Below are 498410 nucleotides of genomic sequence, written 5' to 3'. Positions count from 1 at the left end.
GACTGGCAGAATGGATTAAAAAACAGGATCCTTCTATATGCTGTCTACAGGAAACACATCTTAGACCCAAAGATAAATATAGGTTGAAAGTGAAAGGTTGGGAAAAGATATTTCATGCAAATAACAACCAGAAAAGAGCAGGAGTGGCTATACTAATATCCAACAAATTAGACTTCAAATGTAAAACAGTTAAAAGAGACAAAGAAGGACACTATATACTAATAAAAGGAACAATTAAACAAGAAGACATAACAATCATAAATATTTATGCACCGAACCAGAATGCCCCATAATACGTGAGGAATACACTGCAAACACTGAAAAGGGAAATAGACTCATATACCACAATAGTTGGAGACTTCAATTCACCACTTTCATCAATGGACAGAACATCTAGACAGAGGATCAATAAAGAAATAGAGAATCTGAATATTACTATAAATGAGCTTGACTTAACAGACATTTATAGGACATTACATCCCACAACAGCAGGATACACCTTTTTTTCAAGTGCTCATGGATCATTCTCAAAGATAGACCATATGCTGGGTCATAAAGCAAGTCTTAACAAATTTAAAAAGATTGAAATCATACACAACACTTTCTCAGATCATAAAGGAATGAAGTTGGAAATCAATAATAGGTGGAGGGCCAGAAAATTCACAAATACATGGAGGCACAACAACACACTCTTAAACAACAACTGGGTCAAAGAAGAAATTGAAAGAGAAATTAGTAAATACCTAGAGGTGAATGAAAATGAAGACACAACATATCAAAACTTCTGGGACGCAGCAAAGGCAGTGCTAAGAGGGAAATTTATTGCCCTAAATGCCTTTATCAGAAAAGAAGAAAAGGCAAAAATGCAGGAATTAACTGTCCACTTGGAAGAACTGGAGAAAGAACAGCAAACTAATCCCAAAGCAAGCAAAAGGAAAGAAATAACAAAGATTAGAGCAGAAATAAATGAAATTGAAAACATGAAAACAATAGAGAAAATCAATAAGACCAGAAGTTGGTTCTATGAGAAAATCAATAAGATAGATGGGCCCTTAGCAAGATTGACAAAAAGAAGAAGAGAGAGGATGCAAATAAATAAGATCAGAAATGGAAGAGGAGACATAACTACTGACCTCACAGAAATAAAGGAGGTAATAACAGGATATTATGAACAACTTTACGCTAATAAATACAACAATTTAGATGAAATGGGCAAGTTCCTAGAAAGGCATGAACAACCAACTTTGACTCAAGAAGAAATAGATGACCTCAACAAACCAATCACAAGTAAAGAGATTGAATTAGTCATTCAGAAGCTCCCTAAAAAGAAAAGTCCAGGACCAGACGGCTTCACATGTGAATTCTATCAAACATTCCAAAAAGAATTAGTACCAACTCTCCTCAAACTCTTCAACATAATCGAAGTGGAGGGAAAACTACCTAATTCATTCTATGAAGCCAACATCACCCTCATACCAAAACCAGGCAAAGATATTACAAAAAAAGAAAACTACAGACCAATCTCTCTAATGAATACAGATGCAAAAATCCTCAATAAAATTCTAGCAAATCGTATCCAACAACACATTAAAAGAATTATACATCATGACCAAGTAGGATTCATCCCAGGTATGCAAGGATGGTTCAACATAAGAAAATCAATTAATGTAATTCACCACATCAACAAATCAAAGCAGAAAAATCACATGATCATCTCAATTGATGCAGAGAAGGCATTTGACAAGATTCAACATCCTTTCCTGTTGAAAACACTTCAAAAGATAGGAATACAAGGGAACTTCCTTAAAATGATAGAGGGAATATATGAAAAACCCACAACTAATATCATCCTCAATGGGGAAAAATTGAAAACTTTCCCCCTAAGATCAGGAACAAGACAAGGATGTCCACTATCACCACTATTATTCAACATTGTGTTGGAGGTTCTAGCCAGAGCAATTAGACAAGAAAAAGAAATACAAGGCATCAAAATTGGAAAGGAAGAAGTAAAACTATCACTGTTTGCAGACGATATGATACTATATGTAGAAAACCCATAAAAATCCACAACAAAATTACTAGAGCTAATAAATGAGTACAGTAAAGTAGCAGGCTACAAGATCAACATTCAAAAATCTGTAGTGTTTCTATACACTAGTAATGAACAAGCTGAGGGGGAAATCAAGAAACGAATCCCATTTACAATCGCAACTAAAAGAATAAAATACCTAGGAATAAATTTAACCAAAGAGACAAAAAACCTATATAAAGAAAACTACAAAAAACTGCTAAAAGAAATCACAGAAGACCTAAATAGATGGAAGGGCATACCGTGTTCATGGATTGGAAGACTAAATATAATTAAGATGTCAATCCTACCTAAACTGATCTACAGATTCAATGCAATACCAATCAAAATCCCAACAACTTACTTTTCAGAATTAGAAAAACCAATAAGCAAATTTATCTGGAAGGGCAGGGTGCCCCGAATTGCTAAAAACATCTTGAGGAAAAAAAACAAAGCTGGAGGTCTAGTGATGCCGGACTTTAAGGCATATTATGAAGCCACAGTGGTCAAAACAGCATGGTATTGGCATAAAGATAGATATATCGACCAATGGAATCGAATAGAGTGCTCAGATATAGACCCTCTCATCTATGGACATTTGATCTTTGATAAGGCAGTCAAGCCAACTCACCTGGGACAGAACAGTCTCTTCAATAAATGGTGCCTAGAGAACTGGATATCCATATGCAAAAGAATGAAAGAAGACCCATCTCTCACACCCTACACAAAAGTTAACTCAAAATGGATCAAAGATCTAAACATTAGGTCTAAGACCATAAAACAGTTAGAGGAAAATGTAGGGAGATATCTTATGAATCTTACAATTGGAGGCGGTTTTATGGACCTTACACCTAAAACAAGAGCACTGAAGAAGGAAATAAATAAATGGGAACTCCTCAAAATTAAACACTTTTGTGCATCAAAGAACTTCATCAAGAAAGTAGAAAGACAGCCTACACAATGGGAATCAATATTTGGAAACGACATATCAGATAAAGGTCTAGTATCCAGAATCTATAATGAGATTGTTCAACTCAACAACAAAAAGACAGCCAACCCAATTCCAAAATGGGAAAAAGACTTGAATAGACACCTCTCAGAGGAGGAAATACAAATGTCCAAAAGACACATGAAGAGATGCTCAATGTCCCTGGCCATTAGAGAAATGTAAATCAAAACCACAATGAGATATCATCTCACACCCACCAGAATGGCCATTATCAACAAAACAGAAAATGACAAGTGCTGGAGAGGATGCGGAGAAAGAGGCACACTTATCCACTGTTGGTGGGAATGTCAAATGGTGCAACCACTGTGGAAGGCAGTTTGGTGGTTCCTCAAAAAGCTAAATATAGAATTGCCATACGACCCAGCAATACCATTGCTAGGTATCTACTCAAAGGACTTAAGGGCAAAGACACAAATGGACATTTGCACACCAATGTTTATAGCAGTGTTATTTACAATTGCAAAGAGATGGAAACAGCCAAAATGTCCATCAACAGAAGAATGGCTAAACAAACTGTGGTATATACATACGATGGAATATTATGCAGCTTTAAGACAAGATAAACTTATGAAACATGTAATAACATGGATGGACCTAGAGAACATTATGCTGAGTGAGTCCAGCCAAAAACTAAAGGACAAATACTATATGGTCCCACTGATGTGAATGGACATTCGAGAATAAACTTGAAATATGTCATTGGTAAAAGAGTCCAGCAGGAGTTAGAAACAGGGTAAGACAATGGGTAATTGAAGCTGAAGGGATACAGACTGTGCAACGGGACTAGATACAAAAACTCAAAAATGGACAGCACAATAATACCTAATTGTAAATTAATCATGTTAAAACATTGAATGAAGCTGCATCTGAGCTATAGGGTTTTTTTTGTTTTTTGTTTGTTTGTTTACTATTATTACTACTTTTATTTCTTTTCTCTATATTAACATTTTATATCTTTTTCTGTTGTGTTGCTAGTTCCTCTAAACCGATGCAAATGTACTAAGAAACGATGATCATGCATCTATGTGATGATGTTAAGAATTACTGAGTGCATATGTAGAATGGTATGATTTCTAAATGTTGTGTTAATTTCTTTTTTTTTCTTTCTGTTAATAAAAAAAATGCTAAGTGGAAGATTGTGAGAGCAATGGGGGAAAGAAATAAAACAAACTACAGTGACAGTCTCAGAATTTTAACCTCACCTATTAAATTTAAATAACCAAATCAAATGTTAGTTCCTGAATCCTCCATCCAGGCTAACTATCCTAAAAGTACCTCAATAATCTCCAAATAGAATTGGAAAAGTTAAACATTTTTTAATAAACCAAGTTTTTTTTAGGAAAAATATTTTTTCTTGTTTTGTTATTTCAGACCCCATGTATTCTAATTAATATATTAAAAGAATAAGCACTTGTGGCAATCATGAAAATGCACCTCTCAGATCTACAGGGAAGAGTTTAGCTGTTGTGCTTTGAAATCTAACCCCAGATTTGAGCCTAGGCCACACATTCCATGAGTTCTTCCAGGCAATGACTGAGCAAGACATGGTTACTAAAGAAAGCTTATTCCTGTGAGATGCAGGACTTCTCCAATGGGTGACTTGGGCTTGAAACTTCCTTTTTGGTCTTGCCAAAACTTCCTTAGTCTATGAAGTTACTTCTTTCCTTCTTTCCTTCCTTCCTTCATTCCTCCATTCCTTTTCTTCATCATAGGGGTCAAACCTCAAACATCAGTCCTCCGACTCCCTCCTCATTGTCCCTCACCACTGTTTCCTCCAGTGAGTTTTTTGTACATCTGATCCTGTTTTGGCAGCTGCTTCTCCAAGGACCCAAACTGACACAACTCTGGTGGTGTTCACTAACATAGATACTGAAACCTCTATCTGCCTTTCATTAAGCTACTTCTCTCTTCTTCCTGCAATATAAAGTACAAGTTAAGAAAAATAAAGGCATAAATATGTATTAACTAGGTGGTGCAACAGTAGGTCAGGCAATGTGGTGGCTCAGTGGCAGAATTTTGGCTTGCCACACCCGAGACCAGGGTGCCTGCCCATGCAAAAAAAGAAAAGAAAAAAAAATACATATATATATATATATATATATATATATATATATATATATATATATATATTAATTGCTTTCCTTAGACTCTCCAGATGACAAAATCCAATATGATGGAAAGCAGCCTAGAAAGAGAGGAAAGCAAGGGGTGGAAACAGTGACCTCATATTCTAAAACACTATAAACACCAACCTAGTGTTTACCGAAGTGTGAAACAAATTGTATTTTAGTGTTTTCTATGTTTCATTAGGTTTACTTAACTTGAACACTTTAAATAGAAAACCAAGGCCAAATTGCTAAGGAGGGTGGGAAGCTGAGAGGCTGCTGTGCGCAGTTTCTGCGCTGCCTATTTGGAAGAGAAGGGAGGGGTAGTGTGGCAAACTGAGAAATGTGCTCTGGGCTTTCACAAACATGTGTTAGTGCGCCCTGCTCTCACCCAACCTGTGCTTCTCCTAGGATGTGCTGTGCTGCTTCACTCATGTTTATGGCCAGTGGTGGTCAGGTGGTTCTTTTACCTATGGATGTAAGGATGAGATAAGAAAGATAGTAACTGGGATACCAGGGTCTGATCCCAAAGTCCTCATTGTTGCACATAGACCAAAACTGCCTTCCTAAATAAACACTCAAAAAAAAAAAAGCTGTCGATGGTGAACCTGCTTCCCAGCCTTTTTGCTCCTGAAAAGCTGTATGGTGTTAACCCCACCTAGATCATAACGAATCCTAATTAGGTTTTAGCAAACCAGAATTGTTTTATATACTATTCCACAGAAATGTTCCCCCAAAATGGTAAAGAAAAATGAAAAAGTTTTTGCATGTAACACCAAAATCTGAGTAACAGTCAGGAAATTTAAAACGAAGCTGGACTCTCTAGTAGAGAGAGGGAAAAAAACACAAAAACAAATTTATAATCATGAGACTTAAACTTCTAATCATAGAGGTTCTGTTTGCTGGGCCTCAGAGTTTATGTTTGTTCATAACATGGGAATAATAATAGAGTGCCTTGCTAACCATGTAAAGTGTGAGAAAAGTTATACAAGAAAAGGCCAACTGATGGTCTCAGAGCAGAATCCAGAATGCAGATTGCACATGTGTATACAGGGGGGAAGGGGGTACAGGAGGGGGCAGTCAGTGTTTGTTTAAAAGAGGGAGTGATTTTCTCGACATTCCTTATTAACTTCTTCCCACCCAGTTTGCATTTGTACATGACCTGCCCTGACTCTGAAAGCACTTGTGTCTGTGACCTCTGTTCACATGGGCAAAATGCCTCACTATGACTCTATCTCATTTCTCAGGTCTATCATCTAAAAGGTAACATTAGTTCTTCAATGAAGTAGTTTCAAGATTTCAAGCCCTGTCCAATCTTCCCAGAAGTATAGGTGGAAACTTTGCATAGATTTTCAAAAAATCGATTCTACTTCAATATTCAAATAGCCTCCTTCAGCTCAGGATTACTCAAACCATTTCCCCGATCCCCAACTACTCCATTTGATATATAATTTCTTTCAAAAAGGGAAAAACTATTATTCTTTAAACTCCTTGTATATGCCAGGCTTTGAAGTAAATCCACTATTTATATTACTAACTGTACAAATTTGAAGCTATTATGTACCCCAGAAAAGCTAAGCTTTAATCCTGACCCAATCTGTGTATGCAGCTATTTCTTTTAATCCTGATTCAGTATTGTAGAATGGAAATTTTTTTATTAGATTATCCCACAGAGACGTAACACACCCGACTATGTGGGTGTGGTCATTTGATTAGATGGAGATGGGACTCCGCCCATTCAAGGTGGATCTTGATTAGTTTACTGGAGTCCCTTAAGAGGGGAAACATTTTTGAAGAAACCTTAGAGCAGAAGCAACAGAACTGACAGAGATGCTTGGAGAACAGTTGCTTCAGAGCTGATAAAGCCAACACGAGACCCAGATGTTTGGAGATGCAGGGCCCACCAAACAACAGCATGTGTTTTCCCATGAGATGTTAAGCAAGCCAGAACCCAGAGTTATGTCCTGGAGGAGCTAAGTGAAGGCCAAGTGAGGAACCCCCACAAGAAACAGAGGCTGAAAGCAATGGAGCCCAGGAACAAGGGACCAGCAGATGCTAGCTACATGCCTTCCCAGCTGACAGAGGTGTTCTGAACTGCATCAGCCTTTCTTGAGTGAATATATCTCTTGAGTGAAGGTAATCTTTTGTTGGTACCTTAGTTTGGACATATTCTTGGCAATAGATCTGTAAACCAGTAATTATTAAATTCCCTTTTTAAAAGCCATGCCATTTCTGGTATATTGCTTTCCAGCAGCATTAGCAAACTAATATAGATTTTGGTACCAGAGAAGTGGGGTACTCCTGTGGTTTGCAAATACCAAACACGTTGAAACAGCTTTTCCAATGGATAAGGGGAGTATTCTGGAAGAGTTCTGAGGATCTTGATACAGAAGGCCTAGGGTGCTTTGAAGAGACTGTTGACAGAAATGTAGACTCTAAAGATACCTCTCATGAGACCTTAGACAGAAATGAGGAATGTGTCATTGCAAATTGGAAAGAAGATAGCCCTTGTTTTAAAGTGGTGCAGAATCTTGCAAAATTGTGTACTGCTGATGGGAGTTAGAATTTAAAGGTGACAACACACAATACTTAGCTGAGAACATTTCCAATCTAAATGTGGACAATGCAACCTGGCTGCTCTTTGAAGCTTAAAGTAAAGTGTGAGAGGAATGAGATAAGTTGAGAACTGAACTCTTGGATATAAAGAAGACAGAAATTGATGGTCTGGAAAATTCTAGGTTTCCAGAAAGTGAGAACTCAGTGAATAGGAGCCCATGTGAGGATTTAACCAAACATGGAAGCAGCCAGCCACTACAGGACAAGTGAGGATTGGAGATGGAATTATCCAGAAAGGATATGTGTAAAATCCTATTGTCTGATGGTTATGATCCCTGCATACTACATAGAAAACCAACAAGAACATTATAGGGGAGAGGGTCCAAGATGTCAGCTTAGTGAGGTGTGGAATTTAGTTCGTCCTCCAGTGCAGCTAGTAAATAGCCAGGAACATTACAGAACAACTGCTGAGGCCACATCAGTGACTGAACACAAACCATACACAAGTCTGGACAAGCTGGACCAGCTGTGATCCCACCCAGAGCCATGAGTTCCCCAAGCTGCAGAGGCCAATGCCCCTCCCCCACAGGCTGGTTCCCAGAAGGGAAAGGAAAAAGAATTTACTAACAGCAAGGGGCTGAGCTCAACCAAGCTCTAATTGTGGAATTAATTAACAAGTTCTGACTACTAAAAATAGACTCCCAGCTCAGCTGAACCTGCAGCAAAAACTGATGTTGCTGGGTTTTGTCCTGGCACAGAGGGGGCAGGGCTAAAAGAAAAAGAAAAAAGAAAAAAAGGACCAGACAGTACAAAATGCTTGAAAGGGTCTGAGTGCTGAAGGAAAGGAGGGGCTACATAGGACCTGGAGATGCATAGAGCAATGTACCAACTTGAGCTCTTGATTGGCAAACCCAAGGAACAGGGGGCCTGCCCTGAAAAGGGTATATATATTTTTTGCTGTGTTTCTATGGCTTCACTGCTCTTTGGATACAAGTCTTCTCAGGCTCCAACTGCCCCAGGCAAGGGCAAAATTAAGCTTGTCTGGCAGATAAGCACCACATATGGGGCAGGATAGGAAAAACACAGTCTAGAGGCTTCATAGGAAAGTCTGCCAACCCAGTCAGGTGAAAGGAGGTAATTACCTGGCTGTGCCTTCCTAGGAGAGGGGTGGGGCCCAGCTTAGGTGGAATCCCTCCCTCAAGGAATTCAGACCCTAGGGTCTGGAAAACTGCAGCAATTAAAGCCAGCCTACCACCTCTCCTCTCTCTCAACCACAACCCCAGCAGGGAGAGTCTGCTGAAGTTAAAAGCACTGCATCACTTTATGCTGCTGGGACACGCAGGCAGACAAGTGTCACATACTGGGCAGGATAGGAAAAACACAGAGTCTAGAGGCTTCATAGGAAACTTTGTCAACCTGCTGACAAAGTTCATCTCATCTCAGGGAAAACTGATGCAGGTGACTCCTTCCTCCTGAGAGGAGGCTAGTCTGATCTGGGAAAATCTGACCGGGGTCTATAATACCTAAGTAGATCCTCCTAAGGTAAAAAAAAAAAAAAGCACCATATAGGCAGGACAAGAAACAAGAAAATAAGAACTGAAAAATTCTGATCTGTTAAACAAAGCCTACACTAGAGGTCTAGAATAAGCTGAACTGAATATCAAAGAACAGATAGACAACAAAGTTATCCAGCAAGAAAATCCTAGGTAAAAAAAGTGAAAACAATCTCCAGAGTAAATTAATTAAGGTAATTAAATGTCTAGATGCCAGCAAAAAAAAATAATAAATCATACAAGAAAATTGAAGATATGGCCCAGTCAAAGGAACAAACCAACAATTCAAATGAGATATAGGAGTTGAAACAATTAATAGGAGGTTTGAACAGACATGAAAAATCTCATCAAAAATCAAATCAATGAATTGAGGGAGGATATAAAGAAGGCAAGGGATGAACAAAAAGAAATCAAAAGTCTGAAAAAACAAATCACAGAACTTATGGGAATGAAAGTACAGTAAAAGAGATGAAAAAAAAAACAATGGAAACTTACAATGTTAGATTTCAAGAGGCAGCGGATAGGATTAGTGAACTGGAGGACAGGACATCTGAAATCCAACAAGCAAAAGAAAATATAGGGAAAATGGAAAAATATTAGCAGGGACTTAGGGAATTGAATGACACATGAATCACATGAATGTACATGTTGTGGGTGACCCAGAAGGAGAAGAGAATGGAAAAGGAGGAGAAAGATTAATGGAGGAATATATCACTGAAAATTTCCCAACTGTTATGGAAGACTTAAAATTGCAGATCCAAGAAGTTCAGCATACCTCAAACAGAATAGATCCAAAAAGACATACACCAGGACACTTACTAATCAGAATGTCAGATGTCAAAGAGAAAGAGAGAATCTTGACAGCAGCAAGAGAAAAGCAATCCATCACATACAAGAGAAGCCCAATAAGACTATGTATAGATTTCTCAGCAGAAACCATGGAGGTGAGAAGACATTGGTATGATATATTTAAGATTCTAAAAGAGAAAAACTGCCAACCAAGAATTCTATATCCAGCAAAATTGTTCTTCAAAAATGAGGGGGAAATTAAAACATTTTCAGACAAAAAAAATCATTGAAAGAATTTGTGACCAAGAGACCAGCTCTGCAAGAAATACTAAAGGTGGCACTAGAGACAGATAGGAAAAGACAGGAGAGAGAGGTGTGTAGAAATGAAGACTATCAGTAAAGGTAAAAAGAAGAAAAATTAGATATGACATATAAAATCCAAAAGGCAAAATGGTAGAAGAAAGTACTGCCCTTACAGTAATAACACTAAATGTTAATGGAATAAATTCCCCAATCAAAAGACATAGACTGGCAGAATGGATTCAAAAACAGGACCCATCTAGATGCTGTCAACAGGATATGCATCTTAGACCCAAGGATAAACACAGGTTGAAAGTGAAAGGTTGGGAAAAGATATTTCATGCAATAACAATCAGAAAAGAGCAGGAGGAGCTATACTAATATCCAACAAATTAGACTTCAAATGTAAAACAATTAAAAGAGACAAAGAAGGACATGATGTATTAATAAAAGGAACAATTCAACAAAAAGACATAACAATCATAAATATTTATGCACTGAGCCAGAGTCTTCCAAAATACATGAGGCAAACACTGAAAAGAGAAGTGGACACATCTATCATAATAGTTGGAGACTTCAACTCCATGTTCTCATCAATGGACAGAACAGCTAGACAGAAGATCAATAAAGAAACAGAATTTGAATAATACAATAAACAAACTAGACTTAACAGGCATTTATAGAACATTACACCCCACAACAGCAGGATACAACTTTTTCTCAAGTGTTCATGGATCATTCTCATGAATAGACCATATGCTGGGTCACAAAGCAAGTCTCAATAAACTTAAAATGATTGAAATCATACAAAACACTTTGTCAGATCATAAAGGAATGAAGTTGGAAATCAATAATAGGCAGAGGGCCACAAAATTCACAAATATATGGATGCTCAAAAACACACTCTTAAACAACCAGTGTCAAGGAAGAAATTGCAAGAGAAATCAAATATCTCAAGGCAAATGAAAATGAAAACACACATATCAAAATTTATGGGATGCAGCAAAGGCAGTGCTAAGAGGGAAATTTATTGCCCTAAATGCCTATATCAAAAAAGAAGAAAGAGCAAAACTTGAGGAATTAATTGTCAATTTGGAAGAATTAGAGAAAGAAGAGCAAACTAACACTAAAGCAAGCAAAAGGAAAGAAATAATGAAGATTAGAGCAGAAACAAATGAAATTGAGAACATGAAAACAATCAAGAAAATCAACAAAACTAGAAGTTGGTTCTAGGACAAAATCAATAAGATTGATGGACCCTTAGCAAGGTTGACAAAAAGAAAAGGAGAGTGGTTGCAAATAAATAAAATCAGAAATGGAAGAGAAGACTAACCACTGACCCTGCAGAAATAAAGGAGGTAATGAGAGGATACAATGAACAACCTTATGCTAATAAACTAGACAATGTATATGAAATGGAGAACTTCCTAGAAAGGCATGAATAACTAACACTGACTTGAGAAGAAATAGACAACCTCAACAAACCAATCACAAGCAAAGAAATCAAATCAGTCATTTAGAAGCTCCCCCCGAAAAAAGCCCAGGTCCAGATGGCTTCACATGTGTATTCTACCAAACATTCAAGAAAGAATTGGTATCAATACTGCTCAAGCTCTTCAAAAAATTGAAGAGGGAAGGCTACCTAACTCATTCTGTGAAGCCAACATCACCCTCATACCAAAGCCAGACAAAGACACTACAAGAAAAGAAAAGTATAGACCAATCTGTGTAATGACTATAGATGCAAAAATCCTCAACAAAATTCTTGCAAAGTGTATCCAGCAGCACATTAAAAGAATTATACACCATGACCAAGTAGGATTCATACTACTTGAATCCTACTTGGTCATCCTTGAACCATGCAAGGATGGTTCAACATAAGAAAATCAATTAATTAATCACCATATCAATAAATCAAAGCAGAAAAACCACATGATCATCTCGATCAATGCAGAAAAGACATTTGACAAAATTCAACATCCTTTCCTGTTGAAAACACTTCAAAGGATAGGAATAGAAGGGAACTTCCTCAACATGACAAAGAGAATATATGAAAAACCCACAGCTAACATCATCCTCAATGGGGAAAAACTGAAAACTCTTCCCCTAAGATCAGGGGGACAAGGGTGTCCACTATCACCATTGGTCTTCAACATTATGTTGGAAGTCCTAGCCAGAGCAATTAGACAAGGAAAAGAAATACAGGGTATTAAAATTGGAAAGGAAGAAGTAAAACTCTCACTGTTTGCAGATGATATGATACTATATGTCAAAAATCCTGAAATATCCACAGCAAAGCTACTAGAGCTAATAAATGAGTACAACAAAGTGGCAGGTTACAAGATTGACACTCAAAAATCTGCAGTCTTTCTATATACTAGTAATGAGCAATCTGAGGGGGAAATCAAGAAAAAATTCCATTTACAATTGCAACCAAGAGACTAAAATATTTAGTAATAAGTTTAACTAAGGATACAAAAGACCTATACAAAGAAAACTACAAGAAATTTTTAAAAGAAATCCCAGAAGACCTAAATAAATGGAAGGGTCGTGTTAATGGATTGGAAGACTAAATATAGTTAAGATATCAATTCTACCTAAATTGATTTATAGATTAAATGCAATACCAATAAAAACCTGAAAAACTTAATTTGCAGAAATAGAAAAAACAATAATCAAATTTATCTGGAAGGGCAGGTGCTCTGAATAGCTAAAAATATCCTGAGAAAGAAAAATGAAGTAACAGTTTTCACACTACCTAACTTTAAGGCATATTACTAAGCTACAGTGGTCCAAACAGCATGGTACTGGCATAAAGATAGATATACTGAACAATGGAATTGAATAGAGTGTTCAGGTATAGTCATCCATGGACAATTGATCTTTGATAAGGCAGTCAAGCCAACTCACCTGGAACAGAACAGTCTCTTCAATAAATGGTGCTTGGGGAACTAGATATCCACATGCAAAAGAATGAAAGAGGATCCATATCTCACACCTTATACAAAAATTAACTCAAAATGGATCAAAGACCTAAACATTAGATCTAAGACCATAAAACTTTTAGAAGAAAATGTAGGGAAATATCTTATAAATCTTATAATAGGAGGTGGTTTCCTGGATCTTACACCCAAAGTATAGAAGAAAGAAATAGATAAATGGGAATTGCTCAAAATTAAACACTTTTGTGCATCAACAAACTTTGTCAAGAAAGTAAAAAGACAGCCTAACAATGGGAGACAATATTTGAAAATGATAAATCAGATAAGGTTCTAGTATCCAGAATATTTAAAGAGATTGTTCAATTGAACAACAAAAAGACAAACAACCCAATTACAAAACAGGTAAAAGACATGAACAGACACTTCTCAGAAGAGGAAGTACAAGTGGCTAAAAGGCACATGAGAAGATTCTCAACCTCCCTGGCTATTAGGGAAATGCAAATCATAACCACAATGAGATATCATCTCACAACCACCAAAATGGCCATTATCAATAAAACAGAAAATGACAAGTACTAGAGAGGATGTGGAGAAAGAGGCACACTTATCCACTGTTGGTGGGAATGTCAAATGTAACAACCACTGTGGAAGGCAGTTTGGAGGTTCCTCAGGAAGCTAAGTATAGACTTGCCACATGATCTGGCAATACCATTGCTAGGTATCTATTCAAAGGTCATGAGGGCAAGGACACAAAGGGACATTTTTTTTTTGCACACCAATGTATACAGCAGCATTACTTACAATTGCCAAGAGATGGAAACAGCCCAAATGTCCATCAACAGACGAGTGGCTAAACAAGCTGTGGTATATACATTCAATGGAATATTTTGCAGCTGTAAGACAGAATAAAGTCATGAAGCATGTAACAACGTGCTATCTTTGTATATTATAGGTTAATATCTCATTGTGTAACAACATGGGTGGACCTTGGGGACATTATGCCAAGTGAGATTACCCAGAAACAGAAGGACAAATACTGTGTGGTTTCACTGATATGAACTAACATTAATGAATGAACTTGGAGAATTTCATTTAAGAACAGAGCCCATCAGGAGATAGAAATAGAGTAGATATAGGGTAATTGGAACTGAAGAGATACAGATTGTACAATAGGACTGATTGTAAAAATTCAGAAATGGATAGCACAATGCTACCTAATTGTAGCACAATAAAGTTAATAAACTGAATGAAGCCGAATGTGAGAATGATAGAGTAGAGGGAGTAGGGCTGGGGCCACAAATGAAACCAGAAGCCAGAAGGAAAGACAGATGATAAAGACTGAAATGGTACACTCTAGGAAAGCCTAGAGTGACAATAATTGTGACTAAATACACAAATTAAAAAATGTTTTTGCCTGAGGAAAAACAAAGGAATGTCAATACTGCAGGGTGTTGAAAATAGATAGTAATTCATATTTTAAAACTTTATGTGAGACTAAAGCAAAAAATATTTGTTTGATTCAAAATTTATATTTTGACTAGTGTATTTCCTAATATAACTTATGTGGACGGTTTAATTGAACACCATAAGTACATAGAACCTTGAATAGGTCATGAGATTTTGTAGATTTGTCCAGAGTGATGCCCTGATAAATCCCAGACTTACTTGAACAGTGAATAAAAAAGTATTTTCAAAGTCCCCTTGGGGGAATGACAAGAAAGGCAGAAAATTCAACTTCCCCCTTTGGAGATGGCTTGATATTCTAGCAAGCAATGTGGACATCCAATTCAATAGGCTGAGCCCTCAATCTTGGGTTTTGTTCATATGAAACTCATCCCCGCAAAGAATAGGCTAAGCCTAAAATTAGGCCTAAGAGTCACCCCCAGAGAACCTGTGTTGTTGCTCAGATGTGGCCTATCTCTCAGCCAACATGACAAGCAAACTCACTGCCCTCCCTCTCTCCACGTGGGACATTACTCCCAGAGGTGTAAACCTCTCTGGCAAAGTGGGCAGAATTCCTAGAATGAGCTGGGACTCAGCACCAAGGGATTGAGAAAGCATTCTCAACTGAAAGGGGGAAGAGAGAAATGAGACAAAATAAAGTGTCAATGGCTGAGAGATTTCAAACAGATGAAAGGTTATCCTGGAGGTTATTCTTATGCATTATATAAATATCCCTTTTTAAGTTTAAGACATAACAGAGAGGCTGGGGGGAACTGCCTGAAAGTGTAGAGCTGTGTTCCAGTAGCCATGATATAGCTTTCACAGTGTGACTGTGTGATTGTGAAAACCTTGTGTCTGATGCTCCTTTTATCTATGGTATGGACAGGTGATTAAAACATATGGATTAAAAATAGATAAATAATAGGGGAAACAAATGTTAAAATAAATTGGGTAAAGGGAAATACCAGTGGTCAATGAGAGGGAGGGGTAAAGGATATGGCATGTTTGAGTTTTTTCTTTTTATTTCTTTTTCTGGAGTGATACAAATGTTCTAAGAAAGGATCATGGTGATAAATATACAACTATATGTAGATATTGTGAACCATTGATTGGACACCAAGTATGGAATGTTCATCTGTTAAGAATGTTTGTGTTTGTATGTTGCTTGATTTTATCAATAAAAATTTAAAAAAAAATAGAATTGGAAAAAAAAGAGTATCATGGGGTCTGTATAAAGGGTACCACTGCCAGTCTATACTAAATGGGACAGAGCATACAAATTGAAGAAAAAAATGGCTTCAGAGGCAGAACCATGGAAGATAAGTTCTGGCCCCGGAAAACCTATGGCCAGTAGAGTGGACCCACCCGTACATGTGGAGAGGGTGAGTTAGCCTGGAAGTAGAGGGCAGACCTTCCACTTTGTTGCTCAGGAAGAGTTGTGTCACCCCAGGCATTGGAGAGAGTGGAGTACAGAAACTGGGAATTTGGGGGAGCCTAGCTGCCACTCCATTGTTCTGGAGGGGTTAAGCATGTGCCCTAGACATGGCTGAGATCCCAGGTACTGCCCCAAAGCTTGGAGGAGGTGAAGCTGAGAAAAAGGTAGATCCCCCTCACACAAGGAGCCCCAGTGTTGCGATTGACCCCAGAATTTAAAGAGAGAGCAAGGCTGCTGTGCAGGCCTTTAGAAAGGGTGGGACTGTCACTTTCTAAAGTCCAAAAGGATAAATAACTCTTGGACTTTGAAATCCCATGGAATTTGCCCTGCAGGTTTTCGGAAGTGTTTTGGCATGGTGACCCCTGTTTATCTTTCTGTGTCTCCCTTTGGCAATGGACTGTCCCTCCTTTGTATATTGGCAGTAGATAACTTGTTCTGAGTTTCACAGGTCCAGAGCCAGAGGATAATTTTGCCTTAGGACAGACCATGCCTGTAACCGATTTTAATGAGATTTTGTATTATACTGTTTTTTACTTTGGATTGCATGTATATTGTTACTGAAATTGTTTAAGGCTTTGTGATGTTATAATGGAATCAGTGTATTTTGTATATGGAAGGAACACATCTTTTAGGGGGTCCAGGGGGTGGAATGTGACAGTTGAAGCTATTATGTACCCCAGAAAAAACATGTTTTAATCCTGATCCAATCTTGTGGGTACAGCCTTTTCTTTTCATCCTGATTCAATATTGTAGCATTAGCAAATAATACACTAACTCATCCAAAAATATCGCCTTTTTTCTTTTTCCACTCTGCAGTCCCTCCTGAAATGGTCATTGCTAGTTTAAGAAACTTTCATGGATTTAAAGTAGAGATGAAGCAAATAAAAAATTCACACAAAAATGTCAGTGCCCAAGTGTTGCCAGATTGAAGTGAAACTGGTATAATGCTGTATATCTGGTGAAAACGCAAACTGACATAAGTTAGCAAAAAGGTCAAAGCTGCATAGCACCACAACGAAAGAATTATAAACATATTTATACCTTTCTATCCAGCTATTATAATCTTGGCACTTTCAACCAAGGAAAAATTCCAAAATAAGGAAAACAATAGTATACAAAAAAATTTATTGCTGTTACCTGTAAGTTGGAATCAACTTACAAGTTGAAATCAACTTAAATGTCCAGCAATAAGGGATTTAGTTCAACTGTTACCTTTTTCTGAAGGAAGACTATTTGCTTTTGTAAAATGAGAATTATGAAGGCTCTGTGATAACAAGGAAAATGCTTATGGTATAATGCTAATTTTTTTAAAAAGGTAGAATATCTGAATCTGCCATGATTAGTACTCTGAAAATGTGTACCTATGCAGTCAAGAACCATAAGAGACATGGAAAAGTAAATAGTTTGATTTGTGATCTGCTGAGATAGAGAGGTTTTTTCCTTTTTGCTTTTATTTCTGTGATTGACACCCAGATCAGCATTAACTTTGTACAGAAAATCCAGTTGAGGTGTCCAGCCACTCTGCCTATATTTTTAACAATAATTTTATTAATAAAACAACATATAAACACAAACATTCTTTTTAAAATTTTCATTAAAAAAACCAATCAACATACAATATGAACATTCTTTTTTTATCACATAGCTGTATATTCATCATCATGATCATTTCTTAGAACATTTGCATCAATTCAGAAAAAGAAATAAAAAGAAAACAGAAAAAAATTCATACTTACCATATCCTTTACACTTCCCTTTCATTGATCACTAGCATTTCAATCTACTAAATTTATTTTAACATTTGTTCCTCCTATTATTTATTTATTTTTAATCCATACATTTTACTCATCTGTCCATAAGGTAGATAAAAGGAGCATCAGACACAAGGTTTTCACAATCACACAGTCACATTGCGAAAGCTATATTATTATACATCATCTTCAAGAAACATGGCTACTGGAACACAGCTGTACATTTTCAGGCAGTTCCCTCCAGCCTCTCTGTTATGCCTTAACTAACAAAGTGATATCTATTTAATGCTTAAGTAACCTCCAGGATAACCTCTCGACTCTGTTTGGAATCTCTCAGCCACTGACACTTAATTTTGTCTCATTTCTCTCTTTCCCCTTTTGGTTGTGAAGGTTTTCTCAATCCCTTGGTGCTGAGTCCCAGCTCATTCTAGGATTTCTGTCCCACGTTGCCAGGAAGGTCCACACTCCTGGGAGTCATGCCCCATGTGGAGAGGGGGACGGTAGTGAGTTTGCTTGTCATGTTGACTGAGAGAGAGAGGCCACATCTGAGCAACAAAAGAGGTTCTCTTGGGGGTGACTCTAAGGCCTAATTTTAAGCAGGCTTAGCCTACACTTTGCGGGGTTAAGTTTCATATGAACAAACCCCAAGATTGGGGGCTCAGCCTATTGCTTTGGTTGCCCCCACTGCTTGTGAGAATATCGGGAATTCCCCACTTGGGGAAATTGAATTTTCCCCCTTTCTCACCATTCCAAGTGGACTAACACAAACATTCTTAACATACAAATATTCCATACATGGTATACAATCAGTGGGTCACAATATCATCACATAGTTGTGTATTCATCACCATGATCATTTTTTTAAACATTTGCATCACTCCAGAAAAAGAAATAAAGAGAAAATACTCGTACATACCATATCTCTTACCCCTCCCTCTCATTGATCACTGGTATTTCCATCTACTCAATATATTTTAATCTTTGTTCCCCCATTATTTGTTTATTTTTTATTCATATTTTTTACTCATCTGTCCAATACCCTAGGTAAAGGGAGCATCAGACACAAGGTTTTCACAATCACACAGTCACATTGTAAAAGGTATAGCATTATACAATCATCCTCAAGAAAAAAGGCTACTGGAACACAGCTCTACAGTTTCAGGTACTTCCCTTTAGCCACTCAAATAAACTGAAAATGGATATCTATATAATACATAAGAATAACTCCAGGATAATCTCTCGACTCTGAAATCTCTCAGCCACTGAAACTTTATTTTGTCTCATTTCTCTCTTCCCACTTTTGATCAGGAAGGTTTTCTTAATCCCTTGATGCTGAGTTCCAGCTCATCCTGGGATTTCTGTTCCATGTTGTTAGGAAGATTTACAACCCTGGAGTCATGCCCCACATAGGGGGTCAGGACAGTGGGTTCATTTGCTGTTTCGGCTTAGAGAGTCAGGCCATATCTGGGCAACAAAAGAGGCTCTCTAGGGGTGACTCTTCATCATAATTTTAAGTAGGTTTAGCCTATCCTTTGCAGGAGTAAGTTTCATATGAAGAAACCCCAGGATTGAGGGCTCGGCCTATTGATTTGGTTGTCCCCACTGCTTGGGAGAATATCAGGCCTTCTCCAAATGGGGGAGTTGAATTTTCTGCCTTTCTCACCATTCCCTCAAGGGGACTTTGCAAATACTTTTTTATTCACTATTCAAATCACTCTGGGATTTATCAGGGCATCACACTAACCTGAACAAACCAAAAAAATCTCATGCCCTATGCAAGATTCCCTGTACTTATGGTGTTCAACTAAACTGACCACGCAAGTTAAATTAGGAAACGCACTACCCAAAATATAAATTTTGCACCAAACAAACATCTCTCCCTTTAGTCTCCCAGAAGTTGAAGTTTTAAGATATGGGCAATATCATCCTTTACCCAGTCTTCTAATATCCTTGGCCCTATCCACATATGCTTCATTCATATCTCTACTCAATGTCTGATCACTTTTTCAACTTTTCAAACAGTTCCTGTATCTGCCTACATTTTTTACCTTTATAGTAAACATTTGCACAATCAAATTAAATAGAACATATCTGACCTTACGGTACAGCACAGTGTAGGGCTTTCAAAGTTTTTTTTTTTTTTTTTTTTTTAAAGGAAAGACAGAGAGAAGGAAGGAAGGATAGAAGGAAGGAAGGAAGGAAGAAAGGGAAACATCTTTTAAACATTTTCTTGTTTTATTGTATTCTGTTTCTCCGTTTTTGTTACATGGGCTGGGGCCGGGAATCGAACCGAGGTCCTCCGGCATAGCAGGCAAGCACTTTGCCCGCTGAGCCACCGCGGCCCGCCCTTTCAAAGTTTTTTTTACTTTCAAAGTTTTTTTTACTCTGACACATAGTAAGAATTGCATTTAACATAATGACCTAGTATGTTCACACATATGTGTGTATTTGCATATGTATACAAAACTGAAACAAAACACTGCTCAGCCTTACCATATGTGATACACTTGGCTCTCTAGTCTATCCTATTCCATTCTATTTCTTTTCTTAAATACCGCTCATAGTTTGTTGAATGTATTTCACCACCACCACCCACTACCCTTCCACACTGTCATGGGCCGCCACTTGCAGTTCGAGAAATAGTAATGTGGTGTTATGGGTATTGAGGATTTGCGTATTCTAGTTCCAGTTGTCATAATTTCTGTGACATTGTTCAAGCTCATATGACTTGTCTTCAATTTTGTTATTTCTAAAATGATATTAGTTATGCCTTCTAGTTACAATATTTTATGATTCTGTAACATCCTCCTAAAAACATGGTGTCAAATACTCCAGGCATTAAAAGTACAATACTTACAAACATTTCATTCAATGAGCTATAGTAGAATTGCTATTTTTTTAATCAAAAGTAGCCTGAAGTCATCTTCATAATGCCTATTTTCCTTCTGCACTATTCTGCTTTATTTCAGGAAGAAACTTTTCCTGCCGACTTAGGAGCTCATGTTCCCAACCATCTGCCACATTTAATTTGTGAAAGGATGACAAGAAGAAGAAGGTAATAAGATGATGGGTTATGTCCCTGGCTGTAAAGCCATCTGTTTCCCACTTGCGGCTTGGCATAATTATACTATGTCCTGTGTCTTGATTTCTAGATTAGTTACAAAGAGAGAGTCCATTCTTAGTTGCATTTTTGAGAAAGTTAATACAATATAAATAGCTGAGGTGAGCTAATTTTACACCCAGCTGTAGTTTAGGCTTCACAACACTCTCAGCACAACGGATATTTATTGGATTGTATTTGAGTGATGGGTGTGGAAAAGAATTCTTCTAAAACACAATTTTTGTGACTTTTTTTTAGAGATGCCAGTATTTGTTATTGATTCATGGTATGTAATATAAAAAATCTGAAAGTTATTTAGTTAATAGAAGTTGTGGAATTGTGGATGATTTATTTATTTATTTATTTAATGTTTGAAACACTCTGAGATCTGTGCTTGGTTTCTTAAGGAATTTGCTAACATACTTGTACAATAACCCCCAAACAGTTTTCAGCACAAAATATTGTTCCTACTAGAAAAACTTTTCAGTGTTCTAATGTAGGGTTCTGTTATCAGAATATACACCTACTGTTTTAAAAACGCAGAGAAGGAAAAAAGAAAGGGGGTGGAGAAAAATGTGAAAGAAGGGAACACAAGGAAAGGATGATAGAAATATAATGAAACAAAACCTGCCCTTAAAAAGCCACACACATGCACAAAAAATGCTTAATGGAAAGGGGACAAAAAGCAAACCTATTGTTTGCCAGACATTTTTTATGTATTATTTCAGATAATTCTTACAAGGAAAACCATGAATGGGAATTACTATTACTATTTAACCCTGAGCAGACTGAAGTTCAGAAATTTAAGTAACTTGCTCAAGTTCACACAGAGAGGAAGAGACTGAGTTGGGATCCAAATCCAGATATAAGTGACTTCAAAATTGCCCTACTCTATGCCAATTAAATAATTCATGTCAAACTCAGGGCTAGTGGCAGCTATCAATGTTGAAGGCTAGATGCTTTCCTTTTGCACCAGAATCCCCCATTTGAGTTTAATTTGTGAATTTCTCCTCTGAATCATATGTGCCTGTACACATCTGCAACGTCATGGGCAGTTAGTGTCCTGGAAGAAAACCAATCTTAAGAAAAAGGTGCAGGATTGCAGGAGTTGTCCAATTACAAAGCCTTCTACCTCAGAGTGAAGAAAGAGAAGTGAGAAATTAGGGGCAAGGCTGTATATAAATGCTGGGAAGTTTGGGTACATAAGCAGCCCTGCTTTGCTAGTGCGCCTCCAACAGGCATGTGGAAGAGCCGCATTGTCCCCACATACCACCATGGAGACAGCACCACTTCCTCCATCAGAGGGTGCCTACTTGTGGGTAGCAAAGAGAATCCACTTCCTGATGGAGGACAGAGGGTGTGCCTAGAAGAGAAGTTATACCAGGGCACAGAGGTGGAAGAGAAAAAGTAGTTGGTGGAGGAAAGTCGTCAGTGCTGAGCACAAGTGGTAGATTCTCTGAGAAGGTGGCCCAGAGTAAGAGAGGGAGAAAATGACTAAAGCCAGTTTCTTTGTTAAACAAATAGGACACTCTTGGGAACTCCAATAAATGGAGCCAGGCTTTTGTTCCATTGGGAGTAAGAACAAGTAAAACTCACAGGAAATAATACACGTTATCTAATTTAATACTCATGACAGCCCAATGCGGTTTTAACATCCCCACCTCCATTTTACAGATATAAAAATATAAATGAGATTCACAAGGGATTAAAAATTTGCCAGACTCAACGATATTAAGAAATTAAATGATGGAAAAAAGCTAATAAGGTCACCAGGACATAGTTCCAGATCATCTGAATCCAAATCCCATGCTGTTTCTTTGTCTCATGAAAAGGAATAACAGGGAGATAAAAAAATAAATAAATAAAGGATGGAATTATGAGTAATGAAAGGATTGAGTCAAAACGGCTTTAAAATAAATATGCCCATCTCTTCTACCTCAAATTTCTAGAAATAATAGGAAAAAATTTTAAAGAACATTGTTATAAAAGGGATAAAATATAAGCAAGAGTTCCACCAGCAGAATGGAAAAAGTAAGGATTTACTTAAAGAAAGCAAAGATCAGATGACACCAGAGACCACGGTCCAGCACATCACAGAAGACAGCTGGGAATGTCAGAACATCTCTGGCAACCGACACAGTTGCTGACAGGGGTCCAAGGGCCTGCTTGGGAAATTGCTTCAGGGTAGCTGGGTAGCTCAGCTCTTCTCCGATTTGATCTGAGCAGCTAAAAAGTAAAAGGAAATACCAGAGCCTGCAAATTATCAGAGTGCCTCCAGGGAGCTAGGGACACTCATAGGAGCAGATTGCCACATATTCAAGGGACCATCCTCTCCTAAGATATGTACCTCTCCAGATAGGCAAACTGTGATAAACAGATACAGCATTCACGGTTAAGGAACAGCAACTTTCAAATACAGAGGTTCATAGCATGGCAGAGACAATGCTATGGGTTAATTTTCTAGCCTTTTCATAGTTAATTAGGCCCATGTGATTTATGGCAATTGGAAGGTGAGTGGAACTGAGTATGCTACTTTCAGGCCTGACTCCTAAATCCTCTCATACAATATTCTATGTGCTCTCTCTCCCCTCGCTTGTCAACTGTATGCAAAGAATCAACTGAAGGAATCCAGGGCGCTAGATGAAGACATGCATGTAATGAAAGGAGCCTGGATCTCAGAATGGTAGTGGGAGAAATGCCCCTTCCTGACCTGCATGAAATAAACTTTTACTGTGCTAAAGCCACTGTACTGGTTTTATATTGCTGTGTAACAAATTACCACAAATTTAGCAGCTTAAAACAATCCCCATTTACTATCTCAGTGTTCTATAGGTCAGAAATCTGGGCAGGATTAAATGAGACCTCTGCTTCAGGTCTCATATTAAAAGTTTGAAATCAAGTTGTCAGCCAGCCTATTTTCACTGAAACTTCTGGAGAAAAATTCATTTCCAAACTTGTTCGGGTTGTTGGCAGAATTCAGTTCCATGTGTTCATAGGACTGAGGGCTTCATTTAGTGTTGGCTGTAGAGATCACTCTTAGGTCTTTTGCATGTGGCTCCTCCATCTCCAAGCCAGGGACAGCACATTAAATCCTTCTCATGCTTAAAATCTTTGATAGCCTCTTCTACCAATCAGAGAAAACTCTGCTTTTAAAGGGATCATGTGATTACATTAGGGACACCCAGATAATCTCCCTTCCTTAAGGTCAACTGATTAGTAACTTTAATTATATCTGCAAAATTTCTTTTGCCATCTAGCATAATGTAATCATAGAACAACTGTAAAGCTAAGGTCATGGTGGCCATCTTAGAATGCTTCCCACCACAGCCACTGAGACATCAAAGTTTACCTGTTACAACAGCAGGTACTAACTACTTATTCTCATTAGTACAGTATACAACCAAGAATTATCAACATTTGAGGAAAATCCAGACCAAATTCAACCATCAGAAGTAATACAAAAGGCAACAGGGTATGCCAGTTTGAATCTGTGGGGTGGACCCCAGAAAAGCCATGTCCTTTATCCTCATTCAATATTGCTGGCTGGGAGCTGTCTGATTGTACCCAAGGAGATGTCACCCACCCAGCTGTGGGTGGTAGATTTTGATTACATGGCTTTCGTGGAGTTGTGTCCCCATGCATTTAAGGTGGGGTTACTTACTGGAGCCCTTTAAAAGGGAATCATTTTGGAAAGAACATAGGGCCCATGTAACCAGAGACCTTTGGACATAAAGAAGGAAAATGCCCCCAGGGGAGCTTCATGAAACAAGAAGCCAGGAGAGAAAGCTAGCAGATGCTGCCACATTCGCCATGTGCCTTTCCAGTTGAGAGAGAAATCCTGAATGTCATTAGCATTCTTGAACCAAGGTATCTTTCCCTGGATGCCTTAGATTGGACAATTCTATATCCTTGCTTTAGTTAAGATATTTTCACGGGCCTTAGAACTGTGGATTTGCAACTTATTAATTCCCCCTTTTAAAAGTCATTCTGCTTTTGGTATGTTGCATGCCAGCAGCTAGGGGATTGTGGGGATCCAGGACCTGGAAACCCCTCCATATTGAGAGCAGGTAATTTCACATAACTGTCTACATGATTGGGACAGACAATAAAGGTCATCAAAGCTACTCAGGGGGGAAAGAATATACAGATGTTATTGTAACCGAGAACTCCGAATTTAAGGAATGATTTTGATTACTGAATCATTATATAGATATTGCTTTTTTGTTTTCCGGTATATTGGAGTATACAGGGGGAAATAATCTCTAAATTTTAATCCAGCTGCCTTGCTCACTGATGATGACTGTATAGCCTTATCTTCTTCCCCTGTGATTGTAAAAACTTTGTGACTAAACTACACATGTACCCAGATATCCAATTTTTCAATTTTAGAGTCTTGTGATCACTAAAGACAGTCCCTAATGTTTATTAACGAAGGGTCTTGGGTCAGCCTAGAACTAACCCACCCCAAGTCCAAGGTTATCTTGATAATCAAGACTGGATCTAACCAAAGTGGGACCACCTGATATACATAGTAGCTTAGATTTTAACTTACAAATCACTTATACCTCATGCTGCCATTTTCTTACATGCGTTCCATGACTAAGCATGTGACCCATCTGAACATGCTCAATAATTAGATCATCCCTAATTACATCATCTAGGGCCCTTGTGCTCATTATCTAAAACCCTGTTACTGCAGATGTGGGAGATGGATTTTGGGCCAATAGGCCATCTGCTCTCCTACTACGTGCCTAGTAATAAACTCTTTCTCTCTCTGAAACCCTGGTACGTCAGGAATTGGTTATTGAGCCCTTCAAGTAAAAGACTCCTAAGCAAGGCACTGAAACTCCCCTCCCTTGATCATTGTTGGTAACAAACCACTGTTCAGGAAACCCTGCTGAAACTCTGTTCTTATATCCTTGTCCTAAATCCTTATAAGCCCTTGCACTCCCCCCACCCCCTTTGAGGAGCATTACCTTCCCTTTTCCACAGCTGGCCGCCACCGTGGAAGTTCTTCTACTATTCATATAGCTCTGTGAAAAAAAAAAAAAAAAAAAAAGACCACTTAAATGAAAAGTCAGTTAATGGATAGAGTGACCAATCATCCAGTTCACCAGGACTAAAGCATTTCTCAGAGCACAGGCCTTTCAGAGCTAAGGCCAGGAGCAAGTTGTTTACCCTATGATAAAGAGCAGCACCATAAAGAAAAAGACCATATGACAAAACACATCACAAACTAAATTGAAAGACCAAACAACCTGGGGAAATTATTTGCAACATAAATGAGATAGATGATTAATATCCAAACACAAGGCCACCACTCCTTCTTTAAGACATTTAACATCCATGGGTCAAAAAGTTGTCATAATATACTGATTTTTGTATGAACAATATTCTTTACTGCCATCTGCTGGAAATTTCTGATAGTAACTGTATAAATCTACTAAGTCCTATATAAACGATATCCTCTTAGATGTAGTATACAACTTGCACAGTAGTGTGTGGCAGTCCTGTCTAGACCAATGTTCCCACATCCTTTTATCATTACGGCATATATAAAGAATGTGGATGTTTGCAAGGCACACTGTGGAAATGGATTAGACTGCTCATACCCTGCAGTAACTGGCCCAATGGCTAAGGCTGCAATTAATCAAAACAGGACAACCAGGGGCCATCATAGGGCAATCATAAACTGTGTTACACAGAGTAGATGGCCTATTATTTTAGCAGAGATGTTAATGAGACCAGATATATGAAGAAAGGCCTGAAAACCAGGAAAGGGTAGAGAATTGAAATTGATGGCAACGGAGGAAGGTACAGAGACTGGGTGTATTTTGGTTTGGTTCCCCCCAAAACCATCCTCTGAGGAAAGGCTTGGTGTTGAACACAGGCAGTTTGTTTGGAAAGTATTGCCAGAAAGTACAAGTGAGGGCAGTGGGTAACATTTGAGACAGGGAAGAGAGAGAAGCCATCAAAGGGTATGTTGATGAGTGAGGGCCTGGGTGGCCAACTATGGCCTCCTAGGGACCCACTGAGGAGCTGTATAGAACACATTACAGAATTGTCCCACCAAGGCATCAGGAAGCTAGGTATTTACTTACTTCTCCTTGGTTGAGGGATGGCTCTGGGGTTATTAAATTCCCAGTCCTGGGCCTGAGGAAGCTCTTCTAGTGGTTGAGAAAGACTTGAGGCAGCCAGGCCCTCAGGGTCTTGATGTGGAATGCAGTGGCTGGTGAACCTAGGGACAAGCAGATCCCTCTGCAGTGAGATAAGAAGATTCTTTAAGGGAGGTTGAGCAATGTGGTGACATGAAAGCTTTCCTGGGTTCTAAAACTTCAGTCAATGCTGCCACATATATAGAGATCTTATGTGATGGCCTCTTTAAAAGAGGATCAGTAGAGAAGAGATGAGCAACAAGGATTGGGGTAGGAGATGGAGTGTTCAGTGGGAGCAGGAGCCACAAAGGATGGTGAAAGGTCAGGGTGCTCAAATGGAGCTTCAAAGCAGAGTATCTCAGTCTTCTTAGTATGTCATAGAAGTTAAGAGTGAAACAGTTGTCCCTGTTTTCACCTGCTACTGACTGCAGCTCATCTCCCAGGACACAGCGGTGCTGTCCAGGTTGCTAGGGCAGAAAGCAAAGGGGTGACAGACATCTGCCCTACTGTCTTCAGATCCCCTTGCTGCCAACGCTTACCCTCTTACCTTCTTTGACCCCAATCTGTAAACATCACTTCTTTCTTCTCTTAAGATAATTTCTGTTCCATGAGGCTCCTAACACAAAAAGGCCAACCCTCTGGCACACAGTGTAACCAAGAAATCAGGATTTAAGGGATGATTTGATTACTGAATCATTATATAGATATTCCTTTTTACTTCCTGGTATATTCGAGTATACAGAGGGAAATAATCTCTAAATTGTAATCCAGCTGCCTTGATCACTGATGATTGTATAGCCTTATCTTCTTCTCCTGTGATTGTAAAAACTTTGTGACTAAACTTCACTTGTACCCAGAATCCATGGCCTTTGTCCGTTAACATCATCCACCTCCCAGATCATGTCCAAGTAAGTTTGAATCCCAGGATGAGCTCAGTTTAGACCAGCAAGGATCTCTCTGCTAAGTTAGCAAAACTGCCAGAAGGGTAGATGGTATCAGCCCTCACAGTGGTTGGCTAATTGCTGCCTCCTGGCTGAAATACACCACAAATCAGCAGCTCCAGTTAGTGCTCCTAGACACAAACCCACGATAAGCCAGAAACAGCTGTTTTCCTGTCCATGGAAAATATTTCTGAAGACAAGGCCTGATTCTCTGAAGCATTAGCTAGGATGTGATATGCCATGGACAAAGTACTCACATCCCTTCACAATGGGTTCTCTGGAGGGAAAACTGAAGAGTGTTCCTATGAGGATAACAGCAGTACCTGAATAGTCTCCCCTTCATTAAGACAGGCAATATATTCCAGATCCTTCCTGCAGATGGATAAAGATTTCCTAATATTCCAACATGCTTGGTTCTCAGAGTTTCCAGGCCTGGATTGGGTCAAATTTCCAATCATTTGACTTTCCCTAATAGTGTTCTTTGAATATTTACCAAGTTGTCTATAGACTTCCTAAAGTTTGAAGTGTCTCATCCTGCAGTTGTCCAGCCCTAGTCCCAGCTCCAGCCCCTGCTCCAGCCTCTGACCCGACCCCAACCACAACTCCAGCTCCTGCCACAGTCTCAGACCTAGCCCTACCCAAACCTTCCTACTCTGATTCCATGGCCTGTAGGGCCACCTACTGCTACTGAAACCCATTTTAACTGGAAGGTATCATAGTGCTGGCAAAAGGGGGATCTATTTTTAGCTTTCATTCCTATGAAAGATACGTAAACTCTTCTCTGGAAACACAGAACAGTGGTTCTTAAATCTTAAATCTCGTATGTTATAGGAGCTCCCTCTTTTCTTCTTCCCTGTACCACAGACATGTTGGAGAAACACTTCTCCTTCAGAATGTTCCAAATCCTGCATGTGGCTGATTGTTTCCTCACAGAAACCTTTAACTTCTCCTCCATCCTCTGTATTTCCTGTAAAAAGTAAATTAGATATGTGCCAGCTTGAAATTGTTGTGTGTCCCAGAAAAGCCATGTTCATTAATCCTGATTCAGGATTGCTGGGTGGGGTTTTCTTGATTGCTTCCATGGAGGTGTGAGCCACCCAGTTGTGATGGTTCCCATGGAGATGTGTCTCCACCCATTCAAGGTGGGGTTACTTACTGGAGTACGTTAAGACGGAAGCATTTTGGAAAAAGCTTCAGCGTTCACACAGCCAGAGACCTGTGCAGATGAAGAAAGAAAACGCCCCTGGGGAAGCTGTTTGAAAGGAGAAGCTGAGGGAGAAAGTCAGCAGATGTCCCCACGTGTCTTCCCAGCTAACAGAGGTGTTCTGAACTGCATCAGCCTTTGTTAAGTGAAGGTAACCTGTTGTTGGTGTCTTAATTTGGATATTTTCATGGCCTTAGGACTGTAAACTTGTAGTGCAATAAATTCTCTTTTTAAAAACCATTCTGTTTCTGGTATATTGCATTCTGAAAGCTTTAGCAAACTGAAACAGATATAGACGCTTGACTAGATTTGGTTCTACCATTTATTTTATGTGAGAATATTCCACAGGTGGTGCTATGTGCTTTCTGCTGTATTGCATTAAAAGACACATAGTTTGTTCACCCTCAGTGATCCTAGGATTGAACAATGGGTTCAGATAGAGACAGCCTATAATTGTAACATTCCCCATCGTCCTTTAACCTAATTTTTAAAGCATCTGTTGAAGATAATCTCATAGGTCCTTTATGTTTTTAAGGTTGTAAAATGGTAATTTTCTAATTCTATCATTTTTCTTGACAATTATTAACTGGAATTATTCGGTAAAGAGGAACTTTCCTTTATTAACTTTTGGCTAATCTGTGTTGCAGTGTTTAGAGGAAATTATAAGAAAAATGCTTCTTTCCATATTTTCAGAGAAGCGAGATAAGGAAGAGCAGTGCCTTATCAATCTCCACATGGTGGCTATTGAGTTGGCCTTTTTAAGTATCATTATGAATTTATACATTATTATGTTTCGTACATGTTCCAACTATTATTTATCTTGATATCCCACACATAAAAAAAACAAATGTTCTTCTTAGGCCAGAGGGATTCCCTCAAGATAGTTTTATTCTTTTGACCTTGATCCCATAGTTTCATTGTTTCCCAAACTCAAATTGTAAATTTCTGGTCTTTTTTTTTTTTCAAGCGCTGGTAGCTTTTTGAAAAAAAAGGGGGGAGGTTATTTACCAGGGGTATTACCAGGGGCTACTGGTGCTCATTGCTATTGGGCTTTCACTGATTCTAGTCTTTCAGAGGACAGAGCCACAATATACATTTTGAAAAGAGAAAAATAAATTGCTTTTTTCTTTCTTTTCTTTCTATATATATATTTTATATTTTACAACAACAAAATGATAAAAAAAAAAAGTATAGGCAGCTATAGTAATATTTGATAAAATAAATTCCTGAAAGAAAAATTTGAAAATGTTTAGTAACATAGGTCACTGCTATTTGAAAAGAGAAAAATAAATTGCTTTTTTCTTTCTTTTCTTTGTATACATATATATGTGTGTTATATTTTACATGTATCCACATATATAAATATAAAGTTCATTCTTTTTATATCTATATTTATTTATGAGAACAAACAATATACTGAGAACCACCAAAAATGGATATCTTAGCTTAACCATAGGCACATTTAAATAAAGTATCCATATAATCATTTTAAAACCTGTGTTTGTGCGGTAAGTTTCATAAACCAATTTAAAATTAAGACAACAAGGAAAAATCTACAAATTCAGATAGCAAAGTTCTTAAATTCTAAATATTAAACACTAACATTTGATAGCAGTCAAAACTGTGAATGTTCTCAAAATATCAAGTAGAAAGTTATTACAAATATCTACTTTGCTATAGTGTCAAGCTATGTTACTAAACATTTTCCTGATTTCAGGAGAATATGAAGATACAAATATTTTTATAATTAACATATGAAAATCTTAACCACCTAAACTGGATATCTTAGTTAGCTTATCCATAGGCATATTTAAATAAAATATCTAAATAATCATTGTAAAGCCTGTTTGTACAATATGTTTCATAAACCAGTTTAAAATTAAAGCAAGGAAGGAAAAAATCTATAGATACAGATATCAGATATTAAACACTTTCTTAAATACCATTTGATTATCAAAACTGTGTGCATTCTCAAAATAGCAAGTAAAAAGTTATTACAAATATCAACTGCTATAGTAGTGACCTATGTTACTAAACATTTTTAAATTTTTTCTTTCAGGAATTTATTTTATCTAATATTACTATAGCTGCCTATACTTTTTTTTTTTTTTACCATTTTGTTGTTGTTGTTGTCAAATATAACATATACACACAAAGAAAAGAAAGAAAAAAGCAATAATTTTCAAAGCATACTTCAACAAGCAGCTACAGAACAGGTCCCAGAGTTTGTCATGGGCTACCATTCCCTCATCGCAGATTTTTCATTCTAGCTGATCCAAAACACTGGAGACCTTACCAGAGTCATAGTAATGTGTATACAGTATCTGTCTTTTTGTGTCTGACTTATTTCACTCAGCATTATGTCTACAAGGTTCATCCATGCTGTCATATGTTTCAGGATATTCTGTTGTCTAAATGCTGCATAATGTTCCATCATATGTGTATACCAAATTTTGTTTATCCACTCGTCTGTTGATGGGCACCCGGATTGTTTCCATCTCTTGGCAATTGTGAATAGTGCCGCTATGAACATCAGTGTGAAAATGTCTGTTTGTGTCACACTGCCTCAACTCTTCTGGGCATATACTAAGTATTAGTATTGCCAGGTCAATACAATATTCAACATTTAGTTTTTACTAAACATTAAAACTCAGTATTTAGTTTTCTGAGGAATTGCCAAACTGACTTCCACGGCGGCTGAACCATTATACATTCCCACCAGCAGTGAAGTTAGTGAATAAGTGTTCCAATTTTTCCATATCCTCTCCAACATTTATAGTTTCCTATTTGTTTAACAGTAGCCATTCTTATGGGTGTGAGGTGATATCTTGTTGTTGTCATAATTTGCATCTCTCTTATAGCCAATGAAGATGAGCAGTTCTTCATGAGCTTTTAAGCCATCTGTATTTGCTCTTCAGAAAAGTGCCTGTTCATTTCCTCTGCCCATTTCATAATTGGGCTGTTTGTTCTTTTGTTATTGAGATCTATAACTTCTGTATGTACACAGGATATCAAGCCTTTAACTCACATGTGGTTCCCGAGTATTTCCTCCCATTGGGTTGGCTGCCTTTTCACCTTTTTAACAAAATCCTTTGAGACACAGAAATTCTTGAACTTAAGGAGTTCCCATTTGTCTATTTTTTCTTTCACAGCTTGTGCTTTAGGTGTAAAGTTTAGGAAGCTACCTCTTATTGCTACATCTGGAAGATGTTTCCCTACACTTCCTTCTAGAAGTTTTACGGTACTGGCTCTTTCATTTAGGTCTTTAATCCATTTTGAATTATTTTTTGTATAGGGTGTAAGGTAGGGATCCTCTTTCAATCTTTTGGCTATTGAAGTACAGTTCTCCCTTGCCCATTCATTGAAAAGACTATTCTCTCCTAGTTTAGTGGATTTGGAGACCTTATCAAAGATCAAATGTCCATAAATTTGGTGGTCAATCTCTATATGCTCGATTCTATTCCACTGATCAGTCCTTCTATCTTTGTGTCTGCACCGTGATGTTTTGACCACTGTGGCTTTATAGTAAGCTTTAAAGTCAGGAAGTGATGGTCCTCCCACTTCACTCTTCTTTTTCCAGGATATCTTTAGTTATTTGGGGTTTCTTTCCCTTCCGTATAAATTTGATAACCAGTTTTTCCAAGTCTTCAAAGTAGGTTGTTGGGATTTTTATTTGTATTGCATTGAATCTGTAGATCAATTTGGGTAGAATTGACATCTTGATGATATTCCCATTTGTCTATTTTTTCCTGTCCATGAGCATGGAATGTTTTTCCATCTATTTAAGTCATTTTTTATTTCTTTTAGCAATTTTTTTATAATTTTCTGTGTATAAGTTCTTGATATCCCCAGGTAGGCTTATTCCTTGATACCTGATTCTTCTGGTTGCTATTCTGAATGGAATTTTTTCCTTAGTTCTCACCTCAGATAGGTCATTGCTTGTGTATAGAAACATTACTAATTTTTATACATTAATCTTGTATCCTGGCCACTTTGTTGAATTTGTTTATTAACTCAAGTAATTTTGCTGCAGCTTTCTCAGCGTTTTCTAAGGACCATGTCACCTGCAAATAATGAAAGTTTTATTTCTTCCTTTCCTATTTGGATGCCTTTTATTTCTTTCTCCTGTCTAATTCCTCTAGCTAGTACTTCTAATACAATGTTGAATAATGGCCATAACAATGGGCATCCTTGTCTCATTCCTGATCTTAAGGGGAATGCTTTCAATTTCTCACCATTAAGTATAATGCTGGCTATGGGTTTTTCATATATGCCCTTTATGATACTGAGAAAGTTTCCTTCGATTCCTAACTTTTGAAGTGCTTTTATCAGGAAGGGATCCTGGATTTTGTTTAATGCTTTTTTCAGCATCAACCAATATGATCATGTGATTTCTCCCTTTTGACTTGTTAATATGCTGTATTATGTTGATCGATTTTCTTATGTTGAACCACTCTTGCATTTCTGGTATGAATCCCTCTTGGTCATGATGTATAATTTTTTTAATGTGGTGTTGGATACAATTTGCTAGTATTTTGTTAAGAATTTTAGCATCTGTGTTCATTAGGGAGACTAATCTTTTTTCTTTTCTTGTATCATCTTTATCTGATTTGGGTATTAGAGTGATGTTAGCTTCATAAAATGAGTTTGGCAATGTGTCTTTTTCCTCAAATTTTTGGAAGAGTTTGAGCAGGACTGGCGTTAGTTCTTTTTTAAATGTTTGATAAAATTCTCCTGTGAAGCCGTCTGATCCTGGGCTTTTCTGTGTGTGCATGGGAAGATTTTTGATAATGGATTGGATCTCTTTACCTGTAATTGGTTTGTTGAGATCTTCTATTTCTTCTTGAGTCAATATAGGTAATTTGTGTGTTTCTAGGAATTTTTTCATTTTTTCATTTTATCTAAGTTGTCTAGTTTATAGACATAAACTATAGGCATATAGTTGTTCACAATATTCTCTTATGATTTTAAAAATTTCTTCATGATGTGTGGCAACAAACCCCCTCTCATTTCTGATTTTGTTTATTTGTGTCATCTCTCTTTTTTTCTTTGTTAGTCTAGGTAGGGGACCATCAATTTTATTGATTTTTCTCCAAGGACCAGCTTTTAGTTTTGTTGATTCTTTCTATTGTTTTATTGTTCTCCAGTTTGTTTATTTCTGCTTTAGCCTTTGTTATTTCTCCTCTTTTAATTGCTTTGGATTAGTTTGCTGTTCTTTCTCTAAATTCTCCAGGTGAACAGTTAAATCCTCAAGTTTTTCTCTATTGTTTTTTAATATAGGCATTAGGGCAATAAATTTCCCTCTAAGCACTGCCTTTGCTGCATCCCGTAAGTTTTGATATGTTATATTCTCATTATCATTTATCTACAGGTAGTTACCAATTTCTCCAACAATTTCTTCCTTGACCCACTGATAATTTAAGAGTGTGTTGTTTAATCTCCATATATTGTGAAAGCTCTGGTTCTTTGGTGATTATTAATTTCCAACTTTATTCCATTGTGATCAGAGAAAGTGCTTCAGATAATTTCAATCTCATTAAATTTATAAAGACTTTGTGTCCCAGCATATGATTGATCCTGGACAATGTTCCATGTGCACTAGTGAAGAATGTATATCCTGGTGTTTTGGGGTGTGGTGATCTATATATGTCTATTAGATCTAGTTCATTCATCCCATTGTTTAGGTTCACTATTTCCTTGTTGATCCTCTATGTGGTTATTCCATCTATAGCGGAGAGTGGTGTATTGAAGCCTCCCACTATTAGTGCTGTCATGTCTTCAGCTCCATTCATTTTTTTCCGATATATGTCTCATGTACTTTGGAGCTCCTTGGTTGGGAGCATGCACACTTATGATCATTACTTCTTCTTGATTAATTGTCCCTTTTATTAATACGCAGTGTCCTTCTTTGTCTCTTATGATGTCTTTACATTTAAAGTCTATTTTGTCCGATATTAGTATAGCTACTCCTGCTTTCTTTTGGTTATAGCTTGCATAGAAGATCTTTTTTCCATCCTTTCACTTTCAATATAACTCCCCAGCAGGTGGTGACCATGAGTCTCCTCCTCCCTCAGCCCCGCTCTCCTGGCTGAACCAACAAGGATGGCCAACTTGGCTGGGGGTTTGCTCCTGACCAGGACAGCCGGTTGCGGGTCTCTCTCAGGGGGCCTGGGGAGCTCACCATTGCCAGAGGAATCAGTTGATTTGCAGCACTGGCAAGTCTGCCAGACACCTTGCCTGCAGGATGGCTACTCCTACACAAGGCCAGGTGATCACTCCCCTCCCCCCTCCATCCCCCCCACCCTGAGGCCCGGGACCCAAGTGAATGATCGGCCTGCAGCCGGTCTCCTTGCAAGTGCAGTCCACTCTGACCACGTGGGGAGGTTTCCCCACCCGACAGCTGTGCAGGATGGAGCCAAGGACTGTCAGCTCCCTCCTATTACACCTCCCCCATGCACCGCAGCCTGCCCGGTAGGGATCCTGGTCACTCAACACACTCATTCTCCCTATCTGATCCCTCTAATGTTCTCCCCAGAACTGCCTAAAGACCCTCCTTGTTTACTCACTCCCTGGGACCTGCAGTCCCAGTCATTTTCTCCCCATCCCCATCTTGTTTTATGGAACAGAAGTGAAGTCACTCTACTCCGCTCCGCCGTCTTTTTGGAAGTTCCAATTTTCACTTCATTCTTGTATTTCCAATTCAAAGTTAAGATTACAGAGTTTTTTCCTAACTTCCTTGATTTTTATAAATTATCCCTTTGCTTTTTTACTGACTATCTTGGTTCCTAATAATACTAACACAATTTCTTATTTCACTTTATTTTTCAATAAATAAAGCTTCCTAGCTGCTAGAACAAATAGCACACAATGGAATGGCTGAATAACTGGAATGTATTGGCTCACAGTTTCAAAAGCTAGAAGGCTTGCTTCTTGCTGGGTCTGTATCTTCTGGCAATCTTTGGAGGTCCTTGGCTTTTGTGTTACATGGCAATGTACATGGCAGTGTCTTCTTTGTCTTCCAGATTCCATTGACTTCCAGCTTTTAGCTGTTCCCCACAGTTTCTCTCTCCATTTGACTTTCACCCTACTTATAAAGGACTCTCAGTATTTGGATTAAAGCCCAACCTGGTTCAATCGGGCGCGCCTTAAGTAAAGTAACATCTTGAAGACATCCTATTAACAATTGATCCAGACCTACCAGACTGCTGAGCAAAACCAAAAACAAGCCCAAAATGGGGTACAATTATATAATAGTTTCCACATATGTAATAGTTTCCAAATAACAATTCCAATATTTCTACCAAAAATAACTACTGATGGGAATTTAAAATGTCATTGCAGTTCTTTTGTCCTTGTATTATATCCCACAAGGATATAAGTCAAAATGCTATATTTTAAAGTCACTTGAAGTAAGTTTTTCTTCAGTATGAGTTTGCCACTGACTTGACATACAGGTTAGGTTCGTTCATGACTGTTGCTTTCAACTTTTAAGTATAGTACTCTTCATTTTATTCCATTTTTTTTTTTTAGTTATGTGAAACAAATGCATGGTTAAAGAAAAAATGATATATCAACCTATATTAGAGAACTCTAGCTGTCATCCTATCTCTTCTACTGTGCATCATAGTCCCTCTATAGATAACCATTTTAATGGATTTTTATATAAGTCTATGAAAGGGTGTGTGTGCACACATAACATATAAAAGTACACACACACCATTTCTAACTCAAAAGGCAGAATACTATAGCATGGTTTGATACCTTTCTTTTTTCACTTAAATATATATTAGAAATCACATTATATCAGTATATAAAGATATTCTTTCTTTTTAGCTGTAGTGGACTCCATTGTGTGGATGTATAAATGTATAATCTCTTTTTTTTTAGGTGTTTCTCTAATATATCGCATAAAATTGAGTTAGCTTTTTTTTTTTTTTTTTTTCTTCCTTGGCATGGGCAGGCTCCAGGAATCAACCCTGGTGTCTGCATGGCAGACAAGAATTCTGCCACTGAGCTGCCATTGCACCACCCTGAGTTAGCTTATCTTTTACTATTATAACAATTTATCATTTTAGACTGTGGTACCAGTTTTACAGAATATATGTATGACGTATCTATGAATGATTGCCATAGAAATATTTCCTTCCAGTTAAACTAGGTCAAGTTTGGATCAGTAGGGTGGAAGTTCTGAGAAAGCAGTAATCTGATCTTTTGCATGTCTTCTATGTCATCTAGGACACTGTGACTGCTCAGTAAGAAGTCTGTGACACCAACATTCAGTTCACCACCAAAATTTTCAGAGAAACCAGTCTCCACAGTCCGGTGAAAATAAACTTAAGGTGAGATACATACACATTTTCTGTGAGCTGTCTTTTCCCTTTTATTGCGCATTTACACTTTAACTATAAGCACTGTGATGCTAACACAGACTGGGACACTAAAACGTCTTCCTCACATGTGAATAGTAACCTCACCCAGTGTTTCCGACAAGGACGTCCATTTGAAATCTTCTGAGTCACCCATTGCTCGCATTGGCAACCACATGTTGGGGTGGAGATCCTTGTAGATATTCTCACCTTTCAAAAACTGCACCCAGGGCCACTGAGAGCTTTCCTATTTCATACTGTGATCTACTGGTTGTATCAGTAGCAAATAGGAATAGAGAATCAGGAAGTGGTAAGCCAAACTTTCAGCCCCAGACACAGCTGAACTTTTCTGAATTTACATCCTGCCTGAGCATGGACAATGACATAATTACTTCAGAACTTGGGCACAGGGTACAATTACGTGGTTTCTCTCATATTCCATAAACACAACATCCGAAGAGAATAAGTTGATGCCTGCTACTCTCTTTAGTAGAAGGCCACTTCTTTTGTGCTTCCAGACCCATGCAGTCTATTGACTTTTCTCCGTGCCTTGTCTTCTCATCCAATTTTGGATTAAAATAATGAATCTGTCAGCAAGGAGATTAAGTAAATAATAATAATAATAATAACACAGAATGCCAATTGCTGAACTATAAACATGATTGTTATTGGTTCCTGCTCCCAGAACCAGGCAAGATTTTTCTCTGGTATGGCTCCCTCTGCAATAGTCCTATAATGTTACCCGCTGTAAAGTGAGTAATCACGACATGCCAGGGACTGTATTAGGCAAGTCAATTCTGTGTTTTCTTTTCATTCTTTCCTTACAACTCTGTAAGATAGAGTTCTTAGTCGTCTAAATTTTTGTTGTCCCAAAACAAACTCACCCAGGTATTGCAAGTAATGAAACTTTATTACAATGAGACCTTCATCATGGTGTGATGTATGTGAGTTATAATTTGGTGTGGCAACAACCAAAAAACCCAAAATACTCAAAGTACAGTGATATAAATACATGAGTGATTGTGTCTCTCAAGATATTAGAAGTTTATCTCGACCAAAAGGGGGAAGAGTGAAATGAGACAAAATAAAGTGTCAATGGTTGAGAGATTCCAAACAGAGTTGAGAGGTTATCCTGAAGGTTATTCTTGTGCATTAAATAGATATCACCTTGTTAGTCAAGATGTAATGGAGAGGCTGGAGGGAACTACCTGAAAATGTAGAGCTGTGTTCCAGTAGCCATGTTTCTTGATGATGATCGTATAATGATATAACTTTCACAATGTGATTCTGTGATTGTGAAAACCTTGTGTCTGATGCTCCTTTCATCTACCTTGTCAACAGACGAGTAGAATATATGGAAGAAAAATAAATAATAGGAAGAGCAAATGTTAAAATAAATTTAGTTTGAAATGCTAGTTATCAATGAAAGGGAGGGATAGGGGTATGGTATATATGAATTTTTTTCTGTTTTCTTTTTATTTCTTTTCCTGAATAGATGCAAATGTTCCAAGAAATGATCATGATGATGAATCTGCAACTATGTGATGATATTGTGAATTACTGATTATATATGTAGAATGGAATGATCAAAAATTAAAAATGTTTGCATTTGGTGTTTTTGGTATTTAAAAAATATTTTTTTTAATTAAAAAAAGATATAAGAAGTTTAGAGGTAAAAACCTGCTAACATTACTTCAGTAGCTTAAGAGTTTAAAGTTTGAGCTCTCTAAGATTCTAGAGTTTTTGTAAATTTTTATCCCGGATTTTCTTTTCTCTTATAGTTTCAAAAGAGCTGCTGAAGTTCTAGCCAACTTGTCAACCTTCTAGGGCATACCTCCAAAGCTGAACTCACTTTCCTTGAAAGTCCCACCCAATTCTACAAAACTTTCAGTGACCATTTTCAGCCTCAATGGAAGCTGAAAATATAGTTTTTTTATCTGGGTTCATTGCTGACCCAAATAAAATTGGTTCTGTTGATAAGAAAGAAGGAGGGAATTGTAGTCTCTGCAACAAAGTGAATAAGGTGGTAATAGCACCTCATCCATTAAAAAGTTTAATCAAAAAGTACCTTGGGCAATTCATGGCAAGTAATAATAACAGCATAAACATATATTGACTGCTCATTTTTTATGTGCTTCACATATATTGTTTCACAGACACTTCACCCTACCATCACGGTGTAGGTAATATCATTATCCCCATCTGCATATAAGAAAACCAGTACTTGTGCACTTTCAGAAACTTACTAAAGGTCATTCAGCCAATCAGTGAGGGAACAGCTGTGTTAGAATCCAGGTCTTTCTAAAGCTCAAAAATTTGCAGTGTGATTTCCCCTCTGTCTCTGAAACAAGTGACTAGTCACAAAATTGAAAACTCAGAGTCACTGTTCTAGAGAAGAAAGACCTCTCCTGGAAAATATGTGGCTTCTTTCTTGGGATTATGTCCTTTATTTTCAAGTGCAATGTTACTTAATCATTCTGACTTTGCTTTTCCTCCTAACGAGTCATTTCTGCAGTGTCATTTCCATTTTCTGTTTTGGCCAAGAGAGCCGTGCTCTTTGTATTTATCACCTTTATGTGCATTGGTGTCATAATAATTTTGTGTTTTTTTCCAAAGTAGAGTACTAACATATGATATCTGTTACACCTTTTTAATAGCCAAATGTCAGGAAATGAAATAAAAAATTAAATATTTTATTATGTTTTACAGTGCCATATGTTTTTGTTCATGAGAGAGTTTGTGGACTCTTTCGGTAACTGACTCTAGAATATTTAAGAGACACTTTCATGTTTCATTTCAATATGCTTATAAGTCAACAAAAATTTCTCCCCATTTTGCTTCCTGAAGCTCATAAAATTTAACTAGAAAGTATTAAATGACTTAATAGCAGAGACACCAAGTAGCATGCTTGACATGACTTAATATTTTAAAAATCTGAGTTTCATTATATTAAATATGCCTCATTATTATAATTATGCTACTACAAATACAGTAGATAACACATCACATCATTATTTAATTTTATGGAGAAACTTTCTAAACTGTTTACTGATAGATCATATCAAATTCTATTTCTAGTTGCCTAATTTATAGCCTGTGCTAAAGTTTTATATTTCTCTATAGTAGTTCTTAAAATGTGCTTATCCTTTGGGATACAGCTTGATAGTACATTATTTCAGCATAAAATGGACCAGTAATTACTTTTAAGGCAGGTTTGACTGGACTGAAACTTCTGTGTTTTAAATGGCAATATAGTTACCACACTTTAAAATGCCTTGAAAATTATCTGTAAAAAATGATGTTTTGCAGTCATTAAACAAGTTTTTGAATACTATGTAATGACATGGGGAAATGGTATTGATGTAAGGAAAACAAGCAGGTTACAAATTGTAGGTACAGCCTAATTTCACAGAGACATTCAAAGAATATAACGATATGCCTGTGCTGGTTTGAAGCTGTTATGTACTCTTGAAAAGCCATGCTCTATTAATCCAATCTTGTGGGGGCAGGCTTATTTTGTGTGGGACCTTTTAATTAGGTCGTTTCCATAGAGATGTGACCCCCCCCCCCCATTCAAGGTGGGTCTTAATCTGCTTGCTGGAGTCCTTTAAGAAAGAGATAGTTTGGAGAGAGCTCAGAGCCCAGAGAAGCTAAGAAGGAAAGAAAATGACCCAGGAGTAGCCAGAAGGACCCACTGAGAGAACCATTCTGAAACCAACCCAGGAGAGAAGGGCCATCTCGCCACGTGCCTTCCTATGTGGCAGAGGAACCTCAGGTGCCGTCAGCCTTTCCTCTGAGTAGGCGTCCTCATGTTGGTGTCTTAATTTGGACATTTTCAAGGCCATAGAATTGGAACTTGTAGCTTAATGAATCCCCTTTGTAAAAGCCAATCCATTTCTGGTATATTGCATTTTGGAAGCTTTAGCAAACCAAAACAATGCCAAAAAATCAAAATTTTGGTTTCTCTAAATGGTAGTGTTAAGAGTGATTTCAATGTCTATTTTTATGCTTTTTGCATTTTCTGAATACACTATGATAATCATAGTACATAGGAAAAGAATATAATTTTATAAGTTACTCTGAATGGGTGGGTGGAAGTTGTGTTATGGCAGGTCATTGACTTAAGAGGAATAAAGCCAAAACAAGTGACTGCCAACTCATTACATGGGAATCTCAGTCCAAGGATACCAAGAATCCTTAAACCTGCGGTAAAAATAATAATCTGGACCCCTTTTCAGCCTCCTCCTCCTCCCAGGAACTCAACTTGGACCTCCATACTCCAGCCAAGTCATAACCAGGACCTACTTGTACTTCATTTCCATCTATTCAAATTGCCACTGTGAGGTTAGTTCCCTTACCCACTCACATGGCTTTTCTTCCTACTTCCTCTCCCTGTAGTGCTTCAGGCTGGCTGCTTAGCCTTGGGTCCTTCCTTTGCCTAATCCATCAACTGAAGCCTTCTTTTAAAAATTCAGTACAGATAGCTTCAGGACCAAGGAATAAACCCAGGGGAGCTGGACGCACCTTGCTGAACTCATGAGGCTGACGTGACTGTCCCTGTGTGCCTTGACGGGGGTACTTGTACATTGACACCTGGGGCAGAGCAGTTTTTAGCACCTCTCCTCAATATGATAGAATTATTTTCAGTAATAATCATGAAATGAAACAAAAATAAATACAGACAGTGAGAATTTACATTTACTGAATTTCATGTAATTATGCCAGGAAATAACATTAAAAATAAATAAATAGTATATATTGACTGTTTAAAAAAAGGAAAAATTGACAACCATTTTTCAGTAGTTTTTATATATAGCTAGCATCTTGGCCATAGATCCCTTGGTTACTGACATAATATTTCATGTAAATAATTCTCCCCTAATTAATAACTGAATTTTAATAAAACTAGAATGTTAAACAATTTCGACATCTACTAAGTCACGTCTTTGCCATAATGTTTTTATTTTGTTATTCAGTCTTTCATTTTACAAGTAATTTAAAAACAATGATTTTCTGTTTTAAAGGTATTATCCAAATTGAGTAAACAAATGTATATCTATGAACAAAAATTTATATTTGCCAAGCAATATTACACCTCGAAGCTCAAACTTGGCTTCACTTCTTTAAATTTTAAATACAAATGAAACCTACAGATGGGTCACATGAACTGAAGAAGTTTAAGTAACTTAAGTTTTATTTCTTTGTCTTTACCATGATTGTGCTAGCACTATGTATTTCAGATCCCTACTTATATGTAGGGATATGTCGCATTACAATGATTCTGAGCCATCATTAACTATCCCCAAAACAGCAAGTAATGGAGACCACACGTGTCACTGGGGCCCATTGCATAACTGAGTTCTTCCAGTTAACTTCTATGTAAAACACATTGTCTATTAAAGGATAGGTAACACAAATAAAACTAAGAATAAGTAAATAACAGCCATATAAAATACATTTTCTATGAAAAAGGAATTAAAAGTGCTTATATATATTTATATGTGTGTGTGTGTATATATATATATATATATATACACACACACACATATAATTAAAACTTCATAATCACAGCAATTATTTAACAATTAAACCAACAAAAGATTTTTTTGAGGGGAGGACTATTTAATCATTAACATCATTTAGAATTGCTGGTACGTGATGATAACAACAAGCAGTCTGCAACTTTCAGGGAAGGTGGCAGAATAGGAAGCTCCAGGACTTAATTCTCCCACCAAAATAACTATTAAATAAGCAGGAACCATCGGAAACAACTATTTTGAAATTCCATAGGCCAGAAGAACATTTATCAGGAAAAGGCTGATAAATAAGGATAAAGAACAGTAAATTGCTTTCTCCACACCACAGCTAAGGGTGTACATCCCCACTTTCATGGCAGGCCTCTGTGGGGTGCTATCCTTGGCTAGTGGCAGGTGACAAGAGGGACATAGGGTCCTCTTCCCGAAGAGCAGGGTGTGCATAGCTGTTCACTGATCATGGCTTTTGATTAGCAAATTCAGATAGCTGGGTCCTGGTTCTGACACCAGCTATTGCTGCAACCTGCCCCAGACAAAGGTGGGAGAAGTCATTGTTTCAACCCTCCCCTGACAGAGGCAGAGGTGGTGGGGATCTAAAGACACAGAACTTCCTCATGACTGTGGGGGAAAATTAGCAGAAGAGCTACATTTGCTGAGCAGACCAGGTAAGCTCAGCTTTATGGAGCCATTGGAGACGTTTTTGGCATGCTTCCTGACCTCCTTCACAAGGCACTTTAGAGTCAATCTTCAGCCCCTTCAAAGATACCTAGCCCTGTTTTGCCTAAGAAACACCAAATTTGGAAAGTCCTCCCTAGGATTACCCTCCTCCCAGAATTTGCTCTCCAGTCAAAAATATCATGAATAAAATGAAAGAAGTATAAAAACCTATAAAGGTGGGCATTCTGAGATAAAGGCCTGCCAGTTTCAGGTACATGAGAGATGGAGGTTTGTCCCCTGGGAAACAAGAGGAAAACCAAACTCCAGTAAATAAAAGAATGCCAGAACAACTAATAAGCAAAAGCCCAGGACAAGATTGAGACCCAGCAAGACAGGGAAAACCCGGCATACTGTGTTCACCTTTGGCAGAACTTTGTGTTTTATCACCAGCTGACTATAAAACCAAGAAACAGACATCCCAGGGAGTAAATTCCAGAGTTAACATTTTTTAAATATTGAAACGTACTGTGTGGAACAAGAGTACAAGAAAAACAAATAAACAGGAAATGAGGGCCCATCCAAAGGAAGAGGATAAAAATCCAGAAAACACCAATAGAGAAGATGAGAATGTGGACATACTGAATAAAGCCTTTTTAAAAATTGATCTAAAAGTGCTTAAGAAGATGAAGGAAAGTACAGAAAAAGAGCTGCAGGATATTGGAAAAACAATGAATGAACAATGTAAGCATCTAAGTAAAGAGATAGACATCTTAAAAAAAGGAATCAAACAGAAATACTGGAATTGAGGACAGCAATAACTGAAATGAAAAATGCCCAGGAGGGTTTCAGGAGCAGACTGGAGCTGGCAAAAGAAAGAATTGGTGAACTTGAAAACAGACTTGAAATGAGTAAAGGCAAGTTGCAGAAGGAAAAAAGAAATATCAAAAGCAAAAGTAGCCTGTTCTAGTTTACCAGGCTGCTCAAAGAAGATAGTATGTATTGCATTAACTTTTATAATGGGAATTTATTAGTTTATAAGCATACAGTTCTGAGGCCATTAAAATGTCCAAAATTAAGGCACCATTAAGAAAGATAAGAAAGATAATACTTTCTTCCTGAAGACTGGCTTCCTGTGATCCTGGGCTCCTCTGTCACATGGCAGCATCTGCTGGTCTCTCCCTCCTCTTTCAAGTTTTGTTGCCTTCAGTTTCTTGCTCCCATGGCTTTATCTCTCTTTGTCAGAGTTTCATTCTCTTATGAAGTGCTCAGTAAGAGGATTAAGATCCACCCTGAATGAAGTGGATCATGTCTTAACCTAAGATCCTACTCACCAAAAGGTCCTACTTTACAATGGATCCTCACCCACAGGAATGGATTAACTTTAAGAACATACTTTTCTGGGTACATACAGCTTCAAACTCTCACACTCCACCCTAAGAACACCAAAAAGACATGTTCTTTTCATATGCAAATACATTCATTCCATCACAATATCCCAAAAGCTCTAAATCGTTTCAGTGAAAATATAAGTACAAAGTCTAAACAAAATTGGTTATACATTGAATGTAACAAAGGCAATATGCCAAAGCAAAAAAATATATATTGGCTAAAGGTGTGGTCTGACCTGGGGCACAATTCCCCTCCCACTGTAGATCTTTGTAACTTAGAGAACAAGTTATTTGCTTCCAATATAAATGGAGGGACATCCATAGGATAAACATCCCCATAGGGAGAAATTGGAAGGAAAACAGGGGTCATGGGTCCCAAACAATTCCAAAGTCCTGCAGAGCCTACTCCATTAAATTTCCAAGTCTAAGAGTCATCTATAGAACAATGCCTTGTCCTTGGGAAGTGATGGAGTGGCAACCCCACCCTTTCCAAGTACTTGTTCAATGGCCATGCTTTCCTCAAATACTGGGGGGAAGGTTCCAACATCTTCAGGCATTGAGGTGATGGCTAGGCTCTTGGACCCACCCAAGTCAAGCATCAAGGTAACAGCAAGACTCTTCATATTCCCCCACACAATTGAGAACACTGGGGTGGTAACACTTCCTGAACAATGGGGCAGATGGTCTCCAACCTCTGGAGCAAATGCAACCTATCCATGTACATAGGTAGGTCTGCTCTTTTGGCCCAAAATGATGTCTTGAGTCCAGGCCTCAGCTTCCATGGTTCTACTGTGAAGTCACCTTTCCTTCCATCTTTCTCATATCTGTCCCTTTTAGTCCAGGCTGGCAGTTGTTCTGTTCATACAGATCTCACAAAAGTCTTGTTAGTTTTGCATGTAGTACACAGGGGTCCAAACCATCAGATAAAGAATTTTCCACCAATCTTTTCTGGATGCCACATTTCCAGTCCTGACTTGCACTGAAATGACTGACTGGATTCATGTTCAGTTAAACCATCACATAGAGTACTATTCTCTAGGGACTCACTTTCCAGAAGCTCAGAGTTTTCCAAATCAGCATTTGATTGTTTCTTTGGGACCAGGAGTTCATTCTCAGTTTATCTCTTTCCTCTTGTATTTTACTATAAACTGCAAGGAAAAGCCAGGCTGAACTTTCCAATTTTAGTTTGGAAATCTCCTCAGCTAAATATCCAAGTTCATAACTTTCAAATTATGCCTTCCATCTGACATCAGTACACAATTTTGCCATGTTCTCTGCCACTTTAAAGCAGGGGTCTCCTTTCTTCCAGGTTGCCATGAAACATTCACCATTTCTGTCTAAAGGCTTAGCAGAAGTACCTTTAGAGTCTATATTTTTACCAACAGTCTCTTCAAAGCAATTTAGGCCTTATCTATCAAGTGCTCACAAGTTTTACAGGAGCTACTCATTTCCCAAGGAAAACAGAATACATATCTTCTCAAGTGTGGATTATTCTCCAGGATAGAATATATGTGTATCACAATAACAGAGGGAGAATGAAAAATTCACAAATATGTGCAAATTTAAACAATTAAAGCAACCAATGGGTTTAAGAGGAAATGAGAAGTGAAATTATGAAATAATTCAAGGTGAAATAAAATGAAAATACAGCATACCAAAACTTATGAGATGTAGTGAAGACAGTTCTGAGAGGAAAATTCATAGCTCTAAATGCTTACATTAAAAAAAAGAAGAAGAAAAACTTCATGTCAGAGTGCTAACCTCAAAATGGGAAGAGCTAGAAAAAGAAGAGCAAACAAAATCCAAAGCAAGCAGAAGGAAGAAAATAACAGAGATTAGAGTGGAGATAAATGAGATAGAACACAAGCAAATCAAACTAGAAAGAAACAACAAAACCAAAAGTTGGTGCTTTGAAAAGAGCAATAAAAGCAGCAAACATTTCCCTAGATTGCCAAAAGAAAAAAGAGAGAGGATACAAATAACAGAAATTAGAAAAATAAAAGGTGACATTGCTACTACCTACTCTACTGAAATAAAAATGGCTGTAAGTGGATACTATCAACACCTTGATGCCAATAAATTAGATAGCCTAGAAGAAATGGATACTTCTTAGAAACACAAAAACCACCTACATTGACTCAAGAAGAGAGGATGTCAGCAAACCAATTACTAGTAAAAAGATTGAATCAGTAATAAAAATAAATTGACTAAAAGAAAAGCCCAGGACTGATTGGCTTCACAGGGGAATTCTACCAACCATTTCAAGAATTAACTCTAATTCTTCACAACTCCTCCAAAAAATTGAAGAGGATGGAATACTCCCTACCACATTCTATGAAGCCAACATCACCCTCATACCAAAAGAAAAGAAAACTACAGACCAATATGTTTTATGAATATAGATGCAAAAATCCTCAACAAAATACTAATAAACCAAATAAATTCAACAGCATATTGAAAGAACTATACAATATGATCAAGTGGGATTTATCACTGTTAGCAAGGTTGGTTTCACTTAAGAAAATCAATTAATGTAATAAACAACATTAACAGAATTATGGGATAAAAACCACATGATCATATCAATTGATGCAGAAAAGTCATTTGACAAAATACAGCACCTCTTTCTCGATAAAAACACTTAGAACTCTAAGAATAGAAGGAAGCTTCTTCAGCATAATAAAGGGCATATATGAAAAGCCCACAAGTAAAACCCCACTTAATGGTGAAATTCTGAAAACTTTCGCTCTAAGATCAGGAACAAAACAAGTATGCCTACTGTCACCACTCTTATTCAACATTGTACTGGAAGTTCTTGCCAGAGCAATTAGGCAAGAAAAAGAAATAAAAGGTATCCATATTGGAAAGTAAGAAGTAAAACTTTCCATATTTGAAGTTGATATGATGCTACACACAGAAAATCCTAAAAAATCCATATCAAAGTTCCCAGAGCTAATAAATGAATTTGGCAGAGTGGTGGAGTACAAGATGAACAACCCCAAACCAGTGGCTTTTCTATACACAAGAAATGTACAATCTGAAGAACAAATCAAGAAAAAAATTCAATTCACAATAGCAACTAAAAGAATCATATATCTAGGAAAAGATTTAACCAAGGATGTAAAGGACTTGTACATAGGAAGCTACAAAATATTGCTAAAAGAAATTAAAGAAGACCTACATAAATGGAAGGATATTCTGTGTTCATGGATTGGAAGACTAAATATCATTAAGATGCCAATACTACCCAAAGCAATTAATGTATTCAATGCAATCCTAATAAAAATTCCAACAACCATCTTTGCAGAAATGGAAAAATCAATCATCAAATTTATATGGACTGCAAGGGGCCCAGAATAGCTAAAACCATCTAGAAAAGAAGAATGAAGCTGGAAGACTCATACTTCCTGATCTTAAAAATTATTACAAAGCCACACTAATGAAAACAGCATGGTACTGACAAGAACAGATGTATAGATCAATGGAAGAGAATTGAGAGCTCAGAAGTCAACCTTCACATTTATGGCCAACTGATTTTTGACAAGGTGGTAAAGACCACTTAATTTGGAAAAAATCGTCACTTCAACAAATGATTCTGAGAAAAATGGGATCTCCATGTGCAAAAAAAAAAAAGTAGGACCCCTACCTCACACTATATACAAAAATCAACTCAAAATGGATCAAAGATTCAAATTCAAGCACTAGAACTATCAAATGCCTAGGAAAAAAAACATAGGAAAGTATCTTCAGGACCTTGTATTAGGCAATGGTTTCTTAGACTTTACAGCAAAAGTACAAGCTGCAACAACAAAAATAGATAACTGGGACCTCATCAAAATCCAAATCTTTTTGCATCCAAGTACTTTATCATGAAAGTAAAACAACAACCTACACAATTGGAGAAAATATTTGGAAACCATATATCTGATAAAGGATTAATACCCAGAATATATAAAGAAATATTTCAATTTAACAATAAAAAGATAGTCAACCCAATTTAAAAATGGGCAAAAGACTTGAATAGATATCTTTCCAAAGAAGATATACACATGGCCAGAAAGCACATGAAAAGATGCTTAACATCATTAACCGTCAGGGAAATGCAAATCACAACTACCATAAGATACCATTTCATACCCATTAAAATATCTGCTATTACAGAAATGGAAAAAATATGTTGGGGAGGATGCAGAGAAATAGGAACATTCATACATTGCTGATGGCAATGTAAAATGGTGGAAGACAGTTTGGGTGTTCTTCAGAAAGTTAAGTAGAGATTTACCATACAACCTTGCAATTCCACTACTATGTATATACCCCAAATCTTTGAAAGCAGGGGTATAAACAGATACTTGCACACTGAGGTACATGGTACATTATTCACAATTGCCAAAAAATAGAAGCAACCCAAGTGTCCATCAACCCATAAATGGGTAAATAAAATGTGGTATATATGTGTGTGTGCATGTGTGTGTGTGTATGTGCATGCACAGTGGAATTTTACTCAGCGTAAAAAGGAATAAAGTCCTGATACATGCAACAACATGGATGAACCTTGAAGACATCATGTTGAGTGGAAAAAGCCAGACACAAAAGGACAAATATTGTACATTCTCACTGATTTGAAACGATTAGAATAAGTGAATTCATAGAGTCAGGAGCTAGAATATAAATTACCAGGGGATGGGGTAGTTATAGGGAATGAGAAGTTAAGGCTTAAAATGTATAGGATTCCTCTCAGGAATGATGGAAATGTTTTGGTAATGGGTGGTGGTGAGTCACAATATTGCAAATGCAATTAACAGCACTAAAATATATATCTGAACATGATCAAAAGGGGAATGTTAGATTGTATTATGGTGTTTTAATTCACTAAGACTACTGGAATGCAATATACTGGCTTTTAAAAAGGAGATTTATTAGCCACAAATTTACTAATTTATGAAGATACATAGCAACATCTGCTGGCCCTCTCTCCTGGCTTCTGGGTTCAAACGGCTTTTGGTAGGGTGGGGTGGGGAGGCATTTTCTTTCTATTTCCTTTCTGCATTTCCAAATGTCTTGGTCTGAGCCAGCTCTGAGTGGAGATGAGATGTTCTGGGCTGCTGAGCTCTCTTCTGATCTCACCCTTTTAAGCCTCCAGCCAATTACATTAAACATAATTCACTGGGGAAGGCACTCACCTTAGTCTACCACAGATGTAATCAGCCATAGATGAATTTCACATGCTGATGTTTTAAATCCACAGCAACAGACCATCAGGATACCATCACCTGGTCAAATTGCCACCTGAAACGAACTACTGCATATGGTAACTGAATAAAATTTTTTTAAAAATCCATGGACCTACACTACAAACAGTAAACCCTAAGTTAAACCATGGACTTTAGTTAACAGTCTACCACTAGAAAAATGTGCTATCATCAATTATAACAAATGTTCCACACCAGTACAGCATATTGGTGGTGGGGTGTGTATGGAAATCCTGTATTTTATGCATGATTGTTCTGTAAATCCACAACTTCTCTAATAAAGAAAAAAATTTCATTAAAAAAGTAATCTGGCTTTCAGTTGGTTTTATGACTGTTTTAAAATTCCCTGCAAAGAGTGAACTCATATTGACTGTACCTGGGACAGGTCATCTCCCTTGGTATGCTGTGGTTCCATAGTTAAGCTGTTTAAACTTGGTTTTGTTTATTGATTCTTACATGCATTCAGCTTTTACAACGTACAGGGTTTTTTTTTATTATTATTTTTTGGAATTTATTTTTTAAATGAATGTTCTAGTTTGCTAGCTGCGGAATGCAATATACCAGAAACGGAATGGCTTTTAAAAAGGGGAATTTAATAAGTTGGTAGTTTACAGCTCTAAGGCTGAGAAAATGTCCCAATTAAAGCAAGTCTATAGAAATATCCAATCAAAGGCATCCAGGGAAAGATACCTTGGTTCAAGAAGGCCGATGAAGTTCAGGGTTTCTCTCTCAAGTGAGAAAGCACATGGCAAACACAGTTAGAGTTTCTCTCTTGGCTCAAAGGGCATATGGTAAGCAAGGCATCATCTGCTAGCTTTCTCTCCTGGCTTCCTGTTTCATGAAGCTCCCCGGGAAGCATTTTCCTTCTTCATCTCCAAAGGTTGCTGGCTGTGGACTCTCTGCTTTGTGGTGCTGCAGCATTCTCCACTCTCTCTGAATCTCTTTCTCCAAAATGTTTCCTCTTTTATAGGACTCCAGTAAACCAATCAAGACCCACCGAAATGGGTGGAGGCATGTCGTCACCTAATCCAGTTTAACAACCAATCACTCTTGACTAAATCACATCATCCCGGGAGATGATCTGATTACAGTTTCAAACATACAGTATTGAATAGGGATTATTCTACATTTATGAAATGGGATTTTGATTAAAACTTTTCTAGGGGGCATACTTCCTTTCAAACCAGCACAATGAACAAATGAAAAATTCCTTATGTAATAAAGACGATCATCCAATGACTTACCTTTCTGTGTATTAGGGTCTATTCAATTGAATAAATTCAATAAGAAAAGGATTAAAAAGAAACTCAAGGACCCAAAGAAAAGGATTAGAAAAAGACTGAAGGGCCCAGGTGAGTGGTGTCCATGAATGAAGAGGGCAGAGGAGAAAGGTGTAGAACCCGAGAGCTATGCCCTGTCAAAAGTGGGCAGGTGCTGCTGGGGACAGCCACACTCAGCCGCCTCCAACTGTGGCCTTTTGGAAAGGTGAGCCTCGTGTTACCTGGATCTTCTGATTTTTTCATAAGGAGTGAAAAATCTTGACGGATACATAAGATCTCCAGATTTCTAAACCTTGGGGACTAATTCAAACTCCAGAAAACACAATTGGTAGCACATTCATGGGCTTTATCAGACCCTTGGGCTGCCTGTTTCCTAACGAAAAATGTAAAAGTAGCTATTAAACAGCTTAATGAGGTCAAGATAAATGTGCTGCATTCTCCTATTCCTCTCCTGTCCTAAAATGTGACACTTTGGGGGAAAATCCAGATATACTTACATCATATCCACAATTATCTGCAGTTTAATGAGTGTAGTGGTATAATTAGAGTAGGTGGTTGGGAGCGGACTGAGTTACCACTGAATCTGGGCCAAGGATGGTGTCACCCAGATGCCTGTTGACTAAATGATATATAACAGCTTCATTTATTCACTGGCAAAGCACACTTCCTTTTCCAGGGCAATGAGTTAAAAGATTATTTACCTCCCTTGGTAACAAATAGAGGAAATATTTCTTCCTAAACTCAGGGTAGCTGCAGCCATTTCTCTCAGAGAAGTTCCTAAGCCACGAAGATTCAGAATTTGGAGCCCCGAAGGCTGCCCACACTCCTTGCTGTAGCTGCTCAGTCTGGCCACCTTACCAGAGGTGAGTGTTTGCTTTGCCCCCAAAAGCTGTAGTTAAGAAAGCCAAAATGTCTGTTCTCAGATATGGGAAAATTTACAAATCCTTCTGTGGGGATTCACTTTTATTGGCATTTGACAGAAATTAGAGATAATAATAAAATCTGTTCTCCCCATTTCCATAGGCAATTAGATTTTTTTGTATTTTAGTGAAAAGAAGATGATAGCTAAATCCTCAAACAGACCTTCCCACTGAGTTCCTCAAGGCTCTGTCCTTGTGGGGACAATATAGAATTATAAGCAAGAATTTGAGAAAGGCTTTAACCTCAAGCAACCTTTAAGAAAACCCTTGCTTAAGCAGTATGAAATGTTCCCTGGAGGGCCGGGTTGACATAATTCCTTGTTGTGAGCCCTAGAGCCACGGAGTTCTGAGACTGGGAGTCCACACCAATCCCTGGGAAAAGCTTTGCAAGGTTCCAGCCACACTGTTCAACTAAATACAGGTCCCAGAGTCTAATCTCTGACCCTGCCTATCCTGAAGAATTAGGCCTAACAAGGGCAGTTACAAATGAGGCTGTCATCTCCCTGTATGGCAAAAATGTAAAAGAAGTGAGGTCTTTCAGTTTTTCATAAATCAGTTTCTTTCATAAGAAATTTTCCATTTCTATAATATTATCCCTTGTCTGATGGTTATGTTTTGTCCTGAAAAGTTTTTGGCTTTGTTTTGTTTTGCAAACAGAAAAATACATTAGAAAATGATCAATAACAAAGATCAATATGACTGCATTCTCCCAAATGTCTGTTTCTGAAATTCCTATCATCAGAGAATTTAGGGGTTTGGAACAGATATGATATTTTAATATCAGATAAGATAAAGAATGATGATATTGTAATCCTATGTAAAGATGGGAGACCCAAAATTCTTCAGGGGGTGGAGATGAGATGGAGAGAGGGGATGACCCACTTAAAATTGCCCAAAACAGACAATGATAAATAAAATACAAAATACTGTGCTTGTCTGGAAGCTCATCCTCTACGACCTAATGATGTTTAATTTCCAATATCACACGGTCAGGCTGATGTGAGACTTTATAAAAGTCAAGACAGTTCTGCACAGAGAAGCTAACCACATCAAGGTTTGTTTACCTTACCTTCAGCCTCCACACTTTCCATCCCTTGAGTTCCTGAATTCTGAGTCCTGCCTCAGGTATGCATGTGCCCACATCTGCCAGGGCCACCAAATAGTGAGGGAGAAAGATCTCTACCTAGAGGTGGTCACTTGTTCCCAACTGGGAGCAACCAGGTACCAGTTATTCTAACAAGAGATTGATGATGAGATTTCAAAAATGCAACAACAAAGAAATGGGAAAGCACTTAATTTTCTCAGCTTTTACCTACTTAATTACAGCTCATAAATTTGGATTTTGGATTTTATATAGTTTCCTCATAGCCGGGAAAGCTCCCTCTCAATCTACTTGGGTAAAGAACTAAAAGAAATACTAAGCCGACGGGTGATTCCATTTCTTCACCATCAGAACACACTGAAACCCAGGATATGGCTTGAAATAGTATGCATTTTTAGTTTCATGCTTTAGCCACCAGCTGAAACAACAGGATTGAAACATATGCTTGCCTGGTTTTGAAATAAATCCAAGAAAATCAGGAACAGTAAATTCAATCCATCTCCTAATGTACCCTTTCGTTTACTGTGTGTTTGGAGAGCTTTTCTTTGACATGCTAAGGCAGTACATTTCATTCTATCACTGTTAATTTAACTTTACTTTTCATAAGTGAAACCCACTCAAAGGAGGAAGCAGTGTCCCCTCCACCACTACTTTTCAGCCTGCAGCAGGCAGCTGAGAGCCATGATTTCCATTTAAAAAAGCAGACCTGAGTGACACACGCTGAGGAAAAGAATTCATTTCTACAGTATGTTCATTGCTTATTTTTCTCCTGGAATACATGATGAATTTTTATGGAGGGCGGTGGAGGAAGGGCAGAACTGCATTCAAAACCCAACATCATTCTCCTGTTCAGTGTCATTTCAAAAGCCAGATAAAAGCCACATGAGGAGGCTGGGAAAGGAGTGGACAACACAGTTGTTCAAAAACCACCCTCCATTTCATTCTGGAGCCCAGAGGTTACACCCAGGCATCACAATAGCTTCTCTCCTCGCAGAAAATTAACTGGTAAGTGCTTTCCAGTTTGTTTTTCTCAAACCAACACATTTGCAGCTGACCTAACCAGGATTCTTGCAGATGATTTATTTACAAAACAGCATTTTGACAAAGTACCAGCTGGCAAGAAAAGAGAAAGGACTCCTGACAGTTCGCAAAAAGCTCTATCTGCAGATTCATATTTTTGGACCTATCAAAAGTGTTTAGGAAACAGACAAGGTTTGTTACAGCTGCAGATTAACTCCAAAATGCTGGAAGAGAGAAAATGAGGACGTAGGGGTGGGGATGGGAGGAGACAAAGAACTTTCAGTAATTTTTTAGTTTTTACCTACTTAATTGCAGCTCATACATTTGGATTTTAAGTAGTTGTGACCAGAAGTAGTCAAACAGCATTTGTGGAAAGCCCATGGTGGAGAATCTAGTAGGAGGAAGTGGTACTCTGTGATGAAAATTGATATTGCCCTCCTTGTATTACAAGGTAGTAAAAAGTTCTAAACTGAGTTGTGTTGTGTGGGGTTTTCTCAGCCTGTTGTTTGTTTGGAAGTGCTTTCCCATTTCTTTGTGGTGGTTGCATTTTTGAAGTCTCATAATCAATTGCCTGTTAAAATAATTGGCACCTGGTCTCTCCCAATTAGGAGCATGTGACTAACTACAGGTAGAGAAGGGTGCAGCTCTTCCATTCTTTCTTTTGTAGTCAGATCATTGGGAGAACCAATTGCCTTTTGTCTGAAAGTTTACCCTTTCATCCAAATGAAAGCAAATGCAAACCAAATACAGGTTCATAACAGAATTTTCACCTGCAATAACTCTCTTAAATTGGCCTTTTTCACTTAAGACTCAAATCCACAAATCTTTGATGAATTTAATCCTCTAGTATTTTTTTTATGTATGTTTTGTAAAGGAGGCCAAGGGACCTTTCTCTGTGTCTCAAATTACCTTGTACAAGTAATTCCTCTTCCTGAATAATGCTCAACATGTTTGCACATCTTTTAGGCACTATATGATTTTTAAGCTCTTTCATGGTTTATACTTTTGATTTTTATCTCAATTTAAGTCTGTTTATGAAAGAACATTGTACTTTTTCTATGTAGCTTTCCCATTAATTTTCATTTCCGTAAAATGGATACTTAACACTATATTCTCTTTTTCAAATATCACATTACTGAAAGCAATAATTTTGGCAAGCAATGTAGAAATGTGTATGTGAGTTTGGTAATATTTTAAATCTCTTTGTCTCAGCATCCTACAAACATAATCTTACAAGGGGGAAAGCGTTATGATCAAAGATGCTTTTTCTGAATTATTTATAATTGCGAAAATTCAGAAGCCATCTAATTAGCCTACAGTAAGGGAATAAAGAGCTAACATATCTTGATGGCTGTTTCACAATCATTAGAAAATTATGGTTTAAAGTTTATGTACCATCATGGATGGGTGCTTATGTTGTAATGTTAACCGAGATTACAATTCTGTAAAAAGTAAATGAAGTTGAAAAAAAATGGAAAAACATACGCAAAATTGAAAATAATTGTGTTAAGCTACTGGTGAGTTTAGGGCACTATTTCTCTTTTTTCCGCACAAACTTTCTCTACTAGCATATTACTTTTACAATTTAAAAACTGTATGACAGTGAAAACTCCTAACTATTGTTTCCTTCTGGTCTCAGTTTTCATACAAACCTTCAAAACTTAAACCCTTAAACCTAGTGGAGCCAAATCATTCATAATTCATGTGGGTGACACTAACTTTAGAAAATATTTCTGCCTGATAACCTTTTAATGAAAGTAATAAAAGCTAAGACCATAATAAAATCTTATAGTAGGAAAAGGAAAAAGACAAATATATCTAACTAAATGAAAATTACTAAATAGCACTCTCTTAAAACTGGACACTTTCCACATATACCTCAAATCATAACATCTTTTTCACTAGCTGTTTGGATTTTGTCCAAGTCACCCCAGACTTCTAACTTACTGAGTGGCCTCAGCATAGCAAACTCACTGGACCTCAGTTTTCTTTCCTCTGAAATAAATTTGAGGGTGAAGCTCCCTCTGGGATCGTCAATTGTTTTTTTGTTCTGTTTTTTGGTCTCTGCTCAGTAACAGGTTCCTACATACACAGGGGTTATAGTAATAAATGTTTGGAGAAAAAATCTTATATGCAGGTTTTGGGGGGTATTCTTTAATATCTTATAGTGGTCTGATTATTCCACTGATAGTCAAACAAGGTGAAAATGCCCATCATTGTTAAAGAAAATGGTAGCAGCAGAAACAAAGTGTACATGACTCAGGCACAAACTCTCTGCTAGAAATTATCCAGTTTTACTTTCAGCCAAACACATATATTGGCCAGATGACTGATAAGAGGATAGAAAGGAAGGTGTTAGGTCTGGGGCCTGACTTTGGTTCTCTCTGGGTGAAGCAGGACAGCCAACCTCCAACCTTGTGAAATAAAGGGCACGAGTGTAAATAAAGACTAGTTTGTGATAAAGGAATTCATAAAAAATAAAAAAGGAATGTTGGGGCTTTTTGAATGGTTTCATTTTTTTTATTCTTAATTTTCACCTCCATGTCAAGCAAAGGAAAATGGAAGTTGGAAATTTTGATAACTTATTTAGAAGTCTGCTATTTTCCCTTTTATTCTGTTTTCCCTTTTTGTGTTTGTTTCTCACTAACTAATACAAGCCACCTTTATGTGTCACTTTCAGCCAAGCAAATATTGACTGAACCTTCAGCTAGTGTGATGGGGGGAAATGCAAGGATTGAAAACAAAACACACAACTTTTTTTATTGTGAAATATAACATATATACAAAAAAGAAAAACAAATTTCAAAGTACATTGTAACAAGTAGTTATAGAACAGATTTCAGAGTTTGGTAACAGTTCCACAATTTCAGGTTTTTCCTTCTAGCTGCTCCAAGGCACTGGAGACAGAAAGAAATATCAATATAAGGATTCAGCAGTCATACTCATTTCTTAAATCCTGTCTTCTCTGTTATAATTCCTCCTTCTCCTTTGATCCTTCTCCCCACCTTTAGAGATATTTAGGCTATGTCCATTCTAACTTTTTCATGTTGGAAAGGGTGTCAATAATATGAATTAGTAGATGTTCTTGGAGAGACTGGCCCCTCTGGGTTTCAAGACTTATCTGGCCTAGGCAACATCTAGAGGTTGTAAATTTCTAGAAAATAATCTTAGTGTATTGGACTTTTGTAGAATCTCAGATAGAGCCCTAGGTGTTCTATAGGGTTAACAGGAATGGTTCTGGTTAGGTTTTGGCAAACTGGTAATTAACAATATCTAGCTGAAGTTAAGATAAGGGTAGCCTCCAGAACAGCCTATCAACTCTATTTGAACTCTCTTAGCCACATACCTTATTTTGTTATATTTCTTTGGTCAGAAAGCATTGTTGATTCCATGGTACCAGGGCCAGGCTGATCCATGGGAGTCATGTCCCACATTTCCAAGGAGATTTTCACCCCTGGATATCATGACCCATGTTGTGCTGGCAGGGAGGGGAAGTAGTGATTTTCCCAGCAGAATTGGGCTTAGAGAGAGATCACATCTGAGCAACAAAAGAGGTTTTCTGGAATAGTTATAGGTAGGCTTAGCTTCTCCACTACAGATTAAGCTTCATAAGAACAAGCCTAAAGATCAAGGGCTTTTGATTCTTGAAGATGATTGTATATCGCACAGTGTGACCATGTGATTGTGAAAACCTTGTGTTTGATTCTCCCTTTATCCAGGGTATAGACAGATGAGTAAAAAATGGGGGCGGGGGGATAAGGGGTAAAAACAATTGGGTAGATTGCAGTGCTAGCGGTCAATGTGAGAGGGGTAAGGGGTATGGGATGTATGGGTGTTCTCTTTTGTCTTTTCATTTCTTTTTCTGGAATGATGCTAATATTCTAAAAATGATCATGATGATGAATACACAAATATGTAATGATTTGGTGAGCCATTGATTGCATACTTTGGATGGACTGTATGGTGTGTGAAGATATCTCAAAGAAAATTAAAAAAAAAAAAAATCAAGGGCTCGGACTTATTGACTTGGGAGTCCCTAATGTTTGAAACAGTAGCAGGGGTTTCCCCGGTGGTAAAATTTAATAGTTCCATATTTTTTCTCCAGTCCCTCAAGTGACTTTGCCAATACTTTTTGATTATCTGCCCAACATACTCTGGGATGTGTCTGGATATTACATTATAAGTCCTCATTTCCATTCTGTGCTCCATGTGTTGAAGTTGTTCAAATGAGCTATTCAGACAGATTGAGTTAGATTATGTGCTGCAGAAAATCTGGGTTTTGGACCAAATAAACCTCTCTTCCTTTGATCTCATAGAGTAGGTGAAGTTCTAAAATACAGTGTCTAACTTAACTCTATATTCTGATTTACTTTAGCCCCGACCAGATCACCTTTGTTTTTATCTCTAATCGAAGTCTGATCTCTTTTTAGGTTTCTTTAAAAGTTGTTATAGGTAGCAATGCTGAGTTTCAGAGCTGTAGAACTCCATCTCTGAGTCTTAGGTGTCAGACAGGTAGCCAAAATTCCAGGGAGATACCAGCTTATACACAAGTAGCACAGCATCTCAAAATTTAGGGATAACATTTACAGCTTTGGACTAAATGTGAGATACAAGGATTTTAATGGAAGTTTCTTGCCCTCTGTGAGCTTAGAGTTGTGCTGCCTGGGAGAAAGGATTAAACTATTAAACTAAAAATTTTATGAATTGTGTTGTAGCTACAAATTTTGCAGTTCACTAAAGAGAGGGATGGATGTGGACTGAATTATGTGGGTTTAACAGTTTATGGAGGAAATGAGGCAGTGAGAGAGATGTCCCATCATGAGTCTAAGTAAAATGAAAAGATCTGAACTTGCCTGGCAAACTGATGGGCAGAACACTGGAATCCTGCACAGCCTAAGGAGTCTCTTGGAACAAATTACCGGGAAGGGAGGAGCCCAGAGAGCCTGTGACCTCTGGAATGAGAGGGCATGCAAGAGCAGCTTGTAAACAAGAAAGATTTGTTTCCACTAAAACATCAGGGCACAAGCAGTCCTATTTGAGGTGTCTTCTAACAAAAACTATCATAAAGGAAGAGAATTTTCCAGTCCAAAGGTCAGCCAGCTCTGCCAAGAAAAGTACCCCTGTAGTCTGCCAGCGAGACTTTGGCATCTAGGAGGAGCAGACTTGTATGCAAACCCATGTCATTCTTTTCCTGGAGACCCCAGAAATCCTCGTTTAGAGAACTCTTCTCAGGTGTATGATTTTATCCGGCAAGCAGTGAGTAGTACATCAGACAACAGGACACTCACAACAAATCCTGAGTTCAAACTAAATACAACCCCATTTGTGTTCACTATAACCTGGGAATATTTTCAGTTTACAATAAAAATACAGATAGCACTTCACAGTTTTCATTGTGCTGTTCTTGACAGCACTGCTGATGACCATGTTCTAGCAGACTCACCTGTGTGGGGAAGGTTCTTAAGCCCTCAAAATCTGTAGTATAAGTGTTGCTGATCTACATACAGTATTTCAGAATTTAAACAAGCCAGATAATACAAGAGTAAGTCAAAGAAAGGTTAACTCAACTAGAACCAGGAAATTTCCAAACAGACTTTGTTTAGAGTGGCAGTTTTAAAATGAAGACTGTAGAAGGGTAGGAAAAGAAATCAGTGCCACCAGTGGAGCAGGCATACATTCTTGGAACACCAAAAGCAGGAGGCCTTGTTAGTATCACTTGCAAGAAGGAATAACAGAGTTCCAAGTAACAGACAGATGAAACCAAGAAAGTAATCCCTTTCATAGAGTTTAGTACACACTGTTCAACAGGGGGAGGTTATAACATTCCAGGGTGCGCGCAGATACAGATCAGATCGTCCACGTGCTTAAAATCACCTCCAGTGTTACTTTCTGAATTTCAATTTTGAATTTCTTTTAATGAAAACAAACAAACAACAACAGCAAAAAAGTATAGAAGGACTGTCAATGATCAACCAGGAATAATAACTGCTTCGGTTGGGTATAATCCCTCCATTTCAAGTGCCTTACCTAATGAATACAGTATTCAACAAAAAGTGGTCATTATAAACACATATAATATAACCATTGCAAAAATGCCTTAGGAACGCTGGGGGGTGAGTGAGGGCGTGGGATAAAGTCAGAGATAATATTAAAAAGGGACTTCATGGAGAAGTACTTTGAAAGGCATGCAACTTGGCAGCAAAGAAAGATAGAATCAAAGCCAAGTCTAATAAATAGGTGCCAGGTTGAATTTTCATAGGATCATATTGTCCTTAATGTCCTAAAAAATAATTTGTATATAAAATCAGATTATTGAAACTAGAAGAAAGTTCATATATATAGACATGCTTATTTTTCATAAAACATTATCTTTAGCAGTTTAATAAGACAAACCTCTATTTGAGTAAAAAAATCTGGTAATGGAGCATTCTGCTGAATCAAATACTAAGAGTTGACATAGGTTTGTTTCTTTTAATTAGGATGTACCATATACAAGTGCTGTTTGACCATTTTTGACCTACAAAAATGACAATTTCTTATGCTTCCACGTAAAAAGTTGGGTCACTAATTTGATAAAAAAATAGTAGGCTATATTTATATATAAGTATGCATTCATTTTATTCTATAAATATTTGTCTTGTGTGTGTTATTTATACATCTTATTTGGTTAATTATCTTTAACATTAAAACAATTCTAAACATTATATGGTTATTTTCTGTGTGGGTTCCAGTAGCACTTTATTTATAAACAAAATAAAAAGGAGTACCAACCCCTGTTGTAGATCTTTCCATACTTTAAAATGCATTATCTATCCTTACAAACAAGATAATAGTTTTGACTGTGAAAACATTTCCTCCTTCATTTACAAAACATTTTTTGAACAACTTTTATGCCTCCCACACTCTGTTCTGTGCTTGAGATACAGGGTTGACTAAAACAGTCCTTGCCCTTGAGGTTTCAGAGTTTAGTGAGGGAGATAAACACATTAGCAGGTGATACTACAGAAAGGCCAATGTATACTGTGTATAAAGGGGGTTAAGAAAGGCCCTGAAGTCAGACAGACTCTCCTCTGCTAACAGTCAAACCTCTTTTAGCCTCATGGAAATTATAATAGTACCTCCCAGCAGTGCTATGAGAATTATATGTGAAAAACTGCTTAGCACTGTAGTGTTAACTCAATAAATACTCAGGAAATGTTAGGTAATACCATAATGTGTTAAGTGTTATTTCTGTAATTAGGTGCGGTTGGTATTTGTCACCTTTTGAATGTAGCCAACTGTTTTTAATGGTAAAAAACAAGTGATTGGACCATCATAATGGTTTATAGTGGACTTGTTTGATTTTGATAATAGTTTGGAGAAAAATCTCATTATCTTTCCCTGGAAATGGGACCCATTGTCAATTAAAAGCCCTATCTAATTAAGGGCCTGGACAGATTTAACACATTTCTCAGGAGTAAGGCTAGCTTTCCTAGCAACTCAAAATTCTTTTAACACTTTTAATAAGAAAGAGGAATGAAAAATAGGAACTAATGGAGTTGATGATAGTTAAGAACTTGAATTCCCTTCTCAAATTCACCCTCACCTTCTCAGACAAAAATAAACAGCTATTGCAGAAATGCACATGGTTTTATCAAAACCCACTGAGTAATCCCCTGGATTTACTGCATACTTTCAATCAGTTGATAAATAGTTATTGAACCTTACTATTTACCTAGCTAGGCTCTAGGGTAAAAAGGTAAGCAAAACTGCAGTCTGGTGAGGAAGGTAGACATTCATCAAAAGGGATTCAAATATGTAACTAAAAATTGCTCTAAGTGAAGGAAAAGTATGAGAGTGATTTAAACTGGGGGATATCAGGAGGTAGGCATTGGTCAGGGAAGAGTTAACTGAGAGATGTAACATCTGAAAATAGAATTTACCCTTCAGAAGAGCTGGTGATTTTCTAATTCATCCCCAAACCACCAGCGAGTTCAGGAAATAAAAGTTTAATCAAATCAATTGTTTGGTTACCTTATGGAAAATGCTGAGTTATATAAATTATTTATACTATTCCCCATTCATATTGATAGCATTAGACATGAACTTTCTGTTTGATTGTCATTTGGCTTCATAAGGATTTTATTTCACTAGTTATTCAAAATAAAGCCATTCATCACAGGAATGGTTTTATCATTATTAACAAAGAAACACGCATGCACAAAATACATCATTGATTACAGTTCATTACATGCACTACTCAAAAAATTGGGAAAAGTTTTAAAAGATAGTCACATCACCCCAGGGTAAGTTCTTTGTACTGTGTCTGTGAAGGACCTTGCTCTAGAAAGGCATTTTATGTGTATATGTGATGTTTCTCCACAGTTAGCCATTTCTTCTGTGAGAGGTTGAGAGGGAAAGGGTTTGCTGAAACTCCGAACACTTTAAACCGTTTGTCTTGTAGGGAGAGATTATAATACACAAAACACTATATAAAAGAATATTTTTTCAGATCTCCTCAAAAATCTGTTACATCTCTCAAATCACAGAGAATTTTTTTTAAAATGACTGTAGGGAACGTCCCAGGGCTCTCTCTTTTGCTTGGATATCTGTCTAGCCTTTATATTTCATATATGACTCAAATTTGGGCAAACAATGGCTAATAGCACCTAGGGATATTAGCCATTTTAACTTTTTATTGGGATATTTACAAACATACACATATTTATTTCAGCCTTAAGTAAAAAAAGAAACTTGATTTTTTTAAATATAGACTTAATTTCTTGCTCTGGCAGATAGAATCTGTTCAAATCCATTGGGTAATCTTCAGTAATTCCTTAAAAAGTGACCATTTTTTCTTTTTATATGTTTCGTAAGCAGTCAGTAAAATAATCATCAAACAAGAAAATGCCCAAATGGGATTTGCCTGAAAGAGCTGTTTTGTATCGCCTTTGCTGAAGCAGACAGTTGAGTTGTTCACTAGTCAGCTGGAATACAAAGGAGGTCAGTGAAATTACAGCAAGAAACCCAGCTATGTTGCACCAACATTTATCACAAGAAATGAATTCATCTACATTAATTATTTGGTGCAAATAAACTCCTTAAGTAGAACATTATCACAGGATCAGAATGTCCTACTTTGGAAAGGAAGGAATAAGTACAATGTAGCTTTACTGTAACAGCAGGAAACTATTATTTTCTTGGTCACGGATACTCTCAGATGTTTCCTCTTGGGATTTAGGGTTATCTAAAGTAAGCACAGTGTCATCAAAGGAGCTTTCTGTTTAGAGCCATTGATCGTTAAATTTGCTGGTAGTCCAAGAATTTGCTTTCAACAAAGTCATGTCAATATGTGTTTTTATGTGTATTGTTTCAAAATGCATCCTAATAAAAGAAGTTACAAAGTAAGATACTAACAATGATATCTTACATTTTTTTGAGTTCTTACTATGGGCCAGGCATTCTGCTAGGCACTTAGGTATACTTGTATAATTCTTGCAGCAACTCTAAATTGGTTTACCAACGAATTTTTCTCCCTAGATCATAGATGAAAAAACTGGAGTAGATTGTAATAACAAAAAAATATATGATACATGTGATCACTGCTTTTAGTTTGGTATCTGTGTTGGGCTGAAAAAAAAGTGTGAGGTAGTACCTACAGATAAGGAAATAGAAAGAAACTACAAATAGAGGGGGAAATAGAAGGAAATTCAGGATAGAGGGAGAATAAAATTAGCATAGAATGTTGTGTCATCCTGTACTGCATGCTTCACTCAATTGCTTCATTTCATCCTTGTACTGCCCAATTAAGTAGATATTATTATTATCCCTATTTTACAGATGAAGATCCTGAGTACATAAGGGTACAAATATTATATGATATCACTTATAAGAAACATCTAGAAATAGCATATTCTCAGGGACAGAAAGTAGATTAGAAGTTAACAGGGGACAGAGAGAGGGAAAAGGGGAAGTACCCGCTTGGTAGAGTAGGAAGAGAAGAGCCAGTAGCAACTTCAGCCTGTGGCCGTTTTTTATAATGGGCATCTGTCATCCCAGCAAAGTTTCAAGCACATAACACCTTTAATTTTACACAGAGTGCATATTTACCCTATAGTAAATGAAGAATGGAAAAACAAAAATAGAGACTGAGGCACAGAGCTTTGGTAAACTTTCCAAGACCACACAGATAGGTGACTAGTGACACTGCAATTATAAAACAGGGTCTGTCTAATTCCAGGGCCCTAGCCCTTAACCACCATAAAACACTGCCCAGAAATGTAGTATGTTTTTAAAATGATTTTTTACATGATTACATTGAAGTACTTGTGGAAGATGGAGCGGTGGGAAAGAGGGGAGTTTAACACCTGAAACACCAGGGTGCTAAAAGTGAAAGAAGAAAGGCATGTTTTCTGAGAAGGGAATGAAGAAATCAAATTAAACTCTATGTAAAAACTTAAAATATTTTAGTATCCCAAGGGAAAGTTGGGGCATGGGCAGTTACAGAGAGAATATAGCTGTGACTTCTTTGGGAACTGCTGTGACTTCTCTTCTTACTGCTTTGTGAGGCAGATAGTATCTCCCCAGGCGGAGGAAGACATCCAGGTCCTCAAACTGCAGTGCTGATCAGGCAAAGCACCAAATCTTACCAATTATTTTGAAGTTTGGGGATGGCGAAATATTGGCTTGGCTCCTTCCTTCTTTTGCCAAAAAAAAAAAAAAAAAAAAAAGGAGATGAAAGGAAAACCACACATATTTGAATACTGTGTTAATGCTTTGGCTATGAAGAGCGATTTTATTAATCTTGCTTATTGGTCTCAGTTAATTCAGCAGTTATGTAAATGACCTGGCTTCTAACACCCAACCTTCAAAGAGAACAGATAAGGATAAAGAAAAAAGAGTCTGGGAACTCTAAAGCAAGAATTTGTTTTGATAATACCAAACTTGTGGTGGTATCAGAATTCTCTCTTCTAAAGCCCTTTCCTGCTTTCCCACTACAACATTTAGCTCTTCAGTCCCCAAATGAGTAGTTTCCTCTTTCCTGATAGTTCAGTTTCATAATTATCCCAGCAGTGGGAGGTAAATTTAGGTTTTGCAAGTTGAGGGGACCAGAAAGAAATTTCATATACATTAAAAAAAAAAGGCGGGCCGCGGTGGCTCAGCGGGCAAAGTGCTTGCCTGCTATGCCGGAGGACCTCGGTTCGATTCCCGGCCCCAGCCCATGTAACGAAAACGGAGAAACAAAATACAATAAAACAAGAAAATGTTTAAAAAAAGATGTTTCCCTTTCTTCCTCTCTTCCTTCCTTCTATCCTTCCTTCCTTCTCTCTGTCTTTCCTTTAAAAAAAAAAAAAAAAAAAAAAAAAAACCTTTATTCACTTTTGATCAGAGAAAGGACAATCTCTATGTCAGCTTGTTATCTAGTCATAAATTTGAATTTACAGGATTAACAACTACCCTAAAGACACTGCACCTACTGACTTTGACAATACAACCTGAAATTAAACAAACCCCCTTCAGTTCCCTAAGTTTGCCATGTTTAAAGAACAGAGAATCCCTTGTGAGAGCCAACATTGGCACTTGGGTTACGTGTAAGGTCAAATAACAACAAAAGAACAAACAAGGCTAAGAGTAACTTAATAGTCCAGCAAATACAAACATCTTTGGAAAAAAAGAAATGTTGCAGACACCCAAATTTTATAACAGCAGGTTCATCAACCAAAAAAATGTATACTTGTTTGTGAAACAACTAGTTTGCTTGTGTGCATCTGAGTACACTGAATATTTTTCATAATGATCCTAGTAAGCTAATGTGCAACCATGGAAACAAATTTTTCCCTAAACCAATTAACTATACTGAACACAAAATTCCAAGTTCGGCACTGTTTACCCAAAAGTTCTCCAAGAAAAGAAATCTGCTGTAATTATATAAACTGTCACAGTAAGATTTGCACTAATATATAAAATTTAAGGTATTTCTTTTCCACTACTCCTTCCTATGTCTGGATATGGAAATGCTTAACTATTCAGGCTCATGCAACTGCATTAAAATGCTGACTTTTTCTAATTCACACCACAGGAGGAGTTAACTCCACTAAGAACTCCATTCTTAGTTAGCTCCCTAAGAATGCCCAAACAGAAAATACTTCATTAAGTTCAGTGGTGGCTATAGTGTAATACCAACGTAAAACAATTTTACTTTGCCACTACGTCAAGTATCTTATAGAGTAAGCAACCTTTGATTTGATTTTAATGGATAAATTTATACTGGTCTGCCAAAATCCTTTAAACTTGCTAACTATTTTTTTTTTTTCATGGGCAGGCACTGGGAATTGAACCCGGGTCTCCAGCATGGCAGGCGAGAAAGCTGCCTGCTGAGCCACCGTGGTCCGCCCAAAACTTGCTAACTACTTTTGACATTCTTAAATTCAGTTAGGTGTAGCTCCTACCACAATTTTACAGTGCTCTTTCCCTGTGTATGTATCTGGAGGTTTTTACATAGTATTGTCATTAGCTAAAATTTTTTTCTGGAGCGCTGACTCTGGGTCAAAGAACTAGTAAATCATAACAAATGGCTTTGCAACTAGAAACAATGCAAATCCTTTCTACTCATAAAGGGGGCTACTAATGTATTCTCATTAAAAAGCTATTGTTTTTTTAGAGAATGCAATCACAATACCATGACGTTGTCTCCAGATAGAGGAAAAAGGACATTACTCAACAGAGTGGTGGAAGCCTAGGATAACAGGGAGAGGAAGCCTAGGACATAGAACATGTCTACAAAAATAGGGAACAGGATGAAACTGACTGGCTATTCATAAAGGACCACTGTTCCTCCCTATGGCCCAAAACTCCCTACAAAATAAACTATGCCTTCATTATTGCTTATTTAAAATTATATTTTTACAGGACTATTAAACACCTAGGAAATTGTTTAGGAAAAATAATCACATAAGGAAGCATTTATTTGAGGTTTAATATGAGCTCATACAAAGAAAATTTGTATAAGCAAATCCACACCAAGGCACAACACAGATAGCAAAGGACAAAGTAAAACCAAAGAATGCTAAGTGGCAGCTTTATACAGTGGGGCAGTTGTGTCTCAGACACTAGAAAGTCTTCTACAAAATAATCGTCTTAGAGCGACAGAAGGCCAATCTTCAACATCGTCCTGCAAGATGGGATGCTTTAGCATTTCCTACTGTTTTCTCCAAGGTCCTCCTTCAGTATGGCTGGTAATTGGTTGGTGATTGCCACCCCCTTGCAATGCCTTGCCGTATGTGCTCTCTTGGCCACTGTGGTCTGCATATCCCTGTGCATATCCATAGTTCCCATAGTTATACCCAGTATCATCATATCCGCCATAGCCACTACAGTTCTGATCACCACAATAAGCACACTTGTAATTGCCATATCCTTGGTCATAATAGTTATTAAATCCTTGATTCCAGTTTTGGCCCTAACCTCATCCACGAACCCTAGTACAACCCGTCCAGTAGATGCAGCTCCGCTTCCTCCGTTCTGTTGTTGCCTTTGCTGTCTACATACCTCTTTGGGATGTGCTACTTTCATTTCACACTTCCCAGGATCAACTTGATAATATCTGCTTTCTAATAATTTCTTTACTGGCTCTTCATCTGTATACATGATAAAACAAAATCCTCTTCTTTTATTTGTTTTTGAGCCACTAGATACATATCCAATCTACGTTCAAATTCACCCTGTTGTCCTCAAAATAACTTTTACTGGTTTTTTTTCAAAAGCAGTATGTAGTCAAAGTTCACATATTACGTTTGATTTTTGTGTCTGGTCCATTTTAATTCAGAACAAACTCCTCCATTCTGTTTTTCCAAGACAAAGACCGGGTCTGACATCTTGAAAAGTCCTTCTGTTTTTCAGAGTACTTTTCAAATCTGCATGCCACAAGACTTGATGTCACAAGAACTGAGGCAGGCACCATTTGCTCTTTCTTCAATTATTTCAAGATTTTAATACAGAGAAACAATTTCAAAAGATTGGACTAACTTTCCTAGAGCATTAATTGCAGGCCTGCTTTTATAATCATTATTAATTAAAGAGAATCATAGAAAAGTAAAGAAATATAATAATTTATTTCACCAACTTTATGACATTTATAAAACTGAGTTAAACTCAAGATTATCATGTGTGTTTGTGTATATATAGTCAGATTCTTCCCAACTTCTTCTTTGACAAAGAATGAAACAAGGTAAAAAGCTCAATTTTTGTGTAATATGCTAGAGAAAAATTCATACTATAGGATCATATTACATTACAATTGTATTATATTATGTTGGTACTAAAGCTTGTTAAGTCCTTTAAATGTAGACTCTCATGAGCACTAACACTCTTAAATGATTATGGCTCATTCATTGTAATGAATTAAGAGGCACAGGAATCTTTTCAGATTACTTTCAAACCTACTTCTTTAACTAATATGCTTCAACTGAGCTGGATATGAGTTTCTGATGGGAAATAATTATATTCCTGCTAGGTATTATCAAAGTGGTTTCACAATTTGTCAATGACCATCACTTTAACAACACTCCTTCCTCCTTTCTTCCATACCATCTTTCTCCTTTCTTCTTTACTTTTATGGAAAACATTTACTGTTAAAACTATATTATAGGACTCATTTCCCTCCCAACTATAGAAATATCACATAAAAATTAAAGGAAGTAAGAAATCTTCAATATAAAAGATTATATAATTTTATATTTCATAAACATAAACTAAATATTTAATTTTATGGATGGGATAAGATGTAATAGAGTAACAGGTCCATTTTCGTCTCTTTTCAGCCAATCTATTTTTATTCAGCACTGTTCCTTGAGTACCCATTGTGTTCAGACCCCTATAGTGGACCCTTTGATGAGGTGAAAATTTTACTTATTCATTTGTTCACTCACTTTTATAGTCTCTGTAGCTAAAGTGAGTTTAGGAATGAGAAGGAAATGGTGGGAAAATGTTTATTTTCCCCAACAGTTTAACTTTAAAATGGGTTATATTCTTCTTCTTAGATATCATAAACCTATTTTTAAAAGAATACCATGCTATTTGGGCCTTATGTTTCTAGATGCACATAAATGTGCCTATTCAAACTCCCTATCCAAGTTCTCTTCTCCTTAAAAGCAATTGAGAAAACTGGCAAAAACTGTTAGAATCAAATTTTTCAGAGCTCTAGAAATTACCTGAAGGCTTGTGAGACTACAGAGAGCATTTATTCAGGAAAAGAGCTGAATCTCAGTAAGAAACAGTGAGCTTTGTCACTTTTCTAACTTGCCCTAGTCCCATACCCCACTTTCCAGCTCTGTGGGAGTCTTGAAAACTAAGTGATGGAAAAAGAAAAAAAGCCATTTTAGGTTTCAACTGTCCCAGGCATAGGCAGCATTAAGCTTGCTTGAGAGTTTGTCTCGAGGCTATGCCTTCCCCAGGAGAGGGGTGCGGCCTAGCTCAGGTGGATTCCCTCCCTCAAGGAATTCAGACCCCAGAGTCTGGAAAATTGAAGCAATTAAAGCCAGCCTACAACCTCTCCTCTTTTTCAATCATACCCCAAGGAGGGAGACTCTGCTGAAGTGATAGGTACCACATTACCTTATGCTGGTGGGACCCACAGGCAGACAAGTGCCACATACCGGGCAGGATAGAAAAAACACAGAGTTTAGAGGCTTCATAGGAAAGTCTTTCAACCTGCTGGGTCTCAGTCTCGGGGAAAATTGATGCAGGTAACTCTTTCCTCCTGAGAGGAGACCACTCAGTACAGGAAAATCTGACAGGGGGTCTATAATATCTAAGTAGACCATACTAAGGGGGAAAAAAGGCACCATACAGGCAGGACAAGAAACAAGAAAACAAGAACTGAAAAATTCTGATCTGTTAAACAAAACCTAAGCTAGAGGTCCAGAATAAGCTGAACTGAATATCAAAGAACAGACAGACAACAAAGTCACCCAGCAAGAAAATCCTAGGTAAAATAAGTGAAAATAATATCCAGAATAAACTAATCAAGGAAATTAAATGCCTAGATGCCCCCAAAAATAACAAATCATACTAGGAAAATTGAAGATATAGCCCAGTCAAAGGAACAAACCAACCATTCAAATGAGATACAGGAGTTGAAACAATTAATTCAGAGTGTTCCAGCAGGCATAGAAAACCTTGTCAAAAATCAAATCAATGAATTGAGGGAGGATATAAAGAAGGCAAGGAAAGAATAAAAAGAAGAAATTGAAAGTCTGAAAAAGCAAGTCACAGAACTTATGGGAATGAAAGACACTGTAGAAGAGATGAAAAAAACAAAGGAAACCTACAATGTTAGATTTCAAGAGGCAGAAGATAGGATTAGTGAACTGGAGGAGGGGACATCTGAAAACTGACAAGCAAAAGAAAATATAGGGAAAAGAATGCAAAAATATGAGCAGGGACTCAGGGAAATGAATGACAACATGAAGCACATGAACATACATATCGTGTGTGTCTGAAAAGGAGAAGAGAAGGGAAAAGGAGGAGAAAAACTAATGGAGGAAATTATCACTGAAAATTTCCCAACTCTTATGTAAGATGTAAAATTACAGATCCAAGAAGTGCAGCATACCCCAAACAGAATACATCCAAATAGACATACTCCAAGACACTTACTAATCAGAATGTCACATGTCAAAGAGAAAGAATCTTGAAAGCACAAAGAGAAAAACAATCCATCACATACAAGGGAAGCCCAATAAGACTATGCATAGATTTCTCAGCAGAAACCATGGAGGCGAGAAGACAGTGGGATAATATATTTAAGATACTAAAAGAGAAAAACTGCCAACCAAGAATTCTATATCCAGCAAAATTGTCCTTCAAAAATGAAGGAGAAATTAAAACATTTTCAGACAAAAAATCACTGAGAGAATTTGTGACCAAGTGACCAGCTCTGCAAGAAATACTAAAGGGAACACTAGAGACAGATACGAAGACAGAAGAGAGAGGTGTGGAGAAGAGTGTACAAAGGAAGACTATGAGTAAAGGTAAAAAGAAGGAAAATTAGATATGACATATAAAATCCAGAAGACAAAATAGTAGAAGAAAGTACTACCCATGCAGTAATAACACCGAATGTTAATGGATTAAACTCTCCAATCAAAAGACATAGTCTGGCAGAATGGATTGAAAAGCAGGACCCATCTAGATGCTGTCTACAGGAGATGCATCTTAGACCCAAGGATAAACCCAGGTTGAAAGTGAAAAGTTGGGAAAAGATATTTAATGCAAACAACAATCAGAAAAGAACAGGAGTAGCAAAACTAATATCGAACAAATTAGACTTCAAATGTAAGACAATTAAAAGAGACAAAGAAGGACACTATGTATTAATGAAATGAACAATTCAATAAGACATAACAATCATAAATATTCATGTACTGAGCCAGAGTGCACCAAAATACATGAGGCAAACACTGAAAAAAGAAATAGACACATCTACCATAATAATTGGAGACTTCAATTCCCCACTCTCATCAATGGGCAGAACATTTAGATGGAGGATCAATAAAGAAACAGAGAATTTGAATAATACAATAAATGAGCTAGACTTAACAGACATTTATAGAACATTATACCCCACAACAGCAGGATACACCTTTTTTCCAAGTGCTCATGGATTATTCTTTTTTTTTTATTAATTAAAAAAAGAATTAACAAAACAATTAGAAATCATTCCAATCTACATGTACAATCAGCAATTCTTAATAACATCACATAGTTGCATATTCATCATTTCTTAGTACTTTTGCATCGATTTAGAAAAAGAAATAAAAAGACAACAGAATAAGAATTAAAACAATAATGGAAAGAAAAAAAACAAAAACAAAAAACCTATACCTCACATGCAGCTTCATTCAGTGTTTTAACATAATTGCATTGCAATTGGATAGTCTTGTGCTGTCCATTTCTGAGTTTTTATATCCAGTCCCGTTGTACAGTCTGTATCCCTTCAGCTCCAATTACCCCTTCTCTTTTTTTTTTTAATTAACGGAAAAAAAGAAATTAACCCAACATTTAGAGATCATACCATTCTACATATGCAATCAGTAATTCTTAACATCATCACATAGATGCATGATCATCATTTCTTAGTACATTTGCATTGGTTTAGAAGAACTAGCAACATAACCGAAAAAGATATAGAATGTTAATATAGAGAAAAAAATAAAAGTAATAATAGTAAAATCAAAACAAAACAAAAACCTATAGCTCAGATGCAGCTTCATTCAGTGTTTTAACATGATTACTTTACAATTAGGTATTATTGTGCTGTCCATTTTTGAGTTTTTGTATCTAGTCCTGTTACACCGTCTGTATCCCTTCAACTCCAATTGGCCATTATCTTACCCTGTTTCTACCTCCTGCTGGACTCTGTTATCAAGGACATATTCCAAATTTATTCTCGAATGTCGGTTCACATCAGTGGGACCATACAGTATTTGTCCTTTAGTTTTTGGCTGGACTCACTCAGCATAATGTTCTCTAGGTCCATCCATGTTATTACATGCTTCATAAGTTTATCCTGTCTTAAAGCTGCATAGTATTCCATCGTATGTATATACCACAGTTTGTTTAGCCACTCTTCTGTTGATGGAGATTTCGGCTGTTTCCATCTCTTTGCAATTGTAAATAACGCTGCTATAAACATTGGTGTGCAAATGTCCGTTTGTGTCTTTGCCCTTAAGTCCTTTGAGTATATTCCCAGCAATGGTATTGCTGGGTCATATGGCAATTCTATATTCAGCTTTTTGAGGAACCGCCAAACTGCCTTCCACAGTGGTTGCACCATTTGACATTCCCACCAAAAGTGGATAAGTGTGCCTCTTTCACCGCATCCTCTCCAGCACTTGTCATTTTCTGTTTTGTTGATAATGGCCATTCTGGTGGGTGTGAGATGATATCTCATTGTGGTTTTGATTTGCATTTCTCTAATGGCCAGGGACATTGAGCATCTCTTCATGTGCCTTTTGGCCATTTGTATTTCCTCTTCTGATAGGTGTCTGTTCAAGTCTTTTTCCCATTTTGTAATTGGGTTGGCTGTCTTTTTGTTGTTGAGATGAACAATCTCTTTATAAATTCTGGATCCTAGACCTTTATCCAACATGTCGTTTCCAAATATTGTCTCCCATTGTGTAGGCTGTCTTTCTACTTTCTTGATGAAGTTCTTTGATGCACAAAAGTGTTTAATTTTGAGGAGTTCCCATTTATTTATTTCCTTCTTCAGTGTTCTTGCTTTAGGTTTAAGGTCCATAAACCACCTCCAGTTGTAAGATCCATAAGATATCTCCCAACATTTTCCTCTAACTGTTTTATGGTCTTAGACCTAATGTTTAGATCTTTGATCCATTTTGAGTTAACTTTTGTATAGGGTGTGAGAGATGGGTCTTCTTTCATTCTTTTGCATATGGATATCCAGTTCTCTAGGCACCATTTATTGAAGAGACTGCTCTGTCCCAGGTGAGTTGGCTTGACTGCCTTATCAAAGATCAAATGTCCATAGATGAGAGGGTCAATATCTGAGCACTCTATTCGATTCCATTGGTCAATATATCTATCTTTATGCCAATACCATGCTGTTTTGACCACTGTGGCTTCATAATATGCCTTAAAGTCTGGCATCGCTAGACCTCCAGCTTCGTTTTTTTTCCTCAAGATGTTTTTAGCAATTCGGGGCACCCTGCCCTTCCAGATAAATTTGCTTATCGGTTTTTCTATTTCTGAAAAATAAGTTGTTGGGATTTTGATTGGTATTGCATTGAATCTGTAAATCAATTTAGGTAGGATTGACATCTTAACTATATTTAGTCTTCCAATCCATGAACACGGTATGCCCTTCCATCTATTTAGGTCTTCTGTGATTTCTTTTAGCAGTTTTTTGTAGTTTTCTTTATATAGGTTTTTTGTCTCTTTAGTTAAATTTATTCCTAAGTATTTTATTCTTTTAGTTGCAACTGTAAATGGGATTCGTTTCTTGATTTCCCCCTCATCTTGTTCATTACTAGTGTATAGAAATGCTACAGATTTTTGAGTGTTGATCTTGTAACCTGCTACTTTGCTGTACTCATTTATTAGCTCTAGTAGTTTTGTTGTGGATTTTTCCGGGTTTTCGACGTATAGTATCATATCATCTGCAAACAGTGATAGTTTTACTTCTTCCTTTCCAATTTTGATGCCTTGTATTTCTTTTTCTTGTCTAATTGCTCTGGCTAGAACCTCCAACACAATGTTGAATAATAGTGGTGATAGTGGACATCCTTGTCTTGTTCCTGATCTTAGGGGGAAAGTTTTCAATTTTTCCCCATTGAGGATGATATTAGCTGTGGGTTTTTCATATATTCCCTCTATCATTTTAAGGAAGTTCCCTTGTATTCCTATCTTTTGAAGTGTTTTCAACAGGAAAGGATGTTGAATCTTGTCAAATGCCTTCTCTGCATCAATTGAGATGATCATGTGATTTTTCTGCTTTGATTTGTTGATATGGTGTATTACATTAATTGATTTTCTTATGTTGAACCATCCTTGCATACCTGGGATGAATCCTACTTGGTCATGATGTATAATTCTTTTAATGTGTTGTTGGATACGATTTGCTAGAATTTTATTGAGGATTTTTGCTTCTATATTCATTAGAGAGATTGGTCTGTAGTTTTCTTTTTTTGTAATATCTTTGCCTGGTTTTGGTATGAGGGTGATGTTGGCTTCATAGAATGAATTAGGCAGTTTTCCCTCCACTTCGATTTTTTTGAAGAGTTTGAGGAGAATTGGTACTAATTCTTTCTGGAATGTTTGGTAGAATTCACATGTGAAGCCATCTGGTCCTGGACTTTTCTTTTTAGGAAGCTTTTGAATGACTAATTCAATTTCTTTACTTGTGATTGGTTTGTTGAGGTCATCTATGTCTTCTTGAGTCAAAGTTGGTTGTTCATGTCTTTCCAGGAACCCGTCCATTTCATCTAAATTGTTGTATTTATTAGCATAAAGTTGTTCATAGTATCCTGTTATTACCTCCTTTATTTCTGTGAGGTCAGTAGTTATGTCTCCTCTTCCATTTCTGATCTTATTTATTTGCATCCTCTCTCTTCTTCTTTTTGTCAATCTTGCTAAGGGCCCATCAATCTTATTGATTTTCTCATAGAACCAACTTCTGGTCTTATTGATTTTCTCTACTGTTTTCATATTTTCAATTTCATTTATTTCTGCTCTGATCTTTGTTATTTCTTTCCTTTTGCTTGCTTTGGGATTAGTTTGCTGTTCTTTCTCCAGTTCTTCCAAGTGAACAGTTAATTCCTGCATTTTTGCCTTTTCTTCTTTTCTGATATAGGCATTTAGGGCAATAAATTTCCCTCTTAGCACTGCCTTTGCTGCATCCCATAAGTTTTGATATGTTGTGTTTTCATTTTCATTTGCCTCGAGGTATTTACTAATTTCTCTTGCAATTTCTTCTTTGACCCACTCGTTGTTTAAGAGTGTGTTGTTGAGCCTCCAGGTATTTGTGAATTTTCTGGCATTCCGCCTATTATTGATTTCCAACTTCATTCCTTTATGATCTGAGAAAGTGTTGTGTATGATTTCAATCTTTTTAAATTTGTTAAGACTTGCTTTGTGACCCAGCATATGGTCTATCTTTGAGAATGACCCATGAGCACTTGAGAAAAAGGTGTATCCTGCTGTTGTGGGATGTAATGTCCTATAAATGTCTGTTAAGTCTAGCTCCTTTATAGTAATATTCAGATTCTCTATTTCTTTATTGATCCTCTGTCTAGATGTTCTGTCCATTGATGAGAGTGGGGAATTGAAGTCTCCAACTATTATGGTATTTGTGTCTATTTCCCTTTTCAGTGTTTGCAGTGTATTCCTCACGTATTTTGGGGCATTCTGGTTCGGTGCGTAAATATTTATGATTGTTATATCTTCTTGTTTAATTGTTCCTTTTATTAGTATATAGTGTCCTTCTTCGTCTCTTTTAACTGTTTTACATTTGAAGTCTAACTTGTTGGATATTAGTATAGCCACTCCTGCTATTTTCTGGTTGTTATTTGCATGAAATATCTTTTCCCAACCTTTCACTTTCAACCTATGTTTATCTTTGGGTCTAAGATGTGTTTCCTGTAGACAGCATATAGAAGGATCCTGTTTTTTAATCCATTCTGCCATTCTATGTCTTTTGATTGGGGAATTCAGTCCATTAACATTTAGTGTTATTACTGTTTGGATAATATTTTCCTCTGCCATTTTGCCTTTTGTATTATATATATCATATCTGACTTTCCTTCTTTTTACACTCTTCTCCATACCTCTCTCTTCTGTCTTTTCGGTTCTGACTCTAGTGCTCCCTTTAGTATTTCTTGCAGAGCTGGTCTCTTGGTCACAAATTCTCTCAGTGACTTTTTGTCTGAGAATGTTTTAATTTCTACCTCATTTTTGAAGGACAATTTTGCTGGATATAGGAGTCTTGGTTGGCAGTTTTTCTCTTTTAGTAATTTAAATATATCATCCCACTGTCTTCTAGCCTCCATGGTTTCTGCTGAGAAATCTACACATAGTCTTATTGGGTTTCCCTTGTATGTGATGGATTGTTTTTCTCTTGCTGCTTTCAAGATCCTCTCTTTCTCTTTGACCTCTGACATTCTAACTAGTAAGTGTCTTGGAGAACGCCTATTTGGGTCTAATCTCTTTGGGGTGCGCTGCACTTCTTGGATCTGTAATTTTAGGTCTTTCATAAGAGTTGGGAAATTTTCAGTGAAAATTTCTTCCATTAGTTTTTCTCCTCTTTTTCCCTTCTCTTCTCCTTCTGGGACACCCACAACACGTATATTTGTGCGCTTCATATTGTCCTTGAGTTCCCTGATACCCTGTTCAAGTTTTTCCATTCTTTTCCTGATAGTTTCTGTTTGTTTTTGGAATTCAGATGTTCCATCCTCCAAATCACTAATTCTATCTTCTGTCTCTTTGAATCTATCATTGTAGGTATCCATTGTTTTTTCTATCTTTTCTACTTTGTCCTTCACTTCCATAAGTTCTGTGATTTGTTTTTTCAGTTTTTCTATTTCTTCTTTATGTTCAGCCCATGTCTTCTTCATGTCCTCCCTCAATTTATCGATTTCGTTTTTGAAGAGGTTTTCCATTTCTGTTCGTATATTCAGCATTAGTTGTCTCAACTCCTGTATCTCATTTGAACTATTGGTTTGTTCCTTTGACTGGGCCATATTTTCAATTATTTGAGTGTGATCCATTATCTTCTGTTGGCGTCTGTGCATTTAGACAGATTTCCCTGGGTATTGGATCCAAAAGTTTGGAAGATTTTTCTGTGAAATCTCTGGGTTCTGTTTTTCTTATCCTGCCCAGTAGGTGGCACTCGTGGCACACGTTTGTCTGCGGGTCCCACCAGTAAAAGGTGCTGTGGGATCTTTAACTTTGGAAAACTCTCGCCGTCCGGGAGGTTCGCTAGCCGAAGCGGCTTGAGCCGGCCCGGGGTCCGAATGCAGGGAGGGTTGCTGGCTGCCACAGCCCAGGAAAGAGCCCGTCCGAATTTCCTAGTCAGCCCGGGGTGACAAGCGTGGCGGGAGGGCACCAGCGGCAGCGGCCCGCCCGGGAGAGTGCACGTTCCCGGGGAGTCATGGGTTTGGAAGGGGCCTCCCCCACCCGTCACCATTCTCCGCGGCCTGGGGATTTCCGATCCAATTCTCTCAGTTGGTCCGGGGGGCCACGCGTGGTGTGGGCGCCAGCCGCCGCGGTTTCAGGGGACCGCCTCTCCAATTCTCCCAGCCGGCCCGGGAAGGGGGAAGGGAGTGACTCCGGCCGCTTGCCGCCCCGCCTGGTGAGGCCCGCGCGCCTCGGTGATCTCACCCGAGCTGCTTCTCTCAGCCAGCCAGCCGTTCCAGGATGGGGTATGCTGTCTTTTTTTATCTCTGTTGTGGCTTTGGGCGCTTTCTGTATCGTTTCTACTCCCCTAGTAGCTGTCCTGGAGAAGAAACTAAGATCTGCACGTCTTACTAAGCCGCCATCTTCTCCCTCAGATCACATGGATTATTCTTAAGGATAGTCCATATGCTGGGTCACAAAGCAAGTCTCAATAAATTTAAAAAGATTAAAATCATTCAAAACACATTCTCAGATCATAAAGGAGTGAAATTGGAAATCAATAATAGACAGAGTGCCAGAAAATTTACAAATATATGGAAGCTCAACAGAATGCTCTTAAACAACCAGTGGGTCAAGGAAGAAATTGCAAGAGAACCCAGTAAATATCTCAAGGCAAATGAAAATGAAAATACAAGATATCAAAATTTATGGGAGGCAGCAAAGGCAGTGGTAAGAGGGAAATTTATTGTCCTAAATGCCTGTATAAAAAAAGAAGAAAGAGCAAAACTTCAGGAATTAATTGTCAAGTTAGAAGAATGGGAGAAAGAACAGCAAACTAACCCTAAAGCAAGCAAAAGGAAAGAAATAATGAAGATCAGAGCAGAAATAAATGAAATTGAGAACATGAAAACGCTCGAGAAAATCAACAAAACCAGAAGTTGGTTCTATGAGAAAATCAATAAGATTGATGGACCCTTACCATGGGTGACAAAAAGAAGAAGAGAGAGGATGCAAATAAATAAAATCAGAAATGGAAGAGGAGACATAACCACTGACCCCACAGAAATACAGGAGGTTTTGAGAGGATACTATGAATAACTTTATGTTAATAAGCTCGACAATGTAGATGAAATGACAACTTTCTAGAAAGGCATGAACAACCAACACTGACTCAAGAAGAAACAGGCGACCTCAACAAACCAGTCAGAAGTAAAGAAATTGAATCAGTGATTAAGAAGCTCCCCCAAAAGAAAAGTCCAGGACCAGATGGTTTCACATGTGAATTCTATCAAACATTCAAGAAAGAATTAGTACCAATACAGCTCAAACTGTTCAAAAAAAATTGAAGAGGAGGGAAGGTTACCTAACTCATTCTACAAAGCCAACATCACTCTCATACCAAAGCCAAAGATATTACAAGAAAAGAAAATTACAGACCAATCTGTCTAATGAATATAGATACAAAATCCTCAACAAAATTCTTGCAAAGGGAATCCAGTAGCACATTAAAATAATTATACACCATGACCAAGTAGGATTTATCCCAGGTATGCAAGGATGGTTCAACATAAGAAAATCAATTAATGTAATACACCATATCAACAAATCAAAGCAGAAAAACCACATGATCATCTTGATTGGTGCAGAAAATGCATTTGACAAAATTCAACATCCTTTCTTGCTGAAAACACTCCAAAGGATAGGAATAGAAGGGAACTTCCTCAACATGATAAAGGGAATATATGAAAAACCCACAGCTAACATCATCCTCAATTGGGAAAGACTGAAAGCTTTCCCCCTAAGATCAGGAACAAGACAAGGATTCCCACTATCACCATTATTATTCAGCATTGTGTTGGAAGTTCTAACCAGAGCAATTAGACAAGAAAAAGAAATACAAGGCATCAAAATTGGAAAGGAAGAAATAAAACTCTCACTGTTTGCAGATGATATGATACTATATGTAAAAAACCCTGAAAAATCCACAGCAAAACTATTAGAGCTAATAAATGAGTACAGCTAAGTGGCAAGTTACAAGATAAACACTCAAAAATCTGTAGCATTTCTAGGGCAGGCCACAGTGGCTCAGCATGCAAGAAGGATTGCCTGCCATGCCAGAGGACCCAGGTTCGATTCCCAGTGCCTGCCCATGTTAAAAAAAAAAAATCTGTAGCATTTCTATACACTAGTAATGAACAATCAGAGGGGGAAATTAATAAAAAAATTCATTTACAATTGCAACCAAAAGAATAAAATATTTAGGAATAAATTTAACTAAGGATACAAAAGACCTATACAGAGAAAACTATGAGAAAATTTTAAATGAAATCCCAGAAGATCTAAATAAGTGGAAGGTCATACTGTGTTCATGGATTGGAAAACTAAATATAGTTAAGATGTCAATTCTACCAAAAATGATTTATAGATTCAATAACAATACCAATTAAAATCCCCAAAACTTACTTTTCTGAACTAAAAAAACCAATAACCAAATTTATCTGGAAGGGTAGGTGCCCCAAATAGTTAAAATATCCTGAGAAAGAAAAATGAAGTTGGAGGTCTCACACTACCTGACTTTAAGGTGTACTATAGGCTACAATAGTCAAAAGAGCATAGTACTGGCATAAAGATAGATATACCAACCAATGGAATTGAATAGAGTGTTCAGATATAGACTCATCTATGGACAATTGATCTTTGATAAGGCAGTCAAGCCAACTCACCTGGGACAGAACAGTCTCTTCAATAAATGGTACCCAGAGAACTGGATATCCACATGCAAAAGAATGAAAGAGGATCAATATCTCGCACCCTATACAAAAATTAACTCAAAATGGATCAAAAACCTAAACATTAGATCTAAGATCATAAAACTTTTGGAAGAAAATGTAGGGAAATATCTTATAAATCTTATAATAGAAGTCAGTTTCCTAGCTCTTACACCCAAAGTGGGAGCAGTGAAGAAGTAAATAAATAAATGGTAGCTCCTCAAAATTGAGCACTTTTATGCATCAAAGAACTTTGTCAGGAAAGTAAACAGACAGCCTACACAATGGGAGACAATATTTAGAAAGGATATATCAGATAAAGGTCTAGTATCCAGAATATATAAAGAGATTGTTCAACTCAATAACAAAAAGACAAACAACCCAATTACAAAATACATGAACAGACACTTCTCAGAAGAGGAAATACAAATGGCCAAAAGGCACATGAAAAGATGCTCAACTTCCCTGGCTATTAGGGAAATGCAAATCAAAACCACAAGGAGATATCGTCTCTCACCCACCAGAATGGCCATTATCAATAAAACAGAAAACAAGTACTGAAGAGGATGTGGATAAAGATGCATACTTATCCACTGTTGGTGGGAATGTCAAACGGTACAACCACTGTGGAGGGCAGTTTGGCAGGTCCTCAGGAAGCTACGTATAGAATTTCCATATGATCTGGCATTGCTAGGTATCTACTCAGAGGACATGAGGGCAAGGACACAAACGGACTTTTCATACCAATGTTTATAGCAGCATTATTTACAATTGCGAAGAGATGGAAACAGCCAAAATGTCCATCAACAGACGAGCGGCTAAACAAGCTGAGATATATACATGTGATGGAATATTATGCAGCCATAAGACAGAATAAAGTTATGAAGTATGTAACAACATGGATGAAACTTGAGGACATTATGCTGAGTGAGATTAGCCAGAAACAATAGGACAAATACAGTATGGTTTCACTGATATGAACTAACATTAGTGAAAGAACTTGGAGAATTTTGGTTAACAGAGACCATCAGAGATAGGAGTAGAGTAGATATTGGGTAATTGGAGCTGAAGGGATACAGATTGTGCAGCAGAACTGATTGTAAATGTTCAAGAATGGATACTACATAACCGTAATACAATAATGTTAGTACACTAAAAGAAGCTGAATGTGAGAATGATAGAGAGAGGAGGGCTGGGGCACAAATGATATCAGAAGGAAAGATAGATGATAAAAACTGAGATGGTATAATCTAGGAATGCCTAGAGTTTACAATGATAGTGACTAAATGTACAAATTAAAAAATGTTTTTGCATGAGGAAGAACAAAGTAATGTCATTACTGCAGGGTGTTGAAAATAGATGGTAATTCATATTTTAAAACTTTAATTTATGTGTGAGACTAAAGCAAAAAAATGTTTATTAGGTGCAAAGTTTATATTTTGACTAGTGCATTTCCTAATATAACTCATGTGGACAATTTAATTTACCACCATAAGTACCTGGAACCTTGAGTAGGGCATGAGATTTTGTAGGTTTGTCCAGAGTAGTGGCCTGATAAATCCCAGAGTGATTTAAGCAGTGAATAAAAAAATATTTGCAAAGTCCCCTAGGGGGAACGGCGAGAAAGGGGGTAAATTTTGCTTCCCCATGTGGAGAAGGCCTGATATTCTCACAAGCAGTGGGGACAGCCAAAGCAATAGGCCGAACCCTCAATCTTGGAGGTTCATATGAAACTTATCCCCACAAAGGACAAGCTAAGCCTACTTAAAATTAGGCCTAAGAGTCACCCCCCAGAGAACCTGTTTTGTTGCTCAGATGTGGCCTCTCTCTCTCAGCCAACATGACAAGCAAACTCACTGCCCTTCCCCTCTCTAGGTAGGACATGACTCCCAGGGGAGTAGAACTTCCTGACAACATGGGGCAGAAATCTTAGAATGAGCTGGGACTCAGCATCAAGGGATTGAGAAAACCTTCTCGACCGAAAGTGGGGAGAGAGAAATGAGACAAAATCAAGTGTCAGTGGCTGAGAGATTTCAAACAGAGTTGAGAGGTAATCCTGGAGGTTATTCTTATGCATTATATAGATAACCTTTTTTAGTTAAGGTATATTGGAGAGGCTGGAGGGAAGTACCTGAAAATGTAGAGCTGTGTTCCAGTAGCCATGTTTCTTGAAAATGGTTGTATAATGATATAGCTTTCACATTGTGACTGTGTGATTGTGAAAACCTTGTGTCTGATGTTCCTTTTATCTATGGTATGGACAGATGAGTAAAACATATGGATTAAAAATAAATAAATAATGGGGGGAACAAATGTTAAAATAAATTTAGTAGATTGAAATGCTACTGATCAATAAAAGGGAGGTGTAAGGGGTATAGAAAAAATTAGGGAAAACAAAGGCTAAAATATATTGGGTAGATGGAACTATTAGCAATTAATGAGAGGAAGGGGTAAAGGGTATGGTATGGATGAGTTTTTTTCTTTTTACTTTTTATTTCTTTTTCTGAATTGATGCAAATGTTCTAAGAAATGATCACGGTGATGATATTGTGAGTTTTTGTTCATATACCAAGAATGGAATGATCATATGGTAAGAAAGTTCGTATTTCTATGTCGATAATGTTTTTTAAACAATTTTATATTAAAATAAATTTTAAAAAAAGACTAGCAGCCTGGCAGCTACTGAAGGGAGCAAAAGGGGACTGGATCTCCTTCAAAGCCTCATTCCCAGAAGTTGTCATTATTTGACTTGTCTGGTGGTTTTCTGGAAGACCCTCCTGCCAGACTATTTGTATTTGACCTGTCTTGGAGCTCACCCAGTGTAAAAGCCTTTTTCCCCATGGGCATTGTTAAAAAAAAAAAATCAAAGGCAATTGTCCAACTCCAGCACTGTCTGCAGCCCTGGAATGCAACACACAAAAAGCTTTAAAGGAAAAGCTTGGAAATGAAATATACAGAGGCCTTTTGAAAAACTCTAACTTACTCCTGGGAATCAAGAATGCCCACATGCCCAGGGCTTTATGTATGCTTAGAAAAGACTGAGAAGGCTCTATACTCTCACCTATGGATGAGCTCAAAGTTCTGTGCAAGCAGGAAGAGAAAGCTAAAGGAAGTCGTCAACACCCTGCCTGAGAATTGGAGGTATGCCCCAACATGCACACAGAGCCCCTTGGCAAAAACGGGCATATGTATTGGCTCCAGACATTTAAAGAAATCTCTGATCAGTCATTAGCTAATCATTAAACAAACTGAGCAGAGACTCCAGAGACCACATGCAACAAAGAATATAGAATTACTTCAGAAAAGCCACTAAACAAAACAAGGACTCCTGCAACAAACAGCAGATGCAGAAGAAATGCCACCAGCCTTTTATTACATAAGGTTATGATTGTCCATCCACTGTCAGTCATGTACCTTTCACTGACTTTTTCTCATTGGAAACATTTTCTCTTCTCACTTTCATTTTTTTTCCCTAGAAGTTTATTTTCTCTGATATTGAGATAATTTTTTGTGGTTGGCCTTTGTATGGTGCACCATTTTTCATCCTTTAACTTTCTATTTATCTGTGTCCTCTTATAAGCAGCATATAGCTATATTTTGTTTTATTATCCAGTCTGGCAATTTTGCCTTTTACTTGGAGGGTTTTATCCATTTACACTGATTTGTTAGATATATAACTTCAGGGCTGTCTGTGGCACTGGATTCCAGTTGTGGAGAGCAATAGACAAAAAAAGCTTTAAAGGAAAAGGTTGGAAATATACATAGAGAGAGAGAATTTCCAATATATATGGATTTCTTCCACATATATATGGACTTCTACCTCAGTTTGTTTATTCTAACTAACTTCCTTTTGTTATGTCTTTTGTCCTTCTTTCTTCTCTACTGGTTTGAAGGTTGTACACTCTATTTTTATTACTTTTATGGTTACTCCAGAAATTATAACATATGTGCTTAACTTAGAAAAGTATGAACTTGATCAATATCTTAATTTTCTTTTCAAATAATAAAATGATTTTGTAATGCTTTAATGCCAATCACGTCCCTTTCTTTAACATACTAATTGTGTCCTATATTTAGCTCTTTCTTTTTCCTACTTTTTAACTTCACAAATGATTTATTATCGTTATTAGTATTAGTATTATTATATAAAGTCAATATTTGTTTTGATTTACCCATACATTTACCTTTATCACACCTTTCATTCTTGCATCTCAGACTTTCTTTCTAGACTTACTTTTTATTTTTCTAAAGACCATCCTTTAGAAGTTCCTTCACTAAATGTCTGTCAGTGGTAATCTCTCTCATTTTTTGTTTCCTTGAAAAACCCTATTTTGCTTTTACTCTTGAAAGATAATTCTCCTATATATATACATTTCTAGATTGACCATTATTTTCTTTCAGTACCCTGGAGAAATTATTCCATTGTCTTATGGATTCCATTGTAGTTGAGAAGTCGTCTGTCAGCCTAATTTTACCTCTTTTGTGTATAAGCTCTTTTCTTATCTGGCTGCTTTGTAGCTCTCCAATTTTCTTTGATGTTCTGCGTTTTCTTACATCTCATTAGGGATTTCTTTTTATTCATTCTAGCTTGGCATTCGTTCTGCCTGTACTTCCCTAATCTTATTATTCTTGTATTAGTATTAGTCTTTGATTAATTTTGAGATTTCTTTCATCAACTATTACCCCCTTTTGAAATTTTATTTGATATATATTAGATAACATCATAGTCTCTCTTCCTCATCTCTTGCCCTTCTTTTATATTTTCTATCACTTTTTCTCTTTATTCTGAATTTTGGATAATGTCTTCACAGTTTTCTTCAAGTTGACAAGTTCTCCCTTCAACAACATTTATGCTGCTGTTTTACTAGTCCATTGAATTAAATTTCAAATGTTGTCTTTGTAATTTTTGGAAGTTCTCTTTTATCATCTATAGAGCATGACTGGTTTTGTTTGTTTGTTTGTTTTAACATGGGCAGGCCCCAGGAATCGAACCCGTGTCCTTTGGTGTGGCAGGCAAGTGTTCTTGCCGCTTAGCCACTGTGGCCCATGACTGGTTATTTTTGATAGTCTCTTGCTTCAATTCTTATTTGTGTATTTAAACATATTAAACATTCTTATTTAATATTTTGTATTTGATAATTCCAATATCTGAAAACTTTGTGGGTCTGATTCTGTTTTTATTTCTGTCACTCTTAGTAGTAATTGCATATTTACTTATGTAATTTTGTATTGACTTTTAATCATGAGCTTGTGTTCATTTGAAAATTACCCAATGATTTAAGACTGTTTTGAAAATGTGTTCTTCCAGAAAGAATTTATTTTTGCTTCTAGAAAGGAGTCCAGGAGCAATGACAATTCAGGACTACATTAAAGTAAATTCTAGGCTTAAGTCTTTTAAAGGCCACAATTTAGCATGAGAGCAGGTTCCTGGTAATATATTTTCAGAGGAGACTTATACTTATTTTTTAACTTCTACACAGCACTAAGGTTGTAGCAGACATTTTACTTGCTGTTTCCTTTGCAGGGCATATTTCCTTTTTATTTCACTTCTTATCGAAACTCAAGGATTTCTCATAGAGCCTATCTAGCCCCGGTCCTACTTTTTACCTTCTGACATTTTCATAGTAATAACCAAAATATATGGTCACATGGGATTCCTGAGAGCCATAGAGCAGCCAAAGTTTTGGAGTCTCTGGATTTCTGCTCTCATTTCAGTTCAGGTCTGTAAGGATTTTCCTTATTTTCTTGCCAATCAGTCATATATTTTAAAAATAATCTTTGTGTTTAGTCCAGTATTTTTAACGATTTTGTTTTTCAAAAATCTAGAGTTCTATACTGCCAGAAGCAGAAACACCCCTCCTTCACCCAACTTTTGTGAATCATAACTTCCCATTATCATCTTTATCATTTCATACTTAAATATACTAAGAACCAAAGGGTTATGAAGACTGCAGTGGCTGCTTTGTTGGGGAATCCTACTTGTCTTATTTGACCATTCAACCTCAGAGCCATGTTTGAGCCACTTCCCATTTTTCTCTTTTCTTCTTTGAGGGGCCCCAGGAATTCAGACATTTCCTCTCCCTCAGTAGCTGACTGCCCATTTCTCTTGTCACAAGTCTCTCCAACTTCTATAATCTAATCCTCACAAAGATTTTCATTTTAGGGTTTTAATACAGAAAAATAGGAGATAACAGAAACTTGACCAACATGAGAAATTTACAAACAATCCATAATTTCATAAAATCTCATACAGCCATGGTTCTAATTTCTTCTTAGGTTGAATTTTTGCTTCTGATTTTATTCTCTTAATGAGTGCTTCATATGTAGGTGAGAACATCTCTCAAAGCTGATGCTTTTTCCCAAATTTAAGATGGGACCAAGCCTGTAGATGCTCTCAAGCCAGAATAAAAGTTACGCCTGTCCTCTCCAGTAGGCATTTGACAACTCTAAGGACTACCAGACTAAATGACACCCAAATCAGTCACCTTTTCTTCTGGTCAGGAATATTATGGACATTATTTTATAATCCTCTTTTATTATGTGACCAAAACACCAAAATCTAAACTAGATCCTGATTGTGGATCCACTTTTAACCACAGGTTAATACAAGGCTTTATAACTTTCTGAAGGTTTGATTCATATATGTTACACATTTGTGCTGGTTTGAATCTATGGTGGACCCAGAAAAGCCGTGTCCTTTAATCCTCATTCAATATTGCTGGGTGGGAGCATTTTGATTGTTCCCATGGAGATGTGACCCACCCAAAAGTAGCAACTTTTGATTAGGTGATTTCCAAGAAGGTGTGTCTCCACCCATTGAAGGTGGAATTGTTTACTGGAATCTTTTAAAAGAGGAAACATTTTGGAGAAAGCCCCTTTTGTAGAGCCACGAGAAAGCCAGCAGATGCCACCATGTTTGCCATGTGCCCTTCCAGCTGAGAGAGGAACATTGAACATCATCAGCCTTCTTGAGCCAAGGTATCTTTCCCTGGATGCCTTAAATTGGACATTTCTATAGACTTATTTTAATTGGGACATTTTCTCGGCCTTAGAATTTCCTTTTATAAAAACATTCAAGCTTGATAGAATTCACACCCAAACTATTCCAACTAATTAAAATATGTTTTTTAAGACACCCCTAAGAAAGAAATTTCATAGTGGCCTTTCTCTTGCCATGCTACCTGACCCTTAGCAGAGACAGCACTGTATATATGTGTTGCTTGATGGAAGGAGACCATGGCTAAGTCACAAAATCAGAACTGCATTGTGTTGGTTTGCTAAAGGTGCCAGAGTGCAATAAACCAGAAATGGGTTGGCTTTTTCAAACGGGATTTATTTGGTTACAAATTTACAGTTCCAAGGCCATAAGAATGTCCAAACTAAGACATCCAGAAAAAGACACTTTGACTCTGAAGAAAAGGCCAATGGCATTTTTGGTTTCTCCATCACATGGGAAGACACATGGTAACATCTTTTGGCCTTTTCTCCTGGCTTCTGGTTTCAAACCTGGGGCATTTCCTTTCTCCATCTCCAAAGGTCTGGGTCTATGTCAGCTCTGAGCTCTTTCTCTCTCTGTGAGCTCTCTTAAGGACTCTAGTAAACAAATTAAGACCCACCTTGAATGGGTGGAGTCACTTTTTCATGGGAACAACCTATTCAAAAGATCTCACCCAAACAACAGGTCTTTCCCCACAAGACTGGATCAGGATTAAAGAAACATGGCTTTTCTGGGGTACATAACAGTTTCAATAGAGCCAGGAGAATCATCAAACTACATCAATTGTATCATTAGAATGATTGAACCATACTCAACCATAGAATTTCAGGGTTGGCAGAATTTTAGACATCAAGTCCAGTCATGTTTAATGCCTGACATCCCACTACAAACCCCCCAGTTTATGGTTTATGGTTCCTTATACCTCATCTCTAGGTATGAGGAATGTACCATCCTCAAGTGGTAGCTTTGCGTTAGAATAAAAGTTCTATGAGAGCAAAGACTTTGTTCTGTTCACTGCAGTTTCTCCAGGACCTAGAACACATGGCATATGCTTAATAAATATTTATTTTATGCATTTAACATTAAGGATTTTTAGCAACCATATTCTTTAGGACATTTTGCCTAACATTGAGCTGATATGTGCTTCCCTCATATTCTTAGTTTTACTCTCTGACTGCACAGAATAGTTCTTTCTTCTGCATGCCAGCCTTGGAAACATTTGAAAAATGCTAACCTGCCTTTTCTTTTCCAGGATAAATAACTTCCACTGGTTAATCCAATGTTCCTCACATGATGTAGTTTCAAGCTTTTTCTCTAACCTGTTCCCTATTCTCTGGGCATACTGCAATTTATGATTGTTTTTCTTACATTCCCAGAAAAGAACACAATGCCCCCAGATGTAATCTGACCAGATTCAGTAGAATTGGAGAAACACTCCTCTCCTCCCCCAATTGTATTACCACAGCCCAAGGGCAAATTCACTTTTTTTTTTTTTTGAGGGGGCAAGTGGGTAGTCCCTTTGTTGGCTCACATTGAACTCATGATCAAAGAGCTGTGTATGGGCAGAAATTTAGCATGTCTAAATGGCAGAATGCATCACCAAAGGGCACTAATTGTAGAAACCCTAGTGAATGATGCACATCCTAGTGGAAATCCAAGTGCAAGGTGGTTGACTGGGGCCCCCTGGGGTCCACCATGTGGCCTTTTTTTTTATGATGAAAATGCACTGAACAAGCCATTAATTGATATATTTTTAATGTAAACTTACCAAATCCATCTTCAGAAAAGAATTCAGAGACTGTAATTACTGCCTAAGCACAATTTTCAACTAAGAAAACCTGTTGATAAAGATTATACTGTATATGGCATAAAGTTTGATGCAGGTGTTGCTTAACAAGTGGTTTCTGTTGTGTAAGTAGACAGGTAATTTCTAAAGAAACTTCAGGACACTGCCTTCCAGTCCCATTTTCCAGGTTAATATGGTGAAATTCTATTTTTTAGAAATAGTGGAATGGCCACTCTGAATTTCTCTTTTCAGAAGTTTTAAAACTTTATCTTGCATGCAAGGAAAATTAGAGTGTTTCCAACTCAAGATACCTATAACTACTATTTTTATGACTATTCTTGGGTGGTTTTAAGGATGAGCTTAGAATTACCAAGTTTTTTTTTGTTGTTTTTTAAGTAGTCATATGAGATATTAAACATGCTGTTAGGGAATGAGGTGTTCAGTTTGGTATGGTTTGTCTGACTTTGTTTTGCTAGAGAAAATCTGTGATAAACAGAAAAGAAATAGGAAATGTTCTAAAATATTTTTTAAAATAATCTTTATTGTATTTGAGTGGTTTGTCACTGAGTTCCTTCCAAGTTCCTAGTCAGGAAATCAACTGATTGCATTATGTTTCATTGAAAATATACTGTATTATTTTTATAGCTGCCAAGATACTTTCTGACTACTTTTTTTGAACTTGAGTACCTGGAGAAGCAGTTGGTTTTTGAGTTATACAAATCTCTGAGATCACAGGGACAGGATGCCTATGTCTATCCTTTCTCATGAATCACTGTATTTAATTACCTTTAGAGGGTCACCTTCATTGCTTATGTGTTTATGGGTCAAGGGCAATTATTACCCAGTATGAAAGTAAGATATAAAATACATTAAAATTACTTACTCTACAGTTACTGCAATCCATCTTTTGTTTCCAGAAATAATTTGCCAAATAATATAGTTAAGAGATCTTAGAAGTACCTCTCGTTCTCTCATTTCTACCACTGGTCAGAGAATAAGTAACTGGAAAGGATGCCATAGTATACAGCAAGCCAGTCATAAGGAAAAGAGCTCTTACAATATTGGTTTACCATTGAACTATGATGGGGGTTTTTTGTTTGTTTGTTTTTGTTTTTGTTTTTTTTAAGTCAAGGAAAGAAGATGAGAAAAGAAAAAGGGTTTTGGGCAATATGAAAAATATTCTGTCTCCCTGCTTTCTACCTCTTTGGCAAGTGGATTCTCTTTTTCCTGCAGTTCTCCAGCTGTTCTCGGCACTGCTGCATGTTTATGACCTTTTCTAACAGATGTTACATTTTATGAAATGTGACTCATTAGGGTGGTACTAGTATCTTTAGAAATCCCTGAGGGCTGGATTATTACACAAGTCTGCTTCACTCAAAACCTGAAATATTTGAGTAGACTATTACCCGGAAAAATAAAGGCAATAAGATTTTTCCATACTTAAATGAATCAGAAAAAACAATGATTTCAGCTTCATTCTTTTCTCTGGGAGGAATGAGGGAGGGGCAATATTCTTGTTAGGGGGAGTTTTGTTTTCATTTGCAGAATGTTTTTAGTTTGTGTAAGTTTTTTTCTTTTGGACCTTGGTTCATATTTTTGTTCCAATGTGGAAAAAATATTTACTAGAAGACATTTTTTGAATGCCGACTCGGTGCTGCTTAGAGGAATAGAGAGTAAAAGAGAGCTAGAATACATTGTCCTGCCATCTTTGAGCTTCTTAGCTATTAAGAGCAGGATAACAGGTATTTAGAAGTAGATGTCACCTGCACTTTCCAGATGAGGTACCTGGGGTCCCAAGTGAGAAGGTGGCTCATCCAAAGTCATACAGCTAGTGACATTCAGAGCCAATTAGAACCGTCTCTCCTGACTTCCACTGCTCTTTTGACTTACCACACTATCTAATACCCATGGACTTAAATGGGGCCAAGTGTCATAGCAGGACCGAGACTATGACAAGGCAATTGAGGTAAAAATTAAGAGGGTGCCCCCAAATTGCAGTAATCAAAATTAATGCAAAACAATCTATGTTGAATAAAATGTCAAAATTATGAATGAAGACCGGGTCTGACTGTCCTTGCATGACCGTTTCTCACTTGCCTTGCCCTAATCTAAGCCTTGCATCCTGCAACCTGAACTTCTTGGTGGACCAATGGGGAAAACCAATATGAAAAATATACCCTTGGCTGGGATAATTGTAAGGAGATCCCTGAATATATAGAGCTTCCCAGAGTTCAGCTCAGAAAACAAAAGAGATGGATTGCAAATCTTTATCCACAGTGGTGTATTGAGATAAAATTCATTTGTTTTACTAAGAAACTGAGTATTATTTTTCCCCATGTCTTTAAGTATCAGAAGACAGCTATCAACTTCCTTAAGGGTTCCTTTCACACTGATTCATCCAACTATTCCAACAGAGACATAATTTCAAGTCTTCTCACTATCCTCAGTTCCCTCTTTTACACTGCTTCAACTTCTTTTACACTGCCAATGGCTTTCTCAAAGTCTACTTTGCAGAAATTAACAAATTAGTCCTTGTCTAGACTGTTGCCAGTTTTTTTTTTTACATGACCACAAAAATGATTAAAGGTGTTCGTGATGAATGTCTCTAAACATCACAATAATTACTCTGATGCCCAAATTGCTTGGCTTGATAAATGCGCAAGACTTTCAACAGGTGCTTAATTTTATCTCTCACAGCTATGTTTAATTTTACATTGTATCCTATACTCTTTCCCATCTTCTCCTAAGAAAAAGAAGGGCAAACATATTTTCAAGCATAATCTTATATTGAATGAAGTTCTAGAACATTGTCCTCTCCACAACCCCTGCCGTATTTTTTTGCTGCTGTGTTGAAAGCATTACTGTTGCTAGCAAAGCGAGTTTCTTCTCTACCCCTCACCAAGCTCTCTGGAGGATAAACAGCATTGTTTTGTGAAATGGCTGCAGCCTCAATATATTCGGCAACTTCCCTTACTATTGTTCCTTTTCCTTCAGGATATAGCCTTCTTTCTCTTTCTTTAAGAGAAGAATTTTGTTGATACAAAATTTTTTAAAAAGACAATGCTGGCTGCCAACTCATTTCCAATCTAATTTAGAGGTCTTCCTGGACTTCTGTTAATGTCATTGACAATATATAGAGAAGTAAAACATCTTTATTGCCAAATAATGATAAATAAATAGCTGCAGTACATTATGGTAGCAGAACACCTTCCACTGTGTGGCCCTGACTTCTCTGCGGCATGTCTTTGCAGAGATTTCACATAATGGTTAACGAGTCTAGACTCAGACAAATGTAGTCATGATCAACTTTATTTATTATTGTTTAAGCCTTTGATGGTATCTATTTAGAAGAACTTGTATAATCAGCTACTCTGCTGTGACTCTTGCTTCCAAAATCAGTTTTTTTACAAGAAATAATATTGCCAAGAAGACAGTAAGAAATATACACCTTTTGATCTGATTATTTGTATGGGTGAACATATCTCCTACATAAACCAGACAATTCATATCTCCAGAAACTGTCTAGTCATATGCCCTATAAAAATAATTACATAAGTCCGTGCCATCACAGTTTCCAAATTCAGTGCCGACATTCTTCTTAATAAAAAAATCACTGTATGTATAAAAACCCTTTTCAAGAAAATACTGATTTGGCGACTTCTCTCTGCTATGAAAATATACTTTGAAACATATAAAATGCTTTATATGTTTCAAAGTATATTGAATGCTTTGAAACATTACACTGTTGATGATGGTCATTCTTTTCCAGACTGTAGATAAAATTTGGGGAGATGTGAGATAAAAACCTAGACTATATCCTCTAATCAAAGATGAAGAAGTAGCTTTTTTAAAGGTGAGAATTACGAGAAATGTGGTACCACACAGAATTCTATTTTCTCACTACTCCTAGTCAGAAATGGGGTAAATATGACTTTTAAGGGCTGGGCACAACAGTCTCCAACACAAATGCTTTCAGAGGCCAGGCAGATAATAATGGGTGAATTCTACACAAATTCAAATAATTTAAAAATATGAAGTCCATAAAACAAAACATGCCTCTAATTATCTACTTAAAATCTTTTACCTTTCTCTGTAAGTAACTAAAAATATCCCACTCTCTTACCCTGTACCCCTCTCTGTGGTCTACTGTTTTTAGTCCAACGCTGATAATAATCAATGGCTACAATTATTGTATCCTGCTTATGCACCAGACACTGAGCTAATGATATTTTGAGGATTTTCTCATGTGATCACAACAACCCTATGGGTTAGGTTCTATTACCATCCATATTTAACCAGTGAGGAAACTCATGTTTCAAGGTAGCAGGTAATTTGCTCAAGATCACACAGCTAGGAAGAGGTAGAATTAGAATTTGAAGGCAGGCAGTCTCATTCCAGAGTTCACTGACCATTATACTATATTGCCTGATATTTACATTATACTTTAGTGTTAATTCTCCTGAAGTCTTGCAAAGGACTTAAACCTGAAACCTTCTCCTTAATCCAGAGTTAATCATTCACTTTGTTTCCTTCAAGCAATCAGCAAAGCTGTACAGATTCTACAAGTTCAGAAACTAACTTCCGGGTGGACACTAACTTCTGGGTGGAACATCAAAGCAACTGGTAGATGTTGACTTTCTAAATATGTGCTGTGTCCTCTTTCTCAAACTGTCCAAGAGAAGCATGGGAGTTAGACATGCATACCAGCCTGCGAGTGCCTTTTATGAAATGAGATTGATCCCAGCATAGTGAAAATGGATATAATTTATCTCCACTTGATTCAGTTGTGTATTTTTTTATATAAAGGAAAAAAAATTCTTTCTCCCAACATCATTGCTTTTAAAACTGAAGAAAACATTTGCATGCCTAAAATTAGCCAACTTTCATGTCTGGGTAGATTTTGAAAGTGAAATCAATAAAAAAAATTATGGGTTATATGGTACTCAATTCAGCTAAATTTCCCAAAGGAATCTATTAATTTCCTAAGTGAATATCCCCCCAATATTTCTCCATTACCTCTAATAACTCTCACTGCCTAAGGTCACTCCATCTATAACTTTACTTGTGGCAACAGTCTCCACTTTGCTTCCAATCTCATCCCTTTCCAGTCCATCTCCCAAATTGCTACCAGATGATCTTTACAAAAACATGACTTACAAAGGCCTTCATCATCCAACCACTCCCCTTTATATTGTCTCTTATCCAGCTGAACCAAAATACTTCCATTCTTTCTAATATACCAAAGAATATCGTCATTTGTCTGATGTCTGGTATTATGCAAGCTACAAACAGGCAAGATGCTTTGCCATGTAAAGGATAGGGCTATGTCAGATTTTGGGGTGGGAAGGGCAACCTGATCATCACTATTCCTACATCACCTCCCAACCGGTGCGATCTGTTATTTTACCTTCCAACCTTCAGTTTCAATTGATACCCTCCATGCTCCCCTTCTGAGATGGGGTATGAAGTTCATGTTTGAGAGTTTGTGGGAAATACTGAGCCATGACCCTAATGAGACTAACACACACACACACACACACACACACACAATCATCCTCTCTTCTCTATGAAGATAGCCCTCGAAAATTAGTTTGCTGGCCATACATTATTGCTGGGTCATGACTCTGGTTTTCACTAGAAAGTTTCTCTCTCAAGTCTGTTGATTCTTTCTACTTATTCTTGTAATCCAATCAGAGGCAGAATACATTCATGTTCCTCCAAAAGCCCTTAAGCTTTTCCCAAAAGATACATTCAGCTATTGAATTATTTTCACAGGGAGTATGGGGGCAATTCTACATAGGCAATCTACATAGTCAAAGGTCAATAATATCAAATCCTTTCCTCTGTTCCATGTAAGTCAGAATCTAAGTTTTCTTAAGATTTTGTAAAGTACACATGTTTGCAGTGGTCCATGAAAAGCCATTTATCTCAACACTAGGGAAGTAAATTAAACCTCTTTTCATTCACCAAATGATCTGCCAGAAGGAATCTTTGTGTTTTGTCAAGATAGATAAACAAAGCATTTCCTTCTGTGGCCACATTAAATCCACATTTAAGAGTTTAATAGTACACATTTCTACCAGATGTCCTTCCCCCAAATCATCTGGATTTTATAGACTATCACTAAAGTCTTCATTGCCAGAACTCTTGTAATGAAATTTATTTATTCAGAACAGAGTTTCAGTTCTACTGTCTACTAACTTCTAAGTAGATCAGAAACCAATTTATTTAATTCAATATATATAGTTCTGTGCTCCAGAACTGGACATTTGTCATTTGAATTTCTGGGGTAAATGTAACCCAAGGATATAATAACAGGTTCTCACAGCAGCTGAATTTCCACAGTAAACATAATTCATCACATTCCTTGAGAAACGAAGTCTCTGTTTCTGACTTTTTTCAAAGACTAGCTTCACAGATGGTCCTCTGAACTGAGGTCCCCATCAAGCATTTTTCACATGATTCTAAGAGTCTTGGGTGGACCTACATGTCCACAGTGGAAGCTTGGCAGCCACTAAGGTAGCTACTCTAAGCTTTTATGGTCATGTAGATCATTATTAGTACGCATTTCAGTTGGAATTAGTTATTTGCCTTTCAGTAGCACATATGGTTTAAGTGAAATACGGTAGCTATTTCCTGTTTTCAATCGAAGCCTAGAAGCCTCATCCTGACATTGTTATTATGCTCCTCCGAGCACTTCCAACTTGAGAAAATCATGTGGACATCTCTACCTGCTTAATAAATGTCAATGTTTCCTTTAAATCTGGGCTTAAAGACCCAATGTCTACCTGCTATCAATCTTCATTTTTGGTTACTGCCCAACAAGGCTCTTTTTATCGACCACACATGTCCTTCCAGTTATGCCTCAGAGTCTTCATTCAAATCCTTCCATTACCTCTCAAATATATAGGTATAAATATAGTCACATGTTTAAATTGAGGACAAATCTGCCCACATTTTCTTTCTGTATCTCTTTTTACCCCCTCTCCTGTCCTGCCAAGAATAAACAGATAAGTATTATATCACATGATTGATGATATGGCATAATTCCAATTTTTTAAAGTTTAAAAAGACATATCTGTATTGGTCCTTAAATTTAATCTGGAAGAAATGCACATGGTAGTAAGCTCTCTTTATGAACTTCATTTTTACTCTGAGATTGCACATAATACTCTGAGCTTGTATTATCACATACCTCATTTATTTTCTCTATCATATGGTACAGTTTTAATTTGTTCAGTATTTGGGGGGGGGGGGGGCAGGATGGAGTACATGGGCCAGGAATTGAAGCTGGGTTGTCTGCATGGCATGTGAGCATTCTACTACTGAACTGCCCATACACCCCTGTTCAATAGTTCTATATCCTACTATATGCAAGGCACAGTATTAGGAAGGGTTTCAAACTCAAGTGCCAACAGCATCCTGGCAAGTGTCATAAATGAGTGAGTTAGGACTGGTTGGGATGATGGCAAAAAAAGGAGAGTATGTACTATGTCTACAGAGGAACACAAATGCTGCCATAGGAAATGCAGGTCCATTATTAACAGGTAATGTAAATTATCAAGAGAAGCTGAAATCTCCCAAAGTTTTAATATTAGCATTTACATCAAACATTTTGGAGCACTTTTCCTGCCAAATTAAACATACACGCCAACAGTTTGCAATCTCTATAAAGCACAGTTAATAACTAGCAGGAGGGATTGGGCCAGCATGAATTAGGACTCTCAGATGAGAAAACCCACTGGAAAGGGGAATATTCAGCAGCAGGAGATTAGAGAAAGGAGTTCGAACAATTATGAGTATATATATATTTATACAGATAGATTAGGATTTCTTAACTTTGGCATTATGTACAATTTGAGTCAGATAATTCTTGATGTGGGGTCTGTCCATTATAGGATGTTGAACAGCATCCCTGGCTTCTTTCCATGATGCAGTAGCACCTTCCTTCTCAAGTTATGGCAACTGTTCTAGTTTGCTAACTGCCAGAATGCAATATACCAGAAATGGAATGGCTTTTAAAAAGAGGAATTTAATAAATTACTAGTTTACAGTTCTAGGGCCAAGATAATGTCCCAATTAAAAAAAGTCTATAGAAATGTCCAACCTAAGGCATTCATGGAATGATACCTAGGTTCAAGAAGGCCAATGAGGTTCAGGGTTTCTCTCTCAAGTGGAAAGGCACACAGCAAACAGTTAGGGTTTCTCTCTTATCTGGAAAGGCACGTGGCAAACATGGTGTTCATTGTATGCTAGCTTTCTCTCGTGGCTTCCTATTTCATGAAACTCCCTAGGGGAAGGTGCTTTCCTTCTTCATCTCCAAAGGTTTCTGGCTGGTGGTCTGTACTGCTTCTTATGGCTATGCCCGTTCTCTGCTCTCTCAGAATCTCATGGCTTTCTCGCTTGTTGTTCTCTAACTTTTTCCAAAGTGTTTCTTCTTTTAAAGGATTCCGGTAAAAACAATCAAGACACACCTGGAATGGGTAGAGACACATTTCCATTTAATCCAATCTAACACCCATGCTTGAGTGAGTCACATCTCCGTGGAGGTAATCTAATTAAAATTTCCAACATATGGTACTAAATAGGAATTAGAAGAAATGACTGTCTTTATAAAATGGGATTAGGATTAAAACATGTCTTTTCTAGGGTACATACATCCTTTCAAACTGGCACAACAATCAACAATTTCTCCAGACATTGCAAAATATGCCCCTGGGGGCAAAATTTCCTCCAGTTACGAACCACTGATGAAGATTATGGTAGTAATAAGGGATGGGAATTAGCATCAAAATAATGTCTCACAGAGGGTAGATGAGTGGTCTGACCAAGGTAAGGGCACAGAAGCATGGAGCCTGGGAGAGAACAAACAAGCAGAGTCATGGAGATGTAAGAGAGGTCAAGTGTTCCCCTGTGGGCCCAGGGAATAGAGTCAGGACTAGGTTGTCCAGGGAACTGGGAAGAACCAAGAGCATGGCAATCCAAGACTGGAACCCAGGAACAAAGATAGGCAATAAAACAGTTACCTACATCAGAATAAAGAAGAAGAGGGGCAATGGGTCAGGATTACTACTAAGCTATACTTTGAACTAGGAACATGATTGAGTTCAAGTTTGGTGCAGGGCAAAGTTTGCAGGTGAGAATTTAAAGTCCCAAGCTGTGGAAATTAGAGTAATGATGAGGCAAAGATAGGAGTCTTGTTTAGTTTTTAAAATATAATATACCAGAAATGTACTGACTTTTAACAATGAGAATTTTTTCACTTACCAGTTTACAGTTCTGAGACTGTGAAAATGTCCAAATTAAGGCATCAACAGGATGGTACCTTCTTCCTGAAGAAAGCCTGCTGGTGCTCCAGGACTCCTCTGTCACATGGGAAGGCACATGGCAGCATCTACTGGTCCTTCTTTCCCAGGTTCTAGTGCTTTCAGCTTCTGGCTTCGTTGGCTTCCTCTCTGAGCATCTGTGGCTTTCTCTCTCAGCTTCTCTCTCCTTTCTCTGTCTTCTTTTTTTAGCTTCTCTGTGTGCTTCTCCAAATTTTATCTCTTAGAATGGACTCCAATAAGAGGATTAAGACCCACCTGGGGCACGCCTCAACTGAAATAAGCTAAACAAAAGGTCCCACCCACAATAGGTTTACACTCCCAGGAATGGGTTACCTTTAAGAACATGATCTTTTCTAGGGTACACCATGATAGGTCTTATCAGGGATGGCAGGATAGGATTAGGGGCATTTACCAGGGGGCTTACTCACCCAGGAGCTTTGACACAACTGCAGAGAATAGTTTGGATCCTGTATGTTGATCTTTTGTTTTGCTTTGCTTTCCATGGTCCTCAGTGGCAACTTTAATATAATCCAATAAAGGCAGGGATCAATCTATGGCTTCTTTCTGGGGATACAGATAGATCATTTCTCAACTCTGAAGCCAGTCTCCTTTGTCATTTGGAGAGAAGGTGGAATTTAGGGTCTCTGGAGAGGCTTCTGTGTAGCATTAAATTTTGTGATTGCAACCCTAGAACCAAGAAGAACATCATCCACTGTTCTATAAGGGAAAACTCAGACTTTATTTCCATTTTAATTCATAATTTCCTCCCTTACCATTGAAAAGATCAAAGATTTTAAGAGTCTGCCTGCCCCAAGGGTTTCAGTTGGCAACTGGATTGAATGTGGTTCACAGCTGTTTTGTTTTAGAACAATGTTTTTAAAGTTGGGAAAATTTCACATTAAAAATGTAGATATTCAGCCACTCTTCAAAAACGGGAAGCTCTGGTAAAACTAAAGCCACATTTCCCACAGGGAAACAATGAACTAGAGCTGAATAGCTGCCATCTGCTGAAGACAGTTCAGTGTTCTTCAGTTTACCCAAATCCCACTGTCTCACCAACTTGGCCTGTTTTACCCATTTAAGTTACCTGCCCCTGTGGGCATTCAAATTATGAAAGAAAAGACAGAGGAACTTAAACCTTTGGCCATAAACAGTTTAAGTCTAGTATCATCACAACTCAAGTTCTGTCTTAATTTCCTTAGAAAGCAGGAGTCTTACTGGTAGCACCTCCACAATTCCACCAGGGTCAATTGCAAAATCTGTCTCATACTCAGTTTCCATGGTTGGAAAGGATATTCCCTAAATGTCTTCCTGACCTTTATAGGAATAAGAGAATTCTCCCCTCAAAAGGCCACATCCTTCCCATTTCTGTGTTTCTCCCTAAGGGAAGCTCCCCTTTTCTTCTTCCAGAAAGCTTCCAGATGCCATGATCATTATGAGTAGCTCTTACCTCAAAGGCTTCTTATGATATCTTGTCACAAGAGGTGGGCATTGCCAGGCCTCCACCATGGTACTTCTGATGGGGCCTACAGAGGATTTATTAGTTAGAATATAGGTTCAGCTGCTTTAACAAAAGTCCAAAAGTACAGCGGATGAAAAACTTTCTTGCTTAATAATCCAGAAGAAAGTGAGACAGAGCAGGCAGGGAGCACTGCTTCATGAGGTCATCCAGGGACCTGAGCCTATTCTGTCATGTGAAAAAACATGTTTTCCTCACCTGTGTGATCCGAAATGCCTCAGCACTGCAATCTAGTTGGTAAGAAGAGGGAAAAATGGGGGGGTAGAAGGCCTGAACTCTGGTACAGAAGATCCTAAAGTCTGGGAATCATTTTTATTTCTCTTTCTCTCACAATAACCAGCAACATCTAGTGTGCCAGGAAACCTATTGGTTCTATCTTCAAAAGTATCTAGAATCCAACCACTTCTTATCACCTCCACTGCTACCACCTTAGTCCAAACCACCTCATCTTTGGCCAAAATTATTGCTATAATCTTATAACTGTTTTCCCTGATTCAACCCTTGCCCTCTCCCTCCAAGTCTATTCTTAATAGAGCAGACAGAAGGAAACAAATCACATGCTTTTTCCCTCTGCACAAAATCCTTCAATGGCCTCGCGTTTACCTTATATTAAAAGCCAAACTCCTTCAAAGGCCTCCAAGGACCTACATGATCTGGCTACACACATCCTTCTCCTTAGTCACTCTATGCTAAACAAGCTGGCATCCTTATTGTTTCTCAAGTATGTTAGATACACTTCTGTTGTAGGGCCTTTGCATTGACTGTGCCCTCGGCCTGGAATAATCTGCTCTGAAATATCCACATGACTAACTCCTTCATATCCCTCAAGTTTGTAGCTATCATCCCTTCAGTGAGACCTTCTCTAACCTCACTGAAAATTGAAACCAGCCCTGTGTTCTCCTTATCCTGCTCTTATTTTTTTTTCATTTTTCTATAGCACAAAATTTTAAGTGATATTCTTTACTTTTAATTTGATTTATTTTTAATACTTTATGTGAGAAGTTGAAGGTTTGCCAAAAAACCATAGAGAGAATAGAATGTTCTCATATACCCCACCCCACAAACACACACATGCGCACACCCCTTCTCCTTATTATCAACACATAAAATTAGTGTAGTACCTTTGGTTCAATTTATGAAACAATATCACTATAATTATACTATTAACTCTAGCCCATAGTTGACATTAGGGTCAGTCCTATGATTTTCTTTTAATTTATTTATAGATATAACCTATAAATAGGTTATTTATAGATATAACCTAAAGTTTGCCATTTTCAAATATGCAATGCAGCGGTGTTGATTACATTTACAATGCTGTACTGTTATCACTACTATACATTACCAAACTTTTCCATCACCCCTAACAGAAAATCTGTACCAATTAAGCATTAACTTCTCACTCCACACTGAGCCCAACCCTGGCTGCTAATAACCTGTATTCTAGGTTCTGACTCTGTGAATTTGCTTATTCTAATTATTTCATATAAGGAAGTGTGCGAGTTTGAAAGTGTTGTGTATCCCAGAAAAGCCATATTCTTTAATCTTGATTCAATATTGTAGGGTGGGGGGTGGGCCATGGTGGCTCAGCAGGCAAGAATGCTCGCCTGCCATGCCAGAGGACCCAGGTTCGATTCCTGGTGCCTGCCCATGTAAAAAAAAAATATGGTAGAGTGGAAACCTCTGATTAGATTGTTTCCAATCTCAACAGAGATTGGCCCATTCAACTGTGGGTGTGATATTTTGATTAGATTACTGCCATGGGCGTGTGACATGCCCAATTGTGGGTGTGGCCTTTTGGTTAAATGGAAAGGTGACCACCACCCCATTCAAGGGGGTCTTGATTAGTTTACTGTAGTCCTTTAAAGGGGAGACATTTTGGAGAAAACATAGTTGCTTTAGAGACAACCGACAGTTGGAGATGCTTAGAGTATGGAAAGAGAGAGCAGATACCTAGACAGACGTTTGGAGATGCAGGAACCAGCAGACATCACCATGTGCCTTCCATGAGTTGCTAAGCAAGCCAGAACTCAAACTTGTGTCTTGGAGGAGCTAAATGAAGGCCCACAGATGCTTAGAGAGGAAACCACTGGTATCAGAAGCTGGAAGCCATGGAACTGGGAATAAGGACCAGCCATATGCCAGCCATATGCCTTCCCATGTGATAGACATCAATCTTTCTTGAGTCAAGGTATCTTTCCCTTGAAGCCCTACTTTGGACATTTTTATAGCCTTAGAACTGTAAATGTGTAATTTATTAAATTCCCTTTTTAAAAAGCCATTTCATTTCTGTTATATTGCACTTCTGGCAGGATTAACAAACTAACACAGTGAGTTCATACAATATTTGTCCTTTTGTGTTGTATTTCACTCAACATCATGTCTTCAAGGTTCATCCATGTTATTGCATGTACCAGAACTTCATTCCTTTTTATGGTTGAATAATATTTTTCTGAATGTATATAACATATTTTGTTCATCCATTTACTGTTCTTTGTTGTTGTTGTTGTTGTTTTCCTTGGGCAGGCATCAGGAATCAAACCCAGGTCTCTGGCATGGCAGATGAAAACTGCCTGCTGAGCCACCATGGCCCATCTTCATCCATTTACTGTTAATGGGCATTTAGGTTGCTTCCATCTTTTGGAAATTGTAACTAATGCAGGTAGAAACATTTATGTGCAAATATCTGTTAAATCCTTGTTTTTAATTAATTTGAGTATGTACCTAGAAGTGGGATTGCCAGGTCATACGGTAATTTTATATTTAACTTTCTGAGGAACCACAAAACTGTTTTCCACATCAGCTGCCCCATTTTATATCCCCACCAACAATGAACAATTGTTCTTACTTGTCCCCATCCTCTTCAATACTTGTTTTCCTTTTTTTTTCTTTTTTTCAGTAGTAGCTATTCTAGTGGGTATGAACTGGTATATCATCATGGGTTTTGATTAGCATTTCCCTAATGGCTAGTGATGTTGAGCATTTCTTTATGTGCTTATTGGCCATTTATATATCTTCTTTTGAGATGTGTCTATTCAAGTCTTTTGCTAATTTTTAAATTTGGTTATTTGTCTTTTTGTTGTTGAGTTGTAGGATTTCTTTGTATATTCTGAATATTAAACCTTATTGGATATGTAGCTCCCAAATATGTTCTCCCATTTTGTAGGTTATCTTTCATGATGAAGTCCTTTTATGTGCAAAAGTTTATTGTTTTGATGAAGTCTTGCTTATCTATTTTTTCTTTTGAGGCTTATGCTTTTGATGTAAATTTTAAGAAACAATTCCTAAAACAAGGTCCTAAAGATGTTCCCCTACATTTTCTTCTAGGAGTTTTATAGTTTTGGGTTCTTATATTTAGGTCCTTTATCCATTTTAAGTTAAATTTTGCATATAGTGTGAGGTAGGGACACCATCATTCTTTTGCATATGGCTATCCAGTTTTCCCAAAATCATTAGTTGAAGAGATTATTCTTTCCCCATTATGTGGACTTCAGAAATTCATCAAAAACACATTGGCCATAGATATGAAAGTTTATTTCTGAACTCTCCTGTTTTAGTTTGCTAAATCTGCTAGAATGCAATATATCAAAAATGGAATGGCCTTTATAAAGTGGATTTATTAAGATACAAGTTTACAGCGCTAGCCAAAAATGTCCAACTGAAGGCATCCAGGAAAAGATACCTTGACTCAAGAAAGGCCAGTGGGTCTGGAACACTTCTGTCAGCTAGGATGGTATCTGGCTGGTGTCAGCTGGTCCTTTGGCTTTTGGTTTCAAACTGCTTCCCCAGGGGCATTTTCTTTCTACATCTCCAAATGTGTTTGTATAGGTTCTGAAGCTTTTTCCAAAATGGTTCCCTCTTAAAGGACTCCAGTAAACAACCCACCTTGAATGGGTGGAGACACATCTCCATGGAAACCATCTAATCAAAAGGTTCCACCCACAGTTGGGTGGGTCATTTCTCCTGGAAACAACTTAATCAAAAAGATCCCACCCAACAATATTGAATCAGGATTAAACAACATGGCTTTTCTGGAATACATAACAGTTTCAAACGGGCACAGATACCTTAACCCCAAAGAAAGGTCGATGTCTGCCATGTGGGAAAGCATGTGGCTGGTGTCTTCTGGTCCTTGTTCCCAATTTCATTGCTTCCAGGTTCTTGCCACGACCAGCACAGCTCAGTGTCAGGACAGAAGGGAGGTGACGGGGAATTGAGAAAGAGAGACGAGAGACAAAGCTATAGTTAAAACTGGGACCAGGTGGGACTCTGAGCCTGGATGGAGACTCAAAGACCCTGAGAGGTTCAGCACTGTTTATTTTATAGGGCTGCAAGGTAAAGATAGTAAAAACTTTAACTAAAGAACCGTGGGGGGAGGAGGAAGCAGGAGCTGAACCATCTACTTCCTTGTGACCAGATGAGTCAAAAGTTACACATTTTCCCAAGGCCTCCTTCCCAAACTCAGGCAGCTTTGCAGCACTTTAGTCTTTTCAGGACATCAGGTGCCTTTTCCCACAGAGACAGCTTTGCTATATCTTTGCAGTGAGCATATGACCTCTGTCTCATCCGCGCCTGGCATCTCCCCCTTTTTTCTTTTTTAAACACAGCTGGAAGGTATTTAACTGAAGGATTTGGATTTGGTTTTGGAGGATCTGGATTCCGACTGAAATGATAAGAAACAAGATTAGTAGCAAAAGGATTACAGCCATTAAATACCAAGCTGAGTATTTAAAAATATTTAGAGGATTAAAGCCTTGTAATTCACTTAAGCTGTCCTGTGCCACCGCAGCAGGATCAACAACTTCATCATGACTTCTTTACATGCTTAGAATTTCTTCATGTAATGGTTTTAAATTTAAACTGATATTATGGTAGCTCCAAACTCCCTGCAAAGCTTTTGAACTTTAGACCAGTTCCATAATGACTGATTATACGGAGTTGCTGTCATGCATATGTACTGATAATTAGTGTGGCATAGCAACTTTCGTCTGCATTTTAAACTTTCTACCTCATCATCAATGCCTATGACTGCAGCCTCTAAAGCATTAAGCTTGACTTCTAATTTAAGATCTATTTTTTTCTTGCTCTTGTAAAGCAACAGAAGTGTTTTGAGCTAGGTTATTAACAAAATGGGCATTTTGTACACTTTGAGAAAGACCAACTGCAGAAGTGGTTATAATGTGATAAGAGTAATGATTCCAAAAATAATTAATCCCAAGTGCTCCACAAGGGTGAGCAAGCTGGTTATGTATTTCCTGTAATATCTGAGAGGATATTACACTAAACCAAGGTTCGAAGATATTGGTGGGGATCACAATAAAGGAGGGCTGGTAAAGTACAACAATTTGGGACCAGATGCTTGAATTGTTCGATTTATACAACTGGTAAGATTGCAATTGGTACATTCAATAGAATAATGATTTTCAGTTTTGTTGATGTTAGCATTCCCAATGAGTAGCACGTAAGGGTGTTGAACACATGCTCGGAGTCCAGTACTTCCAGCCCCCACATCTCCTAAGTCTGCAGAAATATGCCTAGTTTGGTTAATGAAAGATGTGGCCATAGCTAGGTTCCAAATTTCCTTTTTTTAATGTCCTTCACTGGTTGTGAGGATGGTGTAATAAATCCTCAATAAATAGGTGATATTTTCCTCTTTATTACTGGGGTCACTGATATTATGGGACCAATCAAAAATACTTTTGTTACTCATTATCTCATATCTCATAGGTCATGGATAGGATAGATCCCTTGGACCCACCTGAGCTTATGAGGATAGCATACCAGAAAATGTGGCCTAGGTTGGCTGGAATTAAGGGGCTCAAGGCTGGTGTCATTAAATCCTTGAAATTTTAACATTTAATCTATCCAAGAAGACCCATTGGATAAAAATTGTAGTTTTAAATTGAGGTCATGATTCAAGACAATAAGCTTTATTTGTGTTTATGGAAATACAGATAGGTATTTGGAGACTAAAACCTGAATAATATAAATAGCTTATACTCAGGAGTAATATGATACCCAACAAGGCGGGTATCATTAGTAAATATTGGTACTGATTCTCCTTCCCAGGTAACTATGTGTGCTATGGGAGGGTTAGGAAAGTAAGTCCAATAAAATTGGTTTTGCTCTAAGTGGCTGCTTACCATACTTACCTGAGTACTTACCAGGGCCATCATGGCGAGAAGGAGACATCCGGGTATTTTTTCCATGCCTTGTCTACGAGTGACTTCCTGAGTATCAGATGTTCATTTCCTCAACTGACCCCAAGTAGGGTATGCTGCACCCCTCATTGTTTTAGTCATTGGGCATTGAGTCTTGACAAAGTTCTGTTCTGCTGGAATGGAGACGGTTGGTTTCAGGGGTTCCACCTCGGCAGTCATGGTTATTTCAGGAATGATCCTCAATATCTTGAATGGTGGGATGAGATGCTCCTCTGGGTTCATGTTGCCTCACAAACCTTTCAGGGACCCATGCCAGCTTAGATGAATTCTCTGGAAAAACACAAGCATGACCTCTACCCCAAATTAGAATGGGATCAGGGCCCTTCCATTGTCTGGTGGCTAAATCTTTCCACAAGGCATGTTCTTTAGGATGAAAACATGAGTTCTAAAAATGCCTTTCTATGACAGTTATACCCTCCTCATCACAGTTCAAAAATTTTAAGTAAATAAAGAATGATTCAGTAGATTATATGGTATAGGAGCATAGTCCATATTCCCCCTTTTAAGTTCTAAAATTTGTGTTTTGAGTATTGAATGTGCTCATTCAACGATCACCTGGCCTTGGGAGTTATAGGGAATACCTGTTTTAAGTTCAATGTGTAGTTGATGAGCAAATGCTTGAAATTTTGCTGCTACATAACCAGCCCATTATCAGTTTTAATTTCTTTAGGTTTTCCCATGACAGTGAAAGCGGTGAGGTAATGGTTGGTTATATGCTTGGCACTTTCTCCAGTTTGTGCTGAGGCAAAAATGAAACCCAAGAAAGTATAAATAGAAACATGGACCCAATTCAGACATCCAAAAGCCGAGATGTAACATCCATCTGCCACAGGTGATTAGCAGTTAAGCCTCTTGGATTGATGCCTGTATTAAGAACTAGGTGATGAATGCTGCACTGACCACACTGCTTAACAATTTGCTGGCTTGTTCTCTAGTAAGTTTAAATTGTTTTTTTTGGTGCCTTGGCATTTTGATGATGGAGGCTATGTTCTACAACAGCCTCTTCATAGGGAGTAGGAAATGTGACAACTGCTACCAATTGATCAGCCATTGCATTTCCAAAAGCTAAGAGACCAGGTAAGTTAGAATGGGCACATATGTGACCAATAAAGCAATGATGCTTATGGGCCCAGATTAGTGACTGAAGTTTAAAGAATAGATGAAATAATTCTTCATTATTAGTATGTCCAATGACAACAGTTTCTTTAATTTTCATCATATCAACAACATAATTGCTGTCACTGTAGATATTAAGGTTTTCATTGGCAAAGTCAGTAAGAGCTAAAATAATGGCTTGGACTTCTGCTCGCTGTGCTGACTGCAGTGATGTTTGAATTACCTTTGCCGTGGTGGAGGAGTAATATCCTGCCTTTCCTGCACCTGAACCGTCAGTACAAAAGGTATGGGCCCTGGGCAAAGGAATTTGAACTATGACTTGAGGGAAAACACATGCCATTTGTATGGCGAATTGCAAAATTTTGTTAGCTGGGTAATGGTATTGAGTTGACCAGTAAAGTTGGCTAACACTGACCGCCAAGAACTAGAAAATTGCCATAGCCAATTTTGTTGTAGAGCAGTAAAAGGAACTGTGAAATACAGAGGTTCAAGGCCTACAAGGTGTAATAACCGTGTCTTACCCTTGCTAATTATCTGAGCCACTAGGTCATGGTAAGGAGTAAGCACCTTGGAGGGAGAATGTGGCAAGTGTATCCATTCCAAGATCCCATTTTCCTGCCACAGTGCACCAGTAGGTGCATAGGCTGTGGCTAGTAAAAGGGATGGTCAGGATTAAAACAAGTAAGTTGTGCTTCCTGCATGGCGGCTTCAACCTTGTGAAGGGCTAGGCTGTCAGGGAGAGGTAGGTGAAGGATCACCTTGCAAGGTTTTAAATAAAGGGGCAAGGTCTCCTGTGGTTAATTGTAGGCTTGATCTGAGCCACCTAATGTCACCTAATGATTTTTTGAAATCATTTAAGGTTGTTAAACAGTCTGCTCTAATTTCCAATTTTGGGGGACGGATTTTTCTGTTTTCTGTCATTTGTCCTAGATATGAAAAAGGAGTGACTTTCTGGATTTTCTCGGGGGCTATTTGAAGTCTGTGAGTGGTGAGAGAAATTTCTAGTTCACTGAAAACAGCAATTAATTTGCGTTTATCAGCATGGCTGATTAAGATGTCATCCATATATATGAATGATATATGCATCAGGAAAATGTTGCCAGACAAGTTGTACAGCTTTGGCCATGAACTCTTGACAGAGTGTCGGGCTATCTGCCATGCCTTGAGGTAAAAATTTCCAGCAATGCCTTTTTACAGGAGCCTTATAATTTAGGGAGGAAATACTAAATGCAAATCTTTTACAATCACTAGGATGTAAAGGAATAGCGAAAAAACAATCCTTCACATCTAAGACAAATAAATGATGAGTTAAAGGGATAGCTGTCAGAGACAGCAAACCTGGTTGCAAAGGACCCATAAGTTCCATCATTTTATTAATGGCCCTAAGGTCTTGTTATAGACGCCATTTTCCTGATTTCTTTTTTATAGCAAAAATAGTGTATTCTGTGGACTATTAGTAGGCTCAATATATTCAGCATTTAGCTACTCTTTGAAAATTGTTCAGTTGCAAACAATTTTTCTCCAGTTAGGGGCTATTGGTTCAGACAGACAGGGTCATCTGAAAGCCAGGTAATTGGAGATGCACACAACTGGGTGGGAGTTTTGACCAACACCCCCATTAAAAATCCTGAGACTGATAACCTAGGCCTTTTCTTGATGCCTGATCGGTTGTATGGGCTCTGTCTGCCCTTGCTGATGTTTCCCTAGTCCTTTATTAGGTATAAAATTTTGTTGAAACATTTGATGAGTGACAATACTGCTAGGGATAACTAAAACCATTCCTATGTGTTCTAGAATATCTCTTTCCCACAAATTGACAGGGAGATTTGAAAGAATATAGGGAGTGAAACAGCCTATGTTTCCTTCTTTATATTCCCACCAGAGGGCCTGAGCACTTTGTAGAGGGGCTTTAGCACCCCCAACACCCTGAAGCTCTGAGCTTGCATTTTGGCGAGGCCAGGTGTTTGGCCAGTATTGAGAGGCAATGACAGATACATCAGCCCCGGTATCAATAATACCCTTAAATGATTTTCCTTTGATTTGTAAGTCTAACTCTGGTCTACCCTTTTGAACAGCTTGACTCCAGTATACCACATCGGATGACCCAAACCCTTTATTACCTTGAGGCTCTGACATGAACACTTTTCTGGCCTTGATGTTAGGGAAAATGAGAAGTTGTACTATTTTGTTCTCTGGTAAAATCTGAATAATAGTATGAGCAGTGAGGGCTATAACCTTTATTTCCCCTGTATAATATTCATCTATAACCGCAGGTCAAATTTGAAATCCTTTAAGAGACATGCTACTTCTCCCTAGTATTAAACCGACTGTCCCTCTGGGGAGAGGCCCATATACCCCTTAGGGATGGCCTATGGTCCCTTTCTGGAGTTAGAACATATCTGGAAGTGAGACTGAGGTCCAATCCTGCAGTCCCTGGGGTTGCTCGGAAGAGGTTCTGAGTGAATTGCCAGTTTGTGGTCTGTCTAGACTGAGAGCAGTAAGTAACCCCTACTATTTGGCAGAGCCAGGGCTAACCCCAAAGATAGTTTCCCTGACAGTGTCCCACAGGTTGACCATATATATCAGTTTGAGGTCAACAGTCGTTGGCCCAGTGTTTACTGTGTTGGCATCCGGGAATGTGCCTGGCACTTTAGGGTCTTGAGGTCGCTGCAACGTTTTTGATAGGTTTTTGTCTACAGCTTTACAGTGCTTTGCAAAGTGTCCTGCTTTACCACATTTGAAACACTTTCCACCCCTCTTTTGTTGGCTTTGAAACATCTCTCTGAGGGCAGCAGCCACGGCTAATCCCTGAATATGGACCGGCCCAATAATGTCCGCACAAATGCGAATCATTTCTTGAACATTGGATTTTTTTCTATAGCATCATAAAGCTTCCTTACAGGCTTTATTAGCATTTTCAAAGGCCAAGTGCTTCAACTTCCTCCACTATGCACCCAACCGCGATAAGCAATCGAGCTACAAAGTCCTGGAAAGGCTCCTCAGGACCCTGACTGACTTCAGTGATATCTAAAATCTTCTCTCCTTTATTGGGCAATTCACCCCTCTGGGCTGCTCTAGCAATCTGTTGATAAGCCTGCAAGGTGAAACAAAGCTGTTCTTGTACATGTTGAAATGGACCCATTCCTGTAAGCATTTCTGCCTTGTGGGAACTTGATGCTGCTGATTACGCCCGGCTTGCTCCACACAAAGTTCATGAAAACTAGTTTTCCACAGCAAATAATCCCCAGAATTAAGACAAGGCTTTAGCTATGGTCAACCAGTCATGGGGAGCCATGGGAGAGGTTCTGAGGGTCTTCAACAGGCCAAGCACAAAAGGGGAAGTGGCACCGTACATGGCAGTAACTGATTTCAAGTCCTTCAAAGTTTTAAAAGGGATTGGCTCGTGATAATGCAAAGAATTAGTGGGATTGTTGGGGTCTAGCCTCTCCAGGACAGGAAAAACCCAAAACCCAGTGGTATCTTCACCTGCAGCTTGAGCCCCAAGAATGCTTTTCTGCAGGGGGGAAGTGACACAGAGGAAGGGGTTTTAGACTCAGAGGTCACTTTCCTACTACTAGGAGCCCCACTAGCAGCAGTACTCAAATGAATGTCTTGCAAAGCTGAATTTAGATAGTTCTCCCCCTCTCCTCAGGGTCAGAATTATACATTTCTGTTCTTGCTCCCTCCTGTGATTTTACTCCATCCCCCTCATCTGATGGTTTATGCAGGGTCAGTTTCTCAGAACTAGGTGGGGGGGGGGGGGGCTGTAGTTTCTATGGAAGCAGAGCTCTTTGAGGATAATTTAAGACTGTCATATCCCTGCACAGTTGCCTTTAAATTCTTCTCACAACTTGACTCTGTTGTCTCAGTTTTCACAAGCCAGCCACTGTGTAGGCCAGGATCAATACATTCCTGAATTAAGGACCTCATAGAAAAGGTATAATTGGGTATTTTATCTGGACCTTCTGCTGTGTAATGGTCTCTTAGCCATTTTCCCACCTTGACCCAGGTCTCTGGATTGACTGTTCCTTCCTTGGGAAACCAAGGACAAGTTTCTTGAACAAAATCTAAAAAGGTACTAAGCTGGCTTCTCCTAACATCTCCTCCCCTAGCTGTAAGTATAGTCTTTAACATATTCACATATAATTCTGGTTCCTTTGAATCAGAATGTCCCATGATTATTTCACCTGGCTATACTTTTATGTGCTCGCCCATACCTTAGTTCCAAATCCTCTCGTTCCCTGTTCAGGCACCCCCTGCTGTGACCAGCACGGCTCAGCATCAGGACTGAAGGAAGGCGATAGGGAATTGAGAAAGAAACACAAGAGACAAAGATATAGTTAAAGCTGGGACCAGGTGGGACTCTAAGCTCAGATGGAGACTCAAAGACCCTGAGAAGTTCAGCACTGTTTATTTTACAGGACTGCAAGGCAAAGAAAGTAAAAAATGTAACTGAAGAATGGGGGAGGAGGAAGCACAAGCTGAACCATCTGCTTCCCTGTGCTGGGATGAGTCAAAACTTACACATTTCCCAAGGCCTCCTTCTGCCCCAGACTCAAGCAGCTTTGCAACACTTTAGTCTTTTCAGGACATCAAGTGCCTTTTCCCACAGAGACAGCTTTGCTGTATCTCTGCAGCAAGCATGTGACCTCTGTCTCATCCATGCCCAATAGCTTCTGGTTCCAGTAGCTTCTCTCTAGGCATCTGTAGGCCTTCACTTAGCTTCTCTGGGGCAAAACTCTGGGTTATTTCTTGGTTTGCATCTCAGGGGATAGCACATAGTGATGTCTTCTGGCTTCTGTATCTCCAAATGTCCATGTCTAGGCCTCTTCTCACTCTTGGTACTCTGGACATCTTCAGCACTCCAAGAATCTCCAAATGCCTGTGTCTATGTCCCTTCTGAAGCAACTCCAAAATGTCTCCCCTTTCAAAGGGCTCCAGTAAACTAATCAAGACCCATTTTGAATGGGTGGGGTCACATCTCCAACTAATCAAAAGGCCACACTCATAATTAGGCATGTCATATGTCCATGGGGATAATCGAATCAAAATGTCACACTCACAATTGAGTGGGATAATCCCCATAGAAACAATCTAATCTAAAATTTCCACCCTAAACAATAGGTCTTCCCCCCACAAGATTGGATTAGGAAAAGAACATGGCTTCTCTGGGTACATAACAGTTTCAAACTAGCACATTTCCGTTCCATTCCATTGGTCTACATATCTATCCTTATGCCAGTACTAGGCTGTTTTGATTAGTGTACCTTTGTACTAAGTTTTAAAATCAGGAAGTGTGAGTCCTTCAACTTCATTCTTCATTTTCAAAATGGTTTCAACTATTGTGGCCCCTTCCCCTTCCACATAAATTTAATGATTGGCTTTTCCATCTCTGTAAAGAAAGTTGTTGGAATTTTTATTGGGATTGTGTTAAATATGTAAATCACTTTGGATAGAATTGACACCTTAGCAATATTTAGTCTTCCCAATCCATGAATAAAGTACATCCTTCCATTTATTTAGGTCTTTTAAAATTTCTTTTAGCAATGTTTTGTCATTTTCCATGTATAAGTCCTTACATCCTTGGTTAAATTTGTTCCTAGATATTTTGTTCTTTTAGTTGCTGTTTTAATTTCCTAGTTGGCAAATCAATTGCCATGCAATGTATTGGATTAAACAATGGGCATTTATTGGTTCACAGTTTTGAAACTAGGAGAAGTCCAAGGTTAAGGTGATGCCCAGATAACTGTGGCATTCTGAGGCTGGCTGGCAGTGATCCTTTGTTCCTTGGCTTTTTAGAAAGGCACATGCTGGTGCCCTCTCCTGACTGTTCTTTTTTCCAGATTCTGTTTACTTCTAGATTCTGGCTACTCCCTGTGGCTTTTTCTCTCTTTTTTGGCACCTTTCCCATGAGGACTGAGTAATAGGATTAGGACCTTAATTAAGGTTAATTAAGCTTAATTAAGCTGGGCTATACCTTAACTAAAATGACCTCAACAAAAGAACCTATTTATAAGGGTTTACTCTCATAAGAATGGATTAAGTGTGAGGGATGTTTTTCTGGGGTACATAGCTCTAAACTACCATAGTTGCTATTGTGAATGGAATTTTGCCTTGATTTCCTCTTCAGATTGTTCAATATTAGTGAGTAGAAATACTGTTGATCTTGTGTGTTGATTTTGTACCCCACCATTTTGCTGAATTCAGTTTTTGCTTTAGCAGCTTTGTGTGGATTTTTCAGGATTCCTATATGTAGTATCATGTTGTCTGAAAATAGGGAAAGTTTTCATTCTTCCTTTCCTATTTGAATGCCTTTTATTTCTTTTTCTTGCCTAATTGCTCTGGCTAGAGATTCTAATACAACATTGAGTAACCATGGTGACAGTGGGCATCCATGTATAAGAAAGAAAGCGTTCAGTCTTTCACCATTGAGTTGGGAAATTTTCCTTCTATTACTAGTTTTTAAAATGTTTTAATCAAGAAGGGGTGCTGGTTTTGTCAAATGCATTTTCTGCATTAGTTAAGTGGTTGTGTGTGTGTGTTTATTGTTGTTGTTCTATTAATGAGGTGTTTTACATTAATTGGCCTTCTAATGTTGAACCACTTTTGCTTACAAGGGATAAATCCCAGCTGGTCATGGTATATAATTATTGTAATATGCTGTTGGATTCATTTTGCTAGTATTTTATTGAGGATTTTTGCATTTATATTTATAAGGAATATTGCTCTGTAATTTTCTTTTCTTGTTGTATCTTTATCTGGCTTTGGTTTAACGGTGATGCTGGCCTGAAAGGATGAGTGAAGGGGTAGTTTCTTCTCTTCAATTTTTTTTGGAAGAGTTTGAGAAAGATTGCTGTTAATTCTTCTTAAAATGTTTGGTAAAAGTCACCACTGAGGCCATATGGTCCTGAACTTTTCTTTTTTGAGAGGTTTTAGAAAAGCAACATAACCTCTTTACATGTTGTTGGTCAGTTGAGATCTTCTATTTCTTTTTTGTGCCAGTGTAGGTAGTATGTGTGTTTCTAGGAATTTTTTTTCCATTTCATCTATGTTATTTAATTTGTTGGTGTAAAGTTGTTCATAATATCCACTTACAATCCTTTTTATTTCTTGGGGTCAATAGTAATCCGCTCCCTTTCATTTCTGATTTTGGTTATTTGTGCCCTCTCTTTTTTTCTTTATCAGTCTAGCTAATGATTTGTTAATTTTATTGATCTTTTCAAAGAACCTACTTTTGGTTTTGTTGTTTCTCTCTATTTTTTCATTCTCTATTTCATTGATCTCACTCTAATCTTTGTTATTTCCTCCCTTCTGCTTGCTTTGAGTTTACTATGTTCTTTTTCTAGATCCTTCAGTAGTAAGGTTAGGTATTTGCTTTGATTTGGTATGTCCATATCTGGTATTCTTCTGTTGATGGTTTCTGTAGTTTTATCATGTTCCTCTGGATGAGATGTCATTTCCTGTTTATTTGTTTGTCTTGTAATCTTTTGTTGTACCATATACATTTTAATAATTTGAAGAGTTAACTCTGAGATTTAACCCTCTATTCCTTAAGTTTGTATCTAGCCAATGATATGGCAGTGATTTCCTGAATGCTAGGAGCAGGAAAAAAAACAACCCAATGCAAAAAACAACTTTCACCCTGTTGTAGTTTGCTAGCTGCCAGAATGCAATATGCCAGAAACAGAATGGCTTTTAAAAGGGGAATTTAATAAGTTGCAAGGTTTACAGTTTGAAGACCAAGAAACTGTCCAATTAAAACAAGTCTATAGACATTTCAATCTAAGGGATCCAGGGAAAGATACCTTGGTTCAAGAAGGCCGATGACATTTCTCTTTCAACTGGGAAGGCACATAGCAAATATGGCAACAATTGTTCTAGCTTTCTCTCATGGCTTCCTGCTTCATGAAGCTCCCTGGGAGACATTTTTATTCTTCAGCTTCAAAGGTTGCTGGGTGGTGGACTCTCTGCTTCGTGGTTCTGCACCATTCTGAAGCTTTCTCCAAAATACTTCTTCTTTTGTAGGATTCCAGTAAACTAATCAAAACTCACATAGAATGGGTGGACATGTTTCCATCTAACCAAGCTTAATACCCACACTTGATTGAATTACATCTCCATGGAGATAATCTAATTAAAGTTTCCGACATACAGTGCTGAATAGGGATTAGAAGAAATGGTTGTCTTTACAAAATGGGATTAGGATTAAAACATGGCTTTTCTAGGATACGGAAATCTTTTCAAACCAGCACATTCCACCCTCTGGACCCTAAAAAAGACATGTTTTCCCTATATACAAAATATATTCATTCCATCACAATACCAGCAAACTTTAGAGCATTTCAGTAACAATACAAATACAAAACAAGGTTAAAATCAGTACAAGGTCTCATCAAAGTCAATTACAGGCATGAACAGTCCTAAGGCAAAATATTCTCTGCTGGCTCTAGACCTGTAAAACTCAGAACAAGTTATCTCCTGTCAATATACAAAGGAGGAAGAGTTATAGGATACATATACCCATTTCCATAGGGAGGAAGAAACACAGGAGCCACTGGACCCAAGCAGTTTCAAAAACCTGCAGGACAAAGTCCATTAGATTTCAAAGTCTGAGAGTTATTTATCCTCAGGGCTTTAGAAAGCAGCAGCCACCCTTTCCAAGGGCCTATGCAGAGGACTGCCTCTCTCTGAACACAACCTTGGGGGACACTGGGGAGACCATCTTTTTCTCGGCTCCACCCTCTCCAAGGATCAGGGCTGCACCTGGGCTCTCTGGTATCTCCAGGGCACATGCTCAACCCCTCCATGTGGTGGCAGCCAATTTCTCCTAATCCCCAAGGAATTAATCCAAGGCCGGAGGCAGTATGACTCTTCCACTGCAATGAGGTGGAAGGCCCATCCTCTGCCTTCGGGGCAAACTCATTCTTGGGTGGGTCTACTTTCTGGCCTGGGGCTTCTTGACTTCAGACCCCAGCCTCCATGGTTTTGTCTCTGAAGTTATTTTTCCTCCAGCATGTCCCTTCTCTGTCCCTCTCAGTCCTGACTGGCAGTGGTTCTCTTTATACAGATCCCCCAACACTCTCATTGGCTTTCTATGCAGTGGCCTTGGATCATGCCCCTCAGACAAAAGGAGTTTTCACAAATCCTTCCTGGATAATTCCATGTCCAATCCTGGCTTTCTCTGAGATGGCTCACTGGTTCCACATTTGGTTAAATCCTCACATGTGGCACTATTCTCTGAGGTCTTCCTTCCTGGAATCCCAGAACTTTCCAGAATATCAGTTTCTGGTTTCTTTGTACCCAAGAGTTCAGTTTTCAGCTTATCTCTTTCCTGTCACATTTCACTATAAGCTGTGAGGAAAAACCAGGCTGCACTTTCCACATTTAATTTGGAAATCGCTTCTGCTAACTATCCAAGTTCATGGTGTCTAAAATCTGTCTTCCAACCAAAGTCACTAGTCAATTTTGCCAGATTATCTGCCATTTAAAAACAAGGATGGCCTTCCTTCCAGTTTACAATTATACATGCCTCATCTCTGTCCAAGGCCCTATCAGAAGTATCTTTACAGTCCGCATTTCTACTTAGAGTCTCTTCAAGGCATTCTAGGCCTTCTCTATCAAGCTTCTCAAAACTCCTCCAAAATCTTCCCCTTATCCATTTAAAAGGCTGTTCCAACATGTTTGGTATTTGCAAACCCAGGAGCAGCACTCCACTCCTCTGGTAAGAAAATCTGTTCTAGTTTGCTAGCTTCCAGAATGCAATATATCAGAAATGGAATGGCTTTTAAAAAGGGGAATTTAATAAGTTGCAAGGTTTACAGTTCTAAGGCTGAGAAAATGTCCCAATTAAAAGTCCATAGAAATGTTCAATCTAAGGCATCCAGGGAAAGATAAGTTGGTTCAAAAAAGCTGATGGTGTTCAGTGTTTCTCTTTCAACTGGGAAGACTTGTGGTGAACATGGCAGCAGTCTGCTAGCTTTCTCTCCTGGCTTCCTGCTTCATGAAGCTGCCTGGGAGGCATTTTCCTTCTTCAGCTTCAAAGGTTGTTGGCTGGTGGACTCTCTCTGCTTCATGGTTCTGGGGTGTTCTCTGTTCTCTCAGAATCTCGTGGCTTTCTCTCTTGTTGTTCTCTAGCTTTTTCCAAAGTGCTTCTTCTTTTTTAGGAATCCAGTAAAACCAATCAAGACTCACCAGGAATGGGAGACACGTCTCCACCTAATCAAGTTTAATACCCACACTTGATTGAGTCTCATCTCCATGGAGATAAGCTAAAATTTCCAACTACAGCACTAAAAATAGGGATTAGAAAAAACCATTACTCCCACAGGGTTGATTAGGAGTAAAACATGGCTTTTGTAGGGTCCATCAACCTTTTCAAACTGGCACACACCCTCTTTGCAAATTGGCTCTGAGTTAGCTTGTGTTCTCCTCAAGAGTTTAGCCCTTCTATCAGGAAGATCAGCCTAAGGGGAATGTGAAGTGCAGGGTCCTCTGTGTCTTTTCTGAGTTTTCATCTCATCTTGGGCTCATGCTTGCTCATTGCTGTAGGAATTCCACCATTTACAGAAATTCAAATGCAACCTCTACTTCCTATGAAATTGACTTTCTCCCCTTCATGGCTGCTCTAATGTAAGACTTAAAGCAAGTAAACTTTCATCCCAGGTGTCTTTGACTTAATGTTTTCCCATACTGCTTTCGCAGTCTGTAAGTTGCTTCTGCCTGAAGGGCAAGCTCTGGAAGGGTGAGCCAGAGATGAGGTTCCTGGTTCAGTCTTTCATATGCCACTTGATAGATTGGCAGGGACATAGAGACACACCAGTATGAACACAGGAGTTATTGGCTCCCTCCAGAACAGGGTCAGGGATCCATATTGGGAGCACAGGCTGGCTCCACACTCCCAGGAAGGGAGTGGAGGAATGGCCAGCAAGGATGCCACAAAGTTCTCCTACCATTTATAAAACTGTGTTTTCTTGATTTGGTACTCACCCAATTACTGCAACCCTTGACTGTTTTCTGGACTTTGAGGAAGATATCTCTGCCAGTTTTTGCTAGTTACTCAAAGATTCTGTGGGCATCTCATGCTGCCATTGTTGTCCTTCATATCAGTACTTCATGATTTACACACTATATCGTTTACTTTTAAAATTATTTTCATTGTTTGCTGTCTATCTCCTTCTGCTAGAATATAAGATCCAAGAGGGAAGAAATATTTGACTAGCCTATTTAGTGAAGAATTCCAGTCAGCTAGAATAGTGCCTTACAAATGTAAGCACTTACTAAATATTTGATGAATGAATGCATGATCAGAATCTAGAAATGGTGGTTGCTAGCTCTAGGTAAGTCCCTAGATACTTGAGTAGGTCTAAGTGAGCTTTGGAAACTTAATTAGATCTGGTAACATCTGCATAATGTAAAGCAATGGACAGACAAGGTGTAATAATTGAATAAGAATATGCCCACAAGGGCCAATTCTGTTTGCTCAAGACTTGTTATTCTATTGCCCCTTGTCTCTTTTCTCCACCCCATCCTTACCCCTCACCATCTCCACCAGACATAAAAATACCTGCTCTAAGTCATAGAGGAATTCCTCTATATTTCTCATGAAGTATTCAGCTGGGCTGCATTCAGTTCCCCTTGAAGATCCTTCTCAAAGCTGGAACTAGTCCTCACATCTAACTTATTTGTTTTCTGAAAAATCAGAAACTCCTCTGGCGTATGACTTCCTGTCAGAGGAGAGTCTGTTCAGGTAGATCTCCCATCCTCAAGAAACTCCTACCCCCTCAAGAGAATCAGGAATAAAGGGGTGGCTGGTGCCCTTCCGCAAGCCTTGTAATCATACTGGCCTAGAAGTTTTAGTAACAACTTTGGAAGGACCTGTCTTTGGTGAGGATGATAGATGTGTGCAATTAGGGGCCTTCCATGGGCTTTTCAATATTTGGACAATGAGGTTCCTTCTACTTACTTTTTAGGGTTTTGTTAGGTGATTCCGACGACCACCTGGGCCATTTGACTTCAAAACTGCTAAAAGTGGATCATAGGCACCAGAAAGGTAAGTGTATCTTAGTATACAGGTAGAAGCCAAGACAGGGAATTTGAGAATAGGCTGGACAGAATTTGACACTGGGGAGAGTCAACCACCAGGAATAGAGAAGGTGGGATAAGATCCCAGGCCCGAAAGAATAGGGCAGCAAGAAAGAAGCCAGTTCTTACTCATAGAAATAGGACATTCTAAGGAAAGGATTGGTATTGCTCATAGAAATAGGACATTCTAAGGAAAGGCAAACTCCTAGCAATAGAGATGTGAGTCAAAGTCAGAGAGATTCTGGCAGCTGCACTGACTTAGAAGTGAACCCACAAGCTCTGACCTGAGGACTTTAAAATTACTTTTGGTTCTGAACAAGTTTAGCAGCAGCACCAATCAGTTATTAAGCATATGTTAAGCACCTGTGATATGTTAATAATCATTCTAGGAACTGGGGTATACAGAGATGACAGTCATCATGAAGGAGCTCACAGTCTGGTAGGGAGAAATTTTTTTTAAAAGAATTATTGGCATTATAGTGTATTAAGTGCAATAAAAATATATAGAAGAGGGGAATATCATACAGAGAAGGGGACTATCATAGGGGTTAGAAGCTCTAGCTCTATGTCCCAGATATCTATGTTTAAATCTTGATTCTCCACTTATAAATTGTGGGATCTTGGGCAAGTCCCTAAGCTTCTCTGAGCTTTGGTATAGATAGTACTTACCTACATTATAAGATTGTTGTGTCAAATTAGATCATATATGCCTGGTATATAGTAAATTCTCAATAACTTTGGTTGTTATTTTGAATAATAATAAAAAATTATTATTATAATTGCCTGGGGGAAGGTGATGTCAGGAAATGTTTTCAAGAAAAGGTGGCATTTGGGCTGAATATTGAAGAACAATGAGAAGTTGACTAGATCTGGAGTTGGGAGGAAGCTAATAAATTGCTTTTGTTTTTTAATGTATGCCTTGTCAGATTCCTCAAATGATTTTAAGTAAGATATATTTAGTGTTAGTTGAGTTGTTCGAGATGCCTGTCAGTAACACAGGATGTTTTGATCTCTTTAATCTGACCCCACTATATACCAAATATTACATTTGTTCCATTAATGATTATTCCTCAGTAAAATGATTACAACTATTAAATTTTTTTTCCACTTGATTTTGAATACTACTGATAGAAATCAACACAAAACAAAATTGATGAAGTTAAAATTTGTTCAAGTTGAAAAACTGACATTCAAGTCTTCTTAACCCAGGAAAACTGGCCTTGTTGGGAAAAATGAAATAAAAGAAAACGTGCTTTGGTAGAAATTGTAATAGATAAAACCTGGTATGGACAAAAGTAAATAAAGGAGGCTTGGGCCATGGTGGCTCAGCAGGCAGAGTTCTCACCTGCCATGCCAGAGACCTGGGTTTGATTCCTGGTGTCTGCCCATGCAAAAAAAAAAAAAAAACAGGTAAATAAAGGAATAAATAAAACTGATTAATGATTATTGTAGAAAAGAATCAATTCAAAAGAAAGGAATTTCAATAAAATAAAAGGTTACATAAAGCTTAACTGTACTCTATAGCATAGTTTAATTTAAATGTTCGTTATGAACCTCACTTCAAAAGGTTGCTGAAAAGCCATCCATGTTGATATAATTCTTATTATTGTATTTATAAATATAGAATTAAAATATCCCAGGGTGCAAAATAGTGGGTTAAAATCTCTAGAGCTTGCCAGTGACATCTAGGTAGAGAAGTACAGGAAGCAGCTAGACGTCTGTGTCTGGAGCTCACAAAGTCAGGAGTAGAAATGCAGATTTTGAAGTCATCACTATGTAAGTATTAATCATCACTAGATAACATACTTCTTGAGCACAGGAACTGTTTTCTCTTGTGTCTTCCATAAAATAGTAATGCATAGTTGGCACATAATAAATACTTGTTGATTTTTAGATTCTTACTTGTCAACCCTGTATTAGGAACAGAGGAATTACACTAGTAAAAGTCAATCACTTTAATTTAGCAGTTACTTAACACTTTACAAAATGACTCTCACAGCTTCAAGAATGATAATCAGAGTGAAACTGAGGCCCTGAAACTGAGCAAGATTTGGACATTTATAATGTAATCATAAGTCATACCTAGGAATATACTGTGTTCCTAACAGTCACTGAACTTTCCTTCTAAAAAATTTTTTTTTCTTTTTTAAATTTGCTTCTATAGATTTCCTCATCTCCACGTAGCAAGGTCATGGAAGATCTAGAGGAAACATTATTTGAAGACTTTGAGAACTATTCCTATCCCCTGGAATATTACTCTGTGGAGTCAGATTTGGAGGAGAAAGTCCACCTGGGAGTTGTTCACTGGGTGTCCCTGGTGTTATACTGTTTAGCGTTTGTCCTGGGTGTTCCTGGAAATGCCATTGTCATTTGGTTCACAGGGTTCAAGTGGAAGAAGACAGTCACCACTCTCTGGTTCCTAAATCTGGCCATTGCGGATTTCATTTTTGTTCTCTTCCTGCCCCTCTACATCTCCTATGTGGCCATGAATTTCCACTGGCCCTTTGGCATCTGGTTGTGCAAGGTCAATTCCTTCATTGCCCAATTGAACATGTTTGCCAGTGTTTTCTTCCTGACGGTGATCAGTCTGGACCGCTATATCCATTTGATCCATCCAGTCTTGTCTCATCGACACCGAACCCTAAAGAACTCCCTGATTGTTATTACATTAGTCTGGCTTTTGGCTTCTCTGATTGGTGGTCCTGCCCTATATTTCCGGGACATTCTGGAGGTGAATAATCACAGTATTTGCTATAACAACTTCCATGAGAATGATCCTGACCTCATTTTGATGAGGCATCATGTTCTGACCTGGGTGAAATTTATTGTTGGGTACCTCTTTCCTTTGCTAACAATGAGCATTTGCTACTCTTGTCTCATCTTCAAGGTGAAGAAGCGAAGTCTCCTGACTTCCAATAAGCATTTCTGGACAGTCCTGGCTGTGGTTATGGCCTTTTTGATTTGCTGGACTCCTTATCAGCTGTTTAGCATCTGGGAGCTCATGATTCACCACAACAGTCATTTCTACCACGTACTGCAGGCTGGAATCCCTGTCTCCACTGGTTTAGCATTCCTCAATAGTTGTTTGAACCCCATCCTTTATGTCCTAATTAGTAAGAAGTTCCAAGTTCACTTCCGTGCCTCAATTGCTGAGATACTAAAGTATACACTTTGGGAAGTCAGCTGCTCTGGCACAGTGAGTGAACAACTCGGGAACTCTGAAACCAAGAACCTGAGTCTCCTGGATATAGCCCATTGAGTAATTATTTTTCCAAAAATCAGGACAAAATTTTTGAGTAGGTCTCCTTCATATGCTTTCAGATTAAATTTGGTTCCAAGATACAGCACTGACTATGTTTTTATTTGGTTTTGGTTACTTTATTGGCATTGTATTTTTGTGCGGATATAAAATTCAGGAAGACTGCAAGTTAAATTATCTGAGTCATTCTTAATTATACTACGATTATACTTAATGACACTATAGTGGATTATTTACTATTGTTGAAGCAATTTCAGTTATTTGTTTCATTTCTTGAAAGCCCTAAACCTTAATATAAATTTATGATGAACTAATTTAAAAAATGTTAAAATGCTTAAGATCATTTTAATTTTGCACAAGTAACCTATTAGAAATATTCTTAAAATACTACTTATGTACTTAATCTCTTTATTTTATGTAATCTATGTATAAACATTTATGAATTAATATAATAGCTGGTTTTATTTATTTAAAATACATATTCTAATTATGTATTAATACATAATTAACTGCCCCAAAACCCAGTGGCGTAAAACAGCAATTTACTGTTATTGTAGCTCACAATTCTGAGGGTCAGAATTCAAACAAAGTACAGAAGGGAGTTTTCTATCTCCACTTCACCATGTTTGTAACCTCAGCTGGACTGGGACGACTCAGTTGAATTTGGGGAAGGTCTGAGGCTGATGGAGCAGCATTCTTCCTTCCCTCCTTGTCTTTTCTCCTCTCCTCCCTTCCCTGCCCTCTTCTCTTTCTTCTTTTCTTTCTCTCTCTATACAGCAACTCCAGCATGATGCCTTGGGGCATCTGACTTCTTACATAGGAACCTATAGCTCCAAGAGAGTGGCAAAGTGGACATTGCTAGTCCTTTTGAGGCTAGGTAAGCCTGGCACTGGCACAGTGTCACTTTCACTATACTCTTGGTCAAAGCAGTCATAGGCAAGCTTAGATTCCAGAGGAGGGGAAAATGGACCCTACCTCTCAATGGGATGCATGTCAAAATTTTGCACTTCTTTAATCCCCCAAATATTACTTTAAATACAAATGTTTCTGGAAAATTCTGGGTGTGTGGTGAGGTTGCTATAAATCTAAAACATCAACATCCAAATAGTGAATAGGCTAGCCCACTTTCAGAGTGGTGTCAGAAAAAGAAGGCATTTTATGACATATCAAACTCATTCCACCTATATGTTTAAATATAACTCAATGTAAGAACAATAAAATATACCTTGTTTTGGTTTCCTGGCTGCAAAAACAAATTTCTTGCAATAGGTTTGCTTAAAAATAGGGATTTATTCATTCACATTTTGAGGGTAGAGGAAGGCCAAAATCAAGGCGTCATCAAGGGGATGTTTTCTCCCAGAAGACTGTGGTGTTCTGGGACTGGCTGCTGGCAATCCTTTGTTCTTGGATTTTCTGTCACATGGCAGACTCTCTCTGCTTCTGCAGGTTCCATTGACTTCAACTCTGGTTGTTCCCTGTGGCTTTCTCCCTTCCTAAATTTCATCTGCTTATAAAGGACTCCAGTAATAGGATAAAAACCCATCCTCATTCATTGGGGCCATACCTTAACTGAAGTAACTGCATCCAAAGGTCCTATTATAATAGGTTCACACTGACAGGAATTTATTAAAATTAAGAACATGTTTTTATGGGGTACAGATACAAGATATCACATACTTTAAATCAGTGACAACTTCATGATGCAAGTCTCTTGTAATTTATACTGCAATAGCGTTTTGACTTCTATTCATTTATCCCTTTAGCAAATATATGTGTACCTAAGAAGACTACAGTACCATGGTAGAGAGAAACTGTGAGGAATACCAAGGCGCATAAGATACTTAGAGTTTTAGAAAATGAGAATAAACAAAGTAGAAAGTCATACATGTCTTAAGTGAACCAAGGATAAAGTACAGAGTGTTCAGAGAGGAAAGATATTGCATCCACCTGTAGAGATAAGCAACATCTTCATGGAGGAAGTGGCCTTTATAGACGAAAAAGAAAGAAACACTTGAAATCTGACTTTGCCTTTACTGTTTGGTAAAGATCTCACTCTTGTCCTTTGTCTTTTTAAAATACAAACTCTGCTATTTGCTACAATTTCTAAAACATAGTTAATTTTCCATAACTTTTCCATTTCTTTTGAAAGCTATGAGGTGTGCTATGTAATTTCTTGAATTAGTATTCTTTATTTCATCTCTTCTTAGTTTTTGGAAATGCTAAAATCAGATCATTTATTGGCTATTTCTTAACTGTTAGTGGCATGCACCAATCAGATGTCTTTTTAATATAAAAAGATCACTTTTATTGAAAAAACAAATGTACATACTTAACATTATCACCACATTGAAAAATAATACAATGATTGTATCTCATGAAGGTAAAATAAAGTTAAAGACAGTGAGGTAGAAATGATTTGGTTTGGGATGTTATTCTAGAAAAGCATGTGACATAGCGCAGCATAACCCAGACTTCTTTGATTTGCAAACTTCATGGTTTCTGTTATATCTAGCATAGGCTAAGAAAGGTAATTGTGAGTTTTGGGTAATTGTGCAGTCTTTAACCTTGTCTGCACCTTCACCCACCCACTCAGGGTTTGAGATGTTACCCACTGTTGGACTCCCCTTGGTCCTCAAGGGACAGACCCTGGGTTCCCAGGAGCAGGAGAAAAACTAGAGGATTCAAGAGAGAAGAGAGAACTCTTCAGGTTCATCCTTAAATTGGGCAAAGGGAGACTCAAAGCAGGGGAGCAGGAGGGGGATTCAGCAACCAAGGACAGAAGGAAATCACAGAGCAGGTGGTTCTCTACAAGTAGATTTCAGGGCAGTGCTTCCTAACTCCTGTTACTTAGGAACCCATTCAGCGCCAATTTTCTCACTAGGCTATAGGGACACAATATCTAGGGTCTGTGAGCTTTCCAAGGCCCTAAAAATTGCTTGAGACTAAAAAAATAATTATTGGCTCTGAAACATAAAAAAAAAACTTGAAAAGTCAAAATTAATAAATATTAATGACATCTATAAAATACAACAGTGTCAATTAGTCAAAGTATTTAATTGTTATATAAATTATACTTAATAAGGGATTTCAATATGTTTGCTATACAGAGTGAAGCTTCCAAAAAGAAAGATGCCTTTGGGTTTGCAAAGGTCTAAGAGGAGCTCTGAATTCATTTGAGAAGCTATGGGCCCTCTTCCCAGAAAACTGCTTTTAAATAAAATTTCAGGGCGTTCTTAAGACCTCAGATTATGAACCTCACTATGAGTGGCTCTAAATAATAATTGATGGTGGGGATATAACAAGAATCTACCTGCAGAAAGTAATGACTATTACAGGCACTTTCAGGGTTAAATTTTTATTTTCTCCTTGAGGGGAGATCCAAAGAGTTGCATAGGACCCTGTTTTGGTTTCCTAAATCTGCTGGAATGCAATATACCAGAAAAGGAATGGCTTTTTTTCTCTCTCTCTTTTAGAGAATTTTTTTTACACCTACACCACACAGCATGGCATTTTAAAACACTGACATATGACTCCCTAATAAGATAAAGCAAAAACAAAATTGTTTATCTTATTAAAAGCAAGATACATATTTTATAGTCTTCAAACATTATTGCACTTCAATTTTCATAATTTGACAATATATATTCATGAAAATCTGCAACTACTGCTTAACAAAGAACACTTTTAAGTAGACATGACTATCCTAAATTGTTTATTAAGTATGAATTATACAAACATTACTTATATTAGTGGTAATGGTGGAGCTGGAGAACTATCAATAGTATGGTGGAACTTGTGGCCCTTTCCAAGGCCACGGCTCTTGTGGCTTGCAGACATTAGCCCATGCATCTCCCTGTGCTTGTGGACTGGCTTGGTGATCCACTTGGTGTCAGGATTTCTTCTGATAGTTTTATGGAATGGATCAATGAGGATAACCTCAAAGAATTTGTATATGGAATCTTCACCAACCCTGTTAAGAATTCAGGACTCTCACTCCTTAGCAATGGACTGAAGGCTTCTAGCAAACTTCAGCTGGTTTAACATCATGATGGACAGGCTTGCTATAGGTTGCACCCTTAGAAACTAGGCATTTGTGGCCACTACAGTACGCTAGAATCCTATAGATAACATAACCTTGCTTGGTCTTGAATCCTAGTATGCATGTTTTATTGGTCCAGGTGGGACACAGGGTCCTGTGGAACACAAACAGCTGGTGGTACTGGCAGCAGTGGACCCTCAGAAGAAAGCACATCATATCAGATGGCTTCTTCCTCCATAGGTCCTGTATGTACTTATAAACACCCATCTTGGCTTACCTGATGGCTGCTATCAGATGGAAAAAAGTTAGAACAGCTTTTAAAAGGGGAATTTATTAAGTTGCAGGTTTACAGTTCTAAGGTTGTGAAAATGTCCAGATTAAGGCACCAATAAGAGGTCACCTTCACTCAAGAAAAGCTAATGCCAGCTGGAATACCTCTGTCGGTTGGGAAGGCACATGGCTGGTGTCTGCAAGAGTCTTTGGCTTCTGGAACCTCTGCCAGATGGGAAAGCTAGCTTTCTTTACTGACGTCTTCAAATGGCTTCCCTGGGGGCATTTTCTTTCTGCATCTCCAAAGGTCTCTGGCTTGTGGACGGTAAAGCTTTTTCCAAAATGGCTCCCTCTTAAAGGACTCCAGTAAGTGACCTCACCTTGAATGGGTAGAGGCACATCTCCATGGAAACCATCTAATTAAAAGGTCCTACCCACCCAATTTCACATTTCCATGGAAACAACTTAATCAAAGAGACCTCACCCAACAATATTGAATGAGGATTAAAGAACATGGCTTTTCTGGGGTACACAACAGTTTCAAACCAACACAAACCCCAAGCTTGAACATGGGTTGGGGACTCCAAGCCTTCTCCCCTGGTGACTGGAATTATCTTAGTGGGATTCTTCAAAGGTCTACTGACCAAAAGTAGGATGCGTGACCAAAACAACAGAGGAGCTGGAAGAGGGGGCAGGCACTGGAGTAAGATGGGCTACAACACAAATGAGGTGGGGCAGGGAGGGAGGGATCCAGTACCTAGCTGGCAAGGGACTATGGAATATGGACCTTTAGGGACCAAGGTATAGGTCCAATGAGACAAACTTTCTGGCTTCTTCTCAACGAAAGGAAGTTCTTTGCAACAGAGGGTGAGTCACAGGGCCTAGGAGATTAAAGACAAATGAGCCTGAGCCCCTGTGGGTTCTACCTACAAAATAGATCTTAAATCCCTCTATTCTCCATCTCTACCATCACACTCTAGTGCAAGCCAGCATCAATAACAGCTAACATACAGAGCCCTTACTATCTGCCAATCACTGTTTTACTTCTTTACATATATTAATTCCATATAAAACTATTGAAATTTTAAAAATTTCTCCATGTTCCACTGAAAACATCTCTTCTGCTAATAGCATACTCACCATGCTGTATGAAATCTAGACTCAGGGCTAGGAGTCCTTGATTCTGGTCTTGACTCCACCTCCCTCAAAAACTAAGAGTTCATAATGGTTTTCCAGGCTTACTTTTTCCTCTGCTGGTGGCCTAGATAATGGCCAGTGCTCTTGGAGTGCGCATGTTCTACCATTTATGCTTTATCAATCTGAACAAAAAGTCAGTAAAAAGTGAGAAATCCTATTGTGGCGCACCTCCCTTCTTGGTACCTCTACTGGAGAAGGAAGTCAGTCACTTGCTTGCTTATGTTCACTGCACTCCCAGAAGAAAAAATATGAACTCTGACTCATATTTATACTTCAAAAGCTATCTTCCCCATCATTAAGTTTCATCTCAGCAGCTCCAACCTTATGGCTGAAAGCAGAATGGATGTAACCACAGGGACCTTTTCTCATTGCTAATAATATTGGAAGGGTTAGAACACTTTTATTTTTATATTTTATTTTCAGGTGCATGGTCTGGGAAATGAGTTTGGGTCTCCCACATGGAAGGTGAGCATTCTACCACTGAACAACCCACTTAGAACACTTTTTAACAGTATTAAGAAATCAGAAATGACTGCAATATTTAAGAATCAACTTCATGCAAAGGGATATCTATAGGAACTGAAATGCCAGTGAACTCTTTACCTATTGATGCAGAAGTTTCAGCTGAAGAATATTGAAGTATATGAACCTTCAGGTTTAATAGATGCCAACTTCTGACTTGAAATTCCTGATTTTATATTATTTTCCAAATCTTAAAATATCCCTACTGTATTTCATAAAGTAAATTAAGTCACAGCGCCAAGTATATCAAAGCTTCTTCTATCCTCTGGCAGCTAGCAGACTACTTCCAAACCATTCTAATCACAAGATGTGTCCATTTTGTTCATAAAGCTAAAATAGAGGTTCTACCATCTCTTTTAAGAAATTAACAGGAATAATATCCTAGAACTTTAGCCAATTTATCTAATCTAAATTCTTTCTACCAAAATTTAAGCCTGTTTCTTCTTGGGAGAAACAGCCAAAAATTTGGGTCTTACATCATAATGGAAAATAACAGTGCCAAATGGGAGACAGGTTCTTAAACCAGCCTTAAAGAAGGTTTGTCCTGGGGCCACATGGATGGAAACTCCCCCTAATGTCTGGAATGAAATACAGCAAAGTCTTAACAATGATTATCTACGACAAAATTAAGGTAATTTTTTACTTTTCATTATTTTTCACTCACCTACACTACACAGGAACAAAAAAAGAACCCCTCTGGAATCAACTTATACTTTATTTAGCAGGTTGTATTCAATAATCTTCTCCAACACAACCAAAACAAGATCAGTTTGTCGATTCCCTTTCCCTTTCCTATATTCACAAACTCTTATTTCAGCTCCACTGTAACTTTGGCTACTTACTTTACTCCGATTCCTCATCTGTAAAACATGGAAATACTATCCATCCCATGGGCTTGCTGCTGAAGATTATATAAGCTAGAAATATTTGCAACAGTTATGAATCTGGGGTCTGACAGTAGGATGTCTGGATTTGAATCATGGTCCCGATACAATCTAGCTCTGTCTTTTGTCAATTCAACTTTATAGACTGCAAAATGAGTATAACAATGTTAGTACCTCCCACATAGTGTTATTGTGAAAATTAAATGAGTTAATGAATGTAAAGCACTTAGAGCAGTACTTAGCCCTGTGAATACTGGATAGATACTATCTGGCATATTCAGTTGAGTACCTGGCATGTTCTTACATAGTAGTTGCTTGACAAATGTTAGATCCCTTCTCCTCCTGAAAGAACATAAAAATCTCACAGGAAGAATAAGTGAACTATACAAAAATTCAAAATCAAGAGAATTTATAAATGCTATGAAAGAAGTATTACTTGCTGAAAGACTCCAAGGGGTGAGGAAGGAGTAGGATCAAAGAAGCCTTCTTGAAAGGTTTTTGAAATGCCATCTTGAAGAATGATTACAGTTTTAATAAATGGAGGTGAGAAAAGAGGCTATTTCAGGTAAGTGGCACAGCAAGAACAAATGTTCAGAGATTGGAAAACATTAGCTATGTGCAGAAAAGAGAGAATAGCCCCATTTTATAGGGACATGATGGTGATAGAAGGCCCACAAGTTGGTGTCAGAACCAATCATGGAAAGCCTAAAGAATGTGGCCTTAATACACTAAGTAGTCCATGTTTCTTCAATAAAAGACCCTCATTTGAGAAATTTCCTGAATGCAACTATTGAGATCTATAGACAGCATGTAGTAAGAGAATGTCTGTTTATCAATCTCAATATCCGTTTAAAATTTACCTCTATGTGATATTATCTTCCCACTCTTCTTAATAGAGGGTACAAAGTCAGGCTTACACTGATGAAATAGGATAAAACTCTCTAAAAGCAGGGATGAAGAACCTTCCCCATTCTACTGACAACACATTATGTGGCCTGTAACTTGAGAGAAGCTGTGCATTGAGCTGCCCTTGGACTTATTAGGTGAATAATCTTGAGCAGGTCATCTTTCAGAGTTTAATTTCCTCATCTGCTGTTAAATGTCTGTCTTATTCATAGGTTTATGATACACAAATTAGATAATGTATTTGAGGCACAATAATTGCCATTACCAAATTGCACTCATTTGGGAAAAAAATTATCCCAATATCCTAAAATGCAAATTTAAGCTTTATGTTTTGGCCCATAAGCATGTTTTTTCATAGTGATAGTCAGTAATCCTCATGAGAAATTCCAGTGCTTTACAATATTGCTACAGCCTCCACAATTACTTTCTTAAATAATTATGCTGTTTAAAAAACTCTTTCATTGAGTAGATGCCATATTTAATTATTCATTTCCATTTATGCTAGATTATAAATCTCCTGATTTCCCTGCTGCCATTCACACCATCACCAATTAACATTCTGCCTTTTTGTCATTTTCTGGCTTGTGAGGTCCAAATTCCTGAGCCAGCCTGTATTTCAAATGACTCTACCACTCCACCCTATATAATCCCAAATAAACACTGCGAAATCCAGTCAAACTGGACTAATTGCCTCCCAAATCGTGATACTCATTCTGCTTTTTACATCTTCCTTGAAGGCTAATTTTTTTCTTTTTTTTACAAATTACTGATTAAAGTCCACATAGCTCAAGAATAAATTCCTCCAAAAAACTCCCACCTACCCTAAACCTCTCTGAACTGTTAGGAGTACTTGATCAGTGTGACTTTCATTCTTCACAATTTTATGTGTTCTTACTACCTGCCTATAGTGATTTTCTTAACTATTCTTTTGTACCATTTATAGCATCTAATGGATACTGAGTTCCCTCATTGTGTCCAGCACTGTGCTAGGGATGCTGAACAAGACAAGAAAGCATAAACAAATTCATAAAAGTAAACAAGTCCAGAGTCACTATAATCACTTATGGGGCATACTAAAAAAGGTAGGCTCTTATATTTTTATCTGTCTTTAGCTTCCTTCCACTCCAAAGACAGAAACAGAAACATAAGTATATAAATCTATGTCCTCTAACTCCCTGGTTCAAAGACAGTTCATTCAGTATACTGGCTCATTTGCAAATGGCATATGTGCCGATTTGGAAGTATTATGTATCCCTGAAAAGCCTGATCCAACACCATAGGTTGGAATCTTTTTATTAGATTATCTCCACAGAGATGTGATGCACCCAGCTGTGGGTATGACCCTTTGATTGGATGGAGATGTGACGCTACCCATTCCAGGTGGGTCTTGATTAGTCTTCTGGAATCCTTTAAGAGAGAAAACATTTTGGAGAGAGTTAGAAACGATGCAAGTCTCAGAACCAATAGAGTTCACAGCAGATACAAATGCCAACACCTAGAGAACAGAGATACGGATGTTTGGAGATGCTTGGAGCCCAACAGACATTGTCATGAGATGCTAAGCAAGCCAGAACCTGAAGAGAGCCAAGGGAAGCCATGCAATGAAAGCCAGCCCTTGAGAAGCAAAGTGAGGAACACAGGAACAGAGGCTGAAGTCATCAGAGCCCAGAAACAAGGGACCAGCAGATGCCAGCCACATGGCTACTCAGCTGACAGAGGTGTTCCTGATCCATCGGCCTTCCTTGAATTAAGGTATCATTTTTATGAGCTTAGAATTGTAAGGTTGTAACTTATTAAATTCCCCTTTTTAAAAGCCATTCTGTTATATCACGCTCTGACAGACTGCACGCTAACACAGCATATATTCAAAGTTTTTTTATTTGTAGCATTGTTCATAAGAGCAAAGGATTGAATGCATCCCAAAGGTCCAATCAACAGACTAGTTAAATAAATTATGATAATGCATTATGGAACTGGTTTCTTAATGTTTAAAGTAGCTCTGGAAAGAACTAAGAACTTGGTAACATTGGTTACTTTCAAGGTGAACTGAAGGCCTAGGGAACAGAGGACTTCACTATATAGCCTCTTGAATTTCAAACTATGTAGAAGTATTATCCATTTTTTAAAAATAAAATTAAAAGATAAAAATAATTTTAATGGTATGTTTTAATAATTAATTATCATTAGCAGTTTCTGTTACTACTTAACACTTTGGTCAAGTTATTTGGTACTCAATTTCCCTCAATATGTCAATGATTCTGAATTGGTAATTGGTTACCATTCGCTGGCTACTAAACCTCTCTCTTTCCATAGCAGTAAACCTTAAGTTTATATGTACAATATTTTGCTAGTTCCAGAATCCCCAGGCTCTCTGGTTCCTGAGAAAATGAAATGCTGCCCTCTGCTGACTCTCATGAAACTGACAACTTAAAATTTTCTCCAGTGATTTTAGGCTACGACTAAATACCGCTTAGTGGAGATTTTTTATCAATCATAGATGCTTGATTAAATACTCTTTAGATTTTACACAATTTCTCACACTAAAGGTAACCACAATATAAAACAAATTAGATTGAGGGGAAGAAATCAGCACTACCTGGTTCTGCTATAAAAATTATGACCCAAAACAAATCATTTAGTCTCTTTCACCCATTATCTACAAAATAAAGAGAGCCTTATATCAAGCAATTCCCAGGCTCCCTCTTTACAGAAACTACTACTGCTAAGAAAAATAACAAAATTTCCTATCTACCCCAACGAACATTTATGATGCAGCTGTTTCTAATACTTGACTAAACATATTGCCGTCATCACAGTACTTTATCTGCAGACTCATCTCAGTATTGAAATTCCCCCCAAAATAAGTTCTATCAGATTTTAAAATCCAAGTAGTATGTCCGATGTCCAATACCTAAGCACCTGAAGAATCAAAGCCTGAAAACCAGCTAGACAACTCTCCTACTACATGCTACTCCAAATCACATTTCCAACCTGGGCACTTACAACAGGTTCTCCTTGTTTTAACAGCCAACTTCTAATATGCAACACCTCTGTTGATGTTTGACTCTAATTCATTACAAATTCTGGACTGCCTTCTGAACTGACTGAGGCTCTGGATTAGGTGTCTTCCATCTCTTAGCACTTAACACTTAATTTTTCAAATAATGTGAATTTGAGAGATACTGGGTTACAACAAATTATTAATTCAACCACTTCAGTCATTGGTTACTCAACGAGAAATTAAATACAGTTCGAATGTCTTCATGTAGATTATGGTGGCAAAGACATGGCTATTTACTTAATTGGATTGTATTATGTGCTAATAAAACTCTTTAAAAATGAACAGAGAGAAACAAGTGCTGGAGAAAATGTGGAGAAAGAGATGACCTATTCACTTTGGTTGTGAAGCTGAGGCACAAGCCCCTCTGGAGGGCAGTGTGGTGGTTCCACAGGAGGCTAGGGATGGGGTTGCTCTAAGACTCTGCAACTGCATTACTAGGTATATACTTGGAGGAACTGAGAATGGGGACAGGACGGACATTTGCACATTGCACATTGTTTTCGGGATTTGCAATCAATGGAGGGGGCCTAAGGGGATGACTGAGGAATGGAAGGAGGAATTGTCGTGTATACATATCAGGGACTACTGAGTGGCTGCCAGAAGGAATTAAGTTGAGGCATGCAACTAGCTGAATGAACCTTAAGGTTGAATGAAATGTCAAGAACTAAAAAGCAAATATCAGGCCTCACCCATATAGACTAATTATAATATAAAAATATCCAGAGAAATGAGGTCGAGAGCATGGGTTATCAATACGGGACCCATAAGTTTTACAGCAGTCACATCTATTCAGGAGCTGTAATTGTTATTTCTAAATTCTGAGATACTGGACATTCCCTGAAACTTCAGGTATTTATATGACACCTGAGATTCAGTTAGAGCACTGAAGCTATCAAAGTCAGTACTACCCCATACATCAGCTGTTAAAAAAGTCGAAAAAGTGGCAGACTTCGACTAGAGATATGAAGCTGATCATGGCCCATATTTGAAAACTAACTACTGTGAGACCAAAGGGAGAGATGTTTAACTGGTGCAAAATTCATATTTTGGGGTAGCGCATTATCTAATTTAACATGTATGGTCAATTTATTTGAACACCATAATTACATGGAATCTTGAAGAGGGTGTGAGATTTTGTTGGTTTGTGCAAGTTAGCATGATGCCCTGATATATTCAAGTAATGTGGGCAGAGAATAAAAAAATATTTGTGAAGTCTCTTTGGGGGACTGGAAAGAAAGGAATATTAAACTTCCCCATCTGGGGATTCCTGTTATTCTCGCAAGCGGTGGGGACAACAAATTCAGTAGGCTGAGCCCTTGATCTTGGGATTCGACCCTATGAAACTTATTACCTGTAACGGAGAAACTAAGCCTATTTATTATTATGCCTAACAGTCACCCCAAAGAACCTCTTTTGTTGCTCAGATGTGGCCTCTCGAAAATGCTTGGGAGGTGAACTCACTGCCCTCCCACCCCCATGTGGGACATGACTTCCACTGATGAGCCAGGACCAGGCATCATCAGAATGAGAACCATCTTGACCAAAACGGAGAAGGGAGAAATGAGACAATATAAGGTTGCAGTGGCTGAGAGATTTCAAAGAGTTGAGAGATTATTCTTGTGCATTATATAGCTGTCCATTTTAGTTTTTGGTGTATTGGAGTGGCTGGAGGCAAATACCTGAAACTGTTGAACTGTGTTCCAGTAGCCTTGATTCTTGAAGACAATTGTTATTGATAAAGCTTTTACAATGTGACTGTGTGATTGTGAAAACCTTGTGTGTGATACTTTTATCCAGGGTATGGAGAGATGAGTTAAAAAAAAAATGGATAAAGAAATAAATAGGGGGAGATGAGGGTAAAATAATTGAATAGATTGAAATATTAGTGGTCCATGAGAGGGAGGTATGGGATACAAGAATTTCTTTGTATTTCTTTTTCTGACATAATGCAAATATTCTAAAACTGATCATGATGATGACTGCACAACTATGTGATGATATTGTAAAGCCACTCATTGTACACCATATCAGAACTGTATGTGTGCGGAGATTTCACAATAAAAATTTTTTAAACATGCAGTTCTAGCTTATTTAATCCCTTTTCTAAATGCTTCATCCAGTATCCTACAAAAACTTGATATTCATCATTACATGATTGATATTGTCCTGAAAGCTTCACATGAATTGGCTCATTTCTCATGATTCCATAGGTCTAACATTACCATTTATATGAAAACCAGCTCAGATATTAAATATCTTTGTCCCTCTTGCAAAACCCAAGATCTGAACCATAATAAAACTACAGGTGTATTTTAAAATCAAAGCTCTAGATACACAAATTCCCTTAAAGTGATGCTTTATTTCCCAGATTTAAAAAGAAGGCAAATATGAAAGCTAATGATATTTTGGTAAAACTGGTATCATGCATTCTGAAGGTATAACAAAAGAGTAACAACCTATTACACTAAAACTCCTACTAAATTTTACTTAACACCTACCTATATTCATGGTATAGATATTACATTTTTTAAGAGGTAGTTTCCATTTCTGGCCAAATATTTAAGAGTATTTAATCAAATTTGAATTATTTTATGAACTACTAGGCCATGAATTCCTTCCCTCAAAGCCGAAGGAAATCATTTCACACTCTTACTTAACAGACTCAAGAGCCAAGCCAAAGGCTGTTTGTCAAAGTTTTATTTAAGGGCAAGGATCCAGGATGGACTTTAGATCTTGTTGAAAGCAGCAACATCCATGGACTGCACATAATCCTCAAAAGCAGTTATCTGCTCCTCCAGCATATCTGTTCCAACTTTATCATCTTCAACCACACATTGAATCTGAAGTTTTTTAATTCCATATCCCACTGGAACTAGTTTCGCTAAAAAAATTAAAAATTAAAAAATGCTATAAGTCATGTTGACTGGCAAAGAGTAAAACCATATGCAAATTCCAGATACCAGTTTCATAAAAGAATATTAACTTACAAGAGCCCCAGACCAAGCCATCTGCTTGAATGCTTCTGACGCACTCCTCTAATTTGGCCATATCTGTCTCATCATCCCAAGGTTTCACATCTAGTAAGATGGAAGACTTGGCAACAAGTGCAGGTTCTAAAAAGTACAAGAAACAACATTAGTCAAATACTCAATTATACTTTTTTCAGCCTTGTCCAATCCACATAACAAATCTTTTCAATTTGTTTCAAAATGAGCTATCTCCTTAGTCAAATAAAACTATTCAATACATCCTTTGTCTGTCACACACATGCCTACTCTCTATTTTGCTAAGAAAGAGGTTTAATTGTGTAACAGTTTCTTTCCCACAGAGGAATGCCACAACTGCTACCATAAGAACAGCTGCAGACCAGTAGCTGTGGAAATTTTACAAGGAAGACTCTCTAGGGAAGGTTTTTAAATACTGATCTATTCAATGAATGTAGAGGAAATTACTTTGAGGTCAAGCTTAGAAAAAGATTTCTCAGAAATCTTTCTCAGATTTCTTAGAAAAAGAATAAAGTTAAATAAACACAAATTATAAAATGACCTACTTTTGGCTTTCTTTGACTCATACTGGGCAAGGCGCTCTTCTCTTAGCCGTTTAGCTTCTTCACTTTCCTGTAAAGAAAATTTTAACACATTTCACAAAGCCAGTTGTCCCTCAGTCTAAAGCTAGTAGGGTCCCAAAAGAAACAGACCTGTTTTATCAGAAAAAAAGCAAATCCATCACGAGCTCAGCCGAAAGATGGTGATTTGATTTTATTCATCATTTAGCCACTAAGCATGGTCAAGAAAAGGCAGGTAATAAAGAGGTGAAGCCATGATTCAGATCCACAGAATTTGGCTAGAGTCTGTGCTTAGGCATAATCATCTTTAATCACCTATCAATTTATGCTATCAAGAGATGACACACCTCTTCATCATCGGATCCAAAAAGGTCAATGTCGTCATCATCTTTACTATCTGTGGCTCCACTTCCTGTGGTGTCTTCCACATTAGCGGGTCCATACTTGCCCAAAGCTTTTTTCACTCCTGGCAGGCTTGAAAAAATTCAAATTCAACCACTGTCAGGTTGGGATGTCACTTTCCAGACAAAATACTAGAACTTGTTTTTATCACTACTCAAATAGACCCCCTTTTGTACAAAAAAATTTACCCTTTAATGCACTCCCCAGTAAATACTTTTATATGTTCAACTCCTCACCCAACAAGCATTAGTACCATGTGAGACATATTCAATACTCACTATGATTTACTCTTTCAGTATGAACATTTCGTTTTGAGATTTCATTAAGTATGCTCAGTTCCATTCTTAATGAACTGGAGTCCACTTCCCCAAACTTCCACCCTTGTTGGCAGTTTCAGAAGAATGGCCAAGGACTGAATGAATGAGCCACCCTCTCACCCCAGAGGTGGCCCCCCCAGGTCAGGGTCCAGGAACATTGGCAGGGCAGTGTGGGGGAAAGTTGAATTGCTGTTGTCCATGTTCTACCTGTTCTGTGAAAAAATGGAGGACTTCAGTCTCTTGGCCTCACAAAGAAATTTAGCTTACAATATACTCGAACAAAACTAAAGTAGCCTGGGCCCAATTTTGTAATGTGAAAATCCTGATTTAGAGAGCATTCTATTTTCAGATAAAGATAATTTTACCTGGCTTTTTCCTTTTCATAAGATTTGATGTGATTATACCAACGTAGGGCATGATACAAGTCGGCGGGAGGTGGGCTGGAGACTGCTTCAAATACTGCCACATCTGCTTGTGACGGCACATATCTGCCGATCAAAAAAAAATTACACACACTTAAAAAAACAAATTCCAGTCAATAAATGGCAAATGCCATTATCAGCCAAATTAATTATTGGGACCGCACCCATTTACTACTGGGTTACCTAAGCTGTTTCGTTTTTAAAATGAACTCCTTAAGAACAGGAACCATCTCTCTGGGTCATGACGCTACCCTCAATATCTGCCTCAAGTAGGGCCTCAAGAACTGTAACCTCTAACGCAGCTCCTTCTACAGGAATATAAAACATGGCAATCACTTTTAAATGCGCAAACACATGCAAAAATTTTATTTGAGTCATGCAAGAGAGAAGACCTTTCTCTCCCAGAACCCTCCTTCCCGGAGCTCGCAGCGCACGGCAGCCACGGGGGCGACAGAAAAGCGAGATTTTCCGCCTCACCCTAAAGAGCACTCGCGCCCGGCCTTCTTCTTGCTGCAGCGGAAACTATGCCACGTGTCCCCAATCGTACCCGGGCAGGCCCCAAACCGAGTCGTTCCCTCTCCAATCCTGAGAGCTCACCCCTCGATGTAGCTCCTGTCCGCCAAGTAATCGTTGAGCACCTGGAGGCCAGCTGTGCTTTTCAGGTCTCCGAAACCCATGGCGACGGCTGTATCCGGGAACTGGGCAGCAGCGGAGGTAAAAAGGAGCGCATGCAGTCCAACTGGAGCGCTGAAAGAAAAAAAGGACCACGGAAGGCCAGGAAATTCCTTATATAGAGTCGGAGGCGTTTCCCACCTCCACTACACGGCCGAAGGTTAAAGGTCAAAGTACGTTACTTCTCGCATTCCTCAACTTAAAAAATGGGAACTCTGAGTTAAATAGCCAATGAACTGTCCGTGAGCCTTTCCTTGGATTTAGGAATAAATTAATAAAAGGAGCATTTCTTAAATTCGTACCACCGCAGTGCTTCAAGATTACCGGAACCGCCCCTCGAGGCGCCGGAGATGACCGAAAACCCTCGGCTTCTGGGCTTCCCGATCACTTCCGGCGGAACTGCCCTTTCAAGCAGTCCTCCCTGTCCCCGCCTCCCCCTTGTCCGTTCGCCTTCTTCCCCGCCCCTTGTCAAGTTGACGGAAATTGCCGAGCTTTACCTAAGCGAGAAATTGTCGAATCTGGTGTTCTAGTCCCTCCCGGCTTCTCCAGGGCCGGCTGACGGAGTTAGCCGATGCCGCCATATTGAGTGAGTGACCCGGATTGGTGTGGTCCTTCCAGTTCAGCAGAGCAACCTTTGTGGCTCCCGGGAGAAGGTGAGTCGTGTTTAAGTGGGAAGGCTGTAGTGCCTCGGTCAGGGTTTTCTTTTTTGACGGAGATGTTTTCTTTGACCCGGGTGACTCTTTTCTCCTGTTGCCCTTGACTGGGCGGCGGGTCTTCCCCGGACGTCTCGGGAACACCGAGGGCAGGCATATAGACTCTATTAGCCATGGTCCTTGCACTGGTGGAGCAAGAAAAAGGAAGATCAGGAGGGACTCGGGAGCGCAGGCCCGAATGCAGTCTTGTAGGTGACCTTACCTCTGCAGCGCAATTGCAAGACATTCTTCTCCCGGGGAGGAGGTCGATTGGTTCCCTGAGAGTGGAAAACTGTTAGCGGCTTAGGCCTAAAGCATAAGCATTTTTTCCCCAAATTTCCACGTTCCTGGGACATTGCATCAGTGTATGGCCGCTGTTGCCTTAGCAACTGTACACGCCTCTTATTTTTTTGTTTGTTTTGGTCTGTTGTCCACGATGGGGTGAACTATTATTCCTTTCACTGATGGGTGGGGGAAAACAGAAAGGTGACGTTTAAAAAGTTAACCCAGGGTCGCCACGGAGAATCACAAAGCTACGTTGTTTAAAGTACTGGGTTCTAATACATACTGTAAGATAGTGGAGCACAACTATTCAAAAAGGAATTGACAGCATAGGAAATGTAAAGGGAGACGTTTTTGGTGACTACACATTAAGTTCATTCTTTGCGGGGTATTCTTTTAACCGCATTGCGAGTGTCATAAGCGCACCAGCACTTTTTAATTCCAGAAAGACAGTATCTGTAAATTACGGCCAGAGATTTGAGATAGAATTAATTCAGCAAATAGTTACTGATCTCCTACTATAAACCAGAAATGAGACCATGAAGGAAAAGAAAGTGGGGGAATATGACTGGAAAGTAATCAGAAAATTTTAAATAGACTGGCCAAGGAAGATCTCCCCCACGAATGGTTTTTAAGCCAAAACTTGGATGAGGAGGGGCCAGAAAGATCTGAGGGAAGGGCATTTCAGTTAGGCCAAAGCCAGCAAGAAGGGAAGGGCTGAAGAATCTGGATGGAAGCCAGAAGACCTGTTAAGAGGCTATTTTTAATAGTCCAGGTAAGGGGCTTGGAATAGAGTGGTAGCTTGAGAGAAGTGGAAGAATGTAGGATTTATCTGGAGAATGATGGAATGTATGGAAACGTATATGCATGTATGAATGATGGATATATACTATTATAATGTACATATGGAATAGAATAGCCCTCATACCATTTTTAAATTTTTGATCAGTAACGTTGTCCTATCTAAGAGAGACATTATTTCAGTTCCTATGTGGTATATATGTGCAAGGCACTTATTAAGAGTTTTGCAAGTCTGTATTTCACATGTTGGGACTATGTGTGCACTTTTGAATTGATGCTGAATGTTCAGTAGCAGCCTAGTTCAGGTTGATTTCCTAGCTAAAGTGCACACTGTTTTTATTATATTGTAGTGAAACAAAATAATGGTATCAATTTTAAAAAATTGTTGTATGAAATAAGAAAGGTTGAATTAGAATCTGTTGATAGTTTAACTTAGCAAATATTGAGGTGGTGTTGTATTCAGGTTTACCTTTATTTCTGACATCAGTACTTTTTAATAGGACAGGTGCTTTTCATTCTAGGACTTGATAAAACTGTTTGGTGGTCCTTGGATATCTAAGGACACTATGTTAGGTCATCAGAAAAGGAAATGACCAAAGTGCACCATTTGCTGTCATTAAGATGGTTACTATCTAAGAAACACTAAAATTGATTTACCTATAGTTTAGAAATGGAACATACACACAGTATGTGCTGATAGGAGAAGCAGTACAAAGAAAGAGCACTCTAAACCTGATCTTCAGTACCCAGTAATGCCTAAATGGCATTCGGTTTTAACTGATATTTTTTGAGCTCCACTAATTACACATATGTCTAGAAAGTATTGTTTTCCTCCTGCTTTATAAAGAATCAGAAACTCTGTTTACCAAAAAAATCACTCACTAATAGGTGACAAACTCAGTCTGCAAATTCAGTGGCATGCATTCTGAATTAATGACATTTTTGAATTAATGAAGTAATGAAATTAATGAAATCTGAATTAAAGAAATTTACCTTAATTCGTCATCTCTGGTAATTATGTAAAACTTTGTACTTAAAACACATTCTGTTTTCCTTGTCCAGTATTCACTGTTGAATTTTTTTATGTTGATACACTCTAGTCATCACATAAGTCGCATTTTAATACCTTTAAAAATTCCAAATGAAAAATTATAATTTTAGATTCTTACCCCACATGATCAGGTGAGTGGACCAAAACTCCTAAAACTTCAGTTAACTTTTCTTCTCTTTGCCTATGTATATTTTTAAGTGGTATTCTTTACATAATCCACTCCCATTTATTTCTGTAATTCAACAAACGTTTTAGAGTAGGATACTAAATTGAGAATATTTTCTCAACTTCAGCAGTGTTGACATTTTAGTTGGATTAGTTCTTTGTTTTAGGGGACTGTCTGTGCATTGAAGAAAGTTTGACAGCATCCTGCCTCTACCTACTAGATGCCAGTAACTTGCCCCCGACTCTAACAACCAACAGTATCTCCAGACATTTCCAAATGCCCCCTGTGGGGGGCAAAATTGTTCCTGGTTGAGAACCACTGTTTTAGAACTTTCTGTGCATTAGGCATTGAAATAGGCAGTGAAGATAAAAAGTTTCAAAGAGTTCCTGATACAGTGAGGGTAGAAACAGGCATATAAACACATAATTGCAAATCTGTAAGATAAATGTTCTACTTAACACAGAGGTTGTCACTCAAGGTACCACAAAGACTTGGGCTTATGAACTGGCACAGAATGTCTCACAAACATTGAGTAGATAATTGTGCTTATAACATAGATAGAATGCATGTTGATAGAATGAGGCAGAAAGGTAGACTTCATTTTACATAACCTTTAGCAATAAATTCACCCTTATTCTTGCAATTCATTTTACTATTTAGTATTGTTTCTTTATAGTGAAGATAGCAGCAGCAACAACAAAACTGCTTTTTAGAATTATAAGCACCAGGTTTATACGCTAGCTCTTCCTTTTTTAGGACCTTGACATTGTACAAGTCATCTATTCTCTCTAAGACTGAATAGTGCCATTTATAGTATTTGAGGCAAAAGGTCAGGACTTGTGAAAATTCAGTGACATAATGTATATGAAGTGTTTTAAAACTGTAAGATACATTAAAAACATTAAAAATTACCATAAGACTTTGGATTAGGTGTTTTTATTTCCTCTAAAACTCTTCTTTGGTTTATTTTCAGCAATATGTTAAGGATACCTGTAAGAAGGGCCTTAGCAGGCCTTGCTAAGCCTCATAAAGGATGTGGTGAGTGTTTTTTGAAATCTGCATTTATGGATAATAGACTTTCTTTGTAAATTTATAGGTCTATGAAATGTTTCTTGAAAGACCGTAAACATATCATTAGTTTTAAATGAAAGTAGAAACAAATGACCCAAGTTGAATGGAGTAATTTTCAAAATATGACTTTACCTTAGATATTTATAGAAGTTATCATGGAATAAAATGTAGTAGGAACTGCCCACAATGCCAAAGTAGAAAAACAGTCATTCTGGTTTTGAAAAGAGGTCTTCCCGCGAACATATCTTCAGTGGTAGTAAAATTTTCAGATTAAACTATTAAAAGTAGACATCTGTATTCTATATGGTATTTAATATTGCAAAAGCTTTTTCTGTAATTCAATATTTTAAAAGTTTGCATCTAGAGAACTAGAAGAGAATAGAGTAAAATGAAGAAAAACTGTGGGCTTGTATGTTAGAATTACTCCATTAGCCTCTGCTATAATAATTTCAACACTTAATTTGTTTTTCCAACTCAATATTTTTGATGGTCAGTGCGAACAACTACTACAGCAGCAAGCAACTTGATTGAGGTATTTGTTGATGGTCAGTCTGTCATGGTGGAACCAGGAACTACTGTCCTCCAGGTAGGCATATATACTATTTCTATATTTATGTGAGCATATTCTGATTTTTTTAAAATACTGATTTTTAAAAAAATAGTGTTTATTTACTTTTAAAATTGTGAAAGTTCCTTGGCATTTTAAAGTGAGCTATCATTTATCTGTTTCTGGAATTCTCAGTGAAGTTTGACAGTTACTCTGTTTTACTTCTGCCTTCCAAATGTATACCCACTAAGAAATTTGAAATTATCTAAAATAAATTATTATTTACTATAGGTTAAATTTGTAAAAAAGATAACCTTTGTTTCCTGTGGGCCAGCTTGATGTTTTTATTTCATGTAACTTTTCTATTTTTAGCAGCATTTCTATGAATGTGTCCTATAAAGGAGGTAAATGGAGGGTAATACTTTTCTTGAATTTATGCTCTAAATATTTAATTTTTCCAAATTCCTCTGGAAATAACTAATTTGGTCATGAGAAGTGGTGCTTCATTCCACCCACATGGAATGTTCTTGTTCTTTGTTCATTTCGGTAGTTGTTTTTAGACTATCTGCCAGGAATAAACATGTAAATAGTAAATGTAATACCATATAGCAAAAGTATGTTCAAGATACAGTGGAGAAAAAAAAAAGATACAGTGGAGAGTATTCTGGCAGGGATAGGAAGTGGTATAAAGAGATACCTAGGAGCATCTCAGGTTCTCCCAGAGGAGGTTTTAAAGGTACTAATATTTATATGTGTAAGGAAGAATGTACATTTCCTATGGAAACATAATTAGCTAAGGAACATAATTTGTTGTGTTTAGGAAGCTTCAAATACTTTTGGTAATAATGGAGTATAAGAACTGAGTAGATGATGTCAGAAATAAGATTTTTGACCTACAGAAGGTTCAGCCATGAAAGATGGTATATGCCATGCTGACCACTTGTAGTTAGGCCAGTAGTGAGTTTTAGTGGCTGTTATAAGCAAGGCAATAAAATGTGAGAGTGACAGTGATTGTAGAAGATAGTGGTTTGACAGTGATTGTAGAAGATAGTGGTTTGAAGAACAGCAAAACTAGAATGAATGATGAGTAAAGAGTATCTTAGTGGAGCAAGAAATGGAAAGGCCTAAATTAAGATAGTGGGAATGGAAACAGTAGGATAGGTTTTAAAACTTATGCGATTTAGATGGGACGTACAGCTTTGGATTGATGAAGAACACAGAATTGTGTGTGTGTGTGTGTGTGTGTGTGTGGTTTTCTGGCTTTGTTAGCTTATTTGGGGAAGCATAGTAGGGGGTAGAAGTAGGTTAAGGTTAAGATGCTTATGGAACACCTATGTGAACACCACCTAAGAGTTTGTAGCTTGTACAAGTGGAGAACTGTCAAGGTCTCAGATAAAGATTTGTGTGGTCATGAAATGTAAGCTAATATGAAGGCTGGAACAGCGCCTGTCTTGTTCATTAATGTACCCACTGCACCCAGCACGTAGGAAACACTTAGTACCTTTTTGTTGACTAAATAGTGAAAGCATTTGAAATTGATGAGATTGCTTTAGAGTGAGGGCTGAGGATGGAAGAACTAACTGTAGAGGAAATTTGAATGCATTTAATAGACTGAAAGGAGGAGCTTGCGGAGAAGGAGAGGGTGAAAATTGGTAGAGCAGGGCCCCAGAACTAATCCCTCTTCACCAGGCAAACAGACAGTGAGAAGACCTTCAGTTGCAATGTGATTATAGGTCTTGAGTTGGGTCTGTGGAGATATGTTATTCAAGATAGAACTAGGTTTTAGCCAGCAAAACAGTGTGAAATGAAATCCCTAATTCAAAGAAAGGTAGGTAAGCATAGAGGAAGTCCATGTATGAAACCACTAGGACAGAGTTTGAGGGGAGTACCTTTGTGAACAATAGTTCATAATGAATATGAAGAGTCAAATCTTTAGCACAGTTTGAGGATACTTTATCCAGTTTTTTCCCCATATCAATTGTGAGTATACTGAGACTTCTTAGAGAGGCAGCTTTAGAGCAGACAACATTTAGGATAAGAGCAGAGGTGGGAATTTTCTTCAGAGACTGAAGTAAGAATGGACAGAGATATAGATATTTGTAGGTAGGAGTTATAAGACAGGGGATGGCCTCATTTTTTTCCTGACAGTAATAGTGGTGAAGTCAGGAGATTCTAATGCAGAGTTTTTTTTTATTTCTAGGCCTGTGAGAAGGTTGGCATGCAGATCCCTCGATTCTGTTATCATGAAAGGTTATCTGTTGCTGGAAATTGCAGGATGTGCCTTGTTGAAATTGAGAAAGCTCCTAAGGTACTTGATACCTAAAATTCCACATCATGCTTAGAAGGTAGAAAACTTTAAATCTTGCAGCAAACTTTATTTAAACTCTAGCCCTATACTTTTACTTTTATCTTTAGATGTAGTATTTTTTGTGGGATTGAGTCTCTTCATATCAAAGCTGGAAACACATCAATAAAAGTGCTTTATAAATGCAAGTGTCATATAATTGTAACAGATTTAGAAGTTAAAGATGGCTTCTTATAGTATTTTCAGATGGTGATATAAAAAACAAGTAGTGTTCTAGTTTGTAAGCTGCCAGAACGTGGTATACCAGAAATGGAATAGCTTTTAAAAAGGGTAATGTTTACAGTTCTAAGGCTATGAAAATGTCCATATTAAGGCAAGACTATAAAAATGTTCAAATTAAGGCATCCAGTAAAAAAGATACCTTGATTCAAGAAGGCTGATGATGTTCGGGGTTTTTCTCTCAGCTGGAAAGGCACATGGCACTGTCTGCTAGTTTTCTCTCCAGGCTTCTTCAGTGGCCTCCCCAGGGGCATTTTCTTTCTTCATTTCTAATGATCTCTGACTGTGTGGACTGTGTTGGCTCTGGTGGCTCTAAAGTTTTTTCCAAAATGGTTCCCTCTTACAGTACTCCAGTAAGCAACCCCACCTTGAATGGTTGGAGACATATCTCCATGGAAACCATTTAATCAGAAGTTATCACCTGCAATTGAGTAGGTCACATCTCCATGGAAACAATAAAAAAGATCCCACCAAGCAATATTGAACAAGGATTAAAGGACATGGCTTTTCTGGGGTACGTAATAACTTCAAACCGGCACATTCCACCCTTTGGACCCCAAAAAGACATGTTCTTTCCAAATACAAAATACATTCATTCCATAACAATATCAGAAAGCCTTAAACCATTTCAGTAACAATACAGGTACAGTTCCAGGTCAGAAACAGTACAAAATCTCATCAGAGTCAGCGACAGGCATGATCTGTCCTAAGGCAGAATTCTTTGGCTCTAGAATTGCAAAACTCAGAACAAGTTATCTGCTGCCAGTATACAAAGGAGGGTCAGTCATAGGATACGTGTTTCCATTACCATTAGGAAAAATTTAAAGGAAAATGGGTTACTGGACCTACATAGTTGTGAAATCTACAGAGCAGACTCCATTGGATTTCAAAGTCTTGAGAGTCATTTATACTCAGGGCTCTAAAGTGACAGTTCCACCCTTTCCAAGGGCCTAGGCAGTGGCCCACCTCTCTCTGAATGCTGGAGTGTTGCAAAACTGGGGCTTGTTGGGGGGACCACCTTTTTCTAGGTTCCACCATCTGCATACCCCGTGATTTGAGACAGCACCCAGAATCTGCCATCTCTGGGGCACATACTTAACCCCTCCAGAATAATGGGCTAACAGCCAGGCTCCCCCAACCCCTGGTTTATGTGATCCACCCTTTCCAAGGCCTGTGGTAGCACAGTTGTTCCAGAATGAAATGGAAGCCCTCTGCTTCTGGGGCAAACTCACCCTTTCCATGTGTATGGATCAGCCCACTCTCCTGGCCTGAGGTTTCTTGGCTCCAAACATTAGCTTCCATGGTTTTGCCTCTGGAGACATTTTTTCTTCACTTTGTCCCTTTTCTGTCCCTTTTAATCCAGACTGACAGTGATTCAGTTTATACAAGATCCCATAACACTCTATTTGGTTTTCTATGCAATATACTGGCATTATACCTATCAGATAATAGGGATTTCCATAAATCCTTTTTGGATAACTTAATCTCCAAACCTGACTTTTTCTGAAATGGCTGACCATTTCTTTGCTTAAATCCTCATGTGGAGCCCTATTCACTGGGGTCTCACTTTCTGGAAGCCCAGAATTGTCTTGAACACCAATATCTGTTTTCTTTGTACCCAAGAGTTTGGTTCTCAACTAATCTTTCCTTTTGCATTTTACTATAAGCTTCAAGAAGCAGCCAGACTACATTTTCCACATTTAATTTGAAAATTTCTCCTGCTAAATATACGAATTCATCACTCTCAGATTCTGCCTTCCAAAAAAATTAAATAAAAAGAGAGAAAATTCTGCCTTCAATCTACAAAGAATGCCTTCCTTCCTTTTTCAATGACACATTCTTCATTTCTGTTTAAAGCCTTATCAGAGGCATCCTTAGAGTTCACATTTCTACCAACAGTCTCTTGAAAGTAATTCAGACCTTCTCTGTTAAAAGAATCACAGTTCTTCCAGAATCTTCCCCATATCCATTTAAAAAGCCATTCCAACATATTTGGTATTTGCAAACTGCAGCAACACCCCAGTTCTCCAGTACCAAAATCTGTGTTAGTTTGCAAACTGCTGGAATGCGATATACCAGAACTGAAACAGCTTTTTTTTTTTCACATGGGCAGGCACTGGGAATTGAACCCGGGTCTCTCAGGCATGGCAGGTGAGAACTTTGCCTGCTAAGCCACCGTGGCCCGCCCTGAAATAGCTTTTAAGAAGGAAATTTATTAAGTTATACCTTTACAGTTCTAAGCCTATAAAATTGTCCAAACTAAGGCTTCTAGGGAAAGGTACCTTAATTCAAAGAAGGCTGATAGGTCAGGAATATCTGCTGGACCCTTGTTTCTTGTTGAAAGCAAGGTTGCTTTCAACCTCTATTCTTATGGGGGGGTTCCTCACTTTGCTTTTCTGGGGTGGTCTTTTATCTCTTGGCTTCCCTTGGCTCTCCCCAGATTCTGGCTTGCTTAACATCTCATGGCAATGCCTGCTGGGCTCTAAGTATCACCAGACATCCACATCTCTGTTCTCTGCCTGTCAGCTCTGCTCCGAAGTTTCTTTCAGCTCTGTCATTTCTGATTCTTCAGAATGTTTCCTCTTTTAAAGGATTCCAGTAAACTAATCAATACCCACCTGGAATAGGTGGAATCCCTTCTCCATCTGATCATAAGTCATACCCACATTTGGGCACGCCACATCTTGTGGAGATAATCTAATCAAGATAGCAACCAATAGTACTTTATCAAGATTAAAAGAAATGCTGTCCATTGGATTGGGGTTAAGACATGGCATGGCTTTTCTTAATTACATAATAGATTCAAACCAGCATAAGTAGGAAGAGGGACCAACCTATCCAAGATTATCAATTAATCACATTCCCCCATCCTTCATATTGAGAAGGGGTGCTTCTCAACATGAATCCACAACAGGCTTTGCCCAAACAAAGATCCTTATAGATTGGGAGAAGATTGAAGGAGGAGATATAACAGAGAAAATAGGATTTAGCAAATGAGTTTGCTGAATCACTGTATTAATATTCCTTCTAGCCTCTAGTGTTTGGAAAAGGTAAAAGGAAAAATCCGACATATAACTTGTGACAAATGCTGGGATCTGTTCTGTAACTATTTGGTAAAATGTACTTTGATAATTGTTGCTTTTTTCTTTTTGCTTTATATATAGTATTTTAAAATAAAAAGAATGTTAAAAAAAAGCAGTAGGATGTGGAATTGTGAAGTTATTCCACTTTTTTTAAAATTAGAGGTCTTATAAGTTTACAGAAAATGATGCATAAAATATAATTCCCAAAAACCATTCTGTTGTTAACACATTACATTAGTTAATGCCATTCCATTTTCACTAGAGAAAAGTGTTGTAATGAAGACTTTCATATTAATTGCGTTTTGACTTATACAGTTTTAATTCAGTAGTGCCACTACTCAAAGCACAGTTCTTTAAGGTTCTGTTTCAGAAACTCTTGTAAGAGATTGCATTGACTATTAGAATCAACTTAAGTAGTTATTTATTTCTTATGAAAAGTGTGAAGTGCCAGATTGTCATAATAGGAATATTAATGAACTTTAAAACATTCAGTCTTGAAAATTAGTTTTATGCTTATTTTCATATGTATGATTTAATGTTTTTTTGTATTAATTTGCTTATAATTAAAGATAAAAAATACAAAATTTTTCCATTGAAATTCCAGGTTGTAGCTGCTTGTGCCATGCCAGTTATGAAGGGTTGGAATATCCTAACAAACTCAGAGAAATCTAAGAAAGCCAGGTACTTTATTGTTACACCATGTGTTGACCTATCTTAGAACAGAAAAGTGCACATTTCAGTATTTAGACCTTTCCAGAGATCAAGAATTCACTATCAAACCCTAAATTATTGGTGTGCTCAGCTGCTGTGGGCAGTGGACATGAGTACAGACATTAGAGGAACAAAAAGTCAGGGGGTTATGATCTTGAATGTAGAGTAGAATCAGCAGTGAAAACCCTATTCAGTGACTTGCCCAACTTGTGACAAACAGTGAGTCTGTGACTTTTGGAGCTGAGATTATTGCAGTGGTGTGCTGAGCAGGGTAGTTTCACCCTTTATTGTATGGTCATTGTTCGTGTTTGTTTCTGTTTTGTATTCACGTGTTTTTGTTTTATTTTTAGTTAACACAGGAACTGTTTAATTAGAAGTTTTTTTAAATTAGAGATGTAAGTTTACAACAGTGCCATTCAAGAATTTTTGATAATTCTATATGGTTAAAAGTCACAGTTTTCTAGGTTCAATGATGCCAGTTTATTCTAAACTTCTTTAGGTATTTTTTTGAGTTGTGTGATTTATACTAACAGAATGATGGTTACTGGCATTTTTTATGATAAATGTAAAATTAATATTAACTGTATAAGAGAGCATACTTCCGTGAAGATTATTTATATAGCCCTTATGTAAATCATTTTGAGTACCAGCAATTTGTATAATTTTAGATATTATGATTTTCCATACAGAGAAGGTGTCATGGAATTTTTATTAGCAAATCACCCACTGGACTGTCCTATTTGTGACCAGGGAGGTGAATGTGATCTGCAGGTACGTAAAATAACTTCGTAAATCATTTTGATTTTCTCAAGTTTTAATTTCGTTAGCAGAATGAGGTTAACTCTTTTGTGATCTACTTAAGGACCAGTCCATGATGTTTGGAAGTGATAGAAGCCGATTTTTAGAAGGAAAACGTGCTGTGGAGGATAAGAATATTGGGCCACTGGTAAAGACCATCATGACTAGATGTATACAGTGTACTCGCTGTATCAGGTAATGCTTTTTATTCTTTCTCTTCTGGAATCAGGTAGAGTAACAACACTGGAAAGGAAGAGAACATTTATTTGGCAATAGAAGAAACGGATGTTTTTAATTTTTTTTTGCATGAGCTAAGAAAATGTTTAGTCCAGCTTCAATTGGATTTAAAAATGAAAATCCTTGCCCATGTATTAAAAAAATTTTTTTTAAATACACTTTGAGGGTACAAGGGTAGTTCAATTGTAGAATTCTTGCCTGCTATGCGGGAGACCCAGGTTTGATTCCCGGCCCATGCACATCCAAACAACAAAGTAATGAAAGGTGGTACAAATAGGGTGATATATATACATATATATATATATATATATATACCTAATGTAAACCATGGACAGTAGTTAATACTACTTAAAAAAAAATCAAACTCAAAATCTGCAAGCATCATTTTGTAATACCTTTTTGAGCTGTATGCATATAATCTGTACAATTTTCTGTATTTGTGTTATGCCTCAGTGAAATTTTTAAAAAGCAAACTTGTTTTAAATTTTTTTATATAATTGTATTTATTTAATTATTTTAAAATTATTTTTGGTTCAGACACCATGCTTATTGAAAATATACTGATTCTTTTTATTGTTCTGAAGTCATTATCTCTTTGTGATTCTGCATAAAGGAGGTAATTTTGCTGGATTTGACTATTTGACAGAACATTTTTGTCTTACAGGTTTGCTAGTGAGATTGCAGGAGTAGATGATTTGGGAACAACAGGCAGAGGAAATGATATGCAAGTTGGCACGTATATTGAAAAGATGTTTATGTCTGAGCTATCTGGGAATATCATAGATATCTGCCCTGTAGGTGCCCTGACTTCTAAACCCTATGCTTTTACTGCCCGGCCTTGGGAAACAAGGTATTCAGCTTTCTATTTATTTTCTTTTTTCTTATTAATTTTTAAATTTTTTAAAAATGTTAACAACAAACAAACGCAAACATTCTTATATATGACCATTCCGTTCTACATATATAATCAGTAATTCACTGATTACATGTATTTTCATCATCATGGTCATTTCTTAGAACATTTGCATCAATTTAGAAAAAGAAATAAAAAAAACAGAAAAAAATTCATACATACCATACCCCTTACCCCTCTCTTTCATTGCTCAATAGCATTTCAGTCTTCTAAATTTACTTTAACATTTGTTTTCCCTATTATTTATTTCTATTCCTTATGTTTTACTCTTCTGTTAAGGTAGATAAATCTTAACAAGCATCATTTTGTAATACCTTATTGAGCTGTATGCATATAATCTGTACAATTTTCTGTATTTGTGTTATGCCTCAGTGAAATTTTTTTCAGTGAAATTTTTTTCACTGAGGGTTTTCACAGGGTTTTCACAATCACGCAGTCACATTGTGAAAGTTGTGTCATTATACAGTCATCTTCAAGAAACATGGCTACTGGAACACAGCTTTACATTTTCAGGCAATTCCCTCCAGCCTCTCCGTTAACATCTTAACTAACAAGGTGATATCTATTTAATGTGTAAAAATAACCTCCAGGATAACCTCTCGACTCTGTGTGGAGTCTCTTAGCTATTAACACAAGGTCCTGAAAATGCTTCCCTAAGCTTTCTCTAGGAATTTTATTGTTTTGGTTTTACATTTAGGTCTTTGATCCATTTTTCATAAAGTTTGACATAGGGGTCCAACTTTAGTCTTTTGCATTATGGCTATCCAATTTTCCCTCCACTCTTTGTTGAAGAGACTGTTCTTTCTTTATTGAGTGGACTTGGTACCTTTGTCAAAAATCAATTGGTTATTGATGTTTAGTTCTGAGGGTTTAGTTCTGAACTCTCAATTCCATTCCATTTGGTATATATGTCTGTCCTTGTGCCAGTACTATGCTATTTTGATTAGCATAGCTTTGTAACAATTTTTGAAATGGGAAAGTACAAATCTTTCAAATTCTTTCAGTTTTTTCAAGATAGTTTCAGCTTTTGGGGGCCCCTTGACCTTTCTTATAAATTTGGTGATTGGCTTCTGCAAAGAAGGCTGTTTGAATTTAGATTGGGATTGTGTTGAATCTCTAGATCACTTTGGTTAGAATTGATATCTTGTCAATAATTAGTCTCCCATTCCATGAGCATGGATTATCCTTTCATTTATTTAGGTCTTGTTGGTTTTTCTTAGTAATGTATTATAGTTTTCTGTATGTAAGTACTTTACATCCTGCATTAAATCTATTACTAAGTATTTGATTGTATTAATTGCTGTTGTAAATGGAATTTTTAAATTTCCTCTTCATATTGTCCATTACTAGTGTATAGAAACACTACTGATTTGTGTGTATTGATGTTGTATCCTGCCACTCTACTGAAATTGATTAGTTCTAATAGCTTTGTTGTATTTTCCAAAATTTTCTGTATATAGGTCCATGCTTTTTGCAAAGAATAGAATTTTTATGTCTTCTTTTCCAATTTGTATGTTTTTATTTCTTTTTCTTACCTATAATTTCTCTGGGTAGAACTTGCAGTATAATGTTGAATAACCATGGTGACAGTGGGTATCCTTGTCTTGTTCCTGATCTCAGGGGGGAATCTTTTAATCTTGAACCATTCAGTATGATGTTAGCAATGGGTTTTTGGGTTTTTTTTATATATACCCTTTATCTTGTTGAAGAATTTTCCTTTTATTCCTTGTTTTCTAGGAATAGCTTAGTAGTCCAGCAATAATGGAATACAAATTTTGGTCATACAACTTGAGCCAGTATGGCTTACATTTTCTGCCAGTGATCTGTGTTTGGTAGACAAGCACATTCAAAATTCAGGCTGTTTGAAAGTTTGTTCAGCTTTTACTTTCTACTGGGCCCTTTGAGTCTCAGTGTTGTTCAGGAGTGTGTGAAAGCTTTGCCCTGTGCTTGTCTTTGCTGCACATAGCTGTAGCCTCAGCTGGGAATGCCTATCCCAACTATGACTGTAATCTCAGGCTAGTAGAGCCTTAGGTCTCCCCAGCTCACCAACTGCTGAGATACTACTTCCATAGATGACTTTGCCCATTGTTGCTAATTGAGCCAGTCTTCATCTGCAGCAGAGATGCTCCCCATCTTTACAGGTAAAATCTGCATGCACAGGGGCACTGCAGGGGGATAGAAGCAGCCCCCAATCCAGAACAAAATATTTTTACTACCCTTCTAGCAGTTCAGGAGTTTTTCATGCATACACATTTCTCAGTTTATTGTATGCCTTTGATAAATTTTGAAAGTGCTGATTTTCTCAGTTTTTTCCAGCTTTGATTTTACTTTTTGGGAAAAGGATTTGCTTATGTCCTCACCCAGCCATGGGCAGAAGTTCCACCCCTGTCAGTATTTATTTTGATACTCAAATTGCCCCAGATTTGGCCAGGTGAAACCCCTTCAAACTGACTTCTTTGTAGTAGCAGTTTTCCAGGCTTCAAATCTGTATTTAGGAATTTATGTGATGTCATCAGATATGCAGGAATATTTTTTTACTTCTAATTTCTCTGACTTCTATTATTTTTAGAAATTCATAAAGTGAAGTAGTTTCACTTTTTTTCTTGATAAACCAAGTACCAGAAACTTTGTACTTAGTCTCAAAATTAATGTAATTAAGTGTAGGTTTGTTTTCCCCATTTCTCAGAAAGACAGAATCCGTTGATGTAATGGATGCAGTTGGAAGTAACATCGTTGTAAGCACAAGAACTGGAGAGGTTATGAGGATTTTGCCAAGGATGCATGAGGACATCAATGAAGAGTGGATCTCTGATAAAACTAGGTATATGTATACTGTTTTTCCTTTTTTTTTTGTATTTGTTTTTGCAATGGGCAGACACCAGGAATTGAACCTGGGTCTCTGGCATGGCAGGCAAGAACTTTGCCACTGAACCACCATGGCCCACCCTGTTTTTCCTTAACTTTTACAATTGATTTAAAGTTGTCTTTATTTTAACTTTAAAGAGCTTTTGAATTTGCAAATTTAAATGGACATAGAGTATTGAAATCTGGGCTGCTTATATAAAGAATTGGACCAAATTGGCATATCAGTAGTTGTAGGTGTGTCACATGCTTTAATATTAAGTCTGAGAAAGAATTTTTCCTCCCAAGTGGAGAAACGGACGTAGATTAAGATGTTTCTTATTCAGGGGAACAAAGGTTAAAATAAATTGAATATATTGAAATGCTGATGATCAGTAAGAGGGAGGGGTGAGGGGTATGGTATGTATGAGTTTTTTCTTTTTTATTGTTTTTGCTGGAGGGATGCAGATGTTCAGGAAAATGGTCATGGTGATGAATACCCAAATAGGTGATGATATTATGAGCCACTGATTGTATACTATGTGTAGAATGTTTGTATTTTTTTTTATTAAGGTTTACAATAAAAATATTAAAAAAAAGATATTTCTTATTCTATTTTAGTTTGTTCATTGGAGAAGAAAACATGTAATTTTGGTAAAATATCTAGAGGTACTCACGTCCTGTGAATGAAGCATGAGTTTACATTTTTGGCTATTTGAATTTTTTTGTGTAATTTTAATAAGATTGTTTAACTTTCTAAAAATGAGTGAAAGGGAAACAGGATTTTAGTTTCAGATGATGTTCGTAAGAATAAATTTATTAATCTATCTCCAAAAAAAATGGATATATTTTTTATATCTAGGTTTTTACCATTCTGTAGATACCTTAGCCAATGTGTAACATTTCTTATGGCCTTTAAACTTGAAAATTATAGTTGCGTTTTTAGAGATTATCCACAAATTATCTAATTTCTGTTTTCTAGATTTGCCTATGATGGGCTAAAACGGCAAAGACTTACTGAGCCAATGGTCAGAAATGAAAAAGGGCTTTTAACCTATACTTCTTGGGAGGATGCACTCTCTCGTGTAGCTGGAATGGTAAAAAATTGAAATATAGAATAAAATACATTTATGATTTTCAGTGGTCGTCTTGGCAGTGAGTGGAATGGGGTTATATCGTTTTTTCTTTCTTCTCTCCAAGATTATGATTAATCACCTTTTATTACACAGACATTGATTGTGATCCATATGCCAGATGTCCTGTGGTGATGTAAAGACCAGTGAGACATGGTTCTACCCACCCCCCCAAAGGTGCATAGATAGCTATCATATGCTGCTGTGGGTAGTTGTGCAGAGAATGGTATGAAGCAGATCACATAAGAGGCGTACTTAACCAGTACTAGGATATCAAAGATGTTTTCTTAGAGAAGGCGACTCCTTTAGCAAAATCTGGCAAGTGCAAATTTAACAGAGCAAAAATTGAAGGGAATGGCAGAATACACTTATAAGAAACATATACAGAGGGCTAGAAGGAATGGCAAATAGTTCAGAGGCAGTTGCATTTAAGGAAACTGTAGCTTCTTCACCAGATCTCATTGTGAGACCTATTTTCTTCCTAAATACTAAACCAACAGCTTCCTTCCAAGGCAGTGTCATTAGCTTTAACCCTGCATATGCCTCTGCTTCTCACTTTTTAGATTAATTAATAATTTTAGTCTGAAGTTTGTTACCTTTTCTGGACTTGAAAATGATTATTGTTTTATTTTCTGAACATTTTGTTCTGGTCTTTTCTGAATGTTGGTTTCTTGGTGATTCCTTTTCATCCATTTCTAGTTGCAGAGTTTTCAAGGCAAGGATGTGGCAGCAGTTGCAGGTGGCTTGGTGGATGCAGAAGCCCTAGTAGCTCTCAAAGATTTGCTTAATAGAGTGGACTCTGACACCTTATGCACTGAAGAGGTCTTCCCCACTGCCGGAGCTGGGTGAGAAATATGAAGCTATAACTAAGCTTCTTTCTTTCTGTTTGGTTACAAATTATGTAAAAATTTACCTAATCCATGGCATCAGTGATATGTGGCAACTGGGATTATCCAAACATACCCAACAGTTATATTAGCATATAGATATAAAAGTCAAAGGATAAAATGGTTGAAGTAAGTATTGCCAGTATAGTAATAACATTGAATATTAATATATTAAACTTTCCATCAGAAGATTCAGACTGGCAGAATGGATAAAATTATTTATATATTAGCCATCCAAATGCTATCTACAAGAAATGTAACCTTAGACCCAAGGATTCCAACAGGTCAAAAGTGAAAGGCTGGAACTCTCCCACATAAAACTGGGTAACTGTACTAATTAGACTAAGTGCAAAGCTGTTATAAGAGGCAAAGGATATTATATATTAACAAAAGAGGCAATCCACCAAGAAGAAATTACGGTCATACATATACATGTGCTAGTCAAGGTGCCCCAAAATGCATGAGGCAAACACTTGTAAACTTAAATGGAAAAATAGACATATCTACAATATTAGTTGGAAACTTTAATATGCACTCACTTCAATAAATAGAGCATTTAGTTTAGACAGAGAATGAATGAGGAAGCAAAACTTGAATAACTTGGTAAATGGTCTAGACCTAACAGACGTAAACAGAATAGTACACCCCAAAACAGCAGAATCTAAAGTGCTCATGGATTGTTCTCCAGGATAGACCACATCTTGGATCACAAAGCACGTCTTCATAAATTTAAAAACATTGAAAGTATACAAAGCACTTTCTCCAGTCATAATGAAAGGAAGCTGGAAACTGTAACAACAGGTGGAGAACTAGAGGTTAAATCACACATTCTTAAACAATCAGTGTGGCAGAGGAGTTGCAAGAGAAAATTAGTAAATATCTCAAAACTAATGAAAACAAGAACACAACATATCAATACATGGGATGCACAAACGCAGTACTGAGGGGGAAATTTATAGCCCTAAGTAAAGGAAGAAACAACTAAAATAAAAAATCTAACTACATACCTGGAGGAACTAAAAAAGAGCAGACTAATCCTAAACAAAGCAGAAAGAATTAACAAAGATTAGAGCAGAAATAAATGAAACAGAACAAGAAAAATCAGAGTCAATAAAACCAAAAGTTGTTTCTTTGAGAAGATCAATGAAATTGACAAGCCATTAGCTAAAGTGACAAAGAAAAAAAAAAGATGCAAATAAATAAAATCAGAAATGAGAGGGGGACATTACTACTGACCCCACAGAAATAAAAAAGGTCTTAAGAGGGTACTATGAACAATGGTAAGACCACTTAAAATTTTCTAGGAAAATGTGGACAACCTGCACTGACTCCAGAAGAAATAGAAGAGCTCAACAAACCAATCAAAGTAAAGAAATTAGAACAGTCATCAAAACCTCCCAACAAAGAAAAGTTCAGGATCACATGGCTTCACAGGTGAATTTTACCAAGTATTCCCAAAAGAATTAATACCAGTCCTACTCAGACTGTTCCAGGCAATTGAAAAGGAGATAACAGCACCTAATTCATTTTATGAAGCCAAAAGTAACCCAATACCAAAATAAGAAAATTATAGACCAATCTCTTAATATAGATGCAAAAATCTTCAGCAAAATACTTGCAAATCGAATCCAATTGCACATTAAAAGAATTATATGCCATGATCAAGTGGGATTTATTCCTGGTAAGTAAGGTTAGTTCAGCACAATATCAATTAATGTAATATACCACATTAACAAGAAAAAGAATGACATGATCATCTCGATTGATGCAGAAAAAATTTGACAAAATCCAGCATCCATTCTTGACAAAACACTTTTAAAGATAGGACTAGAAGGAAACTTTCTCAACATGATAAAGGGCATATATGAAAAACCCACAGTATTGTAATCAATGGTGAAAGAATGAAAACTTTCCTGTTGAGATCAGGAACAAGACAAGGATGCCTGCTGTCACCACTGCTATTCAACATTGTGCTGGAAGTTCTAGCTAGAACAATTAGTCAAGAAAAAGGAAAGGCATCCACATTGGATAGGAAGAAGTAAGACTTTCATTATTTGCAGATGATAAGATTCTATACCTAGAAAGCTCCAAAAAAGCAACAGTAAAGCCACTAGAGCAAATAAATGAGTCCTACAAAGTGGTGGGATATAAGATCAACATACAAAACTCAGTAGTTTTTCTATACACTAATAATGAACAATCTGAGGAGGAAATCAGCAAAAAAAATTTCATTTACAATAGCACTTAAAAGAATCAAGTATTTAGGAATAAACTTAAACCAAGGATGTAAAAGACCTGTATTGAGAAACCTACAAAACATTGCTAAAAGAAACCAAAGAAGACCTAAATAAATGGAAGGACATTCTGTGTTCATGGATTGAAAGACTAGATATTAAGATGTCAGTTTTTCTCAAATTGATTTACAGATTCAACACAATACCAATCCAAATTCCAACATCATCTTTGTAGAGTTGCAAAAGCCAATTACCACATTTTAATTAGAAAAGTATGGAATCCCAATAGCCAAAGAAAAAACACCTTGAAAAAGAAAAATGAAGTAGACAATCTCTCATTACCTAACTTGGGTGTTTATTACAAAGTTACAGTGTTCAAAAAAGCATGGTATTGGCATAAAGGTAGATAATATTGAACACTGGAATTGAATTGAGAGTTCAGAATTAGATCTTAACATCTTGGTCAATTGATTTTTAGCAAGGCTACCAAGACCAACTAATGGGCAGAGTAGTCTCTTCAAAAAATTATGCTGGGGCTGGGCTCACAGTGGCTCAGCAGGCAGAGTTCTCACTTCCCAGTGCCTGCCTTCCCCCCCCCCCAAAAAAAAAAATGCTGGGAAAACTGGATATCCATATCATAAATAATGAATAAGTGCCCTGTCTCACACCCTAACAAAAATTAACTCAAAATGGGTCAAAGACCTAAATATGAGATCCAGGACCATAAAACTCCTAGAAAAAAATGTTGAGAAGGTCTTGTGGTAGGAGGTGGTTTCTTATACCTTACATCCAAAGCACGAGCAGTGAAAAAAATGATAAATGGGATCTCCTCAAAATTGAATACTTTCTTGCTTCAAAAGACTTTGTCAAGCAGGTGAAAGGCAGTCTACTCACTGGGATGAAATACGTGAAAACCACATGTCTAAAAGGGTTTAATATCCAGGATATATAAAGAGATCTTACAGCTCAACAATTTAAGTTCATACAACCCAATGAAAAAATGGGCAAAAGACTTGAATAGATATTTTTCCAAAAATGATCCACAAGTGGCTAAAAAGTGCCTGAAAAGATGTTGAACAATTATTAGGGAAATACATATCAAAAATACAATGACTATCATTTTCCACCTACTAGAATGGCTACTATTTAAAAAAAAAAAGACACAAAACTGCAAGTGTTGGAGGAAATGTGGAGAAATAGCACTTAATCAACGTTAATGAAAATGTATGTTTTAACCTCTGTAGAAGACAGTGTGGTTCTTCAGGAAACTATGTATAGAACTACCATATCACTGTCAGTCCCACTACAAAAAGTTATACACTCAGAAGAACTGAAAGTAGGGATGTGAGCAGACATTTGCACACCAGTGTTCATAACTGCATTATTCACAGTTGTCAAAAGAGGAAACAACTCAGGTGTCCATCAGCTATTTGTATAAACAATTGTGGTATATACATACAATGAAATAATGTGCAGCTGTGAGAAGAAATGGATTCATGAAGCATGTGACTGAGTGAAATAAGTCAGACACAAAATGTCAAGTACTGTATGACTTCACTGATACAAACTAAATATAACTAGCTAGCAAAATCATGGTGTTAATATGTAGAATATATGTCACCAGAAGACAGAATGAGGGCAGAGGATGGGGAGTTCATGCTTAATTTGTGTAGAATATGTAGTAAGGTTGATTGTAAATGCTTGGAAATGGATGGGTGAGATGGTAGCGTATTGTAGTGAGTGTAATTAACAGCAATGATATATGGGTGTGATTGTATTGAAAGAAAGTTTAGGCTCGTGAATGTGACTAGAAGAAAAGTCAGGAGATGAAATGAACATAGGACTCTATAGGACTCTATACATAGTGTACCCTCTTGAGGTTAAAAATGTTCTAGAATTGATTGTGGTGATGAATACACAACTCTGAATTTACTAGAAGACATTGATTGTATACTTTAGATAGATTATATGGCATATGAATTTATTTTAATAAAATTGCTTTAAAAATATCACCAAACCTGGAGCTCCAGGAGGTAGGAGAATCCGTTTATTAGTAAGTATCTGAGATTTGGATGTAGTTTAGGAATATACATACAAATTTTTTGCCTTGAGAGTGCCATGAATTAGATGACATGACACTTTACACAGATTCTTGTTATCAGTTGGCTTTAATGTAAATGTACATATTACATGTTATATTTTTTATTATATATTGTATTTCTAGTACAGATTTACGTTCCAGTTATCTTCTAAATACTACAATTGCTGGTGTGGAAGAGGCAGACATTGTCCTTCTGGTTGGTACAAATCCACGTTTTGAGGCACCACTTTTTAATGCTAGAATTCGAAAGAGGTTAGTAATATTTATTCAGGGGTCTAAACATATTAATATAATGTATCTTTTTTTCTGTTTTATATATGAGAAATGACAGTTTAACTGATGTGTTATAAGGTTAGTAGGAGCGAGACTAAAAGATAATTGAGGGCAATTTATAATAAACCCCTGCCCATTGATCTTTATTTATTTATTTATGTTGCTAGCTTTTTATTTTGAAATAATTTAAAAATTACAGAAGAGTTGCTTGAAATGTTCTTTTTTTAATTTTCACCCAGATTAATAAATTAACTTTTTTGCCACATTTGCATTGTTATTCTCTCTCTGCATGTATATGTAACTGAATGTGATTTCCTGAGTCATTTAAGTGTAAGTTGCAGACATCATGCCCCTTTATCTCTGTGTAAAAACAAAGGCCTTCCCTTATATAATCAAGAATTTAATATTGGACAGTACTGTATTCAAAGTTCAACAATTTTCTCATAACATTTTATAGCAATTGATTTTCCTATCCAGAATCAAGTGTGGCATCACAAAATAAAATTAGTGTCATCTTTTTAATCTCCTCTTTTTTTTTGACATTTATTGAAGAGTGTAGGTCTGTTAGTTTGTAGAATGCCACTCCATCTATTTTTATTTGTATTTTAGTGACTTATGAATAGGATAACAGTGTAATTTATTGGATGCTTTAACTCAGACACTTTTGAGAATGAAAGGCAGAGTTATTAATTACTCCAGGATAACATGTACTCCAGCATTGTCCTAGACAAGGTAGTATCTATATGGTTCACCACACTTAGAACTATTTTTGGGAGAGCTAGAACTGTAGTTCCCTGCTATACAGGATAGTATGAATAATGTAGTATATTTTCATGAACTTTATTTGAATGTTGTAATGAGCAATTACAGATACCTGGGTTTGTTTCCCAGTGCCTGCCCATGTTAAAAAAAAGAGAGAGAGAGAGATACCTGACCCTGCTATGTAAATACTACAAAATAAAAACTACAGACCAATTATTGTGAAACAAATAATAATGATAAAATTATAATAAAATAATAAGTCTTTGTAGCAGGCTTATAGTTAGCATTCCTACAAATTAACTCATTGAATTGCCTTGTCATGTACTTTTGCAATACTTTATTGTAGCAGTAAATTGTATCCATGAAGGTTAAATGTCCTGTGAGTCCTTGAAACCATTAACTGTGCTAACTTATTTAACTCTACCAATTATGTTGTTTTTATTTCAGCTGGCTTCATAATGACTTAAAAGTGGCACTCATAGGCAGTTCAGTGGATTTAACTTACAGATATGACCATCTGGGAGACTCTCCCAAAATTCTTCATGACATTGCTTCTGGTAGCCACCCATTCAGCCAGGTACTCTTGAGTTATATGCATCTATTCTTGCTGGTTTTTAAGTATTTAATCTCTTCATTGTTTTTGCAGAAACAACAGATGATTATTACTTAAAGTAATAACAGTACAGAAAACACTGAAGAACTCTGACCACCCTAAAACAAATATTGGTGAAGCACCATGATCAGTTCTCTATTCATATATAGGCAATCAGTTTAGAGAAATAGGCAAGCAAAAAAGAGATCATACTGTACATATTATATTATTTTCATTTGCTAGAGTTAAATTTTACTTGAAATTAACAGAAAAGAAATTGACATAAAACTGAAAGAACTGACCTTCAAAATTCAGTGAAGTTTGTATTCCTTTTTTAATTAAATCCTTCCTTACGCTTCAAAGGTTATTCCTAAAAAAAAAAAAAAAAATTCTCCTGTCCTTTTACGTGGATTTTTCTTTGCTGAGTTCTTTATTTGCTTCATTTAGTTGTTGGCTAGAGTTTATAGTTCGTAGATTTTTAAAAAATTTTTTGTTCAAGATCTCATAGTGCTTTATTCCTCGGGTTTTTGCTTGCTTGATAATGCCTATTTTATTCTTGAAGAGACATTTGACAGTATATAAAATTCTAGTGTCATACTTTTTTTCTTCTTAACTTTGTAGTCACTGCTTCATTATCTTTGGTTAACTGTAGAGCATACTGAAGTCAACCTTGTTCCTTACCTCCTTTATCATACCCTGATTTTTGTTTTCCTATTTACCTTCTTTATACTCTATTTAATTTTTAAAATTTAATTACGCCACTTGGGAAGCTAAAAAAGGAAGAGCTATTTAATAACTAGTACAGAACGCTTTGGTTAGTACCAGATTGGCTATACCAGCTGGACATCAGCTCTGTGCTAAAATTACTTCTGAGCTGGGCTGACCATCTATCTGACAGAGGCTACAAATTCATTCCTTCAAGCTTTGGGTTTTGTTTTGTTTTGTTTTTTAATTGAGATGTAATTCATACCAGATAAAATTAACCATTTTAAAGTGAATGATTCATTGACATTTATGTGTTCACAGTGTTGTATAACCACCACTTTTTATCTAGTTCCTAAACATTTTCATCACTCCAAAAGAAAACCCCGTGCCCATTAAGCAATTATTCCCCATTTCCCTTCTCATCCAACCCTTGGTAATCACTAGTCTGTTCTCTGATTCTTTGGATTTACTTATTCTGGATATTTCATATAAATGCATGAAATAATATGTGCCATTTTGTGTCTGGCTTCTTTCACTCAGCATAGTGTTTTCAAGGTTCATACCATTGAAGAATGTGTCAGTAGTTCATTTCTTTTTATGCCTGAGTGATATTCCATTGTATGTATATAACACATTTTGTTTATCTATTCCTTTATTGATTGACTTTTGGCTAATATGAATAGGGCGTCTATGAATATTCACATAGTTGCATTTGTTTCTGTACCTGTTTTCAATTCTTTGGGTATATACTAGGAGTGGAATTGCTGGGCCATAGGGAAACTCAATGTTGAAACTTTTTTTTCTTTATTAGAGAAGTTATGAGTTTGCAGAATAATCATGCATAAAATATAGGATTCCCATACACCATCCCACCACCAACACCTTGCATTATTGTCAAACATTTGTTACAATTGATGATAGCACATTTTTATAATTGTACTATTAACTGAAGTCCATGCTTAACTTAAGGTTCACTGTGTAGTATAGTTCCATGGATTCATTTATTTATTTATTTATTTATTTTGTTATCATATATAGAATCTAAATTTCCTTTTTGAATCATTTTCAGGTATATATTTCACTGCTGTTAATTGCATTCACAGTGGTGTGCTACCATCACCATCATCCATTACCAGAACATTTCCACCATTCCAAATAGGAATCCTGTACATCTTAAGCCTTAACTTCCCATTCCCTATCCCCACTCCATCTCCTGGTAACTTATATTCTGTCTGCTGACACTCTAAATTGCTTATTCTAAATGTTTCAAATCAGTGAGGTCATATAGTATTTGCCCTTTTGTATATGGCTTATTTCACTCAACATGATGTCTTCAAGATTCATCCATGTTGTCGCATATAGTAGGACTTTATTCCTTTTTATGACTGAATAATATTCCATTGTTGTGTATATACCACATTTTATAGATTCATTGGTCAGTAGGCACTTCTGTTCCATTTTTTGGCAATTGTGATTCATAAGCTTCTGTGAACATTGGTGTGAAAATATCTGTTCAAATCCCTACTTTCGGTTCTTTGGGATATATACTTGGTAGTGGGATTGCCAGGTCATATGGTGGTTCTATACTTACTTAACTTTCTGAGGAACTGCCAAACTGTCTTTCCCAGCAGCTGCAACATTTTACTTTGAAACGAGCAATGATTGAGTGTTCCTGTTTTTCTACATCCTCTCTAACACTTATTTCTGTTTTTAAAATAATAGCCATTCTAATGGATATGAAATGGTATCTCATTGTGGTTTTGATTTGTATTTCCCTGATGACTAATGATATTGAGCATCTTTCCTTGTGCTTTCTGGCCATATGTATATCTTTTTTTGAGAGATATCTATTCAAGTCTTTTACCCATTTTAAAATTGGGTTCTTGAAACTTTCTGAAGAACTGACAAACCTTTCCACAGCAGCTAAACCATTTTCATATGTACAAGGATTCCAGTTTTTCTATATCATCACCAACATTTGTTATGTTTTTTAAATTACAGCCATCCTCCTGATGTGAAATGATATTTTATTATAGTTTTGATTTGTATAATGACTATTGATTTTGAGCATCTTTTCATGTCCTTATTGTTCATCTATATATATTATTTGAAGAAATGTCTGTTCAAATCCTGTGCCTATTTTAAAATGATTTGTAAGAGTTCTTTTTGTATTCTGGTTATAGACCTTGATCAGATGTATGACTTGCAAGTGTTTTCTCCCATTCCGTAGGTTGTCTTTTCATTTTCTTGAAAATATCCTTTGTGTACAAAAGTTTTTAATTTTGATGAGGCTTAATTTATCTTTTTCTTTCACTGCTCATGTATTTGGTGCTGTATCTAAGAATACATTGCCGAATCTATTAATTGCCATTATGATTTATCCCTGTTCTAAGAGTTTTATGGCTTTAGCTTTTATATTTAGGTTTTTGATCCATTTTAAGTTAATTTTTATGTTAGGTATGAAGTAGGGATCCAACTTCATTCTTTTGTGTGTCGATATCCAGTTGTCCCAACACTTCTTATTGAAGATACCATTCTTTCCACCTTTGAATAATCTTGGCATTCTTGTAAAAATCAGTTAGCCATAGATGTGTGGGTTTATTTCTAGACTCTCAACTCTGTTCCATTGTTTTGTATATCAGTCAGTCCTTATGCCGGTACCACATTATTTTGATTACTGTAGCTCTGTGGTAAGTTTTGAAATCAGAATCAAAAGATCAAAAATCTAAAAAGGTATTCAGTGAAGAGTCTCCCTCCCTTCTCTGTATTTTCCCTCCCTGTCCCCTAGCATGTGATCATTGTTCTTAGGGAAAGTTTTCTTCTACTGTAGATTTAAATGTATTTTATATTCCATCTGTTCTATTTTCTTCAATGAGAACTTTGGCAATGCAAATATTGGATATTCTTTAAGTGAGAAAAATGTGTTTTTGTTTTTCATTTTCTTTGAGGCTATTAAAATTATTTTTCATAACTATTCATGTTTCTTTGGAAAATACCTCTTAGGATGAATTGCCTGCTACCTTTAATGTTCCCTTCATTCTTTTCCCTTTTTTTTTTTTTTTTTTTTTTAGTGTTTAGGCATAAGGCATAAATCCTTTCTATTCCAGTTCTTTGATTGGGGATAGCTGTTTATTGAAGAAGGATATAGGAGATGAGCAAGAGAGTGGGCTTCCTAAAAGTCTGTGGCTTTGCTTCTTACTTGTTATCTTGACCGTCTCTTAATCAACTCTATAGTTCCTTTGCTCTTGGGATACATTCCCCTTCACTTTTTGTTTGTTGTTTTGTTTTATTTTGAAATACATTCAAACTTACCAGACAGTTACAAGAATAATACTAAGCCCATACAGGAATCTCCATCATACCCCTCTTCTCCCCACCCCGATACTCCAAATCCACTAACTTTAAAATTTTGCCACATTTGCTGTATCATTCTGTCTGTCTATTTATCAATCCATTTTCTGAATACTTGAGTGTAGGTTATAAAAATGTGTGTGTGTGTGTCTGTATGTATATATATATATATTTATGCTCCTTGAACACTTAATACTGCCATGTCCATTTCTTAAGAACAAGAATATTCACTTATATTACCATCAAGTGCAGTTATCAAATTCAAGAAATTTAATTTTGATATATAGCTTACATTTTATATTCCAATTTTTCACATGTCTCAGTAATGTCTCTTTGAGCCTTTTCTCCTCCTTTGCCAGATTCTATCCAGGATCATGTATTGCATCTAATTTTCATTGTCTGTTTAGTTCCCTCTCTTTTTCTGATTGTGGGGACATATACACAACATAAACTCTCCTTTATCAACCTCTCTTAAGCCTACCATTCAGTGGGATTAATCACATAAACAATATTGTGGTACCCATACCACCCTCTATTACTGAAACTTCCCAGTCTCCCCAAACAGAAACCCTATACCTATTTTGCATTAACTCCTCATTGCTCTGGCCCCACCCCCACCTCCCACCAAATGCAACCTGTACTCTAATTTTTGTTTCTATGAGCTCGAGTATTCGCTAATATTTTCTTTGTAGCTATCATGGGATTAAATTTAATGTTTTAAATTTATACCATCTTGTTTGCTTCGATACCAACCTAGATAATGTTACACAACCATGTTCCTATATTCTTCCTTTCCTGCATTTTTATATAGTTCTTGTTATAAATTATGTGTTTATATATGTGAGTCCAAAACCATTGATTTATGATAACATTTAATGCATTTGCTTTTTAGATCCTGTAGGAAATAAAAAGTAGAGTTACCTACCAAAAATATAATAGTACTGGCATTTATATTTACCCATGCCGTTACCCTCACCAGAGATCTATATTTTTTCATGTGGCTTCAGTCTGTTGTCTATGGTCCTTTCCTTTCAACCTGTAGAGCTGGCTTTAGCATCTGTTTTTTTTTTTGTTTTTTTTTTTACTTTTTTTATTGTGTAATATAACATAATATACAAAGCAAAAAAAAAAAAAAAAACTGTAGTTTTCAACAAGTAAGTTACAGGACAAATCCCAGGGTTTGTCATGGGCTACCATACCATCATCTCAGACTTTTCCTTCTAGCTGCTCCAGAACATTGGAGGCTAGAAGGAATAAGTTTATCATCACAATCGACTTTTTTTTTCTTTTTTGTGAAAAATAACATATATACAAAACAATAAATTTCAAAGCACATCACCACAATTAATTGTAGAACAGATTTCAAAGTTTGTTATGGGTTACAATGCCACAATTTTAGGTTATTACTGCTAGTTGCTCTAATATCCTGGAGACTAAAAGAAATTTCAATATAATATTCAGCGATCAACCATACTCATTGATTAAACCTTACCTTCTCTGTATAACTCCACCATCACCTTTGATCTTTTTTTCCCACTCTTTAGGGGTATTTGGGCTGTGCCTATTCTGATTTTTTTCATGTTGGAAGGGGCTGTCAGTAATATAAGGTAGAGAGATCGATCTAGCTGATGTGCTGGAGATTCTGGCCCCTCTAGGTTTCAGGACATATCTTTTCCAGGGACCCATCTGGAGACTGCAGGCCTCTGGAAAGCCACCCCAGTGCATGGAACCTTTGCAGAATCTCATATATTGCCCTAGATGTTCTCCAGGATTGGCTGGAATGGTCCTAGTTGGGATTTGGCAAGTTATGATAGGTAACAATGTCCAACTGAAGCCTGTGTAAGAGTGGCCTCCAGAGTAGCTTTTCAACTCCATCCGAATTATCCCAGCCACCTACACCCTATTTGTTAAACTTCTCCTTTTGTTCAGGACAGCACTGTCAATCCTATGGTGCCAGGGCCAGACTCATCCCCAGGGGTCATCTCCCATGCCGCCGGGAAGGCACTCACCCGTGGATGTCATATCCCATGTAAGAGGGAGGACAGTGATTTCATTTACACATTGGGCTTATAGAGAGTGAGGCTACATCTCAGCAACAGAAGAGGTCCTGCAGAGGTAACTTTAGGCAGACCTCTAGGTAGGCTAAGCTTCTCTGCTACATACATAAGCTTCATAAGAGCAAGTCTCAAGATCAAGGGCTTGGCCTATTGATTTGGGAGTCCCTAATGTTTGGCATAGTATCAGGGGTGTCCCTGGTGGTAAGGTTTAATAGTTCCATATTTTTTCTCCCCTCCCTCAAGGGACTTTGCCAATACTCTTTTATTACCTGTTTCATATGTTCTAGAATATATCCAGGCATTACATTAAGTTATGCAAGATTACAGGATCTCAGTCTTACTCTGGGCTCCCTGTGTTTCAGTTGTTTAAATGAGCTGTTCAGACAGGTTGAGTTAGATTACATGGTACAGAAAATTTAGTTTCTGAACAATATCAACCTTTTTTCCTTTGGCCTCAAAGAGTAGATGTGAGGTTTAGCATCTCTTACAGGGCTAGTCTAGTGTTGAGAAACTTCTTCAGCTTTTTATCTAGGAATGTCTTAGTCTCCCCCCACCCCCACCCTTTTTTTTGTATACTGTGTGGCAGGAGTCACATTTCTTTCTTTTTCCATGTGGGTATCCCGTTATTGCAGCGCCATTTGTCAAATTTTTTGTTTTTCTTTCTTTGCTTGCTTTTTTGTTTTGGGAAGTGCGTGGGCTGGGACTTGAGCCCGTGTTTCCCGTATGGCAGGTGAGAAATCTACCACTGAGCTGCCCTTGCACCCATTTCCTTCTTTTTTTTTTGGCATGGACAGGCACTGGGAATCGACCCGGTCTTTGGCATGGCAGGCAAGAACTCTGCCTGCTGAGCCAACATGGCTCGCCCATTTTCCCTCATTTTTAAATATAGTTTTGCCACTTATAGAATTCTTGGTTTGCAATTTTTTGCTTTCAGCACTTTAAGTATGACAGTTCCTTCATGCCTTTGTGGTTTACAGTGAGAAGTTGGAACTTAATCTTACTGAGGTTCCCTTGTATGTGACACAATGTTTCTCTCTTGCAGCTCTCAGAATTCTCTTTATCTTTGGCATTTGATAGTTTATAATATTCCACAGTATGGGTCTATTTGGATTTATCCTGTTTGGGGTTTGTTGAATATCTTTTTTTGTTTTGTTTTTAACATTTTTATTGTACACAACAAACATACAAACCTTCTTTGCATGCAAACATTCTGTACATGGTGTACAAGCAGTGACTCACAGTATCATCACATAGTTGTGTATTCATCACCATGATCATTTTTTTGTACATTTGCATCTCTTCAGCAAAAGAAAGAAAAAATTCATACGTGCCATACCCCTTACTACTCCTTCATTGACCACTAGTATTTCAGTCTACTCAATTTATTTTAACCTTTGTTCCCCTTATTATTTACTTATTTTTTATCCATATTTTTTACTCATCTGTGCATACCATAGATAAAAGAAGCATCAGACACAGGTTTTCACAATCATGCAATAGACCCTCCACTGTTGTCTCTGTGTTCATCTTTTATTTTCCTGATGTCCTTCAGTTCTTTGATTATGTTTTGCTTTAGGTCTGTGACCATATTTAGGACCATTTTTTTTAAGCTTTTCTCAGCATGTTCCAGGTCTGGTCCTCCTGACTGATGGTTTCTAATGCTTTTATTTTCTCTTTTGCTTTGGACATTGCTTTTTCTTTCTCTATATGTTTTGTAACTTTTTGTTGAAACATTGACATTTTGATTTTTGAATGTGTTATCACTGGAATTTAGACTGAGACATCTATTCCTTAAGCTTGTATCCAGCAGTGTTTGGACAGATCTTTCCTTGAATGCCAGGAATTAACAAGGAAAAAGAAACCTACACCTTTACCAGTTTTTGCAGATTAACATATGCCAGTGCATATAAGGGTTTATACACACAATGAATTTAGAGAATACCTTCAGGCCAAAGTGCATCTTGGGAGTGTGCGTGAGCTTCCAGGAATTCCCCTCTTTACATAAATACAAATGTCCACTCTTACCTAGGAGATAGTTTCCTTAAGGTCCGGGTATTACACTCTTTCTCCTACAGCCAACAATACTGTCCCTAGGCAGTCATTTGATTGCTTTCTCTTAGTATTCTTTAGTCCGAGCTCTGTAAATTGTCTTACTCACAGGAAAAGTTCTGGAACAGTAAGTCCCTCAGGCCACCCCAGACAGGTAACGGCCAAACATATATGCACCTAGTACTTGCATAAGGGTTACTCTGCTCCCTGCAGAATGAGGACTAGGGATCCACGCTGGGAGGACCCAACCGGGATGACACATGATCCTACCAGTTTTAAGGAGTCTTTTTCTTATCACAGCCTAGGTTTGTTACTGCATTCTTTAATTGTTTTTCTGGAGCTTTGAAAAAGATGTTTTTGCCAATTCTTGCTAGTGGTTCAAAGCTTCTGTGGGTGGATGGAACCCTGAAGTATCTCACTCTGTCATCTTGATTGGAGTGGGGCCTCCCCTCCAGTTTTTGGCATTCAGAAAGTTACTGTGTACTGCCTTTAAAGTTGTAGGTATTTTGCATTATGATTCCGTGATCATTGCTTCCTGTACTTTCTTCCTCCTGTTTGTGGATTGATGGGTAGCTAGAAGACAGTAGAGATGGTACTTCATTGTTTCTGCTGTTCTTCAGTACCATCTGAGTCTCTGTAAAGACATTGTTAGTTTTTCTGTGGCCTGCCTGTAGTCATTCCAACCAAATGACATTTGGAAGGTCTTAAATCCCAATGCCTTCATTTTAAGAAAAATCTGATTGATTTGATATTCATTCACCCATTTTGTAGTAGCATTGGTAAGATATTTTGATTAAAGCAACGCTAAATCAGTTTGTATATATAATCATATGTTTAGCTAGTAAATCAAAGATATGTTCATGTTAGACCTAAAACTTAGGATAACATATGTTCAGTGCAAGTGTGGTTAGATTTATATTACTTGTATTATTTTTAAATCAAAATTCTTTTCTTTAAAATAGGTTCTAAAGGAAGCTAAAAAACCAATGGTGGTCGTAGGCAGTTCTGCACTCCAAAGAAATGATGGAGCAGCAATTCTTGCAGCTGTTTCCAGCATTGCACAAAAGATTCGGATGAGTAGTGGTGTCACTGGTGATTGGAAAGTTATGAATATCCTTCATAGGTTTGTTGAGTAATAGTTTTATATTCTAAAATTCAGGTCATTTTATGTATATGTGTTCATGAAACACTATCTGTTTTAGATTTGTATGCAGCTCAACATTAGCAATATTATTCTTTTTATAGATATAAGATTCAGAAATTTTTCACTCTGTGTGAGAAGAACCTCAGATAATAAATAGTATTAAAAATATCTGGAATAGTACTAAGTGTAGAGAAGAAAGCAAATACTTGAGAATCTGAATCATATTTGTATACCTTGAATCAAAAGTTTTACTAAGTCATCTGGTTTTGAATAAGTTATTAAAAATATAAATTAATATGATAGCTCAGCTGAAGTGAAGTTTTTTTTTCCTGGCTATGTCAATAATGCAAGTTTATTTTGGAAAAGTTAGAAAGAGAAGTATGTAGAGGGAAATGGAAATGATCCACTCTCTATAGATAATAATATTTTGATGTATTTTCTCCTGGTCTTCTTTCCATATGTAGATGTTTTTAAGTTATGTAATTGAAATCAGACTGTATGTACAATTTTGTTTACTGGTTTTAATAGGTTTACCTTACCAAATAAGAAATCCTCCTCTGATTAGGAATTCTTTGTAAATATAAACTTTAATAGCTATTTAATATCATAAATCTGTTATAATTTCTAATCATTTCCTTCTCATTCACATTTTGGTTTTTGCTAGTTTTTAATTATTATAAGTAATACAGTGATATACAGATATCTTTGAAATTTAAATTATTTCCATAGGATTAATGTCTAAAGGTACAGTTATTGGGGCAAATAGGATAAATACTTTAAAGCTTTGGTGAATGTTGTTATCTTAATAGCATTAATGTCTTATAATCCATGAATATGGATGTCTTTCCATTTATTACAGTCTTTAATTATTTTCAAAGATGTTTTAAAGTTTTGTTGTATAAGTTTTATACTTTATTTTATTACTAGGTGCTTTATTCTTTTGGGAGCTCTTGTAAATGGGGTTGTTTTCTTAATTTCATTTTCAGATTTTTCATTGCTTGTGTATGGGAATACAATTGACTTTTTTATACTAATCTCATATCCTGCAACGTTTGTACTGTTAGTTTATGCTTCTAATGGTTTATGGTTTTTTTAGAGGATTCTTTAAATAGACTTTTCCATATGCAAGATCATGCTGTCTGCAAATAGAGATTCTTTTGTTTGTTTTCAATCTGGATGCCTTTTAATTCTTTTTCTTGTGTAATTATCCTAGCTAGAACTACTAAAGCAATATTGATTAGAAACAGCAAGAGTAGACATCCTTATCTTAGGGGGAAAGCTTTTAGTCTTTCACTATTCAATATGATGGTGGCTGTGTTTTTCAGATATGCCCTTTTTCAGGTTGAGGAAATCTTTTATTTCTAGTTTGTTGAAAGGGTCTTGAATTTTTTCACGTTTTTTTCCTGTATCTGTTGTGATGATCATGTGTTTTTGTCCCCTTTTTTGTTAACATGGTGAATTATGTTGATTGATTTTCATATGTTGAGCCAAATTTGCATTCCTGGGTTAGATCCCATTTGGTCATGAGTATAATTCTTGTCTTTATTATATTAAATACTTACTAAAACACAAAAATGTTCACCTGTTTTCTCTACCCTTTTACTTAGTCCTCCATCCTTCCATTTGCCTAGTCTTCCATCCCTCCTTTTTTTTTTTCCAGGCACCTTTTTTGCTTTCTTTCTTTCTTGTGAGAAAACTGACTTAACTGTCACTGAGAGAGGCTGCCTTGCAAGCACTGTCTTAATATCTTCTCTAGTTTAAGCCATTGCTCTTGGAAGGGCTTTATGTATTGGTCACGTATCAAGATATATACTTGTAGGAAAAGCAAGACAGATCTCTGTGTCAATCTGAGAAAAATCACAGCAGGGATGATGATTTGATTCAGCCCAACCATTAATTCCTTTTTACTCAAATCAGGTAACCTAGAGAGATGACAGAGTAGCAGTATCTAATCAGGGGTGTAGGAATTGCCTTAATAAATACATAAAAGACCAGCTACCTTTATGCATAATAGGTCCTCAGAATGGCTGCCATTGCTAGAAAGCTAGCGATAGGATACTATATCAATAGTCTTCCGGTTATCCAAAATATGGTTATTCCATATCTCTTATCAAAAAGATTATTTTCTACTTTTATGAGTAATATTACATATTCGTTAAAAGTCCATAAGGACATGCACCAACATACTAATTATGGTTTTCTCTGAATTATAATTTTATGAGTTGTTTTTAAATTTCTCCCTTTTGGTTTTTGAATATTTTTTCTCTAATGAATATGTTTGTCTTACCACGTGTTTTACTCCTTACTGTATTGAATGGTAACTGCTTTAACACAGTTGCCATTGGCTTAAAATTTCCAGAATTATTCTGTTAAATTTTATCTCATAAAGAGGCACAGTGTCCTAAGCATAGTGGACTACTTTTTCTGACATTCTTAAAACAGCAAAAGACTAGTATTTCTAAGTGGGTAAGAAAATTGAGCCAGGGAAGTCTTTGACAGCATTGACTGGAAACAAGACTGAGTAGCATCCCAAGAATCATTTATCTTTTTTTTTATGTTGAAAACTCTACAAGTATGCTAAAATTCCATAATTGTACAGGATTGCAAGCCAAGTAGCTGCTTTGGACCTTGGCTATAAACCTGGTGTGGAAGCAATTCGGAAAAATCCTCCAAAAGTGCTATTTCTTCTGGGAGCAGATGGAGGTTGTATTACTCGACAGGATTTGCCAAAGGATAGTTTCATTATTTATCAAGGTAAGTAGCATCTGTAACACCAGAAACAGAAGAGAACAATATATATATGTATCATGTATTTTGGAAACTGTTCTACATTGTTTTTAGTGGACTGATTATTTTCCATTCAGTAATTACCGCAAAATTTTTTTATCTGACCAATAGGTTTTATTAGTTACATAGTTGATACTACTATTAAGAATTATTATCCGATGTAATTAAATAACAAAAAATCAGTAGCAGTTAAGTACGCCTCCTCACTACAGGAATGGCCAAATTATGGTTTATTTATATAAGGGATTGTTATAGAGACATGAAGAGTCCACTTTATTTAAAATTATATTAATCAGAGGAAAGCAATTTTATATAAAAATGTCATAAAACGTTTTAATAACCACTCGAGCCCTATAAAAAATTTGAGGAGAAATGTATAGCTTCAGAAAACAAGATCCAAATTAACATTCTCTTCAGAGAAAATGACAGATAAGTGATATTAATTAACTTTGTCACCTTTTCAACAGCAGAAATTTCTCGGTAACTAAAAAACCTTAGAACACTTTAAGCTTCAGACTAAGTTAATTTTGTCATGTGCTTCTGGACATTTAATAACTCATATTTAAACATAGAATTCCTTTGGCTTTTTGCATTTGACTCCTTTTCTTAAACTCATTCATTTTAAATGTAAGCAAGTTTCCCTGGAATAAATAGAATCCAGGGTATTCTGGGTATTTTACAGGGAAAATTATTGTATAACTTCCCACTTTATTTTACATATAAATACCATAAATTTATAAGAGGCTTCCTTTTAGGGCCATGGTCCATGCAAAGTATTATACAGTAATTTGTATATTTAGTTTGGTAAAGTTAAACCAAAATGCATAAACTAAAACCCTATTCCCTAGGCGTTTCCAGAGATAATCATTGATGACAGTTTTAAAGTACATATTTCATAAAATTTAATATGCATATACAAACATATACACAGAAATAAGATCAAACTTTATATATTGTTCTGCAACTGTCTTTCCCTTGACTCAAATCTATTACTAAAGCTCTTATTTCTTTTTGTCTAGCTTTTGTCTTTTAACAGTTAAACTATGAATAGGGGATAGCTTTTAGGATAATATTTCCTTTAATATTCTATCTATACCCTTTTCTGTGTTGTTACTATCATATTCCTGTTTTACGCTTTGCATTCCTTTGCCATTTTAGTCTGCTTTACCAGATTTCACTACATCTGAACATTTCCATTTTATAAGTATCAAAAGAAACACTAGGCTGAGTCACCCATTCATCACATATACCTATACAATATTATATGCATATTTCTTTGTATTTTGTATTTGCATAAAGTAGCCTGAGAAGATATATACCAAATTATTTAGCAGTAATTATCTTTGGAAAGGGCATTCAATTAGGTGAAGTGGACTTTAATATTTAATTATTCAGAAGTATATTGTTTTAACTTTTTTATACTTTTGTAATTTAAAATGTAGGATTTAAAATGAATATATACACAAAAAGTGCAAGTAAGAAATAATAAATTGTACTTCATTAAAATATAAACTTTTGTGTATATAAGGACATTATTAAGAAAGTAAAGGACATCCAATGAATGGGAGAAAGTATTTGAAAACCATTATCTGATAAGTGTTTAAGAATATATAAAGAAACCCTACAACTCAACGACAAAATGATAACCTAGTTAAAAAATGGGCCAAGGATTTGAATGGTCATTTCTCCAGAGATGATATATAAAGTCCAATATGCACATGAAATGATGCTTAGCATCATGGACTTTAAGGGAAATGTAAGTCAAAACCACAATGAGTTACCAACTCATACCCACTAGAATTACTACTATTAAAAAAAAAAGGCTAGAAATAAGTGTTGACAAGTGTATTAGTTAGGGTTCTCTAGAGAAACAGAATCAACAGGGAACACTCACAAATATAAAATTTATAAAAGTGTCTCATGTGACTGTGGGAACATAGAATCCAGAATCCACAGGGCAGGCTGTGGGCTGTGAAGCCAATGATTCTGATGGAGGGTCTGGACGAACTCCACAGGTGAAGCTCACCAGCCAAAGCTGGAAGAGAGCCTGTATCTTCTGAATCCTCCTTAAAAAGGCTTCCAGTGATTAGATTAAGCATCACTCATTGCAGGACATTCCCCTTTGGCTGATTGCAAATGGAATCAACTGTGGAGGCAGCTGACATGATCATGATTTAGTTCTATGAAATGTCCTCATCACAACAGACAGGCCAGCAGTTGCCCAACCAGACAAACAGGTACCACCGCTTGGCCAAGTTGACACTTGAACCTGAGCATGACAACAAGCATATGGAGAAATAGGAACCATAGTACATTGTAGGTAGGACATAAAATAGTGCAGTTACTGTGGAAGAAAGTTTGGTGGTTCCTCAGGAAGTTAAGTGTAGAATTGTCAATAATCCAGCAATCTCTCCCTTCTAGATAAATACCGAAAATAATTGAAAGCAGGAATTCATATCTATACACCATTGTTTATAGCCACATTATTCCCAGTAGCCAAAAGGGGGAAGGAACCTAAATGTCTGTCAGCAGATAAATGGATAAACAAAATGTGGTATATAGAGATATATAAAATGGAATATTACTCAGCCTTTAAAAGAATGAAATTTTAATACATGCTACTACATAAATGGACCTTGAAGACATCATATTGAATAAAATACTTCAGACATAGATGTTATATGATTTGACTTATATGAAATAGCTAGAATATGAGATTCATAGAGGTAGAAATTAAAATATAGGCTATGAGAGAGGAGGGGATATGCGGATTAATGCATAATCATAGAATTTCTCTTTGGGGTGATGGGAAATTATTGGTAGTGAGTGATGCTGAGAGTAGTGTAACATTATAAATGTGATTAATTCCACTGCATTGTTTGTTTGGAACTGGATGTGATGGGAAAGTTGTGTATGTGTTTCCACAATTTAAAAAAAAAAGTAACTAAAAAGAAAATGGCAATTAAATACATGATCCTGGACTGAATCTAATGATGGAAAAAATGCACATTGGGACATGAAAAAATTGAAATACAGACTGTAACTTTTATATCAATGTTAAGTCTTTTGAAGTTGATAACTCTCCTTAAGGTAGTTACACAAGGATACAAGAACAAAGATATTGTTCTTGGGAAATATACATGAAAATATTAAGTGTACAACAAGTATGATGTATACAACTTACTCTCAAAGGTTTAGAAAACAGACAAATGGACAGATGGATGATGGATTTAAGGATAGACAGATAGATAGAATGATAATGACAAATGTATCTAAATGTTGAAAATTGGTAGATCTTGGTGTCTGGGTTGGGTCTGTGCTTGAATTCTCTGTATAGGTTTTTATATCTGTCCTGTAAGTTTGAAATCATTTCAGAATAAAAAGTTAAAAGAATAAAAAAAGATGTGAAGAGTGACATCACAATGTATATAATAGTTAATTGGCTTTTTTATCAAAATGTGGTCTGCCATTTTCCATTTTCTTAAAGGACATCATGGTGATGTAGGAGCTCCTATGGCTGATGTTATTCTCCCAGGAGCTGCTTACACAGAGAAGTCTGCTACTTATGTCAACACCGAGGGCAGAGCTCAGCAGACCAAAGTAGCAGTTACTCCTCCTGGCTTGGCAAGAGAAGACTGGAAAATTATAAGAGCTCTCTCTGAGGTATTATTTTTGAGGTATTTCTTAGTGATGCTACTTGGTATAGGACTGTTTTGACATGTTAGCTTGTTAGAATGATTTTCAATATCAGAGAACTTGCAGGTTTGAAATGCAGGGATGATTTGAATATCTTTGTAGGAAAAATGTGTTCAGAAAATGGGGCTTTGAAATTAGTGATTTTACTGTTGACTTATCTGCTTAAAAATGTCTGTTTAGCTCTTTTTGATGTAAATGTATGTATTGTGATATTTAAAATAATATTACCGTGATATCTGTTGATTTAGTATATGATTCATAACAGGCTAGCAGAAGCATTCAGTTAACGCAGCATTGTCTCTTTAATCATTTATTTCATAATGAGTCTATTTTCTAAAGATAAATCTATGGTATACTGATAGCTGTCTATGAATTAATAGAATTTTTGACAGTTATGTTTCTCACTTAACCACTTGCATGATAAATGTGTGGTGGCTTACAGACACCAGTAGGTGTTTCAGTAGTCCTGCATTGTTTCACCAGAGTTTAATTTGGAATTTTTAAATATTAAATCCTATGTCATTTTTGGGGACCTGATTTATTGTAGATTGCTGGTATAACTCTTCCATATGATACGCTTGATCAAGTGAGGAACAGATTGGAAGAAGTCTCTCCTAATCTTGTTCGATATGATAATATTGAAGGAGCTAATTACTTCCAGCAAGCAAATGAACTCTCGAAGGTAATAAAAGCTTGTCTCAATGCAGTTTTCATAACGGCATAATCAGTGGTTTAGCTGTACCAGTTTTCGCTACTTTAATGATCACTTCTTCCTCTTTTTGTAGCTAGTGAATCAGCAACTGCTTGCTGATCCACTTATTCCACCTCAGCTAACAATAAAAGACTTCTACATGACAGGTATGTAACTGTAGTCCCCATCAATTTTGGTCCCTTACCAAAGTTATTTCTGTCAACATGTCTATATATGAAAGATGGGAAGGAATCAAATCCCCGAATTAACATTCCAAGCTCTGATTGGTAGTGTTTGATATATTAATGTTTTAGGAAGTTTTTCAAATATCTGAATTAATGTAATTAATATTTTCTGATTTTACTCTAATTTTTTTATTTCTGTAACTAATCAATAATGGGAATAACAGTAAAGTTTGAAAATCCAGAAGCGTCTTATCTTAAATATGAAATATTTACTAATGTGTAAAAAAGCACTATATAGTTATAAGTGAGGGTTTTTCAAAATGGAAAAAACGAAGAGGTTTTTCTGAGAATTATAGAATGAAGATTCAAAACATTTAGATGTAAAATATTAAACAGTGGTTCTTATATAAATTATTAGGTTTGCTTTTAAGAATGTAGAAAGTGAAACAACTTTACTGCAGATCTTACTGTAGTTGTATAGAATATCTAGTTTATTAGGTAGTTGATATAATTAGATGACTTTGAATAATCCACTATCTAAAAGCAGGTAAGAGTATATTTTAAAATTTTGCTACAGTTTGTGTCTAAGATTATTTTCAGTAGTTTTTTTAGTTATGAAAGATTTATGTTCAATGTAGAATTCATACCTCAGCCCAAAAGAACAACAAAAAATCATTATGATCCCACTATCTAGAAATAACTACATTTATTTTTAACAGTTTGGTTAGTGGTCTGCCATGGATATGTACATATTCTTTTTACTTAAACAAGAAATGAGATTATTCACAGACTTTGCTGTCTTTTTAAAACAACTATGAGATATAGTTCACATACCATACAATTTTTCCACTTAAAGTGTACATTGAAGTGGTTTTTTTATACATACTGTTTTGTAACCTTCGTTTAATAATTATGTATCAATTTTTTCCTATTTCCATATTTTTCTATATTCCTATATTCATATTTTTCCTGTTTTTTCTATAATATTTGTAATGGTTACATACTGATATATTGTATAGCTCTGTTTCTAGGAGTACTTAACTAAAATCATTTAATCAAGAAGGTTAAATTTGAATTTGTTGCTTGATCTCAGAATGTTTACATGTAATTGCAAAGAGCCTCATAATCTTTTTTTTCCCCTGAGTATGTACAAGCTTAAAGTTTAACTGTGTACCTTTTAAAAAATTGTATTGTCAAAATGCATGGTTTCTTAATGTCTTTACAGATTCTATTAGCAGAGCCTCACAGACAATGGCCAAGTGTGTCAAAGCTGTAACAGAGGGTGCCCAGGCTGTTGAGGAACCATCCATATGCTGAAACTACTAGAAATCCAGTTTTGCTGCAAGTTAATGGACAATTATGGTGAAATGACCCCTTAGAGGTCTAGCTCTTTAAAAAAAATCTGAATGATACACTATTTAAGGTTATACCATGCTTGCTTGAAAATGATATTGCAATTGAAACCTAACAGTTTCAAAAACATTTATGTATTGTGTGCAAATGTTGTTATATGGTTAATAAAAATGTTCTTTGTGACAAATACAAAGAAAACCCTTAAAATCAGAATTTTTTCTTCTCTAATCATATATGTTTATAAGAAAGGTAAAATGACCTTCTATTAGGATCCACTTTTTTCTCATGGAATTCAAAAGAGTTAAGTATTCTTTCAATATAGTTACATATCAGGTATATTATCCTGAATAACCATAATTAGTAATAATCATAGTACTATCTGATGATTATTTAGCTTTTTCTATGTGCTGTGTACTCTGATTTTATATGCATTATCTTGTTTTGTCCTTGCAATAATCCTATGAGGTAGTATTATAATCTCATTTTACCTAAGAAGAAACTAAAGCATAGGGTATTAAGTAGCTTGCCTAAGGCCACAAAGCACAAAAATCAGACTCAAACCTAGCTCTGACTCCAAAGCCAGGTAGAGTTCTTGACTATTATACGTAATTGTCTCCCATTCATACACATTCTATAGGTTGTTACTTCTAAATTAATAGTAAGAATCTTAATGAAAAGCACATTTTCTGTTTCCTCTTGAAATGTTCTTATGTTCTGTCATGGTGATTTATAGCATTTTCATTTCTATAATAGATTACACATATACACACACAAACACCTCTCCCATAGTAGTGAGAGTCAGTGTTACAACTAAAAACAAAATCTCAGAATGAGGGAGATTTTGAGAGATCACTAGATCTTCATTGAGATTATGTATTCATTATATTAACACCACCCATAGTGTTAAGGCAAGAGAATTATTCCAGCAATAGAAGACAAAACTACCATCTATCACAATTACCAACTGTCAGAACTAAAAGGAAGTAATAATATTACAGTTAATCTAGGAGCTGATCCTAAAGCTAATTTAAGTTTGTTTTAGGTTTTTTTCCTTCAAAATCCTACATTCATAGTCTTTTGCTTTGTAATCCTTATTCCTTTCTGCTTTTAGGAAAGACTTAGCCCACTTAGGGCTAAGTGTGCCATTTTCCTGATATAACACAAGATAAGGTTTTAAAATAATATTTTATTTTTTAAAGGTCATATAAAATTTGTGACCTGCAATAGCTTTTTCAGATCTGTATATTTTATCCTTTCAAATGATATGCCACAGTATTGTATACTACTTTGCTTAAAATTCCCTGTTGCCTGAAATTGTAGAAATTCTTACTGAAAGTCTTTGAATTCAATCCAGACTTCCTATCCCTCCTTCCTTCTTCACCCATTAGCACTGTGCTGACCTCATGGGGGCATATGCACTCAGATTTGAATTTTATACAGTGCTTTTTGAAAAGGTTGTAAATTCCATAGGGCTGTTAGGGCATACTGCTTTGAATTGGAGAAGAAGTGATATTCAAGTTCCTGCCTCTTGCTTGGAGAAGAGGTGATACTCAAGTTCCTGCCTCTTGCTTGGAGAAGAGGTGATACTCAAGTTCCTGCCTCTTGCTTGGGGTAAGAAGTGCTTAGTAAAATTTGTTGGTTTTCGTATAAAGTAAACATGAAAATCTATGTTTGTCCTGTGCCTGTCCTACCTTTGTATTTTGAAAGCAGATAACCCCAAGAATGGCAGCAAGCCAGCACCAAAATTCTGTAGCTATGAGAAAGCATGGCCTGTCACGTGATTTTGGCTTTAGAGTTCCACATCTGTGAGACAGTATATTTCTGTTATGCCAACTCATTGTACATTTTTTGTCAAAGTAGTCCTGTCTGACTAAGTCACCTTTTATAAAAAGATATGAAGTTAGCTGGTGTTCTAGTTTACAAGCTGCTAGAATGCAATATACCAGAAACAGAATGGCTTTTAAAAAGGGGAAGTTGTTAAGTTACAAGTTTACAGTTCTAAGCCGTGAAAATGTCCACATTAAAGCACGGCTATAAAAATGTCCAATCTAAGGCATCCAGGGAAAGACCTTGGTTCCAGAAGGCCAGTGACGTTCAGGGTTTCTCTTTCAGCTGGGAGGGCACTTGGCAAGTTCTGTTAGCTTTCTCTTCAACGGCTTCCCTGGGGGTTCTGTCTGTTCTGATGGCTCTCATGGCTCTTTCCAAAATGATTCCCTCTTAAAAGGCTCCAGTAAGCGACTCCATCTTGAATGAGTAGAGATACATCTCCATGGAAACTATCCAATCAAAATTTACCACCCACAGCTGGGTGGGTCACATCTCCATGGGAATAGTCAAAAAGATCCTACCCAGCACTACTGAATCAAGGATTAAATAACTTGGCTTCTTTGGGGTACACAACAGATTCAAACCAGCACAGCTGATAATTCCCCCAAAATTTGTTTTTATAATTGTAATTTTTTAACAGTAGTTACCTTTGTTATGATTGATGAAAGATTATTAAAATAGTTATATCTATCATCCATTATTATACTAGATGTATCTTTTTCCCTTATACTACTCTATTATTACTACCTTGCATCAGTATCACATATTTGTTAAAATTCATGAATCTTGTGGTGGAGGATGACTATGATTGACAGTAGAAATATTTAAAAGTTCTCTTTGAATTAAAACAAATGTGCATTACTATTATATGGAGTTCATAGCAGAGTGGTCTATGGGAAAAAATACACCTATTGCAGGCTATGCAGACTGTAGTTAACATACACAATATTTTAATATTCTTTCATCGATATTAACAAATGAACCCTCTACCCCACCCCCACCCCCAATGCTAGGGGTCAGTAATAGGGTGGGAGAAAGGGTATGGAATGTTTTGGGTTTTTATTATTTTGGAATATTGAAAATATTCTAAAATTGAGGATGGTGATGAATACACAACTATGTGATGATACTGTGAGGCATGGATTGTATATTTTGGATGGATTGTATGGTATGTGACTATATCTCAATAAAAATGCATTAAAGAAAAAAGTTGCATTTTACTTATGGGTAACAATTTAATCTTCAGCTAGTCAACCTCCTGCATGATTTCATTGACTTTAATCATGACCCTTTTGTTTTAGCTTCCTGGACTGCTCTAAGCAAATACCATGAAATGGGTTGTCTTAAACAGAGAATTTATTTTCTTAGGTCCAAATCAAGGCATCATCAAAGTGATGCTTTTTTCCTGAAGGCTGGCAATCTTTCGCTTTCTCTACCACAAAGCAAGACACATGACAGTGTCTGTTGGTCTTTCCTTTCTCTTCCAGGTTTCATTGATTTCAACTTTTTGCTTCCATGGCACTCTCTCTCTTTCTCTGTATATATTCTGTTTAAAAAGGACTCCAATAATAGGATTAAGTCCCATCCTGAATGAGGTGGGCCACACTTTAAAATATCTTCACCAAAAGATGGTACTTACAAAGGCTTTACATCCACAGGAATGGATTAGATTTATGAACATATTTTTCTAGGGAACATACAGCTTCAAACCACCACACTCCACCCTCTTGACCCCCAAAAGAAATTCTTTCCACATAAAAGATACAAGCACATTCATTCCATCACAACATCCCCAAAGCCTTAAAAGTTATTTCAGTAACAATGCTAGGTACAAAATCGGTTATAGATGGTTCTGCCCCATGGCACAATTCCCTTGTCTGTGGATCTGTGAAACCTTGAGAACAAGTTATCTGCCTTCAATTATACAAAGGAGGGACTGGCATAGGACAAACATTTCCATTCCAGAGTGAAATATTGAAAGAAAAATGGGTCGTGAGTCCCAAACAATTCTAAAATCCTGTGTGGCATACTCCATTAGATTTCAAGGTCTGAGAGTCATCTATGAAACAATATTGTCATGTGGGCTTGACTGGATGACAGCCTTATCCCTTTGGAGAAGGCACCATACTCTTCCTGAACACTGGGAAGTTTCCACCCTCTTCAAGCGTCAGAATGGCAGCCCAGTCTCCTGGAACATCAGGGCACAGGTCCTGCTCTTGTCAAGTGTTGGAGTGGCAACCAGACCCTCTGTAATCCCTGGGGCACAGGCTCCAGCCTCTTGAGAATCGGAGGGTTTTTGAACAAGGGATAGAAAGCCCACTGTCTCCAAGTGCTGGACAGACTCACCCTCTCCACGTTCATGGGTGGGCTCACTCTCTTGGCCCGAGATGTCTTGGGTCCAGACCTCAGCCTCCATGGTTCTGCCCTTGAAGTGATTTTTCCTTCAACCTGTCCCTTTTAGCCCAGGCTGGCAGTGGTTTCATTCATACAGATCTCACATACAGATACAGTTTTGCGTAAAGTACACAGGGGTCCAATTCAACAGACAGAAGGACTTTCCACAAATCCTTCCTGGAAAACTGCACCTTTAATCCTGGCTTGGTCTGAAATGGCTGACCAGATCCATGTTCAGTTAATCTCTCACATAGAGCACTATTCTCTGGGGACTTGCTTTCCAGAAGCTCAGGATTTCCAAATAATCAATTTCTGGTTTCTTTGTGCCCAGGAGTTCAGTCCCCACTTACCCTTTCCTCGTGTAAGCTGCAAGGAGAAATAGGCTGCACTTTTCATACTTAGCTTGGAAATCTCCTCAGCTAAACATCTAAGCTCATAGCTTTCAAATTCTCCCTTCCATCCAACATCAGAATTCAATTTATCCAAGTTCTCTGCCACTTGTTAAGGATCGTCTTCCAGTTGCCAATAACACATTCATCATTTTGTCCTAAGGCCTCATCAGAAGTACCTTTAGCATCCATATTTCTACCAACAGTCTCTTCAAAGCAATCTAGGCCTTTCAGAAGCTCAAATTCCTCCAGCTTCTACCCAATTTCAAAGCCATTTTCACATTTTTGGTGTTTGCAATAGCAGCACCCCACTCTATTAGTACCAAAATCTGTTTTAGTTTCCTAGGCTGCTCCAAGCAAATACCATGAAATGAGTTGGCTAAACAAAGGGAACTTATTAACTTACAGTTTTCAGGCTGAGAAATCAAGGCATTATCAAGGTGATGATTTTTTTCCTGTAGACAGGCTGCTGGCAATACGTGGCTTCTCTCCTACATGGTGACACATGGCAATGTCTGCTGGTCTCTCCCTTCTGAATTTCATTGATTTTGGCTTCTTGCTTATGTGGCTTTCTCTCTTTCTCTCTATTCAGTCTATTTATAAAGGACTCCAGTAATAGGAATAAATCCCATCCTGAATGCGGTGGGTCACACCTTATGAAGTAATCTCATCAAAAGATCCTACTTACAATGGATTTCCACCTACAGGAATGGATTAGATTTAAGAACATAGTTTCATCTTCAAACCACATCTGTTCAGTTTATTTTTCTAAGCAGAGTGATCCTAGTGTTTCTAGGTTTTCTTTTATTCTTTTGTTCAATAAGTGGTTGTTCTTACAAAATCTTCTCTTGCTTCTTCACTTCTTTGAAACCCAGCAATCTTAATTGCCAAGACAAGCTGCATTTTGATGAGATATCCTAGCAGAGGTCACATGTCTGACCAGGCAGCAGATTTGCTACAGACATGTTTAGTTTGGTCAGCAGTTGAAAAAATAAATAAGAAATTTAATATTTCTTAGGCTGAGGAGTCTCAAATTCCTCAGACCCCACCATTCCCACAGCCTTAAGCCAGGCCAATTCAGACCCTTTTCTAATACCTAAATCACAAACTGAATAAGGACAGACTGTCTGTCTTCCCTACTTAATCACTGAAGCATGCTACAAATATCAGCCTTAGAATGTATGGGGTCACCTTTCCAACTTCTTGTCCCAGACCCACCATTAAAATATGTATTCCTACATGTATATGTAACAGAAGAAAACTGTTTCATGAAATAATACATACTCTGACCACAATTCTAATATTTTCAATTCTGTTCCATTCTATTCTTTTAATAGGGCATAACTAGCTAAACTTCTTTCTCAAATGTTTTCATTTACTCAAGAGCACTAATAACTTTAATCAGGATGGGAAATCTCATATAAATCATGTTAGCTAATGATAAATACCTAAATAGGTTCTAATTAATTTTATAAATGTCCTTCAATACTTTAGGAATTGACCACAGAACAGGGACCCCAAGGTTTTCCAGTTTTCTAATTAAGGTTCGACTTCAGTTCTAGGTACTTTCAATGAATTTGGTGAAGAGATAAGAAATAGAAATAGACAATTATAGAGTGCCTGGTACGTGTCAGATGCAATACTATGTATAGTTAAAAAAAAATCATCTTATTTAAGCTATATGAATAGTATTAACCCTGTGTTAAACGAGAACACTGACGTTTGAGAGGTTAGGGAATGTACAGCAAGTAAATAGCTCTGGGATTCAAATGTGCCTCTTTTTTTAATTAAAGAAGTTGTAGGTTTTCAGAAAAATCATTTATAAAATACATAGTTCCCATATACTACCCTATTAACACCTTGCGTTAATGTGGTACACCTGTTAAAATTTTTGAAAGAACAATTTATGAAAGAACTATTAACTATAGTCCATTTACAGTAGGGTTCTCTGTTTGGGTTGTACCATCCTACAAATATGGCTTTCTTATCTAAAACTCACACTTGGTCTACTGCCTAACCACACTGTGCATGCATTTTAAGAGAATAAACGCTTAGGTGTCCCATAAAACAGTTAGTTGGAAATATAAATCAGTGTCAACCATTTATCATGCCCTTAGTGGGATAACTCTTTTTGAAGATATTTCATAATCCTTATTTTTATTTTTTAATAACAACCATTTTATTTGTTGACAATTCTGCAAATCTGCATGATTATGGGGGTGGGGACCAGTGTACAAGGTCCAGCGTTGCCAGAGTTTCCAGTTTTTTTCGAGAGCAACAGGGCATCCCAAATTTTAAGTCAGCTCTTTTTTTCTTTTTTCTTTTTTTTTGGTAAGAGTTTTTTTGAGATTTAATTCATATACCATATGGCTCGCCCATTTTAAAGTATACGATGCAGTAGTTTTTAGTATATTTACAGAGTTGTGCCATCATCACCACAAATCAAGTTTATTTCAATTTGATAAATTTTTCCCATTAGCCTAGAAAATACAAAGTTTTTTAATATTCTTTTTGTTAAATGAAGTAGACACAAGGTCTTTCATACCCTCTTCTAAAGAGTATGTCTGCCTAATGCTGCTTTTTTTTATTTTGAAATATAACATATGTTCTAGTTTGCTAGCTGCCGGAATGCAATATACCAGGAACAGAATGGCTTTTTAAAAGCGGAATTTAGTAAGTTGCTAGTTTACAGTTCTAAGGCCGAGAAAATGTCCCAATTAAAACAAGTCTATAGAAATGTCCAATCAAAGGCATCCAGAGAAAGATACCTTGGTTCAAGAAGGCCGATGAAGTTCAGGGTTTCTCTCCCAAGTGAGAAGGCACATAGCGAACACAGTCAGGGTTTCTCTGTAGGCTGGAAGGGCATATGGTGAACATGGCATCATCTGCTAGTTTTCTCTTCTGGCTTCCTGTTTCATGAAGCTCCCCAGGAGGCATTTTCCTCCTTCATCTCCAAAGGTTGCTGGTTGGTGGACTCTCTGCTTCTCATGGCTGTGTCATTCTTTGCTCTCTCCGAATCTCTCTCATTCACCAAAATGTTTCCTCTATTATAGGATTCCAGTAAACTAATCAAGACCCACCCGAATGGGTGGAGACACATCTAATCCTAATCCAGTTTCACAACCACTCTTAATTGAGTCACATCTCCAGGGTGATGATCTAATTACAGTTTCAAACATGCAATACTGAATAGGGATTAGAAGAAATGGCTGCCTTTACGAAATGGGATTAGGATTAAAACATGGCTTTTCTAGGGTACATACATCCTTTCAAACTGGCACAACAGATACACAAAAAAGCAATAAATTTCCAAGTACATTTTAACAAGTAATTATAGAGCAGATTTTTAAGTTTGATATAGGTTACAGTTTCATGATTTTTTGTTTTTTCTTCTAACTGCTCCAAGACATTGGAGACCAACAGAAATATCAACATAATGATTCAGCGGTCATACTCATTTGTTAAATCCTATTTTCTCTGTTATACTCCTCCTTCTCTTTAAATAACATATATACATAAAAGCAACAAATTTCAAAGTACATTGCAACAATTAGTTGTAGAACAGATTTCAGAGTTTGATATGGGTCACAATTCCACAAATTTTAGATTTTTATTTCTAGCTGCTCTTAGGTGCTGGAGGCTAAAAGAAATATCAGTTTAATGATTCAGCATTCATAACTTATGGGTTAAACCCTACCTTCTCTGTATAACTCCACCATCACCTTTGATCTCTCTCCCACTCTTTAGTGGTATTTGGGCTTGCCCATTCTAACCTTTTCATGTTGGAACGGGCTGACCACAATCAATTTTAGAACATTTGCATCATACCAAAATGGAAGCAGTCACCTTCCATTCCTCCATTCCCCCAACCCCAAGTATGAATCTGCTTTCCTGTCCCTACGGATTTGCCTATTCTGGACATTTCATACAAATGGAACCATGCAATATGGGGTCTTGCCTCACTTCCTCTTTTTTTTTAATTTTTAGTTTTTATTAATAAAACCAATCAACATACAAACACGAACATTCTTAACGTATGAACATTCTATACTCGGTGCGTAATCCTTTTTATGTCTCTTTATGTGAAAACCTTTCTTCTCCAATGCTTTGTTTTTTGTTTAAATGCATTTCTCTTCATTTCATGATTAATGAAAGGGGAGTTAACTGATCATAATATTCTTCTGTTGTGTATTCTGTATGCATGCTTTCTGTACCCTATTTTATATACTAAGACCCTGATTTGAGTCTAAAGGACATCAACCATCTCAACTAAACTTAGAATTTTTTGTGGCTGATTGCCAAGTGTCTGAGTATCCAGAAATATCTGGGAAAAAAAAATGGACTCTTTCCATTTTAACATAGATATCTGGTATGCCATAATCACAGTTTTCTCCTTTCTACTTTCTCTGTGATGAATTTTAACTTGTAACTAGTGCTGCTGTTCAGCTTTGTCCTGGTAGTGTTTAAAAACAAAACAAAAACAAGATAGTACTCGCTGACCTTGAGCAGCAGTAACCGTAAGATATTTGCTGGCAAGCAGTTCAAAACAGCAGCTGACCTTTACACAGCACCAAGTATCAGAGAACCTGCCTCATACCTTATATGCATTATGCCATTTAATTCTCACAACCCTTCAGTGATGTAGGTATTATTATTGTCCCTGTTTTTACATTAGGGTTAAGGAGCTTGCCAAGGGTCACAAAGTAGGAAAACAGTGGAGACAGGTTTCTAAACCAGATGGCCTTGACTTCAGAGACTGAGCTTTTAAAAACCTCAGTCCTGCTTGCACAAGATGATCATGTGTGAAGAAAATCAGAAAACAATTCAAGGCATTAAGGTAAATATAAGCTCACTGTAGACTTAGGTCAGCCTCAGAAGGGGTTGTGAACAAGATTTTGAGCAAGGCATCAAATAGCAATAGCCATAGTTTGCTGTGTGGAGCACAAAGAACATCAGCCTTATAGAAGGCTGAGGTCAGATAATTATTAGAATTCGATCTGTTTCTATCCCTTATTTCTTTCTTTTCTTGGTTTTCTTTAAAAATAAAACAAAATGCAAATACCCAAAGTAAGATCATATTGGATGCAGATATGCATAAACAAGAAAGAGTTAAGGTAAATAGTACAGCCTTAAGTTAGAGACACTTCTCTCAGGGTCTACTACAACTCGCATTACCATTTCATATCTTTGATAATCTTCCCTACCTGAATTTAAATCAAGTTATTTGAATTATGTTAATAGTTACTCATTTTATTTGGTACAGTGGATATTTTTGTTCATTTGTTTACCTTATTTTCCCACCCTTACTATTTGAACTCTGATAGACTATAATGACTACATGGCAAAGATATTACTGTACAGGATGAAGTCCCAAACTTATTAATGGGTTATGTTTCAGAACATCTTAGAAAATAGTTATGTTTTGATACCTGGAATTAATTTTCCCATGGAAATCACGGCTAAGATCCCAGCGGGCCTACAAAAAGCTTGCTTACCCAAGAATGCAGCAGAAATGAAGACTTTGCCACCTTTATGCTGACCTCTGCCTAATATTCTTGAACTATATGGATTTCTTACTATGTTTCAGCTAATCACCATTTTGGGGACACAGGTTTTTCATTATAAATTATAGAAAAGAAATCCAATCTTTAATACTGCTAATCATTACTTAAACTGTGACTTCAGTAGGAGAATGCTTTCTTTTATGAAAGATTAGGAGTAAATATAATGATCCAAGCCTAGTGTCACCTTCTCTGCCTGCAGCATGATGAAGGCACCAGGGTGTGTCTTATCCCCACAGCTTGCCCCTGTTACTTTCTACTGACCATCCCAGTTCCTGGAGGATATATTTCATTCTGTGGGGAATGAAAAAAAAAAGACTTGGTTTTTGACATGGCATCAGTTACCAGGTTTGGGTGTCCCTGGTTAGTTGTTGGAACTTGGGATATAACCTGAACAATGCTTATGTATGTTTTGTATATAGTTAAATCTGTATTACAGAAATGTCATACCCCAATGATATAAAGCTGTTGTATAGATGCCTCTCAAAATAAAAAGCTTATCTCAGAAACCAACATTTTCTTTCAGGACACAGTAAACACAGTAAAACCAGTATCTTTGCTTTAGGGAGGAATATTATCAAAACAAGTTCCCAAAACAGAAATGCTTCAAGTGAAAAAAAATCTAGGTCTGTGGGCCACCATAAGTATAGTTTTGAAAAATTTAAGGCTATGTACTCACTCCATTTCTATCCCCTCACCTGCTTGGGAGTTTTTATGCTAGCTAGGGACTCTTGGTATGACTTCAGAATCTGCCTTCTAGAAATGTTAGAAAAGACGTGTACAGTTAGAGAAGGTTCACATTTCTCCCATCCTCCCAAAATTCTACTCGATTTGTATAACCACGTCTGCTATCAGTGTTTTTTTTAAACACTTGGATTCTGTCAGCAAATATTTGTCAATAAAGGCATGGTTTTATTGCTTAACATCTAATATATTAAACATGTATAAATCTTTCACTTTAAGTCAACACAATCTACTGAGATTTTCTTAAGGATATAGGTGGTATTTTCTTAATAATTTAACTTTAGTATTCAAATTACAGTGGTCAATTTTTACAAAACCAGAATCATTAATAGTAAAGACATTAAAAAAGCCTATTGTTTTCTATTTCAACCAAAGACCAATAAGCTACTTGTGAAATTAAAGCACAATAATAGAATAAATGAAATAATTTGCTACTTTGAGTAACACATAGATAAAACTTTGGCATTCATGGCTGTGAGAGATCACTTAGTCATCCACTGACACAATCTTTAAAAAGAGCAAAATTTTACAACCACTTCTAATTATGCTTGTTTTTTGCGACACATATTGTTCATTTTCAGGATCAGGAAGGAGGTCTCTCAATCACAGTGTACTTCAGTTGACAAATCTATTTATTTGCTTATTTTCTGCATTCCTCAAAGTAACTGATAGATTTAGTACTAGACTTCGGGAAGGTAAAACAAGCCACTAATAACTGGCTACTCAAATTTTGATTGTGGCAGAAGGCATGTGGCAGACACCAAGCATTTTAAGACACAGAGCACAGCGCTGTGGTGGAAAATCCAGAGCAGGAGGGAGGGAGAGAGAGAAAAGTAATAGTCTTTGGAGCTCCTGTGCGAATTAAAGGAAAGCACAGACAGATGTCCAGCAAGTTTACCAAGATGAAGATGCATGGTTCGCTCAATCATGTTAGCCAGATTTGACTCCTGAGAACTTTACTGAGCAAAAATAAGAATTCCGCAAATCATGTCGGTAGTTTTGTAAGCACCTCAGCTTTTCGGGATTGTATATATACAGCAGCTGAAATGAGTTCAATTATCAATTGAAATCATCAAAATTCACCAATATTGCAAATTCAGTGGGATTTCTTTCTTGGTTAAAGAAATTCCCCAAGTCTAGGTTACATAGTTCAATTGGTGAATAAACATCATGGATCATAACCATGTAAAAATCAAGTTGCTTTATAAAGAGAAAAACATTGAAACGTAGAATTACATGGCCCCAAGACATCATGAAGACAAATGTCTTTGCTTACAAAAGGATTGCATACATGGATGCAGCTAGTTTAAAGTAAACACATCTTAATTTCTTAAAACAGACAAAACATACCCATAAAATTATGTCAAATATATGGAACAAGTTATTAGAAAACACGTTTTCGAGTCCAGTAGAGGTCTAGTTGAGGGAAAAAATTGCCCTGTATGACCCATGTGTTTGAGCACCAAATGTTTAAAGAAAAAAAAAGAACCCAAGTAAACAGAACACAACTTCACAACCAAGGTTTCCAAGATGATAACAATCAGTTAATTTGGTACTTTAGGTTTTTTCCCACCAAAGAGAGGGAGGAAGAGAGAAAGAATCACAAATGAAAACCTAGAATATCCAAGTATTATATTTAAGTTTAGATGATAAAGATGGGGTCAGCAAAGATGTATCTGATACTTACATGAACTTGAACTTATTTTAAAGTTTTGAGGATTCCTAAATTTGGAAGCTCAAAAAGTAAACATTTATAAGTGGAGTCCATGATTTCTAAATGCTTTATAATAAATTTTAAATGGAAGAAATTAATTAGTATACTGATACAAAGCACCAATATTTCAAATTCATTCCTCTGGGCTAGCCAACATGTGTCAGAAAAATAACTTCTAGTACAAGATTTAATTCATCACTCTGTAGCGCATACAAAAAGATGATCTCATAGTTTTCTATTTTCTTCTCTTTCTCCAGTAAAATAGAAAAATACTCTGCAATGTATTTCCCTCCAGTAAGAGTTTTATTGGAATGGCTGCAAGTGCTTAGCACCCTTCTCTCTTCCACCTAAAATACCTCAGCATTGTGTAACCTGGAACCCATCTACCTACTAAGCTTTACACATTAAAAAATAAAATCCATCTGCAATAATATTGCAGGCTGGCCACACACAGAAAATTCTGAACATTTTAACAAAAACGGGCACATTTCTCAATTCTATGACAGAAATCAGACAATATATGTAACTATCAAGTGACAAATCTAAATCTAAAGAATCTAAACTTAAAATATTTAAGTGCATGTATATAAGACTTTAAAGCTATCTTTAAAATCTATTTCCAGTTTTACAGTAACCTTTCTTCATGGGCAGACTGTAAACAAAATTAGGATTATATCCAGAAATGTGGTCAGTTATACTTAATATAAGCCCCCAGTGATCTCTGCCTTTATTTGCACTGTGAAAAACAAGCAGCTGTATGAAGCCTTTCTGAACAGTCAATAGACTTTATTTACGTTGCTCTGAGAAAAGGAGGCAAAAGACATCCCTTTGTAACTGTCTTCCAGCACTCTCAGTTTTAAAGGCAATATAACACATATATAAATATTTATATAAAACATAAAAAAACAGACCAGTAAAGATAGAGTGACCACAAAGTCTCAAAACACAAATTTAAAACTGTCCACTAGACACAGAACTTAAGACCTGTAATGAGAAAATCATTATTAGTCTGAAAAAAAATTAAATACCACTGTCAATATGTCAAGAAAATTAAATATAAAAGAGAAAACAATAATCACCGAAAAACCTGTGTCATGTAAAGATTTCTTTTCACCAGAAGATGCAAAAACATTTTCCCCCTTTCTCATGCTCCCCCAGTTTCTTCCCTGCTTTTTTCCCCAGGCGCTGGTGTAGACGACAGATGTGGACTTTTTTCCAGAGATGAGAAGTAGAAATTCACACTTTATCGGGAGCGGGTGCACTTTTGCCCCTGGCCCCCCTTCCCTATGCCTCCAAGATGGTAGGAAAGTTGTCGTTTCGGAGGGCAGAGGAGCGGCTCTCTGGTGTTATGTCCTCGCAGTGCCTGTAGTGGTGCTGTAGGAGGCTGCTGCCTCTTCTTGTGCAGCCCCGGCAGCCCTGCCTTCTTGGCTGGAGAGTATATTCAGGGATTTCCCCTTAATAATCACCGACCCTGGGAGCACTTTTTGGTTTCCAAAATAAAAATATGATCCTCACCCCTCTTGCTTGACAGGGAAAGGCTCTCGCCGGAGCCCAGGGGGGAGCAGTAGCAGCGGCAGCCGAGCTTCCTAGTCCATTGCCAGCGCCTTTCACTCTGATCTGTCAGCCCAGCCGAGGGAAAGGGGGGAAGGAGGAAAAAAAAAAAAAAGCAGCTGAAAGGTAAGCAGAGGCGGCCCCAGGCCCGGCCCACATCCTCGGGCTCCCGTAGGGCGGCGGGCTGGGCCGCGCAGGCAGGGCGGGCGGCGAACGCGCTTACGTGAGGCCGGGGATTCACCGGCCCGTGCCAGGCCCCGGGCGGAGAATGAAAGGGTGAGAGGGGCCCGCGCTGGGACGGCGGGTGTTGGGTACCCAGGGGTCTCGGGGTCGCCCGCGGGCAGCCACGACGGACGGGGCGGGGGTCCAGCCAGAGCCCGAGCGGAGCTACCCCTGCGGCCTACAGGTCGGGTGGGGGTGTGCAACGGAAGGGGGGGCGCAGGCTAGGCCTCGGGCCGGTGGGCCCCGTGGTGGCCGCGCCTACCCTCGCACCCCGGGCCTCCTTGCGCCCTCTGGGGTCCCCCGGGGCCTCCGGGCCGGACAGCGGCGCAGCTGGGCCGAATCCGGCTCCTGGCTGGAGGCTCCCCCGCGGGGCGGCAGGCCGGGGCTGCCGGGACGGGGGCGTTAGGGCCTAAGTGTGGGGAATGGGTGCACCTTCTCGGGTCTCTCGCAAACGCCCCCCCACATTTCGGTAATAGTTAAATTTATTTATCCCCTTTCCCCGCGCTCCGGGCGGCCAGATCGGGGCGGGGCAGGCGGCCTGGCGGGCGTGGGGTGGGTGGAGGGGCGGTGAGGAGTCAGGTGCAGTCGCGGACCGGAAAGTTTCCTTTTGGGCCTGAAATAGGGGCTGCTCTCTCATCGGGGAACCCTAATCCAAGCATCCAGGACCCCCAAGAATGTGCGGGAGAGCACTCGGCTATTTTGAAACTCTTTGCCAGTTCCTGTCCATTGAAGGTACTCCCGCCCCTGCACCCCTCGCCCGAGCCCCACCCCACTCACTCCCTAGCGAGCCCTTGCAGGGCTACAGATTCGAGCCCATTCCCCAAGGGCCCCCCAGGCGGGAGGGGGGGCCTTCTCTTTCCGTTAGGAAAAGTTTTCAAGGGAATTTTCTTAGCTATATTAGTGACTGTGTTCTTTGGGGTAGGGAGGGAGAAGGTAAATCCAGGTAGTGTTTCTTCCTGGGCAGTCTTTTCTAATCGACTTTTTAGCCCTTACCCCAGAAAGTGAGGATGTTATTTTCAGAATTAGTACCCACCCTCCTTTCATCCCGGACTCCTTTGGGTCTAAAATCCTTCTTTCTAGAGGGAAAGCTCCGGCAAAGGGAAGCATGTTCGGAGTAATGGGAAGACTGTCATTGAGAGGGGGCAGGACCAGGCACGATTTCTGGAGCAAACCCCAGATGTAGGAGTTTCCCCTCTTATTTGGTCACTGTCCGGTAAAGCAGACTCATGCACAGAAGAATCCAAGGGGAGACGTGCTTGTCGGCATGCTTGAAGTAGTAAAATCAGGAGGAGAAAAAGAAGGGAGAGAAGGTGGGCAGGGCAACTCCTGAAACAAGGTCTACAGTTTAAGGAGCAGTGCTATGTTTATTCTAAAATAACTAACTATTTAGATATATTAGGTGTTCTTATTTTCGACCTTAAAATAAGAAATTTCTAAGGGAACTTGTCATTGCCACAACTCAGAAGAGTCTATGGAAAAGCCCTGGGGGAACTGAATATAGTTGACACACTGTGGTTTGTGTGTGTGTGTGTGTGTGTGTGTGTGTGTGTGTGTGTTTTCCCTGTTTAAACGGATTAGTTTTAGCTATAATTTGGTGCCATGAGTTCTGGGAGTTTTTAGAAAAATGTAGCAAACCTAAATTTCCAAGTCTAGATTTTCCAGTTTTCAGGGATGAATTGTTTCCTGTAGCTAACTCCTTGAGGTTTTTTAGTATTAAAGTTAAATGTTAATGTATCCTGCCACTCCCCCACCCCCACCCCACCCCCAGTGCAGGTATGTTTTGAGAGGTTATTTTGCCTCTTTCATTTGTTAGGTTTTCCCTCCTCTTTTGGTGGGCGGAGAGGAGTGTGTTATGCTTATATGTCTGTCCTGCCTGACTCCAGGCTGGAATTTGCTGGCAGAGTATTCGGTGTTCTGACAATTGGACCCCAGAGCACTGTTATACAATGAAAAGCTGGTACTTACAGAGCAATGAATAACCCATGCCCTGGACAGTGCCGACTTCTTTGAGGCTTCTGAGACTCCTTATGTGATTCTTACTAAGTGTATCTTTCTTTTTGTCTTCCTAAAATAAAACTGCTTTTCCACAATGATGGAGACCTAATCATTTTGCATTGTATTTAAAATCTTGATATTGGAGATTGTACGGATTTGATATGAAGATGCAAGTTACTTTTAATGGTTGTATGTTGATTAATAACTTTTTTGATTAATTTGAATTGCTTATTGACTTGGATGCCAAATCTCTTACTTCTATTATAGTTTGACCTTGTTTTTAAAGTATATGAGATGGAAAAATCATTTTGAGTCTTCTTTGAATATTTTAAAGTTTAAAAAATCTCCATCTTTATCTTATAATTTAGTATTCTGAAGGTATGCCGTTGAAAAAACTTGCATTTGTAAACTTTCAAAAACTTTACATGTACAAACCCCATAAATCATACTTTTTTCCACCCTGTCCCAAACATATATTAACTTCCCTAATCTAATCATGGCCACTTTATTCTTGAAGGAATGGCAGGTTTGATATTTTTAAAGTTACATTTTATTTGCAGCTAATCAAAGACTTTCAGGGAAAATACTGAATTTTAAATTGTTAAGAAATTAAACTTTTCGTTGTTAAATGTTTAGTTTCGAAAGCAGATGTTTGTTTTAATTTATAATTCTGAAATAAAGTTTTCTTTCCTCTAAAAGATAGTATAAGAACTTTATATACCTCACTCCAACTATTAGTCTCAATAAAGAAAAATGAAACTTTTAGTTTAAGTGGATTTAAATATTTGTAAGTCAGAGCACCCAAAATAAAACGTGTTATAAAAAAAAATACTAATCATTCATCTTTACCTGAGCTAACTCCCAGGCTTAGCAGCCCTTATGTCCAGGTTTGGAACAGTAGTTATAGATAATGAGAGGTCATTTATATCAGAATATAGTTAGAGCAATATTCTCAGACATGGAACACCACCCTCCCCCCTCCCCCCATGTTGACTAACTTGTAAATAACAGGTGGGAGTGGGTTTCAGGTAGCAAATTGTCCCCAAAGCAGATACTCCGCTATATATACAATGTAGTCCTGTCTAAATCCATTTAACTTACACTAATGCAGTTCTATGCTTGGCAGCCCAAACTGCAGTAGAATCCCATTCCTCCTCCTTAGGTACTGGTTTGTCTCAGAGGCCCTGACTGTAATGACTGAATTTTAGACAATACTCCTGGCTACCTTGAGGCACTTGCAGAGTTACTCTTGACTAAAACTTAAAATAAAACCTTGGCCTTCCTATTTTGCCTCCTCATGATTAAGATGACAGACTATTTTAACTGAAGTTCATTTTGACTCTTTCCCTTAAAGTGGTTTGTTTTTAAGAGAGGGTTTTGGCACAGTTTTATAACATGGTATCCTGCAGTCAGACACGTTTGGACTGGACTTTGGGTTCGGATCCCAGCTCTTCCACTGGGAGGACTACTTATTCTTTGGTTTGTTTATCTTTAAAGTGGAAATAAAATTATTTGATGTAATGGCCAAAATGCGGTAGCCCTGTACTTGGTCCGCAGTAGTTGCTCATTAAATGTTAATTCCCTTAGCCTGTCATACCTTTGTATTAGCCCCATGTATTCCGCTATTTGATTTTTTTTTCCTAACTGAAAGTAATACATTCTCATACTTTATCTGGAAAACAAACCTAGTCATCCTAATTTTAAGGGATGACCCATTGTTAACATTTTGTTGTGTATTCTTCTCCCTTTTTGTGCCAGCATTCATGCATGCACACAACATAAATGTAAACTTTGCGTCGTGAGTATAACAATGGTTGTATAGTTTTGTATTGATTGAAAATTTGGGCTCTGGAGTCCACCTGGCCTTGAATCCTATCTGTGTGACCTTGGACCAATGACTTCATCTAATTAAGTCTCAGTTTCTTCATTTGTGAAAGGGGATAATAGTAGTCCTGGATTGCTGTGAAGATTAGATGAGAATTGCATATTCTCATATGCAACCTTTTAGAATGGTGCCTGGTGCATAACCTTATATATATTTTCCTCTAAAGATTTTTAATGTCTTTGATTTGAATTTTCAGTGAATTCTTGACTAACAAGTACTGAAAGTATGTGAGCACAGATAGAATAGTATAGTTACTGTCATGGGGCAAATAAATATTTTCTTGCCAGTAAAAAATTAGCAGTATATTTGTAGAGAGTTTTAGCACTTAATGGTAAACCTAGCTTATGCTTTTGAATTCGGTGAGTTCACAAGTGTAAAGGAGTGGTAGGTACAAAGAAGGAGGTGGGTTTCTTTTACTCCTGACTCCTCCCTTTAAGCTCTTGATGGGGAGGAGGGCAGAAACAGTGAATGTACTTGGGAGTGACTGTGCTTTGTGCCTTGCATCACTTTGAAAATGACCAGTTGTGTGTGGCATTGGTAGATCCGTCTAGGAAGGATGATGGAGTTTACCTGGGGCAGTGTTAATGGGAACTGAAACCAACCCTAGTTCATTCATTTAACAGATAAGCTTTTTTGTGCACACTCTTAGCCTTGCCTTGCAATCTGTAGACACATTCTCTGCCCTTGAGAAGTTTGTACTCTATTGGAGAAGAAAAATAAAGGAACATTGAATGATAAAAGATAGGTTAGCCTGGAGGAAGGAGACCTATTTATTTATTCTAGAGGTAGGCCCTAGGAGGGCTTTCCAGGAGAAGTTTCTGCCATTAAGTGAATGGGAGGAGTTGGAAAGACATTCCAGGAGGTGGGACCTGTAAGTATGAATAAATACCTGGGAAAAAAGGGCATTGTGTGTTGCATATCTTAGTTTTGTAAGACCCAGAAGTCTGGAGAGTATTGGGAGAGTGAGGAAACCGGAGGTCATTCTGGCCAGGTCATAAAGACTTTATATGCTAGGTTAAAATTCTTAGCGGAGCAAAAGAACTATGAAGAGTGTAGCTACAACTTAGTTTTTCTTCTTTTAAATTTATAGCCAGTTACTGAAGGCCTTTGGCCAGATAAATTGTGTTTTAGAGGATCTGAACTGTACAGAGAGTGGAATAAAGGAGGGCAAGATTGGAATTAGATCAGTGAGGCACCTGCTGAGAAGAGATGACGAGGGCTTGAAGTAATAAGGAGGGAGGTTTAGAAGGTAGAGTTCTCTGCATGGGCTGACTGACCAGACCAGAGTAAGGCATGATGAAGACTAGAGGGAGATGATGCAGGTTTCCCAGGTTCCCGGCTTACGTGACTAATGAGATAGAGTGGACAGTAGCAAGAGTATGTTTGGGGGAGGAAGGGTGTACAAATGTATTGGGGTTGGTGTGGGATGATGAGTTCAATTTTGGCCTTTGGGAGCTGAAGATGTCCAATAGTATGTTCAGGCTCTTGGAAGAGAGATCTGGGCTTGATACACAGTTGGGGAATCCACAGAGAAGGCCGTGAAACTTGTAGTAGATGAATTTGGTTTAGTGTTTCTTAATCTTTTTGAGTTAAGGACCCCTTTAATAATCTAATGAACTTCATGAAAGCTTCCCCAAATCAAGGCATATATGCACACTTATGGTTTTAAAAATTTGGTTTGAAACCTGGGTTAATAATCGCTGGTTTTAGGATAGATGTAGAGTAGAAATTAAAATAAAAGCCTGTAAAAATATTTGGCTCACGTTTTTTGTATATATGTTACTTTATCGCTATTTCATAGTAAATGAAGGAAAAGATAAAATAACTTGCTCAGGGTCACATCCTGTATTTTTAAAAGTTTAAGTGTTACTGGCATGAAAAAATTAAGAGATTTTATGGAGAAATCTGTGTTTTTATCCTTCTGTTGAAAAATCGGAAGATCTAGAAACTCCAGACCTACTTTTTTTTTTTCTTTTAATAGTTTTCTGAAACTGGTTAGGGTCAGCTGCCTTTGGAAGAGCAAAGTTTGTCAAAGACTGCCCCTGGCCCACCGTTGTAAAATGCCCTGTAGGCATTTTCTTCTTGCAGCACTATAAAGTAAAATTAAAAACACCAGGGGAATACAAGGGTGGAAACAAGAAAAGGGAAGTCACTAACTGAGCTGCCAGAAAGAACAGATTTTCAAGAAAGAGAAAGTGGTCAGTAAGGACAAATGTTGCCAAGAGGTCAAGTAAAATAAGGATGGAACCATATATGTGGAATTGAGCAACAAAGAGGTCACTAGTTTTAGATTCTTAGCAGAACAAAAGAATTTAGAGGAGTATAGATACAACTTAGATTTTCTTCTTCTTGTCCTGCCATACAATATTTCTCTAATAATACAGAGTGTCTGTGACATGCATAGGAATTCAGAAAGTGTTTTGTTGTAAATTATTATTAACTGGACCTAATAAATATCATAACCAGATCAAACACTGCTCATTCTGCTAGTGTTTTCACAAAAATATCAGTGTATAGATGTTCTATAGAATGTAGAAAATATTTTTAATATTAGATTTTTAGTGTAGATTGTAAGAGTACAGTTCTCAGTGGATTCTGTTACCCTAATCCCAAGAAAGTGGGAGGGCCTGCATTAATGAAGTATTGGACTGTACCATTCGTAAAATAACTAGCAGCCGGAGAATACCTTTTAACCTTGCAGATTCTAAATTAAAGTGATAACACTAATTCAGCGTCTAGTTACTGCTTCTAAAAGAAGTTAACATTAAGTAATCAGTATGTGCTGGGTACCATGCTAAGCACAGCTCATGAAATTCTGCTCAAGTACTTGATGAGGGATATTGTAATAATCCTCCCTTTACAGAGGAGAAAACTTGAAACCTGAATAATTTACCCAAGGTCCTGCAACTGGTCATTAGCAGAACCAAATATCTCTTCATAACCACCAGAGCCAATGAGTACTTTTTACCACTGCCTTACCTTTCTAATAAATCAGGTAAGAAATTAGTATAATGGCCATTTAGATTATTTTATTTTAAATTCATAATATAAAGTTATGTACAGTGGTGCTTGAGTGCAGTATTGCAAATATTCAATAGGAATTATTTGATTTATTTTAAAATATTCTAGTTTGAACTTAATTATAATGAATATTGCTTATATTATGGGCTTACAAGCAGTTTTCTCACAGATTCTTGCTCTTCGAATCACATCAGTTGGTAGATTTTCATCATTCCCCAGTCTAATTTTACTGCTTTTCACACTATGTGGAATATTAGTTTTCTTTTTAATCAATATACTCGTATTTAATATCTTATATTTTGTGCTCCATGAAGTTGAATTAAAACTCAATTCCAAAATGGAGGAAAAACATTTTTAAGACCTTAAGGGATGAGACGCTAACTGTGATTTTTCTACAGTAACTACTCCTTCTGGGATAAGTAAACGGTCTTTTCATTTGTATTAAATGGTATTGGAAAATTAACATTCTGGGAATGTGGATTCATGCCAGTTTAACAAAAAATTGTAAGGTATATTTTAGGTGTAGGCTCCTTAAAGGTAGTGGAATATAAAATTACAGATGGCAATTAGGGAAAAATGCTATGACAGTGAAATCAACATACTCCTGAAACATGAGAATCAAAAAGAACAGTAGTGACATACAGAAATTGCACATGAGGTGATACAGTGTCTGTCCCAAAGAGAATAATGTTCATATTTTTGTCAAATTGTTTTATGGTTGCTATTGAAGAGTGAAAAGGCTGTCAGGCTGCTTTTGTTACAAACTTATCTTCCTTACTCTTTTTTTCTTCATGCTAATGTTTTATCCCTCTATGTTTGCACGAAGAAGGAAACTATGGAAATGAATTGTTTTATTTTTCAGTTAAGCTTAGCATAAAATGTGAGGGAGGGGTTTACAATTAAAAAATTGTTTTTAAAGATTTTACACCTAACTATATTTCCTAGTCTTGAGTTCCAGCATATGGAAATGTTTGCTGTGGATACAGTTCTTCTTGGAGACTTGAACATTGCCCGCTCTCAGTGAAAATTATTTCAGCTTTGTGGTAATAAATAATAGTATATTCTGCTGCTGCTCTAAAGTGCTTAATTACCTGCATTCTCTCCTTTAAAGTAGCAAAGATCCATTTATAGTATAAGCAGGTTGTCTCCACAGGTGAAGATCATAGCTACTAGAACTGCTAATAAATATAGTCTGGCTAGGTTTTTTTCCTTTTCAAGTAATAGTCATTATGTGTTAAAAGCTAGAAATTATAGCTTTTTTTCCTTCATGGATTGGAAAATATGACAGTATTTAAATGTTAGGGCCTAAAAGACATTTATTTAAAATTTTATGGCATTTATATTTGTATATTAAGTGTTCCCCTCTTCTGTATATCTGACCAAGAAATGTCAGAGACCAAGAACTTGCTCTGATAAGGTGAAGTAAAGAGCTCTAGTTGTGGAAGGCTAGCAGTAAGAGTTTCTTCAGTGTAGGTGTTTCCCCTGACTGCTTTGTGTTTTGTCATGGTTTCTTCTTTATTTAAAGAGAAAGGGGACTTGATATAGTGAAGAGTGGATGAATATTAGTTTCCAGTTTATAGAAAGGTGATTTGATATTAAAATAATACTAATTTAGGAGGAAGAAATATATGATTAAATTGAGATTTTAAATGATGGATTTGAAAATGGAAAACAGTGGACTATTCAAAAGTTTCAAAGAATGATATAAAGATGGCTTTTAATACTTGGAGAACATTAAAGATCAGAAGAAATGGGAAGGAAAACTAATCACAGGTGGATGTAAAAAATTGAGTTTGAAGAGAAGTTTATAAGATGTTGATTAAACATTTTTTTGAAGCGGCATGGAAGGAGTAGAGGTGATTAGTGAGGGCTTTGGCTCATGGGCAAATGCTGAAAGAAGGGCAGTTGAATAGATTAAGTTAGAAGGAAATTGAGTAGGCAGAATGTATGAATGCTTACATTTTTGGACATTTGTTGCTAAATAAATGTTGGGTAGCAAATTATATGACATCTTTTTGATGAGACATTTGATGTTACTTATCAGATGTTCCGTAATATTTAGTATTTTAAAGCTTTTCAAGTCCGCTTTCTTTTGCTATATGACTAGCTATTAGAAATAATTGTGTAGACTACCTGAAGTACAAATGTAATGATTTCTAAATTATTTATTGACCAGTGTGTGAATATCCAAACCCATGCGTAGACAATCTAGAATTGAGTGACTGTCGGTTAAAGCTGTGCATTCAGCATGTAGGCATTGAGCACCTGTTAACTTCTGTGCATTGTGCTAGGCGCTGGGATATAATGATGAACAGATAATTGTTCATCATTCTGGAGATTATCTCTAGGAGTAAAAACCATAAAATAGGCAATTACAATAGAACATGCTCAGTACCGAAATAGGGAGGAAAACAGAGTACCTCAGAGGAGCATCTCAAGCAACTCAGCGTTTGGGAGTCTGTGTGTGGCATAAACTGTATTCTGAAGGATTAGATTAGGGTTGGACAAAAGAGGAGGCACTGGATAGGAAGTAAGGGAAGAAGTCTGTTGCTCTGGACAGAGGGAGCAGGCTGTCTTAAGAAGCTGGCAAGACTAGAGAGACTGGTTATGGGTAAGGTTCTCCATTTTTCACTTTCTTTGGATTAATAGTCTCATCTCAGAGACTATAATCTTCTCAGGGCCAAATTTGTGTCTCTTACTACTGTATCTTCCACAACTCCTGCAAAAATGATACTTCATAAACAATAAATACTTTCCATTAAATTTAGAATCACAATGACAGTGCACATAAAATAATTTGGTACCTTCTTTAATCGCATGTTGAGTCTCTTAAGAAAAAAATAGAAATTTATTACTAGAGTAATATGTTTGTTGTTAAAAGAGTCAGGTATTAAATACATTATATGATTTTTATTTTATTATGGTGTATTTTAGCACATACAGACTTTTATTTTTTTATTTTTTTATTTTTTATTTTTTTATTAACGGAAAGAAAGAAAAAAATTAAAAAAATAAAAATTAAAAAAAGAAACTAACACAACATTTAGAAATCATACCGTTCTACATATGCACTCAGTAATTCTTAACATCATCACATAGATGCATGATCATCGTTTCTTAGTACATTTGCATCGGTTTAGAGGAACTAGCAACACAACAGAAAAAGATATAAAATGTTAATATAGGGAAAAGAAATAAAAGTAGTAATAATAGTAAGAAACAACAACAACAAAAAACCCTATAGCTCAGATGCAGCTTCATTCAGTGTTTTAACATGATTACTTTACAATTAGGTATTATTGTGCTGTCCATTTTTGAGTTTTTGTATCTAGTCCTGTTGCACAGTCTGTATCCCTTCCGCTCCAATTACCCATTATCTTACCCTGTTTCTAACTCTTGCTGGACTCTGTTACCAATGACATATTTCAAGTTTATTCTCGAATGTCCGTTCACATCAGTGGGACCATACAGTATTTGTCCTTTAGTTTTTGGCTAGACTCACTCAGCATAATATTCTCTAGGTCCATCCATGTTATTACATGCTTCATAAGTTTATCTTGTCTTAAAGCTGCATAATATTCCATCGTATGTATATACCACAGTTTGTTTAGCCATTCTTCTGTTGATGGACATTTTGGCTGTTTCCATCTCTTTGCAATTGTAAATAACACTGCTATAAACATTGGTGTGCAAATGTCCGTTTGTGTCTTTGCCCGTAAGTCCTTTGAGTAGATACTTAGCAATGGTATTGCTGGGTCGTATGGCAATTCTATATTCAGCTTTTTGAGGAACCGCCAAACTGCCTTCCACAGTGGTTGCACCCTTTGACATTCCCACCAACAGTGGATAAGTGTGCCTCTTTCTCCGCATCCTCTCCAGCACTTGTCATTTTCTGTTTTGTTGATAATGGCCATTCTGGTGGGTGTGAGATGATATCTCATTGTAGTTTTGATTTGCATTTCTCTAATGGCCAGGGACATTGAGCATTTCTTCATGTGCCTCTTGGCCATCCGTATTTCCTCTTCTGAGAGGTGTCTGTTCAAGTCTTTTTCCCATTTTGTAATTGGGTTGACTGTCTTTTTGTTGTTGAGTTGAACAATCTCTTTATATATTCTGGATACTAGACCTTTATCTGATATGTCATTTCCAAATATTATCTCCCATTGTGTAGGCTGTCTTTCTACTTTCTTGATGAAGTTCTTTGATGCACAAAAGTGTTTAATTTTGAGGAGCTCCCATTTATTTATTTCCTTCTTCAGTGCTCTTGCTTCAGGTTTAAGGTCCATAAAACCACCTCCAGTTGTAAGATTCATAAGATATCTCCCTACATTTTCCTCTAACTGTTTTATGGTCTTAGACCTAATGTTTAGATCTTTGATCCATTTTGAGTTAACTTTTGTATAAGGTGTGAGATGCGGGTCTTCTTTCATTCTTTTACATATGGATATCCAGTTCTCTAGGCACCATTTATTGAAGAGACTGTTCTGTCCCAGGTGAGTTGGCTTGACTGTCTTATCAAAGATCAAATGTCCATAGATGAGAGGGTCTATATCTGAGCACTCTATTCGATTCCATTGGTCGATATATCTATCTTTATGCCAATACCATGCTGTTTTGACCACTGTGGCTTCATAATATGCCTTAAAGTCCGGCATTGCGAGACCTCCAGCTTCGTTTTTTTTCCTCAAGATGTTTTTAGCAATTCGGGGCACCCTGCCCTTCCAGATAAATTTGCTTATTGGTTTTTCTAATTCTGAAAAATAAGTTGTTGGGATTTTGATTGGTATTGCATTGAATCTGTAGATGAGTTTAGGTAGGATTGACATCTTAATTATATTTAGTCTTCCAATCCATGAACACGGTATGCCCTTCCATCTATTTAGGTCTTCTGTGATTTCTTTTAACAGTTTTGTAGTTTTCTTTATATGGTTTTCTTTATATAGGTTTTTTGTCTCTTTAGTTAAATTTATTCCTAGGTATTTTATTCTTTTAGTTGCGATTGTAAATGGGATTCGTTTCTTGATTTCCCCCTCAGCTTGTTCATTACTAGTGTATAGAAAAGCTACAGATTTTTGAATGTTGATCTTGTAGCCTGCTACTTTGCTGTACTCATTTATTAGCTCTAGTAGTTTTGTTGTGGATTTTTCCGGATTTTCGACGTATAGTATCATATCGTCTGCAAACAGTGATAATTTTACTTCTTCCTTTCCAATTTTGATGCCTTGTATTTCTTTTTCTTGTCTAATTGCTTTGGCTAGAACTTCTAACACAATGTTGAATAATAGTGGTGATAGTGGACATCCTTGTCTTGTGCCTGATCTTAGGGGGAAAGTTTTCAATTTTTCCCCATTGAGGTAGCACATACAGACTTTTAAAAGATATTTCTGGTTAATGATGACAGTGTACTGACACCTGTCTTCTCTCCTCTCCAAACCAACTGAAAAGAATAAGGAGAATGAGAAACAGGAAATGCAATCTTTGAAAACTATCATAACCTTGTAATCAGAGTATGTGAATAAATGTTATTAACTGCAGTGAAAATTGAAACAGGAAAAGGGAGGATGCCAAAAGAGGATGGTTTTCTTCATATAACTCAGGCAAAATGAGGGAAACAGCTTTCTTCTAAGTATATGTCACACTCTGGGGACAAAACCAATAACCCCCAATTGTGGAATGGCAAAGTTGGGTATGTTCATTGGGTTCCCCGAGTGAAAGGGAGATAAGACTAAATGAAAAATTATGCAGTCATACCATTTTGGAGTGGAAGCATCCTTAGAGCTGCTAATCATTGTCAGCTGAAAAGAAATAAAGCCTATATTACTATTCCTCCAAATCTGTGCCATATGGGCCCCCATACATGTGCTGGTGGTAAATATTTTTAGAAATCAGAGCAGGTGAAAATTATGAACAAATAGTTCTTTGTAGTTGAAGGTGGGAGGTCATGAAACTCTAAAATATTTCTTGAGTTTTTTTGAAATACAGAAGCTTAATAAATAAGAAAAGGAGGTAAGAGTGAGCTGTGAGAAACAGCACAAAATGAAAGAGAAAATACAGTTGTCATAGAAATGAAGGTCATATTTGAAGTAATAAATATATACTCTAGCTGAGAATAATGGAGGCAAGCTTGAGAAATTTGAGAAATCCAAAATAGAAGAGCTAAAAATTAAAAAGGACTAGGGAGAGAGTGATATATATAAAATACAGTAAATCTAGCATACCAATAACTGGTGTCCTGAAGAAGAGAACAGAATAAATGAAGCAGAAAAAAAATTTTTTTTTTTTTTTTTTTTTTAGAAGAAAATGCCCTTTATTTAATAAAGGTTATCGACTAAAAGGCTCAAGATACATCATTCTGATTGGTTAAATGTTGCAAGTTTCTACTTTGCACTCACAACAAGACAAAGATGTAGATTCTCACCATCCCTATAAAAAGTATAGTACAACTGTACTGAGAAGAAGGAAGTGGTCTGAGAACAACAATTACAGGATAGTGGCTTCCTTTGGTGAGAACAAGAGTAAGTCATTAGGAAAGTCATGTCTGCTCTTGGAGGAGTTGGCAATTTTCTTTTTTTTTTTTTTTTTTTTCCATTCTACACATGCAATCATTAATTCTTAACATCATCACATAGATGCATGATCATCATTTCTTAGTACATTTGCATTGGTTTAGAAGAACTAGCAACATAACCGAAAAAGATATAGAATGTTAATATAGAGAAAAAAATAAAAGTAATAATAGTAAAATCAAAACAAAACAACACAAAACAAAACAAAAACCTATAGCTCAGATGCAGCTTCATTCAGTGTTTTAACATGATTACTTTACAATTAGGTATTATTGTGCTGTCCATTTTTGAGTTTTTGTATCTAGTCCTGTTGCACAGTCTGTATCCCTTCAGCTTCAATTACCCATTGTCTTACCCTGTTTCTAACTCCTGCTGAACTCTGTTACCAATGACATATTTCAAGTTTATTCTCGAATGTCCGTTCACATCAGTGGGACCATACAGTATTTGTCCTTTAGTTTTTGGCTGGATTCACTCAGCATAATATTCTCTAGGTCCATCCATGTTATTACACGCTTCATAAGTTTATCTTGTCTTAAAGCTGCATAATATTCCATCGTATGTATATACCACAGTTTGTTTAGCCACTCTTCTGTTGATGGAGATTTTGGCTGTTTCCATCTCTTTGCAATTGTAAATAATGCTGCTATAAACATTGGTGTGCAAATGTCCGTTTGTGTCTTTGCCCTTAAGTCCTTTGAGTAGATACCTAGCAATGGTATTGCTGGGTCGTATGGCAATTCTATATTCAGCTTTTTGAGGAACCGCCAAACTGCCTTCCACAGTGGTTGCACCCTTTGACATTCCCACCAACAGTGGATAAGTGTGCCTCTTTCTCCGCATCCTCTCCAGCACTTGTCATTTTCTGTTTTGTTGATAATGGCCATTCTGGTGGGTGTGAGATGATATCTCATTGTGGTTTTGATTTGCATTTCTCTAATGGCCAGGGACATTGAGCATCTCTTCATGTGCCTCTTGGCCATCCGTATTTCCTCTTCTGAGAGGTGTCTGTTCAAGTCTTTTTCCCATTTTGTAATTGGGTTGGCTGTCTTTTTGTTGTTGAGATGAACAATCTCTTTATAAATTCTGGATACTAGACCTTTATCTGATATGTCATTTCCAAATATTATCTCCCATTGTGAAGGCTGTCTTTCTACTTTCTTGATGAAGTTCTTTGATGCACAAAAGTGTTTAATTTTGAGGAGTTCCCATTTATTTATTTCCTTCTTCAGTGCTCTTGCTTTAGGTTTAAGGTCCATAAAACCGCCTCCAGTTGTAAGATCCATAAGATATCTCCCAACATTTTCCTCTAACTGTTTTATGGTCTTAGACCTAATGTTTAGATCTTTGATCCATTTTGAGTTAACTTTTGTATAGGGTGTGAGAGATGGGTCTTCTTTCATTCTTTTGCATATGGATATCCAGTTCTCTAGGCACCATTTATTGAAGAGACTGCTCTGTCCCAGGTGAGTTGGCTTGACTGCCTTATCAAAGATCAAATGTCCATAGATGAGAGGGTCTATATCTGAGCACTCTATTCGATTCCATTGGTCGATATATCTATCTTTATGCCAATACCATGCTGTTTTGACCACTGTGGCTTCATAATATGCCTTAAAGTCAGGCAGCGCGAGACCTCCAGCTTCGTTTTTTTTCCTCAAGATGTTTTTAGCAATTCGGGGCACCCTGCCCTTCCAGATAAATTTGCTTATTGGTTTTTCTATTTCTGAAAAATAAGTTGTTGGGATTTTGATTGGTATTGCATTGAATCTGTAAATCAATTTAGGTAGGATTGACATCTTAACTATATTTAGTCTTCCAATCCATGAACACGGTATGCCCTTCCATCTATTTAGGTCTTCTGTGATTTCTTTTAGCAGTTTTTTGTAGTTTTCTTTATATAGGTTTTTTGTCTCTTTAGTTAAATTTATTCCTAGGTATTTTATTCTTTTAGTTGCAATTGTAAATGGGATTCGTTTCTTGATTTCCCCCTCCGCTTGTTCATTGCTAGTGTATAGAAATGCTACAGATTTTTGAATGTTGATCTTGTAACCAGCTACTTTGCTGTACTCATTTATTAGCTCTAGTAGTTTTGTTGTGGATTTTTCCGGGTTTTCGACATATAGTATCATATCGTCTGCAAACAGTGATAGTTTTACTTCTTCCTCTCCAATTTTGATGCCTTGTATTTCTTTTTCTTGTCTAATTGCTCTGGCTAGAACCTCCAACACAATGTTGAATAATAGTGGTGATAGTGGACATCCTTGTCTTGTTCCTGATCTTAGGGGGAAAGTTTTCAATTTTTCCCCATTGAGGATGATATTAGCTGTGGGTTTTCATATATTCCCTCTATCATTTTAAGGAAGTTCCCTTGTATTCCTATCTTTTGAAGTGTTTTCAACAGGAAAGGATGTTGAATCTTGTCGAATGCCTTCTCTGCATCAATTGAGATGATCATGTGATTTTTCTGCTTTGATTTGTTGATATGGTGTATTACATTAATTGATTTTCTTATGTTGAACCATCCTTGCATACCTGGGATGAATCCTACTTGGTCATGATGTATAATTCTTTTAATGTGTTGTTGGATACGATTTGCTAGAATTTTATTGAGGATTTTTGCATCTGTATTCATTAGAGAGATTGGTCTGTAGTTTTCTTTTTTTGTAATATCCTTGCCTGGTTTTGGTATGAGGGTGATGTTGGCTTCATAGAATGAATTAGGTAGTTTTCCCTCCACTTCGATTTTTTTGAAGAGTTTGAAGAGAATTGGTACTAATTCTTTCTGGAACGTTTGGTAGAATTCACATGTGAAGCCATCTGGTCCTGGACTTTTCTTTTTAGGAAGCTTTTGAATGACTAATTCAATTTCTTTACTTGTGATTGGTTTGTTGAGGTCATCTATTTCTTCTTGAGTCAAAGTTGGTTGTTCATGTCTTTCCAGGAACCCGTCCATTTCATCTAAATTGTTGTATTTATTAGCGTAAAGTTGTTCATAGTATCCTGTTATTACCTCCTTTATTTCTGTGAGGTCAGTAGTTATGTCTCCTCTTCCATTTCTGATCTTATTTATTTGCATCCTCTCTCTTCTTCTTTTTGTCAATCTTGCTAAGGGCCCATCAGTCTTATTGATTTTCTCATAGAACCAACTTCTGGTCTTATTGATTTTCTCTATTGTTTCGTGTTTTCAATTTCATTTATTTCTGCTCTGATCTATATAGTGGAGATTTTGATTAATTTCTTCCCACCCTTGACAAAACAAGTGGACAAAATATGTAATGACATAGGGGACATTAATAGCATGATGTGTGGTATAAAAATAACATATATGTTATATCAAACAACATAGCCTGGTGACAGTGTATACTCTTTTTCAAGAATACCTATTTGGCTCCAAAGAAAATCCCTGTCAAATAAAAAACTAGATGTAATATATGAATTTATGCAGATGATGTTCTCTATTCTTAGCTAGAATTAGAACATAAGAAAGCATAAAACCATTATAAAAATAAGTAACTTAGGTCAAAGGAGAAATTAAATATCACATCCAAATCAACTAGAAATTACTGATAATAAAAATATCTCTGTATTTGTACCTATGGGGTATGGTTAAAGAAGTACCCAGAAGAAATTCATAGATAAAAATAAATTACTAAGCAAGAAAGGAAAAAAAATTTAAAAATTCAAAGAAGTTAGAAAAAAATAACCAAATAAACTGAAAAAAGAGTGTATTAGTAGTAGAAGTTGATAATTAGAAAACAAAAGTGAAATTAGTCATAAATCCTAGAGTTTTTTTTTAGAGGCTTTTAATAAAAAAATAGAAACACTAAACAGAACCCTACAGAACCTAATCATGAACAAAAGGAAAAAGTACAAGTATCATGTGTGTATGAACACACAGAATATGGGAAAGAATCACAGATACTTAGAAATTAATAGATATAAGAAGTCACTCTTCTAAATCTATGATAAACTTGGAAACCTGAACTACTGGGCCAGAAAGCACTTTACCTAGATAAACTTCTATGGGAAATGATAACTGCAGTTTTTTAATTGTTCAAAAAAGAAAAACATTTTCTAAATTATTATTATTATTATTATTATTTTTGCATGGGCAGGCACTAGGAATCGAACCCGGATCTCCGGCATTAATAGGCAAGAGTTCTGCCTGCTGAGCCACAGTGGCCTGCCCACTAAATTATTTTTTAAGCATTATATTGATACCAAAGCATAAAAAGAAAACTCTGGACCATTTTCAAAATACAAAAATCCAAAATATAAGCAAGTAGGATTCAACAGCACATTAAAAGAAATAATGCACCATGGCCAAGTTGTATTCATCCCAGGAATGTAAGAGTTCAATACCAGTAAATACTAAACAACCTAGTTTTACAATGCCAAAAGGCAAAATAATCACCTTCCTAGATGCTGGAAAAGAATTTGGTAAAATTAACCTTCAATTCTGAGTTAAAAGCAAGCAAACAAAAATACTTCCTTAACATAACAGGAAATGTGTCTTAAGATAAAAGTCAACATTATTCCTAGTGCTGACTCCAAGCAGTATCATTTAAAGTTAGGAAGAGGAGTATGGCCATTATTATTTAGCATTATTTTATCAGTCAATTCAACAGGGAAAAAAAGCAAGATATAGAAAACTAGAAAGGGGATTCGCCCTATGAAACATAATTCCCTCAAAGACTAAGCAAACCCTACTTAAAATTAGGCCTGAGAGTCACCCCCAGAGAACCCCTTTTGTTGCTCAGATGTGGCCTCTCTCTCTAAGTCGGCAAGTGAACTCACTGCCTTCCTGCTGTATGTGGAACATGACTCCCAGGGGTGTAAATCTCACTGACAATGTGGGACAGAAATCCTGGGATGAACTAGGACCTGGCATCAAAGGATTGAGAAAACCTTCTTGACCAAAAGGGGTAAGAGAGAAGTGAGAAAAAATAAAGTGTCAGTGGCTGAGAGATTTCAAACAGAGTTGAGAGGTTATCCTGGAGGTTATTCTTATGCATTATATAGATATCCCTTTTTAGTTTTTGGTATATTGGAGTGGCTGGAGGGAAGTACTTGAAACTGTAGAGCTGTTTCCAGAACCCTTGTTTCTTGAAGATGATTGTATAATGATACAGCTTTACAATGTGATGTGTAATTGTGAAAATCTTGTGTCTGATGCTCCTTTTATCTAGGATATGGACAGATAAGTAAAAAATATGGATAAAAAATAATAGGGGAAACAAATGTTAAAAGAAATTGGGTAGATAAAAATACTAGTGGTCAATGTAAGGGAGGGGTAAGGGGTATGGTATGTATGAGTTTTTTCTTTTTTCTTTCTTTTTTTTTCTGGAGTGATGTAAATGTTCCAAAAAATGGTCATGGTGATGAATACACAATTATGTGATGATATTGTGAGCCATTGATTATATACCATGTATGGAATGTTTGCATGTTAAGACTGTTTATTTGTTTCTATGTTGTTTTATCAATTTAAAATTTTAATAATGATAATAATAATAGAAAAAAAAAGACTACCAAAAAAAAACTGAAAAGGGGAAATGATCAGTCTTGACAGACAATATGATTGCATACCTGGAATATGTCGGTAAAGAGTGAATGTTGCCCTTCACAGCCCTCATATTTTTCCACCCTTGCCCTCAAACCTCTTTCTGATTTATAAAATATTCTCATACGCGTAGACTTATAGGCTTCTTTCTACATTTACTTTTACCCAGGGTATTTTTTCCTGAAGTTTGTGTAGATTTTCTTCAGCTAAATGGCGAAAGATATATGTGTTTGCCAGGTGGATGAACAGAGGAAAGAGAGTGTAAAAATGAAAAAACAGCATGGATTTGCTTTGAAATACTTCCTGTTCTGAACATCCAGACCTAGTCAGGGCAGCTAAATATAAGAGTTTTAGTTGAACTTTTCTTCCTTGCATCCTAGTAAAGTGAAAAGGGAAAGCTCTTATTCTTGTTTTACATTGATATATATGAGGCTTACTTTGTAATGAATGTGGTTTTTATTAACAGCTAATATTTCAGGACGGTTTTTTGCCCCCTACTAGAGTGAAATGTTTTTTTAAGGGGAATGCAAATTCTCCACCTTACTACAAGCAGGCAGAATGTAGTATCAACTTCCATTTGACTAGTGCTTACCATGTACTAATGTGTTGCATGTTTTGTATCATTTAAACCTTAGAGCAACTTGGTGGTAATATAGCTGCTATTATTACCCTGTTTTACAGATGAGGAAACTAAGATTCAGAGAGGTAAAATGATACATTCAAGGTAACACAGTAAGTGGCAGGTTTGGGACTTGAACAACCATGTCTTCTGATTCTTCAAGCATTCAGGTTTCCTTTATTCATTGGTATAAGAAACTTCATATCCAGTTTCTTAAAGGAGAGGGAATTTCTTGAGTTTTTCTGTAGCTGGTGTTGAAACTGTTCTACCAGCAGTCCCTGTGACTTTAGAAGTGTGGAGGTGGGTGTTAGACCACATCAGCTCTCAAAGATCCTGGCTTCACAGCTTATTTGGTTCTGTTTCATTGTAGAGTATATGGTGTTATGAAATATAAATGCTACAGTTGGACATTGTGTGTGTGGTGGCAGTGAATATTGTATCGTTTCTTCTTTCCATTTTCTTATTAAATTTCAAAAGACTCGTAAGCCGTGATTATCATTTTATTTTGTGTGATACCATGTGATGCATATCACTGAACCGAATGGTGTAAGTGCGATAGTCTTTGGGCTCAAGAAATTTATAGTTTGGATGGTGACTATTTGAAGGAAAAAACATTTTTTAAAGCAGGGATTTGCTCTTTTGTGTGTATGTGTGTGTTTCATACACATAGTTGTTGCAAATTGCCAAATATTTTCCCAACGTATCTAAAAAATGTAGAATGTCTGAGGGAAGCTTTAGGTCTGTCATTCATTCCATTGGCATTGTAAAGGAATTTGGGTTCTGAAAATATGTAAAACATGAAACTACCAGTAAAGACAGAAAAAGACCTGCCCCTTTGTAACATTATTTGGTGGAGGAACTCTGCTACATGCAGTATTTATAAACTTTTTCCAGAGTAAAAGTTGCTTAGTTTAATTCCTTTGGGTAAGGTCATTTAATATCTTATTATAAGTCCTTTTAATTTATTGTTTGAATTTATTGGGATATTGGACTACAATAAAGAAGCCGTCACCTTGGGAATGGTGATCCATTGTAGTGGTGTTTTACTTCCTGGGTAAGCTACCTTTGCTTATTTCTGTTTGTTAACTAGGCCTTTTGATATTTTTGTAGACAATCTGCTTCATCTTGATTCTGCAGCATTCCAAACTGTGATATCCTTGGGGTTCTCTTAACAGTGCTATGGTGCAGAAGATTTAAAATCAGGTATGACTGTGGGGCCAGAAGTCCCTCAGTGAAATTCTCAAATTAAATCTGCCTTATACTTTCTGACTTATTATTGGGTTTCTTTTTTTGTGGTGGCCTTTTAGCTGATGTTCACAAGGAATAGAGTCACGTGATGTATGAAGGGAAACATATACACTTCTCTGAGGTTGACAATAAGCCCTTGTGCTCATATAGCCCCAAACTGTGCAAGCAGCGGCGACTCAACGGCTACGCTTTCTGTATCAGACACGTTCTGGAGGACAAGACTGCCCCCTTCAAGCAATGTGAATATGTGGCCAAGTATAACAGCCAACGCTGCACCAACCCCATCCCCAAATCAGAGGATCGCAGGTAAGAGCTAATAACAGAAATCAATGCTTGATTTAATTAGTAGGCTTGGAATTTTTCTTTTAAAAACTTTTTTTGGTAGGGCGAATTTAAATGTTGCATTCTGGGGGAAACCTGAGTAAACTTTGGAATGCTTCTAAAGAAAGATGAGAATGACAGATTTCCAAAGAAAAGCAGTATAGCAAATTTGGGGAATTATTTTTAAAGTATGTTTGAATATTTTCTTTTTATTTTATTTACTTTATATAGACTTTCTAGAATTATTTTTTTTAAATTTCCCCTCAAAAATGCTACTTGAAGTCTGGGTACAAGATTTGTTTGGTTTGTGGCCTTACGAAGTAGTTCCTGACTACTTTGCTTATATTTATCATCTGTCCAAATGAAGGAAATTATGAGACATAATTAGGTGTTTTAACCAGTGGTAATAATTTGAGTTTTTTTTAAATCTGTGCTTGAAAGGTATGAGGGTATGTATTTCTTGAAAAAAAAAAATGAATACATGATTTATCATTCTGAGGATTTACTTTCTATCAAACTTCTAAGCATTGGTGTTTGACATTGTTTTATAATCTTGCCTCTCTTGGTTAAAAAATGTTTCATATGTAATGTAGTCACCCTAATTTAGAAACCATATTTTCTCATTGTGTATCACTTGAATTGTGAATTTATGCTTTCCTTAGTTAAAAAAAATGTGGAGGTGTTTTTAAAGAAGTCTTATTTTGGTTGGTTATTCACCTTTCATATCGTGAGGAAAGTTCACACTATCTTTCACATATAATGTTTTTTTCCATCTCTTTTCTTCACTTCTTTCTCAAAACTTTTGTTGATCATTGTAGAACATTGCAGCGGAATGAATGCATGTTTTCCAAAAGTTTTAGATACTTGTTAACTTTAGGTGGAAAATTTGAACCTTTTACTAATTTTGCCTTAAGAAAACGCAACCTACGTCTCTGTGCCTATATCTAAGCAAATGTCACCAGCATAAATAAATAGCTTGGAAAAAGAAATCATATATTTTATTGGTCATGATGAGCACTTTTGCCACGTAAAGTGTGAAATGAATAATTTGTTGTACCAAAATGAGCGTAGTATAATGTGATGATTTGGGTATACTGTTTTAGAATTTCTAATTAGCACTTAAACTTCAAATTACAATATGTGAAAGTTAGAAACAGCTGCTTAGTGAGGCAAGGAATAAAATTTTAATCCCAAGCAAGAAAAGGACATATGTATTAGGCTAAACATCTCTCTCCAGTTTGGTTTTAGCAGGAGACCATTTCTAACCCCACTCCCCCACCCTGTTTAACTTGAAGAATAGATTAATTTTTTTCTTCAACCTCCATTGTAAACGTAACTCTATAATTTTGTCTTAAAATCAGTTTATCACAGTTGCAGTTAACAATCTTGGTTTTTTTTTTTTTTCATTTGAACTGAAGCTAGTATTGTCTTAATAGCTAACAGCAAGAACTGAAATTGACAGTCCCTCTTAATTTCTCCAAAATGTTAATCCTCTGAAGCATGTTTTCACCTTTATCTTTGAAGTAATTTCCTCTTTATAGACTAAGGGAAAGGACTTTTTGCTATATATTGGGAGAAGCTATATTTAACACACACTGTTCCATATTTTTTCAAAATTGGTTCAATTGAATACAAGTTGCATTAATAATATTTGTGTTGTTTGTGCGGTTGTTTGAAAATGGATTAAAGTGGATCTCAGAAGGAAGTAATATACCTGAAGAAATCTAGGTTGAGTACGTATAATACTATGTCTAAAACCATGTATAAAATGTTAATTATTTTAACTATACTAAATAATATGCTTTTAAAAATACATTTTCTGTATTGTTAATGCACTTATTCTTTGGGGAAATTTCAAATGGTTTTCTGTATTGTTTTGTAAAGCAAAATGCCAAGAACTTTTAATTGATAAAATTATCTGGATGTGTGGTCAGCTTCTAGCTTACTTATCTGGTGTGAATTATAAATGTTAACTTACAGGTTTCTACTTATTTGACGTCAAATAGTGTTATGCTCATGAAAGTACTAATATAATTAAAAAGTAAAGTCTGTTTTCTAGTATGTTTGTACATTAGGAAGCTAAGGTTCATTATTGTAGCCTTGATTTCTCAGAGATAAGTGATGATATTAAATCTGTTATTTTATATGATAAATCTTTTAAATTTAAATTTGTTATAGTGTGTGTGTGTATGTATATGTAGTATTTATGTTCCAAGAAATCATTCATTATTTTTTTGGAATAGCTTTATTAAGATATAATTCACATGTCTGCAGTTTGCCCCTTTAAATTATACAATTCAGTATTTTTTATCATACTCACAGTTATGCAACCATCACCTAAATCTGATTTTAGAACATTTTCATACCCCTCTAATGGGTGCCCCCCATAACCATTAGCAGTTACTCCCCTGTACATTTATTTTAACAATTTTTAATTGTGAAATATAGCATATACAAAAAAGCAATAAATTTCTAAGTACATTCTAACAAGTAGTTATAGAACAGATTTCAGTGTTTGCCATGGGTTATGGTTCCACAAATTCAGGTGGAAATTGTGCTGCTCCTAGACACTGGATACTAAAAAAGAAATATCATTATAATGATTCAGCAGTCATACTCATTTGTTAATTCCTGACTTCTCTGTTGTAACTCCTCCTTCTCCTTTGATATTTCTCCCAATCTTTAGGGATTTGTGATTATGCCAATTCAAGCTTTTTTCATGTTGAAAAGGGGTTTTGACAATATGATAAAGGAGGTATTGGGCAAGATATTTAATTTCTGTCAATTTTGGTTTCCTCATCTGTATAAAGGGCATTTTAGTACTTACTACAGGTAGGAACTAGAAGAGATAATCCATGTATTTATATTTGGCTACTGAGAAACCTATTTCACCTGTAATCCCACTAATTGGTTTTATTATTTTAGTTTCTCCTTCAATTCTGTTTATTCTTTCTGTATGCATGTGTGTGTATAAAACATATAGTAGCCATTTGACATTTTTAAAGATTATGTCCTAAGATCTCTGTGAATCTTCAAATACTTGAATGGCATTAGAATATATATTTTTCTCCAGAAAAGATTTTTAAGTGATCCTTCAGACTCTTGATGAGTTTCTTTGTATGCTATGAATAGAGAATAACAAAGCCTTGCAAGAAGCAATAGTGTCTCAAGTAAGATGGGCAATTATCTAGGGCCACTTGCTGACTGAATGACCAGCCTCTGTACATGTACAATTCATGTATTTGCCTTGACAAAATTGCACAAACTTTGAGAATTGCTCAACACTAGTGGAATTTGTATATATCAAATCCATGAATGCAAAGTTACTATAGTCATACATTTTTTTAACATATTAGAATTTTGCATTTTATGTATACTTTTGTATTCTCCTTTTCTTATCATGAACATTTTCTGTTTGTGTGTGTTTTTAAAGGTACTGCAACAGCCACTTGCAGGTACTTGGCTTTATCCCGAAAAAAGAGAGGAAGAAAAAGAATGATCCTATAGATGAGGTAAAGGTCAGGCACCAGATGGATACCATGGCCTTTAGCCTGACGGTGCCTACGCTGGCCTTGAAGATGCCCAATGGACTGGATGGAATGTCCCTCTCTCCGCCAGGGGCAAGGGTCCCTCTCCACTACCTGGAAACTGAGTTGGAAGACCCATTTGCTTTCAACGAGGAAGATGAAGACCTGAAGAAAGGGGCAACCGTGAGAAAGAAGTTGCAGAGTAAGTTGGCCCAAAATCGGCAGCGCCAGAGAGAGACAGAGATTTTAAAAGTTCGACAAGAGCACTTTAGTCCCCCTCCTGCACCTTCACAGCAGCAGCCTCCGCAGCAGCACTCCCACCTGCCACCTTTATCCACTTCTTTAAAACCTCCAGCGCCACCGCAGGGTTTAGTCTGCAAGTCACCTCAACCTCAGAACACCAGCCTACCAATGCAGGGAGTGGCACCCACCACACACACCATAGCACAAGCAAGGCAGTTGTCTCACAAGAGGCCTCTGCCCCTCCTGCCATCCAGTAGGGCTCCTGTTGTGGACCCACCCAGGACCAACCGGGTCCTTATGAAAGCTACAACCTTCTCTCCACACTTCTCTTGTATAAGCCGACTGCAGAGACTGGTGAAACTGTGCACCCAAAAACATCAGCTGGACACTGATCTGTTTCCCCATTTAGGTAAGTTGTCTATTTTGCCTTATCATCTATGTATAATATATTAAGATATGCCCTGTTGTGTGAGGCTTTACTTTCCTAACTACCACATATGTGATCAGGATAGAAGAACACTTGTACAGAATTGTACAAGTAAAAATTCTATTGTTGAGTAGACCATCTTAAAGTAACTGTGTTCCTGGAGGGGATAAGACTTGGTGAATAGGATATAGAAATAGGAGGTGGGAATTTAGAATCCTAGTCACAGCTTCTCTTGTTGGTGTTTTTAAAATATTTTTATTGACAAATATTCACACACATACAATCCGTATGTCTCTTGTTAATAATGACAATATTAAAAGGCACTTGTGGGCAATGCGATGGTGGCTCAGCAGGCCAAATTCTCACCTGCCATGCTGGAGATCCAGGTTTGATTCCTGGTGCCTGCCCATGTAAAAAAAAAAAGACACTTGGTTTGATTGTATGCCTCTCTGAGCTCAATTTCTGTGTGTCTAATGAACTTCTCTTAATGGTTTATCTTAGGACTTTGGAATATGATAGCATTGTTAATGTCTGCTGACAATTATAAAAAAAAAGCAACTTCATTTTTTTAATTCTCAAAGCAGTATCTGTACATGATTATAAAGTGAGAAAATACAGATAAAACTTTTTAATTTTCATGTAGTCAAATGTCTGTCTTTCCCTTATCACTTCTGAGTTTTCTGTCTTTCTTGAAAAGAAGCTCCTTTATCCTAAGTTTATACGTATGTTCTATATTTCCCTTAATTGCTTGTTATTTTGTCTTGTGTTGGTTTTGATTATTTAAGTCTTTAACTCATTTGGAATTTATTCTTGAATGTGGCATGAGCTAACTTTAGGAAAAAATATTTGCATGACATATTATAGCAATAGAAAAATGGACAAGTGATATGAATAGAGGAAGAAGAAATATGCATAGGCAATAAACAAATGTAAATCTCAATCTCCATAGCAGGCAGGGAAATGCAAATTAAAATAAAAATCAATTACCATAATATTGCCAAAAATTATATCCAGTGTTGTTGAGAATATGGGATCTCATGCATTGCTGGTGAGTAATCTGGCAGTATTTATTAATTAAAAATATATGTACCTCCAGGAAACTTGCCTTTGATACTTTATCTCATGAATAAAAATATATCAGAATGTAAGGATAGGTATGCAGGATGTTTATTGCATCATTGCTTGTAATGTTAAAAATCTGCAAACATCTGACTACCTAATAAGAAACCTTGAATAAATTAGGTACATGTATGTTTTATGAAATACTATACAGTTTTTTAAAAGAATGGATGAAATCTCTGTCTAGTGACGTGGAGCTCCCTGTATTTTATTAGTAAGTAGAAAAAAATCAAGAGGTATTGTTTATCTCATTGTTGAAAAAAGAAGCAAAAACTTTCAAAAATATATATATAGATGGGTAAAAGTGTAAAGGATATACACTACCAGCCTGTTAATACTGCCTAGGGTAGAGAATTTAGAGTTGGACAGGATGTGTTTTTACAGATTTGGGAGTAGTGGTTGTTCTCATTTACTTTTGTATTTTTTCACCTGTTATTAAACATTTGTAACTTTCTTGCAGATATATAAGATTGGGTTCCTACTGTGCATATTGTTTTGTAACATGTTTTAAAATTTTTCATAATGTGTTTTCAAGTTAGTAATTTTTCATATACAACAAAATTTGCATGGTTGAATTCTAACTCCAAGTTAAGTCATTTCCAGTTTATATCAATGTAAACTGTTGTAGATGTACAGTTTTGCAGCAGAAGAACTACTGTCTTTAGTTCCATCTTTAATTTCTTTCTTCAACTAAATTCCTAAAAGTAGAATTGGCAATTTTTTAAGCTGTAGCATCTTTTTTTTTAAGTTTTCAATAATATGTGTTGCCAAATTTTTCTTCAGAATTACTGTGTCATTATGCCCTTCTTACAGCAGTGTATAAATATGGCAATATCTCTACCTCATTAGAAGCCCTGGATATTGTTATTTTTTTGCCTTTGCAAAAACTTTGCTTTAGTTTGTGTATCACTGTTTCTCACATTTTTTATCTCAAAATCCCTTTAGACTCTTAAAAATTACTGAGAATGTCATAGAGCTTTTGGGTATGTGAGTTACATCTATTGATATTTTCTAGATTAGAAATTGAAACCAAGAAAAATTTTTTTGATATTTGATTAACTTTAGTCACTTTCAAAAAACAAAAAGCTAACAAACAAGAAAGGTAATGAACATTTGTCAGTATTTTTTAAACTGTATTTTTTATTTAAGAAGACAAGCAATACACTTAGAACCACCAAAATTGGATATCTTAGCTTAACCATAGGCATATTTGAATAAAGTATCCATATAATCATTGTAAAGACTGTGTTTGCTCAGTAAGTTTCATAAACCAATTTAAAATTAAGACAAGGGAAAAATTTACAAATTCAGATAGCAAAGTTCTTAAATTCTAAATATTAAACTTTTAGATATCATTTGATCAGCTGTCAAAATTGAATTTTCTCAAAATAGCAAGTAGATAGTTCTTACAAATATCTGCATTGCTGCAGTAATGACCTATGTTACTAAATATTTTCCTGATTTCAGGAAAATATGAAGATACAAATGTTTTTACAATTAACGTATGAAAATCTTAACCACCTAAAATGGATATGTTAGTTAGCTTATCCATAGGGCATATTTAAAAAAAAATCTAAGTAATCATCATAAAACCTGTTTGTACATTGTGTTTCATAAACCAATTTAAAATTAAAGCAAAGGAGGAAAACAATCTGTAGATACAGATATCAGAGTTTCTTAAATTCTAAACATTAAACACTATCTTAAATACCATTTGATTAACTATCAAAACTGCATAAAACCAAGAAATTTTAAAAATATTAATTCACTTTAAAATAACAATAAAGTCACCACATGCTATTATGTTCTTTTTTATAAGATAACTGTGTTTCCAAAACAAAAGCATATATAGTGAGAAGAGTGGCATTGTTTTATGTTTTCTTTTGCAAATCTTATATCTGGGATTGCTAGAAAATAGCTGGATTCTGCTTCTGCATTCAGTCTGTTGTAATATGTGTTAAGTTGTGGTATGAAGTTTGGGTTGAAGTAATTAAGATATGGGTTCATACATATATAGTTGGAAAAGGGAGGAGTCTTTCATTCAAATAATTATGGACGTTCTTGGGTTGAAGTAATTAAGATATGGGTTCATACATATATAATTAGAAAAGGGAGGAGTCTTTCATTCAAATAATTATGGACATTCTTTGATTCTATACTAAAACTCAATAAATGGTTGTTCCTCAAAAATTAGTTGGAATGAAGAATCTGAAACCAAATCAATGAACATTTCATATTCTTTTACATTAAAATCAATTGGTCTACCTTGTGCTTTCAATGGATATTTTACCCATCCATGATTCTGTATCATCACATGTTGGTCATTTAAAAAGTATTGAGTCACTGAGTTATATAGATGTTCCAAATATTGACACATTTCATTAATACTCACATTTATGAATTAATATTCACAATCAACAAAAATCATACCTGTTAATATTATCCAATCTTGTCAGAGCAGCCCTACTGTTGGAGATTTCTTAGGCTTTTGCAGGTTTTCCAAAAATTGAACTTTCAAGTGGAAGTTTGAATTTTATCACTGGCAACATCAAATACTGTCAGTGGTTTTTCTTGAAGTGAAAAACCATTTTAGAGAAAATGACTGCCAAATATCTAAGTCTTAATAACCATAGTTTGTCAGTTACTCAAGTAAAATGGTGTTGAATGAAAAACAGCAGCTACTTTAACTTGTAGTTGAAAATAATTGTGCAAGTGTTTTAGGTAATTTTACATTTAGTCACAAAGAATATGAGAAAAACGTACTCAGGAGCCCAGATTTAGTAAAACAGATGATCTTTAATAAACAACTGCTTTTTCAAGGACATTCTTAAATAAAACTTCCTTCATTTTTTTCCTCAAAACTGAGAATTGTGGCAGTGAAGAATAAATGCAGTGGTTACTAGTATAGTTTGATGCCACTGCCTTGATTCATGCTGATACCAGTAGTTTTATCCACTATTGTTTTTAGACCATCAGCACAAATATCAACATGTGAAAAAGGCAATTAACATCCTAATATTATTTTGAAAAATAGTGTTGAACTTAACAGCCACCTGAAAGAGTCTCAGGGATTCCTTGGAATCTACAGAATATACTTTAAAAACCATTATTTTGTATTAATAATGTAGTTGAACATTTGTTCATATACTTTTGGGATATTTTTCTTATTTATTTTGCCTTTTCATTTACTTTATCCATTTTTGTTGAAGTTTTACTGGTAAAATCTTTTATACATATTTAACATGTTTGTTGCAAGTGCCTATCCCCTCCAATTTTTTATTTTAAATCTCTTTAATAATGATTTTGGAATTTAGGAGTTTAAAATTTTATGTATTCTCTTTCTTTATGATTTATTCCTTTTTGAATCATTTTTTCCCCTTGTATGGGACTCCTCTACCCAATTCTTCTCACCTATATTTTCTTCTAGTCCTTTAAAATTTTAATGACCTCTTAAGAATTCATTTAAGGTTTTTTTTTAGCCAAAGCTCTAACTTTATATTTTTCCCAAATGATTCTTTGCTCTTGTTCCAAAACTATGTTTTGATTAATCCCATCCTTTCCTCTACTAATTTGTTATCTATATGAGCTACTAAATTTTTATTTATACTTCTATTTATTTCTGGATGCTGATATTATTTAGCTTTTGAAACTGAATTTTTATAATGTTTGGTGGTCAGAGGATAGCTGAATGTAGCAGACAGTTCATTTTCAGTTTTAAACTGATTTTCTTCTATTATTTCTGAATAGGGAAAAGCTAACAAAAAGTATTGTCATTCTTTAAAATTAAATCATATTAGGGGCCCAGATTTTCAAAACAAAGTTTATTTTGGAGGAATCAGAAATTGTAATGCAATTATTGTAATTAAGAATAGTATGCATTTGTGTCAGAAAGAGTACCTAAAACACAATTCAGCTTGCAGTTAACTTTTACAGCCCTAAGTTGGTTTTTTGTTAGTTACATTAAAAGTACTGATAATAAAGCTGACATCAAAAGTTTGTTTTATTGGACAGTTAATTTCACCACAGGAGAAACACTTCCAATGTTTCATTACTTCAAGATCTTGATTTTTTTTTTAAAAAAGGTATAGATGTCATAGTAGAAATTATCTTACTTCTGTAGAAAGAATAGAGAACTCATGTTCAATTTTTAAAAGATACCGGAAATGTCACTTTTATGTTTGAAGGACCTTATTTTTAGCATACTGAGGTTGAGCGACTGTGATCACTTAAATTTTTTTTTTTTTTTGACAAATAGCTAATATACTTTAGTTGGGAGAAAATGACTTCCTTCTTAAGGTGACCTCATATTTTAGATTATTATTTTGAAACTAGTGTGAGGTTTCTTTATGCCATTGGCAATGTGTTATCTAATTTTAAGCATTTATAACTTGCATTTCAATAAACCTTTTCTTAATTTCCCCGTTTGGCACATATAAACTCATTTAAACTATGATAGAGCTCTGAGAGGTCCTTTTGATTTTTGAGATTCTCAACAAGTAAGTCATAAGTAAAATTCTAATTATCAAGGCAAACGATAAATTAGTTTCACCAAAGTATGGGTATTTTAAATGTATATCGTTCTCATGTACTATTATACTTTGATATTTATCAAGATCTAGTCAAGATATGAAACTTTTAAAAGGGTAAAACTTTCATTTGGGCAACAAAAAATTATTCAATCATTAAAAATTTAATATTTAATGAATAATCACTAATGCATCATTATATTCCATAATATAACTAATAACCATGAGCAAAATATCAATTAATATAAAATGTAACAAAATCAGTGATTAATTGATTAATCCTATATTGCTCTACTTTTCCCTCTAAACTTGTTTCACCAGATGGAGCATACAATGTAGCAGCTATTATTTAAAATAATTGAAAGAAATTGCAGACCCAAACTGCATTAGTAATAACACATTCACAACCCATTCTTCCCTCTTCCCATAGAGGGCAGGAGCCAGGGGATGTATTCTGCCTGGCAGTTGGACCCTTTTCCTCCACAATTGTTGGGAAAGGGGGATGGGGTATTCTGGAGTCTTGGAGCCCTCTCTGTATTGAAGTACAGAGTGACTTGATCAGAGCCTCTCAGTTTTTTTCTTCCCTGAACATAAGTTGGGCCTCTTTTCTCATCCACTTGAATTTGTCTTATGTTCCTCTGACATCATTTTAGCATGTGTTGTTTTGTTGCTTAAATATTACCCTCTTTTTGAACCTGAGTTCTCTCTGTATAAATTTTTAACCTTTTTAAAATTGTGAAATACAACATATATACAAAAAAGCAATTTCCAAGCACATTGGAAATTGTATAACAAGTAGTTATAGGACAGATTTTAATGTTTGGTATGGGTTACAGTTCCATGATTTTTTGTTTTTTCTTCTAGCTGCTCCAAGACACTGGAGACCAATAGAAATATCAATGAAATGATTCAGCAGTCATACTCATTTGTTAAATCCTGACTTCCGTGTTATACTCCTCATTCTCCTTTTTTTCTTTTTTGTGAAAAATAACATATACAAAAAAGCAACAAATTTCAAAGTACATCGCAACAATTAATTGTAGAACAGATTTCAGGGTTTGGTATGGGTTACAATTCCACAACCTTAGGTTTTTACTTATAGCAGGTCCAAGGTAGTAGAGATTAAAAGAAATATTAATATAATGATTCAGCACTCATACTCATTTGTTAACTCCTACCTTCTCTGTGTAACTCCACCATCATTTTTTCTCTCTCCCTCACTCTTTAGGGGCATTTGGGCTATGCCCATTCCAAACCCTTCATGTTGGAAGGGGTTGTCAACAATTTGAAATAGGGGGATGGATCTAGCTGATGTTCTGGAGAGAGTGCCCCCCCTGCATTTCAGGACCCATGTGGTCCAGGGGCCCATCTGGAGGTTGTAGATTTCTGAGAAGTTATGCTAGTGCATGGATCCTTTGTGGAATCGTAAATAATGTCCTAGGTATTCTTTAGGATTGGTAGGAATGGTTTTGGTTAGGGTTTGGCAAGTTGTGATAGGTAACAATATCTAACTGAAGCTTGTGTAAAAGTGGCCTCCAGAGTAGCCTCTTGACTCTGTTTGAACTCTGTCAGCCACTGATACCTTATTTGTTATGCTTCTTTTCCTCCTTTGATCAGGTTGGTATAGTTGATCCCATGGTACAAGGGCCAGGCTCATCCCTGGGAATCATCTCCTGCACTTCCAGAGAGACTTTCACCCCTGGATGTCATATCCCATGTAGGTGGGAGGGTAATGGTTTTACTTGCAGAGTTGGGCTTAGAGAGAGAGAGGCCATATCTGAGCAATGAAAGAGGTACTCTGGTGGTGACTCTTATGCACAAGGTAGGCTTATGTATGTAGCTTATGTATGTAAGCTGCTGCGTACATAAGCTTCACAAGAGCAAGCCTCAAGATCAAGGGCCTGGCCTATTGATTTGGGTATCCCTAATATTTGACACAGTATCCAGGCTTTCCCCAGTGGTGAAGTGTAATAGTTCCATATGTTTTCTCCCTTCCCTCAAGGGACTTTGCCAATACTTTTTGATTATCTGTTTAATATACTCTGGGATGTGTCCAGGTATGGCATTAAGCTATACAGGATTAAAAGCCCTCGTTCTTATTCTGGGCTTATATTTTTGCATGTTGTTTCTACCCCATTAATGAAATATCTTACAAAAGAAGTTCACCTCTGGAATATAACCTTTTTGTTATAGTGTTATCTTTTTAAAACCTGAGTGTATGCCACATATTCATTACTAAGTATCTATGTAACAACAGGAAAGAAATTCCTCTGGAAGCATTTATTTGCACTATTGTAGCCCTTGCGGTAGGTGTTAGGTTATGTGTTTCAGTAGCTTTTCATCTACACTTCCAGTATCTCCTTGTCTGTCTTAGGGTTGGACTGGTCTGAAGAGAGCGGAGAGGAATTGGAAGACTCAGAGCAGGCCTCACCATACCAGGTTGCATGGTCCATCCGAGAAACCCTCAGATATGAAAGAAACACGTAAGTCTTTCTTTCATTTTAATTTTTAAATTACCACTCTAGCAGATTGATTTTTCCCTATATGTGCAAATATTATTTATTTTCTTGGATGTAGTTTTATTGCAATGGAGATAAAATAATTTCCACTTGGGAAGAAATGTACTTTATTGTTGAAGTGAGCTACTTTTAAAAGTTTTTTTTTAAATTTCTTTGTGTTAGAGAAACTGTAGGTTTACAGAAAAATCATGCAGAAAGTACCGAGTTCCCATATATCAGCTCCCCCAGCCAAAGTTTTCACTATTAACACTACATTAATGTGTTATGTTGACTACAAGTGAAAGAATATTATAATTGAAATAGTAACTATAGTCCATAGTTTACATTAGGGTTTACTGTACTGTACAGTCATATTTTTGTGTTATTCTAGTGTCTATATACAACCTAAAATTTCTCCTTTTAACCACATTCAAATATATAATTTGGTGGTGTTAATCACTCACAATGTTGTGCTGCTATCATCACCATCCATTTTCAAAATTTTTCAATTCCCTCAACATAAACTCGATGCCAATTAAGCATTAACTCCTCATGCTGGTTCCTGGTAACCTGTATTCTAGTTTATGATTTTATGGATATTCTTATGCTAATTATCTCATATCAGTGAGATCATACACTATTTGTCCTTCTGTGTCTGGCTTATTTCACTTAACATAATGTCTTCAGAGTTTATCCATGTGGTCTCAAGTATCAGAACTTTGTTCCTTTTTACAACTGAATATTCCAATGTGTGTATATACCACATTTTATTGATCGAGGGACACGTGGGCTGCTTCCGTCTTTTGGCCATTGTTAAAAATGCCGCTGTGAATATCACTGTGTAAATATCTGTTTCAGCCCCTGCTTCCCATTCTTTTAGCTATAAACCTAGAAAAGGGATAGCAAGGTCATAAGGTAATTCCATACTTAACTTTCTGAGGAACTGCTAAACTATTCTCCATAGTAGCTACACCCTTTTACATCCCCACCAACAATAAATGAGTATTCTGTTTCTCCACATTTTTTCCAACACTGATTTTCTGCTTTTTTTTTTTATGGTAGCCATTCTAGTAGATGAGAAATGGTATCTAATTATAGTTTTAATTTGCATTTCCCTAATGGCTAATAATTTTAAGTATCTTTTCATGTGCTTATTAGCTATTTGTATATCTTCTTTGTACAAATGTCTACTCAAGTCTTTTGCCCATTTTTAAATAGGGTTGTTTGTCTTTTTGTTGTTGAGTTATAGGATTTCTTTATTTAGTCTGGATATTAAACCCTTATCAGATATGTGATTTCCAAATATTTCCCCCCATTTAGTAGGTTATTTTTTTACTTCCATGGTAAAGTTTTGTGTATTATAGAATATACAGAAGTTCTAAATGTTGATGAAACCCATTTATCTATTTTTTTCTTTGGTTGCTCATGCTTTTAGTACAGAGTCTAAGAAAGAAACCATTGCCTAATGCAAGGTCCAAACAGTGCTTCCCTATGCTTTTTTCCAAGAGTTTTCTAGTTCTGGTTCTTTTATTTTGTTCTTCAATCCATTTTGCGTTCATTTTTGTATATAATTTGAGGTAAGAGTCACACATTCTTTTGCATATGGATATCCAATTTTCCCAGCACCGTTTGTTAAAGAGATCTGTTCTTTCCCCATTGAGTGGACTTGGCACCCTAGTAAAAAATCAGTAGGTTATAGATAGGAGGGTTTATTTCTGAACCCTCAATTTGATTTCATTGGTCTTTATGTCTGTCCTTGTGCCAGCACCATGCTATTTTGGTTATTGTAGCTTTCTGATAAGTCTTAAGATTAGTAAATGTGAGCCCTCAAAACTTTGTACTTCTTTTTCAAAATGATTTTGGCCATTTAGGGTCCCTTATTCTTTTGTATAAATTTGATGGTGGGCTTCTCCATTTTTGCTAAGAAGTCTGTTGGAATTTTAATCAAGATTATATTGAATCTGTAAATTACTTTGAGTAGAACTGATATCTTAACAATATGTAGTCTTCTAAACCATGATTGTGGAATGTCCTTCCCTTATTTTAAGTTTTCTTTGATTTCTTTTAACAGTGTTTTGAAGTGTTGACTTTGTGCCCTGCTGTTTACTGAATTTGTTTATTAGGCCCAGGAGCTTTGTTGTTGATTTTTCTGAATTTTTTATAGATAGGATCATTTTATCTGCAAATAGTGAAAGTCTTACTTTTTCCTTTCCAATTTGGAAGCCTTCTGTTTCTTTTTTCTTGCTTAGTTGCCCTGGCTAGAACTTCTGGTACAAAGCTGAACTACAGTGTGACAATGGGCATTCTTTTCTTGTTCCTCGTCTTGGCAGGAGCCAAGCTTGCAGTCCTTCTCCATTGAGTGTGATGTTAGCTGTGGAATTTTTATGTATGCCCTTTATCATGTTGTGGAACCTCCTTCTATTCCATGTTTTTGAAGTGTTTTTATTAAAAAACGGATGCTGGATTTCGTTACATGCATTTTTGCATCAACTGAGATGACCATGTGTTTTTTTTACTTCATTCTGTTAATGTGGTATATTACATTAATTGATTTTCTTGTGTTGAACCACCCTTGTATATCTGTGATAAATATCATTTGGTCATGGTGTATAATTCTTTAATGTGCTGCTGGATTCAGTTTCTTAGTATTTGTTAAGGATTTTTGCATCTTTGTTTCATAAGAGATATTGTTTTATAGTTTTCTTTTCTTGTGTTATCTTTATTTCGTTTTGGTATTACTGTGATGTTGGCCTCCTGGAATAAGTTAAGAAATGTTCCCTCATGTTCTATTATTTGGAAGAGTTTGAGCAGGATTGCTGTTGTTAATTCTTCTTGGAATGTTTGGTAAAATTCACCATTGAAGCCGTCTGGTCCTGGGGTTTTCAGGACCCAGGAAGGTGTTCTAGTTTGCTAGCTGCCAGAATGCAACACACCAGAGATGGATTGGCTTTTAATAAAAGGGGATTTATTTCATTAGTTCTTCAGAGGAAAGGCAGCCAACTTTCATCTGAAGTTCTTTCTTACATGGAAAGGCACAGGACGATCTCTGCAGGACTTCTCTCCAGGTCTCTGGGTTCCAACAACTCTCCCCAGGGTGATTCCTTTCTGCATCTCCAAAGGCCTGGGTTGAGCTGTGAGTGCTGAATGAGTTATGCCGAGCTGCTTGGGCTGTGCTACGTTGTGCTCTCTCATTTAAGCACCAGCCAGTTAAGTCAAACATCATTCATTGCAGCAGGCACACCTCCTAGCTGACTGCAGATGTAATCAGCAACAGATGAGGTTCACATACCACTGGCTCATGTCCACAGCAACAGATCTACGTACCTTCACCTGGCCAAGTTGACAACTGAATCTAACTACCACAGGAGGTTTTTTGTTTTATGTTCTCATATTCTTATTGAGATATCTTCACATGCCATACAGTCCATCCAAAGTATACAATCTGTGGCTCACAGTGTTATCATATAATTGTATATTCATCACCATGATCATTTTTATGACGTTTGCATCACTCCAGAAAATAAATAAAAAGAAAAAAGGAAACCCCCATATATCCTATACCCCTTAACCCTCCCTCTCATTGACCACTAGTATTGCAGTCTACCTAATTTTTTTTACCCCTTATCTCCCTCCCCTATTACTTATTTATTTTTGTCCTTAATTTTTTACTCATCTGTCTATACCCTGGATAAATGGAGCATCAGCCACAAGGTTGTCACAATCACACAGTCACATTGTGAAAGCTATATAGTTATACAGTCATTTTCAAGAATCAGAGATACTGAAAAACTTAGCAATTTCAGGTATTTCCTTCTAGCTATTCTAATACACTAAACCAAAAAGGATATCTATATAATGCATAAAAATAACATCCAGAATAGCCTCTCAATTCTATTTGGTGTCTCTCAGCCACTGAGACTTTATTTTGTCTCATTCTCTTTTCCTCCTTTTGTTCAAGAAGACTTACTCAATCCCATGATACCAGGTCCCAGCTCATCCCCAGGAGTTATATCCCACGTTGCCAGAGAAATTTACACCCCTGGGAATCATGTCCCACATAGGAGGAAGGGCAATGATTTCACCTGCTGAGTTGGCTTAGAGAGAGACACCACATGTGAGCAACAAAAGAGTTTCTCTGGGGGTGATTCTTAGGCATAATTTTAAGTAGGCTTAGCTTCTCCTTTGCAGGAATAAGTTTGATAGGGGAATCCCAAGATTGAAGGTTTGTACTATTAAATTGGTTGTCCCCAATGCTTTCTAGAATATCAGGAATTTCCCAGGTGAGGAAGTTGAGCAATTCCTCCTTTCTCCCCAGTACCCCATGGGGACTTTGCAAATACTTTTTATTCTCTGTCCAAATTACTCTGGGATATATTGAGGCATCACACTAACCTGTGTAAACCAACAAGATTTCGTTCCCTATTCATGATTCCATGTAATTAACGGTGTTCAAATAAACTGTCCATACAAGTTAAATTAGATAATGTGCTACCAAAAATATAAATTTTGCACCAAATAAACATCTCTTGCTTTGGTCTCACACACAAGTTGAACTTTTAAACTATAACCATATCATCCTTTACCGTGTATTCTGGTTTACCTTAGTCTTATCCAGATTAGCTTCCTTCATATCTCTAATCTAAGTCTAATCCCTGTGTCTCTTAATATAAGTCTGATCCCTTTTTCAGCTTTTTTAATAGTTGCTGTATAGGGTAATTTTGACTTTAGTAGCTTCGGTGCGCTAACTCTTGAGTCTCAGGTGTCACACAAATACCCGAAGTTTCACGAAATGACCAGGCTATACCCAAATAGTTTAGCATCTCCCATAGAAGTAAGTTACAATTCCAGAATAGATGTGACTGCTGTAAGAGCTTACAGTCTAGAAACCTTTACATTAGGCCCTAACCTGATAATACATGCTCTCAACTTCAGTTCTGTGAATTTGTATATTATAGTTAGTCCATATGAGTAAGACATGGTAATCTTTGTCTTTTTGTTTCTGAGATTTCATTCAACATACTATTGTAGGGAGGTTTTTAATTACTGATTCTATCTTTTGTTACTGGTTTGTTGAGATCTTACATGTCTTCTTGAGGCAGTGTGGTAGTGTGTTTCAGGCTTTAATATTTTAATGCTCTGAATGTTTCTAATGTCCTAACATATGTGTTTGAAGATAACCTCGTTAGGGGTTATTTTTAACCATTCTAAAATTTGTTTAGATGTACTTACAGCCTTACCCAGTCTTTTCTCAAATATGCCTTTGGAAAGGAAGTGTCTTTCTGCAGTCTGTAAGATATTAATGCATAGTCCCTTGATAGCATTAAGGCTAATTCTTTTTCAAGGGATGCCTTATCATTGTAGGGATTCATTCACTTGGTGCAGTGTGACAATACAAAGATGGATCCCTGTCTAGGCCCAAAAATGATTCACAGACTCAGCTAATTATTTAAACTGTTGTGGTTTGAATAGTTGTTCATCAAGGTAGAGGGGAGACCAGCTATCTGCCTTAGGCAGACCCCTGCAAGTTCATAGTATCTTTGTATGGAGGTACATTCCAGGGTATGGTTTTTTAATTTTTAGGCTTAAAAATGATTTGTTAACATACCCAAAAGTGATTGTGCTTAGGGAATTGATTCATTAGAGACTATTGTATGTTTCCAAGTGCTTATTTATAGTGAGAAATATACTCATCAAGCAGGGCAAATGATCATTGAGCAAAAGTACATGGGGAAACCCATAAGACTATATAACACAAACACTGAACTGTAATGTAAGTCATGGATTGTAGGTAATAGTACCTTTATAAAAATATTCTTTCATCACTTGTAACAAATATACGACACTAATGCCAAGTATTAATAATAGAACAGTATATGGGAACTCTGTATTTTCTGTATGATTTTTTTTTGTAAACCTAAAACTTCTCTAATAAAAAATGTATATATATATCACATGGGAAGCCAAATTATGATCAGAAACTTTTTTGGGCATGGAATTAGAGCAAGAAGTATTAGTTAGCTCTTATTAATGGCCAGTGTCATTAAACTATGATAGGCTGATCCATCCATTTCCACTGTATGGACTTATGTCCCATATAAATGCTCTTCACTCCCCTGTCTCCTAGTAGTATTGGAGAATACTGTATTTTTTTCTACCTGTAAGATTCCATTTATAAATGTCATTCAAGACTGTTTCCTTACCATTAGCATAGATAGAATACAGCAGTTAGTTGATCTTGAGCTTTCTTAGTTACAAATAATATCAATCATGCCTCCTAAGGGTGATATTCATATCAACTTAACGTGGCATATTTTGGGTAAATTTTACCAATTGCTATAAATGAGCTAACATAAGTAAATGCTCAACAAATTACTGGTACATGGGAAATGCTTAATAAATGGTAGTTACGATTCCTAAATTAATTCTCCAGGTGACCTTAACATTAGTATTGGGAATATTTTGCTGTTGACTGGGAGTAATGTATACTCCATTTCTGCCTTCTGTTCTTGCCAAGCTATCAGAATACTTCTATTGTTGTTTCAGACTGTGACCTTCTTCATTTTTCTTCATCTTTGTAACATTTTACTTTTCTTGGCCACTTTTGCTAATTTGTTTTCTCTTTGGTTACCATCATGCTCTGCTTTCTTGTTTTGTCTCTTCCTTTTTAGAATAGTCTGTTTTTCTCCTCTTTACAAGTAATGATCCTTATTTTTTCCAACTTATAGCTTTAATATTTTGCCCCATATTCTTTTCTCTTCATATACTTCATTTACTAATTCAACAGATTCATATTGAGACCTTATTATGCTGCAGCCATGACGTACTGTTTATTCTTACCTTAGGTGAAACTGAGATTCTCCACATCTGTATTTGTTAATCAACCTTCATGCAGGACTTCTGTCCTGCGTTTAAAAATACCTCTACAACATCTTAATTCCAGTTTCTCATTGTAACTACCTGTCATTTATTAAAGCTTGTGCTTAAATTTCATAGAAGGTGGTGAGCTATAAATAATTGGACCTAACCTATCCATTATTTCCTCAAAAGAAAATTTTGCCATTTAAATGTTTGTAAAGAAGGTTTGCCATTTAAAATTCTTCAGTGAGTTCATTGAAACTCTTGGAAGAATATCTGATAGCACAGTGGTCTCACTGCCATGTTCCTCTCCAGAGAATCTTTTCATGAGCTGTTTTGTTAAGTCAGGATTATACTTAAGGAAATTTTGAGAAAAAAGTCTGGCCTTGTTTTGATAGCTGTTTCTTTATTAGTTAAAATAGTTATAGATACACACATCAAGGTAGATCTCTCAGGCTTTACTGTGTTTCTCAGTAATAGAAATAAGTTGGTATCTTGAATGTATTATTAAGTAACAGTAATTATAGCTAGTAACTGCTTGCCTTTCATATTCCCTAGTGGTGTCTTTTGATAGAAAGAATTTTTCATTTTAATGAAGTACAATATCAGTCTTTTCCTTTATGGTGGCATATTTATGTCCTGTTCAAGAAGTCATTACCTACCCCAGGGTCATGAAGTTGTTCGCCTATATTATCTTCTAGAGACATTGTTTTACCCACGGTCTGTCTGGAATTTATTTTTGTGTATTTTTGTATGCATTTTTCTGTTTCTTTCCTCACCTGATAATTTTTCATTAGAAGTAAGATTTTTTTTTTTGAAATCCATATTTAAAATGTATTCCTGCAACAGAAGCCCAAAAAGGCTCTAGGAACATAAATTTTGTAGAGCTATACAACCAAAGTGGTTTTCTTAGACACAGCATGAAAAGATTCAAAACCCAAATTCTCTTAAATGCTTAATGTACTTGATTTATTCCTTCCTTCTAACTTCCACTGATTCAAATGTTTAGTATTGCATTTTATTGCACAAAGCAGTAAACAGGAATTTTGGGGAAGGGTATTTGTTTTTAAGTACCATAACTTCCCTTAAGCAGATTATTTGATTAGAGGTAAGATATTTTTAATGTCACCTGTTTTTAAGGTTTGGGATATTTTTGTATTCCTTTGAATATAACTGAACTCTGTTCAGGAATGCAGTTGTTACCTAGAAACTGTTTGAACCTTTATAGGCTTGTTTTAAGCGTTAAATGGGCCACAGCAGTCTTTATTTTTTTTTTTTATTTTTTTTTTTTTCCCAATCAAGGAGCTCCAAAGTACATGAGACAGACACAGCAGTCTTTAGTTAGGGCTAATTTTTCCCCGCAGCCGAGGTAAGCCCTTCTGAGTACTTTATCTAGTGCCCTGTGTATTGCAGATTTTTCTACTCTGGATGGTGGAAACACAAACTAATCCTGGCCCTGTTTGAGCTGCAGGAATTATTTGTCCTACTCTTTTCCTTCCTGGCAGTTCTTTCCTGGCCTCACATAGTTTCCACACACACATGCACTGATCAGTTCTCAGGTGAAGGAGGAGCCCTCTGCAGATCTTCTGAGCTCTCCTATCTGCGAACTTGTCTCTGTGTGCCTCTCTCCTCCCCAGTACTCTGCCCTGCTTATTCTCATCCTCTGGAGTTCCCTGAAATCTCAATTCCATCTCCTCCACTCAGGGAGACCTCTGGATTCTCTATTTCCTCTCCCTACACTGTGACCTAGAAATGCTTCTCATAGTAAACCAGGCAACTATGGGACTTCTCTTGTTTAATTCCTTTATCTCATGGTCCCACATGTCTGTTGTCAATGTCTGGAAAATGTTATTTCATATATTATGTCTAGTTCTTTAGCTGTTTAAGGCAATAATGTAAATCTGGTCCTTGTTTTTCATTCATGATCAGAAGCAGATATTATAGTATATTTTGATATCATGAATTATAACGCCTATCCCAAAGTTTTTCCTTCTGAAAATCCAGTTAGATATATTATATACTGTTTCCCTCTATCATCCATCTCTCTCATATTTTTTGTCTCTTTGTACTGTATTCAGTTATTTCCTTAAATTTGCTTAAATCCTTAAATAATTTATTAAATTTACTTCCTTAAATTCTTAAGTTATTCAAGGAAAGACTGTTATATCTACACATTGAATTTTCATTTTTGTTATTTTTTTATTTATACATTGAATTTTACATTAAGAATGTTTTAGCTATACATTGAATGTTAATTTTGATTGTATTTTTTATTTCCAGAATGTCTGTTTGATTGTTCTTCAGATCAGCTTACTATTTTTTCATATTTTTAATGAATAAACATTATTCTTTATTTCTTGACTATCTTAAACATACTCATTTTGTATTCTATGTTGATAGTTCCAGTATCTGAAATTAGCAGTGTCTTGTTTTTGCTAGCCCTTACTCTTGGTGCCTTTTTTCTATCGGTGTTTTATGAATTTTTTTTTTTATTCAAGCTTTTTAATTGTTAAAGCTTTAAGGATATGTTTCTGTCACAATTTTGTTAGCTGAGAAGAAAGTGGATTCCCCCAGAGACGACTTAATGTTTGCACTTAAAAGTCTGCAACCATTTTAAACTAAATTCTCAACTTGAAAAGTTTTTGCCCTCCAGGGTAGTGTGAACCTGACTAACTTTAAGCTGACTTGAGGGTTGGTTTGTAATTACTAACCCTTAGGGGAGATTCCCCCATTTTCTATTCATCACTAAGGTTTGAGACACCATAGTTTTCTCTGTATCCTTTTTTGGTATCCAAAAAAATGGTGGGGTGGCTTTATTTCTAGTTCAGCCTTTCACTGAGATTATATTCCTTTTGGATACTAGTTTTATGGGGTGATGGGTCTCCTGTTGGATTTTTCCACTTTAATGGGCCCTGGAACTTTGTCTTCTATCTTGTGAGTCCCAAAAGGCTGTGAAAATTGAAGCTCAAGTTTGTCAGGTTTAGAAAGTGCCCAAAGAAGAAAGCAAGTTTCGTTTAGTTTTATTCATTTAATGCTTATTTCCTGAGGTTTTTTCTATGTATCAAGCATTGTTCTCTGTTTTGAGAGAATACAACATGCCAAAATTCCTACCTTCATAAAGTTTACATTATTTTGGACTTTAGTGCTTACTTACCTTGTTAGGGAACCATCTTCATTTAGTTTTTGTCCCTCATTTTCCTGGCTTTTTCATTTCTCATGAATGTATTAGTATTTGTTTGGGTTTTATTTTTTATTTTTTATTTGTCTTATTTCTCTTATTTCTTTAATCTAGCATTTTACTTGTTTTTTTTGTAGGAAGGCTAGTACAAGTACCTGGTCTGCTATACTGTCAGCGACAGAAATTCACTTAACTTTTTAAATAAAAAAAGTAATCTGAACTTGTGTATAGTATTATAAAATATTGGAGTATCATTGTTATTTTCATTTTCATTATTATTAAGTCAATAAATGGCAGCTTTTTTTCATTGATTCATAGCATACCTAAGCCTACCTTCACAGTTTTAACTATTACTAAACATGTTTATAATTCAGTATGATCTCTTTTACAAGTATATTACCATGTTGTATTCTTAAGCTCTTACTCACATCTTCACCAAGAATGTCCATTTTTACAAAACATTTGACCACAGATGTTTTTACTTTATTTTTTAATCTTAATGACTTTTGAATAATTTTTTTTATATTCAACAAATCTTTATTTTGTGCTTAATATGTGAGGAGGAGGTTGAAAATGAATATAGTGCAATCCTCATATTTGAGGAATTTAAAATGTATGAAAAATTAAGTATACCAAATGGTAAAAGGAACTAACTTTTAAGAAAAGCGTAATCCTAGTAAGAACTGCTAGAATTTATTGAGGGCCTACTATATGCCAACAATTATTATAGGAATTTGAAAGTTTACTCTTTAAGCATCACAACTATTGTGTAATGGGCATTATTGGATCCACTTTAATGAAGATATTCTTGAAAAATAAAAAGATTAAACACTTATGGAGGTCACATACCTAAAACAATAGAGACAGGACTTAAGGACACATTTGTCTACAAACTTTAACAATTCGTAGTCTTTTATATCTATGTGTTTCATGTGCCAAGAAATAGAAAAGATTACAAATGTGAAATATTTATTGAAATGCTGAATTGACAGAAAATTTTTATTATAATTCTCTCACTCATTTCATTGGTTATCTGTCTATGAAGTTAACTCCTTAAAAAAATATCATAAAAACCTTGAGCTGTCACTATTGATTTAATTCTGATATATTTTAATCTTCAAGCATGATGGTTCATTTGCTGTTTTCGGTTGCTTAAATCTTTGAATACAAGAATTTACATTTAGTAGGCAATTACGGAGATGTAATTGAAGTAGGATGTATCTACTTCAATGGACAAACTGATTTTAGGTTTTTAAAAGGGCCATAAAATGAAGATTTTGCAAAGAATTGAATAATTCATTGGGCAGGTTAGACTTCAAATCTTAGAATCAGATTACAGGAAGAGACATAAGAAGTTATCCAGTGTAATACTTCAGTTTTAAAATAGAGAAAACTCAGGCCCAGAGTGATTATTTACCTAAAATTACATGTCATTAGTGATTAAGTTGGGACTTAAACATACCTGCTGATTTGTAGTGGAGTTTTCTTTCCACTATTCCTGTTTAAAATAGATATCAGTAAAAAATAATATCATATATAATAACACTACATATGTTCATTATCAGAGTTTTCCATTCTAATTTAAAAAAAATTGTATCCTGGTAGCATATATACAACCAAAAGTTCCCCTTTTAATCTCATTCAAATCTACAGTTCAGTGGTGTTAATTGCATTCAGAATGTTTTGCTACTGTCACCACCATCTATTACCAAAATTTTTCCATTACCCTTAATAGAAACTGTTTCGATTAAGCATTAAGTCCCTACCCCCACCCCAGCCCCTTATAATCTGTAATCTAGCTTCTGACTCCATGGATTTGGATTTTTAAATTAGTTCATATAAGTGAGATTATATAATATTTGTCCTTTTGTGTCTGGCTTACTTCACTCAACATGCTGTCTTCAAATTTCATCCATATTGTCACATGTATCAGATGTATCATTCCATTGTATGTATGTACTACATTTTGTTTATCTGTTACCTGTTGATAGTCACTTGGGTTGCTTTGTGTCTTAATACCTCCCTCATTATTGAATGTCAGTCTCATCAGATATAAAATTCTTTTTGGTAATTATTTCTTTCAGCACCTTGAATATTTCATCTCACTGCCTCTTGCTTCCATGAATTCTGATAAGAAATCAGAACTTAACCTTCTTAGGGTTTCCCTGTGCATAATACATTACTTTTCTCTTGCGGCTCTCAGAACTCTCTCCTTGTCCTTGGCATTCAGTAGTTTAACTATTATGTATCTGGTCATGCTTTTCTTCAAGTTTTTCCTGTGTGAGGTTCATTTTCATTGGTCTTCTTGAATGTACATATCCATATCTTTTATTAAATTTGGGAAGTATTCTGCCATTATTTCTTTGAATATTCCTTTTGCCCTCTTTCTTCTCTTCTGGGACTCCCACAATACATTTATTGGTATACTTGATGGTGTCCCACAGGTCTCTTGGGCTCTGTTTGCTTTTTAAAATTCTTTTTTCTTTCTGTTCCTCAACCTAAATCATTGTAATTGTTTTCTCTTCAGGATCACATATCTTTATTCTCTCAGCTCTAATCTGCTGTTGAAATCCTCTAGGGAATTTTTAATTTTACTTTTTGTGGTTTTCAATTTCTGTATTTCTGTTTGCCTCCTTTTTAAAATCTCTCTTTGAGATTTTCATATTTTCCATTCACCATTTTTCTGATAGCCTTTAATTCTTTCTCTGTGTTTCCTTTCTTTTTTTGAGCATATAAAAAATAATTTGGGTTTTATTTGTTTGTTTGTTTGTTTTTGTTTTTTCATGGGTAGGCACCAGGAATTGAACCCAGGTCTCCGGAATGGCAGGCGAGAAGTCTGCCTGCTAAGTCACTGTGGCCCGCCTGAAAATAATTTGTTTTTAAGTCTTTGTCTGCTGTGTCCAAAGTCTTATATTCTTTGTTGATAGTTTCTGAAGTTTTATACTGTTCCTTTGAACGGCCTATCATTTCCTGGTTCTTTGATGAATATTTTGTTGCACATTATCTATTTTAAAATTTTAATGTGTTAACTCTGATGTTTAGTCCCTGAGCTATCTGTTCCTTAAGTTTGCATGTAAGTAGTGATTTGATAGAGATTTCCGTGAGTATTGGAGCTAACAAAAACAAACAAACCAATACAAAAAGCACCTGTCACAGACGTTGCAAATTGGTTTTGTTGGCTGGTGCTCTCCTTCGGAGTTTAGCCCTCCTATCAAGAAGACCAGCCTAAGTCAAAAGTGTGAGGTCCTCTCCAATTTTCTGAGTCTGCATCTTGTCCTGGGCTTGTATTCTGGCCTTAGAAATTCCCAATTTACATGAATCCTGATGCCCCCTCTACTCCCTGTGAAATAGTCTGTTCCCTGTCCCACATGCTCTGTTTTATTTCTTAAAGACAGTATTTCCTTGCCCCAGGTGATTTGTTTCTTATATTGCTTTAGCTGATATAAACACTAATAGATGTTTATCTTTTTTTCATTATTTAGAGAACACTTTATTAGTTTCTGTAATCAAACCGGGTAGATAAGACCTTACTTTTTTTTTTTATGGTGTATGGCAGGGTCACATTTCATTATTTTTCCATGTGAATATCCTGTTATTGCAATATCCATTTGTTGAAATTTTTGTATTGTTTCTTTGCTTGTGTATTTGTTTTTTGGGGGAAGTTCATAGACTGGGAATTGAACCCAGGTCTCCTGTATGCGGGTGAGAATTCTACCACTGAACTACCCTTGTGCCCCCAGACCTTGCATATTTAATACAGTGTGTTAGCCCTGTACAAATGGAACAAATTAAGTTTGACATACATATCCAGTATGGCTGTTAATTTCTCTACAATACCAACTCAATATAGTACAACTGGGATACTTTTTCCAAAGTTGACAGCCCAGCTAAAGTTTCCAAAAATTCAAATATGTGTGTGTGTGTTTATTTATTAATTTATATTTATATTAAAAGACCAATAGCAATATGTTATGTGTCAATAGCGGCAGCAGATTTTCCAGGTCCTTCAGTCATCTGAACAAAATTATACAGACATCCAGCACACTCCATTAAAAAAAAAAAAAAGTTAAAAAACAAGAATTCCAGAAAATAGCAAGTTGCTGCTGTTAAGTTGAGCACCTTTCCGTGTGCCTTTTAGCCATTTGTATTTTTTCTTCTGAAAAGTGTCTATTTGTGTCTTTTGCCCATTTTCTAATTGGCTTTCTTTGTCTTTCTGTTGTTGAGTTGACGAATCTCTTTATATATACTGGATGAACCTTTTTCTGATATGTGGTTTCCAAATACTGTTTCCCATTGCATAGGCTCCTTTTTACTTTGCTGACAGGGTTCTTCGATGCATGAAAGTGTTTAATTTTGAGGGTATCCCATTTATCTATTTTTTTTTCAATGCTTGTGTTTGGGTATAACACATACCCAGAAAACTGCCACCTATTACATGGTTTATAAGATATCGCTCTACATTTTCTTCTAAAAGTTTTATGATATTAGCTGTAATGTCTAGGTCCTTGATCCATTTTGAATTAATTTTTGTATAGGGTGTGAGTTATGGATCCTCTTTCATCCTTTTACTTATGGATATCTAGTTCTCCAAACACCATTTATTGAAGAGCTGTTCTGTCCCAGATGGTTGGCTTGACTGTGTTATCAAACATCAGTTGTCCGTAGAAGAGAGGGTCTGCTTCTGAAACATTTAACTCAGTTTCACTGGTCAGTATATCTATGTTTATGCCAATGCCATGCTGTTTTGACCACTGGAGCTCTGTAATATGATTTAAAGTCAGGTAGTGTGAAACCTCCCACTTCATTTTTCTTTCTCAAGATATTTTTAGCTATTTGGGGCATCCTGCCCTTCTAAATACATTTGGTTATTGGTTTCTGTATTTCTGCAAAGTAAATTGTTGGGATTTTAATTGGTGTTGCATAGAATCTATAAATCAATTAGGATAGGGTTGACATCTTAACTACATTTCATCTTCCATTCAGTGAACACGGTATGCCCTTCCATTTATTTAAGCCTTCCATAATTTCTTTTAGCAATTTCTTGTGGTTTTCTGTGTATAGGTCTTTTGTATCTTTAGTTAAATATTTGATTTTGAGTATTTGATTCTTTTGGTTGCTATTATAAATGGAATATTTTTTTCTTGATTTCCAACTCAGATTTTTCATCACTAGTGTATAGAACACTAGTGATTTTGGGGCCTTGATCTTCTACCCTGCCACCTTGCTGTACTCATTTATTAACTCTAGTAGCTTTCCTATAGATTTTTCGGGATTTTTCAATGTAAAGTATCATGTCATTTGCAAACAGTGAGAGTTTTCTTCCTTTCTAATTTTGATTCCTTATATTTCTTTTTCTTGTCTAATTGCTTTGGCTAGAATTTCCAACACAATGTTGAATAACAATGGTGACAGTAGGCATTCTTGTCTTGTTCCTGATCTTAGAAGGAAAGCTTTCAGCCTTTCCCCATTGAGTAGGGTGTTAACTATAGTTTTTTCCATCTATTCCCTTTATCATGTTGAGAAAGTTCCCTTCTATTTTTATCCTTTGAAGTGTTTTTATCAAGAAAGGATGTTGAATTTTATCAGATGCCCTTTCTACATCAATTGAGATGATCATGTGGTTTTCTGCTTTGATTTGTTGATATGGTCTGTTAGTTTGCAAGCTTCCAGAATGTAATATACCAGAACTGGAAAAGTTTTTAAAAGGGGAATTTAGTAAGTTACAAGTTTACAGTTCTAAGGAAGTGAAAGTATCCAAGTTAAGGTACCAAAAGGAGGGTACCTTCACACAAGAGAGGCTGATGGGTCTAGAACACCACTGTGAATTTGCAAGTCATGTGGCTGGCATCTGCTGATCCCTTGCCTCTGGGCTCCATCGCTTTCAACATCTGTTCCTGTGGGTCTTCCTCACTTTGCTTCTCAAGGGCAGGCTTTCATCTCTTGGCTTCCCTTCATTCTCTCCAGGTTCTGGCTTGGTTAACATCTCATGGTGACGTCTGCTGGGCTCCAAGCATCTCAAAACATGTGTGTCTCACTTCTCCAAGGGTTGGCATCTGTGTCAGCTCCCTCTCCATCAGAGTCATTTTCTGGCTCTCTCCAAACCTCTTTCAAAGGATTCCAGTAAACTAATCAAGACCCACCTAGAATGGGTGGAGTCACATATCCATCTAATCAAAGGTCGAATCCACAATTGGGTGTGCCATAACTCAGTGGAATCGAAAGATTCAAACCTACAGTGTTGAATCAGATTAAAAGAAACAACTGTTCCAACAAGATTGAATCGAGATTAAAACATGGCTTTTCTGAGGTACATAATGCTTTCAAACCAGCACATATGGTGTATCACTTTAATTGATTTTCTTATGTTGAACCAGCCTTGCATAACTAGAATAAATCCCACTTGGTCATGGTATGTAGTTCTTTTAATTTGCTGCTGGATTTGATTTACAAGTATTTTTTTTGAGGATTTTTACATCTATATTCATTAAAGAGATTGCTCTGTAGTTTTCTTTTCTTGTAGTATCTTTTGTCTGCCTTTGGTATGGTGATGTTAGCTTCATGGAATGAGTTAGGTAGCTTTCCCTCCTCCTCAGTTTTTTTTTATTATTTTTATTTTTTTATTTTAACATTTGTTCCCCCTATTATTTATTTTTATTCCATATGTTCTACTCATCTGTTGACAAGGTACATAAAAGAAGCATCAGACACAAAGTTTTCACAATCACACAGTCACATTGTGAAAGCTTTATCATTATTCACTCATCATCAAGAAACATGGCTACTGGAACACAACTCTACATTTTCAGGCAATTTCCTCCAGCCTCTCCATTACATCTTGGTTAACAAGGTGATAGCTACTTAATGCGTAAGAATAACCTCCAGGATAACCTCTCGACTCTGTTTGGAATCTCTCAGCCATTGACACTTTGTCTCATTTCACTCTTCCCCCTTTTGGTCAAGAAGGTTTTCTCAATCCCTTGATGCTGAATCCCAGCTCATTCTGGGATTTCTGTCCCACGTTGCCAGGAAGATCCACACCCCTGGGAGTCATGTCCCATGCAGACAGGGGGAGGGCGGTGAGTTTGCTTGCTGTGTTGGCTGGAGAGAGAAGCCACATCTGAGCAACAAAAGAGGTTCTCTTGGGGTGACCCTCAGGCCTAATTTTAAGTAGGCTTGACCTATCCCCTGTGGGGTTAAGTTTCATATGAACAAACCCCAAGACTGGGGGCCCAGCCTATAGCTTTGGTTGCCCACACTGCTTGTGAGAATATCAAGAATTCAACTTGGGGAAGTTGAGTCTTCCCTCGTTCTCACCATTCCTCAAAGGGGACCTTTGCAAAGGGGACTTTCACTCATTGATCAAATCAATCTGGGATTCACTGGGGCATCTAGCTGGACGAACCAACAAAATCTCATGTCCTACCCAAGGTTCCATGTACTTATATTATTCAACCAGGCTATCTACATAAGTTATATTAGGAAATGCGCTAGTCAAAATACAAATCTTGTACCAAATAAACACTCTTTGCTCCAGTCTCACACATAAGTTGAAATTTTAAAATATTAATTACCATCTATTTTCAGCACCCTGCAGTAATGACATTCCTTTGTTCTTCCTCATGCAAAAGGATCTTCAAAATTTGTATATTTAGTCACCGTCATTATACACTCTAGACAATCCTAGATTATACCATCTCAGTCTTCGTCGTCCATCCTTCCTTCCGATCTCATCTGTGCCCCCAGCCCTACTCCCCCTATCATTCTCACACTCAGCCTCACTCAGTGTTTTAACATAGTTGTATTACAGTTAGGTAATGTTGTGCTGTCCATTTCTGAGGTTTTATATTCAGTCCTGTTGTACAATCTGCATCCCTCCAGCTCCAACTACCCAACATCTTACCCTATTTCTATCTCCCGATGGTCCCTGTTACCAATGAAATATTTCAAGTTTATTCACTAATGTCAGTTCATATCAGTGAGACCATACAGTATCTGTCCTTTTGTTCCTGGCTAATCACACTCAGCATAAAGTCCTTAAGGTCCATTCATGTTGCTACATGCCTCATAACTTTATTCTGTCTTACAGCTGCACAACATTCCATCTTATGTAAATGCCAGTTTGTTTAGCCAACCGTATATTGATGGACATTTTGGCTGCTTCCATCTCTTGGTAATTGTAAATAATGCTGCTATAAAATTGGTGTGTAAATGTCCATTTGTGTCCTTGCCCTCATGTCCTTTGAGTAGAGACAGCATATAGATGGGTCCTGTTTTTTAATCCATTCTGCCAGAGTATGTCTTTTATTGCTGAGTTTAATCCATTAACATTCACTGTTATTACTGCATGTGTAGTACTTTCTTCTACTATTTTGCCTTCTGGATTTTATATGTCATATCTAATTTTCCTTCTTTTTACCTTTACTCATAGTCTTCCTTTCTACACTGTTCTCCACACCTCTCTTCTGTCTTCATATCTGTCTCTAGTGCTCCCTTTAGTATTTCTTGCAGAGCTGGTCTCTTGGTCACAAATTCTCTGAGTTTTTTTTTTTGAAAATGTTTTAATTTCTCCCTCATTTTTGAAAGACAATTTTTCTGGATATAGAATTCTTGGCAGTTTTTCTCTTTTAATAATTTAAATATATCAGCCCACTGTCTTCTTGCCTCCATGGTTTCTGCTGAGAGATCTGTGCATAGTCTTATTGGGCTTCCCTTGTATGTGATGGGCTGCTTTCAAGATCCTCTCTTTCTCTTTGACCTCTGACATTCTGATTAGGAAATGTCTTGGAGTATGTCTGTTTGGAGCTATTCTTTTTGGGGTATGCTGCACTTCTTGGATCTGTAATTTTAAGTCTTTCATAAGAGTTGGGAAATTTTCAGTGATAATTTCCTCCATTAGTTTTTCTCCTCCTTTTCCCTTCTCTTATCCCTCTGGGATACCCACAGCACGTATATTCACGCGCTTCATATTGTCTTTCAATTCCCTGAGTCCCTGCTCATATTTTTACATTTTTTTCCCTATATTTTCTTTTTCTTGTCGGATTTCAGATGTTCCATCCTCCAGTTCACTAATCCTATGTTCTGTCTCTCAAAATCTACTATTGTAGGTTTCCATTGTTTTTCTCATCTCTTCTACCTTGTCTTTCATTCCCATGAGTTCTGTGATTTGTTTTTTCAGACTTTCCATTTCTTCTTTTTGTTCATTCCTTGCCTTCTTCATATCCTCCCTCAATTCATTGATTTGGTTTTTGATGAGGTTCTCCATGTCTGTTCGTATATTCTGAATTAATTGTTTCAGCTCCTGTATATCATTTGAAGTGTTGGTTTGTTCCTTTGACTGGGCCATATCTTCAATTTTCCTAGTGTGATTTGTTATTTTTTGCTGGCATCTAGGCATTTAATTACCTTAATTAGTTTATTCTGGAGATTGCTTGCACTTCTTTTACCTAGGGTTTTCTTGCTGGATGAATTTGTTGTCTATCTGTTCTTTGACATTCAGTTCAGCTTTATCTGGACCTCTAGCTTAAGTTTTGTTTAACAGAGGAGAATTTTTCAGTTCTTGTTTTCTTGTTTCTTGCCCTGCTTGTATGGTACCTTTTCCCCCCACCCTTAGGAGGGTCTATTTAGATATTATAGACCTCAGCCGGGTTTTCCCAGTTCAAACTGGCCTCCTATCAGGTGGAAAGAGTCACCTGCATTGGTTTTCCTTAAGGGTGAGACTCAGTAGGTTGAAAGACTTTCCTGTGAAGTCTCTGGACTCTGTTTTTCTTATCCTGCCCAGTATGTGGCACTCGCCTGCCTGCAGGTCCCACCAGCGTAAGATGATGTGGTACCTTTAACTTTGGCAGACTCTCCCTGCTGGGGGCTTGGTGGAGACAGAAGAGAGGTTGTAGACTGGTTTTAATGGCTTCAAATTACCAAGCCCTGGTGTCTGAATTCCTTGAGGGAGGGATTCCACCTGAGTTGGGCTTCATCCCTCCCCTGGGGAAGGCACAGGCTCCAGACAAGCCCCCAAAAGAGCTCACTTCTGCCTATGCCTGGGGTTGTTGCAGCCTGAGAAGTCCTGCCGCTATATCCAAAGGCAGTCAAGCCTTTGTAGAAACACAGCCACAAAAACCTCTGTTTGCTTCTTTCTTCCCCCCTTTTTCCATCAGCCCTGCCCCCTTGACGCCGGGGCAAAAATGAGCAATCTCGGCTTTGACCAGGATCCCCTGAGCTGGGGGCCTATTTTTAGTAGTCAGAATTTGTTAATTAATTCCACAATTGGCATTTGATTGTGCTCAGTCCCTGCTGCTGGTAAAATCTCTTTCCTTTCCCCTCTGGGAACCAGCCTGTAGGGGGAGGGGCGCCAGATGCTGCGGCTTGGGGAACTCATGGTTCTGTGGGGGCTTGCAGCCAGTCCAGCTGGTCCAATCTGGAGTAGGCTGTGTGTCTGGTCACTGACGTGGCCCCAGGAGCTGTTCTGTACTGTTTCTGGTTATTTAGTAGTTGTTTTGGAGGACGAACTAAAATGCGCTCTTCAGTTTTTTTGAAGAGATTGAACAGGATTGGTACCAATTCTTCCTTGAATGCTTGGTAGAATTCACATGTAAAGCCATCTGGTCCTGGCTTGGGAGTTTCTTGATAATTGATTTGATCTCTTGTGATTGGTTTCTTGAGGCCATCTATTTCTTCTCAAGTTAGTGTTGGTTGTTGATGCCTTTCTAGGAAATTATCCATTTCATCTATGTTGTCTAGTTAATTAGCATATAGTTGTTAATAGTGTCCTCTCATTACTTCCTTTATTTTTGCTGGGTCAGTAGCTATATCCCCTCTTCCATTTCTGATTTTATTTATTTACACCCTCTCTCTTTTTTTATTTATTTATTTATTTATTTATTTATTGTCATCTAGCTAAGGGTCCATCTATTTTATTCATTTTCTCAAAGAACCAACTTCTGGTTTTATTGATTTTCTCAATTGTTTTCATATTCTCAACTTTATTTATTTCTGCTCTAACCATCAATATTTCTTTCCTTTTTTTAGCTTTGGGGTTAGTTTGCTGTTCTTTTTCTAGTTCTTTCAAATAAACAGCTAATTCCTTGATTTATGCTCTTTCTTCTTTTTAAATATAGGCATATTGCCTTAAGGCAATAAATTTCCCTTTCAACACTGCCTTTGCTGCATTCCGTAAGTTTTGATATGTTGTGTTATCATTTTCATTTGCCTTGAGATATTTACTGCTTTATTGTGTGATTTCTTTGATCTACTGGTTGTTTAAGAGTGTGTTATTTACCATTAATACATAGAACCTTGAATAGGGCATGAATTTTGTTGATTTATCCAGGTTAGTGTGATGCCCTGATAAATCCCAGAGTGATTTGAATAGTAAATAAAGAAGTACTTACAAAGTCCCCATGGGGGAATGGGGAGAAAGGGGGAAAAATTCAACTTCTGCATTTGAAGACTTCATGATACTCTCACAAGCAGTGGAGACAACCAAATCAATAGGCCGAGCCTTTGATCTTGGGTTCACCCCTATGAAACTTACCCTGCAAAGGATAGGCTGAGCCTACTTAAAATTAGGCCTAAGAGTCACCCCTAGAGAACCTCCTTTGTTGCTCAGATGTGGCCTCTCTCTCTCTCTAAGCCAACACGGCAAGCAAACTCACTGTCCCACCCCGTACTTGGGACATGACTCCCAGGGGTGTCAATCTCCCTGGCAATGTGGGACAGAAATCCTGGGGTGATCTGGGACTCAGTATCGAGGGATTGAGAAAACCTTCTCAACCAAAAGGCAGAAAAGCGGAATGAGACAAAATAAAGTGTCAGTGGCTGAAAGATTTCAAATAGAGTCAAGAGGTTATCCTTGAAGTTATTCTTACACATTATATAGATAGCCCCTTTTAGGTTTATGGTATATTAGAGCAGCTAGAGGGAAGTACCTGAAACTGTAGAGCTGTTTTCCAGTAGCTGTGTTTCCTGAAGATGATTTTATAATTATATAGCTTTTATAATGTGACTGTGTGATTGTGGGTGAAAAAAGTGTGTTGTTTAGGCTCCACATGTTTGTGAATTTTCTGGCCCTCTGTTATTGATTTCCAGCTTCATTCCATTATGATCTAAGAAAGTGTTTTGTATAATTTCAGTCTTTTTAAATTTATTGAGACTTGTTTCGCGACCTAGCATATGGTCTGTCCTTAAGAATGATCCATGAACACTTGAGAAAAACATGTATCCTGCTATTGTGGGGTGTAATGTTTTGTAAATATCTGTTAAGTCTGGTTCGTGTATCACGTTTCCTGGTTGATCCTCTGTCTAGATGGTCTATGCATTGAGAAGAGCAGGGAATGAAGTCTCCAACTATTATGGAAGAGGCATCTACTTCTCCCTTCAGTGTTGTCAGTGATTGCCTCATGTATTTTGGAGCACTCTGGCTCTGTGCATAAATATTTATGATTGTTATGTCTTTTTGTTGAATTGTTCCTTTTATTAATGCATACCATCCTTCTTTGTCTCTGTTAATTGTTTTACATTTGAAATCTAATTTGTTGCATATTAATATAGCTACTCCTGTTCTTTTCTGGTTGTTGTTTGCATGAAATATCTTTTTCCAACCTTTTACTTTCAACCTATTTTTGTCCTTGAGTCTAAAATGAGTCTCCTGTAGACAGCAGATAGATGGGTCCTGTTTTTAATCCAGTCTGTTAGTCTATGTCTTTGATTGGGGAGTTTAAACTATTAACATTTAATGTTATTACTGTAAAGACAGTACTGTCTTCTACCATTTTGTTTTCTGAATTTTATATGTCATAACTAATTTCTTTTTCTCTTTTTACCTTTACTGATAGTCTTCATTTCTACACTCTTCTCCAGGCCTCTCTCTCTCCTGCCTTTTCCTATCTGCCTGTCATGCTCCTTTTAATATTTCTTTTAGAGCTGGTCTCTTAGTCACAGACTCTTTCAGTGATCATTAATCTGAAAATATTTTTATCTCCCTTTCATTTTTTAAAAATTCAGAATGGAAAAGTTTTATTTATCAGATAATAAAAATGGGTTATAATACAGATAGAAATTGTAGGAGGATACAGGACTCAAACTAGAAGATCAAAATCCTTCTTTTTTTGTATTAACATGTATACACATAAAATTTCCCATTTTAATCCCTTTTAAACCCACAATACAGTGGCATTAATTGCATTCACAATGCTATGCTACCTACCATCAACACCATCCATTTCTAAAGCTTTTCCATTACCCCAGAAATTCTGCACCTGTTAAATACCAATTCCCCATTTCCCCTCCCCCTGTCCATAGTAACGTGCAATCTACTTCTCATTTCTATGAATTTACATATTCTAATTATTTCATATAAATGAGAACATGTAATATTGGATGTTTTATGTCTGGCTTATTTCATTCAACACAATATCTTCAAGATTCATCTATCTCCCTCATTTTTGGACAGTTTTGCTGGATATGGAATTCTTGGTTGGCAGTTTTTCACTTTTAAATCTTAAATATACCATACCACTGCCTTCTCGCCTCCATGATTTCTGCTGAGAAATTCACACATAGTCTTATTGAAATTCTGTTGTATGTGATAGATTGCTTTTCTCTTGCTGCTTTCAAAATTTTCTCTTTGTCTTTGAGATTTGACAGTCTGATTAGTAAGTGTTTTGGAGTATGTCTGTTTGGATCTGTTTTGTTTGGGGTATGCTATACTTCTTGGATCAGTGATTTTATGTCCTTCATAAGAGATGTTAAATTTTCAGGAATTATTTCCTGCATTAGTCTTTCTCCTCCTTTTCCCCTCTCTTCTCCTTCTGGGACATCCACAGCATGTATATTCTTGTGCTTCATGTTGTCATTCAGTTCTGTGAAACCCTGCTCCTATTTTTCCATTCTTTTCCCTATATTTTATTTTGTGTGTTGGATTTTCCACATCCAGTCCTCTAGTTTATTCATCATTTCTTCTGCCTCTTCAAATCTGTTGTTGTAGGTTTCCATAGTTTTTTTTTTTCAATCTCTTCTGTTGTGCCTTTCATTCCCATAAGTTCTGTGATTTGTTTTTTCAAACTCGCAAGTTCTTTTTGTTCACCCAGTGTCTTCTTTATATCTTCCTTCAACTTGTTGTTTTGATTCTTGATGAGATTTTGCATATTTCTTCAAACATCCTGAATTAGTTGTTTGAACTCCTGTATCTCATTTGAAGTGTTGGTTTGTTCCTTTGGGCCATATCTTCAATTTTTCTAGTATGACTTGTTATTTTTTGCTGGCGTCTAAGCATTTGATTTCTTTAATTAGTTTATTCTGTAATTTTTTTTTCACTGTTTTACCTAGGGTTTTCTTGCTGGATGGCTTTATTCTGTCTGTTCTTTGACATTCAGTTCAACTTATTCTAGACCTCTAGCATAGATTCTGTTTAACTGATTAGAATTTTTCAGTTCTTCTTTTTCTGTTTCTTGCCCTGCCTTTTTTTTTTTTTTTTTTTTTTTTTTTTGACAAAGGTCTCCTCAGATATTATAGACCCCAGTCAGATTTTCCCACACCAGACAGGCCTGCTTCTCAGGAGGAAAGAGTAACCAGCATCAGTTTTCATGAGGGTGAGACCCAGCAGGTTGTCAGACTTTCCTTTGAAGCCTCTAGACCCTGTGCTTTTCCTTTTCTGCCAGGCATGTGACACTTGTCTGTCTGCAGCTTCCCACCAGCTAAAGTTGATGTGGTGCCTTTAATTTCAGTAGACTCCCCCTGCCAGGGGCATGACTGTGACAGAGGTGAGGTAGTAAGATGGCTTTGATTCCTTCTGTTTTCCAGTCCCTGGGGCCTGAATTCCTTAAAGGAGGGATTCCACTTGAGCTGTCCCCACCCCCCTTTTTCTTGGGGGAAATACACCCTTTAGGGAATTAACCCTTTTCACTTGACTAGTAGGAACAGAAAGTTACTTTGTCTCTCAGACAAGCTTAATTCTGCATTTGTCGGAGGCAGTGCTTGTGCCTGAGAGTGCTGTCAGTTTTATCTAATGAGCTGTTTTTGTAGTAGAGAAAAACAAAAAAGCTTTTTCAGAGCCAGACCCCCACTCCTCAGGTTTGTCAGTCAAGAAGTTGAGTTGGTACAGTGCCTCTGTGTATCTCTAGGCTCTATATGTTTCCTCTTCTTGGGGTCCAGTATTTTGTAGGTGTTTGTTTGTGTTCTGTCAGCACTATCCCCTCTCTGCAGGAGGAAAAACTCCTAGTTCCTTTAATGCTTATTTCAGGTTTATCTGTGCTGGAGGCCTGTTTACGGTAGTCAAAATTTGTTAATTCTGCAATTGGAGCTTGGTTGAGTTAAGCCCTTGCTACCAGTAAAGTCTGTTTCCTTTACCATCAGGGAACCAGGCTGCCATGCCTGTGGGGAAGGGGCACTGGCCTCTGCAGTTTGGGGGACTTACAGTTCTGTGTGGAATCTCAGCTGTTCCACCTTACCCAGACTGCTGTATGCTATGTGTATGGTCACTGATATTCCCCCAGCAGTCCTGTACCATTCCTGGCTATTTACTAGCTGCTCTAGAGGACAAACTAAATTTTTTAAAACTATTTTTAGTTGGTGAAATCTGAAGTAGTTCTTAAGTGTATACCCATTAAAATGGTGAAGAAATTCCCTTCTAGTCCTATTTTGTTGTATATTTTTATCAAGAAACTATCTTAAATTTTGTCTAATACTTTTTCTGTGTGCATTAAGATGATCATGTGGTTTTGTTCTTTTTTCTATTAGTATGGTGTATTATAATGACCAATTTTCATATGTTGAATTAAGCCTGCATTCCTGGCATAAATCCCACTTAGTCATGATACATAATCCCTTTTTATTTGCTTCTGGATTCAGTTGGCTAGTATTTTGTTGAAGATTCTTATATCTAATTCAGTCTGTAGTTTTCTTTTGTTGTGATGCCTTTGTCAGATTTTGGTATCATGGTAATACTGGCCTCATGGATCAAGTTGGGAAATGTTCCTCCTCCTCTTCTTCATATTTTTCTTTGGAAGGGCTTGTGAAGAACTAGTGTTAATTCATCTTTAAAAGTTTGTTATAGGGCAGTGCACTGGTGGCTCAGTGGCAAAATTCTTGCCTCCTGTGCTAGAGACCCAGGTTCAATTCCCAGAGCCTGTCCATGAAAAATAGTTTGGTATAATCCACCTAACACCATCTAATTCTGGGCTTCTTCTTTTACTGTGTGGGAAGTTTCTTGATTACTAATTCAATCACTTTACTCATTATAGGTCTCTTCAGATTTTGTGTTCCTTCTGGAATTAGTTATGGGAGCCTGTGTCTCTATAGGAAATTAGCAACTTCATCTGTATTATTTATTTGTTGTCATACCATTTTTCATCACATTCTCTTATAAACCTTTTTATTTCTGTAATGTAGAAAATAATGTCTCTTCTTTTGGTTTTGATAATTTGAGTCTTCTCTGTTTTTTCCTGTATCAGTCTAGTTTAAAAGGTTATAACTAATTTCTGATCTTATGAATTTTCTCTATTATAGTTTTTCTGTTCTTTTTTCATTTATTTCTGCTCCTGTCTTTATTATTTCCTTTCATCTGCTTTTTTATGGGTGTTTAATTTTCTCATCTTTCTTCAGTTTAATAAGGGAGAATGTTATGTTATTGATTTGGGATCTTTCTTCTTATATAACATAGATAATTACAGACATAAATATCCTTTTAAGCATGGCTTTACCTTTGTCAATAGGTTTTGGAGTGTTTTTCATTTTCATTGGTCTTAGGGTATTTTCTAATTTCTCTTGTGATTTATGTTTTGAGCCAGTGATTATTTAGAACTGTTGTTAATTTTTTCACTTATGAATTTCCCAGATTTCCTTCTCATGTTGATTTCATTCCATTGTGGATGAAGAATTTACTTTGTATCCTCTCAATCCCTGCCTTTTATATTATGACTTAAAACATGGTCTAACCTGGAGAATATTCCATTACACTTGAGAAGAGTTATATTTTGCTATAGTTGAGTGGATTGTTTTATCAATATCTATTTGACCTAGTTGGTTTATAGTGGTCAAGTCTTTTCTTCCCTTTTTAGCTTTCCTTAATTTTTCTATCCATTACTGAAATTAGGTATTGTGTCCTATAACTATTATTGTTGAATTGTCTATCTTTTTCCCTTGAATTCTTTGGTTTTTGCTCCATGTATTTTTGGTGCTCCATTGTTAGGTGCATATAGGTTGTTGTTTTCTTTTACAATTTATTTATTTGTTTTTATTAGAGATGTTGTAGTGGTATACAGAAAAATCATGCAGAGAATACAGAGTTCTCATATAACCTCACCCCTGTTATTAACACCTTACAGTAGTGTGGTGTATTTGTTACTACTGATGAAATATTATTATTATTATTATTATACTATTAACTGTAGTCAATGTTTTACATTATATTAGGGGTTCACTATCCTATGGTTGCTTTTTTAAAAAGTTTTATTCTAGTAACATATATAATATCTAAAATTTGCCTATTAACCACATTCAAATACATAATTCAGTTCTGTTAATTATGTTCACAGTATTGTGCTACCATCACCACCATCTATTACCAAAGTTTTCCCATCACCCCTGTGGTGGTTTGAAACAGTTTATACCACAGATGAACATATTCTTAAAGCTAATTCATTCCTGTGGGTGTAAACCCATTGTAAGTAGGACCTTTTGATAAGGCTGTTCAGCTGAAGTGTGACCCACCTCAATCAGGATAGATTTTAATCCTGTTACTGGAATCCTTTATAAACACAGTGAATACAGAGAAAGCAGAAGAAAACCATGGATGCAAGATGTTGAAATGAATGAAACTCAGAAGAGAAGTGAGAAACCAGCAGACACCACAATGTGTCTTGCCATGTGACAGAGGAACCAAAGATTAGCAGCTGGTTTTTGGGAAAGAAGCATCACCTTGATGGTGCCTTGGTTTGGACATCTTCCTGGCCTCAAAACCATGAGTATATACATTTCCATTATTTAGGCCAAACCGTTGCATGGTTTTTGCTTCAAGCAGTCTAGGAAACTAAAACTACCCCAAGTAGAACACTTTACCATTTAAGCATTAACACCCCATTCCCTACCACCACTCCAGTCCCTGGTAATCTATAATCTAGTTTCTGACTGTACGAATTTGCTTATTTTAATGATCTCATGTAAGTAAGATCATATGATATTTATCCTTTCATGTCTGGCTTATTTCACTTAAACATAATGTCTTCAAGGTTTATCCATGTTGTCCCATATATCAGAACTTTCTTTTTACAACTAAGTTATATTCCATCATATGTATATACCACATTTTATTTATTCATTCATATGTTAATGGATGCTTGGATTGCACCATCTTTTGACAATTGTGAATAATGCCACTAGGAATAGCAGTGTGCAAATATCTTCTCGAGTTGCTGCTTTCAATTCTTTTGGGTAATTCTATACTTAACTTTCTGAGGGAACCCCCCCAATTCTTTTCTGCAGTGGCTGCATCATTTTATATTCATCAACAATGACTAAGTGTTCTTATTTCTCCACATCTTTTCTGACATTTGTAATTAATTGTCCTTTTTCTTTTCTTTTTCTTTTTTTTTTTTTTTTTTTGCATGAGCACGCACCAGGAATCGAACCTGGGTCTCTGGCATGACAAGTGAGAAATCCTTTTTCTTTTTTAATAGTAGACATTCTAGTGGGTATGAAAGGTACCTCATTGTGTTTTGGTTTGCTTTTAATGTTTTTTTAATTGTGAAAAATAACATATCTACAAAAAAGCAATAAATTTCCAAATACATTCCAACAAGTAGCTGTACAACAGATTACAAAGTTTGGTATGGATTACAGTTCCATGATTTTTCATTTTTTCTTCTAGTTGCTCCAAGACACTGGAGACCAAAAGAAATATCAATATTTTGATTTAGCAGTCATCTTCATTGGTTAAATTTTATCTTCTCTATTATACTTTTCCTTTTCTTTTTTTTCTTTTTTTTTTGTGAAAAATGACATATATACAAAAAACAATAAATTTCAAAGTACATTGCAATAATTGATTGTAGAACATATTTCAGAGTTTGGTATGGGTTACAATTCCACTACCTTAGTGTTCTAGTTTGTTAGCTAAACAGACCAGAAACAGACCAGAAACAGAATGGCTTTTAGCAAGGGAAATTTAATAAGTTGCAAATTTACAGTTTTAAGGCTGAGAAAATGTCCCAATTAAAACAAGTCTATAGAAATGTCCAATCTAAGGCAACCAGGGAAAGATACCTTGGTTCAAGAAGGCCGATGAAGTTCAGGGCTTCTCTCTCCACTGGAAGGGCACATAGCCGACACTCTGCTAGCTTTCTCTCTTGGCTTCCAGTTTCATGGAACTCCCCCGGAGGCATTTTCCTTCTTCATCTCCAAAGGTCGCTGGCTCCTGCACTCTCTGCTTCATGGTGCTGCAGCATTGTCCGCTCTCTCTGAATCTCTCCTTCTCCAAAATGTTTCCTCTTTTATAGGACTCCAATAAACCAATCAAGACCCACCCAAATGGGTAGAGACATGTCATCACCTAATCCAGTTTAATAGCCACTCTTGACTAAATCACATCATCCAGGGAGATGATCTGATTACAATTTCAAACATACAGTATTGAATAGGGACTACTCCACCTTTGTGAAATGGGATTTTGATTAAAACATAGATTTTCTAGGGGGCATACTTCATTTCAAACCAGCACACTTAGGTTTTTAGTTCTAGCTGCTCTAAGGTATCTGAGAGTAAAAGAAGAATCAATATAATGATTCAGCACTCATAATCATTTGTTTTGTTTTTTTTTAATTTGACTAAGCAATTTGGGAAAGAGATTCCTGTTTCCTTTGAGACCAACAGTGTATCCATAAGCATATTTTATCTAGTATGTAGTTACTATAAAGTAGAAAAATCCCTTTAAATATCTAACCTGCCATATTGCCATAAATCTTTTCGCTTTTTTGTTTATTTCAATTATTATCTCCACATGGATGACTCCCAAATATTTTTCTCATGTCTGACCTTTCTTCTGAGCTTGAAATATGTCATGGAAATTTCTCATTGTACTGTGTCAATACCCTAAATCTAGCATTTCTAAAATTAAACTCATTCCCTCAATACGTGTGCCTCTTTCTAGTGCCTCTTTCTTATTTCTTTATTTTTGTCCGAGGTATTACCTTTTTGCTGCTGCTGGTGGTTTTTTTTTTTCAAGTATTCAAATAGATTCCTTGTTAAGTTTTTAAAAAATCATTTGCCCATCCTAAGTTTAACATCATATCATCATCACATTATTAAAATAACTTAAAAAAAAAAAAAAAGAGGAGTAGGGAAACAGAGTTGATGCTTCATAGCACTCTAGGATGCTGCCTGTGATGGCCACAGATTGACAGCTTGCTGAGAGGTCACACTGCAGGGCTATATCTTGACTGGAACTTTCAGAGACCCTTACACAGGATACTTAAGATGCAGGATACTGTGTGACCCAGGGTTTGGGCAACTAAATCTAGAGTTTAGAGAAGACCCTCGCATCATGGGGCAAGAAAACAGCTCTTTGATGAGAGAAGAATGCTTGCTGTTGCTGTATACATAGGTTGACCATGTTCTGTACACTCTGAAAAGCCAGCACAGCCCCTCAGTGGCTGTGAGCCCCAAGCCTTCATCGGGCTTCCACACATCACCCAGGGCTTCTTCAAGCTTGTGTCTGTAGGCCATATAGAGCCTCTTTAGGTTCTGCAGCTGCTCATCTTCTTCCTTGTCCAAGATGTGCAAGAATTCTGTAATTCCGGAACACTGGAGGCTTTCCACTCTCCAATGTCATGTTCACAAAGAATAAAAACTGAGTGTGGCTGTCCTGGGCAGTGCTATCAAATACAGATGGAGCAAATATTCCTGGTCTGAAAGCTTGCAGGCATAGACTTGATCTTCCCTGTGGCAATGCTTATAAAATGTGCAGACTTGGCAGGGCTATTGGTCATGAGAAACTTTTTTGAGCAGGGCCTCAATCACTTCCTAGACAGTGTTTGTGCCGTTGGTATGAAATGTGTTCATACAGCTATTGCTATTGGAAGTGAATTTTCCAGGGTTCTGAGAAATCTGTGAAGGCTTGCAGAGTTCCATCTGTACTTTAATGAAGCTAGTGTAAATCTCATTTAAATCCAAGGTCGTCTTCAATTTGTCTTTGACTGCTAAATTGTATTTATGAACTTTCTCTTTAATTTCCTCTTTGGTGAGGTAATTGTGGGTTTCCTTCTCTTTTCACATTTTGCTAGCTGGCTTAGGGCGTGCCCTGGGGCACTCTCTTGAAAAAGGAGGTTCTGGCAATGAAGTCCTCCAGGCTCTGTAACCACTGCTCTCGCTGCTGGTCCCATTGTGCAGGCACGGCTGCGAAGTGCTGGTGGGCAGTCCTGCTACAGCCGTGGCTCTCCCACTGCCTATGCTTCTGTTGTTTTAATAAAATTGATAAAATGAATTTTATCTGCAGAATTTCATCTCATACTTTGAGACTGCAGAAAAGCCTGAACTCTTAGAAAGTTAACTTTGGAATTTACTGCTCTGTAGTTGAGGTCATTAGCGGCTTTTTAATAATTAATACTTGTATTATATTGTGATTTCACATATATCATTTCTTTTTCATTTTCTTAACAACCTCTAAAAGTAGATAGGATAACTATATCTTTCATTTTACAGATGAGAAAAAGTAATAATGGAAGGAAAGTAACAACACTGAGAATGCATTGGGTGCTTGGCTCTCTTACTCCTGAGAAATGACAGGAAACAGATTTCAGCTCAAGTCTTTCTTTTCTCAGTTTACCACTCTTCCTCAGCAACCAGGTTTGAAATATTAATGTAGGAAGCATCTTGGAGATTTCTAGTTTAGAACTGTATCAGACATCGCCTCATCTAATCCATCCTCCCTGCAGTACTAGAGTCTTTTCAAATAATTTCGACAAATTATTTCTGCCCGAGCTTGAACTACTTTTAAGACTTGCTGTTTCTCCTCACTTTTCTTTTTCTGTTAATGACACTTTGATTCTCCTAGTTACTTGGATTTAAAGCCATTGAGCCCTTATTGACTTTCTTATCCTTTATATCCAATCACCAATTTGAGTTAATTATTTTATGATGATGACTCTTTTATGTTTTATTCTTTCCACTATCTCTGTGGCTTTTTGCTTTTAGTCATTCTCATGTCTTTCAGTTGTTAGTTGGTTCACTCTAAATTTTGTATCTCTTCCCTATGTATACTCCAATTTATCATTTCTAATGGTTTTTCTCTACCTTTCCTTGATACTCCTCCTCTACTTTAAATTTGTTAAATCTGAGAAGGAAGTTCTTTCTTACCCAAAATCTTCTCTTGTTCTTGCTCCTTATTTTGTGGGTGATACCACATCCTTATTCTTTGCCAGTAGAATAGTGGAGTGATTACTGCCCCTGCCATCTTTCTTATCCAGTTGACAAAGTATGTCTTATTCCTCTTCATTTAGTTTTTTGGCTGCTAAAGCAAATTCCATGCAATGGATAGCTTAAGCAATGGGAATTTATTGGTTCACTGTTTTCAGGCTACGAGTAGTCCAAAATGAAGGCATCCCAAGGCGATACTTTCTCCTAGAAGATTGTCACATTTTGGAACTCACTCCTGACAATCCTTGGCCATAGACTTTTGGCACATGCCAGTGTAAATGATGACCTCTCCTGGCTTCTCCTTTCTCTTCCAGGTTCTGTTGTCTTCCAGCTTCTGGCTGCTCCCTATGGCTTTCTCCCTCTGTGGCATTCCCAATAAGGTCTTCAGTAGGCTCTATAATGACCTATTCTGATTCAGTTGGGGCACACCTTAACCAAAGTGACCTCATCAAAAAGTCTTATTGACAAGGGTTCACACCCACAGAAATGGATTAAGTTTAAGAAGGTGTTTTTCCAGGGTATGTACTCTAAGCCATTTATTGCTCATATTCTTCAGTCTTGTGGCTGCCATGTTAGTGTGAGTCCTTATTATCTCTTACCTGGAGTTTTATAATAATTTTCTTACTGCTCTCCTCTTTCATCTCTTCTTCCATTTATTCTGCAAGTGTCATTTTTCTCATGCACTGCATGAGAAAATTAATAGATAAATAAAATTTATAAATTATTTATATTATTTATATTAATTATTTATTTATAAATTAATAAATGATTTATTTATTAATAATAAATGGATTATTATACATTTTCTTAAAAACCTACAAAGATTCTTTGTTGTCTTTGAAATGAAGGCTAAACCCTTTAACCTGGCATTTGGGTTTAGGTTTAGAAAGTTTATTTTACCTACCGTCACACCCTATACTTAGCCAAACTGAGCTACTTAGTACTTGCTGTTCCCCATCCTGACCATCTCTGTATTTTTGCTTTTATTGTTTTATCCATGTGAAAGTACCCTTTTTTCTCATCTTCATATTCTATCCTGTCTTCAATGTTTAGTTCTTCTAAACCTTGCAAAGCCATCTCCTATAATCTTGGCATCTCCTCTGCAGAGCCTCTCCTATAATCTTGGCATCCAGAAATTGTTCTTATAAACTACAAAACACTTTATCTATACCTCTCTTGTGGTGCTTATTGTTCTCTACCTTGCATTAAAGATATTTATAGCATTTGCTGGTTTTATTAGAACTCCCAAATGAAGACCTGCTGTGAGACCTCAGAGAATAATTGAAAATAAATCATTAGACATTTGTATCTGAGAGAAAAGCACCCATGTGAAATCCTTGCTATTAAATGCTATCAATGGAGATTCTGGTTTAGTAGATCTGGAATCTGAAATTTTAAAAAGCTCCTAGATTTTTAAATTATCTGTGGCCAGATTATTGTATCATGGCCCACAGTTTTAGTTATTGATCCTACCCACTTTTGAATTATCTAACTTTTGAAATTTGTTAAATTATACTGCAAACTCTTCGACCTGTTTTATATCCCCTGCATAGTGCCTAGCATATTAGTACACACACAGTAAATGTTGAATCATGAATAGATGAAAAGATTGAGGTAAAATCTTTCAATTTATGTCTGTAGTAGAAACTATAGTGAAGAGAACATTTTTCTTATGAGAAATATTAAATAGAAGTTTACAGAGTAGCCTATTATAGGTTTTTCTGAGGGAAAGAAAAATAATACTGCTTGAGAGAAACCAACCTATGATTTATAGAAATTTAAAAAGATAGTGTGTAGTCCATAGTGTCAACTATGTTGTATTTATATTATGATAAAAGAGAAAGAAAATAGCACAGGTCAGATTTCAAGTCTAAAGTGCATTATTTCTAATAGTAAAAAGTGATATTACACTTATTCCATAGAAAAGTGACGTTTTTAATCTCACTGGTGGTAGATTACTATCAAATGATTACACTCTTTCTTGTTGAGCCTAGATGTGCCCTTGACATCCTTTTCAACACAACATTGCAGCAGTGGCCACCAATCATTAGACATTTGTATCTGAGAGAAAAGCACCCATGTGAAATCCTTGCTATTAAATGCTATCTAGGATACCTCCTGTGGTTTAAAAAAAAAACACCTCACAGTAGAATGATTGTGATCCCCACAGTCAAAATTCTTAAGTACTTAGCAATGCAAAAGTAGTTAAAAACTAGCACATCTAAATGAGGAACTCTTTGATAATGTACTGTTAAGAATTCACAGCACTATTTCTGGTAGACCTATGAAGCTATAACCAACCACCCTTCCTCATCCTCCTTTTCCTTAACGAGCTGAAAGTGTAATAAGGCTTTCATTTCTCCCTGCTCTCTCCAGGTCTGATGATGATGATATGGAGAGTAGGAGCTCCAGGGTGACCCAACTTTGCACTTACTTTCAGCAGAAATATAAGCACCTCTGCCGCCTGGAGCGGGCAGAATCTCGTCAAAAGAAATGCCGGCATACATTTAGGAAAGCCTTGCTGCAGGCGGCCAGTAGAGAACCGGAATGCACTGGTCAGTTAATACAAGAACTGCGGAGAGCTGCGTGCAGTCGAGCAAGGTGAGGGCCATGCAGAGTCACCTGTTTCTAAGGAACTTGTCTCAATCTGTTTTCTGTATTTTTTGGAGAGAAAATTGAGACCCAATGGTAGATGAGCATTTAAACTTGAAAATTTTAGTGTTATATTTTGGTTTTGCTGCTCAGATAAAGTTCTACACAGGTGGCAAAATAATACTGCCATAATCTGACAGTAAGTTAAAGCATGAGTGTAATTTTGCTGTTATAATTTATCAAATAAGAGATTTGAAAATAATTTCCTGTCTTAAAAAACACAAATGCAACAATGCTTTGAAATTTCATAATGTATTTAAAAGTAATATTTATAGCTTTTTTCCTTAGAAAGTAATTTTTAAATTTAAAAGGTTTGGTTTTTTTTATTGAGTTTATTTCACATTTTTACTTGTTATTTTTTCAGAGGATGATCCTGACTATTAATAGAAAAAAATATTAGGAGTCTTGTGTACCAAAATATTAGTAGTGGTTATCTAAATGGTAGCATTGTTGATAAAGTTAAGAAAAATTTCTTAGTCTGTATATTCCAATTTTACTATACTAATCATGAGTCACTTGAGGAAAAAAGGTATTAAAATAAATTAAAAATAGAAATATAACTTTACTTTGTAGCTGTTGATTATATTTCATACATGCCTATAATTTTTTTTTGAAATTTTTGGTTTTGTATATTTAATTTTTCATTATCTTTGCTACAAGGATCCTAACTTTCAGTTATGAATTTCACAAAGATACTATGCCTTAAGAGTTTCCTACCTCTTGGCATGTTTAGAGTTGTTTAAAATTATGCTTGCACACCTAATGTACTGTACAGAATAGCTACAGCCACCAGTGTTTTCCCTTGTTCCTAGTTCTTACAGTCCATGGAGTAGGCAGTGTCTCTTCTAGAAATCCTTTAGATTTCAGCTTAATATTTTGTTCACAGAGAAACCTTCCCTGATTCCCTTGGCTATGTTAGTTCCCCCTGTTATATATGTTTATAGTATTCTGTGCTCTGCTTCATTCTAGAATTTTGTGTTTGTATTAATGTCTGTCTTCCATGTTAGACAGCAGGTTTCTGTAAGGGCAGGAACAATGTCCATTTTGTTCTTAAATCTCCAATATGGATGAATGAATGAAAAGAAATGAACAGTGAAGGTCTGTTCTCTATTTGTTTAAAGAATTCACTTAGTTTGACATAGGGTTTGAAATGATGATTCTGATGTTGCCCAGTAATAAAAGTACATTACCAGGAATCATATAACAATGTGCCATAATCTTTCCTTAGTGATTAGTAATTAACTACCTTACATTATATTTTAGGTTCACAAAAATCAGCCGTTGTTAGTTGCATAATGCCCTCTATCTGACATTTTTTTAATCAAAATCCTAGTTCACATAAAAGATATTTTAAAAGCCACCATTAAATATTTAAGAAATTAATACTTTAATGTATCCCTTAGAATATAGTTTAAGTACAAGCTGACTGATGTTAAGGCATTCTTTCTTATCTCAATGGAACAAGCCATTGAAATAGCTATAAGTATATAAACTCAAATTTAATTATCTTGTAACTAAAAATTCCCCTTTTAACTACATTCAACTATGTATTTCAGGGATGTTAATTATGTTCACAATATAAGAGATATATAAATATATTTTTTAAAGTTTTGGTAATTTTCCCCTCATTTTGTTTGGGATACTTGTATAAAAAGATACTTGTTATACTGATATAACATCATATCAGGCATTTTTACCTTTATTTAGCCATAGGAATATTGGAATTCCAACTTTAGGTTATGTTAAGAGCAGATTTGTAAGTTGGAACGTTTGAGATTTAAAAAAATGAAATTTCTTCAGAACTCTAGAATCCATAAAATGAAGGAATGTGTTGCACACTAGGCTTGGTAAATGGTGGAGCAAACAATGAAAATTATCCCTTCAATATAGAGTGGCCTTTTACTTCAATTTACACCAAGAGAATTTGAACTTTGTGGCCCAAATGCTAAAGCTTTATTTATTTGGAATTACTTTTTTTTTTGCAGTGCTAAAGTTAATAATGTAAACACTTTTTTTTAGGGGAAATATGCAAAACTATTAAGAATAAACTTTTTAGTTCTTTGAGGATCTGTTTTCCCACTCTTGTGACCTTGACAAATCTTGTGGAATTCCTGCTTAAAGCAAGTTCTTTGGCAGGACCTGGTTACCTTCATTTGAGTTTACTGTTTATATAAAATAATCATTGTAATGGAAGTTTTGTTTATTTGGATTTTATTTAAATTCAAATGTAATTTCAATTCCATTGACCTTTCTTAATTAGTATGAATTGGTCCATAGAAATCCTCAGAAAGGTACTAGAAACAAACAACTTTAAAAAATTTTTTTTTTTAATTTTGGTGCCCAACTTATGACTCAGTACATTTCCAAATTCAAACATGTTTAAATGCCTAGTAATTTCTGATGCTTTATAATGCCACATAGATAAAAATTTAAATGTCATATATTTGTGTTTTTAATATTTGCAGAAAGAAATTGTGAAAAGATACAAAAATTAATAAGTGAATATTTGCTGTAGAGGGGAAATCAGGGGACAAAGGTGGGATTTCACTCTCTAGCTTTTCATTCCTTGATTTTCTTTTGAACTATATGAATGTGTTACCTAGTCATAAAATTTTTAAAAAGGCAAAAAACTTTATGTTAAGTGTACCTAATAGAAAGTTGGTGGCATAGTGAAGTATGGAGTTTAGTTTGTCCTCCAGAGCAGCTAGTAAATAATAGCCAGAACCTGTATGGCACAACTGTTGGGGAGACATCAGTGATTGGATACACCTCATACACCAGTTTTGAATGGATGGGATGACTGAGATCCCACATAGAACTGTAAGTCTCGCAAGCTGCAGAGGCCAGCCCCTTCTGTACTCCAGACATGGCAGGCTGGTTCTCCAAGGGAAAAGGAAACAGACTTTACTAGTAGCAAGGAATTAGCTCAGCCAATCTCTAATTGTAGAATTAATTTATAAATGCTGACTGCTGAGAACAAGTCCCAAGCACAGATAAACCTGGAGTGAACACTAAAGGAACCATGAATCTGGGCCCACATCCCCAAAAGAGAGGTGGTAGGACTAATGGAAAAACAAAAGAAAAAGCAAGCACTTCAGCTGGCCATGGTTCTTTGCCTGGTGGGGTGACCCAAACCTTCATTCCTGAAATTTCAGAGCCATTAGTAGTCCTGCTTGGATTGTGTTGTTGCAGTTTTCCATTGATTTTAATCACAGGGCATGGTAGTACTAATAGATGCCCTAGGGGATCTCCTATATTCCAAGAAAACTCTTCTTTACCTCCATTATGTAGTTGCAGTCCTACTTCCTTCTGATAGTCAGGGTCAATTGCCCCAGACAATAATGTAATCCCCTTCTTGGCTTGTTACTCCAGAGGCACAAGTAGCCCAAAGTGACCAGGTGGCAATCTTAACTTCCAGTTCAGTGGTATCATTGTTCTTTCTCCTGGAGGAAGCCCACCCGGTTTTGGAACTAAAACATGTAGACCAGCAGAACTCAGGGTAGCAGGGACAGGAAGCAAAAATTTTCCTAGTGGATCACTAGGGGTAATAGTGAGTGGTACCACACCCATTTCCACCCCTTGGTTCCTGAACCCATGAATCCTGGCTATGGGAGAAACAGCACCATACAGTGGATGGTGATTCAGAGGATACACAGCTTCCTGGAGAACACTACCCCAGCCTTTCAAGTTTTTGCCACCCAGTTGGCACCGTAATTGAGTTTTCAAAAGGCCATTCCATGGTTCTATCAATCCAGCTGCTTCTGGATGATGGGGAACATGGTAAGACCAGAGAATTCCATGAGCATGCACCCATTCCCACACTTCATTTGCTGTGAAGTGTGTTCCTTGATCCGAAGCAATGCTATGTGGAATACCATGATGATGGATAAGGCTTTCTGTAAGCCCACGGATGGTAGTTTTGGCAGAAGCATTGCGCGCAGGGAATGCAAACCCATATCCAGAGTATATGTCTATTCCAGTTAGAACAAATCGCTGCCCCTTCCATGAAGGGAGTGGTCCAGTATAATCAACCTGCCACCATATAGCTGGCTGGTCACCTCGGGGAATGGTGCCATATTGGGGGCTATGTGTGGGTCTCTGCTGCTGGCAGATTGAGCACTCAGGAGTGGCTGTAGCCAGGTCAGCCTTGGTGAGTGGAAGTCCATGTTGCTGAGCCCATGCATAACCTCCATCCCTACCACCATGACCACTTTGTTCATGAGCGCATTGGGCAGCGACAGGAGTTGCTGGGGAAAGAGGCTGAGTGGTATCCAAAGAACAGGTCGTTTTATCCACTTGATTATTAAAATCTTCCTCTGCTGAAGTCACCCTCTGATGTGCATTCACATGAGACACAAGTATCTTCATGTTTTTTGCCCACTCAGAAAGGTCTATCCACATACTTCTTCCCCAGACCTCTTTGTCACCAATTTTCCAATTATGGTCTTTCCAAGTCCCTGACCATCCAGCCAAACCACTATCAACAGCCCATGAGTCAGTATACAAACGCACCTCAGGCTAGTTTTCCTTCCAAGCAAAATGAACAACCAGGTGCACTGCTCGAAGTTCTGCCCACTGGGAGGATTTCCCCTCACCACTGCCCTTCAAGGACACCCCAGAAAGGGGTTGTAATGCTGCAGCTGTCTACTTTCGGGTGGTACCTGCATATCATGCTAAACTATCTGTAAACCAGGCCCGAGTTTTCTCTTCCTCAGTCAATTCACTGTAAGGAACGCCCCAAGAGGCCATAGCTCTGGTCTGAGAAAGGGAAGGTAATGTGGCAGCAGGAGTAGAAACCATGGGCATTTGTGCTACTTCTTCAGGTAACTTACTTGTGCCTTCAGGACCTGCTCTGGCTCTATCTAGTATATACCATTTCCATTTTACAATACAGTGCTGCAGTGCACGCCCAACTTTATGGCTTGGTGGGTCAGACAACACCCAACTCATGATAGGCAACTCAGGTCTCATGGTAACTTGGTGGCCCATGGTTAAGCGTTCAGTCTCTACTAAGGCCCAGTAGCAGGCCAAAAGCTGTTTTTCAAAAGGAGAGTAGTTATCTGCAGCAGATTGTAAGGCTTTGCTCCAAAATCCTAAGGATCTGTGTGTGATTCTCCTATAGGGGCCTGCCAAAGGCTCCAGACAGCATCTCTATTTGCCACTGACACTTCCAGCACCGTTGGATCTGCTGGATCATACGGCCCAAGTGGCAGAGCAGCTTGTACAGCAGCCTGGACCTGTCGCAGAGCCTCCTCTTGTTCAGGTCCCCACTCAAAATTAGCAGCTTTTCTGGTCACTCGATAAATGGGCCGGAGTAGCACACCCAAATGAGGAATATGTTGTTGCCAAAATCCAAAAGACCAACTAGGCATTGTGCCTCTTTTTTGGTTGTGGGAGGGGCCAGATGCAGCAATTTATCCTTCACCTTAGAAGGGATATCTCGACATGCCCCACACCACTGGACACCTAGAAATTTTACTGAGGTGGAAGGCCCCTGTATTTTTGTTGGATTTATCTCCCATCCTCTGACACGCAAATGCCTTACCAGTAAATCTAGAGTAGTTGCTACTTCTTGCTCACTAGGTCCAGTCAACATGATATCATCAATATAATGGACCAGTGTGATGTCTTGTGGGAGGCAGAAACTATCAAGGTCTCTGTGAACAAGATTATGACATAGGGCTGGAGAGTTGATATACCCCTGAGGTAGGACAGTGAAGTATATTGCTGACCTTGCCAGCTGAAAGCAAACTGTTTCTGGTGGTCCTTACTAATAGCTATTGAGAAAAAAGCATTTGCCAGATCAATAGCTGCATACCAGGTACCAGGGGATGTATTGATTTGCTCAAGCAATGATACTACATCTGGAACAGCAGCTGCAGTTGGAGTTACTACCTGGTTGAGCTTACGATAATCCACTGTCATTCTCCAAGACCCATCTGTTTTCTGCACAGGCCAAATAGGAGAGTTGAATGGGGATGTGGTGGGAATCACCACCCCTGCATCTTTCAAGTCCTTAAGAGTGGCAGTAATCTCTGCAATCCCTCCAGGAATATGGTATTGCTTCTGATTTACTATTTTGCTTGGTGTAGGGGCAGTTCTAGTGGCTTCCACTTGGCCTTTCCCACCATAATAGCCCTCACTGCACGAGTTAGAGAGCCAACGTGGGGATTCTACCAGTTGCTCAGTATGTCTATGCCAATTATACATTTCGGAACTGGGGAAATAACTACAGGATGGGTCCGGGGGCCCACTGGACCCACTGTGAGACGAACCTGAGCTAAAACTCCATTGATCACCTGGCCTCCATAAGCCCCCACTCTGACTGGTGGTCCAGAGTGACGTTTTGGGTCCCTTGGAATTAATGTCACTTCTGAACCAGTGTCTAATAATCCCTGAAATATCTGATCATTTCCTTTTCCCCAATGCACAATTACCCTGGTAAAAGGCCGTCGGTCTCCTTGGGGAAGACTTGGAGGAAGATTAACAGTATAAACTTGTGGCAGTGTAACAGGTTTCTCCCCCAAAGGGACATGGTCTCCCCTTCATTCAATGGGCTCTGGGTCTGTAAACTGTTTTAAGTCTGGAAATTGATTAAGGGGCCGTGACTCTGTGTTTTTGTAATTCAAGTTAGACTTCTGTTCCCTTGACCTAGAACTCTTTTGTTTATACAGCTCCAACAAGAATTTAGTAGACTGCCCTTCTATTGTATTTCTAGGCACCCCATGATTTACTAGCCAGTGCCACAAATCTCTGCGTGTCATATAATTTTGACGCCGTCTTTGAGTTTGCTGTCTGTTATAATAGCCACGTCTACCCTGTCTTTGGTGATTAAATGCTGCCACCTGGCTTCTGCCATCTCGGGATCCTGTCATCCCCATTGTGTTTAAGGATTCCAGCTCAGTGACAGCAGTTCCTACAGTAATATCTGACCTACAGAGAAGTGCAACCACAGAGCTGTTTAGGGATGATGGTGCTAGTCTCACAAATTTATTTCTCACTGTTCTGGTAAAAGGTGCATCCTCTGGACATTCCTGGGGTGTAAGAGCAGGCTTTGCATGATAAATCCACTCTAACATTCCAATCTCTTTAAGCCTCTGGATCCCCTCATCTACATTATACCAAGGCAGTTCTGGCATTTCAGCCTCAGGGAATGTTGGCCACCTTTTGATCCATGTTTCAACTGACCACCCAAACAAGCTGTTAACACCTTTTCTAACTGCTCGACTATAACATTGAATGCAGAATCTCTGCTTAGTGGACCCATATCAATAAATTCAGCCTGATCCAGCCTTATATTCCTCCCACCATTATCCCACACTCTTAAAATCCATTGCCACACATATTCCCCTGATTTCTGTCTATATAAATTTGAAAACTCACACAGTTCTTTAGGAGTATAACGTACCTCCTCATGTGTGATACTTTGTACCTCACCTTTAGGGGCCTGTTGGGACTTTAGTCTAGTTATAGGTCTGGAAGAAATGAGGGGTGGTGGGGATGGGTCATGAAAAGAATTAGAAATATCTTCCAAGCCATTTGCTTCAGGGCCTTCATTTGCAGTTTCATCTGGTGAAACAGGATTAATCACTCTAGGGCTAATCCCTTCAGAAGGAGGTTGGGTGGCCAACTCCTCAAAGCAGGCTGGAGGTGGGGCGGCTCTGTCCTCAGGGCAGACTATTACAGGGTTATCTAGAGAAGACTCAGCATGGCCTAGGGTTTCAACCTCGCCCCCAACATCATTATCAATCCATATGTCACCATCCCATTTTTCAGGATCCCACTCCTTTCCAATCAATGCCCTTACTTTAACAGCAAACACCATCAAGACTGAGATTTCAGTTTACGCTGTAAAGTTGCTACTCTAACAATAAGATTCTGAGTCTGATTTTCAGAGATCTTAAGTCTACGGCTACAGGAAATAAGATTTTCCTTCAGGATACTCATAGAAATGTCTACATCTTTCAGACAGCACTTAAGCTTCTTGTTTGAAGCCTTAAGCCCATCCCTTTCACTGCTTAACAATAGCCAGTGTATCTAACAACAACCAACCAACATCTCTATAACTCTTATTTCTACAAAACTCTGTAAAGGTGTCAAAAACATTATCCCCCAGAGTCTGTCTTCGTACAAGCGAAGGATTAGGAGAATCAAATGATGATATTTTGACTATTTCTTTTGCCAACTCACTCCATAGATTGGGAGTGTCATTCTGATTATGGGAATCAGCGTCCTTAGTGTCTCTGAGTCCAGTCAGAGTAGAAAACCATTCATAAAATCCCATTTTTAAGATTCAGTTTCTTAAGAAGCATTCCTGGTACCAAGATGTATTAGTTAGGGTTCTCTAGAGAACCAGAATCAACAGAGAACACTTGCAAATATAAAATTTATAAAAGTGTTTCATGTGACCGCAGGAACGCAGAGTCCAAAATCCACAGGGCAGGCTGTAAAGCCGATGACTCCAATGGATGGTCTGGATGAACTCCACAGGAGAGGCTCACCAGCCGAAGCAGGAATAGAACCTATCTCCTCTGAGTCCTCCTTAAAGGGCTTCCGGTGATTAGATTTAGCGTCACTAATTGTAGAAGACACTCCCCTTTGGCTGATTACAAATGGAATCAGCTGTGGATGCAGCTGACGTGATCATGACCTAATCCTATGAAATGTCCTCATTGCAGCAGACAGGCCAGCATTTGCCCAATCAGATAAACAGATACCACAACTTGGCCAAGTTGACACATGTCCCTAACCATTACACTCCCCAAATTGATTTATAGATTCATGCAATACTAATTAAAATCCCAACAGCTTACCTTGCAGACATAGAAAAACCATAACCAAATTTATTTGGAAGGGCAGGGTGTCCCAAATACCTAAAAATATTTTGAGAAAGAAAAATGAAGTGATGGTCTCACATTACCTGACTTTAAAGTATATTACAAAGTTCCAGTAGTCAAAACAGCATGTTACTGGCATAAAGATTGATATACGGACGGATGGAATCAAATTGAGTGTCCAGATCTCATGTACAGACAATAGATATTTGATAAGGCAGTCAAGCCAAATCAACTGGGACAGAGCAGCCTCTTCAATAAATGCTGTTTGGAGAGCTAGTTATCCATAAGAAAAAGAGTGAAAGAGGATCTATATTTCACACCCAACACAAAAATTAACTCAAAATGGACCAAAAACCTAATCATTACAGCTAAGACCATAAAACTTTTAGAAGAAAATGTAGGAAAATATGTTATAAATCTTGTAATAGGAGGCAGTTTCCTAGATCTCATACTCAGCATGAGCAGTGGAAAAAGAAATAGATAAATGGGCTCTCCTAAAACTTAAACACTTTTGTGCATTGAAGAACTTTGCCAGGAAAGTAAAAAGGAGCCTACACAATGGGAGACAGTATTTGCAAACCACATATCAGATAAGGGTTTACTGTCCAGAATGTATAAAGAGATTCTACAACTCAACAACAAAAAGACAACCCAATTAAGAAATGGGCAAAAGACATGAACAGACACTTTTCAGAAGAGGAGATTCACATGTCTAAAAGGCAGATGAAAAGCTGGTCAACTTCACTGGCTGTTAGGGAAATGCAAATCAAAACCGTTGTGAAATATCATCTCACACCCACTAGAATAGCCATTATCAAAAAAAAAGACAAGGGCTGTAGAGGATGTGGAGAAAGAGGCACACTTATCCACTTTTGGTGGAAATGTAAAATGGTGCAGCCGCTGTGGAAGGCAGTTTGGCAGTTCCTCGGGAAACTCAATGTGATGGTTAGGTTCGGATGTCAACTTGGCCAAGTGATGATACCCAGTTGTCTGGTCAGGCAAGCACTGGCCTGATGTTGCTGCAAGGATGTCATGGCTGGTTGATAAACCAGAAGGCTGGTATATTAAGTCAGTGGATTGCATCTGTGTCTGATTACATCTACAATCAGATGTAATCTGATCTGTGTGCCTCCCACAATGAGAATCCCCAGGCTGTTGAAGGCTTTTAAGGAAGAAGAGAGACTCTTTCTCTGCTTCTTCAATCAGCCAGCCTCTCCTGTGAAGGTTATCTCAACCCTTCATCGGAGCCACCAGCTTCACAGCCCCCCCTACAGATTTTAGACTCTTCCATTCCCACGGTTGCATAAGACACCTTTATAAAACTCATATTTACAGATCTCTCCTATTGTTTCTGTTTCTCTAGAGAACCCTGATTAACATACTAAGTATAGAATTGCCATATGATTCAGCAATCCCATCACTAGGTATATACTCAGAGGAAATGAAGGTAAGGACACAAATGGACATTTGCAGATAAATGTTTATAGGAGAATTATTATGATTGCCAAAAGATGCAAGCAGTCCAAATGTCCATCAGCAGTCATTGGGTAAAAAAGCTGTGATAGATACATACAATGAAATATTACACAGCTGTAAGACAGAATAAAGTCAGAAAGCATGTAACAGTGTGGATGAACCTTGAGGACATTATGCTGTGTGAAATTAGCCAGAAACAGAAGGTCAAATATTGTGTAGTCTCATTAATATGAACTAACATTAATAAGTGAACTTTGAGAGTTAAAATTAGGAATACAGGTTATCTGGAAATTGAGGAAGAGTTTGAGCATTTGGCACTGAAGGGGTAAAGAATGTACAACAGAAGTGATTGTAAAAATTGAGAAACGAATAGCACAATACTATCTGATGCTAGCACAATAACGTCAGTACATTGAATGAAGCCTAATGTGAGTATGGTTAAAGAAGTGGGGCTGGGGGCATGTATGACACCAGAAGGAAAAATAAAGGAAAAAGACTGTGACAGTATAATTTAAAAATGTCTAGAGTAGACAATGATGGTAAGTAAATGTACAGATATAAGAATGGTTTTGCGTGAGAGAACAAATGAACATCAACATTGTAAGGGATTGAAAATAGATGGTATACAGGAAAAAATATCAATGCAATCTAGGGTCTATAGTCAACAGTAACACTGTAATGTATGTCCACTGAATGTAACAAGGGTATTATGCCAAACATAAATGTCAACAAGTGGGGCATATAGTGGAAAGATATGGTATTCTTTACAGAAGAAAGGGAAATGTCTTCACATAGATTGTGGTGGCAAAAGCCTGGTTATGTGATTATACAAGGAACCATTGATTTTTTTACTTAGGTTGGATTTATGATGTGCATATAAACCTGTTTAAAAATGAGCAAAGAGAAGCAAGTGCTAGAGAAAATGCGGAGAGAAAGCTGTACCTATTCATTGTCAGTAGGGAAGCTGAGAGGTGCAGCCCCTCTGAAGGGCAATATGGTGATTCTGCAGGAGGCTAGAGTTAGGGCTGCCATATGATCCTGCAACCCCATTGCTAGGTATATACCTGGAGAGACTAAGAGTGGGAACATGAATGGACATTTGTACACCAGTGTTTATGGCGGCAACGTTCATGATTTATAATCGATGAAGGGGGCCTGAGCAGACAATGACTGAGGAATAGAAGGGAAACACAGTGGTGTATACATACAATGAACTACTGAATGGCTGTAATAAAGGATGAAATTGTGAGGCATGCAGGTAGGTGAATGCTTCAGAACAGCATGTTGAATGAAATGTCCCCATGCCTTACTCATATGAAGTAACTATAATATACAAACTCAGGGAATTGAAATAGAGAGCATAGATTATCAGGTTAAGACCTAGTGTAAAGGTTCCTAGATTGTAAGCTCTTACAGCAATCCCATCTATTCTGGACTTATAACTCTTATTTCTAAATTCTGAGATACTGAGCGATTTGTATATAACCTGCAAAATTTATATTTTGGTTCCCAGTGCCTGCCCATGCAAAAAAAAAAAAAAAATTGTGTATTGGGTAGTGTATTATCTGATTTAACTTGAGTGATCAGTTTATTTGAACACCATAATTATATTGAATCTTGAATAGGAAGTGAGGTCTTATTGGTTTGTACAGGTTTGTGTGATACCATGATACATCCCAGAGTAACCTGGGCAGAGAATAAAAAAGTTTCTGCCAAGTCCCCTTGGGAAGCTGGGGAGACAGGAAATATTAAACTTCTCTACATGGGGAATTCCTGATATTCTTGCAGTCAGTGGGGGCAACCAATTCAATAGCCTGAGACCTTGATTTTGGCGTTCGCCCCTATGAAACTTATTCCTGCAAAGGAGAAGCTAAGTCTACTTATAATTATGCCTAAGAGTCACCCCCAGAGAGCCCCCAGAGATGTGGCTTCTTTCTATAAGACAAGTTGGTAGGTGAATTCACTGCCTTCCCCACTATGTGGGACATGACTCCCAGGGGTGTAAATCTCCTTGGCAACGTGGACATGATTCCCAGGATGAGCTGGAACCCAGCATCTTGGGATTGAGAAAGCCATCTTGACCAAATGGGGGAAGAGAAATGAGGCAAAATAAAGTTTCAGTGGCTGAGAGATTTCAAACAGGGTTGAGAGGTTATCCTGGAGATTATTCCTATGCATTATATAGATATCCCTTTTTAGTTTATGATGTATCGGAGTGGCTGAAGGGAAGTACCTGAAACTGTTGGACTGTATTCCAGTAGCCTTGTTTCTTGAAGAAGATTGTATAACAATATAGATTTTACAGCATGACCGTGTGATTGTGAAAACCTTGTGTTTGGTGCCTCTTGCTTTTATCCAGGGTAAGAACAGATGAATAAAAAATAAGGTCATAAATAAATAAACAATAGGTGGGAATAAGGAACAGATTGAAATACTAGTGGTCAAGGATAGGGAGGTTTAGGGGCTTTAGGATGTATTCGTTTTTGCTTTTATTTTTTCTTATTTTCTGAAGTGATTCAAATGTTCTGAAAATGATCATGGTAATGAGTACCTAAGTATGTGATGATATTGTAACCCATTGATTGTATACTTTGGATGGACTGTATGTATGTGAAGATAGCTCAGTAAAATTTTTTTTAGAAAAAGTGTACATAATGGAGAGATAGCATTTAAATAATGGAACATGGAATTACAAATATAATAGAAAATTTTTTAAATGCCCACAATGAGTGCATTTTGCCTGAGACTCAGAGTTAGAGCTCAGAAGCTGTGAAAGTCAACACTACCCCATATATGAACTTTAAAAAGTTGAAAAAGTGATCAGACATTGAGTAGAGACATGACTGAATCTAATCTAGATAGTACTAAGGTATATCAGAAGACTGGGTAAAGGATGATATCCATGTTTTGAAACTTCAACTTCTGTGTGAGACTAAATGGAGAGATGTTTATTTGGTACAAAATTAATATTTTGGGTAGTGCATTTCCAAATTTAATTTGTATAGTTAGTTTAGTTAACACCATAAGTACATGGAATCTTTAATAGGACATGAGATTTTGTTGGTTTGTCTAGGGTAGTATGATGCCCCGATAAATCCCAGAGAAATTTGGGCAGTGAATAAATAAATATTTGCAGTCTCCTTGGGGGAATGGGAAAGGAGGCAATATTCAGCCTCCCCATTTGGAGAATTTCTGATATTCTAGCAAGCAGTGGCGACAGCCAAACAATAGGCTGACCCCTCGATCTTGGGGTTTGCCCCTATGAAACTTACTCCTGAAAGGATAGGCTAAGTCTACTTAAAATTAAGAGTCACCCCCAGAGAACCTCTTTTGTTGGTCAGCTGTGGCCTCTCTAAGCTGACAGGGCAGGTGAACTTACTGCCCTCCCCCTCTTTGTGGGACGTGACTCCCTGGGGTGTAAACCTCCCTGGCAATGTGGAATAGAAATCCCGGGATGAGACAGGACCCAGCATCAAGGGATTAAGAAAACCTTGACCAAAAGGGGGAAGAGAGAAATGAGAAAATAAAATGTCAGTGGCTGAGAAATTTCAAAGAGTCGAGAGGTTATCCTGGAAGTTATTCTTAAGCATAATATAGATATCCCCTTTTTAGTTTATGGTGTAATGGAGTGGCTAGAAGGAAGTACCTGAACTGTAGATCTGTGTTTCTTGAAGATACCCTGAAGTAGGGTATCTTCTTGAAGTAGTTTCTTCATACTACTATCATACTACTTCCACTGACCTGACTTTCAAAAAAAGAGATGCTATGAATTAACTCAACCATTCACAGCCTGCTAATCAGCTTAATCAGCCTACACCTATTTTACCAACCATTTGATCTAAGCCTAAACTTCTCCACCACCTTCTTCACAGACCCATTATCAACCCCATTGCTAGCACTGACCATATGACTACTCCCCTTAATACTACTAGCAAGTCAATCTCACCTATCCAAAGAAACAATTACACGAAAAAAACTATATATCTCAATACTAATTATACTCCAAATACTCCTAATTATAACCTTCACAGCCACAGAATTACTCCTATTCTACATCCTATTTGAAGCAACACTAATTCCAACCCTTATCATCATCACCCGATGAGGAAATCAGACAGAACGGTTAAATGCAGGAATTTACTTTCTATTCTATACCCTCATAGGTTCATTACCCCTTTTAGTAGCACTAATATATATCCAAAACAACACAGGTTCACTAAACCTACTAAGGGTAGTTTCTTGAAGTAGCCCTGTTTCTTGAAGATAATTGTATAATGATATAGCTTTTGCAGTGTGACTGTGTGATTGTGAAAACCTTGTGTCTGATGCTCCTTTTAACTAGGGTATAGACAGATGAGTAAAAAAATATGGATAAAAAATAAATAATAGGGGAACAAAGCTTAAAATAAATTGGGTAGATGGAAATACTAGTAGTCAATGAGAGGGAGGGATGAGGGGTATGGTATGTATGCGTTTTTTCTTTTTTCTTTCTTTTTTTGCAGTGATGCAAGTGTCAAAAAAATGATCATGGTGATGAATGTACAACTATGTGATATTGTGCAATATTGTGAGCCACTGATTGTATACCATGTATAGAATGTTTGTATGTTAAGAATGTTCATACCTCTTCCTCTCCAAGCCAACCACTTCCTGGCTCACACTTTCCCTGGAAAGAAAGGAACCAGAGGTTTGCTTCTAATCCAAAGGCTTTCAGCTCCCACTCTTGGCAGGGCCATCTGTGTGAGAGTAAGTGGAGATGGTGGCGATATCAACAGAGGGCTCAGCCTCCAGACTAATTGGGAAGGGGAGGGGCAAGACATGCAGAACAGTAGTGGGCAGCAAGGGACACCCCTGCAAGCATCTCTGGCACAGGTCAGCAGGCCCAGAGCATGGGCAGAAGTCCCACCAGGAATTTGGCAGTGTTTGTTGCTCTAGCATCAGGAGGCAGCTTCTCTGCAGTCTTAGAGCTCAAGGGTCAGAGCCTTCTGGGATGTCCTCCAACTTGGGCAGGCAAACACCTCTGTAGCTGTTTAATGAGGGCATTTAACAGAAGAGAAAATAGAATGGGGTATAGACATATGGCAGGATGATGGACAGCACTGTAGACAGGGAAATGTCATTAAAACCACAACAAGACACAATTTCCTACTCCATGGATTGGCAGAAATGAAAATGTCAGGGATGTGGAAAATGGGAACACACCTCGCCCTCCTCTCGGTACCACTACTTTGAGGAACAGTTCAGCAGCACCTCTTGAAGATGAGGGCATGTATATGTGAGACCCTGCTCTTGAACTCGGGCAGATATCCCTGGAGGCAATCTTACGTATGAACACAAGCAAATGCAACAACCAGTGTTTTATGGTAAAAAATATTGACAACAATTTCAGTGTTCATTAACCAAAGGATAAATAAAGTGTGAGATACTCAGAAATGGAATTCTTGACAGCAATTAAAATTAACGAACAAGAGCTACAGGTTATCAAGATGATTTTCTCACAAACATATTGTTGGTTAAAAAAATCAAGTACAGAAAAGTCTCAATCATATTGCTTATTAAATTGTAAAAACATGTACAAATATTTGTGGATATATACATGAACAGTTAACCTTGAAAATCATGCATGGGGGTGATAACCAGCTTGGAAAGAGTGGCTATCATTGGAGAGAGAAGGGGGCTACATAAAGAATAGGGGGAGGCATACAAAGGCTTTTGACTGTGTGTGTAATGCTTTATTTTTTTAAACCATTGTGCAGAGCAAAATGAAAATACAATTGGGATTATTTATGCATTAAAAAAAGAAATGTTTGCGTGTTTTTATGTTAATAATTTTTTTTTAAAGTGAGTGCATTTTGGAGGATGAGAACAAAGAAATTTATTATTTCACTGTCCCCTTGTATTAGGTCAAGTTTTTTGCAGATTTATTGTTTAGCAGCGTAGGTAATCAAATCATAATGATGATGATAATAGCAGTGGTTAATAACCATTGACTTACTCTGTGCTGTGTACTATGTATACTAAGTGTTTTATTTATTATGCCTTTTGGTTCTCACAACAATCCTGTCAGCTAAAGGTACGCTTACTTCCACTTCACAGGTGAGGAAGTTGAGGCTTAAGTGAGGCTTAGTAACTTGCCCAAGGTCACCCAGCTAGTGCCTTAGAGCTGAGATTCAGAACGAGGTCTTTCTGCTTCTAGTCTCTTGTTCATTACTTTTCCCTACTGCCTCTTCGGGAAGTAAGAGGGACCAGAATGTCCCTTAAAAAAATCAAAAAGACCAGTTAGGCATATTTGAAACCTATTCTGATGTAATTTTTTGCTTTGTCAGTTGATCAGATAAAATAATAGAACAGGTAATTGTCATACCCGATTTCTTTAATTCATATCTGCATTTTAATTAATGAATATATGTATTAAAGATAGTTAAAATATAGGTGCTACAGAATGGTGACATAATATTGAAAATTGCCTAATTCTTAAAGTAAAATTAATTTTGTTTTTTTCCTTCTGTAGCATAAGCCGGACTGAGTTGAGGGAGGCGGAGCCAGCAGCATGTAGTGGAACTGTGAAGGGTGAACAGTGCACTAATAAAGCTCTTCCATTCACCAGACATTGTTTCCAACGTATCCTTTTAACTCAATTGAGCATGCATTTGAAAAGTATCGGCTAATTTAAGGCTGTATATTTCATTCATAAATCAAGTAGATAGCTTGAATTTACAACTAATGTTTAAAATAATTTTATTTAACCCCAGTTTTTATGAAATTCTCTGGATCTTTTTTTCTGTTTTTATCAGTGCTTTATTCAAGAATCAGATCAACATAAGCAAAATTGGTAGCACACAGCAGGTTTTTCCAGTAATCACATAATTGTAGTTTGTTAACAAAACATTGGTCTCACACGTGATTTCAGATAGCATGTAAGAAGAAATTATTTCACTCGTTGATGGAAAAATCAATTCACATTAATCAAAAACTGTTCTTATTCTTTCAAGAAAGTTATACAGTGCCATTTGATGTAGGATTAATTTCACTTTGCAGTGAGTGTTGGTTGACTTCAAATAAATGGGAGGTAAATATCTAACAAATATCACTGACTAGGAAATTACATATCTTAAGATAAAATCCTTGAGAAAAACCTGTGTTAGGTGTCTTAAGACCACTTATCTTATACTCTTACTTCCATTGAACATTTATAATTAAATAGCGTGTTTTAAAATTTATATGGTGGCAATAACTTATTCTTCTTGGTTATCCGTCTAATTTTTGTCCTCCTCTCTGTACTTGGAGTTGTATTTTCACAGCTTTCTCAGCAGCACTTTCTCTATAGTAAAGGCTATATAAATAGCCTTAACTATAAAAGCATAAAGAAAAAATGGAAAAGTACTTCGTTAATGTAAAGCAAATCTGTAGAAATGTAGTTAGTGGCTCAAGTATAAATGCTTAAAATGTTTATGTAAACTTGGATTCTAAATTTAGTTGTGCTTGTAGTACTTGCCTGCTCTTATTTTTCAGTCTCATTGAGATCTTTACTACTCTGGATATATAGACATATGCAAACTTAGTTATGAAGAGAAATAGTTTAAAATTAAGTTTTTATTTTAAACTAGTTTTTATAAGTTTTGAGTTTGAATTGGGGTTGGAAATATGAATTGAATATTTGAATGAATTTCAATGAATTGAAAAATTCATATTTGGTCAGGTACATTTTTTATAATTCTATCTTTAAATATTTATTTTTGATGAGCATAATGTGCAGAGAGTTTTCCTTTTGGAAAGTTTTTTTTTAACCAATATAGTGACTCTGCTTCTTTAAATAACAGAATTTTATTCCGAATGATCATAAGAAAACTCGTTAGGAGTCTGTTAGCAAAGTAGAGTCCTTCAGAAGTATCTCTTGACAAATGATGACAAAGTCAGCTAATATTATTTTGTCATATCAGTAGTTGGGAGCTTTAACTATTTTAGATAATAAAATTTACATTTATTTAACGTAAGGGGAAAATGGATTTTATGTAGAAATTGAAAAATTGAATAGAGTTGCAATATATTTTATTCCTAACATTACAAAACCAGATATCCTCTTGAACCGCTCTCAGCAGCTCTTCTCAAGTTGCACGGCCAAGTTTGCAGATGGACAGCAGTGCTCTGTGCCAGTTTTTGACATTACACACCAGACACCTCTGTGTGAAGAACATGCCAAAAAAATGGTAAGTTCAGATTTTATTTTCCATAACATCAGCTTTAAACTTTTGTTAGTTACCCAAAGTGAGAAATACTTTGCAACTCAGTACCAATTACATGTGTATAAAAATTACTGAAACTAAGTTTTATGAAACAAGATGTACCTTTACTGCATGTAAATGCACTCTATCTTCTAATCTCTTCTGCTTCACTTAAAAAAAAATTGCTGGTCATTACCCATTGAACTAGTTTCAGGCCCTCATTTAAAAAAACATTATTCTAGAAGATATTTGTTCATCATTTTTCTGGGTTCTAGTCCTCTCTTCCCCTTACAATATATTTTTAAAATACATAGCAGATTGCCCAATCTGCTATTTTTTATCCCCATTCCTTTAGGTTATGCTTTCTTGTATACAATTCTTCAAGTGCCTTAGATACTTCTACCCAAAGCCAAAATGTTTCTATTTTACTGAACTGAATTATTGCTTTAGTTAATGCTAGTTTCATAACCCCTAATTAATCCAGAATAATTTGGAAGAGAGACAAGTTTGAATTAATGAAATACCTGAATTGTATAATAATTTTTAAGGAGGTGGGTTTTTTTGGGGGGGTGGGGAGGGGAGAAGTGCAGGGTCCAGGAGACGAACCCAGGTCTCTAACATAGCAGGTGAGAATTCTACCACTGAGCTACCCTTGCGCCGCCCATAGAAATAACTCAGATTATTATTTTTTTTTTTTGTAAGCTGTGTGGCAGGGTCACATTTCATTATTTTTCCATGTGAGTATCCCATTATTGCAGCACCATTTGTTGAATTTTTTTTCTTTTGTTTTTTGTTTGTTAATTTTGCCTGTTTGTTTGTTTTTTGGAAAGTGCATGGACCAGGAATCGAACCCGGGTCTCACACATGGCAGGCAAGAATTCTACCACTGAACTATCCTTGCACCCCCTATAATCACTTTTAAAATGCATTTTTATTGTTTTCGGCTACCAAATAGTTTGCAAGATAGTTTGCTAAATGCTTTAGGTCCTAAAAAGTTGAATAAGACACTTCTTGCTCTCTATAAGCATTTTACGGTTTTCAGATATGTTTAAGGTAACTGAATAGGCATTAGACCAGGACTTAACAGTTTATGATTGTGATATTGGTTCGGTCATTAGCCAAGTGTGTAACTAGGGACTAATGATTTAACCTTTCTGGACCTCAGTTTCATGTTCATAGTTCACCAGCTTCTTCACCAAGAACCTCTTTTATTTTTTAGATTTCTTTTATGAACTACATGTTTTGAGAGAAAATCTCTATACTGAACTACATTGAAAAATTATTTATTTTCCTATTTTAACTTATTCAAAGGATGGACATTTGTGTTAGTTTTTGCAGACTTCATCCTGGTAGGGAAATTATTCCTGTATGTTTTTTGAACCACCTTTGTGGACCTTCACTGATGACTGCACAGACCCTTGGGATATAGGAGCTGCCGCTTAGAACCCGCTGAAGTAAATGATCCCAGATGTATAATTTAAGTTTAAAGTTCTGTGATGCCAGCATACATCTAATAAGGCTGGGTAAATAGGGGTGCTATGCTTCAGGATCTGCTTCAATGACTTAATAAGTGGCTTTTTAATTAAAAGATCTTTGTAATACAAAAGTTTAAAAATGGTTTTCTTTCTGCAGGCAGTTACAGTTTCTGACATTGGTTTCAGCTATTTTTGTTTTAAGTTAAAATTTAAATAAAAGAGCATAGCAAAAACTGATAGCCCATGAGCCCACCCCAGTGAGATACTGTCACTAGGTGATAAAGCACGGTCTTTGTTCTACTTTCTAATAATATCCTGAATCCAAACACGTTTTACCATCTCCACTGCTACCATCCTAGCCTAAGGTACCATCTTCTTAGCCTAGATTATTTCAGTAATCTTGTAATTGTTGCAACCTTCCCCTAAACTGTCCTCCAGCCAGCCCAGTGTAATATTCACATGGCACCCAGAGTAGGCAATGTGTGTGTCCATGAGTATATATATATATATATATAATTCTTTCTTTGAATTTACATGTAGTAAAATTCACTCTTTTTGGTACATAGCTCTACTAGTTTTGACAAATGCATATAGTCATGTAACCATCACAGCAGTCAAGATATAGTACAGTTCCATCATACCCCAAAATTCTCATGTGCAGCTGCCCCTTTGTAGTTAACTCACCCCATTGTCTGTTTTCTGTCCCTATAATTTTGCATTTTCCGAAATATCATATAATGGAATCATACAGTATATAGCCTTTAGAGCAGGCCTTTTAAAATGTGCATCTGATCATTTTAGTCCCCTGATCAAAACCTTCCAATGGCTTCCATCACATTTACAGTCAAATCTACAATTCTTACCATGGTTGATGAGGCTCTCCTGATCTGCCTCTGGCAACTTCTGTAGCCTCATATCCTGCCCCTCTCCTTCTCACACCTGGCTCTCCAGCAGCATTAGACTTCTTGTTATTTCTTGAATTCTTTAGGTATGTTCCTACTTCAGGGGCTTTGCACTTATGTCTTTTCCTGGAAAACTCTTTTCCCAGAATTCTACATGGCTTATTCTTCATTTCATTCAGATATTTAACCAAATGTCATCTCATCAAAGAATTCTACCATGTCACTTTTTATCTTCCTGCTGTACCTTATTTTTCTTCCTAACATTTATATCTGCCTAATATTGCATTTATTTATCAATTTGTTTGTTTAACTGTCTGTCTCCCCCTTTGAGAATGTAAATTTTACAAGGGCAGTTCACATCTGTGTCCCCAGTGCTTAGAATAATGATGCTCAGTAAGTAATTGTTGAAGATGAATAGTTAGGCTTGTGGCTGGGAGGGGTCAGGATTTAGAACTAGACTCAGCCATAAGGATGGGACAGCCACTGGTAGAAAAGACCCTAGCTGCAGGAAATCCAGGCTAGCAGGCAGAACATAGTATGCCAGCAGGTACAGAAATCTTACAATAGATGTTAAATTATAAAATGGATTGTCTTGACATATAAGTAGAACTATGAAACAGTGAGAAAGCTGAAAGTATTTGTAAAGCTAGACCAATTAACAATTGCTTTGGGAAAGTTTCTTTTAAGAAGGGGCTCTAGCTCTCTGAAGGAGTTGACATGCCATCAAGAATAAAGTAGAATCTCAGTTATGGATAGGCAGTTCTGTCTGGAGTACCTGTCATGTTGCCAGGAATGAGGCAGGGGTCCGAGGCATTGACTTTGAGGAAAGAGGCATGAGTCTAGAACCAGGTAACCATTTGGAATCTAACAAGTTGGACTTCTGTGTATTGGGCCAAAGCGCTTTAACTTTCTCTTGCTTAAGATCAGCAGTGGTCCTAGAGGGAAAGCATGAAATAGATGCCTAGCACAATGTTCAGTACTGGTAATTGCTCATTTGCTACTTATTGAATTAAAAAGTGAAATCTAATAAAAGTAGACCCCACATGATGAGAAAAAAAAAGAAACCACAGATGCTAGTTGGTCTATTTGTGCCTTAACAAGTGTAATTGTGTTTGAGTTTAGGTATTTAGCCAAAATTAAACTTCTTTTAGATGTCTTGAATATACTATGTTACTCTTAAGCTCTCTCTTGTTTTGAATTTTGTTTGATGCTGGCAATAGTTGTTAGTCTTCACATACTATTATCTACAGTCTTTTATATGTTTACTTACAAGAATTATTACTGCAATTCATCAAATCGAAGGTGACATCAGTTGTCAAAAGCACTTTTGTTTTATATGCCACCCAGAAAGAAAAACTGCTGGTAGGGATACAGTGCTTTCTTGTAACTTAGAATTGTTCTTTTATATTTAGCAAAAGAGCATTTTTAGACTTATTTAGTCATATGTTGGTCTACACTACCTCCCTAGATATCTTCATACCTAAAACTGTATGTGAGCCAGACAGCACCCCTTAATTTTTCTTCTTAATCTTCTTCTGCTGTGTTCCTTTCATATCGTCATCTAATAAACACCCAAACTAGAAACTGTAGAGTCATTTTAGAGTTTTGCGTGCCCTTCATCCTCCCCATATCCAAGGAGCTGTCAAATCCTGAACATTCTGTTATGACAGTGCCCTTGCTTTTCCATTCCTGTACCTAGCCTGTATCAGTCCTTGAAATAGTCATCAGATTTCACCTGTGGGCTCTATTCACTTGCCTCTTCTATTTATTCCTTTAAAGTTTAAAAGTCATAACAGGGTATTCAAAGTCATACGTGCTTTGGTTCCAAACTTCTTTACAGCTTACTTTTGTATGTCATCCCCTGTTATTACTCTTAAGTGCCAGTCATTCCCAATTATTTGCTGCTCCTTTTCTTTTGTTTATGACATCTCCTTTAGCCTAATAACCTTCCCCCATTGTGACAACCCTTGAAAATCCTATTTATCCTACAGTTCCACGAAACCAAAAATAATTTATTTTCTTTCTGTGTGTCCATAGGAGGTGTTAATATTGTTAACTGCCCAATTTTCTCTGTACTGTATTTATGTATACTTGTATTCATGTCTTTCCATTTTTTGAAAGAAAAGATGAACTTCTATTCATTTTTTTTAATACTATGGGCTTTATCACAATGTTTTTAAATGAGATGAACTCAATACATAAACATACGTTGAATTCACTTGAATTAAATGATCTGTTGATTTAATTATTGTTCTACATATTTTTAGACATACATTATGTTTTAGAATATTAAGAGATGTAAGTATTTTTTGGATAGTTGATAGGTTTTTCCCAAATATCTCAGTTTTAAAATACCCATTTGTTCATTCCAAAGGATAATTTCTTGAGAGGAGATAGCTCCCGTAAAGTTCAGCACCAGCAGCAGAGGAAACCCAGGAAAAAAACCAAGCCTCCTGCACTTACCAAAAAACACAAGAAGAAACGAAGGCGTGGACCTCGTCGACCCCAAAAACCCATTCCCCCTGCAGTGCCCCAAGGGAACCTCAGCATGCCCACCAGCGTCTCACTGCCAGTGGAGGCCTCCCAGATCCGGTCAGCAGCAGAGTTAGTGTTGGCTTAGCCTTTCGGTCATTTTCTGATTGTTCTCAGAGCATCTGGCTTCCTTTAGCAGCCTGGAGTTGGAACAAGGATACGGAAGACACTCAGTGTAGCAGTCTAGACTTTTTACAGTTTTGGGTACCAATTTTACCAAATATCTGACTAGAGTAAATCTGAAATACAATTTCTTCTGTTTCGATTACAAAGGAAAAATGCTGATACTGAGAATTTAATTGTATATTCTCAGATTTTCCTATTTTAACAGGAGTCCCATATGTGTTCTAACAGAAATATTCCATCAAAAATCTTATGCATTATTAATTCTGGCCGGGGTAAGCATTTTTGAGCAGATGATTAAGCCATCAGTTTTATGTTTATTTTATTTTTTTAATTATTATTTTGACCAGATTTGAAACTCTACCAGTTTTAAAACATACTTGATACCCTGAATTGTGATTCATTCTACTAATTTGGTAGTAAAAATGTTTTCTAGTCATGGTTGTCTTCTCTTATGTGGAGATAAAGGTTGCAGGAATATTTGACTACCTACACGTAAGGTCTGTCTTTTTGCAATGGTCCTGCTTTCAAAATTCCTTCTCTTAGAGAAAAAGAGATAGGCATTTTAAGTTAGCATTTCCCTTGTTTACATTAATTATAGAAAACGTAAAAGGCATTACCTTTCCTTTATGTTTGATGAACTTGTCTTGGTGACATTGATGTGAAGCTGAAAGGGAGAAAGTGGGACCAACCGTGTCATCTTCCTAGGAGCCCATCCACGCCAGAGCTGAGTGCTGATGAGTTGCCGGATGACATTGCCAATGAGATCACTGACATTCCACATGACTTGGAATTGAACCAGGAGGACTTTTCAGATGTCCTACCCCGGCTACCAGATGACTTACAAGATTTCGATTTTTTTGAAGGTGTTGTCAATATTTTGATTTAAGGAAGCTAACTATAAGAATGAGTTTATATGAAGTGAAATAGTTTCTTACAATGTTTTTGAAATATTTCTCCATACATATATTGTCTTTCTTTGTAGATAGAAAATACAGCACTGTTAAAGCTATTTTAAAAGGTGATCCTTTTGTTTCATGACATTAAGAGCTTAGAGTGTATTTATAGTTTGATAGCTAGGCTTGTAACTTTGTTTCTATAAAATGAGTAATTTTATTTTATTTTTGAATGTAGAAATTTTAAAGATGAGTTTATATTGAAGCCCTTTAGAACTTGCCCTCATTTTAACTCTCTGCTCTTCACTTCAATTGAAGTGCACTTTTTTCCAAAACAAAATTTGCTTAATTCTCTCAATTTCCCAGAACTTTCAGGAGAAATACTTTGTGCTTTTGGAATGTTTCTGTCATTGTTAAAAATTAGATACTTTTATGGTGATAAATCAAGTTCTTAACAATAGATTTTTTTATATTGGAAATGAAATCAAAGTACATCCATGGGCTTCCATTTTAAGAAAATTAGAAGTTGAGAAGAATGAGGGGGAAGGATTAGAGAGTAAAGCAAAAGCATTTTGAAAGATAACCCACAGAATGAACTGAGTGCTTAATGCTATGCTAAAATATTTGAGTGGATCTGTGTGTTCTGATCCTCCACAACTGCCCTTCTAGCCGGAGGAGTCCAGGAGAAGGACCAAGTATAGACCATCCTACCCAACCTCTTGTCTCAAATCTGAATTAACTTGATATATTCTCTATTTTAATAACTTTAATATAATTTTAGATAAAAACTTTTGTCTAATTGTCACCATGAGTTTTAAATTAATAATCCTAAGAATTCCTAAGAATTTAATACTTTGATAGGTGTTTTTTTTCATGTGTGTGAGTATTTTAAATAAACTAAAATTGTGATTGAAGTTCCAGGACAGCTTGACATTCCAGACTTGTCCTGCAACTTAATATTTTACTTTTTCCTACCAGTGCTGTCCTTAAAAACTGCTCTTTTCACCTGGGTCTCTCTTCCAATAGAATAGTCTCAAAAATAATTAAAATGTGTGACTATTGTGCTGTAGGTTAGATAAAAGTTGTACTGATTCTCAATAACTTCTGTTTACTCAGGAAAGAATGGAGACCTCCTCCCGACTACCGAAGAGGCTGAGGAACTTGAACGGGCCTTGCAGGCTGTAACTTCTCTCGAGTGCCTGAGTACCATTGGGGTACTTACCCAGTCAGATGGTGTGCCAGTCCAGGAGTTGTCAGATAGAGGAATAGGGGTATTCTCCACAGGTACTGCAGCTTCAGGAATTCAGTCCTTGAGCCGAGAAGTAAACACGGACCTAGGGGAGCTACTAAATGGGCGTATAGTCCATGATAATTTTTCTAATCTAGAGCTGGATGAGAACCTGCTCCATTCTGCTACCTTGTCTAACCCACCTACACCCCTGGCAGGGCAGATCCAGGGGCAGTTCTCTGCCCCAGCCAACGTTGGCCTTACTTCTGCCACTCTGATCAGCCAGAGTGCACTTGGGGAGAGAGCCTTCCCAGGACAGTTTCATGGACTTCATGATGGCAGCCATGCCTCACAGAGGCCACATCCTGCCCAGCTGCTGAGCAAGGCAGATGACCTAATCACCTCACGACAGCAATACAGCAGTGATCATTCACACTCCTCACCCCAAGGAAGCCATTATGATAGTGAGCACGTGCCGTCTCCCTACAGTGACCATATCACCTCTCCCCACACAACATCTTACTCTGGTGATAATATGGCAGCTACTTTTTCAGCAGAGATGCCCATCATGGCGCAGCACTTGCTCCCAACCCAACTTGAGGTGCCACTTGGAGGAGTGGTAAATCCCAGAACTCACTGGAGTAATCTCCCTGTCAACCTTGGAGATCCTTCTCCATTTAGTAACCTTCTTGGCGCAGATGGACATCTTCTTTCCACTTCCCTATCCACGCCACCCACCACCTCGAACTCAGAGACCACACAGCCTGCCTTCGCCACCGTGACCCCCAGTAGCTCCAGTGTGCTTCCGGGGTTGCCGCAGACCAGCTTCAGTGGCATGGGGCCTTCTGCTGAACTAATGGCCTCCACCTCTCCCAAGCAGCAACTCCCTCAGTTCAGCGCAGCCTTTGGCCACCAGCTGAGTTCTCACAGTGGCATTCCTAAGGACCTGCAGCCCAGCCACAGCTCTATAGCCCCTCCTACAGGCTTCACAGTAACAGGTGCCACAGCTACAAGTACCAATAATGCATCTTCTCCCTTTACCTCCCCTAACTGAGCGTGTCTGTGTATCTGCAGGCAGGTGGGGAACCCCGTTTTCTATCTTTGCTTCCTCTTTAACACCCCTCACCCCTTTTCCTGAAGAAGATTTTAAAAATAACAGAAGGGGACTAGAGGGGAATCCACTTTTCCAGTTAAACAAGTTCCCTGCAGTGGACCTTGCTTCAGTGCTCACATGTGCTCCTTTGCACTGGTGCTCATTCCCTCCTGGCAGGTTCACTCTATCCCGGTGGTTTCCTTAGTGCTTCAGCACAGTGACTGGATAGAATTGATTTTTAGCAGTGAGTCCTAGAAGTGGAAGATACCTCAGATTACCAGTGCCCTTTACTATTTCCTAGTATTCAGATCAATGCTTTCCATTTGATTGCCAGATTTTTAAATAGGTGGTTCTAGACAGACTGATCCTATTGAGTTCCTGTGTAAGAAAGCGAATGTGTGTAGAGACACATCGAGGCTCTGATTTAGCACCAACTGCTAAACACCACAATGAGGCCAGGATTCCTATTGTGATCATGTTTAACTAAAAAGAAAAAAGGTAGTCTTTTGACTGCCCATGTGTTTGTGTGCTCCCATGCCTGTGTTTTTGTGCAGGACAGGAAGCAGCTGTTCCATTGTTTTTTTCCCTAGTAGGTTCGAGGCTCCTATTTTCTTCCTTCCCATGTCTCCCAGCCTTCATAAGGTTGATCATCCCTTCCCATCGAGTTAACTAAAGTTTCCTTAATAGAAACGGTGGTGGTCTGGTTGCGTGAGTACCACAACCCTTTTGTGCTAAAAGTTAGTCCAAGGAGAAATGGAACCTAAAAAGCTGGATTTATGTCAGTGACATGGAGATGTCATAAAAAGCTTACCTGGAGCAACTTAGCAAGGTTGCTGAGGTTATTCTGAGGACCAGTGGTCATGTTGCCTTTTCAGACATGCATTTGTTTCTAAATCCCTCTCATGGAATACATTTGCAAGATGTAACTAAAGAAAATGTTTTGATATGAAAATCAGGATAGGTGAGATAGATTTGGAAAGCGGGATCTGTGAACTCCTTGATCCATTTTTTTGCTTTTGAATTCTTCATGTTTACAGTAGTGATTCTTTGCTAAGATTTGTAAAATGTGGAAGACACTTGTAGAATCAATGTACCAGTTGTGAAGTGATGTGTAATATCTGAAGGATACACATTTTTAAAGTTTTTTCCAAACCGAATATGGAAATTAGACATAAATTTTACCCACACTTTGGTACTTTTAAAATAATTTAAGTACTTAGGTTTAAGTAAACTTGGAAATAGTTTGGGGGAAAAGTACCAGAATTTTAAGATTAAAAGTCATATTGGGTAGTTTAGTAAGTTGATTACTATGAAATGAATATGTGATGTTTCTTCTTGCCTGCTTTTTTTTTTTTCCAAGAGAAGGGTGGTACTAGATTGTAAAGGCATCTGGACTCTGCTTTTGCTGAGAAGTTTCACTGTCCTTTGAGAAACCATCAGTTATTTATACCTGAATCTAGTCTAATTTACATCCATTTACATATGTATATTTTAAAAGATGCATAGAGAGAACCTATCTATTAATGATATGGTACAGTATTTCATTTGTCAGGGAATGTTTAAGCTTAATTCCTTTTTAATAGGTAAAGATTTGGATGCATTTCCCTATTCCCTATATGTGTTCTCCTTATGCCATGCTAGTTCTAACCATTCCCTTCTTTTTGAAAGCTTTTCTTTCTTTGCTTTTTAAAGGAATGATGGTGATAAGCAGGCATTATGCAGATACTTTGTGCCTGAGATTATGGAGGGGAACTATCACATTACTGTATGAAATTATTATATGCCCTATTTTGTATTTATTGAAAATTTTTTTTGTGGGCCAAAAAAATGTTTGTAATATATTTAGGTTTCTTTTTAATCATGAAAATTGATTGGAAGATTTATTTTTAATAGCTTTGTCTTTTTTTGCAGATTGAGAAATTTCTAAATTATAAATGATGTCACAAAGCAAAATTATATTTGGTTATCACCATAAATTTCTATTCTGAATGGTGAGATCAGATAATTTGAGTACTCCTCACCTCTGAACCTTATGGTAGTAAGCTTTTTTATTTTAGTGTACTGTAATGGAATGATTACGAGCAGTTACCTCTGCTCAAAAGTGTCATTTAGCTTGCTAAACTATTTTCAGATCCCATTATGGTCATCACTAGACAACTGTCCATCCCCAGAGATTTGGTTTAGTCTCCATTGTGCACTAATTAAAGATTGTAGCAGAGCAGCACAGTGACTTCCTTATCAACCCTTCTTTGACAGCAAAGGGAAAGTCATGGGTAGTAGATTTGAACTTGTCTGGCTATTGTCCCTCATGTTAGCTGCTTAAAATTCTTCAGTTATCAAAACTGAGTTTGCAGTAAGTTGCACATTTTGTTCTTTGCAGTTTTCTGTTTCATGTGCATTTAAAAGCCCTTCTCTGCTCTCTAGTAAGGAGGCATGAAATTATCAGGAATGTTGCCAGTTACAGCTTACACCAAAAACTTTGAGGAAATTCGTTTTTATATAGATGCCCACAATGACAGCTGAGGAAAGGGCACCCCTAGAAGGTCAGTGTAGGGTTGAGGAATTAGCATAAAACAAACTTTTCCTCTCATTTCATCTACTTCAAAACAAATTTCATCTAAGCTTGCAATTTGCTTTGCTCTTGCTGTTTGTTGTGAGTCCCTTTTTGAAGAGAAAAGAACATCTGTAAGCCCAGATATATCCGTTATGCTTTTCTTCTACTTAATGGAGCCATTCTAATCTATTAGTCTAGTCCTAGGTTTGCTATAAATATGTAAAAGAGAGGAATAAAGTGTGTTTTATTCCAGAAATATTAAATGAGCATCTTTTTAAAACAGCACCTATGTTATCATAAGGCAATACTAGAATCAGAAACAAATCATATTTAAGCAATATGGTCCTAGTTAGGTGGAAACTAGCTGTTACTCCAGTGTTAAAACACATAGAAATAGTGGCAAAAAAGATTCACTCTGTCTCTGCAGTTCTTTGGGACCATTTATAAAGGCCAGTTAGATTCTGTTAATGTGATTTAATTTATAGCGTTGCTGCAGATAAAGGATACGTTCTGTGCTCTGAGAATCTGAATTCCATTCTAATGTGTAAGTCACTGGCAGTGATTTATAACATCTAAAGAAAATATGTGTTTTCTCTCCTTTTCTCTCTCCATGTAATTGTTACATTATTTTAATGTCCTTGATACATTGTTTTTTCCTCCATAAAAGTGGCTTAGCAATTTACACATCTGGGTAGGTTATGTAATAGTAAACAATTCACAATAGTAAATAATAGTTACACTTAAACCACCAAGTGACTGACTATGCAATGCAAAGATTTTCTAATTGTTGTCATGTAGTTTATCTAATGAAGGATTATTTTCTCCAGTAACCTACCATATATGTATAACTATCTTATAAGTGACTTCCTGAGCAATATCATGCTGTAAGCAGTATGGCATGTCTAGTGTCCCTCCAGGAGAAGATTATGATTTAAGAGAGACACATAGTAGGTATGGAGACATTAGTTTTGTTTCTTTTTTTTTCCCCTCCTTAAAATTGATGTTACCCTCTTCAATGGCTTAAGCCTAAAGAAAGCTAAGGCTTTATCTTTGCCAAATAATTACTTATAAGATTTATTTCTTAAATAGCTGATTAGATACTTAAAAGTCCAACTTCGCAGTAGTCTTTTTTTTGTGACTAACACTAAAGCTTTTCCTTCTCAGAGCTCATTTTCAATCCATGATCATGATCCACAGAAGCAAAGACAGTTCTTTGATTAGGAAGGAAATGGTATCCTTGATATACACAGTCACCCTATCTGGGCAGTTTTCTTCCTCCATAAAAGAATTTATATTTCTATTGATTGTACTGTTCAGTATTTTATAAATTGGCACTAGAATTTGAGCATGTTTAGGTAAATACCAACCTGTTAATTCATTGATACTAGGCCTGTGACCCCCCTGCACCCTTGAGCGTAATGGGGGGGGTGGTTGTTGTAGGCCTCCTCAGGGGGGCTTGTGGGGAGCAGAAGGTTGCTGTGGATTGGTATTGCAAAAGGTGGGGATATTAATGACACTAATCATTTAGTCTGGTTGAAATTCATTTGAAATTTTTAGGTGTCTACCTTTCAGTTTTTCCATCCTCTTTCTCGTTATTTTAAAATTCTTTTTCTGGTATATATAGAATATTCTATTATAGTGCTTTTCTAAATGGTCAGCAGAACTCTGCAGTTTGATGAGGCAATTTAAAGGATTCCTTGAAAGAAAATAGAGTCATACCGAACAGTCCTCGTTTATGTCTGTTTTATCACCAATACCTGTATTCTCCAAGGACTTTGTCCTGAACAGGAAATATATTTGGGGGGAACATATAAAATATATATATACATATAAGAATGTAGACTTTTTCTCTTAATAAATTGGAAATAATTGAACTTTCAGTAGCATTCTACAGAAAGTAAAATAGTTTCAGGGTTTCTGGAAGGAAACAAAATCTATGTTTAATAGATTAAAGTAACATTTTTAAGTGCTATCTTTCAAAAGATTTGTAATGAAATACCAATGAAGAACGTATTTGCATATCTGTTAAGCATTTCCCCCGATCAGTGAGTTAGGAAAGAAAATATAAAACATAGATGAATAATTATATAGTTAGTCTCTTCTAATAACCAGCGCCATTAATGCTAAAATTGTGGGTCAAAGTTAGGGAGCCCTTATTTCAGAATAGCAAAAAGCTGTTTTTACTCCAGCTCCTATTTCTTGTTAGTTTTCTTCTCTCTGCACTGTGAGAACTAATAAAAGAATGTGGCAATTCAGAGCGAACGAGCACATTTGTTATGACTTTCTTTACCTTAGTTTGCCTAATATTGGGAATGTTTGGCTAGTTTGAATGGCAGAGTTTTTGGTGATCTGAAGTGTAGACTGAAAAACAATCTTATAAAAGAAAACTTATCTAACTCTTAGTAAGTGCTATAGGGCAGCACAGCTTTCCTTCTGCCCACCTGCCCATGCCCCCCCAGTACTGAAGTGTGCACATACACACACGTGATCTACACTGATCCTGACCTAAGAGTAATAGAATCCTCTTCTTTCACTTATTTTTTGTTTTGTTTTGTTTTTGTTTGTTTTTTGTTCTTGTTCTTGTTTTTGATTTTTAAGCTGGGGACCACTGAAGTAAGCTCTATATGCACCCAAAGTTCCCCTTGGAAAAAAAATTTCAACATGCAGTGCAGAAGGCTCCAATGCAGCTAAATGCCACACCATTGCTTTTACTTGGGGATAGACTGATTTGCTCTGAAATGACTCCAACCTGCATCAGTAAGGTACAGTTGGTTCCAATGGATTAGTGCTGAAATGATGGAAAGTTTGATGCTTGTTGACATTATCTTCACCTGCTTGGAAGGGTTGAATCAGTTCCTCTCAACAGTGATATTTCTTTTCACTATATAGTATTGAGTATGTCTCAGGGATTCCTTGTGGAAATTAGGGCAGTTTTTAAAAAAGAAAATAGTTTTAAAAGAAACTAAAGGTGACTCATCATTGAAGAGAGAGCAAGAAAGAGAAAACATTTGGTTTCATAGTCCACAGTGTCTTGCTTAGGACTTTTTTTTCTGTCTCCTTCAGGCTCTCATCTCAGCTTCAGCATACAGAATTCTTTCCCATCATGCACAGCTTTAAAACTTTTATTTAAAATTCTCCTTCCCCAATGAGCTTTCAGAATACTTATTGTAGATTTTAAGAGAAAAGGTATATTAATTTATGCTATTAACATCACCTCATAAATTATAAGTTTTATACTAAAGCTGTATTGAGTGTAATGAATTATGTTGCCTATGTGTTTAATAGCTAAAAAAATTATATATGAGCTTTTTTTTTTTTTTGACAAAAAACTAGTGAAGCACCTTTTTACACTGGATCTCTGCCGTGTCAAGGTGTATAGCTATCCTTTGCTACCTTGCAGATATATAAAATAAAATGGTATCCTGGGGCCTCAAAATGTAGAACACCTTTAGAACATTTATTACTACTCATAGAACTGTTGAGAATCATGTTCTTTGGTAAATGATCAATCTGTGGTTTACACTTAAGATGGCTAGAAGCTTAGTTACAGGGTAAATAGAAATACATAGATCAAATAAAACTCCAACTACTGTAGCTGGAATTTGTAAACTAAGTTTTTAAGACCTCTTTTATTTCCTATGGATTTATTCTCTTATTTACAGTTTATTCTGTAAGTTGAGAAGTAAAATAGAAAGAAAATAATAAATCTAGATGTTCTCAGTGTCTTATTCAGGAACTTTTTATCCCTCCTCACTAAGGAATTCCCACTGTGACTTAAAAATAGAATTAAATTGTGTGAGTGTGTATGTCTGTGTTTTTACACACATGCAAAAATATACATTGGGGGCACATGTGTGAGAGAGATGAATGTGTGTTTAGGTAAAAATAGAAAAAGGTAACGGAATGTATTGTAGAAATATGATTTATTTAGTTGAGAGTATTGGAGTTACTTTCTCATTTTCTCTCTTGTATAAATACACCAAATTCTTCATTATGTTATCTTATGTTAAAAGGCTAGCTCTGATATCATGTAACTTTCTTTTTAACCTTTGATTAACTTATATTATGCTATGTTTTTAAAATGGCATGAGAAAAAGCAGGTCCTAAGACCAGACTCTTGCTTTTTGCTTAAAAATATGAGAGAAAGAGAGAGAGAGAAACAGACATGATCTATTGGGGTGGTGGGACCAGAGATCTGTTGAACCACTTTTATAGATTTCTTCATACTATATATATGAAGTATATATACTTCAAAATATTGTTGATTGCCTTTTCTTGGTGAATTTAAGAAAAATAATAGGCTTTTAGTTTTATAAAGCATGCCATTTTTTGAAGGGACTGCTTTGTTTAAAGAGTTGATGGGATCACTTTACCGTGCATATTTCAAAAGTGGGTGATTTCATTTTTTTTTTCCAAAAAACGTTTTTTTCAAATCACTCAGTTGTACTATTATTTATGAAATACTCCTTCCTCATATTTTGGCTATAAGAATAATTGTGCTATATTTTACTTTTACCTGAATTAATGGATTTTTTTAAAAATGCATTCCTATATTTTGAATTTTAAGTTGTCATTTTTCTGTATATTCATTATTGAAGCATTCAGTGTTCTAAAATAGTCAAAACTAAAGTTATGAAATCCTCCAATCACATTTATTTTTAATATGAAAATCATGTACTTTGAAATATGTCAAAACAACTGATAATACATATGAATTTGTAATTACCTTTGAAACCTCTTTTACTTCATCTTAAATATAGTCAAGACCTAGGAAAGCTTTATATGTTATTCTTTTTTACAGTTGTACTTTTGCAGCATCTCTCAGTTTCATTCACTCTAGTCTTGTGGATTAAAAAGAAAATCTGCATATTTCTTGTACATATGCATGCAAATGAAAGAAGGGAGTTTGTACTGGTGCCATTTCCCCCTTCAGTTGCTGGTTAATCGGATTTGCTAGAATAAATTCCCCTGATTGAAAGGTGAAAATAGACTCTTTTGTGTATATCTGTACAGAGATGTGTATATGGGATGTGGTGGCACTTTGCTGAATGTGAACTTGCCTTGTCAATGGAAAGATTGAAAAGTATTATGTTTATTTATACATTTGTATAAATCTATATGTACACGTATGTATATGTGTGTGTATAGATAAAGCTATATACATATATTTCCCTAAAAAATGTGTGTGTATAATAGATAAACAGCCTTTGTTAAACAAGATTATATGTCAATAGAAAACTCTGAATTATTCTGTAAGCCAGAGAAGGTGATGATCTAGAGAACTTCATCAGAGCATACTGGGAAGGAAATCCTTAGAATATAGTCTTGTTTATGGTTATTGTGAGTGATACCTGTCATAACTATTTTTACTTGCCATTTCCACTATTCTTTTACATCTTCTCTAACTTCAACTAGTCTCTCATCACTTAAAAATCTCACTTCCTTGTGTTCTTTTTTTCCCCTTAATTATGTCCTTTCTAGCCAGAAGTATTTAGCTTAAGCATATTCTTTCTTCAACAGCTCATTTAATTAAGATCTCTGGAATTTCCCTTATGATAAAAGTTTTGGTAATAGTTTCAATATCAAATTTGAGACTTGAGCATTTATCTATGTCTTAAAAAAAAAACAACAGTGACAAAAGTCAACAAACAAAACTAATTTGAAAATTTTACCTATTAGGTTTAGGACATTTTACTTAGGTTGAAAAAAAACATAATTATTGTATGACTGATATTAGTGCTAGGTTTATGTCCTCATTATTGTCATTGAAAATTTTTGGTTTACTTTGTGATTAATCATAAATTTACCATTTTCATTTTACTGGAAAAGCCTATGAAGTCCATATAAGCCTCTTGAATTCTATAAACAACTTGTTTTACTCATGATGAAACTGTTTTAATGAATTTTTATGTAATGAATACTGCTATGTTTCTTTTTGAGTTTTCTCACAGTTGTGACATTTTGTTTTTAACCTTGCTGCAGCTCTCTAGAAAATGTGCATCCCTATATATTGTGCCTTTAAAGCTCTTATGCACACACAGACAAAAGTGTATATATACATGTTGGAGCATGTGTACATATACTTTCGTGAATACTCACGCAGTATGTCTCTAGTATATATTGTGGGAGTGGATATATAGATACCCCAAGGCAATGAAATGTTGCGCTCTAGATATATATGTATATAAATAGTGTTGATATACTGTATATACACATGTATATGTATGAGTTTTAAATGGCAATCTTTTACATTTAGCAAAATGCTACCCCTACTGGAATATTGTCACTGCAATGGCAGTTGTATGTAATGATTTTAAATACATTATCAAAAATTATTTAAAGAACATTTAAAAGTCTCATCTAAAGACATCCACATATTATTTATTTATCTTCCTTTTCCTTTTATTGTTTTTTTTTAACTGAAAGGGAGACTGTCATTTTAAAAAATGTCATCTGTCCCCAGGGTATTAAGAGAGAGCTGAAGATAATTTGAAGAACCTTGTGCATTTTTCCTCTCTTTGAAATGGAGATGTACCACAAACCAGCCTGTTTATTTCGGTTATAAAGCAATCTAATATTTTTATTAGTGTATGTCATCTACTATCTCCTTGATCAACTTAGATCACCAATTTGCCTCTTCCTTTATTTAATAAATAATGATCATTGGGGTCATTTGGACAGGGGGAAGTTAACTACTTTCTCTGCTGCAGAGAAATATATTATCTAATTGTTATTCTGTCTTGTCCAAAATTCATCTTTGAGAGAAGATAGATCCCTCATGAAGCTGTCTTTTATGCATGCTTTGCATTTATTTAGTTAAAGGTCTTCAAACTTTTTTTAAAAAGAATTCTGAGTCTGCATGTACTTAACATAAATTTAACTCTTATTCCCCACAACTTCAGGTATTTTTCCTTAGTATATCCATTTGACACACTGAATGCAAGAACATTAAGAAAAAAAGTGTTAATTGTGATGAGTTAACAGCAGATTACATCTCAAGACCTTGCAGAGAAAGGAAGGTGGATGGACAATCCTAAATTGTAAATTCTTACAAAAAACAGTAGAGTAAGAGGACCTCTGAAGACTAGAGAGGTTGGGGTTTGAATGATTTTACATAGCAGCTTAGCTGGAACTTGATATCAGAAGCAGCCTTTAACAAAACTCTTGGCAGTTGCATGGTACTAAGTACTGAAGTGTAAGTTGAAACCAAGTTGCAGTGGGAAATCAAAGGTGAGGTAACTTTATTTGAAACCAGTAAGAGACAGGCTACACAGTTTTAAAATCTCTTGTAACAAAGTAACTGCATGGTAGCAAGGACTAGCAGTTCTCAAATCCTTTTTCAGTGTCCTCATTCACCTTGGCACACAAGTATTTTTAACAGGCCATACATTAAAAATATTTATGAGGGAAAAGCTGCTTAAAGGGAACTTACAAACTGAGATTCTTCTCTATATTTGGGTAGAAGTAGTTGGAAGCTTAGTTATATGCACAAAAACGCTGGGAGCTACTGGTGTCTGTACAGACTGTAGGAGCCAGATGAAGAGATGGGCAGATTTTGGGAAGAGCCTCCAGTTCTGGTGGAAAGGCACGTGGAAGCATTAGGTTCGCTGTTGCTGGGGGAGACCACATTTTAGGAGATGACAGCCTTTTAGTTTGTAATTTCCCTTTAAACAAGAAGAGATGGCTCACATTTTCCATATATATATCTCAATGAATGTACTGTATTACTGTTTTAAAAATTTGATGAAATAATAATGGATTGGTCTCCTTTTGTTATTGGTCCTTGTTTAATTTGTTTAAGGGTTTTTGTATACAAAAGTTTACATTTTTATGTATATTTTTCTTGTGTAAAAACTGATGTAATATGTGTATAAAAACACTGTATGTATTATCTGTATATAGTGTGACAAAATGATTTTTCTTTCTTTCTTTTGGATGTATTAATAAATCTTGCTGTGAAGTAGGCTTGGTTTTAGTATAATTTCCTTCACCTGCATATTATTGGAAGCTGCTAGCCCAGGGTAGGTATTTTTTTTTTTCCTTTCTTATTTGGATAAACATTTTTTGAAACTGTCTTTTATCAAGTACTTTTTGGAGATATCTGCATGGTTTTTTTATATTTAGACTAACAATGATTACTTTTTGTAATTAAATGATATCCAAAGTGACTTTGATATGGTATCTTTTCTAGTTTGCTAGCTAGCTGCTGGAATGCAGTATACCAGAAACAGAACAGCTTTTAAAAGAGGGAATTTATTAAGTTGTAAGTTTACAGTTGTAAGGCTGTGAAAATGTCTAAATCAAAGCAAGTCTATAAAAACTTCCAAATTAAGGCACCAACAAGAGGTTGTCTTCACTCAAGAAAGGCTGATGAAGTTCAGGGTTTCTTTTGCAACTGCAAAGGCACATGGCGGATATGGTGATGTCTGCTAGCTTTCTCTCCAGTCTTCTTGATTCATGAAGCTTCCCCGGGGGCATATTCCTTCTCATCTCCAAAGGTCTGTGGCTGCATGGGCTTTCATGATTCTCATGGCACTGAAACTTTTTCCAAAATGTTTCCTCTTTTAAAGGATTCCAGTAAACTAATCAAGACCTACCTGGAATGGGTGGAGTCACATCTCCCTCTAATGAAAGGTTAATATCCACAGTTGGGTAAGTCAGATCTCTGTGGAGATAATCTAATCAAGTTTCCAACCTACAGTACTGAATAGAGATTAAAAGAAGTGGCTGCCCCCACAAAATGAATCAGGATTAAAACGTGGTTTTTCTAGGGCACGTAATTCTTTCAAACTGGCACAGTATCCAACCTTGAAATCCAATTGGAAGTTGCAACTGAAATTGTTAATATGCTATAATGGAAGTCTTACAAGCCAAAAGTCCATTCTTCATTTTTGTAGCTTCACACATACAAAAACAACTTTATGCTGTATAAACAAAATTTTAAAAAAGAAAAATTTAAGGTATTGCATGATATCTTCTTGGAATTGTTACCTTTTTTTATAGATTGGAACTTTTCATTTCTTTGTCTGTCTTTTGTTGTTGAGGGAAGCTTTGGTGTAAACAATTTTATGATACACAAAGGCCAGGACAAAATTAGCAAACAAACAAAAATTAGTAATCTTTTAATCAGGCATTCCTTTTAAAAAGTATCCCTTTAATTTTGTGAAGCATTTGAACTTGGTTTCCTTGGTCTCTAATCCAGGTGTGTTTAAGGTACATTATGAAATTGCACATTACTTCTCTAAAAGAAATTAACATTAGAGGTTAGAAGCAGATACCCAAAATACTAGTAAAATGGTGTTCTAGTTTGCTAGCTGCTGGAATGCAACACCAGAGACAGATTGGCTTTTAATAAAAAGGGATTTATTTCATTAGTTCTTCAGAGGAAGGACAGCTAACTTTCCACTGAGGTTCTTCCTTACGTGGGAAGGCACAGGGTGATCTCTGCTGGCCTTCTCTCAAGGCCTCTGGGTTCCAACAACTTTCCCCAGGCTGATTTCTTTCTGCATCTCCAAAGGCCTGGGCTGAGCTGCGAGTACTGAGATGAGGTATGCTGAGCTGTTTGGGCTGTGCTACCTTGTGCTCTCTCATTTAAGCACCAGCCAATTAAGTCAAACATCATTCATTGCAGCAGGCATGCCTCCTAGCCGACTGCAGATGTAATCAACAACAGATTAGGTTCATGTACCAATGGCTCATGACCACAGCAACAGAAGTAGATGCCTTCACCTGGCCTAGTTGATAACTGAATCTAACTACCACAAATGGTACTTTATCCACCCATTTCTCTGCTTTTAAATAAAATTGATAAGTGGGATTCTTAACAAGGAGAATAATGTTTGAAATTGATCTGTCCATTTTTTCAAGTTATATGGTAGTTGATTTTTAACCTTCTTTACATGTGTTCTCTACTAAAAGATGCTATTTTTTTCAAAATCTGCACAATCCTTTGAAATTGTTCTAAGTTCTTGATTTTTTTTTAAGTAGCCTTAGGATACAAGCCTTCAGTGTAATGTTTGAGTTGAGGCAATATCTTTAAAGGGGTGGTGTTGAGAGCCTGTGGATTTCCAAGTGAAAGCAAAAACCAAAGTTTAGAAAGAGATATTTTTCTTCTATAGCATATCTCCACATCCTTGCTCTTCTCTTTCCTGTTCCTCACTGAGGTCTAGCAATCCTTCTTTAAAAAAAAAAGAAAGGAAATTGTTGAAAAATTTGCAACTTGGAATTAAGTTGTACCTTTAGGCAATGTATGGATATGAATATCAAGGTGGTGTTATTTTGTTCCTTTCACAGAATTGCCTTCCTCAGAAATTCCTTTTACATGTTGTGACTTAATCAGTTATACTTTTTCTACTTCAAATCCCAGTGATGGAAAGATGTCTATTGCTTAGCACTTAGAAATCTAAATCATGGTAATGTGCTTTGCCATTTCTTTTCTTTCAACTTTTCAATCTCCTATTTCTTTGTTTTTCTGTCATTCTAGCCTTCCATGCATTTTTATTCACTTATTTAAATTTTGAGCACTGTGTTAGGGACAATGGGACACATAAGAATGAGTCAGAACTGGATTCTACATTCAAAAACTTTGCCTTCTAGTAGTAGGGAAAAGATACACGACTATAAAAACAAGGTAAAAGTTGTCAAGTACTTATAAGTATGATAAATGAAATACTGTTTAAATTCCTGGCAGAGATGATTTCCAACTAAAGGGCTTATGGAATACTTTGTATAGGAAAGTGCATCTGAACAAAGCATTCAAGGATGAGCAGTATTTGGACATTCAGAAATGGAGAAATTATTCCAGATGGAAGGAACAGCATAAGCAGTCAGTCTACCTCATAGTGTATGTGTGAGAACAGTGAACCTTTCAACATGACTGATACATAAAATATATGAAGGACAGTGGTAAGGACTAGAGTGGAGAAGCTTAATGAGTGTGACAGCATAATGAGCATGGAAGGCTAGAAGGGACAGTGAGACAAGGAAGTCATGATCAACTGTTTTTCAGGAGAACTAACCTGATGTTAGGATTTAAGAGCTCAAGGTTGGTTGCAAGGAGATGAGTCAGCTGCTGCAGTAGTTCAGCCTAGATAATGAAAGTCTAAAATTGTAGTTATGGCAATAGAAATGTAAAGGAAAGGGTCGTTCAAAAGGACTTGGAAACAGACTAGTTAGTTATCAGGGGAAAGGAAAAGGAGGAATCAAAAGCTTCACATCTGGATTTCTGGAAGAATGGTGATGCCAGTGACACAAGTGGGCAGTTCCACTCTCAACACTCAGCAGTTTTGATAAAGGCATTCAGTTGGGAGCAGACCAACTGGTAGTTATAGTGAGGGCACTGAGGAGAGGCCCCAGCAGAAGATCTAGCAGTGAAAGTTATGGGTATAAAATTGCAAATGGTCAAGGAAGAGAGACAAGGACAGATATTTCGGGAGCAGGTCTACGTAATCTTTTTTTTTTTTTTTTTTAGTTTCACTTTATTTACAGGCACAGAAGGCTTAAATAATTTTTCTAGGGTCTCCCAGCTAGTGAATTATGGAAGTGGTCTTCAAACACAATCGGGTTAACTCCTCCCCCACACTCTTCCTGACCAGACCAGGTCTAGTCTGCTGAGGGCCTGCAGGGTGTGCACTTCCCCTGTCCCTCACTCGCCATTGTAGTGACTTGTGCTGTAGTGACTTGTAATCGTTTGTCTCAGGCCCCAGAGTCTACATTGTTAACTCCTGGAAACCCGCCCCTAGCACAGTGTGCTTGCCCATAACCGACACAATAAATATTAATGAATGAAGTTACTATCTGGAGACGTTTGTAAATAAAAACAATGGATATTTGAAGAGACTTAGAGACTTAAGAAGTTTTATAAATGTAGAGGACCTGGTGAGAAGCAATATAGCAGTTGACTTTAGAGAAGGGCTGCCTTGGTTCTAATCTTGACTCCATCATATACACCCTGTGTGTTCTTGGGCAAGTCACTTAACCTTCCTGTTTCAGGTTCCTCATCCATAACATGCATTGGGAGGATTGCATGACACAATCCATGCACAGGACCTAGAATTGACTGGCGTGTACTCAACACTTTTTAGTTATTATCCTATTTTTATATCTAAAAGGCAAAATTGATGTTTTGAACAATGTAGGCTAATTTCTGAAGTGCTTATGACTGACTTCTGGAAAAAAAATGAGTAGGGGAACAGGTGAATTTTAGAGGAAAATGGTGATAGGGATCTTAGGCAAGAAATTTCAGGCAATAAAGGGAATCTGACTCAGTCTTTGTAATGTAAGAGAACATAGGTAGCCAACATTTGAGTAACTTTTACCCAGTTAAGTTCCAAAATATTATAGGATGAAATCCTGTCAATTAAAATATAATTTGCCTTTTGCTTATTTTGTTTTTTTAAATTCTTCTATGTTTCATCTTACATATTACAAAGCATCTTTTAAAGGGACAAAATATATTGCTGTGTCCTAGTTCAGATTATATTATTTGGGTTACAAAGAATTTAAGAAAATAAAATATGACTATAAGTATAAAGAATTAGTAGAGGGCCCTTGAGCAAAAGGTGTGCATGTCACTTGCTAAACTAAAAATTAGAAATCAAGTTTATTTAAGGAGCCAGAGCATGTAACACCTTCACACCACATAGGGGCCAGACATGGTGGCTTGTAGCACACATCTCTACCATGCCTTTTAGGACATTTCATTTTGTATATTTTTCTCTAGTCATTTATTTCCTAGAAGGCAGTGAATATTTTATATATATCTGTAATACTAAAACCTTCCCTCTACTTTCTCATCTCTTCAGTTGCTGTCCTTTGTTTGTTTGTTTTTTGTTGTTTTATATGCTGTATGGTGGAGTTATGTTTCATTCTTTTTCCATGTGAGTATCCCGTTATGCAGCACCATTTGTTGAATTTTTTGTTTGTTTGTTTTGGGAAGTGCATGGGCCAGAATCAAACCTGGGTCTCCTGCATGGCAGGTGAGAATTCTACTACTGAACTATCTTCACACCCCGTGTCTTTTGTTTTTTTATAGCTGAACATACTTGCTCTCTCCACTTACTGTCGCTCCTAACCCATTGCAAGTTAGCTTTCACCCTGTTATTTTCCTGATGCTATTCTTTCCAAGGCCATCAGTGACCTTTACTGTTATTCTCTTTTTTTCTTTTTCTTTAGTTTTTACTTTTTTGCTTTTGCATTCTCTTTAACCTCTCTGAACTGATCAACACTGATGACATAGCATTTCCTTGCTATTTAATTCTCAGTTATGTCTTTTCTGCATCCTTTGTCGGTTAGAATTCCTTCTTCATCTCCCTAAATTTGGACATGTCTCAAACCTGTTCTTCGGCCTTCTCTGTTGCATATACTCTGCACAGGAGTTACCAGTGCAGGATCCTTCTACTGCCATGTCTTAAAGGTTGACAACCCTGGGGACTAGCTCTAAATCTTTATCTACAGCTCTGATAGCTCTCATACTTTTTAGTCTCACATCTCCTACTGCTTCCTGACAACCTTCACCTCCATATTCTGCCATTACTACAAATTTGCTGTCTAAACCCAGCTCTCTGTACTTTTTTCCCTTTCATTTGTTTTTTTATTCACTTATTCAGCAAATATAAAGATTCACTATATCATTCTTCCACTTGCTCACAGTAATATCTTCAGTCATCTTGACTTCTCACTCTTGCCATTATATCTAATCCTCAATCCTTCTCACTAATCCAGGTTTTCATCACTTGGTGACTATTGGTCTGTTAATGCTGCTGAATGCAGTATATCAGAAGTGTGTTGGCTTTTATAAAGGGAATTTATTAAGTTGCAAATTTACAGTTCTAGGTTGTAAAAGTGTCTAAACTAAGGCATCCAGAAAAAGATACCTTGACTCAAGAAAAGCCGATGCGTCCAGAACATCTCTGTCAGCTGGGAAGGCACATGGCTGGCATCTGGTTTCAAACAGCTTCCCCGGAGACATTTACTTTCTGCATCTTCAAATATCTGGGTCTCATGTTGGCTCTGTTGGCTCTGTCACTTCTGAACTCTCTCCAAAATGCTTTCCCTTTTAAAGGATTCCAGTAAACTAATCAGGACCCACTTTGAATAGGCAGAGTCACATCTCCATCTAATCAAAAGGTCACATCCACATTTAGGTGGGTCAGTCTCCATGCAAGCAATCTAATCAAAGGATTCCACCCTAAACAATCATTCTGGCCCCACAAGATTGGATCAGGATTAAAGCATGGCTTCTCTGGGATACAAAATAATTTCAGACTGGCACAACAAACTAATAACAGTAGTTTCCTAACTGACATCCCTACCTCTAGTCTCTCCTCCCTCAAGTCAATTCTGTGCATACACTCCTACCAGACTGACTTTCCTAAGACCCTCCAAAATTGGACCAAAGTATTTCAGAGTTTTTGATCTGACGCTCCTTCATACATTGTCTCCTTCCATTCCCACATAGGAAGATTCCAACGTGGTTTGGCTTTTAAGGCACCCCACTATGTCTCCCATTAACCATTTTCAACCACCTTTCATTTATGTGATCATCAACAAGAATATTCTCCCCATCACAGACTCTCTATACCAACCAAACATATCTACACATTCTTCTGTGCATGCACCCAGATTCTTGTCTGGACCTGTGCATATTGTAATGACTCTTTCTTTGCTTATCTAAGAACTACCTTTTTTCAAGCCCACTTTTCTCAAGCCTCTCTCAAGAACACTTTCCACTTCAGAAAAATCCTTAATCACAAACCCCTGGCAGCACTCATTGCCTAGAGCACCAATCTGATGCAAATCATATGCTACCCTGGCTTTTATTTACCTATGTATGTCCTGTGCTTCCTCAAAAAGATCTAGCCACATTAGGATAAGGACAATTCTGTTTTAAATCCTTATTGCTTGGGATGGTAGCCCGATGCATATAGTAGAACCTTGATAAATTTTTGGTCATTATGATGACAGCAAAAGCCAAGTAATATATCTTATTTCCTTGGGTGGGGGAAGACAGAGAACCGTCAGGTACATTTTGATATTCAAAATTGGTGATCATGTCTATGACTCTCATTTGTCCCAGCATATGCTAGATTGTCAGCATTTCATTTCCATCTCCTGTCTTCCCTCAAATGTTTGAACAGAATATTAATTAAGGATGTGTGTCTAGTGTGTTTTTTATCTAATATTTGCATACTGATAGAATAGCAGTGCCAAAATTGAATTTGAATTTTGGTTTTAAAATACAGCATATTTTTTTTGTGTAGCTGTTACCTACAACATTTCTCTCTGAAAATAAATGAAACGTGGGGCTATAATTTACTTGTATTGCTATCACTTGTTTTTCTCATACTCCTGTTTGACAGGTTACTTGACAAAATAAGTTTATTCCTAAAAAGTTGGCAGCAAATATGATTTACATTAATTAGTCATATTTTCTTATTGACATAAATTACCAAATTGGAGAAGCTCTCTTTTGGGAAGTGTTTTGAGTCTAGGAATAAATAAAAACTTTGCTAGAAAATGTAATGAAACATTAAAATCACTATTTTAAAAATTTCAATAATTTAAAAAATAAATGGCTAAGTATTATAAAAGCAAATAAAAGGAACAATTTATATATACAGTATCACCTAAATAGTGTTCTCATCCATATAACATATACTAGCTAAGAAACAAGAAGCAAGATTAGTTGTCACATTCAAAAATTTAAGTATGCATGGGTGGTTCAGTGGTAGAATGCTCACCTTCCATGCAGGAGACTCGGGTTCGATTCCCAGACCATGCACCTAAAAAAACAAAAAAATATTTAAATACTGATATACTTGTTTGTTCAAAGTCTCAATATAAAATTTAACATGGGGAGTCAATATCTCACTCAATTTTGTTTAGTGATGATTTCAGAATGAAAAAAGATATGAGTAGTGTAGCATAATCACCCATTTAGGTGCATTTACACACTTTTGATGAACACTATGTTTTTGCCATTTTTTTCCTGTTTTTGGTCTAATTACATTTATTCAAATGTAATTTTATGTCTATTAAATCTAAAATATTGGGCTTATAAAAATAAATGAATAAATTATTAAAAATGGAAGGAAGCTATTGTTGATTACCACTGAACTACTATGGCTAGAAAAAAGTGTAATTTCAATACAAATAATACAAATTTAATAGAATTCTAGAAGTCTCCCCTTTGCTCTGGCATGATTTCTAACTGGTACGGTGCATACTGGTAAAGCAAAACACATGTAGCAATTTAAAAACCAAGTAGTCTATTAGAAACTGCACTGGGCTATGAAGAAGTACTCAGGAGTCCAAGCTGTCCTCTAAATTAGAAGTTTATTCTTGAGAAAATAATTGCATTTGGGGGGGCCTTAGTTTCCTCATCTGTAACTCAGAGAAATTAGACTAGATTAGTGATTTCAAAACTTTGCCTGTGGCTCTTCCTCAAGGTCCCCAAGAGTAATGGGTGGTATTAGAAATACAGTGGGGTAGAATAACCCATAGCCCCAGACTCACTGTCCCTTTTATTTTTCACAGGCTTTTGTTTGAATGACGAGTTCTGTAACTAAAAATTTAAAATGTTCTTAAATTGCCAGATTATATATGACCGCCAAGATTCTCCCAAAATCTAAAATTCTGATTCTGACAACTTTTATTTTCGCTTTTAAAACAGTCGCCTTCCTTTGAAGTGTTGACTGCCAAACAAACAGTTTTAGGCCTGCTTTCTTTCTTTTAACTTTCCGCCAGGTTCTAGCTTTGTAGGGTCTTGGAGAGTGGTTTAGTAAAATCTAAATTCCAACGAGGTCTGTCAAGCACAATAATCAAGGAACATCATGCTCCAACAAAAGACTCTACAAATGCATGTTCACATAACATAGCTAGTCATTTTTTAGGAGTGTGTATTTTGTCAGTTTGTCGGCCTTTAAAAATTTTGAACAGCTTCTGTTTAGTAGTTTGTTGCTCAAAATTAGTGTTTCCTGGCCCATATGTTGGAGATGCCCTGGACTGTACTCTATGCTTTATCTAGTGGGCTTTTCATCAGTTCCTTGCTCAGTTAAATTCCCACTTCAGTGGGTCAATACTACCTGTGTGAATTCCCTCTCTACTAATCAGCGACTTAATTTCCTATTCAGAGCCCTTTTGGCTATTTTCACTGATTTCTGCATGTCATTCATCCCACTCTTTCATCATCTTTCCAGAGAGACCTACTCTCTAAGTTCTCCCTGGTGTGGGGGAACGGCTCCAGCATGGCACCCTGGAGACCTTACAAGTCTCCACCTAGGCCATAGAGGCAAGGCTTACCCATGGCTGATCTAAGTCTTGGCAGAATGTCCATTGAGCCTCCTGGTCTGTGAGATGCTTGTGAGGAGCTGTGACAAGGCCGTTGTTCCCCACTCACCTCCCTGTCTTCCTGGGAGGCCATCATGAAGTACTTTCCCATTGCTTTCCAGCCTCTGATGAGGTCTGAGGGCTTGTCCTCATAGAGCACACCTGCAGATTATAAAGCTGCTTAGTTGCAGAATGGCATCCCCTCACCAGAAACAAGTGACCTAACATCCATGTTGCAGTTATCTGGTCCCTGTTGGTGTTGTACTATGGGGCAAAGGACTCAGGGACCTGGCACTGTGATCATTACTCTTTTTGCTGTCTATATAACTTATAAACTGTCTGAATCTAACAAAGGCTGTTTCTTTACCAACTGAATCTGTCATCCTTGCTTCACACATGGCAATTATCAGTGGATGTGTTTTATCTGCCCTTGCCATATCTCCAGTTCTCTTCCAAATATATTATAGAAAAATCAGAAAAGTGCAGATTTGCTATGGAGCAAAAGAGGTTAGGGAACAAATTCCCAGATTGCACTTTAAAGACACTTTCTCTGTTGTAGCCGTTCCTATTTATTGGAATAGCAACTTGCTCATCATTTCTGTATAGTGTTTCTTCTGGAGCAAAATTTGTAATCCAGCCACTGATTGGCATTGGTGAAATGTTTGGATTAGTTTTAGTCCCATTAAGAAGGCCTGTTGGAATAATATCCTTGGAACCTAAATTCATCACTTATTCATGGACTGATTATCTGTTCTGTTTATTATCCTAGCGCCTACATCTCCTAGGTCTTCTCCTGACTACTTTTCTTATATTTCATACTATATGTGATGGTTAATTTCATTTGCCAACTTGGTTAGGTTATGGTGTTCAGTTGTTTGGTCAAGCAAGCACTGGCCCAATTGTTACTGCCAGAGTATGTTTTAGTTTGAAATCATTAGTAGGTTGATTACATCTGTGGCTGATTCTACAATCAACAAAAAAATTCCCTTCAGCAATGAGAGAATTCTCATCCAATCAGTTGAGACCCTTAAAGGGAGAACTGATGATTTCAACAGTCAGGAAGAAATTTCTATCTCTACTTCAGCCAGCTAGCTTCTCGTGAGAAATTCAGTGTCACTACTGAATTCTTAATTTGTTGCCTGCTGTATGAAATCTGGACTTAATGACTCCCATGGTTGCATGAGCCAATTCCTATAATAAATATCTTAGCCTTTACATATATACATACATATAATCTGCCAATTCTACTTCTCTGGAGAATCCCAATACAGATTTTTGTACTGAAAGTGGTTCTTGAGAAACAGAATCTTAACGATGAGATTTCTGAGTTGGTTCTGGAGTTCCTGGAATTAGTTCTCTAATCTGATTAGCTAAAAGGCACTAATGACTCTATTTCCAATGATCAAGAGGGGACTGATAATTCACGGCATGAATTAGCAGTAGAGATGCACACAATATCACCATTGAATACCACGACTCAAATCTTATAAGAGGCAAGGCTCTGGGTGACAGTGCATTTGATACCTTAACAGAGTTTTCTGGAGTTAAAAGGTATAATGAGGGCTGATTGCTCCTAAATACACTGGAACGGTTGCTAAAGATTGAGTCAGGGTGTCAAATTCCCATCCCAAGCACCTCATGAAGGACATGAGTGCCCTGAAAGAAACTCTTATTTCTTGTAGCTGCAGAATTAAGATTTCTGAAAATAAGAACAGAATCTCTCTATGCAAATGGCTGAATAACTTTGTGTTTTAGTTTAGTAATGCTGCCAGAAATGCAATATACCAGAAACGGGTTGACTTTTATAAAGGGAATTTATTAAGTTACAAATTTACAGTTCTAAACCCATAAAAAAAAAAAAAAAAAAAAAAAGTCCAAACTAAGACATACAGAGAAAGATACCTTGGCTCAAGAAAGGCCAGTCTGGGAAGGCATGTGACTGGCATCTGCTGGTCCTTTGGCTTCTGGTTTCAAACAGCTTCCCTGGTGGTGTTTTCCTTCTGTATCCCCAAACATTTCTCTCTGTGCTGGCTCTGAGCTTTTTCCAAAAAAGATTCCCTCTTAAAGGACTCCAATAAGCAGATTAAGACCCACCTTGAATGGGCAGAAATGCATCTCCATGGAAACCACCTAATCAAAATATCCCACCCACAGTTGGGTGAGTCCACATCTCCATGGAAACAAGCTAATCCAAAAGGTCCCACCAAAAACAGTGGGTCTGCCTCCACAAGCTTGTATTAGGAAAAAGTATTTGGCTTTTCTGGGTTAAATAATGGTTTCAAACCAGCACACTATGTGAACTGAATTTCTGGCCTTGCAAGGTATTTGCTGTTATAGTGAAGGCATTTATTGGGAAGGAATGGGATCCTGAAAATTGTAAGGGTTTCATATGGGCTGATATGATGATGGTAGGGACATTGAAACCTTAGGTTCTCATAGGTCTTCTTTGCCATATAAACCTGTAATAGTCTGCCTTGAGGAATCAGCCACTTGACCACCAATCAGCCCAGAGAAATCAGCCATCCATCCTGCCTCCGATTAACTGAAGAGATTAACTCTGCCATGCCTGATAAACGTGTAACTGCCTCTCTTAAGGAAACAGTCCTCAAACCTCCTGAACAGATTAACCCTGTTTCATCAGATGAAACTGTAATGGAATGCCCTAAGACAGTTGATTGCAAGATACTGCTAATTCCTCTCATGACCTACCCCCCTCCTCTGCTCTTTTTTTTCAGATCTATAACTAAACCAAAGTCTCGCCAGGCACCGAAAAGTGATGTACAAAAGTATGACCTTTGAGGTGGTGTGTTATACTCCAAAAGAACTGCATATTTTCAATTTATATAGTCATAAATCAGGAGAATATGTGTGGGAATAAATATTAAAGTTATAGGATAACAGTGGAAGGAATATAAATTATATCAGGCTGACATTATTGATATGAGCCCATTAAGCAGAGATTCTGGATTGAGTGTTGTAGCTCAAGGGGTTAGAAAAGACTCTATTAGTTTGTTCTGGTGGTTGACTGAAGCAGGGATCAAAAGATGGCCTACATTGCTTAAAGTTGAAATGCCAGAACTGCCCTGGTATAATGTAGATGAAGGGATCCAAAGGCCTAAAAAGATTGGAATATTAGAGTAGATTTATTACATAAGACCTGCTCACCCATCCTAGAAATATCCATAGGACACACTTTTCATCCAGACTGTGGGGAATAAATTCATAAGACTAACTCCATCATCCCTGGAGAGCTCTGTGGTCACTCTTCTCTGTAGGTCAGATATTGCTTAGGAAACTGTTGTCACTGAAAAGAGATCCTTAGACACCATGGGGATGAATGGATCCCAGTTGACAGTAGTCAAATGGCAGCACTTAATCACCACAGGCGAGGTACATGTAGCTACCATAATGGACAGCAGAGTCAAAGCAGTAATCAGAATAGTTTGACTTGCAATGACCTATGGCACTGTCTGGTAGATCAAGGGTTATGCAGAAATAAAATTGATGAGCAGTCTCCTGCTTGATCTGCATAAACAGAAGAATTTTAGATGAAGTGAACAGGAGTTTAAATTGAACCACAAAACAGAGATTCAAGACCCCTCAATTAATTCCCAGACTGAGACAGACAGACCTGAATGTAAAGAAGTCCAGGTTCCCTTGGCGAAGGACCCTGCAAAAAAGTTTATACTAGTTAATTTTCCTCTCAGCCTTCCCAGAAGCCACCTATGGTCTTTTACCAGCATGGTTGTACTTTGGGGAAAAGGAAATGAGCAGATATTTTGGGGATTCTTAGACACTTAGGAAATGAGCAGATATTTTGGGGATTCTTAGACACTTAGACAGTGAACTGATATCACTTTCAGGAGACTCAAAACATCGCTGAGATCCACTACTCATAGACTTATAGAGGTCTGGAGATCAATGAAGTTTTAGCTCAGGTCCATCTCACTGTGGGTCTAGCGGGTCCCTAAACCCATTCTGTGGTTATTTCCCCAGTTCTGGAATTCATAATTGGAATAGGCACACTCAGCACACTGGTTTCCTGATTTGTGGAATGAGGGTTTTTATGGTTGGAAAGGCCACATGGAAGCCAATAGAATAGTCCTTACCTAGCAAAAGAGCAAATCAAAAGTAATACCACATTCCTGGAGGGATTACAGAAATTAGTGCCACTCTCAAGGACTTGAAGGCTGTGGGAGTAGTGATTCTCACACATCCCCATTCATCTCTCCTCTTTGGCCTGTGCAGAAAACAAAGGGATTTTGGCAGATGACAGTGAATTATCATAAACTTAAACAGATGATAACTCCAATTACAGCTGCTGTTCCAGATGTATCATTGCTGGAGTAAATCAGCACATCCCCTGGTACCTGGTATGCAGCTATTGATCTGAAAAATGCTTTTCTCTCTATTCCTGTCAGTAAAGACCGCCAGAAACAGTTTGCCAGCAATACACCTTCACTGTCTTATCTCAGGGGTATATCAGCTCTCCAGGCCCATGTCATAATCTATTACACTGGGACCTTGATCACCTTTCCCTTCCACAAGACATTATACTGGTCCATTATAGTGAGGGCATCATGATGATTGGACCTGGGGGCAAGAATTGGCAATGGCTCTAGACTTATTGGTAAGGACTTTGCTGTCAGAGTGTAGGAGATAAATCTAACAAAAATTCAGGAGGCTTCTACCTCAGCGAAATTTCTAGGTATCCAGTGAAGTGGGGTAATTGAGATGTCCCTTCAAGGTGATGGATAAGCTATTGCATCTGTCCCATCCTACAATGCAAAAAGAGATACAATGCCTAGGTGGACATTTTTGATTTTGGAGAAAACATATTCCTCAATTAGGTGTGCTACTACTCCAGCCCATTTACTGAGTGATCCAAAAAGCTGTTAGTTATGAGTGGGGACTGAAACAAGAAGAGGCTCTGCAACAGTTCCAGGCTGCTGTGCAAGCTGCCCTGCCACTTGAGCCATATGATCCAGCAGATCCAATGGTGCTGGAAGTGTCAGTGGCAAACAGAGGTGCTATCTGGAGCCTTTGGCAGGCCCCTATAGAAGAATCACAGCACAGACCCTTAGAATTTTGGACCAAAACCCCACCATTCTCTGCAGATAACTACTTTCCTTTTGAGAAACAACTTTTGGCCTGCTACAGGGTGTTCATAGAAACTGAATACTTAGCCATGGGCCAACAAGTTACCATGAGCCCTGAATTGCTTTTTCATGAACTGGGTATTGTCTGACCCACCAAGCCATAAAGTTGGGTGTGCATAGCAGACCTCCATCATCAAAGGGAAGTGTTATATATGAAATTGAGCTTGAGCAGGACCTGAAGGCACAACTAAGTTACCCAAGAAAGTAAGCCAAATGCCCATAACCCCCTGTCATAATATTTTCCCTCTCCCAACCCACAGTTATGGCCTCATGGGTACTTCCCTACAGTCTGCTGACTAAGAAAGAAAACTGGGGCCTGGTTTATAGACAGTTCTGCATGACATACAAATACCATCTGAAAGTAGACAGCTGTAGCACTCTATAGCTCCTTTCTGGGAAATCCCTGAAGAACAATGGTGAAGGGAAATCCTACCAGTGGGCAGAACTTCAAGCAGTGCACCTGGTTGTTCATTTTGCTTAGAAGGACAAATGGCCAGAGGAATATTTGTATACCGATTCATGGGCTGTGGCCAATAGATTGGCTAGATGATCAGAGAATTGGAAAGAATATGATTGGAAAATTGGTGACAAAGAGGTCTAGGGGAGAGGTATATTGATACCTCTTTCAGAGCAAAAAAAAACCCATGAAGATATTTGTGTCTCACATGAATGCTCACCAGAGGGGACTTCAGCAGAGGATTTTTAATAGTCAAATGGATAGGATAACTCTATGGATATGAGTTGGCCTCTTTTCCTAGTCACTCTGTTGTTGCCCAATGAACCAAAAAGTGGCCATGGAGGCCTCACTCTTGCTAGGCCCAACTCTGCAAGTGAAATTATTGACCTCTCCCCTACATGGGACATGACATCTAGGGGTGAAAGTCTAACTGGTGGCATGGGAGATGACTCCCAGGGATGAATCTGGCCCTGGCATGTGGGATCAACAATTCCATCCTGACCAAAAGGGGGAAGAGAAGTATAACTAATAAAGTATCAGTAGCTGAGAAAGTTCAAATTGAGTCGAGAGGATACTCTGGAGGTTGCTCTTATGCAAGCTTCAGTTAAGCATTGCTACCTAACATAACCCCCAAACCCCAACCAGGACCATTCCAGCCAATCCTAAAGAACACTGGGACAACATATAAGAATCCACAAGGGTTCCATGCATTCATGTAACTTTCCAGAAACCTACAACCTCCAATTGGGTCCCTGGACCAGATACTTCCTGAAACCTAGAGAGAATTGCCTCTCCAGAACATCAGAAAATTCCATCTCCACATAGCATAGCTTTTGATCAAAGAATCTACATCACAGCAAATAAAGTGTGAGGATGGACCATGCTCATGAAATTCGCTGTTCTTGCCATGCTTTCCATCATCCTGAAGCAGCTGAATTGGTAGAACAGTGGAATGGCCTTTTGAAGACTCACTGATCCTTTCTCCTGCCAGCTTCAATCTGCTGTTGAACCTGTCTAAAGAATTTTACATTTCTGTTTCTGTGGTCTTCAGCTCTCTTTAGTTCCTTTTCATGATTCCTATGTTTTTATTGATATTCTCTTATGTGTTCATCTATCATTTTCCTGATTTCCTTTAGATCTTTGTCTGTTTTCCTTTAGCTCTTTGAAAATATTTAGGACAGTTTTTAAAAAGTCTTTGTCTGCTATGTCCAAGGCTGTTACCCCTCATTGCAGGTTTCTGATGCTTTCTCTTTCTCCTTTGCATGGGCCATTATTTCCTATTTCCTTGCATGCCTTGCAGTCTTTTGTTACATACTCGATTAATGTATTATCTTTGGAATTTAGTCACCAAGGCATCTGTGCCAGTTTGAATATATTGTGTACCTCAGGAAAGCTATGTTTTAATCCTGATCCAATTTTGTGGGAGCAACTGTTTCTTTTAATCCTAATTCAATACTGTAGGGCAGCAACCTTGATTAGATTGTGTGTAACTTTATGATTACATGGACATGCGACTCCACCTATTCCAGGTGGGTCTTGATTAGTTTACTGAAATCCTTTAAAAGAGGAAACATTTTGGAGAGAGTCAGAAACAGCAGAGCCAACAGAGAGAGAGAGAGAGAGAGAGAGAGAGCAGAGACATGGATGTTTGGAGATACTTGGAGCCTAGCAGATGTTGCTGTGTGCCTTCCCATGAGATGCTAAGTAAGTCAAAATCTGGAGAGAGCCAAGGGAAGCCAAGAAATTAAAGCCAGCCCCAAAGAAGCCAAGTGAGGAAGCCCCACAGGACAGAGGCTGAAAGCAATGGAACCCAGGAGCAAGAGACCAGCAGATGCCAGCCATGTGACTTCCCAGCTGACAGAGATGTTCCAAAAGCATTGGCCTTTCTTGAATTAAGGTATCTTTCCCTGGATGTCTTGGTTTGGACATTTTCATAGGCTTAGAACTGTAAACTTGTGAGTTATTAAGTTCCCCTTTTCTAAAAGCCATTCAATTTCTGGTATATTGCTTTCTGGCAGCTTTCAAACTAACATACCATCTGCCCCTTAAACTTATGTTAGTGTTACATCAGAAATTTCCTTGAGTACCAGGAGCTATTAAAAATAAAATAAAATAAGAAAAATGGAAATGGAAAAAGGGAAAGAAATCAAAGAAAACACCTTTCCCATTCTTTGCACATTGGCCTGGGCAGTGCCTAACAATGAATTTAAAGAAAAGCCTGAGGCAAAAGTGGAGGATCCCCTCTGGTCTTTCATGAATGTGCAACCTGTCCTGCAATCGCCCTGCCCCCGTGGATCTGAATATCCCTTTTTCCACTAGAAAACAGTGCTTCCTCCTAGTCCTGGCTGCTACACTGTAAGTCCTACAGACAGAAATCTTTTTCCCCAGGCATCTTTGTATTGACTTTTCTGCTACAGTGTTATAGCTGCCCAGCATTCTAGCTGGCTACAGGCAGGACAAGTTCAGGTATGGCAAGCCTGCAGGAAGTGTCCTGTTGAAGTCCATGCTGCTACCAGACAGAATGACACAGACGTACATGCACCTAATATGTACCTGAGGGTTATTCTGTTCCCTTGCTAACGGGGACCAGGGCCCACACTGGGAATAGCAGGCCAGCTCTGTACTAAATCAGGGAGGGGATGAGGTAAGGGTTAACAAGGGGACCAGGAGATTTCCCCCCTGTTTTTAGTTACCTTTTTCTGATTTGGGCACTTGCCTAGTGTGATGGTTAGATTCTGGTGTCAACTTGGCCAGGTGATGAGCTCATTTGTCTGGTCAGGCAATGGTGGTCAGGCAAGTGAATGAAACCCAAATCAAGTGAATGAAACCCGAATCAAATTAGCCACAGTGGTGTGTAGCATAAGCTGCTGTTACCAATCCCCAAAACATCAATGGGTTTGTGATGGTTGGGTTCTGGTGTCAACTTGGCCAAGTGATGATGTCCAGTTGCCTGGTCAGGCAAGCACTGGCCTGACCATTGCTACAAAGATAGTTCATGCCTGGTTAATAAACCAGAAGACTGGTTTATTAAATTATCAGTCAGTTGATTGCAGCTGTGGCTGATTACATCTGTGCTCAACTAAGGGTGTGTCCCTGACAAACAAGATTATCCAATCAATTGAAGACTTTTAAGGGAGAAGAGAGACTTTATCACTGCTTCTTCAGCCTGTGAGCCTCACCTGTGCAGTTTGTTGAGCCCCTTCATCGGAGCTGCCAGCTTCACAGCCTGCCCTACGGATTCTGGGCTCTTCCATTGTCAAGGTTGCGTGAGATACCTTTATAAATCTCATATTTACGTCTATCTCCTGTTGGTTCTGTTTCTCAAGAGAACCCTGACTAATACACCCAGTTACTACAATCCTTTAACTGTTTTGGAGCTGTGAGAAAGATACTTCTAACAGATTTTGATTTCTGTTTAAAGCTTCTGTGGGGAGGGGGGTGATCCTGGAGCATTTCACCTCCCCATCTTTGTGACATCTCATCTTTTTTCTTGTTACCATGAATGAAGCATTTGTGCTCCTAGCAAGGGTCAATCTCTCCACTTACGCCTGGGGTCCCATGTACGTATGTCTGGGGTCCCAGACACTGCTCCAGTAATTCTCTCTTGCCTTCTGTATTGTGTTAGTTTGATGTTGTTATGTACTCCCAGAAAACGCTATGTTCTTTCAATCCATTCCTGTAGGTGTAAACCTATTGCGTGTGAACCTTCTGATTAATTTAGATGTGATCCGCCTCATTCAAGGTGGGTTTTAATCTTATGACTTGAGTCCTTTATATGAGGAGAAAATATACAGAAGTTAAGAGATGAAATTAAGAGAAGCTCATAGAGAAAGGCCCCAGAGAAGCTAGGGGAGGAGCCACAGCAGCTCAGAGTAGAAGCCACTGAAGCCAGAAGCAGAAACAATGAAACCTGGGAAAGAGGGACCATCACATGCCGCCCGTGTGCCTTCCCATGTGAGAGGTGTCCCAGATGCTGGCAGCCTTCTTTTCTGAAGAAGGTATAATCCTATTGATGCCTTAATTTGGGCATTTTCAAGGCCTCATAAATTTGTAACCTAATAAATCCCCATTGTAAAAGCGAACCCATTTCTGGTATATCTGGCAGGTTTAGCAAACCAATATGTGTATCATAAATTTTTCCCTATGTACAGGTAATTTCCATTTGCATACAAACATTTTGTTATATTTTACTTGCGGAAAAAAAAAACCCTTTTCCTTCTAGCTATTATCCAATTTTCATCTTCCTTTTTAGAACAAGCCTGCTTGAAATATCTGTATGTATTTGCTGTCTACAGTTTCTCTCCTCTCATTCTCTCTCTTTTTTTATGCCTCCCTATATATATTGTTTATTTATATGTATGTCTGTATCTATACACAGAGGCAGATATGTGATATGTGTATCACAGGGAATTTTGTTCACAGTGCTTTTTGGTTTTTGGTTTTTGTTTTGGTGGTGGTGATGGTGGTGCGGTCAATAGGCTGGAACCAAAACCCGGGTCTCCTGCATGGCAGGTGAGAATTCTACCACTGAATTACCCCTGTACCCTTCTCATTTTCTCTTGAACCCTCTCCTATGAAGCTCTCATTCCCTTCCCACCCTCACCATCCCCCACTGCTCTACCATAACTACTCTTGTCAAGGTCACCTATACCTCTGTGTTGCTAAATCCAAAGTACAGCCCCTGGTCCTTACTTTATTTTTATCCTAGCTGCACTCTATAGAGTTGACCCTCCCTCTCTCTTGAAACTCTTTTTTCCTTTATCTTTTAGGATGCTAGATTCTTTTTGTTTTTTCTTCCTATCTTACTGGCTCCTTCTTGGTCTCGCTGGAGTTTTCTTTTTGACCTGATCGTATAACACTGAGTGTCCCAGGGCTTACGCTTTTCAGCTCTTCTCTCTATCCTCACTGCATAGTGATCTCCTCCAATCTCTCATGGCTTTAAGTACCATCATTTGACAACTCATGACTTATATCACTATCTGGTATCGGGTGTTTTTCTTCTTATCTCCAGACACATTTGTCTGTCTTCTTGACACCTCAACTTGGTTATCACAGAGGTTTTCAAATTTAATGTTTAAAGCTGAGCTCCTGATAGCCAATTCCCTTACTGGACCCATCCACAGTATTTTCCATCTCAGTTAAAAGTGATGCCATCATTCCAGTTGTTCAATAAACCTTTGGCATCTGTTTTACTCCTCTCGTTAATTCATACCCTATATCTGGTTCATAAATAATTCTTATTGGCTTTATTCTCAAAATGTATTTCATTCGCTTCTTACCACCTATACCCCTAGCCAATGTTATCTTTTGTCTGGATTATTTCAGTGTTCGCCTAGTCACCCTACTTTTGCCCTTCCCCCGCTCTCAATGGAGTATTTGGAGTGATTCTGTTGAGATAGTAGTTCAAGCAAGTAAATCCTTTGCCCCAGAACCTCCATTGGTTTTCCATCTTAGTGTTGTAAGTCCCTCATGATCTGGCTCCTGTTTCCTCTCTGAACTTTTCTCCTCCCCCAGCTCTCTCATTCCACTCCAACACTGTTAGGCTGTTTGATATTTCTTGAATGTGGAACATGCTCCTGCCTCAGGACCTTTGAAATGATCATCCCTGGGCTTGGAACCCTCTTTCCTCAGATATCTAGTTATGGCTTGTTCATGTGTCTACTTGAGGTGTATTCAAAGGTACACCTTCTTAGGGAGGCTTTCCCTGGCAACCTTATCTAAAATTTCTACTCCCCCAACACTTGCTACCCCTTTCCTTACTTTATTTTTTTTTCCTTACTGTTTGCCACTACTAAGACATTATATAATTTATTTCTTTTATAATGTCTGTCTCCTTAGTGGAATGCAAGTAAATTCCAGGAGAGCAGGGACTTCTGTCTGTATTGTCCATTACTCTGTCCCAGTACCTACAACAGTATCTGGCATATAGTAGGTGCTCATTCTTTGAATAAATGAATGAATGATAGATGATGAATCAATGATTTTTCAATGGTCCTTTGCCCACATGGGCTTTGGTTGTAATTTATATGTATTTATTTGAAATATTATTTAACTGTATCATACCATCACCACATTTTCTTATAGAAGAATTAGAGAATGCAGTTCAGCAAAGATAAAAATACCAATAATGCCTTCACCGGTAGATCATCTGTGTTACATTTTAATGTGTATTCATCTATACTTTTCTCTATATATATCTATACTCATAAATTTAAAAAATTAGAATCCTACTATATGTGTGGTTTTCTTTTCTTAATTGAGGGGATGGGGATGGAGGTACATGGGCTGGGAATTGAACCCCGGTCTCCCACATGGCAGGCAAGCATTCTGCCACTAAAGTACCTTGTACCCTAAACATGTGGTTTTCTAGCCTGCCTTTTAATCACTTAACATATGGCGAAAATCTTGCAATGTCAATAAATCTACATCTCTATCATCCCTTTTTAATGACAGCATAATAATCCAATATATGAATGTTCTACGATTTATTTAACTCTGGACAATTTAATACTATAGGTATCGGAAAACAGAACTCGGATTAGGGTCTGAACATTAAATGGAGATAAATTTCAACTTGATAGAAGCAATGTTGCAATATTTCTTTAAAAAGTGGTAAAAGATGCCTTACGGGGGTAATTTCCAGAAAACTTCTTTCTTAAGTTTTCAAGGAAAGGCTGATGTCCATCTTTCTAAGCACATTTCTGTAGGAATCCCTGCTTTGAAGGGAATTTGGACTCAATGTCCCTAAAATTATACAGTTGTCTGACTTCTTTAAGTAAATGCTATGGAACAGTCCGGAGTGGGCCTCTCATGCTGGCTTTACATGATGTGTTAGTTTGTAAGCTGCCAGAATGCGATATACCTGAACTGGAATGGCTTTTTTTTTTTTTTTTTTTTTTTTTTTTTTGGCATGGGCAGGCACTGGGAATCGAACCCGGGCCTCTGGCATGGCAGGCAAGAATTCTGCCACTGAGCCACCATTGCACCACCCTGGAATGGCTTTTTAAAAGGGGAATTTAATAAGTTACACATTTACAGTTCTAAGCCTATAAAAATGTCCAAACTAAAGTCATCTAGGGAAAGATACCTTAATTCAAGGAAGGCCGATGGATCAGGACCACCTCCGTCAGCTGGGAAGTCATGTGGCTGGCATCTGCTGGTCCCTTGCTCCTGGGCTCCATTGCTTTCAGCCTCTGTTCCTGTGGGGGTTCCTCACTTTGCTTCTCCAGGTCTGGCTTTCATCTCTTGACTTCCCTTGCCTCTCTCTAGGATTTGGCTTGCTTAACTTCTCATGGCGACATATTCTGGGCTCCAAGCATCTCCAAACACCCATATCTCTCTTCTCCAAGTGTTGGCATCTGTGTCAGCTGTCTATATCTGTAGGCTCTGAAGTTTCTTCAAAATGTTTCCTCTTTTAAAGGATTCCAGTAAACTAATCAAGACCCACCAGATGGGTGGAGTCACATCTTCGTCTAATCAAAAGATCACACCTACAATTGGGCACATCACATCCCCATGGAGATAATCTAATCAAAGTTTCCAACCGTCAGTATTGAATCAGGATTAAAAGAAAGGTTGCTCCCACAAGATTGAATCGGGATTAAAACATTTTCTGGGGTACATAATACTTTCAAACTGGCACACATGGCTCACTGTTTGTGGCTTTAAGCCTCCTCCTATCTCTGGGCTATAGATAGAGACTAAGCCCCCCAAACTGGTCTTCATGTGTATAGCCTGGGAACCCAGGCGGAGGTAAGAAAATGAGAAAGGAAATAGAAGTTGAGTGTTTAGAGGAGTTTTTCTTTTTGCTGAGATTCTTTTATCTGTTTCTTACCTCACTTTCCTTTTTTACCTTTTTCATTCCCCCCCTTTAAAAATTTTTTCTTTCCCTCTTTGACTTCATTTTTTGGATACTAAATTCAGTCCACAGATTGGTGAGTTTGGCTGTGGACCGAGGGTCTAGGGTGCAGATCCATGCAGCACCCTGTCAGAGAAGGATGGTGAGGCATGAGTCAGGGGCAGGGGATGACTAGGGGAGCTCTGGAGTCTCTTGCCTGCCTGTCACCCACCAGACTGGCACTCTCACTTCGAGATGTGCTTGCTACATTCCCCGTGAGAAACTGCCAACTGCAAAGACCTTTCTTCCCCTCTTGGGATCATGCCCCTCCATATTTCTAATAGTAGACCTCAAAATACTTAATGATTTCTTATAAATCGTTTCTGCGTTCCCATGAACTCTTTGCAGACCTTGCATTTGGAGAAATAGAGAAGGATGAGGAGAAGGACTCCCCTTCATGTTGGCTGGCTAGGGCTCTAGAGAGCTCCCTGAGGTAGTCCCTAGAGCCAGGGTGTCCTATATGGTAGTTTCTAGCCACATGGGGCTATTGAGGCCTTGCCACATGGGTAGTTGAATTTGAGATATTCTGTAAGTATAAAACACAAAAAGAATGCAAAGTGCCTCATTAAATTTATTAAATATTTTGGACTAAGTCTTTTTTCCATTAAAAAAATTATTGAGTTAAAAGTGTATAGCATAAAATTCATCATTTTAACATTCAGCTGTACACTTTGGTGGCATTAATTACATCCACAATGTTATGCTACCACCACCTCCACGATGAGTACTTTTCATTACCCGAGACAGAAATTTTATACCTAATGAGCAATAACTTCTCAGCTAACCTCAAATTTACTTTCTGTCTCTATGAATTTGCTTATTCCAGGTACTTCATATACATGGAATCATACATATCTGTCATGGTCAGTTTCATGTGTCAACTTGGCCAAGTGGTGGTATCTATTTGTCTGGTTGGGCAAGCGCTGGCCTGTCTGTTGTGATAAGGACATTTCATAGGGTTAAATCATGATCATGTCAGCTACATCCACAGCTGATTCCCTTTGTAATCACCCAAAGGGGAGTGTCTGCTGCAATGAATGATGCTCATTCTAATCACTGGAAGCCTTACAAGGAGGAGTCAGAAGAGATAAGCTCTTACTGTTTTGGCTGGTGAGCCTCTCCTGTGGAGTTCATCCAGACCCTCCATCGGAATCGTCAGCTTCACAGCCTGCCCTGTGGATTTTGAACTCTGCGTTTCCACTGTCATGTGAGACGCTTTTATAAATTTTATATTTGCAAGTGTTCCCTGTTGATTCTGTTTCTCCAGAGAACCCTAACTAATACAATATCCTTTTGTGCATGGCTTACTTTACTTAACATAATATTTTCATGGTTCATCCAATGTTTTAACATGTATCAGAACTTCATTCCTTTTCACGGCTGGATAATATTCCATCATATGATTCTTCTCAATTTCTTTGCATATATGTACCTATGAGTAGAATTGCCATATCATATAGGAATTTTGTATTTAAGTTTTTGAGGAACCACTAAACTGTTTTCCTTGACAGCTACACCATTTTACATTCCATTTAACCACTAATTCTTTTGTGGTTTTATTCAATTTTTAAATTTGTCTTTTGTTTGTTTCTCTATTGTTATTTTGTATTTTTAGTTTATTACTACTATTATTTTAGCCACTAATTTTTGAAGTAATCTTTTACGCAGCTATAATGACAAGTTTATATTGATTATGAGTTGAAATGGTAACATTTTGAATGTATTGGGTTAAAGAAAGTTTTTTCTTCCTTTTTTAATGTGGCTACTAGAACATTTTAAATGAATTTTGTTGCTTGAATTTTCTACTTTTCTTATATTTATACTGCACTGTTCTGCTCTAGGAGGGTCCCTAGATTAGTAGCATCAGCATTTCTTGGGAACTTGTTTGAAAATCTCAGAGACAATTCCAGACCAAAAGAGTCAGAATCTTCATTTTAACCACGCCACCCCCCTGCCCCCGCCACCGGGGACTCAGGTACACACGCAGGTTTGCGAAGCACCTCTGTAGAAGGCTTCCTGTCTGTTTAGCTTGTGCCTCTTCTGCCAGGGATGCATTTTAGCACACACAGCACCTGTTCTAGTTTGCTACCTGCCAGAATGCAATATACCAGAAATGGAATGGCTTTTAAAAGGGAGAATTTATTAAGTTGCAAGTTTACAGTTTTACAGCCATGAAAATGTCCCAATTAAAGCAAGTCTATAAAAATGTCCAAATTAAGGCAACAACAAGAGGTTATCTTCACTCAAGAAAGACCAATGAAGTTCAGGGTTTCTCTCTCAACTGGGAGAGTACTTGGCGAATATAGCAATGTCTGCTAGCTTTCTCTCCAGGCTTCTTGTTTCATGAAGCTCCCCCAGGGACATATTCCTTCTTCATCTCTAAAGGTCTCTGGCCGTGTGGACTCTGTAGCTCTGGCTGTCTTATGGCTCTCTGGATCTCCTATGGCTCTCCAAAATGTTTTCTCTTTTAAAGGACTCCAATAAACTAATCAAGACCCATCTGGAAAGGGTGAAATCACATCTCCCTCTAATGAAAGGTTAGTACCCACAATTGGGTGAGTCATATCTCCGTAGAGATAATCTAATTGAGTTTTCAACACACAGTGTTGAATAGGGATTAACAGAAAGCTTCCATAAAATGGATCAGGATTAAAATATGGCTTTTCTAGAGTACATAATCCTTTCAAACTGGCACAGTACCTAAGACCACTGAGTGCTAAACAATGTGCAAAAAGTTTTGTTAATGTTGCTCTGCTGATCCTGTTATTTTCCTTCTCCCAACTACAGGCTGTTTGGGTTGAGCTGAGCCTCCAGAGGGAGGTTGTTGTCTGATAGCACATCCCATTGGGTGGGAGGTGGGGCGAGGGAAGCTGGTGTGCCACTGTAGAAAAGGAAAGCATCAGAGGAAAAACGAAGTCCTTGTTTGTGCGCTCAAGTTAATGGTTAATCGTACTGTAGAGAAAAGGGCAATTGAGCCAGTGGACTTTAGTTTCTGGGCCCTTGACTTAATTATCTTCCCATCTTGGAGAATTATAGGCTCTGGGAATAGATTTAGCCCTTTTATACCCAAGTCTCATGAACTAGCCAAGTAGAACAAAGTCTGGAATTTTCATTTGTGATCTGGTTTTCTCTCCTGTCTCTGAATAAATTAGATAATTCATTTAGCCTCATTGGACCTCAGTAGACTATTCCATCTCTAAAGGAAGGATTACTGTTTCGAAAATAATAATAAATAAGTAACTTGAGTAAAATTTTTTAACAGTTTTTATTGAGATTTAATCTACATACCATAAAATTCATCCATTCTAAATGTAGTAGAATTTTTATCATAACTAAGTAGAAAATAATACTTTTCTCAGGTCCTTAAATTAAATTGAATCATATGAAATTGTAACTGAGAAATTGGGAATTAAGGGATGATTTTGATTACTGAATTATTATGTAGATGTTCCTTTTTACTTATTAGTATATTAGAGTAGACAGAGATGTATACCTGAAATCTTTGAATAGTAATTCAACTGCTTTGGTCTCTGATAATGATTGTATAGCCTTTATCTTGTGCCCCTGTGATTGTAAAAAGCTTATGTCTAACCTTCACTTGTACCTGTTTATCCAGTTTTTTGGCTTTAGAATTTGTGATTACTAAAGACATCCCCTAATGTTTATTAGGGTCCGAGATAGCCTAGAACTAACCCACCCCAAGTCCAAAGGTATCTTGATAACTGAAAATAAACCTAACCAAAATGGACCCACCTGTTATTTCAGTATTTACTTAAACCAATAAGCCATCTATACCTCATTATAATTCTAAAATCTGCCCATCTTTTGATGCTGTATACTATCGGAATTACTAATTCAGAAAGACAGATTTGGGGACTGGTAGACCATCTGATCTCCTGCTACGCACTTAGTAATACGCTTTTTCTCTCTCTGAAACCCTGATGTCTCAGGAATTGGTCATCTGAAGTACACTCGGCAAGAAACTATCTTTATCCAGTAGCAAAAATGTGGATATTTAACTGGTTTTGATCTACAAGAATGACAATTTAATGTGGTTCAGCCTTAGCTCTGAAATGTGTTTTTTTTTTCTACATTCTTTTCAGAGTAGGAAAATATTTTCCTGGAGAATTTTCAGTTAAGTGTAATATCATTCCATATTTCATATGTCTCTTAGCATTAAGTAGTAGTAGAAGCTATGTACTCAGATAACTCAGTTTCCAAATACTTCTTTTCATCCTATAATTCATTTTTTTCACTTGAAAAATAGATTTTTTCAGCTAATAAGCAGAGAAAATTGAATTTTTCTGATATTTTTCAATATTTAGAAGAATTAAGATACTTGAGGGAGAACTAAGCATGCATATTTTGCCATATAAAATTGTGATATTCATAAGGAAAACTAATATGCATGCAATAAAAATCAGACATGTAAATAGAGAAAAGAATAAGAAGCATTTGATAAGTAGCACACCACATGCTTTCACAGGCCCAGCGAGCTCCTCAAACTGAAAATGAAATGTAAATATTAAAACTCTATTTTATCTCTTGCTCTCAAAATCTTCAAACACAATTGAAAAAATACGTGTTTAATGGATACAAATACCCATTTGATTTATGAGTGCGTGTGTGTGTTAGAAAGAAATATGCTTCCCCCACTTGTTTCTTCTAAAGCTCTTCAATGCGGTCTCTCTCTCTCTATCTCACTCTTTTATTTTCTCTATGACTCTTCCAAAATAGAAAAAGAGAAAAGGAAAGGTTAGTAGTGCTGGCCCCAGTGACTCAGTGTGGATCAAGTGTGTGTTCACATGCCCAGGCTTCCGCCTGGCTGTTGATGGTGAAAGTGCCATGAGGTTCCGAATCCCTGGCTTTGGGTATTCCAGCACTCTCTGGAAGGAAGTCCATGGGTTTACCCACCCCTGCCTGACCCAGCACCGGTTCCTTTCTCATGCCTTATTGCAAAGTACGTTTGGTCAGATTTGGAGCCCCACCCAGTTCCTAGCACCTGTGTCAGGTAGGTGTTTTGGAAATGAACTGAATGAGTTTTTTGATTGGCTTGAGTATGCAGTGTATGAGAAAAAATTTAAAAGAAAAGCTTTTTTTAAAATACTTTTATTTTTTCACATAGCTGTGCATTTATCATCATAATTGACTTTTTTTCTTTTTTGTGAAAAATAACATGTATATACAAAAAAGCAGTAAATTTTAAAGCACATAGTAACAATTAGTTGTGGAACAGACTTCCGAGTTTAGTTTGGGTAACAATCCCACAATTTTAGATTTTTACTTCCAGCTGCTGTGAAGCACTGGAGACTAAAAGAAATATCGATATAATGATTCAGCAGTCATACTCACCTGTTAAACCCGATGTTCTCTGTATAACTCCACCACCACCTTTGCTCTTTCTCCCACTCTTTAGGGGTATTTGGGCTATGCCCATTCTAACTTTTTCCATGTTGGAAGGGGCTGTCCATAATATGAGATAGGGGGATGGAACTAGTTGATGCTCTGGAGAGGCTGGCCCCTCTGCATTTCAGGACTTACATGGTAAGAAAAATTAAAAAAAAAAGATGTCAAGAATGCAAATCAAAACCACATTGACGGGCAGGCCACAGTGGCTCAGCAGGCAGAGTTCTCGCCTGCCATGCCAGAGACCTGGGTTCAATTCCCAGTGCCCGCCCATGGAAAAACAAAACAAAACCACATTGAGCTACTACCTCATGCTCACTAGAATGATTACTATTTACAAAATGGGAACTAAGCATTGATGAAGATGTGGAGAAATTGGAACACTGGTATATTGTTGATGGAAATGTAAAAATGGTAGCACCACTTTGAAAAAACTTGGTGGTTCCCCCAAAAGTTAAGCATCATATTACCATGTGACCTGGCAATTGCATGCCTAGATATATACCCCGAAAGAATTGGTAGCAGGGACTTATGCTTGTGCACCAATTCTTATGGCAGCATTGTTCGCGTAGTCAAAAGGGGAAACACCCTATGTATCCACCAGCAGATGAATGGGTAAACAAAATGGGATATAACCATACAATGGAAATTACTCATAAAAAGGAAGGACATGCTGATACAAGCGACAACATGGATGAATCTTGAAAACAATAATGCTAAATTAAATAAAATGAGCCAGACATGAAAGCACACATCATAGCGTATGGTTCCACTTATATGAAATATCTGGAATAAGCAAATACATAGAGACAGAAGGTAGATTAGAGGTTACCTGAGAGATTCTTGCTTAATAGGTACAGAATTCTGTTTGGGGTCATGGAAATGTCTTAGTACTGCATGTGAAGGAGCACAACATTTTGAATGCAATTAAGGCCACCGAAGTGTACACTTAAAAATGGTTAAAACAGAAACTTATGTGTTATATATTTGTTACCACATACACAAAAATAGATGTCAAGTAGAAAAAAAATCTCATAAAAGTGAGAGGAAAAAACACCCCCTTGAACTCTCAGGGGAGAACTTGACATTTCTGTGAGGGGAAAATGCTTGGGAAAAGGGGCTGCCCTCCTGCCTTTGCTTTCAATTTTTTTCAGCTGGGTCAAATGCTCCATTTACCTCTCTAACCCCTCTAACCTCTTCCCTCCAATTGCATTTCCCTTTTTCCTCTCAAGAGAACTACTCTGAATGAAGGGCTGTTGTTTTTTCTTTTAATACAGTTCAGCCTTTGGAGCTGTTTGTAGAAGAGCAGGGAACCTGTAGAGGTGAAGTTACAATAGTTGCCTGTGGAGTCTGCAGGTTTTTTGGCCTCACCTTTCACAAATCCCCAAGATTAATTTAAATTATTTTCCCTCTTGTTTCCCATGAATGGAGCCGAGGGAGTCCCTTCCTACTTGACCAGTCTGAGTCAAAGAGATTTGCTTTGTGGCTTTTAAGAATCTTCCCCAAGAACCCCTCGGAGCTACATTTCCGTAGAAATCACCAAGGGTATGTGTAATTATTGTAAAGACTTGACAAGGACAAAGCTCTCATCGGCATATTCATACCCAATAAGGCATATCCAGCTGCGTCTTCAGCCTTAATGGCTTTATACCATGCATCTAAATAGGTGGCTTTTCCTTTTCCTTGAAAAGAATGCTGTTTTCAGTCAAATAATTCTTTTTAGGTATAGCCCCAGAATAGCTGCGTCATTCAGTTGCTGGATGGGAATAACTTTAGCAAAAAGGAATGCAATTGAAAGATTACATTTAGATCTAAATATCTTTTCATTTTCCTTTCTTTAAGGCCTCTTTTCTTTTTCTTCTCCTACTATTGTTTTTCCTTTTAAAGTGTCACCACCATCATCTTAAACCCAGCAGCTCACCCCCACCCCCCGCCCATGCACTGGAAGTGTATGTGTCTACCTTGGCATACAAGGTCGAGCTAATTCTGGCGAGACTCACAAGGCCCGGGGACTCTCTCTGGAGAACCAAGGAGGCCAGTGGAAGCTCTTTCCTTTGACATATGCAAATGTTCTCCTGTGGCACCCCGCAGGGCAGAGCTCCTGACTTCCAGGTTCGTTAATATGCTTGAAGGATGTTGTTTCAATTATTGATAGAAAAAAAATTGTGGCTGGAAGGAAGAGCTAGGAATGGAGAGTCCAGGATTCAGTTTCTCTTTGGGGTTTAATTTGAGCTGGTTGGTGTTTTTCTTTAATTGGTGATAAGTTCTCCTTTTATTATTTGAAGCCAAATTGATTAACTCATTAAGAATTTATTATCAGCCGTTGCGGTGACTCCAAGTATTCTTTCCTTTTTCTAGTCTCTGGTATCTTTAAGTACCCAAGCTTTAGTATCTTAAGTCTTGTCAATTCATCTTGTCAGTCTTCAAATGTGGGTGTGAGAGTGTGTGTTTTCTCATCTAATAATAATTAAAAAAAAATTCTTCTGCTAGAATGGCTTGTTCTTACATAATTATTGACTCTTTCCTTATTTGGGCCTTTCCAGCTTTTTTTCCTCTTCCCTCAGCACTCTCATCTTCATAACCTGAAACCTTCATGCCCCTTTACCCACCCAGACCTTCCACAAACCTGACCTTGGGGTCCAGTTGTCCAAGATTTGAACTCCAGCCTCTGAACCCTAGAACTCTAGTCCTGGGCTCCTCAGCCAGTTACTTGTCTTCTCTGAACATGGATTTTCTTATATAGAGACTTGACATGTGTGTGTTTGTGAGTGTGTGTGTGCTTGTATTTCTAGCCTTTCCTGAAAAATCTGAAAATCTGGCCCCTGGGGCTTTCCTGCATGGCCACAGACAGAGGTGAACAATGGCTGCTCCCTTTAGATGATAAGCTCTTTGCCATTACCCCCGACCCTTGTCTGAACTTAAGTTTCCAATGTTTGACTTTTCTGGATTGTCCTGATGGCGCTTTGGGCCCAGCCGTTTCTGCATGCCCTTCTGAGTTGCAGTACTGGATTCCTGAGTATAGCATGAAGGAGCGCCATATTTGCCAAGTGCCTTCTCATCAGCATAGCATTTTCATGTCTGGCATTTTTGCTCATTATGTGCTTTTGACCTGACTGTCCATCCTCAAGTCTTTACCAGGGAAGTAGCTCTTCCTTCAGACCCAGTGTGAACAACACACATCACCCCCAAGGGGGCTTTTCCTGCTCTCCCCCAGCATTCAGAATTTGTCCTGCCTTTGCCTGATGCCTGTTTCTCTGATCCGCTGGGGTCAGCCTGCTGTATGTAGAGTCCTTTAGAGCCACGTATATTCCTCAAAGGCACATGTCACATGGAAGTCACCATTGCATTCCATTCCCTTTCTTGCTGTCTAGCCTTCTAGCACCAACCCACCGACTGGCACCACAATAAGGCTGAATTAACAATTGTCAAATAAATTGTACTCCTTAAGGAAAAGAAATTTCCCTACTTGTCATTTCATTCATCCTCATGGCTTCTCTGTGAACTTACGCAAAGTAGTTACTATTTTCATTTTATTGATCAAGAAACTAAAGCATGAGGAAAAATACTTGTTCAAGGTTACAGGAGTCCACAAGGGTAAGGAGCCAGTTAAGTTAGACTTTCTAACCTTATTGCTGTCACAGTGCCTGGCATGTCACAAGGGTCCAGTAAACAGTGGAGAAAGGAAAGAATGAATGAGGATATTTAGCTAAGGCTAGAACACAAGTCTCTTTATCATCCTCTCTCAAAACAAGCATGATATACATTAAACCAAATCAAATTCTGCATTGGCTGTGAATTGTCATTTTCTTGCTGTTCTTTCCAATTAACTAGGAACCTGCATTCTGTACCCAAAGAAAGATTGTGTCATAGGAACTTCTTGTAGGATTCAGATACTGTGTATTTCTACCGTTGGTTTCATCCCACACTGAGTGACAGAAGGAAATGGGGAAACCTCTAATAAAGATCCTATAAGGAAACCGATAGATTACTACCTGTACTGGGTTGAAGTGTCTCACCCAAATTCATGTCCACTTGGAAACTGTGAATGTGACTTTATTTGGGATTAGAATCTTTGCATACATAATTAAGTTAAGATGAGACCATAGGTCATACTGGATTGGGGTAGACCCTAACCAATGACTGATGTCTGCAGAAGAAGAGGAAAATCTGGACATAGTGACACCCAGGGAAAATGCACTGATGGCAAAGGCAAAGATTGGAGTGATGTGTCTATAAGCCAAGGGATGCCAAGGATTGCAGGCAACCACCAGAACTCAGAAAGGCAGAGAAGGATCCTCCGCTAGGGCCTTCAGGGAAAGCATGGTTCTGTTGACACCTGATTTTGCACTTCTGGACTCCAGAACCATGAAATAACGCATTTCTGTTGTTTTAAGACACACAGGTTGTAGCAATCTGAGATCTCCACCACTCTCTGGCTGTACCTCCCTAACCCCCTATACCATCCCCATACCGTAAAGCCCCATAGACACTCCTACTTCATTTTTTCCTCTCTCTTTCCCAGATCAGGACATCCTTCTCATCCTGTGGCATCTTCCATCTGCATCTGCTCCCACAGTGTCAGCGTCTTTGGCCTCAGGCACGCCTTCCCCACCACTGTGCTCTAGCTGAGGGTTGAGCTGAGTCTCGCAGCCAAAGCAAAACTGGGCTTTCTTCGCAATAACTGCATTAACACATTTGACACATTCGCACACAGACTGGCAGCAGCTTCTTTTCCTTCAAGCTTTCCATGTCCAGGAGAGGTTGCTAGTTTCCGTCAGAGTCCCATCCTGTGGGAACACCAGCCTCCCCCGCCCTTCTTTTGTTGCCACTCGAAAGTCATCACTGTTTTATAGGAGACACTTGCACAGCCTCCTGTTGTGTTTTATAACAGCTTTATTGAGATAGAATCCACATACCATGAAGTTCACCCTTTTAAAAAGTACAACTCAGTGAAGTTTTTTTTTAGTATAGTCTTAAAGTTATTTAACCATCCCTACAATCAATTTTAGAACATTTTCCTCACCTCCAAAAGAAACCTCATACCCATTAGCAGACACTCCTCATTTTTTCCCACCTCCCAGCCCCTGGCAAGCACTTCTCTATGTTCTGTCTATATGGATTTACCTATCCTGGACATTTGACATAAATGGAAACATGCATTATATGTGACTGGCTTCATTCCCTTAGCATATACATGTTTCCAAGGTTCATCCACCTTACAGCATTTATCAGTACTTTGCTCATTTTTATGGTTGAGCCATGTTCCATTGTATGGATATTCCACATTTTGTCTAGCCACTCATCAGTTGATGGACATTTGGATGTATGTTTGATCACCCATGATTTGATCCGGTTTATTTGAGTAAAACCTAATCTGAAGGAGGAAAATGAGACCACTCTGTCAGGCTCTGTTTGCTTTTCTTGGATATTTATCTCCTTTCATAGGTCTCATGCACACTTAGCAAGAATGAGTGTACTATTTTCCATGTTTTGTTATTTGTTCTGACATTCCCCTTGCCCTACCACACTGCCAGATCTTTGGTTTCAGGTGCAATATCACAATTTTGGGTAATGTTCCATCATTCCAACAAAAGCTATTGCTGATTTCTTGCACTCGCCTTACAGCATTTTATCTTCTTTTTAATACTAGGTAATAACACCTCTACCTTATTTTTAGCATTGGGTATCACTCGTCAAATTGTTTTTCTCACTAGCTGTGTATATAGATTTTATTCTTTATCATCTCCAACTTCCAGTGGGAAATAAGACTTTATAAGCACATATCATGTAAAGCATCTTTTATGAGCTCGTCTGTGTGCCTGCTGAAGAGCGGGGGCAAGCGTATGTGTTCTGATCTTATTTGGGAAGGGTTGATTGGTGTCCTTGCAAATGCACCTGTCTATAAATGGTCCCAGCTTCTGCACGTAGCCTGGCACACATTCCCTCAAGTGGACTATTTACAGACAAAAGAGGGCAGCTAATCTTCTATTTCCTTTTAATAGTTGTATCACAGGCTGTAATCAGGGTTTGTCAACTTGGCACTACTCACATTTTGGCCAGATAATTCTTTGCTGAGAAGAGGACAGAGGTCCTGTGCATGGCAGGATGGCCCTTTCCACACCCCTTCCCCCATGTCGTGAACCACTGCTCTGGGGTTATAAAAGACCTTGAAACTCCACCACCTCCTGGCTGTGGGAAACCCTCCATGCCACTCCCAGCAGGCGGGATGGAGCTGGTGTTTGAACACCCGCAATGAGGGTGTTCTCTTCCCCAAGCAGCTGTCCCCACCGAGGGGGCCGCCACTCCCATTTTTGGCAATTTGTCCCAAATTGCCCTTGGACATTTGCTTCACTTTGTTGACATTTCTTCAGATGAGTTTTCTAGCTGCTGCCACTAAACTAAATCCTAATTTCCATAAAAGCTCCAAGTGCCTCTCTTGTCCCTGTGGTCACAGAGTGGCCCCAGAGGTTGGAAGCAGAGGGAGAAACTGGATGCTCTGCCCTGTGGAATGGAGTCCTGAGAGTTTCTGAAGTATGGACCACAGGTGTCCACGTACCTGGGGAGTATGTTACAAAGGCAAATTCCTTACCCCGGCTTAGGCCAGGGTAGGATGGCACATCGGGCAAGCCTCAGGCCTACTGAGAACACTAGCAATGCAGCAGTACATGTGGACACACACTTGCACACACATGCAATAGAAAATAGTCCAACCTGGAAAGAAACTATTGAAGTGTCGCACACTTTGTATATGTATTATATAGTGGGTAACTTTTTTTTTTTTTTTTAAGTCATTCCCTAGGTTGATGTTGCTTTCCATTTTAAATTTGTATGAAGGGTGGAGCACTGTGACACTTTTGGTATTTAGGGCTTCCATAAGGTGTGGAATTCTAAGAGGGCGAGGCCTGGGATTCTGCATTTTGATTCCTTGGGTGATTAGGATGCACATCAATGTTCTGGGATCGTTGTTTTAGCATAAATATTTGTATATGTGTTCTTTAATTTTTTTTTTAATTTTTCCACTCATAAATATGTTATACTCACATTGCAGGAGAATTGAAAAACAAGAAAAAAGGAGAAAGAGGAATAAAACACTGCCCAGGATCTGAGTCCCCCAGAGTGCCCCAATACTTTCTGATAGGTTTCCTTCATTCTACTCTACTTACTTTCCTTTTTAAATTTATTTTCCTTTTTACCAAAGAAATATATACACATAGCTGAATAATCAAATAGTACCAAAAGGCTTATAAAAAATTTCATTAATCTCTTGTCCCACTTCTCCCCACTCCATATTCTGCTTCCCAGAAGCCCCATTTAGAACCCTTATGGTTATTTCTTCTGAATTTATCTCCATATTTCAAAATAATATGCTTCGATTAGTATTGGGATTGAATTGTGTACCTCACAAAAGACATATCTAAATCTTAGCCCACTTTCCTGGGTGTGTGAGTCCAATTGTTAACAGGACCTTTTGAAGTTATTATTCATTAAGGTGTGGCCAGATTGAACTAGGATGGCTTTAATGAGTACAACTGGAGTCCTTATACAGAGAGGAAAATGGGTGCAGGCAGTCAGTAGAAACCAGAAACCGGTAGAAGTCAGAAGTCAGAAGAAACCAGAGAGGAGAGAGAGAGAGATTTCCAAGTAACAGAGAGCTGCCATCACCAGAACTCCACCGACTCCAGGAGAAAACATGGCCTGTCGACATCGTGATTTTGGACTTCTGGCCTTCAAACCTGTGAGACGATAAACGCTGTGGTTTAAGCCAACCCATTGGGCGGTATTTGTCATAGCAGCTCTAGCAAACTAAAACAATTAGCATGCATTTATTTATCAATTTTGGACATGGTCTCTTGGCTTCATGCTTTGATAATTAAGGATTTAGCTCTCTCATACATTCCTACCTTCCCTCCCTCTTTCTTTCCTCTCTCCTCCCAGTTTGGTGATATCACAATTGGAGATTCAATTAATAGTCACACCTCTTTACTGCTAGGAAACACTGTACAGTTTTTGCTTTTTCTGGAGTTAATATTTGAATGTTTTTGTTTTCTTTGAATCCACCACCACTACTACTCTGTAATTGTTTCCCCTTCTGAATTGCTCAAAAGATCTTTCCACAAAATACCTGGTAAAGGTTTTCCCAAATGCTCAAACAAATCATGCAATCTGTCAGTCCTGTGTCTCCCTAGAGCGTACCCCCCACCCCGCCCCATGCCCTCTGTGTTCTGATCCAGTTGTTGGGGTGCTGTCCAGCTTTTGCATACCTGTCTTTCTGCAATTTCCCTTCACTGCTCATCTGTGGTCTAGTTGTTTTGTTCTCGTTTTCTGAAACTTGTATTAAGTGTGACACCCCCTAGATTGATCTTCTAATTTTCATTTTATTTTTTTCTCTTTCCTTCTCATTTTCTGGAAGATTCTGTCAGCTTTATCTAACAAGCCTTCTATTGAATTGAGTTTAGCCACCACATTTTTACCTTGCAAAAGCTCTTTCTTATTCCTTGTTTTTCTTGTTTGCCCTGTATCTCTAGTAGCTTCCACTTCTTTAGTGGATGTGGTACCTCTCTCTGAGAATGTTAATACTTATCGTGTTAAAGTTTTATCCCAGCCTTGCATTGATTGTGTTTTCCTTGTTCTTTATTTTTTTTCTGTTTGTTTTATTCATTTACTTATTCATCACATATTAATTGTCTTTTATGAGCCAGGTATTATTCTAGGTGTTAGAGATGTGGTGTGTGTCTTAGTTTGCTGTGGCTGCTGTGACAAATACCACACAATGGATTGGTTTAAACAACAAGCATTTACTGCTTCATGGTTTCTGAGCTAGAGGTTGGTCGAAGGAGAAACTCCTTAAAATGCCAGCCTGTTCCAATTCAGGTGTTGAGTTCACCAACAAAAGCGGGACTTACAGGCTCCGATGGAAAGACGTTTTTACTCGCATGAGGAAGAGAACCTTCACGAGCGGGTGCAGGTTCCCCACAGCCAGCAGGCCTCAATGTGTGGCAGTTGCAGGAGATGCTCTATACAGAGCACAGCTCTCTTGTGTATCCCTTTAATGTGTGCGTGTGCTGCTGCTCCTTCCCTGCAGGGACAGATATGCCACTGGGGGGTGAACTGACTGTCATAAAACATGCCCACCAGAGTCAGACTGTCCCAGTGAATGTTCATATGTGCTTGGGGGGATAAAAGGAATGTACCAGCCATCCCCTGACCTTCGAGGCCAACCACTGGTCCTGAGCACAGGATGTGTTTGTGAGTCCCAGGGAAAGGTGGCAGCTGTGCTAGGACTGTCCTCCCCCTTCTAGAAGGCCAAATTCAAGGTGACAGATAGGCTATACTTTCCCTCCAAGGTGTGCAGTGTCCTGGGGCTGGCTGGCTGTGATCCTTGGGGTTCCTTGGTTCACACCTCTGTCTCCTGTCACATGATGACGTGGCTTTCTTTGATCCCCTGGGGCTTTCTTTTCCACTGTCTGCTGACATCCAGCTTCTGGCTCCTGTGAAACTCTCTCTTTTTATAAGGCCTCCAGTTACACAGATTAAGACTCAGCCTGATTCAGTTGCCCACATCTTAACTAAAAATATCTTCAAAGGGTCCTGTTTACAAATGCGTTCAAACCCCCAGGACTGCAGATTATGATTATGAACATGTCTTTTGTTGAGATACATAATTTGATCTACCACACTTAGTAATTGAGAGTGTCCTGCCCTTATGTTCTAGTTTGCTAGCTGCCGGAATGAAACACACCAGACACGGATTGGCTTTTAATAAAAGGGGATTTATTTTGTTGGTTCTTCAGAGGAAAGGCAGCTAACTTTCCACTGAGGTTCTTTCTTATGTGGAAGGCACAGGGTGGTCTCTGCTGGCCTTCTCTCTAGGCCCCTGGGTTCCAACAACTTTCCCCGGGGTGACTTCTTTCTGCATCTCCAAAGGCCTGGACTGAGCTGCAAGTGCTGAGATGAGGAATACCGAGCTGCTTAGGCTGTGCTACATTGCGCTTTCTCATTTAAGCACCAGCCAATTAAGTCAAACGTCATTTGTTTCAGCAGGCCCGCCTCCTAGCCGACTGCAGATGTAATTAGCAACAGATAAGGTTCACATACCATTGGCTCAAGTCCACAGCAACAGAACTAGGTGCTGTCACCTGGCCAAGTTGACGACTGAATCTAACTACCACACCTTATGAAGATTATATTTTAGCAAGGGAGAAAAACAAATGAATTCTATAATGGCAATGAGTAAAACTAAAGCAGGTGAGAATGTTATTTTAGACAGAGAGTTCAGGGGAGTTTTCTCTCTCTTGGTTTCTTTACTCCCCTGTCTTCTACCTGGGCAGGGATGACTTGGGTGGGGCACCCACCACGGCTGCTTCACAGGGCTGGGTCCGAGGGGGAAAGCCTGAGCGCCAGGTTTCTGGGAGACCAATGCAGAGCTGCAAGTCTTCTGTTGGTTACAGGCACATCACTAAGGTCAACATGGATTCGAAGGAAGGGGACTCCGGCTATCCCTCCTGCTGTGGGAGTGGCCAAGCCCCTTGCAGGAGAACACGCCGGAGGTGACTGCTGCTGTCATCTTTGGAAAATGCAATCTGCCTCAGATGGCGACTTCCTCTACTCTGTTAAGCTACTTGCTATTTCTTTATCCGCCTTGTCTTCAAACAGATTTTGAAATTGTGAATCAGTGGCTGTTTCCTCTCCTATCCTTTTCTGTCCTTATGGGTGTGATTATTCCTTCACAGCTGAGCTGGGCTGAGGGAGAGACAGGGGATGAGTGTGTGCTCTGTTGGCGGTATTTGATGGGCAGTCACAGATGAACGGTCCCAGGTAATCCCCAGGGCGGTTTGTGGTTGAAAGTTGATTGTATATGTGGACACTGAAGGGTGGAGCCAAAAGGGACCTGAAAGATGGTTGAAGTAAAATATCCTTTGCTTTCAACTTTTCTCACTCCTACTTTACATCTGAAGAAATTAAGGCACCTGGTGGTTAGGTGACTGCTTGTTGTCTAGGGCTGCTATAACAAAGGATCGCAAATTAGGGGTCTTAAGACACCACTTTGCTGTCCCACTCCTGGGGGCCAGTGTCCCAAGGGCGGGGGCAGCAGGGCCGTGCTTCCTCTGTGAGCTGCGAGGTTCTGGCCGTGGCCGGCCACCGTGCTGTCCTTGGGCTTGTGGCATGACCGTCTCTGCCTCCCGCCACATGCTGGCTTCTCTCTCTCTGCGTCCAATTCTCTCCTTCTTGGAAGGACCCTGGGGCACACCCTAAGTCCAGTCTGGCCACATCTTAACTAATATCTTTTTCAAAGAGGATCACATTCATAGAACTAGGGGTTAGGCCTTGAATATGTTGGGGGAGGGGGCACAAATCACTCCTTAACAGTGACTTTCCCAGAGGCAGAGCTGACGCTGCAGTTCTCAAATTCTCTGTTATATTAAAAATGACATTTTTTAAAAAAGGTGCCACACCAAAAACTAATACCGTTCCCCCACACACACACTAAAAAAAAAAAAAAGATTGGGGGGATGCTGAATTAAGCAAAGTTCAATAGTTTTCTTTACTGTAGGGCTTCTCTGACCCTTTAATATGCTAAAGTGTGTTGAATCTCCAAAGAGGAAGCAATGAAAGGTGTGCTAGGGAAGGTGTGGCGGTGGTGGGGATTTGCTCTTGCAATCGTCTGTGACTTTTTGGCAGGTCTCAGAGACTGGTGTGTCACCAACCGGACCCCAGGCGTGCTTCCCTTCTCCCGTCTTGTAATCACATCACCCAAATGAGCCGCCTGTTTCTCCTTTTTGACCACAATCGGGAATCTCCATTGCTAAGATTAATGGTCGCTGTTTTCCTAGGACCACAGGGGTTTGTAGCGCCCGTGCTTGGAAACCAGACAGGTCTAGCTAAGCAAGCCTTTTAAGGGTCTTTCATTCCTGCCCTTAGGGTTTAGAGTGGGAGAGTCTTCAAAACTGAGTTTATCAGAATTCAAACTTTCATTGCTCCTTGGGCACGGACTCGAGAAAGCCGGTCTATTGGTGGTTGTGTGTAGTTTATGTGAGACTCGACTGTTTCCAATATTTTGGCTGGTGTTCAGGATCATTTTACTGGTGGCCACCAGATGGCAGAGCAGTGTCGTGTTGCGACTAAGATTTTCTCACCCAGAGAGGCGAGGGGGCTGCGGTAGGTTTATGCTCCTGGCTGGAAGAATCGAGGAGCTGGGCACGTGCGCCTTTGAGGAACAGTTGTATTTTTAGAACACTTTGGGCAATAGATTCCATCTTGTTTTAAGGCTGCCTGGGTTTATTTCTGTGTTGGTGCTTAGGACAACTGACCCATAAATAGGGCTTTTATAAAAAGCACTTCATTTTTTTCTTTATGATTGTTTAGCTATTGTTTAGTTGTTTGCATTTGCTGTTCCAAGGTCAGTGTTCTGGTGGCATCACAACTACACTTTTTCTCTTAATCGGAAAAAGTAAATTAAGGAATTTGTTAAATTTTATAACTTTAGTTCAGGTCGCTCCTTAGGGACTGTGCGAAGAAATCCCAAAGGAACTGAAAACACTTCTGCCTTTTCTATTCAGGTCTCAAGAATAAGGTTGTTATGGAAGACTTTTATGAGTGAGGAATATTTTCTACTTTTCTAGTCAAAGACATGATTATCAGGTACAAATAATATTCATGACAGATGGGGCCTCTGAGGGAAGGGGCAGATCTGAGGATGGAAAATGGAAGTCTTTCTGGAGTAGTTTAGCTGGGATACTTATAATGATGGAAACCAAGAGGAAGCAGGGAGTTCTAAAGAGACCTAAGGATGCTCGAAATGAGGAAAAATCAAATATGGGTATGTTTGCAATTGGTTTGCCAGTCACCTCAAACTGGTTCTTGAGGATTGGAAATGGGAAAGGTGAGAGCAACTGGAAACAAAACCTCATTTCTTCTCCCTGTTTCCCCTTGGGTCACTGCAGTTCTCTGTCTCTCTCCATGAAGAGTAATCAAGATGTAAGAAGCCCTTGGGCTTTCAGAGGCATGTCATTTGGAATGTGTATTCTGCAAAAGATTGAGGTAGACAGAACTGTCCACAGTGTGATGGAGCTGTGTTAGCAAGGCTTGTGTCAGGGACAGGCAGTTGCCCCAGCATCTGCTCCTTCCTGGTGGCCATAAGTGACCCTTCCCTGGCAGAATGGTGCTCTGCGGCCCCACTGCTACATCCTGCACCAATCCAGCCCTTGGCCAGCTTCTCCATCTCCCTTGGAGGGCCTTGAGTCTCTGCCCTTGAGTCTTGAAGCTTCGATTGCCTTTGCATGGCCAAGGAAGCCGCATCCAACCACTCATGGGCTGCACCCATGTTGTCACCAAGAGCACGGCCATCCACAGCACAGTCAGGGCCGAGTGCTCACGAGAGCATCCCATTTAGTCTGGGCTCTGGGTGAGAAGCTGGAAGGATGAGCAAGATGCCCTCTCCCTATAATACTAGGTTTCTGCTGTGTGTTGAGGCCATGAGAGTGAGAAGCATTACAATTATTTATTGTCACATTTGCCATCTGTCTGATCCTCTGCAGAGACCCAAGGCCCCGCATCAATCTCTGTGAACATCAAACAGATTATCTACCCCTGCTCAGGAAAAAAAAATGCTTTCATGAAAGATTGATAAAGAGATGCAACTTGGGGGACTCCCTCCTTAGTCTCTAAAACCATCAATAAGATCGATACGAAGCAAGTTGTCCAAAAGCATGCCAGGATGAGGGCTGAGTCTTAGCGTGGCTCCTATGAAAGGCGCGGTTTTTATTTCTGACTGGGCCTCTCTTTGTGCAGACATACTAACTTTGTTTTCTAACATCTCGTCTCTACCTGTAAGATGCATTGGGTGTACTTCACCCAACACTGGGGGACTTTTTAAAAGCCTGGCTGAAAAGATACATAAAAAAAAAAATCTATAAGCACCAGCTTTTATGTATTTCAATTTTATTGAATTCCTTTTAGTATGAAAGTAGCCTATTTTGTAGTTTTCAATATAATGTCCACCTACAGATAGAATACACCAAGTGAGAGCTGGGAAGGAGATAAGGGAGAGAATAGGGAAAGCTGGGTGGAGGTGGAGATGTTATTACATCCTGAGGTGAGGCTGCTGCTCCTGCATCTCTCATTTCCTTTTTTGTTCCCTTTTTGGGTTTGTATTATTCTATAGGTTGGGATGATTTTTTGATATGACTAAAGGGGGTCTTCTTAGTTATATTTTTCTTTCATTGCCTGAGTTTAATAATTAAATAAATGGCAACAAATGATACAGAATGAACTGCGCGTCAAAGAGCTTTGTTTGGGCCTGTGGGATAAAATCTTCATTTCCCCATAAGGTTACTCTGAAATCCAGAAGAATGAAATTTTTAATGTACACCAGCCGACTCATTTTAAATTTAACTTCATGTTCTATTTCAGTGGAAAGTGATTTTCCAGCAGTTGTTACATCTCTTAGTTCTAGTTTTTCTCCAGTTTCTCATTTCCCCGTAACAAGGACTTTATCCGCTCTTGTCTTAACAAAGCATCGCAAATGGAGTGGCTTAAAACAACAGCAGTTTTTTGTCTCATGGTTGTGGAAATACCTGAAATCAGAGGTGTCAGAAGGGCACTGTCCCTCTGAAGTCTGTGGAGAAGAACCTGCTCAACCCTCTCTCCTGGCTTATGGCAGTGGTTTGTCAGCAATGCATGGAGTTCTCTGCTTCAGTTGTCACCCAGCCTTCTCCCCTTATGTTTGTCCAGTTCTCCCCTTCTTATAAGGACACCAGTCATATTGGATCAGGGCCCACTCTAAATCCATTTTGTCTCATCTTAACTAATGACATCTTCGAAGACCCTATTTCCAAATAAGGTTACGTTCACAGGACTAGGGATTAGGACATGTTCATGTTGTTTGGAAGGAAACAGTTCAACCCACAATGCATGGTTCCCAGAGCTGCTGGGAGGTACTTCACCTGTTTGTGGAGTGTGCAGGCCTTGCCCACTGCCATCTGAGAGTCACCGTGCACACACAGCAAAACCAGACCTGTGTGCCCCATTCTGTCACAGAAGGGGGGCTTATGGGTGGGCGAGGTGGGAGGGGCAGGGATCTCTCTACCCCACCTTCAGCACCAGACCCACGGATCACCAGATCCTCTCCCCAAACACCCAAAACGGTGCCTTCAGATCTTCTCTTTGGCTTGTCTTCTGCCCTTTGCGTTCTCCCAGCCTACAGTGTGTTTGAGGAGCCAGCTCTCACAGGAAACTTCAGCAATCAGGAGAGTTAGTGGATTTGGAAGGACTAGCACCATGCTGGGGCCCATGGAGGCAGGCAGGGTCACCTGCCCATCAGCAATTTCCGGCTAGAACTGCCCTCAGTCAGCCTGACTCGACTGTTTTTGCTTTGCAGATGGAGAACTGGAGGCAGGGTTTTCCTTGAGGTCTTAGACTTCACTAATGGTTAAAACAGCGCCTGGGCTCACCTCCTTCAGAGGACTCGAGGAAGGAGCATGAAGGACATCTTCCCAGCAGCAAAGCTCCTCATGCTTGGCGGCTCTCAGACAAGGGTTTGTGTGTTTTATGCCACTGGGCCCTTCTTGGCTGACTGTGGGCTGGTTATGAAAACTGGTGTTGGCTGCTGGCTTTTTCTTCTCTGAGGGAAGGAACCATAGCAGTACTGAGACATTCCTATGCTCAGCTAGGAAGGGGCTTCTCTCTGAGAATGACACACGTCAAACTGTCTCACTGGGATCTCCCTGTATTTGATATTTTGGTATAACCTGTTTTCAGTGTTGAAAAAAATATTTCTTCTACATCAGTTCATTATCACTTAGGAAATTGCCTGTTCTCAATTATCCTGACAACCCCAAAATTCACAGTCCTAGATTTTCTATTTAAATTTCTGTCTAGGTTCTTTTTAAAATTTTTTTTTTAGTTCTTCAGGTATTGCTACAGTAGCTCTTTTGTCTTTTTCTTTTCTTGCACCTTGCAACTTTTCAGGATGTGGTGTTATCTTTCTTACAGGAACTGGAACTGGTTATAAATAGGCCCCTATTATATATATATTTATAATTATAAATTTATAATTTATGGTTATAAATTGGATGCCTCGGTCTGCCTAAGTCCACCCCAATTCCTCATCAGAAGAAAAGACTGTACAGCTGATGGCAGGGAGTCAAATCCCGAGGAATATTATTTTCTGGTTGATTCTTTTAAAGTCTTGATTTAATTGAACACTATAGATTTAACACTCCCCCCAAATATATAAAAATATTGCTCAAAATAATATTTGACTATTTCACTGGGATGAGGTTATACATTAACTATTACATTAGCACAGAAAAATCAAACCAGAAAGGCTCTGACCTACATTTTCCAATGCCTCTTAATGGAGGAAATGGAAGCTTCTGCAGAGATGAATTAGTTTGAGCAACTATCCTGTGGCTGTGATGTACAAGGAAGTCTCCAGTTCTTTCACCCTTCTCTGCATCCTGCTCTCGTCATAGAGCTCTGTTGTGCCCTCTGCTCTGACTCTGCACTCAGATGTGTGAACTTGCTTTGGCCAATGGGATGTTAACAAATGTGACACAACACAGTTGTTCTCTCTCTTGCCTCATTGCCGTGAGAATGTGCCCAAGCCAGCCTGCTGGTGGAGGGAGACATGGGCAGTAGAGCTGCGTTGGCCCAGATAAGACCGGACTAGATCAGTCAACCCCAGGCAGGACCCCAAATGCATAAGCAAGTCCAGATGAGATCAGTGAACCTTACAGATGTGTGAGAAATAAATGTTAGTTGTTGAGTGGCACTGAAGCTTTGGGGTTGGTTGTCCTGTGGCATATGGTGGCCATAAAGGACTCATGCAGTGGCAGAGTGAAGACTAAGCCTTAGGCAACTTACTCGAGTCTGGGGCTTTTTCTATATTTTGTGCATACCCTTTAATCCTTTTTATGAATGTGTTCATGCAGGTGTCCTCTTGGCTTCATCAAGCTTCTTCGTTTAGTGCCCTTGCCGTGTCTGTGGGCTCTGGTCCATGTCATGGGCTTGCCCACACCAGCCTGCCATTTATGTGCTGGCCCAGTGCTCCCCAGTCCGAGGGAGGATGGGCTCCTGCCTTCACATTCTCCCATTGCCAGATCTAATGACCCCTCCTCAGCTGCCGCATATCTCATCTTCAACTCAGATCCATCTTTTTTTCTTTCCTTTGCCCATTTCATATGACAACTTGGTAGAAAAGGAACAGTTAAGGAATATAGTGGTACTGTTTTCTGATTTTTTTTTCTCAAATAGAAAAATATTTTTGAAATTTTGGGTGAAACTCTTATTTAATCAGAAATGACGCTGGAGAATAGAAATAGTTTATAGGAATTGGTAAAAATGGTCAAAGCTGAAACTTCTCCGAGTAGCTAACTTTGAACTTTAGCTGTTAGTGTTTACTAGGGTTATAATTCATAAAAAGAAAGAGAAGGTATGATCCCTTTTGAATTCACTACAAATGTAGTGAAGAGATTCACTACATAGCTAAAGAATATATATATTCTTTATATGCATATATAAATATAAATATATTCAATATATAAATACATGACTTTTTTATAGGGTAAGTGAAACTAAAGAGTGAAGGAACTAAACAATTATACCCAAAGTCTTGAAGGCTATTTTAGATTTTGCTATTGAGATTGCAGTTGGAAAGCAAGGATGATGAATGTGAGACTACCTGAAAAGTGCAAGGTCAAAAGCTTGTTTTCTAAGGATCATGTTATATACAACCTACTCTCAAAAGATTAGAAAATAGATAAATGATAAATAGATTGATTAATAGACAGATAAATAATTGATAGATTGATTGATAGATAATGATATGGCAAATACGACAAAAAGTTGGTGGATCTTGGTATCTAGGTAGGAGACTGTATTGGAGTTCTCCATATGGCTTTTGTATTATTTTTGCAACTGTCCTATAAGTTTGAATTTCAAAATAAAAGTAAAAAAAAGCTTGATGCTATTTGTTGAATGTTTTTACCCTACCCTTTTCCCCAAAAAATATTTTCGAGGACTTATTTAGTTTTCCCTTTGGAGTTTGGATAAGAAATGGTAACCAAGAAGCAAATTGTTGAAAATAGAGGGAAAAAATGGAAAAGCCGTGAGTGGGGCAGGGCATATTTGGGATAGCTGGGTGACCTTGAACCATTCCATGCTATTCAGACTTCAGATGAAAGGGCTTTCATCTACCCCACTTCTTTAATTACCTCCACCTCCCATTATAAAGGCAGAATCTTTTCTGGAACAGGGTGGGGAGGGTCTCCTAGAAGCATCAGAATAATGTCAACAAAAAACTCTTTCATGCGTTCAGCCCACTGGAGTAAGAACTGCTGGGCTCCGCCATGGGTGAACCTGACCTTAGACACAGGGGCAGGTCAACAGCTGCTAAAGCAGGAGTATCCAAGCCGAGAGTGGGCTTGTCCGTGAAATATGTGTATCTCCTCAAACATGAGAAACAATACTACGATTTAGTCACACAAGGAATCCATTAGACTTGGCAATTTAATTTTTACTTCCTTAAAATCTTTCTTGAGGAGTTGGGGGCAGGGGTGCCTTCATAGTTAGCATAATAGATCTGATTAGATTCCCAAGGGATGCTCTGCTTGTTCTTTGGGCAATTTTAAGAATACAATTTTTTTTTTGTAACATCAATCTTGTATGAAAAGAAAATAGGTTATGAGCCTTGATCAGTTATCATTTCAGATTAACATTGAAATGCTAAAGGTTGGAGATCTGTCAAATGGGGCAGCAGAAAATGTGGTTATCTCAAAACAGGGGAGGTGTAGATTAACAAATTTCATATCCAATAATATTTATTGAGCGTTTGCTTTGCTAAACTGAAAATTCTCCATTCTGAGTCAGTGAGTGTTCAAAGCGTCACAGGATAAATTTGTATTAAATGAAAAATAAATCAATTGTCATGGCCGTATAGCCCAGAAAATTTACAGCTGAAGTAAGACAGAGAAAAGTGTACCCGGCCTTCCTCTTTCCCTCTCCCTCTCCCATCATTTTACGCCTATCAACCTGTTTTCTGGGCACACACAGTCATTCAGCTCAGGACTGAATAGGCTCATATGAAAAACGGGCCCACGTTTAACTTTGTTTTGTTTTCTAGGAGGAGTTCCTGAGGTTGAGTGCTAGAGTTGGAAGCTATGCTGCTTCATCTAACCATTGCCTGGTCTTCCTCACCTAGCCATGCTGCCTTTCTTTCTAAAACCTCAGCCAGATAGATTAGAAACACAAGAAAATCAAATAATAATACTTACTTTCTAAGTAATTTAATTATCCCTATCTTAAGTCAGAAGAAGAGGTCTGATGGAATTTTTGCCAGCTCCTCTTAACCACATTTCAAAGGAAAAAGCAAGTAATTTCCTATTCTAAAGTTTGGGTGGGTGGCATTTTGTGTCTAGTGTGGTAGACTCTGTCTGAAGAATTTAAGGGTTTTGCTATCAAGGGCTACAGGTGTGATGAGTGGGACACTGGCTTATGGATTTGGCCACTATCATTGACCAAGAGAGATCCCATAGGCAAAGCCACTTTTCTCTCTTTTCTCCAGTTCTCCCAGTGAGAACTTTAGGGATATGGTCTCTGCATTCTCTCCTGGCTCTGTAATTATACAAGTGGCACCATTTCTGTATTCAATAACCAAACTAGCAACTCATTCTAGAAGGAAGTTGGAGCCAATCCAAGTTTCTGTTGGAGATCTGAGTCCTGTATAAACCTAAATGTCCAGACAGTTTTCCTCCTTGGGTACACATGTCCTCCTATGGAATATCTAGAAGCATGTTTCAACCTCACAGGGTCAGAGGGCTTTCCCCTGTAAAATATAGCTCTTTCCTTTGGAAACTTTTGAGTTCCACAAGACCTTACAGACTTGAGGTCATAGTACAATTTTTGGACTGGAAGAATTGGGGTAAAGAATCTTTACACTCCCTCTGCCACCATGGTTGTGTTTTCTCAAGCCCAGACAGTAGAGGAATGAAAATTGATCAAGCCCATTGTGAGACATTTGGGGGAGATGGATCTAGTTTTGTAATGATCAAATGTGGGTGGTTCTCTGCCTGATGCAAACAGATAACCAATTCCTGAGACATCAAGGTTTCAAAGAGAGAAAAAGTTTATTGCTGCATGAAGCAAAGAGAACAGATGGCCTATGGGGCTAAAATCTGTCTCTCTGAACTGCAATATGAAAGACAAACTTGGCAAACTCACAAAACATGAGGCGAACAAGTTCAGGTAAAGTTTTATTTCAGGGAGAAACAGAGCCTCTAGGGCAGTGTTTCAAGAGAGAGAGAGAGAAACAGCTGCCTCTAGGTGACAAGGGATAGGGTTTTTATGGCTTGGGGGTAGGGAGTTGGGGGGTAGGGGTTAGTGGGTTTTGGGGAATTGGCAGCCTTCTATTGGTGAAGTTTAAAATTTAAATGCTGACTTAGTTTCGCAGGGCTGTAACTGTCCTAGGGTGGAGGTTGAGTAAGGGAGTTTACTGCAAGAATGCATTGCTGGAGGGTGGAGGTTGAGTAATGGGATGTTATTGCCAGAGGGCAACTGCTGGAGGGTGAAGAAGATGCGAGCTGGCATGGACTGAGGTGGGAGAGGCTTTCTGAAATATTTGCCAGGGGTAGGTCATAGCATGGGGCAAGAGGACCTGTCCGGGCTTAACACTGTAAGTATGAACATTTTATATTATCAAAAGATGGGCAGGTTTTTGGAGAGTAAGTATAATGGCTTGAGATGACAAAGGTGGAGGTGATCTAATTATTGAGCATGCACAGATTGATTACATGCTTAGTCACAGAATGTATGTAAGTAAATGGCGACCTTAACATGATGATGGGCATGATTTTTAACATGATAATAAGGTATAGGTCACTTTTAGGTTAACGTTTAAGCTACTGTGCATGTCAGGTATGCCAATTTTGGTTAGATCTAGCTTCATATAGTAGAATAGTTTAGGAATTAGGATGGGTTAGTGATCACAAGACTTTAAATTTGTAAAGCAAGATAAGGGCGTAAAAGCAGGGCCAGCCACAAATTAGGATGGCCCTTGCAATCACAGGGTAGATACGATCATTATCAAAGATCAAGGTTTTTTTTTTCTGGGTTACAGTTAGTGAGTTTCAGTAGATTCTGGTGTTCATGGTTGGCTATTCTACAATATACTAGAAAGTAAAAAGGCGTCTCTATAATGATACAATTATCAATAATTTCTTAACTCAACTTTTTGGTTACAGCTTTGTCTTTGTTTTCTGCTTATTCACTGGTGCCAGTGAGAAAGCCTAACTGTTAGTGATATGCTTATCCAAAGAGAAGCCCTTCCACAGTAAACCATACCTCTGAAAGAGGCCAATTGTATCAAATTACTGTTTAGCTTTAATATATAGAGTAGAAGCTCTCTTATTTTGGGGGTAAGAAGGACTGGTAGTTAATAGAAAAACTGGTTCAAGTGGGCAATCATACAAAATGTTATATCCATGGATAAATATTTCTTATAATTTAAACATATACCATATTTCATGGGTGCCAAGATGAACATTTTTTCACATTTAGCATTTTTGACATTGGGATTGTTTTGTAATTGCTATCTGTCAGGTAAAATTCTAGATGTAAGGTAGGCAACGGTGGTGCAGTGGCAGAGTTCTTTCCTGCCATGCCAGAGACCTGGGTTTGTTTCCTGGTGCTTGCCCATGCCAAAAAAAAAAAAAAAAAAAAATTCTAGATGTATTGTCATTGCCAGCCATATGTATATTAGTTTATTATTTCGGGGGGCATGACAAGACAACTGTAAATCTTTAATACTTGAAACCACAAACCATTTAAAGACTACATGAGGAACGAATATGAGTCCTGGCTGTTGCTGGCAAATCTTACCTTCACACCTTCTGGTAAGATCAAGAGAGTGATAGCATCAAAACTTACTGAATGGGTGTTAGGGTGGGGGGGAAATTCTTGGAAACAGCAGTGGAGCACTTTTTAAAAAAATATTTCTTATTATGAAACATATATACAAAAAAGCAATACATTTCAAAGTGCATTTTAACAATTAGTTATAGAACAGATTTCAGAGTTTGGTATGGGTTACAGTTCCACAATTTCAGGTTTTTCCTTCTAGTTTCTCCAAGATGCTATAGACTAAAAAGAAATATCAATATAATGATTCAGCAGTCATACTCATTGTTAAGTCCTAACTTCTCTGTTATATCTCCTTTGATCCTTCTCCTTATCTGTAGGGATATTTGGGTTATGCCCATTCTAATATTTTTCATGTTCAAAAGGAGTGTCAACAATATGGGATGGGGGATAGAACTGATTGATATTCTTGGAGAGACTGGTACTTCTGGGTTTCCGAATTTATATGGCCTAGGAACCATCTGAAGGTTTTAGGTTTCTGAAAAGTAAACTTAGTGCGTGCAACTTTTGCAGGATCTCAGATGGTGCCTGGGTATGCTTTAAGGTTACCAGGAATGATGTTGGTTGAGGTTTGGCAAACCATGGCAATTAGCAATATCTAGCTGGCACTTGCATAAGAATAGCTTCCAGAATAGCCTCTCAACTCTATTTGAATTCTCCAAGCCACTGATACATTATTTTGTAATATTTCTTTTCCACCTTTTGGTCAGGAAGGCATGATTCCATGGTGCCAAGGCCAGGCTCATCCTTGGGAGTTATGTCCTACATTGCCAAGGAGACTCGTACCCCTGGACGTCAGGTCCCATGTAGGGGGGAAACTAATGATTTTACTTGCAGATTTGGGCTTAGAGAGAGAGAGGCCATATCTGAGCAACAAAAGAGGTCCTCTGGAAGTAACTCTGAGGCATAATTACTGATAGACTTAGTTTCTCCATTATAGAAATAAGTCTCATAAGAGCAAGCCTCAAGATCAAGGGCTTGGCCTACTAACTTGGGAGTCCTTAGTGTTTGAGAGAGTATCAGGGGTTTCCCAGGTGGGAAAGTTTTATAGTTGCATATTGTTTTCTCCAGTCCCTCAAGGGACTTAGCCAATACTTTTAAATTGTCTGCTCAACATACTCTGGGTTGTATCTGGGTATTACATTAAGCTATAAAAAATTACAAGCCCTTGTTCCCATTCTGGGCTCCATGTGTTTGGGTTATTTAAATGAATTATCTAGATAGGTTGTGTTAGATTGTGTGCTAAAGAAAATTTAGGTTTTGGATGAAATAAACCCCTCTTTCTTCCCTCTCATAGTAGGTGAAGTTCTAAAACACAGACACTGTCATCCTTTACCCTGCTCTGATTTATTTTAGTCCCAACCAAATCAGCTTTGTTCTTATCTCTAATTGAAGACTGAACTCTTTTTCAGTTTCTTTAACAGTCGTTGTTTGTAGCAATGCTTTCAGAGCTGCAGAACTCCAACTCTGAGACTTAGGTGTAATACAGGTATCCAAAGCCCCAGGAAAATATCAAAGAAATCTAGATATAATACTTAAAGCTCAGGAATAAATGTGACTGCAGTAAGAGCTTACAATCTGGGCCCCAATTTTCTTATAAGTATTTTCTAAAAGAGGACATACCATATTTGTCCTTTTGTTTCTGGCTTATTTTGCACAACATATTGTCCTCAAGTTTCATTCCCCTTGCTGCATACCTCACGACTTCATTCCTTTCTACAGCTGCACAATGTTCCATCATATGAATACACCACAGTTCACCTTTCTGCCTCTCATTGTACATTTTGGTCACCTCTATCCACTGAGCATCATGGATAATGTTCAAAATAAACAATCCATGTCTCACAGTAGCCTTGCTTAGTTGTACAATATCATCAATCTCAATTTTAGACATTTTCATTGTTTCAAAGAGAAAAATAACAGATAAACACACCCTCACCAAAGAGAAAGTCCAAAACTCCCCTTAACTCTTGCCCTTCCCCAGTTATTTACACCTAGTATTGCTGTGGTACCAGTGATGTATTCCAGTTAAATATAGACCACAGCATGCAAGATTAGTTTTGTCTACTCATATCTTTTGCCCATTTTATACTTGGGTTGTTTGTTCTTTTGTTGTTGAGTTGTATAATTTCATTATATATACTGCATATCAAACCCTTATCCAATATATGGTTTCCAAATATTTTCTCCCATTGAGTTGGCTGCCTCTTCAAAGGTTTTTTTTTTTTTGTATGCTGTATGGTGGACATCACATTTCATTCTTTTCCCATGTGACTATCTCATTATTGCAGCACCATTTGTTGATTTTCTTCTAGGAGTTTTATGGTACTGGCTCTTATATTTAGGTTTTTAATCCACTTTGAGTTAATTTTTATATAGGATGTAAGATAGGGGTCCTCTTTCATTCTTTTGACTATTGATATCTCATTCTCCCAGGTCCATTTATTATAAAGACTATTCTGTCCCAGTTCAGTGGATTTGGAGGCCTTATCAATGATCATTTGACCATAAATTTGGTGTTCTATTCCCACTTTCAATTTGATTCCATTGATCGTATCTCTATCTTTGTGCTTGTACAAAGCACATGCTGTTTTGACCACTGTGGCTCTATAGGAAGCTTTAAAATCAGGAAGTGTTACAAGCCCTCCCACTTTGTTCTTCTTTTTTAGAATAGTTTTGGCTATTCAAGATGTCTTTCCCTTCCAAACAAATTTGATAACTAGGTGTTTCAGTTTGTAGGCTGCCAGTATGCAAGATACCAGAAATGGAATGGCTTTATAAAGGAAATTTAATAAGTTGCAAGTTTACAGTTCTAAGGCCATAGAAATGTCCAAACCAAAGCATCCAGAGAAAGATACATTAACTCCAAAGAAAGGGCCGATGAGGTTTGGAGTTTCTCTCTCAGCTGGGAAGGCACATGGTGACATCTCCTAGCTTTCTCTCCTCATTTCATTAGGGTTCCCCAGGGGCATTTACTTTCTGCATCTCCAAAGGTTTCTGGCTCTGTAGGCTCTGCTGGCTCTAAAGCTTTTTCCAAAATGGTTCTGTCTTAAAAGGCTCCAGTCAGCAATCCATCTTGAATGGGTGGAGACAAGTCTCCATGGAAACCATCTAATTAAAAGTTACCACACACAGTTGGGTGGGTCATATCCCCATGGAAATAATAAAAAAGATCCCACCCAGCAATGCTGAATGAGAATTAAAGAGCATGGCTTTTCTGGGGTACATGACAGTTTCAAACTCTCATACTTACTTCTTCACATCTTCAAAGTAGGTTGTTGGAATTTTGATTGCTATTGTGTTGAATCTGTAGATCAATTTGGGTAGAATTGACATCTTAGGAACATTTAATCTTCCTATGCATGAGCACAGAATGTCTTTCCACCTATTTAGATCTTCTTTGATTTCTTTTAGCAATGTTTTGTAATTTTCTGTGTGGAGGTCTTTTATATCCCTGGTTAAGTTTATTCCTAAATACTTGATTCTTTTACTGCTATTTTGGATGGAAAGTTTTCCTTAATTGTCTCCTCAGTTAGTTCATTACTTGTGTATATAACATTACTGATTTTTGCACATTAATCTTATAATCTGTAACCTTGCTGAATTTGTTTATTAGCTCAAGGAGCTTTGTCACAGATTTCTCAGGATTTTCCAAGTACAGGATCATATTATCTGTAAATAATGAAAGTTCTACTACTTCCTTTTTTATTTGGATATCTTTTATTTCTTTTTTTTTTTTTTTTTTTTTTTTTTGCCTAATTGCTCTAGCTAGAACTTCTAGCTCAATGTTGAATAGTAGTGGTGTCAGTGGACATTCTTGTCTCATTCCTGATCTTAGGGTGAGTGCTTTCAATTTCTCACCATTAAGTATGATGCTGGCTGTGGGTTTTTCATATATGACCTTTATCATATTGAGGATATTTCCTTTGATTCCTACCTTTTGAAGTGTTTTTATCAGAAAAGAATGCTGAATTTTTTCGAATGCTTTTTTAGCATCAATCCAGATGGGTAAGTGATTTTTTCCTTTCGATTTGTTAATGTGTTGTATTACATTGATTGGTTTTCTTGTGTTGAAGCACTCTTGCATGCTTCATTTGTACCACCACTTGGTCATGGTGTATAATTCTTTTAATGTGTCACTGGGTTCGATTTGCAAATATTTTATTGAGAATTTTTCCATTTATATTTCATTATATTCATTAGCTTGGCCTGTAGTTTTTCTTTCTTGAAACATCTTTATCCAGTTTTGGTATTAGAGTGATGTTAGCTTCATAAAGTGAGTTAGGTACGTTCCTTTTTCCTCAATTTTTTTGAAGAATTTGAGCAGGATTGATGTTACTTCTTTGGAATGTAAAAGTCCCCTGTGAAACCATTTAGCCCTGGGCTTTTCTTTGTCAGAAGATTTTTGATGACTGATTGAATCTCTTTACTTGTGAGTGGTTTGTTGAAATCTATTTCTTCTCCAGTCAGTGTAGGTTCTTGGTGTATTTCTAGGAATTTGTTCATTTCTTCTAGGTTGTCTGATTTCTTGGCAATAATTGTTCATACTTTTCTCTCATGATTTTTAAAAAATTTCTTCAGAGTCCATAGTAATGATCCCCCTCTCATTTCTGATTTTATTTGTTTATATCTTCTCTCTTTTTTCCTTTGTCAGACTAGCCAGAGGTCCAACAATTTTATTGATTTTTTTCAAAGAATCAACTTCTGGTTTTATTAAGTCTTTCTATTTTTTTTTTTTTGTTGTTGTTGTTGTTGTTGTTCTCCAATTCACTTATTTCTGCTTTAGTCTTTACTATTTCTCTTCTTCTATTTGCCTTGGGGGTAGTTTGCTGTTCTTTCTCTAGTTCCTCCAGGTGAGTACTTAAGTCCTCGATTTTTGCTCTTTTTTTGTTTTTTAATATAGGCATTTAGGGCAATAAATTTCCCTCTCAGCATTGCCTTCGCTGCGTTCCGTAAGTTCTGATATGTTGTATTCTCATTTTCATTCATTTCCAGATATTTACTAATTTCTCTTGCAATTTCCTCTTTGACCCACGGGTAGTTTAAGATTATGTTATTTAATCTCCATATATTTATGAAAGTTCTGCTTCTTTGGTAATTATTGATTTCCAGCTTCATTCCACTGTGGTCAGAGAAAGTGTTTTAGATTATTTCAATACTTTTAAATTTATTAAGACCTGCTTTGTGCCCCAGCATATGATCTATCCTGGAGAATGTTCCATGAGTACTAGAGTAGTGTCCTTCCTTGTCGCTTATGACATCTTTATATCTACAGTTTATTTTGTCTGATATTAGTATAACTGCTAGTGGAGCACTTTTAAAATAAATGTTGCATTGTCCTTACCTCTGGTAGCCCAGAGGATGATATCAAATTGAAAGAAATAGGCTTCTATAACTCTGAGAAGGAAAATGATAAGTTGGGCTCTGCATGTGAAGAAGTTTTAGAAATGATAAAAGAAAACCTTTTCATGCAATGTAGGTTCTCATAGCTTTATTGAGCAATTCATGAATTGGGCAGCCTCCCATTCAGAAAGCAGAAGGAAGTGCCACAGAAGGTCAGAAGGGGGCCATCATCTAGCTAAACATAGAAGCAAGTGCAGCAATATTCTGATTGGCTTCAGTTTCCACTTTACATAAGGGAGTTTTACGAAGTGGGAAGTTGATCTATTGATTAGTATGATATGCTTGTCCATTCTGATAAGCTGTCTCTACTGGATCAAACTAGTTTTATCACCATATGTTGCTTATCAGCCATCATGTAGGGTGTGTTCTATTCTCAGAAAACCTGGTAAGTCAGTTGTTTTTGTCATCTGGAAAAGTCTTCTCAGAAAAGGGGTCTCCTCCTGGTTAGGTTCAATGCAAATGGCCACTTTAATTTACTTAACAGGAAGATGTTAGCCAATTTATTTTTCTTGTATATCTTAAGTCTATTCACAAGATTGATAAATGACAGAAGTCAATGTCTTCTATGTCTAAATAACTCTAAAATGACTTTTTATTATATGCCTGTATTTCAATAAGTATAATACAAAATTATAAGTGATAAGAAATCCTTCCTTTTAATTTTCGCAGCATTTTTTCCTTTTTTTACTAACATGTATAAAATAATGTACGTCTTACAATCAGTGTTACCTTAGACTTGATTAAATACAGTAAGTATTCATTTATTTTCTAATCTTTTGATGTATGAGCCAAAGCCCTTTATTTGAATTTGGATCCACTGGTTGGTGTTCTTTGTTGTCTTTCTTATGTCATCTATAAATTGGAGCAGATTTCAGAAATATTTAGGACGTGAGATTGGTGGACTCATCAATTGACTGATTTAAGAGGGAAGGAAAGAGGAATGGTTCCCAGCTTTCTGGTTGCAAGAGCTGGCGAATTATGGCCTTCAGACCAATTCTGGCCTGATGCCTGTTTTTGTAAATAAAGTTTTATTGAAACACTGCCACGGCCATTCCTTTACATATTGTCTCACTGGTTTTACTCAGGAGAGTTGAGTCGTTGTGACAGAGACCCTATGGCCCAAAGCCTAAAATGTTTATGATCTGGCTCTTCCCAGAAAAAGCTTGACAACCTCTGCATGGTGGAGCCCCTGATTGGTAAAAGGAACACAGGAGGAAGAAGAGATTTATAGGGAAAGATGATGAGTTCGTAAAAGTTAGCCTTCTCTTCTCTTCTGTCTACAGATGAGCATGTATTTCAAGAGAAGTCTTGATTTCAGTAAAAGAAAGAACTGAACAAGTTCTTTTTTTTTTGAATGGCTCTGCAAAGAGAGAGTTAACACAGAGACAGGTCCCCTGACATCCGTGTGAACTGAAAGCATGGAAAGGAGAAAACCTGAGAGTAAGTGTTTAATTCTCAGCCGCCTGCAAGATATAAAACATACCAAACACACACAGAGAGGGCCTCCTCTTCCACCAGGAGGACTCAAGGCAGATTCCTGCAGATGTGGAAACTGTCATTTCGGGTGACTCTGCACCAGTGGAATCTATGGTTAACAGAGCTCTCCACTGCCACATTATCTTGATGGATGTGCTCTAATCAACACCCTGAATCTGAATCTGGAAGTTAGTTCCACAGATACTCTATCCTCCGAAGGTGAAATCAGAAGCTATGTTTTATCTGGATTTACTCGCAAGCTGAAAAAGAATAAAAGCTGAAAAAACAACGTGAAAAAGTGACTTGTAAGGAGCAAGATGAACCGTTGAGGGCACTCACTAGCCTTCCGGTCCCTCAGAGTTAGGATGTAGGAGTGGAGTTTATGCGTAACAAAAGGTCAGTCTTTGCGGGGCTCCAGAAGGATTAGCCTTGTCTGGGGACGGCAGCCTCTTTCCTTCCTGCCCGCCGTGGCCTTATTGTTTCCGAGAACCGGGCAGGTCTCGGGACCAGCAGACGGAGCGGAGGCGTCAGAAATGCTGAATTGGATCCCAGTTTGGAAGTTACTTGGAATGTCCGGGGAGGAGAGGCCAGTTTAAAAACCAAATCAAGTGGCAATTGAAATTCATTAGGCGACTGGAGTGCGTTCTGATCAAACAGAGGAGAGTCACCTGCGTTGGGAAAATCAGAGAATACCAGGAAAAAAGAAAACACAGATGAGATAAAGAGATCAACATTAGCCCTCTTCTGGGAAGTCGTGCTAGGATATTAATAACCTGCCTGAGCCTTTGATTTTTGTGACTGTCTCCGAAACGAACAGTCTGTTGGCTGTGTGGGATAAGGAGGTGCCAATCTGGCTTCACCAATGCGCCCCAGATGAGCAGCTCCGCGCGGCGTCAAGGCTGTCCCGTTGGGGTGCGCCCTGACAGGGGGAGGGCCTGGATGTACCTTTCAGTTGCTTGAGCTCTCGGCAGTTTTTGGATCAGGCAGGAGGTGTTTGCGATGAGCTAGGTATCTCGACTGCTGTGCCTCTGGGGAGTGTGCGAGGCTCAGAGGCAGCTATTAAGCTGTGTCAACAAGGACCTTTATTTCTCAGGGCTGGGGCTCAAAGACGGCTCCAAATACCGGAAACGGGAAGGAGGTGGAAAGAAAATGAAGCACTTAAGCCAGTATCTCTGTTAAACTAGCAGGCAGCTGTGAGTGCCTCTTCAAGGTGACCTTTGGACACGGCTTTATGGAAGCGTGGAGAAATTCCGGGGCACCCAGCGGCACCCGTTCCCATGCATGCGTGGCAAGGTGGTGGGCAATTACTGAGCCTGGGGAAAGGGACTGCATTATTAATATATGAATTATTAATTATTATAATTGCGTTTGTCATTTATGGAGCACCAGCCATGCACTGGAAGCTGAGCAAACCTTAAGAGTCCCTGACCAGTGGGGGGTGACTGAAGTAATTACATTTGAAATAGCTGCAGTTCCAGGCTCCCAGTATAACGTGTGGCATATATCAAAAGTACATTGTAGATCTCCGGTTCTTTTACTCTCTCTAGATCCATATAGCCTTACATGATTTTTCTAATTTGTTTATGTAAAGATGGGGGATGAGTTATTTGTCAGGATGAAGAATGCTGGATAATGTTATTTTAATTAGTATTTATTATATCTTCCTACTGGCAGGCAAGAAAACCAATGAGAACATGCTTCCATGACAAAACAAGTGCGATCCTGGTTTTGTGGGCAGCCAGCTTTGGAATGAGGGCTGATGATCAGAAGGGGGGTGGAGGGACCAATCCTGCCCTGTTGGGAAACCACTTCTGGGTTTGCGTAAGTTATGAGCATCATATTTGCATGCACGAACAGCACTTCTTCACAGTTCATATTTAACACTTACCATGGAGACTCTGGGAATTTTAAGGCAGGAAATGACTTCTGAAATTGTCTCATTTTGCAGATTTGGAAACTGAGGCTCAGATGTCTCAGTGAACCTACCTGGGGTTACATGTTTAAGGCTGACCTGGAACTACCGTAGGGATGTCCAAGACAGGATGTGACTGCTGGACCCGGTGGTCCTCTCTTTGGAGCAGGTGGTGATGTAGAATTGGACTCATGAGTTTGAAAGGGAAAAATCTGAATTCATGTCATGGGGTTTAAGTATAAGAGCTTTCCATCAGGCCTTGATCAGTGGTTCTCTTTGCTGCCTTTCACTCTGTTCTCATAAAAGTAAAGGCTCTGTTAGTAATATCACTCATTTCATGCAAGGATTCCCCACCAGCAGACCACAGCTCCAATATATCTGGAAAGTCCTTGAAAAGAGGCTGTGAAAGTTTGAAAATTACCACCATAGACCATGTTTAATAAATCCACCCAGAAGTTCAGGCTTCCCACCTGTCGTTTTGGGAGATGGTCATGATTGTCAGAGCTCAACCGTGTGACTCCATCTTAATTGCAACCTTAGTAATAATATCCCCCAAAGAGTCATCCGGCCAGGAAAGTACATGGAACCAGCCACATTTTAGCATCACCTCTGCCTATCCATTTCGTGGGCCTCCAATTGTATAAAGTGGCACACTTGATATCTTGGGATATATTTGTGTTTTCATCTAGGTGTGGCCGGGGATGGCTCTCTGTGCACTTCTTCACCTCCTTGCCTTCCTGATAATTCGGCTAGTCTGTACTTTAGACCGCATGTAAGAAGGACTGCAAAACAATAGTCTTCAGAGGAGCAGTATCCTTTATGTCCCGAAACTTTTAGCACACAGACCCTACGTGTTCCCATTAGTCTTAATAAGCACTCAGCTGGGGACTTTGGACAACCTCCTGGGTAAACATTTACTTTTTTTCTCTTTCTAAAGGGGCATTTTAATAGAACATATGTAGCCTCCAGTGAGTGAGATATGTATTTGCAATGAAAATTGTAACATTTGAATGTTTCCTATAGCAGGCATTCACCCTTAGTTGCTTTGCATTTTCCAGGACACTCTGCATATGGTTCTAGACCCTTCAACGTTTAGGTAAAGGATATCTACAGGATCTCTGCATCCAACTGCTCATGTAACCTGTAAATAGTCATTTGGGACGTTTAAATCCAAATTTTTCTCCAATTTCCTTGCACTTTGGTACAATTTTTTTTGCAACTGTCAGAAAATAGTTTGCCTGAACCCCAGATGTGTCTGCCATTTTGAATATCTGCCTCTTTACCCACATTGCAGCCCATCATCACCAACTAAGATTCTAAGCCAGCTAAGATTCTAGCTACACGTTTCCATCTATTTTTGTAAATGTTTTGGCATTCAGGCTGCATATACATTTTATCGAATTTCCATGTATTATGGATTTCCACTGGGGTATTAAAAAGCTAATTCGGAGCCATGTGATTACAGGAAGACGTGTGAGGAAAGCAACAGGGATACTATTCTATAAGATCTTCTGGGCCCACACAAGGAACCCATATGTTTCCATTTCCCTAATAGGCAGAGAAAATAAAAAACAAAGAGGCCTAGAGACACGCACCTGCATAAGCAGCGGAGCAGAAGTAACCCATAAACACACGAAAAGCAGCTCTCAAACAATTCCATCTGCATTTTATTGAAAGAAATCTTTGAAAGGAGAAAGAGAAAGTACAATTTACAAGAACCATGGTATAAATCCTGCCACAGTGCCAATTGCTAAAAGCATTGGAGCCTGGGAAGAAGGGAGAAATCCATCCATTCATTGCCCCTAGAAAATAGGCAGCCAAGCCAGCCACATACCTCCTGCGCCCCATGGGATTTACACCTCTGACTGACTGATTGCATGAATCACCTTCGATTGATTGCTTCTATATAGAATGTGCCTTTATAGCATATATGCTTTCTCAGTGCAGAACTCGGCTCAATTCCATTGTGCTGAGCCTCTTTGGGACACTTTGCATGAGAGATGGGAGAGAAGGTAATGCTGTGTTGGTTGTTTTCTCTGGTGCACTTCAAGACTGATTTACTTTTAAGCTGGGTGCAGAGGGAAATGGCATCATTCCCACATCAAGTGAATCCCAAATCAAGCAACCCCTCCTCATTTCTACCAAGGATTTTGTATTTTTTCCTCTTTCTCATATTTTATTGCCTTTTTTCTTTAATCCCTCATGGGTGCATATGTGTGTGTGTTTTTTTTTCCTTTCCTCTCTCTCTCCCCCTTTTTTCCCCATAGAAAAGTCATTACGTTCATTGGATGTATCATTCAGCATGACTGGTATTAAAGGCGTGTTCGGGACAGCTAAGTTTCCAGGCTTCCTCTCTTTTTCTTTCTTCTGCTTAGCTCTTCCTGAAACACTGAGTTTCTCTCCCAGGGCTGTCTGTCTCAGCCTTTTCAGGGCTTTGGTAACTCTTGCAAATTGTTATTTTGCTCCTTATCATCCTCATTCCTAGTGAATGTGCTCAGGCCACCAAAGACCTCTTCAACAAACCTTTTAGATCATCTGAACTGGCCACACTGGATTTTAGTTATGAGAGAAACAAGGCCTTGAGAATGCTCCAGGGTCTTTTCAGCAGAAACACCATGGACCAGACACCCGGAGCCCAGCTGTGCGCTTTGGAGTGTTTCCATTAGTGGTGTCCACTAGGTGGCGCTCCAGGCTCATGCACTGGTGCGAGGACGCCAGGCTGCCTTCAGCCCTGCACCCAGCAACCAACCCTTCCACCGACTCAGGAAGCCCCATGCTCCTGTGTCTGGGTGTCCCAGGGGCTAGCTGGTTCCCACCTCTTTTCCTCAGATTCTCTCACAACATGTGGATCTTCCAGGAGAACCTCCAGAATTGTGGCGGGCATCAGCTGTAGCGGGCATGAAGCATTTTAACAAATGTTGCTCTTGCCTCCAGACCTGAAGAACAGTTTTTATATTCATTTATCAACATTCAAACCTTCCGCCCAATTGCTTATTTTGATCATTAAGAAGTAGAGTTCCCATGAATGAACAAATGAAGTGCCTGCTTTGTGGGAGGCAGCTGTGGGAGGGTCAGGCATGAGGCTTCAGGATTTGAGCTAAGACGCCTTGGGCGCTGAACCTCAGTTTTCTTCTCCGTAAAAAGGGAATTTTACAGATAATATTGCTGCAAAGAACAGATCCTCTCCTGCCTTCCTCTTCTTGGTTTTCCTTCTCCCTCTCAGGCTTTTAAAATGTTTTCTTTTGTGGGTTTTTGTTCTATTTTTTTCTTACGTATTGGTGTTTTCTCGGGTTATATGCATACCCATTTATCATTGCTGTTGTGCTTTCCCTGGTGGATGCTGCCTGCCGGAATTCAGCTTTGCCACTTGTCCCCAGATCCTGACCCCACTTGCAGCCTGTGTCCAGGGCTCCAGATCCAAAGGTCAGCTGCCCACTGTGCTTCTCCACAAAGACCTCCGGGCATTTCAAACTCAGCCTGCCCCAACCTGGCTGATGGCCATCTCCTCGGACCTGCCCCGGCTCCTGCTCCTGCATTTCCTATCTCACCCACGGCAGCGTTTTCTATTGGGCTTCCCTAGCAAACCCTGGGAAGGGTCTCTTCCACTCCCCAGAGTCACTGGATCAACAAGTGCTGTTGATTTTCCTAACTCTCTCCATCTGTATCTTTCCTCCACCTTCTCTACTGCCACCAGGGTATGGTTCTCTCTCCCTCTCTCCTAGAATCTGGTAGCAGCTTCCTACCTGTTTTCCCTGCCTCCAGCCTTCCCTCCCTTGCTGGACTTTCTCCGGTCCCTAAATGCAACCAGACTTTGCTAAAACTAGATATGATGGTGTCAGGGTTCTGCTTCAGGCCCTGCTGTGATTTTCTAACGCCTTCATGATAAAAGCCAAGCTCCTTGCCTGAGGCATAAGTCTGTGTGCTCAACCCCCTGCTGACCTGTTTCCCTTTCTACCCAATGTGGACAACGAGGTCCCGGTCCCGATGCTCTAGAGCCCCCAAGCCCAGCAGCTCGCCGGCTCCTCTGGGCTTTGCTCTCGGCTCTCTAGAATAGTGCCTGACCTCATGTCTTCAGCTCAGGGGTCACCTCCACCAGGAAGCCGCTCCAAGCGACCTCTCTCCCTTTCTAGGAGTGGGCTGGGGGCCCTTCTGTCACTATGCCCATCACATTTGTACTGCCAGCTTTTTTTTTTTAGATGTGTGCCTTCCCCTGAATATTGTTACCCAAGTCCTTGTGTCTTCTGCTCAAGACTTCTTCATGCCTGGAAGCCTTGAGGGGCTCTTGCGTTCTCGTGGAACAGCCTCAGGACTCAAAGGACATTGAGCACCTGCCTGGCCCGCATTGCCTTGCTTAAGAATTAAGCTAGCAGCTGGCTTCAGGGGGAGAAGTGAAAAGGAGGTTCATTAACTCCTTGTAGAATTTCTAATCCGAGCTCAGGTGGGAAATCTGGAGAGAACCTGCAGGTGCCTTTTCTATTCAGCTGTGGAATCAGGAGGAAAGAGGTGCTGAGAAGTTTGAGTGATAGGAGTGACCACGAGACCCATTCTGCTTTTGGGTTCTTGAATATATGGATATATACTCTTGGATTCTTGGTAAGGGTTTGTTCTCGCTAAAGGGATGTCAGGCCATTGTGCAAGACATTGTGGTTTTCCAGTTTCCACAGCACAGATGCACAGACTCGGTGTTCATGGAACAAATGCTCAGGACTCCTGAATGTGGAAGGCATCTTTGGGTGCTATAGAACTTCTTGCCCGCTTCCCAGATGCTTAAGGTCTTGATCACATTCCATTAGAGTTGTTTGGAGTTGATTTCTGGCAATGTCTCCCAAGTGGCATGGTATCGTCTATAGCTCAAGACTCTTCTTTATGTTCAGGCTCTTTTAATCATAGCCAAGGGTCCCCTAGTTCATCAGGATCAATAGCCTGCCAGGACGCAATCCATCAGCCTGGGCAGCCTGCCGATGGGAGGACTCTGAGTGTCCTGGTGCTGTGGATGACCCTGACCATGCCAGGCAGGAGCTTTGGGCACCGCACTATGCCTCGGTCAGCAGGACCCACCAGGCTGGTGAGAAGACACCCATACCTTAGCGGTCCCCAGTCTCCAGGGCCCGTTGGAGCTCGAGCTTCTTCCTGGTGCACCTGCCCAGGTGAGAGGTTTCTCCTCCATGTTGCTAAGTGTTGAATCAGAGATAGGAGGTTTGAAGGGCTCAGCATCCTTGGGTCATGGTGTTTTCCCTCCTGCCAGGTGGAATAGTCCCCAGAGCGTCTTTCCTCCTCTCGGTCCAGTGCAGTTTTGTGTGTCTCATGTGACGTCACAGAGTTTTGGCCTCTTTTTCTTAAGGGAATGATTTCACACACATACTCTGCTGATGGTTCCAGAAAACCTGCGGCCTCATCTGATGGATGGTGGTGTGGGCAGACAGCATTCCCGGCTGGGTGCTTTGCTCTTAAAAAACAAACAAAAAACCACACCCAAACAAAAAACAGTTAACTTTTTTTTTCTAAATGACTTTTTATTGAATAATATAACATACATACAAAGCAAAGAAATATAAAACTTTTCAAAGCACTCTTCAGCAAGTAGTTACAGGGCAGATCCCAGCATGTCATGGGCTACCATATGATCCTCTCAGATTTTTCCTTCTAACTGCTCCAGAATATAGGAGGCTAGAAGGCATAAATTTTTTTTTGTCATCACAATCAACTTTTTGTGAAAAATAACATATATACAAAAAAGCAATGAGTTTCAATGCACAGCACCACAATTAACATATTTCAGAGTTTGACATGGGTTACAATTCCACAATTTTAGGTTTTTACTTCTAGCTGCCCTAAGATCCTGGAGGCTAAAAGAGATACCAATTTAATGATTCAGCATTCATATTCATTTGTTAAATCCTATCTTCTTTGTATAACTCTACCATCACCTTTGATCTTTCCATCCCTCTCTTTAGAGGTGTTTGGGCTATGGCAATTCTAAATTTTTCATATTGGAAGGGTCTGTCACTAATATGGGTAGGGAGATGGAACTATCTGATGTTCTGGAGAGGCTGGGCTAGGTTTCAGAACTTGTCTGGACCAGGGACCCATGTGGAGGTTGTAGGTTTCTGGGAAGTTACTCTAGTGCCTGGAACCCTTGTGGAATCTTATATATTGCCCTAGGTGTTCTTTAGGATTGGCTGGAATGGTCCTGGTTGGGGGCTGGCAGGTTATGATAGGTAGCAAGGTCTCACTGAAGCTTGTGTAAGAGCAACCTCCAGAGTAGCCTCTCAGAAAAACCCTTAACTTTTATAAAAATCTTTCCTATTTCCCTCTCTTAAAAGTTTTGTTGTGGTAACATATATACAACCTACACTTTCCCATTTAAACACTTTCACTTCCATAAGTATAGGTAACACAGTGGTGTTAGTTACATTCACAATTTAGTGGCCCATCATCACCATCGTCTCTTTTTACAAATTAAGTAGATTGAATTGTGGGGAAGAACTTCTGGCTCATTCCTAAATTTCATAGACGTTTACAGTCTGTTGCCTTGACTTTCCTCTAAGCTCAGTGTCTTCTGCAATTTTATGTAACTTTCTTAAAATGCATTCTTTAATGTTTTACAGGCTGTTTAGAGAATCTAGCCAAACAAACCCTGGAGACGTTCCTTTTATCATTTCCTAATTGATCTAAATGGGTACTTGAAATTAGATTAATCCGGCTTGGGATCCTAGGTCTCTTCCTTTACTAACTATTTGACCTGGAGCCTTAACTTCTTTGAGAGAAGTTACTTACTTAACTTCTCTGAGAGTCCAATTCTTCATCTGCAGAGTGGGATGGATATTATACCATTGAGTGGCTGCAAAAATTAAATGTGATATGGCATGTCACGTGCTTAGCTGAGTCCATGTCACATTGCAAGGACACCTCATTAGTATTTGCTTGATGTGAAAATGCTTCGAGTGTACAGACCTACAGAGGTGTCTATTGCTGTCCTGGGAGTGGCTGTTATTATTCAAGGAGAAAGACTCAGAAGTAAGAGTCAGAAGCTTTGGCTCTGCCCCTTGCCTCTCTGGCCATCTTGGCAAGTTATTTAACCTCCCCCAAGTTTGTTCCCTCCCCTCCAAAATGTTGTAATGATTAAATGAGGTATTGTCTGGAAGAGCAGGTAGTTCTGTGCCTGGCCCTTAGTGGGCATTCCAATGGAAAGACTAAGGAAAAGCTGTGAAAACAGCCACTTAACTCTCCCACTCGACACCTTCTACCTCCTCTCTTTCTTTTTCCCAACAGAGGTCGGCCACACCCAGGGACAGAGGTCACGGTGGGGGGCAACCAACAGCAGCGCAGGCAGGATGGCCGTCCTCACACATCCTACTCGTATTTTGCTGATGCGGAAAATACCCTTAGCCTCTATGCACTATTGTCCCCAGGGGGCCTCTGCACCACGTGTCATGCTTCAGAAATGCCCCAATAGCTGGGTTTTCTCAGAAGAGCCTGAGTGATTTGAAGGTATGTGGGGAAGAAGGACGTGAGAAGGTGCTTTAGAAGGTACCACCATTTTTAGGGAAGATGCTTGGCTATAAATAAGCGGGCACCAGAAGCAGAACCAAGTTCTGGTGGAATGTGGGCAGTTTGACTTTAACTGAATATCCAACAGTTGATTGGGACTCATTTTCAGTCCAACCCCTGGCTACTATGGCATTCATGAAAAAAAGTAGTTGCTTAGATAACTTGTTCAGGGTTTATGATATGTGAAAAGGACTTTTGAGAACTGACTTTCCCACTGACTCTCACCTGTCACTATTTCAGTGATACTGCAGTTTCCTTGCCAGAGAAGCAGGGAGAGCCTTGGAGAAGAGCAGAGGTGAAATAGTCTGGGAACAGTGATTACCACTGCAACTTTAGATGTACTTCTTTGGGTTTTGGAGACCACTGTTGGGTGGTGGAATTGTGACCACTGAAGGTTTCAGGTAGTTTCTAAGTGTGCCCCTTTTTAGCCACTTTCAAAACATAATGGACAACTTTTCATACCTTCCAAGTCTGTGAATCTATAAATTGTTTTTGAGACAATTTCATCCTAGTTAGGTCAACCTTTATCACCATGATGAAAAGTAACCATGAGTCCTTTGGACAACATCAGATGATAATATTGGAAGCGCCAACATTTCTCTGGCCCTTGCCATGAGCCAGGCACTTTCTAGGTGTTTTATACCAACAGCATCAGGTAAGCCTCATGATGCACTATGAGGTGAGGAAATAGGCATTGAGAAGTTAAATCATTTGCTTGGCGGTAGAGCTGGGATTTTGACCCAGACAAATCTGACTGCAGAGGGGCCTCCTCATCACTGTGGTTTGTTGCCACACAAGAGGGCATCTGGCTGCGTGGCAGTGAGTTGGCGGTGACCCTTGTCAATCATCCCACTGATCCAGCTGCTTTCCTTGGCTGTTCAAGATGTACTGGCTATTCACATTTTATAGGACTTCCCCAACTCCGTTCTTTCTTCTTTGTCTTTAATGGACATTCAAGTTATCATATTTGTTTGCCTTTTCATTCTACCACCCATTTCCATCAACTTTGCTAGCCATACTGTTCCTTAGTCCCTTTTCTACTTGTAACTCCACGACTTCTTTGGTGGATGAACTGTGTATTTTGCAAAGAATCCTCAAAAGAGGGACCCTCTGGCCCCCAGGGCTGTATTCCTCATCTGGATAAGGGCAAATCTGCTTGAAATGAAATCTTGGTCACTGGGATCTCAGGTTCACGTTGCTGATCCTCTCAGATCTTGCCATCTTGGCACCAATTCATTTCTCTTTCTAATGCAGATTTCTCTTTGGTTGACTTTCTCCAAAAAACTTGTGTTGGATTCATTAAATGCTCATACTTATCTTTGCCAAGCACTTTTGTTGAAGCTTTAATAGGAACATGCACTGTATATCTATAAAGCTAGTCTTTATCATTGGCGGTGCAATTTTAGGGTTGTATAATTGGCTGAAATTATACCTCCTTTATTGAATAATGGCTGAAATTTACATGTTAGGGAGTCATTCCTGTGTCTTAAGAATTCCTTCAGACGTTAAATGGTTTATGCATTCGTGTGGTCAGTTGTTATCTTAATATGAACGAGTCCTGTTCTTTCTTCAGCCAAGGTTTGAGAGGTCATAGAGGTAAAGAATTGCTTTACCTGACTTCTGCCTGACTGACTTTGTTTCTTTGGGAGATACATCATTGAAAGGCCAATGAGTATGGCTAGGATTCTGCTCCCTGGGCTACTTCCTCACCATGCCACCTTTGGAGACATATGAGCCATTTATGTCTTACTACAAATCTTCTTCTGTCACTTTGACTTGTTATTGTAATGACATGATTTAAATAAATATTACATGAATATGCATGCAATAAGTCAATCTTTTTGTTATTGTGAAACTAAATTTAATGTTTTGGAAAACTTGCTATTAAGTGTGGGCGATAGAACTGTTAAGACATTAGTTTAGGCAAAAAGTGATCAAACTCTAGAAAAGCTCTGTGTCCATATTGCTTCATGAGTGTCTAAGTTTTTGCTCTACTTCAGAAAACAGGAATCAAGAAATCATGGAAGGTGTCTTATGGGCATGGCTTCTGAGGAAAAAGATCACAGAGCCAGGCAAGAAAAGACCTCAACCCACCAGAAAGTTTGCGAATGAAAGAACATTGCATTTTAAGTTAAAATGTTTAAGCCCTGGTTACCTAGAGTGTCGTCTGTGGACCAGTGACATTGGCCTTACCTGGTTTCTAGGTAGAAAATGCAGAATCTCTGGTCCTTGCCTAGATTTACTGAGTCAGAATCTCTTTTGACAAGATCGTTACGTGGTTCATATGCATATTAAAGTTTGGGATGACCTATTCTAAGCCATTGTGGTGGTTAAAGCTGTATGTACCCCAGAAAAACATATTCTTAAAGTTAATCTATTCCTGTGAATGTAAATCCATTGTAGGTAAGACTTTTGGATGAGGCTGCTTCAAAAAGTGTGACCCACTTCATTCAGAATGGGTCTTAATCCTGTTATTGGAGTCCTCTTTAAATGGAATAAATACAGGTGGAGAGAAAGCCACGGAAGCAATGTGCTGGAATCAATGAAACCATGAAGAAAAGGGAGAGACCAGTAGATGCCACCATGTGCCTTGCTATGTGGCAAAGGAGCCAAGGATTGCTGGCAGGCAGTCTCCTGGAAAAAAAAATCCCCTCAGTGATGCTTTGATTTGGCCTCAAAATCACAAGCTAATAAATTTCTGTAGTTCACACCAAACCATTTCATGGTATTTGTTTTAAGCAACCTAGGAAACTAAAAGAGCTATATATGAGTAGCATTTTTTAATGTCACAACTTTAATCCACTTTTTCATTAGTCAGCTGTTCCCCATCCTGTCAGATAAAAGGGAGACTTGAATGCAGGAGAAAATACTACTGAGGAGTAAATGAAGCAGAGAAAGGTGCTGAAGATACGCTATGGCAAGCAACATAGTGGGCCCTGTGGATGCCACATCCTAATCCTTGGAACCTGAGACTCTGAAGGTTATGTGGCAAAGGAGAATTAAGGTTACAGATGGAATTAAGTTTGCTAATCAGCTGACCTTAAAATAGGGAGATTGCGTTGGATTATCCAGATGGGCCCAAGGTAATACCAAGGATCCTTAAATGTGGAAGAGGGAGACTGAAGGTTGAGTTAGAGAGAGATTTGAAGATCTATGCTTCTTCTGGCTCTGAATACAGAGGAGGAGACCATAAACCAAGGAATGCAGCAGCCTCTAGAAGGTGGAAAAGGCAAGGAAATGGATTTTCTCTTAGAGCTTCCAGAAGCTATACAGCCAAGCTGGCACCTTGATTTTAGCCCAGTGAAACCCATTTTGCTCTTCTGACCTCCAAAACTGTAAGATAAGAAATTTTTGTTGTTTAAACCACCATGTTTGTTGTGTTTTGTTAGCAATAGAAAACTGATGCACATACTTTAGTGAACTCGCCATTTTGCCCAGGTCCATTCCTGAGAATGTCGATACCACTTTTTTTACATATATGTTCACTGTAGAACCTTAACAACTTTCATTGAAAAATGGGGTGTGTACTCAGATGTCTTAAGCTTGAATGTAGTACCCAACTGAAACAGACCTGTAGGTAATATTTCCTTGTGAATGTAGAAAGCATGCCAGAAGAACCCACCTGTGTGCCACATATTCAACTCTCCAAACAATAGACATAAACAGAGAGAGAAAGTGGACATTGGGCCCCTTTCCTTGGAACACAAGCTCTGAGAAGGCAAGGGCATTAGCTTCTGTGACTCTTGGACTCTGCTACCGAGTGGCAGATGGTCTCAATACTTACTAAATTGTTCATCGAGCTATCAAGACAGAGATCACCATTTCCAAGTACAGTTCTCTGGAAGGTCTTCAATATATAACCCATGATTCATGGAGGAGAAAGGGAACATTCATTGGGGCTGGAGCTGAAGTCACCACCCATTCACCACCCTGTGCTAATGCTCTTCCACGGGCCCCAAAGAGCAGCTGCAAAGGCAGCCGCAGCCTGCATTACACTCAACCTGTTTTTTAAATACACATTTCCTCCTGCGTTAGTGCATTATCTGGCTGACCTGTTAATTAGTCCTCTGCTCCTGGTAAGACTTTTTACTTACAGGAGGCTCTATTAGCCCTCCCACAACAGTAGTCATTTGCTTTGGCCCATTATGTTTTGCTGTGGAAGAAAAAGCTCAGGTGTTTGCCACTTATTTTTAAAGAAGAGGAAAAGGAAAAGCACAAATATAAAGTATGTAGCTCTGGATGTCAGCTATGGGCCATGTCTTGGAAAACTTGATTAGGTCCAGCAGATGAGTGACTTTCTCTCATGAAGTAACTATAAAAACTTCTTTTCTTCTGTTAGAGCCTCCCTCTGGAGACTTGTTGACAGAGAGAATGGAGTCTCTCAGCAATAATACATTTCGAAGTTATTATGCGTGTGGAGGAGAAATACTGGGATTTGAGAGAATATTTTTATGACAGGCCAAAGTGCTAAAAAAATAACTAAACTAGTGCCATCTCCAAATGCAATCAACATTTCAAAGCCAGCTTGAATTTGGTTGACTGCAAAATTACTTGCTTACTTAGGTTGTATCCCAAGATAAAGGTAATAAACAATGCCCTTTCATATTCAGGGACAGAGGCAGAATACACCAAACCTTCTCTCTAAGGGAATTGTTCCCTACAATTTATAGAAAGTTTTGCCATGTTTATTTCTCATTGGTTCTGGTTAGTTTATTTTAGGATGTGATTAATTGCCAAAATCAATGAATCATAATATAGTTGGAAGGTTGGGTGTGTGGGTTATTGGGTTTTTCTTCAAGTAGAGAGAAGGAAGCCTGAAAAATGAAAATCTTCAGTGAAAGCTTAGCAGCTCTAGCTCACCAGGGTTGGATTTGATGCATTTGGTTTGGAAAATGGATGCATCTGTCCAATCATAGGGCAGGAAAGCATTGAGCCCAACTAATTGTTGAGCCTGAAGTCAAGAAGGTGCTGCATGGCAGATCCATCCTGTCAAAGGGCTGAGGAGGCAAAGCTCTTGGGGCTTTACTACCTGGTGGTAGAGCTGGGTCTTTGCCATTTGCCCTTTTCTGAGGTCAGGATGTAAGGTTGGTTAGTTTTATTGAACACTTCATTAGCTATTGTGGAGGGTTTAATTAGTGTCAACCAAGTCATGGCTACGCTTAGCAAGAAGGATTATAACAGTGTTCTCATTCTGACTTTTCCTGGAACCAGGGAATCAAACCCTTTGTGTTTTTACATTCTTTATTCATGCATTCATTCATTTGCTCATCCATTCATTTGTGCATATGTATACATTCTTTCAACAAATATTTAACATTGTGACACTCAATAGCTGAGTCCCCTAAACTCTTCAGAAAATCACCTTGGTGGTGAATTAGGTACAAGAGCTGAAGACAGGAGCAGGAAGAAGACGTTATGAAAGGCATGGAATTATTTGGCTGGCCTCCATTAGGTAGGTGCAGTGCTTCGGATGGGATTTCAATTAGTAGTCGTCAGTGACCTTAGGCCCTGAACCCTGTCCCAGACACTATGGGTGAACAAAGAATTTATTGTGACCTAATGACTATTTCCCCCACCGACAGGGAATGAGAGTAAACAATCCTTATCATTGTTAAGGTGTTCAAGGAACAGGGAATGAGTACCTTCCCTGCTGGGGTGTTAGAATACATTTCTTTTCTCCAATTCAGAATGTTAAGTTTTTCATTACACCTGTTACTTGATCATGCACCAGTCTTTTCTGTTGTTGTTATTGTTAGTTTATATTTTGAAATACTTCCAAACTTATAAGACAGTTATAAAAATAACATAAACCCCATACAGAGAACTTCAACATGACTCCACCCCCACCCACCCAGATACCTAGACCACTGATTTTAACATTTTTGTCACATTTGCAGTTTCTCTCTCTTTCTTTCTTAGTCTATCATCTATCTATCTATAGATGGATGTAATCTATCCATCTATTCATCCATCCATCTATCTATACTATATATCTATATATTTATTCATTCATTCATTTCCTGAGCACCTTAGTACATCATGATTCTTGAACACCTCTTACTGCCATGTACACTTCCTAAGACCAAGGATATTCATTTACATAACCACCTTATATGCAGATATGAAGTTCAATTAATTTGACATTGATATAAAACTTACAGTTTATACTCCAATATTTTTCATATAGCCCAATAATGCCTTTTCTCTTCCCTTATTACTTCCCATCCAGATCCTGTATTGCATTTAACTGTCATTGACTCTTAAGTTGCTCTTTATTATTTGCGGGACCATATATACAACATAAACTTTCCCGTACCGGCCACTCCTAAGCACACCATTCAATGAGATTAATTGCATTCACAATGTGGTGGTACCCTCACCACCTTCCATTACCAAAACTTTCCCATCTCCCCAAACAGAAACCCTATACCCATTATGCATTAAATCCCCATTCCCCCTGCCCCCTGCCCCTGGTAATCTGTACTCTAATTTCTGAATCTATGAGCTTTCCTATTCTCCAATATTTTCTTTGTAGTTACGTGGGGCTTAAATGTAGCATCTTAAATCTATACATCCCATTTGCTTTGATACCAGCTTAACTTAGTGTATACAAAGTATGTTCCTATACCTCTTGTCCCCAACTTTACTTTTTAATTGCATGTTATACATAAGGAGCCCAAAACCCTTATTTATCATCACATTTTATTTATACATTACATAAACATATTTGCCTGTTAGATCCTATAAGAAGTAAAAAGTGAAGTTAAAAGAAAAAATACAATAGCACTGAAATTTATATTTACCCTCACTAGAGAAATTTATTTCATCATGCATTTTCTATCTATTGTCTATTTCCTTTCCTTTCAACTTGTAGAACTCTCCTTAGCAGCTCTTGTACAGTTTTTCTGATGGTGACAAACTCCCTTAGCTTGTTTATTCTGGGAATGCCTTAATCTCGCCTTCATTTTTGGAAAAAACAGTTTTGCAGGATATAGAATTCTTGGCTGGCAATTTTTTATTTCAACACTTTAAATATGTCATCCCACTGCCTTTCTGTCTCCATGGTTTATAATGAGAAATTGGCGTTTAAACCTCTTGAGGTTCCCTTGTGTGTTTCATGTTGCTTCTCTCTTGTGGCTATCGGAATTCTCTCTTTATCTTTGGCATTCAATAGTTTGATTATAATATGCTGCAGTTGGATTTATCCTGTCTGTAGTGCACTAAGCATCTTAGACGTGTGTGTGTGTGTGTGTGTGTGTGTGTTTGTATTCATATCTTTTCCTAAATTTGGGAAAATTTCAACCATTATTTCTTTGAATATTCTCTCTGTCCTGTTTTCTTTCTGCTCCCTCTGGGTCACACACTGTGTGTATTGGTATGCTTGACGATATCTCATAGGTTCTTCAGACTCTGTTCACTTCTCCTCATCCTTTTGTCTTTTTTCAGACTGAGTGATTTCAATTGTCTTCAAGTTCACTGATTCTTTCTTCTGCCAACACCCATATATTGTTGAACTCTTCTAGGGGATTTTAAATTTCTTTTACTTTGTACTCAGAAATTTCATAATTTTCTTCTCCTTATTGATATTCTCTTTGTGTTCATCTATCATCTTCCTGATTTCTTTTAGTTCTTCGTCTATGTTTTCCTTTAGCTTTTTGAGCATATTTAGCATCACATTTTAAAAGTCTTTGGTATGTCCCAGGTCTGGTCCTTCTCATTTATGGTTTCTGACGTATTAAATTTCTCCTTTGTCTGGGTCATTACTTCCTGTTTTCTTAGTATGTTTTGTAACCTTTTGTTGAAAACAAAATCTGAGCAATCTGTTCCTTAAGTTTGTATCCAGCTAACATTATGATACAACCTTCATTTTATGCCAAAAGCTAACAAATAAAAAAAAAAAAGGAAACAAAAGACGGTAAAAAAGAAAACACCTTTCCCACTCTTTGTAGGTTGACTTGTGCAAGTGGTCTCCTTCAGGACTTCTCCATATCCTGAATTTAGAGGCTAGCTCCAGGCCGGAGCATAGGGCACTCCCTGATCCTTTCTATCTGCGTGTCTTATCTTGGGTATGTGCCATGTGGCCCTATGAATCCCCCCATTTACATGGATACAAATGTCCCCCTTTCCTTGGAAACAGTTTCCTCCCCATCCAGGGCATTGCACTGTATATCCTACAAAAAACAATCCCTTGACTTGAGCAAGGCTGCATGACTTGACTACTCTCCCACAGCATTCTATAGGAGAGCTCTGGGAGCCGTCTTCTACATGCAAGGCAAGTTCTGGGACAGCCAGTCCCTCAGGACACTACCAGGCATACATATTCCCAGTATGTATGGAAGGGTTACTCTGCTCTCTCTAGTAATGGGACCAGGGATCTGCACTGGTTGCTCAGACCAGCTCCTTGCTGAGTAGGTTAGGGGGCGAGGGCTGGGGAGGGCTAGCCAGGTGCTGTGGAATCCTGTTCCTTTAAGTAGCCTTTTTCTTGACTCTGTACTTACCCTTTAATTGTTTAAATTAAACAATTGTTTAATTGCAGTCCTTTAATTGTTTGCTGGGGCTTTGAAAAAGATGTTTTTGCCAATTCTTGCTGCTTGTTAAAAAGTTTCTGTAGTGGGAATGGACCCATGAAGTGTCTCACTGTGCCATCTTGATTGGGGAGGGCAAGTACCAATCTTTTTACCTACCTATTTTGAGGGCTGTGAGGGTAGGGCTGTAGACATGTCTGGATCAATGTACTTCTCAGGAACTAGATAATACAGAAATCTAACATTTGTGCTTTGTACTGGGTGCCAGGGACCATGCTAAGGATAAGCTGCCTTCCAACAGGAATATCTGTGCCCTTGGAGTACACAGAAGTTTTGCTGGGGCATGGATAGCTGTAAGGCAGTAGATTTCCCAAGCCTCAACTTGTATCTGTACTTTGTGCTGATGGCCAGAGTCTGTCTTCCCTCTGCCAAGTTCTCTTTGGCCCTCTTTTCATAATTGCCTTTTTCCACATTCCAAAAGAAAATCTTGGATTTTTCTATGGCATGTTTTCTTGAGGATAGAGTACCCCCAGGGCACCCTTAAAAGGAACAATTTATGAATGTATCATCATTGGCATTGGGGTCCCACGTGATCAGTGCAAAAATAGCTTCCTTAGGAAATATTGAAGGAAATAGCACTTTACTTGTCCAGATGACAAACTAACAGCAATTCATCCATCCATCCATCCATCCATCCATCCATCCATCCATCCATCCATCCATTTTAGAATTAGAATCCAGAATAAAGGAGGTCATTATGGGTGTTTGTATTAGCACCTTCGTTTGAATTAACAAGGTGAAATCAGTTTTTTTCTCACCTAAAGTAAGTTTGATTTGACTGGCTGGTTTGACAGTAAGGTTTAGTTTTTCCAAAAGTTTATGTGGAAGAATTTACCATAAATTGGGGCTAAATCTTCAGTTCCAAGGTTGTGATAAAAATTTAATGATGTTCAAGAAGAAGATAAAATATGAGACATGCCGTAGAGTGGAAATGTATTAGTCATTTCAATGATCTTCCTCTCTATTTAGTAGTTTAACTGAGAGTTGAAATTTCTTTAAATCTGGAAGAATTTCCCAAGTATTTCTTATTCATGAACAATTTCAAGCACAGCAAAGATTTGAGGTTTAATTTCTATTGCTTTGATCAACAGAAAAGTGCTAGGAGGTTGCGCTTACTGATAATGGAGAAAGTATAAGAAGCTTGTTGTCTTTTGTCCCAGTCTGTAGTTATTCATGATTTGCAAGGCAGCTCAATAAGGTGCTTACATCTGTCCTCCTTAGCCTGGTGGCTCATCCTTTTTACCATGAAGTGTGAAACCAGGCCTGAAGGAGCCTCTGGCCAACTTGGTTGTCTATAGTTGAGCCTATTTTTTCACTGAGCTTGGTCCTGGTTGAATGACCTTGACTACTCTTATAGTACGCCTGCCTGTTTGCTCACTGGCATCATCTCCACTTAGAAGAAAGGTTTTTGCACTGAAGGACTTTCTCATAGTCAAGAAATCAGAGGCCAAATCTGAGACAGACTCTAAACCTAAGAAATGATCCCAGAGCCCCTTGCTCTGCTGCCTCCTTATTGGCTATGAATGTTGGAGTTCTTGAGTCAGACTTCCTGGGCTTTAATCCCAGCTCCACCACTCCTACCTATGTATCCCTGAGGAAAAGAGTTAGACATGTGTGATTTTGTCCTTGTTATGTGGAAGTAGGTATAAAGATTTACATGTGAAAATCTCTGGGACTGCCACAGTTTTGAAGTTGTAGGCTGAGAGAATTCTCTAGGTCTAGCTTGGTCAGGCCTCATGAATTATTTCTTTAATAGCAATCCAGCAATGCAGATACCCCAAGCTATCTACTGCCTTGCTCCTCTTGTCAGTGGAGTAGGGAGATAACAGGGGTATTGGGAGGAGGTGAATGGGAGATTCCAGATGCAGAGAAAGAGAGAAATTGTTGGAGCTAGTTATAGTCAGTATGTACTCCAGCCTCTGGGCTAGCAGAAGGTAAGAGAAGACACATGGAGTACTGGGTGCAAAGAGAAGGAAATCTGCTCGGTGCACAGAGTCAGCTAATCAAAAGGGGAATGTCAACAGGCCCTAACTCTCTTTCTCTTTTGTCCCTTGATGGAAGTTCTTTCCTCAAGGCCAGTCCCTTAGTAAAGCTGTGAGGCCGTGAGTTTTTGTCTTTCTTGAGTCACTGCACATGGTTGTGTAGTTTGCATCCCCCAAATAGGGGCCTGGGTGAGGAGAAGAGTGAGAGCTGATCCCTGCTGTGGGGCTGAGACTGCCAGAAGGAAGGAGGACCTCTGCACCCAACCCACAAAATTACCTTCCTTTCTACATGCCTAGCTCACTGGAGTCTGAGCTCCTGTCCAATTTGAATACAGCCTCCATATAGGCCAACAAGGGTCTGCTCCCTAATTTCCATTTTGGTTGCCCTTAGTCCACTTTGTGACCTTAAATCTTCTTGATTTCTCCTTTGCTGAAGAATCTGAAGGTGTGAGACACGCTAAAAAAGGAATATTGACAGGTGACCTCTTCTTGGAGGTGTCCATATTTTAAGAGAATGCCTGGGATAAGGCCATTCTCAACATACAGAAGTTTGGTGATGGTGGATCATCAAGCATCCATGGGGAAGGTTTTTAATGGGGCGGGGGCAGGATCTGCCTTCTCTGTATTTCTATTTATGTCATTAGATGATTTACAGAAGACTAAGTATGTGTTCTCCACAGAAATGAGAAAAACTTGGCGTGTTGGTTTGATACTGTTGTATACCCGAGAAAAGTCATGTTTTAAATCCTGTTTCAATATTGCTGGTTGGGGTCTTTTCCCCATTAAATTGTTTTCATGGAGCTGTGACCTATCCAACTGTAGGTGGCGACCTGTTGTTTGGGTGGTTTCCATGGAGGTATGTCTCCACCCATTCAGGGTGAGGTTTCTTACTAGAGTCCTTTAAAAGGGAACCATTTTGGAAAAAGCTTCAGAGCCCACACAGCCGAAGACCTTTGGAGATGAAGAAAGAAAACGCCCCCAGGGAAGCTTTATGAAAGGAGAAACCAGGAGAGAAAGCTAGCAGATGTTGCCGCATGCCTTCCCAGCTGACAGAGGTGTTCCAGGCCCATCGGCCTTTCTTGAGCCGAGGTATCTTTCCATAGATGCCTTAGTTTTGACATTTTTATAGCCTTAGGACTATAAAGTTGCAACTTAATAAATTCCCTTTTTAATAGCTATTCCATTTCTGGTATATTGCCTTCCGGCGGCTTTAGCAAACTAAAACACTTGGGAAGAGAATTACCTAACATAGGCCAATCTATTTAGTCAGTAGCTTCCTGGAGACGTTGGGTCTTTTCTTCTTCTGATCCTTTGTGTCGCTCTGGTGCCGCCCTCTTCTTTCCCTTCTTTCCCGGGGCTCCTGCAGGACATATTGTGCACAAAGCAAGCACTTACTCTTCCACTCCTGGTGGCATGGAAAGCCCCCTTGTTTCTATGATGAGTAGATGTGCCCAAGAAACCACTGAAGCATTTCATCTCCACAAGGAGGATGAAGCCCCCTGTTTTCCTAGTTTCAGTGAGTGAAGAAATTAGCGTTAGTGAATAAAATTCTGAATTTCTGTTAATAATTTTAAACTGCTATAAACATCGCGTTTGTCCTTCTGCTCTGTTTGCTAAGAAAAGATTTGATCTATGAGTCAAAAAGTAAAAAAATTCAGTATCCCTGAATTCATGAGCTTCAATAGCCTGGACTGTCTAAACCTTCCTCTCTTTCTTTGCTTTCTCTCTTGTTCATGCTCAGATTGATTTTGTTATTGTATTCACTCCAGGATCTTACATACTTTTATTCTAAATCACACATTAGAGAAGGAGAGAACTGCTAACATGCCACATGATATAAAATATAGCTTTATCCAAACCGAAACCTCCTCAAGATGCATAGATAAAGGATTTAGGAGAAATACTCTGCACTGTTTCAGGCTTGTCAGGCAAATCCATGTTCAGTGTAACAGTTGGATGACAGTCTCCCAGGAGAGGTTTCAGGCTGCTGAGCCTCCCCTAAAAGTGACATTGGAAGAGAATCCGGGCCTGGCTCCCGATCAAAATGGCCATCCAGCCGGCAACAACAAGACCTGTGCCAGAAAGAGAGCTCCTGGCTGACCCAGAGGTTCCCGGGAGAGCGCCCGCAGGGGGGCCGGGGTGCATTTCCAGGCTGCATTTATACTTTGACTTCCTGGTCTGTGAGTAATAAACTTGGTTAACAACCTGGCTTGCAAGTTATTGCCAAACAAGCAGAAATAAAACAGAGGAAGTTGAACTATCACCAGGAAAAGGAAGCGCTCTAATCCTATCAATTTTATCAAGCTGTTTGGAGCACAAAATGGATCAGAAATGGGTCTTTCCCCTCCCGTGGCTGTAAGGCTCAGTGCAGGGAGAGCTCAGGTGGTGGGTGAGAAGCTGAGCCTGGCACTGGACACTGGGCCGTTCGTGGTTACGACTGAATTCTTAACATTCAACGGAAGTGTAGAGATCACGATGCTTCCTCTTGGTGGAGCGAACCACAGAGAGTGTGTGTGTATTTGTGTCTGACAGTCTGGGAGTGAGGGGAGAAGAGAGAGAGAGAGAGACGGAATGCATGCTTGACTTATATGTCGGTAGGGAGGCAGGCCAGAGAGAGAAGCTTAATAGCTATTTAACTATTTTTAAACAAACCATAAAATCATATTGACCAAAGGCCTACTGGGCATTCCCCGTGTCTGAATGTCTTCAAGCGAAGTTGCCCTCCAAGCGGAGGATTTATTAGCAAAGACCCACGCATCGAAGTCATCGGAGAGTCTGCTGTGCTCCACGTGAGTGTGAAAATTCAGGTTGGGCCTCGTTGAAATGCTTATGTAACCCCCTCTAACAACAGCTGTCTGGGGGTTCTACCACAGAACCTTGAAGTGTTTCACGCTCAGTGCTCTGAGATTCCCTGGGCCCCAAACCGAGGGGAGCTGGCTGGTCACTGGAGGATGATATACTATCTCTGTTGTTAGCACAAGCAACCTCTGGATACGTGGGAAAGAACTTTTGGAGGCACCAGGGAGAGAGAATGAGCCACTTCGACTTCTCCTCTTGGCAGCAGGAGTGTTTCGGAAATAGTTTGTGCTGCGCAAAATTGTAGTTTATGGAAAGTGTTCTTTGGATTTGGCCATAAAAATGTGGCCTATAATGTGATTATTGAGGAGAATGAGCTCTGTTCCTTTTTCATATTGAAGATAAAACTTTTTATGCTTGAACCCAGCTCAGTGCAAAGAAAGTCCTTTGTGAAATTCTGGCTGCTTTGAATTTTCTCAGCATTGCTGGGACTGAGGAGGTGGTTCCTACAGTTTAATTTCACCTTTAAAAACGTTAATTTGTAAGATCAGCTGCTGAGGGACACGTGATTTGGGAATAAGAACCTAGGTTGGGTGTTGTAGTTGGCTGAATAATGGTCCTCAAAAATATCAGGTCCTAATCCCAGGAACCATAAAATGACCTTATTTGTTAGAAGGGTCTTGCTGATGTGATTAAGTGAAGGATTATGGAGATGGGAACCTTATCCAGATTATCTGGGTGGACCCTAAAAGCAATCACAAGCGTCCTTAAGTGAAAGAGGAAGAGGGAGATTTGAAACAGATGGAAAACGAAGAAGCAACCAAGAGGATAGAAGCTGGAGTGATGTGGCCACTAGTCAAGGAATGTTGGCAGCTACTAGGCAAGGGACAATCCTCCCTAAAGCCTCCAGAGGGAGCACAACTCAGCTGACATCTTATTTCAGCCTAGTTAATTTTACTTCAGACTTCTGGCTTCCAAAACTGTGAAAGGATACACTTCTGTTGCTTCAAGCACAATGTTTGAGATGATTTGTTATAGCAGCCATAGGAAATTAACACAGGTATTTCATCATTCACTTTGTATATGTGAGATAGCTCCACCTCCACCTCCACCTCCACCTCCATCATCTCCACCTCCACCTCCACCATCTCCATCTCCACCTCCACCTCCATCATCTCCATCTCCACCTCCACCATCTCCACCTCCACCTCCATCATCTCCACCTCCACCTCCACCATCTCCATCTCCACCTCCACCTCCATCATCTCCACCTCCACCTCCATCATCTCCACCTCCACCTCCATCATCTCCACCTCCACCTCCACCATCTCCATCTCCACCTCCACCTCCATCATCTCCACCTCCACCTCCATCATCTCCATCTCCACCTCCACCATCTCCACCTCCACCTCCATCATCTCCACCTCCACCTCCACCATCTCCATCTCCACCTCCACCTCCATCATCTCCACCTCCACCTCCATCATCTCCATCTCCACCTCCACCATCTCCACCTCCACCTCCACCACCTCCACCTTCACCTCCACCTCCATCATCTCCACCTCCACCTCCACCTCCACCTCCACCATCTCCATCTCCATCTCCACCTCCTCCTCCACCTCCACCATCTCCATCTCCATCTCCACCTCCACCTCCATCATCTTCATCTCTACCTCCACCTCTACCTCCACCACCTCCACCTCCACCATCTGTCTATCTATATATATCATGTGTATGTGGCTGCTATACCTAGTAAAGGCACATCGTAAGTATTGTAGAGATATTCTTCTTAAGAGCTTACAGTCCAGTTACTTGACTAAATGCAAGTGCCCTTCAGGTCAGACTGCCATGGGTTCAAATCCTACTTCTGACTTATCAGCTCTGTGATCTTAGACAAGCTAAATAACTTCTTGAGGGCTCAGACAGCTCTTTGAGGATTAAGCATGATGATACATGTGGGAGCCCTGTTCTGCCCAGGAGCAGCCCCTCACACAACAGCTGTGCAGCGATGCATAGCTAGGCTGCTACAGCTACAATAAAGGCAGGATCTGACAGCTTCCAGATCTGTGAATGAACCAAATTCTTTAAGAAGAGAAAAAGGAAATAAATCACTTTTGGCTGGGGATGGCATTCAGCTCTAGATCTTGAGGGTGGACGGGTTTTGGATAGGCAGAGATGGTGAGGCAGGGGCAGCGACCATGACCCAGGGGAAAGGAAGAGTGTGAACAAAAGGTACAGAGTGAAGAAAAGCCTGGGATGTTTTCGTGGTCCATTCTGGAAGGAGAGTTTGAGTGGCACAGGAGATAAAGCAAGAAAGACAGGTGAGGGCCTGGTGGAGAAGTTTCCTTGAAGACTCTCTGCATAGTTACAGCATGCCAATTAGGTCACAAGCAATTAAATATCCTGCTGGGAACATGAGCAAATTCTTGGCACAGCTTGCTTCATGGAGTGGGAGGGAAAAGAGTCCTCCAGTTGTGAAGTTGGGTAAAGGAATGGCCAGACACTCACTACATGTCTGAGTGAAGTATTTACTTAGGGCCTGGCAACTCCTGGTCAGGTTTTATAGTAATTGGAGTGGTGCCTTCTTTATCTACAGGGGAATCATCTTGCCCTCCCTTCACCCACAGCTTTGGAATCTGTGCTATTTAATGCATTAAAGTGTGCCCATTAAATAGGTAAGTTATGCCAGCAGGCCTGGAACAAACACGGAGGATAAATGGACTTTTTACAAAACAAATAGCAAATCCAGTCGCGCTCACACAGTTTGTTGAAAGTTGGAATTCTCACCACAATCCATCTTCTGGGATTTAGAAGGGAAGGCCTTGCACATCTGAGGGTTTCAAAAGGGCAATGGGGGTATAAGTGCAAGCTATTCTAGGCTGAGAGTATTGAGGCACTAGAAAAACATCAGCCTACAAATTGACATTGGGCTTGTGCTCAGAACTAGGTTGCTTTATCGAAGTGAAGCTACCTCCCTAGGCTCTTTGTCACAGAGCATAAGACTCGAAAGAGACCTCCCACTTGAAAAGACTTCAATCCTTTGCTATCTGGACCACATATTGAAATCAGCTGACTTTATAACCAATGCCTAGGATGCCCTAGTTGGGTTGAGGTCTTGGAGAGATGGTGGGAAAGACAGATGAAGACAGGTTCTGGCACCATTGCATGGGAATTTGAAAAGCAAAGACTTGTCTCAAGTCACAGCGGATTCAACATTTTAAACACAGAACTTCATTTGAAGTCAGTGGGGTTTCCACTGAGATGTTTTGAGTGGGAGGTAATTCCACTCTCTCGCTCATCTAAAGGTAGGTGATACAAACAAAAGGCTTTATTTATGGTGGAGGTGGGATGTTTGGAAGAAGAGGGAAGGGAAGATACTTTCAGAGAAAGATGGTGACAGTGGATCTAAGGTGGTGACTGCGGGGAAGAGAGTTATAGACTGAAGGAAATTCGGGGGATATTTTCCAGTTCCTTCTCTCTGTTCTTTTTGCTGTTTATCTTCATTTGTTATTTGCCCCTTTCCTGTGCTAAGTCTTTCCTCTTTGGTGGGTTTCTTGCTTTCATCCTGCTTATTCTAGGACATATTTAGACAACCCAAGGTCCCAATCTTTTCCGATTTTACGATGCCCCCAAACTTTTGGGACAGCTCCATAAAAATCTTAGCCTTAAATAATCTATTGATACATGCAACAATATGGATGAAGCTCAAAATCATTATGCTAAGTGAAAGGAGTCAGAAAGAGTCCATACCGTGTGATTCCATTTATATAAATCTCCAGAAAATGTAGACTAATCTAGAGTGACAGAAAACAAATCAGTGGTTGCCTGAGAAGGAAAAGGGCTGAGGGGATGGAGAGATAACAAAGGAGTATGGGGAAACTTTGGGGGATGATAAATATGCTTGCTATCTCAATTGTGGTGATGGTTTTATGGGTGTACAGATATGCCAAGATTTATTAAAGTGTACGTTTCAACTGTGCGGTTTATTGTATGTCAATTATAACTCAATAAAGCTGTTTCAAAAACCCCACAAAACCCTAACCTTAGAGCATCAGCTGATTATACACGAGTCTCAGGCCAAGACAAGGAGAAGAGAAATACCAGGTGGCCTTAATGCAGTGGGTACTGTAGGGCTGGGATAGAGCACCTCTGTGCGGAGAAGCTGTGTAGGGATAGAGGGCTGGGTCATGCAGGCCAGTCTCCTGTGGTTTAGAATCGTCTTCCATCCTCTTGCTCACCCCATCTTTCTCCTCTTTGGTCAGGTCCATTTTCTCCATGGCCAGAAAGGAAAAAAAATCACCAACAAGAAAGCAGTGTAGTTGGCCTGAGTTAGCCTTTACGGCATGCTCTTTGTTTGTTTGTTCTTGTCCAACCCTCCACCCTACCACTCCCCCCACATACACACTCCAGAGACAGTAAGCGGGCCTGTATCTCTGGGCCCATGAAGTCGTCCTTAATTTTTGTTGATTCTCTGTTGCTCCTATTCCGAGAGATGGGAAATGGGAGCTTGTCTCTGAAGTTCTTAGTCCAAGCATAACAGACCACAGTAGGAGAATGTGGGCACAGACATTCTACATCCTGGGACTTTTTCATTTATTCCTAAAGTACTTGTTGAATGCATGCTGTGTGCCTGGCACCATGCTTGTCGTTGGTGAAAAGATGGAGAGCAAAGTGGAAATGGTCTCTTACAGTCCTGAAGGCAAGAGAGATGACAAGTAGCCAGATTACAATGCAGGTTCTTTCTGGAGGCGGCAATGAGAAGAACAGAGAAGACACCCCAGATTTCAGGGGGTTAGGGGACATTTTCTAGTGTGGTTCTGAGAAAAGACTTTGAATTCCCTTTATAAACATATGGAGATGGAGGGCAACCTTTGACAGGGAGGGCAACAGAGTGCTTTAGGAACTCTTGAGATTCCAGAATAAGGGCATGGAAGAGGGTGGAACGTAAAGGATTCAGAAGCTGCCATAGGTCCTGAAAGGACTGTGCTCTAAGTAAGAACCTTCCAGAGGCGCTGGATCGAATGATGTAAGGAAAGAACTTTCAGAAAGGGCATCACTGCAGCGCATCCAGGCAGGGCGGGCACCTACTGGAGCCCAGTGGCAAGGAAGTGGATGCTGAGCTGACCCAAGGGGAGAAAATAGGAGACACAAACCCAGTGTTCCTCCTAAGATATGAAATTATAATCTAAGGAGAGGCCTGGCCACAAAAGGAAGATTCACTGATAACACAGAACACATTACACTGAAGTGGGGCAAAAAAATCACAACTTGGCTGGGTTTTTAGATTTGTGATTAACAAAAAGTTGAGCAGGGGAGATGTACCCGCTGGGCCCCTCCTTGCAGTGTAACTACAGTTCATGGCAGTGATCAGCCAGTGGCCTCAGAAGGGACATAGTCAGGAGATCATGGCAAAGATGTCGCTGTCCAGATGCCAATGTGGCTTTCTGTGAGCATCCAGAGCCCTTGGCCTGATCCCGGCACCCAGGTGGGCTGCTGGGCTGCCTCAGAGGAGAACCATGCTTATAATTGTCCACAGGCTGCTGCTTCTGTTATCAGAATGGTCACTCTCTGGCTAATGAAAAACATCTCTCTGGTCCAAACATGACCTTGAGGTTTATCTAAATCGTTTGTTGCCCTGAAGAATAACATGTATCAGAAGTGAAATATATGCCAAAAGACACTTCTAATGCACCATTTATCTTTCCTGTAATTGATTCTCATGCAGGACAAATACCCTGTGGGGATTCACTGAGGACTTAACACACTCTGCCATTATGATGACATCATCCCCATAAAGCAGCCTTCTGGATGCCTGACAGATGACAGCGCTTATTCTTCTCTAAGTGCTGCTCACAGCACCCCGCTTAACTATGGGATTACGAGGAGCAACTGTTTCTATCAGGCTTCCCACCCTTCGCTTTTTGGCAGTGCCGTCAAGCGAGTCCCGCACTCCAATCAAAATGAAATCATTTCAAAATCCATACCCAATTGATTATCCTTGCAAAAGAAACTATGTAACAATACATATCCATTGACTTTGGGTTTTTGTCAGTGTCGAGATTTATTGTCTGTAGGCAAATAGTGAACTGGCTGAAGCTTTGGCCAGTTATGTCCTTCTCAGCCAATAAATTTAGGTGTTGATTTCGGGAGGAGTCAATGGCCATGGTGGGGTGGCTCATGGTCAAGCATTTTTGTAAGGCGATGTCTTTAAAGACTTCAAAACCTAGGCCAAAAAATTCCAGGATCCATGGGTTTCAAAGAAAGGACTTAAAGATGCACAATAAAGCCTGAAAACAGCTTTGCCAAAGAATGATCCCAAATGTCACGCAAGTAGAACAGGCAGCGACCTTACTTTGAAGAATAGACTGGGAATGAAAGGTCTCCGTCGATGAAAACTATTACGTGTAGTTATACATCATGGTAATATTAATTACATTATCATTGTAAATGGCCCTCCAGGATATCATCCTCTGACCTGAGGGCTGCTCCAAGCCAGGTAGTTTAGTGGTAATGGGTAGTTTCTCCCATCCGTTAAGTGGAGGCGGCAGGCACATGAACCTCACGGTTCAAATCGATGTCTTAAAGTGGGCGGGGGTCCTGGAGAGATGCTAACAGGTCTGTTTTACCAGCTGGGCATCACGGGGACATAGCAAACTGTAAGAACACTGCTCAGCTAAGCATATTTGTTTCATGAAACTTAAGCATACCATTTCAGTACTAAAATTGCATTAAACTATTCTGTTCCAATTGTGAAGATGGGGGAAAGATGCATATTGAGAGAACAAGCAGAGGATCTCAGCAAAACCAAAATACCTGCAATGCTCGGTTTAGCTAGACTTTGTATTAGGGTAGGCTGGGGTCTATGGCAGAAACAAGTAAACCTCCAAATCTCAGGGACTTAATACAACAGTTTCCTTCTCGTCCATGTCACAGTCCAGTGTGAGTTGAGTGGATCCCTTGGCATTATTCTCCAAGCAGTGACTCGGGGATAAGAGCTCCTTCTATCTTGTGTTTCTACCATCTTAAACATGTGGACTTGACGTTAGTCACTGAAGGGGAAGAGAGAAGGGGAGAATCACATGGGTTGTTTTTAAGGGCCAGATGTGGAAGTGGCATATCACTTCTGTCCTTATTCCATGAGCAGAACTCAGTCTGGCGGCAAACTTGGCTGTGAGTGAGATGGCTTAGTTAGAAAATAGACTGTGGCATGTCATCTTCCTGTGTGCCCAAGAAGAGGAAATGGAAATGGTATGGCAAACATATAGCCTTATCTCTGCCATATCTCTTTACTTTAAAAAAAATTTTTTTTTGGTAAAAAAAAATTATATATCATAAAATTTCCCATTTTGTATGTACAATCCAGTGGCATCGATTACATTTGTGATGTTGTCATACAACCATCACCAAACAGAAACTTTCCACCCATTGAATAATAGTACCCTGTCTTCAAATAACACCCTGGTAACCTCGAATCTGTGTTTGGTCTGTATGGATTTGCCTATTCTAGATATTTCATGTGAGTGGAATCACAAAATCTTTGTCTCTTCATGTAATTCTTCTTTCATTTTAGTATAATGTTTTCAAGGTTCATCCATATTGTAGCAAGTCTCAGAATTTCATTCATTTTTATGGCTGAATAATATTCCATTGTATGTATTTGTACCACATTTTGTTTCTCCAGTCATCCGTTGGTGGACACTTGGGTTGCTTTCAGCTTTTGCGGATACTGTTGCTGTGAACACTGGCATACGAGTGTCTGTTTGAGCACCCGTTCTCAGTTCTCTCGGTATATACCTAGAAGTGGACTTGCTGGGTCATAGTCTATGTTTAACTTTTCAAAGGACCTTTGCCTTTTCTTGTTTTAACTTTTATTGTACACAGATACAACTCAAATTTTCCCATCTTCACCATTTTAGAACTTCCCATTTTAGCCACATTTGAGCATACAATTCAATAATTACACTTACAATATTGAGCCACCGCCTTTTAAAAGGGATATTACCCTCTGGTGGTGCAGGCGTTATGGTAGGAGCTGCTGGTGCCCTGCCCGTGTCCCCTCGCCGCCCCCTCCCTGGAGGTAGCCTGCGGCTGCAGAGGCAGGTCCATGCGTGCTGCCAGCTTCCCACCCCCATGCCATGTCTCTCTGCTTCTGTCTGAGTTCTAGTTCAGCTGGAGCAGAGAGGGCAGACTGGGAGTGCTTGGGATGTGATGCCCCAGGGGCGAGCCTTACCCACTGATGGTTAGACATAGGGTGAATCACTACCTCAGTTTCCCTGGCCCTCCTGGGGGTGCCGTACACCGTTCCCTAGTGGGGCCAAGCCGCAGCTTCCCACTCTGACGGCTCATTCACCAGCTCTCTCTTTATTGTTGTCTTCTCCCTGCCGTGTCTCCCTTCCACCACTCCTTCACCTGTTCTTCATGGAATCATTCCCAGTATCCAACTCACTCCCAAGTCTTTGTCTCAGGGTCTGCTTCCAGGAGAATCCAAAATAGGAACTGATGGAGAGAAGCTTTAAAGTGAGCGACAAGGAAGAGAGCCGAAAGAGTAATCCCACGTGGGGAGTCTTGCACTTCTCTCTGCCATGAGAGGAGCATAATTCTGGGACGACGGATTTGAGAGGAGAAATTAGGGTAGGAAAGGTTAGGGAAGTTTCTCAGCAGGGATGAAGCTGCCTGGTGGAAACAGAAACAAAGTATTAGCAGCAGGTATTAAATGATTAAAGGCTCCGATGCCTGGGGCAGTGTGGGGGTTGGTGAGTTTTGCTAAATGTTGCTAATCTGGAGTAGAATTCGATGATCTTTCCAAAATGCAAACAGTTTGCTCAAAACTCACTGACAAGACAGAAATTGAAAGTCCGGATTCCTCAACATGGCATACGAGGTCCTTTGCCATCTGCCCCACCTCACTTGTCCTTTTCCCCAGCATCCAATCACGCCGTCTCCTGCCATCTGAGCTCGTGTGTGCTGGTCTCACCCCGCAGAGTGCCCTCCCAGCCCGCCTTGTCTGTGATGTCTGTACTTTTTCTTCAAAAATAAGCTCAACCAAACGTCTTCTGTAAAGCTTTTCTTGACTTTCCCAGCAAGACTTTCATTATTTATTCATTCATCAAATATTTTTTAAGTGCCTACAATGTGCCAAGCACTGATCAAAGTACTGAGGATCCAGCAGGGAAAAAGCCTGCCAAAAATCCCTGCCCTTCTGAGATTTGCATCCTAGTGATGGGGAAAGAAAGAAATATCTATCTCTTCTCTGGCCTTTAAGCTCCTTGCACACAACAGCCAGGAATTTTCATCTATTTACCCCCAGCATTTAGGAGAATGTGTACTTCAGCCACATAATGAATACGTCCTCAGTGCTGGGAGGTTATCACAGGAAAGCTACGATGGGCTAACAGTTGTATTTACTGGGAAAAAGTACTCATACCTTGCTGTCCAGATTTTCTCTAAATCAGACTCCATATTTTACCTTGTTTGTTTATTTCTTAGTAAAAGCTGCTGTTAATCTTTTTTTTTTAAAAAAAAAAAAAGGCATGGCAGGCGAGAACTCTGCCACTGAGCCATCGTGGCCCGCCATCTAAAAAGATGCCTGTGTTAATCTTTTTAAGAGTTATTTAACTAAAGATCATTGTTTAAGCTAAAAAGTATGATTCATCTTTTATTGGACAAAGAGGTATCCTGCTATGGTTATGGGAGACACAGAGACAAATAAGACACAGTCTCTGCCCTCTAGGGACTTTGAGTTTATCAGCAAGAGACAGACACATGAATCAAATGAGCACTCAAGAGCTGTTAGGCCAGCCTGGGGAGAGCCCTCTGCTCAACCCACACCACCCTCGTAAGTGGTGACAGCCACCAGATTGGGGGCATGTTGAGGGCTGAGAACAGCAGTGAGGAATTAATTACTCTTTACAGGGCTAGACTGTGTGTTTCCGAAGCGTGCAGTGGTGGAAATATGACAGAACATTTAGAAGAACGGATTCCAAGGTCTGGGTGAGCTGGTGAACGGGGAGGCTCAGGCCAGGCTAGGACCACGTGGGAAGGCCACTTCCTCTTAAGGCACATCTTGAAGCAATGTGACACTGGCGCGGCAGGCATGGGCGTCTTGCACTTTGCCCAAAATATTCAGAAACGGCGCAGTGATGTTTGAGCAGATTGGCAGGACGACGCTCAGCTGAGGGAGATGGGGTGTGGACGGCAATGGAGAACCACACAGAGAGACACTTGACGTTAGGCAAAGGAAAGCCTCTGGTCCCCCAGCGTCTCTGTGACTGCCAGCTGCATCACGCTGCTCCTTAGCAACTCGGAGAGCAACCGGCAGCACTGCAGTGGGCACGGAACTCGCTCTTCTCAGATAGAGAGGGTGGAGACACGGGTGCAGGGGGAATGAGGTGAGCAGTCACCAGAGAGTTTGTGCTGCCAGGGCAAGAAGAGAAAACCAGATGCTGATTGAGGCCTGTGGGGAACTGGGCTTGCATGGTGTGTGTTGCGGGGGGGGGGGGGTGTGTGGAACTGAGAAAGGGAATTTTTGAAATTACAGAAAAACTTTTAATAGAAGACAGATGTGTCAGTGTTGTCTGAGTTGTGTTTTGGGTATTCCACCCCCCTTCACCCCCAAATCCAAGAGACCTTGAAAGTGTTCATCTTTCTGATTGGCCCAATGATGTCCTTTTTCTTTTTCTTTTCTGACAGAAGAGAGAGCATTTTGGCAAAGGTCTGTTATGGGGTTGTTCTTTCTGTCTGAAACAGCAGGAAGGATTCTGAGAGTGGGTGGTGCCTGGGTTAGAAGCTGTAAAGTTTGCCTCTGTACCTGTTTTCCTTCTCCAGTGACACTGTGTGACATGTCCCCTCCAAGGGTAGCTTTTCTTAGACGGCTGATCTCATAGGTTGAAGGGGGAGGAAACTGCTTTTGATAGCGTGTTTACCTGATAGGCCAGTTTAACTTAGAGCCTTTGAACTTAACTTCCATCTATACACGAGGGGAGACTTGTTCCTTTAAAGTCCTCTGATCTCTCCCCAGAACAGCCATGTGTGTAAGCAAGTTCCTAAACCTATCAGGGCCTCAGTTTCCACACCTGTAAAATGAAGCATTGGATCCGTTGAGTATGTACCTCTGGCTCTGGCCTGTGCTTCAGTGCTCAGTCCTATATAGATAATTCCATCCACTCTATAATACAACCAACTGGTGACTTGTGTCTATAATTACATTAATAAAGCCCCAGAGGCTGAGACAAACACCCACAACACCAACTGGGGGAGCGCTTGGAATCAAGATAATGATATGTTGTATGGATGTGTTTTGTACACACGTACCAACTCCGGCAATTGGTTCCAGTCTACCAAGGGTTTATGGGAGCCCTGGTTTGCTGTTCATGTCGGTTAATTTGATTAATATGATAAGTTAAGCATTTCCAGTTTTGAAACCAAAAACTTTTTGGGTTTAGGGTCTTTAGCACTTCCTCTTTCATTCTTTCTTTTGGTCCGTATTAATTAGTTTAACCAATATTTCTTGAGCACCTCCCATGTGTCAGACCTAGCCCAGGTCCTGGGACTAGTGTGGTCACCAAGATAGAGAAAAATCCTTGGCCTCATGGAGCTTACATCCTAGTCGGGGAGACACTCATCAAATATGCAAGGGACAAGGGAGCAGCAAATGGTCATACCTGCTAAAATGAAAATAAAACCGGGTAATATGGAAAGGAATGACTGGGTTGGAGGAGGTGAACAGTACGCAGGGGGATGAGGAAAGCCCACTCTAAGGAGATGACTTATGAGCTGGGTCCTAAATGGTAGGAAAATGTTCTTGGCAGAGCGCATGGCAAGGTCAAGAACGCTGCGCGTGAAGCAGGATAAAGATGGTGGCCACGTTGGACAGAAAAAGAAACTGAGGCTCAAACGGGCTTTCTGATTTCTGGCCCCTTGTTCTTTTCCCTGAATGAACTGAAATGAGCAGGATTGGTGTAGACATTCACTCATCCCCCAAAACGGATGGAGGGTTCTTTATGCCAGGCCCTCTTCTTTGTGATACAGCTGTGGACAAAGGGAACAGATAAAACCTCTGTTTATGGAGTTTATATGACTGATGTTCAATGGCAACATGCGCTGTAAAAATGTTTCCATCTGAATTTCCTGTAGGGTCTTCCAGTTAGCCATGGACAGGAGACGCGAACCATCTGGGCTTTAAGGTCCCCTCTGCCCCGGACTAGATTTGGACTCGGGGCTATTCAAGAAATCTCTTTGGGGCACAATTTCCTCATTTGAAAGTGGGCAGTGTCAAATGTAGAATCTATCCAAGGCCCTACCCACTTTTAAACATTCTTTTTTCCCAGATTTTTAAAATCGTGATAAAATATATATAACATAAAATTTACCATTTATTTTTTAAATATAAAATGACAATAATTGCATTCACAATGTTGTACAACCACCACTGCTGTTATTAAAACTTCTTCATAAACCCAAATGGAAACTCTATACTCATTGAACAGTAACTTCCCATTCCCCCTCTCTCCTGGTAACCTCAAATCTACTTTCCGTCTCTATGAATTTACTATCCTAAATATTTCATGTAAGTGGAACCATATACAATTTGCCCTTTCCTGACTGGCTTATTTCACTTAGCATAATGTTTTCAAGGGGCATCCGTGCTGTGGTATGTATCAGAACTTACTTCTTCTGACTGAATAATAGCCCATTGTATGCATATACCATGCATTGCATGTATCCACCACATGTTCATCCATTCATCTGTGGATGGACACTTGAGTTGTTTCCACCTTTTGGCTATTGTGAGTAAAGCTGCTAGAAACAATTGCATACGAGCATCAGTTTGAGTCCCTGTTTCCAATTCTTTGGGGTATATATCTAGGAATGGAATTGCCAGGACATATGGTAATTCTATGTTAAACTTTTTGAGGACCTGCCAAACCGTTTTCCATAGTGTCTGCACCATTTTACACTCGCCCACTTTTGATATTCTGAGATACAATTTGGGGTGGGGAGGAGATGAATTATAGTCTACTGAAGTTTTTTCATTCATCGACATGGGGACTTTCAGAAGTCCCCACGTTTGTGTATTTGGTTTTGTATTTCCATGGAGGTAGCCAAGAAAGGATGTCTGACACTGAGCCATCCTGACTGGGGAGGCCACGTGCTCTTTCATAGTGGGACCCAGTGAGTGGCTTCCTCACCCATTCCATCAGGATGCCTGCTTAGTACATCAAAGGGCCAGCTTCAGACATTCAAACAGTTGAGATGTGTGGAGACAAGTTCCCCTAAACAGAAGCGGTGAGTTTAATGAGTAGAATTAAAAATGCAAATGATGGGCCCCATTGCTGGGTAATTATGTGATTAGACCAGCTCTATCAGACTGGGGCTCAAATGGCCTGTTTATGGAGCTGTGTCCTGTTTATGTCTAGGCAAGTAGTCTGAGGCCCCCTCTTGCCTTGGGCTTGCCATGGAGGGGGACCTGCTCACCACCCACCTCCTTCCCAGGGGGCTGTGGGGACTAATGAGGGAGCCTTTGAGATTCACTGATGAAAGGCCCTGTAAAAGTACAAAGTCTTATTACGCTATTATGAAACCACATTTCGGCATCTGTCACCCGCCAACACTGGAGTGAAACTCTCGACAGCCTTCCAGCCCATTTGTCAAGTACTAGCAGTTCCCCTCTCTGTGCAGGTGAAACAATAATAAATAGGAATTGAATGTCTATCCCAGGTATTTTAATAAAGTCAATAAAACACAGTTGCACTGGCCCCTTTGGCTCTTGCCAACTCTTGCTCATAAACAGAAACCCCCGTGGGGATAGTCACTGACGGGGGTGGTGTGTGCAAGGTGCAGGCTCGGAGCCGCAGCCCAGAGCTCGCTGTTTCATTTGGAGCAAAGTGCTTGGTGGATGCGCTTAGGTTACCATGGCGACCGAGGGACAATGCTCTCGGGTGTGCAGACCCCACGTTTGCTGCATTATGCTTCAGAAGGGGGATTTAGAGATGCAGAACAAAACATAATAAAGAAGCATCAAGCCTAATAAGACTAGGGACTGAAAGAAAGCCAGGGACTTCTGTTTAGACGCCACAGCGTTCTCGCATTGCGGGTTGGGAACCGATCCAAGACTGAAGCTTGTTCATTATACCTCCCCGGCCGCAGGCGTTCAGAAGGCTCCCTGCTTTGAAATTGCAACTTTTTCTCACCTGGCTGCAAAGAGAACTCACTGTGCTTAGCGTAGTACAGGAAGGAAGAGATTTTCTCATTTAAACTACACTCTTGTGTACCTGGCCGTTAAGAAATGGGTTTAAAAAAACAAAAGCCTAGTTTGAATATTGAGCAAGGTGCTAAAACTAAACCCAGGACAACCGCACCTTGTCCATCTTGGGTGACATGAATATCATTCTTGGAAAAAGCCTCACTAATCAAAGCCTCGAATGCTCCAAGAGTTCAGATGAGGATGTAGCAAAAGGGGATTTTCATCATTTACATAATTTTTAAAATCCTGGAATCTCTTCCCACATTTGATGCCTCTGGGTTATGGGCAGCTGACACCTGCTTTCTGGATACACACTGCTCCTTCCTACAACTTCCCTTTTGTTATTAAGGAGTGGGCCCCACATTGCCTTATTGTTGGACAGAAAAAAGCTACCCAAAACAAAATGAAAAAAAGGCGTTTGGATGGTGGATTGCATTCATTAAGAAAGCACGCGGCGGAGGGGAACGGGATTAGAAAGCAGAATATCTGGTTTCTGGTTCATTTGCAGTCATTGACTTGCTGTGCAACTCAGGCCAAGTCCTGGGACCTCAGACCCTTGACTTTGCTCATCAAATGAGGCTGGAAGGCCAACTCTACTGGGTGGCCATCCCTTTGAGGGTGAGGATTGTCAACTCAGTGTCTCACACTCCATTCAGAAGGCATGGCATAAGGAGTCCTTGAACTGAGGAATTCCCAAGATTCTTTGTATTTCCATTAGACTTTTGCCCCGTAGTTGACCAACAGAATTCCCTTCACACCATCTTTTTGGGAGAGGCGAGTTAATGATATTCCCTAAGGACCCATGTCATCTGAAGTTGTTTGAGAGACTCCCCAGGCCAAATACAAATGGTGACAGCTGGACAATTTAAGTTTGACCTTCCAACCAACTTTGCCTCAAATATTTAGTTCCATCACAGTGACCCTGCTTCCTCCTTGGTTGATGTAACAAATTACTTATGAAGCTCTGGCAGGGTGCAATCAGAATGTTGAACAAAACTTTCAGATTATCTTCTCTAGAGGCAGTCTCCCAATTTTTTTTTTTTTTGACTCTGAGGGCTTCCTCACAACTGTAGTTCTACCTTTATTATTTGCTGATTGAGAAAATACACAGTGTGGTAGATTGTATTATTGTCTACAATTATTAGTCTCTCTCAGTGAGAGGCTTGTACGTATCAGCCCTTCCTAACCTCTGACAAGTAGGTATCAGCCCCCATTGTCAGGCCTAACAGGGCAGTTGTTTTATTGTAATTTATTGTGCTAGGTCTCTTAATGCATGTCACAGACAGGCGGTCCTTCCAGAGTGAGGGGGCACATGGCAGGGGCAAAGAAGCCTGCCTTGGCCAACTTGCAGTCTGCGTGAAATCTGAGCCAGAAATAAATGTCGGCTGTTGTAAACCACTGAAATTTGGGGGTTGCTTGTTACCGTGGAAACTAAGGATAGAAAATCACTAATACTTTTAAATGAATTGTGCCTTAATCATCATGTCGTCAAAACAACATTTACAAGCATTTGAAAAATAGTGGTATATGGTAGTTGGATTGATGAATGAGTGAATGATTGGGCAAGTCATACTTTTTCTTTCTCCTTTGAGTTTATGGACCATGCTTGGCAGATTCCTTTCCATAACTTGGCAGTTATTCAAGCATTTCTGTTTCTTTAATTTGAGAATCGCTATTTGAGAACAATTATTCTCCTTCAGACTTATGGGAACCTGGAAAGAGAATGGGATTTTGACACAGCAGCTGTGGGTTGGGTCCTGGCCCTCTCACACACTTCCTCCATGCACTGAGTGGGGCATGACCTTCAGCTTCTCTGAGCCTGTTTGCCCACAAAAATGGTTATAATTCTTTCTTACACAGAGGTAGGGGCGCTAACTGTAAGGAGCGTGCAGATCCCTCTAACGTGAGTTGTAGTTGTGGTTATTCTCTAAGTAACTCGCCCAAGGATGAAAATGCCTCTGACAATCACTCCTGCCCTCTTCTCAGTGAGCCCCAGCCCATATGCTGCGGGCACCCCCTTGGACCTGAGTTTTTAAGACGGTCCAGAGGAAAGCCCAAGTCCTTTTCAAAGGGCTGGAGGGATGCTGGCAGCTCTGGCTGAGGCAGGGCAGTCCTTTTGTATCAGATAAAAGTTGAATCCAAGTCTGATATCTAAAGGAAGTACCCAGTTTTGCATTATCCTCACAAGAGATTCTGGCAGGTTTTCTCCTCCCGTGCCCCAGGACATTTCCTCCAATGCTCCCCACTCCTCGGACTAGGGTCTCTCAGTCCTCGGTGCAATGGAACTTCCAGTAACTGAGTTAATTAGGACCGAGGGGAGCGCCACACCTGGGTGCTCACATTAGAGCCTGCACCTGTCCCTGGGTGGGAGGAGGCATGCGCTGCCGCCGCGGCCCCCGCCACCAAGCCTGCGCCCAGGGGGAGGTGGCGGTGAGAGGCCCAGGGTCCCTGTCGTGATGTCAGCCCTCTGGGGTCAGGAGGTGGAGCCCGCAGGGCCCAGGTTGGGGAGGGGCTATGCCATGCGGGAGTAACTTCTAATGAGGTCAGGAGTGGGAGGAGAATGGGGGCAGGCAGGGGAGGACGGCCTAAAAATGACAAGAGGGAGCCAATCCTTGGCACCACTGTTCCCAGAGCCTCTGCGCATCATTCTCATCCCTTCTCCCCAAACCTCCCCCACAGGCCCTCGGTTCCTTCCCACAGCTCTCCCCTTCCCCCGTGTCCACCCTGACCACCGACCTGGGAAATGGGGTTCAAGTCCCCCCGAGGATGACGAGCCCCGCTCCTAAGCTTTTTGTTATATGTCTGGGTGCGACCGCGAGAAACTGCTGATATTTGCTCACATTTGCCCCACCGAAACAGCAATTTCCTACAGTCCAGATCCCACAGCAAACTCGAGGGATATTGTTCTATTTCCACTTTCAGACGAGGAAACTGAGGTGCAGAGAGCTTAGGTCAGCCGCCCCGAATCGCACATCAGTAAACAGCGGACGAGCATCCGTGCTGACCCCTGACTCCAGGACCAGCCTCAGAGCCATCGCGTGATGCCAATAAACCTCTTCATAGTAACGCGTTAGTGATCAATAACAAGTTCATTAGAGCTGCTCCAGTGCTGGAGTTCGAAGCTACTGGGTGTGTGTCTGGGGGTGGGAGTGGAGGGGGGGTGGCTCTTTTCTTCAAACAGCTGAACTTCCCAGGGTGTGTCTGACCATTTCCGAGGGTTTGCCTGACCCCCTAGCGAGTGAGACACCCAGTAGGGATGGGGGAGAGATGGGGTCATGCAGACACTCACTTCCTTCAAAACAAAGACATGTGCTGGTTTAAAGAGATATTTTAAATTAAAAAAAAAAATTCAGGGTAGAAAATGTGGATAAATATAAAATAAAAGAGATCAAAATAAAGCTGACGAGATAACTATAATGCTTAAGATTGTGGTTCTTTCTCTCTCTCCTCCTTCCCTCTCTCTCTCTTGCTGTCTCTCTTCATGTATATATACATTTTGGAGTGCGGGAGCTATTGTAAACATTATTTTTCTTATTTATTTTCCATTTTATTCCAGAAAGGACTAACACAGCTTGCAAAAGCACATAAAACAGGACCCAGCACAAATTAAAAGTGAGCTTACAAAAGAGAAATCCACACCATAATGGTACACTAGGACTTGTATTTTTTAAGTCAACATTACATCGAGGGTCTATGTCCAAGCCACTAAATATGCTACATCATTTAAAAATGTGTTTTTTTATGGGAGTAAAAATCAAACCACAGAAAAGTGCACAGATTAGAAGGGAATTGCTGGATATAGCATCATTTTAAAGGGCTACATACTACTTCCTTGATTGGCACCATCTCTCTTTTTTAACCAGCCCCTTCCCACTGACCCTTTACTTTGCTCCCCAAATCTCTACGTTCTAACTAAAGCTGCAGAGAACACCCTTGTGCACATCTCCATGTACTTCCCGAAGGCCCATTTCTAGGACTGTTTTCAGCAACACCAGAAGCCAGGAGGAGCCAAGATGCCTGAATCCTGCACTATCCTTAAAAAGCACACCATCGCCTGGGACTCTGCCTCCAGGGGCACTCTTTGCCTCCCTCCTCTGTCCCTGCTTCCCCCGAGGCTGCCCGTTCCCTCCACCAGCTCCCCTGCTCCTCCCTGCTGGCCCGAGCGAGCGTCCCTGAAGGTGGGCATCTGAATGGACACAGAATCAGATACTTGCTGGGGGTGAATAATGACGACGAAGGAAATCGCCAGGCCTTGGCTCCATTTTGCTTGGGCCTCATGCCTTTTTTTTTTTTTTAAATAATGATGCTTCAGGACGCCTCTTTCTCAATTGCTAAGAAGTGTGTCGACTGTAGTGAAAAGGCAACATGACGCCAGAGATCTTCAGCGCCAGTAACCGAACGATCCACAAGAGGGCGCTGCACCTCCTTCGCGGAGGACCTGCGGCCGAGGTCTGGAGCCGCTGGGCAAAGAGAAGCCGCGCCCGCCAGGAAGCGCCGGGAAATGAGCTCCGATGTGGACCCCGGCTGCGTGAGGAGTGGGTGGGGAAGGGGAGATGTTGGTGTGTCTTTTCTGTCATTCTCTTCTGGCTCAGAGCTTCCCCCCTCTCAGGGACTCCCCAACCACCACTGCCCTTGGCTCCCTCAGATGTCCCGGTCTCAGCCTTGGGTGCCCAGTCTTTTTGAACGCATGTGCGGCTCCATCTCGTTGTTTCGAGGTGTCTCTCTCTCCTTTCCAGTGGATTTTTTTTCTTCTTTTGTCATTAACTGGCTGTAATTTTTTTTAAGTGACATATATTTACTTATGCATTTAATAAAGTTTTAGGTGCACTTTTAAAATTTAGATGCACTTAAAAGACACCAATTTTTCTATGAGCTCTTTGTATTCTTTTATTAGTTTTTCTCTAAAAAATGCAAACCCACAAAACCAAGATTAATGACGTTTTTGGCCTAGTGTGAGGCCCTTAGTCGCTGTAATTTTTTTTCTTTTGTGACTCTGTGGACCTGAAGAGAAAAATCATCAGAAGCATGATTAAGTCATTAGGTTCTTGGTCTTTGATTCCTTTATATTCAAGGCTGTAAATGAATCCGCATCAGGGATGGAAATAGGCAGTTAAATATTTAAGAAATATTCGCTCTAATGTACTGCACTAAGTGGACGTGACCTGCCACTTCTCACTGTCCTTACACAACTAGGTGAGGAAACTGAGACTCTTGGTGTGTAACTAGACCAGGGCTAGCGGTGGGAAGTGGTGGTCCTGGGATTTCGTGCAGGGCCTTGGTACCTTCGAGGTCTGTTATTTCAACCTGCTCAGTATCCAACCCAGGTGGCAGGTGCTTCGGCCTGGAGTACTGGGTCTGGATTGGGAGGTCTGGGGAGTCCATTTCAGGCTGGAGTAATGCAAGGAAAGAAGTTAGTTCTAAAGTAGCTTGCACACTCAGAGGCTAGGCCCGCTGTAAGCAGGAAATCCTGATTTCCTGAGAGGGCCCTAGGTCCAGCCGCTGACCCATTCCGCCATCTCCTCCTCTCTTCCCAGGAGTGGCGGCATGATTGCATCTCAGGTGCAGATCGGTGAGAGCTCGGAAACTTTAAAACCAACCCAGCTGCCCAAAGAAACTTCAGGGTCACTCCTGTGGGTCATCACAGTCCAAGGGGGTCCTCATGTAGCTAACCGCAAGGCTCTGATTCCTTTCTGAGGCTGTGGAAAGGGAGAATCCAGATTCAGGGAGCCAGGCCAGTGTACCCAGTGCCTTTATTGGAGCTAAGACAGAGCTGGGCTCCCCCCTCCCCCTGCTCTGGGACCAGTAGCCAGTGCTGATTCTTCTTTAGAGATATAGAAATAGGGGAGAGGGGAATCGATCCACGAGACCCCGAGAGTTGTCAGTGGGGCAGGAATTAGGAGAGCAGGTCTAAGCTACTAAATAGTGGCCCCTACCCCCACCCCACCAAAAAATGTTTATTCCCAGGGTAGGGCCAGTGAGATATTAGAAATTTACACCACAGTGTGAAAATTGTTCTCTCTCATCCAGCACTTGGAACTTGGAGTTTTATCTCATTGCAATGCAAGTCCCTATACTCAGCTGAAAGTATTTTAAACAACTGCAAGAGGCAAAGGCGATCTCTCCAGCACACTTGAAACCAGGCCATGGAGGTAGCTATAGCTATCTCCTCACACTTCTTTAAAAATAATAATAATGATAATCTGGTTACGCATGTATTTTGTATCCATTGTGGAAATTCTGGAAAATATAGAAAAGCACAAAGAAAGAAAGAAATTACAACTCTTCCCAGCTTAACACCTTTAATTTATTTCTCCAAAAACACAGACTACAGCAAAAAGACTGTGAAGTAAGAGCTATTAACATAACAAAAAAGGCACTTAGTCCTTTCTCTCTAACTCCAGAAGCCCGCCCTGGCCTCGGCGGTGGAGCTGAGTCGCTTTCATAGCATTAAACCTGCCCCTTGAAACAGGAGCTACTTTCGTACCACCAATGACATTTTCTGAGCTTTAGTCCTTTATTGGCAAGCTCTGTACCCTGGTAGTTGGAGACAGAAGCATACAGGTACACAGATTTAAAACATCTTTGTTTCTATGCTCAACATTTTTTTTAGCATCCTGTTTGGTTCCAAAAATAATGTTTTCCTGCTTAGCTGTACTTGGTAAAGTACACGTCACATTTGAAAAAAAAAAGTCTCTTTGTATAGGAATTGTCACGGGCAGTGGCATAAACATTCCCCTGAGTCTGTCTTTACAAGGAGAAGACCTTACTCCGAGCACGAGCACGGACAGGAAGTAAAGCAGAGAGGGAGTGGAGGGTGGGTGCTGGCACCAGCTCTGGGATGGAAGCAGGCTGGCAGCGTGGAGCCAAGCGAGGGCTTCACAGCCTCGTCATTATTCTTAAAAGATGCTCAGCAGTTGTGGAAAACGGCCTAAGTTCTTTCGAGTCACCTTTCAAAATACATAAATTAGATTTGTAAATCAAGGGGTTACTGTAGCTATTATCCCTACTGCTGCTTAGGGAAGGCGTCCTAATATTAATATTTTAGTGTATTAACAGCATCTTTTTCATATGTAATATTAAAGAGTTCTCTCTGTTCTGGAAACTGCGTCTTAGACTTTAAAACGTGTGAACATTTCCTCATGTCATTCAATCTGTCTGTACCACATAATTGCCAATGACTGCAGATAATTCGTTCATGATTCCTTTAATCCTCTTGTAGGATATTAATTCTGCCCGGCCCCCTTAATTTTTGAGAAGTATTTACAATGCTGCAATGAACATGCTTGGGTGCATATCTTGGCACACATCTGTGATTATTTGCTTGGGTGAGCTCGTTTTTAAAATATATATATATATTTTATTGAGATATATTCACGCACCATGCAGCCCATCTGAACTGTATAATCAATGGCACATATCATCATTTATAGTTGTGTATTCATCGCCATGATCATTTTCAGAACATTTGCATCTCTCCAGAAAAATAAATAAAAAGAAAAGCCCCATACATCCCTTATTTCTACCTCTCATTGACCACTCGTATTTTGATCTACCCATTTTTTTAATCCCTCATCCTTCTGCCCCATTATTTATTTATCTATTTTTTGTCCTTATTTTTTCTGCTCACCTGTTCCTAGCCTGGATAAAGGGAGTGTCAAGTCACAAGGTTTTCACAATCACACGGTCACATTGTAAAAGCTGTGTAGTTAAACAATCATCTTCAAGAATCAGGGCTACTGGAATACAATTCAACAGCTTCAGGTATTTCTAGCTACTCTGTTACACTAAAAACTAAAAAAGGGATATCTATATAGTGCATAAGAATAACCTCCAGGATAACCTCTCAACTCTGTTTGAAATCTCTCAGCCACTGAAATTTTATTTTGTCTCATTTCTCTCTTCCCCCTTTTGGTCAAGAAGATTTTTCTCAATCCCATGATGCTGGGTCCTGGCTCATCCTTCAGAGTCAGTCCCACTTTGCAAGGGAGATTTACACCCCTGGGACTCATGTCTCACATGAGGGGAAAAGGCAGTGTGTTCACCTGCAGGGTTGGTTTAGACAGAGAGGCCACATCTGAGCAACAAAAGAGATTCTCTAGGGGTGACTCTTAGGCATAATTATAAGTGGGCTTAGCTTTGCCTTTGCAGGAATAAGTTTCATAGGGGTGAGCCTCAAGATCAAGGGCTCAGCCTATTAAATTGGCTGTCCCCAATGCTTGCAAGAATTTCAGAAATTCCCATGTGGGGAAGTCTAATATTTTCCTCCTTTCTCCCTAGTTCCTCCAAGGGGCTTTGCAAATACTTTTTTAATTCTCTGCCCAAATTATTCTGGGATGTATTGGGGCATCACACTGATCTGTACAAACCAAAAAGATCTCACTCCATATTCAAGATTCCATGTAATTATGGTGTTTGAATAAACTGACCATACAAGTTAAATTAGATAATGTGCTACCAAAAATATAAATTTTGCATCAAATAAACATCTCTTCCTTTGATCTTCCACAGAAGTTGAAGTTATAAAATATAGACCATATCATCCTTTACCTTGTATTCTGATTTACCTTAGTCCTATCCAGATCAGCTTCCTTCATATCTCTAGTTAAAGTTTTACAACTTTTTCAACTTTTTAAACAGTTGCTATATGAGTACTGCTGACTTCCATAGCTTCAGGGTGCAAACTCTTGAGTCTCAGGTGTCACACAAATACCCGAAGTTCCAGCCAACAACCGGGTTATAAATGAATAGTTCAGTATCTCAGAATTTAGAAATAAATTACAGCTCTGGAATAGATGTGACTGCTGTAAGAGCTTGCAATAGGCCCTAACCTGATAACCCATGCTCTCAATTTCAATTCTCTGAGTTTGTATATTATAGTTAGTCCATAGAAGTAAGGCATGATAATATTTGTCTTTCGGTTTCTGACATTTCATTCAATACTGTTGTTAAGGCTCACTCACCTAGTTGCACACCTCACAACTTCATTCCTTCTTGGCCACTCAGCAGTCCATTGTATGTAAACCCCACAGTTCCCCTTCCGTTCCTCAGTCCCTGTACCCTTGGGCCACCTTCATCCATTGTGAATCTTGAACAGTGCCACCATAAACACCAGTGTGCAAATGTCCATTCCTGTCCCCACTCTCAGTTCCTCCAGGTATATCCCTAGCCTCCTGTGGAACACCACATTACCCTCCAGAGGGGCTGCACCACTCTGCTTCCCTACCAACAGCCTATTCACTCTTTCTCCAGCACTTGTTTCTCTCTGTTCATTTTTAAACAATTTTATTCACAAATCACATAATCCAACCTAAGTAAAAAAATCAATGGTTCCTGGTATAACCACATAGCCATGCCTTCACCACCACAAATATCTATATGAGGATATTTCCCTTCCTTTGCAAAGGAACCCACACCCCTCCCACGTATTTCCCACTTAGTGACATTTAGCTTTGGCATATTGCCTTTGTTATATTCATTGGAAGCATCTTACAATGATACTATTAACTACAGACCCTAGTTTGTATTGCTTGTATTTTTACTTGTATAACATCCCATTTTCAACACCTTGCAATGTTGATATTCATTTGTTCTCCCTCATATAAAAGCATTTTTATGTTTGTACAGTTAATCACCATCATCATCCACTCTAGGTGTTGGTAAGTTATACAGTCTCAGTATTTTTTTTTTTTTTTTCATGGGCAGGCACCGGGAATCAAACCCAGGTCCTCTGGCATGGTAGGCAAGCGTCCTTGCCTGCTGAGCCACCATGGCCTGCCCTGGTCTCAGTCTTTATCCTCAGTCTTTCCTTCTGGTGTCATGCATGACCCCAGCCCTTCTCCCTCAACCACACTCACACTCAGCCTCATTCAGTGTACTTACATTATTGTGCTACCATCAGAAAGTATTGTGCTATCTGTTTCTGGATCTTTACAATTAATCCTTTAGCACCATATGCCCGATCTCTACTTGGATAATCTCTGCCAGGTAAAATTTCTGGGTCTAAAGATATGTATACTTTTAAATCTATTGCTATGATTTACTTCAGAAAGTTTACATCAATTTGTACTCCACTATCACTGCATGAAAGGGCCTCCTTCCTCATATTCTCACCAATACTTGGGATTAGATATTTATTAATATTTATCAGTGGTAGTTGGGCAAAAAATAGAATCTCATTGGTTCAATTTTGATTTCGGATGGCAAAACTGCATCTATTTCTAAAGTGACCCCTGTACCATCTTCAACCCCTGGGGGTGTGAGGGCATCATCCTCGCTGCTAACGTTTATTGGGCATTTACTTTGTGCCAAGCATTCCACATGTATTACTTCAATTACTCGTAGGAGTCCTTGATGCAGGTACTATCATCCTTGCCCTCAGTGGATGATGATGAGGCTTAGAAGGGTTATGTAAATTGCCTAAATTACAAAGGCAGTAAAAGAAAAAGCTGGAAATTAGACCCATACTTGTCTGATACCAAAGTGCTGGCTCATTCTTTTTTATTTATTTCAATCTGCCCCCCAATTTCCTTGGAGATTTTGTTCCGATTCTTTAAAAAATATTTTTGTTAATAAAACAGCATACAAACATACGAACATTCTTAACATACAAATATTCCGTGCTTGGTATACGATCAGTGGCTCACAATATCATCACATAGTTGTATATTCATTGCCATGATCATTTTTTTGAACATTTGCATCACTCCAGGAAAATAAATAAAAAAGAAAAAACTCATACATGCCATACCCCTCCCCCTCCCTCTTGTTGACCACTAGTATCTCCATCTACCCAATTTATTTTAACCTTTGCTCCCCCTATTATTAGTTTATTTTTTATCAGTACTTTTTTGCTCATCTGTCCATACCCTGGTTAAAAGGAACATCAGATACAAGGTTTTCACAATCACACAGTCACATTGTAAAAGCTATATCATTATACAATCATCTTCAAGAAACAGGGCTACTGGAACACAGCTCTACAGTTCAGGTACTTCCCTCCAGCCACTCCAATACACCATAAACTAAAAAAGGATATCTATATAATGCTTAAGAATAACCTTCAGGATAACCTCTCAACTCTGAAATCTCTCAGCCACTGACACTTTATTTTGTCTCATTTTTCTCTTCCCCCTTTTGAGAAAAGGAAGGTTTTCTCAGTTCCTTGATTCTGGGTTTCATCTAATCCTGGGATTTCTGTCCCACATTGCCAGGAGGTTTACACCCTGGGAATCATGTCTCACATAGAGTGGAAGGGCAGTGAGTTCACTTGCTGTCTTGGCTTAGTGAGAGAGGCCACATCTGAGCAACAAAAGAGGTTCTCTGGGGGTGACTCTTAGGCCTAATTTTAAGCAGGCTTAGCCTATCTTTTGTAGGAATAAGTTTCATAGGGGCAATCCCGAGATCGAGGGCTCAGCCTATTGATTTCATTGTTCCCACTGCTAGCTAGAATATCAGAAATTCTCCATGTAGGGAAGTTGACTATTGCCTCCTTTCTACCCATTCTCCCAGAGGAACTTTGCAAATACTTCTTTATTCACTGTCCATATCTCTCTGGAATTTATCAGGGCATCACACTAACCTGGATAAACCAACAAAATCTCACATTCTATTCAAGATTCCATGTGCTTACGCTGTTCAACTAAACTGACCATCCACGTTAAATGAGGAAATTGTTCTAATTCTTAATCATCTTGCTCTGCTGCCTCCCTCTATCCTTGAACTTCCCAGGCCTTGTGCCTATGTCTTCCAAACTTGCTGAGTTCAAATAAGATCAACCTGTGGGGAGAAAGAGCTGGATAAGAGTTGAATGGAGCTAAGCAGAGAAACAAGGAATGGTGGAGTGTGCATTTCTTTTGGTCCCTTCTCAAGCGTAGGCCTTGGTCATGATTAGCAAAGTAGGAGACTGGCAGGGGTGGAGGGGGTGGAGGGGAGCTGAAGGGAGTTGACTTCTTGCTGGGCATTTTGTGGCTTGCTGTGGAATAAGGTGGTTGGGTCATGAACAAGCTGATGTCGAGGATTTAGAAGTCTTAGATACTTTTCTAAATATTTATCTTTTTTATTCTATTTTAAAGGTATTCAAAATTTTAAAAACTTTTCCATTTGTTATAGGTTTATTTAAAAAAAAAACCAAGGATTTTATTTTTGATTTGTATGTCCAGCAACCTTGCTAAATTTTCTTTAGTAATTTTAATAAGTAAATGAAATTATATTAATAAGCGAATTTCAGTTATTTATCTGTAAACTTTTTATGGGAGTTTTAAGTAGGTAGTTATATCAACTATGAATACTGACAATTGAGTTTCTCCCTTTCCCACTATAATATTGCTTATTTCTTTTTCTTTTCTTAGTGGTCAGACTGGAGCTTTCAATACAATGTTGAATATTCACTAGAAGTTTTCACCGTTTCACCCTTAAGCACGATGTTTATTGTGGATTTTTGTAAATACTCTTTATCAGTTAAAAGAGGTTTACTTCTACTCCTAGTTTGCTTGTGTGTTTTTATCATGAATGGATGTTAAATTTTATCAAAATATTTTCTGCTTCTATGGGGTGATTATTTGCTTTTTATCCTTTAGTTTGTTAATGTGGTAAATTATACTTTTTTTCATACATATATTTTCTTCTTTAATTTCCACATTTTTTTTGAAGACAGGCATTAACTTCATTTCACAGATGAGAACATTGAGATTCAGAGAGGGTAAATAATTTCCCCTAGGTCACAAAGCTATTAGTGGTAGATTTAGACTGTGAATCCAGCCCTGAGTCACTCCAAACCTCATGCTTCTTGTGTTAGTTAAATTCAGTTGTCAACTTGGCCAGGTGAGCATACCTAGCTTTGTTGCTGTGGACATAAGCCAATGGTACTTGAACCTCATCTGTTTCTGATTACATCTGCAGTCAGCTAGGAGGCGTGTCTGCTGCAATGAGTGACGTTTGACTTAATTGGCTGGTGCTTAAATGAGAGAGCGTAATGTAGCACAGCCTAAGCAGCTGGGCAATCCTCATCTCAGCACTTGCAGCTCTGCCAAGGCTTTGGAGATGGAGAAAGAAGTCACCCCGGGGAAAGTTGTTGGAACCCAGTGGCCTGGAGAGAAGACCAGCAGAGACCATCCTGTGCCTTCCACGTAAGAAAGAGCCTCAGTGGAAAGTTAGCTGCCTTTCCTCTGAAGAACTAACAAAATAAATCCCCTTTTATTAAAAGCCAATCCATCTCTGGTGTGTTGCATTCCGGCAGCTAGCAAACTAGAACACTCCTACGCCACACCACACAACGTGTGTGCCCTTCCAGCAGAGTGCAAGTAGCATCTTCTTAGGATTTAGGAGAGATACTACTGCAGAATGGATGGTGGGTTCAGGAAACCACAAAGGTTTCAAAGTTTTTGGACTGGCAGAGGCTGCAGATGAGTGGGAGGAGAAAATGGATATGAAAACATGAAAAAGAGAAGAGAAAAAAAGAAATGGCAAGCGAAAGAAGAAAACAAAGCCCTGCTGTGCTGCTCTCCAGGGCGACTTTCCAGGCAGCTGAAAAGTGTTAAGAGCGGAGAGCAGCTCCAGGTGTCAGATTGCTTTGTGCTGGTATGAATAACTCTGCATTTGCTGCTCTGCTTCCTCTATCCTTGGAGCCAGGCAGCATTTAGCTCAGCTCCCTCAGAAGCACTTGAACATTTTTTAGGTGTACTATATTCTGAAACCACAGCAAAGACATTTATTTGAAGCAGGTTGGGGATAGGGTCCTGGGTAATCAAGTGACTATCTGACATAGGTGACTTTCCCGTATAGGAAACAATCAAGCAGAGGCAGGAGGATGGCCTACTGGGGAAATGGTGGCATGAACACTCTGAATGGGAGCTTGGACCAGTTCCACTTCAAGATCATTACAACACTGAGATTTTCTGATTCTAGGGAGAATTGGTAGCATTTTCTTTCCTTTTATTATTTTTTTCTTTTTTGTGAAAGATGCACATTGGAAATACTGTTACTTATCCATGTCCCCAAAATGTGAGGAGCTGACACCCATTAACCACAAGCCAACAGTGTGAGGTTGGATAAATGTATGCCATTCCTGAGCCCTGTACGTGAACCTAATCAGGGGATGCTGGATAGTGGGAGGTGGTTTGCACAGTGTCAATCCCGCTATAACAGTGACTGACCACACCCCGTGGGGTGCCAGGCTGCTGTTAGAACTCAGTTGAACAATTAATACAAAATGGAAAGTTGATTTACTGCTGGAGTGTAGAGGTGGTGGCCCCTTGCCAATGTCTTAGTCAGCAGGCCAGTGGCAGACACCCACCCTGTGTCTCGGCCAGCATTGCCTCACCCCACCCTGGGGACAGAAAATAAGAGGAAGAGGGAGGTGAGCTGACCAGACAGAATGTCACAGCTCTCCATGGGTGCCTGTTCTCTGAAACCTGGCAATTTTGCAGCAGCTGCTTGAAAATCCTACAAATCTCAAATTTGCCAGTAAGCAAAATAAAATAAATAAATAAATAAATAATCCATCATCGGCTCCTGGCCTCCTGACCCAGTCTTGAAATGTGTTGCTGATATGCTGACACTGGGTTGCCGCATTTAATAGCAAACAGCATCTGCCTCCAGCTCACACCTGGACTGGGCTGGCCTCCACATTAATATACTTCAGGACCTTTCCCACACCCCCAATCCCACAACACACGCTCAATAATAAATCCAGGACTGGGAGAGAGTGAGCAGGGGGAGAAGTTATCTGTCTCCCTCTTTTAATTCTTTACTTTGAACTTGAAACACTAATGATAACAATGACCCTAATTATACCTTGAGCCTCTCTTCCCCATCAAGGATCTCAAAGAATTTACCAGAGGCATTTATCTCATTAATTTTTATCTTTTGCTGATGGGCATTCAGTTTTAATTTAGAAAGGCAGCCGGAAGGGAAGATCACTTATTCAAGACTTAGGACAAGATGACCTGGTAGAAAAGTCCTCAATCATGGCAGCATTTTCGAGTCACCTGGGGAGCTTTATAAAAATACCTGGGCCTTAATCTGACCAGTTTTTAGTTTTCCAATAACTGAAATTGAGTATAAGTTTTTTTCTTTTTTGGTGGGGATGTATGGGCCAGGAAATGAGCCTGGGTTTCCTGAATGGCAGGTGAGCATTCTACCACTGAACCACCCATGTGCCCTGAGTATAAGTTTTAAAATTGAAATTAAATCAGAATCTATGAGGTTGGATCCTGGGCATCAACATCTTTAAAAAAATCTTTCCAAGGTAATTCTATTTTGCAGTCTTAGTTGCAATAATAAACATCCATGCAGATAGGCTAAGTGCCAGCCTTCCATGCACTTACCAGTTTCATAACAAAGGGGAGGAAGATCTTATTTACCCGAACTTAGGTGCCCTTAATGCCTTATCATCCAAGGTTTCTCTTTCTGGACATTGAGGGAAAGAGAGACTTACATTTCTTGGTTGCTTGCTCCATATTAAACACTTTATACACATTAGCTCATGCTGCTTTTCATAGCAATCCTATGAAGTAAACATAATTAATTTAATTTACATGTGGTAAGATTGTAAAGCTTGGGGTGGTTAATTTGCCGAAGGCCACAGGCAGAAAGAAGTGGAATTTGGAGAGTTCATTGCAGCAAAACTGTAAATGTGTACTGTTGTCCATTCCATGTGAATGCAACCTGTCTGAGCTTCTATTCTGATTGGGATGGGAATGGACATGTGTTAAATCAAGGGCCACATAACATGAATGTAAGATGCTGTTAATCTGCCCTAGGAAAGAAATCACATTTGGCAATAGGACTTCTACCTGTTGAGTTTGTGATACTTTATGATTATTCTCCAGAATCTATCTGTTTTTTGCAGGAGCCAAACTGGTAAGTTAAATAGAGATATGACTAGAATCACAACCTCTGCATCCTTTCTAGCAGTGCTTTCCAATGTACATAAAATGTGAGCTACATATGTAATTTTAAGATGTCTAATAGGACCATTTAAAAAGCAAAAGGAAATGGTGAAATTAATTTTAATAACAAATTTAATTTAATATATTGAAATGTTTTAATATGTAATATATATAATTTTCATGAGCTGTTTTATAGTCTTTTTAATTTTAAGTGTATTTTATATTTATAACTTTAGTTTCAAAAAATTTAGTTTCATCAGAAATACATGATATATATTTAGGTTTTATAAAATTTAAAATTGAAAAAGACTCATATACTCAAGTTTTTCTGAACATATTTAAAAGTTTTCCAATAACTGAATTGAATATAAATTTTAAAATGTTATTAATGAAAATTAAATGCAATAAAAACTTCAGTTGCTCTTTTGCACCAGCAACATTTCAAGTCCTCAATAGCCTCCTGTGGACAGGGAAGCTTTAGATATTTGAGTGGCCCTATGTTTAACATACCCCCATAGGTATGATTTTATTTTTTACTTTCTTATCTGGAAGGTGGCAGGTGGCAGTTTCAGAGGCTTCCATTTGTGTTTCCCCACTCTGACAGCACCTCCCACTCAGACCAAGAACCCCATGTGAAGGTGTGCTAACTTCTGAGTATGTCTATTCTGATTATACATTAAGGGACTAAGGAAATGACCCCCAGATGTGTCTGCAGATTTTGTGCACCTATTGTGAGTCAGACTTTGGTCAGCATTTCATTTATTATCTAGCACTCATAGCTACTATTATAACATGTCTCTGGGTATCAATGTCAACTTGGACCCTATGTTCAATGGTCTTCAGATGGTTTGGGTATTCTCTTTCTCCAATTCATAGGTCCCTTTGGTGAAGAACTGGGGAATCAAAATTGTGTATCCTTGCTGTGGTAGTAAAGAGTCCTTTCTTTGCCATCAGTTTCTCATCCCCATGACTTCCTGCCCCTCCAATCTTGCCAGTTATGATAATTGCACCCACCTGGCTCCTAATGGTTACCCACTGCCAACTTGCCTCTACTATTTTGGAGTCCTTTCATCCCCATTGCTCTCAGAAAATCTAGCTCTATAATGGCCTTTCCTACTGTCAGCCTTGGCCTACAGAGGAGAGCCACAACTGAATTTGTTACTGATTCTGATGCCCCTCTCATCAGCAGATTCTTTGGGACGTTGCTTGGAGCATGATCATTTTATAGGTTTTCTGACCTTACATACTGTATTAGTTTGCTAAGCTCCTGGAATGCAAAGTAGCAGAAATGGAACTGTTTTTACAATGGGAATTTATTAAGTTGCAAGTTTATAGTTCTAAGCCTATAAAAATGTCCAAACTAAGGCATCCAGAGAAAAATATCTTAATTCAAGGAAGACTGATGGGTCTAGAACACCTCTGTCAGCTGGGAAGTCACATGGCTGGCATCAGCTGGTCCCTTGCTCCTGGGCTACTTTGCTTTCAGCCTTTGTTCCTGTGGGGGTTTCTCACTTTGCTTCTCCAGGGCTAACTTTCATCTCTTGGCTTCCCTTGGCTGTCTCCAGGTTCTGGCTTGCTTAAAATCACATGGTGATGTCTGCTGGGTTCCAAGCATCTCCAAACATCCGCATCTCTGTTCTCCAAGTGTTGGCATCTGTGTTAGCTCTGTGCTCTCTGTCGGCTCTGAACTCTCTCCAAAATGTTTCCTCTTTTAAAGGACCCCAGTAAACTAATCAAGACCCACCTGAAATGGGTGGAGTCACATCTCTATCTGGTCAAAAGGTCACACCCACAATTGGACCTGCCACATCTCTGTGGAGATAATCTAATCAAAGTTTTCTGCCCTACAGTATTGGATTAGGATTAAAAGAAATGGCTGCTCCCACAAGATTGGGTCAGGATTAAAACATGGCTGTTCTGGGGTACATAATAGGTTCAAACTGGTACACATATTATATCTACACTAGCATCTCATTTTTCTGAGACTTTTAATCCCTTCTTCTACCATCTCTTATGGCATTTATGGTACTTCTACTCCACTTAATGTGACCATTGCTTTCCCCATTCTTCTCAGTGAGATCTAGTTGTGAGTTTGCACCATCTTCTAGGGTTCTTGCCAAGATGTCAAATTCTATACCCTGGGAGAATGATCTTATATCAATAAACTCTCCCTTATCCAACTTTATGTTCCAACTTCCTTGATTAAGCACCCTTAATTAAGATTAAGAATGCAATTCTACGTGTACTTCTCACCGGTACATGATAGATGGGTCTTATAGCTCCTTAAAGGTATAGGTTACTTTTCTCTCTTATTATGCCCCTGGCTGGGTTATATTATGATTTAACCCCAGTCATAGGATAAGTGGCTTGGAAGGGAGTTGGGGGAAGATCTTGAGTGGGCATATCTTGTCTTGCTGTGAAGACTCTGCCTAATATCCAGTTGGGGATGGTGGTCAGGGGAGTGGTGTTGCTGCTTCTTAATAGGAAGATGGACCAGACTCAGCAGGTTTAGGGTAATTTGAGATGCAAAACTTTGAGGTAACATTAATTAGGTATTCCCATCCCTCTTGTATCCTAAACAGTGCCCTAATCTTGGCAGAGCAGATCTTTCTTGTTTGTGTGTGCTGTGGGTCACATTTCATTCTTTTTCCATGTGAGTATCCCATTACTGCAGCGCAATTTGTTGAGTTTTTTATGTGTGTGTAGGGATGGGGTGGAGGTAAGTGCACAGGTTGGGAATCAAACCTAGGTGTCCTTCATGGCAGGCGAAAATTCTACCATTGAACTTTCCTTGCACCCCTGAAGACCTTTCTTGGTTAGGAGTTTAAATTTCTTTGAGCCCAACTATTCTTTCAGTGAAGCCCTCGAACTGGCCCTCAGCTTTCTCTGTCCTCCACTACAGCAGTGCTACCAAGGAAGTCCTCTAGTTTTCAAATCCAGATCTCATGATTAATCTCTCAGGTTTTTAAAATCTTTTTTGTCAGAGTATCAATGACATTTAATAGTGACCATTGTCCTTGTAATTACTCTTTCCTCCATATTCCTTACATTGCTGGTACATTGCAACAGTGAATACCTTCCTTTATACTGGCATACCCAAACAAATTCACCACCATTTATTTTTACCATTGGACTGGATGACCACATTGTACTTAGGAGATGAGTGATAGAGTATCATTGCCAGCCAAATGGAAGTAAGCCAGCTCTAAAACCCCATCGATTCTCCTGCTTTCTCTAACCACTTGTGGTTCTAATTGTTGCAGGTTACATTCTCTGAGAACAGACTGAGATGTGGTTTAGCATGTAGGAAGTTTATTAAGGGAGGCACTTGGGAAGGGAAGGGATGAAGGCAGAAGTCTTCAGAGAGAGAAATGGATCTGTGATGTGGATCCCAGGACAGTTAACTAACCCCTCCAGGATCTCTGGAGCCAAAATTATTTTTCAGAGTTATCCTGAACTGAGCCAAGATGGCCAAACCTTTATACTCCTGCATTTCCCTGAAGGAAATGCAGCATTTGGGGCAACAAGTCCTTCATTGAAAGGAGCTCTGGATGGTACATCACAATGTCCAGCACAATGTCCAATTTAGATTCTTTTTTAAAATGAGGTGTTGTTTTATGCCTTCTTACATGTACTTCTATTGGCATAAGTGAATTCCAGAATTAGAATTGATTGTATCTCTCTGTTTCCTCTGAAACTGTGAGTTCTTTGGCCAGGGGCGGGGGGTAGGGCACAGAAAGAACATTTATCTTATGTATTTTGTATCTTAGATCTTAGCCTAGGTTTTGACAGACAGAAGACATTTAATACTTGTCCGTTGTTCAATATTGAGTGAGGTCTTATTTGACCACCTTGGATAGATAGGCATTGGGGAATGGAATTGTTGTTCATGAGAATCCAAGTCTATAACTAGAACTCCCCTCTTGGGATATTAATTCACCAAACATTAATGAGCACTTTCGAAGTACCGGATATGATTTTAGATATTTTGTGAGATATGGTAATGGACAAGATACCATTCCTGTTCCCAAAAAGGTGAAAATTTTGAGGACCAGGACGACAAGAGGATTGGAAATCTATCAGGTCATACAGTGAGACTTATCTTAGACTTTGATTTATTGGTTGGGCATCTTTGGACTGTTCCTCATAATTTTGTGAATTCAGGCCAGTTACATGTGATAGGCTGGAGAAGTTATGTCTAATTGGGAAATGAGGGATGTTTTAGAACACACTCATTTCACCCAACATAGGTGTCTTTACCTTTTGAACAGGAAGAATCTGTGCAGTTCATGCCTGCGTCATAATGCCTTTCATAGTAAGTAGTATCATACTAAGGTATAGCTTAGGGTTTGTGCATAATGTCCAATGTGGTAGCCACTAGCCATCCATGGCTATTTAAATATAAGATTTAAATTAGTTAAAATAAAAAAAATCATAAATTTAGTTGTTCTTTGCACTGGTCACATTTCAAGTACACAATATTGACATGTGACTAATGATTATTCTATTGGACAGAACAAATTTTAGAAGATTTCCAGCCTTACAAAAAGTTTTATTGGACAGCAGCAATATCATTGACTATTTTTAGCCTACCATTGACTCAGGGAGCATGAGAGCAGGGAATGCCTTGCTTATTTGTCAGCTGAGGACACTGGGACCCACAAAGCTACTAGAACTGGGATCCCCTGAGTCTCAATTCAATGATTCTTTGTTTACAGATTTATTTCAGCTCACCAGTTGGTGGGATATTCTTAATTAGGATACCTAATATAATGCAAATTATCCATCTATCCATTTAACCCTCCATCCATTCATTATCCATCCATCCATCCATCCATCTATCTGTCCATTCTTCCTCCCATCCTCCAACACTTCTCTTTCTCCTTCTAACTGTCCTGGTTGCTGGAACCATACCAGTCATTAAGATATAATTCCTGTGGAGAAGAAGATCACCTTACGACCTAACGGAGAAGATATAAATGTAATGATAATATAATATGATTAGTGCTATAGTTGAGATAGGAGCAAAGTGTGTGGGAACACAGAGGAGGTAAGATGAATTCTGCTAGAGGGCTTGAGACAGGTATTAAGCAAAGTAGGTGATATTTAAATTAGCTCTTGCAGGATGAACTAGAATTAATTAGATAAGAAGGAAGAGATAGCATTCTAGGAAGAGGAAACAGCATGAGCCAAAGTATGGAGGCATGACAGTGCATTGATCTTGGGAACTGTGAGTAATATATTGTGGCTGCAGGAGGGATGGGGGTGGGGTTGTGATGGTAGGAGACAAGGCTGGAAGAGGGTACGGGCTTTGCCTAGCAGAAAATCAGAGGTCTTTGGAGATGGATAAGAAGGAGAGGGATTTGATTGGATCTGTGTTTTAAAAAGATCAATCCTTAGGGGTGTGAAGAATGGTTTAGAGATAGAGTTGGTTCTACTTCCTGCATCCAGGAGAGAGTAAGGCTCCTGAATCTGGCACAATAATAATATAGCTACTTTCTTTTTGAAGTTAAGTGACAGTTAATATCTATCCAATTAAATATTTTAAACATTTCCATCCTACTTTTGCTCCTCCTCTGCCTGACTTCATTACCCGCAAGACTGTCCCATCAGCCTTCCCATGAACGATATTTTCTTCTCTGTTGGTCCAGCACCAGATCACACAAGGTAGAGAAAGAGAGTATAAGGCAAATTCCAGGAAGGTGCCATCATCGCTGTCTGAGCTACCTGGGGCTCCTGCAGCCCTATTGCCTTAGCATCCTTGGTCCCTTCCACAAATATCATTGGGCCATGTTGCTTTCGTTCTCACCAACACTGATGCATCTTGGAATGATGGAAAGCCATCCTAATTTGTGGCTGGAAATGAGGCTGAAGTCATGCATGGAGGAGGAAGAATGGAGCCTTTCCCTCAACTTGATTTTCTTCAAGAAAAGTTAAGGAATGGAGCCAAGAGGGGCTTAGAGAAACCATTTACCCAGTGGGGAAAAAAACTGTCAGTGTCCCCATTGCCTTCTCCTGAGGAGAGATGGCTTTATTGGGCTAACAGTATGTCGGACTAAGAGCTATGACAATATGCAATTAATAGTGAGTTTCTTTGTAACAGATAATAGTCAAAACATCTTGAAGCCCATTCATAGAGACAACTTTGAAGGAAGCCTCAGCTGTCCACACACACACATGGAACACTGTCATTAAGCCCTCCTGGGATGACAGCAGCTACAGTTCATTATCCTGGGTGGTGGTTGTTGGGGTACTCTATTCTTTAAATTTTCTTTGGGAAAAAAAATGTCTTTTTAAAGTTAACTTGCACCACAACACGGGAAAATAAATGGAAAGGGATGTGGCCTGGTGATTCATGAAAGAATCAAAACGATGAAGGGCTGTACTCAATTTTTCACTGTCGAGTGATTTATTAAAGAAAGTGAAGTCCCCTCCCCCAAAGAATTGGTGACTTCCACCAGCCAGATGAACATGAGAGTTTCTTAGTAAAATCTTATGTAAATAAAATTGTTATATCTTTACCTGTGCATAAAAATGCCCAAACACATCTTTTTAAAAATTTATTTACTTTGATAAGTAAGTAAAAAAAATTTATTTACTTTGATAAAAAATGTATTTACTTGTGCTAAGTGAAATAAGCCAGACAAAAAAGAGCAAATATTGTATGGCTCCATGTATATGTAATACCTAGAATATGCAAATTCCTAGAGACAGTAGATTACACATTACCAGGGGTGGGGGGAGAGGGAATGAGGAATTATTGCTTAATGAGTACAAATCATTCTATTTGGAGTGATGAAAAGTTTCGGTAATGAATGGTGCTAATGGTAGCACAACATTATAGACATAATTAATGCCACTGAACTGTATATTTAAAAATAGTTAAAATGGTAAATTTTATTTTATGTACATTTTTCATAATAAAAAAATATTGTAAAACATACACCCCCATAGGAAAACTAAAACAGACCCAGACTTTTCATTTAAATCAGCATCAGACACTGTGGTTGCAGCCCCAAATCCATTCTGTCTTTTTCTTTATTCAAGAGCCCTATTTTGTTTAAGGCAACCATTGCCTTGCTCAGGGGAAGGCTAAGTGGTTCAGCCCTGGCCAGTGAGATGTAAGGGTAGATTATGGAGGGATGGGGGTTCTAGAACTATCGATATTCTGTACACATGCCTATGAATCTTTTCTCCTTTCTCCTTCTTCCTGCCAGAAGGATAGATGAAACAGCCAGGGTGAGGCAGCCAATTGGCAACACTGCTGAGTGTGAGTATATTGAGGGGGGCAAGAGAGTTTCTGGGGTCCAGTGGGAGACACAAATGTGTGAATGCAGTATTACAATCCAGTATTGTGAGTTCTAACATGGGGAGAGGGAGGGATGTAAAAGAGGGGATTAGCTTTGAACCATAGGGGGAAAATGCCTCCAAAGCATATGAAAACTCCCACATTTTAAAGTCAATAAGGAGGGGAGGAACACTAGTCTCTTATCTAAATCATGGGGATGGGGATTCTAGAACCAGTCAGCCATCCCCTCGCTTGTGGCCTGCAAGAAGGCAACTGGAGGGGGAAAGGTTCAGGTGTAGGGTGGCTGAATTTGCTTCTCTGCATTTCTCCTCATGGTTCCTGCCTGCTTCAGGCCAATGCTGAGCCCCAATTGGATGTGATTCTAGGGAGCACGTGAGCTTTAGCCCTCAGGAAATGTCTCTTTTGAGGATGATTGAACTGCCGCTGCTAACATAGGAAAACGAGTGGATCTGACAGCTCAAATTGGTGGGAGAAACACTTGGACCAGCCCCAGGCATTGCTTAGGCTCTTGGCCAGCTGAAACGGGCATGACTAATCAAGAAGCTCATTTGATGGCATAAAAGGGACAATTCTATTGGGGTCAAGTGAGGGGTCTGGGGAATATTCCCAGGCGTGTGCTTCTCAGAATCAAAGGCAAAATGATTTTTTAGCAATGCAGGACAGGCTACACTATCTCTTCTGCCATCGTTGTTTTCTTTTTTGCCTTCCAATCTTTGTAATCCCAGAAGAGCAAAAACATTTACCCATAAATGTGGTAAGTGCACTTGACCAATCAAAATAGATACTGGGGAGGGGTGCCTTTCCTGGGTGCACCCACTGAACAGCAGCCTGCATTGTCACCTGTCTTCTTTTGAAAGGCTCATATTATTTTCTAGCTCCCAGAGCATATTTACTTCCAGAACAATGTGCACACCTCAGCTGACTGCACAGATGTAAATCAAGACAGAAACACTATTGTGAGCAAGTTGCTAGGATGCTCTGTCCAAGGAGTGTTCAATCTTGCAAGATGGTACTTGGGAAAAACCGTCTCATGGCCAAGTAGATTTGGGGAAATGCTTCATTTTCTATTTCCTCCTGCCCATTCACAAATGCACATTTATATATTAATAGCTTTGAGAGGTCTGGCACGAATGAAACCATTTAATTATGATTTACCAGCATTTCAAATCTTTCTCTTTTTATTAAACCATAGAATTTATTCTGCCTTCTTTCCACCCCCAAGGACTACCCATCCATGGAACAAACTTTAGTCAGAGTTTGTCCTAGGGTGTATAAATAACAAAGTGAAAACAATAAGATGAGATATGAATAGACAGCAAAAGTATACAGTCATCTGCAAGCCAAAAATAAGTACATTTTTGTGCTAGACGTAGGATAGATATTTAAAGTACATGTGAATTCCTGCCCACGCAGGAAACAATGAAATCTAAAGGCACTGTTCAGTTAGGGGCAGTGCTCTTGTTAATTCTTGAGGAACAAACCACCGTCAAATTTAGTGGCATTAAACATTTGTTGTGCTCATGATTTTGTGGGACAAGCACTCGCACAGGGCTCATCTCTGTTTCCTGATGATTGGAGATGGCTGGGAGAGCTCACCTGGGACTTTATGTCTGAGTCTTTCGATCTGGCCATAGGTTGGATTCCTCTGTTTTTCTCCACAATCACGTTTCTTGAGGCTGAGATGTCTAAGATGGTTTCTTTACTTCCATGCCTGGTATCTGGGTTGGAATGGCTGGAGCAGCTTGGGTTGGCTGTCAACATTCTCTCTCCTCACGTTATCTCTGCTTGGCAAGCTTGGGCCTTCTTACAAGATGGCAGCCTCAGAGTAGTTAGATTTACCTGACTGCTGCCTTCTCCCAGATTGAGTATTCTAAGAAGCAACAAGAAGTTGCCTGTAGAAGTTGCAAGGTTTCTATGACTCAGCTTTGGAATCCAGTTAAATTCTGGGTGGTTCAATAGTGACTGAGTGACAGAAATCTCACCTGCCATGCTGGAGACCTGGGTTCAATTCCCAGAGCCTGCCCATGCTAAAAAATAAAAAAAATAAAAATTCTATTGGTTCAGCAAGTCACAGCCAGTTCAAATTCAAGGGGAGGGGAAAACATACTCTACATTTTTGATGGGAGGAGAAACAAAGAATTTGTGGTTGTCTTTAATCTACCACGGGCGTCTTAATGGTCAGCTTTCTTAGACGTAAAACTCTTAGCTGAATTGTTAGTTGGGTCCCCACCTGGCCTCAGATTTGTCTTAATGGCTGGCAGAGTTCTTTTAGTTCAGGATTCCATTCAAAGAACATGAAGGTTAACTGAGATGACTAAACCCATATTGTGGGAAAAACTAAGTACAGAATACCAAACAATCATTTAAACGCCTGTACAAACAACAAACTACAGTTATTATTGTATGTGGCTCTGGCGTTGATTCCCACCATCCTGTAGGAAGGAGGAACTACTGAATGAATGGTAGGAACTCCAAAAGTGTCATGGGAATGCGTAGAAGTGGGTCCTCTCTGAGTCTTCCTCTGCTTTCAACATCATCCAACATCGTCCATTTTCCCGTGATCCTTGTTGATTTGGTCAAGATTGGCCACCTTCAGGGGTTTTATAGAAACCACTGAACATGCTTAGTCTCTGCCTAGAATTTCTCTAAGACAATCTTTTCTCTTTTTAATTTTGAGAAATAAAAAAATACAGAAGTATAAGAGAATATATGACCAACACCCATATTCTCACCTTCCAGAATTTACACATCTCAGCATGTTAATATAGTCTCTCCAAGGGCCTCTTTTAAAAAACAAAAGAAATAAAACATTACAAAGAAAGTTAAAAAGTATCTTCTGATCCAATTTTCCTCCTACGCATCCCAAAGGTAACCACTACCATAAATTTTGTGGTAGGATGATATTTTAAGTATAATGTTTTCATCAACTATTTCACAGCACCACCTTTCCCTGTTTCCAGTTTATTGCTGCACAGATCTGCAGCTGAAATTTAAGGAGGCTGATCCTCTCCAAATTCTCTGCTCCCCTATTATTTGTGACTAGTGTCTCTCTCTATATATTGTGCTACAGAGAGAGTGATTGTCCTAGCTTTGGTGGAAAAGAAGTACTTTTTTTCCACCAGAAGGAAGAGGGACCCTGAAAACGTCTCTCCCTCTGATCACAAACAGTGATGCTGTGTCATACTCAGTACTGTCCAATAGCCCCACCATGAATGCTATCATCTGGGGTTTAGTAGTTGCAGAGACTTCTGCACCAACTTTTTTTTTTTTTTTTTTTGCACCAACTTTAATGCAATGCTGATACTCACTATCTGGAGTTAGTGTAGACTCCACAGCTTAAGGGCACAGTCCCCATAGACTGACTGCTATCATTTCAGACACCAGCCACAAGTTCAAGGGCTCCTGTGCCACCCTCACTTTTTTTTTTTTTTTTTAGTTTTTAAAGGTGGTTTTAATTCACACTCTACAGAGCAATTAGAAAAGGCTGATTCTAGATACTTTAATCAAACCATTGAATAGTCTCTGTACATACATACACACCATGTAAAGCCCTGGAATTTAAACAAGCTTCAACTTAATACCTGAGGCTTTTCCATGAAGTATAACAGTAGCTCTGTTTTTGTTTCTGGAGCATCAACTGCCTTACACATTTTTGTTTGTTTGTTTTTTAATCTAGGTGAGTACAAAACTCAAAAACATGAATGTTTAGGCAAATTTAACAAATGTATAAATTGAAATTAAAAGCATATTAAAAAGACTTGTTAACACAGAAGTAGGCTATCTTCAGCATTAGAGACACTGGATATTAAGTTCAAAGTTTAAAAAAGTTCCTATGGTTCTTCTATAAGATAGCTTACTCCTGCATTTTTCTTCACTTGAAAACACAAAATAATTCCATAAAAGTTACATTCAGAAACTTACTAAATTTGATTCTCCCTAAACTTCGCCTCCAGGTTTGATTTGACTATTGCCTGTGCCTGGCCAAATCATACAGTTGGTATTCAAATATTTATGAATACTCAATTAATAATAATTTGGAATATTAACATAATGACCTTTAATGAACTTACTAGAAGTTTTGAGGAATATATTTGGCAGTCCAAATAGGATGTCATTCTAACACCTATCTCTTAGGTAGAAAAATCTCGAAATATTTTTTACATTGTAAAATTCAAGACTAAAGCAAATCAGGCAGCTCTCAAACGGCAAAATTGTACCTTACACAATTAAAAGGGGGCCACCCTCACTTTTGACCACCTGGCTACAAGTTCAAGGCTTCCATCATCCCCTGTGGCTTGATATTTTACTAGAAGGACTTGCCGACTCACAGAGAGTGCTGTACTTATGATTACAGTTTAATACAGCAGAAAGGATATGAATAAGAAGGAGCCAAAAAAAGGGAGGCATAGGGCAAGGTCTGGGAGGGTCTCAAACAAGGAACTCCTGTGTCCTCTTCTCGTGGGGTCAGGACACACTAGCCTCCTAGCATATCGATGTGTATCACCAGTCAGGTACACTCACCTGAGCTTCAGCTTCCGGTTCCAGAGCTTTTCTTAGGGTTTCATTATATAGGCATAATTGATTGAATCAATGTCCACTTGGCTGAAGTCAACCTCCAGCCCCAGCCCCTCCCCTTCCTGGAGACCTGCAGATGTTGGTGGCTCAAAGCCCCAACACTCTAATCACATGATTGGTCTTTCTGGCATGGTCAGCTCTAAAGTGTAGCTGGTCCCACCCTGGGTTATTCATCAGCAGAAACTATCAGGTGTGGTCTGGGGCCCACCACAAATAACCAAAACCATTCCTATCCCTTGGGAAATTCCTGAGGTTACCTCCCCCCCCCCCCGCCACTCCCCCCCCAACAGGTGCCGGAACAAAGGTCAGACCTCCTTTTGAAGGCCCAAATCCTTACCATCCAGTAGTTAACTGTTTTGAGCCACCACATTTGTGGACTTTGTGCTATAGGTATGGAAACCACAGGGCTATGGCAGACAATGTGTAACTGCCCTGGCCTGGTCAGAACTTCCTGTGTCATCATCTTCTTGTCTAGACAGTGCAAAATGCTGACAAAGCAGTTCAACATCCTTGGTTAGAGAGCCTTTATTCTATCAGACTTAACTCCCCCCTTAAAAAATTGTAACGCTCTTTATCCTCAACTGTCGAGATAACATAGCCAATTTAAGAAACTGGCTGTAATAAAAAGGAAAAATCATTTTATAATAAAATAATATTTTTAATATCCAAATGCTCAGATATAATAGCATATTCGGATTATGGCAACTTTTGTCAATCATCATGGATGCAACAGCACAACTGTAGACTGAGGCAGGCATGGCCCCAGTAATGTGATTTTCTGAAACGATGAGCTGCTTTTGGTCAAGTTTCATACAGCGCCAAGTACAATCTTCTCTAGATGGACATGTTAAGTGCATTTTCAGAAAATTCAGCTAATATTAAAACCATGCAAAAAAGATGCCTGGTGTTTACTTGTAAACCCAAGCTAGGGTCCAGCTTAAGTAATCATAAACAGCTTTTTCTCTTACATGATTGTCTGGTGGGACATTAAAAAATTGGGCAGGATACTGTGCAGGGCAGCCCTTTTCATTCCAGAATGCCTGGCGCATTCATCCCCCAAGCATTTCCAGCATGCATCCTGGACGGAGGTGGGGGGGTCAAGGACACTGGCCCCAAAGCGAGTGGGGGTGCCCTCTGTCCCTGTTGTCACGGCTCCTGCAGCTGCCTGTGCCCCCTGCTGCCCTGCTCCAGGACCGGCAAAAATGAATCCACAGTGAGACAGGGATGTCAAGTGTATTAAACTCTCTCCTCAGTTTAAAAGAGAAAGCCTGGTGCATTATTCCCAGGCTGACAATCTTCGTGCTGTTAGCAGACATTGGCTCTGAGTCGTCGTTTCATTTTGTTTTTGTTTTCTAAGGCACTAGCAGCCAAAGCCGCAGTGCTTAAATGCACTGTTTCTTTGGCTCTGTATTCCTTTGGCTTTTGAGAGAGATGCTACTACTGCTAATGCTGTTTGGCCTGTTCTGGCTGCCGAGTCTTTTAGAAACCATTTTCTCTTTGCTTTTCCAGCCTTACCCTCCTGAATGTACCCAGCTTGCCAACCTTACCCTGATGTCAGCTGCAGGCCTTCCCACTGACAGTTTGTCCTTCGAACCTGCAGGCCCTTGGGGAAGAATTGCCAGATAGGTGGCCATGAGCTGACTGTCAGGCATTTCAGAAGAGAGGTGAAACATGCCAGAAATGTGGAGGGTGTAACTGCTCAGGTGTGGTCACCCCGTTGAGCCCCGTCTCCTGCCTCTAGTTACTTCTTTGAGCAGCCCTGGGAAGGGCTGGGCAAAAGGAGCCACCTCTTGAGGACAGAGGCTGTGTGTAGTTCTCTGAGTTCCAAGAGTACTAACTGAGGGGAGGAGAGGTGGAAGGGACGCCAATCCAGCCCAGAGAGCCTGGCAGGGGAGTGCGAGGAGAGGAGGCTGGAGAACAGCACACCCAGGCATCTGTGAGTGATTTCCTCTGTCTGTCAAAGTCAATGCACATCTCAGATGTTTTCACTCTGAGCCCAGATTTCTGCTTCTCGCCATCATTTTCTTCAGATAGTTACCATGAGCTCCAGGCCAGCCACGTGGCAACGACTTCACTTGTTTTTAGTTAGTTAGCATGAATTTGAGCTGTTTTGCACATAAAAAAAAACCAAACAAACATTAAATGCTAACCACTTGCAATCCTCCAAGCGCACATTGGAACTTTTTTGGGGCACATGACACACTGTGGGAACAGACTGTGGTGGGTTCTGCCTCATTCATTTAACATGGTTTTATGTTCACCTGGCTCATACACTTGTGTTTTTGTGCCCAGGTAGGACTCTGATGAGAAAACGTCTCAGATATTTCATTTCATCCTTCTCCCGCATGATGCCAGGGGTCCCAATTTTTTTTCTCATATAAATAACGGACTGTAAAAACGGCAAAAGAATTTTTTTAACCTTTTCTGTCATACATACATTTTGCATAGACTCCTCCCAAAAGGGATTGCTAGGTTAAAGAGTGGGAAAGCTGTTGCATGAATTTATATATTCCAAGATTACTCCAGAAGGATGGACCCAGTGCTCAGTGCCTACGGTGAGTTGAATACCTCTCTCAGCCATCACGCAATCACTCGTCCCTACAAATAGTTCCTGATCACCTCCCAGGTGCCAGCACTCTGTTAGATGCTGGGGAAGTGGGGGAGAACAAGCCCCAGCTTGGCCCGTGGCCTAGTGGAGCTCTCAGTTCTTGCAGCGGTGTCTCAAGGTGTGGGGTCTAGATCCCATACTAGAGTCACCTGGGGTGGACACTTATTAAAAATGCAAGTTTATAGCCAGGACCCAGCATCATGGAATTGAGAAAGGCTTCGTGACCAAAGGGGGGAGGAGAGAAATGAGGCAAAATTAAGTTTCAGTGGCTGAGAGATTTCAAACAGAGTCAAGAGGTTATCCTGCAGGTTATTCTTATGCATTATATATCTATCCCTTATTAGTTTATGGGGGGGTGTATTAGAGTGGCTAGAGGGAAGAACCTGAAACTGTTGAGCTGTGTTCCAGTAGCCTAGATTCTTGTAGATGACGGTATAAACGTATAATGTTTGCAATGTGACCGTGTGATTGTAAAAACCTGTGTCTGATGCCCCTTATATGCAGGGTATGGACAGATGAGTAAAAAATATGGATAAATAAATAAATAATGGGGGGACAGAGAGTAAAAAATAAATCGGATAGATGGAAATACTAGCAGGTAATGAAAGGGAGGGGTAAGGTGTTATGATATATAAGAATTTTTTCTTTTTTCTTTTTATTTCTTTTTCTGGAGTGATGCAGATGTTCTAAAAAATGATTGTGGTGCTGAATATACAACTATGTGATGATATTACATAGTTGTATATGTGAGTACAATGTGAGCCATTGATTATACATGATGTATAGAATGTATGTGTGTGAAGATTTCTCAATGAAAAATTAATAAATAAAAAATGTAAAAAAAAAAATGCAGCTTCTGGGGCCTCATCCCAGACCTACTGAATCAGAATCTCTTGGTCCAGAACTCAGGAACTGCATTTTCAGTCGGGTCCCCTGGTGCACATGTCACCATTGGAGCGCCACAGGTCTAATGGAAGGACTCACAGCTCCCTTCTGCTCAGAAGGAGGCAGGAAGGCTCAGATTGACTGAAAGGATCAGCTGGAGCGAGCAGATGACAGAGCTGTGGAGTTCTTCTTGCCAGAATGTCACCTCTAACAGGACACAGACGGAGCTGGGAACCCAGGGCTGGCTGTGACTAAAGAGCAAACCGAGTGCATAATTCATGCTTCGGCTGAGTGGGTCCTCCCAAGGCCGACTATTCAGGCCATGGAGCAGTATTAGAGCATTTTTTTTTTTTTGGTGTCAAGATCACTGTTTCAAATTAGTTGAGGGAAGCCAAACAGCACTGGGGAGGGGAGCACGTGGCTGTGCTCACAGGAGGGGCCCTGTGTGAGGTGCGTGTGCCCCCCCACTCCCCAGGCGCAATCTGACCCAGCGCCGCCAAGCGTACCCAGGATGCAGAGAGAGGTGGTGGTCTCAGCAAGACCCGGCTGCTTCTGCCAAGTTAGGGAAATGTCTGGATTTCACTGCTTAAACTCGGGGGAAGAGGACGTGGACCCGTTGGGGATTGGCTTGGGTCTGCCACCGAGCAGAAGGGGCAGGACTAATTACAAGCCGTGGTCCTGGGAGAGAGGAGATACAAACCTGTGGTTAAGTGTGTGGCCCGAGGAATTCTCCCAGGCTTGTGTCAGCCAGTGGCCCATCTTGCACTGTGCTTCACTTGCTGCAGACAAGGCTGTCCCCTCCCAAATGATAGCACAGCTCGGAGACTTGGTGCTTTTTTAGTGCACATTCTGAGTCTCTTTTTCATGGTTCCTGAATTGACCAGATGTACATGTTCAAGATTCTTTAGGCATTTTCCAGGTGCTGGTGTTATGTGACAGCCCTGGGCACTTATGGGCCTAGCTTTTGGTCTGGTTCCCAGTTGAAATAGTCTCCATGAAGTGGAAAGGCCAAGAGCAAAAGCAGAGCAGGGCCTGGCTGCACTGCTCTTCATAGATGCCGAAATCTCCTTTGCATGGCTCACAGCAAGCTGAGCTTCTGATCTTACTCAGAACAGCAGTCAATGCAGCCCCCATGTCCAGACACAGTACAGTTTGAGTTCCACTCCAGAAATACTCCGTGGTGCTATTTCCTAATTCAGGAAAATGAACATCAATTATTTTTTTCTAGCCTGACCTCTGGTGCCTGGTCATTTAAGAGCAAAAGAGTTGACTGAGCATGGGCCATAGTCTTTGGATACCAAAGTGGTTTCTGGGTGAGCACAGAGGTGTTGGGCCACTGTTTGGGGAGCACAACCCCCCCAGGCCTCTCTTTCTGAATGCTGCTCGCTGGTCTGATCAAGGGCGTCTCATGTTTTCTACCTAATGGGGCAAAGGGATTAGTGTTGCTGTAGAAGACCATGCCAGCGTACAAGGAAGTATCTGTGACCTCATTTATATGAACTCAAACTGCTTGCCATCTGCGCTGGAAAATAGAGGATGATTGTGTGTGTGTGTGTGTGTGTGTGTGTGTGTGTGTGTGTTTCCTCAAAGAGCACAGTTGTAGTATTTGGTTAAAAAGTAGGGAACTAAAACTGAAACAAATGGTGGAGAGCATCTATTGATCAGCAGAAATGCTGTTTTTGGTGTCTGCTTAAAGGAATCATTAATCGTGAGTAGTCACAAAGAGAATGGAGGAGAGAGCCAACCTCCCCGCCCTTAAATCTCCCACTGCCGCCTTTCACGGGAACACAGTTTCTCACACAGGAAAATCTGTTTTCAGTTAGACTGAAAAACTGCCCCTCGAGACACAAACATCTCCATATTTGTAAGGCTCTTCACAGTTGACAAAGCATTTTTTGCAAAGTTTTTTTTCATTTGATCCTATCCACGGGGGTGGAGTGACGCATTCAAGACCGCACGGCGAGTAAATGGCAAACTGGAAGTCCACTCCCCGCTCCGGGGACGCCATGCTCGGCTCGGGGAGGCTGCGGCAGCCGGGGCGAGGCTGCTGGATTTGAAGTAGGTGAGGTCCAGGACTTACGTCTTGCCCTGCCATTGACTCTAGAGAAACTCCCGCTTAGCCTCCTTTCTCCTCGGGGGCTGGGGATGGTGATGGACTGCGGTCCCAGCAAGCAAAAATGGTCAAGTGGCCTTTCTCATTCCATGGACAAATGAATTGTGCAAATATCGAAGTGACCGGTAATGGAATCCAGGAAGAGTTTTTAGATAGAGCCACTTGGCTGACTTGGACTCAGGAGCAATTCTCCTTTTCACTCCCGGAAAGGTGGGGCATGTCCACAATACCTGTTAGCTACACACACACACCACGCACGCACACACACACACAACGTTCCAGTGAACTGCCCAAACCCAGCATCAGCAAATTTGCTTGGGAACAGATGTTTTACGGTTTGCAGGAGATTATTGCCATCCCTGGAATACATGGGTCATCCTCAGAATCATGAAGTTAATAATGTTAATATGAATATGAAGCAAAGGCCTTTGTAAAGTCAACTCGATGTTTCATTGTTTCAATGCATTTTTGGCATTAAATGAATAAGTAATGTGAATTACATCTAAACTACTGAAATATGCAAGTCAGCCTCTGTTCTTTTTAAATCAACAACTCGAACTTTTTTTTATTAAAGGCTGCAGACATTTTCTTTGTCTACGCTTAAACCAAGAATGCAATCTTAATTTGCTGCTCGTTGCCAACCCCTGGTTCTTGACTACCTCTGTATTATTGACTTCCTATTCACATGTTTATTCAGTGCCCATCATCTCTGGACATAGGTGAATAGGTGATATTGCTGAGGATATTACTCAGTGCACTTGCCATTTCTTCGTTTCCTTTGTTAATAATTATGCAAGGTCTATAGCAATTATCTCCCCCACATTTCCCACATTTCCATGAGCAGAACTGAGCATATTTAATAAAATAGACCAAAGATGTGGGTACCCTTTTTCTTTTTGCCTGTCTAAATTTATCACAGCGCACCTCCAAGGCGACTAACCATACAGGACGTGGAGTGCTTGACTGTACAATGTGTGAGCGGAACTTTGCAGCATTGACTTCCCCACTGTTACCACTGACAGTGAGCGCCTGGGTGAGAGGAGCAGCCCCCCTTTCGCACACAATCAGCACCAGCTGTAGTCCAATTAAACTCAACAGTGAACAGGTGTTCACAGTAATGACTTCCACACAAAAGAGCGCTTCCATTTAATACTCTACATCCGATACACTAACAGCCCCAGCGAAAGGAGTGGTAGAAAAGGAGATGAAATTCAGTGGAGGAAAAATAACAACCCCCAAACTTCTCCACAATCAGCATCAGAAGCCCCAATTAACCTCAACATTTCACAGGTGTCTGCAGGAAGGTATTTTATTCAGAAACTACTCAAATCAATTGTCCCTTAAACTTTGAAAACATTTTACAAAGTTTTGCAGATTCAGGCAGCTTGCTGGCATTACTGCCTAGTGCTGTTATTACCACTATTTGAGGACTTTCAGGAATTTACACTGCTGACATGCTTGGGCAGAAATATTAATGCAATTTGCACAAATTCTATATATACTGTTGCCCATTGCATTTCCCTTACTCCACCCCCAAATTATTTTACACCTGGGGCATGTGCTTCGTTTGAAACAGAGAAATCCAGAAAGCACTTCTTGGAGGGCTCAGATGCCTGCAAATGTTATTACTCTTACTATACTAAACATTTATTAAGTATTCGTTGCTTAGTTGGCATGGAGAGAGGATTGACAATGGGGATCTTTCTTTCCATTCACATCAACGGCCCTTCAGGATTCTTTGACAGCTCAGGACCCAATCGAAGTCTCCCCAGTGGCTCTTTCCAGGCTGAATGAAGAATGGCTGATAGCCAGGAGCTATGGTAAATGAGCAATCTTTCTCCAGCGTCCCTCATCCTGCAACTCAGTGACCCACCAGCGCCATAGCTGCTGGAGTTGCTCCTTCTATAAGTTTGCCTTTACAAGGATTTGTCACGTCTGAGAAAAGTGGACGACGGCATGAATAGGTCTGAGGCAGGGGGCTTTGGGTTCAATCAGTGATTAAGTAAGGTGTACTCCTAAACCTACCACAGTTCATGGTGCAGAAAACATTTAGCTTGTGGGGAGTCATGACCAATTTGGTAACTCATGCCGGAAGGTAATCTATGTAAAAATCAATCTCAGATGTGAAGTGTCTAAGGCAAGGGTATCAAGTGGTATAATCACATTGGAAAATGAGTGGTTTTCCAAAACTAAAGCTTGACATGCACATATCCTGAGACCAAACAATTCTATTCCCAGTTATAGTCCCAACAGAAATCATGGCAAGGAGACCCTAAAATAGTTGCCAATGACCCCTGCCTCTTGGTATTCATTCCTTTGCATAATCCCCTCCTCTTGATGGTTGATGGAACCTGGGCCCTTGTTTCTAACCAATGGCATACAGCAAATGGGATGGGGTGTCACTTTAGTGATCATGTTATATAAGATTGTAACATCCATCTTGCTAGCAGATTCTTTCTAAGTCTTTCTTGACTTGCATGCGTTGATGAAAAAAGCAAGCCTGTAAGAGAGGCTTCTAGAGCAAGAACTGAGCCATCTAAGAATTGAGGCCCTCAGTTCCACAGTCTTCCAAGAGCTGAATTCTGTCAACAACCAGGTGAGCTTAAAAGATCCCTCCCCCCTTAGCCTTTGGATGAGCCCCTGGACCTGGCGGACACCTTGATTACAGCTGATAAGAGACCTCTGAGCAGAGAACCAGCTAAGCTGTATTTGGATTCCTGACCCACAGAAACTACACGATGATAAATGTGTGTTGTTCTAAGTTTGTTTCTATCTATTACTCAATAAAGCTTATAAATGTACCCAAGGATATGTATGAGAATCTTCATAGCAGCATTCCTTATAATACAAAAATAGGAAGCACCTAGAACGTTCTTGACAATAGGTGGATAAATATATTCCAGTATATTTATATAATGAAATAATAAAAAGCTGCAAAAAATAACTGATCCTGGCTCCATGTGAGAACATGGGTGAGTCTCAGACAAATAACTGAGTGAAAAGAGACAGACAGAAAAGAGAACATACTATATGATTTAATTCTCAGAAAATTCTACAACAGCCAAAACAAATCTAACATCCTGTTGGAAATCAGGTTGGGTTTTTTTTTTCCCTTGGGGAAGAGGTAATGATAAGAAAGGGAACAGGGAAGGTTTTGATATGCTGATAAATGTCCTGCTTCTTAATATGGGAGCTAGTTACAGGGCTGTGTTCTTTTGTTTGTTTTTTTAAATTGATAATAGAACATATATACAAAGCAAAGAAAGAAAGAAGCAATAGTTTTCAAAGCACTCTTTAATAAGTAGTTGCCGGACAGATCCCATAGTATGTCCTGGGCTACCATACCATCATCTCAGATTTTTCCTTCTAGCTGCTCCAGAACATTGGAGGTGAGAAGGAATATATATTTTTTTATCATGACTTTTTTCTTTTTTGTGAAAAATAACATATATACAAAAAATCAATAAATTTCAAAGCACAGCACAACAATTAGTTGTAGAACAGATTTCAGAGTTTGGTATGGGTTACAATTCCACAATTTTAGGCCTTTACTCCTAGCTGCTCTAAGATACTGGAGACTAAAAGAAGTATCAATATAATGAGTCAGCAATTATACTCATTTGTTAAGTCTTACCTTCTCTGTATAACTTCACTATCACCTTTGATCTTTCTTCCACTCTTTAGGGGTATTTTATCTTTTTCATGTTGGAAGGGCTGTCAATGATAAGGGGTAGGGAGATGGAAATAGCTGATGTTCTGGAAAGACTGGCCCCTCTAAGTTTTAGGAATTATCTGGTCCAGAAATCCATCTGGAGTTGTAGGTTTCTGGAAAGCTGCCCTAGTGCATGGAACCTTTGTAAAATCTTATATATTGCCCTAGGTGTTCTTTAGGATTGGCTGGAATGGTTTTGGTTGGAGTCTGGCAAGTTATGACATGTAGCAATGTCTAACTGAAGTTGGAATAAGAGCAACCTCCAGAGTAGCTTCTTGACTCTATTTGAACTCTCTCAGCTACTGACACTTTATTTATTATACTTCTTTTCCTCTTTTTGGTCAGGATGGCATTGTGGATCCCATGGTGCCAGGGCCAGACTCATCCCTGAGAGACATTCCCAAGCCCCCAGGGAGACTTTCACCCCTGGATGTCATATCTCACGTAGGGGGGAGGGCAATGGTTTTACTTGCAGAGTTGAGCTTAGAAAGAGTGAGGCCACATCTGAGCAACAAAAGAGGTCCTCCGGAATGTGTCCACTTTTATACATTTCTGTGTTATACACTTTTATGAATGTATGTTTTAAGTTAAAAAGTGAAAAACAAAACACACACACACACATTTTCCCCCTGCAGGTTGATCTACTCAGGATGCAGAATTAGTGAATATGTTAGAGGGGATATTATCTCCTAGGCACAGTATCCTACACCAGGAAAGGACCTTAAAGAGTGCTGATTTCCAACCTCTCATTTTAACACAGCAGAAAACCAAGGCTCAGAGAGCTAAGGTAAGTTGCAGGAGTCATTCTTCCAATTATTGTCAGAGGTGAAACTGCAAGGCAGGTCCTGCTTGAATGGGAGGACAATTTGACTGTGGCAACTGTCCTTTATGACTCTCCATATCTGATGTCTGAGTGCTTTACTTCACCACCCCATGAGATGTTGCAAACCCTGTTAAAAAATATCAGATATCTCAGTGCTCATCCATGTACTTTAAATTGGCCAATACCCAATAAAAAGGAGCTCCTGCTTCCCTTTCTTCAAGCTTCCATCCCATTCCATTTCACCTAACCCATCTTTACAAATGCCATTTGTTTCCAAGCCTGTTTATTGCACCGTGGTTAGTGACTTTTACCTAATCATCTCCCCACAGTGTAGTTCTCCCTCAGTACAACTAAAACTAGATACCCTTCCCTGGTGCTGAACTTGGCAACCCTTCTTGGGTTCAATTGGGACTCATCCCTTGGCAAATATTTGCTAACAGCAGCTCTGGGTCACAACCTTACCTGGGAGGCCTTCAGGCACTTGCTGGGTCTCCCTTGGTCTCTGCAAAAGAGGAAAGAAGCATTTTTTTCAACTCAAGGATCTACAAATATCTAATGATTCTACTGACACCTCCAAACAAGCTCTTAAATTTCATTTTAGGATAACATCATCTTGTGCAGGCAGAGATGAGAATGAGCTCCCTTCCTTTTCCCCTCTTCTCCTCTTTCAAACTCTGAGAGCTAAGTTATAAAATGAACACAATGAGCAAGACCAGGAATACACAAAAATAATCTTAGAGACAAATGTCTGCCATGTCAGAAGAAAGCAGAGGATGGCTCTGACAGTTACCTTATTGATGGCATGAATGTGTCAATCAGAAAGGGATTTGTGAGCATAAAATTAAGACTACTCCAGAAGGAATCCTGAAAAGCTAGTTTGAATGTTCCAGTGGTATTGGCTTTAGCAGACTCCACGTGCCTGATTCAATTAAGCTTTCAGGTCATCTAGCTAAACTGTTCTTGCTCTGAGTTCAGATTCACCGAGCAACTTTCTGATTGTAGGTTTTCTTCAGAGAGAAAGAGTAGTGAGGAGAAGAGTTTGAATATTTGATTTATTTGACAGTTGTATAACTTCTTGTCAATAGAAGTAGTGACATTCTGGCTAGAAGTTTTGGTATTTTGTGAGATTAGTTCCTATATATCAGCCTTCTTAAATTAGCAAATGCTGGAACACTGTCAAAATAGAAATTTTTGAACCTGTAAGTTTTCTGGCCAAACCTTGGACTCTGAAAAATTCATTAAGATAATGCCACTTTGGACAGTCTCTTGGTGGACAGCCAGGCAGCCATTTCCTGGTAATATTCAACATGGCTTTGTGCCCACTTTCAAAATTCTGATGGTACCTAACTGGGTTGAGAGGGAGAGAAAGAGAACAGAGAGACAAGAAGGTAAAATGGGATGGTCTATTGACGTTGGTTTTCATTAAGGCTCCATTTAGACATTGAGTCTTGAATTAAGTTGTAGTGGGTAACCCTTCTGGGTATGTATGGGAAGAGAAAGGATGTGGGATGAAACTCAGCACCTCTTTCTGGAAGGCCTACTTTTCTCACAGATTTGGAGAGTTGTTGCTGGGTAGCCAGGGACTGTCTTTCCCAGCTCCCCTTGCACATAAGTTGGACCTTTTGAGTAATTCTTGTTCATGGAATGTGGGAGGTAGTGATATCTGTCAGTTCTGGGCTAACAGAGTTAAGAGAGAGTCTCTTTCTTCATTTGCCTGGTGGAGTGGACTCAGAGGCCCTGAAGGAGGGTGAAGTCATGAGTCCAAGCAGAAGGCTGCTTACTGACCAACCCCACTCAACATGGACTTTATGTGAATGGACAAATACTTCTAAAATGCTAAACTACTTAGATTTGGGGCTTGATCTGTTATAGTAGCTGGTGTTACTCTAATATTACTCATAAGTAACAAACATTCTTTACATGAAAGCAAACAGTTAAATGATAGAATATAAACTTTATGTGGAATCTCAAATTAAAATTGAGGGTTCAAAAACATAATTTGCTATGGCAGGCTATTGGCTTTATCCTCCTGTTGTTGGAGAAACTTGGTGGAAAGTTTGATGAGCATCAGACAAATTCATGTAATGGGAGAGTAAAAACTATGTTGGCCCTCTAGACTATAGAACCTGTAGTAAGTGCTTGCTTGAGACAAGATTAGAATAGGCAAAGTTGGCTTCAGGTACCCTTCCTCCAGCCCCCACTCCAAAATCTCATTGGCTCCTAAAATCCTCATAGTACCGTCAGCTCTCTAGGCCCTAGCCTGTTTTATGGCAGAGCTTCATGCTCTGGACCCATGTGAACGTCCTTCCACGTTTTCATTTCCTTAGGGGACTATCTTAGGTAGGGCTAAGAAAGGTCCAAGAATTCAGCTAAGAGGCAGATGGAGCCCTTGTAGGGAAACCCTTTCCACATTCATGGCAGACTCAGTGATTCCTCAATGTCCTGCTTCCTGTTGTGCCAAGTGTGTCCTCAGACCCCTTCTCAAGACAGAACTCCATGTGGTGCCTGCGAATCCATCAGTGCTTACCCTTGGGGTGAATAGAATGTGCCATCCTGGAGGAATTATAGATCACAATAGTTTCACAGATTCCCAGACAACATTTGCCTTTCAACAAGGTTTTCATTGACCCATTAACCCAAAAGAGGAATCTGGAATTTTCAAGGACTCTGGCAGCTCCTGTAGGAGAGACTTGGGGCAGGGAGCATTTTTCCATTGCTCCTCGAATTACACCATTAACTTGCTGCCTATTTCAATTCAATTCAACTGATGCTTATTTCACATACAGTAAAGTAGGCCTTGTCTAGGAAATCACATTAGCTCTATCCTCAGCGAGTGTTTACTGAGCACCTGCTGTGTACATGGCAGCAAACTAGGCGTGCAGGTGTTTCTTCTGTGAGTATGTTGACTTATAATCACCCTATAGAGAGACTCTGTTCTCTCTGTTCCCTTGTGGTTGAGAGCTCCTGGGGGAGCTGAGTTCCTGAAGAAACCCCTTGTCCTGCTGTCCTGGGTACCTTAGATGTACTGGCTATGGCCAGACCCCACCCACTCCGTGCCCTTCCCAAGCATGGCAAGCAGAGGGAGAACTTCAGCACTGTGCTGGCTTTGAGGGACAGCATTTGCCCATACTCTCCCTCTTCCCCAATTTTCCCAAGCATGACATCCCAACAGGGCCACGACCTCTCTCTGCAGGGGCACTGTGTTCTCCGTCAATGGCCAATTAGACTTTTTGTCACTACCTTCCTCAGGGATGCTTCCCTGAACTATTGCTGGAACAAAAACAGCAAGGTTTTTAATCCTCCATTTTTTGGAAAGTGGAGGAGGAGGTACCAATGGGCAGGATTTCTCTCTCACTCATCCATTCCACATGGTGTTCTAAGGTAGTGAAGGTACATCCGTCCCTTTCCCCAGGTGAAATGTCTGACTATGTGACTGTGGTGGCCACTGCAGAGCAATAGCTCTGTGGAGGGAATAGGAAGCAGGGGGCTGCCAGGAACAGGGTTTGTTGAAGATGTGCCTCCAGGCTATGGCTGTGTGCACAGATCCACTTACTAATGCTTCCCACTTGAACCTTGAAAATGAAGATAAAAGGCAAGGCTAGGTTGGCAGAGGGCAAATCCCTCTGCTGGGGCCACTTGTTAGGTGCTGGCTTTCCATGAGGCAAGGCTGAAGGAGGAATGGGGTTTGGTGCCTGCCATGTGGGCACAGTGGGAAGGGCTGCAAACAGATGATTAGTTAATGAAAACTTTGATTTTGCAGAAAACAGCCAAATGTGTGGAAGGATGGCAGCTGTTGCATTAAGCAGAAGCCCTAGGAAAGCCTTGAAGTTGTGGAATCTGCATATTTTCATCACCCCTACGTAGGAGGCCAGCACAGAGCAGTTGTTACAGGACTTTACTGGAGGCACAAGGAAGCCAGGGATGGTGATTTGTGTATTTTTGCCTGAATGGTTGCGGGCTGCCAAATCACACAAAGCAAAGCTGCAGTCGGTTGCTTTCTTCTGCTGGGTTCAATCCATGCCATACATTTTATCAGCTCTATCTCTGCTGTACCCTGGATGGCTTGGAAAATCATCATAACTTATTAGAGGAGTCCTGAAGCTGTTCCTTTTCTGCAACATTGCTGGGAGATGATCATATCCTTTTTCCAATTCGAGACTTTGCTTATTGAATCCATGTAGGAGAACAAGGGATTATGTGTGTCGCTCTCTTCATGTCTCAGATGCCATCTCTCCTTCTAGAGGTAATGGTGATGGAAGTGACACAGAGAAATCCAATTACATATGGACTGGGAATTTGGTGTGAAGGGAATTGTGTGGGCAGCCCTGACCTCCTGACTTTATCTGCACAGAATTCCTTTGATAAAAGCAAATCACCTTTCTTCCAGTCTCCTTGGCCAGTTTCTGGATGAGGTGATTTAAATTCATGACTGGCCTTTGTTGCCATCTTTCTGGTCTCGATACAAAGAGTCAACCCACAGTGTTCCAGGAGCCCATTGTTATCTGTAGCAGGCTGGACAACTGGCATAGGGGGAGTTTGGAGCTTAGGCTATAAGAATGAGTTTTATGAGGTTTCCCTTTTTGACCAGCAAGTTGGCTTAAACTGAACCATAAAATCTTAACATTGAGTGGAAATTTGGAAATAATCTTCAATCCTTTCATTTCATAGATGAGGCAAAACTGAAGGACAAAGAGATGAGTTTCATCATTAATGACTCAGATCAGTGGCGGACGTCTCCATGCATATCAGTGTCTAAGTGTATTGAGAGCTCCAAAGACACCAGCGATGTTTTGCAGTTGCAAAGAACAGAAACCAACACTGGAACATTTTAATGGAAATTTATCAGAAATGTTGGAAGGATAGTGAATGCCTCCAGAAGTGGTTGAGAACCAGGTCTGGAGGGCTAGGAGAGGGGACACATAAGGAGGGTCTGCTGTTGGAAGCAGTCTTAGGGCAGAAATGGACTTCAACTTTTCCAGTCTACATGAAACTCGGCTGGGAGTGAGCATGCCCTTGGCTTGGCTTGGCTTGGCTTGGCTGTGGAGCAGATGATGTTGGTGGGCCTCCCATGGCCCCTCATCACAGCTCAGAAGTCACCCACAGGCAGCTCCCTTATCTGCTGATGGATTCCTGCATTTCCCTGCCCAAAGGCACTCTCGATCCATTGGGCTGGGGATTCAACTCCCCAAGAGAGACCCTCTACTAATGAGGGACAGAAGTTGATGTATAAATATTCCAGCTTCTTCTTCCTTCAGGGAGATAATTCTGAGGACTGTTCCACACAGTCAGAGGGTGCCTATGGGATGAGCCTTAGTTGCCTCTGAAATAATCTGTTCATTAACCTGCATTTTCCTTCTTTCCTTTCCTATTCATACCTTTCTTCTCAGTGCTTCCTGGGATCACCTCCCAAATAAAATACACCTAAATCTTGTTTTAAGGTCTACGTTTAGGAGACTTAAGAGCGGTGTCTTAGGACAGGTGTCTCGCTACTATCTTGGTTAAGGGAAAGCAGAGTATCTGATTCTTAGTTCCATGAAACTGTATCCCATGGGAAGGAAATGTTCTCTCAAAGGAAATTTTGGTGGCCTTGGGAAGGTGACTTTGAGGGGACTTTAAAACAAATGTCCACAGGTCTAGCTCACCAACCATTTGATTTTATATTTGGCTTATGGAGTGCTTTTTGAGATCTGTATTCACTACAGAGCCTATTTATTTTTTCCTTGAAATACTTCATAAATCAATTGTTTCCACAGTTCTTACCTTGGAATGAGCCTCCTCATTATCTCCCAATATTCGTTGATCCTTTCTTCCTTTTAGACATAGATCATCCTGAAATTCATCCAGATATGTGGACTGCCCAGTTAAAGACACTCTCTAGCCTCCTTTGCAATTAGATGTGACCAGGGAACTAAGTTTGAATCAAGGAGCTGTAAGTGGAAGTGATGATCCAATTCTAGGGCTTATCCTTTCAAAAGGAATTACTTGTTTTCTTCTCTCTCTTTCTTGCACTTTAGGCTCACATAATTTGAGCGTTCATAGTCTTTTATTGGTCCATTGTTGGCCATCCATCCAACTATATTTATTATTTAGGTAAGAGCAATTATGAACTCACCATTCAACACAAAAACTAGAATTATGACAATAAGTTACATCTACTTATGCAGTCTTTCCCCAGTCTAACCTCCTGCCTCTCCCCACCCAAAGTAACCAGCATCCTGAATCCTGTATTCACCATTCCTTTTCTTTCCTTTTTAGATATTTTAATTTCATTGTATCACAAAGTTTTATCATAGAAACAGAATCATGAAAATGGCATAGAACATGGGATTTATTAAGAGGATTTGACTTTATGTAGCTGCCAGAGCCAGTCAAGCCACTGATGTATGATTGTTGCTTCTGTATCTGGTGCTGGACCTAGCCCAGGAGTAACAGATGCTGAAGGTAGAGATCCAGTGGAGCTAGAGAGGCAAGGGCTTAGTTGCTACCACTATTCGGAGGAGCTGAATTGCTGGGCCAGTATTCAGAGAAGCTGGAGGAGAAGGCCCTAAAGGAGCTGGAGTTACTGTGGACTCATCGACTGTCTCCTGCTAGCACATTGAACTAGCAGAACAGCACCAATGTATGTGAGCTGCAGTAGCACCTGGTGTCCCCCATACCCACCTTCTGGAAGGTCCACCTCCCAAACGTTGTGCAAAATATCTCTTGTGGCCCTTACTAACTCAGAACTAAGCAGGAAAGGGAATTCTGGGAAACGCATTCCACTTGAGCTAAGTCTGTCTAGCACAAATGCACCTCACTCATCCATTTGTGTTCCTACAAAGTAAGTTTTTTAAAGGTTGTTTTTAAAAGTTATAAACAGGGTTGGCTATGGTGGCTCAGCAGGCAGAGTTCTCACCTGCCATGCTGGAGACCTGGGTTTGATTCCTGGTGTGTGCCCATGGAAAAAAATAAAAGTTATAAACAGTATATCATGCTGTATGAATCCATTCAGGTCTTAGTGTTTCACTTAACATTATATTCTAAGATTTATTCATAGCACTGTGTCTATAGCTATAGTTCATTCCTGTTGACTGCTCTATTATATTCCATTGTGTGAATATGTTGTAGTTTATTCATCTGCTCTCTTGTTATGGGCGTTTGGATTATTTCCAGGCTTTGTTACTGTGAACAGTGTTGCCGTTGCTATGACCATGCTTGTAGGTATTTCCAGGTGTTTATGGGCAATAAATTTACACCAGGTGTGGAATTGCTGGGCCAGAGGTGGTGTGACCTTGTATCCTGTTTTTCCTGGGACAGTTTCAGTTGTGCTTGTTGCCCAAAACTAATTATTATTTATTGCCCTTATCACCTGCCCTTTTGTAGCTTGTTTTTTCACTTTCTCTTTTCAAACAGAAATTCTGAATTTTAGGTCTTGGAACCACCCAGGGCCCCGGTCCCGCCCCCTCCTCCAATCTGAGAGTAAATCACACAGCTGCCTAACGACCAGGACGGACGTTAGAGGTCAAAGCCTCCCCTAATCAAGTCTTGTGGGACTCTGAACCATGTAAGCCGCCCCCACCCTCAGCCCCCAGGAAGTTTCTCCCTTTCTCCCTCTCTCACACACTCACTCTCTCTCTCTCTCTGTTTCGGTTCTGGGTTGAGTGCAGAATTCCATTCCCCAACTGGCTGCCACTGGAAAGACTATTCTTCTGTCCATAAGTCCCTCATTAAAACTCGTGGTTAATCTCTCTGGCTTGCTCTTCCGTCTCGGGTTGTGCCAGCTGGAACAGTAGACTATTATTTAAGAATTTTTTCTCTATCCAAGGTCTAAAAGATATCTGCCAATAATTTTTACCAAGAGTTTTAAAGTTTAATTTTATATATATATATATATTTAAGCCCTTTATGGTCCTTGAGCCATCTGGAACTAATTTTGGTATATGGTGTAAAGTAGGGGCACAGTTTTGTATTTTTCCGTATGGACAACCATTTTTATCCAGCTCTATTTATTTTCCCACTGATCTGGCATGCCACCCCTGTCATATACCAGAGTTCCATATGTGTGTAGGTCTGTTTTGGGGGCTCTTTATTCTATTGCACCGTCCATTTGTCTATTCCAACGCCAATACCACACTATCCTAATTACTGTAGTTCCACAATAAAGCATAATATCTGGTGGGGCATGTCTCTCCTCCATCTTCGTCTTCATAAATGTCCTGATTATAATTTTTCTCTTTCATATAAGTTTTAGATTCGGCTTATCAAGTTTCACAAAACTTCACATTTCAGTATTTTGATTAGAATTGCCTTGAATTGGGGAGATGAACAATGTGATGCTGTTGTCTTCCTATTCACAATGTAATATAGCTTTCAATTTATTTGTGTCTTCTTTACCAGCTATTAATAAAGTTTTATAATTCTCCCTGGAGAGGTCTTGCATGTATTTTTAGATTTATTTCTAGGTTCTTGATGTTCTTTGAAACTATTGTAACTACTGTCTTCTCTTTAATTACATTTTCTAGTTGTTTATTGCTAGGGTACAGAAATGCAATTGATTTTTGCTAAACTTTCTTACTATTTGTAATAATTTGCCCATAGATCCTTCTTGGTTTTTCTTCATAAACAGTTATATCATGTGAAAATAATGACAGTTTTATTTCTTCCTTTCTAATCTTTCTTTTTCTTTTCTTTCTGTGCTGGCTGGAGTCTTCAATACCAGGATGAATAGGAATGATCAGAGTGGCTGCCTTGTTTCATTTCTGATTTTAAAGGGAATTATTTTAATGTTTTCCCTTTTAGGATGATATATTATTATTATTTTTTAACATGGGTAGGCACCAGGAATCGAACCCAGGTCCTCTGGCATGGCAGGCGAGCATTCTTGCCTGCTGAGCCACCGTGGCCCAGGACGATATTTTAAAGTTATTATTTTATAGACACTCTTCATTAGATTAAAGAAGTTTCCTGCACTCCTAATTTGCTAAGAGTTTCTTTTTAAATCACAAATTCATGTTGAATTTTATCAATGCTTTGTTTTTGTATCTATTGAAGTGATCATGTGTATATATATATTTTTTGATGGGGCAATAAGGCAGGGAATCAGTCATTTTACTTCCCATGGCAATCTTTCTCAGGAAACTAATAGAGGTTGTGTTCCACCAAACTGAGGATATACATGGAGAATGGAGAATGCATGGGTGCTCTAGTCTGCTAGCTGCCAGAATGCAATATACCAGAAATGGAATGGCTTTTAAAAGGGAATTTTAGTAAGTTGCTAGTTTACAGTTTCAAGGCCGAGAAAATGTCCCAATTAAAGTGAGTCTACAAAAATCTCCAAATTAAGGCACCAGTAAGAGGTTGGTTACCTTCACTCAAGGAAGGCCAATGAAGTTCAGGGTTTCTTTGTCAACTGGAAAGCACATGGCGAACATGGCCATGGCTACTGGCTTCCTCTCCAGCCCTCTTACTTCATGACGCTCCCCCGGGGGCATTCTCCTTCACCTCCAAAGTCGCTGGCTGGTGGACTCTGTAGTTCTCGTGCCTCTGCAGCTCTCGTCATTCTCAAGCTTTCTCCAAAATGCTTCCTTTTTTAAAGGATTCCAGTAAAGTAATCAAGACCCACCCTCCCTCTATTCAAAAGTTAATATCCACAATTGGGTAAGTCACATCTCCATGGAGATAACCTAATCAAGTTTTCAACCTATAGTACTGAACAGGGATTAAAATAAATGGTTGCTTCCACAAGATTGATCAGGATTATAACATGCCTTTTCTAGGGTACATAAACTCTTTCAAATCGGCACAATGGGAGTTAGGAAACAGAAGACCTAACACAGGCATCCTTACTGTAAACTGTAGAGGGAATCTACAGGATCGCGGTGACAGCTGTGGACCCTCTGTTGAGGAGTTGAGGGCAACCCTGGAGCAGGTCAGGACACCTCGGAAGAGATGTGCCCAAGAAGGTAAAATTGAGAGTCTCCTGGTTGCATGCAAATGTGTTGAAAGAAAGAGCATCTGTGGTTGCATTAGTGACAATATTGATAACAAGAAAGCCAAATAAGATAACTATTAATTCCAGACAAAACAACACATGTGTGTAAGCAAGGAAAAGTAATCATAGGATAGTCAATGGCTCATCTGTAAATAGCATTTACTCAGTCATAGATATAAATACAGAATCTTAATCTATCCGAAAATGTTCTTAGAGGATTGGGGGTGGCAGGGGGTGGGCAGGAGAGGAGCATGTGTGAGGAATTTGGCAGAAAAAAGAGAAATTCTCATTTTCTGTAGTGGGAAGTCCAAAGATAATGCCTAAAACAGAAATATCAAAAGTTAGAAATACATGCATGGTATTTGTTGATGTAGATGCAAATATCAAAATAATCATCTGAAAAACTTGAAATTAGTTGTCTCTGGGAAAGGGAAACTGGGGGCAGGGACTGTGATTTGTGGCAACAAGTTTTATAGAATTATTTCACTCTTTAAGTTATGGACTTTTATAACTTTGGCAAAACTAAATTTAGAAAGATACATAAAACCATTTCCTCTCCATCCTTTCCACAGCCAACCCATCACCAAGTACCACCAGAGCATACCTCAAATCCATCCACTTCTTTCTTTGCTCATATGGTTCTTTCAACTTTCATCTATTACAAAGGAAAGTTTGAAGGACTTATTCAAACAAGCATTTAGCTGTTTAAAATCAAGAGAAACCAAGGTTTTAAATGGTATTTCATGGAGAAAATAAGCCCAGTGACAAACTCTCCCTCAACTTCCTGCCTCCAAACCTATATTCACCCTCAACCTTCCCTCTATTCCTGTTTCAGTGAAAAAGGTGGCTCTCTTCCCTCCAAGGATCATTGTTCTCCTGTTGTCATTCCGTAGGCCTCCTCAGGTATTTTGCTGTTTTGATTATCTCCTTTCCCTCTCTGCAGGTTCCTTTGCATAAACATTTCAGTATGCCAAAGTCCCTCCTATTAAAAGAACACAGAAAAGCCTTTTCTTGATGACTCAGCTCCCTCTGGCTACCATCTTACCCTTTTACCTCATTCATTCATTTATTCATTCGATACTTACTGCATGCCTATCCATCACTGTTTTACGCCTGGAGGGCGTCCCTGCCTTCATGGAGCTTATAGCCTATTGGGGAGCTTATGGACTAGTTGGGGAGATCTATCTTAAAAACTCACACAAATTATTTATTACACTTTTGTTAAGTGCTACAGAAAAAGTAGAGTGTGTAATAAGAGGGTGTGTTGATGGGACTTAATCTCCTGGGGAGTTGGAGAGATGGATGGAGGGTCGGGGAAGCCGATATGAGGACATCTTATTTAAGCTGAGTCATGAAGAATGAGTAGGCACTGGCTGGCCTGGGAATTGGGATGGGTGGAAGGAAGAGAGAACTCACGGCAGATGGCTTAGTGTGGGGTGTGGACCCTGAATTTGAACTGGGATCTGGTAGAAGGGCCATATGATTGAGCCATACTGAGCAAGAGGGTGGTGGCACCTGGTCGGCTTGTGAAGTTAGAGGGGTGGGCAGGGCCCCTCTAGGCCTCAGCGAGGACTTGGGCTTTAGCCCAAGCTCATGGAGGAGTTGTTAACATTCACTTCGTATTCACTCTCTCAGCCCGTCACAACCCAATTCCCACCCCAGTGAGAGCCCTCTTTCCAAGGTGAATAATGAGTTCTCTTTGCTCAATTCAGTGGACTCTTTTTTTTTTTTGGCATGTAGGTCACTTTGTTTCATTCAACAGCTGTTCATGAACACTATTCTAGGCACTGGAAATACAGCCTCCTGGCACCTGTCCACCCTGTTGACTGCTCTCTTGAATGACTTCTATGTATTCCTCTTATTTCTCAGGTTGCTCTTATCGGGACCCATTTTCAGACTTTTCTTCTGACCATTTCTTAATGTTGGTGTTTCTAAGAGATCTTCTCTTAGGGGCTGTCTTATTATTGTACTGAACTATTTTACTTCCTCAAACATAGTTCCTCAAATTCTTTCACTGCCTGAGTTCTGAATGCTTATCCTTCCCAACCTTTCATTTCACTTTTAACTCCTACTTATCCAGTCTCTGCTTCATTGTCATCTCTACCAGGAAGTGGTTTTCTTAGGTGGATTTATTAACTACCATGGCTTCAAAAAGCACGGATATGCTCTTGACTCCCAACTGTGGATAGAATCCCGATTTCTCTCCTGAGATCTGAGCCTGCACATCCAACTACCTATGAGGCAAACCACACATGAATGTCCTTCTCACACCTAAAAACCAGTCTGCCCATAACTGAGCTTGTTACCTTCCTGCCACACCTGCTTCCTTCCACACCTGCTCTAGGGTTCCCTGTATCTGTGAATTATACCATCATCTGCTTCTTTACTCAAGCCACAGAGTCATCTTGATCCCTCCTTCCCCATCCCCCCACCCATCACATTACCAAGTCCTCTTGCTCCTAAATACCTCCAAGTTCTTTCCTCTTTTCTTCATATCCACTGTTATTCATTACCCTTGTTGAGACCATAATTATTGTTCACCTGGCTGCTTTTTGGAATAGCTTCTAGCTGATCCCTGCCTCCAGCATTACTGCCTCCGATACCTTATCCACACTGCGCTCAAAGACTCTCCTCAGACTGCTTTGGAAAAACACACAATTTCCCTTCCCATTTAAAATCCTGCCTTGGTTCCTGAATGACCTTCGAATAAATGTCAAAGTTTTTGTATCTTACGAGGCCCTGCATGATCTGTCTGCTTCTTACCTCTCTAGCATCTTCTCTCATCACTTTTCTCTCAGTGGCCCAGCTTCAACTGCATTTTAGTTTTTCTGATCTCTTACTGCTGGTCCCTTGCACATGTACTCCCTCTATGTTGAACCCTTTTTACTCAATAGTATCCACTTCGCTTGTTAATTCCTACTAATCCTTCAGGTCCCTGTTTAGATGCCGCTTCCACCAAGCAATCTTCTCTGACTCCCCTCCCCAAATCCTGATAAGTTGTCCCTCTTATGAGCTCTGAAAGATGTTTTACCTTCCCTATCATAGCAATTACTAGTGGGTAGAGCAGTTAACTTGTTTATTACCAATTAGGCTCAAACTCGATCATGACAAAGACTGTATCTGTCTTGTTCACCACTGCAGCCTCAGTTTCCAGCCAAGCACCTGGCACTTGTTTACCAATATGTGTTGTTTGACTAGCTGAATGCATATACCCATGTTCTTTAGGAACTGGGACTCATTTGGAGGGTGAGCTGGGGTGAAGAGGGTTTAAAGTCCAATTTGTGGTCTCTCATTGTTTTTAAAGCCGACTGTGGCCTTTGATTGTTTTTAATCCCTGAAACACTAGAATTAATGGATCTAGTTTGCTCCAGATGCACTCAAACCAAGACATGTGCATGGATCAGCAAAAGGGGACCACATCAAAGCAGGAGGAAGATGGTACCAGCTGAGAGAGGCACCAAAGGCAAAGATGGTGGGGTGGCAGTACAGAGAGTGGTGAGCTGCCCATGGTGGGGCTGACTTGGCTCTTAATTTAAAATGATGCTAATTTAAGTTGGCTGGGTTTCATCTGGGACCACAGTGATCGAGTCAGGGAGGTTAGCAGGAAATTCCCAGATCCTCTTAGGGAGATGTTCTTAAAGTGTGGTCCAAGTTTCCTGGCAGTCTACAGGGCTGATCTCCTGCAGGGCGAATATTAATGGAGTATCAATGAGAAGCTTTTGTTGCTTGTGTGAATTAGTAATGTGCTTAAGACATCCTCATTGATGTCTCAATTTAAAGCAGGGCCATTCTTCTCCTGAATTCTTTATATCATTCTGGGTGGTGAGCAGCAACTGCAAGGGAGCAACTGTCTTTTGTCTCCCTGAAGAGGATTGTGGGTGGGGGAGTTTGAGAACCACTGTTCTAAGGATCACTTGGCCAACAAAAGAATAGAAACTGGGAAATCATCCCAGGGTCTCTCTCTCTCTCTCTCTGTTCTCCTACAGTCATTCTTCATGGGGCTGGCTGCTAGCCTCTAGCTTCCAGCTGCCTGGAGTGAAAATTGCAGGAGGAGAAGTGGAATTACCTAGATAGTGTGTCTTTTTCTGTGGTTGCTGCAACGCAGCCACCATTAGGCCAGCAGGAGATCCCGCTGATGACAGAGCTGCTGATGGGGATAAATGAGAGCTTAGGCCTCTTCCGAGCAATCTGGATTAGATTCTTTAATAGCAGAAGTGGAGAGTCCAGAAGTGGTCAAGTTACTGTTTTTGCTCTTTCTACTCTGGAAATTTCATTCATTTTTTTGCACTCAGTTATCAGGTTTGTTTTGAGCATCTCTGGTGTCCTAAGCCTAGAGCTAGCCTCTGAGATAACATGGGGAAAGAACACAGACTCAGTTTCTAACCTCACAGAGTTTACAAATCTAGTAGAAAGTTGGACAGTAGACAGATAAAGACTTAAATAAACACAAATTGTGGGATATGCTATATAGCAAAATAACAAGGTGCTCTCAGAAAAAGTGAGGGTAGAGTCATGTAGATTAAGGTCAGGGAAGGTTTCTTGGAGGAAAGCAAAGAGTGAAGGAAAGGGCATTTTAGACATAAGAAACATGTGCAAAACCCCTATGACTGGAAAAAGCCTCAATAAACCAGAGGAAGGTCAATGTAGCTGTAATAAAGTTTGTTAGGGGAGATGATGGGCAAATGAAGGGTTTTTTTTTTTTGCCCTAAGGACAATGGGCAGCCGACAAAAAGTTTTAAACAAAGAGAATCATATAGTGTAAAGACATATGTCTTTGGGGTGGGCAATGGTGGCTCAGTGGCAGAGTTCTCACCTGCCATGCTGGGGACCTGGGTTCGATTCCCAGTGCCTGCCCATGCAAACAGACAGACAGACAAACAAAAAAGCATATGTCTTTGTGAAAATAATTAGAGGGACGAGAGTAAAAGCAGGAATATAAATAAAAGAAAGAAGCACGGATACAGGTAATAACATGAATGAACCTGAGAACGTTACGCTAAGTGAAAAGCCAGACACAAAAGGCCCCACCGTGTATGACTATATTTGTATGAAGTATCCAGAATAGGAAATCCTTAGAGGCAGAAAACAGATCAGAGCCTGGGGAGAGGAGAGTATAGGGAGTGCCTGCTTAATGGTTTTGGGGTTTCTTTTTGGGGTGATAACAATGTTCTGGAACTAGATATTCACAATGGTTGCACAGCATTGTGAGTGTATTAAACGCCCCTGAACTGTGTATTTTAAATGGTTAAAATGGTGAATTTTATGTTATGAGTATTTTACAACAATATAAACGTTTTTTTTTTTTTCAAGAGTGAATGCAAGGAGACCAATTAGGAGTCTATTGCCATTGTCTCTTGGGAACTAATGGTGACTTGGGCTGGGTCCGTAGAAGTGGGCATGAAGAGAGGTGAATGGATTGGAGAAATATTTTGGAGGTAGAACTAAGAGTAGCTGGTGGGGGGTGATGAAGAGAGAGGCTGAAAGGATAACTTCCCATTTCTGGCGTGAGCAACTACCGGGCCGGAAAGGGATCACGAGGCAGAACAGGAGTAGGGAGTGGTGGGAGGTAGCCTGGGGCTCATGTTGGGACGTGGTAGGGGCGAGATGAGCCATCTAAGGGAGGTGCCAAGCCGGCTGCAGATCTGGGAGTCTCGTGCTCAGGAAAGTGTTCCGAGTCTGAGCTGTGCATTTGGGAGCTGAGGGTGCGTAGATGGTACTTACGGGGGTGAGGACAGGTGCAGTCACCCAGGGAGAGACTGTGGCGGCGACGTCAGCAGAGGAGAAAGTGTTCCCGAGGACATGAGGATGGTGGCAAGAACGTCAAGGGAAGAGGGCAGGTATGCTGAACGGGGAAGATGGCAGCATCTGAAACTTGCTATGGTTTCTGAGTGCTGATTAGAAATAATAAAAATAATGTACATTTAAGTGCTCACTCTGAACCCGACGCTTGGGTTCTCTCAATTAATATTCACAGGAACGCTATAAGATTGCTACTATTAACACCCCTATTTTACATACGAGAATACCGAGGCTTAGCAGCTTTGAACTTGCCGAGGGTCATAGTTAGTGAACAGTGGAGCCAGGCCTTGCCGCCTGTTCCCTGTAACTCTAGGAGCCCCACACTTTATCAGTGGCTCCTCCCCAAGCCTTGACTGTCAGCCCACCTGGGCAAGGATGGATGTGCTTTAAACTCACCAACGGGATGCCAGCGCTAGATCAAGATCTCTCACCTTATTGGCGAATAAACATGGAACAACGTTGTTTCTCCAATAGCTCTTACCAGCTGGCCTATGAATCCTCCTTTCCTGCTGGGGCAGCAGGTTCCCTTAGCAACTTCTCAGTTGGAGTCCATAATTTTTCACTGAATTCTGCTTTTTAGAAGCGCCTCATTCTCGGTTTTAGAATTATCCCCACTCATTTCGCAATTTCAGCATCAACTTCGGATGCCATCAAAATTTCTCACCTTCTGCCAAGCACTGGCTGCATTCGTAACCCCGGTGGTTTGGGGGTAGGGGTGTAGTCTGCCTTCTGTCTGTGCTTTTCCCTCAGCCCTGATGGTAAGGAGGAGAAGACGGGAAAGGCTCCTCCTAAGTGGTTGCCAGAGGGGAGCTTTTTTTGGTCTCCTTTAGGAGGTCATCATACTGGTGTGGTTTGTTGACCTTGGCTTTGATATAGGGGCGGAGAAACGCTAGACCAGCCCCAAGGGCCTGTTGATGGGGAGCTTAACAGCTTGTGAGTGTTGGGGTCCCCTCTGAGCCTGTACCACATCTTTCTGACATCTCCCAGCTGATGACCCCCCACTTGGGCCATGCCTCAGGAGTGCCAGGTAAGCCTGCAGCCCGAGCATCTATACTCCATGGCCTCATTGCTAGGCCTGTGGGCAGAGATAGAGTCATCCTTTGTCCCTCTGGAAGCTGGCCCTTGAGTTCTTCCATCTCTCAGTTGTTTGCTACCTGGGCAGGTTGGGAAGTCCCCCAGGCTAATAAGCCAACCAACCAAAATATCATCTTACCTTTCAGATGCCTCCAAACTTGTTGAGTGGGTCTCTGAGTGCACCGCCTTCCTTGGCCTTGAGGTTCAATCTCTCTCTTGTAACAGGCAGCCGCTCTAAGTTTCCCTGCCCTCTCTTTGATCCCTGCAAACCATCCCTACTGTTCAACCTCTGGGCACGTCTTTGAACCTTGGGCCTTCTTTAGACCCAGCCCTGGAAAATGTAGAAACTTCTCTTTTCAACAGATATTACTCTATGTCTGCTATCCACTCTGTAACCCTCAAAGATTGGGAGAAAATCCCAATCAGTGCCTCACACCAACCAGTTCCAGGAGATTATGCTGTTTTCAGATAATTGGCTGCCAAAGAGTATAAGTGATTTAGAATATTTTTAGATCGAGAGCACTCATCAAGGTGTGCAAACAGCCTGGGATGAGCCCCTTTAGATTGACAAAGAGGGGAGAATGGGGATACAACTCTGGACTTTTTAACTTTTTACATTTTTTCCCTCAGAGACGGAAGAATGAATGAGGCTGGCTAACCGTCTGGATATCAGGGGCTCCTGGGAGTAATGAGCAGAGGCCTGGGGCCTCATTTCTTCATACGCCCAGACCAAGGCAAATAAATGTATCATCTTCCTCTGATACAAATTCTGCAGCTACACATCCAAAGCTCTTGTCTGAATGCAGGCTTATTTGATCCTTGCAAGATACCACAAGGGAGGCAGGGTATTTTACAAATAGTGAATCTCAGCATGGCTAAGCTTACCAGTGGTCACCCAGGAAATAAAGGGCATTGCCTTCTGACTCCACATCTGACATTGTTTGTTGCCTTTCTGGGGCAGTGAGGAGGTGAGGTGAAAGAAAGATCAGTAGAAGAAGAAATTGTGTGCTGTTGTTTCACGTATGTGCCTTTTCTGGGGGTCACTACAGTAATGAGCCTGATGGTAAGTGGGCTCAGGACTCCTGATGGAGCTAATATCTTAGACACTACCTTCAAAAATACCGTAAGTGCTTAAAAGTATCAACCAGAGTATCTGGGTTTAAATTCTGACTCTATCCCTTACTAGCTGCGTGATTTTGGGTAAGGTATTTAACCTCTCTTAGCTTTAGTTTCCCCATTGCTGAAATGGTACTACCTTCTTAAAGTTTTGTGAGGATTAAATTAGTTAATTCATGAAAGTGCTCAATAAAAGTTACTATTATTTGGTAGTAGTGGTGGTAATAGACCCCCATGAGGTAACATTCTAGTAATTAAGCTATTACTGATACATTTTCTTTACTTGTACATAGACTCAAATGGTTGCTATAGAAGCTATGAAAGATACAAGATGGTATCTGGCCTCTATATTCAAAGAAAAATTAATACATGTAAAATGCTAAGCTATGGAAAAGCCCCAAACTCTTGACAGGTAGTGGCTTTTTAGGGACCGATGTGCATGTTTTTAATAAAATATTAATTTACAAAACTTTCCTGGAAATCTCACACGAATATGACAACAATCATATTCTAGGATCATAAAAGCCAGGTGACATTCAGCAACCCTGAAAGTGGCCCTGCAACTGAACTTAAGTGCAACTTCTTCAGCATGAAGCAAGTAAATTGAATCTGTTCTGCTCTGCAGGCACTGTTATAAGCCAGGAAACACTGGACAATAGTATCTTTCAAAATCTTGTGTTTGCAGTCCCCTGCTCCCTTTGCCCCACCACATTTGATTTGGGGCAGAGATTGGACTCCTTTAACTCCCCAGTCCTGGCACTGGAAGTTATATTTATGGGTATACCATGAAATAGCTAATGAAATGGAAAACTTGCAATAGGAACTATATGTGAAAATTGTGCCAATTCCAGCTATAGAATCACAACAGCCAGATTCATCAAAACCATAGAGAGCTTCAACTATTTTTCAAGGGGTACCCCCATGTGACTTGAGAGTCAATCAAAGTCCACCATTCAACCTCGGGCACACACTTTCTTTCAGCTGTGTTTAAAAATCATTTTCAGTGATCATGAAAGATCTTTCCTAAGTTCAGAAGGTTTAACAATCTGCTTCCAAATTATATTTTCTATCACCGTAGTGGACCCCAGCATCTATCATCCTCACCCACTTCTGCTTTTAGCACCTCCAAATTCCTTGGGAGGAGACACAACCCACTCTAGTCCAGGTATTCAGCTGAGGCGCCCCAGTTCCCACCTTTGACAGATCAATCAGTCAATCAATCAATCAATCAATCAGAGAGTCCATTCCCCAGGCCACAATGATTGAGTCAATGATGGACAAATGTCCCAAGCCAGGCCAATGATAATCAGTCTGGGGGACTTATTTGTGCGCATTGGGAACGGTGCTCTTTCCGCTGGGGTAGCTAAGCGGTAGACTGTAAGAATGTAAGTCTGGTGACACTGGTGGTCACCTTGATAGCAGCCTGCCTTGAAATCCGAAAATGAGGTCACCACAGAGGAAGCTATATATATATGTACATGGAGAAAGAGAGAGAGAAAGAAGGGGGGTGGGGTAGGGAGGGAGGGAGGGGGAAGGAAGGAGAGAAAGAACTGATAAAGTGGTAGGAGCACTTAAATCCAACCATCATAGAAGAGATGATACAGCACACTTAGGCATCCACTGGATTTTGATTTTTTATTTTTAGAGGTTAAACAAATTTTGTATTTCTGGGATATATCCAGTTTATCGTGGTGTATAATCATTTTTTATGATGTTAGATTGTTTGCTAATATTTTGTTGAATAGTTTTGCTTTTTAAAATATTTATGGAGGGCGGGCCGCGGTGGCTCAGTGGGCAAAGTGCTTGCCTGCTATGCCGGAGGACCTCGGTTCGATTCCCGGCCCCAGCCCATGTAACAAAAACGGAGAAACAGAATACAATAAAAACAAGAAAATGTTTAAAAATGTTTCCCTTTCTTCCTTCCTTCCTTCCTTCTATCCTTCCTTCCTTCTCTCTGTCTTTCCTTTAAAAAAAAAAAAAAAAAAAAAAATATTTATGGAGAATATTGGTTTGTAGTTTTATTTTATTGTGATGTCTTTGTCTGGGTTTTGGTATCAGGATTATACTGACCTCATCACATGAGTTGGGAAGAATCCTCCTTTTCTATTTTTTGGAAATATTTGTGAAAAATTGGTATTATATCTTCATTAAATGTTTGGTAGAATTCAATAGTAACATCATCTGGGCTTGGCTTTTTCTTCATGGAAAGTTTTTAAATGACTAATTTAATCTCTTTCCTTGTTATGGGTCTATTTAGAGTATCTATTTCTTTTTGAGTCAGTTCTGATAGTGTCGTAAGTTTCTTGGCTGCAAAAACAAATACCATACAATGGGTTAGCTTAAGCAACAGGAATTTATTGGCTCATCGTTTTGAGGCAAGGAGAAGTTCAAACTCGAGGCATTAGCAAGGTGATTCACTGAGATGAATAATTATTTTTACTTCTTTAAAGTCGGGAGTAATGTCTCTCTTTCAATCTTGATTTCAGTAATTTGAGTCTCTTCACGTTTTTCTTAGATGATCTGGCTAAAATTTTGTCAATTTTATTGATCTTTTCTAAGAACAAATATTTGTGTTTTATCCTGTTGTTTTTCTATTTTCTATTTTATTTACTTCTGCCCTAAACTTGATTATGTGATTGTTTGGGGCTTACTTTGCCCTGCTTTTTTTTCAGTTTCTTAATGTGGAAGGCTAGGGTATTGATTTGTGATCCTTCATTTTTTTTTGTTTTTTTTTATTATTAATTAAAGAAAAAAAGAAATTAACACAACATTTAGAAATCATTCCATTCTACATATGCAATCAGTAATTCTTAACAATATCACATAGATGCATGATCATCATTTCTTAGTACATTTGCATCGATTTAGGAAAAGAACTAGCAAAACAACAGAAAAAGATATAGAATGTTAATATAGATAAAAAATAAAAATAATAATAATAGTTAAAAAAAAGAAAAGGAAAAAGAAAAAAAAGACAAACAAACAAACAGACAGACAAAAAAAAAAAACCTATAGCTCAGATGCAGCTTCATTCAGTGTTTTAACATGATTACTTTACAATTAGGTATTATTGTGCTGTCCATTTTTGAGTTTTTTAATCTAGTCCTGTTACACAGTCTTTATCCCTTCAGCTCCAATTACCCATTATCTTACCCTGTTTCTAACTCCTGCTGGACTCTGTTACCAATGACATATTCCAAGTTTATTCTCGAATGTCGGTTCACATCAGTGGGACCATACAGTATTTGTCCTTTAGTTTTTGGCTAGACTCACTCAGCATAATGTTCTCTAGGTCCATCCATGTTATTACATGCTTCATAAGTTTATTCTGTCTTAAAGCTGCATAATATTCCATCGTATGTATATACCACAGTTTGTTTAGCCACTTGTCTGTTGATGGACATTTTGGCTGTTTCCATCTCTTTGCAATTGTAAATAATGCTGCTATAAACATTGGTGTGCAAATGTCCATTTGTGTCTTTGTCCTTAAGTCCTTTGAGTAGATACCCAGCAATGGTATTGCTGGGTCGTATGACAATTCTATATTCAGCTTTTTGAGGAACCGCCAAACTGCCTTCCACAGTGGTTGCACCATTTGACATTCCCACCAACAGTGGATAAGTGTGCCTCTTTCTCCGCATCCTCTCCAGCATTTGTCATTTTCTGTTTTGTTGATAATGGCCATTCTGGTGGGTGTGAGATGATATCTCATTGTGGTTTTGATTTGCATTTCTCTAATGGCCAGGGACATTGAGCATCTCTTCGTGTGCCTTTTGGGCATTTATATTTCCTCTTCTGAGAGGTGTCTGTTCAAGTCTTTTTCCCATTTTGTAATTGGGTTGGCTATCTTTTTGTTGTTGAGTTGGACAATTTCTTTATAAATTCTGGATACTAGACCTTTATCCGATATGTCATTTCCAAATATTGTCTCCCGCCATGTAGGCTGTCTTTCTACTTTCTTGATGAAGTTCTTTGATGCACAAAAGTGTTTAATTTTGAGGAGCTCCCATCTATCCATTTCCTTCTTCAGTGCTCTTGCTTTAGGTTTAAGGTCCATAAAACCGCCTCCAATTGTAAGTTTCATAAGATATCTCCCTACATTTTCCTCTAACTGTTTTATGGTCTTAGACCTAATGTTTAGATCTTTGATCCATTTTGAGTTAACTTTTGTGTAGGGTGTGAGATACAGGTCTTCTTTCATTCTTTTGCATATGGATATCCAGTTTTCTAGGCACCATTTATTGAAGCGACTGTTCTGTCCCAGGTGAATTGGCTTGACTGCCTTATCAAAGATCAAATGTCCATAGATGAGAGGGTCTATATCTGAGCACTCTATTCGATTCCATTGGTCGATATATCTATCTTTATGCCAATACCATGCTGTTTTGACCACTGTGGCTTCATAATATGCCTTAAAGTCAGGCAGCGCGAGACCTCCAGCTTCGTTTTTTTTCCTCAAGATGTTTTTAGCAATTCGGGGCACCCTGCCCTTCCAGATAAATTCACTTATTGGTTTTTCTATTTCTGAAAAATAAGTTGTTGGGATTTTGATTGGTATTGCATTCAATCTGTAAATCAATTTAGGTAGGATTGACATCTTAACTATATTTAGTCTTCCAATCCATGAACACGGTATGCCCTTCCATCTATTTAGGTCTTCTGTGATTTCTTTTAACAGTTTTTTGTAGCTTTCTTTATATAGGTTTTTTGTCTCTTTAGTTAAATTTATTCCTAGGTATTTCATTCTTTTAGTTGCAATTGTAAATGGGATTCGTTTCTTGATTTCCCCCTCAGCTTGTTCATTACTAGTGTATAGAAATGCTACAGATTTTTGAATGTTGATCTTGTAACCTGCTACTTTGCTGTACTCATTTATTAGCTCTAGTAGTTTTGTTGTGGATTTTTCCGGGTTTTTGACGTATAGTATCATATCATCTGCAAACAGTGATAGTTTTACTTCTTCCTTTCCAATTTTGATGCCTTGTATTTCTTTTTCTTGTCTAATTGCTCTGGCTAGAACCTCCAATTCCATGTTGAATAACAGTGGTGATAATGGACATCCTTGTCTTGTGCCTGATCTTAGGGGGAAAGTTTTCAATTTTTCCCCATTGAGGATGATATTAGCTGTGGGTTTTTCATATATTCCCTCTATCATTTTAAGGAAGTTCCCTTGTATTCCTATCTTTTGAAGTGTTTTCAACAGGAAAGGATGTTGAATCTTGTCAAATGCCTTCTCTGCATCAATTGAGATGATCATGTGATTTTTCTGCTTTGCTTTGTTGATATGGTGTATTACATTAATTGATTTTCTTATGTTGAACCATCCTTGCATACCTGGGATGAATCCTACTTGGTCATGATGTATAATTCTTTTAATGTGTTGTTGGATACGATTTACTAGAATTTTATTGAGGATTTTTGCATCTATATTCATTAGAGAGATTGGTCTGTAGTTTTCTTTTTTTGTAATATCTTTGCCTGGTTTTGGTATGAGGGTGATGTTGGCTTCATAGAATGAATTAGGTAGCTTTCCGTCCACTTCGATTTTTTTGAAGAGTTTGAGGAGAGTTGGTACTAATTCTTTCTGGAATGTTTGATAGAATTCACATGTGAAGCCGTCTGGTCCTGGACTTTTCTTTTTAGGAAGCTTTTGAATGACTAATTCAATTTCTTTACTTGTGATTGGTTTGTTGAGGTCATCTATGTCTTCTTGAGTCAAAGTTGGTTGTTCATGTCTGTATTAGTTAGGGTTCTCTAGAGAAACAGAATCAACAGGGAACACTTGCAAATATAAAATTTATGAAAGTGTCTCACGTGGCCGTAGGAATGCAGAGTCCAAAATCCACAGGGCAGGCTGTGAAGCCGATGACTCCAATGGATGGCCTGGATGAACTCCACAAGAGAGGCTCACCAGCCAAAGCAGGAATGGAACCTGTCTCCTCTGAGTCCTCCTTAAAAGGCTTCCCATGATTGCATTTAGCATCACTAATTGCAGAAGACACTCCCCTTTGGCTGATTACAAATGGAATCAGCTGTGGATGTAGCTGATGTGATCATGACCTAATCCTATGAAATGTCCTCATTGCAACAGACAGGCCAGCGCTTGCCCAATCAGATGAACAGGTACCACAACTTGGCCAAGTTGACACCTGTCCCTAACCATGAAAATGTCTTTCCAGGAACCCGTCCATTTCATCTAAATTGTTGTATTTATTAGCGTAAAGTTGTTCATAGTATCCTGTTATTACCTCCTTTATTTCTGTGAGGTCAGTGGTTATGTCTCCTCTTCCATTTCTGATCTTATTTATTTGCATCCTCTCTCTTCTTCTTTTTGTCAATCTTGCTAAGGGCCCATCAATCTTATTGATTTTCTCATAGAACCAACTTCTGGTCTTATTGATTCTCTCTATTGTTTTCATGTTTTCAATTTCATTTATTTCTGCGCTAATCTTTGTTATTTCTTTCCTTTTGCTTGCTTTGGGATTAGTTTGCTGTTCTTTCTCCAGTTCTTCCAAGTGGACTGTTAATTCCTGAATTTTTGCCTTTTCTTCTTTTCTGATATAGGCATTTAGGGCAATAAATTTCCCTCTTAGCACTGCCTTTGCTGCGTCCCATAGGTTTTGATATATTGTGTTTTCGTTTTCATTTGCCTCGAGGTATTTACTGATTTCTCTTGCAATTTCTTCTTTGACCCACTCGTTGTTTAAGAGTGTGTTGTTGAGCCTCCACATATTTGTGAATTTTCTGACACTCCGTCTATTATTGATTTCCAACTTCATTCCTTTATGATCCGAGAAAGTGTTGTGTATGATTTCAATCTTTTTAAATTTGTTAAGACTTGCTTTGTGACCCAGCATATGGTCTATCTTTGAGAATGATCCATGAGCACTTGAGAAAAAGGTGTATCCTGCTGTTGTGGGATGTGATGTCCTATAAATGTCTGTTAAGTCTAGCTCATTTATAGTAATATTCAGATTCTCTATTTCTTTATTGATCCTCTGTCAAGATGTTCTGTCCATTGGTGAGAGTGGTGAATTGAAGTCTCCAACTATTATGGTATATGTGTCTCTTTCCCTTTTCAGTGTTTGCAGTGTATTCCTCACGTATTTTGGGGCATTCTGGTTTGGTGCATAAATATTTATGATTGTTATGTCTTCTTGTTTAATTGTTCCTTTTATTAGTAGATAGTGTCCTTCTTTGTCTCTTTTAACTGTTTTACATTTGAAGTCTAATTTGTTGGATATTAGTATAGCTACTCCTGCTCTTTTCTGGTTGTTATTTGCATGAAATATCTTTCCCCAACCTTTCACTTTCAACCTATGTTTATCTTTGGGTCTAAGATGTGTTTCCTGTAGACAGCATATAGAAGGATCCTGTTTTTTAATCCATTCTGCCAGTCTATGTCTTTTGATTGGGGAATTCAGTCCATTAACATTTAGTGTTATTACTGTTTGGATAATATTTTCCTCTACCATTTTGCCTTTTGTATTATATATATCATATCTGACTTTCCTTCTTTCTACACTCTTTTCCATACCTCTCTCTTCTGTCTTTTCGTATCTGACTCTAGTGCTCCCTTTAGTATTTCTTGCAGAGCTGGTCTCTTGGTCACAAATTCTCTCTGTGACTTTTTGTCTGAGAATGTTTTAATTTCTCCCTCATTTTTGAAGGACAATTTTGCTGGATATAGGAGTCTTTGTTGGCAGTTTTTCTCGTTTAGTAATTTAAATATATCATCCCACTGTCTTCTAGCCTCCATGGTTTCTGCTGAGAAATCTACACATAGTCTTATTGGGTTTCCCTTGTATGTGATGGATTGTTTTTCTCTTGCTGCTTTCAAGATCCTCTCTTTCTCTTTGACCTCTGACATTCTAACTAGTAAGTGTCTTGGAGAACGTCTATTTGGGTCTATTCTCTTTGGGGTGCGCTGCACTTCTTGGATCTGTAATTTTAGGTCTTTCATAAGAGTTGGGAAATTTTCAGTGATAATTTCTTCCATTAGTTTTTCTCCTCCTTTTCCCTTCTCTTCTCCTTCTGGGACACCCACAACACGTATATTTGTGCACTTCATATTGTCCTTCAGTTCCCTGATCCCCTGTTCAAATTTTTCCATTCTTTTCCCTATAGTTTCTGTTTCTTTTTGGAATTCAGATGTTCCATCCTCCAAATCACTAATTCTATCTTCTGTCGCTTTAAATCTATCATTGTAGGTATCCATTGTTCTTTCCATCTTTTCTACTTTGTCCTTCACTTCCATAAGTTCTGTGATTTGTTTTTTCAGTTTTTCTATTTCTTATTTTTGTTCAGCCCACATCTTCTTCATGTCCTCCCTCAATTTATCGATTTCGTTTTTGAAGAGGTTTTCCATTTCTGTTCATATAGTCAGCATTAGTTGTCTCAGCTCCTGTATCTCATTTGAACTATTGGTTTGTTCCTTTGACTGGGCCATATTTTCAGTTTTTTGAGTGTGGTCTGTTATCTTCTGGTGGCGTCTGGGCATTTAGTCAGATTTCCCTGGGTGTTGGACCCAACAGGTTGAAAGATTTTTCTGTGAAATCTCTGGGTTCTGTTTTTCTTATCCTGCCCAGTAGGTGGCGCTCGTGGCACTTGTTTTTCTGCGGGTCCCACCAGTAAAAGGTGCTGTGGGTCCTTTAACTTTGGAAATCTCTCGCCGTGGGGGAGGTTCGCCAGCCGAAGTGGCTTGGAAGAGTGCCAATCCGAATCTCCCAGCTGGCCCGGGGATCCGAACGCAGGGAGGTTCGCCAGCCGCCGCAGCCCAGGAGAGCACCCGTCTGAATCTCCTAGCTGGCCCGGGGCGCCAAGTGTGGTGGGAGGGCACCAGCCGCCGCGCCCCGGGGGAGTGCACCATTCCCAGCCGGACCGGAAAGCCACGTGCTTGGAAGGGACCCTGGTCACCGTTCTCCGCAGCCTGGGGATCTCCGATCCATTTCTCCCAGTTGGTCCGGGGGGCCATGCGTGGGGGGGGGCGCCAGCCACCGTGGCTTGAGGGGACCGCCTGTCCAATTCTCCCAGCCGGCCCGGGAAGGAGGGAGGGAGGGACTCTGGCCGCCTGCCGCCCCGGCCCAGGGACGCCCGCGCCCCTCGGCGATCTCACCGGAGCCGGTTCTCCCAGCCAGTCAGCCGTTCCAGAATGGGGTACGCTGTCTTCTTGATCTCTGTCGTGGCTCTGGGAGCTGTTCTGTATCATTTCTACTCCCCTAGTAGCTGTTCTGGAGGAAGAACTAAGACCCACGTGTCTTACTAAGCCACCATCTTCTCCGGAATGATCCTTCGTTTTTAACAAAGGCAGTTACAGCTCTAAATTTGCCTCTAAGTCCTGCTTTAGCTGCATGTCATAAACTTTGATATGTTGTGTTTTTTTAAATTATTCATCCCAAAATGTTTTCTTTTTTCTCTTATGATTTCTTCTTGATTATTCTTCTTGATTATAATAGTCCATAGATTACTTAGGAGTGTGCTTTTCATTTACAAATATTCCCGAATTTTCCAATTTCCTTTCTGTTATTGGTTTCTAATATAATTCCATTGTGGTTGGAGAACATGTTTTATATTATTTCAGTCCCCTTAAATTTATGGAGGTTTGATTTAAGATCTAGCATATGGTTTCTCCTGGTGAATGTTCTTCTACCAAGAAGTGCATATTCTGTTGTTGGGTAGAGTGTTCTATAGATGTCTGTTAGGTCTAGTTGTTTTATAGTGCTGTGCAAGACTTTTATAACCTTGTCAATCCTGTCTCTAGTTATTCTATCCATTATTGAAATTGGGGTATTGAAGTTTTTAAATATTATTTGTGAATTGTACTTTCCCTGAAGTTCTGTTAACCTTTGTTTCATGTATTTTGTAGCTGTTTTTAGGTGTGTACAGATTTATAGTTGTTATATCTTCATGAAGGATTGTTACTTTTATTATTATAAAATGTCTCTCTTTATCCCTAGTGAAATTATTTGTTTTAATGTCTACTTTTTCTGATATTAGTATAATCACTACAGCTTTATTATACTTGCTGTAGTTATAGTATATCTTTTTCCATTATTTATATCTTTGAATCTAAACAGTGCCTCCTGCAGACAGCATTTTGTTGTATCTTATTTTCCCTTTCATATTTAGTGTTTGCCATTGATATGGTCGGATTTATATCTGCCATTTTCCTTTTTGTTTTCTATATGTCTCATGTATTTCATTGATCTGTTTCTACTTTACTGGCTTACTTTGCATTCAGTGAATATTTCTAGTATAACATTATAAAGCCTTTAATGATTTTTAAATCTTATTTTAAAAAAATCACTTCCTTAGTAATGTTTTAGGGCTGATCATATATGTCTCAATTTATGATAAATTTATTATATTTTCTGAATGGATGTTTCTTCATTTGAAGTATTCCCTTAGGACAATTCCAGAGACTTTAAATGGTTGTTCTTTCATAATTTTCAGCAGTTAAGTGGTATCTACCTGGGGAGAAGTTTCACTGAGCTCCTCACAGCCATTTCAGTGAGTGACCCTGTCATGGTTACGGACATGTGTCAACTCGGCCAAGCTGTGGTAGCCGATTATCTGATTGGGTAAGTACTGGCCTGTCTGTTGCTATGAGGACATTTCATAGGATTAGGTCATGATCACGTCAGCTGCATCCACAGCTAATTCCATTTGTAATCAGCCAAAGGGGAGTGTCTTCTACAATTAGTGATGCTAAATCTAATCACGGGAAGCCTTTTAAGGAGGACTCAGAGGAGACAGGCCCCATTCCTGCTTGGGCTGGTGAGCCTCTCCTGTGGAGTTCATCCAGACTCTCTATTGGAGTCGTCGGCTTCACAGCCTGCCCTGTGGATTTTGGACTCCGCTTTCCTGCGGTCACATGAAACACTTTTATAAATTTTATATTTGCAAGTGTTCCCTGTTGAAACTGTTTATCTAGAGAACCCTAACTAATACAGACCCCTACCATATTACTTTAAAAATTTTTTTTAAATATAACAACAAATACAAACATTCTTAAATTATGATCATTCCGTTCTACATATTGTCACATAGTTGCATATTCATCATCATGATCACTTCTTAGAACATTTGCATTAATTCAGAAAAAGAAATAAAAAGACAACAGAAAAAAATTCATACATACCATGCCCCTTGCCTCTCCCTTTCATTGATCACTAGCATTTCAATCTAAATTTATTTTAACATTTGTTCCCCCTATTATTTATTTTTACTCCATATGTTTTACTCATCTGTTGATAAGGTAGATAAAAGGAGCATCAGACACTAGGTTTTCACAATCACACAGTCACATTGTGAAAGCTATATCATTATACAATTCAAGAAACATGGCTACTGGAACACAGCTGTACATTTTCAGGCAGTTCCCTCTAGCCTCTCCATTACATCTTGACTAACAAGATGATATCTATCTAATGCATAAGAATAACCTCTAGGATACCCTCTCGACTCTGTTTGGAATCTCTCAGCCATTGACATTTTATTTGTCTCATTTCACTCTTCCCCCTTTTGGTTGAGAAGGTTTTCTCTATCCCTTGATACTGAGTCCCAGCTCAGTCTAGGATTTCTGTCCCACATTTCCAGGAAGGTCTACACCCTTGGGAGTCATGTCCCACGTAGAGAGGGGGAGGGCAGTGAATTTGCTTGTTGTGTTGGCTGGAGAGAAAGGCCACATCTGAGAAACAAAAGAGAGTCTCTTGGGGGTGACTCTTAGGCCTAATTTTACGTAGGCTTGACCTATCCTTTGTGGGGTTAAGCTTCATATGAACAAACCCCAAGATTGGGGACTCAGCCTATTGCTTTGGTTATCCCCACTGCTTGTGAGAATATCAAGAATTCAACTTGGGGAAGTTGAATTTTCCCCCTTTCTCACCATCCCCCGAAGGGGGCTTTGCAAATACTTTTTTATTCACTGTTCAAATCACTTTGGGATTTATTGGGGCATCACTCTGGACAAGCCAACAAAATCTCATGCCCTACTCAAGGTTCCATGTACTTATGGTGTCCAGTTTAACTCTCCACATAAGTTATATTAGGAAATGCACTAGTTAAAATATAAATTTTGTACCAAGTAAACATTTTTTACTTTAGTCTTATACATAAGTTAAAGTTTTAAAATATGAATTACCATCTATTTTCAATACCTTGCAGTAATGACATTCCTTTGTTCTTCCTCATGCAAAAACATTTTTTAAATTTGTACATTTAGTCACTATAATTATACACTCTAGACATTCCTAGATAATATCATCTCAGTCTTTATCATCTATCTTTCTTTCTGATTTCATTTGTGCCCCCAGGCCTCCTCCCTCTATCATTCTCACATTCCGCTTCATTCAGTGTTTTAACATAATTGTCTTACAGTTAGGTGGTATTGTGCTGTCCATTTCTGAGTTTTTACAATCAGTCCTGTTGTACAATCTGTATCCCTCCAGCTCCAATTACCCAATATCTTACCCTATTTCTATCTCCTGATGGTCTCTGTTACCAGTGAAATTCTCCAAGTTTATTCACTAATGTCAGTTCATATCAGTGAGACCATACAGCATTTGTCCTTTTGTTTCTGGCTAATCTCACTCAGCATAATGTCATTAAGGTCCATCCATGCTGTTACATACTTCATAATTTATTCTTACAGCTGCATAATATTCCATTTTATGTATAGACTCCAGTTTGTTTAGCCACTCATCTGTTGATGGACATTTTGGCTGTTTCCATCTCTTTGCAATTGTAAATAATGCTGCTATAAACATTGGTGTGCAAATATCCATTTGTGTCCTTGCCTTCATGTCCTCTGAGTAGATACCTAACAATGGTATTGCCGGGTCATAGCTACTATATTACTTTTCATTTGTTTTGTGCAGCAACATCTACTCAGGGAACATCTTGGGCAGAGTTTGAACTATTCCCTGTCTAGGAAAAAATTCCAGGAAAGATAAAGTCATTTACTATTCCACACAGCAGAGTGACTCTATCTTGAGCCAGGCACTTCAAACAAAAAATTTAGAACCACGGCCAAAATGACTTGGTGATGAATTGCTCTGATGACTCCTTTTACGGTCCCAGCTCTCCAGTGTTACTGGATTAGAGGCACTCTAATTTAGTTCTGTTTTGATCTTTGAGATTCATTTTAAAGAACTTTCTGTGTCTACTCCTTGCTCTGGGAATGTTGAGAGGGACTTTGTCTAATTGTACGAGAGCTCAGATCTATGACAAAATGCCACACAAGGAACAATTAGCAACCGAAGAAAAAGAGCAGGAGGCACTCAGACGAAATGCCATAGGAACTAAGATAAGGGAGAAGTTAGTGCAGGTTAGAAGGGCTGGTGGAAACTCTACAGGGAGTCAAAGCAGACCTCGAAAGGTAATGGACAGGACTAAATCAGCAGTGAAGGGGAAAGATAAGTATCAGCACCTAAAGACCACAGATTGCTTCCTTCTTGTCTGGAGAAAATTAGTTTCCAGTTAACATCCATTATTGAACTGATTGAAGAGAAAGGAACTTGACTTCTTCTGATATCTCCTCCTTCAAAGGAGAGCTTTACTTAAAGTGTGAGCTGCAGTCCAACTGTGTCAGCATCACCTGGGAGCTTGTTAGAGATGCACATTCTCCTGCCTTCCCCCACACTCACTGACTCAGAATCTCTGGGGAGTGGACTGAAGAATCTGTGGTTTAGCAGCCTCAACAGGTGTTTCTTAAGCATGCTGAAGTGTGAAAACATTATTCTCAAGTGTTTTACCTGGTCACCCTTGGCGACAAGGGCATATTTACAGTGGGCTAGCCAGGGCTTGCACCTGAGGCCACTTAGCATGGACCTCGGTTGGGCAGGTACTGATATCCAATTAGCAGATTGTGTAAATGGAAAACTGCATGATTGTACCCAGGCCAGCAGAGTGGTTAACTAAATAAATGGAAGAATTCCTGGCTCTCATCTCTTGCAGCTGCCCCACATTTTTCAACCCCAGGTGCTGGGCAGCAGAAGCCATGGGGTGGTGCTGGCTCCCTGGCATGCGGCAGTCTGGCTATCTGGGGAGCAAGAGCAGGCCGTTTAAAGTGCTCTCGTGAAAATAATTCACTTTCAACGTTGGTACTCAGAACTCATTTCCCTAACGGGAATGCAGAACCATAACCAAGATTCCCAGTCACCCTGTCAACCTCATTTCATACCCGTCTCCCCCATACTTTTTGTTAACATTAGTTTGGGAAAATTCTCCCTGATTCATTGAAAACCTCCAAGCCCACAAATCATTCAGTTTGTGCTCCCATTCCAGACAGGATCTGGAGAGTGTGATGAGAACCACTCACTTATTCCCAAAATAATATTAGTTTCTCAACAGTCCCTTTTGGCATAATAGTGGTAAGATGGCTTAGAGGAAAGGGGCTCTGGGGGAGGTGAGGGGCCCTCTGAGACGGTTCTGCACAGATGGATGGGCTGGGATATCCAAAGCCCAGCAGCTCAGTTTCCAATGCTGGTTGGATCTGCTGCCAAGAGCCCAAATGAGGGAAGGTTTTGTTGACAGCTCGTAAGAGGACACTCTGAAAGACTAATTGAAGGTTATTGCCAACCCTAGACAATAAATAGACTTACATACAACCCAGAGCTAAAACATGTACAAATATACATATGTGCAAATGTATATATGTTGTTGTGTGTTACCAGAATAAATGTGCTTCTCACAGTTTCTGCCATGAAGGAAATGATCAAAACCAGCTGCTTCATGTAGTTCTTCATTGAAAGGAATAGAGGGGTGGAGCTGGCAGTTAAGGGGGCTCTGCAGACACACGTCAGTGTCAGGCTGACTTACCACTTCTCTGGAAATGGTTAACCTGCCTGGCACAAACCATCCGCCATGGGGATGTGATATGCCGCTGAACAGTTCTGCAGATGACAGGTATTTACTTCACCCCCAAATCTAAGGGGTATCACCCTGGGAGCCAGTTGCTTTGGAGCCAGTTCATTTGCATTTCTCATTAATCCAGGCTAGAACCTTTTTCAAGTCTCTATCATAATCTATTCAAAACAGTTCAGACATTTGACTTTGTTTTGGTTGCATTTACTCTAATGTGGTTTCTGCATAGCTCTCTCTTTTATGGTAATCAAATGTTCTGCCAGCATTTTTCCTGCTATGTGCACCAGCTAAGGAAACCAGATGCTTTGGGTTGGTCTTTTCAATATATCTGAGTGTTATTTTTGTTTAGTATTTCAGAGGTTTGGCTAAAGAATACTGTTTATAAATGTGACCCTCGATGCACCCTGTTTCCCAACTTACTAATAGTTTTGGCTACTGCTCATATCTTGATTTGAAATTGCTCCTTCTCATCATGGAGATTATCATGTGGAAAGAGAAGTTCATTTAATTCATCTTGTTTGATTTTCTTAATTTTCCTGTTGATCATTTATTCCACTTTGTAGATTAAAGAGGGTAGGTAGAAGAGCTGAACGGCTGCCCCAGAACCACACCTTGTATTATCTCTCAGCCAATCACAGACCCAAGTGGGAATGTTCTTTGATGTGGGGGGTGCTTTCCCCCCTCACACCATCAGTGTGGGAAGGAAGCAGGCCAGCTCTCGTGGGAGTGTTGGCTTATAATGCAGACTGAAAGTGTTTCAGAAAAGCAACTTGGCATTGAATCAAACTAATAAGTGGAACTGCTTGTCTGTATGGATTGAAAGGAGACCTTCTAGGGCCTCAAGAGTTTGTGGGAAAGAGAAGAGGAGAGAGCTGAGGGGAAGTGGGTCAGAGGAGCTTTGTAAAATACGGGACTTGAAGTCAACATACTATGAAGGATTCTTTACAAATGGGGCAATACAGGAGGAAAGCATCCTGGGAACTTTAACTCTCTCTAACCTTAGTTCTACCCTCTTAATTGGTTATTATGAATCTCTGGTCTGCTTGGCTCCATGCTAAAAACAGGAGGGGGAACTAAAAATCAATGAGAAGATTCAGTAACCAAAGAAAACCAAAGAGTATCAAGTGACCCCCCAAAGAGTGGGCATGGGATATCTGAAAGTATAGCGATAGAGGCAGCTTTTGAAATTAATATACCAGTTAATGGACATGAACCATGGAAAACAGAGGGGATAAAGGGCTACACTTCTGCAAAACAAAATCATTGTGATGAGGGGCCTGTGCTCCCAGGACCTTGACCTGGAGCTTGAGACTCTAAAAGACACAGGGTAAGGAACCTATAAAGGGGACCTTAAGTTCAAAAAAAGGTATAGAAGCCAACTGTTAATGGGTTAAAGTTAGTTTAAGACTATAAGGTTAAAATTCAAAGATGTGGCACCAGACATTAGTTTTTCAAGAACAATAGCTACAATTACACACATACAAACTCAAAAAGAAGAAATATCTGACATCTCAAGGGAAGAGTATTCAGACCAGAGTCTTGGCATTTGTTGCAGATGTTTCAGAGACTGTACTTTTCCACTAAAACTGGGACCTTTGTGAAGTCCACCAGCAAAGGGGCCCCATACCACCACCATAAAGAGCAAATACTTATTGAGTTCCAACATCATGCCAACAAATGTGGGGAAGCTTGGAGAAGAGACATTCCTTACCCTCTAGAAACAGGCTAAAGAAGAAATAAGGCACAGTCTCTCTAAGACATCAACTAGTTCTATCTCCTACCCCATAACATGAAAAAGTTAGCATGGGCATAGCCCAAATACCCCTAAAGAATGGGAGAAAGATCAAAAGTGATGGTGGATTTATACAGAGAAGGTAGGGTTTAACAAATGACTTTGAGTGCGAATCATTATACTGATATTTCTTTTAGTCTCTAGTATCTTAGAGCAGCTAGAAATAAAAACCTAAAATTGTGGAATGGCAACCCATACCAAACTTTGAAATCTATTCTACAACTAATTGTTGCAATGTGCTTTGAAATTTATTGCTTTTTTGTATATACATTACCTTTCACCAAAAAGAAAAGAAAGTCAATTATGAATGTAAATATATAGCTATATGATGATATTGTGAACCATTGATTGTATACTTTGGATGATTACATGGTATGTGAATCTATACAATAAAAATAAATAGCTAAAAAAAGCAAAAAAAAAGGCAGGGACAGAGAACAGTAAACAAGGGTTGAGAATAAAAATAGGCAAATTCATGAATAATGGTTCCATTTATTAGGCCAAGTCATATATTATACCTCAATTACATGCCATCATTCTAGGAATTATTGACTGAGCATGGATCTTGTTACAATTCTAACATATCTGAAAATCCAGGCATGTTTTATTTTACTCATGGGCTCTAATGAGTTTAACAAAGCAAATGCTATCTTGTTTAAAATAAATGATTAATTATGACAGTAGCCATATCAATAAGACCTGAAATGATAAGTTTTCCAGTAAATATGTATGTTTATTATAAGTAGTCAGAGATGGATATACAACATGAGTTAACAGAGTGAAGATGTTAATATGTCATTTTCAGAGTTTTCCAGCATTTGGCTTGATTAGAAGAAATAGATAAACTGGATTTCAACTATTGTGCAATTTAATTTTTTTTTCTTTTTCATTAAAAGAAAAAACATTCTGCGGCATCTACTTTTAGTTTTAAGACATGGTACATGAACTGGTGTGTATATATGCAGACATTTTTAGAAGGAGATGATAAGGAGCAGGGATTTTTACAAGATGCTTAGAGGACCAAAGCAACACTCACTGAAGAGAAAGGAACACAGCTCTCCACTTACGGTGACTTGAAAAGAATGACACGTCCCTGGAAATGTGGAGTTTTATAAGGAAATGATTTCAAGAGCCCAAGCAGGGTGTGATATTGATAATTGAGAAAAAAGATTCAGATAATGTTAAAATTTTGAAGTAAGCTGAATGATAGTTTTAAAGTTCTAACCTTAAGAAGCTTAGAGTCTCAGAAGGCTGATAGTACGCCAACAAGGACAAGGAAGGAAGTTAGCTTTTACTTTGCATGGCTTTATATGATGGTGGCACCTTTACATTGAGGTATTATGGCAGATGTGTTGGAAAAATAGCCCCAATTACTTCCTTCCCTGTATTTGTATTCTTAAAATATGATTTTGCGTGTCCTCCAATCAAAAGGAAAGACTCATCCACCATCCCTTGTGTCTAGGCAGGCCTGGAGCCTTGCTTTGGCCAATTAAAATTATGTGGTGGAACATAATTTTATGTTCAAATTCTGAGCCTGAACCTAATAGGTTGAGCACCTCTGTTTGCTCTCATGCAACCCTGTCACTACCACGTGAATGAGCCCACGCTAGCCTGCTAGAGGATGAGAAGCCATGTGAGCAGGGCTAAAGCATCCCAGCTGTCCAAGTGAAGGCCATCTGAGATCATCTAGTTCTTAGCCAACCCACCAAAGGATGCAGATACATGAACACACCCAACTACAATCAATCAAGTCAGGCCCAGATCCCCAATCACACAGCGTTCTCATAAGCTCTAGAGCAGAAAAAATTGGTTACTGTTTTAAACCCCTACATTTTGAAGTGGTTTGTTATGCCTTATTACTGTGGCAATGGATAACTGGTATAAAGATCTTAGACAGAATTCATGCTGCAGATCTAAAGAGATAAGGGACAGAGACTGAAGACTATACACTCAGTTGAGAGGGAAACCAAATGATCAGATGGCATTATTGGAAATGTAATGTGGAGAATAATTAGAAGAGATGGTCATTGGTCAGGAAGAAAAATAAGATTCTTCCAAGGAGTTATGAGAAAGGTTGGTTGTGATCAACCACGCAGAGTCAACTCTGAGGTTTAGGCATAAGCAATCACAGCGTTAGACAAAGATGGTAAAAAGAGCACATTTTGTAGAAAGATTTGATATCAGAGAACCCTGGAAATTTGACATGAACAACACCATAAAGGGTGATGGATAGAAACAAGATTGTAGGGTGTTAGGAGAGAGGAAGAAGTGATTAAGCCAAATTCAACAAGATTTCTTCTGCATTCTGGAGGGCCAACGTGGTGGAAGCTCCAGCGGACGGTGAGTAGAACGAAGGCCTTAAGGAGTGGAGGGACGAAAGCATTCTTAAACAAAGAGAGGACAGACCAGAAACCAGAGAATGATTACTTAGGAGAGGGGGTGATGATACCAGGGCTATTAACAACTCCTTTGCATGATAATACCATGAAGTCAATACTTGACCTCAGGCCCTTCAGCATTTGCAGATATTTATTAATTCTGTGAAATTCCTCTGTGATATTCAGTTACACATTCTACATTGGGAGCAGCCCAAGAGCCAAAAATAACATGGCTATCATATTTTTTTACTCATGTTACAGATGAGTAACTTTAGATATAAAGTAGTTAAATAACTTGCCCAAAGTCAAACAGGAAGTCTGTTATTGAGTTGCTGAAAGACCCCAGTTCTGCAAATAAACTTCTAGAACACTAGCTTTTCACCAAATGAATTAGTTAAATGTCAGGTTAGGTTCATTTATTTATTTATGCATCCATTGACTTAAGAAAAAAAAAAGTTATTTCTTATGGGAGGTCCTAAATATCAGAATTTCGTTTCATTTGAGATGGTGTTTACCTTTCCATCTGACTATTAAAAAAAAAAAAAAACTACCTTGAAACACCTTCACCTTTTACACAGACATTTTAGTTCATCTCTGTGTTTTAAGATAGTACACTCTCAGGAGTGCTAGGGCTGAATCACAGCAGCCAGTTTTTCTTGTCCAACATTGACTTTTCATAGGAAATAGAAAAGACTCTAGGTCATTTATCAGGTTCTAGAGTCTAAAATTTTTTGTGTTTCAGGGTAAATCCCTTGATTCTCTGTTTCTGAGGTGAGTCTCAGCTATCACGGGAGATGATCATCTTTGGGAAATACCCTTTGATGAATTAATTCCTGGAGGATATAATTATGCTTTCCCCTTTGAGACGTAAATTTCTCAGGATCATCTATCACTTTTGCTGATTTTTCTTCTCTTTGGTTGGTTCCAGGAAAGGATCAACCTCTCCAGAGTTTCCAAACCTCCATGTTCTTCATAGAGTAAGAATTTTATACTTTAAAAGAAGCAACCAGTCTAACACATGGAAAGGTAATATTTCATTTTCTATTTTTACTCAGAGATTAAGAAAACTAATGATTATTAATGGCCATATGTAATCACCTATATAAAATGACATTGCACATGAGATGCATCCTTCCTTCCAAGGAAAATGGGAGACAAGAGAAAGTGGGGAGAGTCAAATGGCAGAAAAGAGAGAAAAGAGAGAACCTAGGGAAGAAAAGTGCCCGGAAGTTTCCTAAGAAGGGAAAAACAATAGAAGAAAGAGAAATTGTTGACAGCAAATTTTTCTTTTTGGTAAACAACAAAATGGAGTGGAGGGGATTGAAAGACATTTCGTAAAAGACTGATTTTCATATCTTGAAATGCAACTGAGGAAAAAGTTGCATTTCATAAGTGAGCAGATATACTTTATACACACACTCATACCCCATTATTATTACATTGACTATCTTAATCTCAAGGGTTGGAAATAGGCTGTGAAGATATTAATTCAATTTATTCTTTCTTATAACTGTGAAACAGACCTGGCATCCTTTTTTCCACAGAGGGAAACTGAGGCAGAGGAAACATGCCTCCCCCTTAGAAGGTGGGAAAAACCGGCATGAATTCTGACAACGGGTGCCAATCCTGCTTTTCAAAATCAGGCCCCTCCCAAGGGAAGGCGACTCGAACTTGGCATTTTCATAATGTTTCATGGCATATTATTTTTGGTTGCAATTGTTTTATGTATTTTAATTAGTGGTATAACATATTTCATTTGGGCCCCAGAGGCCACAGTTGAAAGAAAACACACACACACACACAAATGAGCCAACGAAAATTAAAAACAATCCTGGGAACTCGTGGCCCAAGCCCCGCGCTCCCTCTGATGCCCCCACAATCCTCTCTTGCGCTGCACTGCCTGGTTTCCTATTCTGGGGGCTTACGAGGTGGCTTTACATTCCAGGTCATCGGTGCAGCAAGGGGCGACCACAACTCTTTTGTTTCCTTTCTTTGGGGATCAGTTTCAAAGCTCCCCCCACAGCCAAACGTATTTTGCTGGTGTCTTTGCAGTCGGCCCCTGCCAGCCTCACTCTCCCACCCCGCTAGCTGCTGCCGCTTTCCCTCCTTTATTTGCGGTCCCGGGTGCGCTGCTTCCTCACCGTGCCTCCGCGCCTCGCCTCTCTTTTAAGTCCAGCTTGGAATCTTTTCATCACTTGCCTCAGCCTGAAAGGACGCCTATTTTTTTCCCCCTTCCAAGCTTAGATTTATGGTTCTTGTCAGGTCTTCCTGCCATGGCCTCTGACAGCCCCTTCCTTCCCTAACATCAGATTCATTGCCGTTCCTAAGGTCCTTTAAGATTTTAATGCTAAGTCTATAAATTTAGTTTCCTTTCTGCTTTAACCTTTCTTTTGACCTTCTCATTGTCTGATGGGATGTCCCGCAGGCCTTGATTTGCAGCGCGGTTCTTGCACTCCGGGGCAAGCTGGCCCGAGAGGGGGTTGCCTTGAGCAAATGGAGGGGGAAATGGATGGGGAAACTTAACTGATGAATTTAGATTTCCATCAGCTCCAACAATTCTTCTGAGTTTGATAGGGATTGACATTTTCCTTCAAAGCTGTGATTTGCTGAGGGCTTATGGTGGCTTTTCATTAAAATAGTATCTGAGAAGGTTTGTGTGTGTGTGTGTGTGTATTTTTAAAGGGGATTGGCTGAGCAGATATTCACCTTCCCTTAATAAATGCACCTGAGCTTACATTTGTCCTCTCTGATGTGTCACCTGGGGGTTCGCTTCCATCGCCAACACACTGGGGCACTGCTTCAATCACTCTGATTTCTCTCTGAGGCAGACTTGGGCCAAAGAAACTTTTCACACCTTAAGATAATAAAGCCGCCTGTTGAGAGGGGTGGAAAAGGCAACCGATTTGAAATTTCAGGGAGAAGGTAGGTCACTGCAGAGAAAAAAGGGCTTGCCAGCTCAAGGAAGCACAATGAGTACTTGGGAAGAAGGATATTTTCCATTCATTTTGTCTTTCGCTGGCCTTGGAGGTGTTACCTGCACTGTCGGCCCAGCTTTTCCTCTCCTCCTGTTCAGTGTAGTTATGATGAGGAGGAGGGCTGCAGAGAGGAGTGGGAGAGACAGAGAAGCAGTTCTTTGGTGCCCAAATCACTTCAATCATATTGCTTGTTTAATCTGAAATTTATTCCAGGTGACCGTAAAACTCTCGGGAACAAGCCATTCATGGGAACGTTGAAAATGTAACATACAAGTCTGGTTTCCCCAGACCAGACTTGAGTGAAGTCAAGGCTTTTTTTGCTATTTGAAGGCATTTGTCTCCAAGAACTCAGTTATCTTTCTTGGTTTCCAAACATTGGAATCCTGGGGGTCATTGATGCCTCATATGCTTTTTCTCCATGTGCTGGTATAGTTTTCCATTGCTTTGAGCTGATTTTTTGTTTACCCTGCTGTCTCTATTTCTCTAGCAGCTGCTATACCCAATGTCCTCAGTCCACTGCCAGAGCCCCCCTCTACTCCCCTGCATGGTCCCCCATACCCCCACAAACAAGTGGTTAGCACTTTTCAAGGCAACCTGAGACGGTTTGACAAACAAAGGCAGCTTGGTATAGCCTGTGGCTGAGACTGCTAAACTATTCATTGCGCTGGCTCTCTTTTCCTCTTGCGTACACAGCTAGATTGCATTTCCTGGCCTCCGTTGCAGTTGTGAAACCTGTGGCCATGTGACTGAGTTCTGGTCAAGGGAATGTGGGTCAGGACTGACCCATAAAACTGAACAGTCAGTCCTACAGGGCCTCTCTGTCTTCCCTTTGCTGTTGGTTCTGTCTAAAATCTGCCACTGGTATGGTGGGGAGACTTACCAGCATCTGTAAATGTGCTACCTGATACGGAGGAGTGAGCCATCACCTTGGAACTCAGGTGTCTTGTCTGCTAAGCACTAGAAAATCCCAGTTAACTTTTTAAGATGCTCATTTTGATCTGTGTTCCCTAGAAGCAGACCCATTGCTCTAAAAAATTATAATGCTAGTGGAAAAGATATGGAAGAACCCTTGCCATCTAGGAGTAAAGAATAAAGATGTCACCTGTGTAGGAAACAAACTATGGTAGATTGTGTTACAGTGCCCAAATTTCATTTCTCTCTTTATCTTTGTGCTGTGCCATTCAACTTTGCAGTCCTTTTCATGAGCAGTGGAGTGTCCTGCCCAGCCTTTTGTCCTTGAGATAAGCTGTGTGGTTTGCTTTGACCGGTGGCGTGTTAGCAGACATGATATAAGCCAGATCTTGAAATGTTTTTGAGTATTGGGCCTGCTCTCTTGTGCTTCTGCCATCGCTGTGACAATAAATGCCCTGGCCAGTCTGTTGCTCTGAGAAGCAGGAGAGATGTGGCACAGACCTGGATCCTACCTGCAGCCTGGACCCAAACCCAACCTGGCTCAGACTGATCCCCTTACTCCCATCAAACCACAGATACATGGGTGAGAATAAATTTGCTTGTTTTTTAAGCCATTGAGGTTTTTTTTTTTCTAATTGACATAAAATTCATATAACATAAAATTCACTATATGAAAGTGTCACAATTCAGTGGCATTTAACACATTCATAATGCTATGCCATAACTACCACTGTCTAGTTCCAGAGCATTCATCAGTCAGTCTCTACTTCCCTTTTCCCCCGGCCCCTGGTAACCATTAATCTGCTTTCTGTTTCTATGGGTTTGCCTATTCTGGATATTTCATTTAAATGGAATCACACCTGATATGGTCTTTTGTGTCTGGCTCCTTTCACTTAGCATAATGTTTTTGAGGTTCCTCCACGCTATAGCATGTATCAATGCTTCTTTCCTTTTTTAAAAAAATATTAATTTTATTTTCCCAAACAAATACTTCCCCTTCCTTCCAACTCCTGCTAACGTCTAATCTACTGTCTATATCTATTCTTTCTAATACGCTTTCTATTTCTCTTTCTTCCCCTTTTTTTGTGGCTGAATAATATATTCTGCTTTGTGGACATACCATATTTTGTTATCAAACTAGTAACTGGACTTGGTTGTTTCTACCTTTTAGCTATTATAAATAGTGCTACTATGAGTATTTGTGTATAGGTTTTGTTTGAATACCTGTTTTCATTTCTTTTGGGTATATCCTTAGGAGTGGAATTGCTGGATCATATTACAACCCTATGTTTAATTTTTAAGGGACTGCCAAACCATTTTCCATAGTTGCTGCACAATTTTATATTCCCCTCAGAAAACCTTGAGGGTGCCGTTATTCCCACATCCTCACCCACATCTATTTTCCATTTTTTATTTGTTTGTTATTGTCACAGCCATCCTGGTGGGTATAAAGTGGTACCTCCTTTGATCATTTTTAATTGAGTTGTGTTTTGTTCTTGAGTAGTAAAAATTCTTTATATAGTCTGGATACTAGTTCCATATCAGATTTATGATTTGAAAATATTTTATTCCATTCTGTGGATTGTCTTTTTAATTTCTTGCTAGTGACCTTTGCATAAAAGCTTTAAATTTTGATGAAATCCAGTTTCTCTGATTTTTCCTTTTGTTGCTTGTGCTTTTGACATTGTATCTGTGAATCCTATTGCCAAATCAAAGGTAATGAAGATTTACCTCAATGTTTTCTTATAAAGGTTTTACAGTTTTAGCTCTTAAATGTAGGTATTTGATCCATTTTTGAGTTAATTTTTGTATATGGCATGAGGTAAGGGTCCAAATAATTCTTTTCCAAATGGAAATCCAGTAATTTCACCAACAGCCACTGCATTTTGAGGTTATCACACAGCTTTGTTGTGGCATCAGCGAATTCATAGAAAGCCTATCTTTTCTACCTCACATTTCATGTATCCTCACTCCTGATGTATGTCACGTTCTGAGGGGCTATGCTGAGTCAGCTTTTTGAGGACTCCTTTTAATTGAGGAAGCAGGGTGTGGTTGCCCTGGGTATCCCTGGGTATCCCTGGGTATCCCTTTCCATCTCTCCCGACACTTATTAATCGATACTGGAAGGATCTGACTCCCAACCTGCTTTCACTATGATCCTCAGGTGGATACTGTTGAGGTTTGGAAATGCTAAAAGTTGAGCCTATTCAAAACTTCAATAATTCCTTGTATAGCAATGATTTTTAGGATACAACACAACTCTGAAAACCTTCAGGTTCAGTTTGCAACATTTCCCTGACTACTGGTTCTCTCTTCCTTCTCCACATATAGAACTTCCTAGACCCCCCAAATAGAACTGAAGAACTTCACCTTCTGTGAAATTGTTGTTTAGCTGAAGCATTCTAGGGTTTCCTCATTGTAATGGTTAATTTTACATGTCACCTTGGCTAGGTTATGGTGTCAAGCTGATTGGCAACTAAGCACTGGCCTGATAATTACTGTGAGGGTATTTCTTAGATGGATTTGCATCATTAGTCAGGTGATCGCGCACCTACTGTGGATTGCATCTACAATCAACAAAGGAGATTGACCTCAGTAATGAGGGTGTGTCTCCTTATCCAATCAGTTGGAGATCTAAAAGCAAGAACTAAAGATTTCAGAAATCAGAAAGAAGAATTCTATCTCCCCTTAAGCCAGTCAACTTCTCCTGGGGAATTGAACTTCACCTTCATTGAGTTTCCAACTTGTGGTCTGCCCATGGAATTCAGACTTGCCAATACCCATAGTTGCATGAAATAATTATTATAATAAATCTCTTAATATTTAAAAATACATTTACATATTTATATATTAATAATAACAAATTCGTTTCCTTGGAGAACCTTGGCTGAATAAAAGCAGGCAAGTTTCTGAACCATTCTTTGCTTCTGTCTCCTCACCAGTAAAATAGAGACAATACAACCTACCTCAAGGGGATTGTAAGGATTTAATGAGAATACTTGAAGCACTTAGAACTGTGCTTGGCATAGAACAAATACCAGATAAATGTTTGCTAAATAAGTTAAAAAGGAAAATCTTGTTGTAAGGGGTTATCTGCCATTGAATTGACTGGTCTTGACTGGAGCCTCTTTTCTTGACTGAATCTTTTCTATCCCTGAATTTCTTCCGTCGCCTTCCTGACTATGCTTCACCGGGAGGTGTGGGTGCAGTTCTTTTCCTTACGACCTATTTGGACTTGAATTTGGCTAGTTCCCTGAGGCTGGGGTCAATGTTATAGAAGGAGTCTTGTATTATCTGTCCCTGGGTCTCCCCCCACGTCCCCCAACCTACAACAGAGATTGAGAGAACCAAGATGGTGTTTTCTTCTCAATGGGCCTCCCTCTCCCTGGAGCAGGGGTGAGTTTGGGCAGGTGTCTGAGTCACATCCGAAGACTGGCATGTGGCGTTGGTGGAACCCTTAATGAGTGAATCAGTTATGTCCTGGAGATCCTTTACCTGAGGTATTGGGAAAAGTTTTAATCAGAAATGGAATTAAGTTGCTGGTCTTTTTCCAGCTCATTCATTAGGTAGTCCGTTCAGAGTGCTACATGGAAGGAAAGCAATGCTTCATCCCCCACTTTTTCCATTCCTTTTTTTTTTTATTATTGTCAAAGTTTAATAGAGCTGCTTTTCTTTTCAATTCCAGCTTTGGCATCTGATAATGCCACTTCTGATTTATGGCGGGAGAGCTTGGAGGTGAATTATTTATTCTCCCCATGTAAAGGATTAGCTATTTCTACTTTTAATGGATTTTCGTTGTGGTATGTTTATGTATTTTTAGATGGATTGGGAAGTCCTCTGACCTCTAATATCATATCACACAAAGCTATTTGCAAATCACATTAAATGTCTGAATTTTAACAGATGAAAGTAAAGAATTGAAGACTTATAATACTGAGTCTGTGACCCATAAGATTTTTTTCTCAATTTACACTCATGTGTCCCTGAAGGATCACACAGCTGCGAGCACAGGCCATGGCCCTACACTGCATTAAGCTATCCAGTAGAGGGGCCCCACCCTGCAGGCACAGTTACCACCTCAAATCTCAAATGCAGCATTTCACAGAGGGTTGGGGGACTGGGAGAACAAGGGAGAACGAGTACTGTTCAGGATGTTGAACTTCAAGGTATCAGCCTCAACTGGAGCACTGGCAGCTGAATAAACCCCTTACATAGCTATAAGAGCAGGTTTTCTTTTCCTTTTTACTTGAAAGAAATGTATGCTTATCATCTCTCTCTCTCTTTCAATCTTATCTATCAGCTATTTCTATCTTTCTATCTACCTATCTGTCCATCTATCTGATCATCTATATATCTATTTTGAATAGATAATACCAGAAATTAAAAGTTATATAGTAAAAGTTTTCCCTCCCTTCTTTGTCCCTTTCTCCATCATCCTACTTCTCTATTCCCTGCACAGGTTAACACTCCTTTTAGTTTTTTTCATACCCTTTCAGAGTTTCTTATTGTACAAAAAAAATAAAAGTATATATTCTTATTCTCCTGGTTTTGTACATTTGGGTTATTTTTTTAATTTTTTTATTACTTGTGTTAACGTAAAAATATATCTTGAGGATCATCTCATTTACATACATCAAGCTCTTTCTCATTCTTTTAAAAAATTGTTCTCTGCTGTGTGGTATTCCATTCTATGCTTTGAACCAAGGTTTATGTAATGACCTCCCTATTGATGGCACTTGACTGGTTTCCATTTTGCCTTTTCAAAAAGTCTGGAATGAATAACCATGTGCATATTGTATGTCAAACAGGTATGAGCTAATCTGTAGGATAAACTCTCCATCATGATTTGCTGGGTTGAAAAGTATAGGCATTTGTAATTTTGATGTTTCCAAATTGCCCTCTGTAGAAATTGTGGTGCTTATGATCCCATCAGCAATTCATGAGAGGAAGACCGGTTTAAACTTCTTTGAAAGTTGTGAAGTTGTGATAGTATTTAAATAAAAGGGATGGGGTCAGAAAAGGAAGTGGGAGGTGGAGGCCCAACTGGGTTCCAAGAGCCCTGGTGGCTCTAGATAATACTACTAATAGCTAATATTTATGCAGTGCTTACCATGTGCCTGGTACTAAGTGCTTTACTTTGTCAACTCATTATTAGATTGGACATGGTTCTTTTTCATTTGATTTTCTTCTGCCTTAAAAAAAAATAAGTATTGAATATTTGCCAAGCACCAGACAGCAAGGTGTTGGTTGATGTGATTTTTATTGTCAGAAGTCCTGCCAAATGTTAACAGAAAGGGAAATTTGGGGGCAAGCTCTTATACACTTGGGCCAAGATTCCATGGAAAATACTAACAGGGTTTCAACTGTAATGTGATTGCAGATGCTGTGTAATGTCTCCCGAAGGATATTTGCCTTGGAAGCTGCACACAAGGCAAGGTGTGTAGTTGACTCACCTGTTTGCTGAGGTAGGAGCAAGTCCCAATAGCTACCTTTGCATGCACATGAGCTGATGGTCTGCTTTTTTTCATATCTCTTGGTTTAGTGCAGGGTTGGAGGAGGTAGGAGGGGAGGAGGCAGAATTTGATTGTGTTTATATGTGTGTATCGGTGTGTTGCAATACTAGACTAAGAAATAAAGCCAGTTCAATTACATATCAGATTTGGTCAATAGCTAGCATCTTAATTAGTATATTTAATCTACTACTGCAGAGGAACATTGAGAAGGCAAAAAAATAAATAAATAAACTAAATGAATATAAATGAAAAATATCTCCCAGACCTTCAGGCAAATATACTGTTGCTAAGCATCAAAAAAAAAACAACAACAACAACAAAAAACTATCAGATGCTATACTTAATTAACATTGAGAGCCCATTGTACCCATCACTCTCTGGTTTTGTTCTTTCTTCTGCCCTAGGCTATCTTCAAGATTGCACCAGATTGCTTTGTCCTTCACTCCTGCCATAGACTACCAAAGACAGTCCCTTCACCTCAACTAACCTGTCTTCCTGGGCCCTTATTCCATGTTATTTTATGGTACCAGGGGGATATTTGCCCTTTGTTTTGATGCTTACTTTTCCTTACATCACTCACCAGTGGACTAGAATACCAGTTGTTCCTCTTTCTTTCAGGATGGATTTGATAAAATGGAAGGGTCTTAGGGTGGAAGATAGTCTTAGGAGCAATATTAGAAGCTAGGGAAAGTATTTAGGGCAGAAGAACAGTCTTTTGGGGACATCAGTTCCATTTGGAAGTAGAAAAGCGGGGTATTTTTAGTAGGTAAAATAATTTAAGCTAATTAATTGAGGATTGTTTCCAAGTCAGATGGAGAGGATGGGCTTCGACTCTGGAAACCTGAATAAAATACTATCTCAGTCAAGGTCCAGTCAGGAAGGTGTAAACCACAGTAGTTATTTCAAACAGAGGAGACTTAACAGGGAATTGGATGTAGAAATCAGATATTGGAACAGCTCACTTAGCTTAGAATAAGCTGCCCCCTTTAGATAAGGCAAACATCCCTGCGACCATGAGATAGCCTGGGGATGATGCCCAGGAAGGTAAACTAGTTGAAATGAAGGGACTGTTTTTGAAAATCAATGGCAGGAGAGAAGGGCAAGGCTCTGGCACAACCAGGCCCTTTCCTCTTCTCAGGCTAGATTCTTCCCTAAAAAATCCCATTCGCACCATGGCTTCACTTAGGTAAGAACTCTTTCATGCTTCCAGTCCAGTCCTCTATCCTGAGCTCCAGACCCTTAATATACAACTGTAACTGCTTCATGGATACCTCAAAGGCAACCCTAATTTACACATCTGCAACTGAGCTCATCATGTCCCTGTAAAACCTGGTCTCCTTCCAGTGCTCTACAGGGATGGACATCACCATCCATCCAGTGGCTCAAACCAGAACTCTTGGAGTCTTCATGATCCCATCTCATACCTCCATCCATATTCAATCCATTACTAAGTCCTTTTGATTTTATCTTCTAAATGTCTCTTAAATCTGTCCTTTTCTCTGCATCTCCATCACTACCATCCTAGTCTAAGCTACCAACAACTCCTTTCTGAATTACTAAGCTTGCCTCCTAACTGGTCTATATGCACCAATTTTCACTCTCTTCCAGTTCACTTCCAATGATTCTTATGTGCTCTTTTCAAAGGCTTATCTCATGTTAATGTATCATTTTTGCAGGGATGCTTAATCTACCCTTCACATCACTTATCCCAGCAACAGTTTTACAGTTCTGTGTGTGATTCCTCAGTCACTGTCTGCCTTTACCTATAGACTGTCAGCTTTTTTTTAGCAATTAATTTTGTATATCATTAGCATTGTAAAAAATATGCACAAATAGAATCCAGCAGTGCACTTATAACTGTACTTGCAAAATACAGTGTGAAGTTTGTTCCAATAATTCCAAAATGGTTAAGACTAGACAATCTATTTAATATAATTCAGCAATTAAGTGGTCAAAGAAGAAAAGTTACATAATCTTGAGCATATATGTCAGATAGGGATTAGTAAAATCCAGCATACCTTCCTTGATTAAAAACAAGCTCTTAAAAATACTAATGGAAAGGTATATCATTAAAATATAACACATTCTTGCATATATATTTTTTGAATAATCATCTTATGTTATAATGAGGCCCTTACTTCCTCAAGGCAGAAGCCAAAAACACATTTTCTCAGTCTCTGCTGAATCTAGCGTGCATAGATTTCTCTAGTATCTAGTGGTCTGGATTTCTCCAACAGACACACATATAAGAGAGTATGATTTAGAATAATGTGATGAAAAAATATTGGGAAGAATTTGCTTATTTTTCAAGGATGGCAAGAGAGCTCTGTCTTTCTGGAATAGCAGTGTTTCCATGCCCATTTTTAGCAGAGGTATCAATCAAAATGCGAGGGTGGAGGTGTCACTGCTTGATGTGCTCAAATGACCAATTCTCCAGGCAACCAGGTCTCAAAGAGAGAAAGCATTTATTGCTAAGCGCAAAGCAGGAGATCAGATGGCCTACTGGCCTAAAAAACTGTCTCCCTAAACTGCAGTAACTCTGATAGTTTTAGAATATCAAAAGATGAACAGGTTTTAGGATAATGAGCACAATGGTTCCAGATGATGTAATTCGAGGTGATCTAATTATTGAGCAAGTACAGATTGATAGTGTCAGCTTTTGAGGGTAGGGGCCATGACTGTTTATTTTTCTTACATCTTCAGCCTTCATCATAGTATGCAGCACATAGTAGGCACTTGGCAAATATTTCCCACAATACCTGGCACAGGGCTTTGCACTTAGTAGGGGCCCAATAGATATTTATAAATACTAAATACTAGTAAAAAAAATTGACATTAAAATTTGAAAATGGATTCATAATTAGTTATCAACCTACCAAATGGACAAAAGCAGGTCTGTGAACCTCCATTTTCCATGGGATATAAAGGAGTATCTGTCAAGGTGTATAGTTGCAACCAACAAAGCTGAGTCTGAGTGATTAGGCAGAGAAGGAGTTTATTAAAAGGGTATAGAGAAGTCCACAAAATCATTGAGAGGCCTGAAGAACCAGGCTGGAGGCTAAACTTCCAGAAACATATCTACAACTATGCTGTAGAATTGGCCTGATGAGAAAGCCATGCTGCTGCCCTGATGAACGTGACACTGTAATTTCTTCTGCTGTAACTTCTGCACCAGGGATTAGACTTGTTGCCCCACCAGTGCATCTGATTGGCAGGGCCTGGGCCATGTGTCTGCATAGCCATTGCAAGGGAGATTGAGGAAGTGAGCTCTTTCCACACAGGATAGTGCTTAAATGATATCAGGCAGCACAATTGTGACCAATGTCCTCTACAAATGGACAGCCACGCAGTCCTCTCTTGCTCCTAGCTTGTAATTGTGCATCTGAATATTAGCATGTGCACAACAAGGATACTCATAGAGACAAATGAGAGCTTGACTCAGAGTATTCTAAACTCTTTTCCTCCTTTTGCAGCTGATTTTATATTTCACCATTAGATGCTTTAGTTTAACCATCTAGAAAATTAATGTAAAACTATCTACCAAATGCCGAGAATCAGCAATAAAAGTAACACATTTTGAGGTCTTTGGATGAAAAGCACTCCAAAGATGCACTGTATCATTATTTAAAATAGATGATTTCTAATGAAAATACTGAGTTCAAAGGGCTTGATGGCTTCTCAGGATGCAAAATGGGCAATACCTGGTGTATTAGCTTAATAAGCCAGTCCCAAAGTGTCTGCCTTACTCTTCTTCCCACTCCTCTGTGGGCATTAGGAGGCAGAAATATGCAGGAATGGTAACGAGCGTAATCAGTCTCAACCTACCGAGCTTATTATATTGGCTGCCTGCACCGTTGGAGTCTTCTGAAGCTAATCACGGCCCTTTTGCAAAGTTCACTGGGTTGGATTTTCTCATACATCCTCATCCCAGGTAGGTTGAGAGGTAGAGAAACTATTCCTGAGGCCCCTGATAGGACGACTTACCCATGTGTTACTCAGGGTGAGAGACATACACATAAAAAGCATAAATCTCTCTTTTTTCATTTTTTTAGCCATGGTATCTCAAATCTTTTCCAACAGGATAGTAACAGCAACTGATTTCCTCTTACAGCCGGCCTTTTCTTTTCTGTTTTTTTTTTTTTTAAGTGCAATAGCCCTAGCTTTCTTCTTCCCTAATGCTGCCCATCAGTGCTTTGTCCCTGCATCTTCTGCAAAGACCTGCTAACCCCAGCCTCTTAATCCCTCTTAACCTCCTGCGGCCTATCTCTTCTTTCGCGCCTTGCTCTGCACACTAGAAATAGCTTCATGGATCCTCATCCTTCTCCTTTACACTCCTTCCTTCCATTCACCTGTCAAGTCTCAGAGCTCCTGCCCATAGAAGTGGATTTCCAGGGATTTCTAAGATGAGGTCACGAAGCGTCTAGGTGTATCTACTTTTTCCTGTCTGCAGCACTCCCTTGTCATTTCCTCTTTCCCCTTTCCTCCCTCATTTGGAACAGACACGCTGCTCTCCCTGTAACAGACCATGTTTCTGCCAGCAAAGTGAATCACATAACACGGCCACCCATCGGTGCTTTAGGACTGAGGCAGCTTCTCTTGGCCTGTCCAGGAAGTGGGGCCCCCCGAGGGAAGAAACTCATCAGAGCCCTGCATCACGTTATACCAGCTGAGCTGAATTCCTTCTAGGAATAATTTAGACAGTACAACCAGTGTACCCATGTTTATCAGTTGCTAGATGCAGGAGCTCCAAATGGTTTTTAGGGCTTGATCTGGCTGCCACCAGCCAATTGGTGATTGAGTGCGAGAAGTGCAGGGACGGCACAAAAGCTTCCCCAAATGGCCACGTATTATAGCGGAGCAGCCATGGTCTGAGAGCAGGGAGAGCGAGTATTTATTAAAATGTCTTTTGTCAGCCAAATTTATTTTCTTCATACGATGTGATAGTTTTGCATCAGTGCATCTAAATGAAATAATTTGCTAAAGGTCAAATGCTATTCCCTCCAGCCAGCTTTCATTTACCTTCTAATTAATAACTAAATGTTCATACATACATTAGCCTAAGGCTCATGCATAAAATAATAACTCCCATTTACTGAACACCTATTATGTCCCAGGCATTTTGCATATATTATATCAAATTCCCACAATCCCAGAAGATAGGAATACTCCTTTAATAGAGGAGAGAAATGATGCCGAGAGATGGCTAAGTAACTTGCCCTTGGTCATGCAAATTGCCATCTGAAGCCAGATGCTCCCTGCAGTAAGCCTTCTGCCAGGGTTCGGTACGCTGTCCAGCTGTTACTGCTGAAGGGAGACATGAGAGGTCCATACAGAAGTCTGTCCTTCCGAGTAAAACACCTCCCCACTGGAGGAAGTTGTGTTATTCCTTACTTGCATTCTAAAGCTTACATTCCTTGATTGTTGCCATCGTGCTAAAGCTGGTAACTGGAGGTAGACACTGGGAAGCTTGGTGAGGGTAGGGGTGCAGGGGGCTCCCCAAAGGAGGAAAGATTTAGGATCTGGGTCCTTTGAGAAGTCTTTGACGCCACTGAACTTCTCTAAGAAAGGAAGTGTCTTAGTATGAAGCTTGGCTCATAATACTTCTCTGAGAGAATGATTCCTTGATGGGTCAATGAAAAATAGATCTTCTTCCATAGACTCGAGATCTGAGAAGCCATTCTCGTACTGGCCAACAGTAGCCCAGGAGTTCCAAGGAGGGAGGAGACCAAGGTTCTCGGGATTGGGGCCTTCCTGCTACACGGGACCCTCACACTGATAGGAGGGAGAGAAGGAGGTGCGTGCTTATTGGGGGGGGGAGCATAGAAGGCTACCAGATCAGGGTTCCTTTTCCTTAGATTTTGTTTGTTTGTTTGTTTCCCTTGTCAGTTGAGGGAGAGGTGGCAACTGAATGAGAACATGCTTTGAAGTGGCAAGCCTCACTTGGAGAGATTAGGTGATTTGGGGAAAACAGAGATTTGCAACCAAATGATGACTTCTAAATCAGGCATTAACAAGTTGACTTGAAGTTTAGTATCAGGCCATTACTTCCGGAGAGACACAAGTGGAATGGAAAAGAGAGTAAAATTTGTTTCTATAGTTTCTAGCCTCCCTCCTGTGTCCTATTTCTACGCGTCCTAGATTCTAAAGTAAATCAGCCATTATAAAAACCCACCTGCCTTTCTTTTCCTTCCACGTTGCTTTTTGTTTGTTTGTTTCCACATTGCTTTTGGTATTGAATTTATAAAACATCTGCCAAATCTCTTTTCATTCGCTTAATATTTAAAATTCTTTTTTATAATTCTCTTAATATTTTAAATTTGAACAAGCCAAATAAGCTTTGAAGCATTTATTGAGTAGTTATTTGATTATGTCAAATAAATTATTTAGGCCGTGAAATGATAACCAGAAGCTCCAGTTTCTCAGTGTTCTTCATTCCATTATGACTACAATTTTAGTGAATCTCTACCAAGTGGCAATTCCTTGCTCAGATTTCAAAGAGCCAGGATATTACCTATGGCATAGATGCCATAAAATCATTTTTCAAAAGTGGGACAAAAGCCACATGCATCAAAATACCTAGGACACTTGTTAAAATATAGTTTTACAGGCCAACTTTAGCCTTACCTAATTAGACTATCTGGGGGCTTGGATTCAGGAATCTCCATTTTTAGCAAGCTGCTTTGGTGATTCTGATGCAGATAGAGTTTTCGGGATCACTCACTTTGAGAAAAAAAGAAAAGCAAATTTAAAGCTCTGAATATAAGCCTTAAAATAGTAAGGAGAACATGGAAAGTGGTACTCAAATTAGAACAATCTAAAAAGAAATACAAAGTCAGAGTTAAGATTAAGTTCTGTGTCCCATTAGACTTTATTATCTATCACTACTTAAATGAAACTCTACTTTCCCCTTTTTTTCCTCCAAGTAAAACTTTCAGACTTTCAATTGCTCTTCGAGTGTTGAAAATCCCAATCCCCTGGTCTCTCCTCAGAAGCTGCTGGCAGCCTCTCTCATCTGCAGATTTTACTGGAAATCTTTAATGCTTTGACCTCCCTGTAATGTCTCATCATCAGGACAAGATTCAGCTAGTCACTCTTCTAAAAAAGGATGGCTTTGCTCATCTCATAAAAGTTCCAGATCCACTGCTTCCTGCGTTTCATCACTCTGAAACAGGAAAGAAAAAAGAAAAGAAAAGACTGGATGGCAGTTTGTATAAATTTAAGATTTTTCCCAGTAAGGAAAGTGTTCTTTTGGCAACCAAGTCACATCTTCCCTTCTACAACTGGCTCCTCCAGATGTGACAGAAGAATTATTTTTGCTTAGATGGATGATTCCTCTTCAACTAAATTAACAACTACACAAACCACAGCTGCTTTTCCTTCCTTCCACACTACTTTGGGTATTGAATTTGTAGAAATCAGCCAAACCTCTTTTCTTTCTCTTAATATTTTAAATTTGTACAAACCAAACAAGCTTTAAAGACTACACTGAGTAGTTACTTGACAACATCACATAAACACATTTAGGCACTTCAAGGGCAATATATTAAGTTGATCTGTAAAATAGTTATGTTTCTTTTATTTCATTTATTTTCACTTTTCAGTTCTTGATGAGGAAATTTGATAATGGTTTGGTTTCATCTTTAGCTCCTGCCTACTGGGAATGGAATTTCTAGAAATTATTATGGAGTGTCCTAAGAATAAAATTCATTTGACTATTTCATGGGTAGACTGCAGGGATGGGCTGGGTTTCATAATGAGATACTGCTTGTATTATATAGCCATTACAGATTAGGGTAATATATCCATTGACTGATGATTCATTCATTCATTCATTCATTCACCATTTCAATAATCATTTATTGAGGATCTGTCCTGTGTCTTGTAGTCTTTTAGATGATGGAACAGAAAGATATAGCTGAAATTGGCCTTCCCTTAACTTAACACACAGTTAAGTGAGGGATAAATGCGAGACAATATAGCAGTACAGGTATGTGTACAGTTCGCTTATATAGATGCTGGTTCCTAGTGTCCTAGACAATTCATAAGGGAACAATTCCCAAGCGAATGCCAGGGTTTGGGCCCACCTTCATAATACCTCTACAGCCACTTTGAGTCAAGTCCTAAAGTGTTCTTTTCCTCAGCCCAGGAATGCCAACATCTGTCTCTGATCTTGACCATTCTCTGACTCTGGGTTATTTTTGTGACTTTTCTGTACTCTTTGAAGTGATTCTCCCTTATCCCCTTTAACAGCTTCAATCTCTTAGATCATTTGGAAAGCATGTGGTATGTCTTGAGAGGGTTGCTCCCAAAGGCTGTTGAGTTGTCATAATTTTAGCAATGTTGTTTCCAATGAAAAGGGGACACAGGGCCATATTGGGGATTAACGTGGGTCTCAAACAGTGGTGGTGAACCCAGCGTTCATTCACTGCATGGCCAAAAAGAATTCATAGACATATCTACCCAAATCAAAATAGGCAGTCCTACTTCCAAATAAGCCCTCTTGTGTTCTAGACAGAAGAGTCCAGTGAATGGAGCAGCTGAGAATTGTGATGTTCTAGTTCAATATTACAGATCATTTACATTCAAGTTGGGGCTTCCCCGCTATGGCCTGATGACTAAGACTGTGGGCTTGGAAGCCAGGATATCTGTGTTCAAATCTGGCTCCCTCTTTACTCCATTAATGATGTTAGCCAAATTATTTCATCTTTGGAACTTCATTTTCTTTATCTATAAAATGAGAAAAATCATTGGGCCTACCTTTGTGGGAAATCCCAAGGATTAATAGAATAATCACTTGGAACATTGTACATACTCAATACATACAAACTATTATGCTTATTTGTTGTTCACGAGCTTCTCATGTTCTATTTCTCCCGATTGCACCATTCTGGAGACATATGGGCATGTCGTATTGGTTAAACTTGAAGCATCCATCCAGCGCATATGTTTATGAGATTTGGAGTCCCTCTGCTCATAAGACTAGCATTTATTTACCCATGGGGCAGCTGTGAAAATAGGCACTGGCCCGTGTGCCTGAGGCCTAGAAAAGTTCAGGGAGGTGGGGGGAACATCATAGAGATCAGAGAGTGAGATAACATTTTCTGTTGAATTTGGCTTCATAGAAATCTACATTTGGTGGTAAGGAGAAAGAGGACAGTTGTTGCTTTGGTCATTACAATCAGATGCTTCAGTTGTTTCCATGTCTTCTCATTCCCAGACCTCCATATGGCAACATGGAATCACTGATAAATGTAGATAGCAGCCCATGCATTGTTTAGAGTCCATATGGAGTTTTCTGGAACCCTAAGGACATTTTCTTAATTGTTTAATTTTTTGAACAGGTAATATATTCACATGGTTCAAACACTGAAAAACACAAACAGCCACAGAGTGCAAACTCTCCTCCCACTTCCATCCTCCTTCCTCCTAAGTTCTCATCTCCCCCCAAGTAGGTAAAGATTATTACACATTTCAGGTTTAATGCAATGGTAGCATACTAGCAGGACTGGCTTCAAGGGCACGTGACCTGCACGTCACACAGGGCCACGTGTTCAGAAGCCTCCCACCTTTGGTTTAATGCTCACTTATATATCTGCTTAGAAATTCTTAATAATTTTTGAACTCCACATTTTCATTTTCACTGGACCCTGCAAAGCATATTGCCGGTCCTACACAACAGACACTGTTCATCACCTTGCTTTTTCACTTAACTATGTATCTTAAAGATCTTTTCATATTTATACATAAAGAGCTTCCTTCTCCTTTTATATATAGCTGCCTAGTAGCCTATCCTTGAGGATTTAAAAACTGTGTCCATGGCCATTTTAGGAGGTCCTTTTGGGATTCCTGTCCCACTTCTCCAGCCCTTTTGATGTTTCCAGATTTGGGGGGTGCAGGCGGGAGGGATGGGGAGAGATTTGAGAGAAGCACCAAAACCACTCTTCCCAGCTGACTCCCTCATTCCCCCTACATTGGTTTCAGAACCCCTCATAACAGCTCTCATTTCTTTCCTAGCTTAATGACTGTAATGTCCCGAGTACTCATAGTTCTCTCCCTACTCTCCCCACCCTGATTCACCCTCTAATTCCCTGATATTGAAATGCTTAACAAGGAATCATCTGGCTGAGCACTCACAGCAGACTGATTCTGTGTTTGCCTCGATCTAGGTAAAAATACTTTGGCCTGAAGGACTTAGTGACCACCAAAGACCCACTTTTTTTTTGAGCAGTTTTATTCACACACCATGCAATCCATCCAACGTGTACAATCAATGGCTCTCAGTATAATCACAGAGTTGCGCTTTCATCACCACAATCAATTTTAGAACATTTTCATTGATCCAAGAAGAAAAATGCATACCCCATCCACCCCCCATTATCAACATCTAGCATTTGTCTGGTACCTTTGTTCCAATCAATGGAAGAATATTATACTATTACTGTTTAACTACTGTCCGTAGTTTGCATTAGGTGTATTTTCTCCCACATATCACCCCATTCTTCACAACTTGTAATAGTAACATACATTTGTTCAAATTCATGGAAGAACATTCTTATATTTGTACTATTAGCCACTTTCGTCACCTACAACAGGGTTTACTATGTTATGCAGCCCCATGTTTCATCCTCTAGCTTTCCTTCTAGTGACGTACATGACCCCAAACTTTTCTTTCAAGCACAATCACACACATGATACAGCACTGTTAAACTCACAATAATGTGTAAACATCACCTCTATCCATTTCTAAACATTTACAGTCAACCTTATTAAAAATTCTGCACAAACTAAGCATCAGCTTCTTATTCTCCACCCTCATTCCATCTTCTGGTAACTAATATTTAGATATTGACTCCATGAGTTTGCTCATTGTATTTAGTTCATGTTAGTTAGATCATATAATATTTGACCTTTTGTGTCTGGCTTATTTCACTCAACATAATGTCCTCATGGTTCCTCAGGACTTCATTTCTTCTTACAGCTGAATAATATTCCATTGTATGTATACACACTTTTTTTATCCATTCATCACTTGATGGACACTTGGGTTGTTTCTATCTTTTGGCATTTGTTAGCAATGCTGCTATGAATAGCATTCAGTCCCTGCTTTTAGTTCTTCTGGGTATATATCGAGCAGAAGGATTGCGAGATCATAGGGCAACTCTATATTTAGCTTTCTGAGAAGCCACCAGACTGTCTTCCCCATTGGTGGTACCATTTTACATTCCCACCAGCAGTGAATAAGTGTTCCTATTTCTCCACATCCTCTCCAACACTTGTAGTTTTCTGTTTGTTTAATAGGGGCTATTCTAGTAGGTGTGAAATTATATCTCATTGTGGTTTTGATTTGCATTTCCTTAGCAACTAAAGTAAAGATGAGCATCTTTTCATGTGCTTTTTAGCCAATTGCATTTCCTCTTTGGAAAAGTATCTATTCATGCCTTTTGAACACTTTTAAATTGGGTTGTTTGTCCTTTATTGTTGAGTTGTAAGTTGTGAGATTTCTTTGTATATTCTGGATAACAAACCCTTATCAGATATGTGGTTTCCAATATTTTCTCCCATTGAGTAGGCTGTCTTTTCACCTTTTTGACAAAATCCTTTGAAGTGCAAAATTCTTCAGTTTTGAGACAGTCCCATTTATATATATTTTTTCTATTGTTGCTTATGCTTTGGGTGTAAGGTCCAAGAAACCTCTGCCTACCATAAGATCTTGAAGATGTTTCCCTTTATTTTCTTCCAGGAGTTTTATGGTCCTGACTCTTATGTTTAGGTCTTTGATCTCATTTTGAGTTAACTTTTGTATAAAGTGTAGATAGGGGTCTTTCATTCTTTTGGCTAAGGATATCCAGTTTTGGCTATAGATATCCAATTCTCCTAGCACCATTTATGAAGAGACTGTTCTGTTTCAGTGAGTGGACTTGGCAGCCTTGTTAAAGGTCAATTGAGGGGGTGCCAAGGGTAGTTCAGTGGTAGAATTCTCGCCTGCTCTGCAGAAGACCTGGGTTCGATTCATGGCCCATGTACTTCCCAAATGGACAAACAAAGAAACCAACAAAAACAAACAAATAAACAAAAAACTCAACAAATCGTGCTGCACCAATGTGTTACTCACATGGAAAAAGAATGAAATGTGACCCTGACATACAGCACACACACACACACACACACATACACACACACACACACACAAAGAGAGAGAGAGAAAAGATCAATTGTCTATATATATGCAGGTCTACTTCTGAACTCTCAGTTCTGTTCCACTGATCAATATGTCTATCTATATATATGCAGGTCTACTTCTGAACTCTCAGTTCTGTTCCACTGATCAATATGTCTATCTTTATGCCAGTACCATGCTGTTTTTACCACTGTAGCTTTATAATACACTTTAAAATCATGAACTGTGAGTACTCCACTTTGTTTTTCTTTTTCAAGAGCTTTTTGGCTATTTTGAGGCCTTTTACTCTTCTGAATAAATTGGATAATTGGCTTTTCCAGTTTTGCAAAGTAAGCTGTTGGAATTTAGATTGGCATTGCATTGATTCTGTAAATTAGTTTGGGTATAATTGACATCTTAGTGACATTTAGTCTTCCAGTCCATGAACACGAAATGTCCTTCTACTTATTTAGGTCTTCTTTGATTTATATTAGCAATACTTTATAGTGTTTTGAATGCAGGTACTTTATATCCTTGGTTAAATTTATTCCTAGATATTTAATTTTTTTAGATATTATTGTACATGGAATTTTTTCTTAATTTCCTCCTCTGATTGCTCATTACTAGTATATAGAAACACTACTGATTTTTGCCACTTTGTAACCCAATTTGCTGAACTCATTTAATAGGTCTAGTAGCTTTGTTGTAGATTTTTGGGGGACTTTCTAAATATAAGATCATGTCATCTGCAAATAGCAAAAATTTTTTCTTCTTTTCATATTTGAATGCCTTTTACTTCTTTTTCTTGCCTAATTGCTCTGGCTAGAATTTCTAGTACAATGTTGAATAACAGTGGTGACAGTGGACATCCTTGTCTGGTTCCAGATCTTGGGGGTACAGTTTTCAGTCTTTCACCATTGAATATAATGTTAGCTGTGGGTTTTCTATATATGCCCTTTATCATGTTGAGGAAGCTTCCTTCTATTCTTATCTTTCAAAGTGTTTTTATCAAGAAAGGATGCTGGGTTTTGTCAAATGTCTTTTCTCTGTCAATTGATATGGTCATTGTTTTTTCTCTTTTGATTAATGTGGTATATTACATTCATTGATTTTCTTGTGTTCCCTTATATAACTGCAATAAACTGACTTGATCATGGTGTATGATCATTTAAAGTACTGTTGGATTCAATTTGTAGGTATTCTGTTGATTGCATCTATACTCATTAGAGAAATTGGTCTGTAATTTTCTTTTTTGTAGTATCTTTATCTGGCTTTGATATTGGGGTGATTTTAGCTTTATAGAATGAGTTATGTAGTGTCCTCTTCAAATTTTTGGAAGAGTTTGAGCAAGATTGCTGTTAATTCTTCTTGGAATGAATAGTGGAATTCACCTGTGAAGCCATTTAGTCAAGGACTCTTCTTTTTTGCTCTTCATGCACCATACAGTCTGTGCCAGTTTGAAACTGTTGTATACCCTAGAAAAGTCATGTTCTTTAATCCTCATTCAAAAATTTTTGGGTGAGATCTTTTTAAATTTTTCATGGAGATGTGACCCCCCCGCAATTGTGGGTGGGATCTTTTCAATAAATGGTTTCCATGGATATGTGTCTCTACCCATTCAAGGTGGGTGGCTTGATGGAGTCCTTTAAGAGGAAATCATTTAGGAAAAAGCTTCAGAGCCCACACAACCAGAGGAGACCTTTGGAGATGTAGAAAGAAAATGCCCCCAGGGAAGTCATTTGAAAGGAAAAACTGGGAGAGAAAGCTAGCTGACATTGCCATGTGCCTTCCCAGTAGATAGAAAAATCCTGAAAATTATCAGCCGTTTCTTGAGTCAGGTATCTTTTCCTGGATATCTTAGTTTGAACATTTTTTATGGCTTTAGAGCTATAAACTTACAACTTAATAAATTCCCTTTATAAAAGCCAACCCATTTCTGGTATATTGTATTCTGGCAGCATTAACAAAGTAAAACACGGCCCATCCAAAGTATTCAATCATTGGCTCACAATCTCATCATATAGTTGTGTATTCATCACTGTGATCATTTTTAGGAAATTTGCATCACTCCAGAAAAAGAAATAAAGAGAAAAAAAAGAAAACACCGTATATCCCATACTCCTTGCCCCTCCCTCTCGTTGACCACTAGTATTACAATTTACCCAATTTTCTTTTTTTTTTTTTTGCCTCTTGGGAGGTTTTGATGGCTGGTTCAATCTCTTTATCTGTGATTGGGTTGTTGAAGTCTTCTATTTCTTCTAGAGTCGGTGTAGGTTTTTTGTGTACTTCTAGGAAATTGTCTGGTTTGTTGCTATATAGTTCATACTATCCTCTTAGGCTCTTTTTTATTTCTTTGGAGTCAGTAGTAATATTCTCCTCATTTATGCTTTTATTTATATATTCTCTCTGTTTTCCTTTTTCAGTTTAGCTAAGGGCTTATCAATTTTATTGATGTTGAAGCAACTTTTGGTGTTGTTGATTCTTTTTGTTGTTCTCAATTAGGTCTTTGATTTTAAAAATCAATTAGGTCTTTGATTTTAGCTCTTTTTTCCTTCTTAGTGTAGGCATTTAGGGTTGTAAATTTCCCTCTCAGAACTGCCTCTACTGCATCCCATAAGTTGTGATCTGTTGTGTTCTCATTTTCGTTTGTCTCAAGATATTTACGGATTTCTCTTGCAATTTCTTCTTTAACCCGCTGATTGTTTGAATGTGTTGTTTAACCTCCATATTTGTAAATTTTCCAGTTCTCTGCCCGTTATTCTTTTCTCTCTCTCTCTCTCTCTGTATGTGTGTGCTGTATAGTGGGGGTCACATTTCATTCTTTTTCTATGTGATATTTTATTGTTGCAGCATCATTTGTTGAATTTTTTTTTTTGAGAAGTGCAAGGGTGGGAATCAAACCCAGGTCTCCTGCATGACAGGAGAGAATCCCCTCTCTGACTGTTATTTATTTCCAGTTTCATTCCATTATGATCAGAGAAAGTGTTTTGTATAATTTCCATCTTTTAAAATTTATCAAGACCTATTTTGTGACCCAACATGTGGTCTATACTTGAGAATGATCCTTGAGCACTTGAAAAGACTGTATTTCTTCTCAAGAAAGGGGCAGAGAACCACTTTTGAACTCCCCCTTTTATCCCTTCTTCATTTCTATGAATCATCATTTCTGGTTAATTATATGGTCAAGGCTCAACAATTTGGTTGCTTTTGAGAAGATGGGATAGACCCTCTCTCCTAAGGAATCTCCAGAGTTAGAGGGTGCCAGAATCGTGTTCTGAAATCCACCACTCATTTTGAAACAGCCAATAGCTGTAGCTCCATCCCACATCCACATCCCAAAGCTTTTCTGAGAGTTAGAGACGATTCCTCACTCCTCCGGGGAACAGTCCCACGCGTGAGTAAGTACACTGGCCTGTAGCAGCTTTGACCAGCTGTCCCTTTGGAACCAACAGAGCACAAAGTCCACATTTCCCTGAGCACCTACTGCCTGGGGCCTTGTACATGAGTGCATGTCCTGTCTGTGCCCCCCCACCTTTGGCTTTTGGGTTTGAAGACAATGGTGTAGGATCTTTGATCCAGACTTATTTGTCCCAATAGAAGCAGTTACTAAGATGACAGCCCTCTTTCCAAGCCAAGTGAGATGTTGGCAGGTGAAGGCATGTGGCTGCCATCAGGTCTTGACCTGTTGAAGAGCTGGCCCATGCCCCTGGTGGCATTGCTTTCATGCAAGGCGGGCTCACAGAAGTGAAGGTGCTGCAGAGTGGAGCGTGGAGGAGGAGAGGGCCCACAGCCTTGCCATGTGACCATCTCTGTTCCTAACTAGCAAAAGAAACCACAAACCACCCAATGGCTTACCTCCCTTTGTTTCAATCAAGCCATGCCTTCAGCACCTGAGAGGAAGATTAACTAAATACTAAAAGTGTACTCCCAGAGTCCATTTCCACTGCCAGGGAAAGCTTCCAGAGTAACCTGGGACCCCACTGGGAGAAAACAAGGCTACAATTCCAATTAAACACTATATTGAGTACTTTGGTCTCAGTATGCTCTATTTGTTTGGTTTGTTTGAATATTTGATAAGAGAAGTGCTGGGGTGGCAAAAAGTTAATTAAAGTAAGAAAGAGCATTCTTAAGAGAGAAAGGGGAAAATGTGCTAAGAAGCCATAGACGACTTCTCCCCACACCTGCTAGCAATTAATTAATCACTAATCCATCCATTATTTCCTACTTAGGAATCTCTCTGTCCCCAGGACAAAAAAAAAAAAGGTTATTATTTTTTGACTGTCAAATTAAAACACATTGAAAGACAATCTCTAAAATGGGTTTGGCCAATGCTAATCAGGTTAGGAGTTGCTAAAGTGTGGTCTTGAGGCTTTTTGGATTTGGAGAAATCTTTTCTCATCAAAATGCTGAGCCTTTAAACCCCATTTTCCTCAGTTCACCAGGTGCTCCTCTGCATTCCGGGTTATCAGTGGTAAGAACAGTGGACAGGGTAAGAACAATAGCCTCGTCTGTGTTCAAGCCTTGAGGCGCTGAGCTGTGGGGAGAGGGGTGCAGATTTTCTTGGGCTGCTGCTTGGAATATCGTTATTTACTTTGATATCATTTTAAAATTTTGGTATCATTCACATACCCTACCGCACACCCTGGATTATACTTGACTCTCCGCAATTAACTCAGAAAAATGCTGTGCCTTTCTTGGGCGGAGTCGGGATGATGGAGTTCTACGAATAAAGTCTGCCCCTCCGTCCAGAGCCGAAGCCAAGCGGCTTGTCCATCTCCGAGCCGGTGCTGTGCCCAGCTGCTTCTCCCCGATTTCCTATTCCCTGCTTGCCCTCTCCACTTTAGCAGTAGAGAAACAACCCAAGGATTTACAACGGTGTCGTTGCGAGACAGGTCTGCGCTGATTGAGTCCCTTATCTGTGTCCTCCCTGATGACAGCGACCCCCTCCCCCGCTCCCAGGTATCAATCAGTGCACCACTGGGTGAGCCGGGCGCTGTCAGGGATGCATCCGAGTGTCATCTTTATCTGGAACTGCCACCTGCCCTTCAGGGCTCGAAGAGTCTTTTTGCTGCACCCTCAGGAAAGGAGGTACATAAACCGCCCAACCGAGTCTGCCACAGATTGGGATGATTCCATGTTTTTGGAATGTGTCTGATTGGTATTAGAACAAATTTGGGGACTATCATTTCTGAAAGGCAGCACAGGGGACATTTGTTTGCATCAGTCTCCAAATTCCTGTTGGTGGGGGTGGCAACAAGTCTCATCTGGGAATTGCCTCCCCCGGCCCCCACTCCCACCCAATGCAGTAGGAAATCCTTATATTCCTTCAGCAGGGGCTGCAGTCACAGAGAGAACGTTGAGCTCTAAGGCAGATGCTTTAGGAGAGGCAAGTGAAGGACATACAACAGAGAGGAGACATAAAGACACCAAATGGAGGCAGGAAGAAATGGAGAGGGGCTGCAGTCCCCTAAGTCTCCACGGGCAATAAAAGCACAGGAGCTGGGGAGATAAATGCAAAATACAACATACATCTAAGCCCGGTTTTTGAATTGGCCCCAAATGCAGTGACATTTTCTTTTTGGGCTGCTTTGAAAAGGGAGGAGAGGAGAAAACGTAGACTCTGACATTAAAGATGGATGGCGCTTAGTCCGATTGAACACTTTTGAAAGTTTCCCCAGTGCTGAGAAGGCTGAGGGCAAGTCTCTGCAGTGTGCTTCTGGGAGAGGCGAGCTTGCTTTCTTGAGCTCGGAGCAAGCTGCATAATGAAATGGCAGCTTTCAGCTTTGGTCTATGGCAGGGAGGCTTAATACTTAACATCTTAGGGGCTGGGGGTGTGCTGGGGTTTGCTGATCTACTTCAGGTTGGCGTTTGAA

The 498410-nt window shown here is 38.7% G+C and overlaps 4 protein-coding genes, 2 non-coding genes and 2 pseudogenes across 16 annotated transcripts; 3 read left to right on the top strand and 5 right to left on the bottom strand.

Annotated features, from left to right (window-relative positions):
- The first annotated feature begins 29317 nt into the window (after nucleotides 1–29317).
- CMKLR2 (chemerin chemokine-like receptor 2) lies at nucleotides 29318–128582 on the top strand. Of its 7 annotated transcripts, XM_077154825.1 has the most exons (6): nucleotides 29320–29502; nucleotides 37587–37690; nucleotides 52574–52691; nucleotides 54704–54855; nucleotides 120180–120259; nucleotides 122456–128582. In XM_077154825.1, the coding sequence occupies exon 6, from the start codon at nucleotides 122483–122485 to the stop codon at nucleotides 123548–123550; it is 1068 nt and encodes a 355-aa protein (XP_077010940.1). In that variant the 5' UTR covers nucleotides 29320–29502; nucleotides 37587–37690; nucleotides 52574–52691; nucleotides 54704–54855; nucleotides 120180–120259; nucleotides 122456–122482; the 3' UTR covers nucleotides 123551–128582. The 7 variants fall into 7 exon arrangements, 6 of the variants coding, with proteins under 6 accessions (XP_077010943.1, XP_077010944.1, XP_077010945.1 ...); XR_013173012.1 differs by lacking the exons at nucleotides 120180–120259; nucleotides 122456–128582 and adding an exon at nucleotides 69669–70156 and having other exon boundaries at nucleotides 29318–29502; XM_077154828.1 differs by lacking the exon at nucleotides 120180–120259 and having other exon boundaries at nucleotides 29319–29502.
- On the bottom strand, nucleotides 127182–128234 carry LOC143678014 (large ribosomal subunit protein eL15 pseudogene; annotated as a pseudogene).
- Nucleotides 128583–137111: 8529 nt separating the features above from the next.
- Nucleotides 137112–140229, bottom strand: EEF1B2 (eukaryotic translation elongation factor 1 beta 2). The gene is made up of 7 exons (XM_077154831.1): nucleotides 140110–140229; nucleotides 139733–139882; nucleotides 139079–139201; nucleotides 138342–138468; nucleotides 137980–138046; nucleotides 137417–137542; nucleotides 137112–137310 (listed from the first exon to the last, which is right to left on the bottom strand). Exons 2-7 carry the CDS (start codon nucleotides 139810–139812, stop codon nucleotides 137156–137158), a joined length of 678 nt encoding a protein of 225 aa, XP_077010946.1. The 5' UTR covers nucleotides 139813–139882; nucleotides 140110–140229; the 3' UTR covers nucleotides 137112–137155.
- Nucleotides 137680–137810, bottom strand: LOC143678579 (small nucleolar RNA SNORA41). The gene has a single exon (XR_013173360.1). It is a non-coding gene; the product is annotated as a small nucleolar RNA SNORA41 (small nucleolar RNA).
- On the bottom strand, nucleotides 138127–138206 carry LOC143678574 (small nucleolar RNA SNORD51). Its single transcript, XR_013173355.1, has one exon. It is a non-coding gene; the product is annotated as a small nucleolar RNA SNORD51 (small nucleolar RNA).
- An 8-nt stretch (nucleotides 140230–140237) lies between the features above and the next one.
- On the top strand, nucleotides 140238–184620 carry NDUFS1 (NADH:ubiquinone oxidoreductase core subunit S1). Of its 2 annotated transcripts, XM_077154823.1 has the most exons (19): nucleotides 140238–140460; nucleotides 143773–143837; nucleotides 144365–144456; nucleotides 146618–146725; nucleotides 150689–150765; nucleotides 151485–151566; nucleotides 151658–151788; nucleotides 152495–152680; nucleotides 155430–155564; nucleotides 156567–156681; nucleotides 157417–157562; nucleotides 162063–162191; nucleotides 163422–163551; nucleotides 172691–172851; nucleotides 175472–175626; nucleotides 179147–179322; nucleotides 179903–180037; nucleotides 180141–180213; nucleotides 181457–184620. In XM_077154823.1, exons 2-19 carry the CDS (start codon nucleotides 143777–143779, stop codon nucleotides 181546–181548), a joined length of 2184 nt encoding a protein of 727 aa, XP_077010938.1. In that variant the 5' UTR covers nucleotides 140238–140460; nucleotides 143773–143776; the 3' UTR covers nucleotides 181549–184620. The 2 variants fall into 2 exon arrangements, with proteins under 2 accessions (XP_077010938.1, XP_077010939.1); XM_077154824.1 differs by lacking the exons at nucleotides 140238–140460; nucleotides 143773–143837; nucleotides 144365–144456 and having other exon boundaries at nucleotides 146684–146762.
- Nucleotides 184621–195484: 10864 nt separating this feature from the next.
- On the top strand, nucleotides 195485–301931 carry INO80D (INO80 complex subunit D). Of its 4 annotated transcripts, none has more exons than XM_077154822.1 (11): nucleotides 195485–195890; nucleotides 216749–216841; nucleotides 216946–217192; nucleotides 220641–221386; nucleotides 229424–229532; nucleotides 264355–264579; nucleotides 281455–281564; nucleotides 283017–283150; nucleotides 287917–288134; nucleotides 288906–289063; nucleotides 290210–301931. In XM_077154822.1, exons 3-11 carry the CDS (start codon nucleotides 216975–216977, stop codon nucleotides 291373–291375), a joined length of 3084 nt encoding a protein of 1027 aa, XP_077010937.1. In that variant the 5' UTR covers nucleotides 195485–195890; nucleotides 216749–216841; nucleotides 216946–216974; the 3' UTR covers nucleotides 291376–301931. The 4 variants fall into 4 exon arrangements, with proteins under 4 accessions (XP_077010937.1, XP_077010934.1, XP_077010935.1 ...); XM_077154819.1 differs by having other exon boundaries at nucleotides 287917–288146; XM_077154820.1 differs by lacking the exon at nucleotides 195485–195890 and adding an exon at nucleotides 195935–196040 and having other exon boundaries at nucleotides 287917–288146.
- On the bottom strand, nucleotides 260023–262631 carry LOC143676846 (ras association domain-containing protein 3 pseudogene; annotated as a pseudogene).
- Nucleotides 301932–498410: the final 196479 nt, after the last annotated feature.

The sequence above is a fragment of the Tamandua tetradactyla genome, chromosome 3, assembly GCF_023851605.1.
Source record: "Tamandua tetradactyla isolate mTamTet1 chromosome 3, mTamTet1.pri, whole genome shotgun sequence".
Taxonomy (NCBI): domain Eukaryota; kingdom Metazoa; phylum Chordata; class Mammalia; order Pilosa; family Myrmecophagidae; genus Tamandua; species Tamandua tetradactyla.
The sequence above is the reverse complement of the archived record's forward strand: the minus strand, read 5'-3'. Positions and strand labels throughout refer to the sequence as shown.

Coding starts and splice junctions, on each gene's coding strand:
- CMKLR2 (XM_077154830.1), top strand. CDS start 122,483: ATGGAAGATCTAGAGGAAACATTATTTGAAGACTTTGAGAACTATTCC.
- NDUFS1 (XM_077154823.1), top strand. CDS start 143,777: ATGTTAAGGATACCTGTAAGAAGGGCCTTAGCAGGCCTTGCTAAGCCT. Junction 152,681..155,429: donor GCCCGGCCTTGGGAAACAAG/GTATTCAGCTTT, acceptor CCCATTTCTCAG/AAAGACAGAATCCGTTGATG. Junction 157,563..162,062: donor TTCCCCACTGCCGGAGCTGG/GTGAGAAATATG, acceptor TTGTATTTCTAG/TACAGATTTACGTTCCAGTT.
- INO80D (XM_077154819.1), top strand. CDS start 216,975: ATGTATGAAGGGAAACATATACACTTCTCTGAGGTTGACAATAAGCCC. Junction 217,193..220,640: donor CCCAAATCAGAGGATCGCAG/GTAAGAGCTAAT, acceptor GTGTTTTTAAAG/GTACTGCAACAGCCACTTGC. Junction 264,580..281,454: donor GCTGCGTGCAGTCGAGCAAG/GTGAGGGCCATG, acceptor TTCCTTCTGTAG/CATAAGCCGGACTGAGTTGA.
- EEF1B2 (XM_077154831.1), bottom strand. CDS start 139,812: ATGGGTTTCGGAGACCTGAAAAGCACAGCTGGCCTCCAGGTGCTCAAC. Junction 137,543..137,979: donor TGAGTCAAAGAAAGCCAAAA/GTAGGTCATTTT, acceptor TGTACTTTTTAG/AACCTGCACTTGTTGCCAAG. Junction 137,311..137,416: donor TGGCTTGGTCTGGGGCTCTT/GTAAGTTAATAT, acceptor TAATTTTTTTAG/CGAAACTAGTTCCAGTGGGA.